This window comes from Rhyacophila brunnea, unplaced genomic scaffold (assembly GCF_057557595.1).
Source record: "Rhyacophila brunnea isolate RB1 unplaced genomic scaffold, BYU_Rbru_1.0 scaffold_24, whole genome shotgun sequence".
NCBI classification, from domain to species: Eukaryota; Metazoa; Arthropoda; class Insecta; order Trichoptera; family Rhyacophilidae; genus Rhyacophila; species Rhyacophila brunnea.
In genome coordinates this window covers 7,706,616-8,283,331 of record NW_028232904.1, presented here as the reverse complement: position 1 = coordinate 8,283,331, position 576,716 = coordinate 7,706,616, and the positions used below count along the sequence as shown (strand labels likewise).

General features: G+C 34.4%; 4 protein-coding genes and 1 non-coding gene across 6 annotated transcripts; 2 read left to right on the top strand and 3 right to left on the bottom strand.

Moving 5' to 3' along the window:
* Positions 1 to 27,304: 27,304 nt before the first annotated feature.
* Positions 27,305 to 59,209, top strand: bel (ATP-dependent RNA helicase bel). Of its 2 annotated transcripts, none has more exons than XM_085951587.1 (13): positions 27,305 to 27,506; positions 32,259 to 32,346; positions 40,657 to 40,875; positions 43,723 to 43,979; positions 45,790 to 45,936; positions 46,796 to 47,004; positions 49,377 to 49,502; positions 49,932 to 50,196; positions 51,292 to 51,493; positions 52,170 to 52,322; positions 53,104 to 53,299; positions 54,659 to 54,831; positions 55,943 to 59,209. In XM_085951587.1, the coding sequence occupies exons 1-13, from the start codon at positions 27,462 to 27,464 to the stop codon at positions 56,050 to 56,052; spliced, it is 2,190 nt and encodes a 729-aa protein (XP_085807713.1). In that variant the 5' UTR covers positions 27,305 to 27,461; the 3' UTR covers positions 56,053 to 59,209. The 2 variants fall into 2 exon arrangements, with proteins under 2 accessions (XP_085807713.1, XP_085807712.1); XM_085951586.1 differs by having other exon boundaries at positions 27,306 to 27,506; positions 40,657 to 40,884.
* An 18,452-nt stretch (positions 59,210 to 77,661) lies between these two features.
* Positions 77,662 to 130,718, bottom strand: Uggt (UDP-glucose-glycoprotein glucosyltransferase). Its single transcript, XM_085951223.1, has 28 exons — positions 130,607 to 130,718; positions 130,096 to 130,363; positions 127,261 to 127,496; positions 124,373 to 124,555; positions 123,208 to 123,401; positions 121,935 to 122,130; positions 117,382 to 117,595; positions 116,570 to 116,826; positions 114,958 to 115,179; positions 112,556 to 112,735; positions 110,413 to 110,594; positions 109,702 to 109,984; positions 108,397 to 108,582; positions 105,607 to 105,788; positions 100,355 to 100,443; positions 99,715 to 100,027; positions 98,400 to 98,594; positions 96,952 to 97,102; positions 95,975 to 96,048; positions 93,449 to 93,619; positions 92,810 to 92,987; positions 92,341 to 92,523; positions 91,744 to 91,847; positions 90,169 to 90,335; positions 89,390 to 89,511; positions 86,370 to 86,559; positions 84,571 to 84,615; positions 77,662 to 79,167 (listed from the first exon to the last, which is right to left on the bottom strand). Exons 2-27 carry the CDS (start codon positions 130,349 to 130,351, stop codon positions 84,581 to 84,583), a joined length of 4,743 nt encoding a protein of 1,580 aa, XP_085807349.1. The 5' UTR covers positions 130,352 to 130,363; positions 130,607 to 130,718; the 3' UTR covers positions 77,662 to 79,167; positions 84,571 to 84,580.
* An 80,131-nt stretch (positions 130,719 to 210,849) lies between these two features.
* On the top strand, positions 210,850 to 521,879 carry Dh44 (corticotropin-releasing diuretic hormone 44). Its single transcript, XM_085951222.1, has 6 exons — positions 210,850 to 211,254; positions 287,455 to 287,511; positions 437,719 to 437,765; positions 515,548 to 515,709; positions 516,650 to 516,763; positions 521,182 to 521,879. Exons 4-6 carry the CDS (start codon positions 515,566 to 515,568, stop codon positions 521,485 to 521,487), a joined length of 564 nt encoding a protein of 187 aa, XP_085807348.1. The 5' UTR covers positions 210,850 to 211,254; positions 287,455 to 287,511; positions 437,719 to 437,765; positions 515,548 to 515,565; the 3' UTR covers positions 521,488 to 521,879.
* Positions 325,577 to 325,682, bottom strand: LOC147068985 (U6 spliceosomal RNA). Its single transcript, XR_015071283.1, has one exon. It is a non-coding gene; the product is annotated as a U6 spliceosomal RNA (small nuclear RNA).
* A 7,501-nt stretch (positions 521,880 to 529,380) lies between the features above and the next one.
* Hao (Hydroxyacid oxidase) lies at positions 529,381 to 552,627 on the bottom strand. The gene is made up of 9 exons (XM_085951221.1): positions 552,353 to 552,627; positions 550,797 to 550,948; positions 547,861 to 547,981; positions 544,558 to 544,692; positions 541,359 to 541,487; positions 538,207 to 538,339; positions 537,171 to 537,290; positions 535,231 to 535,342; positions 529,381 to 529,536 (listed from the first exon to the last, which is right to left on the bottom strand). Exons 1-9 carry the CDS (start codon positions 552,484 to 552,486, stop codon positions 529,469 to 529,471), a joined length of 1,104 nt encoding a protein of 367 aa, XP_085807347.1. The 5' UTR covers positions 552,487 to 552,627; the 3' UTR covers positions 529,381 to 529,468.
* Between the last annotated feature and the right edge of the window lie 24,089 nt (positions 552,628 to 576,716).

Below are 576,716 nucleotides of genomic sequence, written 5' to 3'. Positions count from 1 at the left end.
GAACAGTACCAAATTTTATTTAATATAAGTATGGCGTGTTTTATATTTTTTTTCTTTCTTGAGAGGGATAGCCAATAAGTTATACGATTTATAATCATAACATTAAAATATGTTACATGGATAATATTGTGAAGAAGGTTATTCAAAATTAATCAAAGTAATTAAATTTTGTAAGACGGTTTCCAAAGAACGCATTCCCGAAACTCGAATCGATAAATAATATCTCGCTGTGTTCTTTTTGTTTTCTTTCTTCATCTTCTTATTTGAATTTTTATTTCTTTTCATCGAGCAGTGAGACATAACCAAAGTTCTGTACTTACGCGCTTACTGTGAATTAATTTTATTTAGCTACGATTAACACAATGGAAGAGGCGCGGGGACTCACTCAAAGGGGGATTTTCGGGTCAGGACCGACCCCAGAAAATACAAATTATTTAGGTAAATTGCATATTATCAGTTTGCACCGTCAGTGTAAAACCAATGCATCTGAAAAAGACATATTTTGGACATATCGCACCCCTAGTTTTAAAGTATGACAAGTCAAAAAACAGCATTCTGAGATAATTGGATTCAAAGATTCAAACCCTCTCAACTAAATCTAAAAATGTATGTACCAAACCGATTTTCTTGCTCAATGTGTATCAGGGCTTGTATTTATGTATAAAATAATTATTATATTGAAAAATCATACAGAAAACATATTTTTAGTAGTATTTTTGAAATGTCGTAGTCTAAAATTGGACTATTTTGATAAATTTTGAAATAACCCATCATGCACACAATACAAACTAATATGAAACAACATAAAATCTCTTCAATATATTATGCATATCAAGTAAAATAATAAACAAAATGGTTATTTGAAATTCTTATTTCATAATAAAATAACTGGGACAAATAAATCATCACATACCTACTTACCGATTTTTTAAAATATATAATTGTATAAGATTATGATTACCTATTCGAGATTCTTGACATTATGTAATGAAAATTATTATATAATTTAGAATTAATCAGAGTAATTTCCATCACTCTCTTCGTGAACCAAGTCATTTCTTGCCACTTGAGTACTATTAGCGACTTTCAAATTATTGTAAAAAACGTGGTACGTCATCGGTATCAATTTTTTTGCATAGGGTTAAAAGATCTTGCTTTTTCTGCATGTGTATTCCTGGTGGCTCATTATAAGTTTTCAGTATAATTATCATATTCATTTTAACCGGACAACCCGTCATGCGATGCATTATATTAATTTCCTTATAGGAAGAATCATTAAAATTGGTTTTAATGAAAAAACTATACGGTGATTCTATTTTCAAATGCATGACTTTGAATGCTTGCCATGTTACCTTCGTACCTACGGTAGTTATAACTTAATTTTGTCCCAGCTCATCGGACAGCAATTTCATGTCAAACATATCATCAGTTGCCATTGCATTAACTCTATAAGGTTCACCATTCTTTCAGCCATGGTTATAATGGATATCCATCGAGCTGGTATGAAGACTGGAGCACTTTTAGTTTTCTTTTTTTTTTGAGTGCATCGCTAACCAGTATCCACTGATTTTGGGTGTGACCCGTGATCAAATATTTTTGCGTTACAGACTTTATATTTTCTGTTTCCAATAATAAATACAACGCAACTAAATATTTATTCTTATTTTGTCCAGCACAGTTATCAGACCAAAAATGCCCATCTAATTTAGAATTCCCTTTTCAAATAATGGTTTATAAATACAACTACCAATTTCATTAGAACCTCTTTTAGCAGTCACTTCGTTCCAGATACAACAAAACCCTTTTTCGCAGCAATATCAAAGATAGTGAAATATGTTGCAAGTTTTTTGGTGCAATAGAAGTTTGAGACTTCACCACAGGGTTATGAAAGAACTGCTTGCAAATCGAAGCATGAAACTATCATATCTGGATCAGGGATAGCTCCATTTTTCACGTCATTTTTTCTCCTCTCGTGCTTTTTCTTGATTTGGGATATGATTTTTGAACGAAGTTAATTGTTTTGTTTTTGTGTATTATTTAAATTTGTATATGCTGTACTGACCATTGATCTTTTTTGACTGAAAGCGCCCAATATTAAATTCTGTGTTAAAGATCGTAGAATACTGAGATAACTTCACGAAAGGTCGATCATTTTGTTGGCACTTTCCTTTGTATAGCCTATAGTATTGCTAAATTTAAAAAGCCATCAATAAATTGTCTGGTAGTTAGTCTGGTGTAAGCGTCGGACTATAGTGTCGTGGGTCATAGGTTCAAATCCTGGGTCTGACAAGTTCACATATTGTTTTTCAATTTGTGTATGAGTCAGAGTATGGACCTAATAGGTGGAGCAAGTGGCTGACATCCATATCTCGTAAAAAACAAAAATCTGTTAATACAAACCTCCACACCGTGGAGGCCCATATGATCTTATTAGATCGGACATGGTTGAAAATTTGAGCTCTCAGGAAGTGGGATTCTACCCTAGGAATGCAATTGATGTGATCTCTAACATATTGTTTTAATTAGGTATCAATTTTCTTATGATTTTCATGTGTTCTTCTGAGATCCTTTTCTATGATTCCATCACTGTTTGTTTTTTTTATTATTATATTTATCAACAAACTACTGCCAAATTGTCAATGTTTTCAGAATGACCAGTCACAAGTGTGACTACAACACAAGTTTTATTTACTTTGTCCATTCCTGACCTATGATAATTCAAGATATCATAGTCTTAAACTCGCTGAATTTTTGAATCCTAATTTAAGACCATAACAACTCAAAATAGCATAGTCTTTAAATATCACACAATACTATTTATGAAAATTATAGACTATTCTTTCTGTCCTGTATTTCCTTAGAATTTATTTAGACTTGTGATAGTCTTTGACCTGATAAATAATGATATTTTCAACCTTTCTGCATCATTAACTCAAAATGTCAATTTTTTGACTTGTAATAGTTTAAAACTAGGGGTGCGATATTAGGGTTTGAAGTCTTCGTTTTGTTAGGAGAAATAGAGTTTCTAAAAAAAACCATAGTATTTGGTTTATATCTACATTATGTTGCTTATGTTATGTTCCTTCAGTTACTTCACATTTACATTATCAAGTTCTCGACTTTTGCAGTTGTTTTGCATTTAATCTCCAAATTCAAAAATTTTGAGATGCCTTGGTTTTACACTCACGGTGCGAGTTGTTAGTTTTCATCGTCGGGACCTCATGGCTTAGGGTCGTGATCTTGATGATTTGACTCTTGGCAATTTTAATTTAATTATTAGTGACAAAGCACTATAGGACGGATAATGCGATGTACCTATTGGTAGATTATTTGTGTCGCCTTTATGATTTTTTAAATATCTCCTATTAAATTCACATTATTATTTATATTATAATATTATTTACTCCGTTAAACTTGTGTATTTCCAAGATTGAACGTATGCGATATTAACAATAAATGTCTTAGGTAAATAGTATAAATTGTACTAGATTTATTTTTGACAGATTTTATCAAAGTTATTTGTAAATATAAAAAAAATGTATTAACAATGGAAAAAATGCCAATTCCAGGATCAGTCCCGGGATCCCGGGATTGTCAAATTGTAATCCCAAAATTCCGGGATCAGAATTTTGGCTCGGGATTGGATTCCCTAGTCATGGATATAATTCATAGGTAAAATTGAAATCAGTGATATTATAACATTATAACCTATGGCTTTGAACGAAGTACCTAATCGTAAAAAGTCACACTTCAAAATTACTACAACTAGATACCTACATATTCATAATAATAAATATTTTGAAATATCATTTTATTGCTCGTTTCAAGACATTTGCGAGATAACTGTAAAACCACTTATGGCTTTACTGAAGTGACAGGAGAGATAGTTAAGTCCAGTTACACAATTATATGCACCGTACAAGATTAAAATTCAATTTTCCAACAATGCCAAATTAGTTTTAGTATTGATGTGACGAATGTGATTATATATAATAATGAGTTGAGGATTGAAGGAATACAAGTGCACATTTGACAACGTTTGAATTCGACTTTAAAATTAAATAATATGCGATTGTAAACTTTGCATAACTAATCAACTTTTTTTTAAACGAATAATTCACAAAATTTGAGAATATAATGTTCTTTATTGACCATCGGTATCTACCTGTGGTGAAAGGTGGAGGTAGGCTGTTAAGATTCACCATAAATAGTGCACATTAAACTTTGTCAGGCATATGTATTTGTTTTCATTAAACTAGAACTAAGTACAAAGTGTAGATAGTATTTAATAGTTTTTAAAATTCAATTAAACCCTGCGAAAACCAAGCCATAATAGTTTAGGTATGCTATGGGCGACCCACCAAAAATAGTGCACACTTTTTCAGTCATACTTATTTGTTTTCGTGGAATTAAGAATAGGTACATATTACAGATGGTGTTGGTTAGTTTTTTTTAAATTAATTAATCCCTGCCTAGCCCAAGCCATAATCATAAAAAAATATTCTTTTATATGCAAAATATCTAAAGTTGTGTATGATTTAATGGCATAATTTTAGATATTTTATGGATAAACGAATATTGTTTGACTATTTTCTATTATGACTTGGATTAGATAGGGTTTAATTGAATTTTAAATACTAATAAACACTATAAGTATAGGTATACATAATGCCGGGTCCACACTGGCAACATGTCGCACGACAACCTCGTTAAATTTTACGATAATTATCATAATTTATTAAGAAATTTTACGATAATTACCATACTTGTCGTAAAATTTAACGAGGTTGTCGCGCGACATGTTGCCAGTGTGGACCCGGCATTATAGTCTTAGTTCAGTGAACACACATACGTTTAGTTGCATTTAGTGTGCACTATTTGTGTCGGATCTTAACAGCCTATCTTCACTTTCTTTCCTGAAAACTGTTCCTAATACATTTTTTAATTATGTATAATATGTTACTTATACTCATTTATACCTTAGCACTTCAATAATTTGATTCTTCACTTCAGATCCATGCTGTTCTAGCCGCAATTTTCACGTTAAATTATGGGTGCGCATTGCGGATTACAAATTATAATGATCGCTCGTATAAAATCATTGATACATTGCAGGCTTCATGGTACGCTTTGAAATTACACTGGGAAAGATATGCTGCTCACAAATAAATGCGTGTAATATGGAAGCGATTATTAAATGCTATTTCTGGACGAAATTAAGGGCGGCTCGTGAAATATATCTTATTATTATTGATTATAAATTACGGAAAAATTACGTACGCAACATCGTATTAAAGGTATGAATTGCCTAGAATCGTAGCTCACATATTCCAAAAATCGAGTTTCGAGATAAGTAATCGCAAAAAAACCACAAGAGCACTTTTTTTGTAATTAGTAGACAATTATTGAACTCCCTTGAATATTAATGAGTCCATGTACCCACATTATTTTTTTTAAATAATATATAATACTCCTAAGGCTGCAGACACACTATGAGAAATAGATCTCCCCAATTGGTTAGAAAGGCCTCGATGAAAGTATGATTATTTATAATCACCATAATGACTGTGAAGTAGGTTGTACAACATTTATATGTATGTATGTATGTATACGGATAATATATATGTGTGGATACGTGTATATTAGGTGGCTTATTTTTGGATTTATTATATTAAAACAATACTTATTATTATAAAAAATAAAAAAGTAGGTACCATGTAAGAATATTATTGAATATTAATAATTGTTGAACTTGCTTTTCCCTCCACCACCCGCCACGTCTCCACACCCGTTATGCGGGCGTATATCGTGGCGTAACGAACGATAGGGGCTGTTCAAATTTGTGCCGAAAGTGTCCCAGGAGCAACTTCCCAAGACCTTGGTTGGCGTGCACTAGAGTGTGCGTGATCCCTACTTCCATATAATGTATTACGGTCAATTCTCGACGAGAAAAGACCTTCTCGCTCGCCGTATAATGCCGCAAACTTTTTAAAAGCTGAGAAATTTTCCCTCGTAGATACCAAGTCGCAATGGCCGACCGGTCTAACTGAGGGTCGCGGTCGGACCGACTTGAGAATGTCTTCCCTTTCAACCGACATATGGGGATACTCCTAGACCTAGAGGATGTGATCGGCATCCTGCAATTTGCCACATAAGCAAGTCGGAGATTCTATTAATTGTTGAACGAATGACTTTTAAAGACTGATATCATAGATATATCTCATTAGTTAATTCCATTGATTTCCATTGTTCCCAGAATGGACAATTTTACACCTCTTGAGTGTAGTAGTTTGTATTGTTTATAATTACTAATGGTCTATTAGGTTTGACAATTTATTATACTTGTATTTATTATACTATTACTATTGATAAGGTATGGGGGTTTTTACAAACACTTTTTTATTATATTTTTTATTGGATACTTGACTTAATAGGCAGGTGACAAGTTTTTACCTACTTTATTGTATTGATTTGTTATATAAGTTAGAGTTAATAGTGTTCGATGTCAGTATGTGTTTGCCTTTTGGTGAGTGTACACAGTGCCTGAAGATGCCGAAAGGCGAAACCCGGGTCGCAAAAAAAGTCTCAAATGGAATAGAACAAAACATAAATACATTAGAATTTTAAAAAGGTTTACTTTAAAAACTACTACAATCCCCGCCAATGCGTTAGCCGCGCCTTTGCAATTTTTTCTCCATCGCCGGTCCGCGAACCCGATGTTTGCCGATAAATCAGCGGCCCTCAACCCCTCCCCGCCGCTAAGCCCCCCGCGGACCGTAACGAGGAGCTGTATCGAGTATGAAATAATACGCACGACGAAAAAATTTCTGTGCGAAGTCTACAGGGTGTGATACCCACAGAACAGATTAATAAATAAAGATAGGCTATACCCCAAAACACTACATTTTGAAGCAGGGATTTGAATGTGTGAGTGTCCTACGAAAATTAAACACACAATATAGACGTGAAATAGTGTGTGTTGCGACCATCAAATAAGTACAGCAATATTGAATGAGCGTCAGAGCAAAAACTGAAAGTAGTTGTCAGAACGAAAGACAAGCTTAGAATGACGTATTATTGACACGTGTTTAAGTTTATCCAATATTTTTTCCACACTATTACCCAATAATTCTGTGTTCCCTGGTGATACCTAACCAATTTTTGTAAAGAGATTTTTGCATTGCATTTTTTATGTAAAAAGTACATTTGTCACCAGTCTTCTAGGACTCATATATTGTCATGCTGAATGTAAAGAATAACCACGGCGGAGTAGTTATTTTTTTTTTTTAAACAAGACATTCTGTAGGTAAGTATCTAGGTACATTACAAATTAAAATTCAAGACGTTCACGACGTGAGATTTAAATTTAAATAATTACAAGATAAAAATAACTTTTTATATACAACGTTTTTAAATTTTCTGTTGAATCATATAAACTTGACTTGACTAGCTTCAACGATCAAAAAAAATTGTACTTGATAGAAATAATACTGAGTAGTTATTTATGAGTAGTTATTTTAAATGTCATCTTGATTTCCATAGTAACGCACGTTTATATTAATAATTTAGTTGCTAGGACCCCAGACCCCTAGCAACCAATAATGGTGTCGAAATAACTTTTCATACAAAACAGAATTAACTGAAAATGAATTCAATTCTACTTAAAGATGGCTAAAAGTATTAAAAAAATGCATTGGCATCGTGTTCTACCTAGACCTACACATTGTTTTCGACCACACACGACCGTGACATATTCCGTTTGCCGCGCCTCAGTGTATCTATCTATGTCGGAAAGCACGTGTCGGTGGCAGAAACAAAAGTATGTTAAGTTGTGATTACATTATTCTGCACGTCACGTACTATCACGTGACGTCACAGTTAGCAGCCGCTACGGGAAAAAGGTGTGTAATGTCGTTTTAATTGGTGTTTAAAATGTTATCAGACCGATGCTCACATCCCGTAGCACAATTTTGAACTTTTAAACGAACATTGTCGGTTAGAAAAATCTACCGAAATCATCAGTGACAATGAGGTCACCTCACGTTTTACAGCACTGCACCGACACCCGCATGTCTCAATAAATGTTTTTATCATTTTCTACATGCCTACACATTTTCGATGCATGTCGAAATCGCGTGGTTTTTGATTTTAGCGGTTGGCACTATCTATGGTCTACACTCTACAGGTTGAGTTCTGTTCAAAATATTATCTATAGATGCAATATCTTAAGTAATTTTAACGTACGTACACGTAGAAACTATTAAAATTAATTGAAATTAGAATGAATAATAATTGAAAATACTAATACATTAGAGTTGGCACTCTCTATCATAGAATTTACAGAGATGGTGATTGTTCAAAATATTCTGCAAAATGACGAAACCATCGACTAAATTTTTCGCCATGACAGCGGGACAGTACGCGATGTGCATCTTAATATTATCACAACTTTTGTTTACTCGTTATGTACGGAGCTTCCTGACGAAGAGGAAGTCTAAGTAATATTCTATTCACCTGGATATTATGTATTTATACCGTTCCTGGGGAGGGTCCGGACCATGGCCCCCACAAGGGGGGCTGACAGGGCTCTAGCCTGGGGGCCCGGGCTCAGGAAGGGCCTGGCGAGGCGAGTCGAACTGGTTAGTGAGATAAACACACATTAAAAATTTGCTTTATCAGTAAAAAAAAGTCGCTATTTTTCTTCAATAATATTATTATTTAAAGTTATGTAGTTGTACGATACAATTTTTAATTGTTATCAATACTCGACATCTCCCAAATTCAAATGGATGTATTAAAATACTATAAACTATAATATACTACAATAAAACACTAAACATACACATTAATTTTACCGCGTACACCATTTGGAAAACGCTACTGTAGAGCGTCACACTGCCTTTATCCTGAGCGATAGGTAGGGGGGGGCAAAAATCCTAGCCTTGGGGCCCGCTTCACGATGTGGGGCCCATGGTCCGGACCCGAAACCCCTCCCCCTGTGTGCGCACCTGCATAATTAAATTATTTGTAAATAACTAAAATAATAATATTATATTAGGACACCATATAGATACATTCATACGTAGTAGGTACCTATGTAATACATATAGCCAATGTAGGTAAGTACCTATGTATTTCTTTGCAGAAAATGTTATTACAAGTTTACGATATAGTAAATTGGAGTATATAAAGCTTCCGACTCTCCCTTCATTGCTGACCACATTAAATTATAGGTGGCTGCATGCTTACCCACCGACCACCACTAAGGAAACCACATAATCTGACTCCATTGCTATGGTTTGGTTACGTTTCGATGATAAAAGAGTCAATTAACTTTCAGAACAATCTTTGAATGAATTTTATAAATTAGTTGTGCTAATTATTATGGTCGCCCTCATCCCAATATTTCCCTCCTACCTACAATCTAAATTATTGTTGAAAGTCCAGGCGCAACTCAGTTACGGGTCATCAGTTGACCGTGATTGATAAACAGTTAGTTATTAATTGATATACAGTGTGACCGTCATCCAAGTAATTAAATTCAATTCGAGTCTTCGTACGAACTCACCATATCAAGCCGTTTTACCGGCACATGGTGTCTCATCATTAATACAAACTTGTCATCATCATTCATAAGTGTATACCATACCCAGAACCATATTGCCTAGTAGTGCGTGAGTGCATGGCCCGGGACCTGCTCCAGCCATAAAGCCGAACAACATGATGGTTAGTGCCTGAATCGACTCTTGTTTAAACCGCCCCTCCCCCTCCAGATCCGGAATCCACAATCATCCAAAATTACAGTCCACTATAAAAAGCGCCGCCATAAATTTTATTTTTAAATGATCAATATGAAAAAGAAGCTTGTGCTAGTATCTTGATAAACCGTATTTTGTAAATATCTTTACCAATAAAACTCGATTTGATATACCCAATGACGTTATTAATGGACAACGCACTCAATACAGGAGCTAGCAAGTAAATTCGCGCATAGCGACATTCGCACATGTATAGGTAGACGTCACGCAATTTCCATTATGCGATATCATGCATCGGGAATTTATAGCAATATGACCTTTATTGTAATAGCGTTAGAACAGTGTTTCTAGTGTCAATTTGAGCGAACCCGTTCAAACCGAACCATTCGGCAGATCCGACAAAAAGCATCGGGAATTTATAGCAATATCACCGTTATTGTAATGGCGTTAGAACAGATTATGCCATTCGGCAGACCCGACAAAAAATTGAGTGTCATTTTTTTTTCCAGATGCTTCGTCCATATTAATGTCATTGGATATACCTAACTAAAAAAGCAAGTTAAGTATACCTAAGTATACATGTTTATTTTTTTATGAAAATCGATATTTTTTAATTAAAAAAAGAATAATATTTAGATGTGAAAATTATGTCACCTTTTGAAAAACTTACCAGACTATATTTCAAAGTTATCAATATTCTGATAAACTGTCAATTCATGGTGAAAATGCATTGTATTATTAACAATAAAATGCAATAATTGTATGGTACCAATTCCACTATTATTAAATATTAAACTGGACAGGTTTCGTTCGCTTTCGGAGGACATCGTCAACTACTAAAGAATATACGTAGGTACAACACAAAGACAATACTAATCAATTTAAAAAGAGATAAAAACATTCACAAATAAAACAAATAGGTACATTTAACTTATTAAACAAACTGTTACAATCACATCTAGGTAATTGAAATAAATAAATTAAAAATGATATTTCCATAATTAGGTAATTGGAATCTAAAACCGAAAATCCTTAAAATTAGTATTTAAATAAATTTGCGTGTATCCATTTATGAGACCTAAGACCTCGAGTACCTAATACCTAAGTAAGTTCGGGTAATTACTTTATTTGTATATCAATCGTAATCTCTTTATAGTAACTATCGTATTACAACATTTGATACAAGTCGGTTATGTGGAATACAGCGGCAAACGCATTTTGAAAATAGCCGATATACTGGATTATTTGTTAGGTTTTAACCTAACCAAACCTAACCTAACCTAAACTAACCCAAACTAACAAATAATCCAGTACTAAATAGGGTATTTTCAAAATTTGTTTGCCGCTGTATTCCACATAACCGAATAGAATCCAACATTTTAATAAACTACATGGAGAACAGCAGGTCACAGTGAAAAAACATCAAGGGCGCTGCAAGAAGAAAAACTTTTAAAACCATTGGTTTCATGGTATATTTTTTAACATTGACTAAGATTTTAATCTAATTTAATAACTGATTTTCGGTTCCCTATCTCCACCCGACAGTTAGTCAGTGGTGAATGGTGGAGGTAGGCTGTTAACCTAACCTAACCTAAACTAACCCAAACTAACAAATAATCCAGTACCAAATAGGGTATTTTCCTTGTATTTTCAAAATTTGTTTGCCGCTGTATTCCACATAACCGACTAAAACCCAACATTTTAATGAACTAGATGGAGAACACCAGGTCGCAGTGAAAAAAACATGAAGGGCGCTGCAAGAAGAAAAACTTTTAAAACCATTGGTTTCATGGTTTATTTTTTAACATTGACTAAGATTTTGCTCTAATTTAATCACTGATTTTAGGTTTCCTATCTCCACCCGACAGTCAGTCAGTGGTGAAGGGTGGAGATAGGCTGTTAAGGTCCGACATAAATAGTGCACATTATACTTTGTCAGTCATTCCTATTTGTTTATATTGAATTAAGTCTACAATTTACAGAATATGCTGTTGGTTAGTTTTTAAAAATCAATCAAAACTTGCCTATACCAAACCATAATAGCTTTGGTAAGTATGTTATGAATGATTCGATAAAATAGTGCGCACTATTATTTCATTCATATTTATTTGTTTTCGTTGAATTAAAAATACATATTACACATCTTGATAGTTTTTTAAAATTCATTCAACCTTGCATAAACTAAACCATAGTAGATAAAATTCTTCTGTCTATAAAATATCTAAAATTATGTGTGATTTAATGGCATAGACAATTATACATATTTCATAGATAGACGATTATTTTTTGACTATTATCATTCTATTAGATATCTCTTGGTTTTCGCAGTGTAAGGCTATACTTCAGCTGAGGCATGGTCCAAAAAGATCGTGACTAGGCGATGCGCGGATTGTGCAAATGAGCCGAACGAAATATAATTTGTCATAAAAATTCAACATGCGTCCTTTTAATCTTATGTTTATTATTATATTCATAATAATAATAGTATATTCATTGACATGTTTTCTTTTTCAAGTACATGCGGAACGTTTTTTAGTCATCTTTACACGATTTAAGAATATATTCCTCCGACGCCATCACAAAACAAATTGACGCACTCACACATCGACTGTCAGTCTCTGATTGGCGATGACTGCGAAATTTCGTTCCACATACTGTTGAAAATTATTTTCCGTTTCACTTATGTACGCTCTTAAGAGCTCTTGAATTTCTAAAAACATAACTAACACCATCTGTATATTGTAAACTTAGTTCAATGAAAATAAATACGTATGACTGACAATATTATGGACTATTTATGACGGATCTTAACAGCCTACCTCTACCTTTCGCTACTGGTGTGTAATACACCAATATTAAATGAGCGTCAATGCATAAACCGAGAGGAGTTGTCAGTATTTGACGTATGACGTATTATTGACACGTGTTTAAGTTTATCCCGAATTCTTCTTTACTCGAGATCGGTTACCTGCTACTCCTTACCCATTAGGTATTTCAGTTCCCATTATTTCTGAGTTCCCTGGGTGAAATTTTTCGACTCGGTATGTGTCATAAACTTATTTCAGAATTAGGGTTGCCCACTTTGAAATAAAAACAGATTTGTTTTATTTTTTTTATTTAGTGATTCAGACAAAGCAAAATAACAGAATTACATAGAATAATAAAATTATTATACCTACCGAAGCCTCACTCCCTCTGTCTTGTATGATGCAATGTTTCCTGTGTTTGAAAATTCGCGGGTACAGAGTCACACTAAGGCATCAATAAAATATGAATATAACGATCCATAGGTAGTGTGACCAACAAAATAATGAACTTGTAAGGAATGTAGACCGATTGCTTTGCGTTTTTAGTGATTCCGCTATAACAAAAAAAAAAAAACGACAAACGAAAAGTTTGTTTAGATTATATAGGAGTGTATTTAAGGATATACTTCAGCTGGGGCACGGTCTAAAACGATCGTGACTACGCGACGCGAAGATTGTGCAAATGACGCATGCAGAACTAAATATAATTTGTCCTAAAAAGTGAACATGCGTCCATTTAATGTTATATATTCATTGACACGTTTTCTTTTTCAAGTAAATGGGTAACGTTTTTTAGTCATCTTTACACGATTTAAGAATTAATTCCCCCGTCACCATCACAAAATAAATTGACGTGTTCACAGCTCTAATTTCGCTCTCCGATTGCCAGCCAGTCCAAAATTTCGTCTCACCTATAGCCTATAGTTGACAATTGTTCGCCGTTTCACTGAAGTACCGTCTTAAGCCGGCTCTCACATCAAAACTCGTCTCGCCTACAACGTGTTGAATACGTCGATGTGACGTCATCGTTATTCACAAAACACACGTTGCCAAATAGAGCTCCGCAGATTGGTCGAATGCGACTGTTTAGTTTGAAAAAAACATCTGCTGTTGCAATCGATAAGTCGCATGCTTCTCGGGCTCCGAGTCGAAGACGCCAGGTTGCATACAAATACCTACGAATTGGTCATTCCTATACCGGCTCGCCGATCACGCATTCAAATGTTTATCCGAAGGCTACGGCCCACTGTCGCTAGGTAGATGTGCGCGGTCTTCTGGATCGCCGTTCTAGGAAGGTTTGATTTATGGCTGTGCGGCATACCAGGCAAGTTTAGATGTGAGAGCCGACTAAGGGTCATCCATAAATATCTTCACATGATTATGACACATTTTTAGCCACCCCCACCCCATTCGGTAAAAATATAATTAATTAGTTAAAAATATCACGTGCTGCGGATGCCAGAAGAGAACCTCAACCTGACTTGCTTGTTCTACAAGCCAATCGGATTCCGGCGTTCTGGAAGCTAAATAATATCTATAGGGTGTATACAGCGGAGCTACAGGATGCTGGTATGTACTGGAATGATGCAGGAAGACTGGCGAGCGACAGGAATTCTTGAATGTGGCGTGTGTTATGAAGAAGATGCTATTCTTAAAAAAATAGTTTATATTTTATTGGTTTGTGGCGTCTGAAATTTTCTACAACCTCTCACAGTACAGATCACTACATTCTATCGGACCCCTTTAAGAGCCGCCCTTTGACAGTTAGTAGGCAATGTAAAGACGTAGGTATTTCATAATATCAATATATCTTCAAAAGATTCGCCGCCCAGGTGTTTTGTCTCCAACAACCCCACTTATTATGTATGTATATACCAGTAGCGAAGGGTGGATGTAGGCTGTTAAGATTCGCCACAAATAGTGCACATCAAACTTTGTCAGTCACACGTATTTGTTTTTATCGAACTAAGACTACAATTTACAGATGGTGCGGTTTGTTTTTAAAAATCAATTAAACCCTGCCTAAACCAAACCATAGTAGTTTTGGTATATTTTGGGCGATACGACAAAATTGTGCACACTTTTTCATTCATACTTATTTGTTTTCGTTGAATTAGAAACACACATATTATTGTTGGTTATTTTTTTTTTAATTTTAAACCAAACTATAATAGATATGCAAGAAATATTATTCTATCTGTAAAATATACAAAATTATGTATGATTTAATGACATAATTTTAAGTATTTTATAGATATACGAGTATTTTTTTTACTATTATCTATTATGGTTTGGTTTAGGCAGGGTTTGATTGAATTTTAATTACAATACAACACCATTTGTGAATTATTGTAGTCTTCAATTCAATTTCAATTCAATTCAATTTATTTATTTTTACATATTGTGGACATTGCAAATTATAAGTTTAAGGCGTTCACAACATGACATAAAACATTATTATAAAGAATAAAGAAAAACAAAAGAAATAAAAGGGATAAAAATGAAAATATAATAAAAAAACATAATATAAACATACAAAAGCAGTGAAAATACAATTATACATATAGTTATAGATATAAGTTCAAAGAAGTACGTATACCAAGTTTGCAAAGGAGACCGTATTTTAAGAATTTATAAAATAGCGTCCACCTAAACTTACCCTCACACAAGTGGAATATATCAACACCCAAAGCAATTTGGTTGAACACAGTTATCGCCCTCCCAATTGGCATTACCAGTGGCAGGTCGGTTCTGCACCTTGGGACAATAAACAACTGATGCTCTCTATTTATAAGATGGATACACAGGTCAACACTGCTCAGAATGGCAGAGTTCTCAGTATTGTATACCTCGTATACATCGAAAAAATTCGTAGCTAAATAAAAATCTCTTCTAAATTGCAGACTGCAGTATGTAAGTATAACTAAGAGAAAGTCAGTTGACTGTTGTATGCTGTGCATGATCATCTCAAGAACTTTTGCTGGTGTAGAGAGAACAGCTACCGGTCTGTAGGTCTGTAATGAAGATAAATACGTATGACTGACAAAGTGTAGTGTCCGCTATTTAAGTCGAATCTTAACAGCCTACCTCCACCCTTCACCACTAGTATAGATATACTTACTCTGTTTTACTATTGTATTTTATATATTTTCTTTCATATGTGCATTGGCCATGATGCATAAATAAATAATTTAATAATGATCTTTATTGGGCAATAATAAAAAAGTATGTACTTAATCCGGCACTGTTCAAGTAGGGTTATTATATTTTTCCTCCGAAAATATCTTCCGAAATTACGGTGGTAAGGTCTGGATGGTGATGGTAACTGCTGAAGAAGTAGAAAGGAGGAAGGGGAGGCCTATAACGATTCCTCAAGCCATATGGGTCCCGCGCATCAATTCGGTGCGCCACAGGGGGTGGCTATGACGTACACAAAATAATATATTTCCTACGCCTCTGGATGAGAGAGACAGGGGTTGGTAACCATTATTATATTCAATAGTTATGTGATATTTTACAGAGTTTTTGACGATTTAATATACAATGAAGGAAACATATTTTTTTTAATTATTTTTAAGGGGACATGCTTAGCGTAGGTCAAAATGGAGCTTTAATTGTATTTTCAAAGCATGGTCCTTGACATTCCTTAAACGTTGTAGATAATCTATTTATATAATTTTGAAGCCTTATTATCCTTTATATTTATTTTAAACATTTGATGACTGCATAAAGTATTTTTATTACATAAAATAGTATTATTTTAAACCTCTCGCTCTAATGTTTTAGAATATAGTCATATTTCAGTACATCCATGTGCAGTGGTGTTAAGATTTTTTACTTTTATTAATTTTTAAACGCATTTATAAAGCCATTAGTATAATTTATGTCGACATTATTATAGTGAAATATTTACGATAAAAAAATATATTGTAATCTCTGTGATCCCAAATTTGACAAGAATTAGGCATTTTATTATTCAAAAAATGGGCAAGATTAACACATTTGAAGATAATTCTAAAGATATTAATTATAAGCTATGTCTTTGACCATTCAAGTGCGATAAACATCCTACGATTAATGATTGCTTTATATATTGACCTAAGAATAAGGTAGTGTTTTTTTGAAATACGCCATTTCTTTTGGCATTCCCCAGCGGTTAAGCTACAAATTACGGCCGTAGCCATTAATTGACAAACTAAAACTAATGTAGGGAGTAAGATCATGTTAACGCGCGTGTTTGAGTTGATTACAAAAATATATTTAAAAATAGAATAGTGAAATTGCAACCAGCAAAGTTTCCATATATAAATATAATATAGTTAAGCCTAACAAGATAGAAAATAAGAAGAACATAAATATAAAGAAATTACATAAGAAAAATGAGAAAGGATAATAAATTTTTATATTATATTATATATAGAATAATTATTATAGACAAAAAAGTAACTTTATTTTTAAAAATATATAAGTATAAAAGTATATAAATATTATGATTATGTGTGTTTATGCACACCTGTGTGACCTACCATTATGTCTTAAGCGTAGGGTGTTCAACCAATGTGTGCTACCTATGCTCACGTATGGCTGCGAGACGTGGACCCTCAACACGAGAGATGTCCAAAGGCTAAGAGTCGCACAGCGAGGCATGGAGAGGTGTATGTTGGGCATCACGCGAAAGGATCGTTAGAGAAACGAATGGGTTAGGAAGCAGACAGGAGTACGCGATGTAATAGACGTTGCCAAAACAGCTGAAATGGAGATGGGCGGGGCACATTGCTCGCCGAAAGGACGGCCGCTGGACAAACGCCGTCATCCAGTGGTACCCTTAGGGTAATTCGGCAGAATTTGGCGGAAATACGTGGCAGCGAACGACACAGGACCGAGAGAGTTGGAAGAAGCTTGGGAAGGCCTTCATCCAGCAGTGGATTGACCCCGGCTGTTGATGATAATACATAATATGGGTGATCTAAGATAGAACAGAAAAAAAAAAAAATTAGAAAGGGAAAAAAACAACATTTAAAAATTCGATCAATGTCTATTATCCAAATTTTGGAGATAGCGCGCTTAAACGAAACAGGTGAACTATTGAAAGGATATTTAAAATATACCTACATTGTCTTCTTCTTCGGCCATTTCCGCCCCACACCACACTGTGCATGGGAGGGGCCTGTCGTGGTGACTCGACCAGATAAGTGAGATAAACACACATCACAATTTTGCTCTCGCTATTTTCATTCATTAATATTATTATTTAAAATTATGTGGTTGTACAATACAATTTTTAATTGTGTATCGATACTCGACAATTCCACAATTCAAATGAGTGTATTAAAATATACAAAAAAACACTAAATATACACATTAATTTTACCGCGTACACCATTTGGAAAACGCTACTGTAGAGCATCATAGTGCCTTTATCCTTAGTGATAGGTAGGGGGCGCCTAAAATCCTAGCCTGGGGGCCCGCTTCAGGTTGTGAGGGCCATGCTCTGACTCATACACAAATTGGAAAACAATATATTATCGTGTACTTGCCAGACCCGTTGGGGTTCTTCATGGGTAATTTATTTGTAAATTATAAATTGCGTTGATTGGTTCATCGTTCATTGGTTTCTCATCCCATGAATACAGTATTGTAGGTGTACCTACGTTATATTTTTATAATATATTACAGAGAAAAGTGCGTAGAAACATACATCCACTTATGATATACAAGAATATGCTCTTTATTTTATATTACAACAGTCAGCCATTCATGATTATTTTTCATAAATAAAAATATAATACCCAATAATAACCAGGACTGAAACAATTCCAGTCAATGGCTATATAAATTGAATACGTGAGTACAGAATGGTACATAACCAAAAACAGCTTATTTCTTACACGTCTAAACTAGGTGGGTAGGCAGGTCATGTGTTGCTAAGGTGCGGCATATTAAAAAGGGCGGTAGCATTAAAAAACTAATATTACAACTTTTGAAAGTGCTGACATATTAGATAAGGCTATATACCTCAGTTGAGGCATTGTCTAAAAAGATCGTGGCTAGACGATGCGCGGATTGCGGGTCACGGGTGCAAATGACGCATGCCGACCGAAATATAATTTGTCATATAAATCCAACATGCGTCCATTTAATGTTCTGTTTATTGTTCTATTAGTAACAATAATAATATATTCATTGACATGTTTTCTTTTTCAAGTAAATGGGTGACGTTTTTAGTCATCTTTACACGATTTAAGAATTAATACCCCCGTCGCTATCACGACACAAATTGACATATTGACACCTCGAGGTTCGCTCTCAAACTGCCAGCGAGTCCGAAATTTCGTCACGCCTATAGTTGAAAATTATTTGCCTTTTCACTGAAATATCGCCTTAAGGCCTTGTCCAGATGGCACGACTTTACTCGCGCGTAACAAGTCGCGCATTCTCCAGGTACAAGTGACCTAATTGAGCCGTCCGCCCATCCACATGTATCCGCCGGGTGTTATCTCTCGCGTGATAAGCGCAAGCGATCGCGAGACTCTCGACAATGCAACGTTTATAGCCATTTCAATGAATTATTCCAATTAATTACGACTGCTTCGCGCTAGAGACAAGAGTTTTATGGCCATTCCAAAATAAATTAGGTCACCTAGCTTGTATACTGCCTAAAATCTATCTTACCAGTTATCGCGAAATATAAAAAAAAAAAACTCAAAAGAACCGTGTGTCACAACTGAGTTGTCGGTCTTTCTTCTCGCACTTGCGCTTGTTTTTAATACCAATTCAAACGTCACCTAGCTTATTCACTGCCAAATCAAACGCGTTATATGGGTGCAGCACATTTTTGGTACTCGCTGCGATACACCGCGAGTGCAAGTAGGCAACTCAATGAGGTCACCTGTACCTAGACCGCGCGCGAGAAGTGAGACGCGGCGATTACATGTGGACGGCTCAATGAGGTCACATGTGCCGAGAATACGCGCGAGTCCGAGAGCCTAAGAATAAAAAATCCTGTTAACATAATATCCAATGTTTGAATAATAATTTTATTGTAGTACCCAATGGTCGATTATTTAGACAAATTTCTTCACAAAGGGGCTTCCAAACATGTCAGCGCCTTGCAGCCCCCATAAGCAAAAAGAGCAGCTATTTGCCAAAGTCACATTTTGAGATATTAATGAGACGTTAACGATTTTTCATAAATTTTTAAATATTGTGGATGAATCATTAAATTTGATATATAGTATAAGCAAAAACCAGTATATTTTCAATCGAAGCTGTGTTTTTGCTTATGAAACTCGTTATAATGTCTTTTTGTTTAGAATAACTAGCGTTTTTGTGAAAAAAAACGAAAAACAATATGTCGATTATTATACTGAAATAAATTTTATACCGCTTTTGACTTTATGTCAAATGGTTCAGAATTTCACGTAGGTTGTAGAGCATTATCTGTACACTAACTCAATTTGTGATTTTTGTCGAAAAGCTGCCTTTTTCCTTATGAGGGCAGCTTGGATCTCAACCACAGAAAAGAGTTCTGAGTTCCCTGATCTCAACGCAGTGACGTCCCTAGACAAAATGCCGCCCCTACCTAGGCAGTGCGAAAATGCCGCCACATTTTTTTATACAGTACTTTTTATCATCCTTTCATGACTCCAATATCTAAGAAATGTGTTGTATGGATACATTACTAACAAGATATAGGTATACCACTAAATCTTATTTAAATGCTATCTCTGCTTCAATAGAAAATATTGCAAGTCTACGGTTTCAGATAGGTACATTTAAAAATACACCTGACAACTTCCAAAACTCACGAGTGACTGGCAAACATATTTGGATAAATTTTAAATTAGGTATGCACGTGTCATTGCTGTTCACCAAGAACGTGATGTCCAAGGATAACGAAAGTAAACTAGACATCGTGAACCCGAAGTCCTGTTAAAACTTTTATAGTAGATATCTACTTATCTACCTAATTAAAATATTTTGGTTCCAACCTGTGAGCTGAATTTTTTACTCCTCGATTTTCCGCCCTTTGGGAAACTGCCACCCCAAGCGACGCTCAATCTGCCTACCCCCACGGGACGTCACTATCTCAATGTACTTATCTAAAATACCGTTAACTGTATTGTAGGTGTAAGTGCGTTTCGTGAACTTGCTGGAATGATAGTTATGTGTACCTGTCACTTTTTTAAAATATATTTTTGTTGAATTTGTATGGTTTAGATAGCCAAAAATAAATAACAAAATATGTGGGTAGGTAGTATCACTTCCCTCCATTTTGCATGTGAATTTCAACTGTCACTTTGTGTTTTGTTATGGTTTTTTCGTCTGGATTCGGGATGGAAGGTGGATAATTAAGTCACCGGAATTGTGAATAGAAGCGGCGAGTTTATTTACGTTAATATTATAATCGTTACATTTTTATAATTTAATTTTTTAGAGGACGAAATCGGCGTGTTCGCGATTTAGCTGTTTGTAGCGATCTGCGCGCCATCTTGTATTTTCGCTTTTCAACGAGAGCCGTTGGCGAAAGAAGGCGACGTTGCAACATCTCCAACGGTCAAAATTATGGCATTGTTGCCAGCAGATATTCAACATTATTTATTTTCGTAATCAGCGCTTTATTATTTGTTGGGTTTGATACCGATTCGGGCCTCTCAAGATACACAAAGACATCCCCAAATGGGGACCATACGGGGTTGTCACAGTTAGTAGGTACTTATCTAAGGGCGGGAATTTGACCTGGGATGTCACTGTCTACTCTAAACACTCTAAACCAGCGCTGTCCAACTACTTTTAGGCCGCGGGCCATTTTTTCTTTAGCAAACATTTCGGGGCCAAAGAAGATAGGTAAATGAAAAGTCAGTTAATGTCAATTGAAAAGGTATTCTTTCATACAAAAAAAAATCAAGCGGTATAGGTATTTCTTTGTTTTGAAAAAGTACTTTTAATATTTAGTATTATAATGAAATTTTTTTCATGATGGGTATATAAATGATGGGTAATTCTCTCCCCAATGTTCGATAAAACTGTACTGCTGTACAGCTCACAAACCGTAAAAAAAAATTGACGGGCCGCCAGTTGGACAGCACTGCTCTAAACTAAACCCTGGCAGAAGGAAAAAAGTCCTGACTCAAGAATACCAGAGGCCGCTTTGAGATCAGCAATCCATTCTTTACAGCCGTTACCCGTTTATTGAAGCAAAGACGCACTGACTAATCACATTACAATAACATATTATGTAATATAAAACATTTTGGTAAGTATAATTTAATAATTGCATGACTGGTTTGAACTGTCTCAAGGCCCCCTTTTAATTTGTCTGATGAATCGATCTGCGTCAAAGAAAATCACCGCTGGCTGACAAGACAGGGAAAATATAGCCAAAATCTTCACCAACTATAATGGCTATGACGTAGAAAGAAAAATCATTATCATTCCATTAGATTGGATCAATCCCTTGCTGGATCAAGGCCTCTCCAAGCTGATTCCAGTTATATCGGTCCTGTGCACTGGTTTGTGGTTGACTTTCACATGTCTATCTTATTAAGCTGTTATGTGATCTAACCTAACCTAATTTTTCCTCGTAAAAACAGGCTTCATGGGTACCTATTCACCTCAACAAAAACTATGACAGTATGGAAAATTTATGGTGTACGACAGGGGATGCCAAGACCCTCACAGGACTACAGGACCACTGATGATGGATGATTAATAATCCAAGAATAGTAAACAGTGTGTTTTTTTTTTTAAATCCATCGAACCGGAATTTAAATCTAAATACATACATACTAGTCAGTTTTATTTATTTTGAAAAAGGAATAAATTATTAGATATGTATTTTTTCCTTTTGTGGCTATTTAATATGTAAATTTTTATGACTTTTTACTTGGAATCGAGAAGAAATAGAATATTAATCAGTGAACCAGCTATGGGTATATTTTGTGTATTTTTTAAGGGATGGAGGGTGTGTTCATTATTATTTATTTTAAATGTAGGTACACTGATAACTGATAGATAACTACATTAAGAGGTGTAAACCCGCCAATATTGTCAATAAAATTGTCAGTATCCTGAAAAAAACGATGCACAGATTTATGTTGCGATAACTATTATGTATTAATGATATATTCCATTTGCGTGAGGGTGAGTTAGGTGGACGCTATTTTATAAATTCTTAAAATAGGGTCTCCTTAGCAAACTCGGTGTACTTCTTCGAACTTCTATAGATGTATAATTGTATTTACACTGCTTTTGTATGTTTATATTATGTTCTCTTTTTATATTTTCTTATTTACTTTACTTTTCTTCTTTATAATAATGTTTAATGTCATGTTGTGAACGTCTTAAACGTATAATTTGTAATGTCCACAATATGTTAAAAAAATTGAAAGAAAAATGAAAATTGAAAAAATTCAGGTCAGGCGCGCACACAAGTGTGTTTTCGGGTCTGGACCCCCCCCAGAAACGAAAAAATACAAATTGTTTACATAAATGACGCATTAATTTCTTCATCGTCAGGAAGACATGACTGAGAATTGTGACCCTAATAATTTGGTTGTCAAGCAGGCAAGCAGCCTATGAATGGGTTGACCTCACTCCTCTCGGCATTCTATGACACGCAATGCTTGTGACAGTAGAACTCACGAATCTGTGAAACGATCTGAGACATCCAAAGTTGTTTTAATATTACGATGCGGCATGTCTAAAAGACAAGACGGTGCGGATGATATATACCTATTGGTATTGGTACTTGTTGATGCGACAATACGTAGATGAACACCCTTACTTTTACACATTCAGGTCAGGTGTTTATCGGTAGATTCAAAGTATCGAGTGTCTAGGTATGAAGAATGCACATGGATAAGTGCGGTATTCCGGGTAGTAGGCAGAGGAAACGTGGAAGCTAGTGGCACCAGCCAGAAAAAACAGTTATGAAATTATTATAGATATTTTTCGATATAGACCTCCGCACATGACATATTTCTGTATTCACGCCAGCTGTAGTATAGTATAGGCTATTAAGATTCGACATAAATAGTGCACACTAAACTTTCTCAATCATACTTATTTGTGTTCAATGAACTAAGAATCCAATTTGCAGTTGGTGCTGGTTAGTTTTTAAAATGCCATTAAGCCCTGCTCAACCAAACCATAATCGATAAACATATAATATGTTATGAATATTATTCGGTTCTTGTTTATTTAGTTTTGTTCTTGTGTAAAATTCTGTAAAAAGTCCCACTACCTTTAACCCTAGCGATAGGTAAGGGGGCCCACTTCAATATATGGGGGTCATGCTTCAGCCTAGTTCCACCTATCGCCACTTGTATAATATAACGACGTCCAATAATTGACCTGATCCGTGTCACGGACGAATTAACTCGCCAAAGCATGTGTGTCTCGTACGAATATATTCGCGGGTTCTTGTAAACGTCATTACTTCTGAATAAACGTGTCACTAGATTTCAAAATCAGCCAAGTCCATAATGGATGAATATTAGAAAAACAGCTTTTTGTTTTCTCAAGTACACAGTAACAAAGGTGAAAGTTTATATTATTTCGAGTATAGAATATTTAAAATTAATAAATTCCACATTTTGATAATGCAGAAATGTTATAAAGTAGTAGTTCTTCAATAATTCACAAAAAAGTCAAAAATACCTAAAGGTGGACTTGGCTGATTTTTAAATGTAGCGACATTTTCACAACATTCTGTGTATATTTTCTAAACAATATTCATCATTTTAGTGTGAAAATATTCATGATAAACTTGATAAACATGTTGTGTTGCTAAGTTAGAACGCTATGCAGAATCCAAGATTTCGATCCTAAGGATAAGTTGCCGAAAAGCATGACTTAACTATAGACTATACTGAGTATAGAGTTATGGAATCCTTAACCATAGACTACTTTTGTTATGAACACGCCCCCTTCTGTATTACCATTTACCATTGACAACTGCTGTCAAAATAAATTCGCATGTCTATAAAACAGTCCATACACTCAAATTCATTTAACAATATATCTCAATAAGGATATTTATAGTGTTAATTCGTTTGGCATGTACTTGCAGAATATTATTTTACTTTTATACGCCAGCCCGCAGAAATACAAGATGCCATATGATAGAATGACACTTGACGCTAGTGTTACCATGCTAAAAAAATATCTTGCAGTGCCTGTGGAATCACGTATAATGACTTATAACGGAAACATAAGAGTATTATAATTAAATATCAATATGTATTTATAATTATTGCATTTATAAAATGCAGTTGTCATATTTTTGTGATCGTTTAACAATTATAAAATAATTTACCTAAACTATAGGAAAGAGAAGTTTTAAATATGGTATTATTTTCAATAGAAATGATCTTAACTAAGGACAATGTTTCTGCATAGTGTTTTCTGCTAAGGAAATTTTAGTTATGACAAATGTTTCTGCATTCCGCTCTTATTATTTATTATTTATCATTCCGTTCCTATGTCATATTTTTAAAGGATTTATTTATTTATTTTATTTCGAAAATAGCTCGCCTACAAGTAAGTATCCACCTAGTAAAAATTGGCTGGTAGTGATAAGGTTAAGTAGCATGTACTGTTATCGTAAAAAGTCTCCCGAATTCGGTGGATATATTATTTGAATAGTGACAAATTCATTTGGATGCACACATTTCGACTTAATTTCATTTTGACACAAGGGTTGAGAAATTGCTTCCGAACCCAATAAATTATTTTGACATTCGAGTTTTGTGCATTTTAAAATTTATTTCGCCTCTTTTGAATACAAAAGCATTTATTTTCGGAAGGACGATAATAGTATTGTGTAAATGATAAAGGGAACCGCACACGCCCTTCTTTTAACTTCCTGTTTATATTCAATAATATGATATTGTGTTATATTATGTCTTAATACCAGGGAAATAATGTGAACTGAAATGGTTACATGTAAATTGTACGTAAAACACTTCACCGTGGCACAGTTCGCCGTGAACTTTCTTATCGAAATAAGATGACCGTATATTATACGGTCTCCAATTTTATTACATTCAATATGAACATTAATTCAATTTTCATAGCTGATTTTGGCAAAATTCATAAATTCAAGAATGAAAACCTAACCTAACCTAACAAATAATCCAGTATAACGGCTATTTTCAAAATTTGTTTGCTGCTGGCTTCCTGTAAACCGACAAGAACTGTGTTTTATTTAGGCATGAATTTTATGTCAGTACTATACGACCCAAAGATGTTGGACGGCCATATTATTTCGATACAACATTTCACGGTGAAGTGTGATACGGCGAACTGCATATGTACAAGTTTCCGGACACGAACTGAAATACCTAACAGATGTGGAGAAATAAAAATATTTGGATAAGTTAATTAGGTAAGTATGTACCTACCTATAATTCAAATATAATTCGCAAATCTGCACGTGTCATTGCTGGTCATCAAGAGCGTTACGTCCAAGAACAATGGAAGTAAACTAGACATCGCAAACTCGACTAAAAATTACATTCCTGTTAAACCTTTCATGTTAATTAATACATTTTGTTTCCATCCAGTGAGCTCATTATAGATATATTTTACATTACAGATTCCCGTTATTACTAAGTTTAGGTACCTATTTCTATAGATACCTAATGATTCTCCTGGATTTGCCGCCCTTCGAGCAACTGCCGCCCCCAAGCGACGCTCAATCTGCCTACCCCCACGGGACGTCACTGAGGTAATGTGTAACATTCAAAACCCTGCTTCAAAATGTAGTGTATTAAAATTTATTTAGATAAACTTGACTAGGTACCTACTGATATTTGAGAATAGAATCTGAAATTATAACCGATTTTGCAGGCAAAAATGTGCTATAAAAAAATCTTTTTATCGGCCACCATCGTTGCAACGATTCCGTTGCTTTATCGTAAGCTACCCGGAACTGTTCGGTTGAGATGCACACATATCAATTTAAGCCGCGAAATGCATCGTCGTCTTCTGCTCTGTTAGAATGGGATTTATATTCTGATTATATGATAGAGGTCTGATTTTACTCTGTACGGCTGTACTCACCTAAATTTTAATTTTTTATTCCCTTTTACACAATACTAATATTATTTTAATTTGATTCACGTATTGCCATCTGTTAACATTATTCAAAAGTAGATTAATAAATTGCACTGCCATCTGTTATAATTTTTGCGTCACTATTAACTTTTTGTGTACAGACATCTATATAAATTTGAGCATACTAATATTTAAAGTTCTCGACAAAAACTGTATCTGTTGGTAAAATCGCAGGTACAGAGTGAGCGATTGTAGCGCCATGGAGGCATTTTGTAGAAGCTATTACATTGCCAGGTAGTAATGTTTTTCTTCCTTTATTTATTTCACCAATATATAGGGATTTTTTTTTTAAATATAAGTATACAATCTTAAAAATAAAGAATTATTAAAGAATGTAATATTAAATGAAATATTACCAAAATCTTGATTATGCTATTTAATTTTTTTTAAATTTTGAAATCAATCAAAATATTCTAAAGAATATTTTTATTTAAATGAAAGTGAACAAGTAATTACGATTTCAGGTAAAATTATTTATTTAGTATAATAATAAAACGAATAATTATTTATCACACCGGTTATGTTATATAGGATTGAAATAGTAATATTTTTTTAATAGTTTGACATTTGATGATTTAGGGAATTTTATAATATCGGCTGGCAGCACAGCCCCTCTCTCATTCTTTCATTGGGGAAGTTAGGGGAAGTGTCTTTTCGGCGGAATAAAATCGACGCCCTGTATGTGGATTTGTGAAGCGTTTAGAAAAAATATAATTGGTGTTTTAAATACAACTTTTCGCAAGAAGTTAACAACAACGTACGGCTTTGTAGTAATATGAGTAATGTTACCAACCAAAATGGATCAGGTCTAGAGCAGCAAGTGAGTACTGACAAATAATTGCCCGATCGGCAAAAAATTAACACGGTCCCCACAATATTCTTTGTGTATTGATTTTATTGTATTATCACCCGGCACACTTGTTGAAAAGTAGGCCTATCATAAAAGATTCAACCAGACAATGTCAGTTTGTAAATGTCACCCACTATAAACTTTTTATTGATATTTGAAGTCTGGCGGTACATAGTTTTTTCTTCAAACGACGTGTCTTTGCAAACCAACATGGCGTCTCATTTATCCTTTTCCTTGACAGAAATCTATTAGAAAAACTAACAAATTGTACGAATCTCCCCATCGTAACACGCTAATGTTGTTCCCGTGCATAAATTACGCACTCTCGTGCATTTTTAAATGTTGTTTCATTAATGCAAATTACATTATTACGTCAAAATGATACAACAATACTTCATACCTATCAAACACGCGTTTTTCTATTGTTAGTATGCTTCAAACGGTACTTTATGTGTAATTTCATTGTCTGCTATCAATACAAACAATCGAAACACACATAAAATGTCAAAAATCCGTGAAATTACGTGTAATTTTACATAACTTCAAACGTCAAATAAAAAATGAATACAAAAGTAGTCTTTTTTACATGCCAGTAATTCGAAGAATTTTAACAATGAATCATGGATGAATGTTTCACTATTTTCCATACACAATTAATCATTTATTACAACATACGCCGTAATTATAAAAAGCATTAAAATTACTCGTTCGTTGATTTCTTTTTATGTCTGCTAGATATTTTTCGATTGTACCTATGCCTTTCATTTAAAGTTATTTGTATGTTCGCACAATACTTATATCAGGACTAGGTAGGTACATAATTTATAGACTCAAAGAAAACCTAACCTAAAAAGTACATCTGATATAATATGTCTATCTGTCAATATAATCTCTTTTATCCTTTCAAAACACCATAGGAACAATGGTACCATTTTTACAATATCTACTGTGAAATAAAACATGGCTTCAAATACGTATGTATAGTATGAAATGAGAAATCATTATTGTGTTGAGACTGCATATTGTATGAACGTTAAAGCAAGCCTCGTGTCAGTTAAGCCTCAATTACATTGAGCTTCTTTACGAGCTGTTTATTGGCGATTCAGCTACTGCGATTTGATGATTAAACACAAAACTTTCCATTCGCTGAGAAGCCACAAGCCAGTGACTATTTTGACGGAACGTAGTTCGTTTTTTTACTGGGAGGTTGGTACTGCGCAGACGCAGTAGGCCCACACGCCGGCGTGTAAAGTTGATCGGCTTTCAACTTTTCTCGGTAGAGTGTTTACAACCTGCTTATTCGATGATTACACTGGGCGACTTTAGAGGCAGATCGTAAATTCGCCAATAAACAGCTCGTAAAGAAGCTCAATGTAATTGAGGCTTTATCGATGTATGAAAATTCATTGAATGACAATTCGGTAATAGTGCCGCATATGACCGCATGACTTTCTATAACTTTATTTTTAGACCAAACCCAACCTAACCTAGACTTAGGCTCACGCAGAAACTAAAATCCGACGAACTGGTTGCTGATGGAACTCATAAACTGGCCAGTGACTGATGCTTCGCACACGGGACTACTGAAATCTAATAATCTCATAACCTCAAACTGTCAAACCCATTGTCTTTCCTACTTCATTCTAAGCTTTTTCCGTAATATCTTTACGGGAATATTCTGGCAGCCTGTAATTATACAGGCAGGAATATTTCTCAATATCTGCCACATATTTTAAATTAAAAATCGGTTCGCCCATCTTTAACTTTTGACGTCTTGACTTGTTATTGGTTGTTTAGGTCAGTGCTACCAATTTTGGTAAGAAAATATGATTTTTCATTGAATCTACTGATATTGGTACCACTGTTTTGAAACTGAGACCGGGAGACTAGCATGACACGTCTCTTCGGTTTCGGTCGCGGACATTTTGAAACTGGGAGATTCAAGTCTTGCTTTCAGCGAGCCGCCATTAAAATACATTAGCTAGATACTGAAGTTTCAGTCTCGTCTTTTTTGAGTATTCACGTGAGCAGATGGCCTTAGCGTGTGATAATGATGCATCGAAATGTATGCATATATCAAACTTTAAATTAACAATTATTGGATCACAAAGCATCTGTGTCGACAGAAAAAGGTATTTAATATAATTGTCTACATGGGATAAACTGTTTCTGCCAAAAAAAATGATAAATGTCAATAATTGTCATTCATCTTGTCAGTAGTTCAATAGATTTACTACTGCGACCACTGTAATAATATTGTTCTATTAATATGTCGCATGATCATCACTGTATACAGACAATTATGACTGAATGTCCATTATTAAGTTGGCTCCAGCAGCTCTTCGATTATTAATACATTTATGGTAGCAACGACACCGTTGATCATCTCATCTGAAAAGGACTGATTGTCTGTAAAGTAGCGGTTTCCTCAGAGCCAGTCACGAGTACCGAACATAGAAAATCCATGATAAGACTACGAATCGCTTGATATCGTGAAATGGGCTATCGAAGGAAAAACACGAAGCGTGTAACAGCTGTTTTAATTCAAGGCATGCCCAATGAAATGCAATGAAACCCTTCAAGCTGAGGAAAATAGTGTTGCCATTATTGATGGGACGAATAGAAAGTCAACAGTAATGCGTTTACTACGATGTGATGCTGTCAGCGATTACCGAAAGACTTCGACACTACAATACTCGCAGTCTATTCCTATCACTGTGTCATAGTTTACACAGGTAATCCTTCCGATGTCATTGGTTCTAAGGGTACGTTTACATTTGACACTTATACCGTTATACTTATTTTATGTGTCTGACATAAAATTTCACTTACTGTTTACACCTGCATGGATCTGACATAAAATTCTGGTATACTTCTCGTTGAAATAAAGTCTCGACACTTTATTCAATGGCAACATTGGAATAAATATATGCGGTGTTTACATATGATATTGTAATTTATTCGGACACTTATTTTGTATACTTCTCAAAAACGTTATGTCAGTTGTCAATATGGGAATGTTAAAAAAGAAAGCAGCGAGTGTTATTATTTTAAGTCTTTTGGCAACAAAAAGGAAGAAGAAATGGTCTAGATGGGTGCGGGAATGGATTCAGCGACGAGTAGAACTAGGTGCCTTCCGCTTAATGTCAGAGTTTAAATCGAAGATCTAACTCAATTTGTGAACTTTAGTTTGCAAGATTGGACCTTTTGCCAAAAAATAAGACACACAATTTAGAAATGCCATAAGTGTAGAAGAACGATTAACAGTAACATTGCGATATCTAGCACTTGATCGTCATTGCATATTATTAGGTAATACCATTTGAAGCGCATTTTTTCTTCACAGAGTGCATCAGAATTAATCGTATGTGCCGAGAACAAGTGATATTTTATTTTCGAACAAAATCCATAGAACACGGCACATCCGATTTATTTCTCACTGTCTATGATTTTTGACAGATCGCTACAGTACATTTATTAAGTAAACGTTGGGCATACATTCATGGTGTACCTATGATAATTGATTGTCCGTTGTTTTAGAAATATACCTATGCAATTCACTAGGTACCTGTCAAACTACGAATAATGTGTCAGGTATTTGATATAAAAGTAGACGGTGGTCCAACTTCGGTGATATATCGCAGCAAGTTCGGAATTGTCGAATACGCGGTGTTTACATTTGCGTATATAAGTAGATTGAATAAGTGACAGGTGAGTGTCGACACACGCAAAATAAGTGGCTGGTACAAATATAATTACTGTTTACACTTGGTGAATATGGTGTCATACATAAATATGACAATATAAGTGTCAGATGTAAACGTACCATAACACCTCCCCATACTTCATTTGCTTAATCCAAGGCCCTCTATAGTCAGGCCTTAACAGAAAACTGTGAATTTCGATCGTAGTACATACCTACTAGTTATTGCTTGTATCTCGAATACATTATGGTAACTGTATAATCGAAAATCTTTATTTATAACAGTTTACCACAATGCACTTGAAGTTACGCAATAACTAGCACTACAATTGGAACTCACACTTTAGTACTCCGACCTGTTCTGCGAAGATTTTGTTGGACGGGATGTAACTTACAATAATACACATTTCGACAGTAGGTAATCAATATGTTATAATATACTCAGGGAATCCATAGTAGTAATCCATGTAACGCATTGCAATTTGGTACTATCATATTTGACTTAACTCGAACCGATGAACTGAATGTAAAGAATATCTCCATATCATTAGCCGAAGTCGATCCACTGCTGGATGAAGGCCTACCCTAGCTCCTTCCACTCTTTGTTCTCTGGTTCAACGCTGCTGTGTACATCCACCGAATTTTATGAGTTTGTCTATCCAGCAAGTTTCAGGATGTCAGTAAAAATCGTTCTTGGTACTATCTACTGAAGGAATTCTAATTGATTTAAATTTTGTGCTATTTCATTTGAATTGTTTTTAGCAAACCGGGTTGCGCCTTTCGGTATCTTAATGCACTTGGTTTTACATTCACACGTCTTAAATTATTTGTTTTTGAACTGTTTTCGATTAAGACAAATGGCGCTGTAGTTTTCGCGAATTTGCAACGCCGTACGTCGTGGCGCTTAACACCGAGTCTTCGCCACTGCTATGCCATAACTTTTCCTTCCCAGCTATCGTAACATTCATTATCCTTATCGTAAATGTGTAATACTAATTTGACATATTTATCTTTTTCAGTTCGCTGGTCTGGACTTGCAGTCGCAAAATTCCAGCGGCCGCTATATACCACCACACCTGCGTGGTAAGCAGGCTTCCTCTTCTCAAGGTAAGACCACTTCCACTTTGTTTACTTCTTCCGACAAAGATCATAATCACCCGTATCGATTGTCAACTGAGCTCCAAAATTGAATACACCGGACCGAATTTTACACCTAATATTCACTGTATTACGGTCAATTGACTCTGCTCACTGCAAGCTAACTAATATGCAGTGTTTCTAGTAGGTCTCAAAACACGGTAAAGCATCTCAGACGACGAATACAGAAGAGAACCGAGATTGTTGTGTAGGCAACAGAGTCACGATTTTATCATATGTAGTTATTTAAGTTGGCGCTACAATCCATTTAGGCATGCAGCAGATTCGATAACCGTCCATCAAGAATGTCAACTCCCTTTCTCCAGTCGGTCACACTCATCCTCCCCGCATCCCACTTGGCGTTGTCTCGTCCATCTCCATTGGGAGCAGCCCAAGAAAGAGTCAAGTGCAGTGGCTCTCACCAGCGCTTTACAGAATAATATTTCAAAAATTTATTTATAAAATTATGAAATTGGTTGAATACACATGGTCTTGTCTTAAATTTCTTTCTACGCCCAAATGATCCATAATGTGTTCTTGTGATGAGATCATGTGTGAAATAGTCTGTTTTTGACTATTTCTGCCGGTATACAATTTCACACGTTTGTTTAAATGTGGGACCAAATATAGAAAGAGTCATCACCATTTTATTTAAGACTTATCGTATTCAAGAGAGAGAAGATGAGGTAATACTATTATAGATATGCACTAAAATGTTCAAATGTCTTATATATATAAATTATATATTAACTTATATAAATTGATCCATTATTGTAGTAAATAAAATTAAGCTTTCATTTTTTCAATCACAACAAAGGTGAAATTTGGTGCGGCCACCAGACGTTTCTATAGAAATGTCAATTGTGCGGCCACAGTTAAATTTTACATGAGAACCACTGGTCTAGTGCATACTGCGGATTCTTCATGAATCTTATAGAGAGATCAGGATCCATTGCATCTAACAGTGTTATTTGTCCCATGTCTATTAATATAGTTCCATTCTGTGGAGTCCCATATGCTTTGCTTAGAACCAGAAATAGGTGTATTTAACCCCTTTTTAAGCAACCTGTTCACTCGTAGTTGCAAATCTAATGAGAGCCAGTTACTTACTAGAGCAGTTTATATTGTCTGCTGAAGAACGCAATCGTTCCAATGCAATCCTAGAATTCAGGAGAAGCATCAGTTCCCAAAAATTATACCTGACTCGTCTGAACCTTCATTTCATTCACTCACATGGTGGCAGGGTGTAGTTGAAAAATACACACTGTCAAGAAATAATTATTCTTACCAGAATGGCAGAAATACGCCAGGAAAGGCATACAGATGGTGTACGTCTCAACAACATGCTCAGTGGTGTGGATTCCTCCAGATTGGCACAAGGGCGAGAGCTCTAATCCCCACGTAATCACCTTAATCAAATACTGTGATTTATAGGCATCTAATACTTACTTCTACGTTTGGGACGAAACATTCTCATGTTGTGTTCGTAGCCCGGACACATGTGTCAATGCCCGCCAACTGTAGAATCAATATTTACTTATCCAATTCTGTAATATATGATTCATCAGCATGGCAGAGATTTAATTTAAAATTATTTAATTAATTACAGGTATTGCTAAGCATTTTTGCTGTATGGCTCACATTGCATTATATTACATATATCAGCATTTCTTATTACTTTCTATTAATATAATCTATCTAATTTTGCTTACAATGCCATATCAATTTAATATAATATATTATTATGTATATTTAATTGGTTATCAGAAAAGAATTATAGATAAACAAGTCGATTTTGTTAACTTTCATACATTTTCTAATCTCTTGTCTTTCAGCTTTAATTTTGATTAGTTCATTAAACTGTCACTGACATGGTTTGTTAATAAAGTAACATGCACATTGTCTCAACTGATAACGACTCATTGTGTCATGGATGCTATATGGAATATAAGGCATTTTGTGATTTAAAACGTTGCATCTCAAATTTCACATATATGATAGCATTTTCATTAGTAGGTTGGATTAACAAAGGAAATCGATCTATGGTGCTCAATAAAAATTGAATTTTTGACACGTCAAGTGGTTAAAAATGTATATTGTACAAGCATAGACAATCTATAATTACATGTTAAATAGTACAGTGTATGTCTTCTTATTGGTTACCACCAGAGTAATCTTCGCTCTATCGCCTGTTAACTGTGACAGTTCTGTGGAACTCCTCCTGTACCTATCATGGAGGTTCTTAATCCATGAAATGCAGTGTTTTCCTCTGTTACGTATACCGTTGATCTTTCCTTGGGGAATGTACTTGTAGTTTTGTTGCTATGTGCAACTTCTCGATCCATTACCTTTCATTTTTTGTTGACAGCTCTGACTTATGATCGTTAGGCATTCAATAACCAATTTGTGGATGCGACAATAAGTCGTAGGTGAGCACCCGTAATTCTATCTGCAGGGCAGGTGATCATCGTTGGACTTAAAACTATGGAGTTTCTGACAATTGAGACCTAGAAAAGTGCAGCGTCTGCAATTGAAGTGATGACAAGCTATGTTTTAGGCGGAGTAAATGCAGATGTCAGTGGCAGCTAAATCAGCGATAAATTATAATGGGACCCCTTATACCATTTTTCATGTGTACCTGCACACCTGCGATACACATGAAAGAAACCAATATTTTTTCTTAGACAAGACGTAATAATGGATCATTTGAGAATGTTGAAGTATATAAACAATTATATATTTCAAACCTCAATCCTCAGCATTTCAATTGCTTTTAGTAACCACAAAATTCAATTTAACTTTCATTTATAAGAATTCCTTCTAGAAGATTTCTTGTTATGTCTTTGATAATAAAATACAGACTCGAAATCAGTCCATTTGCCCGGCGACAGTTTAATACACAACTGCATGACTAGAGCCAACATGTGATTCGTTTTAAAAGACAGATTAAAAAAAAAACTAAAGAATCTTCTCCACCACGTGCGTTGTAATAATAATTCTACTAGTCCATTCTAGATTTCATTGAGAAATAATACCTAGCAGCGTTCAAGAATGCCAAGTAGTAAATTTGCCATTGACATTAATCACAAGTCGTAGAGTGACACAGTCTATTACGGTCTATTTTTAACATTTCAACGGCATTTTGGCTCATGCTTTGGTTTTTTTTAATATTTATTTTCTGCCCACTGGAGGTGCGTGTATGTGTGTCCATTACTAGTGTGTGTCTGCCGTTATGTGGCCTATATCTGAGGTCTGTCGCTATGTGGAAACTTCCTGGACTCTTTTAGGATCATCGCTTTGTTGTAATTTGTAATATGATACGAAACTATTGAATATTCGTTTCGTTTGCGTCGATATTCTGTTTCTATACTCGGTTGCAAAATAGGGTTACATGTAAATTGTACATAAAACATTTTACCGTGGCACAGTTCGCCGAGAGTTTTCTTATCGGTGATCGTATACTATACGGTCTCCAATTTTATTAGATTCAATATGAACATTAATTCAATTTCCATAGCTGATTTTGGCAAAATTTGTGAATTCAAGAATGAAAACCTAACCTAATCTAACTATCGATTGTCATTATATGGAAAATTCACATTTCTTGATTAAGTGTAGTTTTATCTCATCGGTAAATCACCTTCTATGTCCTAACCAAAGTACATGTTAATTCGAATTCTCAAAATCCACAGAACCAAATGTGAGTTAAAATAATAAGTTTCATCTAGGATTGTTTTGGATTAGAAACGTGAAAATCCAAGGTGGGTCCTGGTGTCGTCCACCTATTCCTATCCAAAGTAACCGCTTTCCATTTCACCATTCCAAGCATATTTATGGTAGTCATGGAATTTTTGGTTCAATATTACTCTCTATATCAGTACTTTGCCATTTGTAAATTACCTGCTAGCCAGGGCTATCTTCCACCTCAATCAATCGAACTGCGTTGAAAACTTTGTAGAGACCGTAGAGTTCAACATTGTGTCTTCTCCGTTTTTGGTTGGCCGTAGAGAATTTTTCTCTAAAAAATATTTAAACGTTTTCTAGTTAAATCATGTCGAGGATATACTGACAGAATGCATTAACTCTGTTTTTGCTGTTTTAAATGTATACAATTTAACGCTCTACGTCCTGGTAAAACGCACAAAGGCATAGGATATAATAGTGAGAAAACAGAAAGATTATTAAATCATATTGTTATTTTTTTATTCTGATAGAAAGTATGATAATGACCTAATGCGTTCTGCGTATACAAAATACAGGACTTGTAACATGTCATATATTGTGTTTGCCATAAAGGTTAGTCTTTATAATGTAGAAAAAATGTTTTTAAATCATAAAAAAATCTACATAGGAGATCGCTTTGAAAAAAAATTAAAGTCCTTTTTGCGATTATCTCGGAACTTGTTTTAATGACTTAATGCTTTCTGTCAGTATACCCTCGATATTATCTTAATTTAGTGATCTATTTTATCAGAGTCAGTGTCTATTGGCCGTGTTCTACTTTATTGGTGTTTCGTGCCTCAGTTTCATTTTGTCTGCAATCAGTTAATTGGTTTACATTAACGCTCGCACATCACGTAGCTGTTGAATTAATTTACTTTATGAGGTTAAGAGTTCAACTACTCTTCTAGCGTATCTGTATCGACAATGTGTAATATGTTATTTTATGTTTTGAACGTACGCAGCATTCTCTACTGATTCATTTAATTATGTCAAAGTCGATTGATTAATTCATATGGCAAGACTATTTTCAGTATTTCTTGCTAGAAGAATGTGAATGTTGACTACCGTGTAATTAAGATATACCGGAATAATAATTACGATATATCGGCAGATAGAATATTGAAGATATATCGGAAGCCATGATATTATTAGGTTACATGTTAATTGTACGTAAAATATTTCACCATGGCACATTTTTCTGTGAGCTTTCTTATCGGAGAGATATGAACGTATACTATACGGTCTCCAATTTTATTAGATTCAATATAAACATTAATTCAATTTTCATAGCTGATTTTGGGAACCTAACCTAACAAATAATCCAGTATATCTGCTATTTCCAAAATTTGTTTGCTGCTGGCTTCCTATAAAACCGATAAGAACCGTGTTTTATTTAGACATGAATTTTATGTCAGTCTATACGACTCAAAGAGGTTGGACGGTCTTTAATATACGGCCATATATCGTCGGTGTTTTGTAAAAAGGGCGAATTAACCAAAATGCTACTTTACAGGAGGAGGATTTTTAACTTTTGACATTTATTTGTTTTTTACCTGTAGGTGATTATAAATATCTAACAAGTTTATAATAAAGCTTAGAAAGAATACTGTCATTATAATAGGTATTATTATATAATATTTTAAAAGGCCTAATATGTCACATTTGCTTTTTATTTCGTAATTTTAATTAATTTAGTTTTAGTCGATTATCGTTTTTAAGTACTTTCCTATGGAGATAAAAATTCGCCGTTTTTACACAACAAAGCTAGTGGGGTACATATTGTATTTTCATTAAAATCTCGATTTCGCCAAAATGGTTGATTCGCCCTTTTTACAAAACACCGACGATAATTCCGATACATTTCACGGTGAAGTGTGATACGGCGAACTGCATATGTACAAGTTTCTGGACACGGATGTATTATCCTATTTTATTTTATATTTTCTAAAGCTTTATTCCATGCACCGACTGCAAGTGCAATATATCATGCTGACATTTTTGACTAGTTATCCACTGGGCGATTCCAATTCGCGCCACGTGAAGATCTACCGATCGTGCAACAGGATAAATTTGATGCACAATTTCTCTCGCGCATGGTCATTTGAACAAGTTATTTATAACTTTCGCTCGCGCACTGGAGAATATGAAATGTCATTGGCTAATCACAGCGTTATAAATATTATGTACTTATCCATTTGCTTCAAATTATAACAATGACAATGGATTTGCAGATGATAGATGATTTACTAGGATGTCGATGGGAAGAGATATATGTAAAATTAACACAATACCATTATCTTATGAAATTGTACTTGTGGTGAACCCTTTGACGTTAGACATTATTGTCAATTTTAAAACAAACGAAAATTAACCGAGATTACGCAATTCTAGGCGAAGCTTTTGTGAAACAAACTCCATGGAATCATAAGTAACTTTTATACATATTTACAAGTAATTAATCTACTTCTGCGATTCGAAGATGGCTGGAATAAAGATATTTGTCATGGCTACAGTAATGATTTGAATCACTTGCGGGGCAGGTTAGAATAAAGCTGCTTGGTTGGGCTAAATATGATGGCCATCATTCCTCATTTCCCCACCTACCTCACATCCTTATTTATTATTGTCACAAGACCAGGCAACAAGCAATTACGGATCATGAGACGTCCGTGATTGCGAATAACATTCAGTTAGCTCAAGACAATGGGTGCGTGTAGGCTTGTAACCGCTAAACCACCGTTTATTGATTAATTCAATTATACAGACTTGGTTCGAGTGCTTTGTCAGTTAATTGATGTAAAAATGTGTACAAATTTGACACTAATTATTTGTTGAATTGGTATTTAAATTGTTATACAAAATGAATAAATCATTAATTATTATAGTTTATCATTTGCTCTGATATTATCTAATATATTATTATGTATTGTCAAATAATGACTTTTTTCTGTCATTTCTAGACCGCTTTGTTTGCATGCTTATTTCCCTCTAGTGAGTCAGTCGGTCAGTCATCAGAAAGACAATACAGTTGACGATGTTTTAACTAAAATATGACTTGCACATTAACCGCAGGTAAACTATCGTCACATGTTTATCTATGAAGGAAGTACCCAGTCCCGTGCGAGACATTGGTTTTATTGGACGACGGAGTGATCGTTTTGTATTGTTTTTGGAATTTGCCAGACGTGACAATCTGCTAAAGTCATTATAATTCCAATTGAGAACGGAATCTTTCAAGCGATCTAAATGTCACACTAACCATTTTTTGATCAAATTAACCAATCAAAATGAACCAAGTATATATACACTCATCTAATATAATATATTATTTAGAATTTTTATTGCATGATATTGCCTGTCAATAGATTAAGTGATAATATTGAATGTTTAATCTGCAAACCTGCCAACTCCATTTGGGCAAATTGTTATATAAGGAGCAGAGTTGTTCCATTTATGATATTGGAAATTTGACATCTGCAGTTGGCTGTTACGTGTGAAGAATGATGAAGCATTTATTTATTGGTTTAGAAATTTTAAATTTTTTGTGAGCATAGAAAACATGCTTTATAACAAAATGCAATTAAAATCACATTTTTGGTCAAAAGTGGAGTTGGCTGGTTTGCAGAGCAGTCGATATCCGAAAAAATAGTTATTATGGTACTGTTCGGTTATACCGGAGCCAGCGGAAAACGCATTTTGAAAATAGCCAATAAACTGTATTATTTGTTAGGTTAACCTAACCAAACCTAACCTAACCTAACCTAACCCAACCTAACCGAACCTAAACTAACCCAAACTAACAAATAATCCAGTTTATCGGCTATTTTCAAAATGCGTTTTCCGCTGGCTCCGGTATAACCGAACAGTACCGTTATTATCATTGATAACCGATACTTCTTTGTGAGTCTTGAATCGAGTACATTTTAGAAAACACATGATTTATAAGATGTAGCTTAAATTCATGAAAGTGAAGCTGAAGAAAAAAACTACTTAAACTAATGATTAAATTATCTGCAGGCGTTTCTCATTTGAGTTTCGTTATTGGCAAATATGTCAAAAATTTTAAATTCATCTAATCCAGGGGTAGTCAACCTGGTCCTGTTCCAGCTTTCATGGTGGGCAAGTAGGGGTTTTAAAAACTACTTTAAAAGTTACTTTCCTACTTTATAAATCACCATTACGGTTAGAAAATTTTAGAGATACAAAAGTGGGTGGTAGGTATAAAAAGGTTGACAACTCCTGATCTAATCGGTCGTTTCCATGAATTATCAAATGCACAGTTGTTGTCGGAACAAAGCTTGACAGTTGAATATCTTATAAATGGATAGAATTGTCTTATTTATTACTATATATAAACAAGTTTGAACACAATAAGATAAGATGCACTCTTTAATTAGAATATTTAGATAGCTATATCTTAAGTCAAATGACAACAATGCAAAACTATCTCTCCGACTTAAGCTCGAGCTTCAAAAATTAACAGTCACCTATATTGCGATAACCCTGATGCATCCCAAAGACGATGAGCTACTAACGGTTGGAATTGGTTTGTAACAGGGGAGGACTCTGGGCGCGTGTCCTCTGACAACCGCTCGGAGTACGGGGGTCGCGGAGGCAGCGGCTATTCGGGAGGTGGAGGCGGAGGCGGCGGTGGCAGAGAGGGTTCCGGCAACTACAGCTCCGGCGGCGGTCGCTTTGCCCGCGAAGGAGGCGGCGAGAGGCGGAGGGACGACCGGGACTTTGGTTCCTTTGGTGGGCGCCGGGACCGCGACAGAGGTGAGGACGGTAAACACGCAAAAAAACTTTCTAACCTTACGATTCAGTCCGATCTCTGCGAGATGAGATACCCCGCGGGCTGATAACGACGTAAGGTTCTGTGACACTGTTATGAAGTACCGAACGATATTTCTGTGGTTCGAAGGCAAAAGTCTTTTAAAAAAATATCTCATATATGTCATACATATAAATATATCCTGCCAAATATGACAGCTATACATAGGCTTACCATATATCATGGTTGTCCTCTTTGTAGATGGGTCTCGGAAGTCCCAACTGATTTGTCATTTTGTCCCAGTTTATTTGCAGTATTTTAGAATCCACTTGCAAGATTGATAATTTGATTACTAAAACACCATCTATTGTTTTTAAAAATAATCTATATTGAGTCCAGATTATTCCCTTTTATATAGATGAGATTTTATCATATCACATTAATTGTGTACATTTTTGTTATTGTTATGTTGACGTTGAGTTTCATAACTGCAACAAATCGTCTTTGATGTATAACATTTTTGTCTTGTACGTTTGATTTCACTCCGGCCACCACTCCGTGCTTCTTAATTGTGTCACCTGTTTTATTAATCCATTTTTTGAGTTATTAATGTAGAGAAAAACTCTGTTCATATTTCATAATATAATGGACACAGCGTCTGAAGAATAAAAGTACCCTCCCTTTTTCGGTCATAGATATTCATTTATTCTTTCGTACTACACATTTCCTTTTTGTATATGGTTGAAGAATGAATTCTTCCAATAAGGGAAGCGTCAGTGTATATTGCAAATTTGCTTAAATACTGAGGTTTTGTTTGTATGCAATATTGCGTCTATTACGTTATTTCAATGAATTAACTTTTTTTTTTGAAACTTATGTATCATTCTAAATTTTGTCGGATTTGATCACTTCAATGTGTAATAATAGAATAGCTAATACTTGGTAAAAACTTCTTGAACGAAAATCAGTATTAAATGTTCGATGTGGCTTTTAGAGAGTTTTGAATTAAACGTTATCGTGTACATAATTAACCAAAGCCAAAACTAATTAGAATACACGAAAGATTTAAAAACGTAGCATTCTATTTATTGGGAATACATTATTACTTTGAAAAGTCTCAGAAACATACCTCCGTGTATAGAAATATCTTTAAAAAAAATCTTGGATTAGAACACGCATCTTTCTCTTGAATGATTCCTAATAATGCTGTCTGAGGTTTTTCAAATTCTGACACGTAACAGTTACCGTCTTTGCAATTTTAATCAGTTAGGTGTAATCCAAAATAATTATTAAGGCTATACTTCAGCTGGGGCACGGTCTAAAACGATCGTGACTACGCGACGCGAAGATTGTGCAAACGACGCGTGCAGAACAAAACATAATTTGTCATAACAATTCAACATGCGTCCATTTAATGTTATGTTTATTGTTCTATTATTAATAATAATAATAATATTTTCATTGACATGTTTTCTTTTTCAAGTAAATGGGTAACGTTTTTTAGTCATCTTTACACGATTTAAGAATTAATTCCCCCGACGCCATCACAAAACAAATTGACGTGTTCACAGGTCGACTTTCGCTCTCCGATTGGCAGCTAGTCCGAAATTTCATCGCACATATAGTTGAAAATTATTTGCCATTTTACTGAAGTATGATCTTAAGAAATGCTTTAAATTCAAGAATGTAGCATTGTTTTTATTTAAAATGTATTGTCTGAATGAAAATTAAAATTTGACAACATCCAGCAGTCTATGTTAGTAATATTTATTATTTAAAAGTTAAGAATAATTCAGATGTGTGTATTTGTTGGAAAATATCGACATGAATAGCATTTGCCATGAGACCCAATGAAAGTAGTGTAGTGAAACAGTAATGTATTTATTAATAGAAGAGAAACAATCACATACACAAAGGCTTTGAGAAAATCACATAAATATATTGTGACCTCACCGAGAAGCAAACACGGGGCCCCCGGATGGAAGGCCAGCGCCTTACGCACCAGACTACAAGGGTCGCCTTCGTTGGTAAAGCTCACCCTCAGATTTGCGATATAAGTGTGTCTATTATAATATAATCAGAGTTCTTCTATTTATATAACGCTTGATAATGAAATATATATATTTTGATTGTTGCAATATGTATGTATACCTTGTTATTATGTATGAAATTTGTTACGCACAGCAGAAACAGTTCAAGTAATAGATAACCGCCTTTAGTTGTTTTTATTTTGTACAAATTATTTAATTAAATGATTGCTCTTTTCCCCTAAGTAAAGCGCTACTTGAATGACATTCAATATGCAGATAATAAGGTATACTATAAGTAAGTGTTTTATATTACTGTCGTCGATTATTAAATGTTATCAAATAAATGCCGGCATCGCGGGCTCGGATCCACCTGGATTGGTAAACTCCGAGCATTAGGTTGCCTGATTATGTAACATTTTCAACGTGACTTCTTATTGAGGCAAAGCATAGCTTTCTCAATCTAAGAGCAATCACAAATTTGAATCAATAATTTTATGAATGATTTAAAAAAAATATAGTAAAGAACGATTAGTTTACGAGTATCTGGATTTATCATTATTTGGAATACTTTCGTCATTGTATTAAGATTCATGTGTTTTGTGTTGCTTTCGTGTTACCTTATAAATCAATATCATAATATTAGTTATGACCTCTCGCATTAAGCCTAAGGACAATATAATCATATAACGCTGGTAACCTATAAAATGTCAAGAGATGTCACACAATTTATAAAAAGTGATAAATTACATTGTATTTATAAATGTCACCTGCACCTTTCTATCTATGCAGCTTACTGAATGATTTGAAAAACGGCTTCCACAGGAGGTAATCGCGACTGGTATCAGAACGGCGGTGGTGGCGGCGGCGGCGGCGGTGGCGGTGGCGGTGAGTGGGGTAGGGAGCGGGACGGAGAAGGAGGCGGCAGAGGGGGTGGCGGAGGGGGCGGAGGCTACGGAGGTCGAGATGGCCCTCCGCGCAGTGACCGCTGGAAGGAGGAAGAACCTTCTTCCAGGCCCCGCTGGGATGACAGGAAGATGGGCGGCGGGGGCGGAGGGGGAGGCGGAGGCGGCAGAGGCAATGTGAGTCATTCATTCCACGGATACTTAGCAATTCTATTCATATCTGCTTGTCTATTCTAACCACAAGACTGCTATCGAGGGTAGTTTTTCATATGTTTTGTATCGAAGTATTATAATTGTTATTTAGCCGTCAAAACTGTCTATCTCGCTCTAAAATTTTGCAGACCCAAGAGAGGTGCTGTTAACATTGTAACAATTATAACTAACTTATTGTAATTGTTACAATAAGTACTAATACTTTGATATAAAACTACCCTCGATAGCAGTCTTGTGTATAGAATAAATGCGCTGTTGTATTAATGAAGTATGAAAAATTAAGTGACAACTGCTTTAACTACGGTTCATTACACCAGTTAATTCTTGACTAGACTTGTGACTTTGTTAGCGAGCTCTATGAGCTTGGTCTTGTTACCCGTTCAATATGTAGACAACAACAGAGACGTACTGGATGCAAACCACTTCCTCTAGGGAAGAGTGGCACAAGTTACCTCAACCAGTTGTCGCACACTGATCGCCACAAAGGCCAATTTTGTTGCATTTATAAAATTAGTGACGTCATACTGTGAACATGAACATCTCTTTATTTAGATTGTTGAAATTGTTGATTTATGAAAATCACATAAATATATTGTGACTTCACCGAGATCGAACTCGGCGCCCCCGGATGAAAGGCCAGTGCCTTACGCACTGAACAACGAGGGCCGCTATGTTTAAGTGATGCTGAATAAAGGGACCCATTGACTACTGCTTAAATAAGCTTTGATTCATTCTGTATTGCGGGTATATTTGTGGCAAATTTAGTTGATAATATAATATCACGGTTGTAGTATAAATATGTCACAGAATATTCCAACGTGATTGAGTAAGAAATGAATCGTCAAATATATTTTTACTATTCACATTTTAAGCAAATTCAATAGAAAATTTTTGAAATGAACAATCACATTATTATGCCAAATGTCATTTGTATCAAAAAGTTACAAATCAACTATTCTAAAAACATTTAATTACATGTATTTTAATACAATCGAACTTGGTTATTACGAGGAAGATGGGACCGACTGAATTTGCTCATTACAAGCATTACTCGTTATATCAGAGAATAGGTATTTTTAAACGAGCGGTCACATAACACAAAAAGTTGCAATTCAAACAAAAAATACACAATTAGAATTTTTCCCCGAAACATGCATGGCATTCATAAACTAAAAAATTTTTTTTTCATTGTAATGAACGCTGGTAGGTACCTAGTGACTTTACAAACCTTGGATTTTTTACATGCAATTTCAACCATATGCGTGTATACTTTTTCAATATTGTCGGCGAAAACACCAATTAGGTAGGTACTTAGATACTTAACTAGTGTTAAAAACTTCATCCGATTCTGGCGGCATCCTGTCCGATCGGATTTTATTGCTTAGGGTCGAAATGTTTTTAAACGATCGACACATTAACAGTATTTTAGCTCGGTATATCCGATAAGTTGCTCGTTATAACAGTGAATAAATGTATGGAGAAAATCATGAGCCAAAATGTCAACGAATGTTTCCTCATTACATCCGAGATCTCGCTATGTCCTAGATCGTAATAACCAAGTTCGACTGTATTAGGCAAATTCAGTAGATGATTTTTGAAATGAACCATATTATGTAAAATATCATTTGTATCGAAAAGTTACAAATCAACTATTCTAAAAACTCAATTATAATACTATAATTGAGCTTCTCGATTAGATTGCATTTTTCTGCTGGTAACATGTTTCACGTGTGAGCGCGTTATTGCAAATATTTACCGTGTATTGCTCTTCCAGAACAATGATTGGACGGCGATGTTGCCGAGAGACGAGCGGGTGGAGGCGGCGCTTTTTGGCACGGGCAACACGGGAATCAACTTCTCCAAGTATGAGGACATCCCGGTGGAGGCCACAGGAGAAAAAGTTCCCGATCACATATCCAGCGTAAGTCAACACTTCATTGTACCAATTGATATTAAATGCTGGAAATCCAAGAATATACTTTATGTGTATTACGTATTGGGATACAAAATATTTACTTTCAACAATAATGTTTTTATTTGTTCATGTGGGCCACTGCAGATTTCTTTTTATTTATCTTTTTACGAGAAATGTATGTTGGGCAATCGCTCAATCTATTACGTCCATACTATTGAATAAAATAACATCTGAATTTTACCGTAACTGGGATTCATTATAGGCCTGATGATTAAAGTGCTCGGCCGTTCTGGGAATGTATAAAATATATAAAAACCTGTCACAACGTACAGTTTACAATGATTTTTCTATAAATTCGAGAATTGAAATGAAGCACCCGTCCGGTAAGGTTCAAGCTCTGTGGTGTTACCTGCAATTCTCAGGTAACAGCAAGTGACAATATTATCTAATAGTCATCTGAAATGGCTCACTGGCAGAACAGAATAGTTTTGGACATTTATAAAACTATGTTAATAAAACATATTAATAAGTCGCAGCTAACTCCGTGCTATAAGACCGTCAGAAGCTGACTGCGGTCTAATCCTCAAAGGGGGTTAATTTCGTGGATATTACCACATACTGTACCTATATGTATATATCATTACAATTAAAACATCAGAAAAACTGAACATATGAAAAATTATCATTTAAATAAAATTAATATCATCTATTATAATATATCAGTATATTCTCCATATAATTGGGCATGAATAGATCATGTTGGGCACCTACTGTGGGTCTCATTTTTAATTATTATTTGTTATTTTGCTTTACTAAATAAAGCACGCTCGGACTGAATATAGTATATATGTGTCTGATATTTCAGTTTGACGATGTCAGCCTCACCGAGATAATACGCAACAACATAGCGTTGACGCGCTACGACAAGCCGACTCCCGTGCAGAAGCACGCGATGCCCATTATCATGGCGGGCCGTGACATGATGGCCTGTGCGCAGACAGGCTCCGGCAAGACGGCCGCCTTCCTCGTGCCCATACTCAATCAGCTCTACGAGAAGGGACCCGACCCCAATGTGTCAGTACCCCGCACTCCATAATATGTCTTCAATATCGCGTCTGGCATCGCAATAGCCATTTCAACAAAATAAATGATACTTATGTTAACAGCAGTCAAGTATTTGAACATGCACCTAACCGAAAAAAAAAACATTTTTTTTAAACGGTACATGTTCAAACACGCGCGTTAACATGATCTTACTCCCTACTTCATTTATCCTTTGTCAACTTATGGCTTAGGTCAATAATTATTATAAAGCAACCATTATTCGTAGGATGTTTATCACATTTGAACGGTCAAAGACATAGCTTATAATCAGTATCTTTAGAATTATCTTCAAATGTGTTAATCTTGCCCAATTTTTTGAATAATAAAATGCCTAATTCTTGTCAACTTTGGGATCACAGAGATTATATAATATAATTTTTTATCGTAAATATTTCACTATATAATGTTAACATTAATTTTACTAATGGTTTTATAAATGCGTTTAAAAATTAATAAATCTAAAAAATCTTAACACCACTGCACATGGATGTACTGAACTATGACTATATTCTAAACATTAGATCGAGAGGTTTAAAAGAATACTATTTTATGTAATAAAAATATTTTATGCAGTCATCAAATGCTTAAAATAAATATAAAGGATAATAAGCCTTCAAAATTATTTAAATAGATTATCTACAACATTTAAGGAATGTTCAGGCTAATGCTTTGAAAATACCATGAAACTCCATTTTGACCTACGTTGGGCATGTGGGCCGTTAAAAATAATATATTATTCTTTTTACCAACAATCGTACAAATTGGTTTGTAGTGTATTATGTCAATGGGTTCTTTCGCCATGTTTCTTTTCTTTTGAACCGACATTGTTAATCTTTGCTGAGTCTCATTTTCTGAACGGGTATAAACAGCTTGGTCTTGGGCACTGCCAGACGTCATGACATCTATAAATAGAATGCACAATGACTGCCAGCAATTTAATTGAATGCGGTCAAATAAACTTGATTTTTAATTTTAGCATGTAAAATCGAGAATCAAATGAATTGGTACTGCAGAAACTACACTCAAATAGCGAGAAATCTTGAATTCCAGGCACGTAAAATCGGGGTTCCACTGTAATTAAATTGAAATTGTACCTCTGTTTTTTATTAAATTATAAAATAAATAGGATATATCGAGGGTATACTGACAGAAAGCATTATCTCATTAAAACAAGTTCTGAGATAATCGCAAAAAGGACTTTAATTTTTTTTCAAAGCGTTCTCCCACATAGATTTTTTTATGATTTAAAAACATTTTTTCTACATTATAAAGACTAACCTTTATGGCAAACACAATATACGACATGTTACAAGTCCTGTATTTTGTATACCCAGAACGCATTAGGTCATTATCATGCTTTCTATCAGAATAAAAAAATAACAATATGATTTAATAATGTTTCTATTTTCTCACGATTATATCTTATGCCTTTGTGCGTTTTACCAGGACGTAGAGTGTAAAATTGTATACATTTTGGCATTTAAAACAGAAAAACAGCAAAAACTGAAATAATACGTTCTGTCAGTATGCCCTCGATATGAGGCGTCTAATTCCAAAAAGCGATAAGTCCACCTTTGGTCAAAATCGAGAAAAAAACACACACGTATTCTTTGTATAATTTTACACAATATGTATTGATCTATAAATTCCAAAATGCGACATAACCCTACGAAAAAAAATATTTTAAGTCTCGATTTATTACAAAAAGCGCTAAGTCCGTGTTTCATATTATTTAAAGCTTGGTTGATTTCGCGCGTGTTTAAGTCAACCAATAAGGGAAAATTCAATATTAAAAAGGGCGTCTCCCATGCAGTAGCATCTGGTAAACTCATGACAGTGGTGCCATGGAAATATGTGCCTTATGCGGAATAAATTAAAAAGTGAGGTACAAGTAGCGCTACGTCCAATTTTATTTTGCCTATATTTATTACATTTAAGAGTTTATCGGCTGAAACAAATTGCCATTTGGTTCTAATTTCAACATAGAATACAACGGAAAAAATAATCTCACGTTAAAACAAATAATTGAAGCTTGAAACATAAAAACGTTTTTTCCCGAAAATATTGAATTGTGGACTTGTCGCTTTTTGTATTTAGACGCCTCATATGTCAAAAGGAGGGGGTATAATTTTGAAGAATGAGTAAGTAAGAATATTCTGTCTCTCTGTGAGTGAAGTACGTAACTTTATCTTAGTAATGGTATGATGACCGAGATGGCTGTCGACTGATAAACTAATCTGCAGAGTTTTGATACAATCATTTACTCAATTAATCAAGGGTTTAATATGTTGTTAGTTAATATGTTATTGGTGTCGAGTGATGATTGTGTGTTTTTATTTCAGTCAGTACAATAAACGCAAGCAGTATCCCCTGGCCCTGGTGCTGGCGCCAACCAGAGAGCTTGCCACACAGATTTACGATGAGGCCAAGAAGTTTGCCTATCGTTCGAAACTCAGACCCTATGTTGTGTAAGTATACCAACATATCATTTGTAGCAAGTTCACACGTGTGTGTTGAGTTTGGTTTGCGAGAGCCGCACACCTTGCATAATTTTTATTTTATTTAATGAACTATCCTAATTTATAATTTAGATCAGGGTTAGTAGACCTTTTTATACCTACCGCCCACTTTTGTATCTCTGTTAGCAGTAAAATTTAAAAAATGTGGGCGGTAGGGACCTGATTGATCTCCCTTGATTTAGATCACGTATATATGATTATATTTTATTCGTAAATACTGTACAAATTCAGTACTGTCAATACAGAATATTAACTTATCTGTAGTTACCGGTTCGAACATAATAAAAATGCTCCAAAATGGCAATCAAAATTTAAAAAAGGACGATGGACTCCTTCTTTATTAGTTATATACCTTTATTGTTCGATTGTCATTTGCAGCTACGGAGGCTCAAACCTGTTTGAGCAGGTGCGCGACCTGGAACGCGGATGTCACTTGTTAGTGGCGACGACGGGTCGTCTCACGGACATGATGGAGCGGGGACGGGTGGGGCTGGACCGCTGCCGCCACTTGGTGCTGGACGAGGCCGATCGCATGCTGGACATGGGCTTCGAGCAGCAGATCCGTAAGATCGTGGAGATGATGCCCCGCAAGGGAGACCGGCAGACGCTCATGTTCTCCGCCACCTTCCCTAAACAGATTCAGGTATGTTGTTGCATCTTTACCCAAATACGCATATTATACGAGGGTTGTCTATAAAATAAGGTCTCCAAGGCGCTGGAGTCACGAGGAATGCTTTAATGCAAAATTCGGCAACACTGGCGAGTAGTTTGATTCCCCGCCTACAAATCCACACCACTACAAGCTGTCTACGACACTTAGTCTTGGTTTGGTAGCTTGTTCGCGATGGAGCTTCCACTCGCCGCTACCGCCAGGTGTGAGTTACGTTCTGTTATTCGTCTTTTGTGTGCTAGGACACTACGTCTATAGAAATAGTTACACACGACAGTTATGTGAAGTGACAACAGTGTATGGACATCAAAAATGTGCGAAAATCGTGCAGAGTTTAAAAACGAACGTACAGACGTCCATGATGAACAGCGTGCCGGACGGCCATCGGCTTCGGACCAAACGATTACAAAAGTGGAGAGGGTAATGCTTAAAGATGGACGGATGATGATTCGGGAGCTCTGCAAATTTATCCCTGATGTCAGTAAGACTACTATTGACAAGATTTTGACAGAACGTTTGCATAATCACAAGGTGTGTGCAAGGTGGGTCCCGAAAATGCTCACCGAAGATCACCAACGGCAATGAGTTGAAGCGACCCGCGAATTCCTTGATTGCTATGCAGGGCTAAGAGGGTGAGGAATTCTTGGATTCAATTGTCACTGGCGTCACCAAGTGATCATCTCTTTCCGGTGTCACACCTGGGTAGGACAAATTTCAGGACCGATGAGGAGTTGAAGGAAGAGGTCGTACGCTACCTGCACGCCGCGGCGGGAGAGTTCTATGTTAATATATATTATACGAAAAATGCTACACTGCATGCAAAAATGCATCAATCGCAATGGGGATTATGTAGAAAAATAGTAGAAAGACCAGGCTTTCCAACAATGTATAATTCATTACAAATAAACGTGTTTGTGAAAAAAAATTGGAGACCTTATTTTACGGACAACCCTAGTATGAAAGTGTAGCTGAAATTTTTTTACTGTCTAATATCAACTGTAAGACATTTAGCATTGCAAATTAGTAACCACTTTATTGTAATGGTGATATTTCATTGAATGATTCCAGAATTTGGCACAAGATTTCCTGGACAACTACATATTCTTGGCGGTGGGCCGTGTGGGCTCCACGTCAGAGAATATCACACAGCGAGTAGTGTGGGTGGACGAGCCGAACAAGCGCTCCTACCTGCTGGATCTACTCAACGCTGTGGACAAACCTGACGCCACTGAGGAAAGCCTCACCCTGGTCTTCGTTGAGACCAAAAAAGGTAAGAAACGAACATCTAAAGTTTAGTCTAGATTCTAAACTGTTCCTAACGCAAAGATATAGAGATAGACACAAAATCTATGAAATTGAAGCAAAACAACAACGTCTGGTCGACTCAGTGCTAGGAGACGCAGGCCTTAGTCCGAACCCCATTTTAATAAAAGTAATAAAATCTTGCTTTGTGGAATTCTGTCTGGTTAGTATACATTAGTCGTCACTATTCAATATCTATTTAATTATGGGAAACACAGGCATGCTTCATGATAACCGATAGAAATTTGTCTTCTGGTTTTCTGTGTGACAATAATCATAAATTGGATAGCCTGGATCAAGCCACTACTAGAGGAAAGCCTCCGAAATGATTCGGATGACTTCTATTTCTCGGGTATAACTGACTAGATTTTTCCAGCAATTGTCCCTTCAGGCTAAGTGTTCAACCCATTTCCATTTGACGTTTTCATCAATTGTTTGTGTGATTGTTTTATTTATTTATTCAATCTTTCCCCTTTTTTCTTGCGTGGCATGCACTATGCATCTGTTCTTATCACACTGCTATATAGCCAAAACTATTTGGTTTGAATCTACCTTCATTGATTGTTGATTGAATACAGGGATGTATGTCTTTAAATAATACACGGTATTTTAAAATGTGTTCACACCTATGTTTTCAATTGCAGGCGCCGATCAATTGGAGGAGTTCTTACACAATTCGAATTACCCGGTGACGTCGATTCACGGTGACAGAACACAGAGGGAGCGCGAGGACGCTCTTCGCAGGTTCAGAACGGGACACACGCCCATTCTGGTCGCCACGTCTGTCGCCGCCAGAGGCAAGTCTACTTTACTTAGCCTTTGTCTATTTCATCATCCCATAAATACAGAACCTACTGTTTTTTTTATATTTTTCAAATCCAATATTTTATACTTGTTGGTAAGAATCCCTGCTATTTATTATTTTAACTATGTAGAGAACTTCCTTTTTAACAGTAGTTGTATGTATAGCGGTACCTTGCTCACCGTGAATATTGCAAAAATAAAAATCAATTTATGTTTCAAGTGGTAAAAACGAATTCAGTTTCAATTCTGAATGACGATATTCCCAATATTATGTCGTGTGTTCAACATATTTGTATGTTTAAAATAATTGATTTACGTTGGTAAAATCCCGTTTAAAGCGGTACGTCCAAAGACGTCATTTTTGTATGAGCGGCGTTCCGTTCACGGAAAAGTATGCATCTTAAGACGCTATTAGGAGCCATCCAGTTAATAACCAGAATTATTCAATAGATGTCCAAAACGGTTTAAAAAACATTACCAAGTACCTTTTGTAACACAAGAATTTCTCATGTTTGGTCGTTAATGGGTTATGTCTCGTTTCTGGTTACAATGTATCGTCTTAAAACCTTGGGACATGGCTTGCCGAACACAATTGAGGATCACAGTATAACATTAAATCAGATATTGACAACTATAACTATATCTATTCTCCAAATCTTGGCATTTTTCATTGTTGTGACACTGCTCACCTCAAATGTGTAGTTTTCGATCATCAGAGGTGGCTCGGCAGAGTCTTGAGGCGTAGGCATGTAATTAATGTGTGTGTTATTTCAGGTTTGGACATCCCTCACGTGCGGCACGTGATAAACTTTGACTTGCCGTCTGACGTAGAGGAGTACGTTCACCGAATCGGCAGAACAGGCCGCATGGGTAACCTCGGCCTGGCGACCAGCTTCTTCAACGACAACAATCGAAATCTCGCCCGCGACCTCATTGATTTGCTCGAGGAGGCCAAGCAGGATGTGCCCAGGTCTGTAATCGGTGTCTTCCTAGTGATCGTGATGATCGGCTGCTGTATTTTTTCCCTGCTTGCTAACTTCACTCCGTTACTCTTCGATGACAGAATTTGTGAAATTATGCTACAAAGGTGCAAAGTCTCACTCTTAGATGGCATCTGTTGTACATGTGTCAGTCTGTGCACCTTTTTAAATCTGCAGAGACCCTTGAGCATCGGTCGGATCAAGAGTCGTAGAAGTATAGCCTTCAACAAGTGGCATTTAATCTTCACAGAGAACAGCAGCGATCTCCATACGACTCCTGAGTAGATAATTACCTAAATGTCGAATTTTCATTTTTTGCTTCTAAGCTTAGGTCCTCCACAAAGTGATAGTTTTATTACCAGATTTCGTTTGATGAGGAATAACATCCAATTTATTGGTCACAAATAAATACTCATTGGTAAAAAAAACATGTCATTTGACAGAAGTGGGAATTACATACCCACCCACGGTTTCAAAAACAGACACTACCAACCACCCTACTGTGGATCCATTGTACTGCTATAACATAGAAACCATGGATCCTCACACCGAGTTTAACAAGAAAATACCAACTACTGGGGAATTGCTAGACTCAGAATGTGTGTGGTATAAGAAATACTTTGCTTCTATCTGTAAAAGCGATCCTTTCAATCTAAGGGGCTTTTAGCTGTCCTTTAGTTTGTTATGGATCTGTAACTCCCCTCTTTATGATATCTCCCCAATGACAGTAAATTGTCTTTTGTTTAATTCATCGACGCCCTAAGTTACTAATAATGTACTATTGTTAAGAATATTCGATCGGTGTGATTTCGACTATTACAATGTACCCATTCAATATTATATTATTGATCAACCCCAATTTATCCACCCTATCTACCTGTGTTACTACACAAATATAAACCCTTGTACATGAACTAAGCATCACTAATATTACTTACTTACTATTTCATATTAATACTATTGTAAATGATCCTTGGATTCATTCAACTCAAAAAGTTCAAAACATAATTTAGTTCTGCTCACCAAGTTGTTTCACTGCGGATCGAATCTCTTTAGTTCTTTCCTTTTTATTTATATACCATGTAATTGTAAATTGAGTATTGACGAATAAACATCACTGAAGACTAACATCCATCGAGTCTTATTACTGACATAAACCTTCCACTGGACCACGTGAAGGATCGGGGCCCGTTTGTACAGATTTCCGTTGCCGAAAACATAACAAGTTTTGCAGCATTGTATGATGATCTCTACTTGTATTTGATGTATGTCGTGATGGAAAAAATTTGAATCACCTACTAAAGATCCGCAGATTATCAGTGGTTTTAGTATTTTGTTTGTTGTTTCAGTTGGATCCGCTTGGTGTCTCAAGACGGCCGCAGTGGAGGCGGCGGTGGACGCAGAACGGGCGGGGGGAGATCCAGTGGAGGCGGAGGCGGTCGCTTCTCTTCTAGGGATTACCGTACCCAACCCGGAGGGCCGAGACCCTCCAGGGGCCCCACGAGCACTGGATCTATTGGAGGTATGCACTTGCGATCTGCATAACATTCTACATATTATGAAGGATTTACGCTGTTTACTTACTTACTGTTTATTACAAGTTTCATTGCCAAGAATTGGTAGAAAACAACTACAGTCGAATTTTTAGTTATTACGAGGAAGATGGGACCGACTGAGTTTGCTCGTTATAAGCATTACTTGTTATATCAGAGAATAGGTATTTTTAAATGAGCGGTGGTCACATAACACAAAAAGTCACAATTCAAACAAAAATACGCAATTAGAATTTTTCCCCAAAACAAGCATGGCATTCATAATAAACTACAAAAGAAGTTGTTCATTGTAATGAACGCTGATAGGTACCTACTGACTTCAGCTTGGATTTTTTACATGAAATTTCAACCATATGCGTGGATACTTTTTCAATGTTGTCGTCAAAAACACCAATTAGGTACTTCGACACTTAACTAGTGTCATAAACGTAATCCGATCCCGGCGGCATCGGTCTACGGTCGGATTTGATTGCTTAGGGTCGAAAATGTTTTTAAACAGACACATTAAAAGTTTTAAGAAAAATTTTGAAAAAACGAAAATGTCAACAAAGTTTCCTCATTACATCCGAGATCTCGCTATGTCCGTGATCGTAAAAACCGAGTTCGACTGTATATAGATAAGGAGTGCAGAGTATCCATCACTGAATTTACTCTACTGTTGTGGCACAGCTAAACAATTTGATAACATAAGGGATTATTTATGATAGTTCATCTGAATATTTTGGGAATTGCTGTATGTGTTCTGTTGAATCCGTGAACTAGCATACTATGTGAATAGGTTTGATTCAATTTTGAAATATTGAAAAGCCATTTGCCAATTCATTTCGGAATAACCTGTTTCTCATTTTCACTCATCGTCTTAAGGCCCTCCTCCCACGGAGCAAGTGAAATCTGACGGAACTGAAACTAAAATTCCAACCTTATGTCTATCTTATATCTTGCTAATGTTTTTCAATGGCGGCTCGCTGACGGCGAGACTGGAATCTCTCAGTTTCAAAACGGTCGCGAAGAGACGTGACTGATTCGGCAATTTCATGAATTGACCTTAACAATTTAACGTTACTGTTTCATCATTTCAAGGATTCTATGGCGGAGACGGAGGCTACGGCGGAAACTATGGTGGCAGCTATGCGGGCAGTGGCGGCGGCGGCGGGGGAGGCGGCAGCCGCACCGATTGGTGGGACAACTAGTCCCTCAGCGCAACACATCACTACAATCAATCAACACACACTCTTAAATTCTTATTTCCTGTCAATCACCTACCCCCTTCTCTTCATACCAATCCTGCAGGCTTATTCTAGCAGCCGTCGTCACGAAATTGAGCTGACGGAATAGGCCGATGTCAAATTAAAGTTTATTATGTTTTGCCCAAACATAAAACTATTAAATAACCAGTAGTAATCGGACTTAATGTTTTATAATTTACAAATTTTTAATTACGTAATTTGTAATGTGTTTAATATAAAATCATGTTGAATTTTATTTTTATCTACAAAGCAATTTCAAATTGTTTGAATGTTCTCTGAAAGCTTTGGTGATGAATTCCAATGTCTCTAAATACCGGTAATTATTATTGTAAATGTGTAGTGATGAATATAAAAAATAATTAAAAAAAAACATGCGTAAATACATTTTAAAAGAACCTAATTCCGACACGATCGGAATCTCTTGTAGAATTGAAACACATTGTCTATTGTCATTTTTTACTTACTTGCGTGTGCACTCTTTCCATCGTATTGTATAGTAAATTTACCTCACGAGGACACTTATCCATTCTACTGCCTGTCTTTAGCTACAAGTCAACGGTGGGTCGTTTTAACTGTGATATTGACCATCAGAGTGACAGTGTACCCTTAGTGAGGCAAAACATCTATACGTACCAAAAAAGCGAATGTTGCAAGGTTTTCTTTTTTTTTCTTTCTAATTTGCATATATATAAAGAAAAAATGGCGTATATTGCTGTCATTTGTGTACTTTTGGTCTCTCTTCAACAAAACAAGCATAGCATTATCGGCTTGTCTTTGAATACCATATAATAATATGTTATATTTGTGTTCAATTTGATTTAACTAACTCGGAATTAAAAAATTGCACTCTAAATAAATTGAAATTGGAATGACAACATAATTCTCTTGATAAACTTAATCACACAAATTTGCAGTCTTGCAACATTTTTTCTTAATTCTTTTACCATTTAGGTTGATTAAACTTTTACTTAACGTTTTAATTGCACATTGTTTTAAAATAATTGATTATATTTTAATGCCAGTCGCGTAAATAATACGCGACAGATTTTATAATGGAAGTACACATTCTGCTCTTATTCATTGACGCGTGTTTGTATAACATTTATACTGCGTTATCCATTCACGTTGAAGTGCTGCTATTTCTCTTTTGTGTTGACTAAATTAGTAATTTTTGCATCGTAAATACTTTGACACATTGTACACATGTTAAAAACTGCATAACCGGGTAGAAAAAGCATTTTAATTAACACACATAAGGCATATTGGCATGTTTACATTTTTATTACTAGCGACACCTGTCGTTTAATCAAAACGATTTTCAGTGACACGGTAACCGAGAAATCTAAAAACAATGTCTGTAGAACACTATGCTTATGTTCTACCCGTTGGCAAAATACACATTCGAATTTCAAATAAGAAGTGCCATTTCATACGAATTAAAAATACAACGTTTGAGCGAATTATCAATTATCAGTTTTGCAAAAATGTCACTTTATCTATGCGTGGATAACGCTGTCATTCGTTAAAATACAATATTTCATTTCTTTCTCTATCGGCGTGGACATCACCACGCATTTCTCGCCAATGAATAAAGCCTTGTGTACTTCCTCGTAACTATTAACTGGAGGTTTAATTATTGTTTTGGTGTGGCCGGAATTTGACGACAGTAACGCGTGAGGCGGATGGAGGCATCCGAGAGGGGGTGCCTCCCAAAATGGCCGCATTTAACTTCTCTTTCTTTCGATGTGAAGTTTTGCTGTCCCAACCGAAAGAAACGTCCCCCCCCGCAGGGGGTGAGGCGGCGTCAATAATAATTGTTAATTTTATTGTGTTTTATGTAAATGTAAACATGTGTTGCTACATTGCAAAAATGAACTGTCAACAGTACACTGAAAAATAAAGACGATAATTTGATTTGATTAAAATTCAAGAGATTAATCTAATTCTCGTAAATATGCAACCTTTAATCTTAAAAGAATTATGAGACCTGTGTAAAGGTTTCTTATATTATTACGCATCTGTAGTCTTTATTTTTCATTGTGTCACAGTTTTGCTGTTTTAAATCTGGTGTAAGACACTTGGCATGTAGGTGACAATGGAATATGATTATCGGCTATTTTGCTGATGAAGAGACAATTTATAAAACGGGTGTTGATGATGTATTTATTAATATCTTTCCGGGTGTCGATCGTACATGCCGGGTGTGATTTTTGATGTGATATGACGATGGCCCTTGCACGTTTCCTCGCCTGTTGTCACGGACGATGTCATCGATGAATGCCACCGTTACAATACGAGTCGTCGGAAATCTTGCAGGGCGGTCGTTATTATTGTCACAATTATGTTTTAAGATGATTGTCAAATCATAATGTACGGTTGCAGTTACAGTCTTTCAATTAATTGATGCTAAAAGCGTAACAATCGAGTGGAGTGGGTGTTCCCCGTTACTCGAATATTGACGATGATCGCCGCCCGAATGCTCGGCGGCGAATATATAGCATTAACCGCACCCTGACATTGTCCGGTGCGGAATGCTTCAAATAATGACAAACGCAGTACGATTACTGCCGGAAGTCCCTTATTGAAACGTCTTACATTAGACGTTACGGATTATTATATTCAAGAAAAAAGGGACTTCTACAATTCCCTGATATGACGTTTATCGGAGATTTAATCTTATGAAAATTAATCTTGCCGATTTTTTTTAAATTTCAATAAAACATCGGCATACGATTTAACTGCCGTTTGTAGGCTCTCGACTGGCGGTCTTATGCGTCGCAATTGCGCGAGTGCATGTTTATCTCCTCGATTATTGAATTATCGGATTTAATTATTATAATATTTAATAATCGTAGATTTATTAAAACTGGCGGCACCGGGGTCCATGACAAGGCCGCCGGCGTCGGCCGGTTCTCTTGTATAGGACTCTAAGAGTATATGCTGCTTCCCACACCAACCAAGGCGTATTGTTCAACTATTATAATCGATTTGAATTGCCACCGAGAACTGTGTATCAATCTATATTCAGCGTCCAATGATAGATTGCTAAAATACCATTACAGAATTCATCTTTTTTACAACAAAACTATTGTCTTCAACCAAAACAGAAACAAAATTATTAAAATTGTGAGAATCGCACATTACCAAAGTAGCTTTCTCGCACTGGTAATGGAAGTTTTTCCATTTAAATGCCATTGCTAATAGACTCGTCAATGCACAGTTCCCGGACAGGTATACCCAAAAGAATAGTAGATATATTAATAATAAATTTATAACTAGTATTCCTTTTTTGTATTCATTTTATATATATATATATAATATATATTTTTGTTTTTATTTAATTATTATTGTAATATGATAATTTGTTCTTATGTTCATGTGTAAATCGACTGTGATACGATATGAGATCTTAAGGTAATATATTGTTTGTAAGTTATAATCGTAAAGTGCGGCGGAAAGGAGCAAAGTTAGTTCTTGGGGGGCGTGGGGACAAAACGGCGGACTGACTCGCGTCTTGTAGTTAATATTTATTTTTGGGTTCTGTTCCTTGATTTGTTAAGCGTAGACTCTCGATAAGCCGATGCCAGTTTAAACACGTTTCCTCTTTTATTCGCTAACAATTAGATAGATTTAATAATACCATCCATAACCTTTTTATTATAAATTTTTCATTTACATTTATTATTCAAAGCGATCTCTGTACTAATTGTGCAATAGCAGCTTACGTAAAAATTCAAATTGCATTCTTCAATTAAACACTTTGTAGTCCAATTAGCCTAACTACAAAAACAGAGTTTTAAAATATTTCTAAATTGACTATGAATTTTGCATTATTATTTTTAGTTAATATTGCGTAATTTTTAGCTACCAAATATAAATCAATGTTTTTATTGTATATTTGAAAGCTTTGTTTCGGTGTATAGGTCTTTTTAGTACTTTTATCTTCGAAATTCTTTAATAAACGACCTTATGACAATTTTTCAAAGTTGTCACATACAGGCTACGGATTGCTTATTTCTTCAGTTGACATCGGTTTTTATTTAGTGGTTTTTGTTACATGGATCGAATACCAAAGTGTTATATCTCTTAGAATAAAAAAAATCACAGTATTGAACGAGTACCAAAATTGACAATTTTTTTTTATATTGCGTACGAAGGACGTGTTATTACATATTATTAATTTTTATAATTACTTAATTACCTGCGTGACGGTTTGAAATATTCATTGACGTTATAGAGTAAAAAAAACTTTCAAATCATCACAGTATTTGAAATACCAGTGTCTTATCAGCTGAGTCATTGTTTTGTGCATTCAGAATTTCTTAATGAGGAGACAACATTCAGTGCAATATCTGCGGTGTATAGAGAAAATTACTGAAGTAAAAATTATCAACTACACACGCAAGCCTTTTTAAAGGCGATTAGACACTTGTGTGGAAAAAGAGCATTATTGCAAAAAACTAATTTTCGGTCAATCAGTCCAGCTGACATTCATTTGTCTATATACAAGCCAAAATTCATTATTTAATCTCATCAATGGATAACACTGAAAATATTAAGTGGTTACGCGCGGCACGTGTCGTGTTTAAGCAAATCAAATAAATTCTTACCTACATCAAACTGTATTCCCAGTTTTTTTTTTATATGGTGAATTGGAAATAAAAATAATTTAACTAATGACTAACGTACTTTACCCAAAGATTTTAAAGCTCTTTATCGTCTTAAGTAGTTTTTCTGGAACATACAGTTATGTTGTTAATACGTTAGCAAGTTGTATTTCAAACTGTCGCGTGGATTTTTTAAAATCTTTGCTGTTTCATCAAGGCATATAGAATGGTTGTGAATGATTTACATATTGAGAATGCTTGGCTTTAGCGTGGAGTTGTACAATGAAATCCGGTAAGAGTTTCGCCAATTATTTACGGTTGATTAAAAATAATTTAGCTTGTCGCGTAACTAACTTCATTTATAATACATACATTACTAAGTATTTTTTAGTTAACCCTCGTAAAGACTAGTGACTTTATTACGTTATTTATAGTAGGAACAAATTTCATGTTTACCAGTGCATATCGAATTCATTAATTATTGATTGCTTTAAAAATTACAATTCATAACGCCACCAGGGTAAATAAATATTACATAATATATTATTAATACGAATATAAAGCAAAACTTGGCAGACCAAAAATGCATTTTTAATCAAATAATTAGAATTTATATTATTACTATATTTCAAAATTTCCAGTTGAAAAAAAATTAATGTAAGTTTTGGTTTGCCTCTAGCGTTGATATATTAATTTTATTTTTTTTAATCGGTTTGCTTCTATGATGCGGTTTCATTTTTTGATGTTGTTTATTGAACACACTGTCAAATTTTATTTAACTTCAATAGAAACGGGAAAACTAATGTAATGTAAAATATCTTTTTTTTTGCTGCGTTATTTACTGTTATAAAAGGTCTGATCACGTTAGCCGTAGAATGCGGTGAAATTATAAGCAATAATAAAAACTCTTCCCCTAAGTTTTTCACTTTAATGTTAGTGTTTTTAAACATCATTGAAATGTTTCTATTTTCATAATAAACATAAAAAATAAATAAACGTGTCGAATTCGTTTTCATTCGCTATTCTATTCTAAAACGTGAACAATTTAAAAGTATCTAAATGTTTTGTCACTGCGACAAGAAACGTTCAATTTTCATTTATATATTATATCATTAAAATACCATTCATAATTTTATCAATCCACGACACCTGTTTGTATTTAACTGTGATGGTCTGCACGGAGTCTTCAATTTTTGCGATGACTGATGAATCCGTCTGTGGTCCTTCCTTCAATTTTTGATCCAACTTATTTTATACCATCTTTCCTCATCATAATTGGAGCAAAGACCACGTACATTATTATATTACGGTATATTCTTATTAATTATAAACTTTCTATAAGAATATTCCGTGATTCGTTGTATTAAAAAAATTTGAACAAGGTTATGATTACTAGTGACATCAAGCATTAAAATACGACCTAACAAATCTGGGTTATTATTAAAATGCAAATTTATGATATGCTTCAAGGGATTGTTTTAAATGGACTTCAAATTTGAAGAGGTTCAAGTAAGGTTACTTGTAATATTTACAACATAATAAATGAAGTATATTTTAATATCGTATTAAGGAACAGAGTTACGTTAGAAGTCGTGACATAGTTAAATTTAAACATGTGTCGTGGGTTATTAATATAAATTTAAGCAAAAACAATGAATGAACAAAATTTGTTTGTTCGTTTTATGAACAACATATAATGTGTTGTTGGCGTAATATTATTGTATTGACGAAGAGCTTGAAAGGTTATTGTTACAATGATAAATGTTAAATTAAAGAAAAAAACTGCGAGAAGTCAAAAAAACAGAACTCGTGCGAAATTATATCGGTAGAAAATCGTGGGCGCGAAATTGATTGATGATTATTGATCGTGAAAGATATTGACGTGCGTAGAGGGGAGGTTTTTTGTATTTAAGAAAATTATAAATGATTTGGGAACATGTGGACGATACGTTACTTAGCTGTGACTGCAACTTTTTTATTGTAGGCGGCCTCGGGCGGCAGACTGAATGCCGTTCTAGGCGCGAAGTTTCGTTTTTGAAAAACGACAGTTGGTATTTTTGTGAAGTATCAATTGACATTATGGAGAAAACAAAATAATGTGTACGGGATGGCAAAATGAATCTTATTACTTGCTGTAATAAATAAATATCTATTATCACTTTGTTTTACTTGTCTCCTCCCGCTTTTTAACCCGTTGCCTCCTCGCCTAATTGAGGCTACATGTGTTCACCAAATCCTTACCAACACACCCCGATCCTTCACGTGGTCCAGTGGAAGATGTACATCGGTAATAACTCAGTGGATGTTAATCTTCAGTGTTGTTTATTCGTCAATTAATCTCAATATATAGAGTTGCATGGTGTAAATAAAAAGAAAAGAACTCAGAGAGTTTGATCCACAGTGAAACAACTCAGAGAGTAGAGCTGAGTTAAGTTTGAACATGTTGAAAAAATCATTTACAATGTTATAAACAGGGCTTTTTTTTTTTTAAAAACAAAGGTGCCGGAACTCACTTACCTACTAAAGAAAATTATATTCAAATATTTCATATATAAGCATATATAATATTCAAATATAAAGCAACTTTTCTCAAATTGTCTATTTTCACAATAAGTAATAGACGTAACATAAGAGAGAGAGATCTGGCAACTTCACAAAGTATGCTTGAGGCATATATCAAAAAATAAAAATGTTCTCAAAAAAAATAATATTATTTCAACCCAATGACATTAATATGGACGAAGCATCTAGAAAATAAAATAACACTCACTTTGTGTCGGGTCTGCCGGATGGCGAAATTCATATTTTAATATCGGTATCCTACGCTCCAATGAACATTCTGCTTGCAAGCGGTCTGGCGACACCGCTGGGTCTGCCCATACAAAATTTCTGACTCAGGTTTCAACTCCACCGTTATTATTGTGTTACAAAATGCCAATGTGCCTAGTTAAAAATTGTAAAAAAATCTACTAAACACTCCAAGAAAGATGGGATATCACTTTTCATGTGTTAGTATTATTTATTATTTATAAAATGCCATTTTAAGATATTGATGAATGTTTATTCAATGCAATTGAATGACAGGAACCATTGGACAGTCAGTCCTGGCCTGTGATTCGCTGGGCTCACTTGCGTCTAATCTCCGAGAAGTCGTAAGTAACCGAGAATCTGTTTCTAACGCAATGAGTCATGACACTAATACGCCATTACAATAAAGGTTATATTATTATAAATTCTCGAAGCTTGTATCGCATAATGGAAACGGATACGTCATATGGTCACGTGACATCTACCTATACATCTGTGAATGACTTTCATGCACAATTTCTCGTGCGTGCCGGGTATGAAGTGAGTTGTCCATTTAATACGTCAGTGTTTCAACCAAATACGACCGTATATACAACCTTAGAATGATTAAAAACATAAACACCGCTTTTTGGAAGGTTCATAATAATATGGTCTAATTACACAAAATTGTATGAATAATTATTTCAATGAATGATTTGAACCAATTTATACAATACTACATAATATGCAAATGATTATTTTTAGTACATTAAATACATCAGTGAAACGGCAAATAATTTTGAACTATAGGCACGATGAAATTTTGGACTCGCTCGCATTCTGAGAGAGAACGTCGAGCTGGAAATCACTTTGTTTCGTGATGGCGACGGGCCAATTAATTCTTAAATCGTTAAAGATGACTAAAAACGTTACCCATTTACTTTAAAAAGAAAACATGTCAATGAATATATTATTATTGTTACTAATAGAACAATAAACAGAACATAAAATGGACATATGTTGGATTTATATGTCAAATTATATTCATTTGGCATGCGTCATTTGCACCCGCATTCCGCGCATCGCCTAGTCACGATCTTTTTAGACCGTGCCTCAACTAGAGCCTTAATTTTATTTGACCATGTCCAATCCTAATAAGATCAGGTTTGTATTAACAGAATTTTGTTTTTACGAGAAATGAATGTTAGCCACTTATCAACCTAATAGGTCCATACTAGAGGTGAGTTGGAAATACTGTCACCAGTTTGTGTACTCAAGTCTCGGATGAAACTACCCATAGTCAGTACTGTGGCCCAAAAAACTTGTTCGAACGCATGCGATGATATCATCGCGAGTCGCTTGCTAGTTGGTAGACTTTCAATACAACTGACATTAAATGCGCGCGAGCGAGATAGCACTTGAATACAAGTATATTTTAATTTATTAGACTATGCACTCGAATGACATAATATTATTATGTATGAACAATAAATTTTGTGTAGCAGCACATTCCCTCGGGAATGTGGTGAGGTGATGGCACAGGCTTGCTATGATCGCTCAAAACATGTTTAAAATGAAAAAAAATCATTGTTCAATTCAATCAAATTTGTGTATAAAATTTTATAATAAATGGGACATTTTGAAAAACCGAGCTCAGTGTATTTTTAGCGATTCTATTGAAGCCGATATTTCAAATACTAGTGAGTATTCTAGAACAAGTTTCGATACTAAGTGTGTTTTTATAATGGCAGGGCTCGAAATGGACCGGAACACACCGGAGCGCCGTTCCGGTTCATAAAATCTACAAAATTATCGCTCTGTCTCGTGGAAATATTAATTTGACCGCCTGAGCTAGATATCGTCACCGTTCAGGCAAAAGTCACCAACCCTAAAAACATAGTTTTGAGATATCGCAATTTGAAAGTTTGAAAATGCAGGAAAAATCAGATTTTAATGTTTTTAAGGTTTTATCTACATTAAATTATTTTCTCATGTCTTCTTAATAATTTCTTTAAGGTACTTTTACTTTTTGATGCTAATTAAAACATCTGGAAGGTTTTAAAGGAGGCAAAGTAGCTCAAATTATGGTTTGGTGACTTTTGCTTGTTAATAATCTGAACAATGTTAGCCAAAAGAAGCATCAGTAAAACTCACCATCCATAGTGTAGTGACTTTTGCTTGTATATTTATAACGAAGGATTTTTTTTTATAGAGTCAATAATGTCTATTCACCTATAATGACTTTTGCTTGTTAAGATTTTATTGAAAGTCATTTAGTGAAAAACAAATAATTCGAATTTAAGCAAAATTTTACTAACTAATGTACCGAGGTGAGTTTTGCATCTTAAAGAACATAATTTTACGCTTCGGGTGACATACTCAACTCAAAACTGCCATTTTCAGGGTTGGTGACTTTTGCCTGAACGGTGACGATATGTCATATTGAGATGTCCGGGGTTCCAGCGGCTAGCTCAGCTGTCCATCGAACCCCGGATTCACAAAAAAAGATAAAAAAAGGATTTATATATGTTGGTAAAATTAAGTCTTTCTCGTGCGGTCTTAGCGTTATATATTTTAATATTTGGTTGGACAACGTTACTTTATAGTCCATTACATATTTTGTTTTTACAATTAGTTACGCAGGTCCGTACACGGTTTACAAAGGACGCTTACTCACTTTCTTTTTCAAATTCCCCGTACCCACGCCGTCCAGCAGAAAGGACTCTCGTGATTGGCCAAATTTTATCACGTGATGCTTATGATTTGACGATCACGAGGACCACCCCGGCGCAGGCGCGTGGAGATTTTAACGTTGCCGGCAAGCGCGGCAAAATTTATTATATATGAATACTTATATTTAGTCTTAAAATTATCTCTCATCCATCATCATTTAAACTTTTTAAAATCTATTTTAATTACACCTCCGCCCAGTAAGTGATTTTCACGCACCGGATGAAGGCCTTTACTCATAAATAAAAAACAATAAAATTACGTAGTTGAGCTAGGAATCAGATTAGATGTTTTATGAAGCCGTTTCCAGAGGTCAGGGTTACGTTTCGACTTACGACAACTAAATGATTATTTTACACCGGGAGAAGCCCGCCTGTAACAGGGGTGTATCAATATAATAACAAATCCAACAGATTTTTATAAAATACATGTATACAATTAGATAACAACGTTAATATTTTCATAATATTATCGAGCGCTCCGGTTCGTAAAATTTTCCATTTCGAGCGCTGTATAATAGTAGTAAGTATACTTAGTCTTCAAAATCAACCAGTTTTCCCACCTCTAGTCCATACTCTGACTCAAACACACATTGAAAAACAATGTGTGTATTTGCCAGACCCAGGATTGGAACCTGGGACCCATGACACTATAAGCCAACTTAAGCCGCTCAACCATCGTGGGCGTTTACGCATTTACTATCTTTATAAATAGTTTACAAGTATTTTTGCACAATTTTTTCAATACTATTTTTAATGACTAAACAAGATCCTTTAAAAAAATTAGTAACTATTAAAACGCTAGGATGTATTTTTGTGCATCTATTCTATACATAAAACTGCTATTGGCAGCTATCGAGGGTAGTTTTGTATCGAAGTATTAGCACTTATTGTAACAATTAATTACAATAAGTTAGTTATAATAAGTGCTATGTTTTAACAGCACCTCTCTTGGGTGTGCTAAATTTTAGAGCGATAGATAGTGTTGACTGTTTAGGCGGCTAACTTATTGTAACAACTATATTTCTTCGATACAAACATGAAAAACTACCCTCGATAGCAGTTTTGTGTATAGAATAGATGCGCTGGAACATTTTTAGTGTGGTTGAATGGTAGCCAAAGCACACTTAATATTTCATAATATCGAGGGTATACTGACAATGCATTATTTCAGTTTTTCTGTTTTAAATGCCAAAATGTATACAATTTTACTCTCTACGTTCTGGTAAAACACACACAGGCATAGGATATAATGGTGAGAAAATAGAAACATTATTAAATCATATTGTCATTTTTTTATTCTGATAGAAAGCATGATAATGACCTAATGCGTTCTGCGTATACAAAATACAGGACTTGTAACATGTCGTATATTGTGTTTACCATAAAGGTTAGTCTTTAATGTAGAAAAAATGTTTTTAAATCATAAAAAAATCTATGTGGGAGAACGCTTTGAAAAAAAAATTAAAGTCCTTTTCGCGATTATCTCAGAACATGTTTTAATGAGTTAATGCTTTCTGTCAGTATACCCTCGATATGGCAGATTGAAATTCCAACATGGCTTCTTTATAGCCGGTATATTGATTTGCCTCTGGATGTCATGTTTGACTCTAAGATCTGATGCATGACTAGAAGCGTAGAAAGTATGGAACGTGCTGCGTGGTATCTTCGGACCCACCAATGACACAGTTGGGATGGAGACGAAGAAACAATTACGAGCCGTACGCTTTTTACAGGAGCCGTGTTAAATGGCTGGGTCATGTACACAGGATGGACGAGTCACAAATGGCATTCGGAAAGCTAGAAGGCAAACGAAGACTCAATCGATCTCGTACAAGATGAAAAGTGAGTGAAGGGATAGTGTCAAGTTGGAGTTAAAGACCTTGAGAGTTCTAAACTGGAGGGAAGCAGCTTTGGACATACTCGAATGAAGGCAGATGGTAGCGTCAGGAAGAAGAAAATCTTTGTTTTGACTTTTCGATACAAATGATTTGCTGAATTGATTAATTAAAATTCAATTCTATATAAGAAAGCTATTTCTAAAATTCATCTTTTACCCGAGACCATTTCAGGATGGTTTATCTCACATTTACACTAATATAGACATTATGCCATTAAAAGTTAAAAAAAACTACACGGTTTAGGCAAATTCATCCACTCATTCATTCAATTCATTGGAACAACAGTAATAATAATCCTCTTGCGGAGGTGGATTCAAAAAGCGGTCCTCGTACGTGCAACATAACCCGGAGATTGATGACACAGCCCGTGTTTATTTCGGGAAATACTGCAATTTAGGAGGAACAAAGAATATGTTCGATAATAATTCATGGATGTTCAAAACATTGAGTGGATATAAAATAGTATTAAAATCCTTACAGTTTTCGACAGGACGCAGGCAATAATAGTGTGAAATTTTCTACAAATGAACTCACAATGCGAATTGACATGTAGCCAATTTAAACCTTACTCCCAATCAGTGGCGGCCGGTGGTCTTCAGAATAGCATTTTCTGGTAGTGCGCAATGGTTTACCTTCTATACCCAGCATAGGGCAAGCACAAGTTCACGCCACTTCCCTCGGTTCAACGCCAACTCTTGCGCCTCCCACCATGTCAGACCTGCAGCACGTAGGTCGCTTTTGTAGCACCGCTGCAGGGTGAGGGAGGGCCGGCCATGGCAACGGAACCCTTGAGGCTGTGCCATAAGGGTACGCAGTGTCACACTCTTTGGCGGCATCAGGAACACTTGTCCTAGCCACGTAAAGGTCGTAAAGCGTCTCTCCATGATTACCTTAATCACCGAAGGCTGCCGTGTCAATAAGCTAAGATAATATCTTAGTGTAAAAAGAAACGTTGAACTTCTCAGAAGGTAAATTAAATATGTCTGTTTATTTATTATATTTCTTAAAAAGAGTTTTTAAACAGTTCAAATGATTTAATATCAATAAAGAAAAATAAATGTCACCGTTTACGACTTTACGCTCTGGGCAAACAATGCTTCAGCCAAATAAATAACCGCTGATGTGTTTTTCTGTTTATTGAATGTATTTGAGTGGTTTAGAAATAAATGCGGTAGTTTGTATTTTCGTAAAAGTTTGGCGATTCATTAAATCTTAAATGTGACATTGTTAAAAATTAACTCGCCAACATTGTTATAAAACAGAAACTGGCGTTTTTGTTTCTAGAGTCCTAATATCGTGCGCCGATCTAAAAGTGTGTAAAAAAATCTACACAAAACGTTATTACGGAAACATTCGACCACGGTTTAAGAAGTATATAATGACCTCATTGTAATCCTGTGAAAACTGAAAATCTGTTTGGATCGTAATCGCTTTGCGCACGAATGGAGTATTGTTCATAGTTCGCGAAGTGAGTTATACACGTATGAATAACAATGAAAAGTTGAGCGATGTCTTCAAAGATGCAGGCGGTGCGTAGCACTTGGATGGTATTAGAGGAGCCGCCGCTGCTCCCAATAATCCTTCATCTTAGTTTCAATTTAATATATTTAGGGACTGTCTTTAAGAGCAGGCATGTCCAACGTGTCAATTACTGGATAAATTTTAGTCGATTGCTCCATATGCTCATCGTTTTTATATTAACCATAAGGAACTCCACATAATCTCATTGTATCACTTAGCTAATGCAGCCTAAAGGTTCAAATACATTATGATGCACGTCACGTACTGTCACATGCTGTCACTGCGACAAATTAAGTATATGGTTTTGTCATTCTGCAGAATATTTGGAACGATCATTATCTCTATAAATTCAATGATGGAGTGCCAACACTAATGTATTAATATTGTAAATTATTATTCATTATTCATGCGAATTTCAATGATTTTAACAGTTTCTACATGTGCGTACGTTAAAATTACTTGCGATATTGCATCGATAGATAATATTTTGAACAGAACCCGACCTGCAGACCATAGATAATAGACATCATTCTTATAGAAAATACATAGTGCCAACCATTAAAAACAAAAAACAAGTTATTTTAACATGGATCGAAAATGTGTAGGGCATGGTTTCCCAAACTATGGGTCGCGACCCACCAGTGGGTCGCGAGCGAATATTGGGTGGGCCGTCGCCACTGTATACATGAATTTGGATACAGGAAGTGATAAATTTGATATTTCATTCAGCTATTTATAATTCCTAAAAATTGAAATTACGTTAATAAGTAAGTTACGGAAAATTTGTGATAAAATAATAATAATTTGAATTAACAATGCACTACAGATGGCAGCACAGTCGCGAAATATCGCCAGCTAGCGCTGGAGCTAGCGCTGGAGCTAGCGCCAGCCATACTGCGATTAAAAGTAACTAAAGTTGAAGTTGATGCTAAAACTGTAATGAAGAAAAATAAGAAACAAATACATCCTTCCCATTGAAATAATTTTGTAAAAAAACCTTGCAGGTGTAGGTATTTAAGCAATATTTTTTTTTTATTTAAGTTGTGTTTCTTATTTCAACAGTCTTTCATTCAAATTGGTAACACTTAATGTAGTTCCACGACTCGCCACTAGGAAATCTGAGCATTACCAATATTTATGCCCTCTTTTCTCTAAAGCCTCAATTACATTGAGCTTTTTTACGAGCTGTTTATTGGCGAATTTAAAAGCGGGCGATACAGCTAGTGCGATTTGATGATTACACACAAAACTTTCCATTCGCTGAGAAGCCACAAGCCAGCGACTATTTTGACGGAACGTAGTTCGTTTTTTTACCGGGAGGTTGGTACTGCGCTCTACTGCGCAGACGCAGTAGGCCCACACGCCGGCGTGTAGCGTGTAAAGTTGACCGGCTTTCAACTTTTCTCGGTAGAGTGTTTACAACCTGCTTATTAGCTTATTCGATGATTACACTGGGCGACTTTACAGGCAGATTGTAAATTCGCCAATAAACAGCTCGTAAAGAAGCTCAATGTAATTGAGGCTTAAGACAGCTAAGAGGTGGGTCCCAAGATTGGAAATTTTTGTTAGATGGGTCGGAACCCAGTCAACTTTGGGAACCACTGGTGTAGGGATGTAGAAGATGATAAAAAACATTCATTGAATCATGCGGGTGTAGATGCAGTGCGATATGCGTGAGGTGACCTCATTGTTCTGGTGATTTCGGCAGATTTTGCTAACTGACGATGTTCATTTAAAGGTTCAAAATGTGCTACGGGATGGGAGCATCAGTCTGATAGCATTTTAAATACCGAGAAAAACGACATTACACACTTTTTTCCCGTAGCAGCAGCTTACTGTGACAGCACATAACATGATCATAATATCGACATTCCTAAGCCAAAAGGGTGTAAGTAACATTTTGGTGATTTTGAGTTAAGTGACGTTAGGTTCACAAAAAAATCATCTACAGACTGCCAAAACGGCATTCTTCATACGTGATCGCAAACTGAATTTCGATTTTTCAATTTGGGCGTAAGTGATCATCATCATCATCATCAGCCGGGGTCAATCCACTGCTGGATGAAGGCCTCCCCAAGCTTTCTCCAACTCTCTCGGTCCTGTGTCGTTCGCTGCCACGTATTTCCGCCGAACTTTACCAGTTCATCAACCCAGCGGCTTTTAGGGCGACCCTGTGGCCGTTTTGTACCCCTTGGGTACCATTGGATGACGGCATTTGTCCAGCGGCCGTCCTTTCGGCGAGCAATGTGCCCCGCCCATCTCCATTTCAGCTGTTTGGCAACGTCTATTACATCGCGTACTCTTGTCTGCTTCCTAACCCATTCGTTTCTCTTGCGGTCCTTTCGCGTGATGCCCAACATGCACCTCTCCATGCCTCGCTGTGTGACTCTTAGCCTTTGGACATCTCTCGTGTTGAGGGTCCACGTCTCGCAGCCGTATGTGAGCACGGGTAGCACACATTGGTTGAACACCCTACGCTTAAGACATAATGGTAGGTCACTCTTGAAGACACTATTCAGACGTCCAAAAGCACTCCATCCCAGCTTTGTTCTTCGAGCAATTTCATCGTGCATGCTTCCGTCTATGGACACCTGCTGTCCGAGATAGACGTAGCTGCTGACTTGCTCGAGTTGGGTGCCAGAAATACAGATAATCGCAGGGTCCGAAAAACAGTTACTCATCACTTTTGTCTTTGAGACATTTATCTTTAGACCGACCGTTTGACTGACATCCGCGAGTTCTTGCATTCTACCTTGGAGGTCTTTCGGGTCCTGTGAGAGTACAACAATATCATCTGCAAAGCGCAGGTGACTGAGGTGCTCTCCATTAATTGGAACACCTTTTTCCTCCCAATCAAGTCTCCTAAATAAGTCCTCAAGAGTAGCGGTGAATAGTTTAGGTGAAATGGTATCACCTTGCCGGACACCTTTGTTAATGGGGAATTTACACGACCGTTTGTGGAGTTTCACGCATGCTGTGGCATCACTGTATATACTGTTCAATATGTTTATGTAGCGTCTGGAAATTCCTTGGTTGCTAAGGGCGTCTATAATTGAGAATTTTTTGATGGAATCAAACGCCTTTTCATAGTCTATAAAACCAAGATATAATGGCAGTTTGTATTCCTGGTAGCGCTCTATGATTTCCCTGACGACCTGTATATGATCCATAGTACTGTAGCCTCTTCTGAATCCGGCTTGCTCTCTTGGTTGGTTCTCGTCTAGAACTGTTTCGAGACGGTTTGAGAGTATTTTCGTGAAAACCTTATACAGAATTGGCAGTAGACTAATTGGTCGATAGTTTTTCAGATCTTCAGTGTCTCCTTTCTTATGGAGAATAATAATGGAGGCATTTTTCCATGACTCTGGGATGTTCTCTTCGTGCAGACAAGACGTGAACAGACGTGCGAGCACTTCGCTCACCGTCCTCCCGGCCCGTTTGAGAACATCGATAGTCAGCCCATCTTCTCCCGGGGCTTTCCCACTCTTCATGCACATTATAGCATATTCCACCTCTGTGGTAGTAACCTCGGGAAGAGGATCTCCATATTCTCCGTTCACCGGAAGATCTGAATTGATGTCAGTGTCATCTTTGTATAGAGCGCTGTAAAACTCTACAACAGTGTCCAGTAGATGATCCCAGTTACGCACGATACTTCCATCTTGCGCTTTTAGTGTCGTGATCTGCCGTCTCCCTTTTGACAGAGGCGTAAGTGATAACTGTATAGAAACCCAATAGGAATTAATGGACCTAACACCTATTTGGCTGCAGAAATTTCATAGGGTAATGCAGTTACGTCCTTTACCGACTTCATTGAATGGCATCTATTATCTGTCAAAACGTGATATAGGTATGTGTTGTGCAGTATCTCCTAATTTTTTATGGTCTTTTTCACTTGCAACATTGAAATTGATTGGTTTTTTTTTTATGGAAAGTGTTATTTTGATCGTTTTCCGAACAAATGCAGTTAATAAAATAAGTGACATTTTATCATAATCATTATTATAATGTTATTTGTCACTACATGCTAAAATAGCATGTTAGCATGTAGTGCCAAACACATATTTGTGAATAATCTTTTGCAATGTTCTTATTTTATTTTCTACACAATGTGCAAAACTAATAGCGCAGATGGCTTTTGGCGGGAAGAGTGAAAATTCTATTTCCGATGCTATACCTGTTGACTCGTTAACCACTTCTGATGCTGTCCTTGCTGACGGTATAATGCCTTCAGATAATGAAGACTCGCCATAACCTAACCAGTTACCTAAATCTTATATTTAACAGGATTGGATTATATAAAAAAGTATTGCGGAAAGTAAATAAAACAAAAGGTAAAATGTATGTTAAGGGAAACATAAAAGGATAAATTTAATTGTGTGAAGGTTACAAAAATAATGGTCACTCAAATACTGAAGCTACAGTTAATTTGAAAAATCATAAAGATGAAGTGGAGCAGACAAAAATATTTTTTCAAAGTCAACAAGATAAGTCTAAAATAGATGCTCGTTTTCAATGTGCTAGCTTCGATCTACAAAAAGTCTTGAATACTCCTTATATGGTGACTCTATGATGCTATTTTATAGCCAAAAATATTGTTACTACAACCTTTCAGTATATATTATGAAAGTGGAACCAGAGAAGGTTTTCGCTATTTATGGGGGAAGTGTGACGGAAACAGAGGTTCTAATGAAATTTTCACAATTTTGCATAAATATATTACAATGGTAGATGAAATCTCGAGCACAAACCATCTATTTCTTTTTTGTAACAGCTGTCCTGGACAGAACAAAAACCGTCAAATGGTATCCATGGTTCATTACATGCTGCAGAGCTGTCCATTTAAAAAAAAATGCTATCAACTTCCTCATCCATGGTCATACATACATGCCTGTGGATTCAGTTCACTCAACCATAGAATCAAACTTGCGTAGAACCATGATTAAGGGTCCCTCAGAGTCGTCCACAGTAAAGTTATTAAAATGTCTCGGCACACTCCCAAATCACACAATGTGATTGAGATGAATCAGGATGAGTTCCAAGACTGGAAAATAGTTCAAGGAAAAGTATTCCCAAATCGCAAGACTGTTTCACAAAAATTTTTGATCAGTAGGAGAGAATTTTTAAATTTTCAAAAGGCAGTCATGAAATTAAAATATTATACTCATTATTTAACAGCTATTCTCCAGAAGACAATTCTATTTTCGAACAAAAGAAATGTCAATATGAAACAAATGCTACCTGAATTAATACTCATTATACCCTACCAAGTTACGAATTTCTATCAAAAAACATTAAGATTTAATAAATTTATGCAATAAAAATATTATTCCCAAGAAGTTTCACAGAGACTACTTGGATATGGCGACTAAATTATCGTAGAGACTTTACCAGAAACCGATGAAGAGGACGATCCACCACATGGAGAAACAATTTAAAGGGCTTTTATTTCTATAACCAATGAAGGTATTCATGGTTAACCATTATGATGGAATAAAAACAATTCGGTATTTTCTTTATGAACTTCGTATTTTTTCTTGGACAGCCAAAATGAATTAAGTGGTTTAAAAATTGTAATTGTAAATAAATAGATTAATAAAAAATACATACTCCAAGACAATATTATTCTTCCATAAATGAAAGAAAAAAAAAATACTTAGAAAGAAGTTCTAAAGAAACGAAGTTGTTCTCATTAACACAATATTTTTTCACTCTTTTTGCTCTCCTGAATAGTAGCGATTTCTCACTTACGCCCTTTTGGCTTAGGATAGTCGATATATTTGAATCTTAATGCATGGTTTCCTCTAACCGTCGTGCAGTATGCTCTTTTCACAGTAGGAGAATCAATCAATAATAAATGCAAATGAGTGCCCAAAAGATGACTAAAACGTATCATTTTCACATCTAATGGGAAATTGAGTACCTACTCCTAAAATTATTCAGTCAAATATAATATTTTTGTTCATGTTGAAGAGTGTGATAGAGCCTAATTGAAGTTGGACATCGCTATGCTCATATGCTCATCGTTTTTATATTAACCATAAGGCATCACTTAGCTAAAGAAGCCTAATGCATGGTTTCCTCTAACAGTCGTGCAGTAGGCTCTTTGCACAGTAGGAGAATCATTTGATGATAAGTGCAAATGAGTGCCCAAAAGTAGATTAAAACGTATCATTTTCACATTTAATGGAAAATTGGGTATTCCTAAGTATTTCCAGTCAAATATAATAATATTTTTGTTCATGTTGAAGAGTGTGATAGAGCCTAATTGAAGTTGGACACGCCTCTTCTAGAGGTTCACTTCAACGCCTCTTGTCCTAATGCAGCATTATATGACAATACATACTTTTAATTATACAATATCCATTACAAAATATACCAAGGTCAGAAAAATACTGAAATATTACTACTAAAATGCAATTGCGACATTTTATGTGGGTTACATTGTTTCGACTGTGGCTCCAATCAATTCTACTATACTCTCCCATACTAGCTTCAAACTATTCATACACACATACAGTTACGCCAAACACACAGAGGTAGAGCGAAATTATTTAGTAGTGACACATCAGTTATCTTCGACAAACAGCAATCTTCACCTTGTTACTAAACTACTAAACTACTGCTGACCAGTTAATTATCACAACTCGGTCAATGCTAAAGACACGCCTGGCGTGTAGCAATTAGCATGGTAAATAAACGTGGTAATTAACTGGTCCTCTGGACCTCTATAGAAGAGGATAATCTCTTCGAACAAATCAGTTCTGTCCCAGCGATATTCTCCGGAGCACGTGCAAGACCTCTTGGTCTACTACGCACTCTTCGTTAACAAATTTAATATCCGTGACTAAAATTACGAGTTTTTACTTCCTGATAATCAGTTCAGTTCTGACTGCAGTTCCGTTCGGTTCCTGCTTCCACGACATTCTCCGTAACCCGCGAAGGGTTTCGATAATCCTAGTACTACACACTCGCGAGTAATTTTCAACTGGATTTCCGCCCGCGCTAACCTGACGTCATCCGTAGATGACATCACGCCTACAGTATTGCGAAACCTGCACTAAATTTTATAAACCGCCGTTCTATACGAACGATAAAATATACACGCGTATAATCTTCGAACTTAATTAAATATCTACCTCTCGAATTAAATAGTGTTACCAAATTTTAATATTAATAATCACGAAATATAAAACTATTTTTATAAGATTTCAACTGTGTACTTAATCTAAGATTTCAAATAAATAATTAAATAAACAAACTTTATTGAGACTTTAATGTGTGAACGAAGTTCCTCAATAAGACTATATTTACAAAAGCATATATTATAAATAAGTTAGTTCTTAAAAAGATACATTAAATATAAACTTTATAATTTTATACAATAAACATTTCCCCGTGACCTTGACCTCTGATAGAGGTTGTGCTATAAACAATAAAATACAAATATTTTAAAAGCGAGTTTTTATTAATAAAGTGCCTTTAGTGGAGCACCATTCACGAGTGCATCCACCACCTACTCCAATCTCTCACTGGATGGAATCCCTCTCACGATGCTGAGCTAGTCGAATATCAGGGTCCGCCATTGTTGACCGCCCTCTCACTTTAGGCGTTGACACCCTCAGTAGGTGCGACGTCAGGGCGGCATACCAATAAAGACAATTTAATACGGTGTGCTATCAACCCTTGGCGGTCACTCCTGAGGGAGTGGTGACATTAAGTTAAGTTTTCATTCTTGAATTAAAGAATTTTGCCAAAATTGAGAGACCGTTAGTATTATACGGTCATGTCTTTCCGATAAGAAAGCTGCCTGCCGCCAATTTATGGTTGACACCATACAGTGGCGAAGGGTGGGGGTAGGCTGTTAAGATCCAACATAAATAGTGCACAGCAGACTTTGTCAGAGGTACGTATGTACATATGCTCAAGTAAAAGCTGTCTTAAAGTTAAAAATTCGGAGGTTTACAATTTTTTCTGGTGATGGATGATACTTTAAAATAAAACTCATTTCAATATTTACATTGTCTTTATTTTCACAATACGTAATCGACGGCTTCTTCAAAGCCATAATAACATAAGAAAGAGAGAGAGAGAGATCTGGTAAGTTCACTCTAACTTCACAAAGTATGCTTGAGGTGATATAAATATATATCAAAAAATAAAAATGTTCTCACAGAAAAAATAATGTTATTTCAACCAAATATGACCATACATACAACTTTAGAATGATTAAAAACATAAACACCGGTTTTTGGCAAGGTTCATAATATGGTCTAATTATTACACACAGAATTGTATGAATAGTTTGAACATTATTTTAATGAATGATTTGAACACTCTGAATGAAAAGTTTGAACCAATTTATACAATACTACATAATATTATGCAAACGATTATTTTAGTACATTAATTATTTGACCATGTCCAATCCTAATAAGATCAGGTTTTTTGTATTAACAGAATTTTGTTTTTACGAGAAACGGATGTTAGCCACTTGCTCGACCTAATAGGTCCATACTCTGACACAAACACAAATTGAAAAACAATGTATGTATTTGCCAGACCCAGCATTCGAACCTGACGGGACCCACAACACTAAGTGACGCTTAAGTTGCTCGGTCATCGTGGGCGTTAACATGTTATTATCTTTAGAAATAGTTTACAAAGTATTTTTGTACAATTTTTTCAATACTATCTTCAGTGACTATAAACAAGATCCTTTGAATGGTAGCCAAAGCAAAATTAATATTTGGCAGTTTGAAATTCCAACATGGTGGCTTGTTTATAGCCGGTATATTTATTTGCCACCAGATGTCATGTATGACAGATCTGATACATGACTAAAATAAAAGCATAGTGTCAGGCTCTTTTGAACGGAACATGCTGCGTAGTATCTTCGGACCCATTGGAATGGAGGCGAAGATACAATTATGAGCTGTACGCTTTTTACAGGAGCCATATTAAATGGCTGCGCCGTGTAAACAGGATGGACGAGTCACACATGACAAAGAAAATGACATTCGGAAAGCTAGAAGTCAAACGAAAACTCAGTCGACCTCATACAAGATGAAGGGATAGTGTCAAGTTGGATTTTAAGACCTTGAGAGTCCTAAACTGGAGGTAGCAGTTTTGGACAGATCTGAACGAAGGCAGCGTCAGGAAGAAGAAAATCTTTGTTTTAACTTTTCGATACAAATGAGCTGCTGAATCAGCAAACGCTTGATTAATTAAAATTTAATTCTATATTAAGAAGCTATTTCTAAAATTCATCTTTTACCCGACCATTTCAGGATGGTTTATTTCACATTTACACTAATATTATAGAGACATTATGCGATTAAAAGTTAAAAAAAACTACACAGTTTAGGCAAGTTCATGCACTCATTCATTCAATTCCAAATTGGAACAACAGTAACAATAATCCTCTTGCAGGGGTGGATTCAAAAAGTGGTCCTCGTACGTGCAACATAACCCGGAGATTCATGGCACAGCCCGTGTTTATTTCGGGAAATGCTACAATTTAGGAGAAACAGAAGAAAATGTCAAGACAATAATAATTCATGAATGTTCAAAACATTGAGTGGATATAAAATAGAATTAAAATCCTTACAGTTTTCGATAGGACGCAGGCAATATGAAAATTGGCAAATGAACTCACAATGCGAATTGACATGTAGCTAATTTAAGCCTTATTCCAAATAATCCTTCATCTAAGTTTCAATTTAAGAGATTGTCTTTAAGAGCAGGCATGTCCAACATGTCAATTACGGGATGGATTTTAGTCGATTGCTCCATAGGCTCATCGTTTTTATATTAACCATAAAGAACCCCACGTGACCTCATCGTATCACTTAGCTAAAGAAGCCTAATGCATGGTTTCCTCTAACAGTCGAGCAGTAGGCTCTTTGCACAGTAGGAGAATCATTTGATGATAAGTGCAAATGAGTGCCCAAAAGTAGATTAAAACGTATCATTTTCACATCTAATGGAAAATTGGGTATTCCTAAGTATTTCCAGTCAAATATAATATGTTTGTTCATGTTGAAGAGTGTGCTGAAGCCTACTTCAAGTTGGACACGCCTGTTCTATAGGTTCACTTCAACGCCTCCTGTCCTAATGCAACATTATTTGACAATACATACTTTTAATTATACAATATCCATTACAAAAAATACCTAAGTCAGAAAAATAATGAACTATTACTACTAAAATGGAATTGCACCATTTTATGTGGGTTACATTGTTTCGACTGTGGCTCCAATCAATTCTACTATACTCTCCCATACTAGCTTCAAACTATTCATACATATACAGTTACCCCAAATACACAGAGGTAGAGCGAAATTATTTAGTTCTGATACATCGGTTATGTTCGACATTCAGCAATCTTCAACTTGTCACTAATTAATGATATTAATACACTGTGTAAAGCTACAAAGCTAATTGATATTTTTTTGGCAGTTGGAATACAATATAGTGGCTCATTGGCACAAAAGTCCCAATCTAGGGGTACTCGTTGGCTTAGTGGTTTTTTGTGTAATAAATTTTATTTTTGCGCTCGTCTTGAGACCCAGAGATCTTTCATTCAAGCCATCAAACGCAGAAATAGATTCAGTGATTTTTATATACAGGCCAGCATAGAATTGCAAATTTCAAACAGTTGACCAAAGTATAGTGTGGTCGGAAACTTGTACATATGCAGTTCACCGTATCACACTCCACCGTGAAATGTTATATTGGAAATATATGGCCGTATGACTGTCCAACCTCTTTGGGTCGTATAGTACTGACATAAAATTCATGTCTAAATAAAACACGGTTCTTATCGGTTTACACTTTACAGGAAGCCAGCAGCAAACAAATTTTGAAAATACTGGATTATTTGTTAGGTTAGGTTAGGTGTTCATTCTTGAATTCATGAATTTTGCCAAAATCAGCTATGAAAATTGAATTAATGTTCATATTGAATCTAATAAAATTGGAGACCCTGTATAGTATACGGTCATATAAGAAAGCTCACGGCGAACTGTGCCACGGTGAAGTTTTACGTACAATTTACATGTAACCAAAATATAGACCTGGCTATAGTGGGCTTTGATATAATACTAATAATTAGTTTTAATTTATTAATCTAATGATTTTCCTCTTACACGTTTTCGGTTCACCCACTAAAAAGCTGACGATTGCCGAACATAGCCGATGATTCACTATTTGTACAGGCTCTACATACCTATATTATCACGACTGACAGACAAAACCAGCTAACTGTATTGCTTCAGTGATATTCGGTTAAGCTAATGATATTATTATTGCAATAATTCATGATATAATTGGATTCTACCGACAAAATATGAAACAGTTAGCATTCTTGATAGGCCAATAAAACAAGACGAGAATAAAATCCAATATGGCAACGTTTTAATAGGCTATCTGGCGTTTTACCTGCCGCCAATTTATGTTTGACACCATACAGTGGCGAAGGGTGGAGGTAGGCTGTTAACATCTAACATAAATAGTGTACACTAAACTTTGTCAGTTACATATTTGTTTTCATTGAACTAAGACTACAAATTGGTGATTCTTTTGATCATGTCCGATCCTGATAGGATCATATGGGCCTCCCACTGAGTGGAGTTTTGTATTAACAGATTCTTGTATGTTAGTGACTTGCTCAACGTATTAGGTCCATACTCTGACTCAAAACACAAATTGAAAAACAATATGTGTATTTGCCAGACCCAGGATTCAAACCTGGGACCCACGACATTAGAAGCCGACGCGTAAGTTTAGTGTGCACTATTTAAGTTGAATCTTAACAGCCTACCTCCACACCATATTAGCACGGGATATTCATCAAAATATCAGAGATATTATAAATCAAAAAACACCCATATTGGTTGAATATCGCGCAGTACGATTCACAAAGGTAATTAATGTGGCTACAATCAATGGATTTTGTTTCGTTGGCTTACAACTGCAACAATAATAATAAACATAAATTTGAACCTTTTCAGTCAATCCTAACAATAATTAATTATTTAGAGTGTGGCAACACTGACGGGAACGGAAAGGATATTAACACCACGGCCTTAATCACTTCCACAGGTTAACAACCGCACCAACTAAATATTTTTTAAATCACCATCAACCAGATGTTTGTCACTTGGTGGTATTTAGATTTCAAAGTGTACACACATATCGAAATTGGATACATACGTTAGAAATTTCCTACATTTTAGAATGTCTGCTATAAACTTTTCGATACCTATTGAACATGACTAGGCAAGGGGTCACCCATAAATGACGTCATACATTTTTGATTATTTTTAAGCCCCCCTTGCCATTTGTTACATTTGGTCACAAAATATTTTACACCCCAGTATTTGTTCAAAAATAAAGATTTTTTTAAATAATCGATCACCCCATCATCCCCTATAATGACGTGACATCATCATATATGGATGACCCCTGAGTGTTTGAAACAGGAATCCTGGCGGTTACTGCGTGCAGTGTGACACTACTTGGTAGTAATCAATTATTTACCATTTAATTTATAAAGAGATCATTAATTAATTACTGAACATTAATTAAAAAATGAGAATATGCAATTAGCTCTACGAATAATACAAATCAGTTTATTGGAATAATTTAGATTAGGAAAAGCACAAAATAAAAACAGTGACATCTGTAAATTTTCAATGGATTATTTCGATTATAATTCTAATACAACTGTAGTCGTCGGATCAAAACGATTTTCGGTAACTTGATAAAGAAGGAATTGAAAATTTTAGGTCCCTCAATTACGTTCAGTGTTGCCAAGCCCTACTAAAGACCCTTTATACATCTCAGTACCAGAAACACATACTTTAATTTAGCTAATTTGAATGATTGATACAAACTGCAAAGTGTCTTCTTCCATATTCGGCAGTTACGGAATACGAGACGATTTACCATGCTATACATCATGTGGTTTCCGTATTGACACTTAATCTGCAAACCAGCTAACTGCACTTTTGACCAAATGGCATTTTGTTATAAAGCATGTTTTCTATGCTCACACAAAATTTAAAAGTGTGTTTTTGAAATTGTTAATTTCTGCTCAATAGTTAAATTTTTTCTGCTTCCTGAACAATTTGCCCAAATGGAGTAGGCCGGTTTGTAGATTAAGCAGTCGATATTCTCTACTTTTTGAGTGCACATGAAAAAATACAAAGCAGTATACGATATCTCTCTGGCAAAAACATAATTTTCAAGGCTTATTAGGCTGTAATTATTTTGACAAATGAATGGGCAGGGATAACGCAATGTCAACCCTCATATTCTTAGATCGAAGAGAATCAACAAAACCAATTTAAACTTTGTGCATAAATAAATCAAACCACAATCGACATTGATTAATTTTAAAAAGAGTCAAAGGAATCCTCTGTACGAAGAAAGGGAATTCCTTTATATTAAAATTTGATCTGGTGTTTCATCTGCCACCAATAATTTGTAGTTGACACAAGGCCTGAACAAAAACGAACCGTAAGTGCGAGTGAGTAAGCATTCGGCACGCTAATATATCCGCACTATGCGTTAGAGTAAGATAGAATTTCTTAAATATTTTTCAAAACGTTGCCGGTAAAAATGGATTAGACTGATTACATTCATTTAAAAACTGCGAGCACGTGTTGCTGAAATTTATTGTTTGTGTTAAATAATATAAAGTTAGTGGTAATTATTTTCAGTTATTTTAGTAGAACACATCGTTAACTATGTTGTGTTTAAACTTGGTAGCCGTACTGAGAAGCAACACGATGGTATAACGTTTTATAGTTAAGTTGATAATAATAAAATCGAGGTGCTACTGTGCGTTATACGCAAGAAACACGGCTTCATTTTGCCGAAAAATAGGCGCTCTCTATATATCATTACTCTGAGGTTTGACACTATTTTACCTCCAGCGCATCTATTCTATACACAAGACTGCTTTTCGGTCTCTACGACAGCTATCTAGGGTAGATTTGTATCGATGTAATTGTTACAATAAGTGCTATGTTTTTACAGCACCTCTCTTGGCTATGTTAAGGCCATGCATTAGTTGAGGCACGGTCTAAAAAGATCGTTGCTAGGCGATGCGCGGACTGCGGGTCGCGGGTGCAAATGACACCTGTCAAACGAAATATTATTTTTCATATAAATCCAACATACGTTCATTTTATGTTCTGTTTATTGTTCTATTACTAACAATAATAATATATTAATTGACATGTTTTCTTTTTAAAGTAAATGGGTAACGTTTTTAGTCATCTTTACACGATTTTAGAATTAATTGACCCGTCGTCGTGCTTCTGGCTCGAGATTCTCTCAGTGAATGGCAGCGAGTCCAAAATTTCGTCGCGCCTACAGTTGGAAATTATTTGGCGTTTCACTGATGCGTCACCTTAACTTGAGAGTGAGATAGAGAGTTTTGACTGTTTAGACGGCTAACTTATCGTAACAAGTATAATACCTCAATACATAAATATGATAAAGTGATAATATTTATCACTTTAGCGGTAAATAAACAGCCTTGCCCTGTGTATAGAATAGACCCCCAGATATCATTAATCCAAAAACATCCTGAATTTTAAAATGACAATTCTTATAAATGATTTAGAAGCGATTCGATAGATAGATACTGAAACGAGGGTCGACACTATTGTTCATCCCGTGGTCTCAATCTGTTCGAATTTATTCTGATACTGAGAAGTTTAAAGGGCCTTTTGAAGACCTTCCATCCGTCACCTCGCGCACCAGTGAGTGAGTTCCTCAGAACGGTTATTAATTATAATGCACACATCAATTAATTATTTTCATAAAAAATCAGCTAAAAATCACAATTATTTTCCTCTCCACTCGGCAGAATAATATTAGAAATGAGGGGGCAGGACTCGCCTTGCTGCCATCATAACTCGGAATGTGCCTTCGGTTTTCGTACATCTGAAACAATAGAGACAAAACATCATTTGAAACATTCTGAAAAATTAAGTTTACCACATGGTATTCACCACATCAAAAAGAGCTCGTTATTCGAATGAGAATGGTTGGAGCAACATTCCACTTGATGCGGTCTGTCTCATGACCGCAGTAGCGAAGGGTGGAGGTAGGCAGTGATATGCCATAAATAGTGCACATTAAACTTTGTTAGTCATACGTATTTATTTTATTGATTTAAGACTACAATCAATTTACAGATGGTGTTAGTTAGTTTTTAAAAATCAATTAAACCGTGCCTGAACCAAACCATAATAGTTTTGGTATACTTTGGACAATATGACAAAATTACGCACACATTTATGTGCACATTCATACTTATTTGTTTTCGTTGGATTAAGAAATTAAACATAATATTGTTGGTTCATTTGTTTTAAATTCATTAAGCACTAACTAACCAAACTATAATAGATAAAAAAAAATATTATTCTATCTATTAAATATCCAAAGTTACATATTGCATAATTTTAGATATTTTATAGATAGACGAGTATTATCTATTGCCTTGGTTTTCCACCATCTGTAAATTATTGTAGTCTTATTTCAATGAAAACAAATACGTATGATTGACAGAGTTTAGAGTGCACTATTTATGGCTGATCTTAACAGCCTACCTCCACCCTTCGCCACTGCATGACTGGACTTGCCACTCTGTCAAAAACAAATGCCGCATGTTCGATACTTGCATTCTGATGATGCTGAAAAACTAAGAAGACTCATGCGTTAAATACATTATCATCACGTTATGTGCTGTTACAGTAAGCTGCCTAAGCTAAGCTAAGCTAAGCTTTGTAATGTAATTTTTCTTGGTATTGAAAATGTTATCAGACTGATCTTCCCATGCCGTAACACATTTTCAACATTTAAACAAACATTGTAAGTTACTTAGTTACTTACTAGTTTATTATGTTCTGCATACCTACACATTTTGGACTCATGTCAAAACGCGAGCTCTTTGTTTTTATGTTTTTCTCTATGAATTTTCTATTAAATTATTATCTATGTCTGGTGTTTACATCTATTATCTATGGTCTGCTGGTTAGGTATTCTGTTCAAAATATTATCTATGGATGCAATACCACAGGTAATTTGTACGTATGCACACCTAGAAACTGTTAAAATGAATTAAAATTATGTAGAGGTAAATCGTTTTACAGTGGCACCATGGGTACGGCAAATGCGGCTTGCAGTTGTAGTGGTATTGTTTGCTAGCATTGAAACAGGCATTGTAGCAAGCAATTCAATACACGCGTGAATCGCCTATGGTGCCACTGTAGAATGATTTACCTATACCATGAATACTGAATAATTATTCAAAATACTAATAAATTAGAGTTGGCACTTTCCATATTCTGCAGAATGACGAAATCATAAACTAAATTTGTTGCCGTGCCAACATGTGATATGATCATAATGTAATCGCAGCATCAGAGTTACTGCATACTGAGCTTCGAGAACAGATGCTCGCGGAAGTTACTGGGGATTACTTTAACAGCCTCTCGTCACTTTAAAAGTGAAGATACAATATTGGACCTGGCTCGGCCACATGGTACGAATGCCTCAAGTGAATGTCAACCTAGCCTGCTTGTCTTGTAGCCAATTGGATTCCAGAGTCATGGAATGTTAATAAATAACAACTAAGATGCGGACATTGTTTTAAGAGAGTGAAAAAAGATTTGACAAGATAAGCTAATAGTTACCATCCGCTCCTGGCTCTGGGATCCTCTCGGCTTCCAAGGTGGGGTCGGCATGGTCTCCGATATCCTGACTGAACTCTCCTTTCTGTATCCGCTGCTGCAGTCTCTTGATCTCGTCGTCGTATGCTGACCATTCCGGGACAATTCTTACGGCAGCTGTCAACTTTGCCTCTTTCGTCTGAGGGTTGTTGCACTGAAAATACAAAGAAACCAATGATTTTCATGCACAGACATCTTAGGATCAAATGCAGAGATGGCCGCATTATCTAAGTAAAACTAACTAATTATGAATCGTATACATAGTTGACATTTTCCCAAAATAATAAATAATATGGCAATGTCAGTTTTGGTGTTAGTGTTGCCATTTTAAATTCCAATTTAACATAGATTTAAAAAATATTTTTTATAGCTAAACAACTTAAGCACGGACCTGCGCAGAAGCACACTTACTTTTGTGCGCATACAGAAGGTGTGTAAACGCTGCGTCTGTGTGTGAAGTCTGTTTTACACGATATAATAATATATTTACAGTTTTACAATGAATACCCCACCCCATCTCGATCGGGGTATTACAAAAAACCTTTACAAAGACAAGCATGAGAAAATATTGTTTTTACAATACAGTTCGAGATATAATATTGTTAAATTGTAAAATACCCTATTAGCACCATACAGAGTAATGCGGGAAAGCAAAAAATCGATTGACTTGACATAACATGCAATTTTTGATTAGTTATTCTTTAATTACACTCCGAAAAAATGAAAAAAAATGCTGTGAGCACGATATAAAAATTGAAGATTTGGTACAGTTCGGTTATGAGGAATACAGCAGCAAACACATTTTGAAAATAGCCGATATACTGGATTATTTGTTAGGATAACCTAACCAAACCTAATCTAACCCAACCTAACCTAAACTAACCCGAACTAACAAATAATCCAGTATATCGGGTATTTTCAAATTGTATTTTCCGCTGTATTCCTCATAACCGAACTGTACCGAAGATTCTTATAGGGCAAGTGAGGGATAGACAAACATGGAAAATATGATAATTTGAAAATATGTTATTTTTACTAGTTGAAAGCACAAAATCAAGCTCTATAATTCGCCGGTATTCGATTGTCAAATTCAGTAGTCTGCCGCATACAAGTATGCAACGCAGATGAGACGGGTTTATTTTGGAAACCTCTCCTTCGTAAAACGTAGGTTCATCGCGAAGAAAGTAATGTACCAGGGAGGAAAGTGCCCAAGGACCGCATCACAATTATGCCGTGCTCCAATGCAACCGGGACACACAAACTGAAGCTTTTGGTCATAGGGAAAGCCAGGAACCCTAAGCCATTCAAAAATATCTGCCTCACTGAACAACTGGTTATGTCAAGTGATTTACTGTTTAATATGTAGTTAATAAACTTAGTTTATAAATATGTATAATTTACTTGATTTTGAATATAAATAAAACCGTAATTCGCTAGTACAAATATCTCATAAAAAATAAACTATTTTTACGAAATACAGGAGGACCTCGACTTTCGCACATAATTGGTTCTTGAAAAGGTGTGCGAATGTTGAATGTTCGAAAGTAGAGGGAAGTAAAAAAAAATTAAATAGTGTGTATTTTGAAATATTATAAGATGTTTAAGAGACATGTTTAAGTGGGGTTTGCGGGTGTTACCCTTAAAAAGTTCTTCTTTATTTTAAATAAAATATTTTAAATGGTAAATCATTAAATTTACAATATTGCTTAACTGCTGGCACGAAATGTAAAGTGAACCAATATTTTAATATTAACGCAGTAAACCCAGGCTTTCTTATTTGATTACTGGAAGCAATTCTTTATCCTTCCCTTTCAATGCTCTGGGATTTTCTGGTTGATAAATTAACATTGGCATCAATTTTAAATCACCAGCCAAGTTTCCACCAAGAAGCAATGTCAATCGGTTTTTAGAAGGTTTATGCCCAGGGGCAACTGATTCTTCCTTAGATAAGAATGTACGACAAGGCATTTTTTTCCAAAATAAACCTGTGTCATCTACATTAAATATTTAGCTAGAGGAATATTCTCCATCTTCAATATTTTGGATAATGAGGAAATAAACTCTTTTGCAGCATCTTTATCCGCATTAGCCGATTCTCCAGTGAATTTAATATAAACCAACCGTTACTTGCTTGAAAAATCGTGTTAGAATCTTCTTTTAATCTAGCCTTCCAATCTTTGTGCAAACTAAGAGCCTTCGCTTGAATAATTGAAATATTCAGAGGGACATTTTTTTGATGTTGGTCGTCGATCCATGGTGACAAATATTTTTCCATTTCATCCATAACTATGCCGTGTCTTTTGGAAACAACCTTTAAACATATATTTCCACAATTTTTAACATATTCCTTAATTTTATTTTTACTTTTCAAAATTGAACATATCGTAGTAGACCTGTTTGTATCATACGAACGTCCCATTGAAGCAAAAGATTCACCGCAATCAGAACGTCATGTGAAGTTTATAAATCCTTGATTTCTCTTTGTTCGTATCAACACTGCAGTTTTTCCGTTTCTCACTCATGTTTATAAATGTTTAGGGTGAAAAATTTCAAATGAATAAAATTAGCAAAACGCACAACATGACACGCCCGCACGCGCTCCTGCGCAAGAATAAACCTATCCAAGCTAGCTCACAAGCAAAGTGACGGGTGCGAGCAGGATGCAAGTGACGCAAGAAATGCACTTGCTTGTGAGCGAGCGAGAAGGGGATATCTTAACCCCACGGCCAGCGCGACGTTTTAAAAAAACCATTTTTTTTTGAAATGTGCGAAATAGCGAATTGTGCGAAAGTCGAACGTTCGTAAGTCGAGGTCCGCCTGTAACTGTTTTAATTTTTACCATATTTTGTATGTAAGCACTATAATCCGCCGCTTTCACTAATTGGACACTTGTCTGGTTTTTGGGGTGGCGGATTACTGCGAGAGTACTGTATTATAATATTGGTATTAGATTATATCTTTTTCGTATCATATTATGAACTTACGAGATCAATAGTCTTGGCTGTACTCTTGGATGCATCGTCGCACCAGGTTTCACACCACAGCCACTCCTGGGGAAGCGACTTGATGGCCACCTGATGGATCATATTGTTCGGGAGATCCTGGTCTGGAAACATAAAAAAACACTTTCATTTTTTTATTCATGGACAATTAAAACTAAATTTGGCTCACTCTTGAAAATTATACTCGCTATCATAATAATAAATAGATATCACTCTTGATTCATGGGGGATAAACAACTCAATCCGTGTCAGCATATTGATCGGCGATATAAAATACATTACCGCAATTACAAATTCTTTAACATCCATTTCCAATGTCCAATTATGGTAAACACAGTAAATAGCTTACTGCAATTTTAATTTCTGTAATATCCATTTTTCCACATAGCTATGACGCAAACTCTATATGACAAATTATAATAATTATTTCCTCAATATTCTTTTCAAGATATTATTTTGGTTGTGAGTATATCAATAAATAGAGGATCATAATTCATTAGACACGTCACTCGAATATAAGTTCCCGTCTGTCAGTATCTCAGTCTCTGTATCGCTCTGCACAGCATCTCATTCTACCGAGACTCGGACCTCGGAACAGTATCATAAGTATTGTAACATAACTACTGTACCATACTCTTGTACCGACTGTTTACGCTGCAAATAAAACTCGCTCCTCCATCCATCGGAGCAACCGCTAAATCACGATTGCGTTAATTATCTCCAATGGAAGAAAGAGTATTTTCATAGCATCTTTTACTCACCGAGATTACTCAAACTGTTGGGATCCTGGCTGAGGGCCTGGTACTGTCCTCTCAATCTGTCACCGGCGGCGATTCTTCGGAACCTCTTTAGATCCACCACGTACAAAGCGGAGATGTGGTACCGACGTCCCTGCAGATGATTTCGCCAATAGCCCAGTTTCCAAAATCTGAACAGAAAAGAATTGAAATTTAATTCTAATGTAAGTTGTGAATGACCCAATAAAGAATGTCTGTGGTGGAATATGAAGATGTTTTGCTGTCGGAGATAGAATGTCAGGGTTAATAGGAAAAACTACCAAATTTGGGGTGAAGAAAACCAGCAAGTAATTCAAGAGAGGCTGTCATATACTGCGAAAGTTACAATTTGGTGCGTTTTACGGGATAGAGGCGTCATCGGGCCATACTTCATAAGTAATGAAATAGCAACCGTTGCGGTCAATGGCATCCGCTATAGGCAAATGATAACCGACTTTTTGTGTGACCGGAATTGGAAGATTTCGATTTTGTAAACATGTTCCAAAAGGATGGGGCCACATGCCATTCATCTTGTGAAATACAGGCTTTATTGCGTATAAAAAATAAATACCTACCAGAACTTGGAAAAGCCTTTATTAAGTACGGATTATCACATCCTTTGAATGCATGTGTATTCGTGGTAATTATAAACGGTAACCGGACAAAACAGAACAGCGATAAACAGAGCTATGAGATTTCAGGAAAAATATAACATTTAATATTGAAATTATCATATCTCTATATCGTCGCCGAAGATGTCAAGGGAGCCAGTCCACAAAATCATAATGCTGAGAAACAGGCACTCAAAGATTTTGTGTGACAAAAAAAGTAACATTTTTTTATTGAACTTTTTTGTTTTTAAAGATATACGGTGAAACTAGAATAGAATATACTTTGTGGTGTTATCTTTTTATTATTTTATACAAATAACTAAAAAAAATAGTATCTTAGAAGTTACGTGTATTATATCTCGTGACCACTGAATATTGAAATGTACAAAAAATGTAGTCAAAAGAGTTTTTTGGCTTAAATCCATTGACCACTGCATCTTTGATGATTTTAAAATGCTTTTGTGTACTTTACTCATTTTCGTCAAATTTGTGGCTTGGCTCCCTTGACATCTACGGCGACAATATGTTGTATACATTTTTTATAACATAGGTTTTCAATACGCCGTAAAAAATCAAATAAAGTATATACTGTGCAGCAAGTTTAGCGTGAAGCGTGGCCATTTCGAGAACTACGATATTGACATAGATCGCAGTGCCACGACGGCGGCCATGACACTTCAACTTATCATTTTCGCACTGTAGTTAGTGCAATCCTAATCGCTGGAAAGAAACAGGACTCAGCACGATGTTGCCGACAAGCTAGGTATATCTCGTGTTAATCTTGACGACTACATATCGGATTATATTATTACGTATCAATGCATCTGTTACAGATGTCATACAGCGTCAGTAACAAATTACTGATTCCCTGTCGTGACAATTCGGTCTTTATTTTAGAGAACCCACATTTTCGTAATAATAAATGTGATAGCTTATCACAACAAAATACCTGAATCCGTCCATCTCCACTCGACTTTCACAGAATGGTGTGTAGCCATAAGGCGCACCCCCAAGGTCCAAGTCTACCAATTCCTTCATATCAGCTCTGACAATCTGAAATTTTAAAAAATGTGAATAAAATAACTTTTAGAAATGTTTGGTTAGGTCAATTACGGCGGCCCTAATACAACAAAAAAGTCCTACCCACCTGATATCCTGATCATTGCCAGGCCGACAATTGACAGTCAGTCATTCATCAACCGTGCGGTTACAAACACTTATAACCTAAACCATTTATGACTGTAATATAAACAATACCACGCGAGAGTGATAGTGCCAGGAATGACAACCAGACCACGGAGCCAGCCTCAACAGCACAAAAGGTCAATACCTGGCATCCTTAACATACACCCCCCTATCATACGAATCATTCCATCAGGAACAAACAAAATTTACAGTCCACTGAAAAGTGCAGCCAAGTGTTCTTGAAAATATCAATAAATAAGAAAGTTTTATAAACATTCACGAAGAACTCTTGCATCTAGTATCTACTTGGCCAGTATTCTGTACATTACCAAAGGTTATAATTATATTGGCAGACACTGACCTGATCAGCATCGACGAATATGATTTTCTTGACATCCAGCGGGAAGAGCACGTCCAGGAAGAGGATTTTGTATCCCCAGATGACTCTCTGCTTCTCCGTCTGTTGGTGCAGCCAGCGCGGCCACTTGTACTGGATCAGTTCGTAGTCGAAGCCGTACTCCTTGGCCATGTATGGTAAAATGTCCTAGATAACCAAACAGTGATGTTAGGCAATTGAGTCATCAAATTATCATTGCATCAGTAAAAGTTGTAGCATTTATATTTAAATCTGAATTTATCACCAAAGAAAGACCCTCATCTATGATGATGACAAATATACAATGTGGTTATCATTTTTTTTACTTTTAAAATGTATTTTAACGTTGTTTTGACGTCTCTAAGTACATATATGCGAAATAATGTAAAATGTTATAAAGTATATAAAATTAGAATAATGATCATGTTTTCATTATACCAGTGACAATGCCTACCTTAAGCGAAGGGCTGAGATAATTCTTGAGGAACCAGAACTTGACCGGCGTCTTAGTGTGCTTTAGCACCGACAGCATCATGATGCGGAGGAACCTCTCGTAGAGATGACCCGACGCCAGAGAGAAGATGTTTATCCGTTCGTCTTCTTTCTCGGCCGTGTCTCCAGCAGTGAAAGAGCTGGAATTATTATACCGACGGGAAGATTGAGATTGGTTTGCCTTGTTTGGCATTAAGAATACATACAATATTGATATAAAATATATGCATTACACAAACACATATTTGACACGCTAATATATTCTGCTGAATTACCTTAAAAAACTGACGAAATGACGGCATGCAGTTATAATGAAATGATAAAAGAAAACAAATTAAAAAATACTCAGAAAAATAGAGCCTGTATCGTCATGCATGGATTTACTGGCACCAATAGGCAAAAATGCTAATTTATATTTTAATCAGGAATTATTAGGATAGTCAAGAAGTCCAATTTAACAAATTTTTATTACTGTATCATCGTTAAATTAATGATTTTATTTTCTGATAAACAAGATAAGGTTCCTTCTAGGTATAGTCCAAGCTCTTTGATAATAGAAAAAAATTATCTATTAAGTTGCTTTCATAATTAGTTGCTCTACCTGGTAATGGAGTTCCAGATTCCTCCAGTATTTTCCGTGGTATCGGCCAACAGGTCCATCATCTGCTTGCCAGGTTTCTTGGCAACTCGGAGCTTCAGGACGTGAGATCTCAGAGAAGAGATGAGCACCTTTATATCCGTGCTGTTGGGTGGAGTGTCTGAACCCTCGTGACTGTAAGACAATTAGAATAAGGATTAAAAAATACTTTTTTTTATCATTTGAAATTCATCGTGTTAATTTTTGAAGTTTTTAAAAATATTAAGGGTTTATCTTTAAATCTATCAGTACAGCAGAACCTCGCTATAACGGACAAAATATCCAGTCGAATGTAAAAATTGTAAAATACACCCTGGTAATGTTATACAATGTTTAAATCGTAGTGTCACCGCTTGTAAACAATGTTCTGCTCATGATAAACACGTCATACCTCTCGCACTCAAATTCGAGTCATAATGCCGTCCTGCTTGAAGACTGAACGTAGCACTGACGTTTGCAACGCTAGCCGCTAATTCACACGGCTGCACAGCAGTCTAATCTACTCGAAGTGAATGGATGCATTTATTTACTCCATTCAATAAGTTTACAATGATTAGAAGTAGACGAAGGTGATCCTGGCATCACATGACTGAAAGTGAAATAGCAGATGAAGGAAATGAGGATGGAAGTGAAGACAGCAAGGAAGAAGAAACAACACACCCAAAAACAAAGTTATCAGTGATAAGATTGCATCTCGACGATCTAATAACATTTATTCGTCAGATCACAAAATTCAACTATATTACACGAATTTTCGTAATTTTAGGGGTTGACTATAAAAAACAGCAGACTTCAGAAGTGCAAACAAAACTTGATTCTTTTTTAAAATCAGAATTACCGAAAGCATGCGTGTCGACATCGAACATTAACATCACTCCACATCGGATATGTCTGGATATATCATCCGAAGACGAATAAACAGGATTTTGTCCGCATTAATCCGTTATATCAAGGTTTTGTATGTTAAATTATATATTTCCCACACGTAAAAATGGGGTTACTTTATTGGGCAAGCTTAGAGAATGGAAAACATACTGTTATGGATCTGTAACTCCCCTCTCTATGATTCCTCCCCAGAGACAATAAATTGTCTTTTGTTTAATTCATCGACACCCTAAGTTACTAATAATGTACTATTGTTAAGAATATTCGATCGGGGTGATTTCGACTATTACAATGTACCTATTTAATATTATATTATTGATCAACCCCAATTTATCCACCCTATCTACCTGTGTTACTACACACATATAAACCCTTGTACATGAACTAAGCGTCACTAATATTACTTACTTACTATTTCATATTAATACTATTGTAAATGATCCTTGGATTCATTCAACTTGTTCAAACATAATTCAGTTCTGCTCACAGAGTTGTTTCACTGCGGATCGAACTCTATTGAGTTCTTTTCCTTTTATTTATACACCAAGTAATTGTAAATTGAGTATTGACGAATAAAAATCTCTGAAGATTAACATCAATCGAGTCTTATTACTGACATAAACCTTCCACTGGACCATGTGAAGGATCGGGGACCGTTGGTAAGGATTTCCGTTGCCGAAAACATAACAATACGAAAACCCAAGAGGCTCCTTTTCAATAGAACAGAAGAGAAAAAATTATCGAGACCTTGACTGAGGTGGTTGAACCATGTATAAAAAGGCACAGTATTCTTGAGGCTAAGGCATAAAGCCTATTGACGCAGCGAGTGCGGCGCTCGCGCAAAATTTCTACAAGTGGCGCGTAAATCATTAAAAATACAACGTAATCAAATACGCCAGCGCCCACTGGACTTAACGATGCCTTGCGCGCCGCCTGCCGCATGAGTCACCGTTTTTCGCTTCTCGGCGATACGATTTAATGAAAATACAAAGAAGTCCATTCATTGAACACGGCTACCAAAATTACGCTGCTTGAGGCGTCGTCGATCGACGGGCCAAAAGCAATTATTTAATAACAGAGAACCCATTGTTTTATTTGATTCCGTGTCATTATATTTCGCTGGTTGAATAATGTCGTCGTAAATATTTATTACAAGCCCCGAAATAATATAATATTTTTATTGCTTTGTTATGAGAGACGCTGTAAAAATAATTGTTTTGTGCTGCTTGGGCCGCTTATTACATAGGTGAAGGGTAATGCGCGGCGAGAGACGTGTGATTATGGTTATGAATACGCCGATTTCGCCCGCTCGACGCGTTCTGTGGGCACCATCGCTAAGGGAGAGAAATGTGCCTGCGGCAAACAAAGAGGAGTGGATATGTTTTCTGTCGTGCTGTACAACACCACAAATTCACTGAAAATATATATACATGAATCCATCTCAGGAAAAATAGCGTTGTCCTAAATTGTTCATCTTGAGAGCTCTTTACAACTGGCATAATATGTGGTTACTCTCGCGAGCATTTGATTGGCATTTTGTTACATAGGCATGTGTGGGATTTAAAATAACCTACAATATCGCAATTGCAATATGTAATATCTCACCTGACTATGTCGTATATATCGGCACTCCGTCCTTGCCTGAGTTTCAGAATCCACGCACCAGGGTTCGCCTTGAGCTACACACATAAAACATCGATATTATAATAAGTCACAACATTCAACAATGATGTAACACTATGTAAATGAATTGAACTTCGTCATGTATTTGTCACAGAAGAGATTAATAAGATAGATATAATATATTCTTTATAACACTACAGCAGGCCAAGAGCCCCATGAGAGTATTGTATTTTTTAGTAATAGAAGCGAAACAATCACAAACACCCATGCTTTGAGAAAAATCACATAAATATATTGTGACTTCAGGATCTGCAATATGTATGCATAATTCAACGAAAACAAATAAGTATTACTGACAAAGTTTAGTGTGCACCATTTATGTAGGATCGCAACAGCCTATTTCCACCCTTCTACACTGCTGTGCGTAATGTAAAATTACTATGTTTTGACGCTATCACATTATCTCTTTACAAATCAACGTAAATGTCATATGTTAACCGGTTCTATGCCTTCAGCGTGTTTTCTTTCTCTATGAGGCCATGATCGACAGGCCTCACATAAAAATTTCGCGAGTTATCTCGTCTGACTTTAAATTCAAATTACTAGCCACTGTCGATTGATTTGCATAATCTAAAAAATTAAACACACCGTGACATTTGTTTGAATAATTATGAAAAACTAAACCACAAAATAACGGTATTACAGTGATTTTAGTATGTAAGAGCTTCGCTCTATATTCAACGTGTGTCATTAAAAATCTTCGGCCTGTCAGATACTGCCATAGTAATATCATTTTACTCGTTTGTAACTGTGTGTCTATTCACTCGACTATTTTTGAAGGTAAGCTAGTAAAAAAATATTCGCCAATGGCATATCGACATCAAACAATCTCTGTTTATTCACCAATTTTCTTAATCTACCTAATGATTGGACAAGGACAAAAATGAAGAAGGTATTACCTGGAAGTATCCCAAATTAGCCATGACGATGGTGTCGACCTGCGTGGGGTCACTCTGTGTGCCAAGGGTGACTTGAAGGCCTCGAGGAGGCGTTCCGGCCGCCGCATCCCAACAGTGACCTTCCAGTAGCAAGTATTCCAGTTCAAACTCGCTGTAACGATGAAAAACCATTGAGTTATTAGGTATGGAGACTTCTGAGGTGAGAGTTGCTCTTCAAAATACTTGTATAACTCCAAGGCATGAACAAAAACGAAACATAAGTGCAAGTGAGAAAGCATTTGGCATGCTTATATTCTCCGCAATATGCGTTAGAGTAAGATAGAATTTCTACAGCTGAATTAAATATTTTTTATACACGTCGCCGGTAAATATTGGTTTGAATGAGTTCATTCATTCTAAAACTGCGAGCATGTATTGCTGAAATTTATTGTTTAGTTAGTGGTAATTATTTTTAGTTAATTTAGTAGAAAATATGGTTAACTATGTTGTGTTTAAATTTGGTAGCCATACTGAGAAGCAACATGATGGTGTAACGTTGAAATAGTTAAGTTAATAATAATAAAACTGAGGTTCTACTGTGCATTATACGCAAGAAACATGGCTTCATATAGTTGAACAATACATACTCTCTATATATTATTACTCTGGGACTTGTTCCATCTTAGAGAGGATGTTGGCCACTTGCTCAAAATATTAGGTCCATACATCATGTGCATATCGCATGCGTGGTTTCATTGTAATTAGACACTAGATACCACACTTGGTTCAATTTTTGATGGAGGGTTAAAACATATTGTTAGAGGGGAACCACTTAACCTTTAACTTACGCAGATTGCGATTTCTTCTAGTGCGCACGAATTACATGGGGTAAATTTAATTATTGTTACCATTATTATTTCCAACTGCTCTTACATGAAGCCTATTGCATCATTTTCTCTCGTTCGGTGTCGCTTTAATAGCCCGTTTACAAGTGCATGGATTTACTTGAGGTCGCGACCATAACAATAAAATGCAAATGTAAATACGTATTATCGAGCAAGTTGTAAGACTACAAACATGGCTCAAAAAAGTTTAACGGTTTTCGAATTTTCAGGCGATTATGTATGAGCAGTGGAATGATAGTGGCTAACTTAACGGAAAAAATACAAACCACCCCACGCAGAGCATTTTGACGTTTTTACCAATTTTCACAACCAGTCAAACAACACCATAAAATGACAACAACGCGTCTCGCTTATGCTTGAAGAATGAGATTGTCAAGATTACGTGTAAACAGTTATTCTCGTGATAGTTTAATTTACACACTATGTATTGGTGCCAGTAAATCCCATGCACGTGTACACAGGCGCAATAACCTCAAAACTATCGAACTTCACGCTTATGTGGTATGTTTATATCTCAGTATTAAATAACTAATATATGTTTACGTATCATGACAAACTAATTACCTGTGAACAACTTTTTCAACGTCAGCCAGGCGAATATTATCGAGGTCATAGACGGATCTGACACTTTCCACGAGCCAGTTGCCCGGTACATGCAGCGACAAGGTGAGGAGAGAGGACTGCGGGAGGTGGGTGAAGCGGGCATAAGGTGCTTGCAGGCCGAATTGGGGCTCTGGTTCCACTACGAAGCGGTAGAAACTGAAACAAATGAAAATCATACAATTTAGTGTTATTTACCAGCAACATAGCTATCACCATTTTCGATGAAGGAATGTTCAGTATATTATCTGGTCGCAGGTTCTAATTTATGTTAGCATACGATAGCACCTTACTAAAGCCGGTTCTCCACCGCGAACGAAGAGAGATGAGAGATGTAAACTAACTTAACTAGGTCAAGCGGGATTGCTATTACCATTTTGTCGGTTGCGAGTATCGAACAAAGCTAAGTTAGCCATTTATGATTTGGGAAGACACTGGAAAATTGATAAGTGAGAGGGATTTTTGGAAGCATTGCATGGTAGATATAGACAGAGAATAAAATTTAAAGGTGTCACTAGTTTATACAATGTTTGAGGCTTTCACGGTTGTTTTTTGTGGTAGTAGATTTTTGAGTTTCCACCGTGTGTCCTTCTTCCTTCTTTACGCGACTCAATCGCGAATCTGTGAATCATCGTATTTAAAATTCGAGATATCTCAAGTATCAAAGGCTCTTCAAGCAAACGGATATTCCAACAAGATGATCCAAAAAGCCACCAAAAGCAAAATCAACCTTAACCTGGTTAGTCAGGAGGAAGAGATACAGTTCAAAGGCCGGACCTATCTACCGAGGCCATTGAAATCCATAGAAACCCTGAAAATATTAATAGGGATGATGGATTACGGTTAAAAACGTCATGGCTTCCGGCACTATCAGCAAAATCCAATATTCGAGCCGGTATCCCTGGTCGTAACAATTGACAGATTACTCTGAGCAATGTTTGCTCTTAGCTAATCGGATTCCTTTTGACATTCTTAGAGCAACGTTTACATTCACATACCCACACTACATTTTCATCATTAAACATATATCATCTCTTGATAATGGCCTCAGCAACGAGCCCGAAATGTCGAGTAAAGAAGGAAGAAGGACACACGGTGGAAACCCAAAAATCTACTACGGTGTCACTAGTTTCTAACGGAGTAATTTAAATACTTACGAATGAAAATATCAAATCAATTCATGGCGTTCATGACATTTATGTTTAAAAAAATTTTGTATCCAAATTATTTTTACATAAATTTTCATAAATTAGATATTAAAATAACGCTTTAAACTAACCTCTTCAGCGGCATATCAGAGTTCTTCTCGACTGAATTGAGATACAGCTTCACCTCGCAGTTGAGAACCTGTCTCAGCGTTGTCAGAAGGGGTCCCATCTTCTGGGCGCCTCTCGAAACGGGGTCTACAACAGCTACAATGTGGAAAGACGCTGAGTCGGCCTCGGTCGGGGGTAGGGTTAAGACAGAGTGCTGTGTGCGGAGGCCAGCTGGCATGTCGAAGCGGGCCCTGCCTTGGGGCCTGGAGATCAGGAGGCCGATCATCTTCAGTACGGAGTCCGGGGTCAGTTTTGATAAGTCGTCGTCTTCGTATTCTAGAATATGAGTATTCCAACTAAGTTAGATTTTATTTTAATCAGACATTACTAATAGATCACCTCTATTTTATAACATATACATATGGAGCATGTAACTAACATCCATTACTCATAAAAAATTTAAATCTGTTGATACAATTTCCACTCTGTGGAGGTCCATATGATCTTCTTAGGTTCAAACATGGTATGAGACCTTGATAGACACACACACAGTGAAGTCAGTTGGAGAAGCTCTGGTTCTTTATCCACAAGCTTCCTCTGTGTTACGAGGAACTTTCACCAGCTAATCTGATGTTTCAATTTGATAATATAATCATTTCTTACCGCTTTCATCTATAACACTGTTGCTCGAGGACTTTTCTTCAGGAAACAGAACCTTCCATATCTTATCACCGTATACTTGATTGCTGAACCTGAAAAGAGAAGAAGATAGTTGTTATGTTCAAAGACCATAACCAATTTTATTCTGCCGGCCATTAAGTGGCTACACTATTTAGCCTTATGGTCGGCAGAAGGACACCGCGGAGTGGAAAGGGTAATTGGATCGGCGCGAAGAGAAGAGCGGTGTTTTTGTAGTTCTCTTAGTACTGACGTTTCGTGCCATAGCTGGAGCTCCACCAGCATTCAATCCGGCTTTGCAGGTTGTATCGTCCACTGTACTTTCTTAACGGTCCACCGAACTCTTGTAAAAGCTGTATGTTACTTCTATTTGTAGCTTCATAAGAACTTGACACTTATTTCTGTTAGAATATACTGGTTTGTCTTAAATAATCGTGTTTGATTCTTTAATTGCTCACATGTCTATAATTCTCAGTCCGTAGGACCAGAGTGAATTATTATGTATGTTTCTTTTGTAAACTATTCAAATTAAATGCCACCTTCTTGACAATAAATTGTATGAACCCACTAGTGTACATACTTAACTTAACCAAATAATATATTATTCATACATTGCCCATTTATCATTACTGTCCTAGGGGAATAGATAACCTCACATCGCTCTTCTCGTTGCAATATTGCAAGCAATTCTATAATACACTTTACTCTGTTTAGTTAATTACAAACACAGTGAAACCCTCCTGCGACAATATACGAATACCTCGAAAAGTTTCCTGACCTACTATTTTAGGAAACATCCACTAGCTACCAAACTGTTAATTTTTTAAATCTTCAGACAAATCTTCATCATCATAATTTGGCACTAAAACCCTTGGCGGGTCTTGGTCTCATTCAAAAACTTTCTCCCACAGGACACTCCAGCACCGACACTTTCGAATTGCTTTGACCAACCACTCTTTTTACAGGTTTTCTGTTGCCCTCAGGGATGCGTACATAACTTACAGGCGGACCTCGACTTACGAACGTTCGACTTTCGCACAATTCGCTATTTCGCACATTTCAAAAAAAATCGTTTTTTTAAAACGTCGCGCTGGCCGTGGGGTTAAGATATCCGTGGGCGTGTCATGTTGTACAATTTGCTAATTTTATTCATCTGAAATATTTCACCCTAAAAATTTATAAACATGAGTGAGAAACGGAAAAACTGCAGTGTTGATACGAACAAAAAGAAATCAAGGACTTATAAACTTCACACGACGTTCTAATTGCGGTGAATCTTTTTCTTCAATCGGACATTCGCATGATACAAACAGGTCTACTACGATATGTTCAATTTTGAAAAATAAAATTAAGGAATACGTTCAAAATTGTGGAAATATATCTTTAAAGGTTGTTTCCAAAAGACACGGCATAGTTATGGATTAAATGGAAAAATATTTGTCATCATGGATCGACGACCAACATCAAAAAGATGTCCCTCTGAATATTTCAATTATTCAAGCGAAGGCTCTTAGTTTGCACAAAGATTGGAAGGCTAGATTAAAAGAAGATTCTAACACGATTTTTCAAGCAAGTAACGGTTGGTTTACATTAAATTCACTGGAGAATCGGCTGATTTTCGCGGAGAATTTATTTCCTCATTATCCAAAATTATTGAAGATGGAGAATATTCCTCTAGCCAAATATTTAATGTAGATGACACAGGTTTATTTTGGAAAAAAAATGTCTAGTCGTACATTCTTATCTAAGGAAGAATCAGTTGCCCCTGGGCATAAACCTTCTAAAAACCGATTGACATTGCTTCTTGGTGGAAACTTGGCTGGTGATTTAAAATTAATGCCAATGTTAATTTATCAACCAGAAAATCCCAGAGCATTGAAAGGGAAGGATAAAGAATTGCTTCCAGTAATCAAATAAAAATAAAAAAAAACCTGGGTTTACTGCGTTAATATTAAAAGATTGGTTCACTTTACATTTCGTGCCAGCAGTTAAGCAATATTGTAAAGTTAATAATTTACCATTTAAAATATTTTATTTAAAATAAGAAAAAGAAGAGTGGCATACAGTTAACTCTTGATAACTTTTTAACCTTTCAGCTGCCCGGCCGATATACAGAGTTTATACTAACAGGGCCCAAGAATTATATATTTCAATAAAATAAAAAATTCTACATAAAAATATAAAAATATAGCACTCACATTGATATGATGTCATGAAAAGCTCCAAAAACAAATTATTCATACGAAATCTCGTAAATCTGTCATCACATTTGCACTAGAATTAGGGTTGCCACAAACCACTTCACTTTAAAAAAAAATAGTTTCACGAATAAAATAACTTCACCAAACAGACAACGATAAATATGTACAATAAAGAAAGTTTATAAATATATTTACTACACTATATTTATACTATATTTACACATATAAACAAAAAAAAAACACTAAAAATTTTCTTCCGTATGGAAAATTTCAAAACAAGGCTCGAAACATAGAGCAATGTCACATTGTTTACATAAATATCTAGTTTCTTTACGTTTTTTATCAGTTTTGGAATTGAAACACACATAACATCGTCGAGTAGCATTGGTTTTTTTTATTGTCGACGGAATTTTGCCCAAAAAATGGCGTTCGGTAAGCCTAGCTGGCAATGGAGCCTTCCGTTTCAAATTCTGCCGTGGTTCAGTCTTATGATCTTCGATCAACTGTGTCAGGACATGTATTTGAAAATCTCCCAAGGGTTGCTTCTTGCCAGTTTTTTCTTGGTGGATGACGTGGGCATTCAGTAGACACAGATCAATAAGGTGAAAAAATACCTTTTTGTACCACTTGATCGTTTTTCTGGCACATGTGACGGAAGAAATGACCATGTCACCATGATCCACTGCACCCATGTTTTTGTTATACTCTACTATGCACTCGGGTTTCACAATCGGTTCTTTCGATTTGTAATCGACTTTTCCTGTCGGCTTAGTAACATTGGTATGCAGAGTGGTCAACATTGTCACATCTTTTTTATCTTTCCAAGAAAGAGCCATCATATCGTCCGTGTGAAACGATTCGGTTTCACCTTTTTTTAATTTGGTGGTGAAATTTGGCATCCCGAGTCTATTCCGTCTTACTGTTCCGCAAGCATTTGTGCCATTTTCATGCAAAAATTTGAACAGTGTTGGACTACTATACCAGTTATCGATATATAACGTGTGGCCCATGTTCAAATATGGCTTCAGTAAAGTGGCCACAACATTTCCTGATATGCCAATATAGTTTAGCTTGTCGATCTCCGTTTGTTTGCCCGTATATATAATTATATCTAAAACAAAACCAGTATGGCAATCGGCCATTACAAATATTTTTATCCCAAATCGACTAGCCTTTGTTCGGATAAATTGTCGAAACGAAAGTCTACCTTTGAATAAAAGAAGACTTTCGTCAATACATATATTTTGATGAGGGTACAATAGATTTTGAAAAGTGTCTTTCAATGAAGTTAAAACCTGTCGAATTTTAAATAAACGATCTCCTGAAACCTGTGCTTCGTTATCGCAAAAGTGGAGCATACGAAGCAACATTTCAAAACGATTTCTTGACATAGACTCCGAAAAATACGGTGAAAATAAGCATCGTTTTGTTGACCAGTGTTCTGTTATTTTATTTCGAGAATTCCGCGACATCACTAAACAAATTCCCAAAAAGGTATAAAAATCATCGGTGGTACAGTCTACCCATCGCTTCAAACGGTCACTCAGTACACGCATGTTTTTGGTGGCAAACACAAATTGTCTATTCGTTTCACGAACTATCATCTCCACAAATGATACACTAACAAATAATTTGAAATAATCCGATTCACGAGCATTAGAAGGCAAATCTGATTTGCCTCCCGAAATATTTGAATCGAATGAAAAGATACGAGGATCAAATGGGTCCGATTGCCATGAAAACGATGGTCTTTCGATACCATTTAAAATGTCTGCAGGAATATCGTCATCACAATCTTCAATATCGTTTTCGTCGTCACTCGGTTCGTCTTCAGATTCGATTGTTTCCACGAGCACTTCAATCAAATCATCATCCGAATGCTGCATCAAATGCTCATCCATTTTGATCACAAATCGTCAAAAAACACGTGTAAAATAACTTAAAATCACAAAAACACTAAGAATACACTAATATTCAATGAAATGTTGTATATTTATAACAAAACTAAATACATCGAAGCAATCTCACAAAGTTCTACTAAAATATCACGTAAAAAACTTCGTTACAAATTAAAATAACACTAAAGTACACAATAAATGTCAGATTTTTTGATAAAACGTGGTTATAGAACTTATATATTGGAAACAAAATTAAAATAACCGAAAAATGATCAATCGCATGTGAAATAATACACATCAATGAAATATTCCGAGCGCGCGCGTTCAACACTAAAAATATGGGCAGAATGGCGGCCGATAGTTTGGGATTTCCCAATTTTGGCAGCCCTAATTTCGTAGAATTGAAATATGTCTGTAGTCACGGTTTTACCCAAGATTTGAATCAATTTTTGTTTCGAATTATTTCAATAGATGTCACTAGCAACACCAAAATTGAGAAAAAGTCGATTTGACATTTAAAAAGGCGCGAAAATATGAATGCGTATTTCGTACGTCACGGGCGTGTATCGCGCGATCTACTATGACGCTCGTCGTACGTCACGGGCCGCTATAAGGTTAAGGGAAACACCCGCAAACCCCACTTAAACATGTCTCTTAAACATCTTATATTTACTTGATAAATACATATTTCAAAATACACACAATTTTTTTTTTTTTTACTTCCCTCTACTTTCGAACATTCAACATTCGCACACCTTTTCAGGAACCAATTATGTGCGAAAGTCGAGGTCCTCCTGTATTTTACTATCTCCTCTGGTAGTATATGCATGTATGATAAATTAACTGTTTGAATTACGAACATCTAACTTTCTCTCTAAATTTTTATTGTAAATATAACTGAGCAGTCAATTCTGTACAAAAATATGTGTAGATAAATGAACTCGTCAAATTTTTAGGCCGCGAAAGAAAGAGCCTTGTTTGAATTAATCCATACTATTTCATTGATCTTCTTTTTAATAATAATCACACGAGCTGTCAAGCTGCAAAGTCCGTTCATTTATCTAAATAGCCACGTTGCTTATATATTTACAGATAGAGAGGTATTTTATAAATTCCGTCTTGCGAAAAGAAGACTTACCGTTCCAATAGCAAGAAATCTTCTTCTCCAAAAGATTCTGTGTCCCGGAACGGTCCTAGGACTCTCCCATTAAACACCAGACCAGCCTGGCCTGGGTTTTTAAAACCGAGTACCCTTGTCGCGTACACTCTTGAAACTTTCAAAAGCCAATCCTGTTTGTTGAGGGCAGGCACCAGTTCCGACTGAAATATGAAATGTGGGTCAGTGGAAAACTTGGTGCTTTTAAAATATGGACATAATAATAAAAAGTTCAATACATAGTCCTCGTGGAGAGACAAAATTACTTCAGGACTTTAGCTTCACGAGAAGGCTTTGCTATACAAACGTGAATCGCCAAAAACTTTTGAAGAACGGTTTACTTAAAGTAAATAAACATCTACATAATTAAATATAATATCGTCGTTAATTTTCGACAAACACATATCTCAATTTTTGTCAGTTTTGAGTTGTTTGGTGTAATGAATTCAGAATTTAAATATGCACATATTCCACTAACACGTATCTCAAAACATACTTTATAATAATAGATTTAAGCAATGGCAAAAAACTCGTATCACAATAAAAGACTTTTATAAATATTATAAACTCATATTATCTTGAGTTACGTGTTTGTAAGTAAACAGAATACTGAACTCCGGACAGATGATTATACTGAAGTTCTTTCTCGTAAGTCAAGATACGTGTTTGCTGCAGTAATATTGTGGAATGATTCACAATAAAGTTGCAACGCATTCTCGTATCTCCGACAATATGACTGATCGGTCGAAAGTATAGTGCGATAGATTGAAGAAACATAACATTTTTTCATGAAAATATGTGTAAGTATTCTAAATGGATATTTCATAGATGAAAATTTATTTCTGAAATAAAAACTGAGATAATAAAGTTGTTATTTGTCTCTCCTGAAAAGTTGTGTTTATTGAGATACGTGTTTGTAGAAAATTACCGACAATATGTTACAATAATTCATTTGAATGGTTAATAAAAAATATGTATTTTCATACAATTTCTTTGATTCCAGTTTCCAGTTTAGACAACACGGAGCCTAAAATTAGCTGCGAGTCATATTAGTATTTCAGTTTGATGAAAACAAATAAGTACCTATGACTAGGGATTCCAATCCCGGGATCCCGAGCTATTTTCGATACCTATGAATCCCGGGATTGCTAAACATAATCACGAAACTTTCGGGATTCATTTTTTTTATCAATTTTTATGGAAAATAAAATAAAAACGAAAATATAACAGAAAAAATACTTTTAATAACAAATAACTACATTAGAAATAAACTGAGTTTGAATGAAGTTTCATTTATACCCATGTGTAAGTTGCCAATTCATTTTATTTTTTAACAAAAATTAGTAAAACTGAGAAAGATTGGAAAAAAAGAATGCTTCGCCACTATTAACAAAGTAATTCCACCATGATCTCATACATTTTACGGCAGTTTCATATTTGGCTGACTAATTAGATTTATGAATGAAGCGGAAAGACCATAAGTACACCATGATTTGCTTTACTATTTTAAATCTCGCTAACCCATTCATTAAATCTTTACTATCAGAAACAGCAATCTCATATTATATTCACATTATTATTTATATTATAATATTATTTACTCCATTAAACTTATGTATTTCCAAAATTGAAAGTATACAATATTAACAATAAATGTCTTAAATAGTATAAATTATACTAGATTTATTTTTGACCGATTTTATCAATGTTATTTGTAAATATAAAATTTCCATATTACAATGGAAAAAAATGCCAGTCCCGGGATTGTCAAATATTAATCCCGAAATCCCGGGATCAGAATTTTGGCTCGGGATTGGATTCCCTACCTATGACTGACAGCGGCGAGGGGTGGAGGTAGGCTGTTAAGATTCGACATAAGTAGTGCACATTAAACTTTGTCAGTCATACTTATGTGTTTCCATTTTAATAAGTATACAAATTGCAGATGATACTGGTTAATTTTCAAAATTCAATTAAACCCTGCCTGAACCAAACGATAATAGTTCAGGTGTGTTATGGGCGATCTGACAAAAATGATGCACACTTTTTCAGTCATGCGTATTTGTTTTCGTTGAATTAAAAATACATATTACAGATGGAGTTGGTTAGTTTTTTTAATTCATTAAGCCCTACATACCCAAACCATAATCGATAAGTAATATTCTTCTCTCTATATAATATCTAAAATGATGTATGGTTTAATGGCATAATTTAACAAATATTTTTTGATTACTATCTACTATGGCTTGAATTAGGCAGGGTTTTATTGAATTTAAAAAAATAACCAACACTATAATAATACATATATACTTTTTTCTTTTGATCATGTCCGATCCTAATAAGATCATATGGGCCTCCACAGAGTGGAGGTTTGTATTAACAGATTTTATTTTTACGAGAAATGGATGTCAGCCACTTGCTCAACCTATTAGGACCATACTCTGACTCATGCACAAATTGAAAAACAATATGTGAACTTGCCAGACCCAGGATTCGAACCTGGGACCCTCGACACTATAGACCGGCGCTTAATCCACGCGGTCATCGTGGGTTTAATATATATACATTGTAGTCTTAATTCAATGAAAACAAATTTTGACTGACAAAGTTTAGTATGCACTATTTATGTTGAATCTCCACAGTCTACCTCCACCCTTCGCCACTGCCCTGTGGGTGTATATTAATATTAATGGTGGAGAGTAATTCAATCGCAGCACCTATGGAATGCTTCAGTTTGATCAAAAGTCGAGTAATATTGCAATGTACACTTACTATAATATTGCAATTCTTCCTCTCGTGGCATCCATCGTCTTCGAGGAGTTTGGAGACGTAATCCACTGCCTCTTTGGTGGGCAGCACATTCAGCGCGGCCACCACAACCTTGTTGAGCGATTGATCCACAGCTGTATCCCCGTTTATGTTTGGAAGGAATGTTACACGCACGCCTTTGTTTGATTTCTGTAAGATAACACGAGCCATTTTAGAAATGTTTGACGGGTAACTCGCAGGCAATTCTCGTAGTCCAATGTGCATGTAACTTCAAAAGTTAGATACTTAAGGGCCCAAATGCGCCACGTAGGTCAAAATGGAGGTTTTATGGTATTTTCAGAACATAAGCCTGGACACTCCTTAAACGTTGTAGATAATCTATTTATACAATTTTGAAGCCTTATTATCCTTTATATTAATTATTTTAAACATTTGATGACTGCATAAAGTATTTTTATTACATAAAATAGTATTCTTTTAAACCTCTTGATCTAATGTTTTAGAATATAGTCATATTTCAGTACATCCATGTTGTCGCTTAAGAAACAACACCGCGGAAGTCAATTAATTAAAATTTTCAGGGGAAACAAAAAACGTCTCAAAAAATTGAAAATTGATACCTTTTAACTTATTTTTTTTTTGTGTTTAGTTAAAAAAATGTTTCTTTTAACTAAACACAAAAAAAAAATAAGTTAAAAGGTATCAATTTTCAATTTTTTGAGACGTTTTTTGTTTCCCCTGAAAATTTTTATTAATTGACTTCCGCGGTGTTGTTTCTTAGGCGACGATGTGCAGTGGTTTTTAGGTTTATTAATTTTTAAACGCATTTATAAAACCATTCATTAGTAAAATTTATGTTGACATTATATAGTTAAATATTTACGATAAAAAATTATATTTATAATCTCTGTGATCCCAAATTTTACAAGAATTAGGCATTTTATTATTCAAAAAATGGGCACGATTAACACATTTGAAGATAATTCTAAAGATACTAATTATAAGCTATGTCTTTGACCATTCAAATGTCATAAACATCCTACAAATAATGATTGTTTTATAATAATTATTGACCTAAGAATAAGATAGTATTTTTCGAAATACGCCATTTCATTGTAGCAAAAGAAATGGCACTTCCAATGAATTTCAAAATCTGCACATTTAAATTAGAAGTCAGTTTTTATGTTTAGGTAAAATCTGTATCAAGAAAAAAGGAAGTTAAATATTGATGCCCATATCATACTTTTCTTTAGTTTATTTATAATTACCACACTTAATAATATCATGGCCTAAAAGCTATTATATTACCATATAATCCATCGCGGACCGAAGAGTCTTTCTTGCTTTGGGACAGTTGAGATCTCCGACCACCCAAATGGTGCTGGTTACCACGTCTTTCTTGGAATTGATGACACCGCCCGAAGGCGCCTTTTGGAAGTACTTGAGGATCTTGAGTGCAGTTGCCGTCATGTCGCTGTTGCTCAGTTGCAGCAGCTGGCTTACTTTGGAAGGGTCGAAGCCGATTGCGCTGGTAGTTCCTGACATGTCCAGATATTGCGATGACTCACTGTTGAGGATCCGCTGGTTTAATCTGGAATTTAATTAGTTGATTATTATTACCTTTTGGCCGTCTAAATATGTATTATATCTTTAAATAATAAGCTAAAATGCTGTGGTTCCCCATGACCTCATGCATGCAAAACATAGGCATATATCGTCTCTGTTCTGGCAGAACACACTAACTGGAGAATACTAGTTTTGAGTAATTTGACTTTGAATCTTTTAAAATGTATGAAATGGTCTATCATGTGAGTTTTTTAAGTAATTGTAAAAAGGATGACTTTAAAATAAAGATTTGGTATAACTAACTCAATATGTAATTTTTTTGAATTAGTGTCTTCTGCCAGAACAGTGACGATATATAAAAAAGAGATGCATGCTGGGCATAGTGAGTAAGGATCAAATATATAATATGGACATTTCTATTTTTATATGAAAGAAAATATTACGATTACAAACCTGGGCATTACATGAGATTGGCCCATAAGATAGTCCATGATGTCGTCTTGGTCGGTGAGCTCTCCTCGGAAGACGGCCTTCTGTAACCGCCCAGTTTGCTGCATCACCTCTGTCAGGATTGACTCCTCCAATTGGTCGGCATTCAGGTCTTCCTCAGGGAGAGGGATCCCGTTCATCAATGCCTGTTTATTACACAAACAAATTACGCTTTTAATATCAACATAACCCGCTTTGTTAGACACGAAGATTCAGAGAGAAACCTGCCGATTAGTATGGTAGTCTTCAGTAACTATGGGTTGAAGGCAAATGATACGATTTTATTCTTCACCGTAATATTTTTTTATGTCATCTGATTGAATTGTACGGACTTATGTGGAAGGACATTTTGAGTTATACCGTAAGTAATAATAAATTAAATCGAAACAATTATTCAGAAAAATTTCTGAATTTTATTGACAAGTGGCTTATGTGGCAATTGCATTATGACCACGTCATGTGCAGTCACATGCTGACACGGCGACAAATTTAGTTTACGGTTTCGTCATTCCGCAGAATATTTTGAATGATCACTATCTCTATAAATTCAATTATGGAAAGTGCCAACTTTAATTTATTACAGTAAAACCTCGTTAATACGAATTCCATGGGACCGAAAATCGAAAAAAAATTCGAATTACGAATTATGAAATGTATTGGGGAAAAATATTAAAATTTTGAAAAAAAAAATTTTTGATTTTCATTAATTTTGTTTTTGATCATAGATGTGCCTACCGAATTGGGTCATAAAATGTCAGGATTATTTTTATTACCTTCTTAAAATAAGTAATTTTTGATTTTTTAAGAAAAGTCTGTCACAATTTTCAATGACTGGCTCATGAAATAGTGTACTTTATTACGATTCATTGAATATTTTTGTATGCCAGGGACTCTGAAATCATCATTTCGAATTACGAAATTCGAATTAAAGGTATGGTTTGATATGAAAATAATGTTCAAGAGACTTTTTTTTCGGGAAAATTTCGAATTATCAGTGTTCTTACTAACGAGGTTTTACTGTAGTATTTTGAATTATCATTATTCATGGTAATTTCAATTAATTTTAAGTTTCTACGTGTGCGTACATTAAAATAACTTGTGATATTGCATCCATAAATGATATTTTGAACAGAACCCAACCAGCATATCACAGATAATAATTTAATAGAAAGAGACGGAGAACTAGAGAGAGAACAGAGAAAACCACTAAAAACAAAGAACACGCAATTTTGACGTCAGTTGAAAATGTGTAGGCCTGCTGAAAATAGAAAAAAAAGTTATTGACTAGTGCAGTTCATGATGTAGCGCGATACGCGGGAGGTAACCTCATTGTTGTTTTATCGATTTCGCCAGATTTTTCCAACTGACAATGTTTGTTTAAAGGTTCAAAATATGCTACAGGATGGGAGCATTAGTCTGATAACATTTTAAATACGAAGAAAAAGACATTTTTTCCCCGAAGCTGGAGCGTACTGTGACAGCACGTAACGTGATGATAATGTATTTGAAGCATTAGAGGCGACTTTCATAGATGTCATACTCTCCTCAATTTTAACTAAAATGAGTGTTCGTATCATCGTTACCAGATAATTATTTTACCAAATCAGGATTTTTACCATGAGAGATAAAAAAATTGGGATTTTGAAGCAAAAAGTGTGACCTCTAAACCCTAAAAAAAAACGCAAACTACAGAACTCTTTTAGCCATCAAAATAATAATATTAAACAATATTTTTCCCTGACACTCGCCACATTGTACTTGGCTGAAGATTTTGTTTCCTGAAGAGTTTCTTTCTGTCGAATTGAACAAGTAATTCTGATTTTATCAACTCAATATTATATTTCTTGCATCTGACCATTTTAAATTCATCTGAGAAAATACCTGTTCGGTATAGCAATTAGGCGTAAAGATAAATGAAATTAGTTTGAAAATATTCTATGCATTACATATCCATGGGGTTTTTTTGTCTTAACCTAAACGTCTTATTTGTATTTGTTGAATAATTGTGAATCTAGCTGTCGCTACCGCACGGGACAATGTATTTTTGCTTAAAAATTGAGACGTCTGGCAATGTTGGTTACTGACATTTTGAATTTGATTTTATTACCTGCGGTAAATCATGCATTCCAGTCCTGCCGATGAAGTCATTGGTCAGTTTCCTTCCAAAGTCATAGTCGGAGTCTTCTCCGAGAATATCGTCAGTGTCTACTCCGAAGCCACCGGCCTCCTTCAGTTTCTTCTTAACATCGTTCACTGTCAGCTCATCCTCTTTCACCGACTCATACAACTGAAAAAATAACAAATGATTAGTACCGATCAGCGTTGCCGATTTAGCGTTTATCTTGCCAGATCTAGCATTTTTCGATAAAGCATCTAGCTTGCAAAAAACACATCTGGCTCATTTTTACTAGCGTTTTTTGATTCCACTAACAGCTTTAAATGTGTTGAAAAAACACTAGATATTTAGTTTATTTATTTTAATGCGCATCAAATTTCTGACTATCGAATACTGAATACAGGTAGGTCGGTATATTATTTTAGTGAGAAATAAAACATGATGAAATAATTTCATTCATTATTTAATGTTTTTGTATATTATTCCGAATCTCCGCGTATATAAAATAATAATTTAACAATAAATATTCATCTAAAAAGTATGTTCTTTAATTCTCTATGCCTGTCCTACAAGAAAGAAGCTCTCGTCTTCAAACATGAAATGAAACTTGAACTCCGTTAACACATTAATATAAGTATTTTGTTGTCAATTTTGTAAGATATTTCTGTTAAAATGTGTAGTTTTTACAAGTATCGACATTTTTTCAATTTTTGCACTTTTTTTCGATAAGCGAAAGCAAAGGTATTGACTTCGTTCTTGGTAGAATAAGTAAATGTACTTACAATTTTATTTTCACAAAATCTAGTGTTTGATCGATAAATCTAGTGACCCACGATGGCCGCGTGGCTTAAACGCCGGCCTATAGAGTCGAGGGTCCCAGGTTTGAATTCAGGGTCTGGCAAGTACACATATTGTTTTTCAATTTGTGTATGAGTCAGAGTATGGACCTAATAGGTTGAGCAAGTGGCTGACATCCATTTCTCGTAAAAATAAAATCTGTTAATACAAACCTCCACTCTGTGGAGGCCCATATGATCCTATTAAGATCGGACATGGTCGAAAAAAGTGTTTTTCCTGCCAAATAGCTTATTTTCATACTCCGTCTGTCATGTTTTTGTCAACGATAGTTGGCAACACTGGTTCCAATTAATATACCCAGTGCTGAGACCGCAACAAACGTGTTCAAACAATAACTCATATGACCTGTACACTGCGGACAGGTGTGTTCTATAAAATTGTATTATAACTGAACATGTGAATGAGCAAACTTTTTAGTCTGCTTGGCCCACATTACGTGTTTTACATTTGTGTGCGTGTTTTAGAGTTGCATATTGTGTTTATTAAAATACCTAATGTGTCATATGGAAGTGATTCATTCACAACATTATTGACAAATAAACGTTCCGCACCTTTTCATATCATAGATCAGGCATGTCCGACGTATCGATTGTGGGATGGATTCTAGTCGATCACAACATTCAGTTGTAATAACCATTAATTTTATTATTTCCTTAACCAGCTTGCGTGAAGCAGTGGCGAAGGGTGGAGGTAGGCTGTTAAGATCCGACATAAATAGTGCACACTAACCTTTGTCAGTTATACGTATTTGTTTTCATTGAACTAACACAGTAAATAAATACAAGATGAAAAGAACGTTTTATATACCACGTTTTTAAATATTCTGTATGTATAAAAACTTTTTATTATACTTGATATAAATACTGAATAAATATAGAATACTGAAATGTCATTTTGACATTTCATATTGATTTCCACAGTAACGCACGAATATATTAATAATTTAGTTGCTAGGACCCCTTAGCAACCAACAATAATAACTTTCCATACAAAACAGAATTAACTGAAAATGAATTCAATTCTGCTTAAAAATGGCTAAAAGTATTAAAAGAATGCATTGTCATCGTGTTCTGATATATTCTAAAAGTTTCAAATGTCTAGCTAGTCGGGAAGTTAGTTAAAAATCTTCAATTGTCCAACACAAATCTTGGACAAACAAGAAAAAATTTATACTGGACACACAAGAAAAAATCTGTACCAGACAAACAAGAATACAAGCTAATACGTAAAAACCTGGTAAATTAGTAAATATCGTGGGCGTACAGGCAGAAGTCACTAACTTCAAATACACAGTTCTGAGATAATCAATGTTTTGTGTTTTTGGTGTTCTTAAAATGGTTGTAAAATCTTTATTTTTTGAGTTATTCATTACTTTTATTTTTTTATATGTTTAATAATCTTAAATCGTGACTTCTGCCAATCAAACTGCATTACTTTTTCTATATGACATTAAAATCTCAATTTCGTCAAAACTGGAGTTAGTGACTTCTACCTGTACGACCCACGAATAGTATATAAGTAAAAAATAATCTTACGTTGATCAAGAAAGTTAAGGCCTCCCTGGGACTCTTCTCTTGACTGATGTAATTGAAGGCGCACAGAATCCCTACTCCTGCATCTTTCAGCCCTGTGATGCCGGGTTCCTCGCTGACCTTCATGGCCAGACCGATACGGACGGGAGCCGAGTGCCGCACGAATGACTCCGCTAGCTTCACCAGGGCTCGGGTCACCACGGCAGTTGGATCTACGATCAGGACCTGAGGAAAACAATAAAGTTATGTTATTATTTTATGGCACCCCCAAAGTAAAGCTTTGTGACATAGAATACGCCGATAACGCTGTCCTATTCGACAACTCAGTCGAGGGCATGCATGATTATTCATCTCACGTTAGTTTGAAAATTACTGTAAAGAAAATCAACGTTTTGTATAATAGCACCTATTCCGATCTAGATTTCCACCTGGCAAAACATTGACGGTGTTGAGAGCTTTAAAAACCTGGGGGTGCACATCACAGGAGACGGCCCTTTGCAAAAAGAGCTCACTATCTGAATGGGAAAGGCTGGAGCAACATTCAACCCGATGCGGAATGTCTGAGACTCAGATATGTGCGCATAAATACAATAAAATTACTACCCAGTAAAGCGTCAATCAATTGAGACCATAGACGAAAAACGAATGTTATCATGATAACGCTGTTTTATGGTACATCACCTATGCATGCACTCGCCAAATATTACTTTGATATTATAACAATAGGTACGCTGTTTATCCGTACATGACATACACACAATTCGTGTTTGCGGACGGTCGCATCATTTCCATTTGTTATTGCGATAAATTTGTATTTATTCTTTAGAGTCTAAAATCTAAATCTATTTATTTGTTCATTACGTCAAAAATGAATAGTGATCAAATTTATAAAACTTTTAAAGGAACGATTATCAAGAAAATATAATTTGATGTATGTGGGTAAGTGCTGTCAGAAGTTGTGCAATACAATATATTCTGTCGTTGAACAAAATAAACTATTTTCCAAGTTTTGAGAAATGGAAAATAAAATCCAACAGGACGCAAAGAAAACAGAATAAATTTTGTCTTTTTTGCCTTTTGTGAAGCCAACAAGTGCTGATTGGTTGAAAAATATGTTGGAGTTTATCCCAATAAATGTTGAAAATGGATCTGCTGATAAACACGTCACTTCAAGTAACTCTGACTAAAACTTAGGGTAAAGGATGTTAGCGTCAAAATAAGTTGTATGATTATTTTACAATTTACAGAAAAACAGCGTAGATTTTTATAAACATGATTGTTTATCCAATAAAGATTTTTCTCAATTACTAAAACTACCTTTATTCATCAGTATTAAATAAATTTTCGATAATTGGTATCTCCACAACAACCAACTGAATTGTTTAACTGCTATAGTTATACCATCATAAATAGACTGGTGTTCAAATTTAGAACTACACTCATCACCATATAAAAACCATTGAATTATATCTCAAATCTCAGTATGTGGTGCCCTTGTTCAGCGAACAATTTATACTGGTGAATCTATAATATATCTGAACAACGTTTTCAGGATAACGCAACTTTTCCGCATAATGGGCTCAATTATCCGAAATAATTGGAGAATATCACTTACCAAATTATACATATTTCTCCTGACATTCCTGAGCATACCAGGATAGGTGGGCCGCAGCAATTCCATGTAGCTGTTGGACCACCTTTTGTACTGAGTATCCGATTCCATATCATTGATCCACAGGATCCCCGAATCTCTGATATCCATCGCAAAGTCAGCACTTGGCGCACTGCTCATCATGCCGGTAGAAGCCTGGCTTTGTCCTGAAGGGTTCAGGTCCAGGGACAGGAGCTTCGACGTGCGTGTACTTGAGAGGCCTAGTGAATATAAAAAAAGCAGACATTTTAAAATTGACCATGAAGAAGACACACTGTCACATTTGCTATAATGTTCTCTAGAAGCCAGTGGTAAAGGGTGGAGGTAGGCTGTTAAGATCTATCATAAATAGTGCACATTAAACTTTCTTAGTCATACGTATTTGTTTTTATTGAACTAAAACTACAATTTACAGATGGTGTCGGTTTATTTTTAAAAATCAATATTCATTGTTTAATTTCATGTTATAGGATGGTTTTATTTACTTACACAGAAACAGTTATAGTAATCCGTCTACATAGTGTTTGCGGCGTCCAGTCAATGGGCAGCGCCATCTATGGATCTCTTTACGAAGTCACGCCGCGAAACATAAGAGTTAAATCCTAATCTGTCTACATAGCGCTTGCGGTGTCCAGTCAATGCTGCTATAATGTGGAATTCGCTTAATTGGGCCAATATGCCCTAAATCTGATGTGTCCCAATTAAGCGGAATCGACTGAATTATGATGGTTTATTATCTCATTCATTCCCATCGAATAAAAAGAAAATTATCATACCTAAACTGTGCAGTCCCTCCATATTGGTCAGCTCCTGCCTGAGGACCTGCAGAAGCGTAATGATATCCACAAGATCCATGTCGAAGAACATTCCATTGACAAACAGAGCCGAGTCGGTCGGGTGAACATTCAGTGTGGATGCGAACAGCTCCTGGTTGTTTTTTATCTCGTCTTTCAGCTGAGGACTAACGGGGATGCGAACTAGGGCATTGGCCTGAAAATGAAATCGGATACCAACTAATCGTTACAATCGTTTGTGAGAGATTTATTTGTTTGGATATTATGCTATGCTTCACCATATTGGATAAATAGCCATTTTTGTAGTCATATCATATCAAATTGCATCGCATTTCCATATATTTTTGAATCTACCTGATCAGTGCCATGGATGAGTTAACTCGCCAAAGCATGTACAGTAAAACCTCGTTAATACGAATTCCACGGGACAGAAAATCGAAAAAAATTCGAATTACGAATTATGAAATGTATGGGGGAAAAATTTTTAAATTTAAAAAAATTTGATTTTCATCAATATCTTTTACGTGTTTATCCTATATTGTGTTAACGGCGTTCAAGTTTCATTTCATGTTTGAAGACGAGAGTTTCTTTCTTGTAGGACAGGCATAGAGAATTAAAGAACATACAGTAAAATCTCGTTAATACGAATTCCACCGGACCGAAAATCGAAAAAAAATTCGAATTATGAAATGTATGGAGGAAAAATATTAAAAAAAAAAATTTTTAATTTTCATTAATATCATTTACGATCATAGATGTGCCTACCAAATTTCCAGTGCCGTGTGTGTTAACGGGTCATAAAATGTCAGGATTATTTTTATTACCTTCTTAAATAATTAATTTATGTTTTACGAATTTATGTTTCAATGACTGGCTCATGAAATAGTGTACTTTATTACGATTTATTGAATATTTTTATATGCCAGGACTTAATTCGAATTACGAAATTTGAATTAAAGGTATGGTTTTATATGAAAATAATGTTCAAGGGACTTTTTTTTCACAAAAATTTCGAATTACGGCGAATTTCAAATTATCCGTGTTCTTATTAACGAGGTTCTACTGTATGTCGCGTCAGGCCACGGACGAGTTAACTCGTGATATCTTATAAACGTCATAACTTCTGAATAAACTGTATATTTTCTAAACAATATTTATCATTTTAGTGTGAAAATATTCACGTTAAACTCGAGAAACTTGTTGATTTGGTAAATTTTCACAAATATTTATCATTCTGTTCCTATTTCATATTATTTATGGGATTTATTCATTTTATTCCAAAAATTGCTGGCCTACAAGTGCCCATCTAGTAAAAATTGACTGGCAGTGCTGAGGTTAAGTAAAATAGCGACTTCTTTTTACTATTAAAGCAAATTTGTGATATGTTTAGCTCACTAAACTTAGAGCCCTGGCAGTCCCCCCCTTCTCCTGTCTCGCCATCTCTTACACACTGTCATATATTTTCTCTCATGCGTTACAGACAATTCAAGACAAATATATTATAATATGTATAAGGTAATATAAACCACAAAGTACCAATCTTTATATTATTATGTTCCCTCCAATTTTGAATTTTACCACAGATTTGGATTCGATTTTATGTTGGTGTTCTTTTGTTTGACTTTTACAGCTGTCAAAATTATTTTCATTTCAAGATTCTAGATCAAACAGTTTTATTGATATTGGAAAATGTATACCGATCAGCAAAGCAACCTCTCGTGTGAACCCGGGTACTTTATCTAGTATAAATGTATGTACATATAAACAAAAATCCAAAATAATACCTGCCAATTTTAATATTTATTTATACATTCTCACAAATGTGTATAGTTTCAGTTTAATGTATATTTGTGACATCACACTACACTCCAATGCAGTTAATCCAATCAACTGTGGGCTGCACATGGAATTCATTCAGAAAGACTGTAGATCTTTTTTTTTTACATATACAGTAGGCGCTCGGTGATCCGGCACCCATATTTTTTTACCTATGCTGGATTATTGAAGTAATAAAAATTCTGTCAAGGTCGAGCAATGAGCTGCCGAGGTAATCCGGCAGTTTAATGTGAAACCTGCCGGATTATAGAGCATGAAAGCAGAGTTGCAAAATGCCACACTATTGGACGTGCCGGATTGGTATACCGAGCGCCTATATAATACCTTATACAATAACCAGTATAATATGCGACTTATATTACTAACACAGGACTGACGTGCAGAGCTACTGCTTAATCTGTAAACCAGCTAACTCCACTTGGGCAAATTTTTCAGGAAGGAGAAAAAACTTAATATTTAACTATCTAGTGGAATTTAACAATGCACTATGAATTAATCACAGAACAGATAATAAATAGAATACTGATAGGCCATATTCAATACGCCGCATGGTGAAGCAGGATTTTGAATGTGTGTGTCCTACGAAAATGAAGCACGCATTATGCATGTGCAATGGTGTGTGTAATACACCAACAGGTATGTGTATTGATACCGCCTAAACCATGGCATCCTCAGAGGATCCAAGGCCATGAGGCCTGAATCATCATTGGGCTGATTCATGCAAACATGAACAGATCGACTGCGAGGCAAATTTCTAGCCCGTAAGCAAATAGTAATTATTAATATCATTTTTTTATATTATTACCTACATTTCATCCAATTTTGACCAATATTGGAAGCAAAGTTCCCAGCCATACAATGTACCTAGCACCTAGAATATCGAGATTACTTTGAAAAAATATGTATTTGTACCTAGTTCAAATATTTCAAAATATGTACCTACCTAGCAAAGAAATGCAGTCCCTTTCAATGCAGGTACCTAAAAAAGGTCTGACTGACTATTTCTGTTGTGAGCGAAATTCTCAGAAATAAGCCAGGTACATAATATGCAGAGTGTTTTTGTCATTTTTGAGTGACAGAATTTGTTTTATTTTATTCTTGCCTAGAGTTGACCTGCTCTCCAAAAAGGGATTATTCATCCCCATTCGGTTTTCAGACTCTCGAGCGTGACGTCGGCTGTGGCGCCGCGCTCGCCGGCGTCACCGCCATTTTAAATTTTTTTTTTTTTTTTTAAATATTTTGTACGCTGTACTTTACTGTATTTATATTCCGAACAATAAGCGCCCTGTTTTCGCCTGTACTTCCGCGTTGTCAATCAACACAAACATGTCCCCGAAAGAAGAAGCAGACGATACCACCGTGACTTGACATGACATTACATCATCAGGGGGGTCCAGCTCCTCATCCATCACCCCCCCCCCCCTTTCGGAGGTGACAGTATTACACCAGCGTAAATGCATAAACCGAGAGCAGTTTTCAGTATTCGACGTAAAACATATTATTGACACGTGTGTAAGTTTAACGCGGATTCTTCCTTACTCGAGTCGGTTACCTGCTATCGCCTTACCCGTTATGTATTTCAGTTCCCATTATTTCTGAGTTCCCTGGAATTAATACACTATTTCGAGGGCTTAGTGTCAAACAACACTATCTACAAAAGTGCAACTTTACAGGAGAGCCAAAAATTGTTATTTTAGATTCTTAACTCAACAAGGGAAATGTTTATTTAAAATCTAATGTTAATATTTTATAATTTATTGTGTATTGTACATTTATCTTGCTTATGATGATGTTAAAATTTATAGGGATAGTTTTAAAAAAATATGAAAACAAGGGTAACTTATGTAGTAAGCGTTAAACTTTACTGACGATTTAATAAGAAATTAGAAAAGATTGACATAACGTTGTTTGACTATCATGTAGCCGTAAATGTAAAATAACGTTATCTCAAAAAAAAAAAACACTTTTTTGTAGATAACGTTGTCTGACTTTAAGCACTCGATTTTAGCTTCCCTTTTATATATAAAGAAAATTTATTTAAAGAGCGGAATTGTTCCATTTACAGTATTGGAAATTTGGCACCTGCAATTGGGTGTTTTATGTGAAGAACGATAATGCATTTATTTATAGGTTTAGGAGTTTAAAATTTTTCGGAGCATAGAAAACATGTTCTATAACAAAAATCTCATTTTTGGTTAAAAGTGCAGCAGGCTGGTTTGCGGATTAAGCAGTCAATATGTAATTGGCATACTCAATCTCGCACTAAAGGTTAACACAGCCAAGAGAGGAGGTGTTAAAAGATAGCACTTTTGACAGTTCAACTTCTTGTGATACATAGTTAACTGCTTGAATACATAAAGTGATAAATGTGTTATTATTAATTTAAGTGATATGTTAGAATAGCCTCGCTGGGATGACGCAAGAAGACTGGCCAGTGACAGGGATTCTTGATCTATATGCAAGCCTCACAGCTCAAGAAATCTAACAGAAACGTGTTATTGTGTTAACTAGTTGGAATAACCCTGCTGGATTTTGCAATAATAACGCCATGAAGTATAAAGAAATTTCATACATTATCTATCTTCCATCGTGGTGAAAATTTCAGATTGAGGCCTCAGAAATAAGTGCCTAGGGCCTAATGAAGATCTTAAAAATGCTCAGGTTGTAAAAGCCAAAAATAAACACGTAAAAAGTCACACCTGCATGGGGAAGTTCTGCGCAATGTTAGTAAACTGCGCCAGAGCATCGTGGAGCGGAGCGGCCATAACAGCTTCGGCCGCCTGCAGACTCAGACCTTGGAATTGCCACACTTTCAAAGGAGCCAGTTCTGACTCTTGCTCTGAAAGGTGACGCTTGAATTTTTCCAGCGGATTCCTCAGGTCTGGGAATAGATTCCTGAAAAAATAGTTCTATCATAATTACATAAATGAGTGTATGCACGGTGTATGATGTCAGTTCAAGAAGAAACTGTAAATAATACTCGAGCTATTTTTACCTCTTGAATAGACAACTACCCTCCATAGAAACTTGTAATAGAAATGTAATTTAGTATGTAAATTCATCATTCAGGGGCGTGGGTCGTAGGTTCAATCCCGTGGCTGGCAAAAATACAATAATACAATACAAAAAATATATATTGTTCTATAATGTGTGTTTGATGCAGCGCAAGAACCCAATAAGTTAGGTGAATGGCTAACAAGCATGCTTCGTAAATAAGTCTAGTTAATATAATGTCCAGTATGTGGAGGCCCGTATGCTCCGATTAGGATGGAACATGGTAATTTTCTTTTTTTTTTGGTTTTAATGATCAAATCTATATTGTTATAATATGTTGGCGAGGGGTTACATGAAAATTGTACGTAAAACATTTCACCGTAGCACAGTTCGCCGTGAGCTTTCTCAGTAAGAAATGACAATTTTCATAGCCGATTTTGGCAAAATTCATGAATTTAAGAATGAAAATCTAACCTAACCTAACAAATAATCGAGTATATCGGCTATTTTCAAAATTTGTTTGCCGCTGGCTTCCTGTAAGCCGACAAGAACCGTATTTTATTTAGACATGAATTTTATCTCAGTACTATACAACCCAAAGAGGTTGGACGGTCTTTAATATACGGCCATATATTTCCGATATAACATTTCACAGTGAAGTGTGATACGGCGAACTGCATACGTACAAATTTCCGGACACGGTTGGCGGGTCGGAATTTCATTGTTTTCGTTAAATGCAGCGGTAGTGGAAGATAACCAAATGAGAGGAAGTTAAACTATACGCTTACATAATTCACTGCTAACGGCCCTGACCAAACAAATCACCACGCAAATATTTTCAGAACCCTGGTGGATGGCATTAAATGGTTCACTAACCTAATCACATATTTTTATGAATACCGAATTGAATATCCTTACTATATGAGCTGAAAAGTGGCAATTCGACAGAGCTGCCAAAAATACTCTTAATATACGTACTTTAGCCTGGCAAAATTGAATCCCTCGATCTGACTTTGAGGATCGTTCTCGTCCAGCTCTTCAGAAGATGGTTCACCATCACTGGCGGCTCCTTCTTCACCGGGTGCTGTGTCGTCCTGGCTCTTGTACTCCGTTGACTTGAGCTGTAGCTCTACTCCGTAGCCGGACAGCCGGAGACGCCGTGGGGAGCGATGCTATAATCAAAGGTTAATAATATATTATCATTTAAATATGCATACTGTGTGGTACTTGCTAGCTGCTAGGGCGTGTAAATCGGGCCAAGTTTAAATACTTAGGTGCCACGGTTGCCAATGATGGCAGTCTAACCAGTAAACTAGGGATCCGCACGGGCATGGCAGGATCTGCAATCAGTCATCTTTGAGTTGCGAGGAGGTCAATATTGTAGTTTGTTCAATGCGTGTGCGTTACCTGAGCTCCTGTATGGCTGTGCGACATGGCATCTTATCAGGGTCCAAAGGTCTTGACTTTTGAGCTTTGAGAATCAATGTCTCCACCGAATCTTAGAGGTACACAGGTACAACCGCGTTACAGACATATGAATTCATGAGCGGACAAGTCAGTCTTCGGTGAATGAAGTAGTTACAAAAAGACGATTCACATGGCCTGGACATGTGTTCTGGTGTCGCCAGATAGTACAACACTATAAGCTTGTAGCACAGCTTCAAGGATTCCGTTACCGTGACCAACCTTTCCCCATCCTGCACCCTGGTGTTTACAAAAAGCAATCTATGCGTGGCAGGTCTCACATCCGGGAGACACGAGATGTAACGATGGACCGAGGGAAATGGCGCCATTCTGTGCTTGTACTATACTCCAATATTGGAGCGTAACATGGTGAAGTAAGTATGTAAGTATATAATATGTGAAAGAGAATATATCACATAGGTATATTTTAAATCTAAAAAAATTGGATATACATTAGATGATTAAACCTGCTCAAAATCTTGTTTCCCAATTATCTCAGAACTATGCTTTTTGAGTGGTTACACTTTGGAACTGAGGTATCGATAAGTATATATTTTTTGTTAGATTTTGATAGAAAGTGGACTTCGATTCGGTCGGTTTTTGGAATCAGCCCCTCAGTTCTCTAATGCTGGTTTATTCTAAATAAGTTAACATAATAAAGTCAACAAACAAAATTTACCTTAACAAACCACCGCACGACATAATCTATCTTTCCCTTTTCAGCATGCTTTGTGAGAGTGGCGTGCAAGTGAGAGAACTCCCTGGTGCCGAGCTCTCCATACAGGACTGCTGTGATGGAACGGTTCGCCGATCCCGGGAAGTGGTGGTCGACTTGGTACGTTTCGATTCTGGAGTCTGAAGCCTTAAAACAAAAAAAGATTAGCGTAAGACAGAGTAAAGGTAAATTCATTAAAATTGATTTGATTCAGATTTCAATTAAGGAAATTACCGAGAGATTTAAAAGTTAATGAACAAATGTTCCTCCCCTACTCTCTCGGTGAATCAAAAGCAGACTTAACAAAACAGTGCTAGAGCCAGTGCTTACATATGCCCCAGAAAATTAATTAATCCTGCAAAACCCGATAACTGTTATTCAACGTTCACATTAACTTTATATATGTTACGCCGAATGTGCGAAATTGACTATTACATGAAATGGGCAAAATTTTGACTAATTCATGTAATAGTCAAGTCCGTTGCCTTATTCATGAATTAGGTATATTATCTGCCGAGTGCGTGAATTCGCCAGGATATGGAATTCTTAAACTGTCAACATGACAGTAGAAAAAGTAAATTTAATACAAATGGTTTCATTAGTTATAATTGGACATAATATAATATTATTATTATTATTATTAGATTAGGTTAGGTTAGGTTTTGTAATTCTGAATTAAACTGAAGGTCCATCTTGAGGTTAGCTAACAAGTGTCAACAAACTATCACAAACAAACAATCGACTATTACACGATTGATACCCAAGCACGGATCAAACCGCGAAAATACCTTTTAATAAAATTCTTCCATTATCATATTGTAGTTCTAGATTTTTTTTGGGCATAGTAAATGGATATGAATGTCATTGTAGTTATTGATTGGTATATTTTTATATAATCAATGATATTTGACACTTTTGGTTAGTTTTGATTAGTTGCAAAAAACACCACCGGAGCACGACCATCTATTTTGACCAATGCATGAGCATTTGACACATTTGGTTTAGTTGCAAAAAACACCACCGTATCGGTACTATCTAATTTACCCTATGCATGAACTAGGCAGAAAAATTACTGCCGAATTCACGCACTTGGCAGATATTTTGCCTAATTCATGAATAAAGCAACGGCCTTGCATTTTTCATGATTTAGGCAAAATTTTGCCCATTTAATGTGATAGTCAATTTCACACATTCAGCGTAACATATACAAGGTTTCACTAAACATAACATGAGTATATAGCAGTGGCGAAGGATGGAGGTAGACTGTTAACATCCGACTTAAAATAGTGCATACTGAACTATGTCAGTTAAATGTATTTGTTTTCATTGAACTAACACTATGTGTAGATAGTGTTTGTTAGTTAGTTGGTTCGGTTAGGCCCTCCTCCCACGGCGCAACTGAAATCTGACAGAACTGGTTTGTGAAGGATCTCATAAACTGGCCAATGTGATGCTTCGCACACGGCGCTACTGAAACTCAGTTGAAATAATAATCACATAACCTCAAACTGTCAAACTGGACTATCTATGTTGTACAAAACACGCGCGCTTATTAGGTTATTTTAATTTAAGTTAATATTTAACAAACAATGTCTTCGAGCGGGTCAAGCGACGAGGAGACTTTGCTTTTGTATCAATACAACAGATACAGGAGTCAAAATAAAAGAAAATATTGGATTCATCCTTATATAGAAAGGAACATAAACTGCAGACTATTTGTTGCTGCAAAGGAACTGCAAGAAACCGATTGCAAATTTCTGGCTTTCTATAGAATGTCCAAGGAAAGCTACCTCGAGCTTGTTGGGATCATCACTCCTGCTATTCAAAAAGAAAATACAAACATGCTCGCTTCACTCATCTTGTACTTTTGAGTTTTGACGTCTCTGGTTGTTTCGGTTTTTACGATATGACGCTAGCGGCTTTACGAAGTGCTACCAATTTTGGTAAGAAAATATGATTTTTCACCGAAATCTAACGATGTTGGTACCACTGTTTTACGGTGACTGGAAACTTCAGAGACCGCGCGACTAGCATGTCGCATCTCTTCGCGACCGTTTTGAAGCTGAGAGATTCCGGTCTCGCCGTCAGCAAGCCGCCATTGAAATACATTAGCTAGATACTGGCTGCAATTTTAGTTTCAGTTCCGACGGACATAAGTTGCGCCGTGGGAGGATGGCCTTAGGCAGTTTAATTGAATTTTAAAAACTACCCTACACCATCTGCAAATTGTATTCTCAGTTTAATGAAAATAAATAACTGACTGACTGAGAAAGTGTAATGTGCACTATTTATGTCGAATTTTAGCAGCCTACCTCCACCCCTCGCCACTGGTATATAGCTATCGCCACAAATAATGTAGGAATTTAGTGGCATCTACGAACATTGAATGTGAAATTATTGGCATGTTATCATCGTCATCAGCCCGGGTCGATCCACTGCTGGATGAAGATCTCCCCTAGTTTCCTCCATTATTCTCGGTCCCTAGTTCTTTGCTGCCATATAGATTCACCGAACTTCATGAGTTCATCTATCAAGCGGTAATACTACACTTCGACATTATTATTTACTTGAAAAATCCTGTATAATTGTGTAAAACCGTGTATCGCACTCGAGTTAGTAATCATAATTAACGTAAAAATGGTAGCCATTGGATGGTTTACAAAATCGGAATGGCAACTGAGTGATGTTAATATTTGTGAAGTTTATCAACTTAACTATGCTTCATGTTGTGATTCATAAATAATTTCAAATGTTATATAACAGAAATAAAGTATAAGTCTAAACATTAGAAACAAACAAATGACAGAGTTAATGTGATATCTTATCTCCTCATTCCTGAAGCATTAAATCACCTGTTTCACGGCATCGTCGAGCTCATCTGAATCGCAGATCAGCTCCCCTTCAATATCCGCAGCGGCCAGGCAATCTTTGTCGCCGACTCCTCGCTCCAGAGCCATCTGACCGAACATCTCCACTAGAGGTGAGTTGATGTGCAGCGACAGGCCTAACTTCAGGACTTTCAATCGGGAAGGAGACAATAGCTTCGCCGCCACTTTGATGGCTTCATCATATTTTTCTTTGTCAGTTTCTGAAATATGTAAATCTCGTATAAGTTTTCATAGGGTCACCAAATACTAAAGTAAATGACATACGGAAGCCGTAAAATTTAAGGTATTTATGTATTAAGTCTTCCTTGTATTACGGGTGTTAAATGAATTCAGGTATACACACAGTAGTATCACCCATCCTTCTCAAGACACCAGTGGTGAAGAGTGTTTGTTTGGGGGGGGGGTAAAGCGTCAATTACATCGAGCTTCTTTACGAGCTGTTTGTTGGCGAATTTACAAAAGCGGGCGATTCAGCTACTGCGAGTTGATGATTACACACAAAACTTTCCATTCGCTGAGAAGCCACAAGCCAGCGACTATTTTGACAGAACGTAGATCGTTTTTTTACCGGGAGGTTACTACTGCGCTCTACTGCGCAGACGCAGTAGGCCCACACACCGGCGTGTAGCGTGTAAAGTTGACCGGCTTTCAACTTTTCTCGGTAGAGTGTTTACAGCCTGCTTGTTAGCTTGTCCGATGATTACACTGGGTGACTTTACAGGCAGATTATAAATTCGCCAACAAACAGCTCGTAAAGAAGCTCAATGTAATTGACGCTTAAGCAAAGGGTATCCAAAAAACATAGTGCATATTTTAATAGTCATACTCATGGGACATAAGAAAATAATATCATATTACTACCGATGAATGGGTACATGTTATTTGACAACAGCATACTGAATCGATAGATTTTCAAAATACACTATACGAAAACACCCCAGAAACCATAACTATTAGAAAAAATGTTTAAAAAAAATAAATGTTGCCGGGCATGATTCGAACTGGTATCCATTGAATTCTGGTAAATGTGATTTACCAATTTCGTCACATAATTATGACAAAAATAGCCCAGATTAAGTAAAGGATTTTACATTCCTAAATCTTGTCACACCCACGATGGCCGCGTGGCTTAAACGCCGGCCTATAGAGTCGAGGGTCCCAGGTTCGAATCCTGGGTCTGGCAAGTACACATATTGTTTTTTAATTTGTGTATGAGTCAGAGTATGGACCTAATAGGTTGAGCAAGTGGCTGACATCCATTTCTCGTAAAAATAAAATCTGTTAATACAAACCTCCACTCTGTCGAGGCCCATATGATCCTATTAGGATCGGACATGGTCGAAAGAAGAATCTTGTGAATTATTCGTTGAATAAAAATAATGGTTTATTGGATTTTCAAAAGCTCATTAATGATAAATTTAAATTGTGTTAGACCAACACTTTGAAACCAGATTTGGTTTATGACGGTCATGCCATAAAATGCAAGATATATAAAGCCTGCACGGCCAGCCAGTCAGCATGCACCGAGTTTTGAAAGGGGGTTCGCTTTATTACTTTAGGGTATGAAACCCAAGGGACACAAAGCGTGCTGACTATGCTCAAATATTGAATGCACGTTACGTTTACATGACAAACTTTAATGCATATTATGATACAGACGCAACTATTAAAAATAATATAATATTCTTTAACACATGTCATGCGATATTTATCCACATTTGAGAATTGTACCTTCCTACAGCCACACCGAGAATATATCCTTTATTGCTGTGTTCCCTCATAATAACCTTTAATAATATGCCCACAATGGCCGAGTGGCTAATGCGTCGACTTATAATGTCGTGGGTCCCATATTCCAATCCTAGGTCTGGCAAAAAATCTCATAAAAAAACAAAAATCTGTTAATACTAGCCCATATGTGATCTTTTTAGAATTGGAATTAGTCAAAAAAAAAAATTCTCAAGACTTGAGAATTGTACCTTCTTACAGCCACTCCTAGAAAATAACCCTTATTTTTTTTCCCCGATAATATTCCCTTAAAAGTGACACAGAGTTACCGCATAGTTTGTGAACGCCACCTTCCATGGCGCTATAAAGCCATGTATTCACTAGGGACAAATGGAGCAACATGTCGCAGGACGTGACGCTACATCTACGTCGATGTCTCGAGAACATTGTTGCGGAACATTTTGCTTGTACACACCACGACCCCCATCAGTTGTCGCAGAAATGTCGCCCGAGAAGGTTGTGTTGGTCAGTGCTGCATACATAGTTATTCTAACGAGTAGTTTATCGAAACGGAAGAGAAAGAAAAGGTGGCAGGTGCGGATCTACTTACTACAAAGAGAAAGAAATAATATATAATAAAGAGAAAGGATATTCGAGTGACTCATGTTGACCGACATGTTGCGCACCGGTCTAAACTCGCCAATATCTGATGCGGGACAGACGCGCAGCCCATGTGCTTGCTTGCAAAGCGACAACATTGAACATATCCTGCGTCACGCAGAAATGCTGCACTATATTGCGTGCTAAATTGGGGGATAGTGCGCAACGTTGCAGCGTCACGTGGACGACATTTTGTCCCCTAGTGAATACAAGGCTTAAATGTGTCAGAAAAACTTCCACGCCTCGAAACGTAGCGGAGTGGGACAGGGGTGCGAGTGTGTTTTTCCGAGGGTTGCTATCAACATAATGAAATGATAATTAGTGCCCTAGCTAGGACATGCCTTGCTCACTGGAGCTGTACCAAAATCAGATAGACTGCCGTACACAAAAAGATGTAGTGAAAATACTAACCTAAGTCAACAAGAGGCGGGTTCAGCAAATTGATTCCATTGACAAAAGACCAGAAGTAATCAGGGTTCTCTTCCCCAAGATACTCCGCGATCTCCAGCACGATCGGTGTGACGCCCCATTTCGCGTTCAGAAAAGTCGTGACCGCCTTGTATTTCTTGTCCTGTCGCCTCGTAGGGTCGCTGGCATCCAGAAACACGGGCGAAAAAACCAGCAGACTCACAAAAAGCCGCACGGCGCTTGTCTGTAATGGCCTCATCGCTGCGTCGGCCTGTAATCAATCACAATCAAAACGCATAGAGCTATAAGACACTGATGTAATCGACCCTACAGATGTTTTATATAGTTACAATTCCATTCAAAACAATGAACGCTGACGTCGCCGATGAGACATAACCAACAAAACATACGCAATAAGATTGGCGCCGTGCCTAGAGCGGGGGCTATTAAAATAACTGCGATTCTGCGTTAGATTTAAATCAGCGTGTTTATTTTAGATTTATGTAGTTTTTACCTGTGATTGTGATGTTGCTAATTTATCCTTTTGACTTTTGAGAATTCATTGACAAGTCATAACGGCAGCCAATGACAGTTCACCACGGCTGACAATAGACAATAATAAAATTAGTCCTATTGTAAAACAATCTATGGTCGCGTGCGGGTATTTATTTTATTAATTTATGAGCCACTTAAAAGAGCCTCTGCAAAATACATTGTTTGAAGCGTACCTGACAAAACAGATTTTTATGAATACAAAAAATCATATAATATTCCACAAACGGCACCAATATAATTTAATTATTATAGTAGTTGAATCAACCACACTTATGAAAATTTGTTGGCATTGACAATTTAATTATTAATTTCGTGCCAATAATTATTTACCGATTGCTCACTCAACCAATAGATCGTAGAAAAACTTTGGGAATGAATTAGTACAGGTTCAGATAAAATTTACACTTGAAGAAGCCCTGAGCTACGTATGAGCCCAATATCCCATTTTTTTAAATGTTATTTTTTCCATTACCTACTCTCCTTACTTATTGGTCCGATATCATTTATCATATTTTTCATGAAATCTATTATTTTTAATATAATCGATTTATGCTAATCGATTTTGGGCAAGATTACTGTGTAAATTATATTATTTAATTAAAGACATTATCGAAAATTCGCCTTGCTAATAAAAAATAGTTTCAGGGATAGGTAGGTATACCACTGCAGATACCTAAATAGTTATATTATTAGTTCAAGCAACACCTTTTATGGGTGATGCTTCTACCTACCAGAGGCACCTAACGGAAAAATACGAAGCTTGCAATTTGAGACATTTTTTGATAATTTACAGTTTCAACTGTAAAAAAATCTGAATTTATTACATATTTACGTACCTACACAGTTACTTTAATATTACATTATATTATTACATATGGTCATACCTATTTATTATTTTTTTCCTCGTACAGATTTTTGACTAATTCATAGTTTTAATATTTTTATATTTATTTTAAAAAACATCGATTTTTATAAAAATATAGATAAATGTGTATAGCTTGAAATAATTTTTATTTAAGTGTATGGAATCTTATTTAGGTATGGTCCCATTTGATGCAAATAAAAAGGATTTCAAGTTAGTATACAATGTCCAAGGCTCTGCACCGCGATTTCCTAACTATCGACTCGTGTGGCACCAGACGACATGACGTAATTGTCAAACGTCAGCCAATACACGCTCGAGGCATGCCGCCCAGCGCGCAGTGCTCACCGTAGATATTATTACGATGAAACACCTATATGTGTATGGTGACAATGAATAGCGCCGCTGTCTGAGTAGCGTTATTTTCTCGAGTGCTATTATCACTCCGGTAGTACGTCACAATGATGTCATATGACGTCATGTCGACCGGGAAGCTTGCACTCGCAAGTTCTAACATAGGGCCGCTGAGGATCTGATATGTCGCCCTGAATAGGGAGGTGTATCTACTGCAAGTTGGTCGCCAACCTTCAATAGAAGAAAAATAACTTGTAAAAATTCCACACCATCATTGGAATTGACCTATACACATTTAATTCATTAGCAAACTTGTTATTTCTTTTATTCAACGAATAAGACACAATGTAACATTTTAAACATTGAACATAGATACCTACTGTGAAAACATCCAGTGACGTCCCATGGGGGTAGGCAGATTGAGCGTCGCTTGGGGACGGCGGTTACTCGAAGGTCGGAAAAAAAAATCACCTTACGGAAACAATATTAAGTATTTAATATAAAAGGTTTAACACGACTGTATTTTTTGTCGGGTTTGCGATGTCTAGTTTACTTCCATTGTCCTTGGACGTAACGTCCTTGATGACCAGCAATGGCAGGTGCAGATTTGCGAATATTATAGTTATTTGAATTACAGGTAGGGACATGCTTACCTAATTAATGTATCCGAATATTTTTGACAGTCACTCGCGAGTTTTGAAAGTTGTCAGGTATATTTTCTAATGTATCTGAAACCGTGGACTCGCAATATTGTCTATTGAAGTAGAGATGGCATTTAATTTAGACTTAGTTATATATATTTTGTTAGTAGTGTATCCATACAACACATATCTTAGATATTGGAGTCATGAAAGGATGATAAAAAATTTGGTATAAAAATGGGGAAGCATTTTGAAGCTGCCTAGGGGCGGCATTTTGTCTAGGGACGTCAGTGAAAACATCTCATGTATATAGTAGGTACTCATTAGAAACAAATTCGACACCCGACAGGAAGCATGTCATATTGTAAGAACTGCTAGTTAAAATCGTCGTCATTAAGTAGGATGTCCGTAGTTTAATTGGAAAACCGCACTGGCGCGAATCCAGCCATTACAGGTTTAATTATTCCCGTTGGGTGTCGTGTTTTTGGGTTTTTTTATTGGGTATATTATTATATAGGTACTTACATAAGCTGGAGTGCTTTTGGCTGCCTGAATAATGTCTTCAAAAGTGACCTTCCACTGTGCCTAAAGCGCAAAGTATTCAACCAGTGTGTGCTTCCTGTGATCACATATGCGTGTGAAACATGGACCCTAAGTAAAAGAGAGATCCAGAAACTTAGAGTAGCACAACGTGGCATGGAGAGGTGCATGCTGGGCATAACGCGAAAGGACAAGATGAGGAATGAGTGGATAAGGAAGCAGACAATGGTTTTCGATGTAATAGAGTTTAATAAAAGCCTTAAATGGATATGGGCTGGACACATAGCTCGAAGAAGAGACAATCGTTGGACAAATCTAGTCATCCAGTGGTATCCGAGAAGTACAAAACGTCCGCAAGGTAGACCTAGAGGCCGCTGGATCGATGAAATGATAAAGTTCTTCGGAAGTACGTGGCAGCGCAATGCACAGGACCGAGAGAAGTGGAAGCAGCTTGAAGAGGCCTTCATCCAGCAGTGGATAGATTCAGGCTGATGATGATGATGGTGACATAAGATGTTTTCAAATTACGATTCTTTAATTCATTAGAACAACGTTTGCGAATGTTTTTGAAATATAAAAGTAATAATCGTGTCACTAATTGTGTGTTTCTTTTTATTCTCTCATCAAATGCTATCTGTCTAACTAAATAATAATAAAATTATCTTTATTTCTAGGAATGGTGATCTCAGATCTGAAATAATTACAAGAACCTGTGTCAACTTTGATCCCACCCTGTTAATTGCATCTCTTCTTTTTCGAGCTGATTAGACACACGCCGTCCCAAATAAAGAAATATGGCAATTAATACCAGTGCCGAATCTAGAAACATGATTTTTAAATTAAATTTGTTCTTGTACTTTTCAGTAGGGACTCTTTATTGCCTAGTCTATGACACTTTCCCCTCTACATAATTAACTTCTTCTCCCGACCATGCCCGATCCTAATTAGATCATAATATAGCCCCCCACAGAGTGGAGGTTTGTATTAACAGATTTTGTTTTTACGAAAAATGGATGTCAGCCACTTGCTCAACGTATTAGGTCCATACTCTGACTCATACACAAATTGAAAAACAATAGGTAATTGATAGACCCGGGATTCGAACCTGGGACCCACGACGCTACAGGACGACGCTTCAGCCGCGCGGCCATCGTGGGTGTATTAACTACTATGCACATAAAAATGCATACCTTCATAATATAACGTACCAGTGGCGAAGAGTGGAGGCTGTTAAGATTCGACATAAATAGTGCACACAAAATTTTATCAGTCATACGTATTTATTGTCATTGAACTAAGACTACAATGTATAGATAGTGTTTACAATTCGCCCAGTCGCACATTGGAAATCGTCTCGACTGGGATAATAATCATAAATCAAAACTGAGCGCAACATGCATGTGCGTATTTATAGGCAAGGCCGTGCGAGAATAGTGGCGTCACAAGACAAGCCAAAATGAATGGCGAAGTGCGACATTTCGGGATTATACCTGCCCTGCGCTGCATGTCGGGTGAAAATAGTCGCATGTGACTCCAGCTTTTTTTTCAAATTAAAATGATGCATTTCACCAATGTGCGGAGCTCCATTTGGCAACGTGTGTTTTGTTAATAACTATGACGTCACATCGACGTATTCGACACGTTGCAGACGAGACGAGTTTAGATGTGCGAGCCGGCTAACGGTCAGCAGTGACGTCCCTAGACAAAATGCCGCCTCTAGGCAGCGCCAACATGCTTCCCCATTTTTATACAGTATTTTCTATCATCCTTTAATGACTCCAATATCTAAGAAATGTGTTGTATTGATACATTAGGTAGGCATTAAGAAAATATATACCACTAAATTGACTAATAGATACACAATTAAATTTATAAATATTTTTCCCCAAAAGTGGGATTTTTTTGATGTTGGCAATACAGTGACTTCACATCGCGACCCGACAAATAATTACAGTCCTGTTAAACCTTTTATGTTAATTAATGCATTTTGTTTCCAACCTGTGAGCTAATTTTTTTAATGGTAAAATATTTTCGTTAGGTATTACTAAGTTTAGGTAGTTATTCCTATATAATGATGAAATTGTCCGCAGAGTAAAGCTAGGCTGGAGTGCTTTTGGCCGCCTGAATAATGTCTTCAAAAGTGACCTTCCACTGTGCCTAAAGCGCAAAGTGTTCAACCAGTGTGTGCTTCCCGTGATCACATATGCGTGTGAAACATGGATCCTAAGTAAAAAAGAGATCCAGAAACTTAGAGTAGCACAGCGTGGTATGGAGAGGTGCATGCTGGGCATAATGCGAAAGGAAAAAAAGAGGAATGAGTGGATAAGAAAGGAGACAAGGGTTTTCGATGTAATAGAGTTTATTAAAAGCCTTAAATGGAGATGGGCTGGACACATAGCTCGAAGAAGAGACAATCGTTGGACAAATCTAGTCGTCCAGTGGTATCCGAGAAGTAAAAAACGTCCGCAAGGTAGACCTAGAGGCCGCTGGATTGATGAAATGATAAAGTTCTGCGGAAGTACGTGGCAACGCAATGCACAGGACCGAGAGAAGTGGAAGCAGCTTGAAGAGGCCTTCATCCAGCAGTGTATAGATTCAGGCTGATGATGATGATGAAATGAAATGATTCTCCTCGATTTGTCGCCCTTCGAGTAACTGCCGCCCCCAAGCGACGCTCAATCTGCCTACCCCTACGGGACGTCACTGACGGTCAGATATCAGCGGTGTGGAGGTATTGTGAGGTGCTGGCAGAGGGCCATACACAGCGTCTTCCTACATCCAATCCATGTCTAATAACGCGCTTGCAACAATTCATAACGAGTAAGTAAAGTGGTCAGATAGCAGCCGTGATAGCGCATTCGCATTAATAAATTTATCACGAGGATAAAATCATGGTCTATCACTAGTAATCGATTTAATATACAGTCGAACTTGGTTATTACGATCACGGAAATAGCGAGATCTCGGATGTAACGAGAAAATATTCGTTGACATTTTAGTTTATGATTTTCTCCATACATTTATTCACTTTTATAATCAGCTACTTCTCGGCTATACCGAGCAAAACTGTTAATGTGTCGATCGTTTATAAACAACATTTTCGACCCTAAGCAATAAAATCCGACCGGGCAGTTAATTACGCCGATGCCGCCGGGATCGGATTACGTTTATGACACTAGTTAAGTGTCTAAGTACCTAATTGGTGTTTTCGCCGACAACATTGAAAAAGTATCCACGCATATGGTTAAAATTGCATGTAAAAAATCCAAGCTTTGTGAAGTCAGGAGGTACCTCCCAGCGCCGGCGGCCCAGCACTTCATTACTATAAACAACTTCTTTTGTAGTTTATGAATGCCATGCTTGTTTCGAGGATTTTTACGATGGTTTTCAGATTTTTTATGTTCTCAAGCAACGGAACAATTCTAAACTATAATATTATACTGTATAATCGTCACGATTGCAGTATCATACTGTGGCGTAAAGGTAGTGCGTTCGGCTGATAACCGAACAATCGGTGGTTCGAATCCAAAGGAGTGCGTTTTTTTTTCGTGTGAAAAAATAATTTATGTGTTACAATATGTCACACGCCAAAAATACACTATGATCTGATTTCCCAAACGCGCCAAAAGAAGTATAACTTCAATAATAATATGTAAATATTGTTTTCTGAATTCGGTCCTTTCTTCACCAGTGGCGGCGTTCTCATGTAGAAAATGGGCAGTTTGTGAACTGTTTTTTTCTCGCCCGGGTGGAAAAATATATCCCATCCAATTAATTATTCACTTCGAATGGCAGAAATTATTATTCCCTTTGATCCGGTGATTTTTATAAGCCATGTTTTTTTTAATGAGTAACAGAAATAACACCCTTGCTTTTAATGCCCAGTTTTTCCTTTTGCAATTACACCCACCACAATGATAATTATGTAATAGCGCCCACTGTGAAGTAGGCAGTGATGAAAACGTGACGTTTGCGACATTGCGTCATGCCGGTTGAGTACCTAAATTAATTATTATATTATGTCAATCAATATGGCTTCGGCTACATAGGTAGGTGCTTCGCTAGTGCTGAGCTAGGTGCTATGCTTGTCTACTAAAAACACTACTGTCCATTGCCGACTCAAGTAGAAAGCCGATACATTCACAACGACTGGTTCTACTTTTTCCGCCCCTCCCATTGTTGTCCATGGATGACCTGTCATTGTTCTATAGAGTGCTCATATTGACGCGTCTGTCGTGTTCACATAGGGAATGGTTTGATTTGAATAGATGAGTTGCATGATAAATAATACACTAGCTCAATACACCTTCTACAAATGTAATAGTATAGATCAATACTACATATTTTTTGGAAATCGATATTACCACCGGTTTGACAGCTGATGAATAACAGGATTGTATAGACAATTACAGACAGTGACAGGTCATCCATAGACAACGGGAGGGGCGAAAAGTAGGACCAGTCGTGTAATGTATCGGCTTTCTTCTTCAGTGGGCAATGGTTAACCTCAGATGAGTAGTTCGTTTTTTTACCGGCAGGTTCGCTATTATCATTCTACTGCGCAGGCGCAGATCTTACTTGCGCGTAAAAAATCATCACAATTCAGAACCTTCTAAACTTATTTGAGACATGCACGCAATCTTGCAAACTGCAAGATAATACATATTGTTTCCCCATACATTTTCTTACTGTGCACAGTACATTTAATCTATGCACGTGTAAACGGGGTTTTAGGTACAAATTCATTTGACATTTGGGAGCACTCAAATCAACAACGATATGTCACTCTCAAAACTAACCGGAAAGCTACTTCTCACAGAGAATTTAAGTTTAAAATTTCGAAAGTCTCAAATTCGAACTTGTTGGATGCATTTATCCCATGCGTCATTATTCATAACCTCAAAATATACGGTGTTTGACGTTTGTCATACTGAAGAAACATCCGCCATCTTGCAAAATCACTAGGTGACACAATAAAAACAAACACGAATGACTAACTAAGTCAGCCTACCGACACCCTTCGCTACCGATACCTACGTAAACAGGCACGCACAAAAAAATGTGGTGATCATGGCCCCCACAAAGAGGGGGCTGACAGAGCCCCAGCTTGGGGCCGCGGGCTTAGGGAGGCCCGACGCGGCGGGTCGACCAGTTGTGAGATAAACACACACCAGCGTTTTGTTATACGTATTAAAAAACACACAGACGTAACTATTGAAAATAACATTCTAACACGTGTTTAAGGGCGGACATGCTCAGCGTTGGTCAAAATGGAGTTTTATTGTATTTTAAAAGCATGATCCTGGACATTCATTGAATGTTGTAGATAATCTATTTATATAATTTTGAAGCCCTTTTATCCTTTATATTTATTTTAAACATTTGATGACTGCATAAAGTATTTTTATTACATAAAATAGTATTCTTTTTAACCTCTCGCTCTAATGTTTTAGAATATAGTCATATTTCAGTACATACCTACATATGCCGTGGTGTTAAGATTTTTTAAATTTATTAATTTTTAAACGCATTTATAAAACAATTAGTGTAATTTACGTCGACATTATTATAGTGAAATATTTACGATAAAAAATTATATTGATAATCTCTGTGATCCCAAATTTGACAAGAATTAGGCATTTTATTATTCAAAAATTGGGCAAGATCAACACATTTGAAGATAATTCTAAAGATACTAATTATAAGCTACAACTTTGACCATTCAAGTGTGATTAACATCCTACGAATAATGATTGCTTTATAATAATTATTGACCTAATAATAAGGTAGTGTTTGTTTGAAATACGCCATTTCTTTTGGCATTCCCCAGTGGTTAAGCTACACCATACGGCCGTAGCCATAAATTGACAAACTAAAGCTGAAGTAGGGAGAAAGATCATGTTAACGCGCGTGTTTGAACATGTACCGTTTAAAAAAAAATCGGTTAGGTTAGGACCTACGCTGAGCATGTCCCCCCTTAAGATTATCCCATATTGTTCCACACTAGAGATCCGTTGCCTGTTATACCACACTCAGTAGTGTAAGCCAGTTTCCATTAATTTTGTGTTCTCTGGTTGCAGGGTATTTAGTAGACACTTGAAATGCATCTTGTACAAAACACTAATAAGACCTGTTGCCATATATGGCTTGGAGACCAGATGCGTGAATAAAACCATCAAAAAAGTATTGGGCTCATTTGAGGGGAGCGTCCTGCATGGTATCTAAGCACCCATCGATTACATGATGGATACAAAGATACAATTATTAGCTGTACGTTTTATACGGGTGGCTCCACATTGTACAGTCTATAAAATTGGGCTGCATAGCTGATGGCTGGGCCTTGTACACAGAATGTACGAGCCACGCATGATAAAGAAAATTAAATTCGAGAAGCCGGAAGGCAAATGAGAACTTGGTCGACCTCGTATAAAATTGAGGGTTAGTGTTGGATTTAAGGAAATTGGGCATTTTAAACTGGAGGAAGCGGCTTTAGATAGACCTGGAAAGACGCAGATGCTGGAGTAGGCCAATACTCATACATGGTTTGAATGCCAGGAAGAAGAATGAAAAAAAGCATGTCTTATAATAATAATAATCTTCTTCTTCTTCCACCCTGTCACGCCCCAACATTGGGGAATAGGGCAAGCACAAGTTGGCGCCACTTCCCTCGATCCATCGCCAACTTTACTCCTGCGCCTCACGCCATGTCAGACCTGCAGCACGTAGGTCGCTCTTGTAGCACCGCTGCAGGGTGAGGGAGGGCCGGCCACGGCGACGGAACCCCTGAGGCTGTGCCACAAGTGTACGAAGTGCAGCACTCCTTGGCGGCATCCGGAATACGTGTCCCAGCCACGTAAAACGTCTCTTCGTGATAACTTCAATCACCGAAGGCTGTTGTGTCTGCTCACGAACTCGGGTGTTTGTAATGCGGTCGTACCAATGTACCCCTAAGATTTGGCGGAGACATCGATTCTCAAAGCTCAAAAGCCGAGACTCTTGAAGCTTAGTAAGATGCCATGTCTCACAGCCATACAGGAGCACAGGTAGCACGCACGCGTTAAACAAACGACATTTGGTCCTCACAGAATACAGCCTTGACCTCCATGCGACTCCAAGTTGGTTGAACGCAGAGCCCGCCACACCCATGCGGATTCCAAGCTCATTAGAAATACCACCATCATCGGCAACCATGGCACCTAAGTATGTAATATATAATAATAATAATATATTGATTAATTCACATTACAATGAATTGGATTAATGTTCACATGTTGTGTACCTAATCACACCATATTCAGCATAGCAAGATATCAAAACAATGTTTTGTTTACCTACACGGTGTTTGATAATTACCAGTGCTGAATTCAGCACAATGTTAATCTGAGTTTAACACAAATATTATCTCTTGAATTTGGGTCAAACATAATAATTAGAATACATATTATATTATAAGTAATGCCATAACGTCGCAATGATTGGCATTAGGATGTTATGCAGTGATGGCCCCCAAAATTATTCGCAAAGGGTTTGCTGTAATCATAGACAGGTACGCTTTTAGGCAAAATAACGCCTTTTATTTTATTTACAGAGTTATTAGATAATATAATAATCACTAACCAAAGACGTTGAAGAAAACCTTGGTACCTACATTCCTACATATACGACAGATATCGTTGGAAAATTAAATTATTTTTGATAGAATCTTCTTCTTCTTGGTCGTGCACTCATGACTGAGGATCGTGAGCACATTTATCATTTACCACATCCTTTGAGCGACCAAGACTTTCCATCCTTCTCGATCTTCCGCTTCTCTCAGGGCAGAATGGATGGTGCCTTCAGTCAGCTCTTTCACTTGGTCGCTCCATCGCGCAGACGCTCTTCCTCTGGTTCGCCTTCCCTGGAGGCTACCCAAAACTACCAGTCTCTCCTGGTTGTCCGGTCCGCGCCTGACAATATGTCCAAAAAACTGCAGAATTCTTCTCAGACATATCGTCGAGAGCCGTTCCTTTATCTTCAGTCACTGAATGATCGACTGGTTTGTCCTGTGCTCCGTCCAAGAAATGCGAAGCATTCGGTGCCAACACCACATCTCAAAAGCATCAATTGCCTTCCATTCCCTTGCCTTCAGGGTCTACGACTCGACTCCGTATAGAAATATCGAGAACACTAATGTTTGCACAAGCATCATTTTTGTGGCAACGAAATTCCCCGATCCTTCCATATAGTGGTAAGGCGTGTCATCGCATTTTTTGCAATCTCTGTGTGCCTTCTTATTTCCGCTTCGCATCCACCATTTCCACTAACGGTCGATCCCAGATATACAAACTCGTCAACTGTTTCGAGGTTTTGGAGTGTACTTGGTGCTGGTAGAAGGTTGGCCCGAGTAACAACCATTAACTTGGTCTTATTCCTATTAATAAGGAGGCCGTTTTTGCGACTCTCTTCCTCTACCCGGTGTAGCAGCTCTGCGAGTTCTCTTTCATCAGCAGCGATTAGTGTAATATCATCTGCGAATATTATGTTGTTGATAGAATATGAATGATTATTTAAATACGTTAATATGCAATTAAAAATATTTTTTATTAGGAAGGTAGGCTTTGAATAATGGCCTAGTATGGAGTCTGCCACTGCTATTTATTATCCAACTTGCTTTCTCTTACGTATACTTATATAGTGTAGTTTAAATTGACCACGTATTTTTTTCGACTTATACGTGGTGTAAATGAGAACTCTGCCATTCTTGGTAGTATTGACTTGTGTGTCCCTGATAACTATCTTAGAAATCGGGAGCATCAGTTGTTTGTTCTCCCAAGGTGCAGAACTAACTTGCCATTGGTGATGCCAATTGGGAGGGCAAAAACTCTGTTCAACCAAATCGCTTCGGATGTCGATATATTCCACCTACGTGAAGATGAATATAGGTGAACGTTGTTTTATAAATTCTTAAAATAGGGTCCACTTAGCTTTACAATTGTACCTTTTAATTTACTTTTCATACTGTTTTTGTGATACTGCATAATATGCACATAATATATTATATTTATTTCTTCTTTACACTGTTAATTTTATAATTTGTAATGTTCATTGTATGTAAAAATAAATTAATTTTAATTTGAATAGGTAGATACATGAAAATTGTAAATAATTTTTATAAAGTAGAGAATATTATTATTTTACATCATCGATGTTTTGTAGTGTTATTTTACATATCATTGGGGATGGGGATCATCCCTGTTATCCCCAAGGTAGACCGCTACTGCGTTACATATTATATATTATGAAGTCCTTATGTACTGCTGAATGTCGAAAGGGATGGAGCAAAGTCGTTGAGAAAGCTGTCAGAAGAACAAATCATCTGAGCCACAATCCTCAGTCATGAGGTCCCGACAAAGAATAAGATATTCTAGGAGGTATCTTCAATGACTAATTTACGAGGATTGTGTTGAAGATATTCGTTCAATCCTCTGGTTATATGTAATAAATGTCTTGTCAACGTATTCATGAAATTAAATTAAATGTATTTACACACATAAAAACATTTGTAATGTGTAAGTCATCACTATGGGAGTCATGGTGTTGTGGATGAAGTGGTCGAGATTTGGTGGTTGCTCCGATGGATGGAGGAGCGAGTTTTATTTGCAGCCTAAACAGTCGGTACAAGAGTATGTTGCAGTAGTTATTATACAATACTTATGATACTGTTCCGAGGTCCGAATCGGTAGACTGAGATGTTGTGCGGAGCGATACAGAGACTGAGATACTAACATGTCTAATGAATTATGATCCGCTATTATTTATTGACGTACTCATAATCAAAATAATATCTTGTAAAGAATATTTAGGAAATAATTATTATAATAATTGAGTATTGGAGTCGTGGAGTCATGGTATATGGAGTTTGCATCATCGGATATAGCTGACTATGTGGAAATATGTATATCGCGGAAATAATCATTGCAGTCAGCTATTTACTGAGTTTACCATAATTGGACACTACAGGAAATAGATAGTTAATATCGCCGATCAATGCTGACACGGATTGACTTGTTTATCCCCATAGTAATACTAGAGATAACATTTTTGTTATAATTTATTTATTTATTTAGAAGAAAGAGTATTATGCCATTACAGCGATTGGCCAATGTGCCATAATACATAATAAATACAAATTTATTAAAATATCTTAATTACAAATAACAACTAATATAACAAGAAAGTAGAAAAGACAGCATGTTTTTATGTTAATATTAAAGAAACATGATAACATATACAATTATAAATTTAACCTATTTAACACGTCCACAAACATTATATAGTTAATAAAAAATAAATCAACCATTATGGTGCCATCAAATAAGTTAATCGCACGATACACAGCATCATGAAACATAAAATCTGTCCTGCGACGAGGTATCTTGAAGACCGTAGAGTTACGAGTGATATTGGTGGGAACATGAAATTTAATATTTGCCAGTATATACGGATTGTAAATGAGCCCACAATCTCACATATTATTTTTGTTTTTACTGTCTCATATGTAGCAATTTGGGACTTATTTTTTTTAATAATTAATTATAATATTTAAGGGGTTACATGATTAAAATTAATTGGGAAACACTGAGTTACCTGTAGTTTGAACAAAATTACGGCTCCATGCATAGTCTATGACGACGTCTATACAATATAGAGTTAGTGCGTACTTTGCAATTAGTAACACTATTATAATAAACATATTCGCACGAATCTGGAACTGTTCCGAATGCATATTTTCATCCCTCTTCCATCCCCCAGCCAATTGCCGGAGTCGCGCCGCGAATTATTGAGCCCCCGCTTGTCTGGACACAATTAAAATGCTAATGCAAGCTTCCAACAGTTGGTGACCGCTGACCAGAGGCGAGCGAGAGATTGTATTGCCCATTCGAGGAATCAAAGAATTAATTTGCTTATATCGCCTGCAACGTCTCGGCAATCTGTCGGGTATGGGAAATGCCCTTCAAAGTTATACCAGAAACAACTTAAGCGGATGGTGTGCACTAGACTAGAATGTTTCTCAAACTGTTTTGGCCTGTATCCCCCTTTTGAGTACCTTAATAAAATATTTTTCTATAGCGATAATATTTTCAAAATGATTATATTACATTGTATAGATTGTTTGGTTTTAAGTCGATAGGTATTTCAGTTGTTACACTATTATTACACAACCAAAATAGCTATCGACTTAAACAATCTGTAGAATTTAATATAATTAATATTATCGTTTTGTAAAATAGAATTCTGTATGTAAATGCTAACTAAATAATAATTGCTTGGGGGGAAATGTAACAAAAATATTAATACTTACAATGTTTATTTTAAAATAAAAAATATATATTGTAATAATATGTACTTATACTTACGACGCACATACCCACCTACTAACATACTCTTTGAAGATAAGGCTGGTGCCGGCTTCTGACAGTCTTATAACAAGGAGTTGGCTAATACCAGACACATATTAACATGATGCTTTATTTAAGTAGGTATTGTTGTACATACCCAAAATTTACTTTAAGGTGTGTAACAAACATTTTATATGGTCCCAAATTCCAAGAAACCAAGTTTCAGGTTTGTAGGAAAATGGCAAAACATGATATGTCCGTTTTTCTAAAATTTTCAGGATTTGCACAGCTTGTTTCTCCCAACCTATAAGACCTAGACATACCATATTTTGATATCTTGTAGATCTCACTGAGACGAGTCTGAAGGTGTAAGTACATGATTCAATTTGCCAAAAAACAGACATACCTACATATTATGTTTTGCCATCTGTTATGACATGTCCAATAAAATATGTTCCGCTATTTATTGACATAGGTACTCCCAATTAAAAGAATATTTGAGGCGTCTAATTCCAAAAAGCGATAAGTCCACATTTGGTCAAAATCGAGAAAAAAATACGCACGTATTCTTTGTATAATTTTACACAATATGTATTTATCTATAAATTCTAAAACGCGACATAACCCAACGAAAAAAAATATTTTAAGTCTCGATTTATTACAAAAAGCGCCAAGTCCGTGTTTTATAATATTTAAAGCTTCGTTGATTTCGTGCGTGCTTAAGTCAACCAATAAGGAAACGTTCAATATTGAAAAGGGGGTCTCCCATGCCGTAGCATCTGGTAAACTCATGACAGTGCCACGGAAATAGTATGTACCTTATGCGGAATAAATTAAAAAGTGAGGTACAAGTAGCGCTACGTCCAATTTTATTTTGCCTATATTTATTACTTTTTTTCCCTTTTATTTTGTTAACTGTCAATTCATGGTGGAACTGCATTGTATTGCTGTTTTTATTTAATAAAACACATTTTCAACAGTTGAAAATGTCCCTCTGAGGCGGACGAAACCGGTCCTAATCTATTGATTAAAAGTGGAATAAGTACTACAAAAAACAATTGCGTTTTATTAAATAAAAACAACAATATAATTATTACATTTAAGAGTTTATCGGCTAATTGCCATTTGGTTCTAATTTAGACATAGAATTCAACAGAAAAAATAATCTCATGTTAAAACAAATAATTGAAGCTTGAAACATAAAAACGTTGTTTCCCGAAAATATTGAATTGTGGACTTGTCGCTTTTGGAATTAGACGCCTCTTTAGGAAATATTTATTATAATTGGGTCAGCTACTATATGGAGTTTGCGTCATCGGATTTAGATGACTATGTGAAAAAATGGATATCGCGGAAATAATAATAAATTGCAGTAGCTTAAGCTATTTACTGAGTTTGCCATAATTAATAATAATAATGTATTTAATATCGCCGATCAATATGCTGACACAGATTGAGTTGTTTATCTTCATATTATGTATTCATAATTCAACGAAAACAAATATTATGTATGATTACAAAAGACTGCTGTATTTTTGCCAGATCGCCCATAGCATCCTACCTATACCAGTGGCGAAGGGTGACTTTTGGAAAGAGGTAGGCTGTGGATATATGATAAAAAGAACACACGTGTCAGGTATACTTACGGGAAATAAGAAGATAATGCGATATTACTACAATGAATTTACACACTAATTTAATGAAACTTCAAAAACTCACTGACGACATAAAATGAAGGGATCAGTTTAAATTAAGTACGTATTTTTCAAAACAAATATACACATCAAAAATCATTACATAAAAGTTCTTTTTTATTTAAAAACAGTATATCTCTATTAATATTCGAATAAACACCATAGAAATTATTTCTTTAAATTATCTAATTATTTATTATTCAGTTTTAGGCTCTGCGATCGGAGCTTACCTTAGTTCATACAATTCGATAGATCTGGGCGGGGCTACGTGACGTAAAGTCCATATGAAAAAAAAATGAGAATTATTTGAAACATAATCTGACCTTTATTACCATCTAGACAGATGGCGCGCTGTGGTATATTTTTTAAAACCTTTGCAGATTGTTTTGTTATTATCTATGTAATACATTCCTACACTTACGGTATCTCTTGAGATGGCAAAATAAATTATTTTATAGAATATAATCAAGTGATTATATTAATAAGTCAATATGGGATTAAAAAGTATTTTTTTAAGAAGGTAGGCTTTAAATAATCGCCTAGTGTGGAGTTTTCGCCACTGGTATATGCATGAGATGTTTTCAAGTTATGTAGGTATGTTCAATATAAAACTATTTATGAAAATGAGGGAACAATCAATGATGAAATTGTTCATACGTTTTAGATTCCTCACTTTTAATTAATTCAGTCAAATTTAACTTCATAACCAATAATTTGGCGGAATCTGATGTTGTGCTAGAAGTTTTACTGGTTCGGTAATTATTCCGCACAAAAGTTCCGCACAGATAAAATCGCGCACATGTAATAAATACTAATTTAATTTAATAATGTTTTCAAAATTGAAAATATAATATTTTTTTTCTTTCTTTCGACCATGTCCGATCCTAATAGGATCATATGGGCTTCCACAGAGTAGAGGTTTGTATTGACATATTTTGTTTTTCACGAGAAATGGATGTCAGCCACTTGCTCAACCTATTAGGTCCATACCCTGACACACACATATTGAAAAACAATATGTGTACTTGCCAGACCCAGGATTCGAACCTGAGACCAACGGCGTGATAGTCCAATGCTTAAGCCGCGCGGTCACTCCATACCCGTTAGGTATTCAAGTTGGTACCCATTAATTCTGTGTTCCCCGAGTCTTCGCCACTGACCTATACTATTATGGTTTGGCTAGGCAGGGTTTAATTGAATTTTAAGAACTAACCAGCACTAGCTGTAAATTGTATTCATAGCGTAATGACCACCCCACTGGTTGAAGGAGAGTGCTGGATCAGAATAAAAGACAGCCATCTGTTTGATTTTAAATTAATTTGAATTCACCCCTAGTTGTTCACCCTTATTTAGATTATGATTGTCATTTTCAACCGGATGGATGTTTCGATAGAAAATTTGGCAGGTCATATCCTACCTGATATAACAATTAGTTTACCTTTGTTTTGGTATAAAGTGAGATTCATTACATAATATTCATTTTCTATTACATAATATTAGGTATTAATGAATGGCTATTTTCTTATTTTATTATGACGATGTATTTCATTAACTTGGTTGTAGGTACTAACAAATATAATCAGATAATGTTACTACTTCTCAAAATTACTTGTCGATATGTTTACTCCCTGTCTCCATCGGTTATATTAAAATTGTACGTAAAACATTTCATCGTGGCACAGTTCGCCGTGAGCTCTCTCATCGGAAAAAGATGATCGTATATTATACGGTCTCCAATTTCATTAGATTGAATATAAACATTAATGCAATTTTCATGGCTGATTTTGGCAAAATTCATGAATTCAAGAATGAAAACCTAACCTAACCTAACAAATAATCCAGTATATCGGCTATTTTCATTTTTTTGCTGCTGGCTTCCTGAAAAATGTAAACCGACAAAAACCGCGTTACATTTAGACATGAATTTTATGTCAGTACTATACGACCTAAAGATGTTGGACGGTTTTTAATATACGGCCATATATTTCCGATAGAATATTTCACGGTGAAGTGTGATACGGCGAACTGCATAGGTACAAGTTTCCAGACACGGTCTCCATCGCATATGCTTACGTATATGTCCTGTCTTACACTGTCTTTGTTCTCGTGTTTTAGACTCAATTAGGGATTGCAATACCGGTATTTTCGATATTAAGAAAGCATACTTACACGTTTATGTTTTTCGAAAATGAATCTAATGCTATTTTTCATTACTTACTATTATATTGTATAATATTAAATGTACTGTATACGTTTTACGCTACCATAACGCAAATATATCGAATGAAACCAACAAAAGTAAAAAATAATAATATAACAAAATCCCTCAAATAGACACTTATAGAATTTTAGAAGTGAGATGAAATAGGGAACGGGCAGGATAGGTTGGTTTGACTCCCAAATGAATAACTCAGAATTTGGTGCGTGAATGAAATGAACCCTGGTTTTATTATCGCCTTCAAAATAAATATTAATTTAATTATTACAGATAAGTTTACAGATTATAATTTAGCTGAGCAAAATCACGAGAATGCATTCTGATGGATTACGAGTTGATAGGGCGAAGCGAATGATAACCTTACGGTTCTATCTTCGATAACTGAATGACTATGATGCTTTCTTCTACTGAGTATTTTATACTGATTCGATACAATAGAAAATGGTGCTATCAACTACTTGGATATTTTTGATAATCATGCTTATGAGGTTTATTGTGCAATGCATGATTCGTTTCGTAAATTATAAACAATTGATTTTAATTTGAACAATTATGCAGTTTTAATAATTGAGCAAGATTGATTTTCATACAAACAACTTTTGTGCATATCATGGTAAACTTACATAGCATTATTTATTAATTTGTGATATTATTGATTAATTGAAATATTATACTATTTTGCCAAATTAGCTTTATGTTGAAATTAAACTGATTCACATAAATCGCATGTTTTGCAATTTTAACAATATTATGTTGCAAGATAAATTTTAGTTATAAATTAATGGTTTCGTGCCAAGTCATGCTGCATGGTAGGGTATTCACCCTGCAGAATTGTCGCGATGAATTAATATGTTTCAAAAAAGAAAACATTCGTTGCATATATTTCCAATTATTCTATAAATATTGATCCAACATTAATAGTACATACAACAAACATTGAATTTGAGAGAGGTTTTCCTGTATACAGACTTATATTATTTGTAAAAATTAGCAGTTCTAAAATATATGATCTACAAATATCTATAAAGGTCAACATAATAAATGTAGGTAGATACTTAACTGTAGGTTGCTATAAAATAGTGTTTTAAATAGATTATTCCTACTAGTTATATGTATCGATAAGTACTTCTCGTTTTATATAATATGTTTTGACGAATACCGGTATTCAATAAGAAATACCGAAATGCCGGTATTGATATATTCATTCGGCATTGCAATCACTAGTGACTAGACTCAAAGATTTGTCTGTGAGCTACTGCATCAGCTTGACGGAGTCTTTTTAGTCCTCTGACTTTGCCAAGCAAATCATTATTGAACTTATAATGTTTCTATGTTTTGATTGATTGTGTATGTTGGTCAGTGGCAAAGAGTGGAGGTAGGTTGTTAAGACCCGACATACATTGTGCACCCTAAACTTTGTCAGTCATACGTATTTATTTTTATTGAACTAAGACTACAATAATTTACAGATGGTTTTGGTTAGTTTTAAAATTGGGTTAAACCCTGCGAAATAAATAAATAGTCAACAAATACTTGTATATCTATAAAATATCTTAATTTAAGATAGAAGAATATTTTTATCGATTATGGTTTGACTATGCAAAGCTTAATGATTGAAAAAAATAACCAACCAATAACAACCAAATGTATTCTTAATTCAACTAAAACAAAAAATAAGTATGAATGAAAAAGTGTGCATAACTTTGTTGGATCGCCCGAAGCATCCTGACATAATTATGCTTACAGTGAGGTAAATAGCGTGCTAAACGTATCAATAAATTAGTGTGTTAACCAAGAGATTTAATGGTAATTATAATAGGGATAATAGGGAATTGCAGATGATATTGTTATATTCTCACAAGACCCGAAGGACCTCCAAGGTAGAATTCAAGAACTCGCAGATGTAAGTCAAACGGTCGGCCTAAAGATAAATGTCTCAAAGACAAAAGTGATGAGGAACTGCTTTTCGGATCCTGCGATCATCTGTATTAATGGCACCCAACTCGAGCAAGTCAGCAGCTACGTCTATCTCGGACAGCAGGTGCCTATAGACGTAAGCATGCACGATGAAATTGCTCTAAGAACAAAGCTGGGATGGAGTGCTTTCGGACCTCTGAATAGTATCTTCAAGAATGACCTACCATTATGTCTTAAGCGTAGGGTGTTCAACCAATGTGTGCTACCTATGCTCACGTATGGCTGCGAGACATGGACCCTCAACACGAGAGATGTCCAAAGGCTAAGAGTCGCACAGCGAGGCATGGAGAGGTGTATGTTGGGCATCACGCGAAAGGACCGTAAGAGAAACGAATGGGTTAGGAAGCAGACAGGAGTACGCGATGTAATAGATGTTGCCAAACAGCTGAAATGGAGATGGGCGGGGCAAATTGCTCGCAGAAAGGACGGCCGCTGGACAAATGCCGTCATCCAATGGTAACCAAGGGGCATGAAACGGCCACGGGGTCGCCCTAAAAGCCACTGGATTGATGAACTGATAAAGTTCGGTGGAAATACGTGGCAGCGAACGACACAGGACCGAGAGAGTTGGAAGAAGCTTGGGGAGGCCTTCATTCGGCAGTGGATTGACCCCGGCTGATGATGATAATAGGGATCGGTTGCTGTAACCTACTGTAACCTTGACCAAAATCGTTAGGGAAGGGTGGAGGTAGGCTGTTAAGATCCGACATCAATAGAGCACACTAAAGATTGTTAATCAAACGTATTTGTTTTTATTGAACCAAGACTACAGTATGTAGATAGTGCTTGTTAGTTTTTTAAAATTCAACTACAGTTTACTTAATCCAAGCCATAATAGATAATAGTCAAAAAATCTTCGCTTATTAATCTTCGATAATTTTAATATCTAAAGTTATGCCATTAAATGATTAAACCATACATAATTTTAGATATTTTATAGATAGCGGAGTACCTTTTATCGATTATGATCTGCTTTACACATGGATTAATGAATTAAAAAAAAACTAACCAACACCATTTTTACATCGTTTTTCTTAGCTCGTATTCTTATTTGTCCGGTGGTTCTTTTTCCGGCACAAATCTTGCAATCGATTTTTAACTAACTTTCGGACTAGGTAGTCATTTGAAACATTTAGAATATAATATCAGAACACGATGCCAATGCATTTTTTTAATACTTTTAGCCATCTTTAAGTAGAATTGAATTCATTTTCAGTTAATTCTGTTTTGTATGAAAAGTTATTTCGACACCATTATTGGTTGCTAGGGGAGCAACTAAATTATTAATATATACTTACGTGCGTTACTATGGAAATCAATATGACATGTTAAGTACATTTTTTTTTGATCGATTAAGCTAGTCAAGTCAAGTTTATATGGTTCAACAGAAAATTTAAAAATGTTGTGTATAAAAAGTTCTTTATATCTTGTAATTATTTAATATGTATTCTTAATTCAACGAAAACAATAATACCTAAAATCATGCCATTAAATCATACACAGTTTTAGATATTCTATAGATGGAAGAATATTTTTTATCTCTTATGGTTTGGTTAGGCAGGCCTAAATGAATTTAAAAAAAAAACTAACCAACACTAACTGTAATAATTTATGTATTCAACGAAAACAAAATAAGTATGACTGAAAAAGTGTGCACATTTTTTGTCGGATCGCCCATAGGATACTTATTATAGTTTGTTTTAAGAAGGATTTAATTGAATTAAAAAAAAAAAACTAACGAGCACCATCTGCTAATTGTATTATTTGATTAATGAAAACAAATTAATATGACTGACGAAGTTTAGGGAGCATTATTTATGTCAAATCTTAACAGTCTATCTTCACCATTCGCTACTGCTGTATATGGCTTGATACTATTTTTATATCAAATTAAAGTCAAGTTAGGGATAATTTTTATGCGTTCCGGCTACTGAACTTCCCCACTCCATGCCCTCTAACTCCACCCTGTTGATACAGATGCCTTAAGAACCTCTTTGGTCGTTAAGATCGATTATGCATTCCAAGCTCCGCCTTAATCAAAAATTCTTTGCATTTTAAAACAATTCTATTTCTTATATAATTCACCCTTTCTTTACAGAGCAATGTGGGAGAAATGAACTATATATATTCTAATATCAAGTCTTGAATCAAGCCTAAATAATAAAACTCAACAAAAGATAGATACTTAGGGTCGTATGCATGAAATTCCCAAATACTTTATAGGATAAATACTGCTCATTTGTATACATGAGTGCAAATGTAATCCATTGGTTAGCGACGTCATAATGTGTCATGGCATCCATATAATGGCAAACTTATAAAATTTCATTCCCCGGTCATTAATTTTAAATTTGAAATTGTCAATGTGTCTGAAAGTGTGCTAACGGTACCATATAAATTTAATAATTATAAATGAACAATTATTATGAACTTTAAATAATTTATCAGTTATTTTATCATATTTATTTTATAATTCTACTGTACGAAAGGATAAAGTATTCCCAGTAAACATTTCTATTTGGTGGCAATACATACAGTTATATTATGATTAACTTCACTTCAATCAATTCTATTATGATATGTCAAAACGGAATAAGAATAAATGAATGAATGACATGAATAAACAACACGACTAGGAACTGTTTTTAAATTCGCAAATGTTTTACAGAGTCTAAAAATGAACGAGGGCCTCAAGCAAACGTTTGTTGTAATGAATGCATTATTAAAATGACATTTTAAAGTGACATATAAAGCAGCCATTTTGAATGACGTTTGACGTCAGATTGCTTACGTCACAAACAGTGCTATACGCTATATGAAGGAAAATCGGTTAAATAGCTTATAAATAATTTCGGAATCTCATACATACGGCCCTTACAGTATAAGTTTTATTGCACTTTTTACTACTAGCATCTTTGCCTGATTACCTTGCATAAAATTTGCGGTTGCGTGGAACGTCGGGTTCACCACTGTTGGGTCACTACTGTGGTGTTCGATGTGTGGGTTGAGGATGATGATAATGAAGTCTACGATGTAGCAGGGTGAGATTTATTAGCAGCGTATCGGTACAATAGTATATTATACAATGATAGTACATATAATCTACTGAGATAGTTACGAGCTAGTACTTGGATTCGAGTGACATTTAGATAAATTATTCTTCGTTATTTATACAATAAAAAGTAATACATTAATATTAAATTCTGGTACATAATCATATTGGACTAATTATAGACTCAGCGTTTTAAATCAAGTAGCTTGTGAAATTAAATATCGATCGAGCAAGGTAGCATAAATAATTTTGAGTTAATATTTTAGTAAGAAAATATGATACCATGAAAAATGATTATTCGGCTAATACACCGTAATGATATAATGTGCTGTGATATGTAGCTGTAATAATATACCGTATGCAATATCGTCAATCAACTTGCTGATCTAGCTAAGATTTGTTTACTGGAAATTGATTCGCTGGGAATATATTATTGCAGAGTAATTTGATACATTAAACAACAGATATCTGATCGCTACTATTCTGCAGCTACAAAATGTTATATCCTTCTATTAATATATGTAGTAATAATTAAATAAATGTATAATAATGTATTATGTAAAAAAGTATTTTTAGAATATATTACATCATTTCCATCCTAGAGCCGGAGTGCAAAGCTATGAAGCATATACTCTACCTACCGTATTTGGTATGTAAGTTACAAAAGATTACATTTATTCATTCACACTTATGAGGGCAGGGTGTATATGACCGTATTAACCATTTCTGATCCATATAGGACACGATAGGCTTTCATAGAGTGAAGTTATATTAACAGATTTTAGTTTTTTACGAGAAATAGATCTTAGCCTTTTTCTCAACCTATAAGGCCCATTCTTTGACCCACATACAGGTTGACACGTTATCCGCTCGGCCATTGCGGCGTAAAACAAAACCACCAACGGTGAATCTCCAAACAAAATAATACGCAATTATATAGGATGCACGTAGATTAGTTGATAGAGCACACAGGCGCGAATCCGACAGAGCGTCGTATTTTTTGATTTTTTTTTATAGCGGTTATATCATAAGATTACTGCCAGAAGTTGGTAAGTCTCGAAATCATCTTATGAAGTAAATGACATGCTCTCTAAAATCAAGCATAATGCTAATTTCTTTGTGCTTTATATGCATGCTCCATATATTGAATGACCTTGAATATGTTTTCTACCACAGTTACATATTTATATATAGACATATATAATCCGTTGTTAATTCTAAATACCTAAATTATTGACATATCAACTTTTGGCAGCAACCCCTCGATTTATATTTCTCTGAAGTATTTTCAAAATATTATGATGTATGTTTAATGAAGAATACTACATTCACAGATCTTGTAAATTATTTGTTGAAAAAAATATAGTGTGCTACCAAGGCCTGAACAAAAACGATGCATGAGTGCGACTGAGAAAGTATTCGGCACCCTTACAATCTCTGCGACACGCGCTAGAGTAAGATAAAAGGTCTACATATCTGTGAGCTAGTTTCCAAAACTATCGCCATCAAATCTGGGCAAAACGCTTCACATAGCGTCGATAACTTGCGAGCTCGAGTTGCTAAAATTGATATTTTTTGTGTTAAACATAAAGTCAATGGTAAATATTTTTAGTTAATTAAGTAGAAAAGATGGTTCTGTGTGTTGTCTTAAAATGTGGTAGCCGTACTGATAAGCAAGAAGATGGTATTACGTTTCATAGGTAAGTTGATACATGTTCGTGATAATTTATTTGTATTTTATTATATATTTTAATATCAGTGACCTAGTGTTTCTTTAAAATAACTTAAATTATGGATATCTTTACCTAATGGTTGCATTTTGACCGCTTAAAAATACTATATAACGTAAAAAAATAGAAAATTATATTTTAATTCTGAGCGTCTAGTGCGAGCACTTTGGGCGAGCACTAGCGAAATGGTCTATGGTCTCGAACATTTGTAGACGAATGCGTTCGCTCGCTCACAAACCAAACGCAAGGCACGCGGCTTCATTTAGCAATGCAACGGGTGGCGTCTAGATGTATCTATAGTCTAAGTGTGCTACGCAGTCACTTTGTAATATTTAACCATACATGTTTTCAATTCAACAGTAATATCACAATCTCTGATGATATGGTTGTAATACTATCTCTTTGAAGACGTGAGCAGAGAGGCAGAGAATAGTGTCAGTTGGTACTTATTTCCCTTTTCCAATATTTCTAAAAATACTCTGGGTTAGATAGATACCTGATATTAAAAATGATTGAGTGATTTCACAACTTTGCTTACATCGTGATGGTCGATATTTTCACAAAAGCGTTTATGCAATCAGTGTATCAAAGAGAGTGAACGATCGAATGCTAATGAGTCGATGTTCAAAAGGTTCGAATATAAAATATTACTCACTCACCCTTAGATTTTGCAGTCACGTATTTCTACCCCTAAATTAAGTACCTATTGAAATCACTGCAATCTCGGGTATTCAAGATTACCATTTATACGTATTTTTGTCACAAATTGCATATTTTCGTGTGACCAAGCGCGCACACAGAAAAGCTGCGTGAGAGGATCCATTTTAAAATGATTTGCGGCAGGAGAGGGCGGAATCAAAAACACCCCCCGAACAACGATAAAGTTGTGATTTTATTGAGATGCACGTCGCGTACTGTCACGTTGTCACGGCGACAAATTTAGTCTATGGTTTCGTCATTTTGCAGAATGTTTTGAAGGTTTGGAATGTTTTGGAGGTGGTAATCACCACCTCTGTAGATTCTGTGATGGAGAGTGCCAACTCTAATACATTAGTATTTTGAATTATTATTCATTATTCATGCTAATTTCAATTAATTTTAACAGTTTCTACGTGTGCGTACGTTAAAATTTCTTGTGATATTATATCCATAGATAAACAGAACCCAGCGTGCAGACCATAGATAATAGACAACATTCTTATAGAAAATACACAATGCCAACCGCTAAAAACAAAAAACACGCGACTTAGTCGAAAATGTGTAAGCATGTAGAAAATGATAAAAAAAACGTTAATTGAGTAATGCAGATGTCGATGCAGTGCAGTACGACGTGAGGTGTCCTCATTATTGTTCTGGTGATTTCGGCAGATTTTTCTAACTAACAATGTTCGTTTAAAGGTTCAAAATGTGCTACGGGATGAGATTATCAGTCTGATAACATTTTTAACACCAAGAAAAAAAGACATTACACACTTTTTTCCCGTAGCGGCAACTTACTGTGACTTTACGCGACGTGCACCATAATAATATATTTCGCGCTTAATGGGGGGGCTGAAGAGCTCGGTATTCAAATATAATTTAGTATAAAATGGACCTCGGCGTCGTAAGCACGTTAATTTAAATCGATCTTTTGGCAAAAATCACTAATCATCAGAGATTTTATTTAAAAAAAACATTATTATTATTATTGTCGACCTCCTACATTATTATTATTGTCAACAATCTTGCATTATTATTTGATAAACACCTGCACGTGTCCGCTGATCAGAAAACAGGGCTGTCAAAATAATATAATATTTGTAAAATGTTAATTTCATCATAATTTTTAATCAAACCTGTGCAAGTACATACTGATAACTTGGGTGGATATCGTAGCAAACATACTATTGATATATCTACGGGTATATTATTATTATAACCCAATTCAAATTGAACATAGGTTGATACTCAAATACTATTATAGTATCTTTATGATTTCGAGAAAATAATACGATGGAATATATTATATAATCCATATAAATTATTTGAAAACATTATATTTGCATGTATATAATATAGTAAAATATCGGAATGTAGATGTTAATTTATTACCGCCAATATTTATTATTTTTTTTACGTTTTTCTTAGCTCGTACTCTTATTTGTCCGGTGGTTCTTTGTCCGGTACAAATCTTGCAATCGATTTTTAACTAACTTCCCGACTAGCTAGTCATTTGAAATTTTTAGAATAGATCAGAACACGATGGCAATGCATTTTTTAATACTTTTAGCCATCTTTAAGTAGAATTGAATTCTTTTTCAGTTAATTCTGTTTTGTATGAAAAGTTATTTCGACACCATTATTGGTTGCTAAGCGGATGGTCCTAGCAACTAAATTATTAATATATACGTGCGTTACTATGAAAATCATTATGAATGTCAAAATGACATTTCAGTATTATTGTAAGTACAATTTTTTTGATCGTTTAAGCTAGTCAAGTCAAGTTTATATGATTCAACAGAAAATTTAAAAACGTTGTATATAAATTTTTTTTTTATCTTGTAATTATTATTGTCATCATCTTACATGGGGTAATTAAGGGTTTAATTGAATTTTAAAGACTAACCAACATTATCTGCAATATGTACTCTTAGTTCAATAAAAATAAATACGTATGACTGATAAAGTTTAGTGTGCTCTATTTAGGTATGTCAGATCTTAACTTACCTCCACACCTCACCACTTGTATGTAGAATAAATAGTCTACATCCTTATGCCTTGAAGGCATCACGAAATTACGAATAATAGAAATACAAGAAATATCAAATCAAATACGTAAAATAGGAAAGCTCAAACATTCTATATTTTATTAATATCGCACATGTATTTCTAAAGTGACACAACTCGGCACTATGAGAAAAAGGCCAAAAACTGTTTCTGAGCTATGTAGAAGAATATTTGCAAAATAAATAGTATTTCCAAATGTAATGAATGCTAAGAAACATTGACCAAATGTCATTTTTGAATATTTCTATTCATGAGCCTTGAGAATCGCTCTTTTTGAGTTGTGACACATTTGATTTTTATTTGTACCAGCTAAAATGACAGAATTCAAAATAAAACTTTTTTTTTCACACTTCTACCACCAAAAATGTCTTGTTGTAAAATAAATGACTAAATGTTGCATCTAAAAACTCTACGTTTCGCCTATATAAATGACCAAACTCAAGATAATACAGTTTTGAACTTTAATCGGCACACACATTCACCACGGGTTTGAAACAACAAGAATGACACATGCGCCATCTGCCCGGCTTTTTCTGAAGGTAAATTACTATTAGTCATAGAAAATCGTTTCGCAAACTCGTGCATAGTGATAACTACAAACACTGTATTTGAGTTGTGTCACTTTTGAAATTAATTTTAGTGATTAATTATAATACTCGTAATAATAGCGATATTAATTTCATCATATTATATTATATTATAGTATATATTATATTATAGTATATATTATATTATAGTATATATTATATTATAGTATATATTATTTTCTCGTTGCAATTTGCGGCGTTTATCGTATATATAATAATATAGACCATTTTCCTCAAGATAAATATAATATAACAGCAAAATTGAAAATTTTAATCCTACCTTCTATTTGGCTATTCTTGGATGCGAGTAAAAAAGACCCAAGTATTTACCTATTCAACTTTGACTTTTGAAATATTCTCATGCAAGCAGCTACTTTCATTGTAATACAACATAATATAGAAATACCCTGTTTGGGGTGGATGGGGATGAGATTCCTTTGATATAATAAGGGAAGTGTTACTAACACGCCAGTTGTATTCGTATAAATATTTTATTATTTATTACATTCAACAGGGTAAAGCTTTGGTTCTCAACACTTATTTTACGCGGCGGCCTATAATTTATGTTAAGACAATGTATTAATTCTCCTTTACTTTATAGCTTCATGATTTTTATATATTTCAGTGGCGAAGGGTGGAGGCAGGCTCTTATGATCCAACATAAATGTTGAATTTACGTTTCTTAAAGAACGACTACCATGGAACAGATTCAAGAATACTCGTATTTTATTTCATGACATGTGCCACCAGTAGCGAAGGATAGAGGTAGGCTGTTAAGAGCCAACATAAACAGTGCACACTTTGTCAGCCAAACTTAATTGTTTTCATTGAACCAAGACTACAATGTAGGTATACAAAGTTTTTGTTACTTTTCAAAATTCAATTAAATCCTGCCTAATCTAAGCCATAGTAGATAATAGTGAAAAAATGTTCGTTTATCTATAAAATATCTAAAAATGTCATTAAACCATACATAATTTTAGATATTTTATAGATAGAAGAATATTTTCTATCTCCAATGGTTTGGTTGGGAAGGAATTTAAAAAAAATTACCAACAACGTCTGTAATAATATCGACTGTGTTTAGGAAAAAGGGCGTATTCCTCGATTTTTCGAAAAGTGCTTTTATTAGATATTAACAATGTATACAACTAAATACACTTTCTGTAAAACGGAAGTAAGCCGCAATTGCTGATTTATTATCTAAATTCAGGTTTTAATTGAGCTTTAATTGAGTTTTAATGATTTTCTGTAATAACTTCTTTAATTATTAGTAGATCGAAAAGATATTACACCGAATGATCAATCATCATGCACCCAATGTCTATGCCTCTTTTTTATTAATATTAAACCAAAATCATTCAAAAAACGTTTTTTGCCTCTCCTGTAAAATTTTTTCTATATGGGTTACGCCCTTTTTCCTAAACACGGTCGATTCTAAATTCAACGAAAACAAATAAGTATCACTGAAATAATGCATTATTTTTGTCGGATCACCCATAGCATAGGTACATAAATTATTATGTTTTGGTTTAGGCAGAGTCTAACTGAATTTTAAAAACTAACCAGCACCATCTGCAAATTGTATTCTTAGTTCAACGAAAACAACAGTATGATTGACAAAGTTTAGTGTGCACTATTATGACGAATCTTAACAGCCTACCCCCACCCCTGGCCGCTGATATACGTAAATTAAATTCTAAATTTTGTTTGGGTTCTATTAATGTTGAAGGTGTTCTTTCCTTGGTTGACCATATGGTACTCCACAGGCTGGAGATTGTAGTATCGTACTTTTTTTTAATGGGAAACAGTTGCTATCCATTCGCTCAACCCACTGGATTCTTAAACTGGATTAAATAGGTGGATAACGCAAGTAATGACATCGATGGCTTTCTGTTTACCTGAAGCCGTCGCTGGCTGACATTCGTGTGACCTTCTCGGAAATGACTCACTGGCAGAACATTCAAGTAAGCTGTAAGTAGGTAACATTTGTAATCAAATTTGTTGCAGAATCATAAAATATAACTGATTCTTAATATTATTACATGGGTAATAAATTGAAGGTATACATTGTTACAAAACCACCAGAAGTCGTTTCCGACCTAATACCAGTGGCGAGACGTGGAGGTAGGATGTTAAGATTCGACATAAATAATAGTGCACACTCAATTTTTTCAGTAATTTTTTTTTCATTGAACTAAGAATACAATTTTCAGATAGTGCTGGTTAGTTTTTTTAAATTCAATTAAACCCTGTAAAATAGATAAATAGCCAAAATAAAATATACATTGATCATTATTTTTATGAAGAAAAATGCGTACGTAGAAGGCCTGAACAAAAACGATGCATAAGTGCGAGTGAGAAAGTATTCGGCACCCTTATAATCTCTGCGGACACGCGCTAGAGTAAGATAAAAGGTTTACAGATGTGGGAGATGGTTTGCCACGGTGTAGCCGCCAAATCTTACCTTATTGCTTAACTAAGCGTCGATAACCGTGTTGCTGAAATTGCTATTTTTTGTGTTAAACATAAAGTCAGTGGTAAATATTTTTAGTTAATTAAGTAAAAAAATGGTTCTGTGTGTTGTATTAAAATGTGGTAACCGTACTGATAAGCAAGAAGATGGTATTACGTTTCATTGGTAAGTTGATACATGTTCGTGATAATTTATTTGTATATTATTATATTATATTGTAATATCAAGTGATCGTGTTTCTTTAAAATAACTTAAATTGTGAATATTTTTACTTAATGGTTGCATTTTGACCGCTTAAAAATACTATATGACGTAAAAAAATAGAAAAATATTTTTTAATTCTGAGCGTCTAGTGCGAGCACTTTGGGCGAGCACTAGCGAAATGATCTATGGTTTCGGACATTTGTATACGAATGCGTTCGTTTGCCCACAAAGCAAACGCACAGCACGCAGCTTCATTTAGAAATGCAATGGGTGGCGTCTAGATCTACGTAGGTTATAATATACAAAGCAACAGACTTAAAACCAGAACGTAAGCCGCCATTTTGTTTTCAGCGCTGCCAATTGAAGAAGAAAATATTTAATGTTACTAATACAAGCATACGTACAATATTTTGATTTGAAAATCGAACTGCCTTCAAAATTCTTAATTTGAAAGACTTTTCTAGTTCAGTCCAAATTCTTTAGAATCTATCGGCTTCCGTTATCGGATAGACGCATATTATTGTGTACATACTTACGTTGTGTATTGTTTACCTGTCAGCAATTGAAATTTAAGACGCGGCAAGCATATGTAAATAAATACTACAATAAAACAGTATTAATAAAAGCATGCAGCTTTCTTTAGAAAGGATATAGTAGGAAAATAGTGCTGGCAGGTCTATTGTGAAAATCTCGACGGATTATCGCGCATTTTAAATTTGAATAGCTGGAGCATAATAGTTTCCATTCACGTCCAGCCAACTGCGACGGCTCAATTTATAGTTCGTTTTAAAGAGGTTTTGAAACGTGTGGGTATGAAAGCGGATTGATAAATTACAAAATAAAATCCAGTAAATATGCCCACGTAAAAATAGCCGCACCAGATCGCTTAAGCGCCGACGAAATGGCATTTTAAATTTTGACAATGCAATCAGGAAGCGACGAATTGGCGGGAAAATCGTATCGTTTGACGTTTGGGAATACGTTCCTATCGAAGCTTCGTTTTTTATATTTTCTTTTATTAATAACTAGCAGTATCACCAGGCGCTGCCTGGGAGTGGAATGGTTTAATATTTGAAAATAAAAAATCTAAATTTGAACACTTTGAAAAACACTTCATAAAAATATATTACAAAAAGCATAACTTACTATATAGCACGGAAACGCGATGGAAATATTTACGCCAAATCATCAGCAGATTATCGCTCGGTTGGCTCCCTGCCGATTAGCGATTCTAATAACACAATGATTTGCATCTAACTTTGCCATTATTTGACATCCGATCGAGCTGAAATAAACGCCAATATTTTTTAAATGTACACATTCTAGCGACATTTTCAATTAAAAAAATGGGGGTTGTAGCATTAAATTCCGCGTTTCAAGTCTACTGTCCAAATTTTGTCGAAATCCGACTGCGCGTGTGGATTATTTGTATTAGAAAAACAGAAAGACGGTACAAACATATATCCAAATATATTCTTCAAATTATAGTATAGATTGTACAGAATCAAATTATTAGTTCTGTCATATTCGATCAAAATGGCCCTTTACCTGGAAATAATTCCCGTAAAGCGAAAACTTTACTCGTGTATAGTTCTAGCACCCAGTCTTTGAAGTCACATGATTTTGGCTATTTTTAACCACCCCCCCATCGTCACATAACTTTTACACCTTGTCTTTTATCTAAATGTTAAAAAACAAAAATCTAATGTTTTTTTATATTTATACCTAAATCCCCGATCCTTAAAATTGTGTTTTCAAATGCGTTTATATTTTTTATTTACTTTGCGACGTTACATTTTCTCTGATTCCCCTCCCAAATTATAAAATAGACAAACAAGTATATTAAAAAATTGTAGAAAATTTGTAACAAAAAATGAATGCGGACAGCATTCTAAGGGTCGTATGCATGAGATTTCCAAATACTTTATAGGCTATATACTGCTCATTTGTATGCATGAGTGTAAATGTAATTCGTTATTTAGCGACGTCACGATGTGACGTCATAATGTGTCATGGTGTCCAAATAATTGCAAACTTCAAATTCAATTCCCCGACCATTAATTTAAAAGTTTGAAATTGTAAATGTGTCTGAAAGTGTGCGAACGGTACCATATAAATTTAATAATTATACATGAATAATTATTATGAACTTTAAAAATAATTTATCAGTTATTTTATCACATTTATTTTATAATTCTACTGCACGAAAGGATACAGTATTGCCAGTAAACATTTCCATTTGGTGGGAATACATACATATTATGACTAACTTCACTTCAATCACTTCATGAGTGACTTCGAGATGTCAAAACGGAATAAAAATAAATGACAGAAATGCAAATGGATTATGATAATAATATGTAATGATCTTTGTATAATATTATCATTTATACCAATCACCGTATGACACTATTTATGTTACCAGTGTATTTGAGACTTGTGCCCTGTTTATTACAGTTATCTTACAATAATTAACTAGGTAGGTAGGTTCCATAATATTACAACAGGAAGGTACATATCTTTGCGGTCGTTTAGCGGAGGAATTTTATCGTAATCTTACGTAAATCCATCTATCTCTCCATGAGAAATACTACATTTTGTACCTAAGCGAAATACGAGGCATTGTATCAGTTACCTACTATCTAGATTATAGACTATCGATCAAAATTATACGTATTTTGTAAACAGTACGACTAGGAACTGTTTTTAAAGTTCGCAAATGTTTTACAGAGTCTACAAAATGAACGAGGGCCTCAAGCAAACGTTTGTTGTAATGAATGCATTATTAAAATGACATTTGAAAGTGACAGATGAAGCAGCCATTTTGAACGACGTGTGGCGTCAGATTGCTTACGCCACAAACAGTGCTATACGCTATATGGTGGAACATCGGTTAAAAAGCTTATAAAGAATTTGGTAATCTCATACATACGGTCCTAAGTCTACTTAATTGCGTAGATACGTCACCGTCTTTGATATACACACCCTGGTAAAGTACCTATACGCTTTATAACTTTGCACTTTTACTACACTGATACGCCTCTTTGCCTGATTACCTCGCATAGAATTAGATCATTTGATATTTACTTGTATTAATATATGTAGTAATAAATAAAAACATAGATAATCTATGTAAAAGTATAAAATATTTTAATAATATATTACACGATTATAATACTAGAGCCGGAGTGTAAAGTTATAAACTGGCAACTTTACGTAAAGTTGTCGAAACTATCGATGACACCAATAATTGATTAAAACGACTAAATCAAATTCTGAAATTATGTGATCAACATAATATTATTATTTCGTGAATGTGTTAACATTTATTTGACTAAATAAACAGTCAAAGTGTTAAGACGTCCATATTTCAAAACACTCAAAGTTAATCGTTTGCATGACGTCATTGTTACTGGATCATTTTCTTTAATACTCAATTTCCATCTGGTGTATAACGTTATTTGGTCAAACAATACTTTACAGATCCGACGTGAGAAATATTTGGGCCCATTTCTTTTATTTTTATGTTCATGACTAAGCAAGTAAAATTAATATTTTTTTAACAAATAAATACATCCAAAGATATTATTATCATACAAGTTATAGTATAATTTTATTGACTACTGATTTTTACACATTTTACCCAAAATTCTATTCAAGTTATTACCACTTCCACTGAATAATAATGCCATTCAAAAAATAAATTTTAAATAATAATTTTAAAATTTACTAATTATATTAAATCTCAACACTGTTCCCAGAATAACACAGAGAACTGTCAATAATTCCCCTGATCATGTCTTATTCTAATAAGATCATATGGGCTTCCACGGAATGGAGGCTTGTATTAACAGTTGTTATGTTCAAAATGAACATAACTAACATTCATACCTCTGGCAACCCCGACGATGATCTATGGTAACGTCGATGGAGCAACGCGATTAATAACAGATGTCGCTGTTGGAATTTCCGGCCGCAACGGAAGTCGCAAGGTGCGAACGCAGCAACAACGCTTTTTGATTCTGTCTGTCATCCAGTATAGTCGTGCTCCGCTTTAGTTTTACCCAACATTTATAATGGACGTCACTTAAAGGAGCACGATTGCGGTCGCAGTGCTGGAGGCCTCTTGTCGTTCCATTTTGGTATTTTAAAACTATTATTATTTGGTTCACTACTCTTTCAATGTTTCTTTTCTAACTTAGCTGCTCGTATTTCTTTTAGTAATTCCAAATTTCAATATCGAGCCGCTTAATAACCTTTTAATGTAATTCTAATTTCTTGCTTTGACGATAATATAGTTTCTGTCAAGTATATAAATTGATCTTTTATTTATTGTTCCCGCTTTATTCCACACTGTTATAAAATTATAATCTTTCACGGTTTCAAGATCGTGTGGCGCCCAGGACATTATTATTTACATCTTAAACCATAGATTGCACGCGCATTCAGCCGTGTAATGCCTACTTGTTTTCTAATTTAATTTTACAGTTGTCAGTTGCGAGGTTGCGGAAGTAATTATTGTTCAGCTTGAAAGGGATGCAGGTAATCCACGGCCCTTCCTTGTTTGCTTATGTCTCATGTTCTCTTTAACTTTACATTTTATACTATATATTCCATTCTATCTAGAGGCTTTCTCTTTTATTTTGTAGTTGTGACGACAATGATCACAACTACAAAATACTATTATATCACAGTTTTTGTTTTTACGATAAATGGATGTCAGCCACTTGCGCAACCTATTAGGTCCATACTCTGACTCACACACAACGTCTATTCAATTCTAAGCTATCCTAAACGCCAATTTTTCGAAATACGCTTTTTTACATCAATCGATTCTCTATAAAATTTCCGACATTTCTGTATAAACCTAAATGCATATGATTATATTGAATTTAAGAAACAATTATTTTCATGCCACTTCTTAAGTATCCTAAGTGACATTATTTGCCAATGTATTGAATTTTTCATAAATTTGAAATTGGAAAATATTCCCCAAAATTTATTGCAATTTGAAACACAAAAAATGATTTTTTAATATTTTGATATTACAGAACTAAATCGAATTAAGTATAGGTTCATAATTTTTAAATTTCGCTTTTCTGCACATTTTATGATTAAGATTTTATGATAGTTTAGAATTGAATAGACGACAAATTGAAAAACAAAATGTGTACTTGCCAGATCCAGGATTCGAACCTGAAAACCCCACGATGCTACAGGTCGACGTTTAAGCCGCACGCCCATCGTGGATAAACAGTAATTCATTATTTATTTCGGTTATATTTACGTTTTAACATACTTACTTCTTTGTTGACTATACCCGATACTAAAAAGATCATAATATGGGCCTCCACAGAGTTAAGGTTTGTATTAAGGCCGTACATCAGTTGAGGCACGGTCTAAAAAGATCGTTGCTAGGCGATGCGCGGATTGCGGGTCGCGGGTGCAAATGACGCCTGTCAAACGAAATATTATTTGTCATATAAATCCAACATACGTCAATTTTATGTTCTGTTTATTGTTCTATTAGTAACAATAATAATATATTCATTGACATGTTTTCTTGTTAAAGTAAATGGGTAACGTTTTTAGTCATTTTTACACGATTTAAGAATTAATTGGCCCGTCGCCATCACAAAGCAAAGTGACGTGATTCTAGCTCGACGTTCTCTCACTGAATGCGAGCGAGTCCAAAATTTCGTCCTACAGTTAAAAATTATTTGCCGTTTCACTGATGCGTCACCTTAACAGATATTTGTTTTTAAGAGAAATGAATGTTTGTGATAGACTTTTCCACTCATCCAGTTTTAACTTATTTTATGCGATGCAGTGGTCTTCCATATATGACGTCACTAGATTTTCAGTATTTCCCTCATCATCACCACCATCGTCATAATTAAGTCTCCGTCTAAATTATGTTACATTTAGAACGCCACTAATTTGTTAAAATACAAATTAATTGTTGATCGATAACAGTTCTCATGGAATACGTCATCTGACGTTACATGTTATACAACTCCATCTTAATACCTTCATGACAAATCATAACCTTGTATCAGACTCTCTCTCCTATCATTAGGACATAACGTCTATATACGATCTTTAGAAGAATTTAGTGTATTAAAGACTTAAGCGCAATGGCTACACTAAATCATTGCCCCCACAAGGAGGGAGCTGTCAGAGCCCGGGCTCAAAAGGGGCCCGGCGTGGCCGGTTAAGTGAGATATACATACACCACAAATTTGGATTAATAGTAAAAAAAGTCGCCTGCGGCGCTATTATATATAAACACCATTTACATTATGTGCAATGCAATTTGATGTGATATGAAGATTGATATAGCTAAATGATAATTCATGTGTAGAATTGTTTTCATGTGTTTCCTGACTATAAACATGACTATTTATTCGATATGTCAAAGGGTCACATGTTACTTGAAGCTGAGTGCCGACAACTCAATAAATGAACTGGATTTATTAAAAAATACAAAAATCGCTAAGAATACACGAAAAATCCTTAATTTGACCTCAAAGAACCCTAAGGTTTTGCGGAATACCATTTGGGGAAACACTAATATAAAAAATCACACTATCCTTCACCTTACCGATAGGTAGGGGGGGAACCAATCATTCTGGTCTGGGGGCCCACTTCCGGATGTGGGGGCCATGCAATAAATACAAATTAAACATTATTAAACATTTTTGTGATAATTGATGTAAAATTCCTTACGTAGGTAATAATAATATATAAGTATTTCCTATGAAATCATACTGTTATTACTATTATTATTATACTACTAGCTGAGCCAGCTGGCTCTCGCCAGTCTGTCTCGTTAGGTCTTGCAGACAGCTTTTCGTCATAGTGACTTGGTGTTGGATTTTAATATAATAATTGTAATAACAATTCGTATTAATTTCTTTTATTGTTTGCAATGGCAACTTTGTTAGTTTAATATGACTATCTGATCTATGGAAATTAGTAGCCTAGGTAATTATTCAATAAAAAACCTCAAGCCACAAAGTATTTTAAAAAAATCAAATTTGGAATATCACGTTATCTATGAAATGGCCGTCAGTGGCGTACCCCGCTGTCAAAAGATATTATACGTAGTAAATTGTACCAAGATTATGGCTTTTTCACCGGAAAAAAGTGCGCTAATGCCTACATTACGATATTTGAATAAAAATAATCGAATCCGTTTGTCAAATAAAGGATTAGAAGGTCTTAAGCGACGAAGACGTCATTCTGTGAGGCGTAAACAGTAAATATGGTGATTGTATACGGTGTGTCAGAAAATATCGGATATAAACGTCACGTACATGTAAAATCATGGAAAATTTCTGAAATGTGTTCAATTCAATCGGTAGATGAATCGGTAGCGCACATTTCGAAGTGAAGATGTAAAAATAACAATAAAATGTCGCTTAAATGAGCCGTTGGTGCATTTTCCAAAATCTCTTAGGATAATAATATATAGGAGATTATTATGTTGTCATATTGATACATATTATTAATAATAGCATGTAAGCGCCCACGCCAGTGTTCTAGTCACTTGCTTGTTTTGCCTAATATACCAATGCGGTTCTGTCGGTACATATTAATTATATCAACTTGTGCACGCGTAGGTGGGTGTGACGACTGTTGTTTCGACTATATTTAGAAAGTAAATTTCTGCATATGCGGAAGATATCACGGGAAAAATCATGTATTTTGTGATAATTCTATATTGCAACATTCAGATGCATGGAAAACGCAGTGATAATAATTATCACCGATTTTAAGTTTTAAGCTTGAAAATATTTGCTGATTGAATCAATCGGGACAGGGGCTATTGCAAAAACATTAGTTTACTTAGCGTTTAAAAACTAACAAACAATATCTACACATTGTATGCTTAGTACAATGAAAACAAATACGTTTGACTGTCAAAATTTGGTGTGCGCTATTTATGTCGGATCTTAACAGCCTACCTCCACCCTTCGCCACTGCTATCTAGCTGTGTTACTACACATAATATATTATTTATTTATTTATTTAAGAATACAAAACATTGTGGACATAACAAATCTAAATTCAAGACGCACACAACATGAGATTTACATTATAACAAATATTACAATATAGAATATAATAATAATAATAATAATAACAGAAAAACAAAACATACTTAAGTACAATTTATTTTATACAGAAAAATATAATTTTGAAAACAAAAAAACATACAATTTTACACAGAAAAATAAAGTTTCAAAACCAAAATGCAAAGTAGGTACATCACTGAAAATGTCTGTCTTTAGGGAGCGCATTTACTAATCTTGCACCCCTCGCTAATGGTGCCTGATAGGCTTGACACGAGGAAACGGTTCCGATCCAGAATAAATCATGGCTGCGACCACGTAGGTAATTGGCACGCGCAAGTAAATTCAAATTTATTAGGACACCAGGATTGGAAACCGTCCCTCGCGCTAACAAGCAAAAGTGTTTCAAGAGAAGAAGAGACCGACGAGATTCAAAAGAGTGAAAGTAAGCATGCCTTGTAGAAAGGAAGTCGGAAAATAAACATCTGACGAATTATTGAAAGGAAAATAGTTAAATGTCTTAAAATAAAGACATCGAAGAAATTTCTTCTCGACTTTTCTAAAATAAGCTTATAGGAAACCTCATAAGGACACCAGATAATCGACCCATATTCAAGAATGCTACACACTAATGCGACATAGAGTGTACGTAATACATTTGGATTCTTGAATGGTTTGGATTGTCGCATGATGAATCCTAGACGCTTACTCGCACGTAGAGCCGTAGAAGTTATATGCGAGTGAAAAGATAATGAAGAATCAAAAATTATCGCAAGATCTTTTGCCTCTGATTGACGCTTTAATGAACTTTTTGACATAATATAATTATATTTAATCGGGGTTCTCGACCTAGAAAAAGTAATACAAAAACATTTGTCAGTATTAAATTCTAATTTATTCTTTATTGACCAACTTTCAAGTGAACAAAGATTTCGCTGTAATATGCAACAGTCAAACTCATTGCAAATTGGTGTATTATTATAAACTCTTGTACACAGCTAAGCTTCACCAATATTACTTAGTTACTTTTTCATATTTATTATATTGTAAATGATTCTAATATCATTCAACTCAGCTCTCTCTCCGAGTTGTTTCACTGCGGATTTAACTCGCATGAGTTAAATCCCTTTTATTTACACCATGTAATTATACTTTGAAATTAATTGACGAATAAACAATACTGAAGATTATCATCCACAAAGTCTTATTACCGACTTACACCTTCCACTGGACCACGTGAAGCAATTTAATTTATAAGAGGTAAGAGAACAGAACAGATCCACTCGATCACTGTGAAGATTCATGGTTCTGCACAGTCTGGGCCTTGGATATAACTATAACTAATATGACATGATATAAATAATATGACAAAGCTACATCTATCTGGGACCACAATTGTCTATAGATGGATGTATATTTGATGAAATTATTCACAGAGTAAAGCTAGGCTGGAGTGCTTTTGGCCGCCTGAATAATGTCTTCAAAAGTGACCTTCCACTGTGCCTAAAGCGCAAAGTTTTCAACCAATGTATGCTTCCCGTGATCACATATGCGTGTGAAACATGGACCCTAAGTAAAATAGAGATACAGAAACTTAAGAGTAGCACAACGTGGTATGGAGAGGTGCATGCTGGGCATAACGCGAAAGGGCAAGAAGAGGAATGAGTGGATAAGGAAGCAGACAAGGGTTTGCGATGTAATAGAGATTATTAAATGCTTTAAATGGAGATGGGCTAGACACATAGCTCGAAGAAGAGACAATCGTTTGACAAATCTAGTTATCCAGTGGTATCCAAGAAGTACAAAACGTCCGCAAGGTAGACTTAGAGGCCGCTGGATCGATGAAATGATAAAGTTTTGCGGAAGTTCGTGGCAACGCAATGCACAGGACCGAGAAAAATGGAAGCAGCTTGAAGAGGCCTTCATCCAGCGGTGGATAGATTCAGGCTGGTGATGATGATGACGAATATGACATGATAACGATTTATACATAAAACAAATACATATGGCTGTAAGTTATAATCGATGTGTAATTATGATGCCAATTTACGTAATTCTAAAAGCAACATAATGTGACAAAAATGACGCAAAAACTAACGCGATTGCGATTATCAGTTGATAGTGAAAAAATTACACAAACATGACATATTCAGTATAATTTGTATATTTCCAACAAATAATATTATGTAAACATATTGATAAAACTGTATGAATGAAGTGTGAATATATTATTATAATACAATAATACGTATAGTGTACATCATTCATTACTGTCTTGTCTACACGCAGTAGTCGATCAATGAATATTAGGTATAATAATTGAGAGGGTCACACACAGGGGGGGGGGGGTAACAGGCCTCTAACTTGGGGGCCTGGACTTACGGGGGGCCCGGCGTTAGAGATCGACCAGCCAAGTGAGATAAACACACATCACAAACATGCAATAATAGTAAAAAAAAATGGCGATGTTTCACTTCAAGCATGCTAACATTTGATAATATGTGGTTTTGCCATACTTATATTTATGATTATTGTCGATATTTGACATGTCCATAATTGTGCATATCAACATAAAAGTGTGTGTATTAAAAATACAAAAATCGCTAAAAATACCCTTAATTTTAGCTCAAACACCATTATTTGGAATATGCAACTGTAGATCATCAAATTGCCTTTAACCTTAGTGATAAGTAGGGGGCCTGGCAAAGATCCTAGCCTGGGGGCTCACTTCGGGATGTGGGGGCCATGATCTAGGTACAGACGGAGGTCCATCTTTTCTCACACCGTGCGCATGAAAAAGATGGGGTATAATGTCTTTAACTGACTGGCTGACAGGTTTTGTCAGTTTAACAACAGTTGCCTAAATTGGCAGAACGGCTAGCCGCGCTAATAAATAATCTACAAAATAAACTTAGTGTTCCGTTAAAATTTCCGGGTTTGCGAAGTGTTCCATTGCAGAAAAAAAATTGGGAAACCCTGTTTTAGACAATAACTAAGATACAATGATTGAATGCATTTGATGCGTCCTTCTGTAAGGTTGAGATAAAACTGAATTGAAAATCTATTTTGATTCTATGTAAAACAAACTTTATTAATATTAAGCATGGCATTCTCAGATGTTTAGTTTGATAAAAAAGTGGATATATAACAATATCCTTTAGAAAGAAGGTTTGAAACAATAAGCGATAAAGATCCATTAAATTCCAGACGTTTATATTGATAAGAAAAATGGCGCGATAAAGCAAATCTTTATCAAATGCACACCAGACATTCATTATGCTGGTTATTAATACTTGATAAGAATACTAAGATAGACTCAAACTCTGGGAATAACACACTACCCATCATGGCCCCCACATCCTGAAGTGGGCCCCCCAACCTATCGATAAGATATTCCGCGGAACTCCAGCGTTCCGCGTAAAATAAAGGGTATTCCGTGTATTTTTTTAGCGATTTTTCGTATTTTTAAATAAATCAGCTTGAATTGTCTGCACTCTGCATCATATTATGAAGCACTGAGCGCGACCCTCTTTTGTGATAGCCAAGTTACATCTGACCCTTCGCCATGTTGGATAAATAGTCATTTTCATTAGTCAGGAGACACTGAAAATAATTATAAAATAAAATTTTACTAGTCTCACTACTAGTGCGTTTATCTCATTTAACTAGTTGATCTGCCACGTCGGGACCCTCCTGAGCCCGGGCCCCCATTCTAGAGCCCTGTCAGCCCCCCTTTGTGGGGGCCATGCTGCCCATAGTACCTATCTACAGTAAAAAAAGTAGTCTTATTTCAATGAAAACGAATACGTATGACTAACAAAGTGTAATGTGCACTATTTATGGATCTTACCAACCTACCTCCACCCTTCGCTACTGATATATATAATATTACATTCTAATAAAGCCAGTTTAAATATAAAAGGTGTTTATATTATGAAGTTCATTGGTTATGAATCGTTTCTTCCCCTTCCCAACAGGCAGTTACATTATTTATTTTATAGTAAACAAATCTTTTCTATCACCTCGTAGTATTACGCTAACGCGATTCCAATAATGCTTATCGTATACATAAATAACGAGGAAATAATTATTGTCAACTATTTATGTCACCTGTATCAAACTTGGAAGTATCCCGTATATATTATTATGTGATAGTTCTGCATTTGATGCCAAACAACTCACATCTACCTACAGTACGTTATCCTTGTTGTTACCCTGTTATCTCTCTTATTGAGCCTATATAAAAAAATTCTAGACCTTTTATTTTATTTGTACAAATATAGAATATTCCATTGTCATGAAATGCGATCGTGAAATTTATATTAAAAACGCGATAATTCTAAATATAGCATTCTAATTACTATTTTATTTAAATGCGGTGCGAGTAAAATCCATTAATAACAAAAGATAAACAGTGATATTTATAATAAATACATTTATTGTGGACACTGGCTTATCAATAATGTACTACAATATATATATTATATTGTTAAATTTATTACTTATTATAATGGAAATATATCAAATCTTATTTTGGATACGTAAATCATTTAAATGTATATAATTTTTGTGGCTATATATGAGTGAATGAATAGGGGAAAGTGTTGTACATTGGGACATTTTTAATTTTTTAATTATAGTACAGTCATCTTTTGTTCGAATAAGAAAATATTGGTACTGTTCGGTTATACGGAATACAGCGGAAAACGCATTTTGAAAATAGTCGATAAACTGGATTATTTGTTAGTTTGGGTTAGCTTAGGTTAGGTTAGGTTGGGTTAGGTTGGGTTAGGTTTGGTTAGGTTAACCTAACAAATAATCTAGTTTATCGGCTATTTTCAAAATGCGTTTTCCGCTGTATTCCGTATAACCGAACGGTACCAAAATATTTTAGCCAAGCATAGGCAGTAACTGTGTGTAGCTTTTAGCTAACAATCATTAAATGATAGCATATTGTATTGATGATAGCATAAATTTTATGCTATCATCAATACATACATACGTCACTATCATGATCCCCACAAGGAGAGGGGCTGACAAGGCTCTAGCCTGGGGGCCCGGCGTGGCGGATCGACCAGCCAAGTGAGATAAACACACAAAAAATTGCACCAATAGTGAAAAAATGTCGCCCGCGGCGCTATTTTACTTCAAACATTTAAAAATATGTGGTTGTACTTATTTTTGATTATTGATGGTCGATATTCGACAACTCCATAATTCAAGGTGTATTAAAAGATACAAAAATCGCTGTAAAATACCATCAATTTTACCTCGAACACTATTTGGAATACACTGTAGATCGTCACACTGCTTTTAACCTTAGCGATAGGTAGGGGGGCGCTTCAAGATGTGAGGGCCATACTACTCACCGTTAAACCAGTTGGTTATTTTTGTCCCAAGGTACAGCCACAGCCACAAGTTATACCTTGGGACAATTAATAATGGTTCTACCTTGGAACATAGTGGTATATATAAATATTGTAGTTTGTATGATGATAAAATGAGTAATAAATGTTTTTTTATTAGATAGTAGATAAATGTTACATTTTTTATTGCATCTAGTTTATTTTAAAATATGATCATGTGGGAACACAATATTGAAGGAATGAAATCCGTGGCGTATTGCTGGAGTTGGCAGCACTTTCACTGTAACTATACCACTGTGACCAACGATGACGTTGACATTGGGGAATACAGAATGAGACCTTTTCTTTCTTAGGAGTTTTACAGTACATTGGGGTATGTCCCAAAGTAAAACCAGTATAGCGTCTCAAGGTACAACCAACCATACATTTGACAAAGTAAATTTTCTAATCAACAAACTGTCCGACAACAATAAATCGGCGATAACAGGAAGTCGCTGTAGTCGCATATAGAAGACTTCTCAGTTACGTACCTGTCATAGCGGCAACGCGTGCTAGAGGCGTGTTTAAATAATGTATCGGCTCTCCTTTAAGATGCGACTCTTTTTTTTTCTTTGCAATAAAATTAACCAAAAGTTTACAAACAATAATTCTACCATCACTCCTGATCGTTTTAGACATATTTGTATAGTCAGTCAAATTACGTAAATTGATAGATTCGTACACGACGGTAGCGTAAAATGAAATGATACATTTGGGGACGTTTCTCATTTGAAAACGGAAGTGGGATTAGCTGTACTGGAGGGGATTGTTGTTTCGCAGTTTTAACACGAGGACAAGAAGATCTTGTTCAGCGTGGATCAAAATTGAGCTTTTATAGTATTTTCAGAGCATAACCCTGGACATTCCTTAAACGTTGTAGATAATCTATTTATATAATTTTGAAGCCTTATTATCCTTTATATTTATTTTAAACATTAAAATTTTTGTTTACGTACATATACATATATACCCTGGTTCACACGAGAGGTTGCTTTGCTGATCAATATACATTTTCCAATAACAATAAAACTATTATAGCTGTTGAAATGAAAATAATTTTGATAGCAGTAAAAGTCAAACAAAAGAACACCAACATGAAATTAAATCCAAATCTGTGGCAAACATTCAAAATTGGAGGGAACAAAATAAAAAAATTTGTGGTTTATATTATAATTTATTTGTCTTGAATTGTCTGGTTACGCATGAGAGAAAATATATGACAATATGTAGGAGATTGAGATATATGGAGAAGACTTATTAAACGTCCACATCATGGTCCCCACGAGGGGGGACTGCCAGGGCTCTAAGTTTAGTGAAATAAACACATCACAAATTTGCCTTAACGGCCCATGTGCGCCACGTAGTCAAAGTGGTGATTTTATGGTATTTTCAGAGCAAAAGCCTGGACATTCCTTAAACGTTGTAGATAATCTATTTATATAATTTTGAAGCCTTATTATCCTTCATATTTATTTTAAACATTTGATGACTGCATAAAGTATGTTTATTACATAAAATAGTATTCTTTTAATCCTCTCGCTCTAATGTCTTAGAATATAATCATATTTCAGTACATAAATGTGCAGTGAAGTTAAGATTTTTTAGTTTTATTAATTTTTAAACGCATTTATAAAACCATTAGTAAAATTAATGTTAGCATTATATAGTGATAAAAAATATATTTTATAATCTTTGTGCTCCCAAATTTGACAAGAATTAGGCATTTTATTATTCAAAAAATGAGCATGATTAACACATTTGAAGATAATTCTAAAGATACTAATTATAAGCTATGTCTTTGACCATTCAAATGTGATAAACATCCAACGAATAATGATTGCGTTATAATAATTATTGACCTATGAATAAGGTAGTATTTTTTTGAAATACGCCATTTCTATTGGCATTTCCCAGTGATTAACCTACAACATACGGCCCTAGCCATAAATTTTCAAACGATAAATAAAGTAGGGAGTAATATCATGGTAACGCGCGTGTTTGAACATGTACCGTTTAAAAAAAATCGGTTAGATATATGTTCAAACACGCGCGTTAACATGATCTTACTCCCTTACATAAGAAAATATTGATAATTATAATTATGCTTTCCTTGCTTTTATTCGTTTCGGAAATGATAGCTAAATTTTACTTTGAAGGTAGAACAAAAGTAAATTGAGGCTTGACGCTTCAAAGAATAGCTGAAACTAAAATGACTAAGCGAACAAAAATAAAGAACTTAGTTGCCAACATAATGTGTAGTTTTCTAATTATAGTGTATTGTGTATTATCAGTTGTTTAATTACTAGTAAGTTAATTTAATAGTAGGCTGTTAAAATCTGACATAAATAGTACACACTAAAATTTGACAGTTATACGCATTTGTTTTCATTGAACTAAGACTACAATGTGTAGATATGCTTGTTAGTTATTAAAATTCCATTAAACCCTGCTTAATCCAAGCCATAGTAGATAATCACAGAACATCACGATAGACTATATTCAATACGCCGCATCTTGATGCAAGGTTTTTAATGTGTGAGTATCCTATGAAAAATGAAGCACGCATTATGCACGTGCAATAGTGTGTCTAATATGCCAACATTAAATGAGCGTAGATGCATAAACCGAGAGCAGTTTTCAGTATTCGACGTAAAACGTATTCTTGACACGTGTGTAAGTTTAACCCGGATTCTTCCTTACTCGAGTCGGTTATATGCTATCGCCTTACCCGTTATGTATTTCAGTTTTCATTATTTCTGAGTTCCCTGTAGATATTAATAAAAAAAATATTCGTTTATTCATAAAATACCGAAAACTATCCCATTAAACCATACATAATTTTTGATATTTTATAGATATAAGAATATTTTTATCGATTATGCTTTGGTTCGGCAGGACTTTAATGGATTTAAAAAAAAACTAACCTTCAACATGTGTAATATGTTTTCTTAATTCAACGGAAACAAGTATGGCTGAAAAAGTGTGCACTATTTTGGTCGGATCGCCCATAATATACCTAAACTATTATGGTTTGGTTTAGACATGGCTTAATTGAATTTTAAAAACTAGCCAGCACCATCTGCAAACTGTATTATTAGTTCAATGAAAGAAACATATGTATGACTGAAAAGTTTAGTGTGCATTATTTATGTCAAATCTTAACAGCCTACCTCCACCCCTCGTCACTGCTTTCAGCTACTTATGTATGCATTGGAGAGTCGTCATGATTATTATTGATCAATCGAGTGCAAAAGTCGTTAATATAAAACCATGACAATAATAGATGTCGATGTTACGACTGTAGATAAAACAGATCGCTGCTTATTCAGCAATTAAATCATTCCAAAGTGGGCGTTGAAAGGATCAAAGGTGGCATTGGCCAGTAGTAAGGTGTTGATGGACAAATGAATAATACTAAATATTTAACATTGATTGGAATATTCTGCATATGTTCTGAATATGTTACGTCGAATGTGCGAAATTGACTATTACATGAAATGGGCAAAATATCTGCAAACTGCGTGAATTCGGCAGTAATTTTTCTGCTTAGTTCATGCATTGGGCAAATTAGATAGTAGCGCTACGGTGGTGTTTTTTGCAACTAAACCAAATGAGTGTCAAATGTTCATGCATTGGTCAAAATTGATGGTCGCGCTCCGGTGGTGTTTTTTGCAACTAATGAAACTAACCAAATGCGTCAAATGTCATTGATTATATAAAAATATACCAATCAATAACTACAATGACGTTCATATCCATTTACTGTGCCCAAAAAAAAACTATAACTATAATAAATGATAACGGAAGAATTTTATTAAAAGGTATTTTAGGTCGATTGTTTGTTTGTGAAAGTATGATTTGATAGTTTGTTGACACTTGTTATCTAACCTCAAAATGGACATTCAGTTGAATTCAGAATTATAAAACCTAACCTAACCTAACCTAATAATGATAATATTATATTATGTTTAATATAACTAATAAAACCATCCGTATTAAATTTACTTTTTCTACTGTCATGTTGACAGTTTAAGAATTCCATATCCTGGCGAATTCGCCGAATTCACGCACTCGGCAGATAATTTACCTAATTCATGAATAAGGCAACGGGTTTGACTATTACATGAATTAGGCAAAATTTTGCCCATTTCATGTAATAGCCAATTTCGCACATTCGGCGTAACACATACACAAATATTATATTCAGATTAAAAAGAGGTTTTATATTGAATTTGTCAATTACAGTTAATGTCTGAGATTTAAATAACATTGATGCTACAATAGATTATTTATCGTTATTAGAGAATAAATAATTTATAACTAAATGATTTATGTAAATGCTGTAGACGTAATTCAGAACCTGTTGATTAGTCTGTGCAATATTAATTAATGATAAATAGACTGAAGTTAAATTTATTTATGAACACATTATTTAAGCTTATAAAATCCTTTAAGTTCATTAAAGCGTCAATCTGAGGCGAAAGATCTTGGGATAATTTTTGATTCTTCATTATCTTTCCACTCGCATATAACTTCTACGGCTCTACGTGCGAGTAAGCTTCTAGGATTCATCATGCGACAATCCAAACCATTCAAGAATCCAAATGTCTTACGGACACCCTACGTCTCATTAGTGCGTGGCATTCTTGAATATGGGTCTATTATCTGGTGTCCTTATGAGGTTTCCTATAAGCTTATTTTAGAACGCGTCCAGATGAAATTTCTTCGATGTCTTTATTTTAAGACATTTAACTATTTTTCTTTCAATAATTTGTCAAATGATTATTTTCCGACTGCCTTTCTGCAAGGCATGCTTACTTTTTACTCTCTTGAATCTCGTCGGCCTCTTCTTCTCTTGAAACACTTTTGCTTGTTAGCGCGAGGGATGGTGTCCAATCCTGGTGTCCTAATAAATTTGAATTTACATGCGCCTGCAAATTACCTACGTGGTCGCAGCCATGATTTATTCTGGATCGGAACCGTTTCCTCGTGTCAAGCCTATCAGGCACCATTAGCGAGGGGTGCAAGGTTAGTAAATGCGCTCTCTAAAGACATAGACATTTTCGGTCATATACTTTGCATTTTGTTTTTGAAACTTTATTTTCTGTGTAAAATTGTATGTTTTTTGTTTTCAAAATTTTATTTTTCTGTATAAAATTGTACTTAAGTATGTTTTGATTTAATTTGTTATTCTGTTATTATTATTATTATTATATTCTATATTGTAATATTTGTTATAATGTACAGCTCATGTTGTGTACGTCTTTAATTTAGATTTGTTATATCCACAATGTTTTGTATTCTTAAATAAATAAATTATATTATATTATATAATAAGTGCATCCTCAGGGAACACAGCAATAATATGTACCAACTTAAATACCTAACGGGTATGGAGTGGCCATAGTGGCCACGGTGGCCGCGTGGCTTAAGCGTTGGACTATAACGCCGTGGGTCCCAGGTTCGAATCCTGGGTCTGGCAAGTACACATATTGTTTTTCAATTTGTGTGTGTCAGGTTATGGACCTAATAGGTTTAGCAAGTGGCTGACATCCATTTCTCATAAAAAACAAAATCTGTCAATACAAACCTCTACTCTGTGGATGCCCATATGATCCTATTAGGATCGGACATGGTCGAAAAAAAAATGGAGTAACAAGCAATCGATCTCGAGTGTGGAAGAATATGGGATAAACTTAAACACGTCTCAAGAATACGTAATTTTAAGCTTATCCTTCGTTTTGACAACTGCTCTCGGTTTATGCACAGACGCTTATTTAATATTGGTGTATTTTAAGATTTCAACACACACTATTGCACGTATACAATGTGTGTTTCATTTTTGTAGGACACTCACACATTTTAAACCCTGCTTCAAAATGTAGTGTATTTGGGAAAAGCCTATCTGAATTATAGTTATTAATCTGTTCTGTGTGCATCCTGCATTTGTTTTTTTATAGTATTTATTATATTTGACGTCCACGGTGGCCGCGTGGCTTAAGCATTAGACTATAACGCCGTGGGTCCCAGTTTCGAATCCTGGGTCTGGCAAGTACACATATTGTTTTTCAAATTGTGTGTGTCAGGATATGGACCTAATAGGTTGAGCAAGTGGCTGACATCCATTTCTCGTAAAAAACAAAATCTGTCAATACAAACCTTTCCCCGTCGGGTTGGCTTACTTTTTTTCAAAAAAGATTTTTTTCTATTGGTTATAATATATTCTCTCAGAAAGTGTTTTTCAAAATTATATATGTTCAATAATCAGAATGATATATTCTTAAATCTTGTGAATTATTCGTTGAATAAAAGAAATAGTTAATTATAAATTATTAGCAAGTGCAAGTAGTTACATCTAAAAAATATTGGAGAAATTCCACGACGTCGGTTAGTAATCAAAGTAATAGTAAATAGTTACCTACTTTGATTTAGGAAACAAAAATCGATTGCCAAAGTAGCTTGATTTGGAAGAGCATTGATGAGTAGTTAAAATTTGTCGCAATTAGTATGTCACCTCGTAGCATAGTAGTAATGCACGGATCAGGGCGTAAACCTGGGAGATACGGAGTTCGATTCCCCGTCGGGTTGGCTTACTTTTTTTCAAAAAAGATTTTTTCTTTTGGTTATAATACATTCTCTCAGAAAGTGTTTTTCAAAATTATATATGTACAAACCTCTAATCTGTGGATGCCCATATGATCATATTAGGATCGGACATGGTCAAAAAAAAGAAAAAAAAATATTATATTTTCAATTTTGAAAACATTATTAAATTAAATTAGTATTTATTACTGTGCGCGATTTTATCTGTGCGGAACTTTTGTGCGGAATTTAATGTGCGGAATAATTACCGAACCAGTAAAACTTCTAGCACAACATCAGATTCCGCCAAATTATTTGTTAAGAAGTCAAATTTGACTGAATTAATTAATAGTGAGGAATCTAGAACGTATGAACAATTTCATCATTGACTGTTACCTCATTTTCATAAATAGTTATTAATATTATATTTAACATACCTACATAATTTGAAGCCTACCTTCTTAAGAAACATATTTTTTAATTGCATATTGACTTATTTACATAATCACTTGATTATATATTCTATAAAATAATTTATTTTGCCAACGAGAGATGCTGTATGTGTAGGAATGTATTACACAGGTAATTACAAAACAATCTGCAAAGGTTTAAAAAACTGACTTGACGTAAATAAAGGTCGGATTATGTTTCAAATAATTCTCATTTTTTTTCATATGGACTTTACATCACGTAGCCCCGCCCAGTCTATCGAACTGTATGAACTAAGGTAAGCTCCGATCGCAGAGCCTAAAACCAAATATTTGATAATTAGATACTTAAAAAAAATTCTATGGTGTTTAATCGAATATTAATAAATATAGACTGTTTTTAAAAATAAAAAGAACTTTTATCTAATGATTTTTGATGTGTATAAATGTTTTGAAAAAATACGGAAGTAATTTAAACTGAGCGCTTAATTTTATGTCGTCAGTGAGTTTTTGAAGTTTCATTAAATTAGTGTGTCGTTGTCATTAGTGTGTACATATTTATTAGTAGTAATATCGTATTATCTTCTTATTTCTCGTAATATTCATGAAAAAAGTGTGTTCTTTTTATCAGATCTCCACGGCCTACCTCTTTCCAAAAGTCACCCTTCGCCATTGGCATATACCCACTAGACAATTTTTTTTAAAATACCACACACAAGACCAGGTAACTCAGAAATAATAGGAACTGAAATACATAACGGGTAAGGCGATAGCAGGTAACCGACTCGAGTAAGGAAGAATCCGGGTTAAACTCGTGTCAAGAATACATTTTACGTCGAATACTGAAAACTGTTCTCGGTTTATGTATTTACGCTCATTTAATGTTGGTGTATTACACACACTATTGCACGTGCATAATGCGTGCTTAATTTTTTGTAGGACACTCACACATTCAAAACACTGCATCAACATGCGGCGTATTGAATATAGCCTATCGGTATTCTATTTATTATCTGTTCTGCGGACAAGACACTTGACGGGATTTGAACCTCTAACCGCTGGATTCGCGCCAGTATGCTTTTCCATTTAAGCTACGAGCACCCTACTTACGCACGACGTTACATGAAATGCTTATCAAATTGAGTTATAATGTTGGCTAAAAGAAATATTTATATAATTTAAGATGCAAATTGTTTTATTACCACGATTTTCTTAGCTCGTATTCTTGTTTGTCCGGTGGTTGTTTATCCAGTACAAATCTTGTATTCGATTTTTAACTAACTTCCCGACTAGCTAGACATTTGAAACTTTTAGAATATATCAGAACACGATGCCAATGCATTCTTTTAATGTTTTTAGCCATCTTTAAGTAGAATTGAATTCATTTTCAGTTAATTCTGTTTTGTATGAAAAGTTATTTCGGAAGAAATCCGTAAAAAGTAAAATACTATTATTGTTTGCTAAAGGGGTGCTAGCAACTAAATTATTAATATATACGTGCGTTACTATGGAAATCAAAATGACATTTCAGTATTCTATATTTGTGTCGCTACATTTCAAAATCAGCCAAGTCCACCTTTAGGTATTTTTGACTTTTTTATGAATTGCTGAATAACTACTGCTTTCTAACATTTCTGCATTATCAAAATGTGGAATTTATTAATTTTAAATATTCTATACTTGAAATAATATAAACTTTCACCCTTGTGACTATGTATTTGAGAAAACAAAAAGCTGTTTTTCTCCTATTCATCTATTATGGACTTGGCTGATTTTGAAATCTAGCGACACATTTGTTTGTTGCAAAATAGCAAATAAATGATTTGTTGACTATTGCCTTATTTGTCCTAAATTATTAATACATAAAATTGTCAAGTTTATATGATTCAACAGAAAATTTAAAAACGTGGTATATAAAAAGTTATTTTTTTAGTCACAATAATATATTTATTTATGAAAAAAAAATGTTTGAAAGACGGGTAGAGAGTCAAATAAGTTTGGGAAGCTACAGTTAAATTGAATGGTCGATTCGCCTAATAATCGTCATAACTTGCAATAACCTGATTTTGTATTTGTTTGAAATACACCAATAATTTGAGAAATGTGGGGTAGTCCTTTACCATTCTAATGTCGACTATAGGCCGAGAAATCACGTTTTATTTAAATTTATGGCATCGATAAATACCTACGTGTTAATAGTAGTAAATGATATATTTATGAATAACTATATTAACACAAAATTAATATTTTGTATGTGATTATATTCAGCCAATTTTGCTCACTGATAATAATAGCTTCCCCTCAAGAATAATAATAAAATTATGCATGATGGACCATTTCATACATTTGAAAAACTTCAAAGTCAAATTACTCTAAATTAGTATTCTCCAGTTAGTGTTTTTTGCCAGAACACATTTTGTCTTTTTCAGCGGTACTGATTACAGTTATTTAGTGTTTTCTGCCTGGACAAAAATGATATGTTTCCTCTCCACCACCAACCATTTAAGCGTATACCGTGGCATAACGAACTTTAAACTTGCGCTGGTAGCGTCCCAGAAAAAACTTTCCAAGTCTCCGATTGTGTATTACGTGCATTATCTGAATTCTTAAATTAATAATTTGTAAAATGCATTCAATTCAAAGATAGTATCGATAAACATGACAACAAATAAAATATTACTAACTAAAAATGTGTTTACTGCCCTGCAATATACTTTTAAATATTCCTGGGAGCTAATCAACGAGCTTCGAACCTTTAGAAAAGTTAAAACGTTAAACAAGTGGAATATGTATCTATATATTTTTAAATCTGATGGTTAAAACCCAGTAACCTGCTATGTATTCACAAAAAAACCGCTAACCGAATTGAATGCCCTAGCTGCACGGGTCTCAATGTTACTTTTAGAGATTGTCCAGATGACGTGTGTCTCGCCGAGTGCATGTGGACATCTCAATGAGGTCCACCTGTACCTCGACCGCACGCGAGAAGTGACACGAGACGTTTACACGTGGACGGCTCAATGACCTGTAACGCGCGAGTTAATTCGCGTCATCTGGACAAGACATTAGTGTGTGAAATTTAGCATCAATAATGAAATAAATACACTTTTAAATAATATAAACATATATATTTCAATAAAATAAAGTGTGTATTGATTATAATTTATCACGTGATATAAAATAGTATGAATATATTAGTGAATCACTGAGAATTAATAAAAATAAATATATAATTTATAAATAAACTCATACAAAATATTAATTATAATCAGTTGTTTATTATTACTTACGTGTGATACATGTCTCATATACAATATCTAGTCTGTTTAATCTTTTCTTACCACATTTTAAAAAGTTAAATTCGAATTTTAAAAAATAACTCTTTCTTGGACTATAGTTTTTTTTATCATTGTGTATTTTTAAAGTTATCAACAAGTTTATTTTACTCTATTACATACATTGGATGATGGTATGAAAAGGTATTGTTTTTTTTTTCTATACTTAGGTATTTTTACCAGAGAGTTGTAGTGGATCCTTTTTTAAGTTGCTCCGCTCCGGGCCCTAATACTTGGTCCAGCTCCGCTCTAGGGTCTGCTTCGCTACGGGTAAAAGTGGTGTTAATATGTATTATATGCAGGGCTCAAAATGGACCGGTGCGCACAAGAGCGTCGTTCCGGTTCATAAGAGTCCCATAATTATTGTCGCTCCGTCTAATGGAAAAAAATAATTTTACTGCCAGGCTAAATAAGCCATATATAACGAACACACTTATTTTTTATAAAATACACATAAAATTAGATAACTAAATTAATATTTTCGTAACATTATCAAGCGCTCCGGTTCGTAAAATTTTCTTTTTTATATGATTATAATATATATGCTGATTATAATATATTATGTACTTATACAAATGTTACAAAATTTAAAAAAAACACGTAGTTTTGAAATAGGGCTTATTATTTATCCTTTTCATTATTAATTCTATTAAACAAAATTATTACCGGCAGCAAATCGTCTTTCAATGTCTGCCTCTTCTGTAAAAAAAAGTGACATTTTTTATCACTCGCCAGTGTTGCCGTATTTCAAATAATTCCAGTATTGCAAAGTGTCAAATATATAATATTTTCATTGGATTTTAGGACGAAAATTTAATAATAAAAAAATATCCGGAGCATTAGAGCACTACAAAAATTTGGTGCTCCAGGTAAAACTCCGTTGCTTTACTGCTCTGTCACTTTGGATAGTTGAACCATGTAGACAAGATGGAAGAGTCACGCATCACAAAGAAACTGACATGACTGAGAGGCTGGAAGGCAAATGAAAACCTGGACGACCTCGTACACGATGGAGAGATAGTTTATTAGTTAACTTATTTTTAATTAGTTATTGCCAAAAAAATCTTTTCGATATCATAATAAATATGTGTATAACATATAAACGATTCATTTTTTGGGAAAATAAACAATTGGAGATAATCATTTGGACTTGGTATAAAAAATAACAAATCGTAAACACCTACATCATAAAATTCGACAAATGACACGTGACAAAAACTACCTTCCCGACAGGCAACCTTGACATTTTTTAACCTTCAACACCCTGCTTCAAATTGATTTTCAAACAAATACAATGAATATAAATAATTTTGAAAACACTTACAATTAATGCGTTTAAAAATTAGTAAATCTAAAAAATCTTAACACCACTTCACATGGACGTACTGAAATATGACTATATTTTAAAACATTAAAGCGAGAGGTTTAAAAGAATACTATTTTATGTAATAAAAATACTTTATGCAGTCATCAAATATTTAAAATAAATATAAAGAATAATAAGGCTACAAAATTATATAAATAGATTATCTACAACGTTTAAGGAATGTTCAGGGTTATGCTCTGAAAATTCCATAAAAGCTCCATTTTGACCTACGCTGAGCATGTGGGCCGTTAATATGGCATTTCGCTTCAACTTTCCAGGAACTTACCTACGCCATAAAGCGAGATATGAGTATTACCCATTCTCCTTTTCTACAGCCTACGATGGCCGAGCGGTAATGTGTGGGCTTATAATGTTGTAAATTCCAGTTTTTTAAAACAGATCTGAAAAATTCACGCGTCGTTTTGAGAGAGAAAGATACATGTGGAGAGTTGTTGGAGAAAGCCACGACCCACACCTGGTGATGAAGATATCTATATATTCATATATAAAGTATATTATTTAAATTGTTAATATATTGCATGCGATTTGAGTTTGACTGTACGTCATCTGTGTGAGTAAATAAACAAGAAATTGCAAAATATTTTGAAAATAAAGTTGATTATGTTTTTGATGAAAAATTTCCACTCATAAAATGTCATTCGGGTTGTGTATTGCATATATTATACACGAATATCTTATTTTATAAGAAAAATTGCATCACCATATTCAGTGATAAGGTGATCATAATTGTGGGTTTCGATGGTATATACAGATTTTTGTTTTTACGAGAAATGGACGTTAACCGCCACTTCATCAACATATTTGGACCATACTCTGTATCCAAACTGTAGTTATTTTATTCACTCTCGTCGAGGTAAACGTCGTAGTTGATTTATAATAAAAACCTATTGTCTTTAATCCTACTACCTTTTGATTTTAGATCCGCACATATTATATTCAAATACGGGACTTGACTTTAATTATTTTACTAGTGGAGGTAGGACGTTAAGTTTCGACACATATAATGCACACTAAACACCCACGTTGGCCGCCGTATCCGGAAATTTGTACGTAAACAGTTCACCGCAAGACACTTATTCGTGCGCCGCAGTACGTGAAACATGAGTTCATGTAACATTTAATCAAATGACGAGTTCTTCGTTGAATATTTCACCGTGGAGTATTACGTATGCTACAACATGTGGCGAATTTTATGAGATGTCTTTACTAGGTTAGGTTAGGTTAGGGTTAATCTAATTGGAACAGTACTATTTTTTGCAAACTATCGTACAAATTAAGATACGTACAAATGTATTCCACGGTGAAATATTCAACGAAGAACTCGTTATTTGATAAAATGTTATACGAACTCATGTTTCACGTACTGCGGCGCACGAATAAGTGTCCCACGATGAACTGCATTCATACTACTTATATGTAACCGTTGGCCGCGCAGCTTAAGCGTTGGCCTATAGTGCCGTTGGTCCCAGGTTCGAATCCTGGGTGTGACTAGTATACATATTGTTTTTCAATTTGTGTATTAGTCGAAGTATGGACCTAATAGGTTGAGCGAGTGGCTGACATCCATTTCTCGTAAAAACAAAAATCTGTTAATACAAAACCTGCACCCTGTGGAGGCCCACATCTGAAAATTAGGATCCGACATAGTCGAAGAAGGAACTTTGTCAGTCATATTTATTTGTTATATCGTCTCTGTTCTGGCAGAACACACTAACTGGATAATACTAGTTTTGAGTAATTTGACTTTGAAGTTGTTAAAAAGTTTGAAATGGTCTATCAAGTGAGTGTGAGTTATCTAATCGGAAAAAGGATGACTTTAAAATAAAGACTGTTTATTTATTAAGAAGGTTTCCAGACGGTAAAAATTGAAATAAGGAACATTTAGGTATAGTTAACTCAATATGTCATTTTTTCGAATTAGTGTCTTCTGCCAGAACAGTGACGATATTTGAACTAAGAATACATTTTGCAGATGATGGTGATTAGTTTTCAAAATTCAATTAAGCCCTGTCTAAAGCAAAACATAATAGCTTAGGTATGCTATGGGCAATACTAGAGCACACTTTTTCAGTCATACTTATTTGTCTTCGTTGAATTAAGAATAAATACATATCATTACAAATGGTGCTTGTTAGTTTCATAATATTTTTCTATCTATAAAATATCTGAAATTGTGTATGATTTAATAGCCTAATTTTAGATATTTTATAGATAAACAGATTTTTTTTACCATTATCCACAATGGCTTGGATTAAGCTGGTTTTAATTGAATTGTAGGAAAAGATTTGATGTCCTCATGAAAAGGAGCAAATCGCAACTCTGCGATGAATGTCATATTTTAGAGGACATTGTACATATAGCACGACAATGCCCTAAATATGAACTTCACAGAGTACAGCTGCGAATTGCGGATATCTATGAGAATGTCGACGAATTGAAGGGTGTCCTGGCGGTGGGTAAGACGGAAGAGTTAGGCAAAATTGTAAAGTTATTTAACAGAATATAAGTGAGGACTGATCGATGGATCCCTTTCTAGAAGAGAAGAGGCGATATGACAGCGAGTCGCAGTCAAAGCCTCGGTAAAATCACAAAAAAAAAATTGAATTGTAAAAACTAACAAACACTATATATACATTGTAGCCTTAGTTCAATGAAAATTCAATGTTTGACTGACAAAGTTTAATATGCATTATTTATATCGAATCAAGGTTCGCCACTGAATTATCTGCATTGTAATAAAGTAGTATATTTTTCACATTTCAGATTGCAGTCAGTGTCTTTAATTATCTTCTTTCAAACTCAACAAAGCCTATAAGAAACAACAACGTGAAATAAAGTGAAATAATATAGTCAGTGGAACAACGCAACTAGTTAATTTCAGCATGATGATGAAGCATTTCTCGTAACTACTAGGCCATGTCTTAGTGGTCTTCTAGTGTCTTATTCTCAGTTAAAAACTGAGTAATGGCACGAGAAATCGATCAGGAATTAAGTGGAACAACGTCCAGTCCAGAAGCTGACCATAACGGATAATTAACACACCCATTTTTTTAATGGTGGGTAAGTCAATTATTAAATTATTTCTGTATTAACATTATTATTAGCCTCGGTCTAATGCTGCATCGGAGAACCCCCACTTCACCATGTTGTCTCGAGTGCGTCCTACCATGGTTCTCAGCCTGTTTATGGCTTTCCATGTACGGTACCCGAGACTGGCTCCGGGTGGGAGATCCTCTGCTGGCTTTACCCAATCTTCGAGACCCTCAGAGGCTAGGTTCACCTCCTATGCATTATCATTCAATTGTGATTCGCTATTTATCGACGTATGCACAATCAAAATAATATCTTGAAAAGAATATTTACGAAATTACTATTATAATTGAGTGAACCATTTTATATCGAGTTAGTGATAATTGAATATGGTTAAGGGCGCACATGCTCAGCGTTGGTCAAAATGGAGCTTTTATTGCATTTTAAAAGCATGATCCTGGACATTTCTTAAACGTTGTAGATAATCTATTTATATAATTTTGAAGCCTTATTATCATTTATATTTATTTTAAACATTTGATGACTGCATAAGTATTTTTATTACATAAAATAGTATTCTTTTAAACCTCTCGCTCTAATGTTGTAGAATATAGTCATATTTCAGTACATGCATGTGTAGTGGTATTAAGATTTTTTACTTTTATTAATTTTTAAACGCATTTATAAAGCCATTAGTATAATTTATGTCGACATTATTATGGTGAAATATTTACGATAAAAAATTATATTGATAATCTCTCTGATCCCAAATTTGACAAGAATTAGGCATTTTATGTTCAAAAAATGGGCAAGATTAACACATTTGAAGATAATTCTAAAGATATTAATTATAAGCTATGTTTTTGACCATTCAAGTGTGATAAACATCCCATGAATAAAGATTGCTTTATAATAATTATTGACCTAAGAATAAGGTAGTGTTTTTTTGAAATACGCCATTTCTTTTGGCTTTCCCCAGTGGTTAAGCTACAACATACGGCTGTAGCCATAAATTGACAAAATAAAACTAAAGTTGGGAGTAATATCATGTTAACGCGCGTGTTTGAACATGTATCTAACCGGAAAAAAATCTTATTTTTTTAAACGGTACATGTTCAATCACGCGAGTTAACATGATCTTCAAAATTATATACATAGATTTTCTACAACGTTTAAGGAACGGCCAGGATCATGCTTTGAAAATGAATAAAAGCTCCATTTTGACCTACGCTGAGCATGTCCCCCCTTAAAATAGAATATGGAAAAAACGGATAGTACGAAAATTATTTATGTACGGAGTATTCTTGAATATGGGTCCATTATCTGGAGTCCTTATGAGGTTTCCTACAAGCTTGTTGTAGAGCGTGTTCAGAAGAAATTTCTTCGACATATTTATTTTAATGTACTTATATAGTTATTTTCTTTTCGTCAGTTTCTCAAAAGAGTATTTTCCGACTAAATTTCTTCATGGCATGCTCGCCTTTCATTCTTTTGAAGGTCGTAGGTCACTTCTGCTCTTTAACCATTTTTCCCTGCTATCACGTGGTATAGTTTCCAATCCCGATATTTTGGAAAAGTTGATTTGTTGTGCACCCTTCAATTACATGCGTGATCGCAGCCATGCCATTTTGGGTGAAGACTGTTTCCTCATGTCAGGCTCACCAGGCATGAATAGCGAAGGCTGTGCGGCTGTCCAATACTCTCCCAAGAGATGTAGACATTTTTAGCGACGCATTAAGCATGCTCTTTTTAAAATTCTATTTTATTGTTTAATTTGTATTTTTCTAGAATTATTGTTGTTTTTTTAGTTTCTTTCTTACGCTATGAAATTATTTTTTGTTTTGTTTTTTTTTATTTACTTAGTTAATTTACCTGTACTTTCTATTCTAAATGTCGTGTTGTGAACGTCTTTAATTAATAATTTTTTAACTAATTGCATTCAGCTATTTACTGAGTTTGCAATAATTGGACACTACGGGAAGTGGATATTAAGGAGTTCGTAATTGCGGTCAGCTATTTAACATCAGCGATCAATATTCTGACACGGCTTAAGTTGTTTATCCCCATAGGAGTAAATTTTAATTATTCGAAGAAGACAGAATAGAGGATTAATAATATTATTATTTGTAATACCATGATTGTCGCGACATACCCATAACACGAAGCCCCATTGTCTTTGCATAAAATTATCAAGGATATCATTCCAAGAGTTCTACGCAGTGACGTGCCTAAACAAAATGCCGCCCCTATGCAGTGCCAAAATGCCGCCACATTTTTTATACAGTACTTTTTATCATCCTTTCATGACTCCAATATACAAGAATTGTGCTGTATGGATACATTACTAACAAGATATAGGTACCTATATTACGAAATCTAACTTAAATGCCATCTCTGCTTCAATAGACAATATTTCAAGTCTATGGTTTCAGATATGTACATTTAAAAATACACCTGACAACTTCTATATCTTGCCAGTGACTGCGAAGAACGTGACGTCCAAGGACAACGGAAGTAAACTAGACATCTCGAATCTGACAAAAAAATAAAGTCCAGTTGAAAATTGTATAGTACTTATCTAATTAATAGATATATTTTGTTGCCAACCAGTGAGCTGATTTTTTTATTGGAAAGATATTACTAATTTTAGGCAGCATTCTTCTTCCACGGCGCTACATCCCGGGGTGGGATTTGGCCTCCTCCACAACCGCTCTCCACTCACTCCGGTCTCTCGCCACACTTCTCCAGTTACCGGGTCTTCCTATATTATGAAGCCAGTCCACTTCTACGGCGTCAGCCCATCTCCTTCTTGGACGGCTTCTAGGTTGGGGTAGCCACTTTGTCATGATCCTTGGCGCTCTAACTTCAGGCATTCTCTTCACATGTCCCGCCCATCGTAGTCTTTGGGACTTACAGTATCTTATGATCGTTTACTGTTCAATCAGCTCTTCCAACTCGTGGTTCATTTTTATTCTGTAGTTTCCATTTTCCAACGTGGGTCCAAAGATTTTGCGGAGTATTTTGCGCTCGAAGACAGCTAATTTGGCACTGACTACACTGGCTTAACACTGGCCTTATAATTGTTTTTATACAGCAAAGGCAGCATTCTATATATACCTAATTATTCTCGTCGATTTGCCGCCCTTTGAGTAACTGCCGCCTCCAAGCGATGCTCAATCTGCCTACTCCCACGGGACGTCACTGGTTCTACGACACCCAAGGCGTCCAAGATATGGTCATTTCTCCAATAAAAATTGATTGTAGCATGTCTAGATACTAACTGCCAAACCGACATCTTGATAATATGCGTCAATTTGAATAGTAATTATAGCTAAAGCTCTTTAAGACTAATTTGCCGGACATGTAATATCGCCGGCAACCCCTTTACGTTAAGCTATTGATATTGGGCAATATTGCTCGGATATATATTGCCATATTGCTCGGTTATATTGCCATATGTGAAAGCTTGTCAACATCATCATTTGGCTGCCTATCTAGTGATATGCCATCTAGCTCAATCCCATTTTTACGAATGCGGACAATAATGAGATGCAGTGGCGCACCCAGGGGGGGAGCCAAGGGGCCCTGGCACCCCCCAAACATAAAAACTATCAGAATGATTTTAAACATTGAAATTGAAAGCCAATAAACTATAACTTAGGCTTAGACAAATAACACGGCAAAAAAATGATTTGTGATTCTCCAGCACCCTTTTTATAAAAAATTCTTAGATTTTAATTTCTAACACAAAAATTTCGAAACACTAATGTCAGGTTTTTTTAGAAACCAAATCCCTAATGGAACTGTCAAAAAATTCTCGGTGTCCACCCGAATTCCGGAGTGGTGTAAGTCATGGCTGGGGAGGGCTGACAGGGCTCTAGCCTGGGGGCCCGGCGTGTCGGGTTGACCAGATAAGTGAGATAAACACACATCATAAACTACCTTTAATAGTAAAAAAAACTAAGCGCTATTATGCTTCATGACCATGAACATTTTCAATTATAAATTTGTGCAATATATTTTGTTCATTATTATGTGTCGATACTCGACAGCTCCATTATTAAAGTAGATGTAATAAAAATCGCCAATAATTCACTGTATAAGTACCTTAATTTGAACTTAAACACAATTTGAAAAACGTTAATGTAGTGTTTCACACTGCCTTTAATCTTAGCGGTAGGTAGGGGGGCCGCCAAATATCCTAGCCTGAATACCCGTTTCAGGATGTTAGGACCATGGTGTAGGTACACCGAGCGCAATAGACAAAAGACCGATAAACGAGAAATTAGGCTCTGAAGAAGAAAAGGAGCCTATGGGACTAATTTACATTCTCCTCCTTGCCCCCCCCCCCCCCAATATTAAATCCTGGGTGCGCCACTGATGAGATGAAGTTTGCTACAAAATAATACGCAATGCAAAATAACAATAACTATTTCAATCAGTGGTCATATATATAATTATAATGTTACATTCTTAATAAATTCGTTGAAAAAGAAAATAGTTAATTAAAAGTTATTAGCAAGTTCAAGTAAGTTACAACAAAAAATCTTGGAGTGATCCGTGACGTCGGTTGGTAATTTTTCAAATTCATTTTTTTTATATACCGTGAACAATACAAATTACAAATTTAAGACGTTCACAACATGACATTTAAAAACAAAAAACGGGGTAAAGAAGAAATAAATATATGCAGTATCACAAAAACAGTATGAAAAGTAAAGTAAAAGGTACAAAATTATAAAGAAAAATATTAACATAAAAAAATAAAGCATGGAAGCACACCGAATGAGCGAAGTGGACCGTATTTTAAGAATTTATAAAACAATGTCCACCTATACTCATCCTCACGTAGATGGAATATATCAACATCCGAAACGATTTGGTTGAACATAGTTATTGCCCTCCCAATTGGCATCACCAATGGCAGGTTAGTTCCACTCCTCGGGAGAACAAACAACTGATGTTCCTGATTTCTAAGATAGTTGTCAGGGACACACAAGTCAATACTACCAAGAATGGCAGAGTTCTCATTTACACCACGTATAAGTCAAAAAAAATACGTAGCCAAATATTGATATCTTCTAGCACTTAAACTACAGTATGTAAGCATACCTAAGAGAAAGTCAGTAATGTAGAATTCAGTATAGTAATACATACTTTGATGTACAATACAAAAGCCGATCGCCAATGTAGCTCAATTTAAAAGCGTACAGTGAGTATTAAAAAGCCATTCGTTAAAATTTGGCGTAATTGAGTATGACTCCTTTAGCATTGTGATCAATGTGCGTGGACGCGATACCCGAGAGATTCAGATTCGATTCCTGATTTTTTTCATTCTTACATTTTTTAAAAAAGATTTTTTCTATTGGTTATAATATGTTTTCTCAGAAGTATTTTCAAAATTATGTAAGACTATGGTATTTTTACCAGAGCTGCAGATGGTATAGGAACCTAACCGTGGATCCATGAACAGTATTGCCAACTGCCATGACAAAAATATGCCAGTTATTTGTTAAGGCTGTACCTCAGTTGAGGCACGGTCTAAAAAGATCGTGGCTGGGCGATGCGCGGATTGCGGGTCGCGGGTGCAAATGACGCATGCCAAACGAAATATAATTTGTCATATAAATCCAACATACGTCCATGTTATGTTCTGTTTAGTTTTCTATTAGTAACACTAATAATATATTAATTGACATGTTTTCTTTTTAAAGTAAATGGGTAACGTTTTTAGTCATTTTTTACACGATTTAAGAATTAAAACGCCCGTCGCCATCACGAAACAAAGTGACGTGTTTCCAGCTCGACGTTCTCTCTCAGAATGCGACCGAGTCCAAAATTTCGTCGCGCCTATATTTGAAAATTATTTGCCGTTTCACTGATGTATCACCTTAATCATCCACTGATATTGGATTCAATTATTCCAAAAATTGTAATAAATTACGTTATTATCGTCTGGTAAGGATGTCTTTAAAACATTGCATTGACTGGACTGCGCACAGCCATCTCACGCAAATAAGTTGTCTGACGTCAAACAATTAAGCAGCACCTTTAAACTAACAAAACACTTGCTTGTATGTGGTCTTGTTCTTTAACTATAAACCCCTTTGAGACCGGTAACAAACTTTGAAAACACATCTTTTACTTCTGTTGACCATCAAAGGTTTTGAATCATTTAAAAATATTATATTATTTTCTTGAAATGCAGCTATCTTCTATGTTTCCAAGACTACATCATTGGATGCAACTGCTTCTCTCAGAGCAGTGTAATCATGCAAGACTCATTCAATGTAATGATCGATCTTTGCGTCAATTACATTTAACAATTCGTTCTCACTGATTCGGTCATTTGACTCAAATGTCATCCCTACCTCTGCTCCTACACTGAATCCGAGTCCGGAAACTTGTACGTATGCAGTCCACCGTGAAATGTTATATCGAAAATATATGGTCGTATATTAAGACGGTCCAACCTCTTTGGGTCGTATAGTACTGACATACAATTCATGTCTAAATAAAACACGGTTCTCGTCGGTTTCCACTTTACAGGAAGCCATCAGCAAACAATTCTTGAAAATAGCCGATATACTGTATTATTTGTTAGGTTAGGTTAGGTTTCCGTTCTTGGATTCATGAATTTTGCCAAAATCAGATATGAAAATTGAATTAATGTCCGTATTGAATCTAATAAAAATGGAGACCGTATCTTTCGATTTATACGTGGTGTAAATCAGAACTCTGCCATTGACTGGTGTGTCCCTGATAATTAGAAATCGAGAGCATAAGTTGTTTGTTCTCCCGAGTAGCAGAACTAACCTGCCATTGGTGATGCCAATTGGGAGGGCAATAACTCTGTTCAACCAAATCGCTTCGGATATTGATATACTCCACCTACGTGAAGATGAGTATAGGTGGACGTTGTTTTATAAATTCTTAAAATAGGGTCCACTTAGCTCGGTGTGCTCCTATGCTTTATATATATTTTTTTAATTTTTGTAACTTTTACTATACTTTTCTTACTGTTTTTGTGATCCTGCATAAATTTATTTCTTCTCTACACTGTTTCTTTGTTTTTAAATATCATGTTGTGTGTAAAAATAAATAAATTTAAATTTGAATATCTCTTTCCTATAGAAATCTCACGGCGAAATGTGCCACGGTAAAATATTATACGTACAATTTACAGGTAACCCCCAAATACCCCGCACTAAAAATTACAGTTGGTGATAGATATGACCCAAAATCCCTGGGGCAGTCCTTCAACAAGACAGGATGTCGACATATTAGACAGTTGTCAGAGATGTTTTCCTCGTAAATGTCGGTGACACTTGACCGCTAAGAGTCGAAGATATAAGCTAACATTCTCCAAAGTAAATAGTTTCCTTTCTATACCAAAAAGGCTGAAATTGTCGTCAAGGGACTAATACAAAGTTTTTGTCTTCAAATTAACGTAATAATAATAATTGAAAGCGCTTTAGAAAGTAAATATAGTTAAATACCAGTGGCGTGTGCCAATTATTGCCAAATTTAACAATCTAGTTACAATTTTCGAAATAAATCCATGCTTTTTAACGATTTATTATTTCATATAATTTATACAAACATGACTAAGTACCATTTAACTATTTTTTTTCGCGAAAACAACTTCTCCAGAAAAAAGTCCACTATCAATGATAGTATAGATTACATACTGAATATTATACATAATTATTGAAAACATCCCGTGCATATACGCACTAGAAAAAAATCGGTGTGTGTACTTATGTACGCGCGTTAGAAGTAATACTTCTTTGTCGTAACAAAACAAAAACAAAACTTGTGATAAACTAGATTCTTTGACTAGCTCTTAATTATCTTGTTAAGTTACACGCTTAAAAAAAGAAAACTCAAGAAAAAGGACCGCTTATTGGAACGCCGTTGGTTTATTTCTATACACTTTAACTTATATTGCTAAATTATAATATAATGGTTTCTCGTTGTTTTTATTTTTAAAGTACCAACTGTCACTCTGACGTTTAATCGTTTGTTTACGTGAGGAATTGCAAATGGCTGGCAATAATAAATTCGCTGCCTAGGCAACGGAGCAATTCTAAACTATAATATCATGCTGTATAGTCGTCACGATTACAGTACCATACGATGGCGTAAAGGTAGTGCGCTCGGCTGATAACCGAACAATCGGTGGTTCGAATCCAATCGAGTGCGTTTTGATCTGATTTCCCAAACGCGCCAAAAGAAGTATAACTTCAAAAATCATTTTGTAGAAAAAAATATGACGCCCGACGGGATTTGAAGTTGTATCTGCTGGATTAGCGTCAGTATGCTTTTCCAATTAAGCTACGGGCATCTTATTGAATTACGACGATTTTCCGAACATTTGACGAAATCCCGTCGGGTGTCGTATTTTCTTCTACAAAATGATTTTTTCTAGTGTGTATATATGCATTTGTGTATTTAGCGTCCATGCTTCTATCGTAGATATAACACAAAACAATAAACCACTAACTTTATTATGTATCATCTCTGTCAAATTCAATAAAAAATATTTTCAGTTACACTCAAGATGTGATTCTAGAAAAGAGACACATCAATATTTTTGCTATGTACGTTGGTAGATTGAATCTATGGTTTTTATTTTATTTATTTATCGTATTAGGCTTCAAAATCTTGTCTGTCATAAACTGTCTTGGGGGTATATATTAATCGATTTTTAGATTTAATATTCATTATTGTTCAGTCTGAAAAATCCTTCAAGTAATAATTATATTACCTACCCTACAATCGTTGTGATTAAGGATTCCAATCCCGGAATCCCGAGCTATTTTCGCTATGAATCCCGAGATTGATAAACATAATCCCGAAATTTTCGGGATTGATTTTTTTTATCAATTTTTATGGAAAATAAAATAAAAACGAAAATATAACAGAAAAAATACTTTTAATAACAAATAACTACATTAGAAATAAACTGAGTTTGAATGAAGTTTGATTTATACCCAAGTGTAAGTTGCCGATTCATTTTATTTTTTCACATAAATTAATAAAAATGAGAAAGATTGAAAAAAAACAATCCTTCGCACTATTAACAACGTAATTCTACCATGATATCATACGTTTTACGGCAGTTTCATATTTGGCTGACTAATTAGATTTATGAAGCGGAAAGGCCATAAGTACACCATGATTTTCTTTACTATTTTAAATCTCGCTGAACCTTTCATTAAGTCTTTAATATCAGAAACAGCAATCTCGTATTAAATTCGCATTTTTATTTATATTACAATATTATTTACTCCATTAAACTTGTGTATTTCCAAGATTGAACGTATACAATATTAACAATAAATGTCTTAAGTAGTATAAATTATACTAGATTTATTTTCGACCGATTTTATCAATGTTATTTGTAAATATAAAAATTTTATATTAGCAATGGAAAAAATACCAATCCCGGGATTGTCAAATTGTAATCCCGGATCAGAATTTTGGCTCGGGATTGGATTCCCTAGTTGTGATAGCATAATTTACATAAATGAAGCAACGTCATAAGACTTATTGCGAGTACTTGGGTTTTTGTTTTACAAAATATGACTTACAGCGTTTCAGTTTTGAAAGTCACAATAATTAGTTAATTCTCTTAGTTAAGAGCTCGGTAAGAGCCGAGGGACTTGCTAACAGCGTGAGATATTTTCCCAGATTTGGGAAAAATACTTCAGCGCGGGTGTTTTATTAGCAGTTAAACGAGGGGAACATCGCGATGTGAAAATATTTCAGATGTTGTTAGTAATTCTACTCTTGCGTCTGCTGCATATTGTCTAATAAAATTTTGCGATTTTCTGGCAACATTATAAAAAAAAAATTGTGCAATAAAATTAAATCATCAACGTGGGCCTTAGCTGCCTCATGATAAAATCTCCTCTCCCTTATCTCGTGGATACTGTTTCTTTTTCCGTATAGTCAAACCACCGCAGTCTAGATATCTTCGCATCATCAGAGCGATCTATCATTGCAATTCAATTTATTTATTTTTACATATTGTAGACATTACGAATTATAACTTTAAGACGTTCACAACATGACATGAAACATTATTATAAAAAAGAAAGAAAAACAAAAGTAATTAAAGGGATAAAATGAAAATATAAAAAGAACATAATATAAACATAATAATTACAAGATAAAAAAACTTTTTATAGACAACATTTTTAAATTTCCTGTTGAATTATTATGCTCAATATGCTCAAACTTATACTTAATATGAAGTAAATAAAAAACAAACAAATATAGAATACTGAAATGTCATTTTGATTTACATAGTAACGCACGTATATATTAATAATTAAGTTGCTAGGACCACCCCCTTAGCAACGAATAATAGTCTTTTACTTTTTACGGATTTTTCTGAAATAACTTTCCATACAAAACAGAATTAACTGAAAATGAATTCAATTCTGCCTAAAAATGGCTAAAAGTATTAAAAGAATGCATTGGCATCGTGTTCTGATATATTCTAAAAGTTTCAAATGTCTAGTCGGGAAGTTAGTTCAAAATCGATTGCAAGATTTGTACTGGACAAACAACCAGCGGACGAACAAGAATACGAGCTAATAAAAACGTTGTAAAAAAAGCAGTGAAAATACAGTTATACACATATATATATATATAAGTTCAAATAAGTACACCGAGTGTGCTAAGGAGGCCCTATTTTAAGAATTCATAAAATAGCGTCCACCTCTACTAACCCTCACGCAAGTGGAATATATCAACACCCGAAGCAATTTGGTTAAACGTAGTTATCGTCCTCCCAATTGGCATTACCAGTGGCAGGTTGGTTCTGCATCTTGGGAGAATAAACAACTGATGCTCCCTATTTCTAAGATAGTTATCAGGGACACACAGGTCAACACTGCCCAGAATGGCAGAGGTCTCATTTATACCTCGTGTAAGTCGAAAAAAATACGTAGCTAAATATAAATCTCTTCTATATTGCAAACTGCAGTATGTAAGCATACCTAAGAGAAAGTCAGTTGGATAAAGCCACGGATAGTATCCATACAACCATCATCTGCTACTGGGAACAGTTCAGGGATTCTTAAGCCACAAAAATGCAGCGTCGTCCTATGTTAAGTGTATCATTGATCTTACCATAGATAAAACTTATTTGGGAATGCAGTATCTTTGTCCTCTTTTAATGTGGCATAGGTAGTAGCGAAGGGTGGAGGTAGGCTGTTAAGATCCGCTATAAATGGTGCGTTTTAAACTTTGTTTTTCACACGTTTTTGTTTTTATTGAACAAAGACTACAATTTTTACAGATGGTGTTGATTATTTTTTTTAAATCAATTAAACGCTGCCCAAACTAAATCATAATAGTTTTGGTGTACTTGGGCACTACGACAAAATTGTGCACACTTTTTCATGCATACTTATTTATTTTCGTTGGATTAAGACTACATATTACACATATTGTTGGTTCATTTTTTAAATTCATTAAGCCCTTCCTAAACCAAACTATATTAAATATTATTCTATGTATAAAATATCCAAAGTTATGTATGATTTAATTGCATAATTTTAGATATTTTATAGATAGACGAGTATTTTTTGACTTCTTCTTCTTCGTGTGCCATATCCGTTATCAGACGTCGGCGATGAATTTGACCATTTGGCCCCTGTCGGTCGCTGCTCTGAATAGGGATGGAGTGCTGAGCTCAAGCCAGTCCCTGAGGTTTTTGAGCCAGGACGTTCTTCTTCTACCAGGGCCTCGCTTACCGGAGATCTTCCCTTGAATGATGAGATGTAGAAGGCGATACTTCTCGGGATGCCGCATGATGTGGCCAAAGTATGCCAGTTTCCTGGTTTTTATTGTTTGACTATTTCTTTGGTCTTTTTCATCCTTGACATCACCTCGACATTTGTAACTTTGTCCTTCCAGCTGATACGAAGCATGCGCCTATACACCCACATTTCAAAAGCTTCAAGTTTTTTGAGAATCGTTTCTGTGAGCGTCCAAGCCTCTACTCCATATAAGAGGACCGAGAAGACGTAGCATCTCGCCAATCTAGTTCTGATTCCCAGGTGTAGGTATATCATGGCTACATAATACTTTTTTTAGACGAGTAAATGCCACCCTGGCTTTCTCGACTCGGCATCTTAATTCCGTGGTATGGTTCCAGTCATCATCCAGAGTGCAACCCAAGTATATAATGGAATGTGTTCTCTCTAATGTGACTCCATTCACTGTGCACGTTCTGTCATCTATATGGGACTTACTTACACTCATGTATTTTGTCTTTTTAATGTTCAGATTGAGACCGTATTTATCATAGGCCTCTTTGACTATTATATTTTATTATGGCTTGGTTTCGCAGGGTTTGATTCAATTTTAAAAACTTACAGACACCGTCTGTAAACTGTAGTCTTATTTCAATGAAAACAAATACGTATGACTGACAAAGTTCAGTGTGCACTATTTATGGCGGATCTTAACAGCCTACCTCCACCCTTCGCCACTGGGCCTAGGTACTGTAATTGTCTGGTTTTGATACTACGCAGAACTTTGCAGGCCTTTCCCATTATTTTTCAATGAGTTGGTTTAAGGATACGTATATATACCCAGATCTTGAAAGCCTCAACTCTCCGTGATATCTTCTGGTGTAACGTGCACCATACCAAATAAAAGAATTGAGAGAACATAACATCATACCATACGCAGTCTTAGATCTTGGTTAAGGTCTCGATTATTAAGGAGGCGTCACATTTTGAGAAAGGCACTCTTTTCTTTCTCCATTTTAGTTTTTATTTCATCTCTGGTTCATTCATTGACTCATGTTCTTAAATATGTATATTCGGTTACTCGTCTAATCGGATCGCTGTTAATAACAAAACAACACAAATAAATACCCCTCCAATCCAACCAGCTCCACACCACACTCAGTCTAAATCGAGCGTATCACGATGCTCTACGTTTGGGTGTGAAGCATCAGCAGTTTTTACGCCTTCAGGAGCAGATACCCAAAACTGAGGTCGTCACGCTCTCAAGTGAGCTTGAACTGAGTTTACTGAGTTGACTTAAGTTAAAATAATTACAAGATAAAAAGAACTTTTTATATACAACGTTTTAAAATTTTCTGTTGAATTATTATGCTCAATATGCTCAAACTTGTACTTGATATGAAGTAAATAAAAACAAACAAATATAGAATACTGAAATGTCATTTTTATGTCCATAGTAACGCACGTATATATTAATAATTTAGTTGCTAGTACCACCCCCTTAGCAACCAATAATAGTGGATTGGATTACGGATTTCTTCCGAAATAACTTCTCATACAAAACAGAATTAACTGAACATGAATTCAATTCCACTTAAAGATGGTTAAAAGTATTAAAAGTATTTGCATTGGCAACGTGTTCTGATATATTCTAAAAGTTTCAAATGTCTAGCTGGTCGGGAAGTTAGTTAAAAATCGATTGCAAGATTTTTACTGGATAAACAACCACCGGACAAACAAGAATACGAGCTAATAAAAAAAGTTGTAAAATAGAGTCATGATAGAGGAAGGCACGGAAAACTAACATAAATGAAAACGAATTTAATTATAAATATAAATCAAAGTTAAACAATATGGATATAATATAAATAAACTATGTGAAGAGATCATCACGTCCGCAGTAAGACGCCGCAATTTTTTAAAGCTGTAAAGTTGTCCTTTGTAGCGACCTGGTCGGACGACCCGATGGGCCCAACAGCTGTTTGAACTGGCTTGATCATCTTTTCCATATCGAAGTTCATTCTATGAGATTCACAGAGGATGTCGCTTCTATCATGTAGTTCTCCGCCATATCGACATATTGGTCTGTTGACGAGTCCAAGCTCAAAGAGCTTAGCAGCGAATCCTCCATGGCCAGTCAAAAACTGACCGGAGTTAATTTGCTTCCAATTACTATTGTACATTATGCGGGAGGGGAAATATTTGGTATTTAGAACAATATAAATATGTTTTTTCGTTGCATGAGATTTTGCTGAGATAATTATGTTGCTGAGATAATTATGTTGAGGTGGATAATATAATGATCGTCCCTCGTATATGTCTATATATATTTTTATTTCGAAGAAGTATGAAAAATTCATTCTGAACAATATGACATGAGGGTAAACAACGATTATTGGTGGTATAATATAATCAATTTTCGATAGAGACAGAGACAGAGGGGTAAAGAAAAGCAAAAGCAAAATGAAAATTTATCCCAGACTTTGTTTTACTAATAAGAAATTCAACATCAAAAATTATTTCCTGACTTTATCACTATGACGTTGACGCCCCACACTTTTTTTTATATATATATACATAAACTGTGGAATTTGGGAAAATTTCCGTATATATTATAATAAGTATATATACGTCATTATGTTGCCATTTTTTCAATAAATCATATTCAACAAAATAATTCAGAAGATAGAATGTATGATTACATCATCATCATCATCAGGGGCGCGACAACCCGGTGTGGGTCTTGGCCTCCTCCAATAGCCCTCTCTACCTGTCCCTATCCAGTGTAGCCTCTTTCTAATTCGGTACCCTTAGAACACGGCAGTCACTGGCAGCTCCATCCAACCAGCGAATCTTTGGCCTGCCTCTTCTTCAACGCCTTCAACATTGGATTGCCGGACATCACTCTTTTTGCCGGTTCATTGTCATTCATGCGGTGCACATGACCTAGCCATCGCAGTCTACCAATCTTAATTGATTGAACTGCACTGCAATCTTTGCTCAGCATTATATCTTCTCCTCCAATTGGTGCCGTCCCTGATCGGTCCATATATACGGCGGAGAATTTTTATTTCAAAAATGTTCAGGGTTCGTTTATTTCAAAGAGTTAATGTCCAGGTTTCCGATGCGTAGGTGAGCACTGGCTTTACAAGTGTCTTGTAAAGAGTGCTTTTAGTTAGGCGAGATAGTACGCGGGACTTAAAATGTCTTAACAGGCCAAAGGAGCATTTATTTGCAGACATAATTCTCTTGTTGATTTCTTCGGTAATATCAAGTCGAGTTACAAGAGAACCAAGGTATATGAAACTGTCGACCGTATCAAACTTGTATGCACAGATATCTAGCTTTAGTGCGCCTTCATGTGATGTGAAATAATAAAATATAATGTTACAATATGCTTTATTTGAACACACATTATTTGGAAATACCTCAAAAACATAAAAAATCTTCAGAATTCCGGTCAAAGTGTTTAACCATTTTTTTTGACCATGTCCGATCCTACTAATATCGTATGGGCCTCCCCAGATTAGGGTTTAAATTAATAGATTTTTGTTTTTATTATAAATTGATGTTAACCACTTGTTCAACATTAGGTCCATACTCTGACTCCGAACACAAATTGAAAAACAATATATTGTGTCTTTTCCAGATCCACGACATTATAAGCCGACGCGCAAGCCGCTAGGCTGTAGTCATAATTTAATCACTGAAATAATTACAAGATAAAAAGAACTTTTTACATACAACGTTTTTAAATTTTCTGTTGAATCATATAAACTTGACTTGACTAGCTTAAGCGATAAAAAAATTGTATTTGATAGAAATAATACTGAAATGTCATTTTGACACTCATATTGATTTCCATAGTAACGCACGTATATATTAATAATTTCCTAGCAACTAATAATAGTGGGCTGGATTACGTATTTCTTCCGAAATAACTTTTCACACAAAATAGAATTAACTGAAAATGAATTTAATTCTACTTAAAGATGGCTAAAAGTATTGAAAAAATGCATTCTCATCGTGTTATGATATATTCTAAAAGTTTCAAATGTCTACCTAGTCGGGAAGTTAATTAAAAATCGATTGCAAGATTTGTACCGGACAAATAAGAATATCCGTAATGCTGGTTACGAATACCTTGATTCAAACCACAAAAGCCAGTAGCCAATATTCACGAAATTTAAAAAGCGCTTCAATTGTATGACTAAAATTTAATTATTTTCTAAATATTATGTAGATATAGTTGGCTAACGCACGATGGCCACGCGGCTTAAGCGTTGGCCCGTAGCGTCGTGGGTCCCAGGTTCGAATCCTGGATCTGACAAGTTCACATTTTTTTTTTCAATTTGTGTGGACCTAATAGGTTGAGCAAGTGGCTGTCATCCATTTCTCGTAAAAACAAAAATCTGTTAATACAAACCTCTACCCGTGGAGGCCCATAATATGTTCTTATTAGGATCAGACATGGTCGAAGAAAAAAAAGAGGTGGCTAAATTTCCAAAGCATATTGATCGAAATCTGATAGATGCAGGTACGAGTTCTGTCCGGCGCCATATTTTTTTCTAATATGTATGTTTCTGAGGTTTCATGATTATGTAATATTGAAAAATAAAGTCACATTTTTATATATGAGGTTATAGTATTTTTAAAAATATATTTTGTCAGCACCTACGTTTATATAGATTCAAATAACTTTTTGTAAATTTATTATTCTGTATGATTTTCCATTATAATGTGGCTTGAGGATTAAATTCATCCAAGTACATTTGTAAACAAATTGAGGAAACCATCTTGAACATTAAATATCAGATTGAAAATTCTACATGACTGTTTTTAAATTTCTGTAATTGGGTTATTTTTCTTAAACGTTCAATTATTAGTTTAAATACTTCAAATGTATGTGTTATTTCACGAGATTTTGGTAAATTTCGTAATTGTTTCTTTTTTCTAATCTCGGAAGTTTCATATAAAAAAATGTTACTGTTTCAATACATCGTACCTTGTAAACAAGTGAAAAATATTTTCATATTATTTAATCAGAAAAAATTCTATCTAAATTTCATATTTCAAAAATAATGTGAAAAGTTCATATGTCTTGTAGAAGAAAATTGATAATATGAGGTCTCTCAAAAATACCAAAAAGAAAGCTGACAAATGAAAAAAAGAAGATTTCGAAAATGGAATCGCACAGTTTTAATTAATTATGTCATCCAATCAAATGAAATCCCTCCTTTTTTTAATTTTAAGTACCTAGTAGCGTAGCCTGCGCGAACTTTTGGAATTTCCCGTAGACAAACCGTGCCCTGTTTCCATGGCAACGCGCACTGAAAACGCTATCATTTAACTCTCATACCTGTAGCTGGATACACTGACGCACACACTTGGTGCGGTAACAAGGTTGTCACGTCATTGGCTTCAAGATTTTTGAAAATTTTATTTGACAAGATTATACGTCAATACTATGCCTGGCTGATATTTTGACTCCAACTGATTCCGTTTGTTCTTACTACATATTAAGTAATATATTATTAACATACATAATTTTGAAAACACTTCTGAGAAAATACATATATTTTTTTTTTCGACCTTTTCAGTGTTTTTTTTAGTGTTTTTTGTTGTTTTGTAGTGGAAATATGTAATTGATAATCTTCATTTATTTTAAACAGGTTACATCTTCTTCTTATTGTGCCATCCCCTAGCGGAGGTCGGCCACCATCAAGGCGATCTTATCTTTGTCGTCTGCTACCCGGAACAGTTCGGTGGAGCTGCACTCGTACCAATCACGGAGGTTCTTAAGCCACGAAATGCGGCGCCGTCGTCTGCTACGCTTCCCATTGATCTTTCCTTGAATGACAAGTTGAGGAATGCTGTATTTTTGTCCTCTCATAATGTGGCCGAGGTATTGTAGTTTCCTGGTTTTGATACTACGTAGAACTTCTCGGTCCTTCCCCATTCGATTGAGAACTTCAACATTTGTCACCCGGTCAGTCCAAGGAATTTTGAGGATGCGTCTATACAGCCACATCTCGAAAGCTTCAAGTCTCCGTGACATCTCTTGGTTTAGCGTCCATACTTTCATACCATAGAAAAGAATTGAGAGCACATAACAACGTACCATACCCATTCTCAGACCTAGGTTAAGATCTCAATTGCTAAGGAGGCGTCTCATTTTGAGAAAGACGCTCCTTGCGATCTCAATTCTAGTTTTTATTTCCTGAGACTGGTCCCATTTCACATTGACCCATGTACCTAAATATTTATAATGGTTACTTACAGGTTACAGCATTATATTAAAAAATAATCAACTGACTTTTTCATAATAACTCGCAATTCAGTGCCAAGGCCTGATTAAAGTTATGCGTAAATTGAAAGTTACCAGCAATATAATGTTGTTAATCTATTTCCTTGACCTTGGGGATTGAACCTTTTTATGAAATGAGTCCCACAGCCATGAAAAACCATTTTTAACTCCACATACATATAAATAATCTGGTTATACGATGATCTGATACAATTTTATTGTATGCATTTTTTAATAAAATATGCTGGTAATTTTAATTCAATACGTTGATACAAAATCACGATAAATAGTAGATTCACATGCTCATGTCTTAGGTTTCTTCAGATAAGCTTTATACAAGGACAATTCCTTCAATATTAGTAAGAAATAATATATTTTAGTCGCTCAGAATCATAACTCACATATTGCAATTTTGTCGTTTTTTAGTTAAATATGCCAAGTGATTCTAAATGAATTAATCTATATACCGAAAAATAGTTGAGTATTAAAAATCAATTTAAACCATGTGAAAATCGTTGACAAAGTTCATTGTTGGTGTAATATGTCGTATATTTCAAAGAATAGAGTTTTGTCACCAACGCCTTCCTAACCAATCGGGGAGCTCTATTTCTCATAGTATGCTGTATGTCTGCAACGTTAGGAGTATTAGGTATATATATTAAAAAAAAAAAAAAATTATTCGACTCTCTCACTCATTAATATTCTAGGGAGTTCAATACTGTTCTTCTAATTACAAAAAATAGTGCTCTGTTGGTTTTTAGCGATTATCTCAAAACTTGATTTTTGGAATATATGACTTATGATTCTAAGCGACTCATTGTTGGTCGCTAAAAGCTCAGCATACCAATTTTATTTTCAATATTTTACACGTGAAACGGGGTAGGTTTTTTTATACTAATATTTCAGAATCTCTTTTTGTACGGTTTCATAAAAAACCTTTTTACACTAAAGGCGACTTGAAACGAAAAACAAATGAAAACCACTACATTTTATTCATTAACTTAATACAAATTCTCTCGCCTAGAGCAAATCGATCGCAGTATAATGATAATATCGTCACCGTTCAGGCAAAAATCACCAACCCTGAAAATGGCAGTTTTGAGTTGAGTATGTCACCCGAAGCTTAAAATTATGTTCTTTAAGATGCAAAACTCACCACGGTACATTAGTTAGTAAAATTTTGCTAAAATCCGAATTATTTGTTTTTCACTAAATGACTTTCGATAAAATCTTAACAAGCAAAAGTCATTATAGGTGAATAGACATTATTGACCCTATAAAAAAAAAATCCTTCGTTATAAATTTACAAGCAAAAGTCACTATACTATGGATGGTGAGTTTTATTGATCCTTCTTTTGGCTAACATTGTTCAGATTATTAACAAGCAAAAGTCACCAAACCATACAAAAACATTAAAATCTGATTTTTCCTGCATTTTCAAACTTTCAAATTGCGATATCTCAAAACTATGTTTTTAGGGTTGGTGACTTTTGCCTGAACGGTGACGATATGTTGATTAGTGAGTGACACATGCAATCAAAATGCTTCATATATTCGGTGTTTGAACGGGGACCATATTAGTCAACTATTTCTTGGCTAACTCGCGAAAAATTTGGCTGTAAATCCGCAGAACAGTTTGATAAAGATAAAATACAAACCGATCCCTAGGTACGTCCGTAGTGAAACAACTCAAAATAACTCGTTCTAAGGTATTAAATAGCGTTTAATTTTTTTTAAACAATTCTAATTTCAATGTTAAAGCCTTGATTTTTTAATTAAATGTGTTTACTTTTTATTTAATTCAAATGAACTTAGCAACGCATAACAAAATTTGACAGTTTAACAAATAATAAACCTAGACATTCCTTATTATAATTAAATTAATGATTAATCGCACAAAAGGTTATTTGATTTTATGGCATAAAGCCCACCAAGAAAGCGCTCGGTGCGCTCACTACTGAGTAGGCCCCCTCCCACCCGCGCATTACCCTTCACCTATGTAATAAGGGGCTCAAGCAGCACAAAATAATTATTATTATCAGCGTCTCTCATAACAAAGCAATAAAAATATTATTAAATTTCTCGGGGCTTGTAATAAAAATCGGACACGCAATAACTAAACAAAGAGCTCGCTGTTCTTAAATAATGGCTTCTCGCCCGTCGCATCGACGACGCTTCGAAGAGCGTGATTTTGCTCGCCGTTTTCAATGAATGGACTATGTTGTATTTTCGTTAATTCGTATCGCCGAGAAGCCAAAAAATGATGACTCATGGGGCAGGCGGGCATAATGCGTCGTCAAATCCAGTGTGCGCTAGCGTATTTGATTACGTTGTATTTTCGTTGATTTACGCGCCACTTGTGAAATTTTGCGCGAGAGCCCCACTTGCTGCGTTAAGTGGGTTTTACGCCTATGACTCATTGAAAAAAAAAATAATTATAATTTTTTTTGTTTAATTATAAAGAGAAACCCTTCTACATCGAATGGCATTATTAACTCAAAACCTTGAAAATTTGAATGGTATCCCTATATAAGTCAGGTATCGAAATGTGATGCAAGTTACCATATTATGTGAAGATTTTGAAGTTAGATTTGGTTTATTACTTAACGACGATTGTTCCATAAAAATTTAGAAAATAGAGCCTCCGGAATATCCTCAAATACTATCAATATTAAACACGCGTTTCGTTTACGTGATAAACTTTTATGATACAAACGTAACTATTGAAAATAATATACTTTTTTACACGTTTTTAAGTAAAGTTTATCTCATATTTTTAAGCACTAAAGAATTACCCACTTCCATTATTTGTATGTTATATGAAAAACTTATCCATAAAACGGAAGACATAAAATACCCGTTGAGTGTCTTCAAATACTACCATTATTTAACGCGCGTTTCGTTTACATGACAAACTTTACTGCATATTATACAGACGTAATGATTGAAAATAAAATATTCTTTAATACGTGTTTAAAAGTTGATCCCATATCCCTGTAATATATGCACGGTGTTTACAAAAAACACTTTGTTCATATTTTTGTAGATAAGTAGTAATTTTCCATTGCAAGTATTTAAAATAATAGTATTAAAATATATTATAATATATTTTGATTATAATAGACATCTTGAGTTTGAATAATTTTAACATTAATTTTATATAAGGTTAAGTAACCAAGCTTTTTTTCCTCCTTCCGCGACTTAACCGCTCTTTTTATTTCACTATGATGGGCGCTTATGCTAATAATCTAACAAGAAAGATACATTTTCTGATTCAATGTTCAATAGTATAATAAAAAAAAAATCTTGATTAGGGATGATTTGTGTGCCAACCCTGGTTCGTATTCAACAGCTTTCGGGGAGCGTATAAATTGGTCGCGTCTCGACAGAGCCTCCCAATAAACCGAAGCTGCGATAAGCGCGCGGACTTCGAATTTAGAACGCGGCCGCATCTGAAACGTTCGAAATTTAAAATCAGATAGATAAACTCAAATAGTTATTCATTCATAAAAGGAACAGCCCATGAACTAGTCGTAAGAGTTCGAATTTTAAAACAGAAAATTTGGACAGAGAAAATTCTGTTCGAAGTTTTGAATTTGGCTAAGTAAAAAGCTCGAATGTTCGAAGTTTGAAATTTAAATTACCAGTAAACTTTTATGAAATTTTAAATAATATCACGAAATTATTAGCGGTTTATATTTATTGGACGTTTTATTATTGTTTGATTGATTTTCTAAATTCTTGAAAGTTTATTCGACGCTGTAACACTTGTGCAATTCTCGAGAAAGAAGCTCCAGAAAAGGTAAGAATCAATATATTATTATATACAGTAATTTAAAGTGCTATTTTTTATTTCAGGTTTATTATAAATAAATTTATCTTTAGAATATTCATATATTCAATTTCTAAACTATCCTAAACGCCACACCATAAAATGTGCTGGAAAGCGAAATTTAAAAATTACGAAACTATACCTAATTAGATTTTAGTTCTACAATATCGAAATATTAAAAAAACATTTTTTGTGTTTCAAATTACAATTAATTTTGGGGAATATTTTCCAATTTAAAATTTATGAAAAATTCAAAACATTGGCAAATAAATAATGTCACTTAGGATACTTAAGAAGTGGCATGAAAATAATTGTTTCTTTAATTCAATATTATCCTATGAATTTAGGTGGTTTATTCAAAAATATTGGCGATTTCATAGAGAATTGATTGATTTAAAAAAATGTTTTTCAAAAAATTGGCGTTTACGATAAATGGTACGATGAATTAAATATATACCTACCATTGCGAGATAGGCGTATTATATCACAATATATTTTCAATAATATAAAAAAATATATATGTTGGATTTTAGATTAAAAAACATTTTATTTTATTTTGATTGGAATTTTTTACTGTATCTATTTTTTACACAAAAACTGACACAAAAGATATTATATAACATTTTATTCGACTATTTTAATATTGTTTAAGAATTATATAATAAAAATTTGAATTACTTTTATAAATGGAATAACAATGGTTGATCAATACGCCATTATTATAATAAGAGAAAAAAAAGAAGTAAATAATATCATTTAGTAAAAATATTACTAATTTACCCTGTGTCCTTGTACTTAATATATAAAATCAATTCTTTCTAATAAATACGTCCATTACATGATAGACACCATCATAATGCAAGCCTGGGCTAACTATGGCCCGCCAAGTATTTCTCTAGGGCCCGCAAGCATTAATCGTATATCTGAAAAAAAGTTCACTTTTTTCTACATTTTAACGCACTTTTTAAAAATAAAATTTGAATATACATGAATTTCACCGTCTAGAAGAAATCTAAAAATTTTACAAAACTCTTATTTCGGACAAATTCGAACATCTTAAAGATTCTGTTCGAAAAAATTTGGTTATTACAACGTTTTTATTAGGTCGTATTCTTATTTGTCTGGTACAAATCTTACAATCGATTTTTAATTAACTTCCCGACTAGCTAGACGTTTGAAAGTTTTAAAATATATCAGAACACGATTCCAATGCATTTTTTAATACGTTTAGCCATCTTTAAGCAGAATTTAATTCATTTTCAGTTAATTCTGTTTTTTATGAAAAGTTATTTCAGAAGACATCCGTAATCTAATCCACTATTATTAGTTGCTAGGAAATTATTAATATATACGTGCGTTACTGAAATCAATATGAGTATCAAAACAACATTTCAGTATTATTTCTATCAAACATATTTTTTTGATCGTTTAAGCTAGTCAAGTCAAGTCAAGTTTATATGTTTCAACAGAAAATTTAAAAACGTTGTATATAAAAAGTTCTTTTTATCTTGTAATTATTTTTGGATCAACCTACAATGTGAACAAACATTTTCAATTATGAATATAAATACAAACTCTTTACGATCAAGCATTACCGATAAACCTTTACAAGCAGTTTTAACAATCTCAATTACAAAATTAAAAAAAATGTTAAATAATGTAAAATAGTTTAATTCTTTTCATTAAACTATTGGCTGTTAGAGAATCAATATTTTTTTTAAATGTTGAAATTCCTTTTTTTCGATGAGCTATTCCCCAATACACGACGTTCGTATTCTATTGTTCTACATTATATCGAATAGCTATTTTAAAGTTTGCATCATGTTACCTTGTCAGTACAATAATTTAATTAAAATAATTTGGTAAACTCCCGTCGGCCGGTTAAGAAATAATAACGATTTAAATTTTAGGTAATTTTAGGGTATCTACATATTACATTATTTACAGATATAAAAGTCTCAATAACTATATTAAAAATGTATTTGGTCATAATATTGTATTCTCGTGATAACTACAAACTACAGATTAAAATATATTTGGACATTCTGTTTTTTTTTCAAGTCTCTCAGTATTACAAACCTCTTGGAGGCTGTCCATATATGACGTCACGCTCTAGGGGGGAGGTGATCTGATATAATGTAATGATTATTTTGTGACGAAGGGGGAATTACATAAAAAAATACATAAAATTTATAAGGATCTAAAAACACAATATTAGAGATCGGGGATTTAAGGTTAAATATTTAAATAAAAAAAATATTTTTTTCTGTGTTTGTTGACCCCTTGTATAATACTTTAATAACCTAGTTTTGTACAAAATGGACTTGGCTTAAATATTAAATTTTTAGCCATGTGTTATAAAGTATAACTACATTATATTGTTAACGATACAAATGTATACTTCTTGTATATGAAAGAAGCCTAAACACACGAAAGTTAAGCTTAAAAAGTTTACAAAAACTAAAAAGCTCAGACAATGAGCTTTTAACATCAGGAATGAGATGGCAAAAAGCACAAAAAATATACATATCTTCTGTAATCGAGGCTTTGGTCTGGGCACTCGATGGAAGGCAATCAAGTGCTACATCATACCCCATACTGGTCTACTAAGTCAAAGCCTGGACGTTAAATGAACATACAATAAGAAGGCTGGAGCCTTTTGAGTTGTGGCTATATCGACGGGTTCCATATGATATAACAGAACATGAAGAAACAGAACGGTGATAAAACAGAACAGCGATAAATAGAACTAAGTATGACCTTTTAGAAAAAATATAATATTTCACATTTAAAATGTCGTATCTCCATTTATGTTGTACAGATTTTTAACGACACAGGTTTTCAATACACCGTCAAAATCAAATTATATAATTTCTTCATTCCTAATCGCTGGAAAGCCTCAATTAAACGGGACTCAAGTCAGTGTTGCCGGTAAGCTAGGTATATCTCGTCTTAATCAATCTTTTATGTTTAAAATGCTCGGGTGACTAGGTACAACGAAATAATGAGTTTATTAATTCTGTAGAGTTGTGCATGATTATCAAGCAGATAAATTGAAGTTTTTACGGTGAATGGCCAACATGAAGTGATTATATATAATTTTCCTATAAATTTAAGATTTAATTAATAAATAGATACGAGTAGGTACGACCAATGGTACGACAAAATGAATATTTTATTTTTCCAAAAGCTGTTCTGTTTTGTCACTGTCCTGCTTCTTCATATTCTGTTATATAATTGTATGCATATCCCCCACATTCTGAATCGGGCCCCCAGGCCAGGATCTTTGTCGGGCCCACCTACCTAAAGCAAAGGTTAATGGCAGTATGATGCTCTATAGCAGTGTTTTCCAGTTTTCCAAATTCTACAAAATAATTATCATTTAAGTACATCAATCATCACATCAAATCAAATTGCAATGCGCATCCACATATTTAAAATATTTAACAGCTGCAAAGTAAAGTAGCGCCGCAGGCGAGTTTTTTTACTATTAGAGTAAATTTGAGATGTGTATTAATCTTACTTAGCTGGTCGAGCCTCCACTCTGGGCCCCTCCTATGCCCCTAGGCTAGAGCCCTGTCATCCCCCCCCTTATGGGGGCCATGATTTTAAGTCTATTTTATCATGCTCTAAATGGCCCGGTTACCATATCGACAATATACCGATAACTTTACCAACGATGAGGTTTTAAAACAAATCAATAAGAGATGATAATTTATATCTACCATTAAGCATTTATAAAAGGTTTCTACTTAGGCCATATTATTTGCAATTAGAAGTAACTTCTTACGTAGAGGGCAGCAGAAGCATAATTAGAAATAGATCTTGGCTACCAAACACAGAACAGATAATAAATAGAATACCAATAGGCTATATTCAATACGCCGCATATAATATAATTTCGTTATTATTTATATAATATTGAAGCGGACGCACGCCACTGGTATACAGGTATGGATAATAATTCTATTGTTGAAAGGAATTGAGTGATTTGAAAGTGCATACTCACAGAACAGATAATAAATAGAATACCGATAGGCTATATTCAATACGCCGCATGGTGACGCAGGCTTTTGAATGTGTGAGTGTCCTACGAAAATGAAGCACGCATTATGCACGTGCAATAGTGTGTGTAATACACCAACATTAAATGAGCGTGAATGCATAAACCGAGAGCAGTTTTCAGTATTCGACATTAAACATATTCTAGACACGTGTGTAAGTTTAACCCGGATTCATCCTTACTCGAGTCGGTTACCTGCTATCGCCTTACCCGTTGTGTATTTCAGTTTCCATTATTTCTGAGTTCCCTGCTACCAAACCTTTGTAAATGACTCAATATTCAAGCTATTAGCAACCTGATACAAAAGGTCCAGGATAGGGAGATGTACTGCAAGTTAGTCGCCAACCTTCGACAGAAAAAGAAGAAACATTCTAATACGTGGCTTAAAATTCACTAAATTGTATTTCGTATAAATTGATGCCATATGCTATTATTATTTCTAATAATAAATAGTCACATACCTTCACCATTTCAAATTTGTATTCATTAATTTTTATACTTTTGGTAACCTCCTTCCATATTAAATTCTCAATAATACAGAGCTCGAATTAAAACGGAGCGCACTGGAGCGTAATTCCAGTTTACAAAATTTCTGAGATTATCTCACCTTCTCGTGAAAATATAATTAATATTGTGTGTATTTTTGAATAATAGCTACATTATATCAAATTGCCACTCACGATGGCCGCGTAGTTTAAACGTCGTGGGTCCCAGGTTCGAAACCTGGGTCTGGCAAGTACACATATTGTTTTTTGAACAAGTGGCATTCATTTATCGTAAAAACAAAATCTGCTAAGCTGGGGCACGGTCTAAAACTATCGTGACTACGTGACAAGAAGATTGTGCAAACTACGCGTGCAGAACAAAACATAATTTGTCATAAAAATTCAACATGCGTCCATTTAATGTTATGTTTATTGTTCTATTAGTAATAATAATAATATATTCATTGACATGTTTTCTTTTTCAAGTAAATGTGTAACGTTTTTCAGTCATCTTTACACGATTTAAGAATTAATACCCCCGACGCCATTACAAAACAAATTGACGTGTTCACAGCTCGACTTTCGCTCTCCGACTGGCAGCGAGTCCGAAATTTCGTCGCACCTATAGTTGAAAATTATTTACCGTTTCACTGAAGTATACTCTTAATAGAAACCTCCACTCTGTGGAGGCCCATATGATCTTATTAGGATCGAACATGGTGGTTAGTTAGATTTTAAGATGTCCTGGCAAGAATTTCATTTTTACTTGAAATCAAAAGCAAATATAAATTTGGTCTTCAGAAAATATATTTATAAATTATTTGTTTTCACTTGTTCATTATTGTTCCTTTCATAAATAAATAAAAACTATGAAAAAATATGCATTTTCTTGAATACACATAATTACTATATAAATAAATGTAACAATAGAGACTTGAACCTTCTCAAACACCTACCCTTTGCCAACATATTTACCATGAGTTGCCTACCTTCGGCATGATCCTATACGATGTAGAGCTGAGACTGCTTCCTCATGTAGTGAGAACGTGCTCTGTTCATCACAGTGAAACCCACCCTTGGAATTAATTACCATGGAGTGGGCTCCCGGACTCAATATGAGACCGGAATGAGTGTCTGTATGAATTATTGACCCCTGTGCCAGCCTTAGAATGCTGGTTGAGCGCCAGCAAGTTTTTCACAAAACGTGGAAATAGCTGCAAAAGCCCGCTATGAAAGATTGGGATGTTGAATGGATTAAATAAAAGTCCTAGATGTTATGAGCTTACTGTATTGAACAAACAAAAGTCATACAAATAAAATACAGTGACGATAAAACTATGATTATACAGGGTAATTATTCTAAAGCTAACCTTGGTACTAGGGAATCCAATTCCGAGCCAAAATTCTGATCCCGGGATTTCGGGATTACAATTTGACAATCCCGGGATTGGCATTTTTTTCCATTGCTAATATAAAATTTTTATATTTACAAATAACATTGATAAAATCGGTCAAAAATAAATCTAGTATAATTTAAGATATTTATTGTTAATAATGTATACGTTCAATCTTGGAAATACATAAGTTTAATGGAGTAAATAATATTGTAATATAAATAATAATGTGAATTTAATATGAGATTGCTGTTTCTGATAGTAAAGACTTAATTAATGGGTTAGCGAGATTTAAAATAGTAAAGCAAATCATGGTGTACTTATGGCCTTTCCGCTTCATAAATCAAATTAGTCAGCCAAATATGAAACTGCCGTTAAACGTATGAGATCATGGTGGAATTACTCTGTTTATAGTGGCTAAGTATTGTTTTTTTTCCAATCTTTCTCTTTTTTATAAATTTATGTGAAAAAAATAAAATGAATCGGCAACTTACATATTGGTATAAATCAATCTTCATTCAAACTCAGTTTATTTCTAATGTAGTTATTTGTTATTAAAAATATTTTTTCTGTTATATTTTCGTTTTTATTTTATTTTCCATAAAAATTGATAAAAAAATCAATCCCGAAAGTTTCGGGATCTTGTTTACCAATCCCGGGATTCATAAGTATCGAAAATAGCTCGGGATCCCGGGATTCGAATCCCTACTTGGAACATTTAAATACTACAACCTTAACAATATTAAAATTAAACTAAAACATGGGTACAAATATATTTACATGCTCGTTTATATATATATACTATAACCTATAAATTAGTATATATTTTCCCATTTTGAGGAAAAAAATAAATGGCCCCGTTATATATAGCAGCCTGTCCCACTTTGCCACCAAAGATTAGTTTGAGAAATTATATTCATACGTGTTGTAATTAAACAATGCATATTATTTTTGGAATCGATATCTGTGAATATTCGGCCAATTTGATTTATAAGCTTACGATCGTTTAAATTACTAAAGCAAAACTAATTACAAACTTGTCAAAGTGCTCGAGATTTATAATAAAATTTCTTCAGTTGAATAGCTCCAAAGTTAAACAAACAAATAAAATATTACTTCAACAATAATCCTTTTGACTATTTTATTTTACGAATCCTATGTTATATTATTACAATCTCATTTTTGGTTCAGGTTTGGTTTCAATTTATTTATTTTTTAACATATTGTGGACATTAAAAATTATAAGTTTAAGACGTTCATAACGTGACATTTAGAAACAAAGAAATATAAAACAGTATTACATAAAAAAAGAGATAGATCAGTAGATAAATTAGATAGGTACAAGAAAGTACACCGGATGAGTTAAGCAGACCCTATTTTAAGTATTTATAAAACAACGTCCACCTAAACTCATTCTTACGTAGGTGGAATATATCAAAACCCGAAGCAATTTCGTTGAACATAGTTATCGCCCTCCCAATTGGCATTACCAGTTGCAGGTTGGTTCTGCACCTTGGGAGAACAAACAACTGATGGTCTCTATTTCTTAATTTTGTGAATAAAATATTTTGCTATACTTAGTATTTTCAGTGGCTGTATGTCAGAATATTTAAAACAGTTTAAACTAGCAATAAAATGTAATTATAATTATATTTTCAATCTTATATTATCTAACAAAGATGCGCATTTCTAATAGAGTTATGTTTAAATTCTAATGGATTTAAGTGTTGTACCATTCCATTTGAGTTGTTTTTTTTTGCAACCCGGGTTTCGCCTTTCGGCATCTTCAGGCACTATGCGCACTCACCAATGGTAAATACACACTGACAACTAGAGTTGGGTATTCCTCGAGAAAATCTCAATCTCGAGATTCGGGATTTCCAGAAAAGAGTTCTCGAGAATTTTCGAGATATCGGGAAATTAAAAAAATGTGTAAAAATCCTAAAATCAGTGTGAAAACAGACAAATTCGAAAAAAATATGATTTTTGAAAAAGACAAAACAAAATAGAAGTGGGAAAACAAAAAAAAGTCAAAACATTGCGTCAAAAGTTGCGCTCATTTTGAGTTGACGTTGGCTTAATTGTGTTAAATGCCCCGATCAGTCTTTGAACGTTTTGTGTTTTCTGTCCACTTTTTACATATAGAACATCGTTTTTTCAATTAATATTTGATAAAAAAGAAATCCCGGAATTCGAGAATCTTTTCTCGGGATTCCCTGATGTTACAAAAGTTGCACTCATTTTGAGTTGACGTTGGCTTAATTGTGTTAAATGCCACGATCAATCTTTCAGCGTTTTGTGTTTTCTGTCCACTTTTAACATATTATAGAAAATCGTTTTTTCAATTAATATTTGATAATAAAGAAATCCCGAATCCCGAGAAAAGATTCTCGAGATCCGGGATTTCCCGAAATGTTAAAAATTTCAATTCTCGAAATTGGGGAAAATCTCGAATATTTCTCGAGAATTCCCGTCGGGAAATTCCCGAAACCCAACTCTACTGACAACAAACACAGCTAATTATAACTTTTATATAAATGAATACAATAAAGTAAGTAAAAACTTTATCACCTACCTATTAAGCCAAGGATCACAATAAAAAATATAACAAACAAATTATGTTGTAACAGTTGAAGTGTTTGTAAAAAAAACCCCTATCTTATCACTGATAATGCAATCAATAGGCATATAAATCGTCAAAGCCCTAATAATAGATCATTAGATAACAATCAATAATAATACATTCAATATTCATATCCTACATAATGCCTGAAGATGCCTGAAGATGCCGAAAACGACTCAAATGGAATAGTACAACACTTTAATACATTGGAATTTAAATTTAAATTCCATCAAGTTTGTACCCTCGGTCTATAGTATTAATAGATTTTTGTTTATTTAAGACTATTATACTTCAGCTGAGGCATGGTCTAAAAAGATCGTGACTATGCGATGCGCGGATTGTGGAAATGACACGAGGCGAACGAAATATAATTTGTCATAAAAATTCAACATGCGTCCTTTTAATGTTATGTTTATTATTATATTCATAATAATAATGTAATAATAATAATAACATGACATGTTTTCTTTTTCAAGTACATGCGGAACGATTTTTAGTCTTATTTACACGATTTAAGAATATATTTCTCCGACGCCATCACAAAACAAATTGACGTGCTCACACCTCGACTGTCAGTCTCCGATTGGTGACGACTGCGAAATTTCATTCCTCATACTGTTGAAAATTATTTTCCGTTTCACTTATGTATGCTCTTAATAATATCGATACCGATTTCGCAGAGCTGTCATTCAACAATGTTCAAATCAGTAACGTCCAGTCACCAGTGGGAGTAGGCATATCATGTGTTGCTAAGAGACACCATATTATTATTAAGACAAAAATTGCAAATATTATATACCTATACGTGGCCCCCACATCCTGAAGCGGGCCCTCCTACCTATCGCTAAGGGTAAAGTCAGTGTGACGCGCTGCCGTAGCGTTATCCAAATGTTGTATTTTTAGCGATTTTTTATATTTTTAATATGTACGAGTACATCCATTTGAATGATGGAGTTGTTGAGAATCGGCACACAGTAAAAAATTGCATCGTACAACCAAATAGTTTCAATTATTAGTATAAAATAGCGCCGCAGGCGACTTTTTTTTACTATTAGAGCAAATTTGTGATCTGTGTTAATCTCACTTATCTGGTCGGTTCGCCACGCCGAGCCCTTCCTCAGCCCGGGCCCCCAGGCTAGAGCCCTGTCAGCCCCCCCCCCTTGTGGGGCCCATGTACCTACATCTTTGATAGTAGATTCGGTGGACGTGTTTTATTACCTGCGGCGTTAAGGTATCAAATTGTATTTGAATGTCAAATCGAACCTTCAAAAATAGGTGTCCCTACAGTTCTGGTTAGGTCACTTACTGGAAGGAGAAAAGGGAGACATTTTTCATCGAGGATTTTTTTTTATTACTCACTCACTTTCACCGCAATTGCTTTTACGAAGAAGGTACCTTGTCATTTTCAATACGAATAAAAATTACTTAACAGAAAACATTTACAAAGAACCATAAAACTGAAAAAACAAAACTTATTTTTAACAGAAACATAAAACAATATTAATAAACTCGAAGTGAACAAAAAAAAAACAAAGCACCTAGGCCCTAGTAGAAGTAATGTTCTCAAAATAGAGAAGTTATACTTAATAAATCACGGGAAAAGTTGTTTTACTTCTAAAAAAAAAAACACTTTTATTACTTACAAAAAACCGTAAATCTCGCATTTGTAATTTTTTAAGTTACTCCGTGATTGCACAGCGAAAATATTTCCCATTTCCCGCTGAAAAAAGTTCTTTTTTTAAAAACTTTAGCAAAATAATATTTGAAAGTTCTATTCCTTTGTAAACGATCTGCGGATTTAATAATATTGGTGGTGTCACATGGACACTATCATATAACATATTGATACGATATAAATGTGAAATTCAGTCGCCTTAGATCATAGATCATGGCTTTTCGATTTATGACTCAATGACGGTGAGGCTATAAAATGCAAGATACACAAAGTTCGCCAAATGTCGTCAAATATTACCAATTGTGGATGCGCGTTTCATCTGCGAAAGTGAAGTGCGAAATAATGTGGACTCTTCTAAGAGAATTTCAAAACTTTCAAGTGACGCAACGCGGCATGAAAATGTGCATGTTGAGGATAATGCGGAAATACTACAAAATAAACAACTAATAGTTCCCTCCATGACAACCCATTCCACACTACCCTCGGTCTTTATCAAAAGTATCACGAGGCCCTACGTTTGGTGTGAAGCATCAGCAGTTGTTTACGCCTGGGAATGTCTTAAGAGCAGATGCCTAAGTCTGGGGTCGACACGTACTCAAGTGTGCTTTGACTGAGTTTACTGACGCTTTATTTAATGAAAGTGCCCATGGAAGAGACGAGCACGGAGAATTCATAAACATAAATTATTCTAACTAATTTACACATTTTAATACAGGTTATAGAGCACCTCTTTCTTTTATTCATTTTACTTAATTTAATAAAAAGTGCCCAGAGCACGGAGAATTAACAAAAATAAATGATTCTAATTAATTTAAATATAATAATATGTAGAAACAAAGCTAGAACTATACGTTCATACCAGCGCTCGAAATGGAAAAGTTTACGAACCGGAGTGCTCGACAAATTTTCTGAAGATATTTACATAGTCATCAAATCGTAGGTATGTGTATTTTATGAAAATAAGTTTGTCAGATTTTCTATTCTATGGCCTATCTAGCTCAGACGGTCAACATATTTTTTCTACGAGACGGAGCGACAATTTTACAAATTTCACGAGCCGGAACGGCGCTCCGGTGCGTTCCGTTCCATTTCGAGCCCTGGTTCATACTACACTTTGTGAAGAAATCTTCACGTCCGTAATAAGGCCGCAAATGGTTAGTATTTTATTGGCCTTTATATTGACCAGGTCAGATGGTCCGATGGGCCTAACAGTTAGTTGAGCATCTTTTCCCTTTCAGTGCACATTCTCAATCATTCTCAGAGGATGTGGTTTGCATCCTGTAGTTATCCGTGTCTGAAAACTTGTACGTATACAGTTCGTCGTATCACACTTCACAGTGAAATGTTGTATCGGATATATATGGCCATATATTGAAAACTGACCAACCTCTTTGGGTCGTATAGTACTAACATGTCTAAATAAAACACGGTTCTTGTCAGTTTACAGGAAGCCAGCTGCAAAAAAAAATTAAAAATAGCCAATATATTGGATTAGTTGTTAGGTTACGTTAGGTTTTCATTCTTGAATTCATGAATTTCGCCAAAATCAACTATGAAAATTGAATTAATGTTAATATTGAATCTAATAACATTGGAGACCGTATAGTATACGGTCATCTCTTTCCGATAGAGAGCTCACGGCGAACTGTGCCATGGTGAAATATTTTACGTACAATTTACATGGGCTCCTTTCACATTATACGGTTTTGACCGTACGGCAAAAAACCGAAAGGCGACATTCTTTTAGTGGCGTGAAGAAATTGTTGTCGATTCGGATTTTGACCGTTCGATTTTTTGCCGTACGGTCAAAACAGTATTAATGTGAAGCAAACGTAACCCTGATTGGTCGGGTAACAAATCCAAACTCACAGACCTTGGCAGCGAATCCACCTACACAGCGCTCGAAATGGAAAAGTTTACGAACCGGAGCGCTCGACAAATTTTCTGAAGATATTTACATAGTCATCAAATCGTATGTGTATTTTATAAAAATAAGTGTGTCAGATTTTCTATTCTATGGCCTATCTAGCTCAGACGATCAATATATTTTTTCCACGAGACGGAGCGATAATTGTACAAGTTTCACGAGCCGAAACGGCGCTCCGGTACGTTCCGTTCCATTTCGAGCCCTGCTACAAAGTAAATTTATGAGTAAGGAAGCAGACACGAGTATGTGACGTGACAGAAGTCGCTAAGCAGATGAAATGGCGATGGTTTGGAGTGTTTGGACAATGCCGTCAAAGAGAGATACCCAAGTGGCACTGGACGACCACAGGGACACTATAAACCTGGTGGATAGATGAAATCATAAAGATGGATAATATAAGAGTGAACAGAGCAGTGGATTGAGGGCTTGCGCAGACAGAGAGCGGTCGGAGTTCTGCGTTCAACCGACCGTTGACCGCTAGCGTTCAGGGACAGCAGACAGGTGGCGGTCAACAATAAGCGTTCCATTTGTTTACAAACGTTGTAGTGACACAGGCGCTGCATAATGCGAGACCGCTATATTCCGACTGCGAGTAGAAGTGAGAAAGCATCGCTGTTGCGTACTCACTCCCCCGTGTGGTTTCGCTCTATGTTGTGTGACTGCTCAAATTCCTATGACGAGACTGGACGGGAGGTACGGCGTTCTTTGTAATTCCGGGAATAGAACTCTAGAACGCTAGCGTTCCAATTGACCGGCGCGGTCTGACCGCCGGCTGTGTACCCATTCAGTATGAAGTCCATACAATACAAAGAACGCAGAACTCCGAACGCGGAACGCAGACCGCCTGACCGCTCTCTGTCTGCGCAAGCCCTGATCCCTGTTGATGATGATATCGACTAATAACTAGGGATTGTAATACCCGTATTCCAGTATTTTTAGATACAGAAATATCGGTTTTAAAAATGAGACAATACCGATATATTCGGTATTGAAAGAGGAGAAACAAAATGTATTAATTATTAACATGAAAGGTTCAAGAGGACTGTAATTTTTCGTCAAGCGACATCGTTTGTATAATCATTAGTAACCTTAGCCCTAGTAGCGAAAATTTCATGATGGAATAATAATTACCTGTGCCTAATTCTTTAATGTTTATCTACTAAAGACTGCTTATACTATAATGAAGAAATATAATTTGTTGAAACAGTGATCAACATTGTAATTTGTTTTTACTTCCTTCGGGATAAAGGTAAAGAAATTGCTTAGTATAAAAGTAAGGGCCCACATGCTCAGCATATATCAAAATGGAGCTTTTATGGTATTTTCAAAGCATGATCCTGGACATACCTTAAACGTTGTAGATAATCTATTTATATAATTTTGAAGCCTTATTATCCTTTATATTTATTTTAAACATTTGATGAGTGCATCAAGTATTTTTATTACATAAAATATTATATGTAATAAAAATACTTTATGCACTCATCAAATTTTAATGTTTAAAATAAATATAAAGGATAATAAGGCTTCAAAATAATATAAATAGATTATCTACAACGTTTAAGGAATGCCCAGGGTTATGCTCTGAAAATTCCATAAAAGCTCCATTTTGACCTACGCTGAGCATCTAGGCAGTTAAGTGAAATTGCCAGTGGGACACATACATCTAAGAACACTTCATAATACATATATGTAAATTTATTGAAACGTGATTGAAAGAAGAAAGTACTCGATAGTTCAACTACTAGGTATGTTTTGATTAATTATTTGTAACTAAAAAAAAAATATTTTATTACAAATAATTAATCAAATAATACAATGCAGTTCCATTAAGAATTGACAGTTAACACTATAAAATATACTAGGTATTTGTAAACATCAATATCTCCTAAATCTAAAACCACCTAAAAATTTCCTAAATATTCTTTTCAAGATATTGAGTACGTCAATAAATAGCGGATCATAATTCACTGGACATTTCACTCGAATATAAATTACCGGTCTGTTAGTATCTCAATCTCTGTATCACTCCGCACAACATCACATTCTACCGAGATTCGGACCTCGGAACAGTATCATAAGTATTGTAACATAACTACTGTAACATACTCTTGTACAACAGTTTACGCTGCAAATAAAACTCGCTCCTCCATCCATCGGAACAACCACCAAATCTAGACTTCTTCATCCACCATACAATGACTCCCACAGTGATGACTCCCACAGATATATTTATTGGTAGATACTTCTGTTTTTTCTTATACTTCACAAATACATATATTCAATAGGAAATACCTTAAACTATAGATACATCTAAACGCCACCCATTGCATTGCTAAATAAAGCTGCGTGCCGTGCGTTTGGTTTGTGGGCATTTGTGTTTGAACGCATTGGTATACACATGTTTGAGACCATAGACCATTTCGCTAGTGCTCGCCCAAAGTGCTCGCACTAGACGCTCAGAAATAAAGTATAATTTTCTATTTTTTTACGTTATATAGTATTTTTAAGCGGTCAAAATGCAACCATTAGGTAAAGATATCCATAATTTAGGTTATTTTAAAGAAACACTAGGTCACTTGATATTAAAATACAAAATAATATACAAATAAATTATCACGACCATGTATCAACTTACCTATGAAACGTAATACCATCTTCTTGCTTATCAGTATGGCTACCACATTTTGATACAACACACAGAACTATCTTTTCTACTTAATTAACTAAAAATATTTACCACTGATTTTATGTTTAACACAAAAATAGCAATTTTCGCAACACAGTTATCGACGCTTAGTTAAGCAATAAACGAAGATTTGGCGGCGACACCGTAGCAAACCATCTCCCACATCTGTAAACCTTTTATCTTACTTTAGCGCGTGTCGCAGAGATTATATGGGTGCCGAATACTTTCTCACTCGCACTTATGCATCGTTTTTGTTCAGGCCTTGGGAAATACCGTTATCGATATGAAGTATTTTAGTACAGGAATATTTAAAATGACTCCTTTATTTGTACTTCAACTCTCTTTTTGATTACAACACTTCTATTTATGAATAATAAATTTGATATTAATATGAAGAAAACTCTCCACAAAGAATTGTCTAAAATTGAAATAAAATCGGAAATATTTTATGGAAAAATTTCATATGGCAACATGAAAGAAATCGAGCCTGAATAATTTCAGAGATCAAACGGGCTTTGATAGAGGTGTAACTGAGTTTTTCTTGCGTTTCTTCAAAATGTGAAATATCTTCTTATTGTGGAATACTTTTGTATAACTTTACGATGTAGAAATCTTTTGCGTATTGTTAAAATTAGCGCAAACAGGAAACAAGCCGTAATAGTATTTACTGACTGCATACCGTCTCTTGTTTTATTAAAAAAGTTTATTGGCTGGAAGTTAGCAAATAAGATGTATTTATACATATGTTCTATATCCTTTGAAAACCCACGAAGAGCCAGTTAACTTTCAACATCATATTTATTTTATAATGCCATGGTATTCTATAATACCATAAGAGATATTTTTTCTCAATTATTTTTAGCCACAGAACCATATTATTATATATTGTAGGTACCAGTGGCGAAGGGTAGAGGTAGTCTGTTAAGATCTGCCATAAATAGTTCATACTAAACTTTGTCAATCATACGTATTTGATTGCATTGAAATAAGACTACAATTTACATATTATGGTGTTAGTTGGTTTTTAAAATTCAATTAAACCCGAAACCAATCCATAACAATTTTGGTATAGGCGGCTCTCGTGGTGCAGTGCATAAGGTGATGGCCTTCTATCCGAGAGTTCTGGGTTAGATTCCCGGTGAGAACACAATATGTATGTGTTTTTCTCAAAGCCTGGGTGTTTGTGATCGTTCAAAAATAATAACAACCACCTTTTACGAAAATGCAAAAATGCATGGTTATTAATAATTCAAAAAAAAAATGTTTATTTTAGTCGATAAGACAAAATTGTGCACACTTCTTCATTCATACTTATTTGTTTTCGTTGGATTAAGAATACATATTTTTGGTTCATTTTTTAAATTCATTAAGCCGTTGACATCCACGGTGGCCGCGCGGCATAAGCGTTGGACTATCACGCCGTGGGTCTCAGGTTCGAATCCTGGGTCTGGCAAGTACACATATTGTTTTTTAATTTGTGTGTGAGTCAGGGTATGGACCTAATAGGTTGAGCAAGTGGCTGACATCCATTTCTCGTAAAAAACAAAAATCTGTTAATACAAACCTCTACTCTGTGGAGGCCCATATGATCCTATTAGGATCGGACATGGTCGGAAAAAAAAGCCGTGCCTAAACCAAATTATAATAGATAAAATCTATAAAATATGCATTTATGATTTAATTGCATAATTTTAGATATTTTATTGATAGACGAGTGTTTTTTGACTATCTATTATGGCTCGGTTTCGCAGGGTTTAATTGAATTTTAAAAAATACCAACATCATAATACTATGTAAATTGTAGTCTTATTTCAATGCAAACAAATACGTATGACTGACAAAGTTTAGTGTGCAATATTTATGGTGGATCTTAACAGGCTACCTTTACCCTTCGCCAATGCCCTATACATATCTAATTTTCACTATAACGAGCATTATTGGCTTACAACTCTCGATGTGTATATTATTAACTTGAATTTAAACTATAATATAATATTATTCTTACCATTAGCAACATCCTAAAAATATACTTCACTGTACTTGATAGTAGGTATTTTTTTGAAAGTAGATACATTCTATAAATTTGAATGTTCATCTCACATCTCTACAAACTGTGTAAATACTTTTTCATAAAAGAAAACTATTTCAGACAACAAGAGAGAGAGCCAAGAAACATTATAAATCAAATTTTGCAAGAACCTACAGGTATTTTAAAATATATGAAAAAACTTTCCCCATTCAAAATTGGAACAAGTGTTCTTTTTAAAAATATTATTTTTATTTGAAAGTTATTTAATAAATCAACTTCACGAAAATGAATACATGTGTAAAGTAATTACGTTTTTTTTTCAATTATATCAATATTATCTGCCGACAGACGGAGCATATGACGTCGCGTAATATCTAATACACTTTGCGATTTAAGAATAAGATTTTGTTAGGTTTCGTCATCCGCATTGAATACATCAGATAAAATAGGCACTAAGTACCCGAAAATTTAAAGAGCCTGCAGAAATATTTTATGTACCATAGCCTATTGGCTATATACGCATCCTAAATACAATATATTGTGACAAAACATATATTACAGCTTTGATCATAGTTATTCTTGGGTGTAAGAGGCAGCGTGATTATTTAAAAAAAAAAGGCACTAAGTGCCGTAATATGTGTGATGAGACTTAGATCTTTTTTTTTCCGTCGTGGCACTTAGTCCTTTTTTATATATCGCTGTCAGATTCCCAGGTTGTTCTACGTCATTTTCTGTAAAATTCTCAGGAGAGCAATTTGATAGTTCAAATTGAAATATTTGCACAATCTGTATATATTAAAAACTGTTCTGCATATAAAAAAATAACTTATTTTATGCGTTCATAATTTTTATATTCTGACTAATGGGTTAAACAGAGTTCTGGAAATAAAACAAAATAGCATTTAAAAGTCATTTTTCTTAAAAATTTGAAATAGAACAACCTGGAAATCAGGCAGCATACTGTAGATATTATTGCTTCTAATGACATTAATATTGTGTGTTAAATCCATTGAGAAGCTAATTTTTTTATATGACTTTACGGAGACTTTGACTCCGACTCGCTAGCGTAACTAACGCCTCTTCTCATCTAGAAGAGGATCCGCTGATCAGGCCCTCACTCCAATTCTGTTAAAGAACGCTCGGTTAAAGCAATGTCCAGGATGCAGGAAATTTTTGAAGGAGGTCAAGACCCGCCAAGGGTTGTAGGCAGTACCATAACAAAATGATGATAATTTTTAGACCACGTAATCTGAAGAGACTAGTAGTTTTAGGTAGCCTCCAGGGAAGGCAAAGCAAGAAGTGCGACCGTTTGAAGGAGCTTACTGGGGGTAGCATTCACCCTCCATTGAGAGAAGCAGATAACAGGGAGGGATGTAGAATTTTTACTGAATTTCAGGATAGTCACGATCATCAACCACGTGGGAATGAACAAGAAGAACTTTAATTTTTTTAAAAATCGGTGTGTGTACTTATGTATGCGCGTTAGGAGTTATACTTCTTTGGCGTAACAAAACAAAAACAAAACTTGTGATAAACTAGATTCTTTGACTAGCTCTTAATTATCTTGTTAAATTACACACTCAAGAAAAAGGACCGCTTATTAGAACGCCGTTTGTTTATTTCTATACACGTTAACTTATATTACTAAATTAAATAATTATTTATCGTTGTTTTTATTTTTAAAGTAACAACTGCCACTATGACGTTTAATAGTTTGTTTACGTAAGGAGTTGCAAATGGCCGACAATAATATATTCGCTGCCTAGGAAACGGAACAATTCTCAACTATAATATTATACTTTATAATCATCACGATTTGAGTATCATACTGTGGCGTAATGGTAGTGCGTTCGGCTGATAACCGAACAATTGGTGGTTCGAATCTAATCGACTTAGCTTATTTTTTGTGAAAAAATAAATTATATGTTACATGCCAACTTCCAAACTTTCCAAACGCGCCTAAAGAAGTATAACGTATAATATATTAATAATAATTTAATTGCTTTGTCAAACATTTTTGAAAGTTCAATAAGCCTTAGTATCAAATAAAATTCATTACCAACAAAAAGACATTCAGATAAATTCTCAAGAATGACAGAAAATAACTGCCTACAATTAATTTATTATTATCTAAATATTCTGAATGATCATTGTACAAGTTAAGCCCATACAAAAGATGTTGACTTTTCGGATAATTCGAGGCAATAGATCTCGTGCAAATTAAATAGACGACGCAGGGCTTGGGGATTTATTTTAAGAACCAATTCAATTTATATTAGTTAAGTAAGGCTTATCGATTAGTGTTGTAGTTGGATTACATTCAATATATTATTTATGATAATAAAACACTGTGGGAGGCATCAGCTCTCTCTACTCTCGACTCTAAACTAATTCTTTTCTCCTTCTTCTTCTACCATATCGGCCTCCGAGAATTATCTCGCTAGTCTTCCTAGGTCAGTGATTCAAAACCAAAACCGCTTAATATGTCAGTCTCCACGAGAATTCGATAAAGCTCATCTTGAAATCTTTTTGTATTAGGCTAAAACTAATGCTTAATGCGACCTATATTAATTAACTATTTCTGTCAACAGATCCGTGTGACCCAATCACAATAATATCATTTATATAATTGTCATTTATTTTATGATTCACAGGCCGTCAGCAGTTTTTTATAATGCCAACTTTGGCCGAGAAAGGCATAAAATAAGTTGTTCATCACATATTATATTATTTTGAATACAAAATTCACACAGTCAAACTACTTCTTGCAAATATATTAAAATGTTTTATCACCAAAAGCCTGGAACACTTGTGTGCTTTTATACAACGCTGACTTCGTGAGAAAGGCATACAATAAATTGTTTATTACATATTATATTATTTTGCATATACAATTCACACAGTCAAATTTCTTTATCTCAAAAAGCTCTTTTTTACTTCAATAACATTACCTATATTAAAATGTTTTTCTCAGCAAAAGTCTGGAAGACTTGTGTGCTTTTATTTTAACCGTGTTTGGTTAAATACAGAGATTAGAACGATCGAACAAATATCTCATTTCATAAACTCTGATGGAGTGCCCGTTTGGAAAACTGACCTTATTTAGGCTTAGATAATTGCATCATTGTTATTATTGAACTAAAGCTAATTCTACTTGAGTAGCGAATTTTTTCTAACGACTATATGAACGAACAAAATTTTAGATCTATTATAGTCGTCCATTTTGCGAACGTATGGTAGTATAATATATTTATTTTGTATTTTACAGATTGATTTAGGTAATAAATAACCCACATCTTTCATTTACCGGGTAAGTGCTCTATCATTTATGGCCAGTTTTTCCCAACCGCCGATTCACAGACTTTTTTTGCTGGTCCAAAATTAGTTGTCGCCCATTTTAAAAATAAGAAGAATATTAATCTCTAAGTTACAACGCCATTAAATTTTTTCCGCATTTACAACTACTTATCCATTTATGTGACTAGACTTTTTTCGGCCATATGAGTAATAAAAACAACACTGAACAAACGGTATCGACTATTCTAGCAAAAATGTAGCAGCAGATTTCGCAATATTTAAAAAAATTGCTTTCTCAAAAAACCAGACTTTATATTTTACTGATCGGTTTCTGCTTATTTATATTATTAACATTATCATATTTACGGTATATCTTTTTGTGTATTAATAATCAGATAATTATACATAATAACATGTAATAACATTATAATACTAATAAACCAAATGCTATATAATTAATAATAGTTTTTATTTTGCACCGACCGACAGTCATCATGGGCGGCGGCTCTTATATTATAAAGTGCGAATAAATAAATCGACTAAAATAAATTGTTAAAAAAATGTGTGTTAAAATATGACGTGTAAAAAATATAATTCAATATTTTATTAATATAATTTGACACATTAGTAACAAAGAGCCCGATGCACAATTCGTACTTACAGTAAAATTGGTAAGTAACCGAAAACCATCTGGTAACTATAGACTATAGAGTTAAGGAATCCTTACCCATAGACTACTTTTATTATGAACACGCCCCCTTCTGTATTACCATTTACCACTGACAGCTGCTGTCAAAATAAATTCGCGTCTCTATAAAACAGCCCATAAACTCAAATTCATTTAACAATTGATCTCAATATGGATATTGATAGTGTTAATTCGTTTGGCATCTATCTACATGCAGAATATGCATGTACACAGTTTACAGTTATTGCGAACAATGATGTAGGCATGGTAGAATTCGTGCAAAATGCCGATAGTGGACAATCTCGAAAATAGAGAACAGAGATCTTTTGTTTTCGATTGAAACACAATACTTACGATAATATTATATTGTGAATAATAATTGTCAATGTGTAAAAGCAATTGAAAAAGATTAGTTGCCTAGGTACGTTGGTAGTTATACCATTCTTTAATTAGGTACCTTTTGCAAATTAAAACTGTTAAACAACTATTAACTATCCGTGGCATTTAATACGACATATTATTTTCCTTTACTTTCGTTGATTCTGTACATGTCTTAATTTAGTAAAACCGATTATTGAATTGAAACGTCAGTGTCAATGAATTATGAATTAACTTTTCTTATTCAGATTTAGATACTTATGTAATATTAAACCAATAGATAGGTAGTTGAAATATATAAGTACCTAGTTACCTGCACACCAACATGGTAATATTAGTTTTAATCATTCTATATAATTATTCTCATCATGGCATATTTATAATAATTGTAAACGACACCGTCTGACATTTCAACGGCAAGTGTTACCGTATCGGGAAAAACACTGCTCAAAAATAATTTATATTATTCACTAATTGTGGAGACATTTAATCATTTTAATTAAATATTAATTGTGTTTTTATAGTTATTGAATTTATTTTGTATATTTTTCATATTTTTGTCATCGTTTAACAATTACAAAATAATTTACCTAAATTATGAAAAAGAGAATTTTTATATATCGTATTATTTTCAATAGAAAACAGAACGAAGCTATTGCAGATCTGGTGGACCATAGACAACTCGATCATAACTATGGAAGGCTTTCTGCATAGTGTTTTGTTGTAAATAAATTTTAGTTATGACAGACGATTGAGCATCGGGCTCAAAGGTTCACTATCCGTGCAATCCCGGTATCCGGAATTTCAGAATTCCACTCAATTAATTGATCTCGAAATTCCGGGGGATTACCGGATTACCTTATACTATAAGATTTTCATCTCGAAATACCGATTTCTGTGAGTTAAGAACGTGTAGCTAAATGAGATAATATGACCATTTGTTTTAAATATATACACAATATATATAAGGATGTCAGATTCTTTATATTGAAAATATATTTTTTTTCTTTCGACCATGTCCGATCCTAATAGGATCATATGGGCCTCCACCAATGACATTATTAATGGACAATGCACTCAATACATTAGCTAGCAAGTAAATTTGCCCATAGCGATATTCGCACATGTATAGGTAGACGTCACGCAATTTCCATTATGCAATATATCGCATCGGGAATTTATAGAAATATCACCTTTATTGTAATGGCGTTAGAACAGTGTTTCTATTGTCAATGTTAATTAAATGAGTCTCAGTGTCAAAGGACACTAAGAGTAACCTTTCACATAAAACTATTTTTCATATTTTTTTAAAACCATATCTATGAATTTTAACAATACCATAAGCAAGATAAATGTACAATACACAATAAATTATAAAATATGAACATTATGTTTTAAATAAACATCTCCTTTGTTGAGCCACAAGAAACTAAAAAAACGTTTTTTGGCTCTCCTGTAAAGTTGCACTTTTGTAGATAGTGTTGTTTGACTCTAAGCCCTCGATTTGAGCGAACCAGTTCGAACCGAACCATTCGGCAGACTTGACAAAAAGCATCGGAAATTTATAGCAATATTACCTTTATTGTAATGGCGTTAGAACAGATTATGCCATTCGGCAGACCAAACAAAAAAGTGAGTGTCATTTTTTTTCCAGATGCTTCGTCCATATTAATGTCATTGACCTCCACAGAGTAGAGGTTTGTTTGTAACATGTTTTGTTTTTACGAAAAAGGGATGTCAGCCACTTGCTCAACCTATTAGGTCCATACCCTGACACCCACAAATTGAAAAATAATATCTATACTTGCCAGACCCAGGATTCGAACCTGGGGCCCACGGCGTAATAGTCCAACGCTTAAGCCGCGCGGCCACCGTGGGTAATAAATATACAATAAGTATTAATACTTCGATACAAATCTACCCTAGCGGCTAAAAGCAGTCTTGTGTATAGAATAGATGCGCTGGTGTATGAATTCTATTTAATTTTGTCATAATTTGGTTGTACGCATGTGGTTCGATTAGCAAAGCACATTGGTCGAAATCCAATGCATATTGTATTATACGAATTGCCGTAGTGGTTATCTGGTCTTCCCTCTAATTCCAGGATTCGTAAAAATATGGAAACTATATATTATATTATATTTTGTCAAAATGTTCAAAATTTGTTCGACTGAGTGCAATAGAAAATGTACATGCATCTAATCCCATCGAAATGCAATTTGCGGAATATGCAAACACCTATGCATGCGCCGCTCTACCACTCAAGTGCATCTACAGTATGCTCCAAGCGGGCCAAGTGGACACATGTCCAACTGAAGGGCTGACCCGACGTCACTAAACCAGCGGCTCCAAAAATCTCTGCCGTTAATAATTAACGTTAAATTAAAATTAAATTAGTTGAATAAAAAAATAGTTTATTATATTGAAAAATACTAAAATTATATTATACTAAAGCAGCAATGCTATTCTAACATATCACTTAAGGGCGTACATAAGTGAAACGGCAAATAATTTTCAACTGTATGTGGAACGAAATTACGGCCGCGTTGCCATTCGGAGAGCGATAGTCGAGGTGTCTGCACGTCGATTCGTTTTGTCATGGCGTCGGATGAAAATATTCTTAAATCGTGTAAAGATGACTAAAAAACTTTACGTATGTACTTAAAAAAGAAAACATGTCACTGAATATACTATTATTATTACGAATATAATAATAAACATAACATAAAAAGGACGCATGTTGAACTTGTATGAGAAATTATATTTTGTTCGGCTTGCGTCATTTACACCCGCGACCCGCAATCCGCGCATCACCTAGTCACGATCTTTTTAGACCATGCCTCAGCTGAGGTATAGCCTTAACATCCAAAAAGTGATAAATGGGAGAAACGGGGAACTAGGGGAGTATCAGTGGATCGACCCCGGCTGGTGATGATTATGATGATATAAATCCATTTTTTACACGTCAATTCTGCTACGTCTGGATTTGTAAGAGGTCAGAAGTGTTAATTCTTGGGTTCTTTAATTCTATCAACCGCTCTTTATTATAAACGAATTATCTAAAAAAACTTTTGTTACATATTAAATTTCGATGTGTGTTTGTGACGTGGGTAACCGCAGTGAAGTAATAAATTTTGTTTTTATTGACTCAATTTTTTTCGACCCACACTGTTGTTCTGAAAATAAAGTTACTTTTTAAGGGCCAAGGTTAAGGAAACTTTGAAAAAAAATATATCGTGTGAAATATTTAAATAATTATCATGTTGGTAAAAACAGACATTTCGTGATATCTACCAAAGTTAAGTCGGCCTACTTTAGTACACCGATGGATGAACGTCTCCCCAAGCTAGCTCCACTCCTCTTTGTCTTAACAATCATTATGCCAAATACTTGCCCAGAAATAATCTATCTTGTACAGGATACATAATTCCATACATCTGACAAAAGTATGTAAAAAATCAGTAAGGCTTCGGCCACATAGGCAGGTGCTTCGCTAGTCCTGAGCTAAATGCTATGCTTGTCTACTAAAATCACTACTGTAAAAATTCATAAGACATTTGGGAGCGCTCAGGTCAACAACGATATGTCACTTTCAAAACTAACCAGAAAGCTACTTCTCACAGAGAATTTAAGTTTAAAATTTCGAATTCTCAAATTCGAACTTGTTGGATGCATTCATCCCATACGTCATTATTCATAACCTCAAAATATACAGTGTTTGACGTTTGTCATACTGAATTTCAATTTCAATTTAAATTTATTTATTTTTAACATATTGTGAACATTACAAATTATAAGTTTAAGACGTTCACAACTTGACATTTAGAGACAAAGAAATATAAAACAGTATTACATAAAAAAAGAGATAGATCAGTATAGAGATAGATAGTAAGTTATTAAACAGTAGAAATGTGTACATACAAAAAATATAAATTAGATAGGTACAAGGAAGTACACCGGATGAGTTAAGCAGACCCTATTTTAAGAATTTATTAAACAACGTCCACCTATACTCATCCTCACGTAGGTGGAATATATCAACACCCGAAGCAATTTCGTTGAACGTAGTTATCGCTCTCCCAATTGGCATTACCAGTGGCAGGTTGGTTCTGCACCTTGGGAGAATAAACAACTGATGTTCTCTATTTCTAAGATAATTATCAGGGACACACAGGTAAACACTGCCCAGAATGGAGGAGTTCTCATTTATACCTCGTATAAGTCGAAAAAAATACGTGGTAAAAGTTTTAATACCGTAACATCTGAAAAGACCCGGGAAGTACGCATGACGAAGCCCAACATTTTAAGTGCTTTGTTACAAATGGTAACTATATGGCTAATGAATGTCAGTTTACTCTCAAACGTAATGCCAAGATCCCTTACAGATGATATTCGTAACAGAACTCTGCCATGCATCGAGTATTGGAAAAACAACACTTTTGAGGCTCTGGTAAACGATAAAAATGTATGTAATAAAATGTGAATTTGTCGCAGGACCCCCCCCCCATCTTATTATATATATATAACTTATTGAATATATCAACACATTTCGTTGAACATAGTTATTGCCCTCCCAATCGGCATTACCAGCAAACTGATGTTCTCTATTTCTAAGATAGTTATCAGGGACACACAGGTCAACACTCCCCAGAATGGCAGAGTTCTCATTTATACCTCGTATAAGCTGAAAAAAATACGTAGCTAAATAAAGATTTCAAATAAAGAAAGTTGCAGACTGCAGTATGTAAGCATACCTAAGAGAAAGTCAGTTGGATAAAGCCACTGATAGTATCCATACAACCTCAAGTAAAGGAGTCTCAAGAATTTCTTCTGAAACCTCTCTTCTTCTGACCCCTCACCCTTCTGAGGAAACATCTGCCATCTTGAAAAATCCATAGACAATGGCAAAATCACTAGGTGATACAATAAAAATAACCAACACGTTTGTTCGCCTTGACTTCTGTTTGACTCGTTATCACGTAGCGAGGCGCGAAGCATGCACTGTGACCATTGCGATATAATAGTGTGCGTTCGTTCACTAGGATATTTCACCTAGCACGTAGCCATCCAGCAAGACACCTGCATATGTGGCCGAAGCCAAAGAGTCGTCCTATAGGTACAATACTACAGAAGCATTGGGGATAAAAAATAAACAATAAATATGGCGTATACAGACACAATTTAACGCAGTTTGCAAGTTTTTTCCATCACTGATAAACATTTTTTTTCGACCATGTCCGATCCTAATAGGATCATATGGGCCTCCACAGAGTAGAGGTTTGTATTAAGGCCATGCATTAGTTGAGGCACGGTCTAAAAAGATCGTTGCTAGGCGATGCGCGGACTGCAGGTCGCGGGTGCAAATGACACCTGTCAAACGAAATATTATTTGTCATATAAATCCAACATACGTTCATTTTATGTTCTGTTTATTGTTCTATTAGTAACAATAATAATATATTCATTGACATGTTTTCTTTTTAAAGTAAATGGGTAACGTTTTTAGTCATCTTTACACGATTTTAGAATTAATTGACACGTCGCCATCACGCAGCAAAGTGACGTGCTTCTGGCTCGAGATTCTCTCACTGAATGGCAGCGAGTCCAAAATTTCGTCGCGCCTACAGTTGGAAATTATTTGGCGTTTCACTGATGCGTCACCTTAACAGATTTTGTTTTTTACGACAAAAGGATGTCAGCCACTTGGTCCATACCCTGGCTCACACACAAATTAAAAAACAATATGTGTTCTTGCCAGATCTATAATTCGAACCTGAGACCCACCCACGGCGTGATAGTCTAACGCTCAAGCCGAAATAACTTTTCAATGGCGGCAACATTATTATCCGTTTTCGGCCACCGTGGGTGTCAACATTATTATCCGTTTATTACGAAAGAGGATTCTGGTATACTAAAAATATGCAGTTTGGTGTCTTTTTATTTTAACACATTTTGAAAATACCCGATATACTGGATTATTTGTTAGTTTGGGTTAGGTTAGGTTGGGTTATGTTAGGTTAGGTTAGGTTTGGTTAGGTTAACCGAATGATACTTAACTTTTTTTTTCTTTGGGCCAAATACCTACATATATTTGTAAAGTAACGCGGGCCGCATCACTACTGGTGTGCCGAAAAAAACATGAAACCCCCCCTTTTTTACAAAACATTTTTGAGATTTTAAAAATTATGCGTGTTTTTTAAATTAATCGTGCGCAATAGCAACACTCTTATACCAGATCTGATGTGGACCATAATGACAATCCTCTTCGGGTGTCACTATCTGTGCGTCAAAGTCGAAACGAATCTCAAGATATACGAAATTCCTGATAATAAATGTGTTTCGGGCCGCACATAAAATCTTAAAGGGCCGCAGGTTGAGTATCGCTGGGTTAACCTAACAAATAATTCAGTATATCGGCTATTTTCAAAATGTGTTTTCCGCTGGATTCCTCATAACCGAACTGTACCAAAAATTAGATTGGTACAACAATAATCATTTTTGTGTGTAAACAGTTATAGCCGCGCTATTGCTGGTAGTAAATCTTTGCATGTGCACAGACACGATTAGTGTACAACTGCGTTTTATTCATTGGTTTTTAACAACAGGTTGGTACTAAAATTCGGTTGGTTGTACGAACAGTTAATATTTTAACTGAAGGTTATTTACACGTTAAACAACAGTACTTCAAGTACAGTGGTTTAGTGGTTAGTAAAAATCCGTGAACGTAAAAGAAGTTTACCACCCTTCTGTTATAGGCAGAGCAAATAACTCCAAATACGTCTTGTATCAGCGCTACATGATCTATACTTTCCTCTCTAGATTCGTTATCTCTCTTTACAAACGATTGATAGTGTGTATTCATTTTTATTTACCACGTTTTCTTAGCTCGTATTCTTGTTTGTACGGTGGTTGTTTATCCAGTACAAATCTTGCAATCAATTTTTAACTAACTTTTTGAATAGCTAGACATTTGAAGCTTTTAGAATATGTCAGAACACGATGCAAATGCATTTTTTTAATACTTTTAGCCATCTTTAAGTAGAATTGAATTCATTTTCAGTTGATTCTGTTTCGTATGAAAAGTTATTTCGACACCATTATCAGTTGCTAGGGGTCTGGGGTCCTAGCAACTAAATTGTTAATATATACGTGCGTTACTATAGAAATCAATTAATAATTTAGTTGCTAGGACCACCCCCTTATCAACCAATAATAGTCTTTTACTTTTTACGGATTTTTCTGAAATAACTTTCCATAACAAACAGAATTAACTACCAATAATGGTGTCGAAATAACTTTTCATACAAAACAGAATTAATTGAAAATGAATTCAATTCTTCTTGAAGATAGCTAACAGTATTAAAAAAATGCATTGGCATCGTGTTCTGATATATTCTAAAAGTTTCAAATATCTAGCTAGTCGAGAAGTTAGTTAAAAATCGATTGCAAGATTTGTACCGGACAAAGAACCAACGTACAAATAAAAATACGAGTTTAGAAAAACGTTGTAATAAATAACAATACAGTTATTTTTCAGTTTACAAGTAAAAATCATTTCTAAAGTTAAATTTATTATTTTAATCAACCCAATAAATAAATTAGAAATCCAAACGTGTCCTAAGTCGACTCATGCTCCATCGATTTCTACGCGCAGTTTAAAAAATATATTTTTTTAAAACGCGGAGGATTTTAAATATTTTCAAGACGTTTCATCTCATTCATTATTCTGTACAGGAACTAAAATTTTAAACCTTTTAAGTTCCACACCAAAATATTAATTATTATAACAGACAATAATATTTTGTACTTCAGAATGAAAATGAAGATTAGAATTAAAAAAAACAGTATTTTAATTTAAGGCGATACCTCTACATACCAGAGGCACCTAGCGGAAAAATACGAAGCTTGCAATTTGAGACATTTTTTTTGATAATTTACAATTTAAAATATATTAATTAATAAATAAGGATCTGAAAACACTAAAAAGAAAAATATTTTTTATTTTAAGTCAAATATAAACTTACAATTGTTATTTAGTTGTTTTTTCAATATACAATTTATTTAGTTTTTTCACATATTGTGGACATTACAAATTATAATTTTAAGACGTTCACAACATGACATTTAGAAACAAAGATATATAAATATAACAGTGTTACATAAAAAAAGAGATATATCAGTAGATAAATTAGATAGGTACAAGGAAGTACACCGGATGTGTTAAGCAGACCCTATTTTAAGAATCTATAAAACAACATCCACCTAAACTCATCTAACGTAGGTGGAATATATCAACACCCAAAGCAATTTCGTTGAACGTAGTTATCGCTAATAAATGTCAGTTTACTCTCAAACGTAATGCCAAGATCCCTTACAGATGATATTCGTGACAGAACTCTGCCATGCATCGAGTATTGGAAAAACAACACTTTTGAGGTTCTGGTAAACGATAAAAATGTATGTAATAAAATGTGAATTTGTCGCAGGACCCCCCCCCCCCCATCTTAATATTACATATATTTTATGATCATATTTATTATTATAATTTAGTTTATTAAGTTTTATATGTTTTGACGTGGAGATTTTTGACTAATTCATAGTTTTAATATTTTTAATATTTATTTTAAAAAATATCGATTTTTATAAAAATATAAATATGTACCTACCTATAACTTGAAATCCTCTTCAATATCTTCAATATTGGGATCATACTTAAATAAGATTTCAGGGCATGGACCGCAAAATAATAATAATATGTATACGACCACACGTTTCCCAGGCCTGCCTTAAAAGAAATAAACATGTTGTTTTCGGTAGTAAAAAGCTTTTTGTAAATTTGTGTTGCCACAACACTGAAAATGTGTCGATTGGTAATGGAAGACATTATCATTTTCTCGGATAGGTACAATTAGGGAGAAGAGCAAATACATATCGTTTTACATAAGACTCAATTTTATTATTTTTTTCAGGGATACAATCTGTATCTACCTATATCACAAAAATCCTTAAACCATTGGAGACAGGGTGAATTTTTGAGGATCACTTAAAAAGGCACTTTTTTACTAAAATTGATATAACTCATTTATTATTCATTTAATTCAAATAAATCCTTTAATTATTTATAGCTGTTTAATTCTTATATTATTTATTTATATTTTAAGCTAATTCTGTATATCAGTAGAATCAAGAAAACATGTCAAATATAGGTTTTTTTAGCCTTTTTTATACAAAATAAAAAAGAAAAAAGGTCTATGATAGAAGTAAATGATAAAATACAGATATAATATAGAGTATCCATGGAAATAAGCCAAACCGAATCGTTTATTACCCTCCAAACTTACGCTGTTTTCGTTTACAACCATTTATTAACTACTCGAGCGTTCATGGAGGTGCTTGCAAAACTGTATACAGAAATCGCTTCATGTTCCAAAATGCTCCATTCAAATAACGGTGTTTGTACATGCACGTCTATTTGAAACAAGTATTACTTATATATAAACAGAAAAATAGTTTCATCTATGGCCACTTTTTGATGTCTATGAGCGCTTAACTGTCAAATAAACGATAAATTTTCGCATTTTGCCGCTAGATATCCCTAGTAGTCTCTATAATATGTTGAACTCGCTATTACAGACTTTCATATTTCTTTTATTTTTCGATTTAATACTACATTATGGCCGGATAATCCGAATGCCGAATAAACGTTATTGAATAAATATATAATCATTACAATATTTATTTATAGGAAATCTCTTAACGTGGAGGGTAAACAAATAAAAGTAAATGATTATCGTGATAGTATAGGTACCTACCTACCTACCATATAATTATTATGCATAAATCGATTCCATCACAATCATGTGAATTAAGTTGTTAAAAATATAATATTATATTTATTAGATTTTCATGAATCTGCGTCTGATGTGTATTTACTAACGAAACTCTTGAATACGAAAGCGTCTCCTCTTTTACAAAATTTGCGGCATTGTAGATTAGCTTCATCTACGAAAGCAAAATTTAGTTTAAATAAAGCAGTCATAATTGAATAAAATGAAGCACCAATTATAGGATCAATTATAAAATAGATAATACCATTAGACAATAATCAAAATAATTCACTGAATCATAATGAAATACGGAATAAAACAAGTACCTATGACAATTATCAACAAATGCGGGCTGTCAGTTGCAATCTGTCAAATATCGACTCTGGCAAATTTTGCAATCGGTTCGCTAAACTTATGGCAATTCGGCGAGATGCTTATATACAAAATCTCCATGAACGCAATTATACGTTTTGCACGCCATCTGGCGTAAAATCTCATTCGAAAATTTTGAATGAACATGTGGAGCTAAATTGAATACTTTTCAAGATATTTAGAATATAAAGGGCCATTATATGTTTTTTACTGTCTCAAACACCTAATACGTACTAAACTGATCTTATATTTTGACAAATTTACATAAAAATACATTTTATTGACCAAATAATATGTAAAAAAAAATATCTAATTCTATTATTAAGTATTTTCAACTATTTGAACTATTTCGAGGCCCGATTTTCTGATTTTACGGTTGAGTCATTTACGTTGAATTAAATCACCATTGTCCTTTAAGCTGCAAAATCCTGCATAATAGCACCTGTACACATGCATGAATTTACTGGCACCAATAGTGTGTAAATTAAACTATCACGATAATAACTGTTTAAGCGTAAAAATAATAGTGCCGACTGACTTGCCATTCTTCGAGCGTAAGAGAGACGCGTTGTTGTCATTATAGTTTGTAATTTTTCCGCACGCGTATATCATGCAAGTTCCAACTATTGAGTAAAAATTTGAAAGCATTTGAGCTTTTTTAATCCATGCATGAAATCTTGCAACATGCTTGATAATACGTGTTTACACGACATTTTCTTGTTATGGCCGCAATAATACGTACTATCAGCAGTAAATCCATGCACGTGTAAACGGGGTATTATCCTAAGTGAAAGCTTTTCATCTGGCACCATCGAGTATGCTATGTGGTCCCATTTCTTCTTCTATCTCACACTCAATAAGATTCAGTTAAATATATATTTTTTTAACTTCAATTATTAATACCGTGCAAGGTTTGTTTGGTGAAAAATAATTTTCATGTAAACCGTCAGACTGACTAATCAGCGAAATGTCAAACTATTTAAGGTGAGTAAAAGCCTATTCCAAGGGTAAAATTACCACGCTATCAACGCATATAATATACTTTTTAGATTTACTTCACAATTGTATTAAAATCCACTACCGTGTCGCTAGGACGGTAAGCTGTCTGCAAGACCTAGCGAGACAGCTGGCTTTGCTAGTTTTCATTAAATGGTGGTAAATAAATCCTCACCTCAATACTGCAAGTAGATAACTCTGATTTGGTCATTTTTGGGAAAATGAAATTTAAACTTTACGTGATTAATATAAACCTAGGCTGTAATTATTATTATTTAAAATAAAAAATGAAATATTGTGCTTGTCTAATTGAAAACAATTAAATAATATTTATTTTTATGAAAAAATATTGTAGATATATTGTTTAATTTATTTAACGCATTTATGTTTTTAAAATTATGTAATATTTTCAAACATAAAATTAATACAGTCCCCATTAACTTCTGATTTGCCTAGTTTTATTATTTTGTAGATAAGGAACTGTAGAAAATCATATTCAATAGCTATCTCAAAAACAGTGAAAATCAAGTTATCTTAGTATATTAAAGTGACGAAATACATAATAGAAAATAATTATAGTCTAATTTAAGTCTTAAAACGGATATGCTTGAAAAATACGTAAACTCCAAAATGTGTGTGCTCATTATAATAAAATTGAGGTACTTAACAGGTAACCTTTGACTGAATGTGAAGTTAATTACTTGGTACGTATAAAACAGTTGACTTGACTCCTTCTGCGTTTGACAGATGAATTCTCTCCTACACAATATCCTAACTATAACTGATAGCAACGTTGGTACTTCTGTTCACTAACTTATTAGCAGGGTCGGTCCGGGAAAATGCTATTTTGCCACCCTCTCCCTTTTCACGGGTACTTTATAGGTTCATTTACTAATAGGGATAGGTGATGAGGGCTTTATCTGTGTTGTAGAAATATTTGAACATTAATTAAAAATGTAAAATAAGAACAAACGTATTACATATTATTATGGATTTTACGATATTAAAATATGCTACAATATCGTGTCAATTAAATGTGGTAGGCAAAGCAAGGCATGTTCATATTACATTATTTAAATATAATACGTCGAATTCGGTTATTACGATCACGGATATAGTGATATCTCGGATGTAATGAGGAAATATTCGTTGATATTTTAGTTTATGATTTTCTCGATACATTTATTCACTGCTATAACGAGAAACTTATCGAGTATACCGAGCTAAAATATCGTCAAAATTTTTCTTAAAACTGTTCACTCACTCGCTGCTGAGTAGTCAATGATTTTTTTAATTAGCACCTTTAAAATGCACTTTAATTACATCGATCGGCCGCCTGGTCATTACGCGCATGTGCGTCTTCAGCGTCCAAAGTATTAATGTGTCAATCGTTTACGACCGGACAGGATGCCACCGTGATCGCATTCCGTTTATGATACTAGTTAAGTGTCATAGTACCCACCTACCTAATTGGTGTTTTCGCCGACAAAATTGAAAAAGAATCCATGCATATGGTTGAAATAAGTAAATAATTTGTGTTTGTGAAGTCAGTAGGTACCTACCAGCGTTCATCACAATAAACAACTTCTTTTGTAGTTTATGAATGCCATGCTACTTTCGGGGATTTTTACGATGGTTTTCAGATTATTTATTTTCGACTTTTTTTCGGCTTTTTGTGTTATGTGACCTCATTTAAAACTACCTATTCTCTGATATAACGAGCAAATTCAATCGGTCCAATCTTCCTCGTAATAACCAAGTTCGGCTGTAGTTACTTGTTAATTGTACGTAAAAAATTTCATCGTGGCACAGTTCGCCGTCAGCTTTCTTATCGGAAAGAGATGACTGTATGTACCTATACTATACTATACGGTCTCCAATTTTATTAGATTCAAATATGAATACGAATTCAAGTTTCATAGCTGATTTTGCCAAAATTTATGAATTCAAGAATGAAAACCTAACCTAACCTAACAAATAATCCAGTATATCGGCTATTTCCAAAATTTATTTGCTACTGGCTTCCTGTAAAGTGTAAACCACAGAACAGATAATAAATAGAATACCGATAGGCTATATTCAATACGCCGCATGGTGAAACCATTGATATACTACTGGATGAATCATATGCTTCTTAAAATGACGCCCGATTTTCAGCGACTCGGCCTTTGTTAAAACTTACTGAGTAAGCCCGACTAGCTTGCATCTTACTCTAACTAATAGTCAGCGCATGACGACTTGCTCTGTCTGTTTTGCGTTGCAGCCACCCTTAGGTTCACTATTCCAAGAACGCAAATTTAGTTTTACAGCCAGGGCAATACGGGTGAAATTCGGGAATCCATGTTAACAGTCTTAACGCATTATACCTACAAGGAAATATTATAAGACAATATTCGTAATATCTTTTGTGGTACATTTTTAAAATGACACTTGTATGGGAACTGCTCATCTAGTAGTATATCAATGGGTGAAACAGGCTTTTGAATGTGTGAGTATCCTAAGAAAATGAAGCACGTATTATGCACGTGCAATAGTGTGTGTAATACACCAACATTAAATGAGCGTAAATGCATAAACCGAGAGCAATTTTCAGTATTCGACGTAAAGCGTATTCTTGACACGAGTGTAAGTTTAACCCGGATTCTTCCTTACTCGAGTCGGTTACCTGCTATCGCCTTAACCGTTGTGTATTTCAGTTCTCATTATTTCTGAGTTCCCTGGTGTAAACCAACAAGAACCGTGTTTTATTCCAACATGAACTTTATGTCAGTACTATACAACCCAAAGAGGTTGGACGGTCTTTAATATACGGCCATATATCGTCGGTGTTTTGTAAAAAGGCCGAATTAACCAAAATGCTACTTTACATGAGGAGGGTTTTTAACTTTAGACATTTATTTGTTTTTTACCTGTAGATGATTATAAATATTTAACAAGTTTATAATAAAGCTTAGAAAGAATATTGTCATTATAATAGGTATTATTATATAATATTTTAAAAGGCCTAATATGTCACATTTGCTTTTTATTTCGTAATTTTAATTAATTTAATTTTAGTCGATTATTGTTTTTAAGTACTTTCCTGTGGAGAGAAAAATTCGCCGTTTTTACACAACAAAGCTAGTAGGGTACATATTGTATTTTCATTATAATCTCGATTTCGCCAAAATGGTTGATTCGCCCTTTTTACAAAACACCGACGATATTTCCGATACAACATTTCACGGTAAAGTATGATACGGCGAACTGCATACGTATAAGTTTCCGGACACAAAATATAATATTATCTCTAATACACTGTCAAAGTCATACCATAAGACGATGAACGTTGGGAATATCGCACCCCTAGTTTTAAACTATTACAAGTCAAAAAATTTACATTTTGAGTTAATAATGCAGAAAGGTTGAAAATATCATTATTTATCTGGTCAAAGACTATCACAAGTCTAAATAAATTCTACGGAAATACAGGACAGAAAGAATAGTCTATAATTTTCATAAATAGTATTGTGTGATATTTAAAGACTATGCTATTTTGAGTTGTTATGGTCTTAAATTAGGATTCAAAAATTCAGCGAGCTTAAGACTATGACATCTTGAATTATCATAGGTCAGGAATGGACAAAGTAAATAAAACTTGTGTTGTGGTCACACTGGTGACTGGTTATTCTGAAAACATTGACAATTTGACAGTAGTTTGTTGATAAATATAGTAATAAATAAAACAAACAGTGATGGAATCATAGAAAAGGATCTCAGAAGAACACATGAAAATCATAAGAAAATTGATACCGAATTAAAACAATATGTTAGAGATCACATCAATTGCATTCCTAGAGTAGAATCCCACTTCCCGAGAGCTCAAATTTTCAACCATGTCCGATCTAATAAGATCATATGGGCCTCCACGGTGTGGAGGTTTGTAGTAACAGATTTTTGTTTTTTACGAGATATGGATGTCAGCCACTTGCTCCACCTATTAGGTCCATACTGTGACTCATACACAAATTGAAAAACAATATGTGTACTTGCTAGACCCAGGATTTGAACCTATGACCCACGACGCTATAGTCCGACGCTTACACCAGACTAACTACCAGACAATTTATTGATGGATTTTTAAATTTAGCAACACTATAGGAAAGTGCCAACAAAAGATCGACCTTTCGTGAAGTTATCTCAGTATCCTACGATCTTTAACACAGAATTTAATATTGGGCGCTTTCAGTCAAAAAAAGATCAATGGTCAGGACAGCATATACAAATTTAAATAATACACAAAAACAAAACAATTAACTTCGTTCAATAATCATATCCCAAATAAAGAAAAAGCACGAAAGGAGAAAAAATGACGTGAAAAATGGAGCTATCCCTGATCCAGATAATATGATAGTTTCATGCTTCGATTTGCAAGCAGTTCTTTCATAACCCTGTGGTGAAGTCTCAAACTTCTATTGCACCAAAAAACTTGCAACTTATTTCACTATCTTTGATATTGCTGCGAAAAAGGGTTTTATTGTATCTGGAACGAAGTGACTGCTAAAAGAGGTACTAATGAAATTGGTAGTTGTATTTATAAACCATTACTTGAAAAGGGAATTCTAAATTAGAATGGGCATTTTTGGTCCGATAACTGCGCTGGACAAAATAAGAATAAATATTTAGTTGCGTTGTATTTATTATTGGAAACAGAAAATATAAAGTCTGTAACGCAAAAATATTTGATCACGGGTCACACCCAAAATCAGTGGATACTGGTTAGCGATGCACTCAAAAAAAAAAGAAAATTAAAAGTGCTCCAGTCTTCATACCAGCTCAATGGATGCCCATTATAACCATGGCTGAAAAGAATGGTGAACCTTATAGAGTCAATGCAATAGCAACTGATGATATATTTGACATGAAATTGCTGTCCGATGAGCTGGGACAAAATTAAGTTATAACTACCGTAGGTACGAAGGTAACATGGCAAGCAATCAAAGTCATGCATTTGAAAATAGAATCACGGTATAGTTTTTTCATTAAAACCAATTTTAATGATTCTTCATATAAAGAAATTAATATAATGCATCGCATGACGGGTCGTCCGGTTCCTGTGAATATGATAATTATACTGAAAACTTAAACTTACTCAGGAATAACCATGCATAAAAAGCAAGACCTTTTAACCCTATGCAAAAAAATTGATACCGATGACGTACCACGTTTTTTACAATATTTTGAAAGTCGCTAATAGTACTCAAGTGGCAAGAAATGACTTGGTTTACGAAGAGAGTGATGGAAATTACTCTGATTAATTCTAAATTATATAATAATTTTCATTACATAATGTCAAGAATCTTGAATAGGTAATCATAATCTTATACCTACAATTATATATTTTAAAAAATCGGTAAGTATGTGATGATTTATCTGTCCCAGTTATTTTATTATGAAATAAAAATTTCAAATAACCATTTAGTTTATTATTCTACTTGATATGCATAATATATTGAAGAGATTTTATGTTGTTTCATATTAGTTTGTATTGTGTGCATGATGGGTTATTTCAAAATTTATCAAAATAGTCCAATTTTAGACTATGACATTTCAAAAATACTACTAAAAATATGTTTTCTATATGATTTTTCAATATAATAATTATTTCATACAAAAATACAAGCCCTGATACACATTGAGCAAGAAAATCGGTTTCGTACATACATTTTTAGATTTAGTTGAGAGGGTTTGAATCTTTGAATCCAATTATCTCAGAATGCTGTTTTTTTGACTTGTCATACTTTAAAACTAGGGGTGCGATATGTCTGAAGAGCAACAATTATTTTCTTTACAGTTTCTAAACGGACAGTATAACTATATCTCTATTTTAATTCTATAACATCTTTTCGTTATTTTTATCGTTTATCCGAGATAACTCCAATAGCTTCTGGATTAACTCTATATGCAAATAATACAGTTATCTAAATTGCAAGTTAACATATAACACTTGCTACGCGTGAACAATGCCTTTGATATTTTTATATTAACGTTTTGGTTAACCTAAAAAAAGATGTTGTCAAACTGAATATCGGTATATAGTTATTTATTGTCAAGTATTATAACATAATTGTTATAATATTTGACAGCCTTTGAGCTTTGAGCGTGTCACTAATGCTGTCACTTTTTGAGTATAATTTTCTCAATTGCCGTAACTCAAATTGAAATTTTTTCGCTATATCTAGTGTTGTTAATTATTAACATCGTATTTAACAATTCATACCTCGATATAGTTAACTCTTTGAATGCGTAATAGCATTTTTATCACTTTTTTATATAGATTTTGTAATACAGTGTTATATTAGAATAAATGTGGTGAATTACTATCTTAATAATAACACATTTTATATTTTATTATAAGTACTTACCATTCGATGAAACCAGAAAACTTCGTCGGCTTGCACATCTAAACTCGACTCGTCTGCAACGTGTCAAATACCTCGATGTGACGTCATCGTTATTCACAAAACACACATTGCCAAATGGAGCTACACACATTGGTGGAATGCGTCATTTTAGTTTGAAAAAAAAAACAGCTGGAGTCACATGCAACTATTTTCACCCGACATGCAGCGCAGCAGCCCTATGTTCTAACTGGTGATATAAAGTCACCCGACGACATGACGTAATTGTGACGTCAGCCAATACACGCTCGAGGCATCCGTCCAACACACACTGCTCACCATAGATATTATTATGCTGAAGCACCTATTTGTGTATGGTGACAATGAATAACGCCACCATTTGACTAGCGTTATTTTCTCGAATGCTATTATCACTCCGGTAGTACGTCACAATGATGTCGTATGACGTCATGTCGACCGGGCGACTAAAATTCGCAAGTTCTAACATAGGGCCCCAGGGCACGTTCATTTTGGTTTGCCTTGTGACGTCACTGTCCTTACACGGCCTAACCTATACGCAGATAAGATACGTTTGACTGATAGTGTGCACTATTTAATATGTCGGATCCTAAGACCCTACTTCCACCCTTCGCCACTGGTCTAGCAAAAGTACAATGTATCACACGGTACGAAAGAATATTAATATATCTCTACGCGAAATTCGTAGCGCATCTACGCATGAAAATGATAGGATTTTGTCTACACATGGATGTAATGTTATCATCTCTTTGATAGATTTTCACGCAAATAAAAACAAAACTAGGGGTCTATATTTACAATATACAATACGCTAATGTATTATATATTTTTTGTATCGAATATTTTGTTATTCTTTTTATCTTTTGTTACGATATCCGATCCTAATAATGTCACATGAGCCTCCACAGAGTAGAGGTTTGTATGTAACAGGTTTTGTTTTTACGATAAATGGGTGTCAGCCACTTGCTCAACCTATAAGGTCCATACTCTGACTCATACACAAATTAAAAAAAACAATATATATACTTACCAGACCCATGATTCGATCCTGGAACTCACTATGTTATAGACCGACGCTTAAGTCGCGCGGCCATCGTAGGTGTAACGATTATTTGGTTTGTACAATATATACTTAGGTATTTATACTGTTTACTTATTTATATTCGAGATAGACTGTCATCGGTTAGAACAATGTGTTATTTACATAACGATTTTGTACACATAATAATTGATTGTGATTGATAAAAAAAAATCAGTCTCGAAAATTTCTGGATTATATTTACTAATCCCGGGATCCCGGATTGGATTCCCTGGTGGCGACATTCAGACCAAGGAGTACATCGTGGAATCCTGTAACTTTATACTTTCCCTGAAATTGTTTCAACTAGAGATGGGAAAACTGGTCGATTTTGAAGACTAAGTACCTATACTTACTACCAGTATAAAAAAATACTTAGTATAGAAACTTGTTCCAAAATACTTACTAGTATTTGGAATACTATATAGAGCGTTTGGCGTGCGTATGCGACAAAAGTTTCATACTCAACTGAAACTAAAACCAACTCCATATTAGTATTTGAAATACGTATCGGCTCAGGGAAGTCAGATTGTGTATCGGCTTCAATAGAATCGCTAAAAATTTGCTGAGCTCCGCTTGACGAAAAGTCCCATATATTATACAATTTTAAACACATTTTAAATTTATGAGTTGTTTTTCTGTTAGGTTACAATATTCTTGTTAACAAAAATGAATAACAGTGATTTTTTTTTAAATTTTAAACATGTTTTGAGCGGTCATATAACAAGCCTAAGCGTGTGCGTCATCTTACCACTGTGCTGCGACACAAAATTTATGACCTATTATTCATACATTCGAACGCAATAGACTAATAAATTAATATATACCTATATTCATGTGCTATCTCGTTCGCATGCATTTAATGTCAATAGTGTTGAAAGTCTACCAACTGGCGAATGCACAGAGCAGCGACTCGCGATGATATCATCAAAAGTTTTTTGGAATAAGTTTATTGGGCCCCACATACTGAGTATGGGTAGTTTCATCGGAAACTTGAGTACACAAACTGGTGACAGTATTTCCATATCACCTCTAGTTTCAACCATATACCAAGCCGAACCAGATGATCGCGAATTGATACTTTACCTGTTCCACTGTGTCTTTTTATATGACTAGTTATGTGACTTTGTTTAATGATATTTTATATTGTCTTACTATATTTATAGATAGATTATATAATCATAATAATAATAATAATAATAATAATGGCCGTATGCGCTCCATATTTAAAATTACTGTAATATTCTATCAGTGACGTCCCTAGACAAAATGCTGCCCCTAAGCAGCGCTAAAATGCCACCCCATTTTTTATACAATATTTTTTATCATACTTCCATGACTCCAATATCTAAGAAATGTGTTGTATGGATACAATACTAACAAAATATATAGGTCTAATTTAAATGCCATCTCTACTTCAAAAGACAATATTGCGAGTCCATGGTTTTCAGATACAATTCAATATACACCTGACAACTTTCAAAACTCTCGAGTTTCTAGGATAAATTAATTAGGTAAGTACGAGTATGTACCTACCAATAATTCAAATATAATTCTCAAACTTGCACGTGTCATCGCTCGTCATCAAGGATGTGACGTCCAAAGACAATGGAAGTAAACTAGACATCGCAGACCCGACAAAAAATACACTCCGGTTAAACATTCCATGTCAATTAATACATTTTGTTTCCAACCAGTGAGCTGTATTTTTGGGAATGGGACAAATGGACGCCGGGACAATTGGATGCCGCTCTATCGTAGACACGTATACAGAACGTAGACGAGGAATTTTAGCCAGTTTCTATATATTACTCAGTAGTTTTAATTAATTTTACTCTTAACAAAATGTTTTTTTTATTGCGGATTGAGAATTACCATGCCTAAGGCTTTATATAAAATAAAAAAACTTTTTTTCGTTGGAACTAAAACATATGCACGATTAAATCATTATTTACGTGTGCATATTTCAAATTCTCACCAACTATTAAATCATAATATAATAATTTACCGAGAGTTCCTGGGTTCGATTCCCGATCATGACAAAAACATTTATGTGTTTTTCTCAAAGCCTGGGTGTTTGTGATTGTTCAAAATTACTAACAACCACCTTGTACGAAAAAGCAAGGACATGGTTATTAATAATTCTAAAAAAAAAAAATATATATATAATAATTTAAATATAACTAATATTATTAAATATTTTTTTTAAAAGTACCTATAAGTACCTAACGTCTATTTAATTTCAAACTGCGTGGCGTCCAGTTGTCCCGGCGCCAAATCGTCCTAGACCCGTATTTTTCAATGGAGAGATATTTCCGTAATTATTATGTTAGGTAGGTACCTATTTCTATATATACCTAATGATTCTTCTCAATTTGCCGCCCTTCGAGTAACTGCCGCCCCCAAGCGACGCTTAATCTGCCTATAAACACGGGACGTCACTGTATTCTATCATCTTCAGTAAAAACGTCAAAATATTTTCGGTCTCAGACTTTTCATCATCCATTTGTCTCTACTCATCCCTACGTTAATCCAATTGATATAGCCGGCCCACTGTCACTTGAGGTTTGTTATTTCACTGTACAATGTCTACACTTCAAAACTGTCATATAAATTTAATCCTCTTTCCATTTTTGAACAATTTTTTCATCATATCTTTCTTTAAGTCACCGCGTCAATAGACGAGTGTTTGTAGAGGCCAACCGCAAGAGGCTAAGTCTTTTTAGGACTTACTGTATATTCTTATGTAAAGCATGATTTACACGAGCAGATTCGGCGACTCTCGCCGACCGTCTGACCTGATCTATAAATGTAATTTTAAATAACTTCGTCGAATCATAAGTAGAATGGAACAATAATTAATATTTTAGCCAAATACAACATGATAATAAGGGTGATAGAATAGCTTTACGCCATCCGCTCACGTGAATACCAAAAAAGATGAGACTGAAACTCCAGTATCTAGCTAATGTATTTCAATGGCGGCTCACTGACGGCAAGACTGAAATCTCTGTTTCAAAACTTCCTCGACCGAAACCGAAGAGACGGTACATGCTAGTCTCCCAGTTTCCAGTCACCCATAAAACAGTGGTACCAATATCAGTAGATTCGATGAAAAGGCAAATTTTCTTACCAAAATTGGTAGCACTGAACTGAACTAAACAAGCAATAACAAGTCAAGACGTAAAAAGTTGAAGATGGGCGAACCGATTTTTATTTAAAATATGTGACAGATGTTGAGAAATTACTTCTGCCTGTATAATTATAGGCTGCCAGAATATTCCCGTAAAGATATTACGGAAAAGGCTTAGAATTAAGTAAGAAAGACAATGGGTTGGACAGTTTGAGGTTATGAGATTATTGGGTTTCAGTAGCCCCGTGTGCGAACCAGTTTATGAGTTCAATCAGCAACCAGTTTGTCGGATTTTAGTTTCTGCGTGAGCGGATGGCCTTAGAATACGATCTCGCTCTATACGCTTTGTCAATGCTGTCAGTTTGACGTCTACGTTTATAATAAAAGTCGTCTGGCGGCTCTCGTGGTGCAGTGGGTAAGGCGCTCGCCTTCCACCCGAGAGTTCCTGGGTTCGATTCCCGGTCATGACAAAAACATTTATGTGTTTTTCTCAAAGCCTGGGTGTTTGTGATTGTTCAAAATTACTAACAACCACCTTGTACGAAAAAGCAAGGATATGGTTATAAATAATTCTAAAAAAAAAAAAAAAGTCGTCTAACTATATTCATTATTTTAATAGCCAAACCTAACTTAAAAGAAAAATAGGTATTTGCAGTAAATTAGCAACAACTGTTAACTTGTCCAATAGTTTACAGTACCATTATAAATATATAAGAAAAGTGTCAACGGTAAATTTCATCTTACACCACCTCCCCGCCTTTTATGAGGAAGCGCACTATCCGTTTAATGACGCTGGATGCAGCGTTAAATACTTGGCAGAAAAAATTGGATCTTTCCTTAGACTATAGATACATCTAGACGTCACCCATTGCATTGCTAAATGAAGCTGCGTGTCGTGCGTTTGGTTTGTGGGCGAGCGAACGCATTCATACACAAATGCTTGAGACCATAGACTATTTCGCTAGTGCTCGCACTAGACGCTCAGAATTAAAATATATTTTTCTATTTTTTTTACGTCATATAGTATTTTTAAACGGTCAAAATGCAACCATTGGGTAAATATATCCATAATTTAAGTTATTTTAAAGAAACACTAGGTCACTGATATTAAAATATATAATAAAATACAAATAAATTATCACGAACATGTATCAACTTACCTATGAAACGTAATACCACCTTCTTGCTTATCAGTATGGTTACCACATTTTAATATAACACACAGAACCATCTTTTCTACTTAATTAACTTAAAAATATTTACCACTGACTTTATGTTTAACACAACAAATATCAATTTTAGCAACACGCGCTCGCAGGTTATCGACGCTTAGCTATGCAACAAACTGAGATTTGGCGGCGATACCACAGCAAATCATTTCTCACATCTGTAAACCTTTTATCTTACTCTAGCGCGTGTCGCAGAGATTATAAGGGTGCCGAATACTTTCTCACTCGCACTTATGCATCATTTTTGGATCCTTCCTTCAATTTTCCGAACATCAAATGGCGAGTGGAGATAACCGCTTTGATTTCTAACGATTCATTACACAAGTCAATGTTTGATTGGACATAGTGGCTTCGCTGGCAGGCTCTATGAACTTGTTCTTATTATCCGTTCAACATGTCAATGTGGCGTAGATATAAAGGATACCAACCACATCCACTGGCATATTTCTGAAATGTGTACGGAAAGGTTGGGTACATTAGACCGTTCAACCTGGCCGCCATACTGCCAGCGTGAAGATATCTACACTTAGATTGTTTTTTATTAGTTTTTGTTACTTATTTGCTGTTTATTATTATTTATTATTTACCTGTTTTGCCTTTACGTGCTCCTCTCTCACACGGGTACTCTTAAAGTAATATATTATTAATTTAATTTAATAAAACGCAAAAGTTTTTCCACTTTTAATAAATAAATCTGGACCGGTTTCGTCTACCTCAGAGAGATAACCAGGATGCCAGGTTTAAATCTTTGGTCTGACAAATACACATACTGTTCTTCAATTTATGTTTGAGTCAGAGTATGGACCTAATAGGTTGAGCAAGTGGCTAACATCCATTTCTCGTCTAAATCTGTTAATACAAACCTCTACTCTGTGGAGGCCCATATTATGTTATTATTATGATTGGACATGAAAAAAATGTTAATATTTCCAGTGGAATTTAGATCTATAAATTTGTTATAAAAAATAATTTATATTATATTACTAGTTTAATTTAATAAAACGCAATTTACAGTACTTTTTCCACTTTTATTAAATTAAATTAATAACAATGCATTTCCACCATGAATTGACAGTTAACACAATAAAAGAAAATAAAGTAATATTTACAAGCACATATTTGAGTGAATGGAGTGTGGTTTTGGGTGACCAATCTTGAGACATCCCCAGTCATAAAAAATGTGAAGCTATTAACTTAAATGTTGGGCCACTCAGGTTTATTTCAGTTAACTGACTTTCCAACTAGTAGCAATTTTCAAATAATACCCACAAATCTTTTAGTATGTACATATTGATTTGTTCTCAAAATATAGTTGACATATTTTATCTTTGTACTTCAAATTAACCGTTTATTGTATTTTTGATATCAGCAGTTGTATGTATGTCTATACGATGACGTATTGTGTGTCAATAACACGCCAGGGAGACGATATCGTAACAAACATGTTGAAATTTCTTATCTCGAAATTCGTATTTTCACAACCGTTTCGGCATGGATTCCAGATAACAGGTTTTTCCGAATTTTCAGGGGACGTTCAAATCGACTATTGATAAAATCTAATATCGTCCACGGAAATATATTGATGTCAAGCTTTAAGCTCCGATGTAATGACAACGTATTTATTGGATGTATTATGGGCTTATTAAAAATAAATGATTGTTAAAAGGGTACACCACAAGCAAGCTTACAGGCCACTCTCGTGGTACAGTGCGTAAGGCGCTGGCCTTCCATCCGAAATTTCTGGGTTCGATTTCAGGTGAAGAGACAATATTTATGTGTTTTTTTCAAAGACTGGGTGTTTGTGATTGTTCAAAATTACTAGCAACCACCTTGTACGAAAAACCAAGGACATGGTTATTAATAATTCTAAAAAAGCAAGCTTACAAGTATATAAAACAAACATCTTTAATATAACATTACAATTATGATTATTTCAAAAGTTAGACATGTTTATATTGTAAATATTAAGTATAAAAATATCTTTTCATTTATACAATTTATTAGAACAAAGCTTTAAAAGTTTGTATCGAAATATCGACAGAAATAAAAGCGATAATCGTCTGATTTTTTATTTATAATAAATACATCATAATAATACTTAACAACTAATATGCTATTAGTTGTTAAGTATTATTATGATGTACAACAATCAAATCAAATACAAACAAATCAGACGATTACCGCTTTTATTTCTTTCGATGCCGTCCAATCGCGTGTCAGATTTATTAATCATACAACGCTTTTTTAAGTAGCTAAAATGATATTGATTTCGTGACATATGTTTTCACACACTTTATAGTAATTTTAAATACAAAATTGCAGAATTATAACTTTAAAAGTCTATTATTGCCCTTGGAAAATAAATTATATCAATGAAAACAGTATATTTACAAATCAATGTAATCGACGAAAAATCAATCTTGAATAAATCATATGAATTAGTGTATTCTTACAACCCATACATTTGCATCGTCAGATTCATTACTAATATGTACAGCATTAATACAGTAGAACCTCGATATAACGGTGTAATGCAGGTGGTTATATAAAAACACAAACTAAATCCTGTTTGTTTGTCTTTGGATGATATATCCAGACACGATACTGTTCAATGTCAACGCGCTTGCTTTCGGTAACTCTGCTTTGAAAAAAGAATCAAGTTTTGTTTGCAATTTTAAAGTCTGCTGTTTTTATAATTAACTCTCTAAAATTACGAAAATGCGTGTAATACCTACAGTTGAATTTCGTTATTGACGAATAGTCCATAAATGTTATTAGATAGTCGAGATACGATCTTACCACTTATCACTTTGTTTTTGGGCGTGTTGTTTCTTTTTCCTCGCTAAATGCATCCATTTACTTCAAGTAAACAAATACTGATGAGAATATTAGAAAGTTTTTGAATTACTGTCACTTAAACTGTTAGCCACGACACTTACCCGGGTTCCAATCCCGCATCTGGCAAATTCACATGTATTTTTCAATGTATGGACCTAATAGGTTGATCAAGTGTGTAACATCCATTTCTCGTAAACACAAAAATCTGTTCCAACCGCCACTCCATATTATACTCATATTTTATACTTATTTTAGGATTAAAAATGCTAAAAAAATGAAAAATAAAACCAGTCGCCTACACTATCAATGTCCAATACGCCATTGCCGATGTCACGTTAAATGATAATTTATTTGAAACACTATATTATAAGACACTATGAAAATAAAAAGAGAAAACGCTGGGCTGCATATAAACCAGTCAAAAACTAAGTATATGGTCAGCACACGCGATCAGGTACCGCTGCAGAATATAGACATTTAGGACAGCATGCATATGAAGGGGTGGACAAGTTCACGTATCTAGGATCCAGCCTAAATACCCAAAATAAGACAGCAGAGGAGATAAAAATCCGCCTTATCTCCGGGAATAAATGCTGCCATGCCTGCAAGCGACTGGTGGGGTCGAAAATTCTAGGCCGAAGAAGTAAACTTCTAATATATAAAACAATTATAAGGCCAGTGGTCACTTACGGCTCTGAGACTTGGTGCTTAACTCAAAACGAGGAAAACAAATTAGCTGTCTTCGAGCGCAAAATACTCCGCAAAATCTTTGGACCCACGTTGGAAAATGGGAACTACAGAATAAAAATGAACCACGAATTGGAAGAGCTGATTGAACAGCAAACAATCATAAGGTACTGTAAGTCCCAAAGACTACGATGGGCAGGACATGTGGAGAGAATGCCTGAAGTTAGAGCGCCAAGGATCATGATGAAGTGGCTACCCCAACGGAAGAGACCCAGAGGCCGTCCAAGAAGGAGATGGGCTGACGTCGTAGAAGTAAACTGGCTTCATATAAGAAGACCCTTTAACTGGAGAAGTGTGGCGAGAGACCGGAGTGAGTGGAGAGCGGTTGTGGAGGAGGCCAAATCCCACCCCGTGGAAGAAGATAATATAAGACATCGAGTGTGTACCTAAGTATTAGTTTACACTAGATTATAGTAGGTTTACGTTATATTTACAAAATTAATAATCACTAAAATAAATAGATATACCTATTCATAAGTTTGGACACTCATTTATAATCCTCTACATATTACTCAGTTCATTATCTCTGTTTCAAAACATTATGTATCTTTAATTATATAGGTACGTTCAAATTAGGTCTTTTGTTATTTTTGTAGGCATCAATTTGCTATGTTGTAATTAATAAGTGATTACAATGAAATTTTCACGAAACACCTGAAAATCAATGGGTGTCGAAATTGGACCATTTACCCTTTTACGCAATTTTTACTCAAAATAAACGTACGAAATTTATAAATTTTATTTTAATAATATTATGTCTTCTACCTTCCTCTTTTTATATACGTCATAACCAATGATGTTATTTAACAGGGGTGGGGATACATGAGGTCAACGAGAGCGACATTCTGGATTTTCATATATTATATAAAGAGCCACACCATAGTCACGCTCTCACATAGTATTAAATACACAAATTCAAATTTAATTACATTTATAAACAAATCTTAATTGCTATATAAAGTATAAAAATACATACCTATATATTAAAATAAAAAAATAAGAAAGAAAACACAAAATAATTAGTTCAAAATGTATTTAATAAAACTATAATATATGTAACAAAAGCTAAATCTCTATATGGGGAATGAAAATACCTATATATAAATCAAGAGATATTGGGAGCCGCACTTTATCCAATGAAGAGCCGCATTTGCCCACGTCTCTTATATAACATCATTGATAATGACACAGAACAGATTAATAAATATATTTATATCCCAATACACTACATTTTGATGCAGGGTTTTGAATGTGTGAGTGTCTTACAAAAATGAACCACGCATTATAGACGTGCAGTAGTGTGTGTTGCAATCTTCAAATACCAATATTGAACGAGCGTCAGTTTTTCAATCGTTTTTTTATACTAGAATTATTTTCTAATTCAATGCACCAATACCGAGCTCGATGTGGAGATGGGCAGACTATCATTGGAAAAAATCACATTATCCAGCGCAGCACCAGAACTTCCCGAATGGTTTTATTTTACGTAAAAGTAATTTAAAAAAAATAAATATATGAAACGTAGTAATTGAATAAAATTGCCGTTACGTGGTTAGAACTAACTCTATTATAATAGTTTTTAAGCAAAGGTTATGTTTATTTCATTTTATTTTGATAGCCGTTTCGGGCTACAAGTCCATCCACAGATCTAGATACATTTAATAAATTTGCCACACCAAAGTTTAAAACTTATATATTATCTGACACGCAATATTTTTTTTAATGTCTAAATACTTAGACTTACTTAAAAAAAATTGCACCGCAAACTGCTTTTTTGGCTACAACATATTATTACCTAATAAAATATAACTTTTTTTCAGAATTTATAAAATTTGAGTATTAGTAATAGAATGAGAATTTAAAAATGTTTAAATAATAGCATGTGACATAAAATTTAACAATAATATTGTGTAAGAAACATCTGTTTCGAGCGATGGGATGGGTCATTTGAGTCATCTATAATCCATGTTTCGACAAGCTGTAATTTATTAATATAGTTACATAATAATATAATATACATTGTTTTAATATGAAGCCTTCCCACAGCACTCTAGCGGCTTGCGGAATTTAATTCTGTCATTGATCCAATGGTACATGAAGACGTACGTGAGACACTGAAAGATTTAATGGGCAAACCCACTTGGTCCACCAAGTACATAACAATGAAAGACTAAGAACCTAAAAAATTAAAAGTAATGAATAATACCTTCATCTGGTAAACACCCACGATAGCCGCGTGGCTTAAGCGCCGGTCTATAGTGTCGAGGGTCCCAGGTTTGAATCCTGGGTCTGGCAAGTTTGTGTATGAGTCAGAGTATGGACCTAATAGGTTGAGCAAGTGGCTGACATCTATTTCTCGTAAAAATAAAATCTGTTAAGGCTATACCTCAGTTGAGGCATGGTCTAAAAAGATCGTGGCTAGGCGATGCGCGGATTGCGGGTCGCGGGTGCAAATGACGCATACCGACCGAAATATAATTTGTCATATAAATCCAACATGCGTCTATTTAATGTTCTGTTTATTGTTCTATTAGTAACAATAATAATATATTCAATGACATGTTTTATTTTTCAAGTAAATGGGTATCGTTTTTAGTCATCTTTATACGATTTAAGAATTAATACCCCCGTTGCCATCACGAAACCAGTTGACGTGTTCCCAGCTCGACGTTCTCTCTACGAATGGCAGCGAGTCCAAAATTTCGTCGCACCTATAGTTGAAAATTATTTGCCGTTTCACTGATGTATCGCCATAATACAAACCTTCACTCTGTGGGGGCCCATATGGTCCTATTAGGATCGGACGTGGTCGAAAAAAAAATCTGGTATTGGATCTAGAGTGGCTGAAATTATAGTGATGTAAAAAAAATATTTACAGTTACAATCCGAACACCCTCACTATATATTCTCCTCGTTACACTGATCGGGTATTGGGCCATTAAAGCGCACACTTCCAGAATTTTAAAAATGTTATTCGGATTTTGTTTATATATACGAAAAAAATTAATACTTCACATATACCTAAATGTATTTTTCCAACGCATTTTCGATCAGTAGCGTATCAAAAACAAAATTACATTATTCTTAAGAGTGTAAAATACTGTCTCTGACAGAGTTATGACAAGGTTGAATCTTTCCACCTCTCTCGTATATGAAAAAAGGATCATAAAGGATATTTTGCATAATATTAGCTATCGCACACGATTTCGTTCGTATGAAATACTCGTACCTACGGAAATAAAAAAAGTAAATTGCAATCCTCGTCTAAAGTTGAGGACAGAGTGGACATTGTATTAATCGATGTTTTTATGAGGAATAGTAGTTAACCATTTTGTTAAGTGCATACATCAGTGAAACGGCGAAAATTTGCACTCGTTGCCAATCGGAGAGCGATGGTCTAACTGTGAGCACGTCAATTTGTTTTGTGATAGCGTCGGAGGAATATATTCTTAAATCGCGTAAAGACGACTAAAAAACGTTACGCATTTACTCGAAAAAGAAAACATGTCAATGAATATATTATTATTATTACTAATATAACAATAAACATAACATTAAATGGACGCATGTTGAATTTTTAGGACAAATTATGTTTTGTTCGGCACGCGTCGTTTGCTCAATCTGCGCGTCGCGTAGTCACGATCTTTTTAGACCATGCCTCAGCTGAAGTGTAGCCTTAAATCATCTGATTATTGGACTGGATTCAATACACATACACACGACAGCATACATGGTTTAAATAGTCGCGAGTTTAGTCTGCGACCCACGGATTCATATTTATATAAATACGGTTAAAATTCTTAAAAAAAAAATAGTTTCTGAATCGTATTGAATGTAATTTATCTTATTATAATAGCAACGGTTGGATATAGTCACGCGCACCTCACCACGTCACCGATCCTATCTGACCACTTCACCTACTCTTGATTAAATTTTATTGTTGGCTTCGAGTAACTCCACGCAACGAGAACGGTTGGATATAGATGCCCACCTCACCACTCCACCGCTGCTATTTGACCACTTACCTACTCGTGATGATTTTTTAAATCTAGTTTTATACGTCTACTTTGGAACTTTTTTGGAACCAGTAGTGCATTCTATATGCTCAGCAAGTTTCATTAATATCGGTCCAGTAGTTTTTGAGTTACAACAATTAAACTAACAGATAGACAACCGATAACAAACTATATCCGGTACGTTTTGCGCCCTTGTTAGACGATAATATAATGTAATATATTATAATGTATTTTATTGCGAGTTATTTCGAAACAAAAACAAAAAAAAAACATATGACTGACAAGAAGAAAAAATAAACTATTGGGTTCTGTGCACGTATCATGGAAATACTCAATCCGCCGATTGAAAGGAAACTATAGTTTGAGCTGCTTGTATTACATTACATTGCTTAAACTTTTATACTGCACATTCTATCAAACTAAATATTCCTCTCTCAAATTTTCAATAAAAATGTAAGCCTGTTGTATTTTATACCACTATGCCCCGTGTTTTCTACGTCACTGCCATATTAATATACTGAATGCTTTTCAATTTTTGGTCCACACAAACAAATCATGTTGATACACGATATTTACATGGACGTCAGGGCAATCAGTGCTACGTTTACAGAGGGAAATCATTTTCTTTTAATAATTCCAACAACATAAGTATGTACATATAATATTAGGGTTGGCGAACCTATGGCACGCGTTCCAGAGGTGGCACATAAGAAAATTTAGTTGGTACGTGAACGATTTAGAAATTATTTTTTTATGCATAGTATTTCCGGACTTTTCATTTATATTTCATCTTTCCGTACACCTATCCTTTTTTAATCTGGCAACACTGATATTAAAATTAATCATATAAATAAATTAATAATATAAATATGTCCTATGTGGTGATTTTGACGATAGTGAGTTATTGATACCACGTGATGTTCATTTTTTTCTCTACCATAATATGTATTATATCACTTGTGGAAAGATCAAATAAAAAATTACATCATCAAATAAAATCGATATTAAATTAACCGTAATAAATTAATCCTATGTGAGAGTCCGGCGCAATAGATCAGTATTAAAATAATCGTATGTGAACACGGCATGTTTATATATGCAGCGCCTGTTTCAAAAGCCTCTTAAATGATTTTAGGTAGTTCTGTGAGAAATGAGAAAAACTCATACCTATCTATTAATTCTGTGAACTTTATGTATTTATTTTTTAATTCGTACATTCTAAAGAGTATTTTGGCTTATCCATTTTAGAGGTATTTGAAAATCACACCCAATCATTTTAGCGGGTCTTGAAATTTACCCTAATTTTTGATCATATTATGTTTTGACAGTTTTTGGCGTTTTTTAAAGTTCAATCTTTGGCTATCATATGTGACAAAAATATCCATATAAATACATAATATCTAACTCAAAAATTTTCAAAAACCTTTTTAGAGGGATTTGAAACTAAGCGCTTCATTATTCAACGTATTCAACATCGTTCATATAGAATTAATCGTATGTGATAAAAACATGAAAAAAGCAACGATTTTACCATTTATTTAACAATCAATATATTTAAAAAAAAAAATATGATTATCCAATTTTAATTTATGATTGGGATCTACAAAAAAATGTTAAAACACATACTTACTTATGTATATCATTTACGATTATTTTTTAAAACAGTTTTTTCGATTATCTCAGAATATGACTCAAACCACATAGGATTTATTTAAAATACAGCGGTTGTTGTCAGTGGAGGTTATGTTTGATATTAGTTTCAATAATTATTAGATCCAGCTGATGTTTGCCTTAGCAAGTGTCAGTGAAGACAAGTGCATGCATTTTATTTGATTTGATAAATTCTGTCAAACATGGCTAATGGAAATAATAGAAAAAAATATTGGAATCAATCAGCAGAGACTCTTAGTTGGTGGATTGAGGAGTAGGAAGACAATAAAGCAGTATGTATATTGGGACAGAGCCTCGTCAGTAGAACGGTATTATGAGACAAATCATAAATCACTCCTTGATAATAGCGCCTGTACACATGCATGGAATTACTATCGGCAATCGTGCTTATTTTAAACTGTCATGACAAAAACTGTTTGCACGTAAAAGTGCTGACTGTCTCCAATCTCATTCTTCAAGAGTAAGCGAGGCGCGATGTTGTCATTTTATACTACTATCTGACAGGTTGTACTGAAAATCGGAGCTCAAAATGAGTAGTTCGTTTTTTTGCCGGCAGGTTCGCTACGATCGCTCTACTGCGCAGTACTGTCGCATTGGAAATTCGGAATCTTCCAATCTTGTTTGATTTACGCACGCAATTTTGCCAACTGCAGGATAATACATGTTTCCCCATACATTTTCTTAACACAGTACATCCACGCACGTGTAAACGGGGTATAAAGTCAAGGACAAACAAAAGAATTGATTGTTCATGCAATTAAAAATAAAAATATTGAATCAACAAACCTAAGCAAACTTACGTGCAGCCATTTAAAGATAACAGTTGCTTGTTATTTTGCCTCAAACGTAAATCGTTCAGTGATGAGGAATATAATATGAAAGAAGCGTGGTTAACATGCTCCCACGATCTCTTTGAAAAGTTTACAAACTAGGATAAAATTATTCCAAGAATAAAAGATGTGCATTCGGCTAGAAACACAATGAAAAATATAATCTCAAGAACTCAATTGTAACTTTAAACTTTAACAAAAATCCCCATGAGCATGGCATGCGCACGTATAAATGTTCGCCAAGCCTGATCTATATGCTTACCGTCTCATCTAAAAATAAAATAGATTACCTATAACCATACATTTCTTATAAATTCTCAAAAAATATAAACGTTAAACATCAGTCACTAATCACGAGTATAGTATTCCAAGAAATTTCATCGAGATATTCTTTATATCGTAATAAACTTCAAGTTTTTTAGTCAAAACTGAACGTTCACCTGATACGTATGAATAAACAATTACGAGAAGCTTGAATGAATGACTGTGCATTGAAGTTAATGCCCCCACCAACTACACCTACAAACTACCTCTACCCTTCGCCAATGGTTAGCAGGACGTATAATAAATTTAAAAAAAACACATAAAGTAACATAATATACTAATATAGAACAATGTTTGTGTATAGGGTGAGGTTTGACTACTAAAATACATAAACTTACATATACCTACTAACCCATTTCAATGCGATATGTTTTCATTTACATGCATAACATACCGTCTCATGACTTCAAAATACATATATCAGAGATCATTATTCTATAGAGATGGAGTCTAAACATGTGAAAGTGTAGCAAAGAAAAATGATCCCCGGTGAATTAATTTTCATACAAGCTCTTCTTCTTCTTATTGTGCCACCCCCTAGCGGAGGTTGGCCACCATCAAGGCGATCTTAGATTTGTCATCTGCTACCTGGGAAAGTTCAGTTGATCTGCAATCGTACCAATCACTGAGGTTCTTAAGCCACGAAATGCGGCGCCGTCCTCTGCTACGCTTACCTTTGATTTTTTCTTGAATTACAAGTTGGGGAATGCTGTACTTTTGTCATCTCATAATGTGGCTGAGGTACTGTAGTTTCCTGGTTTTGATACTATGTAGAACTTCTCGGTTCTTCCCCATTCGATTGAGAACTTCAACATTTGTCACCCGATCAGTCCAAAGAATTTTGAGGATGCGTCTATACAGCCACATCTCGAAAGCTTCAAGTCTCCGTGACATCTCTTGGTTTAGCGTCCATACTTCCATACACCGAAAAAAATTAAAAGAACATAACAATATACCATACTACGCAGTCTCAGACCTAGGTTAAGGTCTCGATGATTAAGGAGGCGTCTCATTTTGAGAAAGGCACTCCTTGCAATCTCAATTTTAGATTTTATTTCCTGAGACTGGTCCCATTTCTCATTGACCTATGTACCTAAATATTTATAATGGATCACACGTTCAATTGGTTCGCTGTTAATGACAAAACTTGTGTTGGTATTTGGTGTCGCTATTTTGACAGTAGTAATAGTTTTGTTTTTTTGATTATACAAGCTCTGAAAAGAGAAAAATATATACATTATTGTAAAAAAAATGGCACATGAAAAACTGGACTGTAATTTGATAGACTATCTTTTATGTACTAAATCTCTTGGTATGGTTGTGAAACATTCTACCATAAATATTAATGAGCTTTATTACTGATCAATAATATGATTTTATTAGGTTTTAGAGATTACAAAATGACATTTTGTTGCTTGTTTGTATACTAAATTTTGACACTGACAAGAAATTGAATTAAAACAAAACACGGTAAGATTTGAAAAAAGAACAATAGGATGTGTTGCTAACTATCATAATATTTAAATCAGTAAATAAAATGTGTTTCAGTGATTACAAAAATACTAACATATTTAATTATTGTAAATATTTATATTTTTTAAATACTCACATTTACATAATATAGTAACTAACCGTATTTTTATAGTGCAGTAAAATAATATGGAATCCATGTCGTCGGTTTTAGTCAAATCGATATAAAAAAGAAGCCTTCCTAGATTGCGAGGAGCCGTCTATTGTCTTATAAGTTCTAAATTATTGATCACCAAGTGTCAGTGCAGTGTTCCCAGATCGTGAGAAATTTTAAGACTAGAGAGCAAAATAAGATTTCTTCCTTAAATGATAAAACTATGACAAGAACGATCTTATGATAACAACAAAAATAAATTATAATTGCTGAAAAATCGCCTGCGGCGCAGATAACCGTGATATTTATTATTTATGTAGCAATCATACCAATCAGCATTCCATGGGTATAGGTATGTTTTGTTGTCAAAACAAAACAATAGAGCGATAATAATTATCAGCATGTCCTCAACCATAATTCGATCAGTAGGGTCTATTATGATGTGTGTCTCTTGTTATAAATATGGACTGCATTTGTATAAATAAGAAGAACAATCCGTAAATCCTCACTTACTCATCGATTCCGTCACGCGATACACCACCATCGTCACAAGTCCATCAAACGATGCACCACTCTCACATTGAGTCCGGTCACTCGACATAATGAACCGTCATTCCACTCTAGTCCAGTCTTTCAGTTCATTTATATAATTAATTTCAATCAATATAATATCTTGTAAAGAATATTTAGGAAATAATTATTGTAATTGCGTCAGCTACTATATGGAGTTTGCGTCATAGGATATAGCTGACTATGTGGAAAAATGGATATCGCGGAAATAATCGTATTTTCACAACGTTTTTCTTAGCTCGTATTCTTATTTGTCCGCTGGTATAAATCTTGCAATCGAATTTTCACTAACTTCCCGACTAAAAAGACATTAGAAACATTTAGAATATATCAAAACACGTTGCCAATGCATTTTTTAATACTTTTAGCCATCTTTAACTAGAATTGAATTAATTTTCAGTTAATTCTGTTTTGTATGAAAAGTTATTTCGACACCATTATTGGTTGTTAAGCGGATGGTCCTACCAACTAAATTATTAATATATACGTGCGTTACTATGGAAATCAAAATGACATTTCAGTATTATTTCTATCAAGTACAATTTTTTTTTGATCGTTTAAGCTAGCAATTCAAGTTTATATGATTCAACCGAAAATTAAAAAACGTTGTATATTAAAAAATCTTTTTATCTTATAATTATTTGTTACCATCCTGGGTATCCCCTGTTTTTTGCAAATATCTGATAAACGCCAACCTCTGTTAGGATAAGATACTTGATCAGGAACTAGACATTACTTGTATTTTAATACGTCTATAACAATGGCCATTACACCCCTTCAAAATATCTTCACAAAGCCTTCGATAATGTAATAGCTACCGAATTTAGATTTATCGTTGAGTGGATAAATGTCTTATAGTCGATTTACTGCAGATTAGGTACTATTAATGTATTGATTTATTCATAAAAGTTTTTTCACCCCTTAATAACAGGGTTTTGAAACATTTGGTTGACGAAATTTAAAAACTCTCAACCCACATTCCTCTACCGCAGCAGTGGGTGTATTCTATACATAATGCAGCTATCGACGTTTATCATAATAATGTATTGAGGTATTATTTTATTTTTCTGTATAAAATTGTACCTTAGTGTGTTTTTATTTTTTACAATGTTTTTATTAGGTCGTATTCCTGTTTTTCCGGTGGTTGTTTATCCAGTACAGATCTTGCAATCGATTTTTAACTAGCTTCCCGACTAGCTAGACATTTGAAACTTTTACAATATAACAGAACACGATGCCAATGCATTCTTTTAATACTTTTAGCCATCTTTAAGTAGAATTGAATTCATTTTCAGTTAATTCTGTTTTGTATAAAATGTTATTTCGGAAGAAATCCGTAATCCTATCCACTATTATTGGTTGCTAGGAGTCTGGGGTCCTAGCAACTAAATTATTAATATATACGTGCGTTACTATGGAAATCAATATGAAATGTCAAAATGACATTTCAGTATTCTATATTTATTCAATATTTCTATCAACTACAATATTTTTTGATCATTTAAGCTAGTCAAGTCAAGTTTATATGATTCAACAGAAAATTTAAAAACGTTGTATATAAAAAGTTATTTTTATCTTGTAATTATATTTTTTATTATTATTATTTTCTTTTTTTTATCTTCTTCTCTCTTGCGAGGGTAAAATTTGTTATAATTTAATTCTCATGTTGTGTTCGTCTTGTTTTTCTTAGATTTGTAATGTCCACAATGTTTTGGTTACTTAAATAAATAAATAATTATTACAATAAGTTAGCCGTTTAAACTAGAGTAAACTAAAAATTAAACCAGTTAGACTCGCTTTAACAGTTGGTTACATGTAAATTGTACGTATTACATTTTACCGTAGCACAGTTCGCCGTGAGCTTTCTTATCGGAAAGAAATGACCGTATACTATACGGTCATCTCTATAGTACCGAGATGAAAAAAATTACGCGGTGTTAACAAAATAAGTTAGTTACCTCCGCTAATTATTTTGTCGACATATGTACTTTTCTACACTGTATTCATTCATGGAAGTCAAGATTATGTAGGTAACTGAATTTTAACAAGTTTACTATTATAATTGGCACACAAACCGCGATTGCGCACTCCTGCTTTAGAAATGTAAAGTTCTAAACTATCAAAGTAAGTGTCATAATCAGAAAATATATTCTCTCAGAATAATATAATAATATAGGAGAGCTAACGAAAGTTGGCAATCTCAATTTTTGCTAGGAATACGTGAACGTAAAAACATTATGTATTGTTTTTTATTGGAGGCTTATCGAAAAATCATAAATTATCATTAACATCTAAGACGCGGTCATGATCTGGCGTCCGTTTCTTATCTCAATGATAAAGCGGGCTGTAATGGTGAATAGTGGTAGATTTGAAGATAAATACAGAGTCATGGGGATCATGGGAGTCATGGGCCTAATAGAATCTCCGACTTGCTTATGTGGCGAATTGCAGGATGCCGATCACATCCTCTGGGAGTGTTCCCATATGCCGGTTGAAAGGCAAGAGCTTCTCAATTCAGTCCGACCCTCAGTTGGACCGGGTCGGCCATTGCGACTTGGTATTTATCTTTAAAAAGTTTGTGGCATTTTACGGCAAGTAAGAAGGTCTTTTCAGTTCTTAACCGGACACGGAGGTTTTGCATCCAAGTTCTGTCAGTTTGAACTAATAGAATCTCTGACTTATGTGGCGAATTGCAGGAAGCCGATCACATCTTCAGGTAGTGTCCCCATAAGAGCTTCTCAAGTCAGTCCGACCCTCAATTGGACCGGGTCGGCCATTGCGACTTGGTATTTATCTTTAAAAAGTTTGTGGCATTTTACGGCAAGTAAGACGGTCTTTTATCATCGAGAAATTACCGTAATACATTATATCGAAGTAGGAATCACGCACTCTATAGTGTACGCCAACCAAGGTCTTGGGAAGTTGCTCCTGGGATAATTTCAGCACAAATTTGAAGAGCGCCAAACTTTCGTTACGCCACGGTATACACCTGCATAACGGGTGTGGAGACGTGGTGGGTGCTGGAGGGAAAAGCAAGTAATGGGGATCTAGCAGATATAGGTAGATCATGTGCGAAGTATGAACCTATTGCAAAGTAGAACATTGTCTTTTTGTTTATATTAAATTTATTTCTATTAACTGACGACGAAACTAGTAAATAAAAAATAGTTTTTTTTAAGAATGTTCTATTCTTTCCGTCCTAGATTTTTAACAGAATATATTTTCACCGCATTAGTAGGTACATGTGACAAAAAAGTCTCTAAGAAGATTGGCGAAAAATCATAGGTACATAACATATTAAATTTATCAAGGCTTATATTTCTCCGAACTGAACGAAAAATCTGGCGTCTCGTAAATATAAAAATTAAATGATTGCACATACATAAGCTGAAAATATTTCATGCATATACAAACACCCGACGGCACATGCTACTGTAACCGCTGGATTCACGCCACTGTGCTTTTAAAAATAAACTACGGGGGTCCTACTCAATTAATTGACAATTATTTTAACTAGTATTTCCTAATATTAATAATACCGACCGAAGGTACTTGATGGGATTTGAATTTAAATTCTAATGGATTTAAGTTTTGTACTATTCCATTTGAGTTTTAGTTGTTTGACCCGAGTTTCGCCTTTCGGCATCTTCAGGCACTATTTTCACACACTTAAAGGTAAATACACAATGAATTCAATTAATTCTAACTTATATAATACATTAATACAATAAAATAAGTAAAAGCTTCATCATCCACCTATTAAGTCACCAACTTATTATGAGTAATTGAAGATCATTAATAATACAATCAATAGGCGTATACAACGTCATATAATAATTAATAAATAATAAAATAAGCCATTAATCACATTATTTTTAATACAATTATTATTAAACTATAAATTTTGGCAAGCAACCCGAAATTTTAAAAGTAACTTACTATTTATTATGACTAACTGCCGTATTCATACACTTTTGAACCGCATTCAACGCAGTAAGCGGTTTATCGGCCAAATAAGAAAACTATAAAAAATGCATACGTCACGAAGATGCGTACAGGAATGCGCACCAAACTTAAAATGGCGGCAATCTGCGCGAGCTGTCAGTGTCACTTTAATATACGTCTAAAATGAGTTCATCACAACAAGCGTTTATTAGGAGACTTGAAACGTGCCGTTATGCTATAATCGGATTCATGATGATGTATACAGATCGTGGATCGATGGAGATGTATGTAATATTGTCAATGAGCCCGTGAAGCTGTATTGCCATATTATGGAAATATTTACTGGGTATACTTTATCATTTTGTGCATTAAGAAGTATAAAATAAATGTGATTTTAAAACAAATAAATTATTTAAAGTTCATGATATTTATTCATTTATAATTATTAAATTTATATGGTACCGTTTGCACATTTTTACACCTATTCACAATTTCAAAATTTAAAATTAATTATCGGGAAATTTAAATTTAAAAGTTGGTAACATTGGCCACGGCATGACGCGTATTACGTCAGTGACGTGACGTCACTATTCGACAGATTCAAATTAGGTTTATGCATGCAAATTTGCAGTAAATAGCTTGAATGCAGTTTGCTGTTATATGCATACGCCAGTTAGTCAATCTAACCATACTAGCAATATTTATAATATTAACACTATCGACCGAAGGTACTTGAAATGCTTATCATTGTTTTTTTCCAAAAAAGATTTTTTCTAACGGGTATATGCATGAGATGTTTTCATTGTAGGTATAAATGTTACAGTCTCAAATCTTATACGTAGAATATAATAAATAATTTATCAACATTATTTCGTTTGAAGCATACTTTTGGTGTGTTATTAACACATAGCTTGACTGCAAGTAAGTCTTCTATAATAAATTAAAATATTACGTTCGTATAGGCTACTTTGAATTTGAACCCCTCGTATTTTCTCCTGTTATAGACGTCACAGTATTATAATGTGTTTCCTGTTTTCTCATTATAAAACAAGCTATAATTATCTGCGCCAATTGTGTTTTGACAGTCTTTGTCAAAATGATAATTTCTCATTTGTTTCCGCGCAACGCCTTAATATACATTCCATCAGCCATCTTTATTTTATCCACCATGTTTTCTTTTTATAAAACCGCCAACCATAGAGTAATAAAATATGACTAAATTTTGAGTTTATGACATGGGCACTTACAATGCATAGTGTCCAGTAAATTTTATGTCAACAGTTGTAAATATAAAATATATATCCAAACAACAGAGTTTACACACTGAGACAATAATTATGGCAGCTTCTTAAGGTTATGTGAATACTTCTTGTCGTTGTATGGATATTTGGAAGTAGATGAAGGTGGAGGAGATAAAAAGTGGTTATTGCGTAGATGCTTAGAGGAAAGTTTATTTGTCGGTCCAAGAATACAATAAATACTACTTTAATAAATATGATAGCGTGAGATTATAATCGCGGGTAATGATGTACTGGTGAGATCGATGTGATCAAGAGAATGATTATATTAATGAACTGAGAGACTTGATTCGAGTAGAAAACTCGTGACAATAGTAGTGCGTCTTGTGACGGACTCGATGAATTGAGTGAGGATTTGTGAATTGTCCATCTAATTTATACAAATGCAGTATATATATTACAAGAGATATATTGTCGCAACTAACGAATCAAAACAGATCCTTCTGATCTAGTTACGATTGAGGAAATGCGGATAATTATTATAGCTCTATTGTTTTGTTTGATAACAAAACATACAAAATATATATATTATATACATACAAAGCATGTCACTCATTTAATGCTGAGTGGTATGATTGCTACAAATACTATCCGTGGCTTTATACAACTGGCTACCTCTTAGGTATGATTACATACTATAGTTTAAATACTAGACACATATTTTTTCCGACTTTTCGTGGTGAAAATCAGAATTTTGCCATCGATTGACTTGTGTGTCCCTGATAACTATCTTAGAAATCGGAGCATCAGTGGTTTGTTCTCCTAAGGTGCAGAACTAACCTGCCATTGGTAATTCGAATTGGGAAGGCAATAACTCTGTTCAACCAAATCACTTCGGATATTGACATATTCCACCTACTTGAGGTATTTATAGGTGGGCATTGTTTTATAAATTCTTAAAATATGGTCTACTTAGCACATTCAGTGTACTTTCTTGTATCTAATTTATATTGTTTATATTTACACTTTCTACTCTTCAATAACATAATACTGATATATTTCTTTTTTTATATACTATACTGTTTTAATAATAGAGCTTTGTTTTAAAATGTCATGTTGTGAACGTCTAAAATTAATATTTTGTAATGTAAACATAACTTTACAAAAATTCACACTACAAAAAATATTTATCAAATTTAATACAATATTGAATAAAATATTTGTGTTTTAAAGTTATCTTAGTGTAATTCTGAAAATTCGTTAATTGCCCGAAACAGCTGTCAACGTAAATAACTCGGTTATAGTAGAATTATCAAGAAATTTTACGCTGTTAAAATGGAGTTCTACCACGTAAACGCCAATACAATTTATGAATAAAATTATTGAATGAAAAACGCATTTGTTTTGTTATTATACAAGTTATAATAAATATAGCGTCCCGGCTCAGTCAGCCCGGCATGGCAAGCCACACATTAACACTTTTGATATCCGTTTACGGGCAAAGAGGTTGTATATTGTAAGAATTTGCATTGATAAACATAATATCGTCTCTGTTCTGGCAGAACACACTAACTGGAGAATACTAGTTTTGAGTAATTTGACTTTCAAGTTGTTAAAATGTTTGAAATGGTCTATCATGTGAGTTTATTAAGTAATCGTAAAAAGGATGACTTTAAAATAAAGTCTGTTTATTTGTTAAGAAGGTTTCCAGACGGTAAAGTTTGAAATAAGGAACATTTTGGTTTAACTAATTCAATATGTAATTTTTTCAAATTAGTTTCTTCTGCAAAAACAGTTACGATATTATATAAATAATTAAAAATTCAAAACGTGATACAGACAGACAACAAATTAATTAATTTTAATTATGTATTATAATGTACTGCAAAAGATTTGATAGTTAATACATTGGATGCTATAGACGCGCCGAGCGCGTAACGATTAGGTGGTCCTTAGATATAATTAGCATGCTATTTAAATGTGGTAATTAAAAAGTAATTATCTAGTCGGTAGTCAATGTGAGATAATCCCAGTAAACGCTAGAAACACATCACGATCAAGTCACATGAGCTCACGGTAAGTATGCCCAACAAAAATTGTGCAATGTTGTTATACTCATTACTTAAAATGTTATCCATCCCATCCTGTAGCACATTTCGAGCCAAATAGTGTCAGAGCAAAATCTGCCAAATCATATGAGAAGCACCACGGTAAGGTGGTCCCCATGCGTATAGAACTTTATTTATTTTCTGAAAATTTATTCATTCCAGAGCTACACGCATCCTTGATTTTAGTCACAGCGTAAATGATGGATAATTGACAATGCCGGTTTTCATTATTAAATATCTCATGAGATCATAATGTAATGTGTTTCTAGCATCAAAACAGCAAGAAATTGAGATGAATAATACATATTAATTATTAATTTATGAACGTGTGCGTTTGATTCCTAGGCCCGCCTCGGACTGACAGACCCGGGACGCTACATAAATATTTTAAAAAAGATGCTCACTGATAATATTTCTTATTCACGTTCCCAAAAACAGGCCACATAAGACATGAAGTATAATATCTGAGAGTTCCGCAAAAACCATTTTATGGTAATCGTGGCCCAAAATTGATGTAAAATAAAAATGATTTACCTAACTGGATAAATCTATGGAAAATAGTCATTTATATTATGCGAATTTTTATTTATTTACCAAATACAATTTTATGTTGTATGTTTTAAAATAACAACAATTTTGTATTTTGCGGCGTGTATTTATTTAGCAATGGGAATAATATTCACGGAATATATTAATATTATTTTTCACTACAAGGTTTCATACACAGAACAGATAATAAATAGAATACCGATAGGCTATATTCATCTTGATGCAGGGTTTTGAATGTGTGAGTGTCCTACAAAAATGAAGCACGCATTATGCACGTGCAATAGTGTGTGTAATACACCAACATTAAATGAGCGAAAATGCATAAACCGAGAGCAGTATTTGACGTTAAACGTATTCTTGACACGTGTGTAAGTTTAACCCGGATTCTTCCTTACTCGAGTCAGTTACCTGCTATCGCCTTAGGGCCGTATGTATGAGATTCCCAAATTATTTATAAGCTATTTAACCGATTTTCCGTCATATAGCGTATAGCACTGTTTGTGACGTAAGCAATCTGACGTCACACGCCATTTAAAATGGTGCTTCATCTGTCACTTTCAAATGCCAAATGTCAAAGCGCAATATTTCTCATGGAGAGATAAGATGGATTTACTTAAGATTACGATAAAATATCTCCACTAAACGACCGCAAAAATAGGTACCTACTGCTGTATCTGGCATTAAAATATGTAATTTGAAGCATTCTGCATTCTTCAAAATATTATGGTACCTACCTACCTAGTTAATTATTATAAGATAACTGTAATAAACAAGGCACAACTTTCAAATACACTGGATACATCAAAAGTGTCATACGGTGATTGGTATAAATGACAATACAATATAGAGATCATTACATATTATTAATATCTAAATCCATTTGCATTTCTGTCATTTATTCTTATTCTGTTTTGACATCTCATAATTGAAGTGAAGTTAGTCATAATAATATAATATATGTATTCAGTATTGCCACAAAATGGACATATTTACTGGCAATACTTTATCCTTTCGTACAGTAGAATTATAAAATAAATGTTATAAAATGTTATAATTATTCATTTATAATTATTAAATTTATATGGTACCGATCGCACACTTTCAGACACATTTACAATTTCAAGATTTTGAATTATTGATCGGGGAATGAAATTTTATAAGATTTCCATTATACGGATGCACTGACAGATAATGACGTCACATTAAACAACGAATTACGTTTGTACTCATGCATACAAACGTGCAGTATATAGTCTATAAGATTTTTGGAAATATCTTGCATACGACCCTTACTCGTTATGTATTTCAGCTCCCATTATTTCTGAGTTCCCTGGTTTTATAGGTACAACTTTATTGACAAATTTGTGGTGAATTTTTTTGGTTACAAAAAAAAAATACCGCTCCCCTCCAAAAGGCGGTCTTCATCACTTGTGAAGAGTATCAACATCTAGTCAAAATTCAAAAATAATTTACAATAATTGTGAATATAATATTCTGTTTAATGAACATAAATAATTTGAAAACACGTCATATTATATAATATATCAGTTTTAAAAGTAGGCTCTGGCATTAATAGTGCCTACTAATTTTTGTCAAGCAAACGTATTTATTTTCATTGAATTAAGACTACAACTTGTAGATGATTTTTTGTTAGGTTTTTTAAATTCAATTAAATCCTAATCCAAGCCATAAAGATAATAGTTAAAAAATATTTGTTAATCTTTATAACATATAAATTTATACCATTAAATCAGAAATATATATAGATATTTTATAGATACTTACAATATTTTTATCGATTATGGTTTGGTTTAGGTAGGGATTAATGAAGTTTAAAAAATCTTTAAAAAACACCATCTGGAATATTTATATTCTTAATTCAACGAAAACAAATAAGTATGACTGAAAAAGTGTGCACTATTTTGTCGGATCGCCCATAGTATACCAAAAATATTATGGTTTGGTTTATGCAGGGTTTAATTGAATTTTAAGAACTAACCAGCACCATTTTCACATTGTATTTTTAGTTCAATAAAAATAAGTAAGCATGACTGAAACAGTTTAGTGTACACCATTTTTGTCGAATATAAACAGCCTACCTCCACCCCTCGCTAATGATATATGTACCTTACCAGTAAGTTAACAAGTACATATACGTTATAACTAAAATTTAGAGAGATCCTGACCTCGGTTAGTAATAATTATTGAAATTTATACTTTGATTTAAAACACGATAGCCGATTGCCAAATTAACTTAATTTGTTAACCGCTTCAAGATGTAAAATCTGCTAGTTAATTTCATCGTAATTAGATAAGACGCATGTGGCCCAATTATTAGTATAGCTATAGCATATTGGTGCGAATTCAGTGGATAAGACGGTTAGGCGTCGTATTTATTTCAAAGATTTTTTCTAATATGTGTAAATACTGAGGTGTTTTCAAATGTTTTCAATTTTTCAAACGGTGCATACACCTAGATACAATACGTATAAAATATAATATACATATACTGGAAAATACAATCACTCATCATCATTATCAAAAAAAATGTTGCTCTTCGCCACTAGTATTTTTAAGGTTATTATTAAATACTTACCCAGTGGCGAAGAGTGAAGGTAGGCTGTTAAGATCCAACATAAATAGTGCACGATAAACTTTGTTAGTCATACGTATTTGTTTTTATTGAACTAAGACTACAATTTACAGATAGTATTGGTTAGTTTTTAAACATCAATTAAGCCCTGCCTAAACCAAATTACAGTAGTTTTGGTATATTTTGAGCGAACCGACAAAATTGTGCACACCTTTTCATTCATACTTATTTGTTGTAGTGAATTATAAATACAAATATTACACATATTGTTGGTTCATTTTTTTAAATTTATTAAGACCTGCCTAAATCAAACAATATATAAAAAAATATTAGTCTATATTATATAAAACATCCAAAATTATATATGATTTAATTGCATAATTTTTGAATTTTATAGATAGATTAGTATTAATTGTTGACTATTATATTGTATGCCCACGGTGGCCGCACGGCCTAAGCGTTGGAATATAATGCCGTGGGTCCCAGGTTCAAATCCTGGGTCTGGCAAGTACACATATTGTTTTTCAATTTGTCTCTGTAGGTTGAGCAAGTGGCTGACATCCATTTCTCGTAAAAAACAAAATCTGTCAATACAATCCTCTACTCTGTGGAGGCCCATATGATCCTATTAGGATCGGACATGGTCGAAAGAAGAAGAATTATATTGTATGGCTTGGCTTCGCAGGGTTAAATTTAATTTTAATAACTAACCAACATCATCTGTAAATTATTATAGTCTTAGTTCAATGAAAACAAATACGTATGACTGACAAAGTTTAGTGTGCACTATTTATTGCGGATCTTAAAAGCCTACCTTCACCCTTCGCCACTAAATTACTTGGTAAGAGGTATTTGTCACTGATGGATTAACGTATTGGTACATGAGCTAAACATTGTTTTGTAAAATTTCTTTTTAAAAATGGACACTGTTTATTTACTACGTCTATGGATCCTGGTGAGTAAATGTGATTTTGAAACCAGTAAAATGCAATTTCAACTAGACACTTTGTTTCTAAAATTATAACAGATTTTATAAACACTGTATAGAGTTTTATGGAAATAAATGGTTTGTAATACGACATTTCACTTTACTTCCAACTTTCCTGGAATGTATCTCGTACTTAATGGTGTAATTTTACGACCCTACTTCCTCCCTCTCAATAATCCCCCGGTAAATTACTTTTGAAAAACCCCCATTAATAAAACAAATTTTATATACTAAGTGTCTTGATTTATATATATTGTGTCTGTCTGCAACGTATAAGTAGACGTATAAACAATTACAAGATAAAAAGAATTTTTTATATACTTACAACGTTTTTAAATTTTCTGTTGAATCATATAAACTTGACTTGACTAGCTTAAACGATCAAAAAAATTTATATTTGATAGAAATAATACTGAAATGTCATTTTGATTTCCATAGTAACGCACGTATATATTAATAATTTAGTTGCTAGGACCATCCGCTTAACAACCAATAATGGTGTCGAAATAACTTTTCACACAAAACAGAATTAACTGAAAATGAATTCAATTCTGCTTAAAGATGGCTAAAAGTAATAAAAAATGCATTGGCATCGTGTTCTGATATAGTCCAAAAGTTTCAAATGTCGAGAAGTTAGTTAAAAATCGATTTCAAGATTTGTACCGGACAAAGAACCACCGGGCGAACAACCATACGAGCTAAGAAAAACGTGGTAAAATAGGTAAGGTGAGAGAAAGCATTTACATATACGCAAAACTGACACGCAAATAAATTAATCGTTATTTTAATCGGATCGTAAGAATTGACAGGATACTCTCATAATAGTTTGACAGATTACAGTGCAGTACTCGAGAACATATCGAGTACATAGAAAGTATTTAAAGGCATTTATTGAGCATGATCCTGTGGAAGAAATACGACGCCAGACTGTCTTATCCACTGGATTCGCGCCAATATGCTTTACTAATAAATAATTGAACCACGTGCGTCCTATCTGGCTACGACGAAATTAACTAGTAGGTTTTACATCTTCAAGCATTCATTTTTGGGAATAGGCTTGGAATAAGCGCGTATGCGACCAAATAAATCAGCTGACTGGGGGTAGCATTCACTTAACCCTGAGAAAAGTAGAGGATCGATAGGGGTGGAAAATCTTGGTCGCTCAAAAGATGAAAAAAATCCAATCCAATCCTCAATCAGACGGGAGCGACCAAAGAGATGAGATAATTAAAATATTGTTAAAACTACCAGAAATTTACTACATGCTAATTTCAAACACAAAATTTATTACCTAAACGCCAATTTGTTGACTTTTTATTACTTTCACTTCGATTTGAATTGAAACAGACATTTTCAGAGATATATCATTTTCAAAATCGTGTTTCCTATCCGACATCATACTTTTTCATACCTTTCCGTCAATCTGTCGCAAATTCGTTGTATTATATTGTGGATAAATGAATCGCTTTCAATCGGGCATTTTCTCAACTGGGACATTTTTGAACATACATAATTTTGAAAAACGCTTCTGAGAGAATATATTACAACCAATAGAAAAAATCTTTTTTGAAAAAAGTAAGGCACCCCGGCAGGGAAACGAATCCTGCATCTCTGGGTTTACACCCCGTCCCTGCATTATCTTCGATGCTACAAGGCGACGTACTAATAGCGACAAATTTTAACTATTGGCCTATTTAATACCTGCTCAACAGCGTTCTTCGAAATCAAGCTACTTTGGCAATCGGTTTTTGTTTATTAAATCAAAGTAGGTATTTTTTACTTTGAATTAGCAGCAAAAAAAAGCATAGTAGTCAAAGTTATTAATCAAACCTTAGCCGGCTCGCATATCACAAATCGCCTCGTGTGCCTAACCGCCATAAATCAAAGCTTCCGAGAACGGGCAGGCGGTGTTCCTTGATAAAACCTCGCACATCTGCCTAGCGATATCGACATTCGCCGCATCGGCGAGTCTCTCGTCTGCCATTTTTATTGTGTTGATTGTATGAACAAACGTCAAACGCGGTGACCAGCGATGAGCAAGAAATGACAGTGTAGATAGAGATAGAGACAGAAATGGCCGATGGCCGCGGGCTGTGCGCTTGCGCGGAGTCGACTTTTTTTAGATACAACATGCAGGCTGTAGCAGAATGCGACATGTTGCATGCAGGATCGTCGCAGAGTTGCAGTTGCATCGGCCAATCTGCAAAGCTCCATTTGATAACGTTTGTTTCTTGGTTTACGATGACGTCACATCGACGAATTCGTCGTAAGACGCATGCGGCGAGTTCTGATGTGCGAGCCCTCTTATCAGTAAACGCGGTATATCCATAAAAAAAAACACTTTAAAATCTACGTATTCTCAGTATTTCAGAGAAACTTTACTACTCTCATAGAGTAAGTTTGTGTGTAAGTGTAGTATGTTATGTACTCAAAGCTATACAGTTCTTGCTATTAACTTCTGTCAAACGATCAATTTTCTTGGAATTTTATGAACGAAGTCTCACTGGACTAAAAATATCCCTGAAGCTAGAATGTATTTTAAAATATACCCGGATAGCACTTATTTTATTTGACTCTGGCAAATTTAACGCAAGCAAATAGTACATAATATATACAAGAAACTAATATCTTCTGCCTTGATCGGGTGGCGTTGAATGTTTGAGATCCAATTTTTATATATCTGAGAAAATCATATTTTAAAACGAATTTTTACTTCGGATTCATATTTTATTTTCTTCGTTTTTAGTGAATCTCAAACATTCTAATGATTGGAACCTCTTTAACTCTTAAAAAAAATCCCCAATCGTAGATCGGTCTCATCGGGTCTAGGACGATTTGGCATCGGACAACTGGACGCCACGGAATTCGAAAATAAATAGACGTTAGGTACTTATAGGTACTAAAAAATATTCAATATTATTATTTATATTTCAATGATTATAATAATATTATGATTTAATAGTTGGTGAGAATGTAAATATGCAGACGTAAACAATGATTTAATCGTGCATATGTTTAAGTTCCAACGAAAAAAGAGTTTTTATTTTATATAAAGCCTTAGGCATGGTAATTCTCAATCCGCGATAAAGAATACATTATGTTAAGAGTAAAATGAATTCAAACTACTAAGTAGTAGATAGAAACTGATTAAAATACCTCGTCTACATGTGTCTACGACAGTGCGGCGTCCAATTGTCCGGAGGCCAGTCGTCCCATTCCCGTCCAATCAGAGCGATCTTTCGTTTATCTCTGCTACGTGGACCGTCGATCTTTCATGAATAATGATTGACTTATTACATAGTGATAGAAAGCTGATTGCATTACAGTTTGAGGATGTCAACATTTATCACGCAGTTAGTCCAAGGAATTTTGAAGATATGTATATACCAGGCATTTCCAACTTGAAGTTTTCATCTAACACACTCTTCCATTGCCATGGTTTGGCTTGAACAAACGTATTATAGTCCACTAGAAAAAACAACAACACTAATGGGGGAACCAAATTGAGGTGCATGTCGCTTACTGTCACGCTGTCACGCCGGCGACAAATTTAGTCTTTGTCATTTTGCAGAATATTTTGAACGAGCACCATCACTGTAAATTCACTGAAAAATAACACTAATGAAGAGTGCCAACTATAATTTATTGGTAATTTGAATTATGATTAATTATTCATGCTAATTTCAATTAATTTTAACAGTTTCTATGTGTACTTACGTTAAAATTACTTTTGACATGACATCCATACATAATATTTTAAACAGAACACAACCTGCAGGCCATATATAATAGATAACATTCTAATAAAACAATACATAGTGCCAACCGCTTAAAACAAAAAAAACGTGATTTTGACATGACAGTCGAAAAGTGTAGGCATGTAAAAGATGATAAAAACGTTCATTGAGTCATACAGCTGTCGATGCAGTGCAGTTCAACGTGAGGTAACCTCATTGTTGTTCTGGTGATTTCAGCAGATTTTTCCAACTGACAATGTTAGTTTAAAGGTTCAAATTGTGCTACGGGATGGGAGCATCAGTCTGATAACATTTTAAACACCGAGAAAAACGACATTACACACTTTTTTCCCGTAGCGGCAACTTAGTGTGACGTCACGTGATAGTCAGCGACATGCAACATAATATTGTTGGCGCTTTACTTGGTGAAAATGTTTAAATACGAGAGAATATTACGCACCTTGCTTTGAGAGCCACTCTTTAGCCACCGACAGTGCAATTTGCATTTCTTTGAAGAATTTCTGCAAATATTATTTCCCTTTAGATCGTTGAATCATATCTTGCCGATTGAGTTGCAGTTCATACAAAATACCAAGTATTTACTACCAATGAAAGGAAAAAATATTGCTTATACCTTTCCAGGGTATTGGAAATTTTAATCGAAGTGAAGCAATATGTGAATAGAGTGATAAATTGTAAAGGTATATTTTAAAAGCTGTATTCAGTAGTATAGTTTTGTATTCTTCTTCGCAGTGTTCTTCTGCAAAGCGGATCAGTTCAGTGGAACCAGTGGACTGTAATTTTTTTGATGGTGGATGTGGATGCTGGGGAGGGGGGGGGGTGGCAGTGGCAAAGGGTGGAGGTAGGCTGTTAAGATCCGTCATAAATAGCTCACACTAAACTTTGTCAGTCAAACATATTTGTTTTAATTACTACAATTTACTACAATTTACAGATAGTGTTGGTTAGTTTTTAAAATTCAATGCTGCGAAAACCAAGCCATAATAGATAATAGCCAAAAAAATACTCGTCTATCTATAGAATTAAATTAAATTATACATAACTCTGGATGTTTTATAGAGATAATAATATTTTTTATATATTAGAGTTTGGTTTAGGCAGAACTTAATGATTTAAAAAAAAAGAACCAACAATGTGTGTAATATGTATACTTAATCGAACGAAAACAAATAAGTATTTATGAAAAAGTGTGCACAATTTTGTCGTATCGCCCAAAGTATACTAAAACTATTATGGTTTGGTTTGATCAGGGTTTAATTGATTTTAAAAACTAACTAACATCATCTGAAAATTATTGTAGTCGAATACTGACATACTGACAAAGTGTATTTTTTGCGATTTATGTCAAATCTAGACAGCCTACACCCATCCTTCATTACTGTGAAAAACCCAAATATCCCAAAAGAGGAAACTTCATTTGATAAAATCAATACTTAGGAAAATTAATTTATGTAAGTAAGAATCAAAATTGCAATACTTAGCAGCATACTAATTCCTGATATTGATTTTCATTAAATGACATTGATTATATTTGTCGTTATACCAAAACAAACTTCATTTCATGAACCTGTTTGTAAATATAATGACGCTCGCGAGCACATACTCGCAATGTGACCATGCCTTTTAATCCTGTATGTGCGATCCGCTACCTTTTTACTTTGAAACTCTAAAAGTCTAAATTAATCATCATCATCATCATCATCATCAGCCTGAATATATCCACTGCTGGATGAAGGCCTCTTCAAGTTGCGTCCACTTATCTCGGTCCTGTGCATTGCGTTGCCACGTACTTCTGCAGAACTTTATCATTCCATCGATCCAGTGGCCTCTAGGTCTACCTTGCGGACGTTTTGTACTTCTTGGATACCACTGGATGACTAGATTTGTCCAACGATTGTCTCTTCTTCGAGCTATGTGTCCAGCCCATCTCCATTTAAGGCTTTTAATAAACTCTATTACATCGCAAACCCTTGTCTGCTTCCTTATCCACTCATTCCTCACTTTGTCCTTTCGCGTTATGCCCAGCATGCACCTCTCCATACCACGTTGTGCTACTCTAAGTTTCTGGATCTCTCTTTTACTTAGGGTCCATGTTTCATACGCATATGTGATCACGGGAAGCACACACTGGTTGAACACTTTGCGCTTTAGGCACAGTGGAAGGTCACTTTTGAAGATTGAAGATTGTAGTCTTAGTTCAATTAAAACAAATACGTATGACTAACAAAGTTTAACGTGCACGATTTATGCCGGATCTTTATAGCCTATCTCCACCCTTCGCTACTGACTGGCACTGAATTGCGAGTTACGATGGTAGTTATATTTCACAACGTTTTTCTTAGCTCGTATTCTTATTTGTCCGTTGGTTCTTTGTCCGGTGGTTTTTTGTCCGGTACAAATCTTGCAATCGATTTTTAACTAACTTCCCGACTAGCTAGACATTTGAAACTTTTATAATATATCAGAACACGATGCCAATGCATTATTTTAATACTTTTAGCCTTCTTTAAGTAGAATTGATTTCATTTTCAGTTAATTCTGTTTTGTACGAATAGTTATTTCGACACCATTATTGGTTGCTAGGGGGGTCTGGGGTCCTAGCAACTAAATTATTAATATATACGTGCGTTACTATGGAAATCAATATGACATGTCAAATACAATTTTTTTGATCGTTTAAGCTAGTCAAGTCAAGTTTATATGATTCAACAGAAAATTTAACAACATTGTATATAAAAAGTTCTTTTTATCTGGTAATTATTTTTCTACAAAATGACTTTTTCTAGTGTGTATGTTTTCAAATGATGTATATTCAGTGTATAGAATGTTACATTCTCATATCTTGTGTCGCATTCGTTGAATAAAAGAAATAGTTTAATATACAATAATCGTTGGTGACAAAACTCATCATCATCACGACAACCCGGTGTGGGTCCTGGCCTCCTCCAACAGCTCCCTCCACCTGTCCCTATCCAGTGTGGCCGCTTTCCAATTTGGTACCCCCAGAATACGGCAGTCACTGGCAGCTCCATCCAACCACCGAATCTTTGGCCTCCCTCTTCTTCTACGTCCTATTGGATTGCTGGACATCACTCTCTTTGCCGGTTTATTGTCATTCATATGGTGCACATAACCTAGCCATCGCAGTCTCCCAATCTTAATTGATTGAACTGCGCTGCAATCTTCGTACAGCCCGTAGAGCTCAGCATTATAGCTTCTCCTCCAATTGGTGCCATCCTTTATCGGTCCATATATACGGCGGAGAATTTTTCTTTCAAAGATGTTCAGGGCCGTTCATTTCGCAGAGTTAATGTCCAGGTTTCCGATGCGTAAGTGAGCACTGGCTTTCAAGTGTCTTGTAAAGAGTGCTTTTAGTTCGGCGAGATAGTAAGCGGGACTTAAAATGTCTTAACAGGCCAAAGTAGCATTTATTCGCAGACATGATTCTCTTGTTGATTTCTTCTGTAATATCATTATGTCGAGTTACAAGAGATCCAAGGTATATGAAACTGTCTACCGTATCAAACTTGTATGCACCAATATCTAACTTTGGTGTGACTTCTCGTGGCGTGACATAGACAGGCATGTAGATGACAAAACTCAACACAGCATAAATCATGAACGTATCAATTAGTGGCAATTGCCACAGGTATTATGTTTTTAAAATTCTCATATTTTAAATTATTATTTTCATTCTTCGCTACCGCATCCTTCATAATATGCACAAAACAGATAATAATAATAGAATTCCGATAAGTTATATACCAATACAGTAAAAAATGTTGACGCAGGGTTTTGAATGTGTGAGTGTACTCCTACTACAATAATGAACCACGCTTTATAGTCGTGCAATATTGTCTGTAATACACCAATATTAAATGACCGTCAAAGCATAAACCGAGAGCAGTTGTCAGTATTCGACGTATGACGTATATTCTTGATACGTGTAAGTACCCTTCTTACCTGTTAGGTATTTCAGTGCCCATTATTTCTGAGTTCCCTGTTCATATTATTTATTCAACCAAATATTATTGAGCGTGTTTTTTAAAGTATTGTTCTTTTTTTCCAGATTTGCTTGATTTTACTGTATTGAAGACAACAAATACCGTACCCGGCCATACGAACGGTAAGTGATTTTTTTTTTCGATTTCAAGATTATGTGTAATGATCATTGTTCAACACTACAACATGCCACGAGGACGAACACAGTAATGAAACACATCGCAAAACATCCAAACTTAACACAGTCACAGCTGACTAGTTAATTACTACAACACGGTCACTGCTAAAGACACGCCTGGCGTGAATCAATTAGCATGATAATTAAATGTGGTAATTAACTCGTCAGCAATGAAAGTACTATTTAATGGCCACGCGCACAGCGCGTCTTTAGCCCAATATTTTATAGGGCGCCATGCACGTTACTACACTGTTATTTCCAAATGGTAGTAAACTTTCGTCTCAATTCTCAATACGTATCTAAAAAAAAACTTAACTGAAATAACGTATAATATTTGATATCAAATTCGCATAGCATCAGTAATAATATAACGCCAGAATGTTTGCATATATGTAACAAAGGTCTAAAATTAAATTTACTCGAACAGTTGGAAATTAATCGTGAATTATCCAAAAGTAATCACATAATTAATGAATATTTGGTAATGCATTCGTCGCCTCTATTAAAAATAATTTAAACACACGATTAAGACAATTATACTAATAATATTTTAATTGATTAATAATGTCAATAAATAACCAAAGCACTCGAACACTGTACTTTCGATAAATTTTGTTAATATTGATAACCATTAAAAACCCACTTAGGGTTTTCAAAGTATTAATAATATTACAATTAATAATAAGTATACAAAGTCATAATATTGTTTAAGCGAATAAGAAAATGTATTCTGTCTCTATCTATGCGTATAGTATTTAAGCAAAGGCAAACGGTATATCTGAATAGTCTTGATAATGGTGTTACAATCGAAATAGGTATCGACAAACCTTTTTAAAAACCTGTAGAATTTAATATTATTATATTTTCATTTCTTGTAAAATAACGCACTTGTAATAATATGAGATAAAGCACGCGCTTAGAAATCGAACAATGAATAATACAAATCAGTATATTTCATCACTGTAGGTACATCAGCTGTCAATTTTTTCTTATTACTATCACTTGTATAACAATGCCCACGATTGCCGAGCGGTAATGTGATGGCGTATAAAATCACGGGCATGGCCCCCACAAAGGGACGACTGACCGGGCTTGGGGAGCCAGGCGGCCCAGCGCGGCGGATCAATCAGTAATAGTGCAGGATCCCATAGATTTTTCGTATACATAATATGCGGAACGCATTCTGACAATTGGAATAGGTTCTAGGGGTCACAAAGATATATAATGTCGATGTTGCCAGGCGATATTAGGGGTCGATTTTTCCTTTGATGATTTCCTACAACTTGGCTATGAGTTACGAGAACATAATTTGTATCCAAGACAAATGACGAATGAACCTCTATCAAACTATTTAGTTAAACCATGCAAATGTAATTCTAACTGCCGTACATTATCATGTAGTTATAAGAAATCGGCTTTGACATGTATATCATTGCGCAAATGGGTAAGTAGTGTTTGTAAAAACTGTGATCATGATACTTAAAGCAGTTTGAACACTTGACATGTTGTTTCTTATTTTTTTTTTAATAAATGTGTACTTAGTGCGGTTAGTGGTTATCGTTATTTAATTTATTCACCTACCTATATACGCAACTTACACTGTTTCTGGATTGACCATAATACTAAAACTAATGTCATATGCATAGATATAGTAAAGAAACCAATCTAGGTGATTCTATACAAAAATGCTACTAAATAAAATAATTTAAGCCAAGCAGGATCCTACGAATCGATAATTTTGAACACATTGCACTACCCGCTATTTTTATTTTTTCAAATGGGCGAACCGTTCTACGACCATGCCGGTGGCATGGTATAACTATTGCATTTTCAATCAATCCCTAATTCGGTCTTGGTTTTATTGAAGAATTCAGAACAATTTTTGATGGGTTATAAGAAAAAAAATTAAAACCTCAATAAAAAAATTGAGCACTAATATCGCCTGGCAACATCGACATTATATATCTTTGTGACCCCTAGAACCTATTCCAATTGTCAGAATGCGTTTCGCATATTATGTATACGAAAAGTCTATGGGATCCTGCACTATAAAGTGAGATTTACACATACCAAAAATTTGCTCTAATACTCAAAAAGTATAGGTAGCTGTACAATGCAATTTGGTGTGATTTGATAACTGATATAATTCATGTGTAGAATTTAATGTTATTATTACTTTTAGTGTGTTACGTGACTAATAAAAATGGCTATTTATCCAATATGGTGAAGGATCGCATGTTATATGGCTACCATAAAAGAGAGTCGTGATCAGTACTTCAGTAGATTTATTTAAAAAGACAAAAAATCTCTTAAAAAATACACGGAATACCCTAATTGTACCTCGGCAAACCCCAGGGTTCCACGAAATACAATTTAGAGAACACTACCATAGAACTTCACACTGGCCGTAACCTTAGCGAAATGTATGGACGCCCGCCAAACATCCTGGCATAGAGACCCGCGTCTGAATGTAGGGGCATGATTGGTGGTTCCGCATTCGAATCCCGAATCTGGAAAATTCAAATGTGTGTTTTAAATCCAGAGTATGGACTTAATAAATTGAACAAGTCGTCAGCTGAATGCAAAACTACTATATTCTAACTCACATTTCAAATATTTTGCAAGAGTTTTTTGAAGCAGCCTACTTTAGTTATTTATTATTTACGTATACAGTGTATGGACCATTTTTTCATCATTAATCCTACTAAAATATGATGCGTACATTGATTCATAAAAATAATAAATAATTTCACTAAGTTGTTTCAAAAAACTCTCTCCTCAAAAATTTGAAAGGTAAGTTGGAATAGTTCAGCTGACGAAGTGGCTAACACCCATTTCTCGTAAAAAACAAAAATCTGTTAACCATACAAATACAATCCTCACTGTTTGGAGGCACATAATAATATGATCACATTGGCGACTCTCGTGGTGTAGTGCGTAAAGCGCTGGCTTTCCATCCGGGAGCTCCGGGTTCGATCTCTGTGAGGACTGAGGACACAATATATTTAAATGATTATCCCAAAGCCTAGGTGTTTGTGATTGGTCAAACTACTAACAAACCACCGTGTCTGAAAAAATCATATTTATGGTTAATAATAATGTTGTGTTGACCATGTCCGATCCTAATAGGATCATATGAGCCTCCACAGAGTGGAGGTTTGTATTAACAGATTTTATTTTTACGAGAAATGGATGTCAGCCACTTGCTCAACCTATTAGGTCCATACTCTGACTCATACACAAATTTAAAAACAATATGTGTACTTGCCAGACCCAGGATTCGAACCTGGGACCCTCGACATTATAGACCGGCGCTTAAGCCACGCGGCCATCGTGGGTAATAATAATAATAATAAATATGATCATATAATTATAGCAATATTGTGTTTTTTTAGTGTTATTATTTATCACACAGGTACGAGTAAAAAATGATTATTTTTATATACTCAATTCAAACTGTCACATATTATCCATTATTGTGGAGTAAATTGCTTTGGGTATATCTAATTCTTTTTACGAATATAAAACAAAAACGTTGCGAAAAATTTCCAATCTACAAATTTACGAGTATAATAATATAGAATTTTTTTGTTGCGAATTATTCGAAAGATAAAACTTTGACAAACCTCCGATGTCGAAAAATTCTATTATCTACCTACATCGGTCGAAGAAAGGTATAATTTAAAGGTAGGCCTGTATTGTTTCTCGTGAAAACGGGACAAAAAAATACTTTATGTAATGGGGACCCATGGAAATGGACGTAAGAAAAACATAAAGAAAGGTCAACATTTAAGGGGAGAGAACATCATTAATCTGGTGTCACCAGAGCGGATTGCCCTCAATGAATTTTGTGTTTTCTATCAAATAAAATAAATATATTCCTAGACAGAACATGGGATTGGTACATTATGAAATAGCGTCCAAATATATTTTGGTAGAAACTTAAATAAAAAACAAACGAATTTTATATGTCATAAATAAATAAAATATTCGGTGTGTGTACTTATGTACGCGCGTTAGAAGTTATACTTCTTTGGCGTAACAAAACAAAAACTTGTAATAAATTAGATTCTTTGACTAGCTCTTAATTATCTTGCTAAATTACACACTCAAGAAAAAGGACCGCTTATTGGGACGCCGTTGGTTTATTTCTATACACTTTAACTTATATTACTAAATTATATATGTAATGGTTTCTCATTGTTTTTATTTTTAAAGTTCCAACTGCCACTTTGACGTTTAATAGTTTGTTTACGTAAGGAATTGCAAATGGCCGATAATAATATATTCGCTGCCTAGGCAACGGAATAATTCTAAACTATAATATTATACTGTATAATCGTCACAATTCCAGTAACATACTGTGGCGTAAAGGTAGTGCGTTCGGCTGATAACCGAACAATCGGTGGTTCGAATCGAATCGAATGCGTTTTTTTTGGTGTGAAAAAATTAATTATGTGTTTGTCACATGCCAAAAATACACTCTGATCTGATTTTCAAAACGCGCCAAAAGAAGTATAACTTCAAAAATGATACATATTATTACATTATTATGTGTGAAATATTTTTTGTCTTCTCCTTCATTTCGTGATATCGCCAAATGGAGATGGATCACTATCATATGCTACTCGAAACGTTTCGGTAGAACTGCATTCGTATAATCTACGCAGTTTCTGAATATGGTTACATGTAAATTGTACATAAAACATTTCACCGTGGCACAGTTCGCCTTGAGCTTTCTTATCAGAAAGAGATGACCGTATAGTTAGACGACGGTCTTTAATTTTCTTAGATACAATATGAACACTAATTCAATTTTCATAGCTGATTTTAGCAAAATTCATGAATTCAAGAAAGAAAACCTAACCTAACCTAACCTAACGTAACAAATTATCCAGTATATTGGCTTTTTTTCAAAATTTGTTTGTTGTTGGCTTCCTGTAAAGTGTAAACCGACAAGAACCGTGTTCGTATTGACTTCGTTCTTAATTGAATAAGTAAATTAACAGAAACTGGAGTTTTTTCATGCCAAATAGATTGTTTTCATATCCCGTCTGGTATGTTTTTTTCAACCACAATTGGCAACACTGTATCGTTGTTCTTGGATTAAGGCTATACCTCAGTTCAGGCATGGCCTAAAAAGATCGTGGCTAGGCGATGCGCAGACGCTAAATGACGCATGCCGAACGAAATATAATTTTTCATATAAATCCAACATGCGTCCATTTAAAGTTCTGTTTATTGTTCTATAACTAGAAGACTCCAACCTTCGCACTGGATTAGCCAGTTCCTCACCGGCCATGACAACTTCGCCGCCAGACTCCACGAGTTTGGCTTGATAGTAGATGGGCCGGGTTGTACCTGCGGGCATGACCACTAAGATGTTGAACACATCCTCTAGGATTTCTCGCTTATGGAACTAGAACGAGCGGAGCTGTTTACCAGGGTCCATTCTCACACGGGCCCAATTGGTCATGGAGCTCTGATAGCAACCGAGGCCAACTTTGTGGCATTCGAGAAATTTGCAGCGTTGTATGGGGAGCGGGATAGTCCCGACTCTTCTGTAGACTCATCCATTACAATGCGTGACACTCAGTATGCGGGTACACAAAGCGCTTAACGTCAGCGGATAGCAGAGCCAGTCCAAAAAGAAAAAGAAAAAAATCTTTATTAACTTTATTTTTTAAGCACTACGGTGCATGGTTGCAGCATCAGTCCCGTGCGGCTCCGTCTCGGGACGGAATGAGCACTTAAAATCACTTCTTTCAGACACGTCATAGATAGCGGCCGTGCATATCCACGGCTGTGCATATATGACGGGTGGTGGTGGGAACTTTAACGTATGTTCTATTAGTAACAATAATAATATATTCATTGACATGTTTTCTTTTCCAAGTAAATGGGTAACGTTCTTAGTCATCTTTACATGATTTAAGAATCAATACCCCCGTCGCCATCACGAAACAAATTTACGTGTACCCAGCTCGACGTTCTCTCTCCGAATGCCAGCGAGTCTAAAATTTCGTCGCGCCTATAGTTGAAAATTATTTTTCGTTTCACTGATGTATCGTCTTAAGCAGTTTTCAAAACCTTGCAGCACCATCTAAGAGTGACTTCTATACTTAACTCAATGTGTGAAATATGTGCCGCTTATCTTTGATCCGGAGGGTCCCTTCAATTCGGTTACATGTAAATTGTACGTAAAACATTTCACCGTGGCACAGTACGCCGTGAGCTTTCTTATCAGAAAGAGATGACCGTATAGTTAGATGACGGTCTTTAATTTTCTTAGATTCAATATGAACACTAATTCAATTTTCATAGCTGATTTTAGCAAAATTCATGAATTCAAGAAAGAAAACCTAACCTAACCTAACCTAACGTAACAAATTATCCAGTATATTGGCTTTTTTTCAAAATTTGTTTGTTTTTGGCTTCCTGTAAAGTGTAAACCGACAAGAACCGTGTTTTTTATTTAGACATGAATTTTATGTCAGTACTATACGATCCAAGAGGTTGGACGGTCTTTAATATACGGCCGTATATTTCACGGTGAAGTGTGATACGGCGAACTGCATACGTACAAATTTCCGGACACGCGTATCCACATAATTATGATAATCGAATGTGCGTATAGCCTAGTGATTATAATAAATTACCATTAGTATCTGTTTTGTCTTTTAAAGATGTCACATCACTAACTGATCAATTCAGGAATAAATTAAACCCCCTCCCCGCGTGCCCTGCACTTCACGTACTTGCACAGCGTATTCTGTATATAGTTTCACTTAAAAGGGATAGGTATAATTTTTGTTACTTTCCGCTGAATAGCTGCCGAGTTATATCTGGGGAAAATGTTATAAATTTTGTAACACTTTAACACCAAGATAGCACCCAATTTTGGTTTGATAGCAAAAGCGTATTCTACGCTAAAAAAGTTTCAGAAGTACTGCTCTAAACAGCCACTACATATCTCACCTGCAAAAGAAAACATTACGAAAGACATTTACAATTAAAACCATGAAACAAAAAAAATGTGCTCGGCAAGAACGTGGTTTAATTATTGACGACGCGATAAAATGGCCGCTTCCGCCATTTTGTCTTCATGACATGTCACTTAATTAAGCGCGGGAAACGTGGTTTAATAGTAGGTACATGAGATGTGTCATTAGAACGGTTTTTAGGCTACCATAAAACTACATATAAACTGATATAAGCAGGTACATATAAAATAGGTTTGGAGGAGTCCATTTTGAAAAAAATGTTCATAATATTTTTCAATTGATTTTTAAGACATCGGCAAGGGGCGACGTTAAGAAAATCTAGCAGGTTCTAACTTTTCTAGGTGCATTCCCCATACACAGACACTCCGTTCTTTAAATTTAGCGATAAATACTTGGGCTGCAGGTATAACTAATGTTATAACTTATGATTTATTGTAAGCTATCGCATCCACAAGTGGTTATCAAATGCGCGTCATAATTATTTGGATTGTTAGTGTCCGTTTGTGTCATCCGCGTTGTCTTATCTTTTAGACATGCCGCATCATCCGGGTGACGATCCTTAGTAATGATGTCCTGATGAAGTAATATTCCATTTACCTGAATAATTTGTATTTTTTCCGTTTCTGGGGGGAGGGTCTGGACCCGAGCCCCGCCCTCCTTGTGTGCACATATGGATATAAGCATCATAATATACAAATAAATTTACGTGTATTTAAGTGTAACCAAGATGATCGAAAGATTGTACTTGTAATTTTTAACACCACACTAGAAAGACACTGTTTGTATGTTATGAATCAATCACAAATGTCGAAACAATCAATTTGTTACCTGAATCGTTACGTGTAATTAATATTTAATTGCCCACTACTCTCAGCGTAAATAGTTGAGTCTGGGAGTTTGGGAAAGTGTCCATTTTGGATAAGGGCAGGTGCAGATAGTTGTTGGAGAACGTCAGAACTAATCCACAATCCACTAAAGCGCGAAATACATTGTGGTGCCATGTCGCGGACTATCACGCTGTCACTGCGACAAATTTAGTCTATGGTTTCGTCATTCTGCAGAATATTTTGAACGACCACAACCTATGTAAATTCAATGATTGATAGTGCCAACTAGGGAATCCAATCCCGAGCCAAAATTCTGATCGCGGGATTTCGGGATTACAATTTGACAATCCCGTTTTCCATTGTTAATATAATTTTTTTATATTTACAAATAACATTGGTAAAATCGGTCAAAAATAAATCTAGTATAATTTATTCTATTTAAGACATTTATATTGTATACGTTCAATCTTGGAAATACACAAGTTTAATGGAGTAAATAATATTGTAATATAAATAATAATGGGAATTTAATATGAGATTGCTGTTTCTGATAGTAAAGACATAATGAATTAGCGAGATTTAAAATAGTAAAGCAAATAATCATGGCGTACTTATGGCCTTTCCGCTTCATAAATCTAATTAGTCAGTCAAATATGAAACTGCCGTAAAACGTATGATATAATGGTGGAATTATTTTGTTAAAAGTGCGAAGCATTGTTTTTTCCCAATCTTTCTCATTTTTAATAATTTATGTGAAAAAATAAAATGAATCGGCCACCTACACATGGGTATAAATCAAACTTCATTCAAACTCAGTTTATTTCTCATGTAGCTATTTTTTATTAAAAGTATTTTTTCTGTTATATTTTCGCTTTTATTTTATTTTCCATAAAAATTGATAAAAAAATCAATCCCAAAATCCTGGGATTATGTTTATCAATCCCGGGATTCATAGGTATCGAAAATAGCTCGGGATCCCTAGTGCCAACTCTAATGTATTAGTATTTTGAATTATTATCCATGCTGATTGCCATTAATTTTAACAGTTTTTACGTGTGCGTACGTCAAAATCACTTGCGATATTATATTCATAAATAACATTTTGAACAGAACCCAACCTGCAGACCATATATAATAGACAACATTCCTATAGAAAATACATAGTGCCAACCGCTAAAAACAAAAAAAAACGTGATTTTTGACATCACAGTCGAAAAGTGTAGGCATGTAGAAGATGATAAAAACGTTTATTGAGTCATACAGGTATCGATGCGGTGCAATTCAACGTGAGCTGACCTCATTGTTGTTTTAGTGATTTTGGCAGATTTTGCCAACGGACGATATTCGTTTAAAGGTTCAAAATGTGCATCAGTCTGATAACATTTTAAAGACCAAGAACAACGACATTACACACTTTTTTACCGTAGCGACAGCTTACTGTGACGTCACGTGATAGTCACCGACATGCACCATAATATAATTCGCGCTTAAGTCACATTCCTGATTATGATGGTGACGAATGGTCAAAAAAATAATGTCGCATCCATTCATTGCAACGATTAAAGCAGTCTTAGCGCGCACACAACCTGAGTCGACCTTCCTATACCATATCTATGGTCACATAACAATATTATGAAAAGCGCGGGAAGTCTAATCAAATCGCGGCGGACTTACCCCCTTGGCGTTGCTCTTTTTCAGCGCCTACCCCTTCACCTCTTCGCACTTGGGCAGGCGGCGAAATGTGACGCCGTGTAATTACTCTCAAATTGGAGGGCTGACGTTTTTAATCTGTAAACTGATTGTCAGGTCGAGATTCAATTTGAAATTGGTGACCCCTACCGAAAGGATTATAAACCGTGTCGTGGATATATTGTAGTCTATGATTGGATGCCGAATTATGTTATGAATTATTCATGGCGATGACAGTGTAAGCTTGTCTTATGGAATGTAAATCTGACCTGACAATCCACATCTTACCAACGTCCCGGCGTGTCCAGAAGAAAACATTTTCTTCGATGTCTCTGGAAAGCCCATCAAAGGTCATGTGGCACAGAAACGAAACTAGGTATTTTAAAACCAGGCGCAGTAAAAAAGAAATGCAACACGCAACAATTTTAAATTTAACTCTCAAATGCATAATGGCAACCCTTTAATGTACATATGTATTACTTTACTAATCGATCACATGTAGTGTTAAATATTATTATAAATAATTAATAAATTTATTTACATATAGTGAACGTTACAAATTATAAATTCAAGACGTTCACAGCATGACATAAAAAAAAACAAAGAGATATTATTAAAAAAAAACTATTCATAAATATGTATGCCGAATGAGGAATTTATAAAATAATATCCACATGAACTCATTCTCACGTAAGTGGAATATATCAATATCCGAAGCGATTTGGTTGTACACAGTTATTGCCCGCCCAATTGGCATTACCAATCGGAAATTAGTTCGGCACTTTGGGAGAAAAAAAAACCGATGTTACCGATTTCTACGACAGTTAACGACACACATATCAACACTACCAAGAATGGCAAAGTTATAAATCGAAAAAAATACGTTCGTCTTCTAACATTTAGACAGCAATATGTCACCATATCTAAGATAAAGTAGATTGGACAAAGCCACAGATAGTATTCAATGGAAGGGTAGAGGTAGGCTGTTAAGTTCCGACATAAATAGTGGACATTAAACTTTGTCAGTCATTCGTATTTGTTTTTATTGAACTAAGCCTACAATTATTTACAGATGGTATTGGTTAGTTTTTAAAAATCAATTAAACTTTGCCTTAACCGGCTTAACCAAACCATAATAGTTTTGGTACGCTATGGGCGATCCTACAAAAATAGTGTAGGTACACTTTTTCAGTCATACATATTTGTTTTCATTGAATTAAGAATACATATTATACATGTTGTTGGTTAGTTTTTTTTAAATTCATTAATCAAGCCCTGCCTAAACCAAACCACAGTAGATAAAAAATATTACTCTATCTATAAAAAATCTAAAATTATGTATGGTTTAATTGCATCATTACTTTTTGACTACTATCTTTTTATGGCTTTGTTTTCGCAGTGTTCAATTGAATTAAAAAAAACTAACCAACACCATCTGTAAATTGTAGACCTAGTTCAATGAAGACAAATACGCATACTGACAAAGTTTATTGTGGATTATTAATGTCAGATCTTAACAGCCTCCCTCCACCCTTCGCCACTAGACCCATACAACCTCAAGAATCTCTTCAGAGCTCTCTCCACAATAAAACCGTACTTCAACCGATCCAGAGCCCAAACAATAGACCCACTCTCAAGTCTACTTCAAATTAAGGAATTATAAGTAATTTGGAATATCGTGACATTCTAAAAGACTCTTGAAATATGCAAGATGGAGTCCAATCTGTGTATTGCCTTTTTACAAATGGCGACTTTGCACACAAAACTATGTATGATCCTTAATTTCTTTTATTGTGTTAATTGTCCCTCTGAGACGGATGAACCCGGTCCAGATTAATTAAATAATAAAAGTGGAATAAGTAGTAAAAAAATTGCGTTTTATTAAATTAATCAATAATTGGAGGAGCACCCACGATGGCCGCGTGGCTATTACGTCATGGGTCCCAGGTTCGAATCTTGAGTCTGGCAAGGACACGTCATATTGTTTTTCAATTTGTGTATGAGTCAGAGTATGGACCTAATCAGTGACATCCCTAGACAAAATGCCGCCCCTAGGCAGCGCTAAATTGCCGCCCCATTTTATACAGTATTTTTAATCATCCTTACATGACCCCAATATTTAAGAAATGTGTTGTATGGATTCATTACTAACAAAATATATACCACTAAATACAATTTAAATGCCATCTCTACTTCAATAATCAATATTGTGAGTCCAAGGTTTCAGATACATTTGAAAATACACCTGGCAACTTCCAAAACACGCAAGCTAGGTAAGTATCTATGTACCTACCTATAATTCAAATATAATTAGCAAATCTGGACGTGTCATTGCTGGTCATCAAGGACGTGACATCCAAAGACAACAGAAGTAAACTAGACATCGCGAAACCGATAAAAAAATACAGTCCTGTTAAACCTTGTATGTTAATTCTTAATACATTTTGTTTCCAACCAGTGAGCTGATTTTGTAATCGAAGGATATTTTCGTTATTAGGTACTGAGTTTAGGTACCTATTTCTATATAATATACCTAATAATTCTCCTCGATTTGCCGCCCTTCGAGTAACTGCCGCCCCCAAGCGACGCTAATCTGTCTACCCGCATGGGACGTCACTGGATTTAAAAGGTTGAGCAAGTGGCTGACATCCATTTTTCGTAAAAACAAAATCTGTTTATACAAACCTCCACTCTGTGGAGTCCCATATGATCCTATTAGGATCGGACATGGTCGAAAGAAGAAAGAAGCATATTATAGTAATCTATGGACTTACTATATACAATCGAGTCTCAAATATACTTTACTGGCTTTTAATATTTTATTCGTCATTAATTAATTATACTATATTATAAAAATAAACTCATCGTTAAAAATGCTTGTTTTGTTTTATTTAAAAAAAAAATGCCATAAGAATAAGTACCGGTATTCAACGTTAATCGTGTTTTGGACCAAAACATTCCATTGAAATATTTCCATCCCTTATTCGCTCATTTATGCAAATGTACGCAGTAAATAAAGTGATGAATATTTAATTGGACATGCCTTACTTAGCCCTACAACTCTTTTTTATCCCTAATTAGGAGTGGCGCAATTATATGTAAATATTTTCCAGTTTTGGACTTAAATATTTATAGAAATATAATACCATGGCATGATAGCAATATTGACTCATTTGTACCTATGTTATTTTACATTGCACAAAACTAAAACCTGGAATTCGGTGGGTGTTCTGCGTAGTTATATTTAAAAAAAAAATTAGACGTTGATGAGTTCGATGACAAATAAAAGCAACAAATAAATAATTACAACATAAAAAGAACTTTATAAATACAACATTTTTAAATTTTCTGTTGAATCATATAAACTTGACTTGACTAGCTTAAACGATCAAAAAAATTGTACTTGATAGAAATAATACTGAAATGTCATTTTGACATTTCATATTGATTTCCATAGTAACGCACGTATATATTAATAATTCAGTTGCTAGGACCCCAGACCCCTAGCAACCAATAATAGTGGATTGGATTACGGATTTTTTCCGAAATAACTTTTCATACAAAACAGAATTAACTGAAAATGAATTCAATTCTACTTAAAGATGGCTAAAAGTATTAAAATATTGCATTGGCATCGTGTTCTGATATATTTTTAAAGAGTACTATTTTATGTAATAAAAATACTTTGTACAGTCATCAAATGTTTAAAATAAATATGAATTATAATAAGGTTTCAAAATTATATAAATAGATTATCTACAACGTTTAAGGAATGTCCAGGTTTATGCTCTGAAAATACCATAAAATCTCCATTTTGACCCACGTGGCGCACGTGAGCCGTTAAATATCTCGCAAACCATGCTACCCCTTCTATACGGGTCTAAGACGATTTGGCACCGGACAACTGGACGCCACGGAATTCGAAAATAAATAGACGTTAGGTACTTATAGGTACTTAAAAATATTCAATATTATTATTTATATTTAAATGATTATATTATGATTTAATAGTTGGTGAGAATGTAAATATGCAGACGTGAACAATGATTTAATAGTGCATATGTTCAAGTTCCAACGAAAAAAGAGTTTTTTATTTTATATAAAGTCTTAGGCATGGTAATTCTCAATCCGTGATAAAGAATACATTCTGTTAAGAGTAAAATTAATTCAAACTACTAAGTAGTAGATAGAAACTGATTAAAATACCTCGTCTATGTTCTGTATACGTGTCTACGACAGTGCGGCGTCCAATTGTCCGGAGGCCAGTCGTCCCATTCCCTTCTATACAGTGTGTGAAATATTCATATTAACTGAATTTCACATAATAATATGACAAAATTGTGTCAAATTCAACTGAACTTTTCCAGTGTTGCCAATAATAATATGACGAGTTTGCCTCGAGGAAGAAGTTTAAATTTCGAACGAAAGCCGCAGAATTTAACGCGCGGAAACTTCGCGGCGGATCGTTAGGAATTTCCCGCGCAATTTGCTGTCACTTTGAGCGAAAATTTTAACCGTTTTGGACAGTCTTTAGCGGAAATTGTGATTATATGTAGAAACTCAATAATATTAAAGTTTATCGCTTGAAAGGCGTTCTTTCGAAATACGATATTGTACCTATGTGTATTTTTCACAACAAACATTAATTGGAACATTTATTTATTACACTCTAGAAAAAATTACCAGATGGTAGTGCCACCTGTAACAATCTTGGATATCGCTTAGTTCCGCAATAAAAGTATTTTGATTAAAAGCATTTCCGAGCACGCCATCGCTGAACTCTTTCATTTGTCAAGCGGCGACGCTCATCTGATGGTTCATCCTCTTCTTTAATGTTTATATGTTACCACGTTTTTCTTAACTCGTATTCTCGTTTATCCGTTGGTTGTTTATCCAGTACAAATCTTGCAATCGATTTTTAACTAACTTCCTGACTAGCTAGACATTTTAAACTTTTAGAATATATCAGAACACGATGCCAATGTATTATTTTAATACTTTTAGCCATCTTTAAGTAAAATTGAATTTATTTTCAGCTAATTCTGTTTTGTATGAAAAGTTGTTTCGATACCATTATTGGTTGCTAGCAACCTAGCAACAGGGGTCCTTGCAACTAAATTATTAAATAATATATACGTGTGTTACTATGGAAATCAATATGAAATGACATTTCATTATTCAGTATTTCTATCAAGTACAAATGTTTTTGATCTTTTAAGCTAGTCAAATCAAGTTTATATGATTCAACAGAAAATTTAAAAATGTTGTATATAAAAAGTTCTTTTTATCTTGTAATTATTATTATTTTATTTTCAGTTAATTCTGTTTTGTATGAAAAGTTATTTCGGAAGAAATCCGTAATCCAATCCACTATATCGGTTGCTAAGGAGGTGGTCCTAGCAACTAAATTATTAATATATATGTGCGTTACTATGGAAATCAAAATGACATTTCAATATTATATATTGGTTTGTTTGTTGCAAAATAGCAAAAAAATGATTTGTTGACAATTGCCTTATTTGTCCTAAATTATTAATACATAGAATTGTCAAGTTTATAATATGATTCAACGGAAAATTTAAAAACGTGGTATATAAAAAGTTCTTTTTATCTTGTAATTATTTTATTTATTGTGTATTGTACACACGAATTTCTTATCTAAATGCCACTTTGTTGATTTTTTAGAGACTTTTACTTAGATTTATCCACTTCTGATATCGTTTCAATTCGAATCGACCATATTCTTATAGAAATTTTGATTTTCAGAGATATGTCAATTTCAAAATTGTGTTTCCCATCCTACACTATACTTCTTTATACCTTCATATCTTTATACAGTAGATGCGACGATTATGCGATAGTTTAAATGACTTGCTTATTCTTATACTGTCGAAATAATGCTGACAAGGCCCGAAGTCATTGACCGGTACAGTTTAATAAAAATAATAGGTACATATTTATAATAATTCAGTTTATATTCCTTCCTGATGCATCATTATATTTGACGCAATCCAGACTTAAAAAATATGATTAATAAAAACACTAGATAATCATAATGTTTGGTACTGTTCGGTTAAAGCGGATACAGCGGAAAACGCATTTTGAAAATAGCCGATAAACTGGATTATTTGTTAGTTTGGATTAGTTTAGGTTAGGTTAGGTTAGGTTAGGTTTGGTTAACCTAACAAATAATCCAGTTTATCGGCTATTTTCAAAATGCGTTTTCCGCTTTATCCGCTTTAACCGAACAGTACCTAATGTTTTTTTTAATCTACATAATTCTAGATGCGTGCAAAAATTATCCCTAGTGCGGCTCTAATGGGATTACATTAGAGGTGGATTAGTATTTTAAACGGCCCGCAAGTCCCTGTTGATTTAGTGTGTCATTCGTCATGACGTATTTATTCGATGGTGGGGGGATTATAAAAACCTCTTCTTTAAGTACCTTTTCAAAAATCTTTTAATTTTTTAAGGTAACAACACACTTTTACACCGCACTAAAAATATGCCAACCCTGTTGTCAAAATGTGTATATTTGCAAGACAACAATGCTGTAATAACATTAATGGAGACTTACAATAATGACCCTTATTGCAATTTAGGTTTCAACCACATCTGTATATATTTAATACTGAATATACACAAAAGCATTGAGCTGGTCTCTGTACTTGACAAAGTTTAACCACTCACCTACGATGGCATATTATAAAAGATTCAATTCGCATGACTCATATGCGGACCGATAGCTCAAGAGAGAAGACCAAACAGTTAAAGATGTGAGATTAAAGTCCCACTTGGTATACATTTTTATCATTCATTTTCAACATCAAATTAATGTTCTTATTGAATCTAATAAAATTTGAACATTAGCTGTTACTTTCTGCAATACTTCACGAAGAACGCGTCATTTTTTGATCTCAATGCTATACGGCCATCTCATTCTGGTAAGATACCTCACGGTTAACTGTGTTATGACGAAAGGTAATAGTAATTACTCACTTCTTGGTCGTACACTCATGGCTGAGGATTGTGACCACTTTTTAATTTTGCCATCTTTTGAGCAACCAAGACTTTTCATCCTTCTCGCTCTTAGGGCACGATGAATGGTGCCCCCAGTCAGCTCTTTCATTAGGTCGCTCCAGTGCGCAGACGCTCTTCCATTTCTTCGTCTTCCTTGGAGGCCACCCAAAACCACCAGTCTCTCCAGGTTGTCCGGTTCGCGCTGGACAATACATCCAAAAAACTGCAGAATGCGTCTCAGACATATTTTCGAGAGCTGTTCCCTTATCTGCAGTCTCTAGATGATTGACTGGTTTGTCCTGTGTTTTGTCCATGAAATACGAAGCATTCGGCGCCAACACCACATCTCAAAGGCATCAATTGCCTTCCGATCCCTTGCCTTCAGGGCTCATGACTCGACTCCTTATAAAAATATAGAGAACACTAATATTTGCACAAGCATAATTTCTGTGACAATCGAAATTGACATGTAACCATGAAAAAAATACCCATAATATAATATAAGCATAGTATACTAGAACCATTTGATTTTTCATGTGATTCGTATATACATTATTAAGCACCATTACGTACATTAATATGGCTTATCTAATAACGGAAGGCTACATCTACATTTTTGATATTTCAATAATATATACATCAGCGGCGAAGGGTGGGGGTAGGCTGTTGAGATACGACATAAATAGTGCATTCTAAAATTTGTCAGTCATATTTACTTGTTTTCATAGAACTAAGAATACATTTTGCCGATAGCACTGATCAATTTTTAAAATTAAATTAAACCCTGTCTAAACCAAACCATATTAGTCTAGGTATGCTATGCGTGATCCTACAAAAATAGTGCACACTTTTTAGTTATACTTGCTTTTTTTTACATATTACAAATGGTGTTATTTTTTTAATTCATTAGGCCCCGCATAAACCAAACTATAATCGATAAAAAATATTCTTCTATCCATAAAATATCTAAATTTAATGATATGATTTTGGATAATTTACAGATAAACGAATATTTTTTTTATTAATATCTACCATAATTTGGATTAGGCAGGGTTTAATTGAATTTTAAAAACTAACAAACACTGTCTACATATTATTATTGTAGTCTTAGTTCAATGAAAACAAATACGAATGACTGACAAAGTTTGTTTATGTCGGATCTTAACAGCCTACCTCCGCCCTTTGCCACTGACGTACATAAGTGCCCAATTCCAACGTTATGTTTTATTTGTATTAGATATGTACTTACATAATAATATAATACAATTTTTTTCGTTGTCATTAATATAAAAACAAATTTTATCTGTTGTTTATTTAAATTACGAGTCATGAATACAGAAACCTGTAGTATTTCATAAAAAGGCGGTAAATTTAATATAAAATGAAAATTTATATTAGCATCCCGGAAGACATAATTTTTAAGATACGAGATTGCATCAAAACGACGATAATAGACGTTTGTCTTTTTGACAGATTCTATTGCTTTAATAACAATGAAAAATACAATACAATACAATACAATACAATAGAAACAATACACTTTTTTATTTAATATTTAAAAGACAACTATTAATTTACACTCTTAAGTGGAGAAAGTGGATTTGAAGGTGTAAATGATTATAGTAATCAGTAGTAAAGACTCCATATAAAGCAATTATTCAAGATCGACGTTGACTCATAAAACTAATTAGTGTAAGTGCAAAAAAAACTCAACATAATGCCATCATATAAATTGACATGATTTATTAATCAATGGTTAATCAAGGGGAGAATATCTAGGGATATAATAATCCGTATAGGAGAAGTTCCAAGATGTTCCAAAGAACATCATAAACTATAGATTTTATGATGTCAACAATTACAATTCTTGTTACAACACCCTTTACAATATTGTGAGAATATACTCGTAGCTAGTTCTTAAAATTACACAATAAATCTAATCTAATCAGTACTTAATCTAAAAAGTATAAGTACCTTATTATTTTATTTATATAAAAACACCCCTTGCTGTAATATTTAACAATATAACATACTCGTAATACTGTTGGAATTAGATCAGTCAATTTACTTATTTAAAAAAAGACACGTTGAGCATATAACAAATTATTAATTCAATACGTTATCAACATGACATTTAGAATAAAAATTACAAGTAAATCAACTAGAGTGAAAACAAGGTACTTGAAAAAACAAAGAAAAAAATAATTTATAAAATAAAAAAAGGATAAATAAGGCATCGCTAAAAATTTCTATATCTCTAGGGAGTGCACCAGCCGCACAACCCTCGCTATTGGTGCCTGGTGAACCTGGTGGTGGTCATAGCTGCGCTGCGACCACGCACGTAATTAATTGACGGGTGCATACAAATTCAAATTTTCTAGAATATCGGGATTGGAATCTAGACCACGTGAGAGCAGGGAAAAATGCTTTGAGAGCAGAAGTGACCTACGATCTTGAAGAGAATGAAAGGCGAGCATGCCTTGAAGAAAGTTATTCGGAAATACTCGTTTGAGAAGCTGTCAAAAGGAAAATAATTATATACTTACATTAAAATGAAGATGTCGAAGATTTTTTTTCTGAACACGCTCTAACACAAGCTTATAGGAAACCTCATAAGGACTCCAGATAATGGACCCATACTCAAGAAAACTCCGTACTGACGTCATATATTTATTAATATTTTATAACACTACCTTGTCCATCCTAGCCTACCTTATCGAAGGCACATAGCAGTGACTCAATAGACTAGGAGTGGGGCATACAACAGTCATATTAAGTCAAAATAATCCCTTACTTGGGAATACATTCTACCTAAAGACGACACTTTGCGACCTGACGATTTTAAATTGTCTGACTTGCGTTACAGTGGAACAGAAGCAATATACAACAATTCAATGATTCAAAACAGGAATATCATAATGGAAGACAGTATTATTTAAATTTCAAAAAAAAGTAAAGTTTCAATTACGTGCACTAGAGGTGGGAAAAACTGGTCGATTTTGAATACTAAGTATACTTACTACAAGTATAAAAAAATACTCAGTATCGAAACTTGTTCCAAAATACTTACTAGTATTTGAGATATTATATAGAGCGTTTGGCGTGCAAAGCTGTGTCAGTGCTTTTAGAAGCCATTTTTACACAAATTGTTTATATAATTATTATCCATTTACACAATCACGCATACAATTTGAATTAAGTTTAACCAGGTAGACGCGTAAATACTTATCAGTCTCATACTCAACTAGAACTAAAACTAACTCCATATTATTACTACAAAACAAACTTGTCACCATTTTTGTTTTTCACTATACCAACTTTACAACTGGGGAGAAAGAGAGAGCAATGACGCCAATGACAGTTGAGTATATAACGGCTCGACATAGGTACGTGTATTTTGCTATCTCGCTCGACGCATTTAATCTCAATAGTGTTGAAAGGCGAGTCGCGATGATCTCATCACAAGTGTTCGAACAATTTTCTTGGAACAAGTTTATTGGGCCATACGTAGAGCCATGGGTAGTTGGATGCCGAGACTTGAGTACACAAACTGGTGACAGTATTTCTAACTCACCTCTAACGTGCACAGATTGATATTTAAATTGCAGCAGAGATTTTATCGCAGATGAATGTTACATCCACCAATCATTAGAACAGTACGTTGACCTTTGTTTTACAATAGTTTTTTACCTTTTTATCTATATGTCTGGAGCGGCATCCATTACACACACTTATCATAGTTAGATAATTCAACCTTTTATCGCATATACTAAATTACTAAATGATATATTATTGGCAATAAATCAAATTATTATAGCAGTATATATATATATCACGTACAAACTATATATATGTTTGTCATAAGTTTATGATGTTTGTTATAGTATATTATTATTGATTTATAGATAACATTTGTCTACATACAGGGTGACTGGCACTTAAATACTGGGGACCTTTTTTAGCCTAATGATTGATACTTCCACGGTTGGATTGTTACGTATTTATATATGTTTGGGGTTACATCGTGTCTTTCTTTTCTCGACGTTTTAGCCTCAATTCTGAGGCCATTTTCAATAAATATGTTATGAGTTATGATAAAATGTAGTGCTGCAATTACTGGGCACATGGAAACAGAACACAAATTTGACTTTGAGACCATACACTAGATATGAATAAGAGATTATTTAAGGAAACCGTTCAAACCCTGAAAATATTAATATACATGGTGGGTTACGGTTAAAAACGTCATGGTTTTTGGCACTGTTAGCAAAATCCAATATTGAATCCAGTATTTCTGGATGTTACAACTGACAGCACATTACTCTGAGCAACGTTTGCTCTCAGCTAATTGGATCCTTTTGACATTCTTAGAGCGGCATTTGCATTCATATACCTATACTACACTTCACCATAACATAACTATTGAGAATGGTCTCTGCCAGAGCCCGAAATGTCGAGGAAAGAGGGATGAAGTACACACGTCGAAAACCGATATATCTATAAAAAAATTGTATCAGCCTTTCTAAATATATATTTATTTTAAACAATTATAATATTTTGTCACATGTTTATGATGAAGTTAACAGATTCAACAAAAAGATAAGGCTTAGAATCCCTAAACCCTGGCTAGATATATCATACTATTCTAGTCAGATATAATATTGTATCTCATAGGTAAGTAGTTAGCTTATGCCATGTTCATACGTAGCAATTTTTGATATTCAACTGTATTATTGAATATTCCTATAAAAATCGTCACGCCAAAATAAACTACAATATTGATTGATATATTAAACTACCAATTAATTGTCTGGTAGCTCAAAGGTACAATGTATATTTGTATATGCTTAAATCTTTCAAATTTTGATATAAAATAAAGTCAATATGATCGACCGTATTTTTATACTTACTTACTTATGTTTATTTGAAAATTATATAATAAGTTTCTATCGACTCCTGATCGCTAATAATAACATTTTTAAAGACACATCTCTTCGAGCAGCGTTCATATTCATATACCTAATAATACACTATATTATAACGGGCCCAGAACGTTGTCAACGACTTCTTTTGTTGTAAGTACCAGTCATCCTGTATATTATGTAATATGAACGAATATAGGGACATTGTAACAACCAATAAAACGTTCAATAATTTTTAAACCATGCCTCATTCGACGGATTAGTGCACTATATTCATACGTAGCATGTTATATTTTTATAATCAACTATCTACGTACAGTGACATTCTAAAAAAATAGTGAATTTGATAATATTATGTATTGGTAGAGAGAAATCCAAGTGACTTGATCGAGTTGGATTCTCGCATGTTTTCATCGTCCATTGACTTTGTAGGTAATCACTAACCTCTTCAAATCATCGACACTCCTGCAGACAATAGTTACATGTAAATGTACGTATTACATTTCACCGTAGCTCAGTTCACCGTGAACTTTCATATCGGAAAGAGATGACCGTATACTAGACGAGAGATTGGCCGTTAATGTCACACTCATGAGAAAATATAGCCAATAGAAAAAATCTTTTTCGAAAAACCGAAACACCCGGCAGGAAACGAACCTGTGTCTCTTGGGTATCGCGCCCTGTGCATTACCACTGTGCTACGACTGCCATGCTTAATTGCGACAATTTTTAACTATTGGCCTTTTTAATACATGCTTATAAGCGCTCTCTAAATTGAGTTGTTCCTGCCGGGTGTCTTACATTTTCCAAAAATATCTTTTCTATTGGCTATATTTTCTCATGAGTGTTTTCAAGATTATATATGTTGAATAATTAGAATGTTACATTCTTAAATCTTCGTTGAATAAAATAAATAAATAGTTCATAAATATTAGTATATCGGTTAAGAATGTCACCATAATACCAAGTGATGCAGTATGTCTACTATATAATAAATTATTTAAAACAGCCGGGGCGTATTGAGCGTAGAGTGTATACACGCTCATTTTCTATAACTGGCCTTGAACGCACGGAATTGTAGAGCGCGAAAATGCTCTTCTGGCATACATCCAGTTAAAAATTTTCGGAATGGTATAATTATGTATTATTTTTTTAAATAAATAAATAATACCTATACTAAAGACTTCAAGCCTAGCCCCCCACTGCTATTGTAACGTGCTAATGATTTATAATTGATAAGAGAAGATTAGTGTAGATAATTCGTATAATGTGCTATTTTACATATAATTTTAATGGATTGTCGATTATGCTAATTGCGTTTTCTATAACACATTAATCCTGTTTTAAAACAATACATTTTATCACATCGACATCACATATTTACAGATGCAGATGCATTTTATATAAGTACATAAAGTGAAGCAGGTGTAAATAAAATTATTGGTTGCTTTCAGAAGGTTACATCTACAAAAAAAATCCTCATATTACATACAATGATTTGAGTTTCTCCATCTCCACCCGCCATCTATATGCAGCCGCGATTTGTGCACGGCCGCCTTCCATGACGCTATAAACGTGTCAGAATGAAAATATTTTAGTGCCACACTTCCTTGTCCCGAAGCAATGCTGCACGGGACTGATGCACCTTAGTGCTTAAAGAAAGAGTTTTAGAAAACTCTTGACTTGCTCTGCAGTCATTTTTCTTTAATGACATTAATGTCTTAAATGACAAGTGTCCTCTGTACCCGTGTACTAAAACTCTGCCGAAACAGAGGAGTCAGGAGTTGAAAGTAATGAATCTAAGGAAGGATCGGAATTATTCCGGATTCATATTTAATCGGAATTATTATATAAAGAGCATGGTTGTTACATCAGTCCCACGCCGCTTCGTTTCGGGACAAGGAAGTGTTGCACGAAAACCTTTTCATTCTGACACGTTTATAGTGTCATGGAAGGAGGCTGTGCACAAATCGTGGCTCCATATACATGATGAGTGAAGATGGCTGATTTTTCAAAACGACATGGATTTAATTCTCCGAGAATGTACAATATTAATTATTGTCCGCTGCTACTCGCTATGGATTTTTATACTGGTATTTCAAAACCGGTAATCGGGTATTTTTCCCATACCGAAATACCGGTTTTAAAAATCAGATAATACTGATACTCGTATATTCGGTATTGAAAGTGGAAACAAATTCTATTAATTAACGTAGAACGTTTAACATGACTATTTTTTATCGGGTTATGCAATGTCTGGCTTACTTCCGTTGTCATTCAACGCCTTTAGAGACCAAAAATGGCAAGTGCTACAAAATATTAATATTTTAAAGAGATTTATATATATTATATTTATTGGTAGATACTTCTGTTTTGGATGAATACCGGTATTTATTCGGTATTGCAATAACTACTGCTCGCCGACGACGAAAAATAAAATTCTACACCATATTATTTTTGTTCTCATAGGGAGTAGTCTACTTATTAATCTTTTACTTGGAACTTGAGAATTTTTAAAATAAGAATATTGTATAATATAACAAGATAAATCATAAAAAAAACATTCATGTAAAATGATATTGCGAGATTACAAACTTCATTAATTTGATACACTGAATAAAATTTGTATTATAATAATATGAAGAAGTCAAAAAAATATATTTAATGAAATTATATTCCAAGAATGCTCTGGGCATCCACGCGATGTAAAAATATTCAATTTGGTTGTATAACATTATAATATTTAGAGATGTTCATATATTATTTCGATTGTGTCGATAATGTATTGATAAATCAGCCAAGGCGGTAAAACTTCCATCATAAATATCTGAGATATATGCGCCTAGAGTTTTTGCATCCATGACTTGGCTATCATCGTGATGACCACGTCATTGGCTTCAAACGGTTCCATGAATAAGCAGCACACGATAAAACAGAACATGAAGAAACAGAACGTGAAAAAACAGAAAGATGACTAAACAGAACAGCAATAACCATAACTATGACCTTTCAGAGAAAATATAACATTTAATACTGTCGTATTTCTATTATATTATGTAGATTCTCGTAACACAGGTTTTCAATACGCCGTAAAAATCAAATTATATAATTTCTGCATTCCTCGTCGCTGGAAAGCCTCAATTGAACTGGACTTAACTCGGTGTTGCTGGAAAGCTTGGGATATCTCATCTTAATCAATATAATTTATGTTCAAAATGCTTGGATGACTAGGTACAACGAAATAATGAGTTTAATAATTCTGTGCAGTTGTGCATGATTATCAAAATCAAGCAGATACATTTATTGAGGATCTTACACCGAATGGCCAACATTTATATATTATATATGTATTAAATACGAGTATGTCGTATATAAACTAATTTCTTTTATTTTGTTAACTGTCAATTCATGATGGAACTGCATTGTATTGTTGTTGTAAAATTAAAACAACAAGTATATAAACTAGATACGACAAAAATGAATATTTTATTTTTCAATTGGGTGTTCTGTTTTGTCCGGTCACCGCTTCAAACATAAATCATTGATGGTGCAGCTGGTTGGAAAGAGCGGAGAGATCATCACGATGTAATGTTCCACAATTTGAAGGATCATCGAAGTATTCCCACTTCTTCATATTATTGTCTTTGATCCTAGTTACTCCGGCTCGTATTTTATCCATTGTCCTCCAGTTCCTCGTCACGCGCCATTCAAAAAGTTACATTTAATATCATATCTCATTCCATCTCGCCATTCTTTCCACCGCATGCGGCTTCTAAAATATTCTTTGGATAACTTAAGAAAGCTCTTTCTATATTTTAGGCATGATTGCGCCGGTTTATCTGCACTTTTGCCGTAGGGGTCGGTTTGAAGTAAAATGTATTGTCCGGCAACTTCATCTTGGCTACGTGGCAAATCTGTGAACTACAATCCTCTCCAGTACAGCTAATCGAACTTCCGGTTTCAAATTAGGAACGCCCCCAAATTATTCATTACATTTTTGACACTTCGTATTGGACGCATCTATCAATTTACGTAATTTGAAGCTTTTTATATTCAAAAGATGTCTAAAACAATACGAAATGATGTTCGTAATATTATCAGTAAACTTTTGATTTATTGCGAAGAAGAAAAAGAGTCGTATTTAAAAGGCGAGCCTATACAATACTTTAAACAAGCCCATTTTACGGGTTCCTGTCATGTCAGGTATGTCAAAATTCAGTGTTGCAATTTTAGAAATATTTCCCCAAATACTGGAAATTATGTTTGTATTTTATAAAGTTATGTGTATCGTAATCTATTTTATTAACATTTTAGACGTATAATTAAGTATAAATGATCATTAGTTAGTTCATGAATTATCCTTGTATTTTTAAACCGATAAGTAGGTATATATTGTTTTAAAATTTATGTAAGATGGATATAATTTAATTTATAGAAAATTATTTTCACAGTATGTGTTTCTACAACAATTTTAGTAAAAATACGATATAAAGACATCATTTGTAAATTATAAAACATGTGATTGGGTCATCAATATAATATTGAATATGTTATATCTTTCACTTCTACTTATTTAGTCATAATTTGTGTGCTAGTTATTTCATTAATAAATACCTGCAGCAATATTATCAGTTAATGTGGGTTCAATGATACATTTCCTTCCAAATTCAATAATTACGCTGTATTAATTAACTTAATATAATAGTAATAATTAAGAGGTGAAATTATTTGAAAAAAAATTTCTATTGATATTTATTGAACAATAATTTGACTTATAAATTAATGTACTTAAAATGTACTAAAACTAAAATGTATTAAAAAAATGTACTAAAACTTAAAACCTTATTTCGCGGATATGTTTTCTCAAAAAATGACAACACTGAGAAATATTCTAAATGCGACAAGGGCGACTTCCTGTTGTCGCCTAAATAATGTTGTCGGACAGTAGTCATTGCCATGTATAATATTGAATAGGCTTTGCCTGGTATGCCTGCTCTTTAAGCCCGGTCTGTGCGACCATACATCGTCACGACTGCAACATAGCAATACATTAAAACTCCCAGCAATGTTGCAACTCCATTACGCGCACAACAGGATTAGTGACGTCATACGACTATCAGAAACAAATGACTAAACGCACGAGCAGCATATGCGGATGTAGCTGCAACATTTGCAATGTTATGAATGCCAATAAAATTACATGGACGTATTGCAGTCGTGTCGAGTTTTGAAGTGCGACTCACCTTATTATAAATCCCACCAGTGGGTCTATTCTATACTAAATGTGACTATCGACGGTAGTTTATCATTTTTATGTATTGAGGCAGTTAATTGTTAAAATAAGTTAACAGCCCAAGCCCTAAACTATCAAAAAATGCTATGTTTTGACGGCCCCTCTCTTGGCTATGTTAACTTTTAGAGCGAGATAGACAGTTTGGACAGTTTAGACAGCTAACTTGTTGTAACAAATTATAATACCTCCCTTACCGCATTGTGTATTGAATAGACCCACTGGTATCAATATACTACTCAGTTCAAATTAGAATCGTTACTTTTTATCGTCTTGACATCCCTATACGTATCATATTATTCAATATATTATGGAAAACGTGATGCAAATTTTTATATTATTATTTTTTATCTGCTTGACATTTTACGGATACAATGAATTTGTAAAGTCAAATTTAAATTCACTTGATATGACGCGTTAGTATTTGAACCATTGATTTATTATATGGGGATGAGGGTAAGGACGAGGGTAGGTGAGGTTATAATAATACAGTGGCGAAGGGTGACTTTTGGAAAGAGGTAGGCTATGGAGTAACCAAGCTTATCAGATATATTTACGGGAAATAAGAAGATAACCCTATATTACTACTGATGAATAGGTACACTAAATCGATGAAATTTCAAAATCTCAATTAATTTGATATACTTAGTTTATAAATAAGCAATTCGATTGAATTATGTATTTTCCTAAACATTTATAAACGTAACATACGCTCAAAATATAATATTATCTATCATCTTTGAAAATATCCGTTGTTGTGTATAATATGTTCCAAAACAATTTATAATTTAACCCGTAATGCTAGACATTTTAAAATACTTCTATATTTAAAAGACAGACAGGTATAACTAACTGATAAATAAAAATTGCGAGATAAATTATTTTATATTTTTAACAACAATCAATATTTATATGTGATTGAATCCCATAGAAATTATTTTTTAAATTATCTTCTTATTAATTATTTTGAATAAATATGCGGATGTAAGCGCTTACTAAACAGCCTATGATTTTGGAATAAAAAACCAGACAGAGACTGGCGTCAGTGGTGTCGTGTGACTAAAACGCATACAAACCACATCTTAAATTCCTATCGAATATTTCATAACATAGTTGAATCCATGCGGCAGTAGTTATGGTTATAAACCTTACTAATTTATAAAATAAAGCTATGTACTACTGAATTTTGACGATAGATTACTATCAATTATCTTGGATTTTTCAGTGTATTTTTTTTTTTAATTTAAATTATTTTCTTGAAGATCTATTTTTCTTAGTAGGTAGGTTTTAAATAATCGCCTACTATGGAGCCTTCGCCACTGTAATAATAAGACTCAGATAGGATGCGTGTGACAATGAAATTTACCCAGTTTATTCTCCCACATAAAAATTATAATGTAAATAAATATTGATTGAGGTTTTATTGACTGTAATTATATTTGGTTGATTCCTGATCTGGAGATCTGGGCTTTATACCGGATTCCAGACACTGACCTTTGATGTTGAGAGGGCTTGCGCGCACTGGAACTGGCTCGGTGTTCACGCACTGGTAAACAGACGATACACTTTTCGATGGATGATAATATATTATGAGGTTGAGTTCAGAATGGATAATATAGACGCGACGTTTGCTCTAACCGTATCAGATTTGGCGTAAAAAGTTCAAAGAGATGTGCGTCATAATATTATGCCATTGATCATCATAAATGAATAAATTGACTTTACTGATAGAACGGTTGTGCAGATTAATAAATATAATTCAGATACGATATACCCAAATACACTACATTTTTACGCAGGGTTTTGAATGTGTGAGTGTCTTACGAAAACGAAACACACGTTATAGACGTGCAATAGTGTGTGTTGCAACTTTCAAATACACCAATAATGAATGAGTGTCAGTGCATAAACCGAGAGAAGTAAGTTGTCAGAACGAAGGACAAGTTTAGAATAACGTATTCTTGACACATGTATAAGTGTATCCTATATTCTTCCTCACTCGAGATCGGTTGCCTGTTACTCCACACCCGTTAGATATTTAAGTTCCCATTAATCCTGTCTTCCCTGTTTGTGCATCTCTGCATTATATTATTTGTTATATTTATGACGTCATTATACTAACAATGTATTTTTGCCGTGGCACGATTTCTCCCTCATGTGACGTAACACTCATATCACATACTTAACCTAACCAGCGCCTCTCAACTTTTAAAATGAATGGATATCTCTTTAAATAAATAACGTATCTTTGCTAGTACCTAAGCCTTATTTAAACATCACTCGGGTTCTACAAATAATATCTTTCCACAAATCGATACCATCATCCAATAGCGAGGCCGACTATAGCCAGGCCGTGGCATTTTAATATGAGTTACAATGGTAGTGCTAATTATTTATTATCTTCGAATGCAATACAGCATTACATGAAGATTTTCGATTGTATCATTCATTCAAACCAATACCAACGTATTACCAATACATATATAACAATCATCATTTTCAATAAAGAGTTTACCATATTGCAATAATCAACTAAAAATTAATATTTAATAGGGAAGTTCATTAAAATGGTAGAGGTAGGTAAGATCCGACATAAATCGTGCACGCTAAACTTTGTCAGTCAAACGTATTTGTTTTCATTGAACCAAGAATAGTGTTTGTTAGTTTTTTTTAATTTAAATAAACCCTGCCTAATCCAAGACGTCATAGTCATTCATGATAATAGTATTAGTTTATCTATAACATATCCAAAATTATACCATTAAACCATACATAATTTTAAATATTTAATTGATAAAAGAATATTTTTCATCGATTATGGTTTGGTTCAGGCAGGGCTTGAATAAAAAATGAATGAAAAAAACTAACTAACATCGACTGTAATAATACTATGTAGGTACCTATTCTCAATTCAACGAAAACCAAGTATGACTGAAAAAGTGTACACCATTTTTGTCGGATCGCAAATTGTATAACTAAACTATAATGGTTTGGTTTGGGCAGGGTTTACGAGCGTGTTCAGACCAAACCGTCGTGTAAACTATAATTATATCTGAGGCTCCGTGAAAACTCCGTTAATCAAACCACCTGTGTCCGTGTTACCGGCACAAAAACTGTACCGTGCCTACTAGGACATGAGGGCATGCCCCAATTACCGGTAATAATAGCCATAATAATAATAGGTAATAATAGCCAGACCGCAGAACATCACAAAAGATCAGTGCCTGGCTTCCTACGTGTAATCGCCTCTCCCTCCCAGCATTCACATCCACCATCACGATCATTCCACCTATCAATTACAGTCCACTATGAGAAGCGCAACCATTTTATAAAACATTTAAGAGACAATATTTAAATCAATGTTGTTTTAATTAACATTGACATTGCATTGTCCTTAATCTCACTATTTTAAAAATAAGTACCTACATTAAAAATAGCTTATTTAAAATTCAATTTACATACAAATTTCAACATTTATAATTTTATAAAAATAATGATTGACATATAAAATAAAAACGATATGTATCAGATTTTTAGCGCGCAATTTTATTAGCCATTTGACATGCCAATAAAAGCTAAAAAAACCCTCAGTGATTTTTAACGCGCAGTAAAAAAAAAGCTCAAATTTTCTTGTGTGGTGTCTTAATCAGGTTATCCCCGAACAGTAATCGATTTAAAGGCGGCTGTGTTGAGAGCGTGTCATGCAATTTGCATATATTTAACTTTTTTCAAAATTATTCAGTGTGTAGACAATCACGTAGGGAGGGTGCCTGAAACCTGTAGGTTGCGGTCTAGATTGGGCCCGTGAATTAATGTTACTTTTGGATTATTTAATTTTATATTATAGTAATAATTGAGAGTGGCTATATAACCTTATAAAGTCGCAGGTCTCGGGGTCGAATACCGCCTATGGCAATATCTTAGGTTGAGCAAGTGGCTAGTGACATCGTATTGTTGCGAAAATTCTATAAATATACCATATATATAATATATATATATATATATATATATATATATATGGATATATATATATATAAGTATGTCTAAGGGCAGTTAGTGAATCAAACCGTCCACAAATTACCGGAGTTACCTGATCATTTCGACTTATTGGCTCATTTGTCACTTACTTGATCATTGTCAGGTATAGATTTATATGCAGTTGTGACCAGCTCGACGAGCTGGTACCGTAGGTACCTATAACTCAATTTGATAAGGTAAGTGATAATTTCGAAGGCAGTAAATAGGCTCCTATATACTTTTTTATCCCTGAATATAGAACGTGACTTCGTTGATTATTTCCGTTCATTATTAATCGCCTTTAGCTGATCAGAGAGTGCGACGTTGCCACTGCAAGGAAGAGGTGATAGGAAGGTGAGACGAGGGAGGTGAGGGAACGGTGCGTGAAATTTTATAATTTCAATGATATGCGAAAATATCCTTTGCGTAAACTGCATAAGAAATATTTTTTACTGTAGGTACAGGTGCTGGAGACGGGTCCATTGTTTACACCTGAATAAAGTGACACCATTATCAAGACTATTCAGATAGGCCGTTTGCCTTTGCTTAAATACTATACGTATAGATGAAGACAGAATACATTTTCTTATTCGTTGAAACAATATTATGACTTTGTATACTTATTATTAATTGTAATATTATAAATACTTTGAAAACCCTAAGTGGGTTTTTAATGGATATCAAAATACTTTTAGTATTTTGATACTTTTTTGTTTAGTATTTGGACTAGAAGTCATTTCAAGCAACGTTTCGATTCTGAATTGTTGTCTTTCACGATATTGAGAGTATCCACCGCTCCGGAACTTGCCGCAAGTATACTATACTATAATATTTTATAGTAAACAAACGTAAAATAACACATATGAATCAAATAAAATTGACTTAGCACGCCGCGTTCGAACACGCGATCTCCGGATTCGTAGACGAGAATCTTAACCGTTCGTCCACGGAGGTCGTCAAATGATTTGAATAGCAAAAAAGTGCGTAATAATTGTATAGACTACACTTCAGTAGATATGTGCTTAACTATAAGCATACTATTAAAGTTGAAATAAATGGCACGACCTACCAGATGTTTTATTTTTTGCTTGCTTGTATTGATCCAATATGAATACCTACATAAATACACTCAATAAATAAACATCTTTGAATTAACCATTTCTTTTATTTAATGAATAATTCACAAGATTTTGAGAATGTAACATTCCATATATTGAACATACATAACTTGAAAACACCTCAGATATATACCCACTAGAAAAATCATATTTGAAAACAAATACGAAACTCGACGAGATTTGAACCCGTATAACCATTGGTTAATGGATTTAATGCAACTTGGCGCGACATGGAAATTTCGAAAATTATTTCCGACGAAAATAATTACATATATGTAATCAAAATAATACCAATCACTTTACTTACACACACGCATCACTAAAAAGGTATTTTGTTTTTCACTTGAAAAAACAAAAATTTTACAGTTCGTGCACTATTGAAAAATGATGTGAAAAATGTTTTGTTTTGCTACCTGTAAATTTGACTGTATTTAGGGTTTTTAAGAAATTTTGGCTCTCATGTTTTTTCAAATATTGCATATTGGTTAAAATAACAAAAAATATAACTATTGATAAATAATATTATAATCTCTTGTTTTTTAATGATTTGGGTTCTGTAGGTAGATACATAAGCTAGATAACATTAAGATCTTCGTTGTTTTTTAGGTTTGCATTTATCAACAAAATAATAGTACAAAACAGGCATAATCTTCACTGTCTGGAAAGCCCACGAAAATACTCTTGGTATTCCTCTGGTATGTATTTATCGTTGTCACTAAATCACGATATTTTAATTTAGAAATATGATTTCTTTGGATTCTTAATTATTATAGGTATATCTGGAACAATAACAGGAATTCTTTCTATATTTCGTCGTTAACCAACTACCATAAAATCATTTTCTTCAAATGATGTTTATATAAAAAGAGTCTCTCAAAATCATCTCTTCAAACGTGAAACCACGCCATATTGTATATGGGAACTATTTTACCACACAATGTTTTTTTGTAATATAAATTAAATGGTGCGTTGGGTTATCATATTTAGATGCGAATGATTTAAAAACCTGAAACGTCATTGATACAATGAATTTCCGCATTCTTTGACAAAATTACACCAGTCATTGAATGTGAAAATTCTCATCGTAGACAGTTTTTTTTTTTGCTTTATTATGCTTTGGCCATGGTCCCCACATCCCGAACCGGGGCCCCATGCCAGGATGTTTGGCGTGCCCCTTTACCTATCACTGAGGTTAAGGGCAGTATGATGTTCTACAGTAGTATTCCCCATATTATCCCCAAATGATATTCCGTAGAATCCCTGGGTTTGGCGAGGTAAAATGAATGGTATTCTGTGTATTTTTTGTAATTTTCAAATAAATCCACTTGAATTATTGAGTTGTTGGCTTATTATGAACCATTGATCACGACCTCCTTTCATGGTAACATAGTAACATGCGACCCTTCTACATATTGGATAAATAGCTATTTATATTAGTCAGGAAACACACTACAGATAACTATAAAATAAAATTCCAAATGTGAATTATCATCAAATTTAGATAATTTATTGTATCACATAAAATTGCATCACATACATACAAATATTATAAAATCTTGGGTCAAGTTGACGCTAAGGTACAGATTTGGATTTCGCGTTATACACATTTTTATTTATCTAAAAAATCAAAAAAATGAATTATTCAAAATCATTTGAATTTGTGCTGCACAAGAGAAAAACCAATAATCATAGGGTGAAAAACATAACCATAAAATAAAAATTAATAATAAGATGGTATCATTTCACAAATTCAAATTGTATGGTTATTTTATTAATATGTACCTTTTAGGTGGAGAATTTATATTAATAAGTTATAAAATAGTTGGGGTGCATCGAAAAGATTAACAGTAGGCATAATAACAGAATGATTTAAAAAACGCCAAATATAAAATTTAATACAGTTCTAAAATCTAAAAAGTTTTTATGAATAAACACGGCATAAAATGAGAATCTCGTAAAATGAGTAATTTTTCAATTATTAGTAAACAAAAAAAGGTAGCCATTGTTTAGTGGAAAAAAAAATAAGCCCAAGCAGTACAGTGCTCATAATGCTATGTATTGTTTTTACATGCACTTCACAAGATAATTTTATTCATACAAAATATTATTTGGTAGTATGGGTGCCACTGGCACTGGAGACATATTTAAAATTGCCGAAAAACTAATTAGAATTATTACAGTTCACACCTTCATCTGTCTTCTCCAATAGTATGTACATATCCCTGGTGTGGACGAATTATTTTTTTGCATGTACCTACTTACCTTAATAATTAAGGTACACCACACCGTACACCACGCATGTAAATCATTCATTTAGGTACAATACCTATCGTCTTAATCATTTCTAAATACTTTTATTCATGATTTTATCAAGATACCGACTAAACAGATATTTTTCTTATCGATAGTCAAATTTCATTTTTCAAAGCAACAAACTCATTCCAAAATAATATATCAACTTGATTTTTTTTGTAATTGTCAAAATACTTATAATAAATTTATTTTATTTATTTTTCTAATATTATTATCTTGTAATTTACATTCAAATATAAAATGGTCTTAAAAACTCTCATCATAACAATACAACAGCTGTAAAACATTAGTTGAACAAAGCTAGCTCTCAGTTCTGTGTGTTCTGAATTCAAGATAATTTGGCAACGTTGCATGAACGAACAAGTGTGTTGATCAAAATGATCAATGTAGAGACATTAAAAATAGATGATATTTTTTTGGGTATAAACATAATATTTATAGTTAAGTGATAGCTGACCATGTTTTAAATATAACGAAAAAGACAGCAAGTTGCTACCTCATCCATGTCATTATATATGACATGTGAAATAGTGATCGACGAAGGTCGTCTATTCACACATGAGCCACTAAATGTGGTCGGATATAAATATATATATATATATATATATATATATATATATATATATATATAATATTAGTTATTACTACAAAAATCGTTTCCATTTTAACCACACTTGAAATATACATACTATAATAACGTCACTACTGTTTTTTGTTAACATTTTAATTGCATTGAATTTACTTGAATAATTGAAAGATTTTATTGTAGTTAGATAGATGTCACTACCTAATTTAAATAAACACACATACGAAAATATTATTTTATCTCCTTTTAGTGATCAATAAATACTCAGTAATTAGTAGTAGGTTAATTAAATGATTTCTGTAAGTCAAGGTTCCTACACATTAAATCGTCGCGTTTGAGTCTTAACCACTGGAATTTTTAATGTCCTCGCTAAATAATCGCTTATTACTCATCATCATCATCAGTTGGAGTCGATCCGCTGCTGGATGAAGGCTACTCCTAGCTTCCACCATTCTTCTCGGTCCTTAGTCCTATGCTGCCACGTACGTCCATCGAACTTTATGAGTTCGTCCATTCAGCGGGTTTTATACCACTGTCCACATGTTCAGCCCATTGCAATTTCACCTGCTCAGCGACCTCTATCTTGTCTGCTTCCTTATCCATTGGTTTATTTTGTGATCTTTATGCGTTATGTCCAATATGCACCGTTTCATACCATGGTGCGCTACTCATAATTTGTATATTTCTCTTACATTAAAAATCTTTTTTGTAGCACATATTGGTTGATTGGGAGGTCACTTTTGAAGATACTATACAACTTGAAGAATTCTTTCACATCGCGTACTCTTGTCTGCCACCTTATCCATTGGTTTATTTTGTGATCTTTATGCGTTAAGACCAACATGCACTTTCATCAATTGGATTTACGTACTTATTAAAGTCAATCTTTTACACCGCGCCTCGTAAATATTAAACACTTCTGCCACAACGAGTTATTACATTAGGTTTGTCTTCAGATTCTTTGGCCTCCAAGAGTAAGACAAGTAATAAAAAAAATGTCAACACTTTCTTAAAGCGTATGCAGCCCCCCTTTTTGGCAATGTTGAGGTGATATTGTCAATTTAAATAAAGCGAATGTTCGCGAAAGATAGATAAATCAAGAGAAATAAGAAAAATGCGATGCTTCAAGCTCATAATAACGTGATATCATCTAGAACTCAAATTTCATAATATTATAAAAGCTACGAAGAAAGGTGGTGACATCTTACAACCCTTATTAGAAACATTATTAGAAATATTTTCTTTCGTCTTATTCGAAATTCAAATTAAAGGCGGGAGAATGATTTAAAGTGAATAAAAGGATATAGGACAAAGCGTTAGAGACTTTAAAACCGGCTACAAGTAAATTGTACGTATTACATTTCGCCATATCACAGTACAACATGAGCTGTCGTACCAGAAAGAGATTACCGTATAGCATTGGCATCAAATGTCGTGCAGCATTACAGTCAGTATTGTCACACTTGTATTAGATTCAATAAGAACATTAATTTGATACATAAGACTATATATTTACGATCGCCTTCTATATAAATTACTTTCTTACTACTTTAAATCAGTCAGAATTTCTATATATATAAATATATTATATTCGATATAATTGTATTTCTAACAATTTACTTTCATACGTATTTTCAACTGTTTTATTTAGACATGAATTTGATCTCAATACTGTACGGCCATCTATTTCCGATACAACAACTCACGGTGAACTGAGCCTGAATAGTGAACGCCTACCTAAATTTAAATAAAATTTTATGACGTATTTTTTTAATTACTTGCTTGAAGGCTGATAATGAAACTTTACTAATTTGTCGGTAGATGTCACGATATTCTATACAAACATAATACATTTACGTACGGATTATTACAGCCTTTGAAAGCTTTAAACTTTTTACAGTTTATCTTTGAACAAACGAAATATATATGACGAAGCGCATCTGTAAGTAGATATAATATGATAAATTAATTACATTATATTACGGACAATATCATCAAAGCGTTACTGATAATATAGTTTAATTATTAGACTTTCATAATCACATAGTAAGTAGTCTTCGCCACCGCTATATGCTCCACCTGATATTAAATATAAACACACAAAAACACGTTTTATCTACTTGACATTTCCTTGTAACCTACTCGTAGCATAGAAGTCAAACGTATTCCTTCATCTTCTACTTTCGAGCTTTCAAAAAAGTAAACAACAAAATAAACAACTTTTTAAAAATGCGACAGAGTCGGACTGAGTGGCGTTTTAAATGAGACTGCCCACTAATAGTAATTTCCTATTCGCTGAGTTTACACGTGAATGAATAAGTGATTATTTTTTACGACGCTACGATGTCTTTACATGTTTTGCAATCAGGTGCGGCGTTAGGAAATTGGCAATAATTATTAAAAGCTTAACGCTCTTTATTTCACAAAATTAACGATAAAACGTATGAGTAAACTCTGTTTATTACAGCAATTCAGTTTTGTGGGACAATGGGACATTAATTTTAATCTACCATTCCCAATATTTCAGTGATAAAGGGTGGAGTTAGACTGTTAAGAACCGACATAAATAGTGCACACTAAATTTTTCAGTCAAACGTATTTGTTTTCTGTGTAGTGTTAGTTCAATGATTTTAAAATTCAATCAAACCATGCTTAATCTAAGATATTGTTGATAATAGTAAAAATATTTTTTTTGTTTGCTTACCGAGGCTTTGACTGCGACTCACTGTCATATCGCCTCTTCCCTTCTAGAAGGGGATCCGTCGATCAGGTCCTCACTCCTATTCTGTTAAATAACTTTACAATTTTGCCTTGCTCTTCCGTCTTACCCACCGCCAGGACACCCTCCAACTCATCAACATTCTCATAGATATCCGCAATTCGCAGCTGTACTCTGTGAAGTTCATATTTAGGGCATTATAGTGCTATATGTACAATGTCCTCTAAAACATGACCTTCATCGCAGAGCTGCAATTTGCTTCTTCCCATGAGGACATCAAATCTTTTGCCCATTGTGTGCCCTGTTCTTAGCCTCATTCCTCGTCAAAGGAGACTCTACAAACCAGGGCACCTCTCGTGGTGATGGTAGAATAGACTTACTCCATTTCCCCTTTTCTAATGATGCCCTATGGTGAAAATCTATCCACATATTTTGGCCCATTTTCCTTATAGCCTCATTCCGGTCAAGTGTTCTGGTATCCACTGATATGGTCCCCCTGAATGGCCAAAAATGTGAAACGCTTCACGATTTTGCGTGTCATCCTTGCGCAGGGGACATGCTAATCTTCTCTGTATCGTTCCAATTTAGTATATGTACTGCCGAAGCAAGTACAAAAAATGTATTTGTTTTACTAGTTTATAGATAAAATAATATTTTTTATCAATAGTTATTATGGTTTGGTATAGGGTGGGCTAAATGAATTTAAAAAAAACTAACCAATGCCATCCGTAATATTATGTATTCTTAATTCAACGAAAACAAATGTGTGACTGAAAAACTGTGCACTATTTTTGTCGGATTGTCCAGAATATCAAAATTATTGTGGTTTGTTTTAGGCAGGTTTTAATTGATTTTTAAAAACTAACCACCACTATCTGGAATTAGTTCAATGAAAATAAATAGCTATGCCTGAAAAAGTTTAGTGTGTACTATTTATGTCGAATCTTAATAGCCTACCTTCACCACTCACCACTGCTATATATTATATTCTCCGCCACTAGATTGTATGAATTATTTACTTTTGTATTGTAGTCTTGTTCTGTACCCGTTACTTCAATTGGACAGTCTCGACGACCGGCAGACTCATGCCGAACGTCGTGAATTATAATCGTCAGTAATAATGAAGAAGTCTATAACGCATTTTATGACACTTGCTATGATTAGGAGATTGTGAATTTATATATTACTAGAAAAAATATTAGATGGCAGTTACATTCATGGCCCCCACAAAGGGGGGGGGCTGACATGGCGCTAGCCTGGGGGCCCGAGCTCAGGAGGGACCCGACGTGGCAGATCAACTTGTTAAATGAGATAAACACACCGTAAATTTATAAGCTCTAATAGTAAAAAAAGTCGCCTGCGGTGCTATAAGACGAGTAGAATTTTATTTCAAAATTATTTTTAGTGTCTCTTGACTAATGAAAATGATTATTTATGCAACATGGCGAAGGGTCAGTTGTAACTTGGCTATCACAAAAGAGGGTCAGGCTCAGTGCTTCATAATATGATGCTGAGTGCAGACAATTCAAGCTGATTTATTTAAAAATACGAAAAATCGCTTAAAAATACACGGAATAGGTACCCTTTATTTTACGCGGAACCCTGGAGTTCCACGGAATATCATTTGGGAAACACTACTATAGAATATTCTTCTTCTTGGTCGTGCACTCATGGCTGAGGATCGTGACCACATTTAAATTTCGCCATCCTTTGAGCGACCAAGACTTTCCATCCTTCTCGATCTTCCGCTCCTCTCAGGGCAAAGTGGATGGTGCCCCCAGTCAGCTCTTTCACTTAGTCGCTCCATCACGCAGACGCTCTTCCTCTACTTCGCTCTTCCCTGGAGGCTACCCAAAACTACCAGTCTCTCCAGGTTGTCCGGTCCGCGCCTGACAATATGTCCAAAAAACTGCAGAATTCTTCTCAGACATATCGTCGAGAGCCGTTCCTTTATCTTCAGTCTCTGGATGATTGACTGGTTCGTCCTGTGCTCCGTCCAAGAAATGCGAAGCATTCGGCGTCAACACCACATCTCAAAGGTATCAATTGCCTTCCGTTCTCTTGCCTTCAGGGTCCACGACTCGACTCCGTATAGAAATATCGATAACACTAATGTTTGCACAAGCACCATTTTTGTGGCAATCGAAATTCTCCGATCCTTCCTTATAGTGGTAAGGCGTGTCATAGAATATTACTCTGCCCTTAACCTTAGCGATAGGTTGGGGGGCCTGCCAAATATCGTGGCCTGAGGGCCCGCAGTAGGATGTGGGGGCCATGGTAACATCTGTCAATATTCTTATCGATACGCTCAATGTGGTTCAATGTGTTCAATGCGCAGACAAAGAGGGAGTGTGTGGTGTGTCTGTGCATTGTACTGTGTTGTGCTGCGTTACAGACAGATAAATCAAGACAAATATATAATGGAATAGTTTGTGAATAAAATGTAGAGAAAGTCGGATTCACCATCGATATCCGTAAATGAATGTAGCACTTTAAAACAAAGAGGATATCTAGCAATCAGTGGTCGGCAACCAATATGCACTGAAATACCACATAATTATTATTTTATATTGAACCCTTCCGAGCAACATCACCATAAAAAAGATTTTTGAAATTGAGTTAGCACTGGTTTTTATATTTTACATAACAGATGAATCTGGTTCAAAATGGACACGCAATAATACAAAATCAAAAAATACATAGTGTCTACTACGGAATTATATTTTTTGTAAATCTTAATGCAAAATAATTACAAGATTACCGTTTTAAAAAAAATCGGTTATGTACATGTTCAAACACGCGCGTTAACATGATCTTACCCCCTTCGTTTATCGTTTGTCAATTTATGGCTACGGCCGTATGTTGTAACTTAGCCACTGGGAAATGCCAATAGAAATGGCGTATTTCAAAAAAATACTACCTTATTCTTAGGTCAATAATTATTATAAAGCAAACATTATTCGTAGAATGTTTATCACATTTGAATGTTCAAAGACATAGCTTATAATCAGTATCTTCAAAAGTATCTTTAAATGTGTAAATCTTGCCAGTTTTTGAATAATAAAATGCCTAATTGTTGTCAAATTTGGGATCACAGAGATTATCAATATAATTTTTTATTGTAAATATTTCACTATAATAATGTCAACATAAACTTTACTAATGGTTTTATAAATGCTTTTAAAAATTAATAACTATAAAAAATCTTAACACCACTTCACATGGACGTACTGAAATATGACTATATTCTAAAACATTAGAGCGAAAGGCTTAAAAGAATACTATTTTATGTAATAAAAATACTTTATGCAGTCATCAAATGTTTAAAATAAATATAAAGGATAATAAGGCTTCAAAATTATGTAAATAGATTATCTACAACGTTTAAGGAATGTCCAGGATCGTGCTTTGAAAATAGCATAAAAGCTCCATTTTGACGTACGCTGAGCATGTCGGCCGTTAAACGATCAAAAAAATTGTACTTGATAGAAATACTGAATAAATATACTGAAATGTCATTTTGACACTTCATATTGATTTCCATAGTAACGCACGTATATATTAATAATTTAGTTGCTAGGACTTACTTAGCAACTAATAATAGTTTTACTTTTTACGGATTTCTTCCGAAATAACTTTTCATACAAAACAGAATTAACTGAAAATAAAATCAGTTCTACTTAAAGATGGCTAAAAGTATTAAAAAAATGCATTTGCATCGTGTTCTGTTATATTATAAAAGTTTCAAATGTCTAGCTAGTCGGGAAGTTAGTTAAAAATCGATTGCAAGATTTGTACTGGATAAACAACCATCGGACAAACAAGAATACGAGCTTAGAAAAACGTGGTAATAATAAAATACATAGTGTCTACCACGAAATTATATTTTTTTGTAAATATCAATGCACAAAAAATAGCGCCAGACTACAGAATCATAAAAAATGTATGAAAATGTTACTTTTCATCATAATTTAATAGTTGGTGGCCCTCTACAAATAACCTAATAAGCCCCTGACTGTAAACTTCAGAATCCAAGTCGTGTTAGAGAATTCCATATACTAATATAGCAAAAAAACCATATTGTAAGTACTCTTATGAGCTTCTTGTTTAGTTGACTTTCTGTATCTTCCACTGTTTGGCAATAATATATCCTGGATTCAAACCTGTACGTTACTCTTCATCGAAATCATAATTTAGGCGAAGGAAATTGGATGGAAAGCCTCCCTGAAGTAAAAAAAAATGAAAACAAAAACGTTTAGCCTACAAATTGAATGATGTCATATAAATTTCATAAAACCGTTCACAGCGGAAAACTAAATTCAATTCTCTCAAAATAACAACATAGTCTTCTGGTACCTCTTCAAGAATCTACTTCACCTTGGTATTAGATCCATATCTACTTACTATTTAATTTGTCGTAATAGTATACGCAATAGTGAATATAAATAATTTGAAAACATCTCATGCATATACAAAGTAGAAAAAACATTTTGATAACAGAACTGTACTTTCTTTGTCGGCTTGCGCGATGTCTAGTTTACTTCCGTTGTCTTTCGATGTCCTTTGTGAACAGCAATGACACGTGCAGATTTGCGAAACACGTTTGCATTATTTATTTAAGAATACAAAACATTGTGGACATAACAAATCTAAATTGAAGACGTACACAACATACAACATCAAATATTACTCTCACAAGAGAAGAAGAGAATATAGAAAAATGTATAATAACACTAATGATAATAATAATAACAAAAATAAAATAAAATCAAAACATACTTAAGTACAATTTAATACAGAAAAATAAAAAAAAATTAAAACAAAAAACATACAATTTTATACAGAAAAATAAAGTTTCAAAAACAAAATGCAAAGTACATCATATGTGTACTTGCCAGACCCAGGATTCGTACCTGAGACCCATGGCATGATAGCCCAACGCTTAAGCCGCGCGGCTACCGTGGCCACCATGGCTACTCCATACTCGTTAAGTATTTAAGTTGGTACCCATTAATTCTGTGTTCCCTGAGGACGCACTTATTATATAATTTGATATAATTTATTTATTTAAGAATACAAAACATTGTGTACATAACAAATCTAAATTCAAGACGTACACAACATGAGCTGTACATTATAACAAATATTACAATATAGAATATAATAATAATAATAACAGAAAAACAAATTAAATAAAAACATACTTAAGTACAATTTAATACAGAAAAATAAAATTTTGGAAACAAAAAACACAATTTTACACAGAAATAAAATTTTCAAAAACAAAATGCAAAGTACATCACTGAAAATGTATATGTCTTTAGGGAGCGCATTTACTAATCTTACATCCCTCGCTAATGGTGCCTGATAGGCTTGACACGAGGAAACGGTTCTGATCCGGATTAAATCATGGCTACGACCACGTAGGTTATTGACAGGCGCATTTAAATTCAAATTCATTAGAACACCAGGATTGGAAACCATCCCTCGCGATAACAGGCAAAAATGTTTCAAAAGCAGAAGAGACCGACGAGATTCAAGAGAGTGAAAAGTAAGCATGCCTTGTAGAAAGGCATTCGGAAAATAATCATTTGACGAATTGTCGAAAGGAAAATAGTTATATGTCTTAAAATAAAGACATCGAAGAAATTTCTTCTGGACGCGTTCTAAAATAAGCTTATATGAAACCTCATAAGGACACCAGATAATCGACCCATATTCAAGAATGCTACGCACTAATGAGACGTAGAGTGTACGTAAGACATTTGGATTCTTGAATGGTTTGGATTAAAGATTCCACTCCCGAGATCCCGAGCTATTTTCGATACCTATAAATCCCGGGATTGATAAACATAATCCCGAAACTTTCGGGATTGATTTTCTTTATCAATTTTTATGGAAAATAAAATAAAAACGAAAATATAACAGGAAAATATACTTTTGATAACAAATATAACTACATTAGAAATAAATTGAGTTTGAATGAAGTTTGATTTATACCCATGTGTAAATTGCCGATTCATTTTATTTTTTCACATAAATTAATAAAAATGAGAAAGATTGGAAAAAACAATGCTTAGCACTATTAACAAAGTAATTCCACCATGATCTCATACATTTCACGGCAGTTTCATATTTGGCTGACTAATTAGATTTATGAAGCGGAAAGGCCATAAGTACACCATGATTTGCTTTACTATTTTAAGTCTCGCTAACCCATTCATTAAGTCTTTACTATCAGAAACACTAATCTCATATTAAATTCACAATATTATTTATATTACAATATTATTTACTCCATTCAACTTATGTATTTCCAAGATTAAACGTATACAATATTAACAATAAATGTCTTAAATAGTATAAATCATATTGGATTTATTTTTGACCGATTTTATCAATGTTATTTGTAAATATAAAATTTTTATATTAACAATGGAAAAAAATGCCAATCCCGGGATTGTTAAATTGTAATCCCGAAATTCCGGGATCAGAATTTTGGCTGGGGATTGGATTCCCTAGTTTGAATTGTCGCATGATGAATCCTAGAAGCTTACTCGCACGTAGAGCCGTAGAAGTTATATGCGAGTGAAAAGATAATGAAGAATCAAAAATTATCCCAAGATCTTTCGCCTCAGATTGACGCTTTAATGAACTTTTTTACATAATATAATTAGTTTAAGTAGTTACTTCCTTGATTGAAGTGTAAAAGTGTATTAAACTAATAAAACAGATGGAATTGCCAGTGGGTCACATACATAAATTATCGAAGAACACTAAGCTTTCTATATAAATTTATTGAAAGATCATTCGAAGAATAAAGTGCCAATAGTTCAACTACTAGGTATTTAATAAACTATATTTTTTATTCAATGAATAAGACGCATATAGATTTCAGAATACATAATTTGAAAACATCTCATGCATGTAAAAACTAGAAAAAATCATTTTGCAGAAAAAAATACGACACCCGACGGGACTTGAATCTGTATCTGCTGGATTCGCGCCAGTATGCTTTTTTAATTAATAAGTAATTAAGGAATTAATTGATACTTACCATAATTTAACATATTTAAACCAACATTATAACGCCATTCGATAAGCATGTCATGTATACTCGAACAACATTTTCTTGGCTACGTGTTAAAACTGTGAATTGTGTTGCTGAGTTTCAAAACCAGCTATAACACTTTTTCATTATGTTGAGAAAATCAATAAAAACTTTTTGAAGTAAAAAGGTTTTTGAATGTTTCAGTAGTGTTATAGCGGGTGTTGATAGACACATTGATTTTGTTTTATAAATGACAGTTAATCGTAGCGGATTTTGAAAAAGGAGATAAAATTGTCATGTAGAGATTTTAATAACGAATCCATCGATATATATAATATATATCTTAATTATTTCAAAAAAGTGTTATAGCGGGTTTTAAAACTCAGCGACACAATTAACAAGTTTCTTCCATTTAGTCGACAACAACGCCTTCCGGTTTTTGCCTAAATCTTCTTGTTGGAGAGTAACAAGACAAGTATTAGTTAAAATTGTTGTGATTCAATAAAATCCCCGTAGCTTAATTATTGGAAAAGCTTTCTGGTTGTAGAAGCAACAAAATGACTGATCTAAAACTGGGGCAAAATACCAAAATTTCACTATTTCCATAGAGTATAATATCACGGTGGACGCGGTAATAAAAGACAAGGAAAAATAATCAAGATTTCGCCGCCATTTTAAAATCTAATAAGGATGTGAATTGGCTGGCATAAAGCAAACCAATTTCGGCCCACCAATCATTTAAGACAACACTGCAGAGGATAAGACGCACTTGACGCCATCTTGATAATATAACTCGATCATGCTATGACGTCACAGGAACCGTATTTTGGCGATTTTCCCGATTGACGCTTTTGCTCCAATATTGACATGGCGGTAGATGCGGCGTGGTACAAACTGCCAAACATATTAATACAAATTAACCGACATTACTAATAATAATAATTGAAAACAACCATTAAAAAACTAAAACCAAAAAAAAAATATGATAAAGATCATCACTCGAAATTAGGGATTGCAATACCGAATGAAAATGTCAATACCGGTTTTTCGGTATTTCTTAAACATTAAAAAAACGGAAGTAGGTGCTTATCAACTAATACAGCTATTAAAATATTTTTAAAATATTATTTAATAGCAAAAACCTGCATATCTATATTTATTATGTTGTCATTTAAAAATATGTATTGATCATAATGTAGAACTAGTGATTTTTGGCAGATAATTTGAATGTATTGATAATTTTAACTAAAGCCCTCAAAAGTTCATCAAGTGCAAATAAGTCTGGCTGCAGGAAAAGCTTCTTAAATTCAACGCTTGTACAGTCATCAATGATTATAGAATAATTGAACATTTTTGTCACGGATATTTTCTATTTCAAAATAATATTTTGATAATTTATCGCGACAATTACTTACAACAAATAAATATATTTTATTAAATTTGTTTTATTATTTTTGCACCTCTGTCAGATTCACTCAATATATTTGCATTTTAGCAGCACATAACTTATAATTCATTTTCAAAAACGTAAACGAGTGTGCTTTCTTAATACCAAAAAATCCGGCATTTTGGATTTAAAAAACCGGTATTTCGGTATTGATAAATATTGGAAAACCGGTTTTGAAATAACGGTATTGCAATCTCTACTCGAAATATAAAAGTTTATGAACCGAAGCGCTCGATAGTTTTCCGAAAATATTAGTGTGTGAGTTTTATTGTTATATACCTTATATTAACTTACTTATAAACACAAATGACAGTCTTTAGAAATCCTAAACGCACTACTACCAAAGATTTGGGAGCAACGATTTTCAGCACCGCGGGCGAAAAAAGATTACTTATTACGAAATGTGCTATCAAATGTGGCATTATTATTACTTTATCTGCCGTAAAGCTTAAGCATCGGTCTATAGCGTCGTGGGTCCCTGATTCGAATACTGGGTGTGACATGTATACATATTGTTTTTCAATTTATGTATGAGTCAGAGGATAATAGGCTTAATAGGTTGAGCAAGTGGCTGATATCCTTTCTCGTAAAAATAAAATCTGTTAATACAAATATCCACTCTATGGAGACCCATATCGACCGTGTTTAGGAAAAAGGGCGTAACCCACACAGAACAAATTTTACAGGAGCGGCAAAAAACGGGTTAATATTAATAAAAAAAATAAGCACATACATTGCGTCCATGATGATTGATGATTTGGTGTAATATCTTTTCGATCTACTAATAATTAAAGAAGCGATTACAAAAAAATCATTAAAATTGAGGGTAAATGCTTTTTTCCTTAAATTAAAACTTAATTAAAGCTCAATTAAAACCTGAATTTAGATAATAAATCAGCATTTGCGGCTTACTTCCTTTTTACAGAACGTGTATTTGTATACATTGTTAATACCTAATAAAATCACTTTTCGAAAAATCGAGGGTTACACCCTTTTTCCAAACACATTCGATATATTCTTATTAGGATCGGACATGGTCGGATAAACAACGTTGTAACAAAACAACATAAAATCTTATATTTTTTTTATAGAAAGAAGTCTATAAAATATTATTTAATTAAGTTTCTTATTAAACTTTATTGAATATTATAAATTTATATACTGATTTTCATCCTAATTCCCGAACTGGAGCGCTAATTGAATGGTAGATTAAATTGGACCGCCTTATATGGTTGGGTCATGTACACAGGATAGACAAGTCTCGCATTATAAAGAAATTGATGTTTGAGAAGCTGGAAGGCAAACAAAGACTTGTTTGATTTCGTATAAAATGATGGGATAGTGTTGGATATTATTATATTACATATTGGAACATTACTGTAAACTACTGTAGCATTTTGTAACATATGTACAATATTATACTCCACGGTGAAATGTTCAACGAACAACTTTACTCGTCATTTGATTAAATGTTATAAGAATCAGAGCATTGCAACGGAGCTCGGAGCAGGAGCACCAAAAATTTGTAGAGTTCCACTGCTCCGGATGTTTTTTTTTTTATTATATTATTAAATTATCGTCCTATAATCCGATGAAAATATTATATATTTGACACTTTGCAACACTGGAATTATTTGAAATTCGGCAACACTGCCGAGTGATTAATAATCTCACTTTTTTGACAGAGGAGTCAGATAATGAAAGACGATTTGCTGCAGGATTTTGTTTAATAGAATTAATAATGAAAAGTACGAATAATAAACCTTTTGTCAAAACTACTTATTTTTTAAATTTTTAGCATTTGTATGCGTATAACACCTATTAAAACTTTTAACCCGGAGCGGAGCAGACCCTTGAGCTGAGCTGGAGCAAGTATTAGGTCCCGGAGCGGAGCAACTCAAAAAATGGTCTGCTCCAACCATAGATGTATGCTCCAACGCTCTGATAAGAATACATGTTTTAAGGACAACTATGGTCAAATGTATACGTACAAAATTCCGGCACGCTTCGCCACTTCGCCAAAAGAAGTCGTTATACAAAAAAATGTTCATAAGACTCTCTAGTTATAATCCCAAATTCCTATTTTTTAAATTCCCAATATTATTGAAGTATATAAAAAACCTTATTCGAATATATACATTATTTCATTCAGTGGTGCCTTACAAGCCCTTTTATATTGTTATTTCTATAATATACTACGTTGGCTTCTATGCTAGGTCATACTTTCTTTAGTGGCAGTTCCCTTTGCCACGTTATATGGCTGCAATACACAATGTTATTATTAATAACCCTTTAGTAGTGGGTAAGAAAACTTTTGGCCTCGATGTTTTTTTAGTCCAAGGATCGATGTCGCAAGTAAACATACAATAAAATTATTTCGTGGCAGTAGAGGAGGTCAGGCAACACTAAAAAATCATTGGTTTGCAGAAAATTGACTTATACGGACAATTTATTGAGCGCACACAACGATTTGAGTTCCTAGGTAATAATATTGAATAACGAAGACTTTTTTGGGATGAAAATACATTTATTAATGTTTTTAAATAATTTATAATAATTGCTAGTGTGACTGGATGTGCGATGGTGTGACATAAGGAGTAACTAAGAGATAAGAGAGCAAATCATGCAACCTCTCATCACGCTGAGAGTGAAGAGACGTTGTTGGATCTTAAAAAGAAAATTACAACCTGGCTTGTTTGTTCTTCAAGCCAAATAGTAAATATAGAGCCAATATTATGGTGAACGGTTACATGTAAATTGCACGTAAAACATTTCATCTTTACACGATTTAAGAATTAATACCCCCGTCGCCATCACGAAACAAATTTACGTGTACCCAGCTCGACGTTCTCTCTCCGAATGCCAGCGAGTCTAAAATTTCGTCGCGCCTATAGTTGAAAATTATTTGTCGTTTCATTGATGTAGCGTCTTAAGCAGTTTTCAAAACCTTGCAGCACCATCTAAGAGTGACTTCTATACTTAACTCAATGCGTGAAATATGTGCCGCTTATCTTTGATCCGGAGGGTCCCTTCAATTCGGTTACATGTAAATTGTACGTAAAACATTTCACCATGGCACAGTACGCCGTGAGCTTTCTTATCGGAAAGAGATGACTGTATACTATACGGTCTTCAATTTTATTAGATTCAATATGAACATTAATTCAATTTTCATAGCTGATTTTGGCAAAATTCATCAATTCAAGAATGAAAACCTAACCAAACAAATAACCCAGTATATCGACTATTTTCAAAATTTGTTTGCTGCTGGCTTCCTGTAAAGTATAAACCGACAAGAACCGTGTTTGATTTAATAGTTAATTTTATGTTAGTACTATACGACACAAAGAGGTTGGACGGTCGTTAATATACGGCCATATATTAGTGAAGTGTGATACGGTGAACTGCATACGCACAAGTTTCCGGACACGATGGGAAACAGGGAACTGAAATACCTGACGGGTGTGGAGTAACAGGCAACCTCGAGTGTAAAAGAATATGGAATAAACTTAAACATGTGTCAAGAATAAGCTTGCCCTTCGTTCTGAAAACTTCTCTCGGTTTATTCACAGACGCTCATTCAATATTGGTGTATTTGAAGGTTGCAACACGTGTGTAAGTAAGGAATGACCGATCTACCCCCTCGGGACGTCATCAAAGCTATAGACCAACTTTTATATCAAGTCTTCTAACATCACATTGCTGCATGCGTTGATACTATTATGCCACATGCTCATAACTTGTCAATTTGTTATAATATCAGAAACCTGGCACTATTTAGAAGAATTAAAAGCTTTCTTTTCTGTTTCTCATTCTTACAATACTTCTACATTCTGAATTATGCCCTTCGTGTACTTCAGTTAGGATTTAGGCATTTTAATGTAAAACTCCATGAGATATCCAACACACACTAAATTATGTAAGTGGATAATGTAATAGTGGGGAAAATAAATGCTAGGAGAGGGTTTTAGTTCCAGAAAAAAAACCGTGGTGACGATATTATAGAAGTCGCACAAAGTAATTTTGAAACTAGTTTCCAAGCTGAGATATCTGCTGTTATTTATCACATAATATCATTATATTCATGGACTGGATACATCACTATTTTGAGCCTTTATTAGTTTAGAATTTGGATTAAATCACTAAGTAATTAATTCATAAAATAATATAAATTAATAATAACTTTACAGAACATAATATTACTATGTTGTGATAATAACATGACGTATTCAGTGGAGTTCTATTCTCTTTCGGATATCGCACTTGGGACACAAAAGATAGTTATATGAATTATTAAACTTATCTACAAATCATAATATAAATAGTTACATAATTCTGTTATGATATTGTAATTATACACAAATAATAATACACAAAACAATATATTATTATGATATAGTCAGAGGCGGCGCGCAAATGTTTACTGTGGACACGTTACATAATATTGAAGTTTGTCTTGTTCGGTGTTCACGCACGCATGCACTGGTAAACGGACCATACACTTTTGGATGGATGATATGAGGTTGATGAGTGATGATGATAAGTTCAGGATTCATGATATAGACGCGACGTTCACTCAAACCGTATCAAATTTAGCGTAATATGGTCGAACAGATACGTTTTGAGTTAAATTTTGAATTACTCTATATAACGCGGTGCAGCAACACACACCCGTGGTCTCTTGAAGTGAGAACTTTGTATGTGGCGACGGTTAAGTTATAACAAACTTGCCCACGTCCGCTTGCTGCATATCACTTGAGCTAACTGCCTTATTCGCAATCACGGTCGTATTATGACCAGTAATTGTCATCGTCTGGTCTTGTGACAATAATAATAAGGAGATTTGAGTAGGTGGGGACTAAGGATGACTGCGACCACAATTTGTCCCAACCAGTGGTGGTTTCCATGATGTGAAGAAGGCATTATGGCGGCCCTAATACAATTTAATTACAAGATAAAAATAACTTTTTACATACAACGTTTTTAAATTTTCTGTTGAATCATATAAACTTGAATTGACTAGCTTAAACGATCAAAAAAAAATTTTACTTGATAGAAATAATACTGAAATGTCATTTTGACATGTCATATTGATTTCCATAGTAACGCACGTATATATTAATAATTTAGTTGCTAGGACCCCAGACCCCTAGCAATCAATAATTGTGTCGAAATAACTTTTCATACAAAACAGAATTAACTGAAAATGAATTCAATTCTACGTAAAGATGGCTAAAAGTATTTAAAAAATGCATTGGCATCGTGTTCTGATATATTCTAAAAGTTGTCTTACTCACCTGAGATCATTATTCTTGACGGACCAATTAATACGCTCTCATCAAACCGTGTGCTTGTAAATACATATAACCTGTAAAACATTCAAGACGTCATTTACGTGCACTGGTTTTTGACCGTCAATAACTATTACCGCGCACAGGGTGACTCAATAAATAGTAACCCGCGAGAGTGGTTGTGCAAACAAACCAGACCACGCATCAGCATCATAAAATATCAGTGCCTGATATCCTTGATATAACCCCCTCTGTATTTGAATCATTCCGTTTAATACAGTCCACTAAAAAGCGCCGCCAATATTTATACATAATTGCAACAAACCTATATTGCGTACTGTAAATATATTTGACAATCAGCGTAGGATTATGAATCTTTGAGCGACTAGAGGATAGATTTAAAAATAAGTAAAATAAAACCACGATTTCAATATAGGTTATACTAAATTTCTTAGCAGAGAAAAAATCCAATAAAACGACACGTTTGATATTAGTGAATTGTTATGTACGTTTATGTGAAATGTATTCATTCTTTATATTACAGAAATATAAAAAAACGAGACAATTTGCTACGTGCTATCCGGAGATTCTTCAAATCTTGAAATGAGAACTTGTTGATCAATAACAAAGAATATAAGTGAAGTTGTGTAATGATATATTATTAGACTGACATAGTCTCAACACAGCCATCTCGAAGCTGGAAAGTTTTTCATGTATGGTTTCCTTCCATTTTCTGACTGCTGGCATTACCATGTTTACCGGGTTAAAGGCTTATTTTTAATTGGAGTTTTATTGGTATCAGTAAACAAAAGGTTAGAGATGTCTGTCTGCACACTAAGCATTAGATGGAGCATAATAAAATACCTCGGGGGTCGTTTATATAAAAACTGGACCAAAGACCATTAGATTAGGATAAGGACTGTGATGGCAAGAAACCCTTTTGAAATTAAACATCTTCTCTGCAATTAAAACATACTGTCTGACAAGAAGATCCTATGCAATAACCGGAAGTCTTAACACAGTCTTAACACGTTGACAAGAAGATCTCATTCGACAGTGGCTTTGGACATTCGATTGAGGGAGATCAGATGCTACACCATACCCGTTAGTGATTTGTAAAGTTGAAGCCTGGACTTTAAAGGAACGGTCATTAACAAGACTGGAAGCTTTCAAGGTGTGACTGCATAGTGTGTACAATGAAGATATATTTCCAATGAGGATGTTTTAAAACGAGTCAATTAGACAAGATAAATTTGGCAGGTCTCGTATCCCCTCTGCACCTTGCTGATCTTGCTGGTAGAAGGTTGCTCAGGCGTTCTGGTTGTAGAGGGACAAGACCGATGTAGGAGGGGACCAGGTGTTAAGAGGAGAAGTTGAAATTTGGTGGTTGCTCCGATGGATGGGAGATTTGCAGCGTAAACACTCCGTACAAGAGTACGTTACAAGAGTTATGTGACAATACGTATGATACTGTTACGAGGCCCGAGACTCGATAGATGAAATACTGTCAGTGGCATTTTTAATCAACTGTGATCCGCTATTTATCGATGTGCTCATAATCGAGATAATATCTTAAACAACATATTTAGTAAATAACTATTAAAATTGAGTCATCTATTTTATATCGACTTTGCGATAATTCTACATGATTGACTACATAGTAAAATTGATATTAAGGAAATTGGTCAGCTATTTTATTGAGTCTGCAATAATTGGGCACTGACTATACGGAAAATGGATATTAAGGAAGTCATAATTTCGGTCAGCTATTTTTTAATATGTATCTATACGCTGACATGGCTTTAGTTGTTAATCCTCATAGAACTAATTATACCTAGTGTGCCATATCAGTGGATACCAGAAAACCTGGACTGGAATGAGGCTATAAAAGAAATGTGCCAAAGCATGTGAATAGATTTTCACCATAGGGCATCATTAGAAAAAGGGAAACGGAGTAAGTTATTCTACCATAACCACGGTTGGTGCCCTGGCTTGTAGAATCTCCTTTGGAGAGGAACGACCTTCAGTTAATACTGAGGCTAATAACAGGGCACACAATGGGTAAAAGATTTGATGTTCTCATGGGAAGAAGCGATTCGCAGCTCTGTGATGAATGTGATATTTTAGAGGACATTGTACATATAGCAGTACAATGCTCTAAATATGAACGTCACAGAGTACAGCTGCAAATTGCGGATATCTATGAGAATGTTGACGAATTGAAAGGTGCCCTGGCGTTGAGTAAGATGGAAGAGATTGGAAAAATTGTAAAGTTCTTTAACAGAATGGGAGTGAGGACCTGATCGGCGGATGCCCTTCTAGAAGAGAAGAGGCGATATAACAGCGAGTCGCAGTCAAAGCTTCGGTAAAATCACAAAAAAAAAAAAATATACCTACCTAATATCATGCACAGAAAACTCCGTAACTATGTAATTGGCATCAAGGCTTTGGGTATCCGATACCATTGACTCATTCTAGAGAGCAGTGGCGAAGGGTGACTTTTGAAAACAGGTAGGCCGTGGAGAAAGCACACTTGTTAGATGTATTTACGGGAAATAAGAAGATAATCTGACATAACTACTGATGAATAGGTAGGTACACAAAAACCGATGAAATTTAAAAAGCTCACTGATGGTATAAAATTAAGCAACTAATTTGAATTATGTATTTTCTTAAATATAAACACAAGATAAGCTCAAAATATATCGAAAATATCCGTTGTTGTGAATCTGTTCCATAACAATTTATAATTTAACCCGTAAACTAGACATTTTAAAATACTTCCATATTTAAAACACAGACTTAGATACAATATCAGATTTCAACTTACATATTGGCTGAATAAATTGTCTTAGTCTATGAATAAACTAACTGACAAATAAAAATCACGAGATAAATTATTTATTATTTTTAACAACAATCAATATTTATATGTGATTGAATCCCTAGAAATTATTTTTTTAAATTATCTTTTAAATTATTTTGAATAAATTTGCACTTACATAAAATGCAAGGGCTCCTTAAATAGCTTACCAATTTATATGGGCCGCCGCAGACGTCTTGAAATTATGAGAAACAAACTTTATATAAAAAAAGTTTTCGATTCACGCGAACGTAATCCATACAATATGTGAAGCGAAACGAGATGTCGCTTATTTTTTTAAACCTTCGAGACATGCCATAAATAGTGCTTATTTAAATAGTGCTTATTTAAATAGTGCTTATTTAAATAGTGGAAAAGATCGTTAAATTATTATGACAATTATACGATAGATGTCGTTGGGCATATTGAATATATTATTATGTAATTGTATTATTTAATATGTCAATATTAAATTAAAAAATATTTTTCTTAAGAAGGTAGGCTTTAAATAATCGCCTATTATGGAGTCTTCGCCACTGCTAGAGAGGTACTGCCAGTTGGACAGCACTAATACAAGAAAAATGAATAGACTAATACCTACCTCTGTCTTTCTATTTTTTTCAAACCGCAACATTGCACGCAAAAGCGGATTAAAAAAAAAGAGCTTCTAATAATACCATCAATAATTAAGATAAGTACGCCACTGTAGAAAACTATTTTTAGTAAGTAGTTATAGTTTGTAGTTTGCTATGCAGCCATAGGATCGCTAGAAATGTGTGTGTGTCTATTTTGAGCTAACTTACCTTTTGGTGAATTTCATATCTGTTGCGTATATAATATTTAGGTATGCGATTTTTCTATCCGTGAGGCATGTGAGAACCTCACAAAGGTATGCTATAGAAATACCTGTTCGGCGTAGCGTACTACAGGTACAGGTAAACATGGAACTGGCTAAATGCGTCACATTTTAAAAGAGCGGCAATTTCACAAAAAAAAATAATGAAAATGTAGCTTTCGAAATTGATTCTCACACTCTAGTCTATATATTCACAACGAGCTCGCATATGATTTTTTCTCTCTCCTGCGACGCTGATTTCTTGTGATTTATACATATACTTACATAATTGAGGTGGCAGTAAAAATAGAACAAATTATTTTTAACTATTACAAACATTTCAATTTTTTAACAATCCATTAGAAGCAAATAACTGAACACAAAAAAGAATTTTAAAAATATTTTTTTGAAACATCTTCATAATACATAATTTTGAACACACTTCTGAGAAAATATATTATAACCAATAGAAAAAATCTTTTTCAAAAAAGTAAGAAAAGGGATTCAAACCTACATCTCTCGGGTATCGCGCCCACGCACATATACCACTATGCTAAATGAGTCATACTTAATTGTGACAAATTTTAGCTAATGGCTTTTAATACTCACTGAATCGCTTTCCAAATTTAGCTACTATTAGCGATCGGCTTTTGTATTTTAAATCAAAGTAGTTATTACTTTTAATTACTAACATACGTCACGGATCACTCCAAGATTTTTGTTGTAACTTACTCGAACTTGTTAAAAAAAATTAATTAACTACCTATTTTTTATTCAACGAATAATTCACAAGATGAATAAAAAAATAGTTAATTAAACCTTCATAATAACTCATATCTGCCTAATCTTAACGTCTGATGATTTCAATTTAAATTAATTTTTTCAGCACGTCCCGTGCTTCAGCGAAAATAACGAGATTAAAGCGGTCAAACAACGGCCGATATAACCACTTTTAGCAGGTAGCATATTGTAATCTCGAGCCCCTTTTCAATTTCATAATCATGTATAATGTATAATGTACCATATAAATGTGTTTTATCGAATATGTAAATTGGTGGCGCTTTTAGCAGTGGACTGTACTTTGAAGGTGATGCTGGTTGGTGGATCACGGATCGAGGGGGGAAGGGGGGAGTTACACAGGATGCCAGACACTGACCTTTATATTGAGAGGGCGTGCTGGGGCAGGTTCAGTGTTCACGCACTCTCGCACTGGTAAACGAATTGTACACTTTTGACGGATGATATATGAGGTGTATGAATGATGATGATAAGTTCAATATGGATGATACACGTGACGTTCGCTCAAACCGTACCAGATTTAGCGCAGTGAAACTCAAACAGGTGCATTGTGTCTGTAGTATGTAGTCATTGCAGTATGTAGTTAATGCGGCCTCGTTCGTATCGGTATCATATTTAGTGCGATAGCTTTATCAAACCTACGCGATTGGCTGTCTTGGAGTAAATAAACTTAACTTCCATCACGGTCGATCGTGACCCGTGACTGGTGGTATTGTGACAATAATTGGGGATTTGAGGTTGGTGGAAGGAAAAGATGAATGCGAAATACAACCATAAATTATTAATAAAAGACTTCTAATTATTCGGTAAGTATAAATACGCAAAAAAAAGGAAGTACATATCTTAATAAAGTAGTTTATTAAACGTTGGGAATAATTTAATATCAATAATAATGGATATATATATATTGTGTTATCCTCTGACACACGTAATTTAAATAATGATTATTTAGTTTTACTACCGATTTTTTAATATTATTACTTGCTCAAACATTATTTTTACCTTGCACATTGAATACTTACCAATGATTAAAAACTCTGACACTTGAAATTTAAAAACTTTTCAAAATTATTGTATATTAATACTTACTGCAAAAATACACGTCTTATTAAAATAAATGTGTTATATTGAATCAGATCGTAAATGAAGTATCTATTATCAATTACCTACTACTCTACCTTCTTAAAACAAAATCATAACGGGTACCATAAGTCCAAGTGTGACAATTTAATAATATAACTATTGTAAAGTATACCATATGGATATACTAATGACGTGTCAATTATCAAGTAAGCCACTCTTATGCCACTAGATTTTAAACTACACATATATTATAATATATTACAAAACAAAGAAATTTATATACCATTAAAAAAAACAGAATAACAATAGGGCAAAGTATATTTTAAATAACACTGTTCCAACATTTTCTTTAACATCCAAAACAAATTTTTTTTATAGCTTGCTTTGTAAGTAGTTTCCATCTACATAATATATATTGACACATGCTCGAAACATGCGTCGATATATTATATTATTGTTATATTCATTTTTTTATCGCATACTTTGAGTGAAAGAAAAATGTCGATCAAAATGTCATCATTTATCAAATTTCATTTTTTTCTTCTTTATATTATAATGTAAAACGTTTACCTGAGTATATTGAAAAGCCAACAGTGTCAGGGAAACAATGAAAAATATTCTTTACAGGGGTTGACAAAAGTTCACACGAGCATTGTCTTAATAATCCGTAATAATAGGTTCACTACTGTGCAAATTTTACTTAGTTGACGACACCTGTAGATGCGTTTGGAATAAAACAAATTACTTTAAAAATATTAAATATGTATAGAGTGATGAAAATTTTTAAACACTTGCTAAATCAACATGTTTCTCCTGTCATCGTGAACATTTTCACATCAAATTTATTTTAAAAATATACATGAACAGATAGATTATGACATGCATGACGTTGACAACAAGTTGCTAGTTATCTTTCTTATGGCTTGGCGTAGTTATTGCTATACCGGTATTTCAAAACCGATATCCCAATATTTTTGAATACCCAAATATCGATGTTAAAAATCAGACAATAGCGATATATTCGGTATTGAAAGTTTAAACAAAATGACATTAATGTTTAAAAGGTTTCACACGACTGCAATTTCTTTGTTGGCTTACGCGATGTCTAGTTTACTTCCGTTGTCCTTCGATGTCATAATATGTCACATACATTTGCATTATAGGTAATTATTTTATTGATTTAAGTGTAAAAAGTGCAATAAACTAATAAAAAAACAGATGAAATTATGTCATCTCCCTCCATTTACGAAAGTGGAAAGATGCTGTAACTTTTATTTTTGTATGGTTTTTCATCTGGATTCGGGACTTGGAGGTGGACAAATAACACACCGGAATTGTGGTCAGAAACGACGAGATTTATTTGCGTTAATAATATCTACTAATGGTTACATTTTTATAATTTCATTTATGCGTAGCGCGAGTTAATAATATTTACTCTTTGAGTGTCTGCAGCATTCTATCGCGCCAAAAAAAAAACGGCCGCTTACGAAACGGTACCAATGCGACGTTGCCAATATTAAATTTTGGCGCCAAACATGTACAACGTAGCCGGTTTATTATTATTTATTTTCGTGATCAACCCTTACTATTTGTCGGCTTGATACCGATTCGGGCTTCTCCAGATCCACAGAGACATCACCAAATAGGGATCATTTGTGAGTGTAACAATTACCAGTGGGTCACATACATGTTATCGAAGAACACTTCATAATATAAATTTATTGAAAGATCATTCGAAGAATAAAGTGCCAATAGTTCAACTACTGTGTATTTGTAAACATCGGTATTACTATCACATCTTCCTTTTTCTATTTTAAAGGTTTACGTTATATACCTTTGCACCTATTTATATAGATTGATATTATTTAATGTTCTCTCGCTCGTGGTTATTTTACCCGATTGTCATGTAAGATGGTTTAAACTATAAATAATTACAAGATAAAAAGAACTTTTTATTTATTTACAACTTTTTTAAATTTATGCTCAAATTTGTAATTGATATGAAGTAAATAAAAAAACGAACAAATATAGAATACTGAAATGTAATTTTGATTTCCATAGTAACGCACGTATATAATATTAAGGCTATACCTCAGTTGAGGCATGGTCTAAAAAGATCGTGGCTAGGCGATGCGCGGATTGCAGGTCGCGGGTCTAAATGACGCATACCGACCGAAATATAATTTGTCATATAAATCCAACATGCGTCCATTTAATGCTCTGTTTATTGTTCTATTAGTAGCAATAATAATATATTCATTGACATATTTTATTTTTAAAGTAAATGGGTAACGTTTTTAGTCATCTTTACACGATTTAAGAATTAATACCCCCGTCGCCATCACGAAACAAAATGACGTATTGACACCTCAACGTTCACTCTCAGACTGCCAGCGAGCCCAAAATTTCGTCGCGCCTATAGTTGAAAATTATTTTCCGTTTCACTGAAGTATCGCCTTAATAATTTAGTTGCTAGGACCACCCAACCAATAATAGTGGATTGGATTACGGATTTCTTCCGAAATAACTTTTCATACAAAACAGAATTAACTGAAAATGAATTCAATTCTACTTAAAGATGGCTAAAGTAAAGAATGCGTTGGCATCGTGTTCTGATATATTCTAAAAGTTTCAAATGTCTAGCTAGTCGGGAATTTAGTTAAAAATCGATTGCAAGATTTGTACTGGATAAACAACCACCGTACAAATAAGAATACTAGCTAATAAAAACGTTGTAAAATGGTTAATGCATCCCTTTCAAAATCGCAATGAAAACATATTATATTACAACTGAAGGTAGATGCTTTTTACATTGTCATCACTATATTCTTATGGGTCAATGGGGTGCCGGGTCAATAAAATGGTCGATCCAAATCCTTCCTTCGATCGACATGCCTGATATAATAATTATTATGTAACATAAACACTTAACAAACCTTGTATATCAGAAAGGCGTGAGTAAATATTAAAACTTGTACGAAGTTTAGAAACCCTTGTATGATATTATATTTACAAATTGTATTATACTGTAAATCTAATATCGTATGTCATTTAGTATCAGATCGATTATTATTGTCAAAAGCTAGTGTTGAACCGTCATAACTGTCATATGTTTGAAGTATCCAGTGATCGATATAAGATAATATCACGTTTTTAGTGAAGTAATACACAATAATACTAAGTTTCCAAAACTTGTGAATAATATTTTGAATACATTTGTGATATTATCTGTATAGTGGCGCACTTAAGTTGGTGTCTGCCCGACGCACTGATTGATTTTGAGGCCCCCACGATAAAAATAAATAAAAACCATAAATTCCAAGTTATTTTATTTGCATAAAATGTTGTCTAATTTGCATTGCTTTTTCAAAAAGGGTTTTAATCATCATGTTTAATTGATTTCAGTTTTCATTCTGTCATAACATAACATAGGTATCTGACAAAAGTGGAAAGGCAAAACTTACCTGTTTTTTTCAGGAATTATTTAGAAATGAAAATAACTTGCTCAAACTCTAGTGCGCGACGACTTAAAATAAAAACAAAACTCTTATAATACTAAACTAAGATTTAAGATTAAGTATCATTTAATAACTATTATATAACTTATATGACTAAATTTATGTATAGTTTAATGGCATAATTTTATATATTTTATAGTTAAACGAACATTTTTTGACTATTATCTACTATGGCTTGGATTAGGCAGGGTTTAATTGAAATTTAAAAACACTATCTACAGTCTACACACTATCTTAGTTTAATGAAAACAAATAAGACGAATGACTGACAATGTTTATTTTGCAATATTTATATCGGATCTTAGCAACCTACCTAGAGTTGGGTATTTTCCGATAAAATCTCAATCTGAGATTCGGGATTTCCAGAAAAGAATTCTCTAGATATCGCGAGAATTAAAAAAAAAACCTGTAAAAATCCTAAAATCAGTGTAAAAATAGACAAATTCCAAAAAAAAAATGTTTTTTTTTTTATATTTTAGTAAGAAGACGAACAAAATAGAAGTAGAAAAACGAAAATAATTCAAAACATTTCCTACTTATTAAAATAATGACTGACACAAAATTCCCTGATGTTGAAAAATTGCGCTCATTTTGAGTCGACTTTGGCTTAATTGTGTTAGATGCCCCGATCAGTCTTTGAACGTTTTGTTTCTGTCCACTTCAATTAATATTTGATAATAAAGAAATCCCGAATCCCGAAAAAAGATTCTCGAGATCCGGGATTTCCCGAAATGTTAAAAAATTCAATTCTCGAGATTCGGGATGAAAAATCTAGAAAAATTTATCGGGAGTGTCCGTCGGGAAATTCCCGAAACCCAACTCTAAACCTACCTCCATCCTGATATTCAATAATGCAAAAATCGTATTTTTGACAAAATGTCACTTACAAGGTGTCGTTTCTTAACCATCGGTATAGCGATTTGTGACATTCTGTCCGTTCGGCTTTAATTGTGTGTATATAACGAATGATATAGAATTGGTTTAATATTTATATACTCCGACAATAGGACACATAACGCCATCAAATTTATAACTGCTCGTAATAGAAAATTCACTCAGTAATTGGCACTTTTATATTTTGGTCCATTGATACCCAGAATTCTACTCTACATTAGACATGTCCATTATCCAACATTAAGTAGACTTTGGTCTAATATCTATAATCAAAACTGACAATAATCTATCATATCACACTCTGCCATCATCATTCTTCTACTTGAACAAACGCATTATATTTGACTGAAGGTACTGAGCTGTCACAAAATTAAACAACATTTTATCTTTTCGTCGCTATAGGATTGGTTTGCCGAATATCCGTTTTTGTCGAAATCGACCTTTTAATGCAGAATATTTTTTGTATCTGTGAACCAGAACCATCCTATTATTTAAATTACTTAGTAATGGTAATGAATACATCATTCATATGCTGTAAAAGCAACAATTTGAATATCTCCATGTATTTAAATATAGGATTATGAAATTTGTTTTTCATCTCCTGAACATTTGGTCTATTCTGCAAACCAATCTACAGCGATGTTTTGTCATCACAAAGAAATATTCAATTTACCATTCGTCGTGAAAATTATATGTTTTGGTCAAATTTTGGTCACTTTTCGGCAAAGTGCAGAGCCTAATGCGCAACGGTAAGGGGCGCTACATCTCAGTATAAAGCGCGGAGATTCATATATTCTCTTTATGTTGCTCCTGCGGCTGGCCGTGAATGACACATTATATATCAAGTGAAACTAATAGGTCACGTGGGATCCCTCATAAAAACGTCTGTCACGTACGCTGATTAAAGAAATAAACATAGGAATGGGTTATTCTTCCTCTTTTTAATTTCAATGAGATCATAGGCATTCAAACGAAAGTTCATTAATATCACATTTTTCCTACTCTCACGAGGTATGGTTTGGAATTGTGATATCCTAAAGAATTTTTAATTTATTTACCCTCGTCAATTACCTACATGTTACCCCTTATGAGTCAGCACTATCAGGCCTATCAACCGCCATTAGTGAGGTTACGAGACTAATCAATGCGCTCTCCAGACACACGCATTTTCAGTGATGTGCTGTGCATTTAGTTTTTTAAAATTTTATTGTATACTCAATTTTTTTTTTCGACTAAAATCCTTTCCCGTGATCGACACATTTGGACATGTCTGTAATATGGACATCAGTGGCAAAAGCTTCATTCTACACTATTTTTAAACCCTACCTATTTAAGAAAAATAGTGTTTAACTGCCTATTAACGTATTTAAATAATAATATAATTTACCAACGTCATCAGTATGTATCATAAATTGATTATCGGCTTGCCAAACCAGACGCCTCCAGTTAATGTCACTAATACAATGACAAAAAAGCTTTAATTAATTTGGAATATTTCACGCATACTACACATACATACGATTACATACGTACTGTAAGAAAAAAAACAATGTCTTAACCAGTGTCATACTATCACGTGCTCTGAGGATGTAGGGTTTTTAGCCAAACGTGTTTACAGAGATGTAATTGTTATATACTTATATTAAATCCATTCGAGGCCAAATGATTTCTTGGTTTAGACGCTGAGCTTTCGAAACTGTAGAATATTCTAGCCGGAGTTCGAAGTTACTTTTATTAAATATATATTTTAGTGTCTGTTGTCTTTAGTAAGATAAAATAAAATGTTTTTTATTCGGTAAAATACTAACTAATAAGACTAACAAAATTCAGAGTCCTGTAAATTTTACTATCCTAGTACTTGTTACAATTACCTACCATAGGCTAGCTACCCTCAACCACCACACAACATTAGTTTCAAATATAAATCATTATATAATCAAAACTAATAAATTTTACCTTATTCTAACATAGAATTTGATTCACTATAAATCTACTACCAATATAGTATGAGATTCGGAAATGTGTGATATCAAATTGAACGCGCATGGTGGACATTACTATGGAGATTTGATTTTAATCTCTTTGAAGTTTGTCCCATATAAAATGAGATACAACAGATCAAATATAATATGATCTGGATAAAAGTAGCGATGCTGAACCAATGGCACAATAACTAATAATAGATTTAATATAATACTTAATAATAATAAAGTTATCACAATTGAATGCTTACTCAGTGAAGTCCCGTGGGGGTAGGCAGATTGAGCGTCCTTGGGGACGGCAGTTACTCGAAGGACGGCAAATCGATGAGAATCGTTTGGTATATAATATAGAAATAGTTACCTAAATTCAGCTCACTGGTCGGAAACAAAATGTATTAATTTATATAAAAGGTAACACGTCCGACGTCCTTGGTGAGCAGAAAAAAACACATGCACAGATGATAAAAAATACTGTATACAAAAATGGGGCGGCATTTTGGCGCTGTCCAGGGGCGGCATTTTGTCTAGGGACGTCACTGCATATTACTATATTGTGCTATTCTCGTGTGTGATGTAATAAATCCTACACACATTAGTAATGTAACAGTTGATTATCTGAATTGTTCGTATATTTTGTATATTCATTTACTCATATGAAGACAGATTGTATATAATTACACATTATATAATAATATTATAACATTTCGTCTCGCGTATGTTTAAAAATCAACGCGAAGAAAACCAACGTTTTGTGAAATAGCACCTGTCCTGCGCATCTATTATATACACAATACTGCTTTCTGCCGCTGCGGCAGCTATCTAGGGTAGGTTTTATCGAAGTATTGGCACGTATTGTAATAATTACAATAAGTTAGCCATAACTGTCTATATCTCTCTAAAATTTACCACAGCCAAAAGAGGTGCTGTTAAAACATAGCACTTATTGTAACATATACAACTGTTTTTGAATAGGCATCTAGCTTTTGAAATTTTCACCTGGAATATAGCGTTAAATCTAGCATTTTTAGACATCGCAAATAGCCTAATACTTAAAATACTTAAAAAAAACTCTAACACTACACCAGAATTTTGAAAATTAACCGGATAGTCTTTTGTACTCAATATCTTTATTTTTATTCTCCAAGATGTACGTAGTTGTTAACTCACTTGATTTGAGAGCCTTTGATTAGGATCGTTTTTGGTTCAGCAAAGTGGTTTTTCATTACTTTTCTCTTCGTAACATTTATTATCAACCCTACTTTGCGGCTATCATTTGCCAGTTCCTGCATTGCTGTTCTGGATGTCATCTGCATCATTCGCAAAGACAACAATATCGCCTACAAAGCGCAGGTCGCTTCACTGTTCCCCCAATCAAGTGGTAAATAATTTGGGTAATATCGTGTCGCCTTATCGGACACCTTTGCTAATAGGAATATGGAAAATAATCAATATAAACAGCAATCATACCACTCAGCATCACATGGGTGATACACTTTAATAGTTGTGTTTTGTTGTCAAAAAAAACAATAGAGCGATAATAATCGTCAACATTTCCTCAATCATAACTAGATCAGTAGGGTATGTTATGATTTATTAATTGCGACAATGTCTCTTGTAATATATGGACTGTATTAGCATAAATAAGAAGGACAATACACAAATCCTCACTCACTCATCGAGTCCATCACGCGATGCACCACTATCATCACGAGTCCGTCAAATGACGTAGTAAACCCACATTCTACTCGAATCAAGTCGCTTAGTTCATTAAAACATAATCAATCTCTCGATTACATCGCAACAACGACTTTTATCTCATCTAGCTCATTTACCGTGAAATATGTATTATCATCATCATCAGGGGCGCGACAACCCGGTGTGGGTCCTGGCCTCCTCCAACAGCTCCCTCTACCTGTCCATATCCAGTGTGGCCGCTTTCCAATTCGGTACCCCCAGAATACGGCAGTCACTGGCAGCTCCATCCAACCAGCGAATCTTTGGCCTGCCTCTTCTTCTACGCCCTATTGGATTGCTAAACATCACTCTCTTTGCCGGTTCATTGTCATTCATACGGTGCACATTACCTAGCTATTGCAGTCTCCCAATCTTAATTGATTGAACTGCGCTGCAATCTTCGTACAGCCCGTAGAGCTCAGCATTATAAATCTTCTCCTCCAATTGGTTCCGTCCCTGGTCGTTCCATATATACGGCGGAGAATTTTTATTTCAAAAATGTTCAGGGCTTGTTCATTTCGCAGAGTTAATGTTCAGGTTTCCGATGCGTATGTGAGCACTGGCTTTACAAGTGTCTTGTAAAGAGTGCTTTTAGTTCGGCGAGATAGTATGCGGGACTTAAAATGACTTAACAGGCCAAAGTAGCATTTATTCGCAGACATGATTCTCTTGTTGATTTCTTCTGTAACATCATTATGTCGAGTAATTAGAGTAACTTCTATAATAGGTATTATAGAAGGTTTTAATTAACTTTTTCGATAGCAGGCGTTTCTGCTAGTGATATTATTATTTTTAATTTCCTAACTATGACTAGCAAGACAAGACAAGTGTGTACCTTGTATGACTTTTCATGTGTGTACATACGATTACACTTTTCAGTTACCTATACTTCGTTTACCTCTCTCTGATAAGTAGTCTTCGCCACAAGTACATAAAAGGTTAAGCATTACTATTGCCTCAAAGGCTTATGTCTTATATTTTATGCCTTCGACCGCGTCAAAGCCAGCCGAAAATAGTTCAAATCTCACGTATTTCGTCACAATTTTAATATTTTCCCACCAATCCTATTTGAGAGAATTTTTTGAATACGTAGCTGTAAAAAATAATCTCGTAGTCCTGCCATAATCTTCCGGAGTGTAGATGTATCTTTCTACAGTATTTTATGCGAGAGTTGGTTGTTAATCAATCAATAATTAATCCTTCCTACTTGCAACTTTAATTCAAATATACATTATTTTATTCTGTAGTTTTTCGCACATATTGTCCGTTCTATTTCAGCCGGTGACCCCACAGAAAACCCTTGGCGACCCATCTGGTTTAGATGGTGGCCGAGCTTTTTAAGTGGACTGTAATTATTTTAAGAGAAGATGAGGAGGTCGGATCTAGGGGTGGGGGCGATGGAACAGATGATGGATGCCAGACACTGACCTTTGTGATGATGTATGATGGCTCCGTGGTCTGGTTTCAACTTTTACTCGAGTATCGGTATTGTTGTTTTGGGTCACCCGGTTCGTACACTCACGCCCTTTGTGACACAGTTGTATGGATTATATGTGAGGGTGTATGAATGATGATGATACATTACGAATGAGTCTGTATCTATTGAGTCAATCACTTAAGCGACGGAAAGCTATTAGAAGCCCGCTCACGCCCGCCATCGAGATGCAACTCAATGTTCTTTGTGACACCGTCTTTCATGACCCGTAATTGCTTATTGATTATCTGGTAACAATAACACTGGGGATTAGGAAGTGGGTGAGGAGATAAAGAATGGAATGGGAACATAAATGGCCCAACCAGATGGATATTTTTAACAGAGTTGTTGCCCCATGCCTACTTTACTTGACAATGCATTTAGTTATATACTATAGTATATATTGGTGTTCATTTTCATATGTTTGAGGTGGGTGCCATTAACCAGGATCTCTTTATGCCACACTACGACTTCTTTCACCACATAGTTATATCAATCTTAATATAACATAAAAATCATCTAAGATCTATGCTCAATATATTCGAGATTCTAGCTAGCGATCGCAATTCTTTCGACCATGTCCGATCCTATTAGGATCATATTATGGGCCTCTACAGGGGGGAGGTTTGTATTAACTGATTTTGTTTTTACGAGAATTGGATGTCAGCCACTTGCTCAACTTATTAGGTCCATACTCTGACTAATACACAAATTGAAAAACAATATGTGTACTTGCCAGACTCAGAATTTGAACTTGGGACCCACAATGCTATAGGCCGACGCTTTAGCCGCGCGGCCATCGAAATCTTTAAAATATATAAAAAAGCAGCACATAATACTATCTATTAAAATCTCTTTAAACATTATTTTGTAGCAACATTCTACCTACCTATATTTATTACGTTCACATTAAAAAATATGTACTTATTGATTATAACACTGGTGATTATTATAAATAATTTGAATACATTGATAATTTTAACTAAAGTCCTCGAAAAGGCTAGTTCATCAAGTGCAAATAAATCTGGCTGCAGAAAAGCAGGAAAAGATTCTTAAATTCAACACTTGCACAATATCATTGAACATTTTGTCACGGATTTTTTCTATTTCAAAATAATATTATGTTAATCCATCACCACAATTTTATAAATATATTTAATGGATTTTGTTTTATTTATTTAAGAATACAAAACATTGTGGACATAACAAATCTAAATTCAAGACGTACACAACATGAGATTGACATTATAACAAATATTACAATATAGAATACAATAATAATAATGACAGAAAAATAAAGTAAATTAAAACAAACTTAAGTACAATTAAACACAGAAAAATAAAATTTTGAAAACAATAAACATACAATTTTAAACATAACAATAAAGTTTCAAAAACAAAATGCAAAGTACATCACTGAAAATGTATATGTGTTTAGGGAGCGCATTTACTAATCTTGCACCACTCGCAAATGTTGCCTTATAGGCTTGACATGAGGAAACGGTTCCAATCCAGAATAAATCATGGCTGCGACCACGTAGATAATTGGAAGGCGCATGTAAATTCAAATTTACTAGGACACCAGGATTGGAAACCATCCCTCGCGCTAACAAGCAAAAGTGTTACAAGAGAAGAAGAGACCGACGAGATTCAAGAGAGTGAAAAATAAGCATGCCTTGTAGAAAGGCAGTCGGAAAATAATCATTTGACGAATTATTGAAAGGAAAATAGTTAAATGTCTTAAAATAGAGACATCGAAGAAATTTCTTCTGGACGCGTTCTAAAATAAGCTTATAGGAAACCATATTATTATTTCACCTCGATGCGGTCAATATATTTGCATTTTAGCAGCACATAACTTTTACACTCAATTTAATCGACAAAACAGTACACAGTAATGAAGAAATAATAACATTAAATTCATTTTCAAAAACGTAAACGAGTGTGCTTTTTACCGAAAATGTCAGTATTTTGGATTTTTAAAACCGGTATTTTAGTATTGATATCATTTGTACTGGAATACCGGTTTTAAAATGCCGGTATTGCAATCCCTAATCCTAGTTATTACAATCCAGATATAATTAAATAAAGATGTCACGCGGTATCGTCATGTTTCAACCCTACTTGTGACCTACAATAAATAATTCTACATTTTATATTCAAGACTATTTATATTTTGTAATATTACAATCTAGTTTGTTACAAAAATAAGTCTCAATAAATAATTAACTATGCCATAACATAATATCCTGACCTTATTTTCTATTTATATATTATATTATATAGCAAATATAATATAAGACAACGATACTTACGTGTTATTATCTTTATGGAGCGATAAAATATATAATTTTATCGACTTAGTGATGATCTTGAGAGAAATTTTCCGACCTTTTGTTTATGTTCTTTATAATGATATCTGGTTATTTTTATAGTTGATAATAATCGTTACATTCTTATTAAAGGTTATGTTGTATTGCGTTATTAGGATAATATAAATAATTACGGAAATAAATGTGATATATTTATCACATTTATCACTTTATTAAGGCAGTTAATTATCACAATAAGTTAACTGTCAAAAATGCTATATTTTAACACCCCTTCTCTTTGCTATGTTAACTTTTAGAGCGAGATAGAGTACGTCAATTACATATCGAAAATTAAGATGCGACTATTTTGGAAAATAATCTACGTCACGAGTCACGCCCGCTGCCTCAATTTCCATATCCCCGTGAGCTGTCAAATATCGAATGACGAGTACATAGTAACATGTTGATATGTTCAATGCTTGTTTGAAGCTTCAATACAAAATATCGGGGTTCGTGTAGAAAAACTATATGTACGCCAGCACGAACATACCCGAATTTGACCGAGGTAAGCAAATAATAGATGTATTCCACGCGACATGTCTACCAACTCAAATTTTCACCGTATTACGAATTTATCTATTATTGTAGATAACTGCTGATAACTCCCTTGTGTATGGAATTGCTTCCGTGTTAATTTTGACTAATTAAAATAACGGAAACGTGCTGAAGTGTTAACTGTTAAGAATAGCTGTGCAGGGGCGATTTTCATTGACGTAGATAACGCAATTGATTCATCAGAACATTTAAGGGAGCCTCGAAACAGATCAAACCGGTCATAAAGTTAACTAAAAATATTTAAAAAAAAATGCGTATCTTTTACAAATTATGTATAAGATGCCCAAAACATTATAGGATCCATTCAACCAACTTCAAACTGGCACATAACATAATCATTCAAACAGGCACGTAGTAAGTATATTGATTTGTTTGTAATAATATGATAAATATGATGTCCTATAGTTTCAAGAAACCGCTGATGTTAATTGTACGAAATGTCTATTATTGTATCGGGTATCATCCCTTTAAGCCCCTCAAGCCCTGTTCACATACGGACTTTTTTACCGGTAAAAATAGGTACCGACCTACCTAAGTGTCTGATAGTCAGAAATTTGATGCGGGTTAAAATAAATAAACTAAATATCTAGCGTATTTTCAGCACATTAAAAGCTGTTGGAGGCATCAAAAAATGCTAGTGGAACGCCACAAGCCAGATGCATTGTTTGCAAGCTATACCTACGTTAAAGTTCCCACCATCACCCTTCATATATGCACAGCCGTGGACAGGGAACTCAGAAATAATGGGAACTGAAATACACAACGGGTAAGGCAAAACAGGTAACCGACTCGAGTAAGGATGAATCCGTGTCTAGTCTAGAATACGTTTAACGTCGAATATTGAAAACTGCTCTCGGTTTATGCATTTACGCTCCATTAATGTTGGTGTATTACACACACTATTGCCCGTGCATAATGCGTGCTTCATTTTCGTAGGACACTCACACATTCAAAAGCCTGCTTCACCATGCGGTGTATTGAATATAGCCTATTGGTATTCTATTTATTATCTGTTCTGTGACCGTGGATATGCACGGCCGCTTAGCATGACGCTATGAACGTGTCTGAAAGAAGTGATTTTAAGTGCTCATTCCGTCCCGAGACGGAGCCGTACGGGAGTGATGCTGCAACCATGCACCGTAGTGCTTAAAGAAGAAAGTTAAGAAAGATCTTTTTTTTGTTTTTTGGACTGGCTCTGCTGTCCGCTGACCTTAAGCGCCCTGTGTACCCGCATACTGACCGCATACAATTGAAATGGATGAGTCTACAGAGTCGGGACTATCCCTCTCCCCATACGACGCTGCAAATTTTTCGAATGCTACAAATTTCTCGAATGCCGCAAAGTTGGCCTCGGTTGTTATCAGATCTCCATGTCCAATTGGGCCCGTGTGAGGACGGATCCTGGCAAACAGCTCCGCTCGTTCGAGTTCCATAAGCGGGCAATCCCAGAGGATGTGTTCAACATCTTGGTGGTCATGCCGGCAGGTACAACCCGGCCCATCTACTATCAAGCCAAACTCGTGGAGTCTGGCGACGAAGTTGCCATGGCCGGTGAGGAACTGGCTAATCCAGTGCGAAGGTTGGAGTACCTATCGAAAAATGCTAGATCTGACCAGTGACGTCCCGTGGGGGTAGGCAGATTGAGCATCGCTTGGGGGCGGCAGTTACTCGCAGGGCGGCAAATTGAAGAGAATCATTTGGTATAATATAGAAATAGCTAAAATTATTTTGTTTACGTATTGTATAATAATAGCATAGTAAAAATGGTGTGAAAATAATAAAGCTGTGTATTGCTAAATGGTACAAACCAAATGTGTCAGAAGTATCAACTAATTAGGACATCAAACTCTGTTGATTTGGGCAAGTGTCTAACATAATTACCTTATTTATTCGATTTTTATATCTAAATTTAATTTGGTATGTTTTAGTGGCACCTATATATTTTGTTAGTAATGTCTCCATCACAGAACAGATAATAAATAGAATACCGATATGCTATATTCAATACGCCGCATGTTGATGCCGGGTTTTGAATGTGTGAGTGTCCTACGAAAATTATGCACGCATTATGCACGTGCAATAGTGTGTGTAATACACCAATTAAATGCATAAACCGAGAGCAGTTTTTAGTATTCGACGTAAAACGTATTTTTTACACGAGTTTAACCCGGATTCTTCCTTACTCGAGTCAAGTCGAGCCTTACCCGTTATGTATTTCAGTTCCTATTATTTCTGAGTTCCTTGGTCTCCATACAACACATTTAATATATATTGAAGTTATGAAAGGATGATAAAACATACTCACTGTTTTAAAAAAATGGGACGCTATTTTGGCGCTGCCTAGGGGCGACATTTTGTCTAGGGACGTCACTGGATCTGACAAGAAAAACGCTAAATTGCCAACGCTGGTTAGATGTGGACTAAGTTTCAGGCAGAGCCGCCAGTGGTGTCACAATATATACTTATTTATTCATCAGCTCTCTGATTACCCTCAATAGTTCGTTAAGTACAAGCGATTTAGGAAAGCTTCCGAAATGCGGTGGATTGAGTATGATTGATGATAAACATATTGGGCGCCTAAATTAAATTATACCTATTAGCCGTATATACGTAATTTTTAAACAGCTGGATACATATTATAGTTACCATCTAAAACATTTATGAAGTTATGGCTAATTCATTAATCATTTCTTCAATGAAACCAAATTTCTAATCAAATAAGACGTGTAATAAATCTTCATAAATACGGGATAATAATAATTGTCCGTATTATGACGTATGAATAGATTTTGATTTCAAAATTTAATATTATTATTTATTATGGTATAGGCAGGGTTTGGATGGTTAAGCCAGTGGTCACGTACGCATCGAAAACCTGGACATTGACTCTGAGAAATTAACGAGCCCTGAACATCTTTGTAAGAATAATTCTCCGCCGTATATATGGACCGATCAGGGACGGCACCAATTGGAGGAGAAGATATAATGCTGAGCTCTACGGGTTGTACGAAGATTGCAGGGCAGTTTAATCAATTAAGATTGGGAGACTGCGATGGCTAGGTCATGATCACCATATGAATGACAATGAATCGGCAAAGAGAGTGATGTCCAGCAATCCAATAGGGCGTAGAAGAAGAGGCAGGCCAAAGATTCGCTGGTTGGGTGGAGCTGCCAGTGATTGCCGTATTCTGGGGGTACCGAATTGGAAAGTGGCCACACTGGATAGGGACAGGTGGAGGGAGCTGTTGGAGGAGGCTAGGACCCACACCGGGTTGTCGCGCCCCTGATGATGATGATAGGCAGGGTTTAATTGAATTTTAAAAACTAACCAACACCATCTGTAAATGGGTCTAGGAGGATTCGGCGCCGAGACAACTGGGCGCCACGCAATGGAATGAAATTCATGAATTATCTTCTTCTTCTTTCGACCGTGTCCGATCCTAATAGGATCATATGGGCTTCCACAGAGTAGAGGTTTGTATTGACAGATTTTGTGTTTTTACAAGAAATGGATGTCAGCCACTTGCTCAACCTATCAGGTCCATACCCTGACACACACAAATTGAAAAACAATATGTGTACTAGCCAGACCCAGTATTCGAACCTGGGACCCACGGCGTTATTAGCACGGCGGTCGTGAATAAATTATATGTACTTTTAAAATATACATTTAATATTAGTATGTTTACTTAAATTATTATATTATTATTTAATGCTCACATAAATAATGATTAATTGTGCACATGTTTAGGTTGCAACAAGAAGAGAGTTCTTTTATATATATATATAAAACCTCAGGCATGATAATTCTCAATCCGTAATAAAAAAAATATTATGTTAACAGCAAAATGAATTAAAACTACTAAATATTAGATATAAACTAATTAAAATTCTTCGTCTACTTTCTGTATAAAATCGTAACGAACGCCTATTTATTTCATTTGACAATACGGCGCCCAATTGGCCTGGCGCCCAGTTGTTCCATTTCCCTGTAAGTTGTATTCTTAGTTAAAGGAAAACAAATAAGTATGACTGACAAAGTTTAGTGCGCACTATTTATGTCAAATCTTGGCACCCTACATACACCCTTCTTCTTCTTTGCGGCGCCTCCAAGAATCCTTTTCGCTTGCTAGTCTTCTTGCTTCGTTCCAGATGAAACCAGCATCCCATAACTCCGCCGTATACACTGTATATATAGTATTTAGCAGCCTTCCAGGAGGCCGGAATCCGGTCGGCTTGAAGAACAGGCAACCCAGGTTGAGGTTCACTTCTGGCATCTGCAGCACGTGGCCAGGTCCAACGTCGCTTCTCCACTCCCATCGTGATGAGAGGCTGCTTGGTGCGTTCTCTTATCTACTCGTTGCTCCTAAATTCATACCACCGCACACCTAGTATCAGTCGCAAACATCTGTTTTCGAAGCTCAGTATACGGTTGTCCTACGCCTTCGTAAGGTGCCATTTCGCTACCGCAACGCAGCACCGTCAGAATGCAAGCGTCGAATAGGCGGCATGCGCATGGGCGAGTTCGTCCTCATGATGACAGTTTGTCAGAACGAGATTTTTCACCTGGACGCCACCAGCTTTAACATCTTGAATAGCGTACTTGTGCGCTTGTTCATTTTTATCAATTGCCATTTTTCAAAAATCCCTACTGCAGTTACTTCATACTAGCAATCATCTAGCAATCTAGTGAGACCGGGTATTCAACAATTCAAATTATTAAAACCGAAAACTATTTGCCTAGTAACCAAAAATATAACATTTTCTGTGGTCGTCATTATTTTATTACTGAGAAAATTTACCTCCACTGACTGGAACAGCTGGAAAAATGTTTTAAAACGGTAAAATGAGATAATGTGATTAATCCACCATCCCCAGGGACTTTACTATTTGAGGGTAGTCTTAGATCAAGCTTTTATTTTCTCTCTGGAATTATTTCAACGGTCACACGTATAGAAATCACAAACAAATGGATATTTTGTGATCTATTGTTTTAATCTACAGTAACTTTTGTGAGTGGCTTAGTCAAGATATACCAAATATTTAGTTAAATAGTAAAGTTAATAAACAATAGACTTCGAGAGTTTAAATTTAATGAACTAACCATTAACTAGGTATATACGTAGAGTGCATATATTATATACAAACGTTATTTAAGGCAAACTTACTTAATTATGTACATATATTCATATTATTTAATATTCTATGAGGCTTCCGCGGTTGGTTTCGTAAATCGGTGGATTATATTTAATTCCCAGTTGAATCAAATAATACCTAACTACCCTTACAGTATTAAATAGTTGTCGTATTTTAATGGTCACTTAGGCCGGTATTAGAGGATCAGAGATATTTTATAATATGTTTTATAGCATTCTTTTATAAAACACGAGACGGCGTAATACGGAAATTAGACAACTGGGCGCCAGGAAAATTGGGCACCGCATTATCGAATGAAATAAATAGACGACGGATATATAAATCTGATTTTATACAGACAGTAGACGAGGAATTTAATCAGTTTCTATCTACTACTTGGTAGTTTTATTACATTTTGCTCTTAATATAATGTTTTTAATTGTGGATTATATAAAAATAAAAGAATTCTCTTCTCGTTGGAACTTAAAAATATGCACAATTAAATCATTATTTACGTAGTCATATTTAAATTCTCACTAGGTATTAAATATATATTTTAAAACTAGTTATAATTCTTCTTTCGACCATGTCCGATCCTAATAGGATCATATGGGCCTCCACAGAGTAGAGGTTTGTATTGACAGATTTTGTTTTTTAAGAGAGATGGATGTCAGCCACTTGCTCAACATATTAGGTCCATACCCTGACACACACAAATTGAAAAACAATATCTATACTTGCCAGACCCAGGATTCAGATAATTCACGAACGACTAATTATTTTTGAATTTCATTTGATTGAGTGGCGCCCAGTTGTCCCGTTGTCGAATCTTTCTAGAACCCATAATACACTGCGTAATGTATTTAGAATTTATGCAACTTTTAAATCTACTGAATTTTTACAATAATTTTATCTGGCAACACTGCCATACACTGATTACCGTGTACTAATTTTTGAGTAAAAGTAATATCATAAAAGATAAAAAACGTAATGATATAACATACATAATTTTGAAAAACACTTTCTGAGAAAATATATTATAATTAATAGAAAAAATCTTTTTGAAAAAAGTAAGCCACCCCGGCCGGGAATCGAACCCTGCATCTCCCGGGTTCACACCCGTCGCATTAACCTCTATGCTACACAGTGACATACTAATTGCGACAAATTTTAACTATTGACCTTTTTAATACCTACTCATCAGCGTTCTTCCAAATCAAGCTACTTTTAGCAATCGGTTTTTGTTATTATTAAATCAAAGTAGATACTTATTACTTCAATCACTAACCGACGTCGTGGATTTCTCCAATATTTTTTTATGATGTAACTTACTTGAACTTGATAATAATTTATAATTAACTATTTATTTTATTCAACGAATAATTCACAAGATTTAAGAATGTACCATTCTGATTATTGAACATACATAATTGGCCAATAGTTAAAATTTGTCGCAATTAGTATGTCACTGCGTATAATGGAGGTTAATGCGACGGACGGGGCGTAAACCCGGGAGATGCAGGGTTCAATTCCCGGCCGGGGTGGCTTACTTTTTTCAAAAAGATTTTTTCTATTCGTTATAATATATTGTGAATTATTCGTTGAATAAAAGAAATAGTAATGATATGAAATTATCAAACACACAAAGAAAAGAACCAAAACTGGTGCGATACATGCAATGAATATCTCTGTACACTTAAAAGGAGAGTTTTGAACCATGTTACATCAAAGACAGTGTTTTGAGAACTGCAACTTTATATTATGACCCACTGCGTGATTATTTACACTTTGTCGTTTAGTTTAGACCACTGTAGGCAGGTAGGAAACCATGTTGCTCGTTTGTTTGAGTTTCCGGTGCAAGGAAACTGAGACAGATTTACTATTCAAGCTTTGTCAGGTATACTAATAACCAGCAGTGAAGGGTGGAGGTAGGCTTTTCAGAACTGACATAAATAGTGTACTCTAATCTTTTTAGTCATACGTATTTGTTTTCATTGAACTAATACTACAATAATTTACAGATAGTGTTGGTTAGTTTTTTGATATCAATTAAGACTTACCTTAACCAAAGCATAATAGTTTTGGTATGGTGATCTGACAAAAACAATGAATACTTTTTCAGTCACACTTATTTGTTTTCTTTGAATTAATAATACATAATTACAAAATAAAAAGAACTTTTTATATACAACATTTTTTTAATTTTCTGTTGAATTATTATGCTCAGTATGCTCAGTATGCTCAAACTTGTACTTGATAAATGAAGTAAATAAAAAACAAACAAACAAACAAACAAATATAGAATACTGAAATGTCATTTTGACATTTCATTTTGATTTCCATAGTAACGCACGTATATATTAATAATTTTGTTGCTAGGACCACCCACTTAGCAACCAATAACAGTCTTTTACTTTTTACGGATTTTTCTGAAATAACTTTCCATACAAAACTGAATTAACTGAAAATGAATTCAATTCAAATGGCTAAAAGTATTAAAAGAATGCATTGGCATCGCATTCTGATATATTCTAAAAGTTTCAAATGTCTAGCTAGTTTGGAAGTTAGTTAAAAATCGATTGCAAGATTTGTACTGGACAAACAATCACTGAACAAACAAGAATACGATCTAATAAAAACGTTGTAATAATACAGAAATGATGTTCTTTCAGCTCTGCATAAACCAAACCATTCTTTTATCTATAAAATATCTCTGGAATATGAATGTGCTTCAACCATTGATAATATTGATGAACTACTGGATGAATCATATTATGCTTCTTAAAATGACACCCGATTTTCAGCGACTCGGCCAGTATTAAAACCTACTGTTTTAATATCAGCGAACTTAACTCGATATAAGCTCACTTAATATTTGTCTCGAAAACGACCTGGCAATAATTATGAGTAAGCCCGATCTAGCTTGCATCCTACTCTCACTAATAGTCAGCGCATGACGACTTGCTCTGTCCGCTCAGACATAAATTGTTGGTAGCTTGCAAGTTTTGGGTTGCAGATACCCTTAGGGTCACTATTCCAAGAACGCAAATTTAGTTTTACAGTCAAGGCAATACGGGTGAAATTCGGGAATCCATGTTAACGGACTTAACGCATTATACCTACAAGGAAATATTATAAGACGATATTCGTAATATTTTCTTTTGTGGTACATTTTTAAAATGACACTTGTATGGGAACTCCTCATTATCAATGGCTTCAACCAATGAGCTACCTAAAAGAATCGACCCATTGTCACGCTTGCTTCAAACTAAAGAAGTTTTCATACAGAAAAATATAAATTTTCCATCAAATCACGTAATTGTATTTTGTCGATTCTGTGTTTCTCAAAATACGAGCTTACCTGTTTCAATCAAAACACAAAACTTAAATTGAAAAAGTCGGCTTTCAGGCTACGCCTTACTACGCCAGTCAAGTGCCAGGCGTCAACTAGAAGGGCACGTCGCGATGAATTCCAAACCAATTTCGCATATTTCCAAAAACAATCCAATAAACCGAAAAACACAAATCACAATACTTCTGTCAAATGTACAGAGCCTTTGCTTTGGGGTGGCTTTTTGGTATATAATTGAAAAAATAAATTAAATGTGGTAGGTAGTACAAGCGACACGTAAAAAGCTCTATAGAAAGGTTACGAGTTTTTTTTTATAATAAGAAAGTAACAAAATCTTCACACGGTTTCTTACTCGTAAAGGAAAAAATACGTTTTTATTTTTTTTAGGTTAACCTAACCTAACCTAACCCAACCTTACTTAACCTAAACAAACCAAACTAACAAATAATCCAGAATATCGGGTATTTTCAAAATGTGTTTTCCGCAGTATTCCTCATAACCGAACTGTACCCGTTTTTATTTATCAACAGTGTTATCGTACATATAAATATCGAAGAATGGCGAATATGGCGAAGGATGGAGGCAGGCCGTTAAGATCCGTCATAAATAGTTCACACTAAACTTTGTCAGGCATACATATTTGTTGTCATTGAAATAAGACTTCAATTTACAGATGGTATTGGTTAGTTTTTAAAATTCAATTAAACCCTGCGAAATCAAGCCATAAAGATAATAGTCAAAAATACCAAAATTATTCCATTAAACCACACATAACTTTGAATATTTTATAGATAAAAAAATATTTTTTATCTATTATAGTTTGGCTTAGACAGGCTTTACCTAATGATTAAAAAATGAACCAGCAATATGTGTATTGTATTCTTAATACAAAGAAAACAAATAAGTATGAATGAAAAGGTGTGTACAATTTTGTCGTATTGCCAAAAGGCCCTAAAGTATACCAAAATGATTACGGTTTGGATTTCTTTTTATTACAACATTTTTATTAGGTCGTAATTTTATTTGTCCGGTGGTTGTTTGTCCGGTACAAACCTTGCAATCGATGTTTAACTGACTCCCCGACTAGCTAGACATTTGAAACCTTTAGAATATATCAGAACACGATGCCAATGCATTTTTTAAATACTTTAGCCATATTTAAGTAGAATTGATTTCATTTTCAGTTAATTCTGTTTTCTACGAAAAGTTATTTCGGAAGAAATCCGTAATCCGATCCACTATTATTGGTTGCTAGGGTCCTAACGTCTAAATATTAATATATACGTGCATTACTATAGAAATCAATATGAGTGTCAAAATGACATTTCAGTATTATTTCTATCAAATACAATTTTTTTTGATCGTTTAAGCTAGTTAAGTCAAGTTTATATGATTCAATAGAAAATTTAAAAACGTTGTATATAAAAAGCTCTTTTTACCTTGTAATTATTAAATGGTTTGGTTTACCATCTATAAATAATTATAGTCTTAGTTCAATAGAAGAATTACGTATGACTAACAAAGTTTAATGTGCACTATTTATGGTAGATATTGACCGTGTCCGGAAACTTGTACGTATGCAGTTCGCCGTATCACAATTCACCGTGAAATGTTGTATCGGAAATATATGGCCGTATATTAAAGACCGTCCAACCTCTTTGGGTCGTATAGTACTGACGTAAAATTTATGTCTAAATAAAAAACGGTTCTTGTCGATTTACACTTTACAGGAAGCAAGCAGCAAACAAATTTTGAAAATAGCCGATATACTGGATTATTTTTTAGGTTAAGTAATATCACCCACAATGGCCGCACGGCTTAGCGTCGGCCTATAACGTCGTGGGTCCCAAGCTCGAATCCTGGGTCTGGCAAGTAGGTACACATATTGTTTTTCAATTTGTGTATGAGTCAGAGTATGGACCTACTTGGTTGAGCAAGTGGCTGACATCCAGTTCTCGTAAAAAATATAAATCTGTTAATACAAACCTCTACTTTATGGAGGCCCATATGATCTTATGGACATGGTCGAATAGATCAGGTGAGGTTAGGTGTTCATCCTTGAGTTCATGAATTTTGACAAAGCAGCGATGAAAATTGAATTAATGTTCATATTGAATCTAATAAAATTGAAGACCATCAAATAGTATACGGTCATCTCTTTCCGATAAGAAAGCTCACGGCGAACTGTGCCACGGTGAAATGTTTTACGTACAATTTACATGTTACAACCCTTCGCTACTGTCGTTGCCCGATAACGGATATATCACAGAAAGAACTAGAATATATCGAGGGTATACTGACAGAAAGCATTAATTCATTAAAACAAGTTCTGAGATAATCGCAAAAAGGACTTTAATTTTTTTTTTAAAGCGTTCTCCTACGTAGAATATTTATGATTTAAAAACAGTTTTTCTACATTATAAAGACTAACCTTTATGGCAAACACAATATACGACATGTTACAAGTCCTGTATTTTGTATACTCAAAACGCATTAGGTCATTATCATGCTTTCTATCAGAATAAAAAAATAACAATATGATTTAATAATGTTTCTATTTTTTCACCATTATATTCCATGTCTTTGAGCGTTTTACCAGGACGTAGAGCGTAAAATTGTATACATTTTGGCATTTAAAACAGAAAAACAGCAAAAACTGAAATAATGCGTTCTGTCAGTATACCCTCGATATGTATCGCTAGATTTCAAAATCAGCCAAGTCCATAATGGATGAATAGGAGAAACACAGCTTTTTGTTTTCTCAAGTACATAGTCACAAGGGTGAAAGTTTATATTATTTCGATTATGGAATACTTAAAATTAATAAGTTCCACATTTCGATAATACAGAAATGTTAGAAAGTAGTATTTCTTCAACAATTCACAAAAAAGTCAAAAATACCTAAATGTGGACTTGGCTGATTTTGAAATCTAGCGACACATATTATATTGTATCTGCTGCTATTTTCATTGTCGTATATTAGGCAGTATTACGAGAGATAAAGAAACTATGGAAGCGTAAGTAATCTCGTCGAAGTAGAAGTAGCGAAATTATTGTTGGAATCATTTTGTAAGTAAGCTTCGAAGTAATCCAATCGAAAGTAAATTGAACAGAATGTAAATGCATTCAGTTGGTTAACGCGACTGGGAAAGCCGTATTGGAAACATTAATTTACACTGCAGTGGCGTACACAATATCCTCACCGAGGCGAATAATATCGGGAGTGCTTTGCTAAAATGCAAATAACAATTTGCGATAAAAGCAATTGTTGGAAATTTAAAAAAATACATTTTTTACTTACTCTAAAGATGATATTCTAAACCTTTCTGCGAAATTTATGATATTCTTCATATCGAATATTAAAAATTACATTTAGAATTAAATACCCTCTACCAAAAATCAAATGCATTTTTTATTTGGATGTACCTATATTTGTGAAAAACATTTTCTATAATGAGCATTAATAAATCAAACTTTAGATCAAAATTAACAGATAACCATATCATATCTGTTTTGCGTATTCACACTACAAAATTTGAGCATAAATTGCAGGATTTAGTTTTAAACACACAATTGCATAAATCATAAATGATGAATAAAATTTAAATATAATTTTTTAGTATATTAATAAGATTAATTCTAATGTATATTTAGTAAACAATATAAATTTACAGAATGAAATAAGTAATTTTATTTATTTGCCTTATATTTTTTTAAAACAGGAAATATTGATAAAAGAAAGGGCTGCGCGCCAAATATTTTTGATTTAAAAATTCTCCCTTTGAAGGAAAAGTTTGTAAACCCCTGTTATAAACAATTTAGCAACACAAATAAATCATTTTTCCACCCCCCACCCTTACTTCACATCTATGTTAGCAAACACGATATTTTTTGAATGACGTTGCTAAAAATTAACCTGTAAAACAAAAGATATCTCTCAAACTGTTTTTAGTCTCAAATTTCATAATAAATAATATTTAAATTACAAAAAATATTAAAAGAGAAATAATTACATATTGAAATTGTTTACAATGTTGTTACTTCGCTACTTATGCGTGCCTTATGCGTGCCATATGCGCAAATACTTCTTTCAAACTGTCAACGGTGACCACCACAAATAAATGATTGAAAACTTGTGGCACCCAAAATGGAAGATTTTGAAATGGAAAATATGTGGTTACATCTGGACGACACCATGTCACACCAAGAGTTATTCCCCGATCGTATAATTTTACGTTTTCATAAAATAAATGTACGCACGTGCCACTAAGATCATCCGATTTAGGGGGCCCAGATTTATTTATGTGTGTGTGCAGATAAAATGAAAATGAGCTTGACATATCACTCGGCATGTAAACAACTACTAGACAAATCATACCGTCATACAGTGGTATCCAAGGTGCACTAAACGACCACAGGGATGTCTTAAAACTCACTATAGACGAATTTATAAACTCTGGTGGATGTAGATATTTGGCAAGAAATAACTAGGAATCGATAAGATTGGAAGAAGCTAGTGGAGGCCTTCATCCAACTGCGGCTAATTATGACATTAAAAGTCCGAATAAACCATAGAGATTGAGACAATTTAAATAAATCGAGATATTGGAGGCAGTGATGAAAAATACCATTAAATATTTACAAGATAAAAAGAACTTTTTATATACTTACAACGTTTTTAAATTTTCTGTTGAATCATATAAACTTGACTTGAGTAGCTTAAATGATCAAATAAAATTGTATTTGATAGAAATAATACTGAAATGTCATTTTGACACTCATATTGATTTCCATAGTAACGCACGTATATATTAATAATTTCCTAGCAACCAATAATAGTAGATTGGATTACGGATTTCTTCCGAAATAACTTTTCATATATAACAGAATTAACTGAAAATGAATTTAATTCTATTTAAAGATGGCTAAAAGTAATAAAAAATGCATTGGCATTGTGTTCTGATATATTCTAAACGTTTAAAATGTCTAGCTAGTCGGGAAGTTAATTAAAAATAGATTGCAAGATTTGTACCGGACAAACAACCACCGGAAAAATAAGAATGCAACCTAATAAAAACGTTGTAAAATACCCGAATTTACACAGCGACTACTTGCGGTCAAATAAACACAAATAAAAATAACTATGGTGTCTTTAATTATTGATTTTAAAATTATAGACTTAGATACTTCATCATCGCCTAATCAGATAATACATAAAAATCATCGGTATTTAATGTTATATTCATTGTATTATCATAATATTATTTCCGGTTTTATTGGCACGCCTCTGCGTTTATGCCAGATGTAAATAGTTCCGAGCGGATGTTCTTAAATAAATATTCATTGAATTGTCCAAGAAAGAGACAAATTTTAATGTCTTCGTCGAACGTCGCGATGTATATGAAGTCGAAGTGAAACAAATCCAATTGAATAGAATAATATTGTTTTATACATGAAGACAAACGATCAAGAAACAATGTGAAGACGCAACAACTGTTATCAACACAATTATACATCATCACGGCATTCATGATGAAATGCAATTAGGGACTATATTAATACTATCAACCGAAAGTACTTGATGGAATTTGAATTTATATTCTAATAGATTTAAGTTTTGTACTATTCCATTTGAGTCGTTTTTTGCGACCCGGGTTTCGCCTTTCGGCGCATCTTCAAGCACTATTTGCACTTACCAAAAGGTAAATACACACTGACAATAAATGCAATTAATTCTAACTTATATAATAAATTAATACAATAAAGTAGGTAAAAACTTTATCACCCACATATAAATTCAACAAATTATGAATAGTTGAACTGTTTGTAAAAAACCCTTATCACTAATAATACAATCAATAGGCGTATGCATCGTCAAACCCTAATAATAGATCATTGAATAATCTATTACATAAAATGTAATGTTTGTTTGTTTGTTCGTATTTTATGCGCTGCCATACCGTGCATCCTATTGCGATAAAACTTTGTCAACTTATTGCTTGCACTTGCGCGAAGGTTATAGGCTATATCTTATATATAAAAATGAATGTCTGTCTGTCTGTCCCGTATGCGTTCCTATACCATTCATCCGATTGCGATGAAACTTTGATGAGTTGTTGTGTGCACACCCGCGAAGGTTTCTAAATTAGTACAACCATCTTCTTCTTCATTATATATCTTCTTTTATTCGTATGGTTTCTATACCATTCATCCGATTGCGATGAAACCTTCGTCAGTTGTTGTGGCAATACCCGCGATGGTTTCTGATTTAGTACAACCATCTTCTTCTTCGTTTTCTCCTTCTTCATTCTATCTTTTTTTATTCGTATGGTTCGTATACCATTCATCCGATTGCAATGAAACTTTCGTCAGTTACTGTGCCAACACCCGCGAAGGTTTCTGAATTAGTACAACCATCTTCTTCTTCATCTATTCGAATGCATTCCAATACCATTCATCCGATTGCAATGAAACTTTAGTGAGTTGTTGTGCGCACGCCCGCAAAGGTTTCTGAATTAGAAAAAACCATCTTCTTCTTCTATTCGTATGCGTTCCTATACCATTCATTTGATTGCGATCAAAACTTTTATCAGTTGTTGTGCGCACACCTGCGAAGGTTTCTAAATTAGTATTATATAAAATACAAAGTTTGTTTGTTCCATCCAATTTTGAATTTTTTCACTACATATTAATACTATGTTTGCATATTTTGGATTCGATATTAATTTAGTGTTCTTTTGTTTGACCTTTACTCCTATTAGAATTATTTTCATATTACCATATTGTATTACACAGATATTTTAATATTAAAAAGATAATTACTTATTATTATTTTTTTTAAATCTAAGATAAATTTATCCACGAAGCGACCCTGTGCGAAGCCAGTACTTCAGCTTGTAATCAATAAATATTACATCCAAGAAGTCTATAATCGTTGATACTAGGAATTTAATGAAGTTAACTAATGAGATGCCGAAAATTGAAACCCGGGTCACAGAAAACGATTCAAATGGAATAGTACAAAACTTAAATCCATTAGAATTAGGGATTAATTTGAACAAAACATCCCCTTTTAATTTAGATATATAACTGCATTCAGTAACCCGTATTCAGTTACCAAAATGTGGGTTCGATATGAGTGCATGACATGGTCAATATATTATCACTGTAGTCATCACGGCATGTAACGAAAACTTTCACGGATGACGCATTTCCATCTGACGGTATCGCGAAAGTAGTTTGTTCGAATTCTAAAAGCACGACGGCACCCATATGGAACCAATGTCAAAAACGTATTCAAGTACAAAAATACCCCGAAGTTACGCGATAGTTAGGTCCGAGAAAAATCACTTAAGTCAAATTCACGTAAGTCGGAGTACAACTTTGCATATAAATACATATAAATTTTATTTATTGGGATCAAAGACTAACACAAACACTAGTTTAAAAGAAATAATTACAAGATAAAAAGAACTTTTTAAATACAACGTTTTTAAATTCTGTTGAACCATATAAACTTGACTTGACGAGCTTAAACGATCAAAAAAATTTGTACTTGACATGTCATATTGATTTCCATTGTAACGCACGTATATATTAATAATTTAGTTGCTAGGACCCCAGACCCCTAGCAACCGATAATGGTGTCGAAATAACTTTTCATACAAATCACAGTTAATTGAAATTGAATTCAATTCTACTTAAAGATGGCTAAAAGTATTTAAAAAAAATGCATTGGCATCGTGTTCTGATATATTCTAAAAGTTTCAAATATCTAGCTAGTTGGGAAGTTAGTTAAAAATCGATTGCAAGATTTGTACCGGACAAAGAACCACCGGACAAATAAGAATACGACCTAATAAAAACGTTGTAAAAAATTATCGAATTTTGCAAAGCGCTTCAATGTGTAAAAACTTTTAGTTAATTTCCTCGTAATTAGAGCGTCTTCATGGCTCAATTTGTAAATCACATTGGATGCGGGTTTGAGTCCTGCTGGTCCTCGTATTTTTGTATATATCTGTGGTGTTTTTGAATTATGTACGGTCCAATATAAGAATGTACATTTTCTAACGTGTGAATTATTAAAATTTGTTGAATAAAAAAATATTAAATGCGTAGGTATCCTACAAAGACGTAGTTATTAAATAATTTCAAGATAAAAATAACTTTTTATATACAACGTTTTTAAATTTTCTGTTGAATTATTATGCTCAATATGCTCAAACTTGTACTTAATATGAAGTAAATAAAAAACAAACAAGCAAAATAAATATAAAATACTGAAATGTCATTTTGATAACGCACGTATATATTAATAATTTAGTTGCTAGGACCCCAGATCCCTTGCAACCATAATGGTGTTTAAGTTTTTACGGATTTCTTCCGAAACTACTTAAAGATGGCTAAAAGTATTAAAAAATGCATTAGCATTAGGTTCTGATATATTCTAAAAGTTTCAAATGTCTAGCTAGTCGGAAAGTTAGTTAAAAATCGATTGCAAGATTTGTACCGGACAAATAAGAATACGAGCTAAGAAAAACGTTGTAAAATATTTAATAAAATTGCAGTTCTTTGTATATACCTATTAATGAATTAAATACGTAAAAAGTTATATCAATGTCGATGACTTCATAAAATCTATCAAATTCGCTTGATGACACAATGCTTTCTTTTTTTCATGTAGAATTTCTTCGTGGTAACTAAGTTACTATGCAGTAACTAATAATTCATTTTATTTCTTGTTTGTAGCTTTAACACGTTGTTTGTTAGAGTCCATGTTTTCTAATAAAATTAACCCCTTTTCAATTGAGCTGAGACCTTGTGGCAAGCTTACAATTTAAAAAGAAATAAATATTATTAAACAGTGTAAAGAAGAAATAAATATGTGCAGTATCACAAAAACAGTAATATGAAAAGTAAAGTAAAGTAAAATGTACGAAAACTATAAATTATAAAGCATGGAAGCACACCAAATGAGCTTAATGGCAGTGGCGAAGACTCCATACTAGGCGATTATTTAAAGCCTACCTTCTTAAGAAAAATAATTTTTATTTTCATGTTGACGTATTTATATAATCACAAATAATAATACATTCAATATGCCCAAAGACATCTATCGTATAATTGTCATAATTTTACGATCTTTTCCCATATTTCAATAAGCACCATCTATGGCATCTCTCGAAAGTTTAAAAAAAAATAGAACACACCACGTTTCGGTTCACATATTGTATAGGATTATTTTCGCGTGAATCGACGGGTTTTTCAATATGAAGTTTTTTTCTCATTATTTCAAAAATTTTTCATTATTTTTCATTATTCACAAATGTACAAGCTTTTTCGTTAGCGCTTACGTCACGAGAGCATATTTATTCAAAATAATTAATAAGAAGTTAATTAAAAAAATCATTTCTATGGGATTCAATCACATAAATATGTATTGATTGTTGTTAAAAATATAAAATAATTTATCTCGTGATTTTTATTTATTTATTAATTCACTCATTAGACAATTTAGATACCTGATATTGTGCCTACCTAAGTCTGTGTTTTAAATATAGAAGTATTTTAAAATGTCTAGTTTTCCGGGTTAAATTATAAATTGTTATGGAACATAATACTCGTATTATATACAACAACGGATATTTTCATAGATGATAGGTAATATATTTTGAGCGTATGTTATGTTTATAAATGTTTATCACAATACATAAGTAAGTAATTCAAACTAATTGCTTATTGTTATGAACTAATTATAACAAACCAATTAAGCTTTTGAAATTTCTGCGTTTTAACGTACCTATTCATCAGTAGTAATATTGGGTTATCTTCTTATTTCCCGAAAAGATATCTGACAAGCATGATTACTCCCACAGCCTACCTCTTTTAAAAAGTCACCCTATGCCACTGAAATGGACCCTATTTTAATAATTTATAAAACCACGCCCACTTATACTCATCTTCACGTAAGTGGAATATATCAACATCAACGATTTGGTTAAACTGAGGTATTGCCTTCCCAATTGGCATCACCAATGGCAGGTTAGTTCTGCTCCGTGGAAGAACAAATAACTGACGGTCCTGATTTCTAAGATAATTTTCAAGAACAAACAAGTCAATACCACCAAGAATAGCAGAGTTCTCATTTACGCCACGTATAAGTCGAAAAAATACGTAGCCAAATATTGATATCTTCTAACATTTAAGCTACAGTATGTAAGTATACCTAAGAGAAAGCCAGTTGGATAAAGCCACGTATCTGTAGCAATCATACCACTCAGCATCAAATGAGTGACACATTTTATTATGTATGTTTTGTTGTCAAAAGAAGACCATAGAGCGATAATATTTGTCAGCACTTCCTTAATCATAACTATGAGTCTAAAAAATTCGTAGCCAAATATTGATATCTTCCACCATTTAAACTACAGTATGCAAGCATACCAGTAGAAAGCCAGTTGGATAAAGCCACGGATAGTATATGTAGCAATCATACCACTCAGCATTAAATGAGTGACACATTTTATTATGTATGTTTTGTTGTCAAAAGAAGACAATAGAGCGATAATATTCATCAGCACTTCCTTAATTATAACTATAAGTCTAAAAAATACGTAGCTAAATATTGATATCTTCCACCATTTAAACTACAGTATGCAAGCATACCAGTAGAAAGCCAGTTGGATAAAGCCACGGATAGTATCTGTAGCAATCATACCACTCAGCATTAAATGAGTGACACATTTTATTATGTATGTTTTGTTGTCAAAAGAAGACAATAGAGCGATAATATTCATCAGCACTTCCTTTATCATAACTATAGTCTAAAAAATACGTAGCCAAATATTGATATCTTCCACCATTTAAACTACAGTATGTAAGCATACCAGTAGAAAGCCAGTTGCATAAAGCCACGGATAGTATCCACATAACCTCAAATAAAGGAGTCTCAAAAAATTATTTTGAGCTTGCTCCGCCATAAGGTCATATTTCAACTGAAGTGTCGGATAAAGAACCGCATAACTCCAAGTTCACGTAAGTCAGGACATTACTGTATTAGAATATCAAAAAAATAATCTATTGAAAACGTATGAATATTTTATTGTACACTGTATTGTGGCCATGACTTTGTATAATGTATATGCTACCTTTTAAAATCAGTATTGTACACCCACATGGCTCGGCGGGGCTTCTATTCCGTACAAATGAAAAAGAACATTTCACGCTTTGAATTTTCCTGCATTTTCCATTTTCCTAATTAGACCCAAGCAACCGTCACATTGTTCATGCATTTTCTACCGTATTTATTTCGCGAAGCGTTGAATGTAGGTTAACATACTTGGGCAAAAAAAAAGTTTAAATATTCTAATTGATTTTTTTTTTTGCTATTCTGTTTCAGTCATTGTTTGCGACCGTGGTTTCGGCATCTTCAGGCACTATGATTTAGTGGCGAAGAGTAGAGGTAGGCTATATCCGACATAAATAGTGCACACTAAACTTCGTCAGTCAAACGTATTTGTTTTCATTGAACTAAGGCTACAATGTGTCTAATAGTGTTTGTTAGTTTTTAAAATTCAATTAAAGCTATACTTAAGTTGAGGCATAGTCTAAAAAGATCGTAGTTAGGCGATGCGCGGATTGCGGGTCGCGGGTGCAAATGACGCATGCCGAACGAAATATAATTTGTCATATAAATCCAATATGCGTCCATTTAATGTTCTGTTTATTGTTCTATTAGTAACAATCTGACACCACCGCAGAGATCCGAGGACGTTCCTTACAGGAAGACTGTAAGTGACATTGTGTACAAGACCGCATTTGCGGCATGGCAGGCGAGGTGGACCGCCTCCCCCAAGAGGCGGCACACTTACCGTTTTTTTCCAGACGTATTCTGCAGGCACCAAACTAGAAGACTCCAACCTTCGCACTGGATTAGCCAGTTCCTCACCGGCCATGGCAACTTCGCCGCCAGACTCCACGAGTTTGGCTTGATAGTAGATGGGCCGGGTTGTACCTGCGGGCATGACCACCAAGATGTTGAACACATCCTCTGGGATTGCCCGCTTATGGAATTCAAACGAGCGGAGCTGTTTGCCAGGGTCCGTCCTCACACGGGCCCAATTGGTCATGGAGACCTGGTAGCAACCGAGGCCAACTTTGCGGCATTTGAGAAATTTGCAGCGTCGTATGGGGAGCGGGATAGTCCTGACTCTTCTGTAGACTCATCCATTTCAATTCTTGACACTCAGTATGCGGGTACACAAAGCGCTTAACGTCAGCGGACAGCAGAGCCAGTCCAAAAACAAACATTTTCTTTCTTAACTTTCTTCTTTAAGCACTACGGTGCATGGTTGCAGCATCAGTCCCGTGCGGCTCCGTCTCGGGACGGAATGAGCACTTAAAATCACTTCTTTCAGACACGTTTAAAGCATCATAGAAAGCGGCCGTGCATATCCACGGTTGTGCATATATGACGGGTGGTGGTGGGCACTTTAACGTGTTCTATTAGTAACAATAATAATAATATATACATTGACATGTTTTCTTTTTCATGTAAATGGGTAACGTTTTTAGTCATCTTTACACGATTTAAGAATTAATACCCCCGTCGCCATCACGAAACAAATTGACATATTGACACCTCGACGTTCGCTCTCCGAATGCCAGCGAGTCCAAAATTTCGTCGCGCCTATAGTTGAAAATTATTTGCCGTTTCACTGATGTATCGTCTTAAACCTTTCCTAATAAAAGCCATAGTAGATATTAGTCAAAAAATATTTGTTTGTTTATAAAATATCTAAAATTATGCCATTAAACCATACATTATTTTAAATATTCTATAAATAGAAGAATATTTTTTATTAATAATGGTATGGTTTAGGCAGGGCTTAAATGAATTTAAAAAAATCACCAACACCATACCATGTATTCTTAATTCAATGGAAACAAATAAGTATGATTGAAAGAGTGTACACTATTTTTGTCGGATTGCCCATAGCATACATAAACTGTAGTGGTTTGATTTAGTCAGGGTTTATTTGAATTATAAATTATACTAATCCACACACTCTACATAATATTGTATTCTTAGTTCATTGAAAACAAATATATATGACTGACAAAGTTTAGTGTGCACTATTTATGTCGAATATTAATAGCCTACTTCCACCCCTCGTCATAAATATGCCCACTCACCAATGGTAAAAGTACACTGACAACGAATACAGTTAATTCTCGTTTATAACAAATTAAAATTAATGAATGTGAATTCCTTATTATTTCCTAAGTTATTGTAATAATTTGTTTTTTAAATGATAACTAACTGTATTCATTTTCAGTGTGCATTCACCATTATTCCAAACTATATGAATCGACTTTTTAATGCAGAATGATTATTTGTATCTAAATGGACCAGAACCATCCTTTTGTTTAAAGTGCTTTGTAAAGAAAACAGCATTAATATGCTGTAAAAACAACAATTTAAATACATCCATATATTTAAATATATGATAATGAAATTTATTTTCGTCTCCTGAACATTTGACATTTTGGTCTATTCGACAAACCAATTTACAGCGACGCATTGGTGAGTGCGCGTAGAAGATACATATATTGCAATGTATACTTATATAATATAAATATAATATTATATTATCTTGCATTATCTGTCACACGAGAAAAAACATATAAAAACGAGGCAAGGAGAAGACCTACTCGTATTAAACATACACGTATAAACGCAAGTACAAAAAATCGTCCATTTTGGGAACAACGACTCAAATAAAATAGTACGAAACTTAAATCCCCTAGAATTTAAATTCAAATTCCATTCCTTTGGTCGATAATACCTATTAATATTATCATTTTCCATTTAATATGATTTCATTAATTAGCAGTAGACAAGTAACTATGTTTCTCGAATTTAAATAGCCTCATTTAATGCAATCTTCATGATTTCCGGGATCGCTGAAAATTAATAATGCAGGAACGCTGGCATCGCCAATGCAACAGTGTCGGGAAATTCCGCAGGCGGGAATTTTCATAATCTCGGTTGCTTCTGTGTTTGCACGCTGCCAATGGTAATTGGCAATGAGAATTTCTCAATCTGTTATTCTATTGGAACCACTGGCATGTATTGAAGAAACTGTTTTGCCTAAAATTGAGCCTAAATCAAAAAACCTCTTGTATCTTCAGTTGCTTATATATTTGTATCTCAAAACCACAGTGTCGTATGCAGTGGCGGCCGGTGAATTTTTGGATTGTAATTTTTGAGGGTGCGCTGGAAACTTACATTATTGAAAAATGAAATCAATTCGGCGTTGTTTTTGATTTGACAAAACGTTAATGACATTTGGAAAATAACCTGTATATTTTATATTTTTAATAAAACATGTTGCGAGTTACTTAAATCTTTATTGGATTAGTTTTCAGAAACGATTTCATCTCTTATAGTAGATAAATACTACTTACTTTTAACGTAAGCCATCTTATTATATATCAGTACATTATATTTAATAATTTGTACACTGTATGAATAATGATTATTATGAAACTGCACTCGGTTAAATAGTATTAAGATTTATTAGCTTATCATTTCATGGATTAATAATTTTCTATACCTATTATAAATAACCATCATCATTTCATGTTAAGTCAACACACATGATAATGAAATATTAATTTTCCAGAAATGCGGTAGGTAGCAAAATTATTTTAATCTTCACTGATTTAAATTGCAGTTCACATAAATCAAAATATCTTACCGACATTGTATTATATTTCTTACCCATTTTAAATTTAGAAAATGATAATGAATTCTATTGTTTTTAGTTTAACAGGCATTTTACATACGAGATTGCTGAATATGATACAATACTTTGAGCGTGAACAGTAAGCTGCAGCGTCTATAATAACAAACCATAATTTAAATCTGTAATTACTCTCTACTCAGACCTATGTCATTTTACCTGGTCGGCGCATGATATTCTGGAACGTACGCATGGCTAAAACGATTGGCACGGTTTAAGTTGTTTTATAATGGCTTTAGTTAATACTCAGCTTGGAGTTCATTTTAAATAAACTAAATTTATTGCCGGGGCGCAAACGATTTCAGTGAAGATGACGTATACGGTGCATAGTGCCTGTATTATCGCCGATTGACAATATGGGCACATCGGCTTATGGGTTGCATTACAATAATTGAGCGATAATATTTAAAACCTATGAAGAAAAAATATGATTTACGATGTTTCATAGCAAGTCAAGCAGTGCAGTGCACTTGTATGATGTTAGACCAGCCACCACTCGTCGTATGTACGATTTTACATAAAACGAGTAAGTGTTAGATTGTGTAGTGTGAGTTAATAATAGTTATCACAACTACCTAGCATAAACGTGAAGTTGCTAACACTAAAAAGGTGAAGTCCATAGATTTTAAACAGCTTAAAATTTTTCAACTGTGGGACCGGAGCGCAATGGATTGGCGAGTCGCCACTTTTTTCCAAGCCGATGTGCGCTCCATCATTATCTTCAACCAATTGTGGGACTGGTGTCAGGTATGTGACCAGTTAATCACGTATGCATGTTAAAAACTGAGATAACTTTTAACTATGTTGTTGACAGTCCCGAGGTCTGTCACGGACCAGGGCCTCCAAGAATCCCTGTCGCTAGCCAGTCATCTTGCATGGTTCCACGCCATACCGGCATCCCGTAGCTCCACTGTATATACTATATAGATAGTATTTAGTGGCCAGGTCCAACGTCACCTCTTCACTCTTAGCGTGATGAAAGGTTGCTTATCATTTCGTTACTCGCTGTTTTCTAAGCTCAGTATACGGTTGCTCTGAGTAAGGTGCCATGATTAATTTTTAATTCATGTTTTCTTTTATTTAAATTAAATTGCTAGCGTTTTCTATACGGTAATACTTTGAGAACCACTGAACCAAAACAATAGTACCATATAGTTACTAAATCCTGCATCTCCAAATGCGATATTCCACATGTTGATAAGGGGTTATTGAGATATGTTTCGGAATTCAGTTCAATGGATTATCATTAAAGTTCTACTATCTAACTATCAAGTCCTAAATACAGTCTTTAATTTAGTAGGATAATTATTATTTAATACTGAAAACTATTCTAGGTCCTAATACAGGCATGTCCAACTTCGAATAGGCTGTGATCTAGTATCCAATATCAAAATACTAATAGTAGATTGGAATAACTAAATGTTTACCATTCTCGTTTAGGTAAACAGCGTTGTTAACTTAGCATTTTTCTTGTTTGATCTACTATTTTTGAATATGCATGTGGCTTAGAAAATTCACATCTGGCATATGGCGTTAAATCTAGTGCTCTTCTACAACATAAAAAAACTTAAAACTTCTCATAAACACTTCGCTAAAATATTATTATAACAAACTTGCTTGAAAATCAACGTAATGGTCCTTTATACACTATTTAGAAATATTACAATATACTATAAAATGATGACTATTTTTCTTATTTTTATTTAGTGTAATTTATTAGTTGTAAAGCGCAATGATCATTATTCTTGTAAGACCATTGTTAGTAACAATGACATTTTTGTAATGCTAACTTTTTGACACTTTTTTTAAGTATAAGATATCAAAAAAAGGTGGTATGGGAACTGGGAAGATACATGCTGGTAGAGTTGGGTATTTCCCGAGAAAATCTCAATCTCGAGATTCTGGATTTCCCGAAATGATGAAATTTTGAATTCTCGAGATTCGGGATTTCCTGAAAAGAATTCTCGAGAATTCCCGAGAAATCGGGAATATTAAAAAAAAACTGTAAAAATCCTAAAATCAGTGTAAAAAGAGAAAATTTCCAAAAAATATATGTTTTTTTTTATTTATGTAAGAAGACAAATAAAACAGAAGTAGGAAAACAAAAATTATTCAAAACATTACTTATTAAAATAGAATTTCAAAAAACACAGACCATCAATCGCTGCGTCTGACAATCACGTACGCTTTTGAGACACAAAATTCCCTGATGTTGCAAAAATTGCGCTTATTTTGAGTCGACGTTGGCATAATTGTGTTAAATGCCCCATCAGTCCTTGAAAGTTTTGTGTTTTCTGTCCACTTTTTTATATAGAAAATCATTTTTTCAATTAATATTTGATAATAAAGATATCCCGAATCCCGAGAAAAAATTCTCGAGATCCGGGTATTCCCAAAATATTAATGTAATGCATAAGAGAAAATATATGTAAATGTAGGAGAAAGTAAGATAGTGAGAAGACGTATTAAAAGGGGTAAGGTCAGAGGAAAATATGTTTGTAATTACAAATTGTAAATTTAAAAAATAAATTTACACGCAAATAAAAGAATCGTTTATTATATAGCTAGCATTTTTTCTAGTCTAGTATAAAATATACAATTCACAAAAAAATCGTTACTGATAAAAATATAACATTTTTATATAAATTCCGTAATGAATATCTTTTATTTACTTGTATATTAACAAAGGATTACATCTATCTTTCATTCCTTTATTTGACACTTCATTTGAAAAAGGAATAAAGTTTTCCCATAAGAAGAAAACTATTTTATCTGTTTATAAATTGTTTTCTTAGTGACAATGTCGTATTGACAATGTCTATTATCTTACTGTAATCGGCCGAGATTTATATTATACGATTTTACCACAGAATTCGTATGTTTTTGTTCCCCGTTCTTTACAATTCAAACAATACATAATATATACCTACATATATATTATTTCAAAGTTATATCCCAGGATAATATATAGTTTTTCATTTATTTTTCTATTCTTTTTAACGCATTTAAACAGTTTAATATGAATAAGCTTTTCACAATATCAAATGGTTTTATATTATACGAGTATTTTGAAATAGTCTCATGATATGAAATCATTATGACAGGAAATGTTTGTTTGAAATAGAAATGTTAAGCCGAGATTTCATTTTTCTGTCATATAACAATTTTCTGTTAGATAATGATTTAATATCAAAACCTCTTCTTTCTTTTTAATGAATGACGAAATATAAAGCATTTTAAGTTTTACAGGCAGCATTTGACATGTTATATATCACAGTAAGATTATTAATATGTTGATTGTTAGCTCTGTTTTCTCTATTTTTTTTTAAATGTATTTAAGTTATTTTTTTTTTTTCTAAGAAGGTAGGCTTTAAATAATCGCTTAGTATGGAGTATTCGTTACTAAGATACGTAAATGGATAAGAGTGGAGGTAGGCTGTGGAGATCCGATATAAATATTGCAAATGAAACTTTGTCAGTCATACTTTTTTGTTTTCATTGAACTAAAAATACAAATTGCAGATGGTATTGGATAGTTTTTAAAATTTAACTAAACCATGCCTATAGCAAATCATAATAGATAATATTACAGAAAATAACATCTATAAAATGTATATGTAAAACGTCTATAAAATATCTCAAATTGTGCCATTAAATCATACATAATTTTAGATACCTACATATTATTTAATATATAGAAGATTTTTTTTTATCTATTATGATTTAGTTAAAGCAGAGCTTTTTTGTCAGATCCATAGCCTACCTCCACTGTAGTGGTTTGATTTTTCTCGGGGTTTAATCGAATTTTAAAATGCATCTGCAATTTGTATCCTTAGCTCAATGAAAACAAATAAATATGACTCTACTATCTCCACGGCCTACCTCTACTATTAGGCTTCGTCCATATAGGCAGGTGCTTCGCTAAGATAGATGCTAAGCTTGTCTACACTACTGCCACATTGCAGGCTACGTGCTTAGGTACAAATTCATTTGACATTTGGGAGCGCTCAAGTCAACAACGATATGTCACTCTCAAAACTAACCAGAAACCTACTTCTCACAGAGAATTTAAGTTTAAAATTTCGAAAGTCTCAAATTCGAACTTGTTAGATGCATTCATCCCATGCGTCATTATTCATAACCTCAAAATATACCGTATTTGACGTTTGTCATACTGAAGAAACATCCGCCATCTTGCAAAATCCATAGACAATGGCAAAATCACTAGGTGACACAATAAAAACAACCAACACGTTTGTTCGCCAGGAGACTCACGAGGTGACCCATAATCACTTAGAAAGGCGCGAAGCGTGCAGTGTGGCCATTTCGATAGAATAGTGTGCGTTCGTTCACTAGGATATTTCACATAGCACGTAGCTACCAAGCAAAGCACCTGCCTATGTGGCCGAAGCCTTATGGTTTGGTCATGGCAAAGTTAAATTGAATTTAAAAAATAACGCAAAACCATATGCAGTATGTAGTCTTAGTTCAATGAAAACAAATAAATATTACTGACAAAGTGTATTTTTTGCGATTTATGTCAAATCTAGACAGCCTACACCCATCCTTCATTACTGTGAAAAACCCAAATATCCCAAAAGAGGAAACTTCATTTGATAAAATCAATACTTAGGAAAATTAATTTATGTAAGTAAGAATCAAAATTGCAATACTTAGCAGCATACTAATTCCTGATATTGATTTTCATTAAATGACATTGATTATATTTGTCGTTATACCAAAACAAACTTCATTTCATGAACCTGTTTGTAAATATAATGACGCTCGCGAGCACATACTCGCAATGTGACCATGCCTTTTAATCCTGTATGTGCGATCCGCTACCTTTTTACTTTGAAACTCTAAAAGTCTAAATTAATCATCATCATCATCATCATCATCAGCCTGAATATATCCACTGCTGGATGAAGGCCTCTTCAAGTTGCTTCCACTTCTCTCGGTCCTGTGCATTGCGTTGCCACGTACTTCCGCAGAACTTTATCATTTCATCGATCCAGCGGCCTCTAGGTCTACCTTGTGGACGTTTTGTACTTCTTGGATACCACTGGATGACTAGATTTGTCCAACGATTGTCTCTTCTTTGAGCTATGTGTCCAGCCCATCTCCATTTAAGGCTTTTAATAAACTCTATTACATCGCAAACCCTTGTCTGCTTCCTTATCCACTCATTCCTCTTTTTGTCCTTTCGCGTTATGCCCAGCATACACCTCTCCATACCACGTTGTGCTACTCTAAGTTTCTGGATCTCTCGTTTACTTAGGGTCCATGTTTCACACGCATATTTCATCACGGGAAGCACACACTGGTTGAACACTTTGCGCTTTAGGCACAGTGGAAGGTCACTTTTGAAGACATTATTCAGGCGGCCAAAAAAAAAGCACTCCAGCCTAGCTTTACTCTGCGAACAATTTCATCAAATATACATCCATCTATAGATACTTGTTGTCCGAGATAGATGTAGCTTTTCACCTGTTCGAGCTGAGTGCCATTGATGAGGATCTCTTTTTGGCCTGCAAAGCAGTTGAACATGACTTTCGTCTTTGTTACATTTATTTTCAAACCTACTTTGTTGCTTACTTCAGCGAGTTCCTGCATTCTGCTTTGGAGGTCTTCTGAGTCTTGCGAGAAAATTACTATGTCATCGGCAAAGCGCAGATGACTCAGGTATTCTCCATTTATGGGGATCCCTTTGTCATTCCAGTCAAGTTGCCTGAATAAGTCTTCAAGGGTAGCTGTAAATAGTTTAGGTGAGATTGTATCACCTTGTCGGACTCCTTTGCTGATAGGAAATCTGCGCGATGGTTTATGGAGATTTACAGATGCTGTTGCGCTACTGTATATATTATTGAAAATATTTATATAGCGTCCAGGGATTCCTTGTTTTCTGAGTGCGTCGAGTATTGAACATTTCTTTATCGAATCAAACGCCTTCTCATAGTCTATAAAACCCATGCATAGTGGCAGTTTGTATTCCTGGTACCGCTCTATGATTTCTCTGACGACTTGGATATGGTCCATAGCACTAAATTAATACCAGTGGCAAAAAATCCACAATAAGCAATTATTATTTAACTTAACATAAATTATTTAAATACAAGAATTCGTAAACGTAATATTTACAAGGCCACGAATATTGCGAATTTATTTATTATTCCAACGATAATACTGTGGTTTTATTTGTATATTATTTGTTGATTTGTAGATGATTGTATAATCATTGCGGTCAAATTGAATGAATACGTTCAAATGACATCAGGGGTGCGACAACCCGATGTGGGTCCTGGCCTCCTCCAACAGCTCCCTCCACCTGTCTCTATCCAGTGTAGCCGCTTTCCAATTTAGTACACCCAGAATACGGCAGTCACTGGCAGCTCCATCCAACCAGCGAATCTTTGGCCTCCCTCTTCTTCTACATCCTATTGGATTGCTGGACATCACTCTCTTTGCCGGTTCATTGTCATTCATACGGTGCACATGACCTAGCCATCGCAGTCTCCCAATCTTCAAATTTCTTCAAACATTCAAATGACACGGTGTTTAATAAACTCATTCGATGTCTGTTTGCGATCATTGCACTGAACGCCTTGAACAAAATAAATGTATGTATCTACGAGCTGCTATGCGATCATCGCATAATAAGCTAATTAATTTACAATACATGTAAAACAGAGGATTATTGGGTCAGTAATCGAAACTAATAATATTTGTCTATCAAAAAATAAAGATATCAATAAATAATATTAGGTATATTGATACTTTTTTTAATCTGATAAATACTTATACTATTTTTTATTCAACAAATAGTTCACAAGATTTGAGAATTATATAATTTTTTATTTTTTAAATATAATTATGTACATACTCAATTTCCAACACACCACAAACACCAATTGCCAATAATAAACCAATGTGTTAAGCGTTTCAGTTGCAGCCTGCTATATACTACTAATTAGTGTCATCGTTAGGACGTTAGTTAGGATGTAAGTGGCTCAATTGGTAAATCACTACTGTGACCCTTCGCCATATTGGATAAAATAAATAAATAAATGTCAGGAAACATTAAAAATAATTATAACATAAAATTCTACACGTGAATATCAATCATCACAACATTTTAAGTTGCATCGCATAGCAATATATTTTAAAATGTTGATATTTCGTAAATATAATAGCGCCGCAGGCGACTTTTTTTACTATTAGAGCAAATTTCTGCTGTGTGTTATCTCACTTAAATGCTCGACCTGCAACGTCGCCTCCCCCCCTTGTGGGGGCCATGGGAGCCGTCACAGAATCCCTTTTACATTGTTTTGGATATGCTATCAGTACTCCGAGTTCCTTCAGTATCTGTGCTATTACCTTATTTCCGTGTATTTTTTTAGTAATTTGATTTTTTCTTTTTTTTCTCAGGTAAGTCTTAATTCACGACAGCAAAAAAATTTCAACATAAGATATATCGGAACTCAACGTGCATGATAATGAAGAGATCCTAAATGCTGTCATCTTTACAATAAAGGCAAGTAATAATAATATTATGTTAGTCTTAACTTGTAGTCCAGAGCCAGATTCTTAGTCATACATCATATTATGTACATATGTGCCTACGTAAATTGCCTTAAGTGCCATTAAAGTTAGACGGTTGAATTCAGACGTTTAATAACCAGCAACACAACTAAACAGTGGCAGAATTAAGAAACACTAATGGCAACTGTGAATTAATAAAGTATTTTAATAAAATATAAACGAAACAATGACGACAGTTAAGTAGTTATGTGTAACTGATTTTCTGACCGAAATCATCATCAACAGCACAGCCGACAGCAGTTACATATTATGTGGGTTGGATCTTGTTTTCAGAAATACGTCCAATTATTATTATTATTAAAACAAATCGTCCACTTAGAACAGAACAAGCCTAACTGATTTTTTGTAAAAAAAAAATTTGTACTTACTACTAAAAAAATCCTTTTTTGTTTCTCTATAAATGGAGTCAGATCAAGCGTATCTGAATTATGAACATAAAAAACGGTATCAGCTTAGAATTCATAGATCATTCCAAGCCTAACTTCAATCTTAAAAACATATTGGAACATAATTAACTTATCTGATGTTATCTGACAAAATATGTAACAGAATATACTTTTTTTGCTTTTTTCACATAAATAATGCTTTTAACTAATGCATTATCGTATCGCACCCCCGGGGAATAATAGTGGCACAACTCGAAAAACTTGTTTTTGCAAGAGTGCAGTTTGAATATTTCATTTTGGTATGTTAAATCAGTTTTATTTGTAAATTACTTTATAATAGCGTGAAGTTGACACACTTGAGTCATCTCATTTTGAATATTATCCGCAATAACAATGGCACAATGATCATTGTGCCACTATTTCTGCTTGAATTCAAGTAAAATGTTATAATATGATATTGAAAAAAATGTTTTTAAGACTACCATTATATTTTTAAGAATTATGCCGCTATTTGTGCGGATAGAAATGATATCTTGGAACATTTCTGTATACTCAAAAATGACAAATTTGGACTTGTGCCACTATTATTCCCTGGGTGCGGTATGTATATTAAAATCAATATTCTTATATTTACAGTTTTCAAATTATTGACAATAAAAGTTTAAAAGTGCCCTCCTGTAAAATGTCAAAATAATATCAAGATAAAAAGAACTTTTTATATCCCACGTTTTTAAATTTTCTGTTAAATCATATAAACTTGACAATTCTATGTATTAATAAAAACTTTTTATTGTACTTGATAGAAATACTGAATAAATATTATAGAATACAGAAACGTCATTTTGACATTTCATGTTGATTTACATAGTCATCATCATCATCAGCCTGAATCTATCCACTGCTGGATGAAGGCCTCTTCAAGTTGCTTCCACTTCTCTCGGTCCTGTGCATTGCGTTGCCACGTACTTCCGCAGAACTTTATCATTTCATCTATCCAGCGGCCTCTAGGTCTACCTTGTGGACGTTTTGTACTTCTTGGATACCACTGGATGACTAGATTTGTCCAACGATTGTCTCTTCTTTGAGCTATGTGTCCAGCCCATCTCCATTTAAGGCTTTTAATAAACTCTATTACATCGCAAACCCTTGTCTGCTTCCTTATCCACTCATTCCTCTTTTTGTCCTTTCGCGTTATGCCCAGCATACACCTCTCCATACCACGTTGTGCTACTCTAAGTTTCTGGATCTCTCGTTTACTTAGGGTCCATGTTTCACACGCATATTTCATCACGGGAAGCACACACTGGTTGAACACTTTGCGCTTTAGGCACAGTGGAAGGTCACTTTTGAAGACATTATTCAGGCGGCCAAAAAAAAAGCACTCCAGCCTAGCTTTACTCTGCGAACAATTTCATCAAATATACATCCATCTATAGATACTTGTTGTCCGAGATAGATGTAGCTTTTCACCTGTTCGAGCTGAGTGCCATTGATGAGGATCTCTTTTTGGCCTGCAAAGCAGTTGAACATGACTTTCGTCTTTGTTACATTTATTTTCAAACCTACTTTGTTGCTTACTTCAGCGAGTTCCTGCATTCTGCTTTGGAGGTCTTCTGAGTCTTGCGAGAAAATTACTATGTCATCGGCAAAGCGCAGATGACTCAGGTATTCTCCATTTATGGGGATCCCTTTGTCATTCCAGTCAAGTTGCCTGAATAAGTCTTCAAGGGTAGCTGTAAATAGTTTAGGTGAGATTGTATCACCTTGTCGGACTCCTTTGCTGATAGGAAATCTGCGCGATGGTTTATGGAGATTTACAGATGCTGTTGCGCTACTGTATATATTATTGAAAATATTTATATAGCGTCCAGGGATTCCTTGTTTTCTGAGTGCGTCGAGTATTGAACATTTCTTTATCGAATCAAACGCCTTCTCATAGTCTATAAAACCCATGCATAGTGGCAGTTTGTATTCCTGGTACCGCTCTATGATTTCTCTGACGACTTGGATATGGTCCATAGTGCTGTATCCTCCTCTAAATCCGGCTTGTTCTCTCGGTTGGTTCTCGTCTAGTACATTTTGCAGACGGTTTGAGAGAATTTTTGTGAACGTCTTGTAGAGAATAGGGAGTAGACTTATTGGACGATAATTTGCTAGGTCTTCTCTGTCACCTTTTTTGTAAAGAATGACAATGCTGGCATTTTTTCATACCTCTGGGACATCTTCTTTGCATATGCAGGCTGTGAACAATTGTGCAAGTACTTCATTTGCATCCATTCCTGCTTTTTTGAGGATATCTATCGTTAAACCGTCTTCCCCGGGGGCTTTCCCACTTTTCATGTAATTTAAAGCATGGGTTACTTCCCAGGATGTAATTTCGGGAGTATGGTCTTCCGAATTTCCATTTCTCTGAAGATCTAAGTCTATAGTCGTATTGTCAGTGTCATCACTGTAGAGATCGCTGTAGAACTCTTCAACTCGGCTTAACAAGTGTTCCCAATTTCTGACGATAGAACCATCTTTTGCTTTTAGTGCTGTGATTTGACGTTTTCCTATCGACAAGCATTGCTTGTTTTTGTTTAAACTTCTGCCTGCTTTCACAATTGCTTGTATGAGGTTTACATTGAATTTACGAAGGTCTTCTCTAATCTTCCTTCGGAGGGTTTTGCAAAGTAATGAAAACTCCATATCATTTTGTGCCTGTCTATCGCTCTTGGTTTTCCTTCTCTGCTCCATAAGATTCAATGTTGCCTTCGAAAGCTTGGTGGAAGGTTTAACTTCTGAGCTTTTTACGCCTGTTTTTTCTGCACATTGTAGAATAATATTCGTTATATCCTCCGCGTTGGATAGGGAAACGGTTTCGTTCTCATCTAAGAAAGCCGATAGTGCATTTTTGAGTTCATTTTGGAATTCAGTGTTGTTCTGCAGGTATACGCGAGCATTTGACTTCTTCTGCAGTTTGGATCTTTCTGATTTGACGTTCAATCTTATCTTACATCTCACCATCCGGTGATCACTGCCGGTGTTAAACTGATTGATCACCTTACAGTTTAAAAATGTATATTTTCTGTCAGTGAGGATGTAATCGATTTCGCTGGTCCTTCCTGTCGGGCTTCTCCACGTCCATTTACGTGTAGGTTTATGTTGAAAAAAGGAATTCATGATGTGAAGATTGTTGGTTTCAGCAAACTCCACAAGCATGTCCCCTCTACCATCCCTTGAGCCATGTCCGAAATGTCCGACCGCTACGTCATCTCTTTGGTATGATCCAATACGTGCATTGAAATCTCCCATTATGATGTTGAAGTGGCATTTACTTTTATTTTTCAAGGATGTTATTTCCTCGTAAAACTCTTCCACTTTTTCATCAGGATAGCTCTGTGTCGGAGCATATACTTGCAAAATCTGAATCCGGTACCTAGCATTGATTTTAAGTATCACGCTTGCGACCCTGTCAGAAATGCAGTTGAACTCGACTATGCGGTCCCTCCAGGCTTTGTTGACAACAAATCCAACACCGCTCGTGCGTCCTTCATCGGTTCCTTTGGAGTACAGCACATGTCCGCTTTGTAAAGTAATAATACTCTCACCTTTACGCCTTACTTCGCTGAGTCCGACAACATCCCAGTGGATATTCCGGAGCTCTTCTTGAAACTCTACAAGTTTGGCATCGCTGGACAATGTTCTTGCGTTATATGTAGCAATGGTCATCTATTTACATAGTAACGCACGTATATATTAATAATTAAGTTGCTAGGACCCACTTAGCAGACAATAAAAGTGAGTAGTAAATATTACTTCTAACGAATTTTTTCCGAAACATAAAAACCAGAATTAACTGAAAATGAATTCAATTCTGCTTAAAGATGGCCAAAAGTATTAAAAAAATGAATTGTCGTTGTGTTCTGATATATTATAAAAGTTTCAAATGTCTAGTTAGTCGGGAAGTTAGTTAAAAAGCTTGGACAAACATGAAAAAATTTGTACCTACTGCACAAGAAAAAGTACCGGACAAACAAGAATACGAGCTAATAAAAACGTGGTAAAATCAGTTAGGTTTGTTCTGTTCTAACGAGACGAAATATTGTTGACTATCTTTTCTCGATGCACACCAGTTGTGGAGCAATGCTAAGAGGAAATGTTCACGGAAATAGTTATCAGTCTAGCTAGACTCCAGCCCCATCTGCATGAGCCTCGAATTTGCATACAAAAGCGTATGATGACCATGTTCTTGTCACAAAGGAGCAGGGCTTGCTTAATCTATTCTTTTGTGAACGGGCTTTACGAAATTATTGTTTGCCATCTGTTTAGTTATGCGCTGTGCCTTCACGTAGACCAGTGTTTCCCAACATATGATACGCGTACTCCCTGGGGTACGGGAAGAGTTTGGTGGGGGCACGCGCTATTGTATCGGGCTATGGCTGTGCCTGGTGCAACAAGCATTGATACAACATCAATACAAAATCCATGCTAGAAGGTTAATCGCATGCGGAAGATCAGCAATTTTTGGAATTAGCTTCAGACGGATTCTTGAAAAATAAATATAATTAGTGTACTTTAACATCATTCTGGTTGCAAATGCAACACGTGTATCCAGTTTTAACAGAAAATATCCTGAAATACATCTTGTCTATTTCCAACTTCATATCTATGTGAAGTTGTTTTTTCAGAATTTTGAGATATTAAGTCAAAAAATGAACAGGCTTTTGGATGTGGAACCGCATCTCAGATTAAAATTAACAACCAGGAAACCAAATTATGATGATCTGTCTCAACTTCGCATTGATTATAATGAATTTTATTTATAATATAACTTTCATTTATATTTTACTATGAATGGATTTTATTTGTCGTTAGTAGAATAATAAAAAACGATAAATTAAATATATTTTGATTGTTATTAAAGTGCTAATGTGCATTTTTTGACGAAGGGTACTCAGTATTACGAAAATTATAGAAGGGGTACACAGATGTCAAAAGTTTGAGAAACACTGAATTGTAGACGTCAGAGTAAGTTTAGACAGAAATAATTTAATGTAGGTTGACTTTAATTAGTAATTACCTCAACTTTTAAACTGGATTATTTAACATGTACTTATAATTTACATATTATTCATAAATCATTTAAAAATATAATGAAAAAGACGAAACTCTTATTCATTAATTCATTTGTATGGTGGTATGGTGTACATGACAGTATATTTCAGTGGCGAAGGGTGACTTTTGGAACGAGGTAGGCTGTGGAGATCAGAGAAAACAACGAACTTGTCAGGTATATTTACGGGAAATAAGAAGATAATATGATATTACTACTGATGAATAGATACACACTAATTCGATGAAATTTCAATAACACACTGACGACTTAAAATTGAGTAAGTATGTATTTTCCAAACACATAAAAAATTAATATATTAGGTAATCAATATTTTTGAAGTTATACTTCTTTTGGCGCGTTTGAAAAATCAGATCAGAGTGTATTTTTGACGTGTGACATATAACACATAATTTATTTTTCACACGTAAAAAACGCACTCGATTGGATTCGAACCACCGATTGTTCGGTTATCAGCCGAACGCACTACCTTCACGCCACAGTATGATACTGCAATCGTGACGATTATACAGTTTAATATTATAGTTTAGAATTGTTCCGTTGCCTAAGCAACGAATTTATTATTGTCGGCCATTTGCAATTCCTTACGTAAACAAACGATTAAACGCCAGAGTGACAGTTTATACTTTAAAAATAAAAACAACGCGAAACCATTATATTATAATTTAGTAATATAAGTTAAAGTGTGTAGAAATAAACCAACGGCGTTCCAATAAGCGGTCCTTTTTCTTGAGTGTGTAATTTAACAAGATAATTAAGAGCTAGTTAAAGAATCTAGTTTATCACAAGTTATATTACGAAAAAAAGAAGTATAAATTTAGCGCGCTTACATAAGCGCACACACCAATTTTTTTTATTTTTAAATACAATCTATATTTATTTCTATGTGATTGAATGCCATATAAATTATTTTTTTTAAATTAGCTAAATTATGAATTATTTTAATAATATATTATATACACAGATTTTAGGCTTACGCATTAGCGCCTATCGTTTTGTATAGACTGCTCCAGACATACTAAGGTCACGTGACATAAAGTTTACACCCACCCCAAAGTAAAGGTTTTCTACACTGATACCGGATAGTAGATCACAGCCTACTAGAAATAGCTACATGCATGTAATAGAGGATATTTCCTTCAATGTCTTTGACCTGTATCAATGTGACTTACAAAGGGCTGAATGTGTATCCTTGACTTTTGTTTTTGAAAATGTACAATATAATAATCACGAATAATTATATGGTACCGTTAATTGTTTTAAAACTCTAATTACAAACCTTTATCACAATTTTCAATAGGCATATCATTACGTAGGTGTATGTAATTTATATTTTAACACATTGTGTACAAACACATTGTTTATTTTGGCGCCGGTTCTACGATAATATATAGTCCTATCACAAACAGTATTAAGCCTGACATGAGGTAGATATAAACTTTTTAATTGGATGGCCATTGAAGACATATTATTTGATATTAACTGTAACTAAATAATACATAACCAATAAGCAAGGCAAGTAAGATTGTTAAATAGAACTAAATATTGTAGACTTTAACGTGGAGTAAAATTATACAAACTTTTTTTTATTGAAAATACATAATTTTGAAAACACTTATGAGAAAATATATTATAACCAATTAGAAAAAATCTTTTTGAAAAACTAAGACACCCCGCAGAAATTGAGCCAGCATCTCTAGGGTATCGCGTCCATGCACATAGTCCACTATGCTAAAGGAGTCCTTGAGACTCCTTTACTTGAGGTTGTATGGATACTATCCGTGGCTTTATCCAACTGACTTTCTCTTAGACTGCTGTGTGCAATTTAGAAGAAATCTTTATTAAGCTACGTATTTTTTTCGACTTATACGAGGTATAAATGAGAACTCTTCCATTCTGGGCAGTGTTGACCTGTGTATCCCTGATAATTATCTTAGAAATAGAGACCATCAGTTGTTTATTCTCCCAAGGTGCAGAACCAACCTGCCACTGGTAATGCCAATTGGGAGGGCGATAACTATGTTCAACGAAATTGCTTCGGGTGTTGATATATTCCACCTACGTGAGAAAGAGTACATGTGGACGTTGTTTTTTAAATTCTTAAAATACGGTCTGCTTAACTCATCTGGTGTACTTCCTTGTACCTATCTAATTTTTTGTATTTACACATTTCTACTGTTTAACAACATATTATCTATCTCAACAATGATCTATCTCTTTTTTATGTAATACTGTTTAATATTTCTTTGTTTCTAAATGTCATGTTGTGAACGTCTTAAACTTATAATTTGTAATGTCTACAATATGGTAAAAAATAAATAAATTGAATTAAATTGAGTCTTACTTAATTGCGACAAATTTTAACTATTGGACTTTTTAATACTCACTGAAGCGCTTTCCAGATTGAGCTGCAATTTGGCGATCGACTGTTGTATTTTAAATTAAAGTAGATATTACTTTAATTACTAACCGAAGTCACGGATCATTCCAAGATTTTTTGTTTGTGACTGGGCGCGATACCCGAGAGATGCAGGTTCGATTCCTGCGGGTCTTACTTTTTTCAAAAGTAAGACCCGCAGTGTTTCAAAGTGTTTTCAAAATGATGTATGTTCAATAATTAGAATGTTATATTCTTAAATTGTGTGAATAAATATTCGTTGAATAAAAAAAATAGTTAATTATAAACTTGTTTTATGTTCAAACATTAATTATTGGCAGTGACCCAAACAAAATTAGCACAGATTAGAATCTCGATATAACATAACATCTATATAATGACCATTAAACCATACATAAATTTAGATATTTTAGAGATAGAAGAATATTTGCTATCGATTATGGTTTGGTTATGCAGGGATTTAAAAAAAGTTACTAAAACCATACTTATGTAATAATATAATATAATATTCTACGAAATAAAATAAATATCATCAAGGGGGGAAATGCTCAGCGTAAGTCAAAATGGAGCTTTTGTTCTATTTTCAAAGCATGATCTTGGACATTCTTTAAACGTTGTAGACAATCAATTTATATAATTTTGAAGCCTTATTATCTTTTATATTTATTTTAAACATTTGATGACTGCATAAAGTATTTTTATTACATAAAATAGTATTCTTTTAAACCTCTCGCTCTAATGTTTTGAATATAGTCATATTTCAGTACATAAATGACAGTGGTGTTAAGATTTTTTAACTTTAATTTAATTTTTAAACGCATTTATAAAACTATCTGTATAATTTATGTCGACATTATTATAGTGAAATATTTACGATAAAAAATTATATTGATAATCTCTGTGATGCCAAATTTGACAAGAATTAGGCATTTTATTATTCAACAAAATGGACAAGATTAACACATTTTAAGATAATTTTAAAGATATTAATTATAAGCGATGTCTTTGACCATTCAAGTGTGATAAACATTCTACGAATAATGATTGCTTTATAATAATTATTGACCTAAGAATAAGGTAGTGTTTTTTTTTAAATACGCCATTTCTTTTGGCATTCCCCGGTAGTTAAGCTACAACATACGGCCGTAGTCATAAATTGACAAACTATAATTGAAGTAGGGAGTAAAATGATGTTAACGTGCGTGTTTTAAAAAAAAGCTCAATTTTGACCCACGCTGAGCACGTCCGCTCTTAACAAAGTGTACACTATTATTATGGGATCGCCCATAGCGCACCCAGGGGGGGGCAAGGGGCCCTGGCACCCCCCAAAAATGAAAATTATCAGAATGATTTTAAACATTGAAATTGAAAGCCAATAAACTATACCTTTGGGCTTAGACAAATGAAAACACGACAAAAAAATGATTTGTAAAAATTCTCCAGCACCCTTTTTAGACAAATTTCTTAGATTTTAATTTCTAACACAAAAATTTCGAAACACTAATGTCAGGTTTTTTAGAAACCCAATCCCTAATGGAACTGTCAAAAAATTCTCGGTGTCCACCCGAATTCCGTAGTGGTGTAGGTCATGGCTGGGGAGGGCTGACAGGGCTGTAGCCGGGGGCCCGGGCTGTGGGGGGCCCGGCGTGTCAGGTTGACCAGATAAGTGAGATAAACACACAGCTATAAGCTGTTAGCTTTAATAGCAAAAAAGTCGCCTGCGGCGCTATTATACTTTATGGCCATGAACATTTTCAATTACTTATATAATTGTGCAATATATTTTTTGATTATTATGTGTCGATACTCGACAGCTCCATTATTAAATTAGATGTATTAAAAATCGCCAATAATTCACTGTATAAGTACCCTTAATTTGAACAAAAACACAATTTGAAAAACGTTAATGTAGTGTTTCACACTGCCTTTAATATTAGCGCTAGGTAGGGGGCCCGCTAAATATCCTAGCCTGAGGGCCCGTTTCAGAATGTGGGGGACCATGGGGTAGGTACACCGAGTGCAATAGACAAAAGACCGATAAACGAGAAATTAGGCTGTGAAGAAGAAAAAGAGCCTATATGACTAATTTACATTCTCCTCTTTGGGCCCCCCCCCCAATATTAAATCCTGGGTGCGCCACTGACTAGCACCATCTGCATATTGTATTATTTAAGATCATATGGGCCTCCACAAAGTAGAGGTTTGTATTAACAGATTTTGTTTTTTTATGAGAAATGGATATCAGCCACTTGCTCAACCTATTAGGTCCATACCCTGGACTCACACACAAATTAAAAAAACAATATGTGTACTTGCCAGACCCAGGATTCGAACCTGGGACCCACGGCGTTATGGTCCAACGCTTAAACCGCGCGGCCATTGTGGATGAAGTTTAGTGTGAACTATTTATGTTGAATGTTAACAACCTACTCCACCCCTCGCTACTGTTATATTAAAACATATTGATCATAGCCTAGATGTTTGTTGTTATAATCGTTTTCCTCCGTATTACAGGAAGTCATCTTCACTGAACCGTGCAGTATGCATTTTAATTCCTGTAATTAGTACAGACGTTTATCCATGTTTTGCCCCTATCTCGTGTGTTACCTGGGGAAACACGAGTTTGTACGTACAAAGCTCGCTTTACAGAATATTTACTGACACTATACAAGCTTTAGATTTCAATTCACAGACGCAGCTTTATACAGAAATGTTTTTACATGATCATATGCAACACTCTGGTATTAATTAATATAAATTGTTAGTAGAAAGGCATTATATTTGTCGGTATCTACTTCGGCAGAGAGCGAGGCATGGAGAGGTGTATGTTGGGCATCACGCGAAAGGACAGGAGTAAGCGATGTAATAGACGTTGCCAAACAGCTGAAATAGAGATGGGCGGGGCACATTGCTCACCGAAAGGACGGCCTCTGGACAAATGCCGTCATCCAGTGGTACCCAAGGGGCACGAAACGGCCACAGGGTCGCCCTAAAAGCCGCTGGATTGACGAACTGGTAAAGTTTGGCGGAAATACGTGGCAGCGAAAGATACAGGACCGAGAGAGTTGGAAAAAGCTTGGGGAGTCCTTCATCCAGCAGTGGATTGATCTCGGCTGATGATGACTTTGGCGGTGGATAGGTGATACAGATGAAAGACGGTCGTGGATGTTCGTGATGATGGAGAAGTGAGAGTTTATTTACTGTTTACATATAGGTACAAGGGTACAATCGGACGTAACTAAGTAGCGAAGGGTGAAAGTAGGCTGCTAAGATCCGCCATAAATAGTGCACATGAACTTTTTCAGTCATACGTTTTTGATTTATTGAACTAAGACTACAATTTACAGATGGTGTTGGATAGTTTATAAAAATCAATTAAACCTTGCCTAAACCAAACCATAATAGCTTTGGTATATTTTAGGCGAACCGATAGAATTGTGCACACTTTTTCATTCATCATTATTTTTTTGTTGGAATAAGAATATAATATATTACACATAGTTTGTTATTTTTTTTTCAAATTCATTAAAACCTGCCTAAATATAATAGATAACAAATATTATCTTTTTATAAAATATTCTAAGTTATGTATGATTTATTAGCATCATTTTAGATATTTTATAGATAGACGAATATTTTTTTTACTATTATCTATTAAGTATCATTTATAAAAACCAAACAACACTATTGAAGTCTTATTTTAATGAAAATTAATTAACACCTGTGACCTACAAAGTTTAATATGCACTATTTATGACGGATCTTAACAGCCTACCTCCACCCTTCGCCACTGTGAATCGGTACAATATATTAAATACAATGACAATGCTCTCGTGGTGCAGTGCGTAAGGTGCTGGCCTTCCATTCGGAAGCTCTGGGTTCGATCCTCGTGAAGACACAATATTTATGTGATTTTCTCAAAGCCTGGGTGTTTGTGATTGTTCAAAAATTACTAACAACCACTTTGTACGAAAAAGCAGGGACATGGTTATTAATAATTAAAAAAAAATGCTTTGCGATGTACTTTTTACGGGAAGTTATAATCGAATGACATTTTCAATCAAATGTCATCCGCTATTTATCGACGTACTCACAATCAAAATAATATCTTGAAAATAATATTAACAAAATAACTATTATAATTTATAATTAACTATTTCTTTTATTCAACGAATAATACACAAGATTCAAGAATGTACCATTCTGATTATTGAACATACATAACTTTGAAAAACACTTTCTGAGAAAATATATTATGACCAATAGAAAAAATCTTTTAAAAAAAGTAAGCCCGGCAGGGAATCGAACCCTGCTTCTTCTGGGTTTATGCCCCGTCCGTCGCATTTACCTCTATGCTACGCAGTGACATACTAATTGCGACAAATATAAAATTTTTGAAAGCGGTATTTCAGTATCGATAAATAATTGAATACCGGTTTTTAAATACCGGTATTGCAATCCCTAGCAACATGATATACAGTAATTCATGACAGAATCAAGTTACTGAGAGTATCTTCATTGCGAAGAGTTCTTTTAGAGTAGTTCAGTATATATGGGTGGTTCACAATAATTATGGATCAAGTCCAATTTTCATAAAAATCGATTTTTTTTATTTCAGTGGCTAGATAAAACAGATTCCTATAATGTGTGTTAATATCACAATCGTAGGTCAACAATTTTCCACATACATGGCAATACTAGTATTGATAAGACATCAAATTTAATGGGAATCATTTAATTTCTGACAGTTCCTTCAGCATTGTAAAGAGGTATCTGCTAATATTGATTTGCTAAATATTAATAAAGCCTGAATATACTTTATCTTTCTCCTATTTATTTAAATTGATCCATGTACTATTAAAATATGGTAAGGAGGTATATACAGTGAAAAAATTCCTGAATTTTACAAAAGGGATTTTAATTTTAGGTTTAAATATCTCAGGATCCATTTTGATGGACTTGATCCATAATTATTGTGAACCACCCATATATATCACTTATTTGTTTATCAATAAATCTTGAATAAAAAATATTTGTAATTGATACTTTTATACTTATTGACATATTTCAAACATAGACCTGAAAATATAGACACAGTAATTATATAAAATAGTAATTAGCTTCGTTTGCAAATGCCAGACTCCCCAACATTTCAGCCAGCTCACTTCGCATTAATGTTCAACTGAAAAGCATACCTAACCTCGTTGCGTGCTTTAAAAGCTTCTCTTTTCTGTCTCTGGCATCTGTAGAATAAAGCATACTTGTTCAAACTTTAACAAGCTGCGGCCCACGGCACGGTCAAGGGTCACTAGTTTCAGCGGCCCACTACAACACTCCACGACTCCACTTATTTTCGGTTCAAACTATTGGTATATTAATTTTATCCTTCTTATTTGACTTTCCCTAGTAAGGTTTAGCGTTCATCAGGCATTCATCAACTGGGATCTGCTGGATAAAAGCGTCTCTTAACTCCTTCCACTCTTCTTCAGTTATTTGCTACCACGTGCATCCACCGAAATTTACGAGTTCCTCTATCCAGCGAGTACCAAAATAAAATTTCAAACACTCTTACTCTTGCTTTTCCCTCCTCCACCCGCCATGTTTCCACACCCATTATGCAGGCGCATACTATGGCGTAATTAAAGTTATGCTCTCTTCAAAGTTGTGCCGAAGGTGTCCCAGAAGCAACTTTTCAAGACCTTGGTTGGCGTGCACTAGAGTGTGCATAATTCCTACTTCGATATAATATATTATGAGAAAAAACCTTCTCGCTCACCGTTAAATGTCGCAAACTTTCCCTCGTAGACACCAAGTGAGGCTTTTCCCTTTCAACGGACATACAGGAAAACCCCATAGAATGTGATCGGCATTATGCAATTTGCCACACAAGCAAGTTAGAGATTCTATAGGGCGAAACTGACAGAGCCTGGAGGCAAAACCACTGTGTCCTGTTAAGAACTGAGAAATGGTCTGGAGTCAATCTGGTTATCTCTATGCGCAACTTAATATTTGGAAAAAATAAATGTTTTTCCTGCCCTTGGAAGAGGAGGTCAAAACGGTTGCACGTAAATTGTACGTATTACATTTCACCGTAGCACAGTTTACCATGAGCTTTCTTATCGGAAAGAGATGACCGTATACTATACGATACCATAGCACCGATATGGGAAAAAAACGCGTTGTTCGTGGAGAATTGTTATAGCAGATTTTGGAAAACCTAACATAACCTTACAAATAATTCAGTATAGGTATCTACTATTTTCAAAATTTGTTTGCCGCTGGCTTTCTGTAAACCTATAAAAACCGTGTTTTATTTAGATATGAATTTTTATCTCAGTACGGTCTCCAATTTTATTAGAATCAATATGAATATTAATTCAATTTCCATAGCTGATTTTGGAAAAATTCATAAATTCAAGAATGAAAACCTAACATAACCTAACAAATAATCCAGTACCTATATCGGTTATTTTAAAAAAAATGCTGCTGGCTTCCTGTAAAGTGTAAACCGACAAGAACCGTGTTTTATTTAGACATGAATTTTATCTCAGTACTATACGACCTAAAGAGGTTGGACGGTCTTTAATATACAATCATATATTTCCGACACAACATTTCGCGGTGACACGGCGAACTGCATACATACAAATTTCCGTACACGGGTCCAAACAACTACAAATGGTGGTGGAAAACGACATATTATACTTACTAGTATTTTTATTGATATACTTTTTAAAGCCTAAGGCAGACTGACATTATTTGTTTTGATTATAATAAATTTTATCTGAAGAATCTTTGAGACCGCGAACTTCGATTCGAAAAGCTCTGCCGTAATGCGCGATACAGGCAATGTCTCCCTTTGATAAAACACAAAATAAAACATTGCCAATTGCTCCCTTCTTTGCTCTTGGTTTATGGTTTATTATTTCGGTTTTAGAGGTTTTTTTATTGTTTATTGTTTTACGGGGAAAGACAGGCCGGCCAACTTACAGAAGCGGAATAATTATTATATTATTATCATTTTAAAGAATGTTATTTTTTCGTCGTTGTTTGTTTTTTATTTTCATATTTTGCTTTACGACTTTTGGCTTTTAAGAAAATAAATATTTTCGTTGTTGTGACACATGCTAGTGTCTACGAATATAATGTATAATATACAGCCCACTATCATTACTGCGTCCTTTCTCAACACAACAAAGGAAACTTAAAAAAAATGGTAGGTAGGTAGGTACATTGTATTGTCTTATAAAAGTAGATTATTATATAACAACTCAACCAGCCGTAATTTTTTTTGACGCAGCTATTGCAGTCGATTCATCAAAAGATTTTAAAAGGGGTCTCAAAACAGTATAAAATTTTATCCAAAGCATAACAAAATCCCTGCATACTAACATCAAAAGGGTACACAACACAAACGGGTAAGTACCTACTATATATACAAAATATAAATCACTAATAGTGTCTGTGTGTTAGTTACTTGCTTTTTCCCCCACCACTCGCAACGTCTCCACACCCGTTATGCAGGCGCACACCGTGGCATCACGGACGGCAGGCGTCCTTAATATGCTCTGAGAGTGCCCCAAGAACAATTTTACAAAACTTTGAGTGCACTATAGTGTGCGTGATTCGGTAACCGGACAAAACAGAATATGACAAAACATAACGGTGACAAAACAAAACAGTGACAAAACAGAACAGCGATAAATAGAACTATGACCTTTCAGGAAAAATATAATATTTAATATCAAAATTGTCGTATCTCTATTATGTTGATAGATTTTTAATACCACAGATTTTTAATACGCCCTAAAAATCAAATTATATAATTTATGCATTCCTAATCGAAATATCACCATTCTGTTTTGTGATGTTATGCTTTGTCATGAAACTGTGCGATTCCTACTTCAATATAGTAAATTACAGTCAATTCTCCGTGTAAAACGATCTACTCGCCGTAAAAAAAATGCCAAGCCGCAATAGCCGACTGGTCCAACTGGGGGTCGGACTGACTTGAGAAACTCTTCCCTTTCAACCGACATACGGTAATACAACCAGAGGATGTGATCGGTATCCTGCAATTCGCCACATAAGCAAGTTTGATAATGCATAATGGGTTTGGGACGATTTGACGCCGGGAAAACTAGGCGCTACGCAATCGAATGAAATTCGAAAATAAATAGACGTTCGTGAATTATACGTACTTTTAAAATAGATATTTAATACTTATATATAATTATATAAGTATGTTAAATATGCACATGTAAATAATAATTTAATAGTTCATAATAATATGTTTAAGTCCCAACGAGAAGGGAGTTCCTTTATTTATATATAAAAGCGCCAGGTATAATAATTTTCAATCCGCTAAAAAAAAAAACATTATGTTAAAATCAAAATCTATCTCACACCATGAGAACGTGCACCAAAGTCAGGTATTGGTGCATACAAGTTTGATATGGTCGACAGTTTCATATACCTTTGATCTCTTGTAACTAGACATAATGATATTACAGAAGAAAGCAACAAGAGAATCATGTTTGCGAATAAATGCTACTTTGGCCTGTTAAGACATTTTAAGTCCCGCATACTATCTCGCCGAACTAAAAACACTCTTTACAAGACACTTGTAAAGCCAGTGCTCATCTACGCATCGGAAACCTGGACATTAACTCTGCGAAATGAACGAGCCCTGAACATCTTTGAAAGAAAATTTCTCCGCCATATATATGGACCGATCAGGGATGGCACCAATTGGAGGAGAAGATATAATGCTGAGCTCTACGGGCTGTACGAAGATTGCAGCGCAGTTCAATCAATTAAGATTAGGAGACTGCGAAGGCTAGGTTATGTGCACCATATGAATGACAATAAACCGGCAAAAAGAGTGATGTCCAGCAATCCAATAGGACGTAGAAGAAGAGGGAGGCCAAAGATTCGCTGGCTGTATGGAGCTGCCAGTGACTGCCGTATTCTGGGGGCTACGAATTGGAAAGCGGCCACACTGGATAGAGACAGGTGGAGGGAGCTGTTGGAGGTGGCCAGGACCCACACCAGGTTATCACGCCCCTGATGATGATGATGGTTAAGATCAAAATGAATTAAAACTACTAAGTAGTAGAATATAGAAAATTCTTCCTCTACTTTCTGTATCAAATCGTAATGAACGTCTATTTATTTCATTCAACAGTGCGGCGCCCACTTGTCCTGGTGTCCAGTTTACCCAGTGCCTGCCTAATGTGGCATCACTGTCACCTTCGATAATAATTGCAATAGTAGTGGTAAAACTAGACGCATTTAAAAATTGCCAGGTTTTAATTACATGCCAATGAATGCCAAGAAAAGTAGAACCACACCACAAGGCTGTTGGACAGTCAATTCACCAGAGTTACCATCTTCAGCCATAGGGCTCTGACGGAAAAAAAATACCTTATACTCCATTGACCTACATAATTTGTGATATTTTTCTCTACTGACGGTAGAGACCTGAGGAGCCTCTTTTTGTATGCAATCCTGCCTTTTTTAATCATTATTGTTATTCTTTTCGTTTACTATAATCGTTTCGCTCCGTCTAACATCCAGTTATAAGTTATTATGATTAAAATTAATATTATTAACCTTCTATAGTTACAGAGTGTAACGGATATATTAATTACTCCTTGTCAAACCTAAGATATCTTCCGTCAAACAGATAGCTTTCTACGATCGAAAATGTATTGATACAATGCAATTGATAACATACAGTGTGCGCAAGAAATATTTATTAATTTATTCAAAAAACTCTCATGAAATTATTATTTATACATCATCATCGTTAGCGTATCAATTATTATAAATATATTATTATATTAAATTCTGAATCTACAGTAAGGTGTCAAGAATACTTCCACCAAGGACACGACAAAAGAAAATTTGAGCTAACTGCTAAGCTGAAAAAGTGGCTAACATCTATTTCTCGTAAAAAAAATGTTAATACAACATCCACTATGTGGAGGCTAGAGATTTCAATACTGGTATCTCATTATTTTCAATACCGGTCTTAAAAATCAGACAATACCGGTTTATTCGGTATTTAAATTAGAAACAAAATAATATGTTAATTAACATAAAAGAAGGCTTACATTTTTGTCGGATTACGCGATGTCTAGTGTACTTCCGTTGTCATTAGACGTGTAAGTGAAAAATTACAATAAACTAATAAAAGATTAGGTGGAATTATCAGTGGGGCGGGGCTATCTAAGATCACTTTTATCACTAAATATAAATTTATTTAAAGATAATTCGAAGAAGAAAGTGGCAATCGTTCAACTACTAAATATGAGCAAACATCAACATCTCTACCATATCTTAACTTTACCTAGGTTTATATATTATAATATGTACGTATTTAGATATTTTTTTCTATGAAGTATTAAGGCTATACTTCAGTTGAGGCACGGTCTAAAAAGATCGTGGCTAGGCGATGCGCGGATTGTGCAAATGACGCGTGCCGAACGAAATATAATTAGTCATAAAAATCCAACATGAGTACATTTAATGTTATTATTATTGTTATATTACTAATAATAATAGTATAAGCATTGACATTTTTACGTAAAGTTTTTTAGTCATCTTTACACGATTTAAAAATATTTTCACCCGACGCCATGACAAAAAAAATCGACGTGCGGACACCTCGACGTTCGGTCTCCGATTGGCGACTAGTGAGAAATTTCGTCTCACCTACTGTGTAGTACTAAATTATTTGCCGTTATTAATATTATTGGTACATAGTTACTTCTATGTTTTTTTATACATTTCACGAATACCGGTATTCAATAGGAAATACCGAAATACCGGAATAGGTATTTTCATTCTGTATTGCAATGGAGGCCCACGTGCTTTGCTTAGAATCGGACAGGACTCTTAATCTATCGTCTCTATGTGGATATGCGCCTAAACTCTTGCACCGTGATGGCCGTGCCATTCACTATAAACGGTGTATAGTGCAGCTGGTTGCTTATGCATATATGATTAAAAATATTACTAGAAACAATTACCAGGTGGCATTGCCATCTGTCAATATTCTTGGATGTGGCGATATGCTAGTACAGTGGTCGGCAAACCGCGGCTCGCGAACCACACGTGGCTCTTTGACCCCTTGAGTGTGGCTCTACCACAAATGACCACGTATGGACTAAAACAGTGAAAGATAAATCAGTCAAAATGTCATCGATTATAACCAATCAGCATATCGATGATCTTAAATTGGTTTCAACTTTATTAATAGTAGTTGACGAGTTTTGTGACATTAGTGATACAGGACAAATTTGTACGATTTATTTCATCTACAGGTAATAAAGAAGAACTTTTAGGACTATTGCCTCAAAGGTCAAACACGTGGAGAGGATATTGCAAATGCTGTTATTGAGTGCATGGAAAAACGTCATATTCTACTCGATAAAATTGTGTCAATTTAAACAGATAGGGCGAAAACTATGAACGGTGTAGGAAAAGGGTTTGCTACTACGAGGGTGGGTCAATAATTCCTTAGAAAAAAGCATTAAAACAGTTTTTATTTTTGTATTTTTTTTTTATTTCTCAACATAATCTCCTTGGAGTTCAATACACTTGGTTAGACGTTTCTCAATTTTTTTTAAACCGTCAGAAAAATAAGTTTTCGGAAGGTCCTCAAAATAAGCATTTGTCCGATCGATGACTTCTTCATTTGAAAAAAAACGTTATCCACTTAGCCATTTTTTTAAGTTTGGGAAAAGGAAAAAGTCACTGGGGGCTAAATCTGGCGAATACGGTGGGTGGTGGGTGGTCGACCAATTTGAACTTCAATTCTTCAATTTTAGCCATTGATCGTAAACATGTGTGAACACGGGCATTGTCCTGATGAAAGAGGATTTTTTCCTGTTTAAATGAGGCCGTTTTTCTTCAATTTTGTTTTTTAGCTGGTCCAATAAAGATGCATAATAATCCCCTGTTATTGTTTTTCCTTTTTCCAAATAGTCAACGAAAATAATTTCACGTGCATCCCAAAATACAGTAGCCATAACATTACCAGCTGATTTTACGGTTTTCGCCTTCTTTGGACATGGTTTGCCTTCGCAATCCACTGCTTTGACTGTTCTTTCGTCTCGGGAGTATAGTGGTGTATCCATGTTTCATCTACAGTCACAAAGCGACGAAAAAATTCATCCGGATTGCGTTGCATGAGCGACAACAGGGCTTTAGAGGCCACCACCCTATTGCGTTTATTGTCGACTGTGAGCAAACGCGGCACCCATCTTGCAGAAATATTTTTCATGCCCAATTTGTCATGTAAAATAGAAATGACGCTACCTTTTGAGATCCCTGTAACCTCAATTATCTCACTCAACTTTAATCTTCGGTCACTTAACACCATATCGTGGATTTTATTGATCATTTCTGGTGTAGTCACCTCTACAGGACGTCCTGAGCGTGGTTCATCCTTTGTTGATGTACGACCACGTTTAAATTCATTTAACCAGTTATAAATAGTTTCAAGTGAAGGAGCAGATATGCCGTGAACTAAATCCAACTCATTTTTTATTTCCTTTGCTGTTAACCCTTTTATATTAAAATGTTTAATAACAGCTCTAAACTCAATTTTCTCCATTTTCCATTTTTCCATTTTCCACAAGCAAATTTTTTTTTAAATGTACGAGAAACACACAACAACCCGACCAATCTGATTGAAACTTCGCAGCATACTGAATCGGTAGTGCCGCTGCATGAAAACAAACCGCTTACAGTACTAGTCGCGCCACCTGTCGGCTTTTCTAAGGACTTATTGACCCACCCTCGTATTTTGAAAGAAAAAAATAAGCATATTGCATCATTCGTCAAAAAGCGCTTTGTGCGCAGACATTTCCAAAATAAATTTGCAAAGTTAGCTCTTAATTATCGCCATTTTTTTTTTTAGTTAGTTTAGTACGCAGATCTTCTGCTGCATAACAGGGTACGTTGGTTATCAAGAGAAAAAAGTTTTAAAACGTTTCGCTTCCTTTTTTAAATTTAAATTAAAGCATTTCTCCTTGAGAAAGGTGTTTGTTCACTATCCAAAAATATGGTAACGGACAATCAGTTGATCCAAAAATTCTATTTCATGGGAGACGTTACGTCTCATCTAAATTAGCTTAATCGTAAACTGCAGGGGGAAGGAAATACATTTTTTCGATGTTAGAAGAAGTTATTTCATTAGAAAACAAAATATCCCTTTTTGCTTAAGGGGGAACATGCTCGTCGAAGGTCAAAATTGAGTTTTTATTGTATTTTCAAATCATGATCCTGGACACTCCTTAAACGTTGTAGATAATTTATTTATATAATTTTGAAGCCTTATTATCCCTCATATTTATTTTAAACATTTGATGACTGCATATAGTATTTTTGTTACATAAAATAGTATTCTTTTAAACCTCTCGCTCTAATGTTTTAGAATATAGTCATATTTCGGTACATAACTGTGCAGTAGTGTTTAGATTTTTTACATTTATTAATTTTTAAACGCATTTATGAAACCATTAGTATAATTTATTACGAGATAATTTTTGTAAAATATTCACGATAAAAAATTATATTGATAATATCTGTGATCCCAAATTTGACAAGAATTAGGCATTTTATTATTCAAAAAATCGGCAAAATTAACACATTTGAAGATGATTCTAAAGATACGTATTATAAATTATGTCTTTGACCATTCAAGTGTGATAAACATCTTGATTGCTTTATAATAATTATTGACCTAAGAATAAGGTAGTGTTTTTTTTGAAATACGCCATTTCTTTTGTTATTCCCTAGTGGTTAAGCTACAACATACGGCCGTAGCCATAAATTGACAAACTATAATTAAAGTAGGGTGTAAAATGATATTGACGCGCGTCTAAAGTATTAAGTTGAAGAAATTTGGCTCTTCAAAGAAATCGCAATCGTTGTACTGTTGATATTTGGCTCTCTTGACTAATGAGTTTGCCGACCACTGTGCTAGTAGAACACTCCAAACATCTATCAAACTATTGTGAGAGTATTCTATCATTTATTTTCTTTCACGACTAGATTAAAATAAACGATTCGCGTGTCAGCTAATTTTTTAAATTTAGTATTTGCGTTTATGTATGTTTTCTCTCACCTTTCCATTCTAATTAGGGATTCCAATCCCGAATCCCGGGATCCCGAGCTATTTTCGATACCTATGAATCCCGGGATTGATAAACATAATCCCGGGATTTCGGGATTGATTTTTTTATCAATTTTTATGGAAAATAAAATAAAAGCAAAAATAAAACAGAAAAAATACTTTTAATAAAAAATAACTACATTAGAAATAAACTGAGTTTGAATGAAGTTTGATTTATACCCATGTGTAGGTTGCCGATTCATTTTATTTTTTCACATGAATTATTAAAAATGAGAAAGATTGGAAAAAAACAATGCTTCGCACTTTAAGTAATTCTACCATGATCTCATACGTTTTACGGCAATTTCATATTTGGCTGACTAATTAGATTTATGATGCGGAAAGGCCATTAGTACGCCATGATTATTTTCTTTACTATTTTTAATCTCGCTAATCCATTCATTATGTCTTTACTATCAGAAACAGCAATCTCATATTAAATTCACATTATTATTTATATTACAATATTATTTACTCCATTAAACTTGTGTATTTCAAAGATTGAACGTATACAATATTAACAATAAATGTCTTTAATAGTATAAATTATATTAGATTTATTTTTGACCGATTTTATCAATGTTATTTGTAAATATAAAAATTTTATATTAACAATGGAAAAAAATGCCAATCCCGGGACCAGTCCCGGGATCCCGGGATTGTCAAATTGTAATCCCTAAATCCCGGGATCAGAGTTTTGGCTCGGGATTGGATTCCCTAATTCTAATAGTCTTATCTCTGTCTCGCTCTTTCTTACACATATACATTTACGTTTTCTCTTATACGTTACAGGCATATTATATTATTGTAATCTAGACTTTGATGTACCCATGGGAAGAAGCGAATCGCAGCTCTACGATGAATGTGATGTTTTGGATGACATTTTACATATAGCAATTGTATTATATATAAATATGAACGTCACAGAGTACAGCTGCGAATTGCGTATATCTTTGAGAATGTCGACGAATTAAAAGGTGCCCTGGCGGTGAGTAAGACGGAAGAGCTTGGCAATATTGTAAAGTTCTTTAACAGAATTGGAGTGAGGGCCTGATCGACGGATCTTCTTCCAGATGAAGAGCCGATTTGACAGCGAGTCGCAGTCAAAGCCTAGGTTAAATCATAATAATATATTATATCAGTGGCAAAGGCTGGAGGTGGGCTGTCAAGATCCACCATAAATAGTGCACACTAAACTTTGTCAGTCATACGTATTTGTTTTCATTGAAATAAGACTACAATTTACAGATGGTGATTACAGGTGTTGGTTATTTATAAAATTCAATTAAACCCTGCAAAAACCAAACCATAATCGATAATAGTCAAAAAATACTGACTATCTATAAATATCTAAAATTATGTAACTAAAACATACATAACTTTGGATATTTTATAGATAGAATAATTTTTGTTATCTATTAGGTATAGTTTGGTATAGACAGGGCTTAATGAATTTAAAAAAAAAATGAACCAGCAATGTGTGTAATATGTATTAATAATCTAACGAAAACAAATTAGTATGAATGAAAAAGTGTGCACAATTTTGTAGTATCGAACGGAGAATTGCAAAACTATTATGGTTTGGTTTAGGCAGGGTTTGATTGATCTTTAAAAACTAATCAACACCATCTGTAAAATTATAGTCTTATTTCAATAAAAACAAATACGTATAACTAACAAAGTTTAATGTGCACTATTATTTAAGGCGTATCTTAACAACCTATCTCCACCCTTCGGTGCGGATATAATAAATATATATATATATATATTATAGTAATCCATTTTTGCGATGGCGTGTGTTAAAAAATTCCATGATTTTTACTGATGTATAAGTAATACGTGGTGGCCTTTATAAATAAGATGTAATTAATTATTTCTTTCATTCAACGAATAATTCACAAGATTTAAGAATGTACTATTCTAATTATTGAACATACATAATTCTAAAAACACACATGAGAAAATATAGCAAATAGAAAAAATCTTTTTCGAAAAAAGTGAGACACCCGGCAGGAATCGAACTTACGTCTGTTGGGGTTCGCGCCCTGTGCATTACCACTATGCTATGACTGCCATGCTTAATTGCGACAAACTTTAACTATTGGCCTATTGGGCCTATTGACCATATTGGCCGTAACTTAATTTAGAGATCGCTAATGACCAGGTATTAATAAGGCCAATAGTTAAAGTTTGTCGCAATTAAGCATGGCAGCCGTAGCATAGTGGTAATGCACAAGGCGTGAAATCCAAGAGATGTAGGTTCGATTCCTAACAGGTGTTTTACTTTTTTCCGAAAAAGATTTTTCTATTGAGTTGAGTTGAGTTATGGGTGTTTTCAGAATTATGTAATGTTAAATAACAAGATGTAATATTTTCTGTTTACTCTGTAAATTCCAAACTACCAAGAAAACGTTCGCTAAGACGAGACGGTACCGGGCAGGACCGCAGAAGCGATCAAGCGAGGAGGCTTCAAAGGAAACCAATTAACGCATAGCCTTCCAGTACATAGCCAGGGAGGAGGGAGGCGGTAGGGAGTCATAGGCTAGGAAGACCTTTGGCTTTATTAATTTGATATGGGATATTTTAGTATTGCAAAGGCATACGTGGTCGGCCGATGGACGTCATACTAAATATTTGAGGACATTTTGGGAATTGAAATGAGGTAAAGGACGTATTTTTGATATTAAAACAATTATGGTTTCTATTTAATTCTATATATGATACTATTTGGACGTAGCATAGGTAAATGATTATCATTTTAATATTGATAAATTATTATTACTAGCAAACAGTGGCGATGGATGACTTTTAGAAAAAGTTAAACTGTGGAGAACAGAAAAAAAGAGCACACTTGTCAGGTTTACTTGGGAGAAACGAGAAGATAATACGATATTCAACTACTGATGAATAGTGATAACTGCATACTAATTCGATGAAATTTCAACAGCTCACTGACGACATAAAATTGAGTAATTAGTTAAAATTTTTTATTTTCCTAAATATTTAAATACATCAGAAATCATTAAATAAAATTATGTTTAATTTTTAAAATCAATCTATATTTATTTATAATATGATTGAATACTATTGAAATTATCTAATTATTAATTCTGTCATATACAATATTATCATACGACATAATAAGATTATAGGCTTATACATAAGAGCCGATCGTTTTGCATACATTACAATAGACATGCTGAGGTCACGTGACTTAAAGTCAATACAAAAAAAAACAGTATTCCCGACGAATAATCCAATAATTTCGTTAAAGACAAATGGCGCGGCGCGCTGTGGCATATTTTTTATACCTTTAACAGATTATGCTGTAATTCGTATTTCTTTATAATAAATTCCTACTTTCCTACATATACGACAGATGTCGATTGCAAATTAAATTATTTTTATAGAATATAATTGAGTACGTCAATATGCAATTTTTTTTTTAAGAATGTCGGCTTTAAAGAATCGCCTAGTATCGAGTCTTCGCAACTGATTTAGACATTGCATAGGTTAATGATTATATTAATTGAGTTGGCATTTACTTGGTAGAATTCCATTTTACAAGAAATGAAAATATAATTAATATTAAATTCTACAGGTTTAAAAAAAAATTGTCGATAGCTATTTCGGTTGTAACACCATTATCAAGACTATTCAGATAGGCCATTTGCCTTTGCTTAAATATTATAGTGTATAGATAGAGACAGAATACATTTTCTTATTCGTTCCAGTAATATTATGAATTTGTATACTTATTATTAATACTTTGAAAACCCTAAGTGGGTTTTTTAATGGATATCAAAATTTACAAAATTTATCAAAATTGCAGTGTTCGAGTGCTTTGGTTATTTATTGATTTTATTAATCAATTAAAATATTATTAGTATAATTGTCTTAATCATGTGTTTAAATAATATTTAATAGTGGCGACGAATGCATTACCAAATTTTCATTAATTATGTGATTACTTTTGGCTAATTCGCGATTAATTTCCAACTGTTCGAGTAAATTTAATTTTAGACCTTTATTGCATATATGCAAACATTCCGGCGTTATATTATTACTTATACTATGCGAATTTGATATCAAATGTTTAGCAAACTGAGAATCTGTTTTACCATTCCTGAAAGACCGGAGGTGTTCTTCGAAACGAGTTTTTATTGGCCTCCCAGATTGACCAATGTAGCATAGACTATATGTGCCACATGTTATTTTATAGACTCCGCTTTTCTCCAGTTTGTTGATTTTATCTTTACTATTTTTTAAGTTTAATCCTAGATTATTATTAGCTTTGAATGCTACGTTAACGCTATGTTTAATTTCTTGATAAATTTTGTCTGAAATAATGCCGTGATAAGAAATGGACTTGCAATAACGATTTGAATCTTTAGCGATAGAGTATATTGTTGATCTAGCTAATTTAGGTTGTTTTTATATAATATTTTATCTACCATTGATGTTGCATATCCATTACTTAAGGCTATTTATTTAATGGTATGTAGTTCATCCTCAAAATCTAATTTGTTCATGGGCACGCTAACTAGCCTGTGGATCATGGCATGGTATGCCGCCAACTTATGAATCCATGGATGTTGCGATCCTTTATGTATAGTAGTTTCAGTGTAGGTGGGTTTTCTATATATTTTAAAGTTATGTTTATTATTAACCCTCTAGTGAGGTCTATAAAATTAATTCTGTTTTCTATCTCTACTTCGACCATGAATTTAATATAACAGTGCAATGCGTTAGCCCTTTTGACGAACGAGTTAAGTTGACGGTCAGTTCCTTTCCAGCAAATCAAAATATCATCTACGTATCTATGGTAATATAATATATCAGCTACTGAATCTATTTAAAGTGATTCCGATTCTAATTTGTCCATAAAAAGTTCTGCGAGCAAAGGACTTAAAGGAGACCCCATAGGGACTCCGTCAAGTTGATTATAAAACTCTGAATTAAATGAGAAATAGTTATTTTCTACACATAATTTCATTAAAGAATAAATTTCTTCTAACTCGAATGGGTGTACTCTATTATACATACTAATAATATTTTGATTGATTAATAATGTCAATAAATAACCAAAGTACTCGAACACTATAATTTTGATAAATTTTGTAAATTTTGATATCCATTAAAAAACCCACTTAGGGTTTTCGAAGTATTAATAATAAGTATACAAATTCAAAATATTGCTGGAACGAATGAGAAAATGTATTCTGTCTCTATCTATACACGTATAGTATTTAAGCAAAGGCAAACGGCCTATCTGAATAGTCTTGATAATGGTGTTTCAACCGAAATAGCTATCGACAAACCTTTTTTTTTTAAACCTGTAGAATTTAATATTAAATATATTTTCATTTCTTGTTAATGATTATAATTTTAATATCGATATTATTATATTACTAGTAATTACTACCTGTCAAGATTGTCATACGTATTCTGCCATACGTTTACCTTTTAAGTACTACATATTGAATTATATTTTAAATTAATAAATAACTATAAAGTTGCACAGAGAATACATGCATATATCGTAAAATTAAAATAGCAGGTAATATGAAATGTGCGCTTATAAAGTATTGGGAGTATAAACTGGGTTACCGTTTTATTGAAACATACTCGGGTATAATAAATGCAAAAAGACTGTCATAACAGTATTTACTACCCGGTAAGCGTTTCCAGCGATAAAACCGGATATGATAAATTGTATGTAGGTTTATACAAATAGTAGCTATATCGGTGTCTTAATGACCAACATTGACAACTACATAAATGGGGTGAAATATAAATGTGGATTTGGATATTATAGAATTATTAGTAGATAAACTTTTTTTTATTCAACAAATAATAATTCACAAGATTTGGGAATATGTAACATTCCTTTATTGAAACATACATAATTTTAAATCACCGGATTCGCGCCAATGTGCCTTGCCAAGTGGACCATTTGCGTACTATCTAAGGGCCGTATGTATGAGATTCCGAAATTATTTATAAGCTATTTAACCGATTTTTCACCATATAGCGTATAGCACTGTTTGTGACGTAAGCAATCTGACGTCACATGTCATTCAAACTAGCTGCTTCATCTGTCACTTTCGAATGTCATTTTAATAATGCATTCATTACAACAAACGTTTGCTTGAGGCCCTCGTTGATTTTGTAGACTCTGTAAAACATTTCCAAACTTTAAAAACAGTTCCTAGTCGTGCTGTTTATTAATTTCATTCATTCATTCATTTATTTTTATTCCGTTTTGACATCTCATAATAGAAGTGATTGAAGTAAAGTTAGTCATAACATAACTGTATATATTGTCACCAAATAGAAAATTTTACTGGGAATACTGTATCCTTTCGTACAGTTGAATTATCAAATAAATGTGATAAAATAACTGATAAATTATTTAAAGTTTATAATAATTATTAAATTTATATGGTACCATTCGCACACTTTCAGACACATTTACAATTTGAAAATTTTAAATTAATGATCGGGGAATGAAATTTTATAAGTTTTCCATTATATGAACGCCATGACACATTATGAGGTCACATCGCGACGTCGCTAACCAACTGATTACATTTGCACTCATGCATACAAATGAGCAGTATTTAGCCTATAAAGTATTTGGGAATCTCATGCATACGACCCTAATTTCGATGAAATTAACTAGTACTTTTTACATCCTGCGCATCTATTCTATACACAAAGCTGCTTTTTGCCGCTACAACATCAATCTAGTGTAGGAAAGTATCGAAGTACTAGCGCATATTGTAACAATTTTTCGATGTTTTTATTTTAAGACATATATCTATTTTCCTTTTAATAATTCGTCAAACGATTATTTTCCGACTGCCTTACTACGAGACATTTTCGCTTTGCACTCTCGACTCTTGTGGGTCTCTGCTGCTCTGAAGACGTGTTTGCTTGTTAACACGAGAGATGGTTTCCAATTCTGGTATCCTAAATAATTTGAATTTATACGCGTAAATTACCTCCATGGTCACAGTCATGGCTACTTATTCTGGTTCAGAACAGTTTCCTCGTATCAAGCTTATCAGGCACCATTAGCGACGGGTTCAATACTAGTCAATGCGCTTCCCAAAGACATAGACATTTTCAGTGATGTACTATTTTGATATATTGGACAAGTATGTATTTTACAACGTTTTTCTTAGCTCGTATTCTTATTTGTCCGGTGGTTCTTTGTCCGGTATAAATCTTGCAATCAATTTTTAACCAAGTTTCCGACTAGCTAGACATTTTAAACTTTTGGAATACATCAGAACACGATGCCAATGCATTTTTAATACTTTTAGTCATCTTTAAGTAGAATTGAATTCTTTTTCAGTTAATTCTGTTTTGTATAAAAAGTTAATTCGACACCATTATTGGTTGCTAAGCGGATGGACCTAGCAATTAAATTATTAATATATACGAGCGTTACTATGGAAATCAATATGAATGTCAAAATGACATTTCAGTATTATTTCTATCAAGTACATTTTTTTTGATCGTTTACGCTAGTCAAGTCAAGTTTATGTGATTCAACAGAAAATTTTAAATCTAATTACAAGATAAAAAGTTCTTTTTATCTTGTAATTATTTATTTAACATTTTTAATTAGAACTATAATTTTTTTTAATTTAAATCTTGTGTTGTGAACGTCCTGAATTTTGATTCGTTATTTCCACAATGTTTTGTTTTTTTAACAAATAAATGACATATACGATTTTCTTACAAATTCTATATATTATCTAGGTTAAGCCAGCTAAGATACCCCAAATTCTTAATTTCCGTATTTTAAACAGATAGTAAATAGCAGTGACGTCCCTAGACAAAATGCCGCCCCCAAACAGTACCAAACTACCGCAACATTTTTTTATACAGTACTTTTTATCATCCTTTTATGACTCCAATATATAAGAATTGTGTTGTATGAATACATTACTAACAAGATATAGGTACCTATACTACTAAATCTAACTTAAATGCCATCTCTGCTTCAATAGACAATATTGCGAGTCTACGGTTTCAGATAGGTACATTTAAAAATACACCTGACAACTTCCATAACTCGCGAGTGACTGTGAAGAACGTGACGTCCAAGGACAACGGAAGTATAATAGACATCGCGAACCCAACAAAAAAAATCCTGTTAAAAATTTTAGGTATAGTACTTATCTAATTAATAGATATATTTTGTTTCCAACCAGTGAGCTGATTTTTTTAATGGAAAGATATTTCCGTTATTACTAAGTTAAGGTAGCTTTTTATATATACCTAGTGATTCTCTTCGATTTGCCGCCCTTTGAGTAAGTGCCGCCCCCAAGCGACGCTCAATCTGCCTACTCCCACGGGATGTCACTGGTAAATAGTAAATGTAGTAAATAATAATAATATAAACAGTTTTTTTCTATTCTATAAAATATCCGATTTGTGAGTTACCAAATCTTCATTTTAAGCCATCAAATTTTTATTGTTATGACGTATTTATAGGTATAATAATTACAAATAATATTTGCTATCGGAAATAATTTAGAATACATTGGTATAGCCCCGGGCACTGACTGTCCAATTTTCAATTTAATGAAATCCATTCCGGAAATACTGTATTATATATAATATTACTGCTTATTGAGTGTAGTATTCCAATATTTTGAATGATGAATTCTTTGGAATAATGGTTGGTTATTGGGTATCTGTAATAAAAAACGTGGTAAAAAAACACATTCATAACCCAAGTCACACAGCATTACTAAAACGTGATGTACTAGTTTGTTTCCCTTGTGAGCATTGATTCAAAAATATTGAAACAAAAAACGTACGTTCCATACAAAATGACAACGGTTGATTCTATTTACGAATTTTTCCATTTTATGAATACAATTTAAGATTGATATTTGAAATGATTAGATGTTTTATGTATGAAAGAATTTTATACAGAGCTTTGATAATGCTAGCTTATTAAGGGGGGACATGCTCAGCGTAGGTCAAAATGGAGCTTTTGTTCTATTTTCAAAGGGCACGTCCGCCCTTAAGGGTATTAACATAGTTTTTATTAGTAGGTACTACAAGATATAATATCATTTTATAGATAATTATGTTTGATCACACAGATTTTAAACATATATTTAAATGTACCTATTAATTATATCACTATGATCATTATTTTTTTAACATGTTGTCAGCTGAATGCAGAAATATTTTAACTAAGATTTGAATTATTTTACAGATGTGTTCTTTTAAACATCATATGTAAGTTATTTATTATTTATATAGACAGATTTTATGCATCATTATTTTTATCAATTGATCTACTAAAATATGATGTATTTATTTATCAATACAAATAATACATAATTTAAATAGGTTGTTTCAAAGAACATTCCTGTAAAATATTTCAAATCTGAGTTAGAATAGTTCTGCATTCAGTCAGAATTATCACTCTGTCAATACCTTAAACTTGTAATTTGTAATTTTCACACACGTAAATGAATAAATGAGTTGAATTGAAATAAGATTGATTTATCAGTTAATACCATAAATCAGTGATTCCAAACCGGGTTCCAAAAAAAAGGTTGAAACTATTTTGATAATAGAGTTAAAAAGGGTAGACACGACATGACCATCCCATTACCATTTCATCTGTTTGGCGACTTTTCTCACATCGGGTAGTTTTTCTGCTTCCTTATCAATTTGTTTCTTTTGTGATCTTTACGTGTTATGCCAAACATGCACCTTTCCATACCACGTTGCGCTACTCATATTTTTTGTATTTTTCTTACATTAACAGTCAATTTTTCACGTCCATACGTGAACGTTGGTAGAACACATTCGTTTACTTGTATTATTTATTAAAAAAATAATTAATCTCTCTGATAATACAAATATATGTCGATAGCGTCATGGGTTCCAGGTTCGAATCCTGGGTTTTGCAAGTACACGTCATATTGTTTTTCAATTTGTGTATGAGTCATAAGTAAGGACATATTAGGTTGAGCAAGTGACTGACATCCATTTCTCATAAAAAACAAAATCTGTCAATACAAACCTCCACTCTGTGGAGGCCCATATGATATTATTTGGATCGGACATGGTCGAAATTTTTATACTCTCACCTGCGCATGTATTCTGTACACAAAACTGCTATCTGCGGCTAGTTGTTTATCATATTTTTGTATTGAAGTATTATAGTTGCTACAATAAGTTAGCCGTCTAAACAGTCAAAACTGTCTATCTCGCTCAAAATGTTAGCACAGCCAAGAGAGGTGCTATTTAAACATAGAACTTATTGCAATAATAATTTCAAGTAACTTATTGTAAAAATTATAATACCTCATTACAAATGGTGACATGTAATGATGATTCATGCCTTTCAAATCCAATGATTGCAGTCATATAAGATAGGATAAGTATATGCTCAGAGTCATTTGCGACATTTCTTTTACCATAGGAAAAACTCGGCTATAATGAGTTGTAATTCTCAGTTCCCAATGAATACGACAAAATATTCATCAGAATTACCACCGCCTTGCGCTACAAAGAATTTTCTAGCGTTTTTGCAAGGCGGTTTCATAGGCCCTGGCCGAATTTAAATTAGCAATACCCGATGCGGGTAGAAGAATAGTTTTTAATAAGGCATATTTCTCAGCCGGCACAATTTTCATTTGACTAGCATCAAGTAGAGCAGTTTGCGTGCCAAAGTTCCTAAAGAAGCCTCGATAGTAAATGCGAGGTATACATAAAGGCACATAGAAAAATGAATACAAGAATATGAAAAACTATCCACGATAGTCGTCGATAGCAGCTGATAGCAGTCATGTGTATAGAATAGATGCTCTGGTGAAGATTGACAAAAGTTTTTTTAATTATAACTCATTTATTTTATAAACAAAATGTAGATGTCATTAAAAGTCACGTTTGGTCACGTGTACCTATAAACCGTCTAACTTAATCTCGTAGTATCAAATTTCAAAACTAGTTAAAAACAATCCGATGTTTTACAATATATTTGACACCTTTATTTTTAGTTTTGCGTGCCAAGTCAAACGTAAACGAACCAAAATTATGGTAATTTTTCGTAACTTTTCATCTCGAAATGAGTTTTTGAATAAAAGTTGGCAACGTCATATTTAATCTCTCACAGATGGACTGGTTATGTAAATACAAATCCAACTTTAATAATTATTAATATTTGAATTCGGCATGAACATTTTAAAAAGGTGGGCCCTTACGAGATGACGTATGTACACATTTTTTAAAGTATTTGAAATGAAGTACGTGATTTTATTTAAAGGTTTTACACTCTTCTACTTATAAACGACGTAAAGTGGTCCTTTACATCAGCGGTTCCCAACCTGTGGTACGCGAGTGGATAGTTGGTGGTACGCGAAAAATAATCAGTAATGGCGGACATAAAAAGTAAAAAAAAATCAGTCATAAAAATAACATTTAAATTTATTTCGAAACAAATTGGACGCAGGTGTAGATTTTAAGGATGAGTATATCTCACATCTTTTGAACCAAATTTCAAAACATTATGTTCTTCGAAATAAGCACAAGGATCTCATTAAATTTATTTTGCTTATATTATCGTGCTTATATTTTGGTAAAATTTGTTTAAAAATTAAACTTATAACTTGATAACAATGTATTATAATCTTAATCAACACTTTCATAACTATTATTTTCGATAATAAATAGAATATTTCGGTAATAAAAATATTTTTAAATACAATTTCATTAATATTATTATATTGAAAACAAAAATTTCGCTGCGGCGTTGCTGTAAATTTGTAAAAATGAATGTGTGAATTGTCTCGTTTTCATACCGTATACATTTTTATCGTGTTTAATTAATTTTATATGCATATATTTTCTATTAATATCGGTAATTCTTGGAAAAATTGCCTGCGGCGCATTTCATTTTTTTATACAAATAATTTATTTTAATTCTATGTAATTTTTTTTTTAATAAAAATTTGTTGTTAAAAAAAACTACTTTAAATGTCCTGGTTTTGAATTTCGACAAGAAATGAGCTTCAGCACCTTTTATTAAAAAAAAATTGTAAAGTTCAAATGTCTCATTTTTATCAGAAAAATAAAACCTTTGGTATTTTTTTTTAAACTTAAATAAATTGAGTTCTGGGAAATATAGTCACCCTATAAAATTTTTAATTCAAATAGAATAACAAATTTCTCGAAATACAATAATTTTTACGAAGTGGTACAATTAAGCGTAATGTACTGTGGTACGCGTATGTAAGTGGTACGCGAGCCAAAAAAAGGTTGGAAACGCTGCTTTACATAGCATGCATAGAGCAAACACAAGCCTCGGTCAATCGCTACATCTTGCGCCTGCTTCTATCGGAGACGTACAGCGCGTAGATCGTTTTTGTAGCACCACTGCAGGATGAAGGACGGGCGACCATATTTCGTACTCTCTATAACAGATTAACAAACAAACAAATAAATAATCTTGTACGAACATTTGCATAATTAATACATTCAAAATATTTTTTTATTCTCCCACGGATCGAAAATATGTGTTTATTTCATATTTCGTTCACACATACTTGCAAATATCACTTAATTAATTAAATGTAATTTGGACAGTTCTCATCAAAAAAGTTTTAACCAGCACAAAATGCTTTCATAAAAACAATATTCGAAAAGACCAGATGTCGCTACTTACTTTCCTCCCAAATATGTTGTTTCTCGAGATATGTTTTCTATCAGCATTAGAATAAAAAAACATTTTGAATGTATTTATACAAATGTTTGTAAACCATTTTAGTACCTACATTATTTATTTAATTTGTTAGTTTATCGGTTATAGAGTGTACGATGGCCCATATCTCTTCTAGGATATATATCTCCTGATAATGGCCCCTGCGATGAGCCCGAAACGTCGAGGAAAGAAGGAAGAAGTACACGCGATGGAAACCCAAAAATCTATTACAATATTGTACTGCATTTATATAAATTCGAACAATTCATGAATCCTCACTCACTCATCGAGTCCATCAAGAGACGCACTACTATTGTCACTTTTTCTTCTTTCGACATAGTTAACCGTCATTCTACTCGAGTTCAGTCTCTCACTTTATTAATATAATCATTCTCTTTATCACATCGATCTCAACAGTATATCAATATTCGCGATTATACTGTCATGCTGTCATCTTTATTAATGTATTTATTGCATTCTGGTATCAACAATAAACGCTGATCTTACAACGTACAAGCCACTACGACTTCGCCTTTATCTACAGCCAAATACGAGGGTTGTCCAAGAATTAAAGACCTTTATTCATTGTTGGTGACGCGGATATTATTTCTCAAAAGATGGCAGTACTGGCGTGTAGCGTAGACTTTCCTCTCCAGAACTAGTGGTGAGCCGGCTCGGTAACTGCTTCAGTATGACTTTTACATCCGTTTTAGATGGACGCTCCCCCGTCAAATGCCGCCGCCTGCGAGGTGCGTTCAATCATTCGGTTTTTCTACCAGGAGGGAGTCTACCATGTTGAAATCCATCATCGTCTCACATCAAATTATGGTAATGTGATTAACCATTGGAACGTCAGGAAGTGGTGTACTGAGTTTTCGAGTCGTAGAATGAGTGTTCATGATGAGGAGGGGAGAAGAAGGAGGTCCTCAATTTGTGATGTTTTGTTGAAGAAAATCAATGGAAAAGTTCATTAAGATCGCCGTCTGACAGTCCGTGAGCTCCTAATTTTGATCCCAAACGTCATTAAGTCTACCATACAAACGATTTCGAGGGGAAAAATGGGTTATGCAAAGGTGTTCTCGTTGGGTACCGAAAATGCTGACGGAAGATCACAAACAAAATCATGTGAAAAGCGCATTGGTATTGTTGACTTTTGGACTCATTCAAATGGGATGTCTTTCGTCATCCTACGTATAGCCCCGATCTGGCGCCGAATTATTTCCATTTTGTTCTTCGCCTAAAGCAACATTTGGCCGGAAAACGCTTCGAGACCGACGAGGACGTGGAGGAAGAGGTGAGAACATTTTTGTGGACGGCGGTGGCGGAGTTCTACGACAAAGGAATCAAGGACCTAGTGCCATGGCTCACCATGTGAATTGATCGTGACGGGGACTACGTTGAAAAATATTGGGGATATGTACCTAAAATTTCGTATGCTTTTTTTATAATAATAAAACTTTCCTGATTCATCTGATCATCATCAGCCGGGGTCAATCCACTGCTGGATGAAGGCCTCCGTAAGCTTCTTCCAACTCTCTCGGTCCTGTGTCATTCGGTGCCACGTATTTCCGCCGAACTTTATCAGTTCGTCAATCCAGCGGCTTTAGGGCAACCCTGTGGCCGTTTTGTGGCCCTTGGGGTACCATTGGATGACAGCATTTGTCCAGCGACCGTCCATATCCATTTCAGCTGTTTGGCAACGTCTATTACATCGCGTACTCCTGTCTGCTTTCTAACCCATTCGTTTCTCTTACGGTCCTTTCGCGTGATGCCCAACATACACCTCTCCATGCCTCGCTGTGCGACTCTTAGCCTTTGGACATCTCTCGTATTGAAGGTCCACGTCTCGCAGCCATACGTGAGCACGGGCAGCACACATTGGTTGAACACCCTACGCTTAAGACATAATGGTAGGTCATTCTAGAAGATACTATTCAGACGTCCGAAAGCACTCCATCCCAGCTGTGTTCTGCGAGCAATTTCATCGTACATGCTTCCGTATTTTAAATAATAATGGTCTTTAATTCTAGGACAATCCTTGTATATATTATCATGCATTTTAGAGGGCTCGCACATCAGAACTCGCCGCATGCGTCTTACGACGAATTCGTCGATGTGACGACATCGTAAACCAAGAAACAAACGTTATCAAATAGAGCTTCGCAGATTGGCCGTTGCAACTGCAACGCGAGACGATCCGCAGATGCAACATGTCGAATTTAATACAGCCTGCATGTCGTATCTAAAAAAAGTCGACTACGCGCAAGCGCACAGCCCGCGACCATCGGCCATTTCTGTCTCTATCTCTGTCTACACTGTCATTGCTCGCTCATCGCTCGCTCATCGCTGGTCACCGCGTTTGACGTTTGTTCATACAATCAACACAATAAAAATGGCAGACGAGAGACTCTCCGATGCGGCGAATGTCGATATCGCTAGGCAGATGTGCGAGGTTTTATCAAGGAACACCGCCTGCCCGTTCTCGGAAGCTTTGATTTATGGAGGATAGGCACACGAGGCGAGTTGTGATGTGCGAGCCGGCTTATAGTTCATCTTACGGACATTGTACAGCCCCAATACAGGGAAACAGCCTAGAATTCGATATATAATAATCAACTGCCAACTGTTTGGCATACTTTCCACAGAAGTTATCAAATTTTGACGGAGGTAAGTAATTAGGCCACGAGATATCGATATCGACAATGCTGAATGAGGTCCTTGGGGCGGGTCAGACACCGTTGACTGACGATCTGTTTGACCCTTGTTAAATACCTCAGTCGTTTAAACCATGCCATCTTCAAAAGTTTAACTTTAAACGCAAGTTAGCGTGGTTTAATAACGACAAGAATTCCCTAGTAACGTATCGTTGAATAGAGATCCAGTGGCGGGTTTCCTTGAAACATAAGGAGTGCTTGTTTCATCGGAAAATTTTATATTAGGTACGCATTTACAGCTCGTATTCTTGTTTATCCGGTGGTTATTTATCCAATACAAATCTTGCAATCGATTTTTAACTAACTTCCCGACTAGCTAGACATTTGAAACTTTTAGGATATATCAGAACACGATGCCAATGCATTCTTTTAATACTTTTAGCTATCTTTAAGTAGAATTGAATTCATTTTCAGTTAATTCTGTTTTGTATGAAAAGTTATTTCGGAAGAAATCCATAATCCAATCCACTATTATTGGTTGCTAAGGGGGTAGTCCTAGCAATTAAATTATTAATATATACCTGCGTTACTATGGAAACCAAAATGACATTTCAGTATTCTATATTTGTTTGTTGCAAAATAACAAAAAAATGATTTGTTGACAATTGCCTTATTTGTCCTAAATTATTAATACATAGAATTGTCAAGTTCATATGATTCAACAGAAAATTTTAAAACGTGGTATACAAAAAGTTATTTTTATGTTGTAATTATTATGCTTAATTTATATGCACTAAAACAGCGTTTTTTAGGAATCAGATTATTTTTAGGTAGGCTTCTTCTATGTTGTTTAACAGGTCACATGTTTTTTTTCAAATATACTTATTTTTTTATTTTTTGAAGTTATACTTCTTTTGGCTCATTTGGGAAATCAGATCAGACTGTATTTTTGGCGTGTGACATGTAACACATAATTTATTTTTCACACGAAAAAAAACGCACTCGATTGGAGTAAACGTGACGATTATACAGTATAATAATATAGTTTAGAATTTATTATTTTTTGCCATTTTCAATTCCTCACGTAAACAAACGATTAAACGTCAGATTGACATTTGGTACTTAAAAAATAAAAGCAACGAGAAACCATTATATAATTTAGTAATATAAGTTAGAAATAAACCAACGGCGTTCCAATAAGCGGTCCTTTTTTTTGAGTGTGTAATTTAACAAGATAATTAAAAACTAGTCAAAGAATTTAGTTTATCACAAGTTTTGTTTTTGTTTTGTTACGCCAAAGAAGTATAACGTCTAAAGCGCGTACATAAGTAAACACACCGATTTTTTTTTCTAATATTTAAAATGTCTAAAACTTTAATTATTGTTTATTCATATCGAATCGAGTTTTACTAGGTCACAATACCAATGCTAAAATCGAAATAAAGAAAAAGGATTTGAAGTTATATACATACATAATAATATGTTAAAACTATGACTTTTTACAGAGCACATCATGTTATATTTAATCAATCATTTTTTATAAAATACGGTTTCCAGGAAACGGCCATTTTATATTTATTTCTTATGAAGTATAAGATTTTTTAACATATTGATTATTTATCATTTTGCAGAAAAAATATTATATAAAATATAACACTAGGGATTGCAATATTGGTATTTCAAAACTGGAAACACCGGTTTAAAAAAACAGACAATAACGATTTATATTCTTTATTGAAAGTGGAAATAAAAGGTTTAACAGGACAAACGTCAGCATCTCTATCATATCTTATATTTACATATTTTGAAAGATTTACATGTATTTACCTATTTAGATATTTTTGGTAGAGACTTCTGTTTACTCCATGAGATATTTCACGAATACCAGTATTCAACAGGAAATACCAAAATACTGGTATTAGTATTTTCTTTCGGTATTATAACCCCTGTCACTCCTCAGTAGAAATATTGGCTATCAGAGAATCTCTCGAGTGGGCACTGAAAAGATTAAAGTTCCACAGATACAACTATGTTAACATATTCTCAGATAGCCAATCCAGTCTGGTAGCTCTTCAAAACCCATCATCCATACTATATACTATCAACACAGCTTCGAATGATAGGAACAAACCCTAGATTCTTCTGGATAAGAAGTCACACGGGGATAGCCACAAACGAGGAAGCTGATAAATACGCCAAACAAGCCACAACAGATAAAAGACCTTCAACCTACGCAAAACAAAAACTAAACGAAGACACAATAGAGCTATGGAACCAAAGATACACAACATCCGCCACAGGATCAATAACGCAGAAATTTATTCCAAACATAAACTCTGCCATCACTCTTGCCAGGAACATAAAAATATTACACGAACTCACACAGATACTAACAGGCTAACGGTGGGATCTTATCTAAAAAAGATTTAAATTGAGGGATGATGACTGTTGTCCATGTGACGGCAACACATCTCAAACTATGTGGTATGTCATCAACGACTGCCCTTTACTATAAAGGGAGCGATGGACTCTCAGGACTCGGTGTAGACAGCATAATCATGAAATCGACCTCCAAAAGCCTCACGAAGTACTTAGCAATAGAACAACACAAGAACACTACACAAAATATTTAATCCTGGCCATAAAGAAGATTAAAGATATAAATGGAAGAACCTTATTAGCCCATATTAATGCAACTAACCCAACCTTGTACGAAAAAGCAAGGGCATAGTTATTAATATTAAAAAAAAAACCTATCACTTAGTACCTAGTGGCTTAAGTTTTTCAAGGAGACATCAAAATCTGTACAAACAAAAATAATAGATTAACCAAATACGTAAATTTGTCAATCTACTTACACAAATTAAGTAAACGCAGTATAACTTTGTAAGTCACTTACTGGCATCTACTAAACTGACCCACTTTGGGGAATTGGTCAAGCCCGGCTTGTTGACGTTGTCATTACTGTGAAATATTTGTAATTTGCACTAATAATAATTTTAAGTTATATTTTATAAATTAATGTTAAAATTAGTTTTAAGGCTTGTTTATACTTTTACCGGAACGTTAAGTGGTTCCAAATTCCGAGAATTCAGGCTCAAGAATAGAGCGGTGTTGTACTGTTACGTCCCTTAGGGAAGAAGGCAAAGGAATCAGGGTGTGACCGTATTGAAAGGCACCCGAGGTGGTATGCTGGTGTTCAAATTTATTTAAGAAAACAAAACATTATGTACATAACAACAGATTTATACTATAACAAATATTATTCTCATAAGAGAGAAGAAGAAAATAATAATAATAAAAATAATATAAATAATTTTATAAAATAAAATAAAAACAAAAGAACAAAGTGCAAAGTACATTATTGAATATGTCTATGTCTTTGAGGAGCGCATTTACTAGTCGTGCACCCCTCGCTAATGGTACTTGATAGGCTTGACTCGAGAAAACAGTTCCGACCCAGAATAGCTCATGGCTACGACCACGTAGGTAATTGACAGGAGCATATAAATTATTTTTTTTAGCCCACCAGGATTAGAATCTATCCCTCGTGATAGCAGACAAAAATATCTATTCTGATTAACTAAGAGCAAATGTTACTCAGAGTATTGTGGCAATTGTTACTACCAGAGATACCGGATCGAATATTGGATTTTGCTAACAGTGCCAATAGCCATGATGATTTTTTTTGGCATTCTTAAAGCGATGTTTGCATTCATACACCTACACTACACTTCATCAGAAAATATATCATCTCTTGATAATGTCCTCTGCAACTAGCCCGAAACATCGAGAATAATTTACAAGATAAAAATAACTTTTTATATAGGTACAACGATTTTAAATTTTCTGTTGAATTATTATGCTCAATGTGCTCAAACTTCTACTTGATATAAAGTAAATAAAAAACAAACAAACAAACAAATATAGAATACTGAAATGTCATTTTATTTTGATTTCCATAGTAAAGCACGTATATATTAATAATTTAGTTGCTAGAACCACCCCCTTAGCAACCAATAATAGTTTTTTTATAATTTTTACGTATTTTTCTGAAATAACTTTCCATACAAAACAGAATTAACTGAACATGAATTCAATTCTGCTTAAAGATGGTTAAAAGTATTAAAAGAATGCATTGGCATCGTGTTCTGATATATTCTAAAAGTTTCAAATGTCTAGCTAGTCAGGAAGTTAGTTAAAAATCGATTGCAAGATTTGTATTGGATAAACAACCACGGACAAACAAGAAAACGAGCTAATAAAAACGTTGTAAAAAGTACAAACGGTGGAAACCCAAAAATCTATTACGATATAAATGAGAACTTTGCCATTCTGGCATTGTTGACCTGTGTGTCCCTGATAGTGATAACTATCTTAAAAATAGAGAGAATCAGTTGTTTATTCTCCCAAGATGCAGAACCAACTTGCCACTGGTGATGCCAATTGGGAGGGCGATAACTATATTCAACCAAATTGCTTCGGGTGTTGATATATTCCACTTGCGTGAGGTGAGTTTAGGTGGACTATATTTTATAAATTCTTAAAATAAGGCATCATTAGCAAACTCGGTGTACTTCTTTGAACTTCTATAAATAGATGTGTTCTCTTTTTATATTTTAATTTTCATCGCATTTATTACTTTTAATAATAATGTTTCATGTCATGTTGTGAACGTGCTAGACTTATAATTTGTAATATCCACAATATGTTTAAAAAAAATTTAATAGATAGCCGACTCCGCAAAAAATATTCGTCAAGCGTTCGTGATATTTTAAATTTCCACTAACAAAAAATATGTTTTATTTTTATTTTGCCCAGAGATTGTAAGTGTTGTTTCCAATTATTGTAGAATCGTTTTGAAAGAACTATTTTACACCTGTTACACGCGTGCATTTAAATGCACATTTCACGTGAATGCACCCGAGGCAAAATTGCAAGCAACATACGGTGCATGTTCGCGAATTCACAGGCGCGCTTTGATTGAAGCTATGGTTTATTTCTGTTCTTTTTTCAAACACAGTTTTTTTGAAATTGGAACATTTAAAATAAAAAATGAAAACTTGCACTACAGAGCGTAAACGCGATTCTCTTGTGAAATGTTTTATCACCTGTACACGTGCATAGATTTTCTGGCACCAATAAAACTATCGCGATAATAACTGTGTACACGTAAAAGTGCTGACTGTCTCAATCTTCAAGCGTAAACGAGACGCGATGCTGTCATTTTAAGGTGCTATTTGACTGTGAAAAATTGTTAACGTCAAAATGCTTTGCGCTGTGTAGTTCGTATTTTTTGCCACCAGGTTCGCCACTATCGTTATACTGCGCAGGCACATATATTGCACAAATTGAAACTGTCGCGTGAAAATTTAGTAGCTTCAGAACTTTTTTGATCCATGCATGCAATCTTTACACTGCGGTTGGCACTATGTATTTTCTACAAGAATGTTGTCTATTATCTATGGTCTGCAGGTTGGGTTCTGTTCAAAATATTATCTATGGATGTAATATCGCAAGTAATTTTAACGTAAGCACACGTATAATATTTATTGAAATTAGCATGAATAATAATTCAAAATACTAATACATTATAGTTGGCACTCTCCATTATAGAATTTACAGAGATAATGATTGTTCAAAATATTTTTCAAAATGACAAAACTATAGACCAAATTTGTCGCCGTGACAGAGTTATAGTACGCGACGTGCGTCTCAATATAATCACAAGTTTAGAGTCCATGTTTCACACACACACTCACACGTGAGCACTGGTAGTACACATTGTTTGAACACTGAAACTAAACTATGCTATATTATATCAGTAGCAGTGCCGTCCCTAGACAAAATGCCGCCCCTAAGCAGCGCCAATATGCCCCCCATTTTTATACAGTGTTTTTTACCATCCCTTCATGACTCCAATATCTAAGAAAAGTGTTGTATGGATACATTAGTAACAAAATATTATGTACTTACCACTAAATCTAATTTAAATGCCATCTCTACTTCAATAGATAATATTGCGGGTCCACGGTTTCAGATACATTTAAAAATACATCTGACAACTTTCAAAACTCGCGAGTGACTGGCAAAAATATTTGGATAAATTTATTAGATTATTATGTACCTACCTATAATTAAAATATAATTCGCAAATCTGCACGTGTCATTGCTGGTCTTCAAGGACGTGACGTCCAAGAATAACAGAAGTAAGCTAGACATCGCAAACTCGACAAAAAATTACATTACAGTTAAACCTTTCATGTTAATTAATAGAATTTGTTTCCAACCAGTGAGCTCATTGTTTAATGAAAAGATATTCCCGTTATTACTAAGTTTAGGTACCTATTTATATATATCTAATGATTCTCCTCGATTTGCCGCCCTTCGAGCAACTGCCGCCCCCAAGCGTACCCCCACGGGACGTCACTGATCAGTAGCAAAGGGTGGAGGTCGGCAGTTAAGATCCGCCATAAATAGGGCACATTAAATGTTGTTAGTTGTTTTTATTGAATTAAGACTACAATATATATTACTGTAAGCAACAAAATACAGTATAAATAAAAATCTAGCTAGGATTACTTTCAAGTATTGCAGCTCCATGTCGTGGCTTGATAATAGAGGGCTTTGCATGAAGCTGATATACGAGATGAATGAAAATATGGATTACATATAAAAACTTTTTTTTATAATGCCCGAGAATTATGACGCGGTCGCCTCGAGCTATGACGCTGACATGTTTTAAAATGTGTTTTTTTAAATCCACGTGTTTTGTTTTTATAACAATGATATTTTTTCAAAACTCTAACATGGAATAATATTTCTTGAATTACCTACCGGATGAATTTTGAATTATGTTTTATTGTATTGATAAAATACTCAAATTTGATTAACGTCAATGAGGTTAACATAATAATATTATGTTTATTTCATGATTTAATAAAATTTATATCGGTTTTAATGAAAACTCTGCAGAATTAAAGCATTATAATCTGGTTGTGCTTTTTGCAGTGGACTATAATTTGAAGATGATGGTGGATAACGTATCTGGGGGGAGGGGTATACAGGATACCAGATACTGACCTTTTATGTTGAGAGGACTGGCACGCGCTGGGGCCTTATGTTGTAACTTGCGAGTTGAAGTCTCCCGGTCAACATGACGTCATATGACATCATTGTGACATACTACCGGAGTGATAATAGCATTAGAGAAATTAACGCTACTCAAATACTGGCGTTATTCATTGTCCCCATACACAAATAGGTGTTTCAGCATAATAATATCTATGGTGAGCCGTGTGCTTGGGCAGCTCGCCTCGATGCGTGTATTGAGGTTACGTCACAATTACGTCATGTCGTCGGGTGACTTCATGTCACAAGTTATAACATAGGGCACCTGGTGCTGGTTCGGTGTTCACTGGTAAATCGACGACTCGAAATGTAACTCTCAGGGTTTCACTTTGGTTTTGGGATGAATGATGACGTTCACTCAAACCGTATCAAATTTAATAAATGGGTTACCTTATGGGTGAGACTGTAACAAGGTTTAATTCTCGAGTGTGGATAAATATGAGATAAACTTAAACACGAGTTAAAAATATGTTATTTTTCAATATACATTAAGTAAATAAAACGCGTATTCGATATTGGTAAAAATTAAATTGGGCGGGCTTTGTATTTCTTGCGCTGTAACTTTAATAAGCTGAAAAAACCTTGTTCGATGGCGATTGGCTTTTGAAATTATATCTTATATTCTGTTTTGTGGTTTATATTAACATGGCAAATTAGTTTTCAAACCCAATTAACTCAAAACTAATAAATTGCTCTGAATTAAATTTAATTATTATATGGTTTAGTTCAGGTTTCGTCCAAAGTCTCAGATACTAGCACTATTTTTTCTTAACCTTACGACAACAAGTTAAACTTGGTTTTCACATGTAGGTAGGATCGAATGCATTCCACACTTTGACGAGAAGCAGATAGGAATTTCGCCCCGAGGCGCATTATCTAACCGATTCAGCCCTGTCTGTAAGAGAAACCAGAACCGCACCGGAGAGGGAGGCGTTTGAGATGGGTTTGTAAGTGAAAATTTACCTACCCCCGCCCACACAGGTAATGATGTACGGTCCGCTCTCACCTGAGACAGGTAATTTTCAATCAGCAGGATAATCTGGCGACAAGCTCGCTGCACAGGAGGTAGGTGCAATCGTATCTTGAGAAACATTATTGACTGAATATCATTATTACGCTACCAACAATATTGATTATAACAATGTACGCACCTTTATTCTTATTTTTTACTCTGGGGTAAATACGTTTTCTCTATCTTTCATACAGTGTGGCCAGTAACGAAGGGTGGACGTAGGCTGTTTAGATCCGTCATAAATAGTGCACATTAAACTTTGTTAGTCATAGGTATTTTCTTCCAAGGTATTTTCTTCCAATATAAATAATACTTCCATTAAAGTTTATTATTTTAAGCCTGAGGGAATCTTTTCTATGAATATATTTGGAATTCAAGTACCGTGAAGTACCTCGAAATCGTCTCAATGTCAATCTCGACCATTGATATATTAAATCGACCAATTAAATTGTTCTCCATACAGACATTATTGAAATGAAAATGCTTTACTTAAGCACGGTAGTTAGTAATGGAAAGTGATTTTACACGTTTACCTTGAAATTAGTATTTGCAATTGCCGACAGATTACGGGTGAAAATCCATGTAGGTATAACATATTAATAAGATATAAATTATTTTAGGGTCCCCATCTCCACCATGTACCTATGTATGTACAGCCGTGGATAGGCAGCAGTAGTGAAGAGTGGAGGTAGGCTGTTAAGATTCCCCATAAATAGTGCACATTAAACTTTGTTAGTCATATTCATTTGTCTGTATTGAACTAAGACTACATTAAATTTACAAATGATGAGTGTTGTTTAGTTTTTAAACATCAATTAAACTCTGCCTAAACCAAAACATAATAGTTTTGGTATACTTTGGGCGATACAACAAAATTGTGCTTATTTGTTTTCGTTGGATTAAGAATACATATTACACATATTCTTGATTCTTTTTTTGTAATTCATTAAGCCCTGCCTACACCAAACTATAATAAATAACAATTAATATTATTCTATCTATAAAATATCCAAAGTTATATATGATTTAATTGCATTTTATAGATAGACGAATATTCTTTGACTATTCTTTATAATGGCTTGGTTTCGCAGGGTTTAATTGAATTTTAAAAACTAACCAACACCGTCTGTAAATTGTAGTACTGTTTCAATGAAAACAAATAGGTATGACTGGCAAAGTTTTGCGTGCACTGTTTATGGATGATCTTAACAGCATACCTCCACTTTTGGCCGTGAGTTTCCATATAATCATATACACCATAAGCGTGTCCGGAAACTTGTTCGCCGTATCACACTTCACCGTGAAATGTTGTATGGTCGTATATTGAAGAACGTCCAACCTCTTTGGGTCGTATAAATAGTACTGATATAAAATTGTCTAAATAAAACACGGTTCTTGTCGGTTTACACTTTACAGGAAGCCAGTAGCAAACAAATTTTTAAAATAGCCGATATACTTGATTATTTTGTTAGGTTACGTTAGGTTTTCATCATTTAATTCATGAATTTTGCCAAAATCAGCTATTAAAATTGAATTTATGTTCATATTTAATCTAATAAAATTGGAGACTGTATAGTATAGGTTATCTTTCCGATAATAAAGCTCACGGCAAACTGTGCCACGATGAAATGTTTTACGTACAATTTTACATGTAACCCGCCGTAACGGCATAATATGCTGAAAACAATGATATGGGTCTACTAAGAATATACAAAACTATGAAGTTTCTTTCTGGCAAAACTAATGAAGGTATCTGTTTCTAAGGTTATCAATAAAATACACCTTTCAACAAATAAAAAAAACGAAATAAATCGGTTTCGGCAAATCTATACAATTAGTTTCCCTGTCTCTTATATAAAACAAAACGCCAATTCTTATAATACAGTTTTTACGTGCTTTTATAACTTTACTGAAATGACAATATTAAAGGTAGTTTATACCCTAACTCCGTTCGGGTCTAAGACAATATCCAATAAGCTTTGAGAATCTATGATACAATAAACATTCATTTGACCACCATAATGCCAAGGCAAACTCATTTTTGTTTGAGTTGTTATACAAAAGTGGTGATACTCGAAATGAAACATGCAATAAGTATTAATTAGTCAATGTCTAAATTCCGAAACTATTATTAGTTAAGTCCATATTGACAATTGTATAGTACCTAGAGACAAATGAGTGATTTTTGCCCATTAAACATATGGTATTTTTAATGATTAAAACTTTTTTTTTGAGCATACATAATTTTGAAAAACACTTTCTGAGAAAATATATTACAACCAATAGAAAACATCTTTTTGGAAAAAGTAAGCCACCCCCGCAGGGAATCGAACCCTGCATCTCTCGGGTTTACGTCCCATCCGCTCATTACTTCTAGTATGCAGGGAGATGCTAGGTATGTTCAATAATTAGAATGGTACATTCTTAAATCTTGTGAATTATACGTTGAATAAAATAGTTATTTTTTTTTTGTTAATGAAGATAATATGAATTACTAATATTTGTCATGCCATAGCGTACATCAATGGATTTTTAACATACTAATAACTAATTTTCATCAAATGTGTACAGAATTACTGTAAACCACCTCTCGCTTACAGGGTTTATTTTATGTCATCATCACCATCAGCCTGTATCTATCCACTGCTGGATGAAGGCCTCTTCAAGCTGCTTCCACTTCTCTTGGTCCTATGCGTTGCGTTGCCACGTACTTCCTCAGAACTTTATCATTTCATCGATCCAGCGACCTCTAGGTCTACCTTGCGGTCGTTTTACCACTGGAAGACTAAATTTGTCCAACGATCGTCTCTTTTTCTTGCTATGTGTCCAGCACATCTCCATTTGAGGCTTTTAATAAACTCATCGCAAACCCTTGTCCGCTTCCTTATCCACTCATTCCTCTTTTTGTCCTTTCGCGTTATGCCCAGCATGCACCTCTCCATTCCGCGTTGTGTTATTCTAAGTTTCTGGATCTCTATTATACTTAGAGTCCATGTTTCACACGCATTTGATGTAATGGTGTTAATTCTTACAAATATAGAACATATTTACTTTTACTTTTGTATGGTAACCAATTCAACCATCTTGAAAATATCATCCTAAAATTGAATGGTGTCAGATTCTTCTTCAGATCTTCCAGATAGTTGCTTTTAAATGACATTAACACTGTTCCAAATTGATTTCGTCGTGACCGCAATACCTGAAGAATCTGTCTTGCCTCTTCTTCTTCTTCGATGGCACTACAGCTCAATTAGAGCCCTGGCTTCCTCCACCACCATCCTTTGGCTGGTATGGTCCTCCCCACGTCTTTTCCAGTTACCGATTTTTAGCAGCTGGTTGGCATCTTTTGTAACGTTATCATCCCATCGTGTGCGTGGCTTTCTCACTGGCCTTTTCCCCTGGGTTTCCTTCGAGTATCTTCTTCGGTATCCGTGACTCAGGCATGCGTTGGACATGGCTTGCCCAGTTGAGTCTCTGGAGTTTTATGAAGGTGGAGAGTTTTGAATCTTGGTATAAGCTCTATAGTTCAGTGTTGTCTGTCTTTCCTTTACTTTACAATAATTAGAGATTGTGATCGACAATTTATTATTCTCGAGAAATCAATAAACTGTAGCTGTAGTATAGTAGCGATCAAATATCTATTGTTTAATGTATCAAATTATTCTGCAATAATATATTCTCAGCGAATCAATTTCCAGTAAACAAATCTTAGCTAGATCAGCAAGTTGATTGGCAATATTAGATACGGTATATTATTACATCATATCACAGCACATTATATCATTACGGTGTATTAGCCGAATAATCATTTTTCATGATATCCTATTTTCTTACGACGGTAATAATAAATAATATTTCACAAGCTACTCGATTTAAAACGCTGACTCTATAATTAGTCCAATATAATTATGTACCAGAATTTAATGTTAATGTATTACTTTTTATTGTATAAATAACGAAGAATAATTTTTCTAAATGTCACTCGAATCCAAGTACCTAGCTCGTAACTATCTCAGTAGATTATATGTACTATCATTGTATAATATACTATTGTACCGATACGCTGCTTATAAATCTCACCCTGCTACATCGTAGACTTCATTATCATCATCCTCAACCCACACATCGAACACCACAGTAGTGACCTAATAAAACCAATCTCGAATCGAGAACTCACAAGCTCTACTTACAACACAAAACTAACATTATGTATATTTTTTACAGACTAGCAGCTCTTCTTACAAGGCTTTTTGAAGAATCAAGTCAATTTGGTAAGTGATTTCATTAAAGCTTTAAGTTCATCTCAATATGATTTATTTATCTTATTATTGTTATAATGAACGCCATTTTTGACAATCCGTAATCTTAGTATTACTGCACCTACCATAGAACAACAGAAAGATATAATGATAACTGCTGGGTGTACTTCAGAGACTGGTCAATAGTACTGCGAAGGGGTGAGTCTATAAAGATGGTCATGAATACGTGTATTAAATAAGGCTCTAAGTATCAAAAAGTAGTATTGCCCGTAGTTACAAAATACCGAGTCATTGCAGTAAAACTTCATGAAGCAGACCTTTTGAAAAATGTAGTTTTACAGTGTGAAGCAATCACGGCAGCTTCTATAATTTTATGTATTAAGAACTCGCAAGTATCAACACACCATCGTCAGCTATTTTATATTGAATGCCGTTGACCACTGCAGTGCTACTTACACCATTATAAATAAAACACGCCAACGGACTTACAACGTCGACAGGTTTAATTATTTTGCTGTATTTTTTTGACTTGGTTGAGGCACTTAGACTATAGTTGAAGTTGTTGGCGTTGGTATGTAGAATATTTTTCTATAAAAATGTCAGTTTTTATGTGTTTGGTACTTAGCGCCTTAATTAATACACGTGTTCATATGTAATGCAATAGCTAGCAATATCCAGTATTAAAACTGGTAGTCATCTAAGACAGTCTCCATTATTATTCTTCAATTTAAACAAACTAATTATATTTGGCTAAGGATACTAAGACGTACAAAATTAAACAATATCACTTGTTTTTTACCATCACAAAGAAATATGTCATTTTCCGTTCGTCGTGAAAATGAGTTTAAACTGAAGAGTTTTGATCTTATTTTGACACTCATCATCAAACTATTCTACTGGTCTGTGCAAAGAGTCTACAGCGCAACGGTTAGATGAATCTACGGTACAGTTTAAAACGCAACGCGTCACATTCTCATACCGTGTAAATAACTATCTGTACGATGGTAAGGAGAAAAATATGTCTTAGTTTAAAGCGTGGGGATTCACTTTTTTTATTTCTCTCACTCCTGCAACACGCTCTGATTGATACAATACAAATCAAGTGATATGACAAGGACGTGGTTAAATTGAAAACGACTTTCCATTAAGCCAATAAAAATATCAATGGTGAATGTTACCCTTCAAAATTTCACTGATATATTATTATATTGCAACTGAATTTACATGCTTTTTACATTTTCATTTACAATTTATATCGACTCTAGAAAGGAAAAGGGGCGTAATCCAAAAAAAATAATATTTGACAGGAGGCACAAAAACGTTTTTGTTATGGTTTTCGTCAAAGTTAAAATAATAAATAGACATAACCTTGAAGTGCATGCTAATCAATAATTAAATTTTTATTTCCCTAAGCTGATATTAATTATTGAGTTAATTAAATAAAAACAAATATGATGGTTAAGTCGTTTTACCCACTTCACTTCCTTTTTTTACAAATTGCCAGTTAAATTTAGATAATCGGTATTTTCAGCTTACATTCTTTGGGCACAACGTGTACTTAAGTCGTGCACAACGTTATTATCCAATAAAACCTATTTTGAAAAAACTGAGGGTTACGTCCTATTTCCTTTATACAGTTGATATGTAACCATGGGAAAAATTAGATAAAACATAATTATTGATTATCTTCATGTTAAGTATCTTCACCAAATTATATTTTTTATGCAGATGTGAGGGGAGATACATGTTAAGTAACTTGGGGGATATTATAGTGTGTTGAGCAATTTTACACTTTTTCTATTATGGCAACTATGCACTGGGGTGTAGTGCTGTGGTTTTAAGATTGGTTTGCTTTACCGTGTTAAAATAAACACTTTTTAGTATCTACTAGTATACTACAATGACGTCCTCATTCATATTTTAATGGGGTCGTGTAAGGGAACAAAATGATAGTCTCATTATAGTTTGACAGCTGATTACAGTGCAGTAATAGCATATCAAAAAAGTAATATGTTATTAAAGAGATTTAACTGTAATTAAAATGGGGATAGAATCTAGTATATAGTAATCTACTGTAACCTTAGGCAACATATATAATTAATCAAAAAGTAGAAAAGTAATGGATGAGAAAGAACCATACAGCTATGTGTTGCTGCCAGGTTGATGCAGATTCGATTAAAGCTTGCCTAACCATAATAGATATAAAAATAGGGTACAGTTCGGTTATGAGGAAAACAGCGGAAAACACATTTTGTAAATAGCCGATATACTGAATTATTTGTTAAGTTAACCTAACCTAATTCAACCTAACCTAACCTAAACTAACCCAAACTAACAAGTAATCCAGTATATCGGGTATTTTCAAAATGTGTTTACCGCTGTATTCCTCATAACCGAACTGTACCAAAAATAGATGTTTGTTTTAATGGCATTTTTTCAGATATTCTTATAGACAAAAGAATATTTTTATGAAATATATATTTTAATTTGCTTTAGGCATGGTTTAATTGAATTTTAAAAAAACTATAGAATACCTCCTGCAAATTGTATTCTTAGTTCAATGAAAACAAATAAGTATATTTTGACAAAGTTTTGTGTGCAGCATATATATAAAATGTTAACACCCTACCTCATGGCCCCCATATAATGAAGCGGGCCCCCAGACTAGGATCTTTGTCGGGTCCCCCTACTTATCGCTAAAGTTAAAGGCAGTATGATGACCTACAGTAGCGTTTTCCAAATGGTATTCATGGTAAAATTATGGGTATTTGGTGTATGTTTAGTACTTAAATCCACTTGAATTATGGAGTTGTCGAATATTTACAAACAATTAAAAAATGCATCGTATCACCACATAGTTTAAATTTAAAAATATTAACATTATTGAAATAAAATAACCCGCAGGCGACTTTTTTTTACTGTTAGATCAAATTTATGGTGTGCTTTTATTTCATTTATCTGGTCGACTCGCAACGCCGGGCCCTCCATGAGACCGGACCCCAGGCTAGAGTCCTGTCAGCCTCCCCCTTGTAAGGTCCATGGCATTCCTCCACCCTTCGCCACTGCAGGTGATACTGCCATTTACTAGTATACTATATACAAATAGGTTTGAAAAATAATTACTGTAGTTTACAAATTATCTAACAAAAAATATATTTACTTATAAGCATGCTTCGTAACTTTAAAACAATTTAATTACATATTTTGCTGACTAAACAGGATAATTTTTAATTAATTAATATTGTTTTCCCACTGCCTTAATATAACTACTAAGAATAACATTTTTTCAACGTATATATTAGAAGAAAATGTTGAAAATGTCTCTTCTCTTTCTTCATTATACGCTCTAGTATTTCAGCAGAATGTCAAGAATTTAGCGAATCACTGGCTTATATTATATACATCCAGGTGTCGTGACGTCACATTACAGAGTCGAACTGAGAATATAACTAGAGTATTTTTTAAACGGAAACCTCAATAAAATGCAATTAATCGCACAGTTACTAATAAAATAATATGCAAATCTTTTTCTATTAAATATAAATTAAATTTTCGTTTAGTAGTTCTTTTATTCTTAGCTGGCTCTCATGTCTAATCTCGCCTCGTTTGACGCACAGCCATAAATCAAACCTTCCAAGTATGTCACTCCGATGTTAAATATGAAGACCGCGCACTAACCTAACCTTACCTAACCTAACGACAGGTGCGTAACCTCTCGAAACGTATAAATATATTATTTGGATGCAGTGACCGGCGAGCCAGTATAGGAATGGTTAATTCGTAGGTGTGCGTATGCGATCTGGCGGCGTCGACTTTTTGCTAGTTGCTAGCAGCACTAGATTTTTTTTTTTAATTAAAAAGTCGCATTCCACCAATATACGGTGCTCCATTATTTGGCAACGTGTGTTTTGTGAATAACGATGATGTCGCATCGACGTATTCGATACGTTGCAGACGAGCTTATATAACGAATATCGATATAACGAAGCCGGCTTATATAACGAATATCAAAAGTTTGCATTAGAATATTGAAGAATGAAAAAGAGTAATCGTTTATTTGTATACATACTATTTTTTTTAAACTACATCCGATTCCAAGAAGAACATAATTTTCTTCTTATGTAACTACATTGAGTGGTGGTTTGTATTGTGAATTTTGTTTTTGCGAGAAATAGATGTTAACCATTCGCTCAACTTATTAGGTCCATACTCTGACTGCAAACTCTCACTGAAAAATAATATATCCTGAATCAGGACTCGAACTTTGGACCCACGACATTATAAGCTAACGCGTAAGCCGCTTGGCCATCGTAGGGCCCTACTACCTAGTATACGTCAGTGGTGAAGGGTGGACGTAGACGTGACTCTGTCAGTCATCTTTATTTGTTTTCATTGGGCAGTGTTGACCTGTGTGTCCCTGATAGTGATAACTATCTTTTAAATAGAGAGTATCAGTTGTTTATTCTCCCAAGGTGCAGAACCAACCTGCCACTAGTAATGCCAATTGGGACGGCGATAACTATGTTCAACCAAATTACCTCGGGTGTTAATATATTCCACTTGCGTCAGGTGAGTTAAGGTGGACGCTATTTTATAAATTCTTACAATAGGGCCTCCTTAGCAAACTCGGTATAGGTACTTCTTTGAACATCTATAGATGTATAATTGTATTTTCACTGCTTTTGTTTGTTTATATTTTAATATTTTCATTTTTATCGTTTTTATTACTTTTTTCATTATAATAATGTTTCATGTCATGTTGTAAACGTCTTAAACTTATAATTTGTAATGTCCACAATATGATAAAAAAATAAATTGAAATCACCATGTCACAGTTAGTTATAACTAAAGTGTAATAATAACAAGATAAAAAGAACTTTTTATATACAACGTTTTTAAATTTTCTGTTGAATCATATAAACTTGACTTGACTAGCTTAAACGATCAAAAAATATTGTACTTGATAGAAATACTGAATAAATATAGAATACTGAAATGTCGTTTTGACATTTCATATTGATTTCCATAGTAACGCACGTATATATTAATAATTTAGTTGCTAGGACCACCCCCTTAGCTACCAATAATAGTCTTTTACTTTTTACAGATTTTTCTGAAATAACTTTCCATACAAAACAGAATTAACTGAAAATGAATTCAATTCTACTTAAAGATGGCTAAAAATATTAAAAGAATGCATTGGCATAGTGTTATGATATATTCTAAAAGTTTCAAATATCTAGCTAGTCGGGAAGTTAGTTAAAAATCAATTGCAAGATTTGTACTGGATAAACAACCACCGGGCAAACAAGAACACGACCTGATAAAAACGTTGTAAACAAATCGGATCTACACCCACGATTGCCGAGTGGCTTAAATGCCGGCCTATAGAGTCGAGGGTCCCAGGTTTGAATCCTGGGTCTGGCAAGTACACATATTGTTTTTCAATTTGTGTATGAGTCAGAGTATGGACCTAATAGGTTGAGCAAGTGGCTGACATCCATTTCTCGTAAAAACAATAATCTGTCAATACAAACCTCCACTCTGTGGAGGGTTATATGATCCCATTAGGATCGGACATGGTCGAAAGAAAGAAGAAACAAATCGACACATATAACTAGACCGTTTTAAAATTTGAAATGAGTTTTCAATATCAAAAGAGACTTTGTACACACGATTCTATCGAGATCTTCACAATACACGTACATTTATCACAGTGACAGCCGTATATCTACACCTTCTATCGTTCGCGTAAATAACCATATCCCAACTTTACCTTTTTCTATGTTATACATTGCCATGTCCTGAATACATCTCTGTACTACATCTTATAAGTGAGATAGGGTTCGCCTTTAATCGAGTTCTGATTTCTTAGCAAAGTCATGCTCTGGGAAATAAGTAAACATATCGCTTTATTTAACCCGATGCGCGAATGAATGTAGGGCAGAATTATTGATAGGTTTTCTAAAGTATAACATAAATCATCAGTTGGGATCGATCTGCTACTGAATGAAGGCTTTTCCTAACATTTTCTACTATTTTTGGGTGCTAGTTCTTCGCTCCACTAAAATTTTATATGAGTTCGTCTATCCAGCAGGTTTACAAGCGTCTCTATGGGCGTGTAGTATGTCAAACGCATTGCCATGTCATCAGCTTACCGACATTATTTGTCACATCGCGTACTCCTTTTTTCTTCCTTTTTCATTGATTTATTTTGTGATCTTTATGCGTGATGCCCAACGTGCACCTCTCCATGTTATGTTGCGTTAGTCGGTCGTGTCGGAAAAATATTGTTTAATATTATTATTTTAAGAGTTTCTTTGTTTGTGGGTCATTTATGATTGATATTATAGAAATAAATATTAGAAATATTGAACTACACATTTTAAAATTCTAATGGATTTAAGTTTTTGACTGAAATCGTTTTATGCGACCCTGATTTCGCCTTTCAGCATCTTCAGGCACTGTTTAGACTCACCATAAGGCAAATAAACACTGACTACGAATACTCTTAACTCTAACTTATTTATAACCAATCAATACAATAAAGTAGTTAAAAACTACATTACCTACCTATCAAGTCAAGGGTCACAATAAAAAATATAACAAACAAAATATGAATAGTTAAATTGATAGTAAAAAAAACGTCCTATCTTATTAATAATAATCAATGACATTATTAAGGCCATGCATTAGTTGAGGCACGGTCTAAAAAGATCGTTGCTAGGCGATGTGCGGATTGCGGGTCGCGGGTGCAAAAGACGCCTGTCAAACGAAATATTATTTCTCATATAAATCCAACATACGTCCATTTTATGTTCTGTTTATTATTCTATTAGTAAGGGCTTTGCCACAAACTCTCGAGTAAGACGTACATCGTGTAGCTCCCGGGTCTTTTGTGCTTTAAAAATCGAAAAGTCATCCGATTTTGAAAAAAAAAAGGTTTCTCTGTTTTGGCTCATGAATGTCAACCTGGTGATACAAAACTTTTCCGAGAGATTCCTCCGGAAAGCCGTAAAGCCGGAAAATCTTTTTGAATGTTAGTTTTTTGATAAAGTGTCGCGAGAAAGTGTTTCAGAAAAGTCGGTTTTTGCTCCCAGGCGTCGACGGGAGCCCCCTTGCATTCGAAGTCGTCGGAAAGTTTTCGGAAAATCTCAAGGTTCTTCGTGAATCGAGTGAAAACCATTTTTTTTTTGTCTTTTTTGTGCTATTTGTGACATTGTGAAGGCCCCCTTTGGGCTATAGTAATAAATTGTTTGTGGAATACAGGCGTATGTGCCCTCAACGTTTTGGTGTTTGTCCGAAGAAATTCGGTTCAGACCAACCGATTCTAGCTCCAAAAAACCATAATTTGTATTGTACCATTCCCCGAACACGTGCAAATTATTCATGTTTTGATTTGAACGATTTCCAGAACTTTCTCGAATGATCTGGAAGAATCGAATTTCGAAATCCGCATAGCAATTACACTTAACTGCAAATTCTTCTAGAAGTTTCTCGAAACTACTGGAGGAAATCGAAAACTTCGAGGGACTTTTTTATTAATAATATTACTTGCATATATATTTTAAGTTTAAATTTAATTTAGATTATTTTATTGAACTGAATATTATCATTTACCTAGTTTCTTTAATAAAGAATATATATTTTATATATATTTTTTAGAAATATTTTTTAATTTTTTTTTTATAATTCTAAAAAAGGATTTTTTAAATAGTTTTTTAATATTTTTTTTAAATAACATTTTTTTTTTCTTTAAATATTTTTTTCAATAATTTGAAAAAATATATAATTTTTTTTTTAATTTTTAAATTTTTTTTTTTTACTTTTTCTTTTACTTTAGTCATTTACTTATGCCACTAATCTTATATATATATATTATATAATAAGCTTCTCCACAGCAACTCCACAAGAAAAGCAACGGCATGGGAAAACCTGCAGTCGATCCGCCCCCGGGAGGGGATAAGCCAATAGTTCCCGAGGACTGGTACAATACGCAATCCGACCCCTCCTCCGAGGACTCTGACACAGATGCAGTGCTTGACACCACCAAATCCGAAAAGGAAACGGTGAGAACTAGGGCGGAGGCTGCCACAAAGGCGAAAATCCTTGCTCGAAAGGCTGCGGATCTGAAAGCGGAAAAAATCCTAGCGGAAGCTGCCGTGAAAGCCAAAGCATCCGAACGCCAAGCGGCCACAGAAAGAAAAGAGAGGGAAGAGGCGGCAGCCACCAAGGCCAACAAGAAGGTCAAAAAGGTCAGGAAGGAAAGACGTTCCCTGGCTGAGGAAATACCACAGGACTCCGAGGAAACCCCGAGGCCAAACGCCAAGAATCCAAAGAGCGTTGCCCCTCCCGGGGATAGGATAGCCGACTCGGATGTTACGGACTCACAAAACGGGGCTACTAAGGTTGCTCAAGCAATCCAAAGAGTGAAAGAATTACTCTCCGGCAACGGAAATATCCCCGCATCGACAATTAAGGCGATAACAATGGAACTGGAGGCAGTCGTCGCGGAGACTTGGTCTCTCGCAATCAAGCTTGAATCCAGCAAAGCCATACTGGAAGATCGTGCCTCCTACATAAACGCGGTTGCCGCTGCCACTGGTGACGCAGTCAGTGAAGGAACCAAGTATTCTTGGAGCGACGTCACTCGAAAAGGCGCCAAGCCGGTCAGACAGACTTCTCCGGAATGGCCAATTGTGCCACCAACAACCGCCGCAAGGCCCGGCGTGTTCTTTTTTCCTACACAAGAAGGAATGGAGTCCCCGGCCACTAAAGAAGTCGTCAAGAAAGCCATCGTGCCCGCGGAACTAAAAGTCCAAATAACGGGCTTGAGAATGGTACGTGGAGGTGGGGTAATCATTCACCCCAGAACCGAGGAAGAGGCCAAACGACTGGCCGCCGCTCCTGGTCTAAAGGAGGCCGGTCTCCGGGCTGAAATCGCAGGAAAAAGGCTCCCGCGGATAATTGTATTCAACGTGCCGGTCAAGACGACGGAGGACGACCTTAAGGAAGCCATTAAGGCCAACACTCAAGAGGTCACGGGTCTCCCCTCGGAGGCATACCGCCATGTTAAACTGAGCCACAGGGCAGGCCCCAGAATCGGAAAATGTCACATGGTGATATCGGTCCCGGCAAAGGTGAGGGAAGCGCTCATCAATGACGGGCGCATATATATGGGATGGGAATCCTTCCCAACCAAAGACTTCTGTGGCGTCGTCAAGTGCACAAGGTGTCACTTATACGGCCACATGGCAAAGAATTGTTCGGCGAGAAGCGCCACATGCGGCCATTGCACCGAGGAAGGACACGATAGGGCTGAATGCCCTAATATTAAGGCCCCCGGAAAGTGCCCGGCCTGCGCCAGGCACAAGAAGCCGCATCAACATGCAGCGATCGACCCTGATTGCCCAGCGCGCAAGTACGCAATGGCACAGGAGCGGAACCGAACGGATTATTCGATTCAATGATTCGGTTCGGTCAGTTAAATGCGGGCAAAGGGAAGGCTATAACGGCGGAGCTGATCAAGACGGTTCGGGAAATGGACATCGATTTGGTCCTGGTGCAGGAGCCTTACTCCTACGGCCCCAACCTGGGTTTCAGTGGGGGTCGGGTAATGCACCACGGCCTGGGGTCCATGGCCTGCATCTTCGTTGCGAATCCTACCCTAGTGGTGCTACACCTTGCCCACTTGTCGAGCGAACTCTTTGCCGTAGCGGAGGTCTCCGACCGATCGGGGAACTCCATTGTGGTGGTCTCTTCTTACTTTAAATTCAGCGTAAACATCCTGAAATGCGTCGAGCAGCTCGATAAAATTCTGGTTGCATGCCGCGGCAAACAGATTATAGTGGGAGCGGACGTCAACGTTCAATCATGGCTGTGGGCCCCCCGGGGGCCGCGGTCTGGCCGGGACAATCCGGCGCCCCTCGAGGAACTCGTGGCAACTCACGACCTGACGGTGCTGAATAACTCTAATGGTCCAGCCACATTCTCTACCAACAATGGGGAATCTCACATTGATGTCACTTTGATATCCAATGGTTCTGCCGGACGCGTCGTGAACTGGACTGTCCATTTGGAAGCGTCAGCAAGCGACCACCGTCTGATCACGTTCGCCTACAGGACCGAGAGGGGCCACGCGTCTCTCGCTCCACTTGTGAGCGAGTCACTGCCGAGGCGTTTCAGGACCAAGGGAACCGACTGGGTACGTTTTGACCGCGAGTTTGCTGAGGGTCTGGACAGGATGGCCTCGCGCCCTCCGCCAAAGGACATGCACGCTGCGGCTGAGGACCTCACGAATCTCATTATTGAAAAAGCGGAGGGCACTATCGGAAGGACGACCCAGAGACCGCCGAACCTCGCACCCTGGTGGAAGCCGAGACTGACAAGACTGAGAGACACGATGAGGAGGGCCAGAAGGGCCTTACAAGCAGCGCGAAGATCGCTGGAGGGGCCGCTGCACGCGGACCATCCGCTTGCGGTCACCTACAGGACCACTAGACTCAAGTTCAAAAAGGCAATCAGTAAGGCTAAGAAGGTGCACTGGAGAGAGTTCGTCACTGAAATGGGTGGCAATGATCCGTGGGGCCCCCCCTTCCGCGTGATGAAGCTGGGCTTACGGCCCGGAAAAGTCATGTCGGCGGTACGGCGCCCCGACGGATCGTTCACCAATAGCTCTGAAGAGTCCGCCACAGTCCTGTTGGATGCTCTTATCCCGCAGGACAACGAGTCGCTCGACATTGACAAAGACCGATTTCAGCAGCTTCGCGTCTATGCGCTGCTCCCCTTAAACACTCCGCGATCCGCAGCCACTACCATGTCCGAGCTAGGGATCCTGTTTGCCAGCCTCCCGATTGGCAAAGCCCCGGGGCTTGACTGCATAGATAACGCGCTAGCGAGAAGGGCGTGGTCTCTTGCCTCACACGAGATCACGCAACTCTACAAAGAATGCATGAGTAGTGGCATATTCCCCGACTGCTGGAAAAAGGGTCATCTCACGGTGATCCCCAAAGCCGGCAGTCGCCCTCCTTGTGACCCGAAAGCGTATAGACCGATTACGCTCCTTCCCGTCTTCGGGAAGATATTGGAAAGATTGATAAACAGCAGGATTGAGTCCCACCTGTCGGAAAACTGTCCAATCTCGCAAAGACAATTTGGGTTTAGACCCGGAAAGTCCACCGAGGATGCGATTCGCTTTGTGATCGATTCTGTGGAGAGCTCTGGCAAGGACCTCGTTGCCGGGATTTTTCTCGACATAGCGGGCGCGTTTGATACTGCGTGGTGGCCCTTGGTTCTGGCAAAGCTTAGGCTGAAACAGATCCCCGGGGACCTCTTTGCCTTAGTTCAAAGCTACTTCAGCAATAGGGAGATAACTTACGACTCCGGCCCCAGCCTGATTCACAGGAGGACCACCATGGGGTGTCCCCAGGGCTCCGTCCTGGGACCCCTTCTGTGGAACATTCTGTTTGACGACGTTCTGTCCCTGCCACTGCCTCCGGGCTGCACGCTCGTTGCGTACGCCGACGACTTGCTCCTGCTTGTTGGGGCGACCAGCCGACCGGCACTTGAGCGTGCAGCCACGGACGCCTTGGGCAGAATCCTTAATTGGGGGTTGCTGAACAAGCTGACCTTTGCCCCGAGCAAAACGGAAGCTGTCCTCCTCAGGGGTAGTTCTCGGGTCAACATAACTCGACGGCCGCCCACGGTTCGTTTTGGCCAGACCTCAGTGCGTTTCTCCGAAAGGGTAACGTATCTGGGAGTAATTCTTGATGACAAGCTGTCTTTCGTTCACCACGCCAAGACGGCCGTCTCTAAGGCCAATTCGGCCTATCAGAGAATGGCCCGAATGGCGGGCAGCAATTGGGGACTTAAGCCTAGAGCCCTTAAGGTTGCATACGGCGCAATTTTCATGGGAATTGCCGGTTACGCCTCCAGCATTTGGCATTCTCGAGTAAACTCCTTAACTCTCGTGAGACGCGCACTATTAAGCGGGCAGCGACTTGCGCTGATCTCGCTTACCAAAGCCTACCGCACAACTTCTACTGACGCGCTTGCCGTACTCGCGGGGGTGCTACCCCTCGATCTGCACGTCCAAGTCAGAGGATCGATCACCCTCCTCTTGAGGGGGATCAGCACAATACTCGCCGGTGTCCATCTGACACCACCGCAGAGATCCGAGGACGTTCCTTACAGGAAGACTGTAAGTGACATTGTGTACAAGACCGCATTTGCGGCATGGCAGGCGAGGTGGACCGCCTCCCCCAAGGGGCGGCACACTTACCGTTTTTTTCCAGACGTATTCTGCAGGCACCAAACTAGAAGACTCCAACCTTCGCACTGGATTAGCCAGTTCCTCACCGGCCATGGCAACTTCGCCGCCAGACTCCACGAGTTTGGCTTGATAGTAGATGGGCCGGGTTGTACCTGCGGGCATGACCACCAAGATGTTGAACACATCCTCTGGGATTGCCCGCTTATGGAATTCGAACGAGCGGAGCTGTTTGCCAGGGTCCGTCCTCACACGGGCCCAATTGGTCATGGAGATCTGGTAGCAACCGAGGCCAACTTTGCGGCATTTGAGAAATTTGCAGCGTCGTATGGGGAGCGGGATAGTCCCGACTCTTCTGTAGACTCATCCATTTCAATTCGTGACACTCAGTATGCGGGTACACAAAGCGCTTAACGTCAGCGGACAGCAGAGCCAGTCCAAAAACAAACATTTTCTTTCTTAACTTTCTTCTTTCAGCACTACGGTGCATGGTTGCAGCATCAGTCCCGTGCGGCTCCGTCTCGGGACGGAATGAGCACTTAAAATCACTTCTTTCAGACACGTTTAAAGCGTCATAGAAAGCGGCCGTGCATATCCACGGTTGTGCATATATGACGGGTGGTGGTGGGCACTTTAACGTATTCTATTAGTAACAATAATAATATATTCATTGACATGTTTTCTTTTTAAAGTAAATGGGTAACGTTTTTAGTCATCTTTACACGATTTTAGAATTAATTGGCCCATCGCCATCAGGCAACAAAGTGACGTACTCTCAATGAATGAATGCGAAGCGAGTACAAAATTTCGTCGCGCGTACAGTTGAAAATTATTTGGCGTTTCACTGATGCGTCACCTTAATGGACGACGCACTCAATACGGTAGCTAGCAAGTAAATTCGCATGTATAGGTAGCCGTCACGCAATTTCCATTATGCGATATCACGCATAGGGAATTTATAGCAATATGACCTTTATTGTAATGGCGTTAGAGCAGTGTTTCTAATATCAATGTTCATTTGAGCGAACCCGTTCGAACCGAACCATTCGGAAGATCCAACAAAAAGCATCAGGAATTTATAGCAATATCACCTTTATTGTAATGGCGTTAGAACAGATTATGCCATTCGGCAGACCCGACAATAAAGTGAGTGTCATTTTGTTTTCCAGATGATTCGTCCATATTAATGACATTGATAATAATACACTCGATAAGCATATTATAATAAATCGTCAAAACATATTAATAGATCAATATCTACTTATAAACAATAAAAATACTATACTCAAGAGGTGTAAAATCGTCCATTCTAGGAACAATGGTAGCGTATTGCAAATTAATGGAGTTAACCAATCTATGATATCAGTCTTTAAAAGATATTAGTTAAACAATTAATATTCAATAATATTCTTACATGAAACATACGTTTTCAGGTTGTCCCGGTTTTCACTCCTAAATACCGATTTTTTACAACGTTTTTCTTAGCTCGTATTGTTATTATTTGTCCGGTACAAATCTTGCAATCGATTTTTAACTAACTTCCTGACTAGCTAGACATTTGAATCTTTTAGAATATATCAGAAAACGATACCAATGCATTTTTTAATACTTTTAGCCATCTTTAAGTAAAATTGAATTCATTTTCAGTTAATTCTGTTTTGTGTGAACAGTAATTTCAACACCATTATTGGTTGCTAAGCGGATTGTCCTATCAACTAAATTATTAATATATACGTGCGTTACTATGGAAATCAAAATGAAATGTCAATATGACATTTCAGTATTCTATGATCGTTTAAGCTAGTCAAGTCAAGTTTATATGATTCAACAGAATATTTAAAAACGTTGTATATAAAAAGTTCTTTTTATCTTGTAATTATTTTATTTCACATGATAAAAATCCCGATTTGGTAAAATATCTGGCAACGCTGATAGCTCTATGGATACGAAAACGAAGAAAACTGAGTCACGACCACCACAAAAAATGTATTTACTACATATTATACAATAGTCGTGTGTTTTACGGAACATAGTACAGTTTAAAGTTCCGCATTTCTCTACGATTTTTAGTGATTTATAATAATGGGGCCTTAGTGGGTCTTGAAACTAAATACATCACATGCAATGCGATAGCAAACAGCTGAGCGGTGTCCTATTTACCATAAGTGTATTTTCTACTAGTTCTGATAGATTTTTTTGACAAGGCAAATACGTTAAATCTATCTCTACAAGATAAACGTGACATTTTTACAATGGCCACGAAAGTGGGTAACTGATTTTTGTAAAGGAAATTCGGATTTATATGGAATGTTTTTTTGAGACATTTGGGTCAGACGACACACAAAGAAATATGATTGTTGATACTAGGTATAATATACTGAAACGCTTGTATTAAAAAATGAAATTCATTCATATCAATTCATAGTGACCATGTTTCGGAATCATCATCAGCATAAATCTATCCACTGCTGGATGAAAGCATCTCCAGGCTTTTTCCACTTCTCTCAGTTCTATGCTTTTCGTTGCCACGTACTTCCACAGAACTTTATCATCGTAGTAGATTTTTTAAAAATCCATTATTTGAGCCGGTATCTCTGGTCGTCACGATTGACACATTACTCTGAGCAACGTTTGCTCTTAGCTAATCGGATTCCTTTTGACATTCTTAGAGCAACGTTTACATTCATATACCTACACTACATTTCATCATAAAACATATCATCTCTTGATAATGGCCTCTGTAACGAGCCCGAAACGTCGAGGAAAGAAGAAAGGACACACTTTGAAAACCCAAAAATCTACTACGATAAAAAAAACAACCGTGAAGGCCTCGAACTTTATTATGTTATTCAATTTTTTTTTGTATTACCTACTTATTCCACTTTTAATCAATAGATTAGGACCGGTTTTGTTCGCCTCAAAGGGACATTTTCAACTCTGTTGTTATTGATTTTGTATGTTGTGTCTAATGTAAAATGTCCCTCTGAGGCGGACAAAACCGGTCCTAATCTATTGATTAAAAGTGGAATAAGTACTACAAAAAAAATTGCGTTTTATTAAAAAAAAAAAAAAAAACAACAACAATACAATGCATTTCCACCATGAATTGACAGTTAACAAAATAAATTAAATTGAAGAATATTCCATATAGTGCCACAAGAAAGTCCAAGTTCTTGAGAAGAACCTGTAATTTATTGTTCTAGATTTTCATCCACACTTTGATTCACAACATCGATATTTTCAGGAGCACGTTTACGTTTTTGACCGATTCGATTAATTAAATTAATAAAAGAAATTATTCAATTGAATTCAATTTTTATTTTACCCTATTAGCTTATCAATCCAGCGGCCTCTAGGTCTACCTTTCGGACGTTTTGTACCTCTTGGATACCACTGGATGACTAAATTTGTCCAAAGATTGTCCCTTCTTCGAGCTATGTGTCCAGCTCATTTCCATTTGAGGTTTTTAGCGAACTCTATTACATCGCAAACCCTTGTCTATTTCTTTATCCACTCATTCCTCTTTTTGTCCTTTCGCGTTATGCCCAGCATGCACCTCTTTATACTACGTTGTGCTACTCTAAGTTTCTGGATCTCTCTTTTACTTAGATTCAATGCATGTGATCACGGGAAGCACACACTGGTTGAATATATTACTAGAAAAAAATACTAGTGCCATCTGTCAACATAATTTGAATATGCTAATACTGCACTATAATACGAGGCGGCTCTCATGATGCAGTGCGTAAGTTGCTGGCCTTCCATCCGGGAGCTCTAGGTTCAACCCGGTGAGAACACAATATATTTATGTAATTTTTTCAAAGTCTGGGTGTTTGTGATTGTTCAAAATTACTAATAACCACCTCGTACAAAAAAACAAGGACATGGTTACTAATATTTTTTAAAAAATCTGCACTATAAGCATACCTATCTCAAACTATTATGAGAGTATCATATATTTTTTTTCTTTCACGTTTATCACATTAAAATAAATGATTTCTTTATTTTCGTGTCAGTGTATTTTTTAAATTAATAATTTCCGTTTATAATATGTATGTTTTCTCTCATATTACCCTTTTTAATACATCCTCTCCCTATCTCGATCTCTTCTACACAGTTACATATGTTTCCTTTCATGTTTTACTGATATCGATATAGATAAATCGAGACAAATTGTATGATATCTATCATTAGCAGCAGTGGTTAATTAACCACTTAATAATGAAGGAGAAAAACTCGTTCCCCCACCCTTGAAAATAATGGCAGAATCTACATACTACACGTAGTTGTTTTATGTGCGTGTCCTAACGGTCCTAATTATCTTAATTATCATCTAATTTGTCCGCTTGTATCGTCTTCGCCACATTTTCATATCTTTGAATCATTTTGCATGGTAATACTAAAATAATAATCACCGCGCACCTAAGTAATAAGTCTACTTTTCTCGCAAGATTTTAGTTTTAATGTAAAAAAAAATATAGACACATTTAAAGTATATATCGTCGGTGTTTTGTAAAAAGATCGAACTCATTCGCTGCTGACTAGATAATGACTGTTTAATTACCACCTTTAAAATGCACGTTGATTACATCGATCGGCCGCCTGGTCATTACGCGCCAGGTGCGTCTTCAGCGTCCAAAGTATTAACCAAAATGGTATTTTACAGGAGAAGGATTTTTATCTTTTGACATTTATTTGTTAATTACTTGTGTTTGATTATAAATATCCCACAAGTTTATAATAAAGCTTAGAAAGAATACTGATATTATAATAGGCACTATTATATAATATTTTAAAAGACCTAATATGTCACATTCGCTTTTTATTCGTAATACTAAATGAATATTCGCCCTTAGGCATAAAGCCCACCAAAAAAGGGCTCGGTGCGCTCACTATTGAGTAGGCCCCCTCAAACCCGCGCATTGCCCTTCACCTATGTAATAAGGGGCCCAAGAAGCACACAATAATTATTATTATCAGCGCCTCTCATAACAAAGCAATAAAAATATTATATTATTTCTCGGGGCTTGTAATTAATATTCACGATGACATCATTCTACCAGCGAAATATTGGACACGCAGCAAACTAAACAATGGGTTCACTGTTATTAAATAATGCCTTCTCGCCCGTCTATCGACGACGCTTCCAGAAGCGTAATTTTGTTTGCCGTGTTCAATGAATGGACTACGTTGTATTTTCGTTAATTCGTGCCGCTGAGAAGCCACACAACGGTGAATCATGGGGCACGCGGGCACAATGCGTCGTCAAATCCAGTGTGCGCTAGCGTATTTGATTACGTTGTATTTTCGATGATTTACGCGCCACTTGTGAAATTTTGCGCAAGCGCCCCACTCGCTGCGTTAAGTGAGTTTTACGCCTTACGATTATCGTTTTTAAGTACTTTCCTGTGGAGATACAAATTCGCCGTTTTCACACAACAAAGCTAATAGGGTACATATTGTATTTTCATTAAAATCTCGATTTCGCCAAAATGGTTGTTTCGCCCTTTTTACAAAACACCGACGATAATATAGGTACATTTTATTGGGACACCGTTATATAAACAATTTTCAATAAACAAAAAAGGGTTAAATATTTTAGTTAGAAAGTTTTTCTACCTTTTGACGCTTTCAATCAAGTTCCTTAGTGCGGAGAATATCTCACTTTTTATGTCTACTTTGTTTTTAATTGGAATTGTTTCCCTAAGTTTAATTTAACGGAATAAGAAATCTATTACAAGAGAAATTGTTGCTAGTAAATATTCAATCACTTTTTTAGAAATATTTTTTTCAACAATGGCAAGCCCAGCGTGAATCTGCGCGTCAATATATTTCATAAATTTCACACTTTTAGTTATTGAAAACATATTATCAACAATATTGGTCATAAATTAAAAATTATAAGTACAAGTTTCCGGATACGGTTGGAGCTTGAATGTTGTGAAGGGAGAGTTTATTGATCGATAGAAGAATACGGTAATACTTTAATAAAGATGACATAGTAAAGATGTACTGGTGAGAACTCGTGACAATAGTAGTGCGTCCCGTGACAGACTCGATGAGTTGAGTGAGGATTCATGCATTTTTTTATTCCAATTTATACAAATTCAGTACATATTATATTACAAGAGATATTGTCGCAATTAACAAATCAAAACAGACACTACTGATCTAGTTATGATTTGTTATGACACGCGGTTGTCAAGTCACTATTCAGACGTCCAAATGCACTGCATGGCAGTTAGGTCGTGCAAGCAATTGTCATATATACCACCCGTCAATTGACATTATTTTTTCAATTTTCAATTTGAATTAATTTTTTTTTTTTTTTACATATTGTGGACATTACAAATTATAAGTTTAAGACTTTCACAATGACACACAATCACATGACATGAAACATTATTATAAAGAAGAAGTAATAAAAGGGATAAAAATGAAAATAAAAAAGAGAACATAATATAAACATACAAAAACAGTGAAAATACAATTATACATATTATTATAGAAGTTCAAAGAAATACACCGAGTTCGCTAAGGAGATCCTATTTTAAGAATTTATAAAATAGCGTCCACATAAACTCACCCTCACGCAAGTGGAATATATCAACACCCGAAGCAATTTAGTTGAACATAATTATCGCATTACCAGTGACAGGTTGGTTCGGCACCTTGGGAAAATAAACAATTGATGCTCCCTATTTCTAAGATAGTTATCAGGGACACACAGGTCAGCACTACTCAAAATGGTAGAGTTCTCATTTATACTTCGTATAAGTCGAAAAAATTACGTAGCTAAATAAAGATATCTTATAAATTGTAGACTGCAGTATCCGGAGTATCCGGAGAAAGTCCGGGTTTGTCGAACTTGTACCACATAACATAAAGACATTTCCAGTTACTACTGCTTTTTGATATGTATAACAACATATTATAATAACTGGCCGTCCAAATATATTTTTATTCAAAACAAAACTAAAAAGTATATACCTACAGATGTAGAAAAAAACGATGAAACAGAATTAGACCCATATTTTATTTTGTACCATCAAACCTTTTTTGGACTTCCCTCCCAGAAAGAGCCGGTTCGGTAGCTGCTTCGGTGTGACCTTTGCGTTCGTTTGAGATGGACGTTCCGCTGTTGAAACCCGCCACCTGCAACGTGCGTTCAATCATCCGGTTTCTCAATCTGGGGGAATCCACCGTCGTCTCACATCTAATTATGGTAATGTGATGAACCAGTGGAATGTCAGGAAGTGGTGTATTGAGTTTTCGAGTGGTAGAACGAGTGTTCATGATGAGGAGGGGAGAGGAAGGAGGTCCTCAATTGGTGATGTTTTGTTGAAGCAAATTAATGATAAAGTTCGCGAAGATCGCCGTCTGACAGTCCGTGAGCTCCTAATTTTAATCCCAGACATCAGTACAAAGCACCATACAAACAATTTTGAAGGGAAAATTGGGGTATGCAAAGATGTGCTTATTGGGTGCCCAAAATGCTGACTGAAGATCAAAAACAAAATCGTGTGAAAAGCTTTTTGAAGTCTTTTTGAAGCTTTTGGACTCATTCAAATGGGATGTCCTCCGTCATCCTGTTCATAACCGACCTGGCGCCGAATTATTTCCTTCTTTTTCTTCACCCGAAGCAACATTTGGCCGGAAAATGACCGGCGAGGACGTGGAGGAAGAGATGAGAACATTTTAGAGGACGGCGGGGTCGGAGTTCTACCAGGGAATCGAGAACCTAGCGCCACGGCTCACCAAGTGCATCGCAACGGGAACTACTTCAAAAAATAGTGGGGATATGTACCGAAAATTTTTCCTGTTTTTTTAATAATAATGGTCTTTAATTCTTGGACAACCCTCGTACAATACTTGGAAGTCATAAATGGCTAATATACATGAACAGTCTCGAGTTGAAGATTGATACCGACCGATACAAGTGGAGCAGCTCTGCCACTTTGAATAAAATTAGTCTCCCTGCAAGACGATGGATCCATTGGTAATAATTAATTTCAGATATTTTTTTTACAACAATCATGCGTTACGCCCTTTTTCCTAAACAGGGTCGATATGTTTTCTTTTAAAAATAAACGTAGGTACTAGGGACAAAAATAACAGGATTTTTTTTGGTACATAAATTATAAAAATATATCATATAAATAGAACCTACCCATTTGTCATCAGATGTCATGTTTTGATTAGTAATTATTATGAATCCTATGCTATAATATAACAATTCATAATTTAGCAAAGCAAAACGTAGCATGACAACGTCGCTTTTGGCATTCGAGAGTGTTGTCATTCCTTTTTTGAATTCCGATTTTCTGTTTTTTTTAATTAATCTTGAATTTTCGTACAATTAAAATTTATTTATTTTACAAATATAGAACATGACAAATTACAAAATTTGTATTTAATTCAAAGAGTGCACAAAGAAAATTAAAACAATATTTAAATTAAAAGACAGGGTAATATGAATCAAATAATTACGTATAGGTACCAACACTTATTCTCAAGTGGAATATGTCAATATCCAAAGCAATTTGATTCAATACAGTTAATGCTCTCCCAATTATTGGCATGTAAGGTTAGGTTAGGTTAGCGATTTCTAGGGATACACAAATCAATACTGCCAAAAATGGTAGAGCTCTCAATTACATAGCGTATAAGTCGTAAAAAATATGTAGCTAAATATAGATCTACAGTATGTCAGCATTCTCAATATAAGTCAACAAGATAGGTATATGGATAGTATCCATACAGCCTCAAGCAAAGGAATCACAAAAAAATCTTTGAACCTTCTCCACTAAAAGGCCGTACTTCAGCTGGTGCAGTATCCATACCATAACCCTATCATTATTTTGAATCTAGTCTACGTGTTTGCAAGCTAATTCCACTGCTCTTGGTCCTGTGTGTTAGGCGGTAATGCGGTATCACGTACGGCTATTTTCTACTATAACTTTCTACGTATGACTAAATGGAATCGGCTCGAATCCAGGGTCTGAAAAATACACATATTGTTTTTCAATTTGTGTTTGGAGTCAGAGTATGGACTTGAGCAAGTGGCTAACATCCATTTCTCGTAAAAACAAAGTATGTTAATACAACCTCAACTCATTGGAGGCTCATATGATCCTCTAGGGATCGAACATGGTGAAGTAGTAGTAATTATAATTCAACTCTGTTCAGTGAAGGTAAAAATATTTTTACCATAATAACACAATATCTCATTATTATATTGTGTGTATTTAGAAATAGAGGTTTATGCAGCAAATTATAATATTATTTTACCATACATCCGAAGAGTTTTGTATTAAGCTCATGAACCGGAACGATATTTTTTCTACAAGACAGAGCGTGGGCTGGAGAATTTCACAGACCAAAACTGCGCTACAGTTCACTCCGGTCCATTACGAGCACTGCTCCTAGCCTTATTTCTGCCAACCCCCACTTCAACGGTTCAAAACTCTCCATGCCCCCCCCCCTATCAAAATTTTATATTTACCTAACTAATTCTGAAAAAAAAGGAATTGCTTGATGACCTTTTTGCCCCCCAAAACATTCAAATTGACCCCCGGTGGGGCGTACGCCCCACGTTAAGAATCACTGGTTTACACCAATTCACATTCGATAGTGAATAAATAATCGACCATAATTGACCCGCGGTGGCCGCGCGGCTTAAGCGTTGGACTATAAAGCCGTGGACCCCAGGTTCGAATCATGGGTCTGGCAAGTACACATATTGTTTTTCAATTTGTGTGTGTCAGGGTATGGACCTAATAGGTTGAGCAAGTGGCTGACATCCATTTCTTGTAAAAAAAAAAAACAAAATCTGTCAATACAAACCTCCACTCTGTGGAGGCCCATATGATCCTATTAGGATCGGACATGGTCGAAAGAAGAAATTGACTGTATATATTTTAACATGGCGTAAAAAATCTTTTCATTAACCTTTAGAATGGTAATTGAAATAGGTTTTATTTATTCATTCATTTTGATTTAATATTGACATTAGATTCTAGGGAGTATGAAGACACGTCGTCTGAAAGGGAAAAATGTCTCTATTCACCTCATTTTACAGTAATTCTTTTATTTTTAAAAGTAGGTAACCCAAGTAGGTTTTTTAAAATGTTTTGCGACAAAGTTTTTCAGACCTTCTCAAAGGTCCCACCGGCCTCGGGCTATTGACAAAGTATGTGGAAAGACTTGTCGGAAAAACGTGCGGGAAAGGTAAAAGTGGGTATAAGAGGTTGTTTTGTAAACTGTTTCGGACTTTGGGTCGGTACAGGATGTTTATATTTCGGCAGGAAGTCCACAACTTCACGTCGAATACGCGGTGCTTTTTTTTTAAAACATTCAAACGAAGTTCTTATTTATTTAAATTCGGAACACAATAAAATATTCTTAAAAAAAACATATTTAAAAATGGAACGTTTATGTTTATTCTTAGAAATAAAGTAATAAAATTAGTTAATATGATTTTGGCTTGTTTACTATTACCAATTCTTATTACATAATATATGCGTAACTTTTTGGATCACAATAACTTCTCATTAATATCAGTGGCGAAGGGTGGAGGTAGGCCGACTTAAATATTGCACACTAAACTTTGTCAGTCAAACGTATTTGCTTTCATTGAACTAAGACTACAATGTATAGATAGTGTTTAAAATTTAATTAAAACCTGCCTAATTTAAGCCATAGTATTAATTCATTAATTTATCTATAAAATAAATGTAAATATTGCTATTAAACCATACATAATTTTAGATATCATATTACAGATAGAAGAATATTTTTATCGATTATGGTTTACTTTGCTTTAAGCAGGGCTTAATGAATTAAAAAAAACAAACCAACACTATCTGTTCAACAATCCAACGAAAATGTATAAGTATGCCTGAAAAAGATGCATTATTTTTGTCGGATCGCCATACTCCAGCACGCCGACGGTCTTCCTCTGCTTCGCCTTCTCTGGAGACCACCCATAACCACCAGTATCTCCAGGTTGGCTTTTGTCTGATATCGCGAGGGACGGTTTCCAATCCTGGTGTCCTAATGAATTTGAATTTACATGCGACTGTCAATTACCTACGTGGTTGCAGCCATGATTTATTCTAGATCGGAACCGTTTCCTCGTGGCAAGCCTATCAAGCACCATTAGCAAGAGGTGCTAGACCAGTCAATGCTCTCCCCAAAGACGTAGACATTTTTGGTGACATGCTTTGTATTTTGTATTTTGTATTCGAAATTTTATTTTTTTGTATAAAATTGTATGTTTTTTTTGTTTTTCTGTTTACGATTGTATTTTTAACAAGTATGTTTTATTTTATTATTATTATTTTATATATTCTCTTCTTCTCTCTTGTTAGGGTAATATTCGTTATAATGTAAATCTCATGTTGTGTACGTCTTGACTTTGAATTTGTTGTATCCATAATAGTTTGTTCTCTTAAATAAATAAATATGTGAATATAATATATATACGTCAATATGAAATTAAAAGTTATTTTTTGTAAGAAGATAGGCATTAAATAATCGCTTGGTATATCTGAGGTGTTTTCAATATATGTATATTCAATAATATATAATGCTACATTCTCAAATCTTGTGATTATTCGTTTAATAATAAGATAAATGGTGTACTTATTATATTATATTCTTTTTTTTGGTGACATCTTTTATCAAAGGTTGGTGATAGTAGTATCAGATCTTCAACGCTTAGGTCATTTAATCATAGCCTCAGAACGGTTGTTAGTCATTTGCCCAACTCATTGGGTCATCTCTATGTGTCAAACTCAGATTTAAAAATAACAATTTAAAATTTCTACTCAATACTGAATCGAAACCACATTCTGAACTTCAAAGAATGGCGCTCCACCATCTACGCCATCAAGATGAGAGCATAGTAACATAAAGTAACACAATATAAATAATCATTAAAAGTTTATATTTTGATATGTAGCTTAGTTTGAGACGATTTTATTGACTTATTAAGAATAATATGTTTTTTTTTGTTGTTTATGGTTGGGAAAATTCTTTTTTCGTTGTCTTTTTCCGACGCTACTTTAATATAATGAAAATTTAAACCTCTCTCTGCCATAAGGGTTAAATGTATACTTGCGAATACATCACGTATATTGACATAAAAATATTTCAAAAATATATGTTTAGTCTGAAGTCGAGAGTATTTACTTAACCCATAATAAAAAAAAAGTTTATCGGTTTTCATTGATATTACGCACTGAGGTTTTTCGAAATAATATATTTCGGTTAATGTTAAACTAGCATTGCTAAATTTTGTATGTATTCTGTATTGAACATTTAATTTATAATCATTTCAAGAGAATCATGAATTAACTTGTTATAATGATGCGGACCCACTGACCCATCCAAGCGAGCGAATCTGTAACTAACGATTATTAAATTATATGGAATAAGTGCTACATAGTAATCATGTTTCATTTTAATTCAAATTAAATTGAGTGTTTACAGTCCTGAATCATAAAATTATCTTTTTAATAAAATTGGTGGCGCTTTTGCAGTGGACTGTAATTTGAAAATGCTGGTTAGTGGATTACGGATCTAGGGGGTTGGGGTATACAGGATGCCAGACACTGACCTTTTATGTTGAGAGGGCTGACGTGCGCTGGAGGTAAACGAACGGCTTGGAATGTCACTCTCTCGGTTTGATTGATGATGACAAGTTCAGGATGTTCACTATGCACACTCACCAATGGTAAGTGGTTTGCTGAAAAATAAGCATAATGAAAGTGTAATACAAAAAAAATCGGCGTGTGTACTTATGTACGCGCGTTAGAAGTTATACTTCTTTGGCTTGACAAAACAAAAACAAAACTTGTGATAACCTAGATTCTTCGACTAGCTCTTAATTATCTTGTTAAATTACACCCTCAAGAAAAAGAGCATTTTATTGGAGTGCCGTTGGTTTATTTCTATACACTTATACTTAATATATTACTAAATTATATAATTATTTCTCGTTGTTTTTATTTTTAAAGTAACAACTGTCACTCTGGTGTTTAATCGTTTGTTTACGTAAGGAATTGCAAATGGCCGACAATAATAAATTCGATGCCTAGGCAACGGAACAAGTCTACTATCAAACTTTCGTTTGTATACAGCTGACTGATTCGCAGCTAACTTCATACTTTCGCGCACTTTCGTAACTCTCAATTCCATTTTCTACCAAATGCCCCAAAAGAAGTATAACTTCATTAAATGATGAAAATACCTCGGCCTCGGGGATGTACGTCACTTTGTACACAGTCAAAAAATCACCAATGGCTACGTTTTCCAACCATCATTCTTTTGAATAGTAGCCTCGAGTTGGGTGTCTTACATCCTTGAGATATGGTTTGCCCAACAGTATCGTGTCACTTTGGCGGATCATTCTAAGTACAATACCTTCCTCGTCATGTGCTATCTACGTCACACACGGTCCCAAAGCGTTCTATAATAATATATTTTTTATCTCTTTTGATGAGGGTTTTGTAGAATTTTATTTTAGGTTTCTTTGGGAGGAATCTTGATCAATAAACTCCAATATTTTTGAAGTTATACTTCTTTTGGCGCGTTTGGGAAATCAGGTCAAAGTGTATTTTTCGTGTGTGACATGTAACATATAATTAATTTTTTCACAGAAAAAAAATGCACTCGATTCGATTCAAACCACCTATTGTTCGGTTATCAGGCCGAACGCACAACCTGTACGCCACAGTATGATACTGCAATCATGACGAGTATACAGTATAATATAATAGTTTAGAATCGTTCCGTTGCCTAGGCAGCGAATTTATTATTGTCGGCCATTTTCAATTCCTTACGTAAACGTCAAAGTGACATTTGGTACTTCAAAAATAAAAACAACGAGAAACCATTATATAATTTAGTAATATAAGTTAAAGTGTATAGAAATAAATCAACGGCGCTTCAATAAACGGCCCGTTTTCTTACGTGTGTAATTTAACAAAATAATTAAGAGCTACTCGAAGAATATAGGTTATCACAAGTTTTGTTTTTGTTATGCCAAAGAAGTATTACTTCTAACGACTTTTTCTTTTTTTTTATGAGGGTTATGTAGAATTTTATTTTAAGCTTCTTTGATAGAAGTCTTGATCAATAAACTGCAGTAAGTTTTATTAGCAGTGTAATTTTTCTACTAGCTTTATGCCTGACGTCGTTCTTAAGATTCAAAAATATATTTTCCATAAATTTAGTACGTTTTCCAAGAAATAATATAGTGCCAAGCGATTTTTAAATAATAATAATAAAATGGACATTACATTATAATATTAATGCCTTTTTTCGGACGTAGACACTCTTCTAACTTGTCACATTTTTGAGTACTTAGGTTTTTTTTTCAAAAAACCAACCGTAAATCATCTGTCAAAAGGTTTCCGTCGAAATGGGTTGGCATTTTTCAAAATATAATGGCTTCACTACTTGCAAAAAGTTTGTACGTCTTTTTTGGAGTTGGAAAATATGTCTAAGTAGTCTATTTTGAAGTAGATATTCATGAGAATTGAAAAATCATATAATATCTATATGATAAAGTGTTCAAAACGTTGAAAAATAAATCTAGAATCTTCAATATAGATAAAGATTATTTTTATCATGCTACGTAAATGACAACGTATATTTAAAATTATATATCAAAATTTTTATGTATTAAAACATAATTAAGTTATTAAAGAGAACTTCAACTTGACTTACTATTCTCACCAAGTATTAAATAATATATATATATATATATATATATATATATATATATATATATATATATATATATTAAAACTATCTATAATTCACAAACGTCAATTTATTTTTGAGTTTCATTCGACTGCGTAGCGCCCAGTTGTCCCGGCACAAAATCGTTCTAGACCCTTTGATACCAATCAAATTATCTCTTTCCGATACAACATCTCACGGTAAATAAACTGTGATATGGGAAAACGTAAGGTTACATCTACCATGTACATTTAGTTGTACGTATGCAGTTCATCGTGGGACACTTATTCGTGCGCAGTAGTAAGTGAAACATGAGTTCGTATAACATTTTATCAAATGACGAGTTCTTGTTCGTTGAACATTTCACCGTAATTATCTTACAAAATGCGGCGATAGTTTGCAAATAGTACTGTTCCAATTAGATTAACCCTAACCTAATGACGCACACTGAATTTTCCGCCCCTGTGGGGGGCGCTCCCATAAGGAGTAGTGCCTCCCAACCGCTCGGTCTGATCCTGGTAGTCAATGTGCCACCGGTTAGATGATTACGACCCTCGACAAAGCAGAACAATATTTAATATATGTAGAAGTCCCGCAGTTTGCTCTGACAAGTCCCACCACTTCTCAGGGTGAACTGTGGAAGAGATAAGTCGGTCACAGACCATGTACATATAGGTAATAAGATAATAGGATTAAATTTTGACTAAATATAATATGCTTAGGTAAAGGGTTAATTAACGCTTTCGCTGCTGAATAGATAATGAGATTTTAATTGCCCCCTTTAAAATGCACGTTAATTACATCGATTGGCCGCCTGGTCATTACGCACCGTGTGCGTCTTCCGCGTCCAAAGTATTAAGATAGATTAAATATAAAATATGATTTGGTTGTAAGATAATTGGTAATGTATAATTGAAATATAATGGTTAATACTTTGGACGCGGAAGACGCACACGGTGCGTAATGACCTGGCGGCCGATCGATGTAATTAACGTGCATTTTAAAGGGGGCAATTAAAATCTCATTACATATTCAGCAGCGAAAGCGTTAATGAAATGTAATATGCAATGGGTTAGCGAAATAATAAAGTGGGACATATGGACGGGCGTTAATATTATATGGTAATTAATGTAATTAAAGTAATATTAATATTAATCATATTATGTACATCGACATCACTATATGTTTGGTTGATAGACTGACATCCGTCAACCTTATATAAATGTGTAGCATATGGCGGTATCGGTGATCGGTGGGAATAGGTAAGAAATACGACCACCCCTAACGGATAAAAAGGCAAGATTCTAAAATCCGATATCAGTCTGCTTGTGGATCCCGGGGGGCGTCTCTGTGATGCTTTGTTGCCCCGAGACCTGCGCGATCTCGTCTGCATAACTAATTAGAAATAATTAAGATAATGTTAAATAATTAGTTAATAATAATAAAGTTAATTTTAAAATAATTAATTAATAATATTCGAATTAATTTTTAATTAATCAGTAATAAATGTGGTTATTTTTGTGGACTTCGAGATATAAATACATCAGACGTTTTCAAATGTTATTTTTTGAATTTCGAGATTTAAATAAATGACTTTTCATAATTTACTTGTGAATTTCGGATGCGAACAATTCAGACCTTTTCCTTTTGGATAGTTGTGGCTTGTAGACGTTAAATAATTTTGACATTCGACTTATCGTGATTGTTTAACGAGAATCTAGTTACATATAAACATTTTTTCACTGACATTTGATTATAAACTTTTGAATAAAGGGTGACCATAAGTTAAATTGTGTAACAACATTGATAATATACCAGTTATGAAGTTTAACCAGTGTTTTCTTGAGTTATCGACTTTCTTTCTCTACCGTAACTTCTTGGTTACTCCACGTCTATGAGATTCTTGCCTGTTCCTCCACATTAATGAACCTCCACTTCCAAGTGCCTGAGCTAGTCAGGAAGTCGGAGGCCTTCACTAACCTAACGTAGTAAAGACATCTCATAAAATTCGCCATATGTTGTAGCATACGTACAAATTTACTCCACGGTGAAATTTTCATCGAAGAACTCGTCTTTTGATTAAGGCTATACCTCAGTTGAGGCATGCTCTAAAAAGATCGTGGCTAGGCGATGCGCGGATTGCGGGTCGCGGGTGCAAATTACGCATGCCGAACGAAATATAATTTGTCATATAAATCCGCGTCCATTTAATGTTCTGTTTATTGTTCTATTAGTAACAATAATAATATATTCATTGACATGTTTTCTTTTTCAAGTAAATGGGTAACGTTTTTAGTCATCTTTACACGATTTAAGAATTAATACCCCCCGTCGCCATCACGAAACAAATTGACCGTATTCACAACTCGGCGTTCGCTCTCCGATCGCCAGCGAGTCTAAAATTTCGTTGCGCTTATAGTTGAAAATTATTTGCCGTATCGTCTTAAATGTTACACGAACTCCTGTTTCACGTACTGCGGCGCACGAATAAGTATCCTGTGGTGAACTGCTTACGTACAAATTTCCAGATACAACAATGTAATACGTATTGCATCCTGTTTTCATTATTTGTCGGTTTTTATTATTGAATATTATGAGCTCACGTGACGTGATGATAATAATATATTTGTACAGTTACCACTGGAAAACTGTGCCTTAAAAACCAGACTACGGAGGCCGCTATGATTATGCAGAATTTATGTATACATGTATACTTTAATAATACACTTTACCTTTGGAAGGAAAAGTAATTACTTAACATAATGCGATTAATAAATAACCGCGAAAACTTCACTAATTATCATGGAGACAATGTGGAACTCTGACATTGTGGAATTACGACGATTCTCATAAAGAAATAATTATAATGTACGACTTAGAAACATACTTAAAAGATACGTATAAACCTCGTAGCACCAGTACGTATCGACATTGTATTTTATTTTTGAAGTTATACTTCTTTAGGCGCGTTTGGGAAATCAGATCAGAGAGATATTTTTGGCGTGTGACATGTAACACATAATTTATTTTTTCACACGAAAAAAACGGACTCGATTGAATTCGAACCACGATTGTTCGGTTATCAGATGAACGCACTACCTTTACGCCACAGTACGATACTGCAATCATGACGATTATACAGTATAATATTATAGTTTAAAATTGTTCCGTTACCTAGGCAGCGAATTTATTATTATCAGCCATTTGCAATTCCTTACGTAAACAAACGATTTAACGTCAGAGTGACATTTGGTACTTTAAAAATAAAAACAACGAGAAACCATTATATAATTTAGTACTATAAGTTAAAGTGTATAGAAATAAACCAACGGCGTTCCAATAAGCGGTCTTTTTTCTTGAGTGTGTAATTTAACAAGATAATTAGGAGCTAGTCAAAGAATCTAGTTTATCACAAGTTTTGTTTTTGGTTTGTTACGCCAAAGAAGTATAACTTCTAACGCGCGTACATAAGTACACACACCGATTTTTTTTGATGTAGACCTACGTCTTTGTATTCGGAAAAGTAGTTACTAACCGCTCGGTAAAAAGCTCCAGATTAAAAACAGAATCTTTTTATTTTACCTACACTGGACTCAAATTTTGGCTTATATTATATACCGAAGTGACGACTACAGCCTGGAAAAACTCGTTGAAGGTCGAAGAGGTCAAATAGATAGGACGTAGCAATTAGATAGGACACGTATAGCTTAGTAGTCAAGGAACGTGAGTGCGAATAACAGCGGGCGCATGTTTGAACCTGCTGGGTGTCGTTTTTTTCTAGAGGTTATAATAATATGTTTGCTGTGAAGTGTTTTCAAATTATGCATAGTCATACAATAAATTGAATTTTACTGAAATCTTAAGAAGACGCGTATTTCAAACATTATGAATATTAAATAACACTAATATTATTATAGGTCATTACCAGGGAACTCAGAAATAATGGGAACTGAAATACATAACGGGTAAGGCGATAGCAGATAACCGACTCGAGTAAGGAAGAATCCGGGTTAATCTTACACACGAGTCAATAATACGTTTTAGGTCGAATACTGAAAACTGCTCTCGGTTTATGCATTTACGCTCATTTAATGTTGGTGTATTACACACACCATTGCACGTGCACAATGCGTGCTTCATTTTCGTAGGACACTCACACATTCAAAATTCTGCTTCACCAAGCAGCGTATTGAATATGGCCTATCGGTAGTCTATTTATTATCTGTTCTGTGGTCATCACTGTCATATTCAATATTAATTGTTTTTATTTACAGTATGTGATTCTAGAAAAGAATTTTTTTTTGGATATATTTGATTTTATTTAGTTTTTTATCGTGGGGGGCATAAAAATTAGTCAGTGCCTTAGGTGTTCACATCTCTAAACCCGTTACTGAGTCACCACAGCAGTAATTTAGTTTGGAGTTTACGTAGCGATTTCGTTCGCAGTTACAGTGTTTTTGCGAACATTGTGCATGTGCCGACTCTTATATAAAGAATTCGCGATTTTCCTTTTAATCTTCTTAATTTCCAGGGATCTGTTTTAAATTGGATTGTCAAAGTCAAAAATTGTGCACTCGGGTGTGTTACTTTAATAATGTTATTTCTGTAAAAAGAAAAAGAAACAATACGATACAAACAATGTCGAAAATTCCGTTTCATGGAATATTCGAAATACGTTTTGAGAATCACTGCTTGCTTAACAGGATTAATTTTGATTGATATAAACCAAATGTGAAATAATTGTGTAATAATAAAAATTAAATTGTGTTAACTGGCAATTCTTTTTGGAAAAACATTATATCTTTGGCTAGGAGATGGAATAAGGAACAGGCAGGGTAGATTGGTTTGACTCCAATAATAAGAAGATTGATGCGTGAATGAAATGAACCCTGGTTATATTATCTCCTTCCAAATAAATATTAATTTAATTATTACAGGTACGTTTACAGATTATAATTTAGATGGGTGAAATCACGAGTATGCGTTCTGATGAATTTACGAAATCGATCGGGCGAAGCTGAACGATAACCTTACGGTTAAATCTTTGATAACTGACTGCCATATTGATTTCATGTACTTCATGAGTGTTTTTATAGTGATTCGATACAATAGAAAATGCTGCTATTGTTACTTGAATATTTTGATAATCATGCTTTATTGTGTAACGCATGATTCGTTTCATAAAGTATAAAAAATTGATTTCAATTTGAACAATTATGCACTTTTTAATAATTAAGCAAAATTGATTTTATATAAATCACTTTTGTGCATATCATAGCAAACTTAAATAGCATTATTTATTAATTTACAATATTATTGATTAAGTGAATTATTAAATTATTTTTGCTAAATTAGCTTTCTGTTGATCGCTTGTTTTGTAATTTTAACAATATTATGTTGCGAGATACATTGTAGTTATAAATTAATGGTTTCATGCCAAGTCATGCGGATGGTAGGGTATTACCCTACATATCAATTAAAATAAAAAAAATATTATAATATATTATAGTACACAGTAATTTATATGTTTTGATAACTGGTGTTGTCCTCTTAGTATAATAACTTAATATAAAAGCTATGACCCTGTACAGGAAGGAAGTTAAATTGTCAGTTTTACGAGGAATACTTGTTAAAAGCGTACATAAGTGAAACGGCAAATAATTTTCAACACTATGTGGGACGTAATTTCGGCCGCGTTGCCATTCGGAGAGGGATAATGGACTTGTGAGCACGTCCATTTGTTTTGTGATGGCGTCGGAGGAATATATTCTTAAATCGTGTAAAGATGACTAAAAAACGTTCCGCATGTACTTGAAAAAGAAAACATACCAATGAATATACTATTATTAGTACTATACGACAACATTATTTAGGCAACAACAGGAAGTCGCTCTTATCGCGTATAGAATATTTCACAGTGTTGTCATTTTTTGAGAAAACATATCCCGCGAAATTAGGTTTTAAGTTTATATCAATTCTATTCTCAGTAAGTTTATAAGTACATTAATTTATAAGTCTAATTATTGTTCAATAAATATCAATAGAATTTTTTTTTCAAATAATTTCACCTCTTAATTATTACTATTATATTAGGTTAATTAATACAGCGTAATTATTGAATTTGGAAGGAAATGTATCATTGAACCCACATTAACTGATAATATTGCTGCAGGTATTTATTAATTAAATAACTAGAACACAAATTATGACTAAAAAACTAGAAGTAGAAAGATATAACATAATCAATATTATATTGATGACCCAATCACATGTTTTATAATTTACAAATGATGTCTTTATATCGTATTTTTAGTAAAATTGTTGTAGAAACACATACTGTGAAAATAATTTTCTATAAATTAAATTATATCCACCTTACATAAATTTTAAAACAATATGTACCTACTTATCGGTTTAAAAATTAGGAAAATAATTAGGAAAAAATAGGACAATTCATTATCTAACTAATGATCATTTATACTTAATTATTATACGTCTAAAAATATTAATAAAATAGATTACGATACACATAACTTTATAATATACAAACATAATTTCCAGTATTTGGGGAAATATTTCTAGTATTACAACACTGAATTTTGACATACCTGATATGACAGAAACCCGTCAAATGGGCTTGTTGAAAGTATTGTATAGGCTCGCCTTTTAAATACGACTCTGTTTCTTCTTCGCAATAAATCAAAAGTTTACTGATAATAATTCGAACATCATTTCGTATTGTTTTAGACATCTTTTGAATATAAAAAGCTTCAAATTACGTAAATTGATAGATGCGTCCAATACGAAGTGTCAAAAATGTAATGAAAAATTTGGGGGCGTTCCTAATTTGAAACCGGAAGTTCGATTAGCTGTACGTAGTTCACAGATTTGCCACGTAGCCAAGATGAAGTTGCCGGACAATAGTAATATAACAATAAACATAGCATTAAATGGACGCATTTTGGATTTATATGACAAATTATATTTCGTTCAGCTCGCGTCATTTGCACAATCCGCGCATCGCCTAGTCACGATCTTTTTAGACCATGCCTCAGCTGAGGTATAGCCTTAAGCAATCTCCCAACTTAATTGTAGATTATTGCACTCGATCAAGTACACGTGATATGCATTTTTATAATATTAATACTATTGACCGAGGTTACTTGAAGGGTACTTGATGGAATTTGAATTTTAACTCTAACGAATTTAAGTTTTGTACTATTCCATTTCAGTCGTTTTTTTGCGACCTGGGTTTTGCCTTTCGGCATCTTCATGCACTATGTGCACTCACCAAAAGGTAAATACACACTGACAATGAATACAATTAATTCTAACTTATATAATGAATTAATACAATAAAGTAGGCAAAAACTTTATCACCTACCTATTAAGTCAAGGATCACAATAAAAATATAACCCAACAAAATATTATGAATAGTTGAAGTGTTTGTAAAAAAAACCCCTATCACTGATAATACAATCAATAGGCGTATACATCGTCAAACCCCTTATGATAGATCATTTTTGTCAGTTGTGGTATCGCACCCATGACTCATGACTTCTGAGACTGCCACTCTACCAACTAGATAATGGTTATGTAATTATTCTTTTATATTAGAATTTTAAATGATTGTTTTGTGATTGAATTCGTAATTATATACAAAATAACATTGTATTAGCAGGATATTCTGTAAAATAAAAATACGAATAAGAATATGGAAAACCTCGATAGACTGAAAACTATGATGTGGTGCACTTATAACGATATGGTGAAATGGAGAGTTCTCTGATGATGAAGCCTACGTGTGTAGTTCAGAAAGGCATTAAAAATCTATATTCACTCAAGGCAATACTAAAAACACAAATTCAACGAGTTCTTACAAGCTGAGGAAAATGGTGTGACTTTTGCTAAATTCTGTAGCAACACCCTTTAGTCATTCAAACCCTGCGAGGCTATTCTAACATATTACTTCACATCCAAAAAGAGTTACATGTCATAAATATTTCACATGTATCTATATAATTAATACAATAGGTAAATTGACCGTCTGATCTGTTAAAAAGTTATATCTTTCAATATCGAGTGGCTAGTAGTAACATAATATATGTTGTTTTACTGCAATTACATTTGTATTACAATCGCAATGACATGATTAGTAAAATTGTAGGTTATGTTGATTTGTTTGACGTTTCAATACAAAATTGGTTCAGGCGTATCCGCCAGCACGAACATATCCGAATTTGACCGACATGTCTACCAACCTAAATTTTCGCCGTATTACGAATTTATCAAGCCGATAGTCGTCGATTACCGCCTTGTGTATGGAATGCCTTCCGTATTAATTTGGACCAATGGAAATAACGGAAACGTGCTAACTGTTAAGAATAGCTGCGCTGATATGAATGATTACAAAATAGTTGATAGTTGTATCATAGTAAATCGTAGGGATAATAAAATATATTGTACGAAAATTATTATCTTGCTAGGCGGATTTTATATGGCGTAGCAAAAGCGTAGCACCGTAGAGGCTTTGTGTAGCTATCACCTAATGACAGACGATGGTCTAAAAGATACGATTTACGCGCAATATTATTTCTCTACGTGTGGCAAAGGGTAACAAATAATTTATTATATATGTTGTCCTATAAAACAGCGTTTCTCAAACATTCGTAGTGTTGATACCCGTTTAGAGTAGCGTTTCTCAATTAAACGTTGTCACGGAATCCTTTATAATATCGCTGCCTTTGTACAAGGGTACAACTATATGACAAAATGTCATCTTTAACTTATGGATTATATACTATGGAAAAACAGTCGAAGTTTCTGGGCAAGACTGCACTATTTTTGTAGAAATTTATTTTACCATAATATTTCAGATAAATTTGTATGACATTAACAAACATGAATATCAAAGGAGTATAATTGTTTTAGTGCAGTACTACACATGATTACATAAATTAATTTCATTTAAATATGGGAGGGATTTAAGGATTTTTTTTTTAAATACGGTATTTTGGATAAAATATTCAATATTTTTGGATATTTAGATAATAATACAATAGTGTACCCTTGTACTGTGACTCAAGAATATAGAAATTTGAGCCTGGGCCCCTCAGATGATGGTTACTTAAACCCTGCCGGCTAAAATTATTAAACACGGAACATGCTTTGTCTACTGATTCTCTGAATGCTGGTTGTCAAAATTCGAAAGAAAATTTACTTGACAAAGTAAACGAATACAAAGGATTCAAACAATTTTACTTTTCTGAAAATAATGTAATTACAATAATAAAACTAAAGAAGTAATAATAACAGACGAACAATACGTCGCACAGAATGTAGGCTAATATGAGGCTACTGAACATAAAATGAAAATAATCGGCGCGCGTAAGTAATCGGGGCGGGGCGCGGGCCGCGGGTGGGCGGCGCGGACGGGCTTCGCGTATATAGTTATTCTACGTCTATTTTTCGTAACGCTTTTGCGTCGGAGATCATGAGTAAAACATGTTCCATGTTAAAAAAAATTAAAAAATTAAAAAGGGTTATATAATACGTGAGGTTGGTGTTGTGATACGCGTGAGGTGATATTGGCATGGTGGCATGGTTCGGATTAAATATAAAATAAAAGAATAGTTCACATTGTTTCTCGTGACACGATCTTTCCGTGAGCTCACGTGCGCTCGTGCGTCATGATAATAATGTGTTTTCGTCTTAAGACTCCATATGAAATGATTGTTTAGAACTTACTTTAAAAATACCAGTAGTGAAAACTCAACAGCAAACCAGCAAATGATTAAGTAACATTTAACATTTATGTTCACTTATAAATAAATCATTTAATTACAAGAATTTATTACCTATTCAAATTCAATAATGGTAGCAAAAATAATATACGTGTGCTTATTATTACGTCATATATCACCGCATTGCGTCCTTCTCGGAACCGGTCCGCAATTCTCTAGGTAGGTTACATATTTAATCACCAAAAGCTGGTTCTGGCGTATTTTGGGAAGGCGCCAACAATTATGTATCAAACCATAATATTATTTTAAAAATTTTAGAACACTATCTAAATGGCTGCTTGTTCGCAATAGTCTCTCTAATATAACAGTTAAAACAATATTTAAGATTGGCAACATAATTTTAGTGTTACAATAATATGAAAGCATTATAATTATCTCTGACATTCTCTTTCCGTTCATATAATTTGAACAAGGGCTTATTATTTTAGACGTAAATCTATCTACCTTTCAAATAACATATTATATACATGGTGGCTGGGACTTAAATATAGATAATATTATTATATAATTATCTATTAACATATATGGGGGCACATTGCTTACTCTAACAAGTTGTCATAACTTTTAAAAATCGAGTTTATTTTTATTTGAAACATTTTGATTTAAAGAAGAACTTGGAGTTTATAAATCACTTTACTACAAATGTATAATTATATAACTAACTTTTTCTTTTATTCAATGAATAATTTACAGAAAACAAAAATCGATTGCCAAAGTAGCTTGATTTGGAAGAACGCTGATGAGTAGGTATTAAAATTAACCAATAGTTAAAATTTGTCGCTATTAGTATGTCAGGCCGTAGCATAATGGGTAAAATGCGACGGATGAGGCGTAAACTCGGGAGATACAGGGTTCGATTCCCCGTCGGGGTGACTTACTTTTTTCAAAAAAGATTTTTCTATTGGTTATAATATACTCTCTCAGAAAGTGTTTTTCAAAATTATATATGTATAATTATATATATCTAGGACAAAGATAATATGGTAAATTAACAGGTTCTTACGAGAAATGTATATTAGACAACTGCTCAACATCTTAGGTCAATGTTCAGGTTCCAAACTCAAAAAGCAACATGTGAATTCACTTGGCGGGATAAAAGGGACAAAAATACTTATATAGACTATATTATATGAATGTATTTTTGATGAAAACAAAACTGTTAAATGGGCTAAAATGATTTTGATCACCTGAGTAATGTTGTAACTAATGTGTACTTCTGTGAACCCGTATGCATAAATAATTACAGGATAAAAAGAACTTTTTATGTACAACATTTTAAAATTTTCTGTTGAACCATATAAACTTGACTTGACTAGCTTAAACGATCAAAAAAAATTGTACTTGACATGTCATATTGATTTCCATAGTAACGCACGTATATATTAATAATTTTTTTGCTAGGACCCTAGACCCCTAGCAACCAATAATGGTGTCGAAATAACATTTCATACAAAACAGAATTAACTGAAAATGAATTCAATTCTACTTAAAGATGGATAAAAGTATTAAAAAATGCATTGGCATCGTATTCTGATACATTATAAAAGTTTTAAATGTCTAGCCAGTCGGGAAGTTGCAAGATTTGTACCGGACAAATAAGAATACGAGCTAAGAAAAACGTTGTAAAAATACTAATTCTTTGTAAAACGGGTGTCTAGAAACATACGCACAGCGTAGAATGGATAAGTGTGTACTGGACATACAAAGGCTTGTAATATAATTTACTTAGAAATGGGCAGGACACACATTTCGTCGATAACACAATCATTGGATAGTGTGTATAAAACGCTAAAAAGCCAGATCGACGATATAGTCAAATTCTATGGAAAAATATTGTATCGCATTGCATAGTATGGAGAGGAAATGAATCGCCTTAGTTAAGCATTCATCCAGCAGTGGATTGATGCAGGTTGATAATGATTACAATAAATGTGAAAATAATTAAAAAAAAAAAAAAAAACAATAACAAAAATTGCACCTCTAGCACCGACGTTCAAGCGTGTTCAGAAACAAAATCGAATCACTTGATCCACCAGGTGGTCGAATAGTGTGATCACCTGACACTCTACAACTCCTGAAAGAATTTTGTCAAATGACCCATAACGTGATATTAGATCTGTTATCAATCATACCACTCAGTAGTACATGGGTGACACACTTTATAACATGTATGTTTTGTTGTCATAACAAAACAATGGAGCGAAAATTATTAATATAACACATATATTACACAAATACAACTACAATTATTCACAGATGGTGTTGGTTAGCCTTTTATAATTCATTTATACCCTTCGAAAACCAAGCCATAATAATTATATAATATTCAAAAAATACTGGTCTATCTTTAAAATATCTATAATTATGACATTAAAGCATACTTACATAATTTTGGATATTTTATAGATAATAATAATATTTTTATATATCATGGCTTCGCTGAAGCATGGCTTAATGAATTAGAGTAATGAATTTAAAAAAAAACTGGCAACAACATGTGTTATATATCCTTAATTCAACGAAAACAAATATGTATGAATGAAAATGTGTGCATATTTTTTTAGGATCGCCCAAGCATACCAAACTATTATGGTTTGGTTTAGGCAGGGCTTAATTGATTTTTTTTAATATTGACCAACTCCATCTGTAAATTATAGTCATAGTCCAATAAAAACAAATACGTTGGACTGACAAAGTTTAATGTGCACGATGTATGTCAAATCTTAATAGCCTACTTCCACCCTTCGACACTGGGGTATATTATGATTTTTTATTGCAATAATGTATATTGTAATATAAGGACTGCATTAGTATAAGGACAATCCATAAATCCTCACTCTCTCATCGAGTCCGTCACTCGGCGCACTACTATCGTCACGAGCCCGTCATTCGACGCACCACTCTCACATTAAGTCCGGTCACTCGGCAGAGTTAACCGTCATTCCACTCGAGTCCAGTCTCTCAGTTCATAAATTTAGTCGATCTCTCGATCACATCTCACCAGTACATCCGTGTCCGCGATTATAACCTCATGCTGTCCATCTTCACAATATCCAAGTAACAATGGCTTTATCTCCGCCACCTCATCATCTCCAAACATCTGATCTGTACACATCGTCCCTGTTTTATTAGATATTCGTTTTATATTTTACTATTTTATATGTCGCCTGTCTGTGTTCATATCTCCCATGGGTACACATACCTTTCAAAGAACAATAAACCAAATCAAATCACACTTGAGTGTGTCGCAGATGTCATTATTGGTTAACTGCTCCTGATATATTCCCAGGCATATGAAAATTGTCGGGCGGGGTATTTTTATTATACAAACCGGTCGTACCGCTTTACCATATCGCTCTTTAGTCATAAAAGAATATAAATCCAAGTGCAAATCATCCTGTATAATGGTTTTCATTATTTCATTATAACTAAGTAAATTGTGATTACGATAAAACATTCAATATCAGAGAATGTAGGAATGAAATATTAATTATTAATAACTAACTAAAAGGTAAAGACATTCTGTCTTCTGTCAGCTTAGATTTATGTTCATCGTGGACCAAAAAGCTTTGAAATACTTATATTTCTGGGCCAGCGATAGCAAACTTTTTTCAACACGTGATTAAATATTTAATTAGAAAATGTATGGCGGTAAACAACTTAATCCGTGTCAGCATATTGATCGGCGATATTAAATATCCATTTCCCGTAGTGTCCAATTATGGCAAACTCAGTAAATAGCTGATTGCAATGATTGTTTCCGCGATATCCATTTTACAACGTTTTTCTTAGCTCGTATTCTTATTTGTCCAGTACAAATCTTGCAATCGATTTTTAACTAACTTCCTGACTAGCTAGACATTTGAAACTTTTAGAATATATCAGAACACGATGCTAATGCATTTTTTAAATACTTTCAGCCATCTTTAAGTAGAATTGAATTCATTTTCAGTTAATTCTGTTTTGTATGAAAAGCTATTTCGACACCATTATTGGTTGCTAGGGGTCAGGGGTCCTAGCAACTAAATTATTAATATATACGTGCGTTACTATGGAAATCAATATGACATCTCAAGTACAAAATTTTTTGATCGTTTAAGCTAGTCAAGTCAAGTTTATATGGTTCAACAGAAAATTTTAAAACGTTGTATATAAAAAGTTATTTTTATCTTGTAATTATTTCCACATAGTCGGCTATATCCGATGAGGCAAACTCCATGTAGTGTAGCTGACTCAAGTATATTAATTATTTCCCAAATAATCTTTTCGTGATACTATTTTAATTGTGAGTACATCAATAAATAGCGGATCATTCATTGGACATGTCACTTGAATATAAGTTCCCGGTCTGTTAGAATCTGTCTCTATATCGCTCTGCACAACATCTCATCCTACCAAGATTCGGACCTCGGAACATTATCATTAGTATTGTAACATAACTACTGTAACATACTCTTGTACCGACTGTTTACGCTGCAAATATAACTCGCTCCTCCATCCATCGGAACAACCACTAAACCTCGATATCTCATCTCTCCTTCTGACGACTTCATCATCCATCACACCATGACTCCCATAGTGATGACCTTCCACATATACCTACCTTCAAATCAATATTTTATTTTAATCTCTTCATTTTTTTAGCATCATTACTGAAGATGGTGATTATTGAAACTACAGGGTTTGTCAATCACTCTTTTTATATGGAACAATGATTGTTTCAGTCAATGTTAATTTTTTTTTTAAATATTTTTATGGAAATCGCATGATCTACTATTTTCTTCCTTCGGTACCTCCAGTAATTCTTCATCCAACAATGTGACAGAATAATTTTAGAAAGTGCCTCTGACAAATGTTCTTACATTGGTACACAAAGATCACAAAACGTTCATAGAACCGTCCTAGAATCCGCAATGACAAAAAATATGTAGCGAGAAGGGTAGTACGATCAGAGTTTTCAAACCCTTCTTCCAGCAATGGATTATCAACAATGATGATTATAATGATCCTCACAATATATGCACTATTATTACAGTTTTCTGCTAACGTCTCCGCACGTACCTACTTTAAATATAACGTCACATATGTAAAATTTTCTTTTTAATTGAGGCTGTTATTTTCAAAATCGTTAAGCACCATTTCTCCCCATTTTGAGATAATCGCACTAAACCGTCAAAGCAAGCTAATTTTATGAGTGTAAATAGAATATTATGTTATTTTTTCAAACATAATAATTAGTAAACAATTATATAGAATTTTCAAATAGAAAATTAAAATTTTCACAACGTCATTAAAATTGATACATAATAAAAAGTAGTCGTAGAATATAAAAAAACGACGGCTGATGAATATAAACGAATTTTCGTTAAACTTTCACTTTAATTTAAGTTAACAAACAAACGGAAATTGGATTGATATTTTATGAATCTATGTATATCTGAAGCAAGAAAAATGTTAAAAATGTACAAGTGGAGGTTACCGACTTTGAAACCAATAGCCTTAATTAGTTCTTAAATCAGATGTGGACTAAGAAATTAATGTTAGCCACTAGCCCAATCTATTATGTCGATGCTTTGAGTCTACACATATATTAAAGAACAATGTGTGAACAATGACGTTCCTAGACAAAATACCGCCTCCAGGCAGGGCCAAAATGACCCCCCATTTTTTATACAGTACTTTTCATCATCCTATCATGACTCCGATATATAAGAAATGTGTTGTATGGCTACATTACTAACAAAATATAATTACCACTAAATCTAATTTTGTTAGTAAATGCCATCTCTGCTTAAATAGATAATATTGCGAGTCCACAGTTTCAGATGCATTTAAAAATACACCTGATAACTTCCAAAACTCGCTAGTAACTGGCAAAAATTTGATACATTTTAAATTAGGCAAGTTTGTACATTGCTGGTCATCAAGGACGTGACTTCCAAGGACAACGGAAGTAAACTAGACATCGCGAACCCGACAAAAAAGTTACAGCCCCGTTAAACCTTTTATGTTAATTAATACATTTTATTTCCAACCAGTGAGCTGATATTTTTAATGGAAAGATATTTCCGTTATTACTAAGTTTAGGTAGCTATTTCTACATTTATACCTAATGATTCTACTCGATTTGCAGCCCTTGAAATAACTGCCGCCCCCAAGTGACGCTTAATCTGCGTACCCCCACGGGACGTCACTGGGTGTGAATCTGTTTATTCCGGGTTCCGAACCTGAGACGTGTGGTTTTATAAACGGACACTTTACCGCCCGTCTAACGTGGGCCACACATACAAATTACACGGTATTTATTCACGTCTTCATGCGAAGATCGCTGTGGAAGGCTGTGTCCTGTTTAAGTCAATACATGAATATGATTAAACTGCTGACTGATTTTTGTAAAAAAAAAAACCTTTTTTTAAATAAAAATAAAACATTATAATTTTGTAAGCCATCACGGGCATTGTAATTTATTATATATGAATTATTCATTACAGAAACAATATGATTCTTCTCTAATGAAAAAGTTTGATTAAAAAAATATTCTCCACCCTTAATTTTTCCCGAATTTTTAATTAATATTTCTTTTATTTTATATTACAAAATTACCTTTCGACAAACATTATCATAAAATTTTTGAGATGAGATATTTATTTTTGCATTTCTACATATAAATTGTACGTACAGCAGTGGCGAAGGGTGACTTGTGGAACTAGGTAGGCTGTGGAGATCAGAGGAAATAATTACAAGATAAAAAGAACTTTTTATATACAACGTTTTTAAATTTTCTGTTGAATTATTATGCTCAATATGCTCAAGCTTTTACTTGATATGATGATGTACTTGTAAATAAAAAAACAAACAAATATAGAATACTGAAATATCATTTTGACATTTCATTTTGATTCCCATAGTAACGCACGTATATATTAATAATTTAGTTGCTAGGACCACCGTCTTAGCAACCAATAATAGTCTTTTACTTTTTACGGATTTTTCTGAAATAACTTTCCATACAAAATAGAATTAACTGAAAATGAATTCAATTCTGCTTAAAGATGGCTAAAAGTATTAAAAGAATCCATTGGCATCGTGTTCTGATATATTCTAAAAAATTTAAATGTCTAACTAGTCAGGAAGTTAGTTAAAAATCGATTGCAAGATTTGTACTGGACAAACAACCACCGGACAAACAAGAATACAAGCTAATAAAAACGTTGTAAAGAACACACTTGTCAGGTATATTTACGGGAAATAAGAAGATAATACGAAATTATTACTAATGAATAGGTACACACTAATTCGATGAAAATTCTATAACTCACTGATGACTTAAAATTGTGCGATGAATTTTAATTATGTATTTGTTTTAACATTTATCCACATCAAAGACCATTAGACGTAAAACATTTCACCGTGGCACTGTTCACCAGAAGCTTTCTAACGGAAAGAGATGACCGTAGGTATACTATACGGTCTCCAATTTTATTAGATTCAATATGAACATTAATTCAATTTTCATAGCTGATTTTGACAAAATTCACGAATTCAAGAGTGAAAACCCAACCTAACCTAAAAAATAATCCAGTATATCAGCTATTGTTGGCTGCTGGCTTCATGTAAATTGTAAACCGACAAAAACCGTGTTTTATTTGGACATGAATTTTATGTGAATACTATACGACCCAATGAGGTTGAACGATTTTTAATATATGGCCAATAATTCAATTTTCATAGCTGATTTTGCCAAAATTCATGAATTCAAGCCATCCAAGAATGAAAACCTAACCTAACCTAACAAATAATTCATTATATCGGCTATTTTCAAAATTTGTTTGCTGCTGGCTTCCTGTAAAGTGTAAACCGACAAAAACCGTGTTTTATTTGGACATGAATTTTATGTCAGTACTGTACGACCCAAAGAGGTTAGAGTGGTTAGACGGTCTTTAATATACGGCCATATATTTCCGATACAACATTTCAAGGTGAAGTATAATACGGCGAACTGCATACGTACAAGTATCTGGACACGGCTCAATACACATTGGTCAAATAATGACAAGAGTCACATTCAAACTGCTAACATTAATGATTATCACCATCAAATCAGAATATTGTTATATTTTCAAATCGATTGAATACAACATAATATTTGATAATAATTGTGTTTATATGTTTAAAAAAAATCCCTCTCTGATACAGTGACGTGTTGTATCATTTTTATACTTTTCTAAATTATTCATATTTTCTTGTTACAGTCATCAATTTTTATTTCAACACGTTGTTTTATCTTACATGTCTAATATATCAAGCCGCCAACTACCACCACCTGTCTAATGCTCAGTGGCGGCTCGACGACTTTGTAGGTGGTAGCATGTATCCATTAATTATTAAATATACATATATACCTTCTTTCTAATATTATACATTATGTAGCGAGCAGCTACTTACAATAATATGATTTTATTAATGAGGAAATGAGTAATTTTTCAAATAAATAATATGATTATCTGAACCGTTATTTAATGACATCTAAAAAGCGTGCTTACAAATATTATCTTGATTAATAATAATAACTATTAGAGACTTACCATTATTAGTTTTGAACAACGACATACAGCGAGCGTTTTTACTCATCTAGGAGTCATTTGATTCGCTCCCCAGTATGCGTATACTAACGCTAATGCATTCACATCCTTTATAGATCGAGATTTGTACCATGGCGACGGGATGGGATTGAGTGACCCCAGGTCAGCGAAAAATAGACACCATAGCTTTCTTAATACTTTGGACGCTGAAGACGCACCTGGCGCGTAATTACCAGGCGGCCGATCGATGTAATTAACCTGCATTTTAAAGGTGGTAATAAAAAAAATCATTATCTTGTCAGCAGCGAATGAGTACATACAGTGCTGACGACACGACTGCCGTGTCGTCACCACTGTATGTACTATTAATTGGCCGTTATATATAATTAGCATGTTATTTAATTGTGGTAATTAAATATTAATTAACTGGTCCGCAGTGAATGAGTTTTTTGTACATGGGTGTCACCGTGATATAGGACGTATTTATTGTAATTAAATATTTTAATACCGTGTAATCATCATTATGTTATTATATAATTTACAACCATTGCTTCATTTATTTGTATAATAATTACAAATATCTCAATAAAATTCCGACGAGTTTAGATGGATAAAATAATAGTTAATTTAATAATGTAATTAAGTATGTATATTATAACAATGATAAATATATCGGACGTGTATTTTTGACATGATAACGATGTGGGGATGGTCCCTACGAACCCTTAAGGTAGATCCGCCCCTGCTGAGTAATGCTACTAGACGCAACATAAAGGCGTGCGTGAACATTCTCAAATTTCCACAGGCAGGACACATTGTCGAAATAAGAAATCTTGCCGCCCGATAAATCACAATGTATTTGATAGATAAACTGCGTTTATTGATGGACCTTTTTTATAACTATAAATTTGTCTATCTATCTGACAGAGACAAAGTGCGTCTATTGAACGGGTTTAAATAGTTTGTAGTAAATTTTCTACACTGAACTACAATATTGATGCTGTTATCACACCAAAGAGAAGGAAAAAATACAAATTTCAGATGATGTGGGTTAGTTCTTAAAAATCAATTAAACCTTGTCTATACTTCGGCAAGGGAGCGGAAGGCAATTGATGCCTTTTAGATGTGGCATTGGCGCCGAATGTTTTGTAGTTGTTGGACAGAACACAAGACGAACCAGTCAATTATCCAGAGACTGCAGATAAAGGGGCGGCTCTCGACAATATGTCTGAGACGCATTCAGCAGTTTTTTTGGATATATTGTCTAGCGCGAACCGGACAACTTGTGGTTTTGGGTGGCCTCCAGGGAAGGCAAAGCAAATGAAGAGCGTCTACGCGCTGGAGCGACGGGGTGAAAGAGCTGACTGGGGCACCATTCATTCTGCCCTGAGAGAAGCAGAAGATCGAGGATGGAAATTTTTAGTCGCTCAAAGGATGGCAAAATTAAAAAGTGGTCACAATCCTCAGCCATGAGTGTACGACCAAGAAGAGATACTTAAATATTATAGTTTGATATTAATCAATACCATATTCTGTATAGATGGAGCATCGGTTGTTTGCTCTCCAAAGGTACATAACTTAACTTTTTTCAGCAATGACAATTGGGAAGGCAATAACTGTGGTGTTCAACCAAATCGCTTCGGATATTATTGATATGTTGTATTTGCTTGAGGGTGAATTTAAGAGAACAATATTTTATAATTTTCAAAATTGTTCACTCGATATACTTCCATGAACTTTTTAAAAGAATTTTATGTTAAACACGTCGTTGTTTGATGTAATTTTGAATTTATAATTTTTAATGTTCACTACGTCATACTATATATAATATATTACTTTGAATGTAGATGTCACTAGATCAGTCAATGCATAATGCAGTCCAAATACGATATAGTATCTGAAACTGAAAACCCAAAAAATACTCAATAGTTGAGTATAAGATAGTCTCATATAGACGACATAACTTAAATATTTAGTAGAAAATAAGAAAAATGTTCTATTATTCTATAGCCCAGCTTTCAGTATATATTTATATGAGCTCTATTTCTAAATGGTAGAAGGTGTAGGTGGGCGATATCATTGTTTGTGCAAAGTCCGCAGCAAGATTAGCATAAATAAATATTTTGGGATAAACCTTCTTTCGAAGTCAGTTTATAAATCCTTATTTAAAAGATTAATTTGCATAGTGGATTATTAAAAAGTCAGAAAGGATTACTACAATAAATTAGATGTTGTATTTCTATTTAAAACATCGATTTACCTTTCATATTGATCATACTATTGTGAAGGGACTGATTTCCGGGTGAAGCATAGCGGCCTTCAAGGCTTGTAATAATATAATTTCTTCTTCTTTATCCGTTTCCGTTGGTAAATCATGTTGGCATCACGAGTAGCCTCCAATTATTATCACTTACCATTCTTCTTGCACTTTTTAGGTCATGACATAATTAGCCTGATACACTGAATGGTATTTCGCCGCTGGTTTCCAGGACGACGGATTTCGTTTGGCTTTAAGAAAAGGCAGGCCAGGTAAATTAACACTATTTTGAGGTATTCGTAACACGCAGCGAAGCCGCTAATACGAATCGCCATTATTGGTAGTATTTACCTGTGTACCTCTGATCTTAGAAATCGGGAGCTTCAGTTGTTTGTTCTCACAGGTGCAAAACTAAATCTTTGTTTCACAAATTTTATGTTTAAAATTACTATCCGGCGCCTAAAAATCTCTAAAAATGGAAACCATATACTGAGCTTCGAAAACAGATGTTTGCGACGGATGGGTGTGCGGTGGGGTGGTATGACTTTAGAAGTAACGAGGAGATAAGAGAACGCACCAAGCAGCATCTCATCACACTAAGAGTGAAGAGGCGATGTTGGACCTGGTTCGGCCACGTGCTGCGGATGCCAGAAGAAAACCTCAACCTGGCTTGCCTGTTCTTTAAGCCAACCGGATTCCGGCGTCCTGAAAGGCCGCTAAATAGTGTATACGATGGAGTTACGGAATGCTGGTATAACCTGGAATGATGCAAGAAGACTGGCTAGCGACAGAGATTATAAGGGGCGTCGCGTGATGTCCATATGCTCCAACTAAGGGGTGGATACAAGGCCTGAACAAAAACGATGCATGAGTGGGAGTGAGAAAGTATTCGGCACCCTTATAATCTCTGCGACACGCGCTAGAGTAAGATAAAAGGTCTACATATTTTTGAGTCAGTTTCCAAAAGTATCGCTGGCAAATCGTGGTGAATCGCTTCATGTAGCATCGATAATCTGCGAGTTCGTGTTGCTAAATTTGCTATTTTTTGTGTTAAACATAAAGTCAGTGTTATATATTTTTAGTTAATTAAGTAGGAAAGGTGGTTTTGCGTGTTGTATTAAATTATGGTAGCCGTACTGATAAGCAAGAAGATGGTATTACGTTTCATAGGTAAGTTGATACATGTTCGTGACAATTTATTTGTATATTATTATTTATTTTAATATCAGTGACCTAGTGTTTCTTTAAAATAACTTAAATTATGGATATCTTTACCTAATGTTTGCATTTTGACGGATTAAAAATACTATATAACGTAAAAAAATAGAAAATTATATTTTAATTCTGAGCGTCTAGTGCGAGCACTTTAGGCGAGCACTAGCGAGATGGTCAATCTACATTTGTAGGCGAATGCGTTCGCTCGCCCACAAACCAAACGCACGGCATGTATAAGGTAAATCGTTTTACAGTGGCACTATGGGTACGGCAAATACGGCTTGCAGTTGTAGTGGTATTGTTTGCTAGCATTGAAACAGGCATTGTCGCAAGCAATTCAATACACGCGCGAATCGCCTATAGTGTCACTGTAGAATGATTTACCTTATAGCTTCATTTAGCAATGCAACGGGTGGGCGTCTAGATGTATCTATATGTATGATATGACCGAAGAAAGAAGGTGTAAGAAGGTGTGTAGGTGTAGAACTGGAGCAATGTGGTTTTACCTGGAGCAGGAGCGGAGCCGAAGCACTAAAAAATTGTAGTGCTCCATTGCTCCGGATGTTTTTTTTATTATTAAATTTTCGTTCTAAAATCTAATGAAAATGGTATATTTTAACATGTTGTAACACTGGAATTATTTGAAATACGGTAACACTGCCGAGTGATAAATAACCTATAGAAGAGGTAAATAATGATAGACGATTTGCCGATGTATTTGTTTACATATAATACTTATTAAAACTTTTCATCCGGAGCGGAGCAGACCCTGGATTGGAGCTGGAGCAAGTATTAGGTCCCGGAGTGGAGCTGGAGCGGAGCAACTCAAAAAAGGGCCCGTTCTAATCCTCTGGTTTTATTTTCGTTGGGTTATAAAATAATTAGTGATAATTGGATATCTACATAATCTACAAATATCTATCTTTCGAAAGGATCGTCATATATTGGTTTTTTATATTATTATTATTAACTCAACTCGTGTATACACCCCCTTAATAAGTAAATAACTAATCAAAATTGAAATGGTACCTAATAACTTGGTGTGGAGTAGGGATTCCAATCCCGGGATCCCGAGCTATTTTCGATACCTATGAATCCCGGGATTGATAAATATAATCCCGGGATTTCGGGATTGATTTTTTTTACTAATTTTTATGGAACGTAAAACAAAAGCGAAAATATAACAGAAAAAATACTTTTAATAGAAAATAACTACATTATAAATAAACTGAGTTTGAATGAAGTTTGATTTATACCCATGTGTAAGTTGCCGATTCATTTTCTTTTTTCACATAAATTATTAAAAATGAGAAAGATTGGAACAAAACAATGCTTCGCACTTTTAACAAAGTAATTCCACCATGATCTCATACGGTTTACGGCAGTTTCATATTTGGCTGACTAATTAGATTTATGAAGCGAAAAGGCCAGAAGTACGCCATGATTATTTGCTTTACTATTTTAAATCTTGCTGACCCATTCATTAAGTCTTTATTATCAGAAACAGCAATCTCGTATTAAATTCACATTATTATTTATATATATATATATTTAATATTGTTTACTCCATTAAACTTATGTATTTCCAAGATTGAACGTATATATACAATATTAACAATAAATGTCTTAAATATTATAAATTATACTAGATTTATTTTTGACCGATTTTATCAATGTTATGTGTAAATATAAAAAATTTATATTAACAATGGAAAAAATGCCAATCCCGGGACCAGTCCTGGGATCCCGGGATTGTCAAATTGTAATCCCGAAATCCCGGGATCAGAATTTTGGCTCGGGATTGGATTCCCTAGTGTGGAGTTTTTACTAATGTGCTCTCTTGCGTAGCCATCCTAAGCTTGCAGTCACCGATTCAATATAATATATTATTATTTTAACATGAAATCAAATTGATTACGTCATGAGCTAGGGTCCCTGTGATTATGCCACCCTTCTGAGTGATTTCGTTACGCAGTCATTATCCAAGCCATTCTATTGAATTTATAATTGAAATATGATATCATTCAATCGGAAATATTCGACTCATAAATTGAACAAATTTTCGGCTTACGGTAGAAAATTAATTAATCATTCAAAATTTATTTTATTATTTTTAAATAAAACATACTTCAATTTATTTATTTTTTTAACATATTGTGGACATTACAAATTATAAGTTTAAGACGTTCACAACATGACATTTAGAAACAAAGATATATAAATATAACAGTATTACATAAAAAAGAGATAGATTAGTAGATAAATTAGATAGGTACAAGGAAGTACACCGGATGAGTTAAGCAGACCCTATTTTAAGAATTTATAAAACAATCTCCACCTAAACTCATTCTCACGTAGGTGGAATATATTAGCTTGGGTAGCGTAATATCTCATGAAGGAAAAGAATTGAGAGACTGAAATTCGTCACACAATGTTATTAAGTCATATCAGGGAACATGATATCCGAGGAGATAATCGATTCTTATGCTGTGATTACATTATGATGCACGAAAAAAGCATGTAATGTCGTTTTTCTTGGTGTTTAAAATGTTATCAGACTGATGCTCCCATACCGTAGCACATTTTGATCCTTTAAAGTTTTAAACTAATATTGTCAGTTAGCAAAATCTGCCGAAATTACCAGAACAACAATGAGGTCACCTCACGCGTACCGCGCTGCATCGACACGCGCATGACTCAAATAACCTTTTTTATCATTTTCAACATGCCTACGTATTTTTTTTTTTTGTAGTGTTGGCTCTATGTATTTTTTTATAAGAATGGTATCTATTATATAATATGGTCTGCAAGTTAGGTTTTGTTCAAAATATTATCTATGGATACAATATCGTAAGTAATTAACACGTAGAAACTGTTAAAATAATTGAAATTATTAATTAACTATTTCTTTTATTCAACGAATAATTCACAAGATTAATAATGTACCTACCTACCATTCTAATTATTGAACATACATAATTTTGAAAAACACCAATAGAAAAAAACTTTTTCAAAAAAAGTAAGACACCCAGCAGGAATCGAACCTGCATCTCCTGGGTTTACTCCCCAATCCGCGCATTATCCACTATGATGAATGGACGGTCTTTAATATACGGCCATATATTTCTGATATAATATTTCACGGTGAAGTGTGATACGGACTGCATACGTACAAGTTTCCGAACACGAGTTGATAGAGCGCTCATTTCGGGTGAATTCCGCATCTGGCAAAAAGACATGCTGTTTTTACAATTTTATTTTCCATAAAAATTGATGTTTATATAACTTCCACTCTGTAGATTCCCACAATATTATGCTCCCCTACGGAGTAAAAATGGTTTTTTTTCACCCCGACTCTATAATATATTCCAACTCGATAATAAATCGGGGATGTTACGAGTATATTATCGCCACCCCATTCGATTCTCATGAATGACAATAAACTCAAGATGGCTATATGACGTCTTCTGATTGTCTAATAATACTACATCTGTTTTACAAACTCGGTAATTCCAACTTCCCCAGGGCTCGAATTGTAACTTACTAGATTCTGAATGATTCATGTTGTAAAAAACTTTAAAAATAAATATTTTTGAATGTGTTTTCAAACAAGCATGTCCAACGCATCAATTTCGGGACATTTCTTGATTGCAGCATTGGAATTCAGTGGTATAAATGTAAAAAGGATGTAATATAATATGATTTCATTGAGGTTTTGAAGGAGAATCATTCACTATAATTATTTTTATTTCTTTAACCAGCTTAGGCGAACATCATTTTAAAATAACAAAAAGGAAGTCTACGTGACCTTGTTGTATCACATAATTCGTATTGTATCACTCACAACATGCAACAGTAGTGAGAAAAAGGGTTTCCTCTTATCATCAGACAGTAGGCTCTTTGCACCAGTAAAATAGTTTAACTATAAATGCAATGAGAGCTCAAAATGAAAACTAAAACATTCATAATAAATCTGAAATTGAGTATGTCATTGTAATAGTGAAAGATAATTTAGTGTTGTCATTTAATTTGTAATATCACCACAGTGTTCTTAGCTAAATATAATATCGTTGTTCAAGTTGAGGAACAATACTAGGAGATTATAGTAAATTATTGCAGTTTTGTTTAAAACACCCATGATGGCCGCGGGGCTTAAGCGTTGGCCTATTGCGTCGTGGGTCCCAGGTTCGAATCCTGGGTCTGACAAGTACACATATTGTTTTTTATCAATTTGTGTATGAGTCAGAGTATGGACCTAATAGGTTGAGCAAGTGGCTGACATCTATTTCTCGTAAAAAAAAAAATCTGTCAATACAAAATTCCACTCTGTGGAGGCCCATATGATCCTATTAGGATCGGACATGGACGAAAGAAAAATAAAAGTAGTAGATCATTGCTAAGTTTTGACACTGGATCACGGCTTATTTGAAGTTGAATATGCTTGGTTTAAAATTAAATAACGGGAAGTCGAGCGCAAAGTCCACAAATATCCAACTTGATCCAACAAGGATTTCAATCCTGAAATTCTTGCAATGCAAACTAATACTTCAGCCATAGCCCCCATAAAGGTGGGGCTGACAGGCCTCTAGCCTAGGGGCCCGGACTCATGGGGGGGCGGCGTGGCGAGTCGACCAAATAAGTGAGATAAAATCACAAATTTGATCTAATAATAAAAAAAGTCGCCTGCGGTGCTATTTTTCTTTAGTAATAGCTATATTTTAAAATACGTTGTTGTGAGATGTAATTTTTAGTTACGTCATTACTTGATAACTCCATAATTCAAGTGGATGTAGGTTTTAAAAACGTGAACGTCATTTGGAAAACGCTACTGTAGAGCGTCACACTGCCTTTAACCATGGCGATAGATAAGGGAGGCCAACAAAGATCCTAGCCTTGGGGCCCGCTTCAGGATGTGGAGGCCATGACTTCGGCTATATAGTATTTATAACCATCATTTTGCCTTTATATTTCAATATTTAGTACCACGCCGAAATTAAAATTAGCATCCATAATATGTTATGTAGAAATAAAATTATGTAAAAAAGATTATCAATACACGTAATACATATATTACCGTTAAACTCTGGCTGATATTACTATATGCACAATTAAATTTAAATAAATACATTATTCAATGTTCCGGTCGGTGAAATTTCTCATTCGGAGATCTGGTACCGATTACAGTCACGCTTTGTAAATTATAAACTTTTCGATACATCCACTTAAAAAGTTTAACGGCTGGCGGAAGATGAAGATTCGATCTTATTTGTAATCTCTCCAGCACCAGCAAGCATCGATGGGCGCCATTAAAAACTTTTAAAGATGGCGATTGGAAATCGCGCAATCGTTAATCGAGGATCATGTGTACACTATTACTATTGCAATAGATATTGCGATACTTTCGTCTTCACTATATTTGAACTTACAACTTTAACTTAATACAAAACCCAATAAAAAAACATACCGTTACCTGAAAGCAACAGTGATACAAAGTGATAAAGTCGATTTTGAGGTAAGTATGCCAATACATAATCAATCACTGAGATTAAAAAAACTGTAATACCTCGTTTGGGTGTTGAGGATGATGATGAAGAAGTCGAAGATGTATGCAGGAGCGAGTTTTATTGAGCGTAACGGTTGGTACAATAGTATGTTACAGCAGTTCATGCTACAATGCTAAACTTATGATAGGTACGGATCCGAGGTCCGCATCTCGGTACAATCAGATGTTTGGGCGAAGCGATATAGAGGCTGCGATGGTAACAGACAGGAAACGTATCTTCGAGTGACATTTTGATAAATCATTATTCGTAATTTATACAGTCGAAAGTAATACCTAAACATTATATTCTAGTACATAATTATATTGAACGAGTCAGCGGTTTAAATACGAGTAGCTGTGAATTTTATTTATTATTACAGTCATAATATAATATGAGACTATGGGAATGGATATCCGACTAATTTTCCATTGCGATAGCGTATTTCATATCGCCATCCAATCTGCTGATACAGATAAAAGTTGTTTACTGGAATATGAATCGCTGGGCATATATTATTGCGGTCGAATAATTCGATACATTAAAAATAGATATTTGATCGCTAATATACTGACAGCTACACTCGTTTAAAAGAAAAACAAATCGGTGTGTGTACTTATGTACGCGCGTTAGAAGTTATACTTCGTTGGCGTAACAAAACAAAAACAAAACTTGTGATAACCTAGATTCTTCGACTAGCTCTTAATTATCTTCTTAAATTACACACACAAAAAAGGGGCCACCTATTGGATCGCCGTTGGTTTATTTCTGTACTTTTTAACTTATATTTCTAAATTATATAATTATATCTCGTAGTTTTTATTTTTAACGTAACAACTGTCACTCTGACGTTTAATCGTTTATTTACGTAAAGAATTGCAAATGGCCGACAATAATAAAATCGTTGCCTAGGCAACGGAACAATTCTACTATCAAACTTGTATTTATATACAGTTGACTGATTCGCAGCTAACTTCATACTGTCGGGCACTTGTGCAGAACAGTTTGCGCGCGTAGCTTTCAATTTTTCACTCTTTACCAATCGTCCCAAAAGAAGTATAACTTCAAAAATACCAGCGTTGCATTTATTAAAATTGTCCTGTAACTTGAAAGCAACAGTGCGATAACTCAGATCCCCGACTGTTAATAATGTGTAAAATAAAAAAAACGCAGAAACAACATAACAAAATAATTTATTTTATTCAAGCAACAAGACAAACGATTTGAGAATGTAACATTTTTGTAGATATATTGAACATACATAATTTGAAAATATCTCATGCATAATAAATAGCCACTAGAAAAAATCTCTTTAAACTACGACACCCGACGTGACTTGAACCTGTAACCGCAATTAGATAAGCATTAAAGCACTACTAATTAAAATCATCGTAATTAAGTAGAATTCAACGGTTATAGCAGTGATTCTCAACGTGGGGCGTACGTCCCACCGGGGGGCAAAAAGGTAATCTTGAAAATCATTTGAAAACGAAGCATAGAACAAGGATCGCACTATTTTTTTCCGAGTTGTACATTGTAACGAAAGTTAAATTAAATAATTACAAGATAAAAAGAACTTTTCATATACAACGTTTTTAAATTTTCTGTTGAATCATATAAACTTGGCTTGACTAGCTTAAACGATCAAAAAAAATGGTACTTGATAGAAATAATACTGAAATGTCATTTTGACATTTCATATTGATTTCCACGTATATATTAATAATTTAGTTGCTAGGACCCCATCTCCTAGCAATCAATAATAGTGCATTGGATTACGGATTTCTTCCGAAATAACTTTTCATACAAAACAGAATTAACTGAAAATGAATTCAATTCTGCTTAAAGATGGCTAAAAGTATTAAAAGAATGCATTGGCATCGTATTCTGATATATTCTAAAAGTTTCAAATGTCTGGCTAGTCGGGAAGTTAGTTAAAAATCGATTGCAAGATTTGTACTGGGCAAACAACCACCGGACAAACAAGAATACGAGCTAATAAAAACGTTGTAAAATATTATTGCCTATGTGCATTTTTTTATTTGAAACAATTCATTTTTTTAGAATTAGGTAGGTAACTATAAAATAGGGAGGGCATGGAGATTTTTGAAGTGTTGAAGTGGGGCTTGGCAGAAATAAGGTTGGGAAACACTGGGTTTTTCTAAAAAGATTTTTTCTTATGATTAAATGCATAGAATGTTTTTAATTTAGATATGTTAAGAATTAATATAGTTAACATTTTTCATTTGTATGACACAAATATTAAAGTTCAATTATTTCGATACTAGTATTTTACGACTGTTGCATTCAAGAGCGATAAGTTTTATTATTTTAAAACTTGGTACCTATACCAGCTGTCACTCTTAATAAATAATTGTCTACAGGGAATTATTAAGAGCGTACTTCAGTAAAACGGCAGTAGGTGCGACGAAATTTCTCACTAGTCGCCAATCGGAGACCGACAGTCGAGGTGTCTGCACGTCGATTTGTTTTGTCATGGCGTCGGATGAAAATATTCTTAAATAGTGTAAAGATGACTAAAAAACTTTACGTATGTACTTAAAAAAGAAAACATGTCAATGAATATGCTATTATTATTAGTAATATAACAACAAACATAACATTAAATGGACGCATGTTGGATTTTTATGACAAATTATGTACTGAAATATGACTATATTCTAAAACATTAGAGCGAGAGGTTTAAAAGAATACTATTGTATGTAATAAAAATACTTTATGTAGTCATGAAATGTTTAAAATAAATATATAGGATAATAAGGCTTCAAAATTATATAAATATATTATCTACAGCGTTTAAGGTATGTCCAGGATCATGCTTTGAAAATAGAATAAAAGCTCCATTTTTACCTACGCTGAGCATTTCCCCCCATTAATCAAAAATATTTGTTTGCTGATATATTTAAATGTATATTGTAAGTGTGTATTGCTTCATATTTCGTTTTATAATATGTTAAGGCTATACTTCAGCTGGGGCACGGTCTAAAACGATCGTGACTACGCGACGAGAAGATTGTGCAAATGACGCGTGCAGAACAAAACATAATTTGTCATAAAAATTGAACATGCGTCCATTTAATGTTCTATTTATTGTTCTATTAGTAGCAATAATAATATATTCATTGACATTTTTTCTTTTTAAAGTAAATGGGTACCTTTTTTTAGTCATCTTTACACAATTTAAGAATTAATACCCCCGTCGCCATCACGAAACAAATTGACGTGTTCACAGCTCGACTTTCGCTCTCCGATTGCCATCGACACCAAAATTTCGTTGCACCTATAGTTGAAAATTATTTGCCGTTTCACTGAAGTATGCTCTTAATAATTTAGAATATTTGATTTAGTGTCCTTAATGATGTATTATGAAATATTAATATCCAATTTCATTCATTTTAATTTAATTGTTATTAATAACGTATTATTTAATGAATATTTCAATGTATCAGTAGATTATTTGTCTCACCTTTTGAATTTGTTTTGACAAATGCCTGTTTTATAAAGATTATTCAGTTGAAAATGTCTTTTGAGGCGGACGAAACTGGTCCAGATTTATTTATTAAAAGTGTAATAATTACTTTAAAATTTGCATTTTAATAAATTAAATTAATAACACAATGCGTTTCCACCATGAATTGACAGTTAACACAATAAAATAAATTAAAACATATTTATACTAGAGCAAAATAAATATAATACCCAAATTATTTCCCATCCCATCATAAGCCCAAAGTCAACGCGAAATATTATTTCAATTTTAATTTTCACAAACAAATTGTTGTGCTATGACAAATAAAAGTAATTATGTACACATATTATAATAAGCGACCAAAGGCAAAAGTCATTTGGAATAATTCTGAAAAGGGTTATATTATAACATTTAAAAGCCTGGGTTAACCGAATAAAAGCCTATTTTTTACGTCTCATTGTGCACGTTAACTAAGTTTGCTAATACGATTTATACTGTTCATATACTGTAGCTCTCCTTTTTTGATTAGTATATTTCTTATTTATAAATGGACGTATATTCAACATATTATATAATTTGAAAACACCTCAGATATATACATAAAAACACACAAAATATACGGTGCCTGACAGGACGCGAACCTGCATCCACTGAATTCGCGGCAATGTCATTTACAAATTGAGCCACGACATTTTATTTAATTATGACGAAAACAACTAGTACCTAGTATATAAATCTGAAATCTATACACCCATTAAACATCTATTGCCATTTGTATCGTTGTTTTTTTTTAAATAATTGGAATCCTATCACTTACAAAAATGGTAGATACATAATATCGTCACTGTTCTGGCAGAAGACATTAATTCGAAAAAAATACATATTGAGTTAGTTATACCAAAATGTTCTTTATTTCAAGCTTTACCGTCTGGAAACCTTCTTAATAAATAAACAGTCTTTATTTTAAAGTCATCCTTTTTACGATTACTTAATAAACTCACATTTCACAACCATTTCAAACATTTTTAACAACTTCAAAGTCAAATTACTCAAAACTAGTATTCTCCAGTTAGTGTGTTCTGCTAGAACAGAGACGATATTATGTGATTACCTAATTTGGAGCCATGTCTTGATATGTTGCCGCATTGCCGACTCAAGTAGAGAGCCGATACATTCACAACGACTGGTCCTACTTTTTCCGCCCATCCCATTGTTGTATATGGATGACCTTTCATTGTTCTATAGATAGAGTGCTCATACTGACGCATATATTGTGTTCACACAGTGAATGGTTTGATTTGGATAGATAAGTTACATGATAAATAAAACACTAGCATTAACACACCTTCTACAAAAATGTAATGCATAGATCAATGTTACATATTTTTTGTAAATCGATATTACCACCGGTTTTTGTGTGAAGGACTAGTCTGACTTTAACACCTGATGAATAACAGGAATGTATATTATTTATAAATAACACTGATAGTTAATAATATATTTGATTTGAGAATTTTTTATAATCCATTTTAAAACGAGAAAGGGCGAATCAATATGTCAAGCAATCCGGGATCTGATTTTGACAGCTGAACAGTGGACCACTCGTTGCTTGTGCAAAATATATGCTCAGGCTTTATTAATCTAAAGATGGCACTGGTTGCCGTCATCAGATTCCTGTGATCTAGATCAATAAGTATAATATTATTTCTTAACATTCATTTCAATGATAGTCAGCGAATTGTTCAATTGTGCGTCGGTCAATAAATACCGAATCATAATAATTGATTGGACATGTCACTCGATAATAACTTCCCGGTCTGTTGGTCTCTAGTCTCTGTATATCTCCGCACAGCATCTTATTCTACCGAGACTCGGACCTCGGATTAGTATCGTAAGTATTGTAACACACTCTTGTACCGACTGTTTACGCTGCAAGTAAACCTCGTTCTTCCGTTCATCGGAGTAACCACCAGATCACGACTCTCCGCCTTTCCTCCAGGCTATCCTACTACCGCAGTCTCGTCCCTCTACAACGAAACCGCCAAAGGAAGAGGGGTGGTATGAGGGTAAAGAACTCAAACCTTGTCAGCATATTGATCTGGGTCACAGGAATCCGATGACGACCAGACATATAATATATATGTACATAATTATATTTCAAAATCAATTGCATCCTTCTCATTAATAAAATTATTATCTATATTACAATATATTTAAAAATAAATGTTCCACGAAACAAATTTTCCATCCCAGCGCGCCATCAGACAAAAAAAAATCGGTGTTTGTACTTATGTACGCGCGTTAGAAGTTATACTTCTTTGGCGTAACAAAACAAAAACAAAACTTGTGATTACCTAGATTCTTCGACTAGCTCTTAATTATCTTGTTAAATTACACACTCAAGAAAAGGTCACGATTGTAGTACCATACTGTGGCGTAAAGGTAGTGCGTTCGGCTGATAACCGAACAATTGGTGGTTCGAATCTAATCGAGTGCGATTTTTATCGTGTGAAAAAATAAATTATGTCTACATATCACACGCCAAAAATACACTCTGATCTGATTTTTCAAACGCGCCTAAAGAAGTATAACTTCAAAAAAAAGTTTGGCCGACACTGATTTAATGCATGTGTTACGCCAACTGTGCGAAATTGACTATTACATGAAATGGGCAAAATTTTGCCTAAATCATGAAAAATGCAAGCCCGTTGCCTTATTCATGAATTAGGCAAAATATCTGCCAAGTGCATGAATTCGGCAGTAATTTTTCTGCCTCCAAATGTGTCAAATGTTATTGATTATATAAAAATATACCAATCAATAACTACGATGACGTTCATATCGATTTACTATGCCCAAAAAAATATCTAGAACTATAATATGATAACGGAAGAATTTTATTAAAAGGTATTTTCGCGATTTGATTCGTGCTTTGGTATCAATCGTGCAATGGTCGATTGTTTGTTTGTGATAGTATTTTGACACTTGTTAGCTAGCCTCAAAACCTAACCTAACCTAATAATAATAATATTATATAATGTCAAATTATAACTAATAAAACCATCCGTAATAAATTTACTATTTCTACCTGTCATATTGACAGTTTAAGAATTCCATACCCTGGTGAATTCACGCACTCGGCAGATAATTTACCTAATTCATGAATAAAGCAACGGGCTTGACTATTACATAAATTAGGCAAAATTTTGCCCATTTCACGTAATAGTCAATTTCGCACATTCGGCGTAACACATCCATTAAAAATCACTCAACCCCCATAGTCTACTCTAGAGACATTTTATTTTAACAGACGTTTGGTGCATCACTTTACAGTCTAGCAAGCTAGTGTTTTTTTTTACATTTCAATAAATTCTTATTCTAAGTGTAAACGATTAAAACGAAACAATAGCTCTCTGGTTACCTACGTAGATGTTATGTTGAGATAATTACGGAATTTAACACCAAATAATTATTTATTATGCAGGCATTGTGTTCGTGTTGCCATGTCACAGGCATCGGGAATATTCCCAGATCAAAAAATATTACATTAGTAACAGCACGACGATAACAAATTCTTCATGTGTAAATAATAAATGAAACCGGTCGTTTGACATGTACATTTAATGAAATTGTTTGAATTCTTCGGTAAAATGTGTTGCTTTGACGTTTCGTATTAGATTTTTTAAAACAATTTAAATCAATCATTAGGCATTTAAATAATATATTTATTTTTGAAATTGGAACACAAAATAATTATAAAAAAATTCAACAAGTAATTTATTTGTGTAGAATTATTTAATTAAACTTTTAGTATATATAAATTATATCACGGAGAGTTGGGGCTTTTAATATTTGACTGTATAGATAGACGTTATCCTCAAAATTACTTGGACTGACTAGGTAACTATAGCTCAAATTGAATTTACATTAAAATAATGGGTTATCAATTCAATTCAATTCATTTATTTTACATATTGTGGACATTACAAATTATAAAGTTTAAGACGTTCACAACATTTAGATATTTAGAAACAACGATATATTATTAAAACAATATAAGGTACATAACAAAAGAGATAGATCAGTATTAAGTTATTCCACAGTATAAATGTGTAAATACAAAAAAATATATGGGTACAAGGAAGTACACCGGATGAGTTAAGCTGACCCTATTTTAAGAATTTATAAAATTACGTCCACCTATACTCATCCTCACGTAGATGGAATATATCAACATCCGAAGCGATTTTGTTGAACAGACTTATTGCCCTCCCAATTGGCATCACCAATGGCAGGTTAGTTCTGCTCCTCGGGAGAACAAACAACTGATGCTCCCGATTTCTAAGATAGTTATCAGGTACACACAAGTCAATACTACCAAGAATGGCAGAGTTCTCATTCGCACCACGTATAAGTCAAATCAAATATGACATAAGTATATATATTTAATTTGTAATAAAATAAGTTGATTGTGACACGCACTGTATTGGCATGTTGCACCATTTTGTTGAAACCACATTATTGTCCAGATCAAAATCATCTAATTCATGCCAAAAACCAGTAATCAGATGCATTCTCTATTGATAGTAAACTGCATTACCTTCTTTTTAAAACAAAAATACGGTCCAATTACAACTCCAGACCATAAACTATACCAAACGGATAATTTTTGTGGATGTATAGGTGTTTCAAGAATAACATGACGTGGGTTTTCATTCCATTCCATTCAAGCCATTTAACCAAAAATGAGCTTCATAACTGAAGGTAATTTTTTCATGAAATAATGGGTCTGTTTCAAGTTGCTCTAAAGCTCAATTAGTAAAAATTCGACGCACGAAACTCATTCGGTTCAATTTCTCGTGTTATTTATATTTTATACATCTTTAAATACATTTTTTTATGAAGAATATTCATTCATTCAGTTGAAAATGTCCCTTTGAGGCGGACGAAACCGGTCCTAATTTATTGATTAAAAGTGGAATAAGTTCCACCATGAATTGACAGTTAACAAAATAAAAGAAATTGAAGAATATTCCATATAGTGCCACAAGAAAGTCGAAGTTCTCGAGAAGAACGTGTAATTTATTGTTCTAGATTTTCATCCACAACATCGATATTTTCAGCAGCACGTTTACGTTTTTGACGGATTAGATTTTTAACATCGCCAACATTACTTTTTGACTCAAATTTTTCAATTAAATTACGAATAGTAAGCTCTGTATGTCGATTATTTTGACCATAAATTTTACATAATGCCCGAAACGTAGCTTGAATTAATTCGTTATTGCTGTAATACATTTAACAACTTGTTTACGCTGTACAACTGTGTATCTACCCATTATGATTTTTCAAACAATACTGAACACAAATGTCAATTTTGATAGGAATCGGAAAAAATGGCTGCTATGACGATTTAAAAATCGATAGTACTAATTTAATAATCCTTTAAGGGGGGACATGCTCGTCGAAGGTCAAAATTGAGTTTTTATTGTATTTTCAAACCACGATCCTGGACACTTTTTAAACGTTGTAGACAATCTATTTATATAATTTTTGAAGCCTTATTATCCTTTATTGTTATTTTAAACATTTGATGACTGCATAAAGTATTTTTGTTACATAAAATAGTATTCTTTTAAACCTTTCGCTCTAATGTTTTAGAATGTAGTCATATTTCGGTACATAACTGTGTATTGGTGTTAAGATTTTTTACATTTATTAATTTTTAAACGCATTTATAAAACCATTAGTATAATTTATTACGAGATATTTTTTGTAAAATATTCACGATAAAAAATTATATTGATAATCTCTGTGATCCCAAATTTGACAAGAATTAGGCATTTTATTATTCAAAAAATCGGCAAGATTAACACATTTGAAGATGATTCTAAAGATACTTATTATAAGCTATGCCTTTGACCATTCAAGTGTGATAAACATCTTATGAATAATGATTGCTTTATAATAATTATTGACCTAAGAATAAGGTAGTGTTTTTTTGAAATACGCCATTTCTTTTGTCATTCCCTAGTGGTTAAGCTACAACATACGGCCGTAGCCATAAATTGACAAACTATAATTAAAGTAGGGAGTAAAATTATGTTAACGCGCGTGTTTGAAAATTACTATTCATAATTCATTATCAATCATTATTCATAGGATGTTTATCATACTTGAATGGTCAAAGACATAGCTTATAATAAATATCTTTAGAATCATCTTCAAATGTGTTAATCTTGCCGATTTTTTGAATAATAAAATGCCTAATTCTTGTCAAATTTGGGATCACAGAGATTATCAATATAATTTTTTATCGTGAATATTTTACAAAAATTATCTCGTAATAAATTATACTAATGGTTTTATAAATGCGTTTAAAAATTAATAAATGTAAAAAATCTTAACACCACTGCACAGTTATGTACCGAAATATGACTATATTCTAAAACATTAGAGCGAGAGGTTTAAAAGAATACTATTTTATGTAACAAAAATACTTTATGCAGTCATCAAATGTTTAAAATAACAATAAAGGATAATAAGGCTTCAAAATTATATAAATAGATTATCTACAACGTTTAAGGAGTGTCCAGGATCATGGTTTGAAAATACAATAAAAACTCAAGTTTGACCTACGACGAGCACGTGGGCCGTTAAATAATATTATTATTCCTTCAAGCTATTTGTGCAAACTATTTCGTGTGCACCAGGCATTATGATAAAATTAAAGCCAAAAACTTTACTGAAAATCTTTTCTGTAAAATTTTTAAGTGGCATATTTGAAAATTTAAAACTTTCTTGAGATCTTGAATAAGAATATAATAATATGTAGATATTACTTTCGTTTCAAATGGCTAGGAGTTTTGAAGCCTTTTGTCGCGTGGTTTGACATTTCAAGTTTTGTCAACTGCACACGTTTAGTTAGGCTAAAACTTTTAAAAGTTATTACCAAGTCCATGTCAAGTATTGCCAGATTAGCAAACAGAGTATAACTATTTGCAGTAAATCCTATCAGTAGCGCACCCAGGGGGGGGCAAGGGGCCCTGGCAACCCAAACATGAAAATTATCAGAATAATTTCAAATATTGAAATAATTGAAAGCCAATAAACTATACCATCTGGCATAGACAAATAAAAACACGGCAAAAAAATGATTTGTAATTCTCAAGCACCCTTTTTAGAAAAATTTCTTATATTTTAATTTCTACCACAAAAATTTCGAAACACTAATGTCAGGTTTTTTTAGAAATCCCTAATAGAACTGTGAAAAAATTCTCGGTGTCCACCCGAATTCCGGAGTGGTGTAGGTCATGGCTGAGGAGGGCTCTAGCCTGGGGACCCGGGCTGTGGGGGGCCCGGCGTATCGGGTTGACCAGATAAGTGAGATAAACACACATCATAAATTAGCTGTTATAGTAAAAAAGTCGCCTGTGGCGCTATTATACTTCATGGCCATGAAAATTTTCAATTATATAATTGTGCAATATATTTTTTGATTATTATGTATCGATACTCGACAGCTCCATTATTAAAGTAGATGTATTAAAAATCGCCAATAATTCACTGTACAAGTACCCTTAATTTGAAGTAAAACACAATTTGAAAAACGTTAATGTAGTATTTCACAATGCCTTTAATCTTAGCGGTAGCTAGGGGGGCCGCCAAATAGCCTATCCTTAAGGCCCGTTTCAGGATGTGGAGACCATGGTGTAGGTAATAGACAAAAGACCGATAAACGAGAAATTAGGGTGTGAAGAAGAAAAAGAGCCTATGGGACTAATTTACATTCTCCTCCTTGGGCTCCTCCCAATATTAAATCCTGAGTGCGCCACTGAATCCTATTATAATAAACCTAATATTAGATAGGTACCTATACCAATAAGAAATCAATTATTTCACAGTTAATTTCACAGTCGATTTTCAATAACGTATATCTCGGAAACCGCTCGAAATTTGACAAATATATATAGAGACAATTTTGTAGAAAATTTAATTAGCTTTTATTTTTAATTGAAACATTTTTTTTCTACATGCACCGTTTCTGAGATATTAGCGAATCAAAAAATGGGACCTTTCGACCCCACTCCTGCCTTTAGCTCACCTCCCAGGAGCGGGGACTTTTAGTATGTTTGCTTACTAACTACTCTTAACAAAGTCTTGAAGTCAAAAATTCTCGTATATTCCATGCACTCTACACCAGTGGCTCTCACGTGAAATTTAACTGTGGCCGCACAATTGACATTGACAGTTCTACGGAAACGTCTGGTGGCCGCACTAAATTTCACTTTTGTTATGATTGAAAAAATTAAAATCAAATTTTATTTACATCAATATATTTATATAAAAGTCCATTTGAACATTTTAGTACAAATCTATTTATTTAAAAATAATGCAAATAGAAATTCGTCAATATTCCTTTTTGCTAATGCGATCCGTATGGCTGCTTCTGATTTGAAGTTAACATTAAATCTGTCAACTGGCTTCGATATTTGTTTTTTTTTTAATGCATTACACTGAATGATCTTTCACAGTATACAGTTGTAGGAAAAATCCGAACGGGAGGAAATACTCAAGTCGGTCCAACCAGCTGTTGGGCACATCGGCCCGTCCGACCTGGTTGCTACAAAGGCCAATTATCTTGCTTTTTAAAAAAATGCGGCGTCTTACTGCGGGCTTGAAGATATCTTCACACAAATTTTGCTTCCCGTATGATTAGCTTCGTTCTTTTTGCTTTATACCCAACGTAACTTCATTTTTTTTTTCTTAATTCCCATGTGCTTTTTCTCTCCCTGGCACTTTGCATTAAAGTAAACTCAGTCAGAGTTCACTCTAAGTGTAGCAACTTAAGTCTTGGGCATCTTCTCTCAGGACACTCCCAGTCCAATTGATTTCAGATGCTTCACATCACCAATTGATGGGTCCTGTTATACGCTCTATTAAGACCGAGCATGGTGCGGGGCGGGTTGGTGGAGAGCACTTTACTTCATTGTAGGAAAAATCGACAAAATTAATAAAGTAATTGTTGCCAATTCTTTGATTGACTTGATTTTTGGTCAACGTATAACTTCGACCAAAATTTTTCAACCGTGGTATTATTAAAATGGTTTTTAAGTACTTAGTCATGACTCATTTCCAATAACGCATATTTAACGTTAGCCCAGTTGATTAAATTAAATACTGCAAATGATGTTAATCTCGTTTGTAGTCCTATGAAATTTTCATTTGTCATCATCTGAAAAGGCGAAGTTATCATTTGAGCGCGAAAAGAAATTGAAGACAATTAGTATTAAACCAATTTCATAATTTTATATATCTTTTTTTAAATATTATACTGTAAAGCGCTGGTGGGTGCAGCAAAATCCTCTGGTGGCCGCACGTGAGAACCCCTGCTCTACACCCATCTTTTGAGCACTCATTGACTGGACTAAAAATGCTTTTTCAACGAGAATCTGCAAGCTTATGTTGTAGAATGGTGTTACGAGCCTTTGTCAAATTTTTGTAGCAAATCCTTATAGCTATTGAATGCCCGTCATTATGAAGAATTTGTTATGACATGATGCTTTCAGGGGCGGCTCTACCTCAAGGGTTCGTAGGGACCATCCCCACATCATTATGTTAAAAATACACGTCCGATATTTTTACCACTGTTGTAATATACCTATTTAATTACATATGAATAAATTAAATGAACTGTTTAGTTTATTTTAACCATCTAAACCCATCGCAATTTATAGAGATATTTATTATAACACAATGATGATTACGCGGTATTAAAATTATTAATTAGGTAGATTAAATATCTACGCCCTATTTCACGATGACATCTATGTATAAATTAAGAAAGCTGTGGTGTATATTTTTCGATGACCGGGGTCATTCAGTCTCATACCGTCGCCGCGGTATTAATTTTGTTCTACAAAATACGTGAACGCATTAGCGTTAATATACGCATACTGGGGAGCGAATCAAATGACCCCTAGATGAGTAAAAACGCTCGCTATATGCCGTTGTTTAAAACTGATAAGTAGCTTGGTAGGTAAATAATGTATAATATAAGAAAGTAGGTATGCATGTATATTAATAATTAATGGCTAAACCCCGCCATCTAGAAAGTCGTCGAACCACCACTGGATGCTTTTATTAATAAAACTCCTGTTCTGTATGCATTATTTACGCCCCAATAAGCACACGGCCCACACATAAAGTTTTTGATTAAATGACACAAAATATCGATGAATTTACGTGTTTTTTCTAATCGAAAATAAAGCCAAACGAAAAAGGCAATAAATGAAAATGTGACATTTCAAAGCGTTATCTTCCCAGCTGTCAGAATTGACGTTCGAAATATGCGGGAAATATTGTTATTGTGAAAAAAATATGAATGAAAAGTTGTGAAAACGATTATACATCATGACGTACCATTTTTGAATACCATATATAGATATTATCTATATCTTTATAATTAACATGCAGCAAGTACCCGGCATACCACACGTTCGTGATAATAACATAATATGAATAGAAACAATTATTTTGAAAAATTTGATTTAGTAGTGCCCAGGTATGTATGATTATTTCACTTATATTCATCATCATCATCTCACCCTGAATATATCCACTGCTGGATGAAAGCCTCTCCAAGCTGATTCCACCTTTCTCGGTCCTGTGCGTTGTGTTCCCACGTACTTCCACAGAACTTTACCATTTCATCAATCCAGCGGCCTCTAGGTCTACCGTGCGGACGTTTTGTCCCTTCTTTGAGCTATGTATCCAGCCCATTTCCATTTGAGGTTTTTTGCGAACTCTATTACATCGCAAACCCTTGTCTGTCTGCTTATCCACTTATTCTTCTTTTTGTCCTTTCGCGTTATGCCTAGCATGCACCTCTCCATACCACGTTGTGCTACTCTAAGTTTCTGGATCTCTCTTTTACTTAGGGTCCATGTTTCACACGCATATGTGATTACGGGGAGCATACACTGGTTGAAGACTTTGCGCTTTAGGCACAGTGGGAAGTCACTTTTGAAGACATTATTCAGGCGGCCAAAAATATTACTACGCTACTATTTCACTACACTACTGACATTGTGCCTCGTGGCCTGTTATGTGCTAATATTTAAAAATAATCTATATATTTGATGAGGTGAAGGAGAAAGAAGGTTGTTACATGGATGTTTGGAGGTGAATTTATTGGTCGTAACAAGAATACACTTGAGGGTGGAAGGAGATTCCGCAGACAACGTGCAACGTGTCAATAGCATTTAAGTCATAGTTAAAGAACCTAGAAATATGTACATCATATAACTAATCTTAAAGTGATTTCAAGCCAAAATTTACAGCAATATAATTTTTTACGATCAGTAAACTCGTTCGTGCGAACCGACGTATAAGATTTCCCGCAGTCCGAAGGAATGTTTACGTGTCAGGTTTCATCTGTTGTATTACAAGAATTAACAAGTAAATGGTGCATTTCTGCTACATTGTAGTGAGAAATCCATTATTTAATTGATAACATTTGTGTCATAGTCTAATTTCGCAGACAAATCTCTAAGAAATAATCCACGGTGTGGGAACAAGCAACGGTCAGTCAACCACGTCGTTTCTGATATTCCTTTGTCTACTTTTGCTATAAGAACCAATTTCGCAATACAGCAGTATCTAGTACCTTCAAATCGTTCAAACTAATTACATGCTTCTCGCTTCGGCGTTAAATGATTTTCATTGCAAACACAATCATTGTAAATATTATTTGTAAACTTCTCGTTGTACGATCTGTAATTGAACTTGTATTTTTGTTTGTTAGGAGATAATAAATTTGGGCTACTTTATCACGCATCAAAACCCTTCTGTTCATTCGTAACCTACCCATCATCACACTCCCTTACTACAGTGTACTTAATACATACCTATTATATTACAGGAAATATTGTCGCAATTACCAATCATAACAGACCCTACTGATCTAGTTATGATTGAGGAAATGCTTACAACTGTTATCACTCTATTGTTTTGTTTTGACAACAAAACATACAAGTGTATCATTCATTTATGATGAGTGGTATAATTTCTTAAACACGTTAACAGATAACATGTTTATTTAACTCGAAACTAACTAAAAACACACTAATCTTCATCCATTGACTACATATATTATGTTTGTTGTCCATGTGTGTACCTTCCTACAACAGGCAGTCTTCTACACTGCGGTTTATAGTAGTAAATGTAGTTTAAAATAAATAATAATTACAAGATAAAAAGAACTTTTTATATACAACTTTTTTAAATTTTCTGTTGAATCATATAAACTTGACTTGACTAGCTTAAACGATCAAAAAAAATGTGCTTGATAGAAATAATACTTTAATATTTTAACATGTCATATTGATTTCCATAGTAAAGCACGTCTATATTAATAATTTAGTTGCTAGGATCCCAGACCTCTAGCAACCAATAATGGTGTCGAAATAACTTTTCATACAAAACAGAATTAACTGAAAATTAATTCAATTCTGCTTAAAGATGGCTAAAAGTATTAAAAGAATGCATTGGCATCGTGTTCTGATATATTCTAAATGTTTTAAATGTCTAGCTAGTCGGGAAGTTAGTTAAAAATCGATTGCAATATTTTTACCGGACAAATAAGAATACGAGCTAAGAAAAACATTGTAATAATAAATATGGTATAACGATATACTTGTTTCTCCTTTTTAACACAAATATACCGTGATAATAGTGACGATAATGTGTTGAACAAAAAATTCCGTCGCCAAGTTGCCCAGTCGTTCATGGCGTCCAGTCGGTAGCACCGAAGTCCCATTCTCTGTGTCTACATATTGGATTTAATTTCGGTGTGCCACTAAGCATTGGCTCTCGGTAATTTATTCCCTCTACGAAATAAGCCATTGATCCTCTTTGACTGTATTTCAATTAGTGCCGTGTTTGGTTGCGTTTCCCTCGCATTTTTAACTGCAGACGATTGTCAGGTAAAACAACAATCAGCTGTTAGATGCACCTAGTTCTCTTGCAATTAAACTGTCAACAAAAACAAAATAAATGCATCGCTACGGCGGAAAATCAGGGGAAACTATTGCAATTTTATTGCATTTTCTAGTCGATTATACGCAAAAAAGAACTCATTTCACATAGTATAGCGCCTGTACACGTACGTGGCAGTGGCGAAAGGTGGATGTAGGCTGTGAAAATCAGCATAATTATAATTAACTTTGTCAGTCATACGTATTTTTTTTTCATTGAACAAGTCTACAATTTACAGTTGGTTAGTTTTTTAAACACTGCAAAAACCAAGCCACAAAGATGATTGTTAAAAAATCTACTATGGTTTGGTTTAGGCAGGGATTAATGAATTTAAAAAAAAGCTAACCAACAATACGTGTAATATTATGTATTCTTAATTCAACGAAAACAAACAAGTATGAATGAAAAGGCATGCACTATTTTGTTGAATCGCCCATAACATACCTACACTAGTTGGTTTGGTTGAGGCAGGGTTTAATTGATATTTAAAAAAACTAACCAACTGTAAATTGAATTGTGGTCTTAATTCAAGAAAACGAATACGAATAACTTACAAACTTTTTTCAAAAAAGATTGTTTGGTTCTAGTCGGTTATGTGGAATACAGCGGCAAACACATTTTGAAAATACCCTATATACTTGATTATTTGTTAGTTTGGGTTAGTTTAGATTAAGTTAGGTTATGTTTGGTTGGGTTAACCTAACAAGTAATCCAGTTTATCGGCTATTTACAAAATGTGTTTGCCGCTGTATTCCACATAACCGACTTGTATCGAGTTTTTCTATTAGTTATTATATATTTTCTCATAAGTGTTTTCAAAAATGTGTATGTTCAATATTAAAATCGTTTAAAACAAAATAAATGAATAAATCCACATTGAATCGAATTGATTTACAGCTGCTCAGATTCACCGAACGATAAATTTAATAATAAAGCAAGCGTTATTTTAATATGTTTTTTCAAAACCCATTCAGCTTTACTCTCGCGCATTACGTATGCATCAAAAGGAAAGTCAATTTCCTTTCCACAAAAGGTTTTTCGCGGTAGATTGGCGGTCGTTTATGCTCTGATCAAAATAAAACACAATTCTCTAACTCACGCATTTAATAAATCCTCACGTATTTTATACAAATATGGATTTGTGGCTTACTGGATTTCATGCGCGCGATATTGAATACGCCGGAATATTATCTAGTAAGTAATTATTTTGGACATCACTTACCGCTAGGTACAGTGACGTCCCTATATAAAATTCCGCCCCATTTTTTATGCAGTATTTTTGGTACTGTTCGGTTATATGGAATACAGCGGCAAACGCATTTTGAAAATAGCTGATAAACTGGATTATTTGTTAGGTTAACCTAACCAAACCTAACCTAACCTAACCTAAACTTACAAATAATCCAGTTTATCGGCTATTTTCAAAATGCGTTTTCCGCTGTATTCCGTATAACCGAACAGTACCATATTTTTTATCATCCTTTAATGTCTCCAATATCTAAGAAATTTGTTGAATGGTAACATTGCTAACAAAACATATACCACTAAATCTAATTTACATTATTGCGAGTCTACAGTTTCAGATACATTTAAAAATACACCTGAAACTTTAAAAACTCGAATGACTGGCAATGGATAAATAATTAATTAGGTAAGTATGTATCTACCTATAATTCATACACCTATAATAATATGGTATGGAAGTATGGACGCTGAACCAAGAGATGTCACGGAGACTTGAAGCTTTCGAGATGTGGCTGTATAGACGCATCCTCAAAATTCCTTGGACCGACCGGATGACGAATGTTGAAGTTCTCAATCGAATGGGGAAGTACCGAGAATTTCTACGAAGTATCCAAACCAGGAAACTACAGTACCTCGGCCATATTATGAGAGGACAAAAGTACAGCGTTCCCCAACTTGCCATTCAAGGAAAGATCAACGGTTATCGCAGCAGATGATGGCACCGCATTTCGTGGCTTAAGAACCTCCATGATTGGTACGAGTGCAGCTCCACTGAACTGTTCCGGGTAGCAGACGATAAAGATAAGATCGCCTTAATGGTGGCCGTCCTCCGCTAGAGGATGGCACAATAAGAAGAAGACTTATAATTCAAATATAATTGCCCAAAGACAATGGAAGTAAACTAGATATCGCGAAACCGACATTAAAATTACAGTCCTGTCAAACCTTTTTTGTTAATAATACATTTTGTTTGCAACCAGTGAGCTGGTGGAAAGATATTTCCGTTAATACTAAGTTTAAGTACATATGTATATTATATAACAAATGATTCTCCTCGATTTGCCGCCCTTAGTACTGCCCCCAAGCGTCGCTCAATCTGCCTATCCCCACGGGACGTCACTGGCTAGGTACCTACTCTGGAAGATATATTCTGGTGCCATGACTGGGAGAATAGTGGAATCGTCATTAACGGCGAACCTTACTTACCTGTTCTTTTCAGACGACACTGTTGATGATGTCCCAGAAACTCTTCAAAACTGGAAGCGAGAATTTTCAAATAGAAAAACTAATAAAACTACGTCTATATCTGACAACCAATGGCGAAGGGTGGAGGTAGGCTGTTATATCCGCCACAAATAGTGCACACTAACTTTGTCAGTCAAAAGTATTTGTTTTCATTGAAATAAGACTACAATAATCATTTACAGTTAGTTTTTAAAATTCAATTACACCCTGCAAAAACCATGTCATAATAGATAATAGTCAAAAATACTTGTCTATCGATAGAACATCTAAAATTATGCAACTAAATAATACATAACTTTGAATATTTTATAGATAGAATAATATTTTTTATCTTTTATAGTTTGGTTAGGCAGGGGTTAAAGAATTTAAAAAAATTAACCAACAATATATTATTGTGTAATATGTATTCTTAATCCAACGAAAACAAATAAGTAAGTAAGTGAAAAAGTGTGCACAATTTTGTCGTATCGCCCAAAATATACCAAAACTATTATGGTTTGGTTTAGGCAGGGTATCATTGATTTTTATTAACTAACCAATGCCATCTGTAAATTGTAGTCTTAGTTCAATAAAAAAATACGTGTGACTAACAAAGTTTAATGTGCACTTTTTATGGCGGATCTTAACAGCCTACCTCCACCCTTCGCTACTGCTGATAACAGACGTTAATTGACTGTAATATGTATGAGCCCTCGGTGATTGAGGTAATCATGAAGGTACGCTTTACATGGCTGGGACATATGTTCCGGATGCCGCCAGAGAGTGCGACACTCCGTATCCTTGTGGCATAGCCTAAAGGGTTCCGTCGTCGCGGCCGGCCCTCCCTCACCCTGGAGCGGTGCTACAAAAGTGATCTACACGCTGCAGGTCTGGCATGGTCCGAGGAAAGTGGTGCGAACTTGTGCTTGCCTTATGCCCCGATGTTGGGGCATGGCGAGATTTCTCGCAGAACCAAACTGGCATGGAGTGCATTTTAACACCTGAATCTTCAAAAGTGGCCTCACACTGTGTCTTCGTAAACCAATGTGTGCTTCCAGTAAAACATGGACTGTTAAAATAAGAGAAATCAAAAAATGAGGAGTATCTCAACGTGGAATGCAATGATGCATGTTGGGCGTAACGCGGAAAGACCACAAAAGAAACCAGTGGGCAAGGAAATAGTCAAGAATACGCGATGTGATAGATGTCGCAAATATGAAATGGCAATGGGCTGGATTTCTCGATCGGCGAATGGACCAAAGGGTCACTAAACGACCACAAGGATTCGTTATAACCCACTGGATAGACGAACTCATTAAGTTCGATAGATGTACATGTCAGCAAAGAACTAGGAACCGATAAAAGCGGAGCTTGAATCGACCCCGGCTGATGATGATGATGATTTTGAACGTATTATTAAATTGGTTATAGTTTACCTAAAGCTAGGCCTTGGGTCAGCTAGTCACAACTCGCGATCTCTATGTGGATCTTTGGTACGCGCATGGTCCTTCAGAAATATTGAATTATAAAATAAAAGGACGATGTTTTTAAAATTACACTGCCAATATAAATAATACTTCCATTAAAGTTTATTATTTTAAGCCTGAGGGAATCTTTTCTATGAATATATTTGGAATTCAAGTACCGTGAAGCGGTCCTAGCTTTCCTCGAAATCGTCTCAATGTCAATCTCGACCATTGATATATTAAATCGACCAATTAAATTGTTCTCCATACAGACATTATTGAAATGAAAATGCTTTACTTAAGCACGGTAGTTAGTAATGGAACGTGATTTTACACGTTTACCTTGAAATTAGTATTTGCAATCGCCGACAGATTACGGGTGAAAATCCATGTAGGTATAACATATTAATAAGATATAAATGATTTTAGGTTCCCCATCTCCACCATGTACCTATGTATGTACAGCCGTGGATAGGCAGCAGTAGTGAAGAGTGGAGGTAGGCTGTTAAAATTCCCCATAAATAGTGCACATTAAACTTTGTTAGTCATATTCATTTGTCTGTATTGAACTAAGACTACAATAATTTACAGATGGCATTTGTTAGTTTTTAAAAATCAAGTAAACCCTCCCTAAAGCAAAACATAATTGTTTTGGTATTTGTTGGGCGATACAAAAATATTATGCATACTATTTCATTTTCATACTTATTTGTTTTCGTTGGATTAAGAATATTACGCATATTGATTGTTGGTTCATTTTTTTTAAATTCATTAACGGCCCACATGCTCAGCGTAGGTCAAAATGGAGCTTTTATTCTATTTTCAAAGCATGATCCTGGGCATTCCTTAAACGTTATAGATAATCTATTTACATAATTTTGAAGCATTATTATCATTTATATTTATGTTAAACATTTGATGACTGCATTAAGTATTTTCATTACATAAAATAGTATTCTTCTAGTCTTCTAATCTAGTTTGAACATGTACCGTTTAAAAAAAAAATGGTTAGGTACATACACAAACACGCGCGTTAACATGATCTTACTCTCTACTTCAGTTTTAGTTTGTCAATTTATGGATACGGCCGTATGTTGTAGCTTAACCACTGGGGAATGCCAAAAGAAATGGCGTATTTCAAAGAAACACTACCTTATTCTTAGGTCAATAATTATTATAAAGCAATCATTTATTTTATTATTTATATTACACTTGAATGGTCAAAGACATAGCTTATAATTAGTATCTTTAGAATTATCTTCAAATGTCTTAATCTTGCCCATTTTTTGAATAATAAAATGACTAATTCTTGTCAAATTTGGGATCACAGAGATTATCAATATAATTTTTTATCGTAAATATTTAACTATAATAATATTGACATAAATTATACTAATGATTTATAAATGCGTTTAAAAATTAATAAATGTAAAAAATCTTTACACCACTGCACATGCATGTACTGAAATATTACTGTATTCTAAAACATTAAAGCGAGAGGTTTAAAAGAATACTATTTTATGTAATAAAAATACTTTATGCAGTCATCAAATTAATGTTTGAAATGAATATAAAGGATAATAAGGCTTTAAAATTATATACATAGATTATCTACAACGTTTAAGGAATGTCCAGGATTATGCTTTTAAAATTCAATAAAAGTTCCATTTTGACCTACGCTGAGCATGTCTCCCCTTTTGAATTTTAAAAACTAACCGACACTATCTGTAAATTGTAGTCTTCTGACTGACAAAGTTTAGTGTGCACGATTTATGGCGGATCTTAACAGCTTACTTCCACCTTTCGCCACTGATGTGCAGGCCCGTCTTCCATGACGCTTAAAACGTATCTGAAAGAAAAGACTCTACGTGCGCACTCTACTGTCTCGCTACGGAGCCGCACGGGACTGATGTAACAACCATACACCGTTGTACTTAAAGAAAGGATTTGGAGAGAAATGGCTCAGCTAGTCTCGGTAACATTTATGTTGCGATTACATTATGATCACGTCATGTGCTGTCACATGCTGGTACGGCGACAAATTTAGTCTATAGTTTGTCATTCCACAGAATAAATTCAATTATGGAGAGTATACAGTAATTTCTACGCGTGTGTACGTTAAAATTACTTGCGATATTGCATCCTTAGATAATATTTTGAACAGAACCCAACCAGCAGACCATAGATAATAGACGTAAATACCAGACATAGACAATAATTTAATAGAAAATCCATAGAAAAAAAATAAAAACAAAGAGCGCGCGTTTTGACGTGAGTTGAAAATGTGTAGGCATGCAGAACATAATTTAAAAAAAAGCTCATTGAGTCATTCGGTTGTCGACGTTGTGCGGTACGCGTGAGGAGATCGTATTGTTGTTCTGTCGATTTCGGCAGATTTTTCTAACTGATAGTGTTCGTTTCTATGCTACGGGATGAGAGCATCAGTCTGATAACATTTTAAATACCAATAAAAACGACATCACACACTTTTTCACGTAGTGGCAGCTTACTGTGACAGCACGTGATAGCACGTAACGTGATGATAATGTATTTAAAGCATAAGTATCCTATGTATCCACATACTGGATATCAAGATTTAAATTCGATAATGATTCTACAGAGGAATCGAGATACACCTGATTAACCTTCTGTCTATACGACGCTGAAAAAATATCAAATGCTTGACGCTTGGGTCTTGGTTGACACCTAGTCCCTGAACGGACCCTGACTCGCTCTAAAACTGTAAAACCCATCGCCGTGACTAACGTTTTTACCCAGGAACTTTACTCATTTTCATACGTTTGTACTTCCCGTACCTATGTTTCTTCCAAATCTCTCTGCATGATTCATTAACTCGTTTGTCAAGTTCGAAAATATATACTTACTCATGTTTTAAAATTATTGTCTCTTTCAGATTAAACCGCCGGCCAGTATGTCTGTAACACGCTGTCTCCTCCGTTGCGCCTTGCTTCTCGCCTGCGGCGCATTTGCAGCCCCCCGGGGCCTCTCCTCACAGAGCCTAGAACTGGAACCACCCTTGGCGCTACAGGCCCTTGATGCACCACCCGCAGATCAGGTAATTACTTCAGTCATGCGGCTGATTATAAATTATTCTACCAAGAAATATTAGAAATAAATAGAGCACAATTGCAGAGCTTACCTATCTTGAATGATCAACTTAGCTTTCCTAATAGCATATTGCTATATCTTATAATATGATGGTTTACATGCGAGACTATAATTATGGTCAATGGTATTGATATACAACATTTATATGTAAGTATGAGGATGTATGTATGTTGATGTATGTATGTTGATGTAAGTATGTATACGTGGGTATATAAATATATATATAGTAGGTGGGTTTATTTGTGGATTTGTTATATTTAAAAAATAATATTATAATAAAAAATATTATTGAATATTAATTGATTAGTTTTTGAAGCCTAATATCATAGATATATTTCATCAGTTGACTTCATTAATTCCCAATACGTTACCATTGTTCCCAGAATGGACGAATTTACACATCTTGACTGTAGTATTTTTATTGTTTATAATAACTAATGATCTATTATTAGGTTTTGACGATTTATTATACGCTTATCGATGATAAGGTAGAGGGTTTTTTTTTAAACACTTCAACAATTCATAATGTGTTTGTTATATTTTTTATTGTGACCTTTCACTTGATAGATAGGTAATGGAGTTTTTTACCTATTTTATTGTATTGCTTTTTTGTATAAATTAGAGTTAATAGTATTCGTTATCAGTGTTTATTTGCCTTTTGGTGAGTGTAAACAGTGCCTGAAGATCCCGAAAGGCGAAACCCGGGTCGCAAAAAACGACTAAAATAAAATAGTACAAAACTTACATCGATTAGTATTTAAATTCAAATTCCATCAAGTACCTTCGGTCGATAGTATTAATGTTCCAATAACTATTAGATAAGAAGACCCAAATTGCGAAAATTGTAAAACCAAATTGTTAATATTGATATTTGTTTGGTATTTCAGGAAACATTCGGATATCTACTTCCCAGACTGGCCTCCAAATACAGACCTTCGCTAGCATGGGGAGGAGTATCAGACCCAAGGCTCTACGTTCTCACTGAATTGGACAACGTTCAGGTTGGTTTCTTTATCTCGTTGGCTTCAAGTTGCATGATATCATATTCACAGCGATTTATATTATGTCCCCGCAAGCAAAACGCTAAGGCTTCGGCCAAATGGGTAGGTGCTTCGCTAATGCATGTCTACTAAAAACAATACTGCCACATTGCACGCTACGTGCTTAGCTACAAATTCAGTTGACATTTGGGAACGCTCAAGTCAAGAACGTTATGTCACTCTCGAAACGAACCAGAAAGCTACTTGTCACAGAGAATTTAAGTTTAAAATTTCGAAAGTAGCAAATTCGAACTTGTTGAGTGCATAATGTCAATTCATCTAGAAGTAGTCTTGGAGAGTTTCAACTTCTCTACAAATAATTTCGGAAATATAATGAAAAGGTCTTTAGTTATTTGAGGATAAACCAGGAAACATTTTACTTATTGTTGGGTAATTTATAAAAGAGACATTACAAAAGGATGATACGCATTTCAGATGTTCTATATTAGGTACGGTGTTTTTTTTTAACCACAAAGGCTCTCTTTTATAAACTGCTTCTATTAAAACTTCCTCCATATTGCAAAATCACTAGGTGACACAATAAAATTAACCAACACGTTTGTTTGCCGGGAGACTCACTAGGTGACTAATAATCACGTAGCGAGGCGCGAAGCGCGCAGTGTGGCCATGACGATAGTATAGTGTGCGTCCGTTCGCTAGGATATTTATGTCACCTAACACGTTGCGTAGCACTAAGCACCAAGCAATGCACCTACCTATGTGGCCTTAGCCTAACCCAGGGGTCGGCAAACCGCGGCTCGCGAGCCACATGCGGCTCTTTGGGTATTGGCGTGCGGCTCTTTGCCAAATTCCCAATTCACATTTTTTACAAAAAAGGTATGATTGTTGTCGTTTTAAATCCGCCCATTGCAAAAGTCGATAAACTAAATTTTTCTCAATTTCATATTAACACGAGCACTTTTAACAAGCAAAGAGTTATGTTGCTCCAAATTTGTAGGTATCGCTACCAAAATTGAGGATTTGGATAGAGAAAAATGCAATTTAATTTCACAACTCAGCGGAGCGCTCTAAAAGATCTACATAATAAGGTAGATACTACGATTTTTAATACATGGTATAGCTTTCCGAACTCATATTCGAGTCTACATAGTGTGTATGCGAACATTCATTTTCAAACATGAATAATATAAATAGCATTTAGAAAAGCCAAATAACCGATGAGAATTTGGAGTCGCGCCTAAAATTGAAAACTACAAGTTACATACCAAACATACAGACACTCTCCAAAGAAATGCAAGGAATGCGTGAAAATTGTATGTTACTCATTCTCTGTAAAAAATATATTTATAGTTTCAATAATAAAAAAAACTTATATTTGCGTTAGTTTTATTCGAAAAATCTTCTTCACTTGATAAATAAACAAGAACATTCACTGAAATAAATCATATTTATAAAAATATATGTATCGCTCTCGAATTTTTTTTTAACCATTGTTATACTCATATTTGGCTCTTTTGGTCCAATAGTTTGGTGACCCCTGGCCTAACCAAACCTCTTCTACCTAGTTATTATTTCTCACTGATGAGGCTCTTGGCTTTTTGTTGACTTCGTTTCCTACGATGACCATCTAATATTCCTTCCTGCACTCCACAACTATGAGGGGTATTAGTATACAGAAACCCGTATCATACTTCACCTGATCACATGAATATGACCAAAGAATCCGAGCATTCATCGACAGTTAATTAATAATTGTGTATAGCACACAATTAATAGTAACTGGCTTCCCCTGTCCGCTATCGGGTGTGGTATAACAGACTACGGATCTCCAGTGTGGAAAAATATAGGTTAAACTTAAACACATGTTATTTTCAATAGTTACGTCTACAATATCAGTGTCAAAGACCCCATAATAGGTGGTTATTAAATTTAAAGCCAACCTTCTTATAAATTTTAATTATTAAAAATATTTTTTAATTGGATATTAACGTACTTATTTCAATAACATCTTGATTATTTTATAATCTGCAAACATAGGTAATTTAATTTTCCAACGACATCTGCCCTGTATGTAGAAGTTTGTTGTAAATATGTACTCGTATATACAGAACCATCTGTCAAAAGCTTAAAATATATACAAGATAAAGAGAACATTTTAAATACAACGTTTTTAAACTTTCTGTTGAATTATTATGCTCAATATGCTCAAACTTGTACTTGATATGAAGTACATAAAAAACAAACAAATATAGAATACTGAAATTTCATTTTTATTTCCGTAATAACGCACGTATATAAATTAATAATTTAGTAGTCTTTTACTTTTTACGGATTTTTCTGAAATAACTTTCCACACAAAACAGAATTAACTGTAAATGAATTCAATTCTGCTTATAGACGGCTAAAAGTATTAAAAGAATGCATTGACATTGTGTTCTGATATATTCTAAAAGTTGCAAATGTCTAGCTAGTCGTGAAGTTAGTTAAAAATCGATTGCAAGATTTGTACTCGACAAACAACCACCGGACAAACAAGAATACGAGCTAATAAAAACGTTGTAAAAAATATGCCAACTCTTTTCAACTATTGTATGTACCTATAGGTATATCAAATTATTGTGCGATGAATGTCCGATTTTTTTCCCGTCAATACGGTAAGCTCGAAAAGCGAAGTCTAAAACCTTTGCGCACAATAATATTGTCTATGACTGCAGTTTTGTCCACAATAGTTAATAATAATGCTACAAATACACTTTATGACGATCGGTCATATATATGTCGAAAAATCCGTTTCTTATGTTAGCGTCCTGTGTCACAGAGTGTAAATACGATGTCATAGCTCCCATACAATATGTATGTATAATATGTCGGAATGGCATAGATTTGATCATAGACACTAAAACGCTCTTAGCACATATCGTCATAATATAGTCTATTTGAACCATAAGATATTTTTTTAAATCTATGGCATCAATCACATTGTTTTTGAAAATAACAATTAATTTTATTTGATGATTTTTGATTTGTATAAATGCTTAGGGAACTTAAACCCATCACTCAATTTTATATCGTCAGTAAGCTATTGAAAATTCATTTGTAGTAATACCGTACTATCTTCTTATTTCCCGTAAGTTTCCCTGACAAGTGTGCTCTTTTTCTACGATCTCCACAGCCTGCCTCTTTTCTAAAGTCACCTTTCACCATTGGACAATATGCATTAAAGTTTGTCACGTAAACATAACGTGTATTCAACATTTGAGGACAGTCGGCGCGCTAAAGTAACAACGCGAATCGTACTTTAAACTGGCTACCACATACGGTAGAAATAAGCCAGTTCTCAGTAAGTTTCTGTTCCCTGGTTGACAGTCTATTCTCCTTCAGGAAAGAATCGTTAATAGGCTTCGCTAACAATTTACGTACAAACTGTTGTGGGTCCACGCATGTGCACATAAAAATATTAATGTGGTTGAAATTGCTTTGAAACTTGCATCAGAAAACATAACCAGTAGATGATAATAATAAACTAAACTCCTATCGTGTGGCAAAAACTTGGGCGCTTGAGGCAGGACTTTGAAAATGAGTGAATTAAAGTCCGCTCGACAAGCGATTTTGTTCAGGTGCAATTAAAACTTATCTAATTTAAAAGCCGCGCGACAGGAAGCGACGCCATTTTTTTTTTAAATATATCAGACTCATTTTGTATGTGGGTAACTTTTTTAATAAACTTCCATCCGATTGCAGTCGAACGATGTTTGTTTTATTTTATTAATCTTGGCTGACGGGAATTTATTTGCGTTGCCAAAAATGTTTCGGGTTTTTGATTGGCATTTCGGACTCAAACGCATTATTAAAAACCGCGGGAAATCATCGATTTATCGGCGACATCGGTCTAGTCAACTGCTTGGTCGGGTCAAAAATGTTGTTTTTAAACGATCGACACATTAACAATTTTGCTCGGATACCCGATAAGTAGCTCGTTATAAAAGTGAATAAATGTATGGAGAAAATCATACTCTAAAATGTAAACGAATGTTTCCTCGTCACATCCCGAGATTTCGCTATTTCCGTGATCGTAATAGCCATTTTCGACTGTATATATTAGATTTATATTATATATATAAGAGATGGCCATAAATGAGGTCAACGAGAGCCACATTCTGGATTTTCATATATACCTATATAAAGAGCCACACCATATCACGGTCTCACGTAGTATAAAATACACAAATCTTGTCACTTACAACATATAGAACGGAAAACTCACGAAAATACAAATATCATGGGGAAAGAAAATACCTATATTTTTATCAAGAGATATTGGACTTACCCAACGAAGAGCCGCATATTCCCACGTCTAAGTGAAGTTAATACATATTATAAGGTCACTAGTAAAATAATGCATTGTTTTTTTCTTCTAGGACTCTGATGATCCCCTAAGGTCCAAGCGCAAGCAGCCGTCCCTGTCAATCGTCAACCCAATGGACGTCCTCCGGCAGAGGCTGCTCCTCGAGATCGCTAGGAAGCAGATGCGCGAGAACGAGATCCAGGCGGAAAAGAACCGGGTATTCCTGAAGAACGTCGGCAAGCGCGACTCGCAGAGAGACTTCCTCCTAGACAACTTCAGACCGGTCGAGAAGCGCGCGCAAAACAATTCCAAGATGGCCGCCGTCGACCGTCAGGCGAACGTCAACGATTACCTGCCCAATGACATCAATGTACTGTAAAATGAACGCGTCTATTACTCCAACAGGACAATTGGGCGTTAAAAATGCACAAATTCGATTATTTTAATTGTATATTAAACAATTCATTTCAAATCTCCTCAAGAACCTTTCGCTTTTTCGACTTTTAAGTCTAAAAAATGGCAGCTAACCTAATATTATGATTATAAGCATTTGAAACTCTTTACCACTACTTTTTGTCTGGGTATATTCCCCAATACCTTTAACCAGCTGCTCTCCATCTGTATAAATAACTTTGGTGTACGAAAAGTTTCTTAAGTTAACTATTCAATTGTCAATAAATTTATTCCCTCAATAACTAAGTAAATTAGCAAGACATTATTAAAAAATAATTTGTTGTGCGCAATATTCTAACAAAGTTTAATTAATTTTACATAGGTAATTATAAATTAAAACTTTTTTTCTGTATTAATTTATAAAATATTATTATACACATCTGCGTTAACAAAATTTTATTTTAATATTATTTATATTATATAATTCTACATTTCGTTTTATTTTTTATTGTAATATTACTATGATTTAGATGATTATTACCCAGAATATATTTTCCATATTTTTTATTCGCCACTATGATTGTTTATAATTTTTAGTTAAAATGTGATCATTAAATCTATGCATTCCATCTTTAACTTTCTTTTTAAGTATAAAATAATTTCCACCATTTTTTTCGACTTTTAAATTAAGAATGTATTTTTTTTAATATTATCGCAACACATGTCAATAATGTTCATTTTTTTTTAAATAAACACGTACAACTTACAAGACACTTTTCCATCATTAATATTATCAATTCTCATAATATATGTACTATAATATTATTCTCTATATAAATTAAATTATGTTATGTATCTACAATTATCAAATTATTTTTGAAAACTTATTTGTTATGAAATTAAAACCTGAAAATTGTGTAACTTTAAATAATTCAATTAATCAGAAATTCGAGAATAATTATAATTTAGCACAATGCTGCCCGCAATATCTAGCAGAACATCTGGCAATCACCGCTGGTTCTTACTAGTTTTTTATGAATGTATTATTTGTTCATACATAAATAATAAATGTGTATTATTTGTGCATTTTTAATGTCTGTCCTACTGTTAAATAATATAATACATATTCAATCATTTTAAAAGAAAGAATGTTACGTCATATCTAATCCAAAGAATCTTTATCATATATTAATATAAACAATGTTACATAAACTACTAATATGTCGCCACGTCATCTTACTAGATGTGACATTATTAATTATATTGGTGATTTCTTTTGCAGCTAATACGATAATTAATTAACGCAAAAAAGATAGTATAAAATATGTATAGTATATCTACGTTTAATATACTTAATAAAGGTATCCTATTTTATAATAAACAATATTTAACAAAAGAAAAATCAGTATTCTGTTTTTGACATTTTGTATGCATTGATCTATTATAGTTAGATGAGACATTAAATACAAAAATAGTGTGTTGTGTTAATTGAGCTGACCTTGACTACCCTGCCTAGACACCATAAGTGTTTCTTGCAAGTTTAAGTAGTTTATATGTGTGCGTATTACGAAGACAATCCATCATTACAATTGTTGGCTACATCCTGAAAAGGTTTCTTGACAGATTTTTAAATAATAGTTTTTGATCATTCGCTCAATCTTTATCCAAAAGACACTTTCATCAACGGAGTAACATTACCATTGAAGCTATCGTCATATACCTACTATTATAATGTGCAATTTGAGAAGATATTACACCAAATAACCTTATAAATTTTAAAATAAAATAATTATACTCAAATCGTTTAAAGGTCTCGTTATGGTTACCATACAACTATCAAGGTATGACATGCATGTGGCATTATTTAAACATTTTATTTATACACATTCACTTGGAAATCAATGATACCTATACATATTTTAGTAACATGTCCCAAATAATCTGTTATTCATGATTCTTATTACATCTCTTGCAGTTAGTGTGCCATAGCAAGTATCTTATATTGATATTGGTATTGTAAATCCAATCAATGTTATTCTCCAAAACAAAACTGCACGAGTTTTCTCCTCGTGACAATTTTAACAGACTCACTGCTGATATTCAGCCATTATCTTAACCCCTGATCTTCTTCTTATTGTGCCATCCCCTAGCGGAGGTCAGCCACCATCAAGGCGATCTTAACTTTGTCGTCTGCTACCCGGAACAGTTCAGTGGAGCTGCACGTATCAATCACGGAGGTTCTTAAGCCACGAAATGCCGTCTTCTGCTATGCTTACCATTGATCTTTCTTTGAATGAAAAATTGGAGAATGCTGTACTTGTATCCTCTCATAATGTGACCGAGGTACTGTAGTTTCCTGGTTTTGATACTACGTAGAACTTCTCGGTAAAGAAGGTTTATTAGAACACCTTGCGTTATACGTACCCAGGGGTAGCATATATTATATACTATGGCAAGCAAAGCATTAAGACATGCGTACTGTGCTTGGCATGGTTGTATACTGGCATAGCCATATTTTGTATAAGCGTGTCTCATCTACGTGTAAATATGTCAATGTATCTAATACCTATGAGAAAATTCTACTTTTTGTATTTTCTGAAAGCTTTTTATTAAAAATAATATATCAAACATCTTGGCTGGACCGAGAACACGTCTTTAACGCCCATCAATGAATAAATAATTTTAATTTTACATCGAATTCGTTAGAATAAACAAAACCAAAGATAATTTTATTTCTTATCTCACGTTATTTATTATCATTTTGAAATTTGCTAGCTTTCATTGTATCTACGCCAAAAAACACTATTATTATTAAGAAGAAAAAACAGTATTTTGAGAGAAATGAAAAAATGTTGCCAAAATAGTGAAATTATATTAAAATCGACAGATAAAAAATATTACATTCCCTATAGCATTAAACATCTATTATAGTAACTACCTATAATACTGTAGTAGGTATCTAATTTATTTAAATATTTTTGAGTAACTATTGTGTACCTAAATAATTTTATTCATATTAGTTTCTGTTTATGACTAACTGAAGAGGTGATATTTCAGAATTTACCAAGTCAGAAATTATGATTCAGTAATCAAAATATTTGGGAATTTGTTTGAAAATGTTGTCTTGAAAGTATATTAACACTTCAAGAAAATTGATTTAATACATTTTGTCATATTCTTTGGACCCTCAGTGTGTTCTGGCGATAATGCAAATGGTTTATACTAAATTTAAAGAGGCTTGGAATTTTTTGATTTAAATATGTATTTACTTTATTTTATTTATACCTATATGAAAATAGTTCATCATTTTAGATTTAAGATATATTTTGAAATGTCACTCATCAGTTATATTTATTTTCAACCCATAAACTGTAATCAAATCAATAAAAATATATTGCAAAAACAACATCTTATTGTTTATCTACAACATACTATGTAACACATTTGTCTTCAATGAATTATTGCTATGCTATGAAGCAGCTGTCACTAATATAAGTACAACTACATCAAACCTACTATTCATATAATATTATTGAAAGACGTTATACATTATACATAATATGTGCCCCAGTGGAGTAGTGGTGTAAACAGGTTTGAATCAAATTCACTACTTGTTATTTTTTTCAATATGTAAGCGGGTCCAGACCAATAAGTTTTGCCAAGTGTTAAGAGTACTTCCTCGTAAAAATACTAGCGATAAGATAACTCCCTTTCTATGGAGACTCGTATGTTCTACATTTAAATAAAGTATAATTACTTGAACATGCAGTTTCAATTTGGCAAAATAAGATAGCTTTAACCATTTGAATTTGCCTAAATATTATGAACCAGGTAGTCAGTACTTAGTCATAATTAATTATGTACACAACTAAGTTTGACTGCAGCTTAACGTTGAAAAGCTAAAAACTATCGTTTATTGACTATAAATGTCACTAAATGGTGGCAGAATTGATAAAAAGTGGTATATTGTAGCAATAGTGACTATATTTTCATAAATTCTGTGTTACTATAATACTTTTGAAAATTGCTGATTTTGTTTCTCAATTCAGCCACTATTTAGTCATGACGCCACGTATATACACACGTATGACTTAGCATCTGACCCCTAGTTAGAATATTTTAACGGCAACATCTTTGCATCTACTCCTAAGTCCCCAGTCAGCCCGATGACACAAAATTTTAAATTTGTCAAAGTAGATAATATCAATAAATATTATACCTATTTAATAACATCTTAAATAATATATTATATAAATATTTTAGACATGAGAATGCATTTATAATGGTGACTGTATTAATAAATAAAGTGAATTCATAGAATTTCTACAAATATAATATGTATAGAAAACATAAATCACATAAAATACCAACATGGACTAAGAATTCGTAAAGTGCCATAGTTTGGCACATTTTGGTCTTCGGAAAAAAAACAATGTGTGAATTTGACAGAGCCGATAACGCCATTTTTTATTGAAATGATCATATTATTTTATATTTAAATTCTGTGCTATATTGTGTTTACTTATTTCAGTTTTATACATTAAATTATTTATAGAAATCACCAAAGAACAAGTGTTAACAAAAAAGATTCCAATATCTGTATTTAATTTTAAATAATAAAATAAACACTACCTATCATTAGTAGCAAAGTCAATAAAATTCTTTTAATACAATATACTATTTTGATAATGCAATGTTGACAGTAAAAAAATAAATAATTATGCTTTCATTAGCGTTTTATAGTTCCTAACATATTATCTATATTTGCAAACTATTCATTGTACAATCTTTTAACCATAGAAAAGTATCTAAAAAAATAGATGGTAAACTTCCATGTGATTATTGTTTGAGTATAACTCATTTGCGAAAAGAAATATATATTAGAATTAAAATAATATAATAAATAAGTAAATGTCTCTCCAATAAAATGTGGAGTATATTATTATGATCTAAGGATTTAGACAATGATTCTAATTATTTATTTATTATTATTGATTTATAAAGAAGAAAAATGTAGAATAGAATCTCCTGAATATAAAAAACAGCTGATTTTATGACGGCAGCCATTTTTTTTATATTTTGCATCGCTTGTTGCCACAACTACAAAAAAATGATTTTTGATTGAGGAATAATTGTACAAAGTTATTTACAGACTGTAAAATATAAATATTTCAAATAAACAGGAGAAGTTGTAATTGCTATGTGTTTATTATTAAGGTATACAATTTTATGGGGATGATGGAACTTGTACAACATCAACAACAGATTGTACCTGTGAAATTTTGTTGGGTAGGCTATCATCCTATTTTATCAGTCATCATCTACTGTGGATTAGAACATTTCAACGAAACATATTATTTTCAAATATAAGTGTTGTTAGGAACGTCGAAGTGTGAAGTGTTCGAAGGCCTACTCGTGAATTTATTTCCAATGCAATAAACTGCAATCGGTTATTATAATATTAACGTCACCTCAATACTACAACTAGATAACTTGATTTTCACTGTTTTTTGAGATAGATAGTGAATGTGATTCTACAATATGTCCTTCTCAACTAAATGATAAAACTAGGTAAATCATAAGTAAATAGGAACCGTATTAATTTTGTATTTGAAAATATTAGATAAATATAAAACCATAAATGCATTAAATAAATAAAATAATATATTTACAATATTTTTTCATATAATTGAACATTATTTAATTATTTCCAATTAGATAAGCACAATTTTCCATTTTTATTTAAAATAAGTATAGCTTAGATTTATGTTAATCAAGTAAAGTTTAAATTTCATTTTTTCAACAATGGCCAAATCAGAGTTAACTAGTTGTAGTACTGAGGTGACGACATAAAATAGGAATAACAGGATAGGTTAGCAGGATTTGTAATTCTTCCATTATTTTTTAAACTAAGATGCCGGCACTTCATGGAAAACTGCCGCTGTTCTCAAAAGTTGTAATATTCGTGTTTATTCTTTCTAAGCAACGTATGATCTGCCTACTCCCACGTGACGTCACTGGAGGCGCTACACTGACACGACATTGGTGCAGTGACATTATAGTTTCTATATTGATAGAAATTATTCTTCATTGCAATAATTAAAAAGTGATCGAACCACATTGGCGAGAAATCTAGTGGATACGGATTCAAGTTCCATCGGGTGTCATACTTTCTTTCAAGTAGGTATATATCTGAGGTGTTATATTAGTAATAAACTTAGTACGTTACCTACTGTTTTGTTTTTTTAGGTAAACCAAAAAAGAACAAATTGTATCAAATAACAAGATATATTGAAAATGATTAAAAAGAAAAATACATAATATATATACAAATAAGTAGGAAGTAATATCCTGAAAGAATGAAAAATAGAAAAAAACCTGAAAAACTTAAAAAATTTAGTACTTATATAATATATGAAGAGAAAAAAAGCAATATAAGAAATAAAAAATACAATCAAAAAAGCAGTCGTCCAGATACAATTAGTCGTAAATTTTAGGGCAACTTAATTTGAAAGAGGCAAGAGAACAAAACAGATCCAGTCAATCACCGATCATGGTGAAGATTCATGCTTCTGCAGAGTCGAGCCACCGGACAATCTAGATAGACTTTATCAATGACATTAATATGGACAAATCATCTGGGGAAAAAAGTGACACTCACTTTTTTGTCGGGTCTGCCGAATGGTTCGATTCGAACTGATTCGCTCAAATGAACATTGACACTAGAAACACTGTTCTAACGCCATTACAATAAAGGTGATATTGCTATAAATTCCCGATGCGTGATATCGCATAATGGAAATTGCATGACGTCTACCTATACATGTGCGAATGTCGTATGCGCGAATTTACTTGCTAGCTACCTGTATTGAGTGCGTTGTCCATTAATAATGTCATTGGATTTTATAAGTATGAATATATGGAAGTGAAAAGATGTGTGGACGAATATTGACTCTGGGTACGTGAATCTTAATGTTTGACAGTAATTGTGGGCAATTTGAATGATTTTTATATAATTTAAAGAAAAAAAAAATTTAATTAATAATTAGTACGCCGTGTTTCTAAGGATTGGATTTTAAAATGTTATGGAAATTAATTTGTTATAATTATAATCGAGGAACCTGAAGAACGGGTCACAAAAATTACTGAAATAGAATAATATTTGAAAAATGAAATAGAGTAGTATTTTTTAAAATACGCCATTTCTATTGGCCAATAATTATTATAAAGTAAACGTTATTCGTAGAATGTTTATCACATTTGAATGGTGAAAGACATAGCTTATAATCAATCAGTATCTTTAAATGTGTAAATCTTGACCATTTTTTGAATAATAAAATGGCTAATTCTTGTAAAATTTGGGATCACAGGTATTATCAATATATTTTTTTATTATAAATATTTCACTATAATAATGTCGACATAAATTTTACTAATGGTTTTATAAATGCTTTTAAAAATTAATAAATATAAAAAATCTTAACAACCACTTCACATAGACGTACTGAAATATGACAATATTCTAAAACATTAGAGCGGGAGGTTTAAAAGAATACTATTTTATGTAATAAAAATACTTTATGCAGTCATCAAATGTTTAAAATAAATATAAAGGATAATAAGGCTTCAAAATTATGTAAATAGATTATCTACAACGTTTAAGGAATGTCCAGGATCATGCTTTGAAAATAGCATAAAAGCTCCATTTTGACGTACGCTGAGCATGTGGGCCGTCAAATCAATTAGATTCTAAATTCAAATTCTATCAAGTACCTACCCTCAGTCACAAAAAACTATTTACCACAAAAATATTGAATTATCTTATCGGTTTATTAAAATAGACAGGTCAGATAGGAGAAAAATAAAAGAACTCACATCATAGTTTCCAACAACAATATTATATTTTATATTAATTTTATAAACATTCATAAAGAAATCAACAAAATATACCTAATACTAAAAATATTTTAAAGCTTGCTGTAGGCAGAATGGTGTGCCACAAAGTCTGGCGTCACGTCTGATATCTGTGAACATCCTGGAACAGGGCACCAACGTAAGTTTTAGTAGGTATATATTATAATATATTGTTTGAAAAATTAAAATGAAGAAACGTAAACAAAAATATGTGTCATAGTGACCTCTATAAGTATACACGCGTCGTTCATGTACGACTGACTTGAAACATGTGAATCAGAGGCTGTTGAGAATAATTTTTGTTATCCGTGACTCGAATGACCTAATCAGTAAGAACGAAACATGAAAATAATTGAGACGAAGACTTAATTATGTTCAAATTGAAGTGACTCGGTTTCATCTCAAATCCTCCAGCTTATTAAACACGAAATGATCGTTATACATATTACTTAATAGTGATAATCACATTGCACTAATGCATTTTTCAAACTCAATTATCTCAAAAAGTAAATCGGTGGCATGCATGCATTTTTTTACATTTTTATTTGGAAAACATCCACGAGGAATGTAATAGTGAAGGTTCCAGCTCAATCGCATCCTTTAAGTTAAAAAAAAACTTAAAACTTAAAAGTTTTAAGAACCTTGTATGGAGATTCCGTGAGTATCCGATCACCCCCAATGGCAATATATTGTCATCAATAAAAATTTACAAAACTTGCAATGATTTACAATCATTTTTTCAAATTTATTTCACACGGGAAAAAAGGTTTTTCGCCACATTCTTTTTTTTAAGATACAAGTTTTATTGATTGGTGTACTAATTCAATTTATCGTACTTATTTTAACGTTTAATATAAATATAAATGAATAGTGACACATGTGGATAAAAACTATAACTTAACTATTCTATCAAAACGACTGCAGAGAACTACAAGTTTTTAAATAAAATTACATTCAGACAAAAAATACAAAGAATAAAACCATGCAATAAATTAAGGGTTAAACACAAGGCCTGAACAAAAACGATGCATGAGTGCGAGTGAGAAAGTATTCGGCACCCTTATAATCTCTGCGACACGCGCTAGAGTAAGATAAAAGGTCTACATATTTTTAAGTTGGTTTCCAAAAATATCGCCGGCAAATAGTGCTGAATCGCTTCACGTAGCGTGTTGTTCGTGTTGCTAAATTTGCTATTTTTTGTGTTAAACATAAAGTCAGTGGTAAATATTTTGAGTTAATTAAGTAGGACAGGTGGTTCTGCATGTTGTATTAAAATATGGTAGCCGTACTGATAAGCAAGAAGATGGTATTACGTTTCATAGGTAAGTTGATACATGTTCGTGACAATTTATTTGTATATTATTATTTATTTTAATATCAGTGACCTAGTGTTTCTTTAAAATAACTTTAATTATGGATATATTTACCTAATTGGGTGCATTTTGACCGCTTAAAAATACTATATAACGTAAAAAAAACAGAAAATTATATTTTAATTCTTAGCGTCTAGTGCGAGGACTTTGGGCGAGCACTAGCGAAATGGTCTATGGTCTCGAACATTTATAGGCGAATGCGTTCGCCCGCCCACAAACCAAACGCACGGCACGTAGCTTCATTTAGCAATGCAACGGGTGGCGTCTATATGTATCTATAGTCTATGGTTAAACAGCGCTCGAAATAGATAATTTTACGAACCGGAGCGCTCGATAATTTTCCGAATATATTTTTTTTTCGACTAGGATCATATGGGCATCCACAGAGTACAGGTTTGTATTAACACATTTTTGTTTTTTACGAGAAATGGATGTCAGCCACTTGCTCAACCTATTAGGTCCATACCCTGACTCACACACAAATTGAAAAACAATATGTGTACTTGCCAGACCCAGGATTTGAACCTGAGACCCACGGCGTGATAGTCCAGCGCTTAAGCCGCGCGGCCCGAATATATTCACATAGTTATCTAATTTTATGTATATTTTATAAAAAAAGTATATTAGGTTATTGATATTTGTTCTATCTACAGTCCTACAAACTTATCTGAAGAACGGTCAAAAACGGAACTGCGAACTACCACATGGACGCCATATTGAAAACGTCATTCAAATGGCAGATGCTGTCCAGTTGAGTCTTGATTGGGTAGTTTTCGACTGGGTATTCTCCCACTTGACCTGCACATTCAGGTCAGCGGCGCTTCAGTGTTGCTCCTCAAAGGTGAGGAGGCCGACGTTGGTGATTTTCATCTCGTCCCCCCCCCCTCGACGAGCCGGCGAGGGATTAGCACTACTGAAGCGCAAAATTAGACTCATGTCGCTAGATGCGGCCATTAAGACCTGGCAGCGAAAGTGGGACGAATCCACCAAGGGCCGGCACACATACAGCTTTTTTCCAGACATTCAGTGGCGAATGGAGATAACCAAGTATTTGACTCCAGACCATTACACCAGTCAATTTGTGACTGGTCATGGTGGTTTCGCTGGCAGGCTCTTTGAGCTTGGACTTGTAAGCCATCCGACATGTCCATGCGGATGGGAGGTACAGGATGCCAATCACATCCTATGGGAGTGTCTGAGTATGTGCTCCGAACGGGAGGAAATGCTCAGGTCGGTCCAACCAGCTGTTGGACCCATCGGCTTGTCCGACCTGGTTGCTACTAAGGCCAACTATCTTGCATTCAAAAAATTTGCGGCGTCTTACTACGGGCGTGAAGATCTCTTCACATAAATTTTGCTGCCTGTATGATTAGCTTCGTTCTTTGTTATATTAAAATAGTAGCTTCTTTTTCTTTAAAGTAAATTCCATGTGCTTTTTCTCTCCCTGGCACTTTGCATTAGAGTAAACTCAGTAAACTCAGTCAGAGCTCACTTTGAGCGTAGCAACCTAAGTCTTGGGCATCTTCTCCCAGGACACTCCCAGGCCAATTTTTAGATGCTTCACATCACCAATTGATGGGTCCCGTGATACTCTCGATTAAGACCGAGGGTGGTACGGGGCGGGTTTTGGTGGAGGGAATTTAACTTCAATGTGGCTCCCCCATCCATTCTTCAGATAAGTTTGTAGGTCTGTACCTCTAACGGTCAAATTATTTTTTCCACGAGACGGAGAGATAATTTTGCCGATTTCATTAACCGGAACGGCGCTCCGATCCGTTTCGAGCCTTGGGGTTAAACTAACAACCATGCAAATTAATTGAAAAACTTTAAGTGTCTGGATATACGGAAAATAGGAATAGGAAAATTGAGTGTGATAGATAGATACGTCAGTAGTTAACATAAAAACTTTGCATATTTTAGCTTATCTTGTTATGGTGTAGAGCAGATGTACGAGTAAGTCGGTATAATACCCGTGTGTTGACAAAATAAATCAAAATAATACAACACTTACTGTAAAATTACCTTTGACGCCATAAAGAGATAACATAAATTATTGCTTCATAAAACAAAGATAAATATCCACTGTTTGTCAAAGTAGCTCGACCAGATGGCGTTTTAATTAATTATATTCAAGATAATTTAAAGTGGAATCATTTTACTTATAAATAAGTTTAAATCTCATTAATATTAAAGATGTTCCACTCTTGCTAAAAGGTCGACTTTTTTTTATCACATACCCCTAATAAACAATTAATAGTATTTCTGTAGTAAGATGTCAAAACACGATAAGTCCGTTTTTTTCTAAATTGTTCAGGAGAGCAATTTTAAACTTCGAAAAAAATTCAAACATTGAAGTTAAGCGCCCTCCACCGAAACCCGCCCCGCACCACACTCGGTCTTAATCAAGCGTATCGCGCGACCCTACAATTGATGATGTGGAGCATCTGAAACGATTGTATTGGGAGTGTCCTGGGAGAAGATGCCCAAGACTTAGGTTGCTACGCTCAAAGTGAGGTCTGACTGAATTTAATGAGTATATTTTAATGCAAAGTGCCAGGAAGAGAAATGCACTGTAAGCATATCACATATTGACACAGCTTATTTCTCCCAACCTATAAGCCGGCCCTCACATCTAAACTCACCCGTCTGCCGCATAGCCATAAATCAAACCTTCCAAGAACATCGATCCGGTGTTGCATATGAAGCCGCGCACATCTACCTTGCGACAGTCGCACATAACTTTCGAAACGTATAGATATTTGGATGCGGTGAACGATGAGCCGTTTTACGAATGACCAATTCGTGTTCGAATGCGTCCTGGCGCCTTCGACTCGCAGCCCGAGAAGCATGCAACTTGTTGATTACAACATTAGATGTTTTTTCAAACTAAAAAGTCGCATTCGACCAATCTGCGGAGCTCCATTTGGCAACGCGTGTTTTATGAATAACGACGACGTCACATCGACGTATTCGACACGTTGCAAACGGACGAGTTTTGATGTGAGAGCCGGCTAAGAACTAGACTTACCATAATATTTTAACATCTTGTAGATCTCACTGAGACGAGTCTGAAGATATACATAACTCAGTTTGCCAAAACAAAGGACATATTATTATGTTTTGCGATTGCATTAAGATGTTATTACAGAATTATAAATTTAACCAGGGCTCGAAGAGGACCGAAGCGGGCCGTGAAATCTTCAAGAAATTTAAAAAAAAATGCTCTTTGGGTCGTAAATCATTAAGAAAACTTTTTGGACGCATGATAAAACATAATAATTACAAGATAAAAAGAACTTTTTATATACCACGTTTTTAAATTTTCTGTTGAATCATAAAAACTTGACAATTCTATGTATTAATAATTTAGGACAAACAAGGCAATCGTCAACAAATCATTTATTTGATATTTTGCAACATACAAACAAACAAACAAATATAGAATATTAAAATGTCATTTTGATTTCCATAGTATCGCACGTATAATATATTAATAATTTTGTGTAGGGACGTCACTTCCAATAATAGTGGATTGGATTACGGATTACTTCCGAAATAACTGTTCATACACAACATAATTAACTGAAAATTAATTTATTTCTACTTAAAGATGGCGATGAAAGAATGCATTGGCATCGTGTTCTGATATATTCTAAAAGTTTCAAATGTCTAGCTAGTCGGGAAGTTAGTTAAAAATCGATTGCAAGATTTGTACCGGACAAATAAGAATACGAGCTAAGAAAAACGTTGTAAAAAATGATTTTGGTTTAGCGTCCCGGATTTCGCCTTCCGGCATCGTCAGGATCTTTTCATATTATGTTAAAATTAGAGAAATATGTTACCTTCTGGTATTCATAGTAGTATAATTCTCAAGGGTGAAAAAATACGAGATACATTTTAAGCATGCGTAAAAGAATATTATATTTTCAATATTTACATATAATAATATATCACAATATGCATTAAAGTTTGTCACGTAAGTTGTCACGTAATATTTGACATCACTCAGCAGGTTTTGTATTTTTTGAGTTTTATAGCGTGACTGTCATTAAGAGCGTACTTCAGTGAAACGGCAAATAATTTTCAACAGTAGGTGTGACGAAATTTCTAACTCGTCGGCAATCGGAGACCGATAGTCGAGGTATGCGCACGTCGATTTGTTTTGTCATGGCGTCGGATGAAAATATTCTTAAATCGTGTAAAGATGACTAAAAAACTTTACGTATGTACTTAAAAAGGAAAGCTTGTCAATGAATACACTATTACTATTAGTAATATAACAATAAACATAACATTAAATGGACACATGTTAGATTTTTATGACAAATTATATTTCGTTCGGCACGCGTCATTTGCACAATCCACTCATCGCCTAGCCACGATCTTTTTAGACCATGCCTCAACTGAAGTCATAACTAGTTTTAACTACTATAATTATCTACCTGAGATAGCCATCGCACTTTTAAGCTCAAACTCCAGAATCTCAAGAATCTTCTCCACACCTTGCTGGCCACCATTAACCAACCCCCACAGAGCTGGCCGTCCACAAAATACCTGCAAAATAATCTTACATTAGAATATTATTCTTCAGCTGAGGAAAGAACGAACATTCTAAAATATTCCATAGTAAATCTTCTTTTCCTTCTTTCCTCTAGCCGGCACCTCTGCACCCATTGACACCCTGAGTTAGGCAGGTCATACGTTGCATAAGGGTGGCACATTACAAAGGACAGCGAATGAGGGAACGATTACAAATATTACAATTTTTGAAAAAAGCAGACGATGTGATCGTTTCATTAGAAATCAAGACAACACAACTATTACCTAAATAGCGCCTGCCCACGTGCATGGATTTACTGGCAGCAATAGTGCGTATTTTAAATTATCGTGACAATAACTGTAACACGTAAAAGTGCTGACTGCCTCTCCAATCTCATTCTTATATATATAGATATAGTCATTTTATGATACCATTTGACATATTAAAGTGAAAATCGGTTAACCTCAAAATTCGTTTTTTACCGGCAGGTTCGCCACTATCGGTCTACTGCGCAGGCGCAGATCTAAAAATTTCCTACTGTCGCATAAAAATTAAGAAGCTTCCAAACTTTTTTGATTCATGCATTCAAGCTTGCAACTGCAGGATAATACATCTTTACCCATGCATTTTTTTTGTTATGGTCGCGATAATACTTACTGTCCAGTAAATCCATCCACGTGTAAACGGGGTATAATGGTAATACGAATTATAATGATGGTTTATTCTTTTATCTTTCGTCCATGTTCGATACTAATAGGATCATATGGGCCTCCACAGAGTGGAGGTTTGTATTGACAGATTTTGTTTTTACGAGAAATGGATGTCAGCCACTTGCTCAACTTATTAGGTCCTCCATACTCTGGCTCGTACACAATTTGAAAAACAATAGACCGGCGCTTAAGCCACGCGGCCATCGTGGTGGTTTATCGTACAGGTAAAATATTCTCAACGGCCACCTAAAACCAGTACTATTTGTGAGTAGGTTTCGTGGAAATGCTCTAATTCTCAATATATACCTATGGTGTGTGTCCATTTAAATGTTTTTTAGTGCATTTGTCTGTTTAATATGGCCGAAAATAAATAATAAAATGGGTTACTAGGTACCTAATGAATTTGCAGTTAATCTGAAATTAAAAATTAGTGGGGGTGACATTCTAAGTTTGATTAAGGTCTGCACTTTGTTTAGGGACGTACAATTTGCACCCCATATCCAGTCATCTCCGAGGAAGACAAAATCCGTTTGACGAAGCATCACACTATCAGACGACATCCGGAGAAGACATATGGCCAGTGGCGGCTCGACGACTTTCTAGGTGGTGGGGTTTAGCCATTTATTATTAAATATACATACCTACCTACTTTCTCACATTATACATTATAGATACGTATAATAATAATTATATGATGTAATATAATGAGGAATTGAGTAATTTTTCTGAATAAATAAAATGATTATCTGAGTCGTCACTTAATCACATCTAAAAAGCGTGCTTAAAAATATTAACTTAATTAATACCATGGGGTCATTTGATTCGCTCCCCAGTATGATAAAATAAATTAAATAGTTAATTTAATCATATAATTAAGTACATATGTATATTATGACAGTGATAAAATATCGAACGTGTATTTTTGACATAACGATGTGGGGATGGTCCCTACGAACCCTTAAGGTAGAGCCGCCCCTGCATATAGCCATACGCGTGTTGCGCCTTTCCAAATAATTTACCAATTGTAAAGTCATTATGGTGTAGGGTTTTCTTTCTTCCTTTACCTCGGCACTCTTTAATCTTACCCAATTATAGTATTTGAATAAATCAATTAAATACAATTATTGTTTACCATTTTCGCTCCTAACGCGAGTGCCTTTAGTACATCAGTTCCTTGTGATACTCCGCCATCCAGATAAACTTCAACCGAGGTTCCTTTTACTGCTTCTATCACCTCCGTTAATACTTCGATCTGTAAATGAAGTAGGTACAGTATAACCACAATATAACGTACTTCGGATATAACGGACAAAATATCCAGTAAAATATAAAAATTGTTAAAAATATCCTGTTAGTATTATACAATATGTTTAAATCCAAGTGTCACCCATTGTTCTGCTTGATAATCTCGTCATATCTCTCACACTCGAATTCGAATCATAATGCCGTCCTGCTCGTTGACTACACGTAGCACTGACGTTTGCAACCCTGTCCGCTAATGCACACAGCTGCATAGCAGTTTAATTTGTTTACTCTAAATGAATGCATGCATTTATTATTTTATTAAATAAGATTACAATGGTTAGAAGTAGATAAAGGTGATCGTAGATCACACCATTACTGAAAGTGAAATATCAGATGAAGTTATGATCTTGGAAAATGATGATAGAAGTGAAGATAGCGAGGAAGAAGAAGCAACACGCCCAAAAACAAAGTTATCAGTGATCGATCTAATAACATTTATTGACTATTCGTCGATAGAGAAATTCAACATTACCTACACGCATTTTCGTAATTTTAGAAAATTGATGTTAAAAAACAGCAGACTTCAAAATTTCAAACAAAACTTGATTATTTTTTCAAAGCAGAATTACCAAAAGCAAGCGCGTCGACATCGAACATTAAAATCACTCCACAACGGGTATATTTGGATATATTTTTAATTGAAATTAAAAAACTAACCATCACCATCGGTAAATTGTAGTCTTACTTCAATGAAAACAAATACGTATGACTGACAAAGTTTAGTATGCACTATTTATGGCGGATCTTAACGCCTATCTCCACCCTTCGCCACTATAAATCGATGATCTGTTACGACTGGGATAAGAAGATGTCACCAACATTCGAAAGAAGACGGCACCAAAAGAAGAAGAATGTATACTTACAGTTGCTGGTGTACCGTCAACTTGCCTGGCACCGTGATTGGAGACCACAATTCCTGCTACTCCCACATCTGCGGCCATCTTAGCGTCGTCACCCCTTAGAATCCCTTTCGCAATTATCGGTAGTTTTGTGATGCTTCAAAACGAAAGATTATTTGCATTTTTAAATGGTAAATGTGCTAAAAATCGCAAAAAAAAATAACCATAAATCTCTGAGTGTGGAATCAATATAATATGAATAATATGAATACGTGTATTAATTAAGGCTCTGAGTACCAAAAAGTCATTGCAGTAAAATTGCGTGAAGCAGACCTTTTTAAAAATGTGTTTTCACAGTGTGAAGCAATCTCGGCAGCTTCCATAATTTTTGAAATTAAGAACTCGCAAGTGTCAACACACCGCCGTCAGCCATTTTATATTGAATGTCATTGACCACTGCAGTGGTACTTAAACCATTATAAATAAAACACGCCAACGGACTTATAACGTCGCCAGATTTAAATATTTTGCTGTATTTTTTTGACTTGCTTGAGGCACTTAGACCATAGTTGACGTCATTGGCGTTGGTATGTAGAACCTTTTTTCTATAAAAATGTCAGTTTTTATTTTTTTGGTACTTAGCGTCTTAATTAATACACGTATTCATTATTATTGGCTGATACCTAGACTATCCAGGGAAAGATCTGCCAGATTCTAATATGGATTATCTGCCCCGATCGTGAAAAGTGATTTTTTGATGTCAAAGCCAAAATAGAATACCCCATTGGAGACCGAATGAATTTTTGAGGATCACTTAAAAAAGCACGCTGATTACTAAAATTGATATAAGTCATTTATTATTTATTTAATTCAAATAAATTCTTTAAAAAATTGTAGGTTTTGAATTCTTCTATTATTTATTTATATTTTAAGTTAATTTTGTGTATCAGTGGAATCAAGAAAACATGTCAAATATAGGTACCTACTTATTTGTGTTTTTAGCCCTTTTTATACAAAATGACAAAGGTAAAAAATCTGTGATAGAAGTACATGATAAAATAAATATATACTAAAACTGAAGATAAATATAATTATCTTCAATATATTTAGAAGATGGAGGGCCATTATACGTTTTTACTCGTCATATTGATTTCCATAGTAACGCGGTAAATAATTTTGTTGCTAGGACCTCAACCAATAATGGTGTCGAAATAACTTTTCATACAAAACAGAATTAACTGAAAATGAATTCAATTCTACTTAAAGATGGCTAAAAGTATTTTTAAAAAAATGCATTGGCATAGCGTTCTGATATATTCTAAAAATTTCAAATGGAAGTTAGTTAAAAATCGATTGCAAGATTTGTACCGGTCAAAGAACCACCGGACAAATAATAAGAATACGAGTTAAGAAAAACGTGTCTCCATTGGGTTAAATGCCTATTATTCGTGAATGACTCAGTAATTTGAAGTTTATTTAATTTATTGGGTTTATATTTTCATGTGTGACAGTACAAATTAAAATATAAAAGGCATCACACAGGGGATCTTAGTTCTAATAATTAGTTCAATACATTTTCTCAGGAGTGTTTTCAAAATTATGTATATGTTCAATACTTAGAATATTACATTGTTAATTAAATCTTGTGAAATATTCGTTGAATAAAAAAAATAGTTAATTAAAAATTATTAGCAAGTTCAAGTAAGTTACAACGCTAAAATATCTTGGAGTAATCCGTGACGTCGGTTAGTAATCAAAGAAACACCTACTTTGATTTAAAATACAAAAACCGAATCGTAGCTCAATTTGTAAAGTACGTCAGAGAGTATTATAAGAGCCAATAGTTAAAATTTGTCGTAATTAGTATGGCATAGGGAATCCAATCCCGAGCCAAAATCCTGATCCGGGATTTCGGGATTCCAATTTGATGATCCCGGGATTGGCTTTTTTTTCAATACTTAATATAAAAAATTTATATACACAAATAACATTGATAAAATCGGTCAAAAATAAATCTTGTATAACTTATATTATTTAAGACATTTATTGTTAATATTATGTAAGTTCAATCTATTGCTATTACTTGCCAGACCCAGGATTCAAACCTGGGACCCACGGCGTTATAGTCCAAGTGGCTGACATCCATTTCTCGTAAAAAACAATATCTATCAATACAAACCTCTACTCTGTAGAGGCACATATGATCATATTAGGATCGGACATGGTCGAAAGAAGAAAAGAAGTTCAATCTTGGAAATACGTAGGTTTAATGGAGTAAATAATATTGTTATATAAATAATAATGTGAAATTAAAACAGTTTTATTTATTTATGAAAAGATAATATAATAAGATTATTTCTAATGTATTTATACGTTATTAAAGGTATTTTTTCTGTTATATTTTCGTTTTTATTTTATTTTCCATAAAAATTAATAAAAAAAATCAATCCCGAAAGTTTCGGGATTATGTTTACCAATCCTGGGATTCATAGGTATCGAAAATAGTTCGGGATCCCGGGATTGGAATCCCTAGTATGGCAGGTTTACCATAGTGGTCTATGCGCGGCGAGCGCGATACCCGAGAGATTTTTGAAGTTACATTTCTTTTGACGCGTTTGGGAAATAAGATCAGAGTGTATTTTTGGCGTGTGACATGCAACACATAATTTATTTTTTCATACGAATAAAAACGCACTCGATTGGATTCGAGCCACCGATTGTTCAGTTATCAGCCGAACGCCACAGTATGATACTGCAATCGTGACGATTATACAGTATAGAATTGTTCCGTTGCCTAGGCAGCGAATTTATTATTGTCGGCCATTTGCAATTCCTCACGTAAACAAACGATTAAACGTCAGACTGGCAGTTGGTACTTTAAAAATAAAAACAACGAGAAACCATTATATAATTTAGTAATAAGTAGTGTATAGAAATAAGCCAACGGCGTTCCAATAAGCGGTCCTTTTTCTTGAGTGTGTAATTTAACAGGACAATTGAGAGCTAGTCAAAGAATCTAGTTTATCACAAGTTTTGTTTTTGTTTTGTTACGCCAAAGAAGTATAACTTTAAACGCGTGTACGTACACACACCGATTTTTTTATATTGGTTATAATACATTTTCTCAGAAGTGTTTTCAAAATTATGTATGTACAATACGTATTATAACTACAAACCTCTTAAGCCATTTAATGTCCTCCCATGTCAGCGAGCTGTCAAATATTTTACTGATGAAATCGTTGAGAGCAGACCCTTTACCGGAAGTCCGAACCTTCTCAGCTACATAATCATCAAAGTTGGCAAGCCTGAAAAATAAAATATTTAATTGTGTTGCGTATTGTTGCAAGTTGTAAATGAACATTTTCATAGCGGTTAAACCGTCAACCGCGTTCGGATGTTACTGGGCGTCTTACGTGGGCGAAGTCGGCGAAGCGTTGAGCGGCGCGCGCAACTCAAACGTATAACCTTGTGTGAAAATGTTCGTAGACAAAGTCTTTTTTTGGTTATACGTTTATACGTTTGAGTTGCGCGCGCCGCTCAACGCGCTTACCTAAGACGAGCCGACCGCTGTTACGATTCGACCAGCAACGTGTCAACACCACCGTAACGCAATCATAGACATATTAACCTTTATTTTCTTTTATTTTGTTAATTGTTAATTATTCATGGTGGAACTGTATTGTATCATTGTTTGATTAAATAAAACGCAAATTTTTTTGTAGTACTTATTCCATTTTAATAAATAAATTTGGACTGGTTTCGTCCGCCTCAGAGGGACATTTTCAACTGAATATATTTAAACAGTATTTACCAAACAAAAACAAAAGAGGAGGATCGTAATAGTACCGACATAAAATTCATGTCTAAATAAAATACGGTTCTTGTCGGTTTACACTTTACAGGAAGCTAGCAGCAAACAAATTTTGAAAATAGCTGATATATTGGATTATTTGTTAGGTTAAGTTTTCATTCTTGAATTCATGAATTTTGCCAAATTCACCAATGAAAATTGAATAAATGTTCATATTGAATCTAATAAAATAGGAGCTTTAGTGTACGGTCATCTCTTTCAGATAAGAAAGCTCACGGCGAACTGTGCCACGATGAAATGTTTTATGTACAATTACATGTAACCCATTATTTATGGCATCATAAATTTTTTTATAGGTATAAGATGTTTTTTTAGGGGTATCATCATCAGGGGCGCGACAACCGATGTAGGTCCTGGCCCCCTCCAACAGCTCCTTCCACCTGTCCCTATCCAGTGTGGCCGCTTTCCAATTTGGTACCCCCAGAATATGGCAGTCACTGGCAGCTCCATCCAACCAGCGAATCTTTCGCCTCCCTCTTCTTCTACGTCCTATTGGATTGCTGGACATCACTCTCTTTGCCTGTTCATTGTCATTCATACGGTGCACATGACCTAGCCATCGCAGTCTCCCAATCTTAATTGATTGAACTGCGCTGCAATCTTCGTACACCCCGTAGAACTCAGCATTATATCTTCTCCTCCAATTGTTGCCATCCCTGATCGGTCCATATATATGGCGGAGAATTTTTCTTTCGAAGATGTTCAGGGCTCGTTTACTTCGCAGAGTTAATGTCCAGGTTTCCGATGCGTAGGTGAGCACTGATTTTACAAGTGTCTTGTAAAGAGTGCTTTTAGTTCGGCGAGATAGTTTGCGAGACTTAAAATGTCTTAACAGGCCACAGTAGCATTTATTCGCAGACGTTTTTTAGGGGTATAAAATGAAATAAAACACATAAAAATCGTAGTAATTGCCATAGTATTGATTAATCCGAAGGTGTTAAATCACACGATCTTGAAGGCCAATTCACAGGTCCATAACGCGAAATTATGCGCTCATCGAATGTTTCATTCAATAAATTGATTGTGTGGCATGTTGTGCCGTCTCGATGAAACTACAGCTCTTCCACGTTAATGCCATTCAATTGGGGAACGAAAAGGCCAGTAATCGTTTATCTATAGCTCTCCATTGCAGTGGCGAAGGGTGGAGGTAGGCTGTGCACACTAAACTTTATCGTAATACAATTTTATATAATATTATTATGGTGATGGTTATTTTTTAAAATTCAATTAAACCTTGCGAAACCAAGCCATAATAGATTTAATAATAGTCAAAAAATACTCGTCCATCATTAAAATATCTAAAATTAATAAATAAATTAAATCATACATAACTTTGGATATTTTATAGATCGAATAATATTTTTTACCTATTATAGTGTGGTTTAGGCACGGTAATTAATTGTAGTCTTAGTTCAATAAAAACAAATAATACGTATGACTAACAGAGTTTAATATGCACTACGTATTTATGGCGGATCTTAACAGCCTACCTCTACCCTTCGCTACTGCTCCATTGACTGTAACGTTCTGGTCGGCATCATTTATGAAGAAATATGGACCAATCATTCCACCAGTTCATAAATCACACCAAACAGTGACTTTTGTGGATGTAACGGCGTCTCAATAATGGCTTGCGGGTTTTCTTCACTCCAAATGCGGAAATTTTGCTTATTGACGTAGCCATTCAACCAAAAATGAGCCTCACCGCTGAACAAAATTTTGTGGTGAAAATGAACTGGACTGAACCACGATGTTCGCAATTTTCAAGCGTTGTTCTGGTGTAAGGCATGGTGAAATGGCAAACCAAACTGAGCACAAATCAGCTGTCAGCTGTCAAATTGGCTGTCGCTGGAAAAGTGTTGATAATTCGAAAAACAAACCTCTTAAAAAACACCTTTATTATGTAGGTATGTTTCCAAAATATATGATATGTTAATTAATATTAAATCTTCTGAATTATTGGTTGAATACAGTGTTGCCATCTTTTTAAAGTCGAATTATAGTACATAGCCCCAAAAATTATTGTATTTGGGGAAAAAATATAGTACGCGTTGTAATCTGTTGAAAATGTATAGGTTTTTGTTTCTCGATATATCTCTGAATATCGAAATTTTAGTACTTTTTACATACTTTTTCCGATATTTAAAATTATAGTATTTTGGGCGTACTATACCTGTTTTATATCGTGCATAGTACGCGGACCAAAATTATAGCACAAATACTATAATTGTATCGCTAGATTTCAAAGTCAGCCAAGTCCATAATAGATGAATAGGAGAAAAACACCTTTTTGTTTTCTCAAGTACACAGTCACAGGGGTGAAAATTATTTAGAGTACAGAATATTTCACATTCCGATAATGCAGAAATGTTAGAAAGTAGTAGTTCTTCAGCAATTCACAAAAAAGTCAAAAATACCAAAAGGTTGACTTGGCTGATTTTGAAATCTTGCGACACAATTATAGTAAGGTTCGCAACAATGGTTGAATAAAAAAAATACTGTACCTTAAATGGGAAGGTAGAGTGAATTTGTTACGTATATCATCTCTTCTAAGCCCAAAAGTTGGAGTGTCGACTGTCAAAACGATTGCTTTAAATCCTGCTTTTTCAGCTCTTTGTACTAGCTGTCTGGATAAGTCTCTGCAATGAATAATAGCACTCTTATTAATCTTGTACTACTGCTATCTACCAAACGTACAATAATTTCATACTTTCAATTGCATGTTTACTACGGCTACACACTCTCACGTAAGTGGAGTAATATATTAATATCAGTAATCGAAGTAATTTAAGTAATTTAGTTGAATACAGAGCTATTTTCTTGCCGATTTTCATTACATATCGTCGCTGTAGGATTGGTTTCTCGAATAGACCAAATGTCAAATGTTCAGGAGACAAGAAACAAATTATCCTATATTTAAATAGGTACATGGAGGTATTTAAATTGTTATTTTTACAGCATATGAATGCTGTATTCATTACAATGTAATTCAAATAGAAGGATGGTTCTGGTCCATTTAGATACAAAAATCATTCTGCATTAAAAGGTCGATTTCGACAAAAACGGATATTCGACAAACCAATCTATAGCGACGATATGGCAAGATACTTTTCATAATTAATTTCAGATATTAATAATTATGTAGTTGAGATCCTTACAACTGCTTGTATATCGTCGGTGTTTTGTAAAAAGGGCAAATCAACCATTTTGGCGAAATCGAGATTTTAATGAAAAACCAATATGTACCAATATGTAGCTTTTTTGTGTAAAAACGGCGAATTTGTATCTCCACAGTACTTAAAAACGATAACCGTGTGAAGCCCAAATTCCATTGGCAGATTGCGTCTGGCCCGATCGTCTGCCACGACTGTCAAACTATATTCTCTGTGGTTTTCAAGGATCGTGAGCGATCGGGACGAAAGTGGAAAATTTTCTATTATTCCGTCGTTCGATCCATTCATTATCAAGCGAAGATTGCCGAAAGCGTACGAAAATAGCCGAATATGCGCCTGCTCGCGAGTCATGCAAACGGTCGTTCATTTCATTCTACTGGTCGATTTCAACTGAACAACTACAAGATGGCGAAAACTCAAAAAATATAATATGGATTATCACCGAGGACACAGTCCTAGTCGAATTAATACACGCCAAAGATATAGTGTGGAACGTAAAAAACCCGTTTTATTCAATGGCGATCACGCTGTTCTTCAGTTAGCCAACTTTTGACCCAGTGTTTTCGTTTACGGCGAGTCCTGACCGCCTGAACCAGTTGAAATATAGCCATACTCGCTACAATAAATTAGTCTTTGGATTATTCGATTTTGATATTCGAATTACTCAATTGGTTTGGAGATTCAAGCTCGCCCAGTTATTCATGACGTAAAATAACAATAAGTATACAAACTTTCTATAAATGTCAAACGGCCACGTAAATTTTAACAGATGCTTGCTAGGTTTGACAGCTGACAGCTCAGTTTTTTTGACGTAAAATTGCGCGGGAATGCGTTCAGTGTAGCCACCAATCTAAGAAATATCTAGTTTTCGGTCAACCTATATTTATCAATCAAAAGCAAGGACAACGCGATTCGCGTGTAATTACAAATAGTGTAAAAACGTTGGCGACGACGGTTGACGTGGATCGTTGGATCGGGTTGGGTCTGCGCGTCTGCCAATGTAATTAAGCCATAACGAATAAAAAGCGAATGTGACATATTAGGCCTTTTAAAATATTATATTATATACACAGTATTCTTTCTAAGCTTTATTATAAAATTGTTAGACATTTATAAACATCCACAGTTAATTAATAAATAAACGTCAAAAGTTAAAAACCCTCCTCCTGTAAAATAGAATTTTGGTTAATTCGCCCTTTTTAGAAAACACAGATAAGGTTCATCGGAGATGCTTGATCGTAAAACATTTTTATTGATATTCATAATTGAAAATGTTTGTTCACAATTCGACTGTGTTTAAGAAAAAGGACGTAAAGTGCTTTTATTAAATATTAACAATGCATACAATTAAATACACGTTATATAAAAAGGAAGTAAGCTGCAATTGCCGAATTATTATTTAAATTAATTGAGATTAATTAAGTTTTAATTTAAGGAAAAAAGCATTTATCCTCAATTTTAATGATTTTTCTGTAATAACTTCTTTAATTATTATTCTATCTAAAATATATTTCACCAAATCATCAATCATCATGCACCCATTGTATGATCTGCCTATTTTTTTTAAAATATGAAACTAAAATCATTCAAAAAAACGTTTTTTTTGCCCCTCCTGTTAAATTTCTTCGGTGAGGGTTACGACCATTTTCCTAAACATGGTCGAATATTATGTAGGTTGATCCAAAACTAACCAAAATTTTTCGAGCAATTGTTCGAATTTGTCCAAATTAAGAGTGTTGTAAAATTTGCAGATATCTTTTCGACGGTGCAATTCATGCATTTTAAAATTTTAGTTTTAAAAACGCGTTAAAATGTAAAAAAAAGTAGACTTTTTTTCAGAAATACGATTAAAGCTCGGAAGCCCCACAGAAATACTCGGCTGGCCGTAGTTTACACAGACCTGCCAAAAATATAATAATTATAATTTCCTCTAGAATTTATTTTAGAATGGTGAAGGGCATATTATAATAACACAGTGACATGGGGTGGAGGTAGATTGTTAAGATCCGCCATAAATAGTGCACAATAAATTTTGTCTGTCATACCTATTTGTTTTCATTGAAATAAGACTACAATTTACAGATGGTGTTGGTTAGATTTTAAAATTCAATAATTAAACCCTGCGAAAGCAAGCCATAATAGATAATATTCAAAAAATACTCGTCTATCTATAAAATATGTAAAATTATGCTATTTTATAGATAGAATAATATGTTTTATTTATTATAGTTTGTTTTAGGTAGGGCTTAATGAATTGAACCAATAACGTATGTAATATGTATTCTTAACCCAACGAAAATAAATAAGTATGAGTGAAAAAGTGTGCACAATTCTGTCGTATTGCCCAAAATATGCCAAAACTATTATGGTTTGGTTTAGCCAGGGTTTAATTGATTTGTAAAAACTAACCAATGCCAGCTGTAAACTGTAGTCTTATTTCAATAAAAACAAATACGTATGACTAACAAAGCTTAATGTGCACTATTTATGGCGGATTTAATAGTCTACCTCCACCCTTCGCTACTGTCGGGGCTTGAAATGGACCGAAGAGCAGCTCCATTTCGTGAAAGATTTAAAAATTGCGTTCCGGTTCGCGGATTATAAAGTAGATAATTTTATTATTATAAGGCTCACCTTTCCTTGTAGATGTAAAGTTGCATCCATTTTGTCGTGTCCGGAGCAGCCTTCGCCACTTCTTCAACGGTGCAATTAGACATGGTGCTAAGCATAAATATAGTCCCAAACCTTCCAGCAGCTAAAATAATTGTAATATCAAGATAAAGTCACATATAAAAATGTTTCTTGGTATAGTTACATTTAAACTTTACCGTTAACGTTAACATGTTAACGCGCGTGATTGAACGTGTAGTTAACCGAAAAAAAAAATCTTTTTTTTAAACGGTACATGTTCAAACACGCGCGTTATCATGATCTTACTCCCTATTTTAGTTTTAGTTTGTCAATTTATGGCTACGGCCGTATGTTGTAGCTTAACCACTGGGGAATGCCAAAAGAAATGGCGTATTTCAAAAAAACACTACCTTATTCTTAGGTCAATAATTATTATAAAGCAATCATTATTCGTAGAATGTTTATCATATTTGAATGGACAAAGACATAGCTTATAATCAGAATCTTTAGAATTATCTTCAAATGTGTTAATCTAGCCCATTTTTTGAATAATAAAATGCCTAATTCTTGTCAAATTTGGGATCACAGAGATTATCAATATAATTTTTTATCGTAAATATTTCACTATAATAATGTCGACATAAATTATACTGATGGTTTTATAAATGCTTTTAAAAATTAATAAATGTAAAAAATCTTAACACCACTTCACATAGACGTACTGAAATATGACAATATTCTAAAACATTAAAGCGGGAGGTTTAAAAGAATACTATTTTATGTAATAAAAATACTTTATGCAGTCATCAAATGTTTAAAATAAATATAAAGGATAATAAGACTTCAAAATTACATAAATAGATTATCTACAACGTTTAAGGAATGTCCAGGACCATGCATTGAAAATAGAATAAAGGCTCCATTTTGACCCACGCTGAGCACGTCCGCCCTTAAGTCTTTACTATCAGAAACAGCAATCTCGTATTAAATTCACATTGTTATTTATATTACAATATTGTTTACTCCATTAAACTTATGTATTTTCAAGATTGAACGTACATAATATTAACAATAAAAATTTCTTAAATAGTATAAATTATACTAGATTTATTTTTGACCGATTTTATCAATGTTATTTGTAAATATAAAAAAATTATATTAACTATGGAAAAAAATGCCAATCCCGGGATTGTCAAATTGTGATCCCGAAATCCCGGGATCAGAATTTTGGCTCGGGATTGGATTCCCTACTCAGGTGGTATGATGGTGTTCTCTTCCTCCGTATCCTTACCAAAGACTATATATATATATATATATATGGGCGTCCTCTGAATAGTATGCACAACTGTTACTTTTAAAGACCATCGTCTTGAAGGTAATTGACCTTCGGGGATGTGTTTAGACTAGATGTCGAAAAGATGATCGGGAAACAACAATAGCACATGTACACTTGAATGGATTTACTGGCAGCAATAGTGCGTATTTTAAACTATCGTGACAATGACTGTTTACACGTAAAAGAGCTGACTGTCTCTCCAACCTCATTCTTCAAGAGTAAGCGAGACGCCATGTTGTCATTTTATGGTGCTATTTGACAGGTAGTGAAAATCGGTTAACTTCAAAATGAGTACAGTTCTGCAGTGACGCCCCGTGGGGGTAGGCAGATTGAGCGTCGCTTGGGGGCGGCACTTACTCGAAGGGCGGCAAATCGAGGAGAATCATTTGGTATATATCTATAGAAATATGTAACTAAACTTAGTAATAACGGAAATATCTTTCCACCAGCTCACTGATTGGAAACAAAATGTATTAATTAACATAAAAGGTTTAAAAGGACTGTAATTTTAATGTCGGTTCTTGGGCGAATTATAGGTAGATATATACTTACCTAATTAATTTATCCAATTATTTTTGCCGGTCACTCGCGAGTTTTAAAAGGTGTATTTTTAAATGTATCTGAAACCGTGGACTTAGATATTGGAGTCATGAAAGGAAGATAAAAAATACTGTTTAAAAAAATGGGGCGGCATGTTGCCCCTGCCTAGGGGCGGAATTTTGTCTGGGGACGTCACCGCATTTCTGTATGGGTAAACATGTATTTTCCTGCAGTTGGCAAGATTGCGTGCATGAATCAAACAAGTTTTGAACTCTCGAGATTCGAGATGGAAAATCTCGAAAATTTCTTGAGAATCCCCGTTGGGAAATTCCCGAAACCCTACTCTACTTGCATCAATAGTGTGTATTTATTTTTAAACTGGCGATAATAACTGTTGTAAAGTGCTGACTGTCGCGCCAATCTCATTCTTAAAAAGTAAGCGAGACGCTATGTAATCATTCTATGGTACTACTATTTACGACAGGTATATTGAATGGTACTATTGAAAACCGGTTAACTCAAAATGAATCTGCGTGATGTAGTCCGTTTTTTACCGGCAGATTCACCACTATCGTTCCCCTACGCAGGCGCAGATATCGCACAGTTCAATTGTCACGTGAAAATTCACAAGCTTTTGAACCTTTTTGGTCCATGCATGCAATCTTGCAATTTGCACGGTAATTTACACGTGCATTTTTTGTTATGGCCGTAATAATACGTACTGTCATCAGTAAATCCATGCATGTGTCAACGTGTAAAAGTTAGGTTTGTTATTAATTACACACTCTGAAACTTGGGAGGTCAGAATATCGCATTATACACATGCACTTGTCCAGATGGCGCTGATTGACTGGCACGTAAAAACTCGCGCGCATTCCAGGTATATGTGAGCTCATTGAGCTGTCCACATGTAATCGCCACGTGTCACCTCTCGCGTGCGGTCGAGTTACAACAGGTGATCTCAATGAATTGTCCACATGCACTAGGGGTATATCGCAGCGAGACACGTGTCTTCGGGACTAGCTCTAAGAAACTATAATGCTAATTTAACATAATACTCTACCTCTGGCGGTAGCCACCTCTCCTTCGGGGTGGGCCATCTTCTGCATGGCTGTTGGAGCGATGCCGAAAGGAACTTTCACCTTACTGCCGAGGACCGTCGTGGATATGTCCACCTTTGACACATCCCGCATGCAACGTGGCCGGAGACGCAACCTTCGAATAAATCATCATTGCCTTCAAATCAGTATAGCTGTGATATCAAATAGGTAAGTCGTGAGAGTGACATTTTAACGTTTGAATTGCGATGGGTTCAAGAACGAGAAGGCCCGACTCACTGACTGACTTTGACTACCACGATAAAAAAATTATATATAAACCATAAATCACATCCTTTAAGGCGAAGTCTTCACTGAGTTTTTTTAAAGAGGCACCTAGCAGAAAAATACGAAGCTTGCAATTTGAGACATTTTTTTGATAATTTACAATTTCAACTGTATTAATGAATAAATATGTATCTGAAAACATAAAAAAGATAATTATTTTTATTTTAAGTCAAAGTCAATTGTAAAAAATGTAATAAAATGTGAATTTGTTGAATCGGACCGCACCCTATTATTACATATATTTTATGGTCATATTTATTATTAAAATTTAGTTTATTAAGTTTTCTAAGCATCACCTAAGAGATTTTTGACTAATTCATAGTTTTAATATTTTTTATATCTCTTTTAAAAAACATCGATTTTTATAAAAAATATAAATGTGTATAACTTGAAATCCTTTTTACGGTGTGGACACGGCATAATGCAACGCCGCACACTGATCAAATGCGACATTTTTAGTTTGAAAAAAACAGCTGGTGTCGCAAGCAACAAATTTCATTCGACATGGGGTGCTGTATAATTCCAAAATGTCACACAGTTTTTTGCAACAGTACATTAAGCTACATATTGTGTAATGGTCAATGACTTCGGGAATTGTCATCATTATTATTTTCAACGTTGTAATAACTAGCAAATCACTTAAACTATCGCACAATAGTCGCATCTACAGTCAGCATATGCTACACGCGTGACATCGAAATACAATAATGCAGAGAAGTTCAGAGGAGTTCGTGTCCGGAAACTTGTACGTATGCAGTTTGCCGTATCACACTTAACCGTGAAATTTTGTATCGGAACTATATAGTCGTATATTAAAGACTGTACAACCTCTTTGGGTCGTATAGTACTGACATAAAATTCATGTCTAAATAAAACACTGTCAGTTTACACTTTACAGGACGTCAGCAGCAAACAAATTTTGAAAATAACCAATATACTTACTGGATTATTTGTTAGGTTTTCATTCTTGATTTCATGAATTTTGACCTAATCAGATATGAAAATTGAATTAATGTTCATATTGAACCCAATAAAATTGGAGACCGTATAGTATACGGTCATGTCTTTCCGATAAGAAAGCTCGCGGTGAATTGTGCCATGATAAAATTTAATGTGTTACGTACAATTTTCATGTAACCGCAATCCTTGCAGATAGAACCAAAGATCTTTCGCCATATTTTATACTCAAAACACGTCCTGCTCAAAACCTGTTATTATGAAATAAATAAATCACCTAGAGAATGCCAATTTGTTTTCTTGCAGAGTTTGTTCAGTTGTCGCTCCACTTTTGTAGTAGTCACCAATGGACTTTGGCAATTTCATCAATGCAGCCTTTTCAAAATCACTAATACACACTAATTGATCCATTTTTAACAAAAAATATTACCTAAAAACTTAAGTAATAATAAAATTGATGTGTGAAGTAAAATCACCACATTACTGTTCTATCCGGCGTCTTAAACCTAACTGATTTGAAGCTGTTCGTTCATTACGTAACTTAATGATAATATTATCTTGTTTATAATATGTAGACATATATTTTAATTAATTCTCAAACTAATGGTTGTCTCAATAAAATCTATACAAACTTTAATTGAGTTTTAATGTAAATAAGACTTATTTTGGTTCTATACGTTTATCATGTATACAGCGGCAAACACATATTGAAAATAGCCTATATACTGGATTATTTGTTAGTTTAGGTTAGGTTAAGTTAGGTTAGATTAAGTTATCCTAACAAATAATCCAGTATATCGGCTATTTTCAAAATGTTTTTGCCGCTGTATCCAGGATAACCGACTTGTACCCTTAGTTTTAATAACATAAGGTTTATTTTCAATAAATTACATTATGTATCATGATAAACAGAACATAAAGAAACAGAACAGTGTCAAAATAGAACAGCCATGGGAAAAATAAAACATTCATTTTTGTCGTATCTATTTATTAATTAAATACTATTTATAAACTAAATATATATAATTAATATTTAATATAATATAATATAATCACTGCATGTTGGCCATTCGGCATAAAAACCTCAATTCAAACAAAACTCCACAGAATTATTAAACTCATTATTTCGTTGTACTTAGCATTTTGAACATATTATTATTATTATCCCGTTATTAGATTCCCGTTTAATTGAGGCTTTCCAGCGATGCATAAATTATATAATTTGATGTTTTTTTAAGTTTGTTATTAACTATATATACAACATAATATAGAGATACAGCGATTTCAATAATAAATATTATATTTTTCTCAAAAGTCATAGTAATATTATCGCTGTTCTGTTTTTTTCATGTTCTGTTTTGTCACCGTCCTGTTTATTCAATAAGCAATCACCCGCAGTGAGCTTCGGCGACTCTGCTATAAGGTTTTCTCGAGAGGTGACCTGCTTGGGGGTCGTTCTGGACAAGAAGCAGACCTTTTTGAAGCATGCTAAAGTAATTGTGGCTAAGGCCAACTCAGCCTATCAGAAGGTTGCTCGCCTGGCGATTGGCATTGGGGCCTAAAGCCTCGGGCCCTGAGAATCGCCTACGAGGCTATATTCATGGACATCGCTGGCTATGCCTCCAGCGTGTGGCACACCAAAGCCTCGCTGACAACCTGTGAAGAGGGCTCTGCTTAGCGGACAGAGGGCTGCTCTGATTGGCCTTAATAAGGCCTATAGGACCACATCTACGGATGCCCTGGCGGTCCTTGCGGGGGTCTTTCCCCTCGACTTGCACGTTCAAATTAGAGGATCGATCACTCTCCTTGTGAGGAGGATCAATACAACTCTCGCCGTGTCCCTCTTACACCGTCATCGAGAGTGGAGGGCGTGAGCTACAGAAAGACTGTATCTGAGCTGGTCTACAAGACCGCATACGCGGCATGACAGGCGAGATGGGTGGCCTCCCCTAAGGGCCGCCAGACTTTTCTATACTTCCCAGATGTCTCGATGAGACACATGACGAAGAGACTGATGCCGACCCACTGGACCAGTCAATTCATGACTGGCCATGGAAACTTTGCGGCCAAACTGCAGGAGTTTGGTTTGGCAAGACATGGGTCGGGTTGCTCATGTGGACACGACCAGCAGGACGCAGAGAACGTCCTGTGGGACTGTCCACTTATGGGCCCCGAACGAGCGGAGTTGTTTGCCCGGGTCCGACCCCATTCGGGTTCAATAGGACACGCGGACATGGTGGCAACCGAGGCCAATTTTGCGGCTTTTACTAAATTCGCCAGAGCGTACGGGGAGCGGGACACTCTCGACTCCCTTTTCGACTCTTCAAATTAAAGTCACTCTGATAGTTGCCATATAAATTAACATCATGCATTCACACTTCGGTGCAAGGTTGCATCACCAGTCCCGTGCGGCTCTGCTCGGGACAAAATAGGGGCTTAAATTCTTTGATCTGGCACACGTAAGGGTTACGTTAGGCCGCCGCGTATGACGTGGCTGCATATACATAACGGGTACGGAGTTTTACACACCATGTCGTCCTGTTTATTCATGGAACCGATAATTATTTTACCAAATCAGGATTTTTACCATGTAAAATCAGGATTTAGGAGCAAAAAGCGGACAACTTAAAAATGCATAGTTCAATATTTCTAATGTTTATTTCTATAATATCTATCATAAATGACACAACACAACCTACAAAACTCTTTAACTCTCAAAATAATACTGTCAAAGTATATGTTTTCCTGACACTATCCTATGTATACTTGGCTGGAGATTTTACTTCCTGAAGAGTTTCTTTCTGCTGCTTAATATATGTGTAAAGTACATCACATGAGTATATCATGTTGAATTGAACATGTAATTCAGATTTTATCAAATTAATAGAACATCTACTTCTTACATCTGACCATTTTTAATTCATCTGAGACAATACCCGTTCGGTATAGCAATGAAATGTTGGTACTTATACTTAAAATAAATGAAATTAACTTGAAAATATATTTTGGTTCTTGTCGATTTACAGGAAGCCAGCGGCAAAAAATTTTGAAAATAGCCGATATAATTAGGTAGGTACTGGATTATTTGTTAGGTTATGTTAGGTTTTCATTCTTGAATAATTCATGAATTTTGCCATAATCGGTTATGAAAATTAGCGCGGTTCCCGCCTGGCTGTATCTATATATTCAGTCTCTTTTTCCGGGAATAACTTGAATATATCTTAACCTTTACATATTGTTTGTATTATTTGTTGAATAATCGTGAATTTTGCTGTCCTGCACAGGACAATATACTTTCGCTTAAAAAGCGGGACGTCCCCTAAAAATCGGAACGTCTGGCAACGCTGGTGCCTACATATAATTCTATTATTTATTTTGACTATCTTTTAAGGGGGATGACATCAAAAATTGTGTTTTCATAGAGACATCTATTACCCGAATTACGAAGCATATACGAAAAATTATATTGGAATCTCATTCCAATACTGATGAACCTTCGAGGCATCTTAACTAGATGTCTCCGTATTATAAATTGATGAAAAAAAACTAAAAACCGGTGTTATAATAATTACAGTTGTTATTTAAACAATGGTATTATACTTACATTTATATAACATATTGCATATTATTTCAATCGAACTGTCTTCATATTTTTATAAAAATACTATAATGCAACAAAGAACTGTAAAATTTAACATCATACAGCGCATCTATTCTATACACAAGACTGCTTTTGGCCGCTATCTAGGGTAGGAAAGTATCCAAGTATTAGCACTTATTGTGTAGCATGTATAACAATTACAATAAATTAGTTGTAATTGTTACAATAAATGCTATGTTTTAACAGCCCCTCTCTTGACTGTGATAAATTTTAGAGTGAGATAGACAGTTTTGACAGTTCAGACGGCTCACTTATTGTAATTGTTACAATAAGTGTTAATATGTCGATACTTTCCTACCCTAGTTAGCTGCCGTAAAGGCCGAAAGCAGTCTTGTGTATAGAATAGATGCGCAGATCATTTACTGCGAAATAGAGCATTTCCACGAAACACACTCTCAAACAGCTGTGTTTGAGGTCTGACAGATTTGGAGGCCTGTTTGTAATGCTGCGATCGCATCGTTTGCTCATGGAAGACCATCACTCCTTTCAAAAGTTGCAATGTATTATATTATATCATTTGCCGCCCCTATGCTTATGGTAAAAGGTCACGACTAGGGAATCAAATCCCGATCCAAAAATCTTGATCCCGGGATTTCGGGATTACAATTTGACGATCCCGGGATCCCGGACTGGTCCCGGGATTGGCATTTTTTCCAATAGTTAATATTTAATTTTTATATAGGTACTCATACAAATAACGTTGATAAAATCAGTCAAAAATAAATCCAGTATAATTTATACTATTTAAGACATTTATGTTAAGACGGTACTTAAGTGAAACGGCAAATAATATTCAACTATAGGTGCGACGAAATTTTGAACCCGCTGGCAATCGGAGAGCGAACGTCGAGCTGTGAACACAACAATTTGTTTCGTGATGGCGACGGGGGTATTAATTCTTAAATCGTGTAAAGCTGACTAAAAAACGTTAACCATTTACTTGAAAAAGAAAACATGTTATTATAACACATTATTATTGTTGCTAATAGAACAATAAACAGAACATTAAATGGACGCATGTTGGATTTATATGACAAATCATATTTAGTTCGGCACGCGTCATTTGCACAATCCGCGCATCGCCTAGCCACGATCTTTTTAGACCATGCCTCAACTGAGGTACTTTCAATCTTGGAAATACATAATATTGTAATATAAATAATAATGTGAAAGTAAAACAGTTTTATTTATTTATTTATGAAAAGATAACAAATACAAGTACAATGTTGTGTTGAAAATAAATACATTATAAAAAATTTAAGATTTAAGTCATTTTGTTATTATTTTAAAAGGAGAGATAGTAAATAACGTTTTTATTAATGACAAATGCATTAACTTCCCGGATGTTATGCTTTTTACGAGCGTCGTCAACAAGTGAGTGTTTATATTATTATAATATTTTTAAAGCTTTGTAAATTATTAATAATATTAAAATAATTATTTTGTGAGTATGTAAGTATGTGCCGCCGAAGAATAATAATTCCGATAGAATGATAGATAATAAAATATTGTATTATTTATTTCATTATGAATCGTGAGCGAGTGAATAAGAGTCGAGAAAGGACAACAATTATAATAAGAATAACAATAACGCTTCTTCTGCCCTTTGCGCCTATACCAATAAAAAATACTATATGCGAAGAGCTGTTGCGCGGGACGTGATGTGTGATCTCTGGCGAGAATACGTCGCTTAAGCACTTTGGCCACGAGCGCCCCGATCCGCTTGTTTTGATGGGCTTTGTCGCGAAAATGTTTTTATTCCTAATTTCTAATATAATTATATTATAAAAAGTATGTTATATTTTCGTTTTTACTTTATTTTCCATAAAAGTTGATAAAAAAATCAATCCCGAAAGCTTCGGGATTATGATTACCAATCCCGGGATTCATATGTACCGAAAATAGTTCGGGATCCCGGGATCTCGGGATTGGAATCGCTAGTCACGACGTGTTGCTACACAATTATGATCCGCGAGACGTCACCGCTCTTATGCGGTTTTAAGATAAATCTCAAAAATACATGCAAGTAAATTAACATTTTGCTCCTAGCCGTAGCATTCGTGGAGTTACTGCCAAAAGTTGGTAAGTCTCGAAATCATGTTATCGAGTAATAATCGCAATTTGAAGTTTGACAATATGCCCTCTAAAATCAGGCATTATGGTGATTTCTTTGTGCTTTATGTGCATATTCTATATATCGGATAAGCTTGATTTATTTTACTAGCATACCTACATCATCATCATCAGCCTGAATCTATCCACTGCTGGATGAAGGCCTCTTCAAGCTGCTTCCACTTCTCTTGGTCCTGTGCATTGCGTTGCCACGTACTTCCGCAGAACTTTATCATTTCATCGATCCAGCGGCCTCTAGGCCTACCTTGAGGACGTTTTATACTTCTTGGATACCACTGGATGACTAGATTTGTCCAACGATTGTCTCTTCTTCGAGCTATGTGTCCAGCCCATCTCCATTTAAGGCTTTTAATAAACTCTATTACATCGCAAACCCTTGTCTACCTTGTATACCTACATATTTATATATACCTAATCATTGACAGGAATGCAGGTTATATTTTCAGATTTTTACGAGTAATTTTAAACCCAACCAATTAGGTCGTTTCAATGGATCAAATAGGTAACTACACATTGAAAAAACGGTAAATGTGCCGCAGAGGTGGACATGAGATTTTACAGCTTTCTATTTAGACCAAACCAAACCTAACCTAATCTAACCTACCCCAACCTAATATTACCTCATATAATCTTAGTTTGTGATAATGGTGTATAATGTATGAAAATTTCAAATTTTCAATTAACGATTATTGGATCTAAAAACCGATGCGCCGACAGAAAAAGGTATTTATTATAATTGTCTACAGGGAATAAACTGTTTTCGTAAAAAAAAAATGTAAAAGCTCGTGTCCACCTCTGCGGCACAATAACCGAAAAAACAGCATCCATTTTATGAGAAGTCCGTGATATTATGTTTGATAAGAAAACTAATAATTATGTTTTAATTCAGGGGGGCAAACTTTTTGGATGGAGGGCCAAATTCAAGAATTCAAAATGAGCGGCGGGCCGCAAGTAAAATACCAATTTTAGATATATACTATTTATTATCACGAAAAATAAACATTACAAAAAAATTAATGAGAAGAATCAAACTGTTGTACATTTTTTAACATTTTTTTAAATTCATGTGTTAATTTTGTAGTCAATATTCTCAAAACTGCTTGTAAATGGACATCGGAGATATTTCGTATGATCGTAAAGAATTTTTATTGAGGTTCATGATCGAAAATGTTTGTTCACATATTATATATATATATAGGTTGATCCAAAAATAACGAACATTTTTCTTGCATAATCTTTAAGTTGATCGAATTTGTCGGAATTAAGGGCATTGTAAAATTTGGAGATTTTTTCACGACGATGCAATTTTCTTAAATCAGTGTCACACTGCAGATCAATAATCTTAAGTTGTAGCTTTGTCGGTACACTATCAATATCTCATAGAAAATGGATCGCGTACTATTGCTAAACTTGTCTCAATTTTTCGGAAGTCACCAAATCTTTGTGAAAAATCGTCATTCAGAGCTTTAATAATTTTACCATATTCTTCAGATTTATATTCTGGTATATTCAGCAACTTCAAGATTGGAAAGTGGTCCACGCTGTTATTCGATATTTGTCGAAGGAATAATTTGAGTTTTAATTGAAATCCATTCAAACTTTTTATCATATCATGGGCATATATTTTTTTCCTTGCAACGCGGAGTTAAAAGTATTTAAATGTGTCACGATGTTCAACGTAGAAAATAGTGGTTACTGAGATAATAAATTAAGACGTACTGAGATAATAAATTTACGAAACAACAAATTCTTCAAATTTTAATCTATTGTCAATATTTTTTTTAAAAATTATAAAAAAGTTATTCGTAATCAGAAGTACAATTAATGATGGCGGGCCGCAAAAAAATACCCGGCGGGCCGCAGTTTGCCCACCCCTGTTTTACTTTATACTATTGTTGAGATAAGACTTTAAGTTCTTTCATAGAAATAATATGGTAATGTCATTATTATTCAGACACAATTTTTTTTTCATACAGATAACGATAACAGTGTTATTATTGTTTATAATGTTTTGAAAATAATATAATCACTTATCACTCTTATCACCTTATCAGTGACATTTGTCTTCAAAGCACAACAAACGCACACTTTGACAAAGCTTACAACGAGTTACAAAAACTTATACGGATGAGAATAATTATTAAAGATGTTCTGGTGATTTCATGTGTAAAATTTCTCACTCAATGGTTTGTGGCACAATGATTTGAGTTACCCCATTTCCACCTGTCATATTATATATGCAGCCACGATTTGCAGTGACGTCCCTAGACAAAATGCCGCCCCTAAGCAGTCCAAAATGCCGCCACTTTTTTTATACTTAGAGTATTTTTATCATCCTTTCATGACTCCAATATCTAAGAAATGTGTTGTATGAATACATTACTAACAATACCATTAATTAATCTAATTTAAATGCCATTTCTGCTTCAATAGACAATATTGCGAATCTACGATTTCAGATAGGTACATTTAAAAATACGTCTGACATCTTCCAAAACGAGTAACTAGCAAACATATTTGGATAAATTTTAAATTAATGTACGTATGACCTACCTAATGTAAGTATAACCTACAATTCAAATATTATTTGCAAATCTACACGTGTCATTGCTGTTCACTAAGGACACAGTGATGCCAACCGTACTATAATTATAGTACAATACTATAATTTTAATTCCGCGAAAAATGTAAAATACTATAATTTTACGCCAAATATACCAAAATACTATAATTTTAAAGGATTCAAGATAAAAATGTTCCTGTACTATATATTTTTCCGAAATACTATATTTTTTACGTCTTTGTACTATAATCAGCATAGAAAAAGATGGCAACACTGTAAGGACGTGACGTCCAAGGACAACGGAAGTAAACAAGACATCGCGAACCCGACAAAAAAAATTAAGTCCTTTTAAAACTTTTTAGTAATAATTAATACATTTTGTTTCCAACCGGTGAGCTGATTTTTTTAATGGAAATATATTTCCGTTATTACTAAGTATAGGTATTTCTATATATAAATAACGATTCTCCTCGATTTGCCGCCCTTCGGGTAAGTGCCGCCCCCATGCGATGCTCAATCTGCCTACCCCCACGGGACGTCACTGGCGATTTGTCCACGGTATCCTTCCATGACACTATAAACGTGCCTGAATTAAAAATATTTAAATGCCATACTTTCCTGTCCTGAGACGAAGCCGCACGGGACTGATGTCACAACCGTGCACCGTGGTGCTTAAAGGAGTTTATACTTGAAAAACATTACGAGCACATCACGTAAACTCACAATGAGTTTGCTACATGGGCAAAGTGTGCAATGTTGTTATACTTGGTATTAAAATGGTGTTAATCTAATAATATGTACTTCCATCCCGTTGCAGATTTTGATTCGAAAACGAATAGTGTCCTGTTAGCAAAATCTACAAAATGTATAGAAATCGTATCGCCTTGCTGGTGAAAAACAATTCATGAGGAAGCAAACTATCCATCTAATGACGCTGGATGCGTCCTTTAAGACCTGGCAGAAAAAGTGGGACGCCTCCACCAAAGGCAGGCACACATTTTTTTTTCCAAATATCAAATGGTGAATGGAGATAACCGCTTTGACTCCAAATCATTACACCAATCAATTCTTGACTGGATATGGTGGCTTCACTGGCAGGCTCTTGGTCTTGTTACCCGTACAACATGTCCATGTGGCGGTGAAATACAGGATGCAAACCACATCCTCTGGGAATGTCCTGAAATGAGTACGGAAAGAGAAGAGCTGCTCAAGTCAGTTCAACCAGCTGTAGGGCCCATCGGACTGTCCGACTTGGGCGCCACAAAGGCCAATTTTATTGCGTTTAGAAAATTTGCGGCATCATACTGCCAACATGAAGATCTCTTCACTTAGAGTGTTCGGCAGTTTTGTATTAGTTTTAATTTGTTACTTACTACAATATTTAATATTGCCTCTACGTGCTCATCTCTTCCGTGGGTAGGTACCTAAACTAGTCATGTAAATTCAGTCAAAACACATTTGAGTGTATGGCGACCTTAGTCTTGGGTAACTGCTGCTGAGACATTCCCAGTCATAAAAAAAAATTATGCTTCACACCAACTGATACGCCCGATTAAGACCGGGTGTGGTGCGGGGCAGGTGTGGTTTGGTGGGCCATTAGCTTCATTGTGGACCAAAGAAGTGGAGACAAAGAATGAACTAGAGGAAACCTTCGTCCATCGACTCCGGCGATAAAATAATTAAAAAATATGTATCTTTTATAATGACTTAGTTTTATTCTTTTCATAAATACCTAATACAATGTTTTATGTATAAAATTATTACAAGGTATATTAGTTTTTTTTACACAGCTGTTTAAAATCGCACCTAGACTCTTCCCATTAATAATTAATATTTATAAACATAGCCTAGTGAATTTTATCAATACCTACAATCATAGGTTTACTCAGAAAAAAAAACCGTTAAAATTGCGATATTTTTCACAATTAATAATTACATTATGTTTAAATAAACAATAATAAAACTTAAAGACCTGTTTTTATCATAGATAAGATACACAGTCTTTAATGCCCCTGATCCACTGTTATGCAAATGCCAATCTAAATAAAAGGCTTCACAGTAAAAACAAGATGGCGATCATTTTAGCATACCATAGACTGCAGAGGTTCCAACTTTTCAAAGTCAGGGGCATAAATGAACATCTTGACAATTTAAAATATCAAAACATCAGCAGAATTTCCATTATAAAAATTTAAAATATAACAGTACATAAGACTCCCAGCAATAAAATGCTTCAATTTATAATAGGTAGGTAATTTTATTACTATCAAAAGCTAACAGCTTAAAACAATAATAAATTGATCTAATGAGTTATAAAGCGTTTTAAAAAAATAATCAACGCTTCTTTTTATTACCTCAATTAGATTCAAAGGCATCTCTTGACATAACGAAAAAAGAAAAGCTAAATTTAAATGATGAAAATTTTACTCATTTGAAATAATATTTTTTTTCTTATAAATATACGTCATATACTTTAGAGGTATTGAGTGAAGATCAATAATAAAATAAACAAAATAATAAAAAAAAAAGTTCCGTTTAAACTTCACAGAAATGTAACAGTTCAGTATCCGGTGTTCTTCATAGATATGTTAAGTAGGGCAGTGATATTAACGACATCCAGTGATGGAATTACGAAACAATCAAGTGTTTCAATTAATCAATAATTATATAGGTAGGTATATTATAAAAAAAACTTTTGAAAGTTAATTTTCAAGGTATTAAATAGCATGTTTCGAATTTATATCACTAGATGTCACCAGAAACGCCTACGATGGCCGAGTGGCTTACGCATCTTATGTCACTGGTTCTGGTTGAATGCTGAGTCTGGCAAATACACATATTGTTTTTCAATTTGTGTTCCGAGTCAGAGTATGGACCTAATTGGTTGAGCAAGTGACTAACATCCGTTTCTCGGACAAAAATAAAGCTGTTAATACAAACCTCTACTCTGTGGAGGCCCATATAATCATATTAGGATCAGAAATGGTCATAAGAAAAGAAGATGTCGCTAGTCACTATACTCCCCCTTAATAATTCTATTGTCATCTATCACTGTAAGCGAACGAACAATATTTATACAATAAAAGCCAGTTATTAATACGATATTTTTCTATTGTATAAAAGTCTATTAATACATTCTCCATTCTGTGTAGGCCGATATGCTTCACTCCGAATCGAACATGGTATTTCTTTATAAATCACTTTACACATTCATTCGAACGACTTTGACAAAATTGAGACATCATGCATAATATATAGATCAAGCAACCATGTCAGGAAACTGGATGACCTCTTCCCAACTACGCTCAACCGAACTAACTAGAAATCATGTGCACTTCCATTCACAACCAAGATCTTTAGAAGTTTATCTTGGGACACTCCGAGCACAACTTTGACTGGGTGCTACTCATTCGTTAAGCCGCTGTATGTGCCAGCTAGACATGACGGGAGTAGAGTATGTGTATATAATTCACCAATGGTGCTTAGTTAAAATCTATAATATGCTGAATGTATTCGTAAGACATTTGTTAGGCGTACCTACATATTATTATCATCCAATTTTTTATCACTAAAATGAACATTAAAAACAAAGCATAAGGCATAAAATGCGGATACTGATCAATCACTGAGACGTGTAAACGGACCCTTATACAAGAATTAATAAAATAAAACTACTATATAATATTATAATACATACCCTGTTACATAAGTAATGGCATATTTCATATAATAATATACATTTGAGTCAAAAATGTCTTATCTTGTAACACAATAGAAATTAATAGTTTGATTGTAATCGTGGTGACTTAAAGATGCCGAAAGTCGAGACTCAAAACGTAATCAATTAATTGAATCCTCGATTATCCGAACCATCCTAATCCTCGTAAGGTCCAGATAATCGACGTTCTACTGTAATTTGCTCTTAATGTGTGTCAACAGTAATCAAATTGTTTTGTTACAAAGATTAATAATAGAGGTACTGAGGATTGAATGAATACAAGTGTGCTGTGTCTGGAAATTTTTAGGTATACAGTTAGCCGTATCACAGTTTAAAGTGAGATATTGTATCGGAAATAGATGGCTGTATAGTATTGAGATCAAATTGTCTAAATATAACACTTAAAAAACCAGAATACAAGAAAAAGACAGAAGAAAATATGTAAGTAAGTAGATTAGAAATATAATCATACCGTATAATTTATATAAAATTTTAAGTATCAAATTGTACCTCGTATCGAATTATAATATCAACATTATTATCTGATATTCAATACCAATCAATATCAAAATAATTGAATGTAATAAAATTGGAACATTCCTGTCCGCAATGAACAATGCGTAATTTTTTGATCACAATGCTATATGGTCATCTCTTTTCAGTAAGACAGGTTATGCTGAACTGTGCTACAGTGGAATGTAATACATACAATTTACATGTAACCCAAGTGCGCAAATCAGCAGAGTTTTGTAAATGACGAATTGTTTTTAGTGTTTGAAGGAGAAATAATTCAAGCTAAAACATTCAAATTATATACAATTTATTGCTATATTAATAATGCTCCAACGTTGGGAATAAAAAGTAGTTATATGTTTTCATGTAAAATGTTTAAATCCATTAATAGATTATGTTGCTGATGTGACATATACTACTAATCCATGTGTAATTATAATATATCACTTGTACGTGTTTAATCCTCAGTATCTCATTGTTATTATAGCAAACAAATAAAATTGAAATGAAAGAAAACTGCATTGCTATAGGTCCTAAAGAGGTAAAATGTTTTGGAGTTAACGCATTTTGTAACTACATAGTGAGTTAAAATACAAAAATAATTTTTACATCTGTGAGTGAAACAAACAACACAAATTTAATACACTATTATTTCAAAGATAGTAGATATTCTAATGTAATATGTACAAAATGTTAAAAGTGAATAAAGCACATTATAACGTGAATCACTCCGTACGGTTCCTATAAATTGACATACCTAAGACGTTTGTGGGAAGAAGAAGAAGAAGAATGAGGTACTTGTTAATTATACAGGCTCCAAACAGATTTTTACAATCTTTTTATATTGATTTTTGTAATTATTGAGGAACTGTTTTTAAGAATTGTATATAAGGCATATCAATATATTTACAATTTTACTTAGGCCCCTTTTCTATACAGCTCTTCAATTATTACAATACCTATTGAGTATTTTGAATCAAAAAATGGACTTATGTGATACCACATGCTAACTTTTCTCTTTTCCTATTCCTTGAATGTGGATTTAACAAATGGGTAATAACCAACGCCGGGTTTAGGGATGCCTGATGCACGTGAATGATTTTGATACGCCCCACGATAAAAAATTTAAATAAAAACCATAAATTCCAACCACCAATGTACCTAGTAAAAATATCGATGTAGGTATGTATTTCTTTCCTAGAACTACATCCTGTAACTAAAAATAGTTATTATTAACATTTTTCTATGCCTCACAATATTACTATGGCAGTATCTGACAGGCCGCAGATTTTTAACGACACACGTAAGAATGTAGAGCGAAGCTCTTACTATAATCGCTGTAATACTAATAATTATTCAAATAGATGTCACTGTGTGTTTAATTTTTTAGATTATGCAAATCAATCGACAGTGGCTAATAATTTTAGTTTAATGTCGGATGAGATAACTCGCGAAATTTATATATGCCGTCTGTCGATCACGGACTCATAGAGCGAGATAACTCGCTGAAGGCATAGAACAGGTTAAGACGACACGTAATAATATTAGTGGTTTAACTTTAGTTGCAGGGATTTTGTTATGCTTTGGGTAATATTTTTTACAAAATTTGTGAAGAATACGCCAATCATCCCGCCCACGCATTCCATTGTGATGCTTTGTTTAAAATTGTTTCAGTAATGTTTTAATACGCGATGTAAATTTTCATTGTTTAAGTGACCACGTTGCGCACGTAACCAACTTTAAAAATAGTCCCTTACAAAAATGACCTAAAATCATTAGGTTACATTGGTTTCCCGTATAATCAACAAGTGCCGTGCGTGATTTTTTGTGCAAAATTTCGATTGTCCTATCATAATGCTTCACTATGAAGTAAAAATATATTATACTAAAATCTGCACACACGATATATTTTTACTTCACAGTAAATTTATGACTAGTTTTCGTCAAGAAGTCATAGTAGGTAATAGAAACATGGTTTTTTAAATACGTCATACCTAATGTATAGTGTATTCAATCTACATAAGAAAATGTATTTTTAAAGGGTATACTCAAATCTAATAGTTGCGTTAAGAATTGTATTAAATTACATACAAAATAAAAAGAAAATCAACGATATTAATTTATTGAACTTTCATACAAGAGTTTTTGCGTGTTGATATTGGTTTAAAAGTTGGTAAGTCAAAAGGGTGTACATAAGGCGAAGTCTTTACCTACTAGAGAAGCTTGCAATTTGGGACATTTCTTTGATAATTCACAATTTCAATTGTATTACTAAATATGTATCTGAAAACATTAGTTGAAAATATAAATTATCAAAAAAATGTCTCAAATTGCAAGCTTCATATTTTTCCGCTAGTTGCCTCTGGTAGGTAAAGATTTCACCAGGACATTCTGCAAATTTACAGAACGGCAAAATAAAACAATTACACCCACAATAGCCAAGCGGTAACATTACTTGACTAAAATGACTTAGTGTCGTGCGTCCCAGTTTCGAATCCCAGGTCTGGAAAAATTCACATGTTGTTTTTCAAAGTGTATTTTGAGTCAAAGTATGGACCTAATAGGTCGACCAAGTGGCTAACATCCATTTCTCGTTAAAACAAAATTCTGTTAATAGAACCTCCACAATGCGAAGGATCATTTGATTCCCTCAGAATCGAACATGGCAATATAACATGTCATTTCTCACTAAATACTCGACCAAAAAAATGTAATATCTTTTACGCCCTTTTGGCTTTAGATTCTACTGGCAGTGTAAGTGCTGCTTATTTAGATGTTGTCATCGTTACTTTAAAATGATACTAATAGCTCCTGTATACGTGCATGGATTTACTCGCACCAATAGTATGTATTTTAAACTATCACGATAATAACGGTTTACACGTAAAAGTGCTGACTGTCTCGCCAATCTCATTCTTAAGGGAGACGCGATGTTGTCATTTTATGGTACTCATAAACCTCAAAATGAGTCTGTTCGCGGTATAGTTTATTTTTTTCCGGCAGGTTTGCCACTATCGTTCTACAGCACAGGCGCAGATATAGAACAAATCCCAACTGTCAACAAACTAAACTTTTTTGATTCATGCATGTAATCTTGCACCTTGCAGGATAATACATGTTTACACATGCATTTTCTTGTTATGGCCGCGATAATACATACTGTCAGGAGTAAATCCATGCACGTGTAAACAAGGTATAACGCCATTCCATAACGATTTCATCGTGGCTGCAGTACGAATTAACCTTTTCTATGCCTCCCGATATTACCGGCAAGGAACCAGCCGAGTTTGCTTCTGAGGTATATTCGATTCATATTATATTCAAATTAAAATAAATATCATAGTATAAAGACTCAAATTAAGTAGAGCACTTTAGCGAAATAAAGTCTCATTGGCTGCATACCGCTCCATACCAATTAGTTGACACCTCATTGGCTCGATGCCGCTGAATACCAATAGGTTGATTGACGAACGGTCCTGAGTGTTTGTACAAAATGTCAGATATTATATACGTGTCAAACACATGTGTATTTAGCAGTGGCAAAGGGTGGAGGTAAGCTGTTAAAATTCGACATAAATAATGCACACCAAACTTTGTCAGCCAAACGTATTTGTTTTCATTGAACTAAAACTACAATTACTACTATACTTTTTAAAATTCAATTAAGCCCTGCCTAATCCAAGCCATAGTAAATAATAGTCAAAAAATATTCGTTTATCCATAAAATATCTAAAATTATGAAATTAAACCATACATAATAACCTACGTATAAGGCCATATTATATACGGACTTTTACATAAGAGGTGTCGAGATATAAGAATATATTTTACCGATTATGGTTTGGTTAGGCAGGGTTTAATTGAATTTTAAAAACTAACCAGCACCATCTGCAAATTATATGCTTATTTTAATGAAAACAAATAAGTATCAATGTCAAAAAGTTTAGTGTGCACTATTTATGTCGAATATTAATAATATCCTACCTCCACCTCTCACTACTGGTACACAGGCACCATATTATTATTTATTCATAGAAACACACCATAAAAAGGTCACTGTCAAGTGTTAAATTGAAAGAATTGACAGGGTCTTTATAATTCATGGGTGTTACTTTATAACACCCACGGTGGCCGCACGGCTTCAGCGTCGGACCATAACGCCGTGGGTCCCAGGTTCGAATCCGAGTCTGGCAAATACACATATTGTTTTTCAATTTGTGTGTGAGTTAGGGTATGGACCTAATAGGTTGAGCAAGTGGCTGACATCCATTTCTCGTAAAAAACAAAATCGGTTAATACAAACCTCTACTCTGTGGAGGCCCATATGATCCTATTAGGATCGGACATGGTCGAATTATAATTCATCTATTTTTAACAAATTTCATACAGGGCATTATAATTATACAATCTGTAGCGCAATTCGCAGTACAAAAAAGACAGCACAAGTTACGAATTATTTTATTTTGTAACAATTATTTTCTCCAGTAAAATTGTACTTTAAATATAAAGTGTCTTTATAAAAAGGCTATGTATTATATTAAAAAATGTAGCATTGGTAGAAAGGTATATCAATGGAGGGATATTTGCTTATTTCGTACTTTATAATATTTTTACAAGTCCGTGATATTTCATAAAATACGTAATTTCTTTGAAATTCGTTTTCAATTTTTTAAAAGAGAAATCTGGAGGGGTCAGGGGTGGTTGAGTTTTCTGCCATCTTAGATCTCACTCCCGTCATCGAGTGCTTTTCAAATACCACGATTATTGCAGTTTACAGAAGAAAAAAAAAAACTTTTTAAAATTAAAAACAATTATATTAAAATAATAAAAAAAAATTGTACAAAAATAACATGGTGTATTTCAGAAATGCGACGTTTTCTTAACAACTAAATGGCGGGTGCAACAAAAGCGAGAAAAGATCTTATGGCAACCGATTCTATTGCTTGTGTATTGCAACAATACTTCCGTTATTCCTTGACAAAAATTAATACATACTTCCCAGTGTTGCACGACATTATTCAGAAGTAGTAATTGAAAATAATATATATTACTTGCCACGTTTTGGTAAATTCTCTTTTTTACCCAATACAAACAAGGTAAGTAATTTTTAAACTCCTCCGAGGATTTACAACACACCTACAATAAAATGTCACGGTGACATCGAAAACATCATACTGCACAATGTACGCGTAATACATCCCAACTGTCGTTTGTAAAATTGTATAGACTGAACTAAAATTAGGCAAAGATTTACATTAAAATTTTTAAAAATTATACTGTATTTATTACTGTATTTTAAGAAATCTATAATCTAATAATATATCTTTTAAAAAAATTAAGTCACCTTGGTTGTCAACTAACTTACTACATATTATATTATAACTTAAAAAAATGGGTTCGGTTTACCAAATTACGTTTTGATATTTCAGTACTGTGATGGCAGACGGTTATAACTGCTATTTTTCACTTTTTTAGTTTTATTCCAAATAATTCCTATGTTCCAAATTGTACATTTTTTGACGTGGAAAAATATTAGAGCTGCAACTTTATAGGTCACAAAGTAACGTTAAAAGATATCTGCATCAGACCAGATGTGAAAAAAAGTTGATACGGCAAAAAGATACATGAGGCATCTAATTACAAAAAGCGACAAGTCCACAATTCAATATTTTCGGGACACAACGTTTTTATGTTTCAAGCTTCAATTATTTGTTTTAACGTGCGATTATTTTTTCCGTTGTATTCTATGTCGAAATGTATTAAATATAGGCAAAATAAAATTGGACATAGCACTATTTGTACCTCACTTTTTAATTTACTCCGCATAAGGCACATATTTCCGTGGCACTGTCATGAGTTTACCAGATGCTACAGCATGGGAGACGCCCTTTTCAATATTGAACGTTCCCTTATTGGTTGACTTAAACACGCGCGAAATCAACCAAGCTTTAAATAATACGAAACACGGACTTGGCGCTTTTTGTAATAAATCGAGACTTAAAATATTTTTTTTCGTAGGGTTATGTCGCTTTTTGGAATTTATAGATCAATGCATATTGTGTAAAATTATACACAAAATACGTGCGTATTTTTTTCTCGATTTTGACCAAATATGGACTTATCGCTTTTTGGAATTAGACGCCTCACATCTGCTTAAAATGCAAGATAAATAAAACTTCAATCTTTTTAGGATGCTAATTCCGCTTATTTTGATATAACATCCTTCTAATAAACTAATTCTTGTCAGACTGATTTCAAAACTTTGTTTTTGCTCTCCTGTAAAATTGTGTAAATAGCAGTTATAACCGTTTGCCGTCACAGTACCGATTTATTTGTTCAAATATATTATAAAACATACAGTTGGTCCCTCGACTCTCATACCTTCTACTTTCGTACAATTTGCTATTTCGTTACCTTACTTTGAAAAGGTTCTAACTGACATTTCGGCCTAAAATGACTTTTTGGTGTGAAAAGGTTCCATTAACCATATTCTATCATATTTACGTTCATTTCAGAGTCATCCATTGTCAAATATGGGAATTAGCAGTATGCCGGAGTTCTATCTACATGTCTCTTTATATTCAAAATATGACCATTCCAAATTTCAAATGCTCATAGAAACATGGTCAAGTGCAATTAGAATCTTTTCAAAGTAAGGAAACAATATGTAAAAGGTAATTTGATTGTTAGTTACAATTTTTTTACCATAGTGGAAGAATGTGATCCCAATGAAAAGCATATATCTCAAATATGTCAGGCAATTGATATGCACACATTTTGTCATCAAGGGAAGAAAAAAAGGGTGGTATTCAACTATCTCTTTATAAGTATTGTACCTATAATATAATGTTTTCATTTACTATTTACGGAAGTCGAAGACAAGTCTGTATGTTATTTTATAAATATATGTGATTCGTAAATTGTAAATTTTTCAAACGTCCATATCTCTGAAAGTAAAAAATGTGGAATGGGTCAGTTTACTGCCAAGGTGACAAATTTAGTAAATGTTATGTCAATATTCTTTGTATTATTTAAAAAAGGTTCTACAAATTCCTGAGTAATAACTAGATACTGTTTGTTTCGATAATGATTAAAGTCAGCGTTTCCCATAATATAATGAGGTGAATGCGAAACATGGACACTAAAAGAAACTTTAAAAAACGGCCACTGCAAACATTCAAAATATGGATTTACAGCTTCAGTTATCATACTTTGATAGTCACCGATCCAGAGGTACTTTAATATAATACAAACGGGCATCAGTGGCAAGATTGGCGGTAGGTTAGGAAACACCACTCATAGATGTGAGACCGAAAGGAAGGAAGATGGCGACCACACTGTCCAGAAACCATGAATACGTGAAATATGAATAACACGCCTCCGTTCCAATTTTTTGTAGGTTATAAACTTTTGTATGTCGTATTTATGCTCCAATGGCCAGCACAGAACAGAAGATTAAGTGTCGACAGCTTCCAATACCTTCACAAGAAGAGCTTACTGTCCAAATGGGAGTAGCTGGAGTAACTGACGACTTCAACATGAATGTCTCTCGACCGATAGCTACATATGATATCGGTGATAACAAGAATGTCGCTGGTTCAACGGCTGCTTTACGGTATTGAATCAAAGTCTCAAACCCGACCGTATACTGAGTTTCAAAAATGAATACTTACGGTGAATATAATGATAACAGAAAGTGCAGCCTGTTATCGGATCCAAAAGATATGTCATCGGACGTAATTCAGCCATGCTAGGCTATCTTCCATTTTACAGACTGGCGAATGATATGATATTTTCATTGTTATATTCCTGTTGAAGTGGAGATGTCGTAAAAACATATATTTTGCGTGAAGTATAATATAATGATGGGAAACCCTGACGAAAATCAAACACTTAAACACACTGCTGAATTATCAACATTAAATTTATTATACTGAAATTTAGTACACTAATATTTTACAATCATATTTGCATTACAGCAGTGTTTGACGTATATACTCTGAAAGATGACATTTTATACTTAGAGTACCTTTACTAATCTTGCAAAGAACTGAAATCGCAATCGCAAAGAGACGACATGTCTTACGAAAGGTAAATTCTAAATTACGACTCTTTGCAGGAATAACAAAGTCACGAGTGTGTTTTATATTACACATTACAAAAGTTATCAAAGATTTTACAATAGTTTACAAAACGTTCCGATGAAAATTTGTATCAAATTTTGGTTGTATGAAACAAGAGCACTTATTTATCCATTAAGATTACAATAATTACCCATTCAAACCGATCATATTAACATTTATGATTTACGATCTAAGGAGTATTCAATTCAAAGATGCCAGAAAGATTACACAAAAAATTGCAAGTATCAATGTAATTCGTAATATTTTTAATCGAACGAAATCAATGGCCAGTAATATTATAGTATTCTACACGCTTCAGATATTTTTACCGGCCACGAATCACTGTTAAAACACACTTTGTAATTTAAATTAATTTCGAAATTTCATCTTTCGTATGGATATTTGCTTGAATTTGAAATTTCTTTACAGACATGATAAAGTGCTTTAAAATTTTACACGTTTGGCGAAACTTTTGTCAATTGGAGCTACAAGAAATCTGTACATTTACAATAAAATTATATTATGTATTATAAAATAATAATGCAAAAAAAAAAAAAGAATTACTAGATTAAAAATGTAACGTTACAAACTTCGTAAAGCGTGATATTTATTACAATAATTAAGTTTTGTGTTTACGCACTGGCAAAAATGTTTGAATAGATAATTATCCTAAGCCTTACTCATTCACTATAGATACTTAAATAGTAACAAGTTTACAATATTTATCAATGTACAAAATTTTGCATGACAAATAACAAGTTGCCACTAATAATACAAGATAAAAGACATTTCTTTACAAGTTATCATATTTGACTCTTATTTACTTGTGAATTATAAAAGGGGGAAATAAAACTAAGAAAAAATACAACTAGTAAATCACAAAATGTTTCCATTCACAATGATAAAATACTATTTTAAAAAAATAAATACCTACGCGAAATCAAAACAAGATTCATCGATTCCGCCACGAAGAATAGAATATTTTTGGCTTTAACTCTTGACCCTTAGAAGTATTCGACTGTTCCAGACTACGTTCTGTACGAATATTGAAGCAGACGCCTGATGGGGTTATGAAGTTAGTCACGGTTAAAGAGGCTCTGCCGAACCGCATCGCCCCAAACTCCAGCGATGAGGCACGAAAGACAACAATAGCAGATAGAGGAGACGCCACTTTATCTTCCGATACTGTACAGCACCCTTCAGATAGGGAAGGCGTATCTAACTCTATGAACTTAGATGTGAGAGTATTGTAACCAATACGGCGAAATGTTTTTCAGATTTGAGTGCGTTTACCAAATCACTGCCGATTAAAGGTGCTGAAGATTTTTAATTCTCACTGTTTCGAAGGTGCAAATGGAAAAATACAGCGTCAACCATTAACAAAAGCAATAATACTGCAAATGTATTCGCTTTTTTCTCCCATTGACAACCAGCCGCCATACGAGTAAATAACATAATATATTGGTATAAATACTCTCTAGCGTTTACTATTGATTTTTTACAAAAATGTTGGATTTCACTCCAGTTTATTTTAGAATCGGCAATACATAATATGGATTCTTCCATATGGAAGTGTGAAGAGTAAAAATGCCTGACTTAAATTGGTATTTTAAAAACATGTTTAAAACAAAAATAAAATCATTTTATAGAGAAATAAAATTTAAAACTAATTTGTAGAAAATTTAAGCACAGTGAAAAATAATAAATTTTTCTATTTTTTTTTTCAATAATGGCAACCGCAGAAATTTTATTGTATGTACGCTCTGTAACCACATTCCTAAATATTGTAATGATGTATTTAATTTAATAAAAAACAAAAATAATTTACTACAGACAATGTCTCTATATTATGGATTCTAAGCCCGTTATTAATATAGATAAAAAATATTAAATAATAATAATACATTATATGAGTAAAGATTTCAATCGTAAGTGAAATATATAATGATAATTTAGAATATTCATTTCAAAAAAAATTATTTAAATTTGGAGCAAAAACTGTTTCTCTTGAATTTAGTTTGTAGCTGAATTTAGAATGGGGCTAGATAAAATTCATTTACTGTTAACTATTAAAATATGAACCGTATACAGTAGGGAGACAAATTTTGATGGCGAATATATATATTCTAGTATGCAAAAGACTACGTAATATGGTAAATTTACCCTTTTAAACGGTAACATGGTGGTAGACATCTCTTAGGCTTCGGCCACATATGCAGGTGCTTCGCTAGTCCTGAGCTAAATGCTATGTTTGTCTACTAAAAACACTACTGCCACATTGCACGCTACGTGCTTAGGTACAAATTCATTTGACATTTGGAAGCGCTCAAGTCAACAACGATATGTCACTATCAAAACTAAAGAGAAAGCTACTTCTCACAGAGAATTTAAGTTTAAAATTTCAAATGTCGTAAATTTGAAATTGTTGGGTGCATACTGTCAATTCATCCCATGCGTCATTATTCATAACCTCAAAATATTCGGTGTTTGACATTTATCATACTGAAGAAACATCCGCCATCTAGCAAAATCCATAGACAGTGGCAAAATCATTAGGTGACACAATAAAAAATAACAAACACGTTTGTTCGCCAGAAGACTCACGAGGTGACTCATATTCACGTAGCGAGGCGCGAAGCGTACAGTGTGGCCATTGCGATAGAATAGTGTGCGTTCGTTCGCTAGGATATGTCACATAGCTATCAAGCAAGGCACCTGCCTATGTGGCCTTAGCCTTACAATATCGTCAGCTTATTGCAAGTCACTAAGTGTAACTTCGGCTAAACCTGAATTTGTTAGAGCCGAATGCATTAATGTCACTGTTATGCAGGCGTTTTATTGACAAGCATGTTAGACGACCCGGTGCAATACCGATCTAAATAAAAATGCCATGGAATGCTTAACAACTAGCGGATAGACTAGGCCATCGTGCTTTTCCACATGGAAAGCGAAATGTAGCACACGTACAACGTACGACATCCGTTCTACTGTATGCTCACATGATGGTGAACGGTGCCTATTGTAGATAAATAAAATGTGATAGGTAAATGAATGAATGAATGAAATCAAGGGCTAGTTTATGACTTCTTGCACTAAGCTGATGATATGTTATTTTGCAAAAACCAGGACCCACCATTTGGTACTATGCAGCCTTAGCCACTACACTGCAGTGGATGTCATTCTGCAATTACATCAGATATTGAAGAAGAGGACATGTGAGATAATGTTTATATTCCTTCATATACATAATATAACGCAAGAATGTGTGAATCGAACATCATTTCCAATTATCACTGTGCATGTACAATAATTACAGATACTTAGCTAATTTAAATACATGATAATCAGAAAGGTAACATAATGATATTAATAATAAAAGCTTTGTAACAGAATATTAGAAAGAACGGCCATTTCAAATATACAAACGTTTATAAAAACGTACACTTACACCGAAACTAAAATATTAAAACAAATAGTATACAAATTCACATCCCGTCCTACCGCAACTAGTTTTACCGTAATTAGTTTGACTGTACATTCGCGATAAAAAAAGGCAATATGTATTTAGTTTCTTAAAAAAGTTACAGCTACGTAAAACTGAAAAACAATATCAAATACAAATTGAATCATTTATTATTACAAAGAGTATTTTTATTTAAGTGCTTTTCTAAGGAGACAATCGACGAAAGAGTAACTCTGGGTAAAATGAACATGCTAACTGTACACCATGCTATACGGCACGGCCGCAATCGGCCCGACTGCAAAGTGTAACACTTAGATGTACAGAAATCTAAAACTGTCGAAAACTGACTTACGACCATACAGCAGTGGCGAAGGGTGGAGGTAGGCTGTTAAGATCCGCCATAAATAGTGCACATTAATTTTTTTCAGACATACATATTTGTTTTCATTGAAATAAGACTACAATTT

Bases quoted from the DNA above. Each gene is read 5' to 3' on its own strand.
- bel (XM_085951586.1), top strand. From the start codon at position 27,462: ATGAGTAATGTTACCAACCAAAATGGATCAGGTCTAGAGCAGCAA. The intron at 40,885-43,722 runs GTAAACACGCAA...CGGCTTCCACAG, and splicing joins CCGCGACAGAGGTGAGGACG to GAGGTAATCGCGACTGGTAT. The intron at 51,494-52,169 runs GTAAGAAACGAA...TTTCAATTGCAG, and splicing joins CTTCGTTGAGACCAAAAAAG to GCGCCGATCAATTGGAGGAG.
- Uggt (XM_085951223.1), bottom strand. From the start codon at position 130,351: ATGAGGCCATTACAGACAAGCGCCGTGCGGCTTTTTGTGAGTCTGCTG. The intron at 112,736-114,957 runs GTAAGATTATTT...TTATTTTTTCAG, and splicing joins CCTTAACTTTCTTGATCAAC to TTGTATGAGTCGGTGAAAGA. The intron at 86,560-89,389 runs GTAAGTTCATAA...TTGTATTTTCAG, and splicing joins CAGCCAAGACTATTGATCTC to TGCAACAACCCTCAGACGAA.
- Dh44 (XM_085951222.1), top strand. From the start codon at position 515,566: ATGTCTGTAACACGCTGTCTCCTCCGTTGCGCCTTGCTTCTCGCCTGC. The intron at 515,710-516,649 runs GTAATTACTTCA...TTGGTATTTCAG, and splicing joins ATGCACCACCCGCAGATCAG to GAAACATTCGGATATCTACT. The intron at 516,764-521,181 runs GTTGGTTTCTTT...TTTTTCTTCTAG, and splicing joins CTGAATTGGACAACGTTCAG to GACTCTGATGATCCCCTAAG.
- Hao (XM_085951221.1), bottom strand. From the start codon at position 552,486: ATGGATCAATTAGTGTGTATTAGTGATTTTGAAAAGGCTGCATTGATG. The intron at 550,949-552,352 runs GTGATTTATTTA...ATTTATTCGAAG, and splicing joins AACAAATTGGCATTCTCTAG to GTTGCGTCTCCGGCCACGTT. The intron at 544,693-547,860 runs GTGAGCCTTATA...TATTCATTGCAG, and splicing joins CTTTACATCTACAAGGAAAG to AGACTTATCCAGACAGCTAG.